Genomic DNA, 576,716 nt, shown 5'->3' with positions numbered 1-576,716 from the left:
CATAGAGGAATTAATTATTCTAATTTCTTGTGATAAGAAACAGTAGTTTGTTACGGAACTATTTCGACTACGATTTGGTTGGTTGTTTGACTGGCTGGCTGGCTGTGAGCTACTTAAATGTAAATGTAAATTTCCATAGGTATGTCAATATTAGCTTTTTGTCTATTGTTATTGTTGTAATTTATTCTACGTAGTTATATTTATATTAATTTATTTATTTATTTTGAATATTTGTTGATTCATCATTGTATAATTAGTCGTAGATAATTAAATTGGAAACAAAATCTATGCGAATTGAATGAAAGAACGGCATTTCAAATTCGTTGTAACGGGGAAAAATTTACTTTCCCAACAAGTCATTGAATTTCAAATAACCTTTTTTTGAATTTATTTTGCAAAAACAAAATTTAAAATATAGTATTTTTATGAATTAAATTCCAATATTGAGATTTTAATTGAGCAACACCACATCATCAGCGATTAATGTGAATGTGAAAAACAGACAGCTCAGTAGTTTGAGAAGATTTGTAAATGGGATCGACATTTCGGGTGAGATGAAAAAACTGCAACCAACTTCAGACTGCAGTCATTTCTAAGCCACTCGTCTGAAAGCTGTAAAAATCAGTCCAGTGACAGCTTATTACATTGTTTACAAACGTACAAAAGCATTTTGGTAAGAATTTTCCAGGAAAAAGTTATTCGTGATGGAACAGAAAGAAAATAGACTGAAAAGAGCTAAAGAGTATGGCCGAAAGTGGTGAACTGCCGAATTTGGTTTTCTTCGATGAGAAAACATTCGTTGTCCAGCAGTTTGTAAACAAACAAAATGATCGTGTTTACTTGCCAAAGAGGTCAGCTGAAAATGTGCACCTTCGTTTGGCCATTAGAATTCAAGCGCCGGCCATGGTGATGGTGTGGGCCGCCATAACAGCCAATGGTAGCTCTTCGCTTGTATTAATCGAATATCATCAGAATAAATGCTGAATATTATCGCGAAAATATTCTAGAGGGTGTATTAAAGCCTTGGGCACGCAAACATTTTGACCGCAGACCTTGGACATTTCAACAGGACCATCCTGTGTGCGATGGTGGACGCGCAACCCAAGAATGGTTACAAAATCAGGTTCCTCGCTTTATTTCCAGCTCACAATGGCCACCCCCACTTTGGGTATATTCAACAGATGAAAATGGATCCATGTTATGTTTTTAATTCGGGAAAAAATATATATCCAAATCTGAACCGATTTTCACGAAACTTAACACACATAATTCTAGACCTAATTCATTACGCTATACCAAATTTCGTGCAAATCGAAAGATATATAGGGACTTTGGTACACCATTTACATTAAATGAGACTAAAATATATATGGGAGCTATGTCTAAATCTGAATCGATTGTCACGAAACTGAACACACATCATTCTAGACCTAATTCAGTACACAATACGAAATTTCGTACAAATCGAAAGATATATAGGGTATTTGCTGGACCATTTACATTAAATCGGACGAAAATATATATGGGAGGTATGTCTAAATCTGGACCGATTTTCCGGAAACTTAACACAAATCTTTCTAGACCTAATTTAGTACGCTGTGCCAAATTTCGTGCAAATCTAAAGATATATAGGGATTTTGGTGCCCCATTTACCTTAAATCGGACGAAAATAAATATGGGAGCTATATCTAAATCTGAACCGATTTTCCCCAATTTCAATAAGATTCGTCCTTGGGCCAAATAAGTGAGCTGTGCCAAATTCCATTCAAATCGGATAATAAATGCGACCTGTACTTTGTTTACAATTTAACATGGACTGACAGACGGACATGCATAAATCGATTTAAAAAGGGATTTTATGCATATTCTCAAAAGAAACCATCTCGTTTCCTTTTGCCTGTTACAAACATATGCACAAAGAAATAATACCCTGTACCACAGTGTGGTGAAGGGTATAAAAATGCTTCAGGACGTCTTCTGTAAAAAAAAACTTTCTTCAACATAGAAGACCTTTCACAGACAGTATTCATCATCAACAGTTCATCTATACCAATACCACTTGGAGGTCTTATAAAGGTAGATACAATTCCAAGTAATCAGAATAACTGTATAACCAGTTCTCGAGAGGGACTTCTGGAATTCTGATGACGATCAAAGAAGTACTGGAGATGATAATCAACAGCAGTTTTTATAGGCTAGCTGTCTATTTACATCCATATCTCAACTGCTGCACCACCATCTGACATAGTTCTTGTTTCATGGAAGGTATTTTATTTTTCCCATACTGATCTACGAAGTCGACAAGCATTGTATCAGTACTCGTCAGATGGGTATTCAAATCCACACTCAAGCTTCAATATAATTGTATACATGATATTCCTGTCCGGGTTTCAATTCATGACTGCTTTTTAATTAAATTTTAATTCCAATTTCCCTAAGCAATCTGTAGGGTATATCTTAGTCGACCTAGTCCCAACAATGCCTACTTATGTATTTTCCCTAAATGAACGTGTGCGTGTGCGTGAGTGTATAAGCACTTGTAATCGATTGATTGTGCCAGAAGACATCGCAAAAGATTAAATTCAAGAGAGAATATTACCGAGCTCATACATACATACACATGTAAGAAAAACATTTATATGTGTGTAAATTAAATATTAATATTAAATCTTTTTTGTGTGTAGGCTGTGGATTTTAAGAAACAAAAAAAATTGAAATTAAAATTATGGAACTGATAACCTATTATCAACTGAGAATACACAAAATAATTACGTCAAGTAAATTTGAAGATTTACGTTACAATTCATCTTTTTCAGTTCGATAAACAAAACCAAAATTGTACACATAAACAATTCGGTCAAATCCATTAAAACAGCTGGTATTGACGTTAGCCATCTTAAATCATAATTGGTAGAACTAAAAAGTTAAAAAAACGAGTTTTATAATATGTTTAAATGATATGTTTTCCCTTTTGTCTAAATTCGTATACGGTGGCATTGTTACACATAAATAAATTTTCTGTATATTTTTATATAGCGAAATGAATATTCAAATATTTGCTAATTTTTATGGCATCTCATAAAATAAATAAACCGTTTAGTAGAATTGCTACTATATATATATTTTTTTTGGTTATTTACGTATTAATTAATTTGATCGTTAAATTCAATAAACTAAAACAGTTAACGAAACAATCGCTGAATATCGGAAGAGGAATAGATTCGAACAGGTTTGAACTTTGCACCAAAAAATTCATCAAGTTAAAACTGGTTAAAAAAAAATACCCGGTTCGCCCTCAAACATGTCATCTTTGTAGTTGTATGCATAAATGTTGTGACAAATTGTTTTAATGTGAAAAAAAGAAAATAAAAAATATTTTTTTTATTTCATTAGAGGATAATAACTTGAGTTGTAGTTTTTTCTAGAACGAAAACGGTAACAAGGGTAAGACAATAACAATAAAATATTCTAAATTATGTACACATTTTTTTTCGCAAGAAATGGCAGTTAAATAATAATGAAGCATCGGTATGTTAGGTTTGTTGATTCCGCTCAGATTTATGGATAGAACGGTGCTCCTTTTCAAAACTACGCCATTCTATATGGGAATAAGGTTATTAACCCATTAATGCCTGATGGGTATTTAAATACCCATAAAATACTGCAACAAGAACCCTGATTGGTGGATTGGGTATTTAAATACCCAAACTCGAATATGCTCATAGTTAGAAAGCTGAATATTTGTACCGTGGGTTCTATGGGCAGGCAATAATGGGTTAAGAAGAGCTCAGGAGGTTGTCTGCAGTAAGTGATGAAATTCTGAAAAATATAAAATACATCTGCAGCACTTTCTGTCGACTTTTATACAGCCTCCAGAAATTCGTCTGCCGTCCGTAGTTCTACAGGAAAACTTTTCCATGTCTTCGCCTTTCGAAGGTTTTCCAGAGACATTTTATTGAAGAGCGGTGAAAAACAGTGTCCAAAATCTTCTGACGTTCTTTAAAATATTCAATTGTAATGTAATAAATTCAGAAATATAAAATCCAAATCCAGTAAAGGCGGACTGGGCCATATAGTAGGTCCAGACTGGCCCTACACCACTTTGGGTATATTCTACATATGGATACTAAAAGACGACGCATTGACATGACATTAAACGTAAATATATATATATATATAGGAACTTTTGTGAACCATTTACATTAAATCGGACGAAGTTATATATAAATCTGAACCGTTTTTCCCAATTTCAATAGGGTTCGTCCTTGGACCAAATAAATGAGTTGTATGAATTTCAGCAAAATTGGATCATAAATGCGACCTGTATTTTGTTTACAGACGGACGGACATTCATAAATCGACTCAGAAAGTGATTCTATGCATATTCCAAAAAGGAACCATGTGTCTATCTCGTTTCCTTTTGCCTGTTACAAATATATGCACAAAGACATAATACCCTGTAGGGAATGTGGTGAAGGTATAAAAACACACTCTGGTTGGAAAATATGGCTATCGTCATTAACATATTTAAATGCACCTATATTTTCTGTGAAGAATCCTTAAGGGACCCACTTCCATTTTTATATTTTTAAGATTTTAAATGGCCTGGTAAATGAATACCAATGCTTGTTAAGGTTTGTAACTTAGCACATATATATTTGAAGATTTAAAAAGGAAGAAAAATAATTTACAAAAAATTGTTGTTGTTTTTTGTGATCAAAGAAAATTCCTTATTTTTGATGGCGGGCATAACTCCTCACTGGAACATCGGAATCCGAAAATCCCACGGTGTTAGAAAGAGTACATGTCTGGCTCTCGTATGCACAACAATTAACAAAATGGCGGAACTTTGATTTTTTTTTGGAAAATCGCCCATTTTTGACCACAAACTAAGTTAAAAAATAAGGAAGACCTTCACCGATTGGCTTTATCCTAGTTCATACGATAGCTATACACTCCCAGAGAAACGTGCCAAAATTTGGAACCGATTGGATTGTTAGTTTTTGAGTTATCGTGCCCGCCATTCGTAAAACACTGCTTCGAGAAAAATGCGTTTAAAGTTTATAAAATCACCTTTGCCGTCACTTGATGCTGGCACAATAAATCGTCTATTTCTTCAAGAGTTCTTAAGAATTTCACATGAAATGTTGTATGGACATTCTTGAATTAGAGTAGATTCGAATTAAATCAAAAATTTTTTGACACCGAGAAGGGGTGGGGGGGTCCCCGGGGTCCCCTTAATACAAAATTAAACCCATTTTAGTTGGAAAGTACGCCGATGATCGCCATGATATCTAAATTAGGGGCAAGGCCTTTGTATGGTGGCTATTTTAAAACTATATGAAACAAGTAAACATTTTGTTAAGTTTAACCGGGCTGAACTTTTTGTACACTCCCCCATGGTCATTCAAAATTTTTAAAATCTATCGGAACTTCCAGAAGAAAACTCATGTTGCGCTATGACCTTGAATATATATTCGGTATGTTTCGAGGACCCCATGAGAATTCAATATATAAAATACAGTTAATTCGTACTCAAATTCCTCATATTACTGACATTTGGGAGGTACCATTATAAGGGGCCTACTTTAAAAAATGTCAATATTGAGAGTTTTTTGTAGGCAGATTTGCTACCAAATTAGAACCCCCAAAAAAAGTACAGTTAAAAAACGTCCCTAAAACCCGCGAAAACGGGGAATAATGGAAGGTGCCGTTATATGGGGGGCTAACTCGAAACTTCGCTTATCATTCACATGTTTTATTCGGATATTTTCCATATAATTTGTTCCCAAAATACAGCAATGTCTGAAAATTTTCAGGTATTAAATATTGTGTGGTTCTATATCGTGAAATCTCTATCGTCATTTCGACAGACGACGGAGAGACGGGTATGACTAAATCGACATAGAATTTTACTCTGATCATGAATATATATATACTTTATGTGAACCTGTATAAAGATATCTACTAAAGATACAAAACGTTCAGCAGCACAATAGATTTTCATCATCAAATGCTTTTTGATACCCTTAAAAAACACCCATTGATTCATCTAGAAATAAAACGATTAACATTTTGACAATATAAATATATGTGTATGAAACCAACATACTGCACACCCCCCGTTTGGGACTTACTTAGTTGATAAGCGGACATTAACCAAGTCAAAACAGATAATCAAAACACGGGTGGGGACAATAGAAATTAATCGACAATAGAAATTAAAGACATTATGTTATTTATTTGTGGTATAAACACTACCCCTTGAGACATCGTCTACATCGAAATTTCTTTAACTCAGACATAACAAAAAAAAAAAATACAAAGGGATGTGATTTCTCTTTAAAACCCCCCCAACAAAACCATAAACAACAAACACTTCAAACCTGTAAAGTGTTGACTGTCACAAAACGATTAAAAACATTTATTTAATTTTTCGCTGTTTATAATCTAATCGCTGGTGGAAAAATAATAAATCTCTAACCTATGTAGAGAAAAAAACACACACACACACAAAAGCAAACTGCAAACAAAATAAAGAAATTATTTTAACAACACTTAAATATACTTAAATATAGATTACTAACAAACACCTCCATGATTTAGTAACATTTATTGTGGGGTTAATAGTTTTTACACCCAGAGTTAAACAATTAATTATAGTATCTTATAAACGATGTGTATTGCAATTTGAAAAAAGACCAAATCATTATTTTTCATTATTTGTTATTGTCGTAATGATAATTAATAAAACTGTGCTAATATCTGGGAAAATTTTCAAGTTCAAAAATTACATCAAGGTTTTAAATAAAGCCAAAATTGTTTAAAGCGACGGTCAAGGGACCCGGAAAATTACATCAAGTTTAAAAAAAAATACACTTGATATCGCTTAAAACGAAGGGTCCCGAAAAGTTGTTGGCCTGATTTTGGGTATGCGAGACATTATATGGAGATTTTCATATCTAAAATACCCTTAGGAAGTCTTCGGAAAATATAAGTCTTTTGGAAATAGCCACTCGTTGTGGTACCTCCCACAAAAAAATTGTCAAAATGTTGCTGAAAATTAGTTTTATAAATAGCATATGCCCGTTACTTCTTTAGCGAATGTGGAAATTATTTAAACATGTCTAAATATATTATTATTTGGTTACAAATAAAACCACTAATCAAGCTAATATCGACTAATATCGACAAAATTAAATTGATAGTACCATTTAGTACCTTTGTTCTCTTATAGGACAATTGTTCATCCAAATCTAAATTTAGTACCATTTAGTTCACACACAAATTAATATAAATTTCCATAATTGCCTACATCAACCAGAATCATTTTTCTCGATTTCAGGATTCCAGTCCGATCGGTCCAACTAAATCCAACTGGTGCACATAAATACGAATTTTCAAAACCCCCAATCCTACTCCCCACTAGTAATCTTAATTACAAATTTCAGGATTCCAGCTCTATCGGATCACCTAAATTTCATCAAATGTAGTACCATTTAGTACACATTAGTACAAATTTCCAAAACTTCCTACATACCCCCAATCCTACACCCCAACTGCAAATTTCGTTCAAAATTGATTTCTACCTACATAACCAAATTCTACACTCAGACAACAGTTTTAATTTCAAAATTTAGAATTGCAGCTCCATTCGTTCCTTCAAATTGTACAAAATTTAGTACTTTTTATATACATGCGTACACACATCCAAAACCAACTCCTTATAACGACCCTACTTATTTCGACCAACCTTAATTCACATTCCTAATTTCAGGTTATTAGCTGTACTAAATTTTGGTACCATTTTGTACATTTTAGAACATATTTAATTTAAAGTTCTAGCTCTCACGGTTCACAAAACTATTTACTCCTTATAAATTTCCAAACACCCAGTCTTATCTGATACCTTCGGCCAACCTTTGAATTCACATTCCACATAATTTCAGGTTATTAGCTGTAATAAATTTTCCCTACCATTTTGTACATTTTACTATTCGTACACAAAAAATTTCTAAAGCAGCAATATAAATTCCAAATATCAGGATTCCAGCTCTATCCATTCACTCAAATTCAAATTGTACCAATTTAGTACTTTTTATGCTCATAAGTGATAATTTCTAAAACTACGTCAATCATACACTCTAACATTAATCTCAGTTGCATCAATGTACAAATTGTACCAAATTTAGTACTTATCTCAACTATCTCAATCTCCACTCCGACGGTAATCTAAGTTGCAACTTTCAGTATTCCAGTTCTACCCATTCCAGAAAGTCCAAATTGTACAACATGTAGTACTTTTCGTACCCCTAAGTACAAATTTCCAAACTACATCAACCATGAACTCCAATAATAGTAATCTAAATTCAACATTTACGGATAGAGCTGGTATCCGTTCACTAACATCCAAATTGTACCAAATTTAGTACCATTTATTAATTTTTGTAGACCAATGTACGATTTTCCAAAACTTTCTCAATTCTATACTCCAACCGTAACTTTAATCATAAATTTCCGGACCCTAGTCCTATCCGTTCACATAGATCCAAATTGTACCATATTTCGTACTTATAAGTTCGAATTAAATTTTTTCTGTCTAAATGAAATGTAATTAATAGTATGCTTACATTGTACCCGATTTCGTTAACCCAGTGGGTTTCAATTGTCAATTCCATTGTATTCATGTCAAATAAATCCTCATAGGGTAGGTTACCCCGGTAAAAGGCTCTAATGTAAATGTCGTTTAACATTTTTTTATTCAAATTATTATCGATATTGATTTTATTTTAATATTGGTAGATTTTAAATTCAAAACAAAGGGTATATACTAAAAAATGTGAACCACTTTATTTTACAATAGGACCCGCCGGAAGTGTTTACTTATAAATACCTTTTATTTCTTCAATCAAGCCCACTCCCAAACATTATGTTTATTATCGGACCGTGGAATATGAATTACGACAAATAATTGTTTAACTAGTTTAGTTAAACACTAAACAAATATAACAAAGCTAAGTGAAAAGGGTCGATTAGCACATTGTGGCCATAGGCAGCAGTCAAAAGCAGTTTTCAAATTCCACTAACAAATATAGCCATTAATAGCCATTAAAATATTGATTGTCTACTGTATAATGAATTATGTTATTTATAGAAATTGTTATGAACCGTATTTATCCATCGATTAGGGTCACATGAAGTGGCATATACATATATATCCATTTTTTCCTCATTTTAGCACTTTTTAACAGGTAACAATTAATCCGGGGAAGTATTTTTGTTATAGCCTTAACCGCTAAATGAAGAAACATTTTGCGTTTGAATAAATTTTAAGTAATGGAATTTAGTTATTGAGTTTTTTTTTGAAATTCTAAATTAATGTGTTTGCTGACGTCACATACTTAATACGCTAATAGAATTTTTCAATTTAAGGATTGGATACTCTACACGCTTTATATTATAGTCATAACAAATCAGATACTCTACACGCTCTATTTTTTTCTATATTTTGACCCTTTGTGGGGAAGGTATCCAAAAGAGGAGACAGAGAGATTCCTCTTCGAAGTTGACCTAAGATTTTTAATATTTCACTTTGTGCGAAATTGAGTATTAGGTCGGAGACCTTTCAACTGACATATAAATTTATTTATAGGAGATACTGATGGAGTGTAGGATAGATATACAAGAGCATGTGAATGGATAGAGCTTAAAACTTGAAATTTGGAATGCAAATAAGGTTGAGAAGTAGGGTCGAAATAATGAGATGGTTTTGGAAGTGTGTACTATGTATACCAAAAGTACTAAACTGTACTAAAGATGGTACAATTAGAATTTAGAGAAACGGATGGAGCTGGAATCCTAAAATTTGTAATTAACATTGCCGTCGATTGTTGGATTGGGATATGTAGCTAGTTTTGTAAGTGTGTACCTATGTGTACTGGTACTATATTTGGTACCATTGGGATTTTGGGTGAACCGATAGAGCTGGAGGACTGAAATTTGGAAATAAAGTTACTACAGTACAAATTGGATTTAGGTGAACCGATAGAGCTGGAACACTGAAATTTGGGAATACGATTATTGTTGGAGTGTAGGATTGTGGGTATGGATGTGGTTTTGAAAATTTGTAGTTATTGGTGTTAATGGTAATAAATTTGATACAATTTGGTTTTAGAGCTTGAAGAGTACATATTTGAAATTAAGATTGCTGTTAGAGTGTAGAATTGAGGTATGTACGTAGTTTTGTCAATTCGTACTTATGTGCACTAAATGTTACTAAATTTGTGAGAACCGATCGAGCTAGAGCCTGAAATTTTTAGTTTGGATACTTGTTCGGGTGTAAGATTGAGATATGTAAGTAGTTTTGGAAATTTGTACTTATGTGTACTAAATTTGGTATATTTTGGATTTAAGGTGAACCGATAGACCTGGAATACTAAATATTTGGAATTAATATTACTGTTGCAGTGTAGAATTGATATATGTAAATCATTTTGGAAATTCTTCCCTTTGTGTACTCAATGGTACTAAATTTGTTATAATTTAGATCTGGGTGAACCGATAGAGCTGGGATCCCGAAATTTAGAGTTAATATTGGGGTATGTGGGAAATTCTGGAAATTTGTACTTAGGTAGGTAGTTGTGGAAATTTATATTAATGTGGTACTAAATTTGGATTTTGATGAACCTATATTTTTTGAAAATGTTTTGGGAAATAATAATAATTATATCAAATTTAGTGTATATCTAGATTTCTGTTGCGCTCAGAATTGGTGTGTAGTTTTGGAACTACGTACTATAAGAGGACATGGTCAGTATTGTTTTTTTTAATAATTCGCATATTCGCTATCGAAGTTATCGGGCATATGCTGTCCGTGTCTGTGTGTAAATGTCCTCTTTATTTTTTTAATTTTTAGCACATTTTAAGTTAATTGATAGCCCAACACAAAGAAGATTTTATTTTAATATTATTCCAGGAATATGTAATTTGTAGAATAAATAAATGACCTGTAACTTTTGAAATTAGGTAATTAAAAAACCCCAAAATTTGATTTTGAAATAAAAAATATTGTATGCAACATAAAATTGACCCAATTTTTGCATGGTCAAAACTAAAAAAACTTATGTCTTAGTTTCCTTAAAGCAAAAATTGAATCAGTTTCGTTTTCCATTTTATTTCAAAATGAACTAGGTTTGTATCATTTCCATTATTATTATATACAAATTTCCCTCCAAATTGTTTGCGATTTCAAATCACCTGAAATACAACCCATCATCAACAAAAACACAAAATGACACGCAAATGCCATTTCACTTTCACTTTGCATATGTCAAATGTCATTTGTCGCAAGAGAATAAGAAGAAGCATAAACAGATCGAGTTAGTTTAGTCATAATCGTGATCTTGAGTCGAGTTAAATGAAATCCCCACAAAAAATACATTTTGTTTATATTTCAATAGAAAAAAAATTACGATTATAAATAAAAGGAAAATAGAAAGAAAACAACATAAATTTGTGTTATAAAATAAAGAAAATAATACAAGCAGTAAATAAATTGTAAATTCAACACCAACAAAATAATAAAAAAGTCATTCGTTGAATTAAACACAAAATATCACTCATACGCTCACCTGTACCCACCCAAACATTCATACGCAGCGTCGTCGTATTCTGTTGAGATGGGGTAAAAAAACAAACAGCGGATGTTCGCGAGTAGACCACAAGAGTTAGTTTTATTTCTCTGTTGTATACGTTCGTGTGTGTGAGTCTGCATACATATGTCTGGAAATTCTGTGAGAGACCAAAATATGAAGCTCACAAAACGTGCTTTAGAAAATAGCGACAAAAAAGAAAATAATAGAGGGGATGGTGTTGATCAGTGTTGCCGTTAAACTTTTTTAAAAACAACAATAGTCAATAATAAATATTTTAAATATATTAAATAAATATATATACATGTTGAAACAACAATCAAAATCAAAGCCCCCCATTACCACTGCGCTGAACATTTGATACACCCACCAGTTCTATCATCACATCGACTGACGGTCTCCTCTGTAAAATGTGACTCCATCGTATGAAAGTCGCGTCATTGGCACAATCCATACATAATATCGGAGGAAATTATATGTGGGAACTATATCCAAATCTACACAGATTTCCCTAATTGGACCAAATATATCAGCCGTGCCAGAGTTTATCTAATCTGCAAACTGTGATTTGAGTAAAAAATACGCGGACAGACGAAAGGGCGTTTGGACGGCCTTAAATTATTTCTAAAGGAGATTTTAAATATATCATTAAATGTATATAGACATACATATTACCATTGGAATTGATATCGGTACACGTTTTGATATATCCACCACACAAAGTTCCACCACTATTTCAGTATAGGTCACTATTTTGGTATTATGAAGGTTTTAGTCGCAATAAAGGCTCCATCCAATTTTCGGTATTTCGATAGCCTCAGCCGGCTAGAATTTAGTACCATTTTAGGGTCGCAATAAGGCCCAATAAAGGCTCCATCCAATTTTCGGTATTTCGATAGCCTCAGCCGGCTAGAATTTGGTACTTTTTTAGGGGGTTAAAACTTCCTGGCAGGCAATCAATCTATTTACTAATAAAAGATTAAAGTGCTTGTCTGATTGACTTAACGATTTATTAACGCCCAGACGAAACGGCTGAAACTAGAATTTTGAAATTATGGGTGAGGGTCACTCTTATTCCAAAGGTGTCAGTTAGGCTGGGTTATTGGAAATTGTTACAAGAACTGTACGAAAAGTATTAAATATAGTACTATTAGTATTTAACAAACCTCCAGTTAAAATTTAGAATGAGAAATATTGATGGAGTGTAGGATAGATGTAGGTTTTTCGAAATTTGAAATATAAGCATCCGAAAAGTACCAAAATGTACTAAATTTGTTACAATTTTGTTGCTAAAAACTTGAAATTTTCGAATAGAGCTAAAAACTTGAAATTTTGATTGCAATGCAAGGTTGAGAAGTAGGGTCGATATTAGGATATGGTTTTGGAAGTTTTTAGTTATGTATAAGAAAATAACTAAACTGTACGAAATTTGGTACAATTTGAATATGGTGGAACGGTTGGAGCTGGAATCCTGAAATTTGAAATTAATATTAACGTTGGAGTGTTGGATTGGGATATGTAGGTAGTTTGGAATATTTGTATTTATGAGTACGAAAAGTACCAAATATAGTATATTTGGTACAATTTGGGTGATCCGATAGAGCTGGAACACTGAAATTTGGAAATAAGATTACAACTACATTGTACAATTGAGGTATTTTGGTAGTTTAGAAAATTCGTACTAATGTGTACTAAATTTGGTACAATTTGAATTTTGAGTGAACAAATAGGGCTGGAATCCTAAAATTTGGAGTTAGGATCACTGATGGGTGTAGATATGTGCTTGGGGTATGTGCGACATTTTGGACATTTCTACTAATGGTACTAAATTTGGTACAATTTGGATTTAGGTGAAACGATAGAGCTGTGAAGACTGAAACATTGTTGTTAAAGTGTAGGATTGGGGCTATGGGTGTAGTTTTGGAAATTTGTACTTATGGGTACTAAATGGTACTAAATTTGATACAATTTGGATTTAGAGCTGGCATGGTAAATATTTGAATATATATATATTTTTTTTAATTTGGTAAAATTTTAATTTTCCGAGAACCGATAGACCTGGAATTCTCAAATTTGGTGTTAGGATTCCTGTTGGGGTGTAGCATTGGGAATATAGGTTGTTTTGGAAATTTGTAATTATGTGTACGAAAAGTACACATAAGTACCAGTAGTACTACTGGTACTAAATTTGGTCTTCGGTGAACACATATTTCAAATTTGGATTTAATAAGTAATTCAAGAGTACAAAGAGTATTAAATGATTCCAAATTTAGAGCTAGAGCTAGATTTCGGTTTCGGTCAGAACTGGTGTGTAGTATTGAGATATGGAGGTAGTTTTGATATTACGTACTATAAGAGAACATGGGTACTAACTGGTACTAAAATTTTAATTATGGTCGATGTTGGTGTGTCTCTGTGAAATGAAATCGCTAACGAAGTAGCGGGCATATGTTAGTTTACAATGAAAGACTCTGGTTCGGTGATTTTAATGTCTTGTTCATGGTGGCATCGCTCAAAAAATAATGGACTCAATCAATAATAATCCGGGTCTGTTCCAAAAAGAATATAATTTGTGAAGACTTATGCGTTGACGTGAAAGCCAAAGTTAAATTTTTGAAGCTGTAGCATAATCCAAGATCAAATATGATAAGATTTCGTTGATTGCAATGCGAATACCTGCCAAGGGGAGATAATAGGAATAATTACCTGAAAGTTATCATAAGAAGAATAGAAGGACATGCCGAAGCATGGATTATTAAATTATTTAAGGGTATTCTATTGATTGACATGCCCTGGCACCCCTCTATTTGTGATATTTAGCAAAATTTATGCTTTCTCATAGCTATGTAGGGTGTTTTATAGTTCGGGTACTACGACAATCGCTCTTTCAAGTGAGTATGAATGAAAGTCTATCTATAGATAGTAATATATGTGTATACATGTATTAGTGGGTGCGTGTAAACAAAACAAATAAAAAAAATAGAACCCGAAACTACTAAGAACAAGAGCAACAAAAATAACTATAGTATCTTATATTATCTCTGCTAATTTTTATTGAGTGATTTTTATCCGTACAATCATAAACCGCGTTTTCTGTGATAAGATTTCCAAACGAGAGCTATAGGTAGATAGAGAGATAGAGAAAGAGAGAGTGAGTGAGCATAACAAGCAAGCAGGTCTTCTACAGCTGTAACAAACAAACAAATGATCCGAATGATACTGACCGACCGTTTAGCCAGCCTGCCTTTCAGAGCCAGCTAGGTGGTCTGGTCTGGTATGGGTTGTTGTGTTTTGTTCCCTTGCTTGTCTGCTTTGTTGTGAATGTAGGGATGGATCTCCGAGTGGTTGGCTGGCTGACTGACTGACTGGATTATCGTTGTGTGAGCTTTGAAATCAGTTTTAGTTTATATTGTGAGTCGCTCGCTCGCTCGCTGCTGCTTAGTAGAGATATATTAATTCTATTGGGTATCTGTGTGTGCGCGCTTGTTTTTTTTTTTGCTAAGTAACGGAACACGCTGAGAGTGAAAAATAATTTTTCTTTCTTTGATGATATTTCTGCTGCTGCTGTTGTCGCCACCGTATTTGTTGTTGCTTTTGAGTTGAGAATTTGAGTTGGAATTTTTCAAATGGTACGGCAGCACCTATGGATTACGGCTAGGCGCTATCTGATCAGTTGCAAATTTTACTTTTAACCATACGAACGAGTTACTACTATAAGAACTTGAAATCAAAAACAAACAAACAAAAAACGGCAGAAAGATAACGAAATCCGAATTGTTGTTCTGTTAAACGGATATTGTTCGGTGTAAACGAGGATTATCCTTAAACATAAATAGAAATAATAGAAAAAATAAAATAAAACAAAAACTTCCGGTGCTAAAGAAAATAAAAAAAAAATAAAAATAAATAAAACACACATTTAAAAAAAAAAACATTTTTTCAAAAAAAAAATTAAACGCACAACCCCCCTACATAATCGGACACAATTGTTGTTGTTTTTGTGAGAGGAGAGTCTGTGCGACTCTTGTGTGGATCATAACTAAATTCTGTGCGTGTAACAAACAGTGTGTGAATGTAATTTTTTTTTATATAAATTTGGATAAAAGAATAAAAAATAAAATAAAAAACAAATTGGATAACAAAGCGGAACAAGAAGAAAGGTGCAACAGAACAACAACAACCTAAAAAATCTAAAACAGAATCACAACAATAAAAGTGCCAGAGCCAAACAATAAACAGAAAACTGTGTCACTCATTACCACTATTCGCACATCACTAATAATAAATAGTGTTGTAGTATTATTGTAATTATTCGAAAAATCTTTTTGAATGCGTAGCGTCGTATTTGTCCCATAAGTTAATAACTTGTTTTTGTTGTATTTTAATTTGTATTCGAATGTGAAGATGCTAATAGATACGTTGTAATCTTAACAATTAATGAGCTAATGATGATGATGATGACGATAATCTATTGCCAGTTATATTTATAAAAATAAAGAAGAAAACAATAACAAGTTAAATATTTAAACTCAAACACTTGTCTATTGAACAATTATAGTTGTTATTATCCCATTATATACAAATGTGTGTATATATGTAAAAGTGGATTATCTGGAAATTAAATTGCAGAAAATTTTAATGAATAAGGTAAGTCTATAACTTTTTCAAAGCATCGATTTCTTTATTATTTATTTTCATATTTTTTTAATTTGGTTCGACCTCAGACCAACGCGTCATCTTTTGGAATTTTTTATTGTGATAGAGCTCTATTTTAGGCACGTGTTTCAATCAAATTGGTTGTAATGTAAATTCGTATTTTGGATTGTCAAAAAATTAAAAATATTGATGAACGTTTCGGAGTAGCCCCATATAACGGCATCCCGAATATTCGGTAGTTTTGGGGTTTTAGGCGTGTTTTTCTGCAGAATTGGCTGTAATTTTGTGCGTTGGGTTCTAATTGGTAAATTTTTTAGTCGCTATATACCAAAGGAAACCCAAAGTAGTTGTTGACGTCCGCGAGTCGCCCTGATGGTCCCATGTTATCCTAAATAAGATTCCTTTAAAAAAAAATATTTAAAAAAAGCTTAACCCATTCGAAATAACGAAATTACTATAACTGTTTTAAAGAGATTATCATGAAACATGGTTTTTAATATATACTATTTAAGTGTATATATAATTTAGAGTTCCTACAGCACTAATCGTAGGGTTAAATACGATAAATTGACCAAGAACAGCCCGTATTGACATTGGTGGCAAGTATTGAAAAATGAGCTCGGGATAATGTCATTGAAAATCCAAAAGAAAATAGACTCAAAAGAGCAAAAGAATTGCTTCGCTTAGCCGAAAGTGATGAACTACCGAACTTGGGTTTCTCCGATAAAAAACCAGTAAGGAAAGTTCAAAAGTCGGACGGGGCCGACTATATGATAACCCTTCACCACTTTGGGTACATATAAGAGATGTTAATATCTACAAAATCCTAGAGATAGAACAGACATAGAATCTTTGGAGAACCATTGAGATGGAATCGGGCGAAATTAAATGTGATATCCAGATAGATATATCAAATAATTGAAAAAATCCCATACACATACCATTCTGAAATCAACAGGCAGACTTGGATTCTTTGGTGTACAATTTGTATGAAATCTAGTCAAATTATGTATGGAGACTATATATAAATACATGGACCTAATTGAGCAACCGTTGCATACACCATTTGTTTTTGTATAAATTAAATTTAATACCCTACATAAAATCGAACGAAAATATATATAAGACCTATATCAACATCTGAACCAATTTAAAAAAAAAAAACTTCGCAGACACCAATCTGGACCTAATTCAGTGCGCTGTGCAAAATGTTGTCCCAATCGGATTGGTGCATAACTTATATAAAATCGGACGAAACTAAATATGGGAGCTATATCTAAATCTGAACCGATTTTCTTCAATTTCAATAGGCTGCGTCCTTGGGCCATATAAGTGAACTGTGCCAAATTTCATCCAAATCGGATCATAAATGCGACCTATACTTTGTTCACAAAAATATATGGACGGATGTGTAAATCGACTCAGAATCAGTGATTCTATGCATATTCTCAAAAGTAACTATGGGTCTATCTCGATTCCTTCTGCCTGTTACAAACATGTGTACAAAGGCATAATACCATGTACTACAGTGTGGTGAAGGGTATAAACATTTGTTGCCCAACAGTTTATAAACAAACAAAATGAGCGCTGGCCATGGTGATGATGTGGGCCGCCATAACAGCCGATGGTCGCTCCCCGCTCGTATTAATCGACCCTGGAATCAGAATAAATGCCGAATATTATCGCGAAAATATTCTGGTTACAAAATAAGGTTCCTCGCTTCATTTCCAGCGCACAATGGCCACCAATGGCCAAATCCGTTGGACTATTTAAAAATAAAATTAAAAAAAAAAATTATGGCGTTTGACTTTCTTGCAGTTTTTTTATCTCACATTGTATGCAATATTCCTTCCTCGGGATTAGATTTATGATTGACAAAATATAAAAGTGTACAATGTTTAAACTCGTCTCTTATCAGATGTAAAATATTTCAAAATGTTAAACCTTTGTGAGGTGTGAATTTACGATTTTTTCTATGTTTGGTAAAATTTTGCGATGTGAAATATTGTACCAAACCGGACACTCATTTCTATTCATATAAAATGTGTATTTGATTTCAACCATTGTGAGGGTTTATATAGAAGAAGCGGACGTCGTGAATCACGGGATTTCATGTAGGTTTGGTTAAAATACAAACATGGAACCGAAGTTACGTTATTATGTGCAACATACAGCCAGACGGACGAATATCGAATCCAAATTGTCTGAAACGGACATGGTACAAAGACACTTGACTTCCAGACCCATATTTTTATGAGGCAAAGTGTATTTAGTATCAAAGTGATATAAAAATGGTATCAGTGCATCGCCCTGATACTTGCTGTTTACACCCCACAACATAAGGACAGCTCATTTGCTGCAAGACCGGCATAAATCAAAAATCGCGATTTTTGAGTTAATAATGCAGAATTGTTCCCTGGATCAGACTTTATATTGTGTAAAAAATGCAAAAATGCTTAAAACACATTTTCTGCAAAATCGATTTTTTTGATTTATGCCGGTCTTGCAGCAAATGAGCGATATGTAAAATCGAAGGAAACATCAGACCTATATTGAACATTTTCCATCAGAACAGAAAAAATAATTAAGAAAGAATCAGTTAACAAAAGAAGCTATGAAAGCCAAAAAAAGAGACACACTTTTATATGGCCGTCTCTTCTAAAACATGGACAGGTACAATACAAAATCAAAATTAATCCTCTTAGCAGTAGCATTATATTTGCAAAATTTAAATCCTAATATTTATATGGGCATGGACAAATCAACATAGAAATTTAATTTGAAGACCATAAGGACGAATATTTCGAGTTGTTGCACATATAATCACAAATACAACACATTTAGGAAAATAATATTGAATAGACAAAATTATAAAAAAAAAAATTGAAATACTGTGATAGGCCTACGACCATTCTATTGAACACTCTGAGGGAACATTTTTAAATATTATTTGTTTCAAAACAACATACCGCCAAAATTCGACACCTTTTATTGTAGGTACTAGTCTTAGAAGCATTTATCACATAGTAGGGGTAAAAGACTTATTGATAAACAAGTCAATATTTTTTTTAGATATATTCGTTTTTTCATTTCCTAGTTCAACAAAGAGGGAAGTTTAGTGTTTCTCCCGATTTTAAACATTTGTTTGGTGTTTCGTATTATTATCTTCCTTTTATGTAGATCTTGTTTTTATATTTCAATTTTTATAAAGTTTAACTTTTCCGCATTTTATTTTCTACTTATAAAATCGAAATAAATTTATATACGGGCAAACGAATATAAAAATTCATAAAACGTTATGTATACATGTTTTTGTTTGCAGACTTCCTACTTCACCCATAAATTCATTTCAATTTCGCTGATATCGTTTAAAATTTGTTAACCTTGACCTATCTCAAAACATGAAATTGAAAAGTATCAAAAGTCAATGAACTTCTTCTTCCTCGAAACGCAACTAATCACAACGCCAAAGAAATTTTGTCTCAGGTTTATCGGTCTGAGATTTTGAGATGATCGCATTCGTTTGAAATGTTTTTGCCTCGCATTGAATGTTCAAAACAAAAAATGACTAGCGACGAGTATAAAAAAGAAGCTGCAGATGAGACTTTTTAATAAATTCTAAATTTAAATCAGTGAATTAATTTAAGTGCGCTGATCTTTTTCCTAAAGATAACTAAGGAGGCAATTATTCCATTGTGTGTGTGCGCGCGTATGAACAAATTATATTTATTTTTGATGTTTTGCCCACTAGTAAGAGGAACTAATTGTGAGACAAAAATATGACAGGAGGGATACTGGTATCACTTTATTTTTCACAGCTTCACTACAATCAATTTAAAAATTATTCGAAGCTATAAATAAATAGGGTACTGAGTAAAGAATTATCCCGTCTGGAATATCCTCATTAGAATAGCCGACATTTCGATACATTAAACTTTTTATAGCCTCCACCATAATTTTAACACGTCCGCTCCGATCTAAGTAAAATATAATGGGTCAACATTTCCCTTATTTTCTAATTTGGTTTGTGGTCGAATAAAAAGGGAATCGAAAAGAAGGAATTTTCTCAGATTAAAAAACCCCACAACTTTTTTTCGCGATATTTGTACCCTCTTGACCGATTAAACAGTTCCACTGTCTAATTCTTGCATATTTTCCAAATCATGTTTTCCCGAGGTAAATATTTACGCCATAAAATAAAAATTTGGTCAAATTGGTTGATATGACCCACAGAATATTGACCGATCATCAACGAAACAGCACCTAGAGCGAGTAGAAAATCTGGCAAAAATAAAGTTTTCGATTCATCGCACCCCCTAAATATCACATCAACATCGCCAAAAATTATAGGCGTCGTTTTTCACCATAACCAGAACTTCATGTAAAATGATCAGTGCGACATTTCTGCCCTCTAGTGGGGTTGTAGTTATACGAAACAATATCATAACGCATAGACACCTTTAAATAACTACGTATAAACTCCCACATCCGAGCACATACAACAATATAATTTCTATCAATTTATAGGTCAACCACTCCTCTGGATATATCTTCAACTTCTCGGGTCTATGTCCTTCAGAAGTAAAAATATACGTCTCATAATAAAAATTTTGTCATTTTGACACAAAAGCCTAGCCGATCATCATTAAAACAGTCATGTACATTCTTTGGCCAGATCCTCTTCCCCATGCAAAATTTCGTGGTATTCAGGTCATAATTGTGGCCTCTAGAGCGACCAGAAAAACAGGCAAAAACAAAGTTTTTGGTCCATTTCATCCCCTAAATATTAACGGATCATTTACAGAAACAATAGCGGTCTTCCTATGTAAAATGTCTATAAAATTGGTCCATAACTGTGGCCTGTATAAATAAAATGGATAGACGGACAGACACACATGTCTAGATCGACTCAGCTAGTCAAGATATGCTTAAAGGTGGGTCTAGGACTAATATTTCGCGGCGTTACAAACTCTTGGGGCTGCACAAAGCCATAATACCCTGTCAACCTAGTTGTGTAGGATATAAATACCAAATATGGGTGCTTATTTCTCATATATATATAGTAGATCTGTTTTGAAAAATTGACTAGGGCCTTCACCATGCAGAAAATGATTTGCGATATGCCAAATAATGGACCTACAACAAAATTGTTTACCCAGCAAGAACCCGTAATCACAAATTGCAGTTACTTCGGTTGGAAAATGTGTTTAGGGCCATACAAATACCCAAAATCGGATTTCAAAACGATGACCTATATCGAAAATTTTTAAATAACCGAGAGAGACGGTGGTGGTCTGATTTAGCAGGCCTCCTGGGAATAGTTCCACGTGTTGTCCACGAAATGATAAATTATGGGGTATAGCAACTTTGACGATGTCCCTTAGTGTCTTGATAATTATTAGGTATATTATTAGTAACCTTGAGACAATGGACACTTTTGTTGTCTTCTACTACAAATTGATACTTCAACTCACACTAAACACAACATGTTGATAAGGTTCCGCATATTATTCTACTGACATTGAATGTGTGATAATTGATTTAAATGGATAAGAATTTAGTGGATGTACATACATATATGTGACATTTGAAGTATCTCAGAATCATTTGGGACAAGAAAAACAGGTATTTAAAAATATGAAAATTAAAGGAAAACCAAAGACATATTTACGAGCCATAACATTAAAATTCTGCTAGGAGATTTGAATGCAAACATCAGAAGGGAAAATATTTTTGCCCCACCGGCTTAATAATAAAGCAGCAGGTGCCGATGGGCCGGACTAAGTAAATTCGGCCGGACGGAACATATGATTCCCCCTCTATCACAAGTAACGAAAACATGCTAATTCCATTTGATGTGTATTCAAACTTCCTTAAACCTGCAGGGACCTTTATATGTGAACTATATCGCGAAATATCTAATTAAAGACACATCGGAAAGCTGGACTAGAAAGTTCAATATGTCAAAAATTAAGCGGACCTTTTTATGGGAGCTATTTATAAAATAAAATTGAAATTTTTTAGGAAGAAGTTTTTATTCGCAAGGAGTCCGATTGAAATCTTCAAAATACCAACAAAGAGGACGTGACATTTGTATGAAAGGTGGAACAAAATCAAAAATTTTCTGCAAAGATATTTATCACATTAAAAAACTCTGAACTCCAAATTACAGCCACTACGGTTGGAACTTTATATAATAGCTGTGTCAAAACATGACTGCCCAGGACGGGCAGATCACATGAAACCTTACACAACTTCCACTGAGCTTTGAGTTTCTGCGGAACTATATTCCGATCCTGGAAAATATTTTGCGATGTTTTCACTCTTTTGATCGATCGTGTTTAAAACTTTATCAATCGTGTTTGCAAATAATAATGGACAGACGAACACACATGTCTACATCGACTCGACTGTATCCATTAAAAGTTTTCCAACACATATATCTTTCAATAAAAGGAATTAACACAAATCATACATCCCTTAACCATGGCAGTGGAGACATAGAGCTTAGAGGAAGGTTCCCTAAACAAAACAAAAGCAACAACAAAACAAACATTCCAATAAAAATCACTTGGCACATCTTTAGATTGCTCAAAATTTTTATACACACATACCGCAAGCTTAGTCTAAGTCTGTCCATTAGTACCTCCCTCTCGTCCCGTTCTCACCCGTCCTCTCTCCCGCAGACTGGCAGGCAGCACACACGTCGTCGTGTGCTAATTTGAAATTTATGGCCATTTTAAGCAAATTAGCAGAAACTAAATCAGCCGAGATCGGAGGTATTTAGTGGCGATTATGATGCTGTGCTTTTGCTGTTGTTGTTGATTTGATGGCGCTGATGGGTGGTGGTGATAAATATGCTGGCTAAGGGTGCTGTTGTCGTTGTTGTTGCTGCCTACGACGACAGACTCTGCTGCCGTCTGTTTATAGTTTTAATTAGATCAATGTTAAATTATGAATTCAAAAAAGCACACACAAACCATCAAACAAACAAAAAATAGCCAATAAAACAAAGCAACAACAACAACATAAAGAGATGTGAAATGCCACTAATACAAGAACAATTATAAAAAAGCTACAACAACCAACAAAAACAAAACAAAAAAACTAGAAAATGATATAAACAAACAAGATGTTTTTAATTAATGCAATCGCAAATTACATTAATTCCAAGAGGATGTCAATGATTTAAAATGCCCGAACGTCATTAAAAAAAGAACAGAATAGAAAAGAGGCAAGTCAAGGAGGGGGTTTGGGTGGTATTGAACAGATATCAAAATAATAAATCTCTGGATAAAGGTCCACAAGCTGTTAAAATGAATTTCGTAAAATAAAACCAAAACAATGGTTGCTGAAAAAATTATTCCTAATAAATCCAAGCTTCAAGCACCACTAGATGTCGACAAAAAAATTCAAAAAAATTCTCATTTTTTTCTTCAATACTTTTAGAGCTGTCTTAATAGTTGAAACAAAAAATCCGTAGGGCTAGACTTTGAAAAATTATTTTAAACCAGTAAGGAACGAAGTAAAGTCGGACTGAGCCGACTATATGATACCCTTCACCACTTTGGTTATATTGTACATATGTATCCTAACAATTTCATGTATGTTCACTCGAAGCAACCTACTTTCTATGATATGCTAAATTTAATTTCATTCGGGCAGGAAAACGAAATCAGACACCCGTTCGAAATACATATTGAAGCTAGAGCTGTATCTGCAACAATTTCAACAAAACGCAATAATGTCATTCAAGTCTCAATTCGATACGTTTGGTGCACCTTTTATGTACAATTGGGAGTTATATCCAAATCTGAACCGATTTCCCCGAAACTTTCCACTCATCATTCTAGACTCAAATCAGTACGCTATGACAATTTTCGTGCAAATCGAAGGTGCAATATTTACCTAAAATCGGACGAAAATATATATGTGGCAGATATATCTAAATCTAACCAATTTTCATGAAAATTAACACACATAATTCTAGACTTAAGTTAGTCCGTTATGCAAATTTCGTGCAAATCGAAAGGTATATAGGGATTTTGGTTCACCATTTACATTAAATCGGACGAAAATATATATCGGAGCTATATCTAAATCTGAATCGATTTTCACGAAACTTAACACACATCATTCTAGACATAATTCAGTACGCTATACCAAATTTCGTGCAAATCGAAAGGTATATAGGGACTTTGGTTCACCATTTACATTAAATCGATCGAAAATATATGTGGGAGCTATATCTAAATCTAAACCGATTTTCAAAAAAGTTAGGACAAATCATTCGAGTCTTAATTCAGTGCTTTATCCCGTTTCCTTTTGCATGCTACAAACAATATGCACAAAGACATAATACCCTGTACCACAGTGTGGTGAAGTGACTTGGGACAGTTTAGACACTCCGTTCTAGGTTAGACCTGTGATATGGCAGATGAAAATGTCGGTTCTCCGTCCATCAATAAAAAGCCCGAATCCCGATTTTCCTGCTGTGTAACAACAGTTGTCAGAGGGCGTATTTGCTAGTGTTCCGCTATCATAGTTTCCCATGATGTGTTTACTCTTATTTCAGGTATTCGATCTGATTCGAAAATACTGATTGAGGATCCGATTGAAGCCTGCACTATATCTTTGAGCGATATGTTGTGTCCGGTGTCGATCCACTCGTTTATAACGTTAAGTCTTAAAACTGTGACGGCCTCTTAATTTTTTGTTTGGATATCAATTAGACGAAATTTACAATGACATACAGGGTGATATGGAAAAACTGCAACCAACTCATTTCTAAGCCACTCTTCCGGCAATTGTTACAATTATTCAGTGACAGCTCTTTTATATGTCTACAAGCGTACAAAAGACACAAAGGTTTTCCAGAAAAAAAGTTATCCGTGATGGAATTCAAACGTGATAGTGCGATTTCTTTATATTTGTCTGGAAAACCACAAGAGGCTATCGTTAGAGCACTCCAGTATTTAAATGTGAATCAATGTTTTGTGTCTCGTACCATCGCTCGTTACCGTGATACTGGTAGCGTAGCCCGACGTCAAGGAAGTGGACGGAAGAAAACAACAGAACATCAGCAGAAATGGTTCGAAAAGTAAAATAGGGACTTGATCGAAACCCGCGCCGTTGTGGCCGAAAAATGGCTCTTGAGCTGAACATATCACAATATTCCATTCGGCAAATATTGAAAAATGAGTTCGGGGTAATGCCATTGAAATTCAAAAAAAAAAAGTGCAAGACTTTCACCGCAACAGAAAGAAAATAGACTCAAAAGAGCCAAAGAGTTGCTTCGCTTGGCCGAAAGTGGTGAACTACCGAATTTGGTAGTTTGTAAACAAACAAAATTATCTTGATTACTTGCCAAAGAGGTCAGCTGAAAATGTGCACCTTCAGTTGACCACCCGAACTCAAGCGCCGGCCATGGTAATGATGTGAGCCGATGGTCGCTCTCTGCTCGTATAATCGACCGTGGCATCAGAAGGGTGTATTAAAGCCTTGGGCACGTAAAAATTTTTGCCGCAGACCTTGGACTTTCCAACAGGGCGCAGCACCATCCCACTCAGCATGCGCCTCCCAAAAATGGTTACAAAATGAGGTTCCACGCGTCATTTCCAGCTCACAGTGGCCACCAAAATCTCCGTTGGATTATTGTATCTGGAGTATTTTGGAAAGCACTAAAAAATACCAACGTGTCGATCACCTGAAACAAGCGCTTCGCCGGAAATGTGCCAAAATAACGCAAAGCAATTCGATCAAATCTAAACTTATTCTAAAATTTGATGCTATTTCCAACATGTTTTGCTTTCATTCAATAAAATTTAAAAAAATGTAAAAATTATTTGTTGCAGTTTTTTATCTCACCCTGTATCGGTTATAACGATTATATCCAAAGTCCCGAGAAAAGTTCTGCCCTTTATTTAATATCATTTATAACGACAATTTTGTTGGTCGCTTGAATCCATATCAAAACACGGACATGTTGAAATTTGCCTGCAAAAAGAATTTCCCTTCTCCAATCACGCAGAATGCAAAATTACAACCTATGGGTCGTGATGTCAAAACAGAGAATGCCAAATTACAGACATTACGGTGGAAAATGCGGCAAACACCTTATAAGGGGGATATTTGAAAACGCAACCTATATGAAACATTTTCTGTTAAGATATTTTTGATGCTCCATTTTAACCTCACAAGAACCAGAATGGCAAATTACAACGACTTCGGCTAAAACCTTTGAAATACCGAAAATTACCCTTATTCCCATACCGTTATATGGAGAGTTATACCAAAACGTGAACCCAAATACCCCATTTTTAATACACAAACGTTTTAGGAGTGGTAGCAATGTATGTACAAAAAACTCTATCTTAAATATTTCGAGCTTTATATTAATTTCCGCAGACCCCTCTTAGAGATGTATGTAATTTTGAAAACTTCTCTCTTAATGATCTATAACATATTGCAGACAAAAAATATTTCCAAAGAATATTTTTGTCTGCAACCTTACGGGCTCTGCATTTCGACAAATATTTTTTACAAATCCAAAATTTTAGTTCTGAAGTTTTTACTTCTAAAAATCTGGTCAGTCGTTGAATCCAAGCTTAGTACTTTAATATATTTTAAATCCAAAAAAAAATTATTTTCTCTCAGACTTTGACTACAACCTCAAATATGACATTGTAACTTTGACCTTCCTAAAAATCAAAAGTTTCAAAATTACACATATTATCTTCCATTTCATGCAATGTCCTCGAAATTTTGAAAATAAAACACAATAAAAAAAATTTGAATTTCCCTTTAGCGATCGAAAATACCCTGACCATTGTTGCCATAGGCACACGAAAATAGTTGTAGGTCATAACAATTTTAAATAGACAACTTGTATGCACACACACACACACATACACCTGTTTGCAAAAATTCCCAAGTACGACTAATAGTCAACAACAAGACCAACTGCTGTTCTCCAACCTTTGTGCAGAATTGAAACAGTAAAAAAAACACAAACTCAGCAAGACTTCCTTGATTAGATGGTCGCAGCTAAGCAGTCAGACTACCGGTTGGTCCAATATTATTTAGTTATTATTGTCGTCGTGATTCTGTGGTCGGTGGGTTGGCTGGCTGGCTGGACCATTCATCATTCATTGCTTGGCATTTTGTCATTTAGTGTCATTTGTCAGCCACTCAGTCAGTCAGTCACTTTGTCAAGAACTTGTTGCAACTGTCATTAGAATAGAGAAAAATGAATTCAAACAGCAACAACAACAAAAAAGAACAACAAATATATATATATATATATATAAAACGGCGTCAAGTTCGACTGGAGGACTAGTAGTAGATATTCTCAACCATGAACTATATTTTTTTTGTTATTGTTGTAATGGATTTCCATACATTTTAAAACAAACTCCGAATTTTCATGATTTTGTTGATTCCCTAAAAATACCAAGACTACAGCTCTGTTAGTCCTGGAAAAAATGTATTGCATAATATCCTTTTTTTTGTGCTTGACAAAATATTTCTAAAAAAATCCGCAAATGTATCCTAAATAGATTTTGAAAAAAGTCCTTAAACATTTATGGTGGATTTTTTGAAGGAATAAGGATTTTTTTAAATATTTTCTAAGGACTATCCACATATATGGATTTTTTAAAAATATTTTTTAAGGCGGGGATTGTTTAAAAATATTTTTGAAGTCTATCCACATGCGTGGATTTGTATGCCCTTCACCACACTGTGGTACAGGGCAGCAACGTACACAGGATGTCAAGGAATATCAGATATACACGCATGGATTTTTTTAAATATTTTCTAAGGACTATCCACATATATTAATTTTTTTATAATTTTTTTTTTAAATTATCCACAAGCGTGGATTGTTTAAAAATATTTTTGAAGTCTATCCACATGCGTGGATTTTTATACCCTTCACCACACTGTAGTACATGGTATTATGTCTTTGTGCATATGTTTGTAACAGGCAAAAGAAAACAAGATAAACCCATGGTTCCTTTTGAGAATATGCATAGAATCACTTTCTAAGTTGATTTATGTATTTCCGCCCGTCCGTCCATCCATCTGTCCATATTAAATAGTAAACAAAGTACAGGTCGCATTGGATGAAATTTGGCATACGTCACTTATTTGGCCAAGGACGAACCCTATTGAAATTGGTGCACCAAAGTCCCTATATATCTTTCGATTTGCACGAAATTTGGTATTGCATACTGAATAAAGTCTAGAATGATGTGTGTTAAGTTTCGTGAAGATCGGTTCCGATTTACATATAGCTCCCATATGTAATTTCGTCCGATTTAATGTAAATGGTGCACCGAAGTCCCTATATATCATTCGATTTGCATGAAATTTGGTATATCGTACTAAGTGAAGTCTAGAATGATGTGTGTTAAGTTTCGTGAAAATCGGTTCAGATATAGATATAGGTCCCATATATATTTTCGTCCGATTTAAGGTAAATGATGTACCTACGTCCCTATTTATCTTTCGATGTGTACGAAATTTGGCAAAGCGTAATGAATTGGTTCTAAAATGATGTATGTTAAGTTTCTCGAAAATCGGTTCCGATTTATATATTTTAGATTTATTTATTTTCTCCTATTTAAAGTAATTGGTGCACCAAAGTCTATATATCTTTCGATTTGAACGAAATTTGGCATAGCGTAATGAATTAGGTCAAGAATGATGTGTGCTAATTTTCCTGAAAATCGGTCCAGATATAGATATACCTCCCATATATATTTTCTTCCGATTTAATGTAAATCGTGCACCAAAGTCCATATATCTCTTTCGTACTGAACTTAGTATAACCTAGAAGTTAGATATAAATGCTGTACCACACTCTCCTGTTGGGTCCGATTGACATAAAAGTTTGCACAACTTAGTAAAGTTGTACCCAAAGTGGTGAAGGGTATCATAAACGGCATATACATTAGAACTTTTTACCGGGTTAACCTACTTTATGAGGATTTATTTGACATAAATGCAAAGGAATTGACAATTGAAACCCACTGGGTTAACGAAATCCGGTTAAATGTAAACGTACTGATATAATCGGCCCCGTCCGACTTTATTACTTTCCTTACTGGTTTTAAATATATTTTAAGCGATATCTACTATTACGGATTTTTGAAAAATATTTTTCAAGGACTACCCATTGGCGCGGATTTTTTTTTAATATATTTTAAGAACTATCAAAAATTTTTAAAAACTATTTTCAAAGAACTGTCCGCAAGCATAGGGGTTTTTAATATTTTTTAAGGATTTTTTAAAAATTCATTTAAGGAGTATCCACAAAAGTTGAAAGGACTAACAAGCCTTAATTTTGTAAAAATAGTTTCAACCTTATTAACCCCAAAATACAATTTTTTTCCTCCCGTCTAATGTTGTAAACGTTTAAATACAATTATTATTCTCAACACTAATACCCGGTGGTTTACTACCATCATACCGGTTACAAGTGTTAAACGCAATTTATTACATGGTAATAAATAATCAGACATTATAATTAATGATACCGGCTATAAAAACGCAAAAATAATTTATACATCGGCAACTAATCTTAACCACTTAAATATTCAATTCATTCAGGAAGAATCAAGAATTCACATTTAGAACAAACAAACAACGTTTCAAATATGTATAAAACACACATGTGTGTAAGTGTGTGTGTGTACATAAGTAATTCAATTAGAAATAAAACGTTGTTGTTATTAATCGTTGACAGTTGTTGTAACGCCATCGTAATGTGCGGGACGTTATGGCGCGATAGATGACGATCAGAAGTTAGCAAACAGAAAACAAAAACCTGTCTACCCGCATCTAATGCCTTCATATTTGTTTATAAATGCAAATGTTTCAAGTCTATCTCTCATACGGATAGATTACAACGCATTTTCCATCCAATAAAAGTTCCATTTATTTACTTCGACACATTGTCTCGAAGAACACTTCGACCGATCGTTGTTTGGAATCGATGGATAATGTAAACCCATTGATTCGGATAAATCATTTAGAAATTGACATAATTTGTCATTGATCTTGAAATGTTCTATGCATGGAATGCAAGGTTGTAAACTTGAGAGAGATGGAATGTTACACTTGTAGCTATCCAATGAGTTTTCAAAGACTAACAGAATTTTTAGGATTGTTTTTAGACAATAATAATCGGAATTTTTATGCTTTTTTCCAATGGGCATCAAAAGCTATAAGTCCAACATCTCACTTCTTCTAAGAGTACATACATTCGGCAATCATCAAAATCGTGGAATATGTTTAAAAATATAAATAACGGTGGAGAATTCTTTATAATATTTTTCAATGATATCAACGGAATTTTTAAAACAATTTCCCAAGGACTATTGCTGATTAAAAAAAAAATAAGGACTGATGGAACATTTTTTTATATTTTCAAGGATATCAGAGATTTTGTTGAAAATATTTTTTCAAGAACCATTGGTGTTGTTTTTTTTAATCAAGGACTATATTTTTTCAATGGCTATCCACAAGCGTATAATTTTTAATATTTTTTCAAGGACTATACATATACACGCATGTTTTTTTAAATATATTTTCAAGGACTATCTAGAGAATTGTAAATATTTTAAATATTTTTTCTAGAACTATCCACAAGCGCGTATTTTTTATTTATGTTTTTTTAATGACGATGTAAAGGAATTTTTTTAAGATATTTTCTTTCGGGCTATTGAGAAATTTTGTAAAAAATTTTTTAAGGAATATCGACTAATTTTTATTTTTTTTTTTTATTTTAATATTTCTCAAGGACAATCGATGATTTTGTTTAATATCTTTTCAAGGACTATCGACGAATTTTTATAAACAAAGTTTTCAAATATTTCTTCAAGGACTATCGATGGATTTTATTATTTAAAATATTTTTTTTTTCAAGGACTATTGACGAATTTCTTAAATATTACTTTGGGGAAAACGAAATCCATTATTTTTATATGAACTGTAGGACTTTATTTAACATGCTTCGGAATGTCCGATTTGGACCAAATATGCACCGTTTTGTTGTATGATACATACTGCCTCTCTCATAGAAGTCCTGCTCTCTATTTGCAAAGAAAAAAAAACTCTAGTAGTCGATTTTCACAATCCTGTATGACTGTATCGCGGATGCATTAAAACTTCCCAACCAAGCACCCGAAGTTTCTGTCGAGTCACTGTAGATGTGTGTGGCCTAGCGTTGTGCTGGTGGAACACGATACGTTTCCTGTTGGCCAATTCTGGCCGTTTCTGGTCAATTGTTATCTTCAAACAGTCCAGTTGTTGACAGTAGAGATCAGAATTTAGCGTTTGGCCATATGGAAGCAACTCATAATAAATAATCCCCTTCCAGTCCCACCAAATGCATAACAGAACCTTCCTGGCCGTTAGTTCTGGTTTGGCCACCGTTTGAGGTGCTTCACCGCTCCTTGACACGATCGTTTTCGCACAGGGCTATCGTATCGGATCCATTTCTCATCTCCAATCATAATCCTTTAAAAAAAGGTATATCTCATTCCGTTGGACCAAGACTTCGCAGATGGAAATTCGATTCGATAATTTCTCCGATTTTATTGACATTTTCGAAGACCAGCCTAATGGATTTCTTTTTCCCCAACCTAATATTTTTTCAAGCACTATCGAAGGATTTTGTAAAAATATTTTTTCAAGAACTATCGATGGATTTTTTAAAATTAATTTTTAACGGGCTACAGTTGCCACGAAATCTACGCTTTTATACCCTTCATCAAACTATGGTGCAGGGTATTGTCTTGTGCATATATTTCTAACAGGCAAAAGGAAAAGAGAATATGCATATAATCACTTTCAGAGTCGATTTATGCATGTTAAATTGTAACCAAAGTACAGGACACATTTATAAGCCGATTTGGATGAAGTTTGGTAGAGCTCGAACAACGACGAACCCTATATATTCGTCCGATTTTATATATTCATCCGATTTTATGTAAATAGTGCACCACCAAAGCCACTATATTTCTTTCGATTTACACGAAATTTGGCATATAGTACTGAATTAAGACTAGAATGATGTGTGTTAAGTTTTGTGAAAATCGGTTCAGATTTAGATATAGCTCCCATATATATTCTCGTCCGATTTAATGTAAATGGCGCGCCAATGTCCCTAAATATCTTTCGATTTGCACGAAATTTGGAATAGAATACTGAATTGAGTATGGAATGATGTGTGCTAAGTTTCGCTAAAATCGGTTCAGATTTAGATATAGCTCCCATATATATTTTCGTCCAATTTAAGGTAATTGGTGCACCAAAGTCCCTACATATCTATCGATGTGCACGAAATTTGGCATACCGTACTGAATGTGTGTCACGTTTCGTGAAAATCGGTTCAGATTTAGATATAGCTCCCATATATATTTCGTCTGATTTATATCTCTTTCGATTTGCACGAAATTTGGCATAGCGCATCTGATTGACTCTAGAATGATGTGTACTATGTTTTGTAAAAATCAGTTCAGATTTAGATATAGCTCTCATATATTTTTTCGTCCGATGGACCTCCCATATATTTTTTCGTCCTATGGACGGATTTTGTAAAACCATTTTTCCAAGGACTATCAACGAATTTAAAAAAAATAAAGAGTTATCGTTGCTTCGAATTTGTTTTTACAATAACTATTGGGGGATTTAAAAAAAAATATTTTTTCAAGGAATCTCGTAGCCACGAGAGAAACAAATGTTACAACTATTTTTTTAAGATCTTTCGGAGATTATGTTAAAAACTAATTCATAAGGACATTTATTATTATTATTTTTTAATTTATCAACTTAATTGTCTAGAATTTTATCTCTCAAAAATTTCCCGTTTCCACAATTTTTTATTTTTTAAAAACCTAATTTTTTCCTTGGAAAACTCATATTTAGATAATTAGTTGATCCGTTTCGATGACAATAATCTTTCATACTTGATTTGTATTCACTTCTCTAAGCCAATATTTTATGAGATTATTGTTAGACAATAAACAATTACAATGATCACAAAGACAGTGGGACAAATCGAGAGAAATATCGCTCCAAAGTTTTAAGTTCGCCACGAATCTATGTAGACCACTTATATGTATATGTGAACACCTGGGACTTGATAAAGATAACTGAACAAAGAAAATCGAATATTCTGAAGATAACGCACATTGGCAATTCCACTGTGCGACGACATTGTCACACTTTAAATGTGAAGTGACAGTAAGAGCCATTGTTAGGTCGTTAAGTGTGCTCTCAAGTGTGATACTGTTGTCGTTGTTGTTGTTGCTGTTATTGTTGCTGTTGTTTAATCAAATGGATTGTCCGGGACATTATTTAAATGCAAACAGAATACTCGAATTCTATTTATCTCTTCGGTTAATCTGCAATGTTCATTTGTCAGATTTTTTTCAATTCTTATCAACGGCTGGCTGGCTGCCGCACTGACTGACAGGCCAATGGGAAATAAAACGACAAATATTTCATTATCACAAATGTTTGAATAAATAGACAGTCGAAAAGGTCGCTGTTTTCAAAATGCATTCGATGGGGTTTTTACCTCTCGCTCATTATTGATTTTCGTTTCGTTGCTGTTCATTTGCACTTGAAGTGATTTCGATTCGGCACCAGCAAAACAAAACAAAATAAATAATTGGAAATAATGATAATTATTACAACAACAACAATCATAATTATGTTAATCAAACAAAGGAAAATGTAATGTTGTTGTTGGATTTTCTGTTTGTTTATTTTTGTTAAATTGCCGCCGTCCGTTTGGACGTTACAGAAAGTCAATCTATATCAGCAACATTTTAAGCCAAAGTAATGCAGTTCGATGCAGTTTAAATTAGAAGTACTGGAGATTATCAGTTAAGACAAATTTAATAAAAAATCAAACAAAGCAAAAAGAAACTGATAGGATAGAAAGTGGCGATGATAATAATAAAAAATATATAAAAATATATTTTAAAATTAAATACGGCGTATACTAAGGTATTCCTAAAAAAAATATTTAGTTATGCTTCAAACCAAAGGACAAGCGCAATTCGCCAATTAATAACCGTTACTTAGTATAACTTTGCCTATTCTAAATATTGAAGGAGTATAACCCAACAACAGGTAGGAGAGAAAAACTCTTTGAAATATTGAATCTCTAAACTAACTAACATTTGTTGTGTCATTTCTGTTCACCTTTGCCTCTCGTATGACATTTCCAGCAGGATGTTAAAAAAAGGTAATACGACAAACTCCGAGAGGTCCTTTCCGACTTTAACTGCTGACCTTGTGCCAGTTAAAGTTATAGCCTTAGCCTTCTTGTCTGCTTTTTTATGCTCGAAACACAGGATGCTGAGGTTTCAATCATTGGTCACGCGTTCCTCTAGCTAAATTGTGCTAATCAGTTGGTGCATGCTCCTGACCACCGGTTAGTTGGTAATCCATTGACATCGGCTGCTTTATTATTCTTCTTGCTATTCTAAACTCTTTTTTTCTGAATATACGTTTCTACCTCACATTACTTGTTTGTACTATCTGCAAGGTTGTCCTATAAGCTACGTTTTCCACATCAGTAGCATTACGACACTCCTGATCCCAAGTGTTGCTATTGCTGCAGCTTGTAGGGAGTGAGCAATTCTTTGCCATTGTGCTTCTATATTATTATCGGGACAAGGGGTGCTTTCTTCAAGCAGGTGGTTAAGTTGAGCGAAGTAGGCTTCTACTATTCGTTTTGTTTGCAGCTTTTCGACGTCGAGCATCCGTGTTGTGTTAGATCGCACCATTGATGCTACATTAAGACGAGTGCGAACCTTGGTCCGAATCGAGATTCACCCCTCGGATCGATCGAACGTCTAAAACAATTTGATTTGATGGGGAGAAATCCATGTGGCCTTGTGTATATCAAGTGGCTGAATTCTTCGAAAAATATTTTTCCTTCAGATTTTTGTATTAAAATCTCCTAGCAGAGTTTTAATATCATGACCAAGGCAGCGGTCATATGCTGTTGCTAGGTTGACGTTTGCGGGGTCAACATTCGGGGTTTGGTTTTCTTTTTCGTAGCTTTTTCATAGTAAGAGGGGTTTTCCGAGTGTGGGCAACTATCCCGACGTCTCAACCAATTTTTTATAGATCTTATAGGTGAACTCGCGGCACATATCAGCTCACTATTTCAATGGATGATGAAAATAGTTACCCCAGGCGACACCGCGGGGAGTTCGGTGTCCACAATTGAGATGAAAGAGGGGCCAAGATAAGCCTGGGCTTCGCCATGTTAAAACCAATCAGAGTCGTTGCTTAGTATCTATCATCCCCTACGCCAACTAGCTTTATTATATTATTTCCTGACAGCCTTCTTCAAGGATGTCAGGTTTTTTTCACCACCATACCGGCTGAGATTTTCCTAGGGTGTGTCAAAGGAGCAATACCTCAGAAGAGTCCCTGTGACATCGTTCACAGCTTTCTCAACGCCCTTAATTGTTCCGAGCTCTATGGAACCAAGGGTTGTGGATGCTGTTTTAGCTTAGAGCTTATCCCTGTTTGTTTTTCGAGGGTTACTATAAGATTTCTGTAGTCTATGGTCCAAGAAATAACATTTCTCAGACACTTTTCAGTTTGTAACCACAGAGTCGTCCATAGTTTGAGGGTTATGTCAATAATTTCACCTCTCACTCTATTTACGAACTTTGCTCTGCTGCCTCTAAGATTATATCTAAGTATAAAATCAAATATGGACTCACCTCTTGTGTCACTGCTACCCCAGTGGAAGTGATGGACATTGGCATCACATTCAGTGACTACATCACAAAGTTGCCCACTTAAATATGAAATATGGACTCACTTCTTGGATTGGTGTCACTGCAATCCAATGACTACATAATGAATGTTGCTCATAACGTCCCTAAGATTTTGTACATCCGGTCCGGTTGGGTCAGAAGCCTCATACAGGATATAGATGGCAGAGACTATTCAAAATAAGTACACACTTATGGATGTGATAGTCCTTACAAAAATGTTCCAAAATCACATAAAATCAATTCGCAATTATCCAAACTACTTTTAAAATATCCACACTAATCGCTTTCCTATAATATTGAAAAATTCCTAGCTGATACCACATTCAGGCTTTCAAAGGTATTAAAAACTACATGTTTATTATTGTAATAGTCCTTCCAGGCCGTTTATTATAAAAATCCTGACTTATTTTCCACCAATATATGCCTTGAAAATCAATGCTTCGTTTTTGATAATTTAAAAAAAAAAAATATATATATATATATATATATATATATTCCTATAAATTCCGATTATATATATAATACGATTGTTGTAATCCTGATCGATTTCACCTTATAAACTAATTATAACTATTGTTGCGGTATTATATTCCAATCCCGTTAATTAAATCATTTCATTAAATTATTCCACTATAACATTTAATTGTGCCCTACAATGGTGAAATGGTAACAATATCTTTAATTAATTATTATCTTAATTTGTTCTATTTCTAATTGCAGATTATCAGATAATTGGCCCATAACTGAATTACTGTTACAAATTGCGATAAGAAAACCTGAGACAGCGACGACAGTTTATCATTTACAAATCGTGCTGATGTTTGTTATTCTGAGTGGAGTCAGTGTTCATCGTTTTACTCAACAACACCAACAACAAATAATATACAAATAATATAACAATTAGGCAGATCAAACAACAACAACACCACAAAAATCCCCCTACTAATATTTTTTGACAACAACACACATTTGAGGAAATTATTATAAAACAAAGCAACAAATCGTGGCAACAATTAGCAGCATCTCTTCATTAAATAATCAATCTATGGTTGCCACATAGCAAAAAAACTGCTCGTGAGACGAGGTGGAGAGAGAGATTTGCAGATAAATTAGTGATTGCAACATCAGCGATTGGCTAGCATTTGGATTGAAGGTTTGGCAAGGAACTGATTATGACGTGTGATTACACTAAACTACAATAAACTAAGAGTGGGAGAGAGAGTGTAACTGTGGGAGGCAAGGAGATTGCAGCGGAATTGAAGCAAACATACGTCAACGACAGACAACGCCTTGTGATAATTGTACCTGAAATAATTGTCATAAATTTATTGTGTCATTATTAGTATTTTTGTTATTGTTGTTCTTGTTGCTGTATGACTGCTGTCTATCTATCATTTAAAACGCGCAGCTTTTTCATTGTCCCCCAAGCAATTTGACAAGACCAACACTAACAGCAACAAACAGCAAAGACCCAAACCGAACGTCGAAAACCCTCAGCACTAATTGCGCTCAAAATCGATTGGAATAAAACAGCAGACACACTGTTTTCCTTACCACCATATCTGTCATTTGTTGTTGGTCCATCGTCAATGAAAATGTTTCCCTATGATGCAGGCCTGAGATGATATTTGTTTTGGAAATCAAGCTCAAGGTCAAGGCTGGATAACAAGATTGTGAAACACACAACACACACACACACTCACAAAGGGGCTGCCATATTTTCTAAGCTACGATTTTCCACACAGAAAAGAAACGCTTCAAAAATCTCTTTTTTTATTAAAAGGAGCAGCTAGTTAAGCTTAAATCACAAGCACACACACACCTACCCTCCCACCCCGATCACTATGATGCTACACAATGACAACGATCATAAAAATGAAGATTCTGAACCATGTCTACCACCCAGCAGCTGTCAGAAATCTCAAATAGTTTCATCGTCCGCGTCAATACCTGCATCGCCACCGACACAATCGACCATAACACTACCACTACCACCAGCGACCACAACAACAACGAAAAAGAAGAAACCTCGAAATTCACACGATCTGCTACTCGAAACTCTAGATATACTCCTGTCCTGCTTCGTTGTGGCACCCTGTGTCATTGCCTATTGGCGTGGCACCTGGGAATTAATCGGTGTGCTACTGTTTCCTCAAAATGTGCCACTATCGGCGCTATGTTCATTTCTTATCGGGGGCACTGGGCATTTCGTGTTCACGCTGACACAGCGATTTTTTGTCAATAACGTACATCCTGACAAACATCGTCTCACCTATTATGTAATCTCACGTTGTTATACCTTTGTGTTCGGTATTGTTTGTGTGAATATGTGGCGGGGGTCATGGGTCTTGTGCGATTGGTTAACCAGTGCCAGTTCGCTGATTATCATTTGTATAGTAACCTCGGTGGCGGTGCTATTTCTAATTGCTACGCGAACTGTGAGAAATTTGGGTGCGGCACCATATTCGGTGATTATGGATCATAAGAGTGATTATTTTGATGTTGAGACAATGTTTAAGATATCGGTAAGTAATTTTGGAAACCTCAAATATATTCAAAGAAATCAAGCAAAAGACCGTGGTAGTCTTTAAAAAATATGCCAATCCAATCGTTCAAATATTTTATTTAAAAATGTAACACTCAAGCCCAAAATATTATAATAAAATCGATGTTACAGAGTTATTAGGTTCTTTCAAAACATATTCTTTAAAAACTTACAATTATGCCGCTTAAGGCCCCTCCCAAGATAATATCAAAAAATCCGCGCTTACGTCGCTTAAAGCCCTTTCAAAAATATTCATGTGCGTGCGCATATGTCGCTTAAAGTCCTTCCCCACGATATTTAAAAAGGCACGCTTAATGTCTTTTCAAAAATATTCTCCAAAAAACCAACATTATTTCCCTTAAGGCCCTTCTAAAAATATTCTTAAAAATCTCGAGACAGAACATTTTTTCCATAAGCCAAACTTTAAAAAAGGCGCGTCGATCTTGTGCACAGTTTTTTGCAATTTCAAAGACCATGTTTTGATATGTCATCATCCACTCCTTCCCCATGATATTCTTTAAAAATCACCCTTATATGGCTAATGGTTCTCCTAACATATTCTTCAAAATTCCAAGCTTATATCCCTTAGGGTCCTTCCAAAAATATTCTTAAAAATCTCGAGACAGAACATTTGTTCCATAAAACGAATTAAAAAAAGATTTCCAGGCGCGTCGATCTTGTGCGCAGTTTTACCAATTTGAAAGACCCTGTTTTGATATGTCATCCTCCACTTGATCTTTCCATCGAATTCGTGGCCTTTCCCTTTGGCATATATCGTCTTGGTTCCTTTTTTGTGCACGGGACACAGGATGTTGAGGTTCCAATCGTTGGGCATACATTCCCCTAGCCAAATTATACTAAACAGCTTGTACATGCTCCTGACCAGCATATATATATATATATATATATACGTTTCTTCTCTCTCCTTTTCTCCCGATAATTCTCTCTTGCATTACGTGTTGCTACTGTCTGCAGGGTTGCCCTATTCGCTGAGTTTTTCATATCATATCCTGATCGTACCATGGGTTTTTTGATTGTGATCTTTTGTACCCAAGTGTTGCTTTGGCTGCAGTTTGTAGGGAGATGACTATTTTTTCTAATTGTGCTTCTATTTTATTATCGGGACAGGTGAATAAGTTGAGCAGAGTAGGCTTCTGTTATCTGTTGTGTTTGCAGTTATTCGACGTCGAGTTTCCGTGTTGTGCTAGAATGCACCATTGCTGCGACATTAAGACGAGTGCGAACCTTGGCTGCTACAAGGTAGTGGTCCTAATTTATATTTACTCCTCGATCGATCGAACGTCTTGTATAAATATTCTTACAAAATCTTCGCTGGATTCGCATAGGGTACATTAGAAATATTCGAAACAAATACCTTTTTCCAACACTTCCAAAAATTTATAAAAATTCCACACTTATAGCAGTCATAGTCCTCAAAAAAATGTTAAAATATATTTTTAACCTAACATAATATACATCTGTATGTTTTTTCCTCCCTAGGGTTTTCAACAACCTGGCCTCTATGTCATGGATACCTTATTTTCGATATTTGTTATTGGTACCCTGGTGGTAATCGCATGGAGAGGTTTATGGGGTATTATGGATTTAACAGTATATCCAAATGAAAAAGCCAAATCGGCATGGTCATCATTGGTAAGTGACAACAAGAAAAAACAAAATTTCCAACATTTTTTTAGGTACTCATCTATCTCCTTACCCTCTCTCTCTCTCTAACTTTCTACCACAGATAATGGGTTATGTTACAGTGGGTTTTACATTTATCCTGCATCCCTTTGTACGCTGGGTTTGCAAACGCATTGATGGCATCTTCAAATTGATATTTTGCGATATTTATTATTTTGCGGAATTTTTCGGTGCCGTAAATGCATGGCGTGGCATATGGAATCTATTGGATGTATACGTTTATCCAGGTAAGTATATGAAATGTCCTCCGACTTTGGTAGTTCTTTAATTTTGTGTACGTTAATTGCAGATAATCTCATCTTGAGCTACTGGCTAACACATGTCATTCCATTCTTGATTTTGGCTGCCCTGAAATGTTCCAATTCCATATTGGTACGCGGTGTTTACTTGGATGCCGACGGTGTGGGCGGTGAATGTGTCGATATACCCATACACTATGTACGCTTACATTTTGAACGGGAACGTAAGAAACGTTCGGCCGGCTTCTCGTATGGCCATCAAACGAAACCAACGAATCTTTTAGTTAAGACACCTAACGATAAGAATGCCCAAAGAGTTCTAATTGAGAAACCCTCGAAATCGGAGAATAAAATACAATCTGGCATGGATTCGGCCACGCAATTGGTTTGATCCACCCCCCTAACCGGGCTCTAAATTGAACTGATATCAACACACACACACACAAATAAACACGCACTCTCATTATTGTAGAAAAGTAATTAGTAATTCACTTCTCAACATTCCTACATGCACGCACATTCCCTACAAAATCTTCCACTCCCCCAACGAATCGTCATAACAGATTAAAGGTTGGCAAAAAATCCTAAAACAACGATTCCATAGACTACACACGACGACATTCCATTTCATTTGTATTAGTCCTTAAAAAAAAACAATAAATTAATTATACATATCTCTTTACCGTTATAAGTTATAAAAAAAGGAAAATTAACACAAAAAAATACTTAAAGTTTTTTGTAATTGTTGTGTTAGAATTGTTGTCTAATATTTTAAGTTAATTATTATTTTTATTTGTTATTATTATGATTACTATTATTAATAATTATTGTTGTTATTAAAGAGAAAAGAAAAAACAAAACAAAACATTAAAACAAATTGTAAAATTGTACAAATCATTCGTTTTTAAGTAGTAAAAGTTCCAAACGATCAAAAACCTAAGACAAAAACAAAGAAATAAATGACAATAAAAAGAAATTATAAATCTCGACAATTTGACTTTTTTGTTTTTTATAATAGGGTCTGGGATTTTGACCACCATTCAATATATAATATATATTTTTTCAAAAACTAGATTCAAGCATCTCGATATGCACAAGGCCACCTGGATTGCTCCTGATCAAGCCACGAGAAATCAAATTGATCAGGTTGTGATAGACGGAAGGCATTCATCCAGTGTATATCGATTCGGACCACTACAGCAAAGGTGCGATCTCTAACACAACACGGAAACTCGACGTCAAAAAGCTGCAAACACAACAGGTAGCCGAGGCCTACTCCGCTCAACTTATCCACATGCTTGATGAAAGCACTCCTTATCCACATAATAATATAGAAGCACAATGGCAAAGAATTGCCCACTCCCTACAACCTGCAGCAAAAGCAATCATTGGGTACAAAAGACCACCATGAAGTAACCCATGGTACGATCAAGAGTGTCATAATGCTACTGATGTAAAAAAACGCAGCGTATTGGGCAACCCTGCACGCAGTAGCAACATGTAATGAGAGAAAGAATAAGCGGGAGAAAAGGAGAGAGGAGAAACGTATTTCCAAAAAAAAAAAAAAAAATAAGAAAGAAAAACAAAAAGGTGATCGGGAGCAAATCGAGATGTACAGGAGTCAGAATGAAGTGAATGAAGAAGAAATTTTACCAACGAGTAAAACACTAATCCGAAGGCTTTGGTGCAGGTACATCTTCCTGTAAAGATGACGATGGAGACCTGGTGACAGATACAGACAGCGTGCTAAGGATCTGGAAGAAGCATTTTGAAAAGCTTCTGGTATCAAATAGTGGCGGTGAAGAAGATATCCCAGAATCAAAATAAGAAATTATGGTATAGAGTGTATACCACATAGCCAAGATGAGGTCAGAATTGCAATTAATCGGCTGAAGAACAATAAAGAAGCAGGAGCCGAACTATTCAAGACTGGTGGTCAGATGCTGATCAGGAGCATGCACCAGCTGATTAGTACAATTTGGCTAGGCCCAATGATTGGAACCTCAGCATCCTGTGTCTCCTGTACCCATGTAAAAGAAAGATAAGATGATATATGCCAACTATATAGGAATTAGTCTTCTTCCCATTGCATATAAAGTGCTATCCAGTGTGCTGTGTGAACGACTGAAGCCAATGGTCAATGACATTATTGGACCATACCAAATGCGACTTCAGACCTGACAAATCCACCATTGACCCGATTTTCACTCTGCGCCAAATCCTGGAAAAGACCCACGAAAAACACATCGACACCTACCACCTATTCGTTGACTATAAACCCGCATTCGACAGCCCTATCCGTTCAGAGGTGTTTAAAGCCATGCCTGTGTTCGGCATTCCTGCAAAATTAATACGGCTATGCAAGATAACTTGAAGTGACAGAAGGTCAGCAGTTAAAATCGAAAAGGACCTATAGGAGCCCTTCAATACCGAGCGAGGATTCAGACAAGGTAACAATTTGTAGTGTGATATTTTTAACATCCTGCTGGAAAAGGTCATACGAGACACAAAGGTAAACAGAAATGACACTCTATATACACCAAACAACCAAAGTGGGTCTAACAGTAAATGACGAGAAGAGCAAGCAGGTGGTATCAACGTGCAAGACGTCCAGTAGACCCAGACCAACTGTGGAACTTGAGATCTACAGCTTCGAGGTAGTTAAAGATTTTATATGCCATAAATAAAACGAATTACATCAGTTTTGAAAATCGAAGAAGGATTGTTATGACCGACAGAGGCTACTATGGTCTAAGTAAGCAGTTTAGAAATAAGGCCACCTCCCGCCAGACAAAACTCACACTTCACAAGGCGCTAATACTACCCGTGCTGTTATGTGGATCTAAAGCATGGGTACTTGCGCAAGCAGATGAGGCAGCTCTTGGGGTGTTTGAGAGAAAAATTCTCCGAAAGATCTACGGGCCGATCTGCGTTGATGGTGAATATCAGCGTCGAATGAGCGATGGTTCACATAGAAGGGGATGGCCACGAATTAGATGGAAGATGGTCTTTCAAAATGGAGGAGATCCGCACAAGACCGACGCGCTTGGAAATCTTTTTTAAGCTCGGCTTATGGGACAACCGCTCTGTAACAAGCCAGCTAAGTAAGTAAGAAAAAAAATTATCGCGGAATTTTAAAATTAAATTTATAATAAGCAAATGAATGACAATATTGATATTTGGCAGAATTTAAATTTTGAAAATAAAAAAAAAACTTGGCCCAAAATAGATACACCTGCAAGCAGTTAATTTAGTTCAGCCCAACCTAATGCCAAATGTTATGACGCCCTTAATTCAAAAATTGTTTGTTGCGGAAATAAATGTTTGCATTTCACCATTCACCAAATCAATGCCAGTCAGTCAATAATATTGCCTTCCGTTTGATGTGAAAAATTCAAAATTTTGAAACAAAGTAAATTGATATGTCGGCACTTTTGTGTACGTTAACCATGTAAGAAATTTGAAAAATTTCCCCTTCCTATTTGTCGTCAAATTCTATAATATGACAATGGTCGGTCATCAAATATTTGCATTATTTTGAAAATGTTTACAATTTTGGGCGCCAAGGTGTTTACACGAAATCAAAAAAATGTATGTATATATTCGAGCTATCATTTTTAATTTAAATGAAATACAGCGAACCTACACAACATGATCTACATAAATCAGTTTAGTGTTTGTTTATCCTATGAAAGAATGACAGACAAATGGATTTGGTTTAACCCATTGGTGAACGCAATTGACTATCAGTTTTGAACAAAACAAACAAAATTTGAATTTTGTTCCCATAAAAGTGGATATTGTTGGATTTATCATTAATGTCATTAGTATGGATTTCGAAGAACTGTGTGGACTATAAAGGAGATTTGTTATTAAAGAATATTCTTGAGGGTGGCGTAGGCACATCTTGGTCCCTCTTTTATCTCAATTGTGGCCACTGACCTCCCCGCAGTGTCATCTGGGGTACCTATTTTTATCACCCGTTGAAATAGTGAGCTGATGTGTGCCGCGAGTTCACCCATAAGAACTAGAAAAAATGGGTTAAGGCGTCGGGTTAGTTCCCTACACTCGGAAACCCCTCCTACTATGAAAAAAGCAAAGAAAGAGAAAACCAAACCTCCCCCCCATGGTGACGACCCCCGTAAACGTATAAAGGACCACGATCTGCACGTTGTACAGAACAGGCGCAGTATTCGCCTTCGTAGATGTACTCTAGAAGTACAAAGCCGATATTATTGCCTTCCAGGAAATGCGATGGTAAGGGACTGGCGCAAGTAAATCAGACGATTACGCACTGTACTATAGCTGTCATGAAACGAGACATGAATTTGGCTGCGGATTTATGGTTAATAGGAGAAAAAACGACCTCGTCTCCAGATTCACTCCAGTAGATGAGCTATAATCCGTATAAAGCGAAGTTTTTCTACATCAGTCTTATTTGCGCCCATGCTTCGTCGGAAGACAAAAATGACCAGACCAAAGACATATTTTACGAGCGCCTGGAAACTGCATATTACCGCTGTCCTGGCCATGCCATTAAAATTCTGCTAGGAGATTTAAATGCAAAAATCGAAAGGGAAGATATTTTTGGAAAATTCAGCCTCCATGGAGAAACATCCGACAACGGCATGAGGTTGATTGACTTCGCGGAATAAGAACAACGTGAGTAAGTCCAGATGTACGAAGTCCGGAAATTTTACCAACGAGTAAAACACCAAACCGAAGCCTTTGGCGCCGGCACATCCTTCTGTAGAGATGAAGATGGAAACCTTTTGAAAGATACATAGAGCGTGTTGAGGATCTGGAACGAACATTTTGAAAACCTTCTGGTATCAAATGGTGGCACTGAAGAAGGTATCTCAGAACAAATAAGTGATGATAGATATATTTTGTATACCACTTAGCAAAGATGAGGTCAGAATAGCAATTAACCGGCTGAAGAATAATAAAGCAGCCGATGCCGATGGATTACCTGCCGAACTATTCAAGACCAGGAGGTCAGGAGCATGCACCAGCTGATTAGTGCAATTTGGTTAGAGGAATGTATGCCCAATGTATTGGAACCTCAGCATTCTGTGTCCCGTGCACAAAAAAGGAGACAATACGATATGTGGCAACTATAGAGGAATTAGTCTCCTTCCCATCGTATATAAAGTGTTATCCAGCGTGCTGTGTGAACGACTAAAGCCAATAGTCAATGACATTATTGGAACATACCAAAGCGGCTTCAGGCCTGGTAAATCCAACTTTGACCACCACATCCTGGAAAAGATCCACGAAAAACACATCGACACATTCCACCTATTCGTCGACTATAAAGCGGCTTTAGACAGCCCAATCCACTCAGAGGTGTTTAAAGCCATGTCGGCGTTCGACATCCTTGCGAAATTAATACGGCTATGCAGGATAACTTTAACTAACACAAGGTCAGCAGTTAAAGTCAGAAAACGACCTCTCGGACCCCTTTCATACCGAACGAGGATTCAGACAGGGTGACAGTTTGTCGTGTGACCATTTTAACATCCTGCTGGAAAAAGTCATACGAGATTCAAATGTGAATAGAAATTACACTCTGTGCATGAAACCACACATGTTAATCGCCTTCGCCCATGACATTGGCATAATGGGTCGAACATTGCGAGTGGTAACATCCACCTTTGAACAAATTGAGATGGAGTCTGCCAAATTGGTTCTGGCAGTGATGGGCGAGAAGACCAATGATGGTTTCAACGCCCAAGAAGACAAGTAGACTCGGGCCAACTGTGGAACTTGAAAACTACAGCTTCGAGGTAGTATAAGGTTTTATATACATCGGTACCGCAATAAATAAAACTAATGACATGATATCAGTTTTGAAATTTGGCCAACAGGTGCTCTAAGTAAGATGTTTAGAAACAAGACCACCTCCCGCCAGACCAAACTCACACTCTATAAGACGCTGATACTACCCATGCTTTTATATGAATCTGAAGCATGGGTACTTGCACAAGCTGATGAGGCAGCTCTTGGAGTGTTTGAGAGAAAAATTCTCCGAAAGATCTATGGGTCGATCTTCATTGATTCATCTATTCTCGGATATCGACATTGTCAGATATATCGATCTGTAGCGACTACGTTAGCTAGGCCATCTTGTGAGAATAGATGAAGATGCCCCAGCTCAAAAGGCATATAAAAGCGTTCCAAGTGATGGTTCATGCAGAAGGGGAAGGCCACGAATCCGATAGAAAGATCAAGTTGAAGACAACATTTCGGAAAAGGGTCTTTCAAATTGGATGAAATGCGCACAAAACCGACTGGCTTGGAAATCTTTTTCAAGCTCGGCTTATGGAACAACCATTCTGTCACAAGCCAGCATATAAGTAATAGAATTAACCACTCACAACAATGCTGCTTTCAGTACTAAATCGGGACAAGAATTTAGCTGATGAAGTTGAAGCTGAAAATCAAATGAATTGAATGTCTAAGGACAACATTTAAACTATTTTTAAATATTGTTAAAAACTTCTGTTCGTACCTGTAAGGACCCCTTTGTAACCATAAAGAATTAATGTTTGTCTTAATTCATTTTTTTTCGTTTTCAACAATAAAAACGTAAAATGTGTATTTTTTTTTTTGAATAGAAAGTACTGGCAAAATATACGAAATAAGACAAATAGAATTGAATTGAAAATCTCATGAGTGAGCGGCTAATGTAAATCAATCGGGGACAATATCAACAACAACAAAAACAATACTAGAAAATAAAAAAATCATTAGCAGTATGTACGTTCGTATGTTTCTTTTATTCATTTCAATTTTGGGTTTTGGTACATTCAGTGGTGCATTCAGTTAGTCCGTCAGCCAGCCAGCCAATCAGTCTTCTGTTGGCCAACATTATTTACTCAGCCATTTACTTAAGGGAAACTACAAAAATACAATCGATCGGTGGTGACTTTTTTCAATACAAATTTCACTTTAGTTGAAATCGAAAGAGCAAAGAATTGGGAATTGCACGAAAATTGAAAATCGAAAAAAAAGTTGAAAGAAAGAAAATCGGTAGTGGCCTCTGTCAAAATTACGAAATAAGCAGTAAATCAAATTAACTTTCCAATTATTTCAAATTTTGAGAAGAAAAGAATCTGGATATTATACATTTGTTGTAGTGTTCCAAAAGTGAAAATTTAAAAACAAAATTAAAAGCTATATTTTAAAGTAATCGGAATTACTGCAGCAGGTTTATATAATCTTCCTGCCTTAGTGTGTTTGTGTGTGTGGACAAAAGAAAAACCTTTTCAAAAGATATGGGTATTCCAGACATTCGTCATTTAATCTCTGTGGAATTTGAAGTATTTGGTCATGTACAGGGTAAGCATATGTCGCACAAATATATATACCAGAACAATTTCTAGAACATTACACGATACGATACAACCTGAATAAAAAAAATTAGAAACAATGTACACAGTTGTTACTGTGTATAACTGCATTTTTTTCTTAAGTTAAAACATAAAGAAGGAAGAAATTCGATAAAATATTCAAAGTGGCGGAAAAAAGAAAACTATTGTTTTGTCACTTACAAAAATTATAATGAAAGAAATACAGAACGATTGCTCATGGTTCATTCACCGTCAATTCAGATCGGTCCATAGATCTTTCGGAAAATGTTATTCTCAAACACTCCAAGAGCTGTCTCATCTGCAGATCGGTCCATAGATCTTCCGAAGAAATTTTCTCTCAAACACTCCAAGAGCTATCTCATCTGCTTGCGCAAGTACCCATGCTTCAGATCCATATAACAGCACGGGTATTATCAGCGTCTTGAAGATGGTAGGTTTGGTCTGGCAAGAGGTGGCTTTGTTTCTTACTTACTTAGACCATAGTAGCATCTGTTGGCTAACACTATCCTTCTCCGAATTTCAAACGGATGTCATTAGTATTATTTTTGGCGGTACCAAGGTATATAAAAACTTTAATTACCTCGAAGCTGTTGTTTTCAAATTCCACAGTTGGCCGGAGTCTACTGGACGTCTTGCACGTTGATACCATCTACTTTGGACGACTCCTTCTCAATTCGTTCAAAACTGGTTGTTACCGCTCGCAATGTTCGACCCATTATGTCGATTATGTTCGAACGCAGACATGTCTTTCAACACCTCTTGACGGATAGGACTGTCGAACGCAGCTTTATAGTCGACGAAGGAAAAGTGGAATGTGTTGATGTGTTTTGGTGTTTTTTTTTTTCCACGATTTGGCGCAAAGTGAAAATCTGGTCTATAGTGGATTTGCTAAGTCTGAAGCGGCATTGGCATGATCCAATAATGTCATTGGCCATTGGCTTCAGTCGTTCACACAGTAAGCTGGATAGCACGTTATATGCGATGGGAAGGAAACATATTCCACCATATTTGACACATATCGTCTTATCTCCTTTTTGTGCACGGAACACTGACGTGCTGACGTTCCAATCATTGTGCATGCATTCCTCTAGACCAATTGTACTAATCAGCTGGTGCATGCTACTGACCAGTATCAGACCACCAGTCTTGAATAGTTCGCCTGGTAACCCATCGGCATCTGCTGCTGTTGAATTCTCACCAATTTTACTAAGGTTTGTCATTGGGCCTTAGAATTGATTAATTTAAAACTTCTTCATAATATATATTTCTACTCTCAAGCTATATTTATCTCTAGCCCACTGTTCTATTGTTCATATACGATTTTCAATTGTTCTAGAGAAATTCGTTTTCTGATTTATTTATTTTTTTTTTTTTAATTAGAAAATTAAATTATATTTAGATTTGTCCGCCTTTCTTTGCTTGCTGGCTTTCTTTAACATTTTGCTAAATATCTATCATTCGGTCTGTCTGTCTGTACAGCAACCAAGTGTCAACAATTAGAATTCTGCCACGGCCAGTGAATAAATGTGATGTGGTCGGGCGTTCTATGCGTAAGTGAAACTATGTAGTGAGCGGACATATAAAATGAACACCCATGAAATGGTTAAAAACCTACCTTGACATTTACTAAAAATATCAAAACAAAAATGTTCTTTTTTATAAATGAAGTAATGAAAGAATAATAAAAAAATAGTAAAAGTCAGCAGGGAAAGGATCAAAAATGAACATTCATATGATAACCCATAATAAAATCCAACTTCATTCTAGGACCGATTCAGTTGATGTAGCTTCTGTGGTAGACAATCTTATCTTAACAGACTTGAATTAAATGTTTCACTTTTGCTCCAGTCTGGATTCGATATCATATTAACTCAAATTAACAGCAACTTCCAATGTTTGTAACTACATATCTTCTGGAATAAGTTGGCAGTGAATTTAATAAATGAAAGTGACGCTCTTCAGTTATTCAATCTGAATTTATTTAGTACGTTGGCAATCTGCTCGACTTAAACCATCTTGATCTTGAGGCTCTCTTTCATATCTTTGAACCTCTCATCCTAGATCATGAAGATCCTTCCTGAAACGCCTGAATAGCAGAGTGTGCAAATATTCGCTTGCTTGAATCATATTCTTCATGAAGCATCTTGTTATACTGACGTCGGGAAGGGATCATCTTCTTCTTCAAATTTACACAATCTTCCACAAATATCCACAAGGACAGGCCCCACACATATGATTGTAGAAACATCCGAATACGTAACTATGTATATGTCGTTTGGAGGGTGTGGACTTGCGGGAACCTACAACATGAATGGCTCAAGAGATATAAAACACATTCTTGGGATATCCCTGTTTCCCACTAAGAGTTTTGAACTTCTTCGGGAACTCCATATGACATAACTTCTACGGGAACTCCATATGAGAAACATATCTATATATATATATATATAGGCCATAGTTGTTGTTGTAGCAACTCTATTGCTTTTACATAACGGGCTGAAGTGACAGACGTTGGTCGAGTAAGACTCGGGTCGTTGGTGTAGACGAGAAACAAGTACTGTTTGGTGTACAGAGTGTCATTGTGTTAAAAAGAGTGTTTAAAAGGTTAAACGACAAACTGTCACACTTTGTCTGAATCCTCACTCGATTTTGAAGGGCTCCGAGAAATCCTTTCCGACTTTAACAACCGACTTTGTGTCTGTTGAAACATGTCTTTAAACACATCTGAGCGTATTGGGCTGTCGAATGCGGTTTTGTTGTCGAGGAATAGTTGGAATGTGTCGATGTATTTTTCGTGGGGATTATCCAGGATTTGGCGCAGTGTGAAAATCTGGTCTATAGTGGATTTGCCAGGTCTAAAGCCGCAAAGATATCATTGACCAATTGCTTCAGTTTTATGCACCGAATACAGCATGCTGAGGTTCCAATCATTTACCCATCACATTTTCTTTCAGTGTAATGTGGGGTTGAGAAGACAACGCATCGACAGTATTACATTAAATTTGAAAACCCAAAAAACTATTAAGGGATAAAAGTGGCCCATATGATTTTCTTTAATATAGTATTTGATAGTTATTAATATTATTTATCCAACAGGACATAAAACACACATTAGGTTCGTTCGTTTACGATATAATATGAATACATATTCCTAACCTCAAATTTCAATATGTAACACAGTATGTACAAGTGAAAGCTCTAAATTGCAATTCCCACAATTTTCTTACAGGTTGTTATTTTACAAAGTATACACGAGATCTATGTAAAAAGGCTGGTATCACCGGATGGGTAAAGAACTCCAAACAAGGTACGATTGTTGGTAAAATGCAAGGACCCAAAGAGGAAGTGGATAAAATGTAAGTACTTTTTTCTTCGAATCCTCCTCTATAACAAATATGTAATATAATATATTTCTTTGCAGGATCGATTGGTTATCCACAAAAGGTTCACCCGGTTGTCAAATTGAAAAATGTGATTTACGAAATATGGGCACATTAAACCGTCTCGATTATAAGACATTCGACATACGTTTTTAGTCTATTTTTATTCTTATTTATTAATTTTTTTATGCTTGTTAGTAATTATTATTTTTAGTCTTAAGTATTGATGATATATCCTTTTTGTTATAAAAAAATCTTTGGTAAAGGAAGACAAATTATTAAATATTTGGCATGTTTTGTAAAATAAAAAAAATTAAATTTAATGATGTTATTTATTTATTGCTCCTAAAAGCATGCTTTAGAAAAAACGTGTTACTTAATAGTGACGAATGTGTTAATTTAATAATTGGATAACAATTTGAAATATTTTCCAAAATTCTTAGACACATCACTTGAATAAGGACCAGAGATGGCCTGTCAGAAAGTGACGTAAATGACATACATTTCCGACGTGTAATACATGCGCCAGAAACGTCGGAAACCTACCCAAATCCATTAGGTTTTTGACAAAATAGCTATTTCCATTAATCAATTTGGAAATTACGCATGCTTTACTCAAATCCATATAAAATTTCAAAATTTTCTGCTCAAAAAAATTTAGAAATTTGTATCAGTTCTAGTAAGAAATAGTCAGATATACAGTGAGTGTAATAAGTATTTTGCCTCAATAAAAATTTGAAAAAATTCCAATTTATACACCTAAAGCCAGCAAACTAAAGATGTAAAATGAATTATGTCTAATGGAGTACGTTTGTGGACATATTTAGATCGTATTTCTGCAAGAATCACAGCGAAAGACCTATTGGTCTCGAAGATATCGGCCGAAATATATAATAACCCAAAAATGTTTATCACAAAAAAGTATTTTGCTTTTTATTATTATTTTAGAAAAAATTGTTACATAGAACACCTTTGGTTTTTTTATAGTTACCATTGCGGGTAACGACATACTATAAGTGATTTGGCAACGATTTCAATAAACCACGGCATTTTTTCGCGAGTATTTTCTCACATTTACGTTCAATACATTCTCCAGCAATATTTCATTCAATATTTGGTAATTTCTCGTCCTAATCTCAAAATCAGAGTATTAAATATAGTGGTCGCGGCTTCAAAACATCCCAAATATGTTAAGAATAATAAAAAGGAGGTTTTACAAAAGTATTAAGTATTAAAAAGTATTAAAAATAAAATCCGACAAACAAATTATTTAAAAAAATATCGCGAAACCCCATTTTTCTAACTTCGAAAACTTTATGGTTCATTTTTACTGATCTAGGAACCAAAATATACGATGAAAATAGCAATAAGGAGGTCAGATTCAAATATATGGACGGTTTTCTGGCAATAGAAATACATCCTATTTCGAAAATAAATACATCGACCCGTTTATTCCCTACTGCATTTTATTCGCAACTGATGGTGTTAATCGGAGATAAAATATAGAATGCGTATTCGCCACTAGCAACCAAAGTTTTTCAAAAGACAATAAGATTTGACGAATAATGATGTTTTCTCCCAACTTCATGTATTGGTTTTTATTACTATTGCTTCAGAACTGTTCATATCTTTGAATCTGACCCCCTTATTGGTATTTACATTGCATATATTGGTTCCTAGATCAATATTAATGGACCATACAAATTTCGAAGTCAGAAAATTGGGTTTCGCGAATTTTTTTTAAATAATTTGTTTGTCGGATTTTGGTTTTTATAGTTTTTAAGGTTCTGTCCTCGCGTTATATTTTGCAAAACCTCTTCTTTATTATTCTAAACAAATTTGGGATGTTCTGAAGCCGCAATGACTATGTTTAATACTCTCATCTTAAGATTAGGACGAGAAAATACCAAATATTAAATGAAATACTGATGGAGAATGTACTGAATGTAAATGTGAGAAAATACCCACAAAAAAATGCCGTGATGTAATGGAATCGTGGTCAAATCGCTTATAGTATGTGGTTAACCGCAATTGTAACTATAAAAAGACCAAACGTGTTCAATGTAAAATTTTTTTCTAAAATAATAATAAAAAGCAAAATACTTTTTTGTGATAAACATTTTTGGGTTATTATATATTTCGGCCGATATCTTCGAGACCAATAGGTCTTTCGCTGTGATTCTTGCAGAAAACGATCTAAATATGTCCACAAATGTACTCCATCATACATAAGTCATTTTACATCTTTAGTTTGCTGGCTTCAGGCGTATATATTGGAATTTTTTCAAATTTTTATTGAGGCAAAATACTTTTTACACTCACTGTATGTAAAAATAATATAGGTATATTCCATGGTATATTCTTGAAATTAACTGTATATGGTAATAATATGACGTTTACTACATTTATTACATTTTATACAGGTATATGACATTTTCGATGTTTACACCTTTTTGACAGTCGAAAAATAAGGACTAAATAAAAATGATCAATATCGGGCCCTATTTAAATTTCGTATAGCTTCGGAAGTGTGTCAATATACATATCATATAAGTTGCTATATTGGGTCGAAATGTCTACGAAACAAAAGTATTATGAAGTGATTCTCAACAAAACTGGTCAAAATCCATATGAAAAAATTTGCCCAGGACTAGTGACAGTATCAAATAAGGAGTATGGAAATTATGAAACATTTTTTGGTGGCCATCATTGCAGATCTGTTAAATAACTGTTATACTGTCATATGATTTTATTTTCAATATGATATGCAGAAATGATAAATTTACAATCGACATGGGTTAACTTCTAAAAACTTTTGCTGGCACCTGCTGGGACAAAGATAAAGAAACGTTGTTAACGACACAAAAGACCATAAGTCGGATCGTTCCATCTTTATTATGCTGTCTGGAGTTATTTTCTTATCGGCACACGATGGAGATCCTTGAAAACAACACAAAATAAAGGAACGGCTGTGTCCAGATGACGAGCATCGATCACCTACATTAGGAGACCAGAATGCTGTCAGTCAATCAACATCAGTTCAGCTCTCCATTGACAGTGCCTGCCGGCATGCTATCTGCCGTGTCATCCCAATCATCGCACAATGGTGGCAGATCAAACTCCGCAATACATACTTCAGGACTTCAGGCGCTATAGTGATGGCATCCAAGACGTCATTCCATCGGACATCAACAGATTGTCAGTAGCAAACGCGATAAAATCCATGCATCAACTGGCAGTCACCGAAGCGATAAATGTCTACAGATGTAATAAAGTCTTACTCCAACATCCTCCTGCAATTTCGGACAGTGAGATGCTTCTTCGTAGGAAACCCCTTTCGATTTTGGTACAACTAAGGTCCAGGAACAACAATGTTCACAATTCGTATCGAGAGCGCATTAAATAGGCCTTCCTCCTGCCAGAAAAACCTTCTCACACACAAAACATATATTCCGTCCGAACCTACAAGTCTACTTATAGCTAAAGCCAATAGATAACAATAACAACAGCGTTGTACTTATCTTCAGATATATGAGTCGAGAAGTAAACCAGAGCAATGAAAAATCTTTGATACATGTCATGCTTTGATAGTGAATGCTGTTGTCGGAGTCCACTCGCAGCCATTGCAGCTGAAAAGAATAGATGACAATGTGTTCAATGTTTACCCAGCTACAAGTTCGAAACTCAACTCATTTTAAACAACAACTTTAGTAACGTCTCGTGAGGTCAATGATCCGAATCCAACGACTGTCACCTCAGCACAAATTGTAAAGAGCTGTACTCCTGTAACCGCTACTAGCTAATCGGCTAAAGAAAATATCAAAGACAACATACTCATTCTGATTGTCAGGATTTATCGAAAGATGTTAAATCACTACAACAGTATTGTCCCGGTAGTACTTATACTTCGAAGAAGAATAAGTCCATACGAATCCTACTATTAAATTGTATGTCTTATGACGCAAATAAAGTTTTTTTTAATAAAGAGTTCGTAATCTCGAAACATCGTTAACTCGATTCATCATCCAAAGAAAATGTTTATATTGCAATTTACATTGACATAACTTCTAAAGGGTCTACATCATTCTAGAAACCAAATCGTAGCGAATTTATAAAATATTCTACAAAAATGTAAACAAACCCAACAGAAAATATGAAAAATTGCTTACCAAGGGTGTTTTTCTTGAACATAAATTGATTCTTGAAATTGCATTTGCATTGGTATTTTGATTTCTGCCCATGTCGCGATTTCTTAATTATGATTAATTACCCACATTTTGATCATTAAACAATTTATAGATATTCACAGATTTCTCGTTTTTTTATTTGATATCAATCATACTGTTATTTTAAGCTACGAACTAGCATTAATTAGCTAAATGCTCCCCATCGGAAAAACTAAACACAGTTTAGCAGGATTGGAAGCGACCATTGGCCTTCATGCGTTCGAAAGATTTCTGCGCATCGTAGTTCCTGAAACAGAATTCAGAAAAATGTTTCATTCATCCATTCCCACACAAAGAATTCCAATAAAAAAACTTACTTGTAGAATTCAGCGTAGGCTTCCTTTTTGGGGTTATTCACAAAGATTTTGAAGGCTGTTGTGATGACGGTAGTCAAACCAATGGCAATGGCCAAACCACGTTTGGTTTGGGCATTATGCAAGCCACGCATAAGGGGAGCATTGTTGGAAACAGCAGGAGCGTTAGTCATTTTGGTAACTCCTGTAAATGGAAAAAAGAAGGATAAGAAAAAATTGTAGGTTACGTAACGTGCAAATATTGCAAATAGAAAAATTCCATGAAATCAAATGTAGTTTTTGTCAATAGAGTTTTATTCAAGGCAAACATTTAACATTTGTTTTTTTTTTATTCTTTTGTATTTTTATATTTGTTAATATTACTTTTAATTATTATTTTGTAAAATCACTTATAAAAAAAAATACCCCCTTACTTTTTGGTTCTCAAATCTGTGACACCTGAATTTGGTAACTCTCAACTCGAGTAATGTTTCTTGTTCTCTACAAATGTCAAATTATTTTCCAATCAGAGTTGTTTATTATTAGTACTATTCATGTGTCATCGCTACAACTAAACATAAAGGGATTATCGTACGACGTTATAGCTTTACATGTCGCCATGAGAATATAATTTTGTGCGAGAAAGGGCGTGGAAAATATCATTTTTTCAAGAAATACATGGGGGAAATTTGATTAAAACAGATCTCTAATAATGCCATATTTTCTTATAAATAGATCTATTATATTAAATTGATATGAAATATAAATAAATAAAATGTAGCAAAAAATGTGTGGAATATTGAAATGAAATTTCAAGAAGATAAATAATGATACAATTCATGATGCAATAATAAGATGATGTATCAAAACAAAAACCTTTGTTTTTATCTCCAACATCTGTCAAAATTTTCCTTATAATATTTGACATGGTTGGCGACATTGTACATCGAATTCAACATGATGTAATAATAAGGTTTGACACATCAAAACAAAAACATTTGTTTTTATCTCGACCATCTGTCAAATTTTTCAATATAATATTTCACATGGTTGACAAAATAGCACAATTACGCACTTTGACAGTTAATCAAGTCATCAGCTACGCTTAATGGACTACCTATTTATTGTGCCATGGAATTCAAGTAGAAATTACGCACTTTGGGAGTTAATCAAGACATCAGCTGTTCTAAATGGACTACCTATTCATTGTGCCATGGTACGGAAGACTGTAGCAATTTATAATTACAATTTTGTCATATTGTGGCTACTTATGCCAAAGTCATATACAAAATATGTGACTGTGATGTTTTAAAAAATATAATCTAAAAACCAATTGTTTAAAGATAAATTTTACATCGTTAGAAAGAAGAAAAATTTATGATTTGTGAATGAATCAGTATTTATATCAAATTCCCAACTCGATTTTGAAAAAGAAAACCTGACATTTTGTTAATTTCTCTTGTTTTGGTAAAATGTTATTCATTCTGACATTCTAGCACACAAGGTAGAGGTCTATTTTCCCTTTGTTGATACCCTAACTTGTATAATTGCACCATAAGTTAAATGCTTGATTAAAAAAATACGCATATTAATAATTCTTTTCGCATGGTATTTAATAAAAAGCAATTTAATGAAACATGCCTCAAGTCTGACAAATTTGAATTTAATTCGCATATGCAAGTTTCGCATCAGGACGGAATAAATACAAGTTATCAACGTACGATCTTTGTAAAGCCACATAGCCCAATATGCCTGATGAACCTCGACTCGAAAGAGTATAAATAATCACTTAAAAATATAAAAATAATATTTTGTAAAAAATTAAAATTTTTTATTATGAATTATTAATTAATAAGTAAATTTTCGTTTTTATGTGAACAAAATTCTAATATCTTTGTTAAAAATATTAATTTTATGTGTACTATTCGAACAAATTTGCCATATTTTTTATTTATATCACCTAATTTTTACAAACTAAATAGATAAGGATAGTTAGTTCATTATACGATTTACAATCGTCGTTCACGAATGTATCTCTATCGACGAACTACTGAACTAGGAGAATGAACTAGTTCGTTCATGAGAGTTGAACTAAAAAGAGTGACTTTCTTAATGAACTAGAAATTATAACTCTAATATCTCCCTTTAAAAATTAACTCGATCTCAAATGTCAATTCCATAGCATATATGTGGAATAAATAATATTCATAAAACCATTGGATTTTGTTTGACATATGCGCTATGGAATAAACGTAACAGATCGAGTACGGCGTACAACAAAACGAATCTGTTAATATTCTAAAAATTGCTGCTGGAGCCCGGACTGAAATTCTTTCTGTGCTGTTCGATGGATAACGAAATATCGTGTTCCATTTTATTTTACTAGTTTTGTTTTCACATTGATTTATTATGTTCTTACTTATTTACGAATTTGATGTATTTCTTTCCGCGTTTGTTGTTAAATCATATTTATACCATCAAAAATCGTGTTAATGTTTTTTGATGTACATGTTATCATTCCTCAGTGATTTGCCATATAACCACACAAATGCCACAAAATAACCGGTTAATCAGCACTCACATATATCTATGGAGAGAAGAGTGGAGAGTGGAAGTGACTCAAATGCAAATGGCGGTTGTTATTGTTCGTGGTCGGAAATTTTTACAGCACGAATTTTTTTTACAAATTTCATCTAGAATATACAATCTAATTGTAATAAATTTATGAAATTAATCAAATTTAACTACTTTATATGAAGTGTGTGTAGAAATTGTTATGGAAAGTGCAAAAAGAAATACGGAAAAATTCAATTGAAGTTCGGTCTTTTCGTAGAAGAAAGAAAATTTTGTCGTCAATCATATTTTTTTCTCTGTGGCCCCTCTTGCTTTTGCTACCAATACAACAACAACACCAGCAACCAACCAATAGCAGCAACAACAACATCAAGAGTAAAGAAAAAAAGTTTATACTTCGTATGGTTCGTTTTCTACGCCTGTGAATTGTATATTTTTTGTTGCTGTCTCAGATTTTCAAAAAAAGTTTTAAATTTATTTTTGTTGGTAATTTCGAAAAAAGCATGAGGCCAATTCAACAAATTTAATGCTAAATAAAAATAAAACAACTATCAAAATATAAAAAAAAGTCATGCTGTACTATTGCATGTTTGGTGGCCTAAACAAGAACCTCCTCTATAAAATCGTAGACGAATTACATCAAAGCATCATAATCGCTGTCGTTCAAGAAGTGAAGTGAACAAGAAACAACACGACAAAAAAGGCAAAAAGTGAATTATTCCACCAAACAAATGTGTCTAAAATTTAGATGAAAATACATGAAAACTCAACTCGCAAGGAGGTCCAATAGAATTTTGTGTGCGTGTGTGTGTACGCCGCGTAGTGTCGAAATAGAGGAGTTTCATTTTTTGTTGAATGACAACAAAAAAGGAAGAAAAACCTAAAACATAAACTCTACATCCATCCAATCAACCAACATTCGGCATGCACCAGCTCCTCCTCGGTACCACATTTGTGGCAAGTGCGGCAAATCGTTAGTGGTAACGTGATATATGAGTTGCCTAATGATCGTTTATTGTTTTTAATGTGTATTGAATAGAAAAAATAAAGCAAAAGTGTAATAAAAAAGCGAGAAAGCAAGCAAGCAAGCAAACGGCAGCAGCAGCAGATGAAAGAAAGAAAACAGCATAAAAATAACCTGCAATAATACAATCCTCCTCGATCAGAGTTGCCATAGAGTTGACTTTTTGCGCAAACAAAAGTGTTAACAAACGAACGAAGCGTGTGAACACAACGTAAATATTAAAATACCCCCAAATGTGTGCATTAAAAGCAAAAACAATAATAATAACAACAACAACTGCATATAATTTTTGGTTCAAACCGTTATTAAGTGTTTTTTGGATGTTTCTTCCATGCGAAAATGGATGCAAACAAATTGTGGTCAACGATTTAAAATCTAGAATTTCTTCATTGGGGTTTCTTCTGTGAGCATTAAACACAACACAGCACAACAGGAGCAGAGAAGAAGAAGAGTTATTACTCCCCATACCAACCGCACACCACATACACCCGTACCCCTGCCAACAACACTCATTTTCAAAATCATCATATTCAATCTTGTTAGCTTGCAAAGCAGAGCAAAACAAAACAAAAAAATAATACTAATAGTAATCGTAATATTTATAAGCAAATGCAATTGCCTAATTCACATAGGTTTGTGAAAGAAAATCATCGTAGAGCGTTTTTTACTAATTATATAATTAGTATACGTACGACGCACTGTAAAAGCAATTCAAATTTAATTTAAACACACAAAACAGAAAGATATTTAATTAATAGCAAAAACCAACAATTCATCTTCGAAGGGAGTCTGTCAGTCAGTCAGTCATACAAAACAGGAGAGATCCCCGTCAAGCGTGATTGGTGTCGTGTGATGATATGCAACTTAAACAGGTAATTTTTATAGGATTGGCACGATGGTGGCGAATATGATTTAGAAAATGTGCTGTTTTATTTTTTTTTTTGCGTATGAAAAACTGATATATGAATAAAAAATCAAACTTTTGTGATTGTATTTGATTTGGCATATCGGGAAAGCAGTTTTCCGATTAGCACGAAAGCTGTGTTGTTTATACGGAAATTCATACCAAAATAATATATAACCGAGTGTTTAGAAACATTTTGAGTGAACAACTACCAAGTTTGTGAACAAGAAAATAAATGTTTATCGATTAATAAATAATACGAATAAAGTTGACGTATTCGAGCCCCCATATATTTTTGTTTATCCATTTGTGTTTTTGACAATAGAACGAACAAACGAATGAACCCCGTCACTGTTGTGTGGAATACGTGATTGCAAGACGCATTTTTTTGCGTCAAGTGTGGCAACCCTGGCATTTAGTTTATTTTCAATCAAGTTTCAACTCGCTACTCGGTGTAATTTTCACTCTTCGTTTTGTTTTATTCTTTTTCTTCCCGTAGTAGTAACAAGTAACTTGTGACGAGTTTTTTTCTTCTTGTGTGTAGAGTTTTATCAAAATGGCGGACAATTATTTAATACTAATTTAAATATTTAATTATATACATCTGGTGGATATACAATTGTTTTTGTTGTGCATGGCAAATCAAGAGAAAATTGTACAATCCTGTACTTTTTTATAACATCATTAATTCAGAGTAGTGTATGTGTGTGTGTTCCAATTATTCCAATGCGAAGTTTCCAACCAAAAGTGAGTGCACTATAGCTGTCTCATTCTAATGCATGCAATGTTATATGCCATGTATTGGAATGCTGCTGGTGTATGGTCGGTCGGTCGGCTGGTTGGTTGGTCCATAATCGTTAATATGTGATGAAGAAAAAAAAATTACTTGGTTTTCCCCCCGAAATATTTTACAAGAAAAGTGAATGCGTCTAAAAAAGCAAGGAGATCATTTTATATTGTTTATACAGTCGGCATGCAAATGCATGTCGATTGACCAGCAGATGACAATAATTTGCATTTAAAGAAAAAAGTAAATTATGTAGAAAAAAGAACAATTAATTTGCTCGTCAACTCGTTGCTTTTGTGTCAGTGTTGCCGCATGTTTAATTAGTTGGAGTGCAATTGAAAAGTTGCCAGAAAATTTTATAACGAGGCGGATTTTTTTTTTTCATTCATAACCCACTAATGTAAACACTAAATAATGAGAGCAGCAAACAATCAAAATAATGTTGTTTTCTTTATTTTTCATATAATAATATTTAAGAGTAAATAAAATGCATTAATCTGGTTGTGCATTGCAGTTTGCAACTTTCTGTGACCACTTTTCATTAGAAAGAATAACAAAAAAAAAACAATATTTAAGGTTGAAAACCTTAAATTATTTTCAATAAAACTACATTCACATTTTATATACAAGATTTAGTAATAAATCAATATCAGGAAAATGCCGGTCCACTAAAAACAAAAGGCCCTGAGCGAAGACGTGTTTAATATACCCCAGACCAAAAACTCCTTTTTAATGTAATATTTTTATATAAGAAAAGTCTACTTTTAAATATATTATGGCGGGGGTATCAATTTTTTCTTGCGGAAGTCCCTAATTCCAGAGATAAAGGCCTCCAGAGTTTCTTTGTAATCCCTGGATTTCCCATTCAGTTTAAAATTGCTAGGGAACAAGTCTAGTTTAGGGCCCTTTTACCAAATGTAGTCCTTGGGGCCCTAATTACAATGGTATTCTTTTTTCTTTGCGGAAATCGGTATTTCCGGAGATATGGGCCTCCAAAATTACGTTGGGCCTTGTATTTTATCATGAATTGTAAAATTTACTACCGCAATGTGGGTATCAATTTAAAGCGTTTGAAGCCCTGATTACAAAAATATAAAGTTGTTATAAAATAAGTTCACACATTCTGAGATATCTAAAATTCCGTGGGACCCTTTTTTAATTTTGAAAAACAGTATGGGTTTCTTTGGGATTTAGGACTTTCACCTACGGACAGATGGTGACTACGGCTACGCGTCCGAATCTCTTTAAAAAAGAAAAGTGTTTGAGGGTAGCCAGGCTTCGGCCGGGGATTTAAGACTTTCTCCTATGGACAGGTGGCAGCTACGCGATCGCATCTCCATTTAATTTGAATAGTGTTTTTGTAATCAGGACTACTTCAAACGCTTTAAATTGATACCCAAATTGCGTCAGCAATTTTTTAAAAACCGTAAGAAAATATAAGGTCCCAACGAAACTTTGGACTACATGTGGTAAAAATTTCAAAACTATCCTCGAGGGGACTCTAAACTAGACTTAAGCCTCTGAATTTTTGGCGTCCATAACTCGGGAACAATTAACTTCTCCAAGTAAATAATGTCGTCATGTATGTATGTCTGTATATTAAATCGAACCTTCCGTATTAAATGTCCACAAAGCAGTATTGATCATCATATTTTAAAATAAAATCAAACTGGTAGTTTCCGTATTAATCATGTTTGGTCCTATTTACCCTTTAACGAGTTGCAACGCTTTCAATTAGGATATAAAACATGTGAGAGGTTTAGTAATTTCATAGGGTGTGACTATAATTTTTGTAGTTTTCTAAATTGTTGGTCATTTAATTTATTTATGAGAAGGGTCGTACCCTTCTTAGCAAACCATTGAATTCCTCATAACCCTTAGGGTATTAATCTATATTATTAATCAGTCTCGAAAAGCAATGTTTACTATTACACAGTACAGATTTATCGGTCAATATTTGGTTTTAAAGATAAAATGATGTTAATTTAAATAAAAAATGTCAAGATATTTGAATTCGTAAACAACTTATACTGTTTTATCTAATAGAACTATTTTTTATGTAATTGCAGCAGCTTGAACCGTACATGCGGATAACAGTGCAAATCCCTAAGGATGCGGCGCAGAGGTTACGCCAATTGGCAACCGAGAGCAATGCAACTTTACGGGCTCTCGGCATTAGCTCCGTACAGTTAGAAGGAGATTCTGTGATATCACTAAATGTTGGTGGACAACAAATCGATGTAAAGCCCACAGGTACGTATAATCGATCGATGACGCCTTTCTTCAGATTTATTTATTTATTCGCTTGTCTCATTCACGTTATAGATGTGTCATCGATTTTAGGCCCTGAGACGTCAGGAACGTCTTTGGGTGGTGGTGTTAGTGGCGGAGGAGGTGGTACCGTCAGTGACGGTGGTGATATTGGCGACTTATCACAATTACTCAATGTTGGGGGCGCAGATATTGCAGCGGGTGTTGGTGCAGGAGGAAGTTGTGTTAGTGGCGTTGTCGGTGGTGGTGTTGGTACAAATAGTGCATTTGTACAAATGTCACCAGCACAGCATCAACAACTGCCACAATCATCGTCTTCAATACTGCAACAACAACAACAACAGCAGCAGCAACAACAACATAGAACAAATGTTGTTTCAGGTGTTGGTTTCGGACAAAATATGGTGGGGCCTTGTGAGACCAACACCGCGATGTCACTGCAACACCAACAACAAATTATGCAACAGCGTAGAAACATAATGCTTGGCGGACCCAGTACGAGTAATGCTGCTATTAAACAACAACAACAGCCAACATATGGCCCCACCGGGCAACAGCAGCAGCTGCAGCAACAACAGCAGGGTGTTTTTAAATCACCGAATACAGTTTGCCCTATGGATGGTAAAGTACCCGTGCCGCCATTACCAGTTGTCGGCTCCGGTGGGTTTGGCAATACTTCGAGAGAATTTCCATTTGAAAGTATGCGCCAAGCTCGAGTGCTGCAGGGTCGTGATAATGCCCTTAACGCTCCTGGAAGTCAAAACGTACCAACACCAGGTGGCATACCGTTGGCATCGGGCGGTACATCAACTGCTGTTGCTGGTCTTCAAGGAAACAGTGGTGGTATGCAACAATCAATGATGGGCAGCGGCCAATTGGGACCACCTCCAAATGTTGCACTGAAGGTGATAAAAAATCCACAAAGTGGAGAAATTTTAACAACCACTATTGGTTCTCCAGCTGGCAAGGCGCAGTTCTTGCAACCACCACCCCCACCATATCCGGGTGTAGGTGTAGGCAATGTAAATTCCCCCAATTCTCCCGTGGCAAATGCCCAGATGGCAAAGCAGGCACCAAGCTATTTGCATTCGAGAGTAGTAGCTGCCTCTTCGTCGGGACCATCACCAAATGCCATGTTGTCTTCTTCAAGTGGTGGAGGTTGCAACAACAGTAATAACATTGCCATGTCGTCGCCACTCTTGGTTAATTTGTTGCAGAATGATAACAGTTCGATGTCATCTCAAAATGGAAATCATATGAAACAATCACCGTTGACTTCACCCCAACAACAACAATCACAACAGCAGGCCTTAATGCATCAACAACAGCAACAGTCCCCAATGATGGCTGCAATGAATAGTCCCCAACAGCATATCATGAATTCACCCATGAGAACAAGTACTCCGGGTATAGATTTCATGATGACACAACAACAGCAGCAGCAACTTCAACCTCAGGTACAGCAACAGATGTTGGCCGCACCGGGTACACCTGATAATAGTTTAAACGTGCCTTCTTCACCCACTGCGACAAATGCCATGCGTAACACACAAGGTCCGACGCAACAACAGCAAGTTATGGTAAGTCCCAGCAGCAGTATATATGCCCAGCAACAGCAGCAACGTTTCCAACAACAGCAACAAATGTCACCCCAACAAGCGGCATTGCTGCGTCAGCAACAGCTGCAAAGGCAGGCTGCCAATGCAGGTGTACTACAACAGCAGCAACAACAACGCTATATGCAGCAGCAATCGCCACAACAACAAATACTGCAGCAATCTATGGGCCCGAATGCAATGCTGGTAACGCAACAGCAACAACAAATGAGACAAGTACGAGTAGGCAATTTGTCGCAGCAAACTCCCCCATCTCCATTGCAACAGCAACAACATCAACATCAGCGTTTAATGGGCATGACGCCCGGACATCAGCAACAATATATGTCCATAAATGCTGGCAATATGTCACCAGCAACTGCACATTCACCAGCCTCCAGTCATCATTCGTTACACAGCCCCCATATGACTCCACATGCACATGCCCAGCAGCAGCAGCAACAACTAGCATCGCCTTCAACCACACCCGCCCAATCCCCACTCAACACGTCACAAATTGGACAGCAACTGCTGCCACCTCCGCCTTGTCCGTCGCCAGCGATACAGCACAATGTGAATGCTGTCCCTGCGCCACAACCTCCGCCCCCGCCTGTTCCTGCATCTACACAACACACAGTACCTTCTTCACCTTCTGCCAATACAGCGGGAATAAATGCTGTGCAGCCGCCACCACCACCCGATTACAATCAAGTAACAGCAGCAGCAGGCAACTCAGCCTCCTCCTCCGTTTCTAGATGGCCTGCGGCATTGACTAAGCCCATGGACTCCAAAACAAAGAGTAGTTTCCAAGAGTTTGCTCGTTATCAAATGCAATACAATTTGCAACAGCAGCAGACCCAGCAACAAGAACAACAAATTATTTCCAATATTGCGAATTCATTGCCCGGTGCTACGCCTGCCCTTACTAAAAGCAACGAAACGGTGGCGACTGATGGCGGTGGTGGTAATAATGTAAATATGGCTGCCGCAAGCCAAACATCATCCACCAATGTACCTGCGTCAGGAGGCAGCAATGCCATAGTGGATCCGAACAATGTTGACGAGTTGGCTGAACATCTCATCTCGTTGACAGGACTAGATGCACTGACCACCAACGATTTGGATGCCCTGCTGCCTACCCTAAGCTGTGATATCGATTCATCTTTGAGTTTTGATGATAAAAACGAATTGGAATCTTTGCTGCAGGATGCCAAAGATTTGGATCTGGATTTAATTGAAGGTATGGATATTGATGAGACGGCTGCTGCGGCATCTTCGCTGTTGGCGGGCGATGAACAAATACCGCCAAATGTTACATTGGCAATGGAACAAATGCAGCAATCGCAGCAACAGCAGAATATGGCTCCGCAGCAGATGATGCAGTCGCAGCAGCAACAGCAGGGTAGTCAATTAATGCAGCAACAGGCGCAGCCACAACAACAAAGGACAATGGTACATCAACAATCACAACATATATTGCAGCAACGTCTGCAACAGCAGGCGCCTAATATGCAACAACATACCCATCCCCATCTTCATCAGCAACAATCACAATCCATGAACCAAAATCCAGTGCCTCAACAACAACAGCAACAATTTCTTATGAATTCAAGTCAGCAACACCAACAACAGCTGCAAAGACAATTTATAATGCAGCAGCAACAACAACAACAGCAGCAGCAACACATGGCCAATCTAAGTAATGTATCGGCATCGTCCTCCACAACATCATTATCGAACACGCCCAGCACTAGACCACAATCCCAACAAAAACAATTCCTTATAAATCCATTAACTGGAGAATTGGAACCTAGTCCAAGCGATGACAGTGAAACGGAGGCTGAGCAAGAGACAATGAACACTCCTCACCACCACCCCCACCATCAGCAGCAACACCCTAACCTCAATACATCTCTAAATTCAAGTTTTACTCTAAACAATAGCGCCAACTCGGGCAGCATTTATGACCTCTTACCGAATTCTGTTAATTTTTCTGAAGACTCCAATTCAAATTCGTGCAGTACCGCCTTATCGAAGCTCTCTGCCTTGGACCAAAATAATAGTGGTACATTAACACCTTTACCCATGGGTGCTGGATCGGATACGGAGCGTTCACGGGACTCACTGATATCGAATAAATCTCAAAAGAACAAAAAGTCAAGGAATGTCTCTGCAACGGCGGCGACATCATCCAATAGCAGTGGCGGTACAATGGTCAATAAGTCAGGGGCTGGGGGGCAGGTTGATATTATGGGTTCACCTCGGTCGGCATCCTCATCACCATCAGTGGGTGCCATGTTAATGGGTGGCACTGGCAATATTGCCAGCACAACAACGAGTGGCAACAAAAAGGCCAAAAACAATTTGCTGAGAGAAAAGTTGCAACAGGGTGTTAGAGAAAAGAAGAGCAAAGAGGCCAATGCCAGTACACCAAAACCGAAAAAGGAACGCGCTAAAGCGGGCACAAAATCCAAAGCAGCCCTGGCTGCGGCAGCTCAGTTGGCAAAAGGTACTCCAGGGTCTGGCGGTGTTGTTTCCGGCAGTGGCACGATGTTGAGCACGCCTATGATGCAAACTCCAACTGGTACTGGCGGCAATCCAATGATGAATCATGCCCAAATCGAAAGTTCGGCAAACATGGTGACTACAGAAAAAATAAAATTACGCCTAAAGTTGGAAAAATCGGAACCTGTTTCACCTGCTTACAAGGTAGATGTTTCCTTCGGTAGTGATAATGTGTCGCAGCAGCAGCAACAACAACAGCAGCAGCAACAGTCTCAAATTAATGCTCAGCTTTTGTCGAATAGTGTTATGCAACAGCAGCAACAACAGCAGCAGCTACAACAAGGCCTGCATTCCCATTTTCAGCAAAATGTAAATTTTAGCAATTCTCAACAGCAGCAACAACAGCAGCAGCAGCCGCAGCATCAACAACAACAAATTCCAACAAACCCGCCTCCACAATACCCCATGCACCAACAACAAGGTGAGAACATGTTTCCCCAACCTTCATCGTCTGGTGTAAGCACAAGTAGTACAAACACCACGCCAAGCAGTACAGCAGCCACAACGCCGGCCACCACACCCACAGAAGAACCCCGGGTTCCACCGTTGCATATTAGCTTGCGGGGTGGCAAAAATTCCATTGTTATTAAGAACTCTCGCAAGGAACGCAAGAAAGCTCAAAATACCAATAACAACCACCACGATCAGGATGCCAATAGTAGTGGTGATAAATTAAAAACTCCATCACAGTTGAAAAGGCCACACAATGTATCTGCTTCCTCCCAGGACACAAATGCGACGACAGCTCCTGCTATGGAGGATCCAAGTAGTGGGGGTGGTGGTGCCGCAAGTGCGGGTGCTAGTGAACCCAAGCAGCCAAAAATTGTACAACACATTATAAAATCAACTCCACCACAAATGAATGGAGCATCCCCTACTAGTTCCTCTTCATCATCCAGCTCCTCCACCGCCAATGTCGCCAATGAACCGAGCAAAATGCTCAGTCAACAGACGACCACTGCTGCATCATTGCTGTCGGGTATAAATGGTATAACCATTAGTGCCATGCAAAGTTTAGATAACAATAAATCTCAGTCAATGTCCCTGGTGGCCGACAGTCAAGGTCTGGGCTCCAGTAACATTGGAACAATAAGTCATTTGCCACCACAACAGTTGTTGCAACCCTCAACACAACAGCAGCTGGCCAAAATAACTTCACTACCAAATAGCATTACTTTAAGTACAATTGCTAATCCAAATGGAAGCGGTAGTGGCAGCGGAAGTAGTGGCAGCAGTGATGGGGGCATTGGTATCACAGCTGGTGGTCTGAAACACAACTTGAAAACGACGGCGACTATAACACCAATTCAGGGAAAAGCTTTAACAAAAAACCATAAGCCACCGTCGTACATTACGGCGGTTCAACAATTGCAATTCCAAAAACAACAACAACAGCAGCAGCTAGCTGCACTGGCCGAAAAGCAGACACAACAACAAATGATCGCAGCTGCTGTGACAATGTTACCCAGTGCTACAACCTTGAAGCGGGTGGAAATCACGAAGGTAGAAAGAAAGGATGCATCCGGAAAGGTTATAGAGCATGTACTGGTAAAGTCAAATGAACCTGTGGCGGTGTCAACAGCATCATCTATTCCATCTGTACAGATTGGTGCCTCCAATGCCGCCAGTTACAGTACATCAAAATCTGCAACATTGCTGCAAGGTACCACCACTACAATCAAGGCAACCCAAGTAGTAGCAGTTTCTTCAGCATCGTCGTCTTCAAATTCGTCAACGCCTACCGTCGCCACCACAGTAAACACAACTGCATCACAATCGACAGTAGTATCGACAAAGACAACGGACATAACTCCGGTTGGCACGACAAATATAGGAACTGGAACGGCGGGTAGCAACTCTGAAACCCTCAGTCTGCAGAATTCCATAACTAGTGGCGCAACAACGATGACAACATTAGCAACATCGACAGCTGCGAATGGCGGCAGTAACACCAGTATGAGCTATACATCCACCTCGTCATCATCGTCGTCGATATCCCTTGCAACAACCTTAAGGAATTCACCAGCAAGTACCGGAGGCGGTACGCCAGCACATACCAACAGTACTGGGGGCGAGGATAGTGGCATAGAGTCCATGGATGCATTATCAGAAAAATCACCCCATCAATTGACATCTTGTAGTCCTCAGTCATTACAGCCACAAATGCCAATGGAAAAACTACCAGTACAAATCCTGGCGAAATCTGGCGGCAATACAAACCCCAATACAATGACGACGACGTCGCCCTCCTTATCAGTAGCTGGGGTACCAAAGACAAACGAAGATATAAGCATTGCCGATGATGAAATTGAGAAGGCTTTGGCCAAAATGGAAGGCTTCACCGAAGATGATCATTTGTTGGGAACAAATACAAGCACAGGAAGTTCTAACGATGACAAACTGCTGGTGGCTATAGACACACCCAAAGTAAATGGTGATCATTCGTCAATTTTTGGAGACGACGATGCGGCGGATGATTCCGTTCGGCGGAAGGATGGCTATCATCATGGAGAGGACGACGACGATGATGAAGAACTAATAAAAAATCTAACGGCCAGTATAATGGAGGAAGAAAATGCAGCCAAAGAAAAACTAGAAAAAGAACTCAAAGAGCAGGAAAAGAAAGAGAATGAAAAACGCAAAGAAGAAGAGGATAAGATTAATAGCAAAGGTGGAGGAGGAAATGTTAATAAAGAGACACCAGCTACACCAATGGCCAAATCTAAGACAACCGTTGAAAGCCATGTGACGGCGGATCCATCCACAAAAAAGAGTGAACAGCAGCATGTTAAGGAAGTTAATTACAACAATAATTATGACAAGAAGGTGGAAGTGGAATCTATGGAGAAAAACAACAAAGAAAAGGATTCATCGAACTCCTCCAGCAAATCCGAAGAGACGGCTATTAATAGCAAAAAGGACAGCAATTCTTCGTCACACAAATCAAATTCAACTGCTGATAACGCCAACAACAAGGAAGATGCTGCATCCAAAGCAACGGAGTTATCTATAAACCTAACACCTATATCCATAGAAATTCCTATGATTCCGACAGATATTGATTCGCCACGCATTCGTACAAGGGCAAGCAGTCGTCTGGGTAGCCCGATGGACACTGTAAAATCAAGTCCTTCACTGCTTGATGGTTCAACAACAAATGTACAAAATGCTGGAGCGAAAAATAAACATGTAATGGCTGCAAAATCTTCGTTGCATGAACGTGTCAGTGTTAGTCCCAGAAATGCCACATCCAACAACAACAACTGCAACAATAATTCAGCAGCATCTTCAGTTCCATCAAATCATCACACGCAGCAGCAACACCATCAGTCTAACAATAAACGCAAACGTTTGGAATCGGATAGCAGTAGCACAGCCAGTCTCAATGAATCGGACGCTAAGCGTGCTCGCAGTGGTAGTAATAATACAACTAGTGGCAGCGGTGCTGCTAATTCGACGACATCATCGTCGTCATCATCATCATCGTTGGCGGTTGGTGGAGGAAATACTACGGAATCTAATAACAAAAAATCGGAAAGCTTGGATAAAAATAATTCTGCCAATAGTACTGGTGCCACCAAGAAGATGGAAGAGTCTTCCGATTCGGATGAACCTTTAATTGAGGTTGCTGGAAAAGTAAGAAATTCCAAAGCGGCAGCTGCTGGCAGCATTGAATCATCTACAACATCCTCATCGTCTAATCAACAAAATGTCTTGGTTTCCAACAACAGTAATGCTAGCGGTGGTAGTCCAACTACAACCGTATTGGAAAATAACACGGAAAAGACTACAAGACATAGTCGTGCTCATCATCAGCAGCATCAACATAATAGTGAGTATTTTTAGAAAAAAAAAAAATTCAGATTTAACAAAAATACATTACATTAATATTTTCTTTTCTTTTTTCTAGAATCGTCAAACAATATAATAAGCAACTCAGCTGCAACAAATAACAACAACAATAATAACAATAATGAGTCCAGTGGTGTTAATTCTACAAAAACTCAAAAGCATCACTCCAGCAACAACCATGGAAATCAAGCGAATGAGAGTACAGCAACAACACCAACATCCAATGCAACAAATTCAGCGCATGTAACACGAGGTGCTACCCAAGGGGCAACCACGAATACCACCACTGTCACCAGCAACGCAACTACAAATAATACACACCACACTACCAACACAGTGGTGGGGACAGCAGCAGGTGCGGCTGCAGCGTCGTCTAGTGGCAACAGTCCAAGTGATAATGAAAAAATTGGTACACGCCGTAGTGTTCGGGCGTCAGCTGCTGCCAATAAAATGATTTACACCCGGGGAAGTAGTAGTGGTGGTAATAATACCATAAATGCCTCCGCGGTTGGAACGGCTACAGCAAATAGCGGCGGCAATGAAGTACACGCCAAAACAACAGGGCATTCAAAATCTGCTGCTGCTGGCAGTGTTGCTAATTCGGAAAGTGTTGCAGAGGCACGCAGAAAAACGCGTAGTGCTGGTAAGTGTCGATGATCGTGTGTGTGTTTTTCTTCTTTGTATTTACAATATTTATTTTTGTTTTGCATTTCAGTCATCGGAGAATCTTTGTTGACTGAAGGACGCCGAAGAAGAGGGTCCAGAGACTACAAGTGACCATTGTCTTGCGCCTCGGCTATAGGAACTGAGGATAATTACGACTTTTACGTATTCCAAGATGATGACTATGATGATGAGGAGGATGATAATGTGAACGCGGGAGTACGTGGTGATGATGAACAACATTCCCCAAACATCAATTTTAGCACAATTTTCCATATGTCCGAGGCGCAGGATCAACAACAGAATGAAAAAACAAATAGTAGGTCGTTGGTAGTGCTAGTGGAAGAGGAGGATGACGATGACATTGACGAGACCAAAGAACTGATGAATACCACCACCAACCAGCAATATTTCGGATACACTGATGATGGTGGTGTTGATGATGATGAGCAGGGAGCAGAAGACATTGATGAGAATGAGCCCATTGAATTAATGACATTAGCCAATGATGTGGCCGCTGCAGAAACAGCAAATTTATTGCTACCCGAAGAACGTCAATCGAATTTTGTGGATTTCGATGAATTCAACATTTGTCTTACCAATATTCTCAATGACGATGATGTCGATGTTGAGGCGGAACTTTCGCCCTCAATTGTTATTGGTGAAACTCTAACAAACAATGAGGAGGAGGTGGTGGATGAAATATTTAATAAAAAGAATATAACAAGAGCAGTTGGTAGTGAGGGATGCAGCAACAACAGCAGCAAACGCGATTCAAATAGGAAAAGTAACAATAAAACCGTGGGAAATCATCGCAACAATATATTGAATATGATGGAATTTGAACACATGGAGTTTAGTTTTGATTCGGAAATGAGTGAACATGCGTTGGAAATATCAACACCACCAGTCAATTGTGGCGATGATGATGATGATGGTGAACAAAACTACAACTCGACAAAGAACAACATGCATTTTATGGAATTTCTACAAGAGGATAATTTTGTGGATCAATTGCCACAACATATGGATGGAATTAGGAATCCCTTGCAAACAACTGCAACAGCTGTATCGGCCTCAGTTACCACTACCACCAAATCTAATAAGAAAGACAACAACAACATCGGCGACGACGACGATGATGGTGATGATGATCATTTAAATGTTGTCGCTACATCTGGTGATGATAATACCACCATCCCCCGAAGAGCCTTAAATGTCATTAAACGCAATAATCATAGTATTGTAAATATATTTCAATAATATATAAAAGAATTCTTATATATTTATAAATTAAATATTTTATCATAACTTTAATTTTCCCTTCCCAACCCATGCTGCTGTTACTATCATGCATACCATTTCTGTCACTCACTACGCGGTCCTCATCGTAAAAAAAAAAACATTTCCCCCATTACAATATGCCCATAGAAAATTTCTTTTGTCTACAATTTCATTATAATTTTCTAGTCAATTGTTTTTTATTTTTTATAACATTTTTGTTTTATTTTGAGTTCTCTTTTCTGGAGGCATATTAAATTCGAAAATTAGAAAAAAAAGAAACGCATAGAAATTGGCAAAGAAGAGAAATGTATTTTCTATAAAATATGTCTATAAACTTCTACATATATTTAAATCAGCGGCTGCAGCGTCGTCTAGTGGCAATAGTCCAAGTGATAATGAAAAAATTGGTACACATCGCAGTGTTCGGGCATCAGCTGCTGCCAATAACATGATTTATATCCGGGGAAGTTGTAGTAGTGGTAATAATACCATAAATGTCTCCTCCTTCGGCAAACAAAAAAGAAATGTATTTTCTATAAAATATATCTATAACGTTTACATATATTTAATTCACGGTTATTGTCCAGGACAATTTTTTTGGACCCATAATTGTATTGACTCAAAATATAAGGTTTCAGAGCAATAAGAAATGAGGTCCTTAAGCCATTGTATGCTATCATAAATTGAACTTCCGTTTTCAAAAACCATATTAAATTTGAAAACTAAAAATAATTAAATTTCTTTATTTTTTAAGAAAATTAAATTTGTTAAAAAAATATCTTTGGTTTGTATAGGACTCGGGAACACTTTCATATTTGCTATGTATTATAAACTTTAATTTTTTTCAATGCAGATTACATTTTCTTTTTTTTAATATATTTTTTTGAAATAAATTTGTTTTCCTAAATATTAATATTGGCTGCAAAAATACATTTTTTTCTAATATTTTTTGTTTTTCAAACTTTTAATAATAATAAATTATTCTTCTTTGTAATTCATACAAACAAAAGATTATGTTATTGATCTATATAAATTATAAAGAAGAATAATATAAACTATTAAATGTTTGGAAAACGATAAATAATAAAACGATAAATAATAAAACGATAAATAATAAAAAAATCAAATGTAGCCAATATGTAGGAAAATAAATTTATTTCATATATATATATTTTATAGAAAATACATTTCCTTTTGCAATGAATACATTTTTCAAATGTTTTTTTCTTTTTATAATGATTTTTTTGTAAATATATATTTCGTCTGCTTCACTTTACACACACCCAACACATACCACCATCTCTCAACAACATTATTTCTGTGACAAATAATATTAAATGCAAAAAAACAAATACACCAAAATCTGTCCCAAAACCTAAACACAAAAAAATGATGATATACAATAATTAACGAAATGCAATAACAAAAAAATAATAAATAAATAAATATATGAAATAGTTAGTTATATTTATGTTTTAAGTAAAAAAAATAAACAAAAATCTCCTCCCCAATTAATACGCAAATAGAACCCTAACATGTTTATAATTTCATTTAAAATTTGTTTCTTTTTTATTATTATTATTATTATTATTTAAAAACAAAAGAAATCACACAACAACAACAATAGCTATCATTAAAGTATAATTTCATTGTTGTAGTAGGAGTATGTGTATATATTGTAAAATGCTATTTTTTAAATTTTTTCTTAATTTTAATAATAACTTTTTTTCCTTTTGTATTTCTTACAAAATAATAACTTTATTCTTATAAATACGATTATTATTATTATTATTATTGATAATGGTGGGCGTAAAAAAGCCCTCCTTGCTACATTTATATCCTTAAGTTTTTTGAATATTTAATATTAATAATAATAACGATAACAATAACATATATATTAAAAAAAGAAATATGTTTTAAGAAATATATTACCATTTAGGTTGTTTATATAATTTTTACATTTGTAAATTTAGTTTCTTCTCTCCTTCTCTGTTTTTTACTTTAAGGAATGCAATTATGTTTTGCTTGATCTAAAATGTACCAACAAACATTTCATCTGGCATTCATGGTTCATTCTAATTGTTATATTACAACACACCCTCCCTCCCTCTACCACAACATACAAAATTCTTTATAAAAAATATCATGTTTCCAAAAAAAGGCTTAGGTATAAAATACTTATTATGTTTCCTTAAAGTTGCAAATCATTGATTTAATTTTTAATTTCACTAAATAAAAAAAAATATATGGAAATAGTTTCATTTATTATATCGCAAAACTTTATTTGAATATTACATAAAAAAACAATAAACAACAACAAGACAGACGTATGTATTTTACTTTGTGTGAGGATGATTATATGAAATAATTAAATTATAAATAAATATTTGATATAAGAAACTAGTTTCTTATAGAAGTATTTAAAATTTACATATATTATGTTTTTATTTTTCTTTACACACCCGTATATCTTTTTTTACTCATATGAAGCTAAGATGACATAGTGGAACAATAATTTTAGATGAGTTATGGAGATCTGTTGTAGTCTACCCGAGAATATATGAATATTTGGATAGACGATCAATTCAATTTATAATAATTGAAGACAGCTTTTTTAACACATCCAATGTATCTCTAGAGGTTTTTCTGAAAAATTAAAAAAAGACTTTTTTCCTAAGCGCACTTGTTCAAAAAATGTGCCACAACCGATTTCTAGTATGGAGTCTGTGTTTATAGCTGCAATTTTCGACTAGATTCACAGACAACTATTTCTTCGACTCTGGCAAAGCCACTGGGCTCCAATCCTTACTGAATGATCTATTCCGGGGATTTCCACTTTTTTCCACCATTGTTTCGACATTTCCCACTGCGATTTTATACACAGATTCTCATCTCCTATATTCACGCACTCTAAACCAACTGCAACTGGGGCAGTTCTTCTAGTGATTAATCTCCCTGGATAGAATTAAGAATTTTGTTTTGGATTTCAAAATTTTTGACTATTCTCAATGTGTAGCAATTTTCAATTAAAAAATTTTGAGACTTAGAGAATATTCTTCTTTTGGAGATTTTTCTTTTCATTTTTTGTGTGGCGATTATCTAGATTTTACTGAAATTAAAATTTGTCTGAAAGAAGCGTTATGGAAGTTTACGCCTATAGTTCTAGGAATTTTATGATCTTTACATAAGCCTCTACTCTTTTTTCATTTGGAGTTAAGTCCTTCTTTTATTTTAATGAAATAATCCCAAATTAACCATTCCCATACCTAAGCCTTTAATAAAATTAAAAAAAAAAAACAAAAAATAAGTTTTCAAACCCCCGCTCGATAAACAAAAGATTTCAAATCAACTACAACAAAAATATAGAAAAATTACGCCATGCGTTTGTTCTTTTGTATATATATACACACAATTATATTTCGATTAAAATACAAGAAGAAAGCTTAAGACTTTCGGATGAAATAAAATGCAATAATTTGTGAATAAGATTTTCAATGAAAATTAAAAAAAAAAAAAAACAATGTAAATAACCACTTACACAAATACTATTTTTGCTAAGTATTTATAAATGGAAAAAAATAAGGCTATTGGAAGAAAATATTTTTTTGCAAAAAAAAAAAAAATAAATAAACAAATTTATAAAAATACACAAACAGAATCCTCCACATATATATAGATATAAAAAGCCCTCCATTTCCTTGAAAAAAAAAAACAAAACGTTTTCAGATTTTGTTTAGTTTGTATTTTCAATTTATTTCAAATAAAAAAAAAACAAAATAAATGGCTTTTATGTGTTACGATTATGTAGTTATTAATACAAACACATTACATACATATGCTATATATAAGAGAAGATATGTAAACATATAAGCAATTAGTTGTTAAGCTTAAGCAAGGTATATATATATACAACAAATATTCTCCTTTCCAAAACCCCCCAAATCCTTGTGTATGATTTTTTAACCACTTCCCCCAATCTCCATTGTGAAAATTAGCAGTACACATTACACACACACACAAGAAGTAAGAATATAAGAAAAAAAACCAACAAAAACAATAATATTAATAATACAGAAAACACAACAACAACTAAATAGTAATATTTAATATGGAAACAAAACAAAGTGTCTTAAACAAATGTAGCATTAGATTCTCGTATATATATTATATATTATTAATTTATATTAAAAAACATAAAAAATGATAATGAATAAATTACCACAACAAAAACAACAAGAAAAACAAATATAATTCACATAATAAAAAACGAGAAAATATGGAAAAAAATATAATTCAACACAGCCTATACAGCATCTTGACGAAGGACAAAATACATCATTGAGGGGGGTGGGTGAGTATATTTTAAATACAGAAAACCAAGTCAAAGTAGAATCATGAGGAGGCAAAAATAAAATTACAACCGATTCTCCTCAAAAAATGCCCCTGGAACTTTCAAAATACGCAAAACGGGCAGGGATCGATAGTGGATATAACAGAAGATTATGTGTCCTTTTAAAAATGAGACTCATCCATTTCATTTATTTATTTTTTTAAATAAAAAACATCAACAATTTAAAAGATTCAATATTCGTTTATTTTTTGTGTTATTTATTTTTTTTTTATAAATTAAATTCTTACAAAGAACATTGTATAAATTTATCTTCTAACTCAACTAAATACTTTTAAAGCCAATTACTTTTTTTATTTTATTTTTTGGTCTAAAGACTACAATTTAAGGAACCCGGGGGATATTATCTATCAAAGATCCCCCACTCCCTAATGCTAACAATAAAACTTAACAAAAAAAAAGCGTTCGGGGGTTAGGTTTAACTGAAAAAGTATACAGAGTCCAAAACATTGCGCAAATCGAAATCGCCTTTCTGGGGCATTTGACAAAGTACACGATTTAAGTTTCGTTTCGATAAGTCTTCAGCTGAATAGTCATTGCTAAACTCTCTGAAAAAAATAAAATAAAGAATTGTAAATATTTTGTAAACTATTGGTTTCTATCAAACACAACTTACCCCTCTCTAAAACTATATTTTTCTTTTAGGAATTCCGATAAATCCTCCAATATTGGCTGTGAATGTAAAGCCACAAATTGCTCGCGACAAATGCGATTCAATTCGGGCACTGTGCACGCATGCGTCCAGAAGCAATCATGCACCGAGACAAACGTGAGACCGGCACGTTCACAATGCAATGACGTCAACATCATGTGCGATGAATCCAGCGAATGAATGAAATTCGGCGGGAAGGCATTCTTTTGTTTCATAACATTTGGTTTTTCATACATATCGGTGGCCATTACCTCCGATACACGAACATTTGGTTTGGGAATTTGTTTGTGCTCCTGACGATTATACGGTTGAACGACCGGCAAACCCAATGGTGTTACCCATTCGACATTTTTGCCACAAACACCGGATATTAGTCGAGCACACTCGGTGAACCAATCTTGAATTTCACGTGTCGACGTGAACATTTCACGTATACTTTCAAATGTTTTAGTTGTCAAATATGTGGAGGCGGGCCAGACCCAATCTTTGGGGAATTCGTCAATATCCTTTAGTTGACGAGCGATTTGTAAGCGTGCTCCGTAACGTGTCACTCCGTAAACCGTCGTCATAACTGTCTGTTTAATAACCTTACGTTTAACAAAGCCATTGAGAGCCTCTGCCACGTGCAGACCATTATCCGCATCACGCTTACGTGATTTCTCGACTAAAGCTGCCACAGCACTGTATACATCATTTGGTGTTTCTGAGGGAGCCAAATTTACACTGATAGCACCCGCTTTATCCCGACCCAAAGCGGCATAATGTTGTAAACCATTACACGAACCATCTTGATGGATGGGGAAACGACTGAGGTATTCTGCAGGATTGGGTGAACGGTGAACTTTGGCTATTTCTATGCAGCAGGCCAGCGTTTGCCAGGGCTCATCTGATTTTGCCCACCATCTACGACCGGTAAGAGGATTATCGGCAGAATCTAAAATTTCCGGCATTACTTCTTCGGCATAGAGGAGACGTTCTCTAACCGAATCGCGTTTTTTAAGGCCAGTGAGATTTATACAATGTAATTTCAGCCAACTGAAACCATCGACGCCCAATGGCTGGGGTTGATCAAATATGAGCATGGAACGGGCTAAATCTGAACCCAAATGATTGAGATGTGGCGGTACCGGGTAGACACGTCCTCTAAAGTCCATATTGTGTGGTAACCAAAAAACTTTGTCGCGGAACTGAAAGTAGAAATTGTAAAAAAAAAAATATTTTGTTGAAAATGTTTTATAAAACGAATACACCACAAAATAATATCCTTCAAAATAATGTAATCACCACGGCAGACTATTGCATCCTCACACTGATCTTTTGTTAACTTTTGAGGCCAATATCCCAAAAAGAGATACAAGATGTGAATTTCTCAAATCTTTAGCTCTCGTTTCTGGATTATCTCCCTCAACGAATAAATATGTAAAAACGATATTTGAACTAATTGTGAGAATAATGACTTATATCAGGACTAATCTATAGTGATATTTTCTCATTTTAATTGGGATAGTGTATCCTGCACTCCAACCACCACAGGAGATAAAATTGCAATAGCAAATTCATAAACCACACTAGTTTCCTATCATATTCCTGAACCATTTTTTTTACGTTTTACAACACTCTAATTACATACTCTACAGATCTAATTCTCCAATGACAAGTGATGACTTCATTATCTTGCAATTCTCCTAAGGCATGTAATGAATTTATCATATTTTACATTCTATATATAATTGTTGTGCTATACTCACATGGTTCGCCAATGATAATCTGTATAATGTATCGCACCATAAACTATACATTTCAGCCTGTTTACGTCTATGGATCATTTTATCTTTGAATAATTTTGCACGATCCGCATTCGATATTGATGCATCGTTTTTAGGAATTGATGGAAGGGCAGGTAAAGAGCTAGGCGGTTGGGGTACATCAAGTTTGTCGTCGCCACCATTTTGAAAAACTTCAATAATGACATCAAGAACCTAAACAACAGTATTGGAAATGCCATTAGTTGAAAGATAAAACAATCTATTGCAATAAAATAAATATATTTACATCTGTATTAACGCGCCATGGTACACTAGCTAATTGATTGAGAGAATCTAAGGCAGGATATATATTTTGTGGATTCATGGAATTAATACGTTCCCATTGTTGTATGGCCTATAAAATAAAAAGAAACATATTTTATGTAATGAGTCTTTTCATGTTTTATCATAAAATCTCACTCACCTGTAAGGGTAAACGTATCAAATCGGATTTATTTAATAAATAACCACCATTATGTGGTGTACTCCAGGGTTGAGGTGGACATAGCATTGGCACCAAATTTGAATCAAATGTCAATGTTTGGCGACGCGAAGCACGTAGTAATCTAATAAATGAAAATTGTTATACAATCTTCTAGAATAAAATATATCAGTGATATAAAATACCTTGCCAACACGGGATGTGGTTTAACTTCCTCTTTGACCAAACGTCCCTGATTACGAAACAGTGTATAAAAGGCTGGTAGTAAATTTTGTTGACCGCTCTTTTGATTCTGACGCATACAATACGAATCGATTTTTATATCACGCATTAATATATTATAAAGGAAACGACCGACACCAGTCAGAACATTTGTTGGCCAGGCAACTTCTTTTATGTCCATACTTGGGCCTGTGGCACGTTCTTTGTGTACCAAGCGTTGCCACATTTGACGGGTATTATCACTGCTATTGCCATGATCCCAAATATCACAGTATGAACTATAGATGTCACCAATTTTTTCTAATATACCATTTTTCTTTTTCTGCTCTATTTGGAAACTGAAAATAAAGAAAAATCATTAGCAACAGTTTTAAAATGGACTCCAATCTACATACCGCTGTTGTACTTTCTGTCCCAATTCTTTATACAATTGACCCACAGTGGGGCTAAATGTTTCGGAACCCTCCGCAAGTTTATAAATTTCACGTATTAAAATATCGGCATATTGTGAACTGTCCAGGGTATTCAAATAGGTATAATAGTTCATATATCCATTGGGTTTGTAGCGTACTTGGGCTTTCAGGGTATTTAAATCCCGAGCAATGGCATTGCAAATTTGGCTACGCCATTGGGTTTCCATTTCTTTCAATTTTTCACGCTGTAAAAAATGGCATATTAATAACTTAAATTCAAAATAACTTAATTTACACATACACATAACTCGGTGTTTGTAAATTCCTTGGTTTTTTCAATAGATTTTATTGTTACACTGCCTTCAAGTTCAATCCTCAATTGTTCTCTGGCCATTTCTTCCAGTTGTTCTTTACTATAGCCCATTTTAGAATTCATTATCTCTGAACCGGGAACTTTTTCTTGAGAGTGTGCAGCATTAACTTCCATATCAGTTGCTGGTTGAATTTGTTCATTGAAAGTGTTCAACAGAGTATTATTATATTCCAAAACAGGTGGCGTGTAGGCAGGCTGAAAATCCGGTAAAACCCTTTGTATGGCATCTAAGGCAATATCACGTTGATCAGCTATAAAATAGGATTTATCCATGATTTCACTTAAAGTGAAACCCATTTCTTCAGCTTTCTTAATTGCCTTTTGTATATTCATAACATTGGCTTCGGAAGATTCGAGACGACCAAGACATTCAAAAATAGCGGCAAAAGTTTGGGTATTGAATTGCAAGCCATCCTCCTCAATTAGTTTGAATATGTCACGAAACCGTTCAAAGTTGCCTTTTTCTGCGTAACCGTGCAAAAGAATATTGTACAGATCGATGGTTATTAAATTGTTTGTAGAATTATTCTTTAGTGCTTTTTGGCGATATGTCAGGAGGGTGGATAGTGCTCGATTCAGTAGACCCACAGAAACACACACATTTAAATATGTGTTAAGATTCAAACGCAAAGCTCGTTCTTTGGCTAAACGTTCTTGGGTTTCATTCAAATGGATTTTGGATTTAAATCTGTAGAAAAGCATATGGAAATAAATTAAATTAAGAATTCTCTTAAATGTTCTCCTCCACTTACCTTGGCTTTGATTTTTCGGTAACATTGGCTGTTTTACTAACTTTTGTTGATTCATCAATGATATCAGGATTTACATACGGTTCAGACGAATCCAATGGATCGATAATCTCCTCTGGCATAGCATGTTTGGGTGCACTAAGACTAGTAAAGAGTTTTTAAAATGTATCTAAAAAAGGGATAATACTAATTTCCTTACTTAAACGTTTCATGATCCATGTGCTCCTGTTCCAAACTTTCAATGATATCTCTAAAATTCTGGAAAGACTTTGTTATCCTGTCAATTTGTTCAGGACTTTGAAGTATTTTTCTCGTTACTAAATCCTCATCGTCTTTGCCAAAAAATATCATTGGTTTATCATCATAACTTCCAGCTTCCAGCAGAGATGTATCCAATACTTCCATATTGATTTTTTGATATTCAATCGGTTGCATGGTTAGTGCCGTTTTGGCTTTGCTTTTCTTTTTGGTACCTTCCTCTGTTGCTGCCTTTTGCTTTTTATTAACAATTTTCTTAATCAGTTCCTGTTGAGTTTTTGCAACAAAATCCTGTAATTTCTTTGCTCTCAGGCGTTGTACCTTCGATTTGCGAACATTGGCGGCTCCATCGACGACTAAAAATAATAATGCAATTTAATAATACTTTTAACATTTTCTCAATATTTTTATAAACAATACCTTCCAACAATTCAACGTATTTAGAATAGCGCAATTTACGTTTTTTCTTCTTCTTCTTCTCTAATGTTTCAACATTTGTTGGTGTTGTTGATTGTTTACGCACACATGTTGTTGTGGCGGTGGTGGTGGCCAACAATGTTGAATTTGCTAAAAGAATCCAAACTCCATAATGTATCATTTTATCCCGGCTATTCCCCTTAATGACCGTTACTTACTCTGACCGGCTGTTAAGGCTGCATCATGCGCCGAAGTTGTCAAAATTTTAGAATTAATATTATTCTGCAAATGAGAATAGACAACGCGTGGTGCATCTTGTTTCACCAATTGATGTCTCGATACCGATAAACAAATCCTTTGCCCGTTCAGTTGTTGCTCCTTGCTAGACAAACCCACAAATGTCCGTCCAATTACCGCATGCTTTCTGCCATACAATGCCAATCTACAATTTTCCACAGCTACACGATTAATCGTTAATAAACGATACATTTTACTCCAATTGTTGGAATTTCAGTAGTGATTAAATTCTATTAATTTCCAATTGCCATTAATTTAGTATTTCTTTTAATACTTTGTTTAATTTTCTTGCATAACTGCGTTTTTTTTTCTTCTATTTTGAACAAGACTATGCAGGAGTGGATAGTTTGACAACTATTGACAATCACATGGAAATACAATTGAAAAAATGTCTATATTAGGGTTCTATAAATCGTTTTTCGGTGAAAGCGTTAGAAGTGACCAGCTGTTATAAAATTTCCTATTTGTTTAGGCAGCGACAGTCATAACTAAATAAAATATATAAATTATATTAGTTGGGGTGCTTGTTTTAAAACCTGAAACCTTACCTGAAACGCCATTGAAACTGTAAATATATACCGCCAACCAGTAATTAATGATAATGTATGCTAGCGCTTCTTCTAATAATAATAGTCAACGGTTGAGAAGACGGCAGGCGTTGCCAGTCTAAAGAAATATGGGGTACGTTCAATGGCAATGCGAAAGGGTACGTTTAATGAGCCTGGATACCTAATAAAAACAGTTGTGATAGTGAATACCTAATCGCTATTGAGTGATAGTATTAAATAATTGAAAATACAGAAAAAATGAAGAATTGGAAAATGCAAGGCCTTTTAATAAGGTCAACCAGGATGATCAACTGCTTCTTAAGTTTGCTCTCAAAATCCATAATTGTAAATTGAATTGGAATTAAATAATTGAAGGGGATATGACGTTTTTTGCATTTAAATCTAAGTGGATTGGATGGGATCAGTCAACATTTGGTGGATGTTGTCTGTTTACCCCAAAGTCCAGTAAAAGAGGGTGAAAAGGGAGAGCAATTTTGATACATGGCATAATTATACAAGGTACTCTCATGTAGTCATATGTTTCCAATTTTTTCATAAATTTGTCTTTGACAGTATTCGGCTTTCAAAATATAAATGAAAATATCTTCCTTCGAAATGTACGCATATCTAGTGTTCAGTGGCAAAAATTGCTTAATAATTTATATTTATAAATATTTTGAAGTTCCCTGCTTCTAAAACTTAGAAATATAAGATGGTTGTTTTCATTGTTAAATCTTGAGATCAATGTTCAGCTTTAGAAAATATATGGTCTTCTCCGATACCGCAAGAATTTACTAGATTTTACTATTTTCTTCGATAACATAAAGGAAAATTTGTTATCGTAGTAATAAGTAGTAGATTCTTACAGAACGGGAATAGACCAATATTTTATTTAATTTATTTAAAATATGCCAATCGACATATATAGAGTTTTATGCAATTTATTTTTCATATTATTCAAAGTTGATAGATAAGTTCCAAATTAAAAAAGGTTGCCATCATCGAATTCTCAAATGAGACTGCCTTCTGTAATATGCCATGACGAAATACAGTATTTTTCGGTTAATTGACCCTACGGTTAATTTTTCCAAAAATGATGGGTCAAATATTTTTTCATATTTTTCGGATAAAAATTGAAAAAAATTTGTGCAAATTTTGATGTGCAATTAACCGAAAAATACTGTACCAATAAATTTGACTTATTTTAAAAATGCAATATTTTTGAATTTTCAGAATAAAATTGAAAAACATGAAAGGAAATCTTGCAAATTTAAAATGCTATCGCTTCCATGTCTTTTTTTTCAATTGAGCCATTGCCCATGCATAAAACCGAAAAATAGCGTTGAAAATTACAATTTTTCATTGCAAAAGGATGTTCCCATTAGGAAATTCAAGTAAATTGTAAACCAAAGGGCAACAAACTTCTGTTGCGATTTCCTTGTATACTTTTTAACGCGCGAGTGGATTTCGTACATCTAAACGTACCTTACATTGTAAAATTGTATTACAGGAAAAGTAACCATTCGACATACATCATACTAAAATATATATTAAAGTGTCATTTTTGAACTCTATGTCCATTTAATGTTGTTCATAACATCAAATAAATTAATACAAATGAATGCAACAAACCTAATATAGAAATAAATAATTATTTGTGTCAAATGTGTGTGCCGCACGATGATGGATAAGTAATATTGACAGAAGTGGTCTCTATTATGATGGTGGTACAGGGTAAAGCAAAAGAAAACAATAAATTTCAGAAATAAAAAACAAAACGATGTATAGATAATTCACTTCAATTATTAGATTTTAAATGCCTTAAAATTATTTGTATTTATTGAATTACAATAGAGGGGTGGATGGAAACATATTTATCCACCCCTCTATTGTAACACAAAATAATTTACAACATTTTTTGAACTTGATATAAACACTCGTGGATACCGGTCAAAAGTATTTTTGTTGTTCTTGTTTTCATTCAGCAACGTCAAGTTAAACATGACGATGATGAATTTCTTTTTATTTCAAATAGCGATTTGTTTTGTTGTTGTTTTTATTTTAATTTGACTCCATTCTGTAAAAGAATTGTACATTTATAGATTCTTTTATTTTTAGATGACATGTCGGTGCAGACGAAGAAGTGTCATTTCTCTTCATGTCAGAGAAAATACAAATGAGATGAACTCCCACATTTGTTTTCCTCAGCTTGTAGATCACTCACATACAGCAACATGCGTTCATAACGGTATGTGTGTATGTATGTGTGACTGACTGCCTTGGGCATCATTCATGTTGCACTTTACTATAACTGAAATGCATCCATTGTTTTTTTGTTGTTTTCGTTTTTTTTCATTGCGGCAATAAAAATCCGGCAAATGCGGATTCTACTTCCCCCATTTTTGTTAAAACAAAAGACAAAAAACATATTCTGCTACCATCATAAACACAAAACCTAACAAAACTTTGAGAATCTCACGAAGGGATATATGTGTACAGCAGTCGAACATTGCTCGTGTATAAGCTACAGCTTTGCAAAAGATCTCTCTTAAAAGCAAAGAACATTTTGAAAATTAATTCATTCGTATTTGAGTTTTGGTGCCGTTAAGTTCAAAACGAGGAAACATTTTATTTAAACTACTTGATAAGAACTTGGAAAAATAGACAATATACTCGCTCAAAAAGAGTAGTGATTTGCAAAAGAAAAAGAGAGCTCAAGTAAGATTCAGTTGTTATGTTTGTTAGAATAAAAAAATAATAAACTTGAAAAAATAAATAAAAATTAAATAATTAATAATAATGTGCTGCGAATAATAAAACCAAAAATATGTTTTTATAACATGGTGACATTGTTTTTTTAATAACAATTAATTTCTTCGCGTTTGTTTGCGTAAAAAACTGCAAATACATAAAATTGAGAATTAGCTCAAATTTTTAAACTATGACCTAATTCCCAGAAATGAAAAAAATACACATAGAAATATAAATATTTGCAATAACTTATCAATAAGGTATTCTAATTGAATTAGAAATTCCCTTTAATAATAAAATATACATATGTACATCATTTCGCATATTATTATACAATCTATATATATATATATATATATATGAACACAAATCGTTGTAAGTTTATAGATTACATTAATATGTTAAATATGTACATCCATACTTCATAGAAATCTCAGTTTGCCAAATGTGCTTTCTTCAATTATTCGTCTTATCGGCAATGTTTAGGAATTCGAAATCATAAGCAAAATAATAAAAAATCAAACAATTGAAAGCATTTAGTTTATCGCTTATTTGTTATTATTTATACTAGTACAATTATTACACAATTGTGGAAGTCAAAAAATATTTTTTTGCAAAAAACAAATAAAATAAAATGTGCAAAGTTAGAGATTGTGATTCTGAAGAAACTTACAACCATGATAATTTACAGCGCCCAGACAATATTACATTATAAAAAACGGAATATTTTAATGAATTGGCGAAACAAAATAAAATCAAATACATTTTGAGATATCGTACTGAATGTTAATTTCTGAATGGTGACTAAATATCGATTTTATTTAATAATAATTCATTTCCAGTAAAATTATCGGTTAAATTTTTTGGAGAGAGTGTATAAAGCTTGTCTCACTCTAACATATTTTATACGAGTTCGGGCTAATATAAATAAAAAAATAAATAAAACGGCATGTACAGGGTGAGATAAAAAAACTGCAACAAAGTCAAACGCCATAACTTTTACATTTTTATTTTAAACTTTATTGAATGAAAGCAAAAAAATTTCGAAAATAGCATCAAATTTAAAATAAGTTTAGATTTGTTCGAATTTATCAGCTTTGGCACGAATTATGGTCTTCAAACGGCTAATGAAACCGTCACACGCTACCCGAATGTTGCTCTGCGGTGTTTTGGACCATTCCCGGCGAAGCGCTTGCTTGGCGTGATCGACACTTTGGTATTTTTTAGTGCCAACCTTGCTTTCCAAAATTCTCCAGACACAATAGTCTAACGGATTGGTATTTTGATGACCATTATGCGCTAGAAATGAAGCGAGGAACCTAATTTTGTAAACATTTTTTGGGTGGCGCGACCTGAAAGCCATGGTGCTGAGTCCTGTTGGAATGTCCAAGGTCTGCGGCCAAAATGTTTGCGTGCCCAAGTCTTTAATACACCCTCCAGAATATTTTCGGGATAATATTCGTCATTTACGTTGCATATATGTCACGTTAATCCTGTTCACAAATCCAGTGGATTATATTTGTCAATGGAATTGACATTTGAGATTGTGTGGGTTTCGTAAATCGAAACATACCTTTATTATTCGATTAATACGAGCGCAGAGCGACCATCGGCTGTTATGGCGGCCCACACCATCACCATGGGCGGTGCTTGTGTTCTGGTGGCCAACCGAAGTTTAACATTTTCAGTTGACCTCTTTGGCAATTAAACACGATCATTTGGTTTGTTTACAAACTACTGGACCACGAATGTTTTCTCATCGGAGAAAACCAAATGCGGCAGTTCACAACTTTCGGCCAAGCGAAGCAACTCTTTAGCTCTTTTGAGTCAATTTTCTTCCTGTTGCGGTGTGTTTGCACTTTTTGGAATTTCAATGGCTTTACCCCGAGCTCATTTTTATCAATATTTGCCGAATGGAATATTGCGACATGTTCAGCTCACGAGGCATTTTTCGGCCTCTGCGACGCGGTCAAGTCACTTCTTTACTTTTCGAACCATTGACCTGTGACAATGGAATGTAGAATAAAGCTAAATGGTGTGTTCCCGTACTGCAAGCATCTAAGAGTTTTTACTATTTTTTTCGATATCATAAAGGAAAAAAGTGTTATCGTAGTAAAAAATAGTATATTCTTGCAGTATAATTTTCAGAGCCATGTCTCCATGTGCAGCTAAGCTAAAGATTTGACTTTCTCCATTTCTGATGATTTATGTTTCTTGTTTATAGGTCGACTCCAACTTCTGTTAGGAATTTTACCACAATGTTCAAACTTTCTAAGCCTAGTGAAATCGTGAAGTCTTCCAGTTTGAAGAGATCATATAGTTCCTGAAAGCATCTTTATGTAATGTAAAATTTACGACATCGGCTTCTCTGCATCCTCGCATAAGTTATCTGGTACCACATTCATTTTGGCTAAGGTGCTCTTCCAGTGTCTATTAATTTGTTTCATATATAAGATAACTCTACAAGATAGTCTCATTTTTTCCAATTTTTTCATAAATTTGCTTTTGACAACTTTCAGCTTTCAAAATTTAAATGAAAATATCTTCCTTCCAAATGTACGCAAATCTTGTGTTCAGTGGCAAACATTTTTGAAACACTTATATTTATTAATATTTTTATGTTTCCTGCTATAAAACCTATAAATATAAATTGCAACATTCTTAGTTAAATCTTGAGAATAATGTGGAGCTTTAGAAAAAAATATTTTTATTATTTTTTTGAAAATACGCAAATTGTTGCCATTTTATGGAATTTATTTTTTTATTATATTTGAAATTGATATATGAATTCCGCATGAAGAAGGGTTGCCATTATCAATTTCTCAAATGAGACTACCTTGTATAGTTATGCCTCTTGGAAAGTATCCCTCACTTGTATATTGTTCAAAAGCCAAAAGGAACTTTCTTTATTGAGCGACCTTGAAACATTTATTTACATTTCATTGACGTGAAATATATGTGTTAATATCCGTATTAAGTATTGTTCTGTTTGTTTTCATTACAAAAGTATAAACATTGCAAAAACTTATATTTATATGCAAAATAAAAAATTCCAGATGCAATATACACACATGCATATATTTAAGATAAATATTAGATTGTTTATATAAATTAAATAATTTTTATTTGAAAATTTATTGGATTTCCTCCATACTGATTGGATGTGGTGTAGATTTTAAAGAATTATTATCATGGTCCAACTTTCAAAGACATCGATGGCTCGTGTGACAAAGGTTGAAGGCGAATAACAAAAAAACAACTCTGTGTTTAGTGACTTCTTCTGTCAAATACCAAAAAAACATTCCACATAACTAATTAATCGTGAAAAAATTAAAGATTATCGGGCATGTTTTGACATTCACTTCAACGGTAGAACTATTTCTCACACACTTCGAGCTGTTCTGTAACAAACTTTACACCTTTTTGGAGTGAATTCTTTACTCACATTTTCATAGTGAGAGTCAGGCGTATTCATATTTTTCTCTGTAAAATAATATTATTTCTGAAAAAAATCGTGGCATAATTACACAAGGCAGTCTCATGCAGTCAAATTTTTCCATTTTTTTCATAAATTTGCCTTTAACAGTATTCAGCTTTCAAAATTTAAATGAAATTAAATTATTAAAAAGAGTTCGATGGTATTTTTGTTCCAGGTGATTTTAATATTTCCCCTGTTTTAGAAAATTTCAAATGTGCAAAATATTAAAATTAATCAAAAATAAATAAACATTACTAAAATTCAATATTCCATGCTCTAAATATTTATTTTATAAACAATATAAAAATGCATCCATACAAAAGAATTGATGAAGAAATAAAATTGAGAACACACAAAGGCAATCTTTGAGTATTGTTTTTTGTTTTCTTTTTTCTGGTATGGAAAATAAAGAAAACCATTTCTGCAAACGGCAACAATGACCACAAACGATGCACCAATTATTCAAATGCAAAAAAAAAAATCCATGTGTATTTATTTATATACAAGTATTAGCACAAGATACGTTTCTATATACATTTGTGCGTATTTAGAATACATGTTTTGGCATAATAACATTTTGCCAAAAACCAGAACGGCTATTAAAAAATATTGATGTAATATTTTGCATTTGTTCGTTCCAGTTTTGTGGTAGAACACGATATGGGATTAGGATTTTTTTGTTCATTTTATGGGTATCCACCGATGAAAATTGTACATAGTTTAAATTTATTTATTTAAATAGTTGAGTATTGTTTTTTTCTTAATTAATAGCATATTGTGCTTTTCCTTTTCTTATTTTCAGAAATTGATCTTGTAGAGTATTGAAATCAATTGTATGCTGTAATAATAATAATATAGAAGAAATACGGTAATAACGATCGCTCGCTCGCCTACCATCATGGGACGACAATTTATAAGAATATTACTTTTACTCGGCGTTGCTGTGACATTTGTTGAAAGAGTACCAGCGGAAATCACGTAAGTATAAAATTACACTGAAAAAAATACTTGTTTTGTTTCCTGAATCTGACAATGAGACCCACTACAGATATTGATATTTTGAACACATAATTTCACAATTTAATACAGACGTTTTGAGCCATGTCTGTAAAGACAATAATTCTAAATTCAAAACCAACGTATCAGTAAATAAGCGTGTTACTTTTGTGTTTAACCCCCTTACATTCTGATAGCAAATGGTAAATAGGTTATTTAGTTTTTTAATGCTGGTTCAGATCTCTGAGGTAAATGAGCTAAATTATCTGATCTTTCTAGAAATTCTTTAAAAAACGCTCTAGCAGGCCAAAAATCTTTCGATATCAAACTTGGAAATATATCATCATGAACCAATATATTAAATGATGATCTACTTTCAGAGTATGCCGATCGATATGGTTTGATATAGTAATTTATATAATCAGACGAGGTATCAAGCACAAACCTAGACACAAAGGTCATTTTCATTACAGGGTCCATTGATAATGGTTTTTGGGTAGAGAGTGGGGAATTGTCAGCAACAATCCCAGAAGACGCAGCAGATAAAGGAACTGATAACTCCTGTGCACTATGAGTAGATTTGTTATCAATACTCATAGCGTTATGAGGTATTGTCACTTTCATTATATCCTTCCTTGCTTCCTTGGTTGCATGAGATGCGACACTGCCATAAGTCTGATCATTAACAGCATCAGTTTTATCAATATTATCTGACGCTGTTAGTGACGCAGTATTCCCAGCAGAAACAGAGGCTTTACGAATAGGCATCGTTTTAGTTTATGCTTTCTTCGTATACTTATTCCGTTTCTGCCCAGAAATAGACGGCGACGATACAAATTCATCGAGTTCCTGGTACTTATCCACGCCATAATTACAAAAGGTAGTCTCATTTGAGAATTTTATGATGACAACGCTTTATAATTTGGAACTCATTGGCATATTTTCAATATATTAAACAAAATATATTTTCTATATATATTTATATATAAATATAAATTATTTAGTAATTCGCGTTACTGAACACATGATATGCGTACATTTCGAAGGAAGATATTTTCATTTAAATTTTGAAGCTGAATACTGCCAATGGCAAATTTATGAAAAAATTGGAAACATATGACTGCATGCAACTACCTTGTATAATTATGCCATGTGTTTAATAATAATGAAATTAATATTAAGTTCACAAAACAATCAATTTGCTTGAGAACAATTTGTTGTTTGTTTACAAAACGTAATAAAACAGCTGATTAAATATCAGCTGATGGTACAAGAAAATTCTTACTGAGTAAATTTTTCCTTGTAAGAATTTCCAAATACTAAGTAAAACAACTGTGAAATGTGCTCTCTCAATTCACTCTCTTTTACTGGATTTTTGGGTAAACGAACAACATTTTGTAATAAATTGTACAAATTATTGAGTAAACGAACGAACCTAATTTAAATCCACGGGGTTTTATTAAATCCAGTATAATGTCAACGTACAATAACTGTCAATTCACACCCAGTTGATGAAATGGTATTGCATTGCTATTTTCCTTTAAGTGTACACTAATTATGCTGACTGCACTCTAATGGAAACATGCCTCCCAGCTAATGGATAGATGTCTATTTACAAATCCATATTTATGAATGCACTTTATAATGGACTGAATGAAAATTGTTTTCTTTTTTGTCAGAATTTTATTGAAGAATTTTCCATTTAAACATGCAAGCACACATGCACACTGACACAACTCCTCTATGATGGGTGGCGTTATTATTTTTCATTACATCATAGCGCCATTTCCGTACTTTGACTAAAAATATATAACGGACTAGATCCACCAGCATCATCGTCGCCATCATCATCATGCCATTGATATATTTATTTACATAATTATTTGTATAAACTATTTTGTTCCTTATTACCATATGGAGTCGTAGGAATCGAAAGGGCATGCTTATTAAAAATCATCAAAGAGAGGAAAAGACAGATGGACGGACGAACAGACAGACAGAGGCATTGAAGATCAAATGCCATTGCATTGTTATTTGTGTACACATGACTAGAAAAAGAAAAACAAATAGAACATCTTTTGTTGTTGGGAGGGTTGGCGATAGCCACTAATAAAACAAAATGCAACAAATAAAAGTTTTAGTCTCTGCTGGTAGGGAAATGTGTGTTTATAGTTGGTGCTCCTTCTTCTATCAATAGTAATTCGTTGTTCGTTCTTCATAAAAATTTATCATATATTTTATGATCGCTTCCATCATGGGATGGAAGTTGTTGAATTTTTTTGTAGCACACCATTTTGATGCACTCATATAAATCATCTCCGAAGGTATACAGGATGGGAGCCATTTCTTAAATGACAATTTTGATCATGTTTTACAACGAAGTGTTGACATGTTAATGGCTTTCGCTATTAGGAAAATGTAATTAAGAGCATAATAATGGGAGGAGGTATTGAAATAATGCAGGGTGGGCAAATTATATATTTTACTGGAGAAATTTATATAATGAAGTCAAGAATTAATTTTTGGGGACCTTAGTGGGAAATAGTAGAATATAATAGGTTCGTTCGTTTACTCAATAATTATAATCATTACAAAATGTTGTTCGTTTATCCAAAAGTTCAGTAAAAGGGAGTGAATTGAGAGAGAGAGAGAGAGAGAGAGAGAGAGAGAGAGAGCAAATTCTTCTTCTTCCGAATTTAAAGTGACATGATACACTAAGTCTATGTTGCCACTTTCGCGGGTATAATATTATTTCTGGGATATTCTTGTAGATTAGCTTTTTCGTTTGTTTTTAGATTTTGAAGTCTGTTTCTTTGTCCATAAAAAGTAGTTGGTTTTTATTCTGTTTTTCTCCAGTATAATATCGATTGTTGGTTGTGGTATGTCTAGAATATGTAATTTTTGAAGTAATGAAAGTCTGGTGGCCCATAGTTTGTATGGCTCCACAGCCACGCCTGTCTGAGCTGGTAATGTTGATCTTGTGAAGATGATGTCGCATTTGATCTTGAAATGGTTGTGACTACTTCTCGGTGTATTTTTATGTTTTGGAACCAAGGAAGCACAAGTTTCCGCAGTATATATGGAGCATATTTTATTCAAGATACTTCAAAGCGAAAGTACCCATAAGACGTAGCTGGTTTTATCTAGAGGTTTTGATCCGTCCGTAAATACCCTTGTGAAGTCTTCGAGTTTTGTTTTATTGTGTCATTGTATAAGTCAATAATCAGTTGAAGGCGATCGATTTTTACGGATGTCAAGGTATGTAATTTTAAGAATTGATATGTGGGATTGAAGTGGATTTTCATATTGAATGGATCGGAAAAGTTTTATCAAATTATATCTTGTTTGTTTTTTATGATAAAGTTGGAAAAGAGTAGGTCTGGTTTGAAATTGCAAATTCTTACAAGGAAAAATTTACTTGTACCATCAGCTGATATTTGATCATCAGCTGATATTTGTTCTCAAGCAAATTGCTTGTTTTGTGAATTTTGTATCATTAAGCATTAAAATGGATGAAGAAAACGAAAGCATTTATAACAAGTGAAAAAGCGTTAAACTGACAGGTATATAGGGAACATACCAAAAAGTGTACCTATACAGACATTTCTACAAACCGGTTATGGTCCTACATATTGGTTCTAGACCCCAAGTTTCTTTGTACCAAATTTGTTTCAAAAAATTTTGATTTCATCCACATTTTGCCCATCTTATTATTTCTAACGAAATTAGTGCAGCGAATTCTGTTGAAAAACGCGCTCAAGAACCCCCAAAATACCGAAATTTGGGGGTACCCTTATATGAGGGCTATGCGAAAAAATGGACCTATATTTATAATATTTTTGTGGAGAGGTTTGGTACCTACTAAGAACTCAAAATATTAAATTACAGCCAATTCGGTGAAAAAATACGATCAAAACCCCCACAATACTGGCAATTAGGAGGTACCGTTATATGGGGGCTAACAGAAAAAGTGGACATACATTTATAATTTTTTGTGGAGACATTTAGTACCCAATAAGAACTCAATGTACCAAATTTCAGCGTATTCGGTTGAAAAACGCGCTCTAAAATCCCAAAATACCGAAAATTGGGGGTACCCTTATATGGGAGCTATCCGAAAAAATGGACCTATACTTACTTTTTTGTGGAGCGATTTGAAACCTATTACGAACTCAAAATACTAAATTATAGCCAATTTTGTGCAAAAATACGATCAAAAACCACAAAATACAGAAAATTAGCACCCTATCACAATTCCTTCAGAAGATAGCGTGATTACAACAGACGGACGGACATGGCTAGATCGTCTTAGAATTTTACCCTGATCAAGAATATATATACTTTATAGGATCGGAAACGAATATTTCGATGAGTTACAAACGGAATGACAAAATTAATATGCCCTCCATACTATGATGGAGGGTATAAAAATTGAGTAATGTAAGAGAAAATGGCGAACAATTATTTTAGGTTCCAAATCCAAACAAAAAACTTCATTCAACATTAATTTATTTCCAAATAAATTAAAAAATTCGTATTTCCTCTCTGCAAATTTTAACTGAGTAAATGTCACTGGGAAAGCAAACGAACATATTTTTTTCAATATTCATGCAACAAACAAATTTATACATGACACTGGGATATTCAAATTCTTGAATTTCAAAAATATATTTCTTATTTATATTTTTATAGCATGGGAGATATTCGTGGTACGCTACAGTCCCTGATCTATTCATACAATCAATTGGATAATAAATTGGAAAGACATGAACATCGAGAGCGAGCCTTGGGAGAATTATTGAAAAAGGGCATGATGCAGTTACAGAAGGGACAAAACAATTTACAACCACTTAATGGTATATTTTCACGTTTGGATGAGAGGGTTAGCCAAATAGAAACTTTATTAATAGCGGTAAGTGAAAGAAATTTGATATTCGAATATAACATTAATATTCAATTCCTTTGACAGCAAGAAGAAAAATACAATATACAAACGGAAAAAATGAGTGAAGCATTGCAGCGCATATTCAAATGGATGCAAGATAATGATGAATGCTATAAACGTCCACCGGTAATGCCGGTTGCTGTGACACCAGCACCACCAGTCGCCCCCAAGCCAGAACCATCCCTGGCCCCAGCCTTTGTTAAGGCACAAGAAGAATTCAATAAGAAAATGACAACTGACATGGAGAAATTATCATCGAATGTTGCCAAACTTTTAGATCTTTCGCAGAATGTTATGGAACAAACCGAAGTGGTATTCAAGAGCAGTCCCGCCACACAAGATATGCTTTCGAAAATTGAAGATCATTTGGTTAGCTATAGTGTTGCGACACCAGCACCACCGCCACCACCACCTGCTCAAATTATTGTTCAAGCACCAAATAATACAGAATTTGAAAATAAAATTTTCAATATGTTAGAGGGTGTCCACACGGGTTTAACGGAACTCAAGGAAATGCCTAAATCTGCGGAAGGACTTACAGCCGGCGATCGGGAATTCATACACACATTGAACAATGAAACTCTCACTGTTTTGGAAAATATCAAAGCCACAACTTTGGGAGTAAGCGATAAAGGTAAGTAAAATTATTGGAAAATGGAAAAATGAATTAATGGGACTTTGCAAAATAGAGTTAAATTTGGTGACGTATACTTACACTAATCGTCGAATTTTGTAAAATCAACATCGTGGCCAATTTATAGCACCTTCGCTTGAAACCTCCAAAATGTTGAGTTAAAAATAAGCATACAACCATTTATAATATTCAAAATCGTCATAGAATAAGTATTGTGTAGATATTTTTCATAAAAAAATAGTTAATACTTATATTTTTGGCATGGGATAATTATAGAATGTAGTATCATGCAGTCATATGCCAATCGACGTTCATAGAATTTTATGGAATTTATTTTTCAAATTATTTAAAATTGATAGATGAATTCCAAATTAAAAAGGGTTGCCATCGTCAAATTCTGAAATGATACTACATTCTGTAATTATAACGGCATTTACATTAGAACTTTTTGCCGGGTTAATTATGCATATATACAATGGAATACAATTTTTAACGGAGTCAGCTGCCTTAAAATTTATTAGCAAAAATTTCACACAAAATGTCATCACATTCTCCCACTCCCTGTAATGCAGAATAAAATTTTTTTCGCCAAAGCGGATTTTTTCTCTTTCCAAATTTATTCAGAATAAATTCATAATTTTGTAGAATATAAAAATATCGCATGCTACATAACCTCATAACAAAATCATTGTTTTATGTCATCTTAACACTCTAGATTTGAAAATACTATAGCATACTTTTAGGCGTCAGTTTATTGCAATAATGTAATCGAAAAAAACTAACATTATCCAATTTTTCTCTCTTTTTTCTCATTTCAGTAATAACAAAAACAACGGAAAACATACAACAAGCTCAAGATCACATCGATGCCAATATCAATCAAGTACAAATGAAAGTATTAGACTCATCCGCCCTGCTGCAGCAATTCTACAACGAAATGAATCGCAGCTTTACCAAATTCAATGAAGGTCTAGAAATTGTCGATAAATTTAATAACATCCTCATGACCAATTCCGAATATGTATTAGATACACAGCGCAAGGTGGAATTTGGTACTGTACAAATAATACAAAAAATCACCGATCATTTGGAAAAACAACGTGACGCGATCTTTGAGGCGTTCAAAGAACGTTTCGATAATGTTGATGAACTGATGATCAGCAATCAATTGGAAACAATGCAAAATTTCTCCGCCCTCATTGAATCGGAAATAACACAGGTATGGCATCAAATCTCCATAATGCATGAGGAAATTATGGATACCAAGGATATTCTGAAGACAATTGATGCACGCAATGAAGCGTCAGTGAACAGTACCTATAGCAGTGTTAATGCCATGGGCATCAAAGTGGAAGATGTTAAGTCGCGTATGCTCGATATGGATTCCAATTTGAATTATCTGCTGGGTAAACTTTCAATTATCTCACAAGAATTTATCAATATTAAACAAGGTTTGGGTGAGTCACTGGAAGATTTGCGCAAAACATTTGATGCCATCCAGGGTAAATTGCCCGAAATAACAGGGGTCAATTCGAATTTGGCTAAATATGAGACGGAATTGAAATTGCTACCAAAACGTAATATATTAAATTAAAATAAATTGATAAATGTTTACTTAATTTTATAATGAAACGAAATGAGATTTAATAGGAAGAAGAAAAAAAACACCCAACAAATAAATGTAATTAAAACAAATACGATATACTTATGTAGTCTATAACGAAGAAGAAACAAGAAAATATAATAATGATTAATTAGTTAATAGATTCTCGCCAGCAATATTTACTACTTACCAATGTCGCTTTTAATATACGTATATATGTATGTATGTATTTAAATGTACTCATGCCATGTTAAATGTGAATGAATATAAATAAATAAAAAAAACAATTTTAATAAACATTTTAAAATTTTTAATATTGCTTTTAGTGTAGGTATTCATTCAGCCTTATTCGGGATATCAATTCACAGTGAATTTGTTCGTTCTTCCCTTTAACGTTATTCTGAACCAGAACTCTCAGTGAATTTTTTCGCATTTTCACTTTTCCCCTTATTCTGAATCAAGTTCGAAAACGAAAAATTCCGCTTTGGGGGAAAATTAGTTATTCTGGATTACGGGAAGTGGGTGAATGTGATGACATTTTGGGCGAAAAATTTCGCCTATAAATTTAAAGGGAGCTGACTACAAAAATGTAAGTATTAAATATTTTTATGGGAAATATCTACTTATTCTACACACATATTTTCGTCCGATTTAATGCACGAAATGTGGCATAGCGTACTAAATTAAGTCTAGAAATCAGTTCAGATTTAGATAAATGTAAATGGTGCTCCAAAATCCCTAAATATCTTTCGATTTGCACGAAATTTCGTATAGCGTACTAAATTAAGACTAGAATGATATGGGTTAAGTTTCGTGAATATCGGTTCAGATTTAGATATAGCTCCCATATATATTTTCGTCCGATTTATGGTAAATGGCGAACCAAAGTCCCTGTATATCTTTCGATATGCACGAAATTTGGTATAGAGCACTGAATTAAGTCTAGAATGATGTGTGTTAAGTTTCCAGAATATCGTTTTTATCTTAATAAACATTCTTTATTATTGTTATTATTACATATGTACATAAGTTAATTCTTATTTTAAACTCTTGTTATTTTTTTAAATGGTAGAGTACATCAAATATAATTCCATTCATCTTCATCTTGTTTTATTTTACTTGGATGAGCTTATTTTTAAACGCAGTTCTTTTAACACAACATTGCTTACTTACTTTCAAAAATGTTTTTTGGATTTTTTTTTTCAATTATTTTAAATTGGCTAGAAATGTTAAATTTTGTTTTTCTTTAAGTAAACAAAATATTCAACTTAACAAAAGTTATTGACTAACAATTAACTCACAAATGCCAACTTATTGGTAAATATGTATAAATGTATGTAGAACCAAAACAAAGGGGAAAAATTATTACTTAAAAATAAATAGAAAATAACCTGGTGTGTTGTGTATTTAAATGTGGTGTATTAATTACAATGCTTATTACACATATATTTTATGGTGTAACTAAAAAAACAAACAATTAAATAATAAAACTCCAGCTTATAGCTAAAATTAAATGTTTCTAGTATGTAGGAAACTATTTACCCCATCTTTGTTCGCATCTTGAATATTTATAGAGTATTGTGGCAAATGATTCAACATTAAAATATTTACCACTTGGATAACGTTGAAATTCAGTGAACCTGGTATGCCATGGCAATGTTCCAAAGGTACACAGTGTTTCACTAAATACTATACTCAGTTCGGGCTCACTTACGTTCTGCAAATGTTGTTTAATTTCTGTATCAATGTATTCGGTAAGTTGCGCTCTATGTTGTAATAGTTGTTGTATTTCATTTGTATGCCGTTGGCGGAATAGAGTACGACATACATCTGATATCAGGGAATGGTTGTCGTTTGATTGGATTTGGTAAATCTGTAATGAAAATGCAGAATTCTTTTGTGTTAAATGCATGTTGGCAAATAGAACCAGTTAAACTACTAACTTGGTAATTATCATATACAAAATATAAACTAATAAACCTGATAACAACTAGACTAACAAAATAAGTAAAACATATCAAGTATTGGTTCAAACATGCTTTCAACTACACGCAGTTTAAAGGTTGTTTTCTTGTTTGTCTTCTTCTCAAACAAAACAAAAACTACTGATAAACAAGTCTCCAACAACAACAAGGTACGTTATTCAATTGATGTTTTTTTTAACAGAAGTAATTGTTATACCCTGCAGTTTTACATGTGAATTCCCTTTTCCAAAAAGAATGTTATTTTTTCTTAGAGAGAAACAGGCTTATTCGCAGAAAATATTCAACATAGAACCATGTTTTGGCATAGTTCACATATTTGCCTATTTAAGGTATTTTGAATGTATCCCTAATATGTATGTAAATTGGCCTTTCGATTTCTCTAGAAATATAAACCCCTTCTGGTATTAATTTTTTTCTGTAATTTTAATAATTAACAATTTTTCCAACTCTTCAGATATTAATTCACATTTCTTATTTTCCTACTTACCATTAGTGACGACGAGGACTGTTCATGTTTGGTGCCATTACTTCCCGTAGATACATGGCCGTTAGTAGTCAGCTTGGAACATCCGTTTGCGGTGGGTAAACAACCATTTGAATGATTATTAACACCATTCGTCGATTCATTTTTAGCCAAATACCAAATCGTATGTTGATCATCCAAATTTTTACTTTTCCAACCATCGGGACATTTTATTTTACACAAATTTATTGCTTTCGCATTGCTGAGCTCAGACGACTTTGTTGTTACCATTGAACGGGTATCATAAAAGCTAACACATTCTATATTCATATAGAGAGCATAGGTGAACAAACGTGTCAGCAGCTCCTCATTCACTTCGCCCTGGACTTCGGGTCCAATTATTAAATTAAGATGTTTGGGAATTTTACTCAGCTGCCGTTTACATTGTTTTAAGAAATCATGTTCCTTTTGTTGTCGTCTTGTTTGTGTTTGACACAGATCATATGACCATAAAGCAAACGCAATAATTCGTAAGCGCAACCACAGACAAACTTCATAGAGTGAACATAGAAAGTGCAGAATTTGCCACAGGCAACGATATATTCGCTTCACCAAACTGTTGTCCATTATTGATTTGAATGACTTAATAATTTTCGGAGGGGGAATGATGACAGTTCTAATAACAAATTACATGTTCCATGGAAATCTTATCTTGAGACAGTGTTTTTCCTTATCTTTAGCCCCCTCTCTGTACGTTGTCTGCTGTCGTTAACCTAATTGGGGGAAATTATGAATTACTTTATGGTTCTGTTGGGCGTAAAATCAACTTACTGCTTAAGGAATCGCCTACAAATATCGCTTAATTAATTCTATTGTAAAATAATAAAAGTTTTTTTCATTATAAATTTAAATTTCGCAGAGAAATCATTATATTGGCCGGTGAGAAGGTATTGACAACAAGTAATGACAGCTGAGAAACACGTCAGTTTGTGACAGCTGATACAATATTCCTTGGTTCTCTCATTCTCTAGCTTTCTTGATGATGGCAATGCCATGGCAATGAGAAAAATGTTAACGCAAATTACTGTAAAGTGATAACAGTGAAAATCAAATCACTGAAAACGATAACAGGACTACACTTCTAAATTGTGGTAAAAAACTTTGCTGTTTAGACTGGTACATGATCCAATAAACAGGCCGTGTCACAAGAAATCGTTATCGACAATTTTGGATTAAAACCTTCAAGCTGTCAAATTTTTGTTTACGCTTTCACACAATTAAGTCAAAATTGAAAGCATTTTGACAGCTTGTGTGAAATCATTTGGCCTTATCCAACGAACTTTTTATTGGGCCATGGACTAGTATAAATATGTTATAAAAGTGCGTTTAGTTTTACGAAATCCACTCGCTGTCGAATGTCAATTCCATAGCGTATACGTCAAATATAATCCATTGGATTTGTGAACGTGATTAAGGTGAAGTGTACGAATGGAATTGGCATTTGAAATCGAGTGGATTTAGTTGTCTAAACGAGGTCTAAATTTGCTATTATTTGTTAACGTATATTCGAACAATATTTGTTGGTTAATATTTTTATAATTCTAATAAGAATTGCTCTCCATCAGGTGAAAAATTATTATAATTTTTAAATAAATTTTAATTTTTTTGTAAATTTAAAATTGTATTTGCTTTAATTTATTTAAATTGTAAGGTTAACAAACGTATACGTCAAAAGAAATCTATATGAATATTTTAAGTAGTTCTCAACTTTTCTAGTAGTTCTCAACTTTTTTTATAACATACTAATTTAAATTATCATATTTTATTCTATGTTGTTTACTACTATATATTGAATATGTGATATTAATATACTTAATTGAGTAGTTAGTTACTTGCCAATTTTAAAAGTTTTGCTACTTTTTACTGAAAACCCGTTCCTGAACCCACAAAACTGGTAAAACATTGAATCAAATTTAAGAGAGCACAAAACAAAATGGCTGTCTCTTTGTACATATATTTTTTTTTTTTTTTTTTTTTGATTTTGAAGTATTGTCATATAATTTTGACACAATTTTTTTTACAATGTTTTCTCAATGTGGCTTCCTCAATCAAATTAAAATACATATTTTGTGTATGTGTGTGTATTGTTTTGAATACAATGTCAAATAAATTGAAAAAATAAAATAATTACTTTGTTATGGATGAAACAAAAATTTTATGGTATTCCCTACTGAATTTTGGAAAGAAATCATAACCTTTCAAATAAACACAAACACTTGTTGCGTATATTTATTTTATTTTTGGCAGAAGAGCCCACACGTGACTAGTTGCATTTTTGTTATTCACCCTACCTTGTATTATTGTACCATGGTAGTAGTCAATAAAAAACAAGGCAAATGACTCCCATGTAAACATGTGATCAGTTAATAAAATCAACGCCGACGTTTATCGACATTTTGCAAAAACCATTTGACGCCGTTATCAGACAACACATCGACTTCATTCTCTCATTCACATCAGTTTATTGCTCATATTTGTCGTTCGTGCAGTTGCATTTTATCTATCGATCCAAATAAATTCAAAGATTGTAAATTTAATATCTATATTTAATTGAGAAGACCGGTGAGTTTTTATTTTTGTTTTCTTTGTTAATATACCACAAATAATTCATAAAATATTGAAAAAAAACGGTGCAGTGAAAAGATTGAAATGGAGAAAAATGAAAAGAATCTGAAAATAGATTGGTGGGGGCAAGCAAATACATGGAAGAAGAAATGAAAAGCCGGCTATATTTTTGATATGTGTGCGTTGTATATAGATGCTCGGCGGGGGTAGGTGGGCTGTGTTTACGGGGAAGGTAACATGATTTGCAATGAAATGAAATTATTAATGGGTGGTGGCTGGTGATTTTGATTTGTTTTGCACAATTCAAAATGACAAACATTTTTAGATATTACCCCAAAACCGACGACGATATCACATCAAAAAGATAATAATATAGGGAAATGTTCTATTAATTTCCAAACCAATGAACCATCCATCCAACCAACCGGCTGTGTATCTATTGTGACAAAATTGGTATAATTTGCAAAAACAAAAAAAGTGATGATGATGATGGGAAAAACGAAGAAAAAAAAGGAAATGAAAAGAAAAATGTTACCAACGTAGGCGTTGTTGCTTTGGTAGATGAAAATTGAAAATTTATGTTGAATCCGTCGTAGCTTTGTCGTTGGCCGGTTTTCTCTCTCCCCCCATTGTCATGTTAATATGCTGATTTTGTTGTTGTGCTGTGTACCATATATACAACACAGATACTACGTAAATACACATAGCATACGGAGGTGGGTACTATGTATTTTTGTGTATATGGGCCAGCTGTTATTGTGCTTCTTTTCTTGAGAATAGAAAAAAATAATGTACTTGTACCATGTCATCGTTGTGGTTGTTTTTCTTGTTGTGGTATTATTTGCAAGGTACATATAACACTGTTTTTTTTGCCATGTCCGCCGCTCTCCACATTATTTATGTCTTCAGAGTTGGCCCTTAGATTTCTCCTGGCGTTCGTTCGTTCGCACACACACGAAACATAAACACGTCTATCTTTTCTGTGGTGGCTGGCTATGCTGTTGTTCTTGGGTAATGATCGTTGTGGATGCAGTGGTTTTCTAGTTCAATGTCGATAATGATGATGCTCTCTGAAAATAATAATGATGATGATTATGATGTTTGTTGTTGTTGTTGATGATGACTAGGTTTTACAAGGGGTGATGATGTGAAGATATAGTTGTTGCTTGGTGCTTATTGTTTGTTTATATATTGCTATGCTGGTGTTTTTTGCTTTATTTCATATTCACTGAACCAACCTTCTGTGACTCATAACATTTTGAGTTGAGTTGTTGTTTTATTTTAATAATCATTTATTTTTTAAACATTGAATTGAGATAACAACTTCTTTTTATTAAGACATAATATGAAAATGATGTACGTTTATTTTGCCTTTTTGAGGTTTCTGTACGATTTTCCATAGTTTTGAGCGGATGTTTGACGTCTGATTTTGGTTACAAACCCGGAAGAACAATGAAAAATTAACCTAGCTACAGCTGTGTTCATTAAATTAGTTGTTGTAGCAACTGTCTACATGTTTGTTGTACTTTCTATTATTCCGGTTCGGCCTCCAGGTTTAGAAAGGTTGCAATCTGCATCGCCAGCGTTCCAAGAGATTCTGTGGTCGTTCTTCTGCTGCTATAGGTTGGTGGGTGGACTCCATGTACTGCATTCACATAGTATTGGTCACTGCTTCCGTGTGAATGTCGGTAATTCCTGCTCGATAAACCTGATGATCTAGGCGGTCTCTTTTATACCGTTGGACCCCTCTCTCTAGATCATGTAGGTCTCTCCATACATGCCTGGGTGGAGGAATCCTATCTATAAGATGATGGCATGGATGATTCCTGCGATGAACCACACTGGCGCCGCATAACTTACCACCGAACGACCTATTGCTTTGTAGGAGGTCAACAAGGTCTCTTTATCAGCACCCCAAGAGCTGCCGGCAAGCGAATTGAGGACCTTGTTCCTGCTTCTCATCTTATCGCAAATAGTGGAATTTCAGAAAGGTAGAGGTTAAACAGTTCCGGAGATATGACCCCACCTTGGCGAACTCCCTGTTTCACTGTACGGGTTTTAGACTTCTTGTTTCTGAATTCCACATATGACACATGTAATTGATTATCCAACGTAGGTTGGTCTTCTCCATGTCTTCGAGACACCAAGACTGTCCTGTTCGACGGCCTGTCCTGATTAATGTGTTAAAAAATGCTATGGTTCCCTTTGCTGAAGAAAATATACCGCTTGTTTGGGTGCTTCAGCTTGACAATAATATCCAAATATACACCAAAACATGACTTACAAAGCTATAGGTCGGTTTGTGGCAAGCTATGCGGTTCCAGTGTGGTCTGCGAACACTAGTGATACACAATGGGGAAGTATTCATACATGTCAGAACGCCATCCTGAGGACGGCGACAGGTGCCTCCTCATGTCACTAGTGGACCATCTTCAGGACCTTCGTCTCCTCCCTTACGTCAGCCTAGCAATATGTTTCGTTGCAGTACCTACTCGGGTGCTTCAGGGACAATCTTCCCAACCATCATATGGTGGATAAGACTCCCTCACCCAGGCGTGTCAGGAAGGATCTGCATGATCTAGAGAGTGAGTGGTTCAACGTTACAAAAGGGAGCCTCTAGATCAAGTTGCCTATCGAGCAGGTCTGAATAGCAGTCATACTGATGCAATAACCGCAGCGCTGAACGGATACAGATTGAATTCCGTCCTCGGAGCTCACCCACCACATATAGCCGCTGAAGAACGTCCGCTGCCCAGACAAACCAGAGTCGTTTTGGGCCAATTACGTTCAGGATAGTGTAGTCGTTTTGGGCACGGATTGATGACCAGGTGCAGAATGTCTGCCCAGCATGTGGTACGGGCCCTCATACCACACTGCACTTATTCTTATTCTTACTCCTGAAGATCTGTGGTTGCCGCCAGTGGAAGCAGCTGCATTTCTTAACTTGGAGACAGAACCAGATTGAATTTAAACAGGAAAACTATATTCATATAAACTGCTACAACAACAACAATGATTGGGTGCGAAAGTTAAAAAAAAACAAGATTTTATAATGGCCAACACAATCATCAGATCTTTATATATATGTATGAATGTCTTCAAAACCCGGAGCGAAATATTACATCTCTATTGTTTGTCAAATGCATCCGAATTTGTCAAAATATCATATGCGGCAATTCATCCTCAAGCCAAATACAACTTCCCACTGTATTTGTTTATATTTCTTCAGAATATCAAAAGTTGTTTATTCAAAATATTATTTTTTTATTTTATAAAGTCTAGGACCAACTAAAAACCAAATGGATTTAATTCTAGTAGTTTTGTTTATTTCCATCCCCTCGTACAAATTAAAAGATTTAAAATATATTTTGAACCAATCAAAATTAATATTTGTTTCTGCATGCATATTTTAATGATTTCATAATTTTCTATTCTTGGCATAAAATTAAACAAATAAACAAACAAATGAAATGTTTTCCATTTGTTCTATAGTCTGGACTGGATAACGGACACGATTGATTTGCACTTTTCTCTAGTTGGTTGCCATGATCTTATAATGAACAAAACCAAACAAAAAATAATCAAAAACACTTACTTCCTCAACCATACTTTAGAAAACCGTATTCATGGTATTTTAAACAAAAAACATTTCTATGGTTCTGTGAAAAGCTTTTTTTTTTGGTTGGACATTGGCTGTTGTTGGCTTATCTATTTGTTTGCAAAATGTGTGCAGATGTTGGAAACGTTGGAAATAGAGAACCAAAAGAAAAAAAAAACAAAGTTTCACTCCAATTGCAAAATGTTGTTATGCTTAAGGATTGCTTCTTCTTCTTCATAACACAATTCATTCACTTAACAAGATATTTAATTTACTAATGATTAAATGCACATTTAAACACAACAGGGGCAGCAGCAGGTAATGGTGATCGGCCGAAGCAACCAAACCATTTGCTCTGTTGCCAAGAAAAAGTTGATACAATTTCAGTCAGTGGCTCATTTATGAATTGCATGTGCCCGCCGCGTCTTCTATATTTCAACTTTTTTTATTTGGTTTGTTTTTGGTTTGGTTTTCCACCACCTCAACAAGTTGCCATATTAAATGACACACTCTTACCCAATATAGGTAGTTATTTTATTTTTTGTACATTTATAGAAAATACACGAGAGATAGTAAAATTGTCATTGCAGCGGTCAATGCTATCGATTAATTATTTAATAAATACCATATAGAAACAAAAATAAGTTTTTTTATAGATGATATGTTCTCATTTTTTTCAAACTAATTTTTATTTTACTTCTAGTGGAGAAAGTAATTTCTGTTTTAGAAAAAAAGTGAGAAAGCTGTTAAATTGAATTTAATCAGAAAAAATATGGTACAAATGTAAGGATTTGTTTACGATTCAAAAATGACAGTTATATTTTCGCCTCTGAATCGAGTAAAGTAGTGGAATCAGCGAAGCCGACTGTCACTGACAAGGGTGCGAAGCTGCCTTCTGATCCGAAGCCTAACCATAAGGGTGATCAACGTGTGGAGGGCTCTGTCTGAAAGCCCAATTCTACGCCATTTTCGAATCTTTGGGTGGATCCACCAGTGGTCGGAATAGGAAGAAGGGCAAGTATGGTAAGGAACCATCGTCTCCTGGTAGAGTAAATGCAGCCCTGCAGAGCAAATCTGTGAAGCGTATTCGCTCATCAGAAGGTCTACAAATTTCAACCATGAAGACGATGACTTCGCGTCTAAACTACTGCTAAAAATGTTGGGGCTGCAAAATCCAACCTTACTACATCGAGTTGGACTATTGTCTATCTCCTTAGCTGCGGTAGCTGCTATAAAACTGCTTGAACAGGAAATCGAGAGATTTCCTCGTGAGAACAGTCGACGGCTTCGGTGCACTCTGGGAAGGAGCCAACCCCTTATCGGAAATCCCAACTAGACGGATCCTCTCAGCCTGGGTTCCCCCACCTTCAGTGGACAAAGAAATCCTGCTGAAAATGTTGGCGCTGCATTTCCTTGAAAGGAGGATGGAGGGATGGTCGCAAGGTTAGAAGTTGTTCTACCAGGGAGGCCTACCTTAGAGAGCGTGAGGGAAAAATTCGGTTCAGGATGGGTTCGGTTTCGACTGAGCACATCCACCGAAACTCAATAAGAGTAGGGAAGCGTCAACTCTGCGTCATTGCAAAGCCGCCGAACTACTATTTTCCTTCACGAACTCTAAAGTGGACATCGCCTTGGTTCAGGAACCATACATTTATAAAAAGTGTGGTTTCTGGACTATGAATGAGCTTTCGCGTGGGGGTTTGAAATCCAGTCTACCAATTGAGGTATCTGTACAACCTCCTATTGGCTACATTAATCTAATCTGAGTTACTGCGAGGTAGTCAGTCCCCAAACCTAGCCTAACCTAAGGATGTTTTTACTTTTTCCTTAAAATCTTGATTTTGTCGTGGAATTTGTGCTATTTTTAAAACATCTGAATCTGTTGTTGTTGGTCTCTAGAACCTTGTATTCTTGTAGCCCTATAATTGTTTACTTTGTTTTCCTTGGTGAACAAATAGTCAAAATAAAATCTGATTGAAAATTGTTGACTTCCACCTACCCTAGTATACCAAAATACATTCATTATGATATTAAATCCACCTCCTTACCCTTGTCATAACAGAATTTCATAATTTCTTTCATAAATGATAATAGTATGTATGAGTATAAAAATTGCAACAACAACACAAATATAAAAAGGTTAATGCCACGCAAAGTTGTATGTTATGTTGGCATTAAAATTCTTCGGTGTCACCTAACAGACACCTATCCCTTTTTTGGGTAAGGAGATAGCCTTTTGGAATTAGGCATGTTTAAGAGGTTATTTATGTTGGTAGCAGATTTGTTGTTGTTGCTGTTTAATGAAGGGGGGTTTGGCTAATTTGTTTGTGTATGTATGATTGTTTTGGCCTTGTATTTGCTGTGTAACCGTTAACCATACACATGGCTGGCTGGCCAGTGGCTATGCAGGAAGAGGGGGTTTGCTCGATAAAAACTTTTGTGCGTATACGGATGATATTTGAATTATTATGGAATTTGGCTTTTCCTGTTTAGAGTCGTCTCTCGTCGACATAAAATACTACACTTGTATATACCTACATACATAAATATACATGCGTAATATTTGTGTGTAGGGGAATGAATGGTGGCGAGCGCCGGACATGTGTTGTATTTTTTTTTGTTTTTGGTGTGGTATGCTAAGCTAGCTGGTGGCTAGCAGCTACTTCATTAATTTCTTTGGCTATTTTTTCCTATGATTTGTCTGCAAAAAATAGCAGTGATAAACATTTTAGTTTTTCCAAAAACAAAAAACGACGAAAAAATCGTACAAAATAATTCGGAAATAATTTTAGTATTTATTTAAACGTGCATGTGAACGGTTTTGCGGTCGCGGATTTTTTTTTCTAAAGCTAATCACAAGAAGTAGGTGTGGTGGTGTATTTTGAATTATGAAGATGATGGGTGGTGGTTGTGATTTTGATGATAATGATTGTAACGAAAAAAATTGAAAAAGATTTGTGCGTGCGGAAAAGTGTAAAAAAGAAGAAAAATCTCTTGAATGAGACAAGTGATTGCAGATTAAATAATGATTTATAAGAATTGGTGTTGTACACGCCCTCATATACAGAAACATTTTCAATGGAATAATTTACTTTAGGAAATTCTAAATTTGAAATATGTAATTACCCAAATTAAAAACCATGCACATGCCATGAGGAAATTTAAAGAGCATTCCACATCTCCTATCTACTTTAGTATTAATAGCTGTGGTAATTGTTGCAGATCAATGCAGAATGAAAGATTGACGGGATTGAATGATGTGCGGCGATAGGTAACCACACAGAGAGACATTCGTTTGGGTTCATCCTGGATATAGGGAAAACCGCAGCGTAATTTAAGCAACGCATTTAAGTAGTGCTTGACGTTGATCTCCACCTGATAGACGCTGCAATGGAATCGTGTATATTTGTAGAACTTACAGAGCCCATCCTGGTTGGGGATTATTAATAACATCTGCTACTTTGTTATCACCTTGAGGCCATTTTTGCACTTAAACCGAACTAGCTAATCCAATGTTTGAAGATCTCATTTTTGGGCGTGGTGAGAAGAGATTCTGACAACTGTATCGTATAACCCTCAGGTCCCCAGCAAGAATCGACTACTATATGGCCTTATTTTGTTGCTCTGATTCCCTTTATGCACTTCTCGTTCGTCTGAAAGTGAACTACCTGATCGATAGCTTGAAGATCACATTTAAGGCATGATTAGGAGAGATTCGGACAAAAGCCGTAAAAGGATTATTTAGAACAAGTAAAAAAGTATCAGACGGTGTTGGCGATAGATGTATTATACACTCAGTCTATGGTTTACTCAGGTTTTCGGAATTAAACACAGGTTTTATTGTGCAAAGTTTGGTTCAAATCGGAAATTCCTTTCATATTGAAAATGTTGACCCTTTGTGGGGAGGTACAAGAAGGAGTGTACCAATAAGCCCCATCTTCCACCTTGATCTAGGCTTGGTAAGGATAATGGGATAATGGAATAGTCCATTCGCATGATATTGTAAAAAGAATTGGATGCGGGAGCAGACTTGAATTCAGTCGGTCACCAGGGTCAACACTACAGCAATCCTCCTGTGTAGACTTGGCCGGAATCACCACAGTGTCCAGCTCATCATCAGTCAGGGTAGGATTTAGTAGTAGTTCCTCCGGAAGTGTATCCACACTTTGCTTTTCTCGAACAACTTGTCCAGTTAGTTGAAAAGTTCCCTACTCTGTTCCTCAAGACTCTCGCGGATAGAACTAAGGCTCCAATGTAGGTCGTCCCCTCCCAAAACTACAGTCCTGTCAGTCGTAGACTGATTTGCATCAGTCTTGACTAGCTAGTTTTTCATTTGAATTGCCGGGTGGTCATCTTTTTTTTTGGAGTAAACATGATGCGCTTGTACAGTTATTGGTGCCAAGACATGTCCACACCTAGAGCAGCCGGATCACAATCGCTTGATCTCGACGACACGTGGCTTTTGTGGTCCCACCAACGATTACCTCCGGTACTGGGTTATTAACGCCCTGCACTGTAAATTTATTTCTCCTATTCTTTTTGAACATCTTAGTTGATTTTGGTCCACGGATATCCACAATGTTTCCACGAAGTGCAGAGAAAAAATCCGGCCTAGTTTGACCTTCCATGGTACAGTTAAGACCTGTTCTGCATTGTCGCTGGTTTTATACCTATATCGCCTTTGTAATGTCTTTTCAAAATTTTCATATTAGGGTATTACTAAAATCGTTGATGCCTGTTGTAAACAATGAATGTTAACATAGTTGGTCCTCCACTTCTTTTCGAAGAGAATTTCACATTCTAGTCTATGTTATTTAACATTAAAAGGTAAGGGTAAGAGAGCGCATGTCCTTTTTTGGTTCGTACGTACGGCAATCCTTAACAGGTCTTTTTGGCATTTTAGGCCCCGGAAAATTTTGTTTCCGTTTAGTTTGTTTAAGTAAATCATTGGTTACAGACGACGATAACGACGACAGTACACGTTGTCGACGAACTGCTGCCGCGGTAGTCAAAATTCTTCTGATAATAGAATGACAGCAGTTGTCAATCAACAATAGTTTCAGTTCGGTTATTCCAGTTAAAGTAAATGTGTGTTTCATATAATTAGAAAAAAAAGAAAAACTCTAAAGGTTGTGTTAATGCCTAAACATCACTCCGCCAATGTGATGTTGTGTGTGTTTTAATACTTTCTCTATTTGTTTTTTTTTTTTCTTCTTTCAATTTTGCGATGAAATGAAACATAGCTGTGTATATTTTTTTGTTTCTACACGCAACGCCCAATCCATCTCTGAAAACATCTTTAACAAAACCGAAAACCTTTCTCTCTTGACTGATGTCTTACTACCATCAGCCATAAAGTTATATTAACTAAATTGAAGAGCAGTCAACATATTTGCGGTGCGTTAAAGTTTTTGCCAAAAAAATCAAAACTCGTACCACGACTTAACGCATCGTCGTAATAACAATAAGAAAATCAACAACAACAACAAACAGCGTCAATTTTATCACACCATCTTCAATAGTAACCAGCCCCAATATCAACAGCATCTCTTTGGTACTGCCTATGATGATTGTGCAAAAAAACGCCAGCCAAGACATGCTTTTTCAATGAAATTTTATTTCACTACGTTTTGAACGTTGCTCTAAAACAAACAAGTTTTTTTTTGCTTAACTTAATTTCTGCATTAATAAATTTGAAGTAAAATAAACAAAACCGTGTGTTAGTGTAAATATTTAAGTTTCTACCAAGTGTGTCGCATATTTTTTTAAATCGAGTTATAAAAATTTAAAGTGTAAAAAATTATATCGAAATTATACAAAATTTAAAAAATAGAATCAATGCGAGTACGCAGAAAAGAAAAAAACTACAGTGCCTAAATCATTTCGCATATAAAAATTACAAAATAAATAAATTAAAAATATAAAAGCAACACTGACATGCATAAAACAACAATAAGAATCTCCCGCTAAAACCATATTTCGTTATATATTAATATTAAAAATTCAATCAATTGAATATTGTGACTCACTCCATCAATAATTAATTCCGTTTCTCGTTCGAGTAGCAAATTTCAATTTTTTCAAAATTTTTGGCAAAAATACAAATCGTTCAAATTTGTTCTTCCCTCTCATCAAAACTAAAAACCATAAAATATATTATTTTTTTTTTTTTTGTGTAAAAATCTAAATAGAAAATTCTGAAAATTAAACAAACAGCACCAAAATAGATTGTATTCATTATTATTATCATCGTCGTCGTCATCATCAGATATATGTATATATATAGACGAGTCAATGAATTGTGTGTTGTTGTTGTTCTCTATGGCGGGGAAATCTTTGGAATATTCGATGTTTTGTTTTTTCTTTTTAAATTTTCCAAAGAACATAAATACTCTCCTTTATTGGAGGGACAACCGTGGTGGTCTTCGTACTAGGTCTAGGAATCTCATCAGTCCCATCTCTTCAGTCCCAGTCTCCGCTTCGACAGCCAACTGCCTGAGAAGTCGGGCGACGTCACTACAGACCATGTATATGGAGTTCGGATCATCTTATTAAAATTCCGTCCCATAAGCCGAGCTTAAAAACGATTTCCAGGCGCGTCGGTCTTTTGCGCAATTTTTCCATCTTGAAAAACCATGTTCGGCAATGTTGTCTTCCACTTGATCTTACTCGTGGCCTTCCTCTTCTGCGTGAACCATCAGCTGGTTCGCTTTTATATGCCCTCTGGGCTGGGGCATCTTCATCCATTCTCACAACATAACCTAGCCAACGTATTCGCTGCAGCTCGATACGTTTAACAATGCCGATGTCCGAGAATAGCTGGTACAACTCTTGGTTCGTTCAACGGCGATATTCACCGTTAACGCAGATCGGTCCACAGATCTTCTGCTTGCGTAAGTACCCATGCTTCAGATCCATATAACAGCACGGGTAGTATCAGCGTCTTGTAGAGTGTGAATTTGGTGGTAAAGGTGACTTGTTCTTGAAATGCTAAATCGGACCATAGTAGCATCTGTTGGCCATCACTATCCTTCTCCGCATTTCAAAACTGATGTCATTAGTTTTATTTATGGCTGTGCTGAGGTATATAAAATCGTTCACTACCTCGAAGCTGTAGTTCTCAAATTCACCAGTTGGTCCGAGACTACTGGACGTCTTGCGCATTGATACCATCAGCTTGGTCGTCTCGCCATTTACTGCTAGTCCAAATTTGGCAGACTTCATCTCAATTTGTTCAAAGGTGGCTGTTACCGCTTGCAATGTTCGACCGGTTCTTTCCGAATTTAACTGCTGACCTTGAGCCACTTAAAGTTATCCTGGGTATTATTTGGACGAATGCCGAATGCAGACATGGCTTTAAACACCTCTGAACGGATAGGGCTGTCGAATGAGGCTTTATAGTCGACGAATAGTTGGAATGTGTCTACGATTTGGCGCAGAGTCAAAATCTGGTCAATGGTTGATTTGCCAGGTCTGAAGCCGCATTGGTATGGTCCAATAGTGTCATTGACCATTGGCTTCAGTCGTTCACACAGCACACTGAATAGCACTTTATATGCGATGGGAAGAAGAAAAATATTTATTACTTATGTAATTCCTCCTCCTTTTTGTGCACGGGACACAGGATGCTGAGGTTCCAATCATTGGACATGCATCATTCTAGCCAAATTGTACTAATCAGCTGGTGCATACTCCTGCAGTTGCGAGTTGAATAATTTATAGGACAACCTCTTATGGTACACCTCTCCACAGATGGTCAAGTTTTTGATAAAAACATACCTCATATAAAGAGAAATACAACCTGTGTAATGGTCTGAACTCTGAACGTGAAATACGCAGTAGAGCTCACACAGCATTGTTGAGTTTGATGCATTTGTTTATTCTAAATGGGGAAGAATCGTATTAATCGAGCGACAGTTATTTCCCATTTCGGGGTTTCGAAGCCCAAAGTTGAATAAATGTGGGGCCTACAGTGATATTTCCAATTGTTCAATTTTTACCTGATTCCTTAGTAACTTTATGAACAACTTTATAATGAATAAAAGTGCGATCCTTGTGTCAAGTTAAAATAATAGTGGACCTTTTATGCGCATCCCTGTATAAATTTACAAATACATGCGACCTTGTAATTTCAAATAGAGTGACAGTTGAACCTGACTAGACGGCATAGTTGAAGCCTGAAAATTTTACTTAAAAAAATATCTTGAATTCTTGTTTAATATTCATTTTATTTGATAATATTTTATTTTATTTGAGTATACGGAAAACAATAGCCTTCAATCGATCACTTGACCCTTGTATTTGTATCTCTCGATCCTATGAGTCTCTGGAAATTTCTATTGAGTTGTTGCTGTATCCACTTTTTCATGGCAATCTTTTTTTAAGCAATTAATATTTTATTTTTTTTTCTTTTTATCCCTTTTATATTTCTTCTTTTGAAATTTTTATATTTTATATTAAATGTTTCAAAATGATATCATTCAGCATTCATTTCTTTCGCTGAATAATGAAATTTGGGCGAGGTTAAAACAGTAGAAACAAATACATTTTCCCATTCTGCTAGTTAATATATTTTTTGGGCGTGTTATTATATGTATTTCGATGGCGCCCAGCTAGCTGGCTGGCTAGTAGTGTACAGCTACACAACACTCAGTTGCCTCATTCTCTTCGAGTCCACGTGAAAAACGTTAAATTGATAACAGAATGTTTTTGGGTTTTCTTTCTTTTCCCTTTTTTATTTTGTTTGGTTGCGATGTTTCTTTTTGTTTTCCTTGTTCACCCGGTGTTTTACTTTTCATTGGATTGCAATACATTTCCCGGCTTGACCTAGTTTTTTTTTCTGTGCTTCGCTCGTTTGTGTGATAACATAACTGCTATTGAGTTAGGACAAGTATTATGCCGCTCTATGGATGTTGGTTAGTCTCAACCAAATCGTAAAACACTTATACTCAATTAACAGTATAAGAGTATTGAATACTCACTTTTAAATGCACTCACTCACTACTTCTCTACTTGTGTTCTTGTGCGCCTTAGTAATCACATCCTTTTTGGATTTGTATCTTGCATTTTTTTCCCTATGTTATTAAAGAGTCCACAGTCCAGTCCAGTCATTCAGCCAGTCCTTTACATTTTTACAATCGTCATTAAAGCCAAACTACTGTTTATTTTGTTTGTGCGGTCGTCCTATTCATTATAAGAGCAAATAAAAATGCAATTGAAAACTATTTTTGTTTTGTTTTGGAAAATGGTATTTGTTTGTTTGGATCCTGTGTGACCCACTCTTTAAAAGTTCAACGACACATTCCCCACAGCATAATACAAAAAAGACGGAAGTGAAAAATTTATGTTAAGAGCAGAAAAGGGGCCATCAATCTGCATAAAGGAATGCATAGAGGAGAGGAATAGGAATTCTTTTTGATTAGCCTTTGTAGGCATTTTTTATAAAGAAATGCGTGTGGGGGAGGTTTTTTTTCTTAAGGAAAAGCTTTAATTAGCGGCTAATTAAGTTTTTAGAATTTATTCCATAAAGATGTAATAGAAGGTTGGATATGTGGTACACCCAATAATAAAAGGAACCAATTTATGTTGTGGGAATTTTTCAGTTCATCGCCATCATCTAAGACAGTAGTATGTTAGGCACCATTTAAAAAATTGCACCAATACAAAAAAGACGAACTATAATCTTTGTTGTGTGGACGAGTTTACGTAGTAACGACCTAGATCTTTAGGGCTGGTGATAAATGAGATACTACTGAAATTCGATCATTTGAAAATAAAGGTTGTAGCCCATGCCGATGATGTAGTCTTTCTGGTTGGTGGGAAATTTCTAATGACCATATCAGGTATTATGGAGGGCGCCCTTTCAACTCTGTCCAACTGGGCACATGCCAAGGGTCTTGGTGTAAACACCCCAACTAAGACAGAATTGGTGTTCTTCACTAGGAAATGTAATATTCCTAGTTTCCGCTTGCCAGTTACCCTATCCTTTCTGAAGAAGCAAAATACATTGGTACAATCCTTGACGGCAAATTGACTTGGAATAGGAATGTTGAGGAACACTCTAAAAATGGCTGATAGCACTCTACTCTTGCAAGAACTCCATAGGAAAAAGCTGGGGACTAAGACCATAGTCTTTGAAAATAATTATTTTAAAAATCTACGCTCTGACCAGTCCTTCAAAAATATTCTTTTAAAAATATACGCTCTGACCAGTCCTTCAAAAATATTCTTTTAAAAATCTACGCTCTGACCAGTCCTTAAAAAACATTCTTTTAAAAATCTACGCTCTGACTAGTCTTTGAAAAATATTCTTGCCTGCTCTGACAAAATTAAATTCAGTACAGCGATCGGCTACGATCCTGACTACCGGAGCCCTTTAAGGCGATCGTGATTCTCCAACCACTGGACATTGTGATTAAATTCCAGGCTGCTTTATATGCCCTAAGGCTCCCGATATCGCTGGAAATGCCTGGAAATCGCTGAACTGTTGTCACGCTAGTAGGATAATATCTTTCAACATAACGCCTGTTTGTGATTTCTTGCGGTGAAATACATTAGTGACTATGTTCCCTCTCGTAGAGACTTTAATGACATCAAAGTAGAGTTTCCTAGTAGGGAATCCTGGACTAGTGGCTCCTTACTTCTGCCAGGTCTGCCATTTTTCACAGAAGGGTCAAAAACAGAGGGAATTAGAAATATACAACTCATATAAACATAACCATCTTTGTAGCGTTTTTCAAGCAAAAATCCTTGCTATCACGAAAGCGGCCGAGATGGTCAAAACTCTTAATGCCGATAATACGGGACCGGTGACTTTATAAGTTGATAGTCAGGCGGCTCTCAAGGCTTTGAAGTGGTTCACTATAAGCAGTTCTTGATTGCAAGTCCGCTCTGCATGATATACGACGGATAGTTAATTTATGTTGGGTTCCAGGACATAGCAACATAAATGGGAACGAGATAGCCGACGAGCTTGCTCGAGAGGGCTCACAATCGTCCAATCTTCGGATTGAGAGATCTGTACAACCACTCATTGTCTATTTCATTGCCAAAATCCGCTTGTTCTACAGCGAGGTAGTTGAGAGAGGGAGAGAACCTGATTGCATAATCCTAAAAAGTTATCTGGCCTGAATTCTCTCGACAAAGAACTTCTTCGCGGTCGGCGCATTATAAGATAGAGAGAGATCAAATTCATTGTGAGGATCATAACAGATTACTGTAGGATCTATGTGAGGACGAAGAAGAGCTAGAAGCAGTTTAAGATATCCTCTGTAGATGTCCATCGCTGAGTGGCGGCAGAAGACATAAACAGTTTAAAAGATACGAAATTGATAATCAAGCCTTCTTCTCTAAAATAGACCCCAAATCAGATCCTAGCCTAGGCTTTGTCAAAATCTGACATGGCTGAAATAAACATCTAGGTAAGAGGAGAAAATAGTAGAAGAGGAGATCCTACTATGTTCTCCTCTCTTCCACTCTTTCTCTTCGTTTTCCTTCCTCTTTTCACGTATCAAGGATGATCGCAATGGACAATAGTCTCCGAGTGAACGGTTGTTACTAACAATCGTACCTCCCTAACCTAACCTAGGGCTATATTTTACTTCAGGATAGTTTTAGAGAATCGTCATTGTAAGGGTATTATACAGGTTTTCTATAGACCAGTAAGCATAGGCATATTTTCTGAAAGTTTCCGTCGATTTAGGTAATCTGAGTCATTGTTGAATTATACTCTCATAGATATTACTCGAAGATACCCAAAGCACGCTTGTTTGCATTTTCGATTCCGAAAAGATTTTTATGGGCGTTGAAGGGTGACACCTTAAATGCTGCCTGCCGTTCTATCAAGATCCCTTCCACATAGGGTTCCTTTAGAATCATCATTCGAGATGACAAGCAATGTTAAAAGACTCAGAATCCTCCACTTTCATTATACGATTCCCTTCGTCACTCCGAATAATTATGTGTATTTTACCGATACCTCTTAGAATTTTAGCTTTAAATAAAAAATAAAACACAAATTAAAAACAATTATTGAAACGTACAAAAAAATCGAAAAACAAAAACATGTTTTCCTGTTGCCGCGCAAATCCTAAAAAATCGAAAAAATCCTCTAACGAAAATAAAACGACGACAACTGAACAACAAGAACCAAAAAATGAGGACATAAACTCGGCGGACAATAACAAACTTATAATACCCACAATAACCATTGAAAATGGTAAAACCACAACAACAACAAATAATGATGAAACAATAATAACAACAACGAATAATTTGACAACGGTTACAGTAAACAACGAAACTACTGAAGAAGTGAATGGAAATCAAACTGAAAATGTCAATAATAAAGAAAATGAGAAAGCAGAACCATCATCGGCAACAACGGAACCAATATCAACGGATATTAATAAGGACGAGCCATCTGGTGTGGCGGAAAAGGATAAAACTATAACATCGACAGCAGCAACATCATCACCTGCAAAGGAAATCATTGGCAATAATGGTATTGTTTTCGTTCTTTTTCTTTATATATTTTTCCTTTTAAATGTGAAAACTTTTTAGGTTTATTTTTTTATATGTAATTTTGTTTAATTTATTTTATATAAGAACATTTATATATTTTTTTAAATAATGTACATGTATTTAATATTGGAGAATTTTTTTTAATTATATTCTAAATTCATTTTTGTAAACTTGTGTGTAAGAATTTAATATAAAATATTAGATATCTATCAAATGACATTCATTATTACAGTTCTGGAAAATGATGACATTGCAACAAATCATCCAAAAGACGATGGCAATAAAAATCAGCAACAGTTGTCGTCATCAACTGATACCAACACAACGACAACGACATCAAATGATGATAGTGATAATGTAAATAGTGAAATTATACACAAAGAAACAAAGGAGGAGGTGGAGGATACCACCAACATTGAATTAAGTCAGGCTGCTGCTGATACGGTAACTGCATCCACGATGTTGGCCACAGAGGATGAAGAAAGCTCATCAAATGAAACTGCAATTTTGGGCAATAACAATATCACCAATACTTCCAGTGATGCCACAACAGTCAATACCGTAATCACTAACAACGGCAACAAAACTAGCAATAATGCTACTACTACTGGTGCTGCACCACCTCCAAAATCATGTCTATCACGTCATAATTCCACGCACACCTCATTCAAAAAGAAACGTGTCAATATCAGTGTTCATGCTGAAATTATAGAACCGGAACCTATACCATTACCACTCTTGGCAACATCGTCACAGTCAACAGCAGCCGCCGCCGCTGCGTCTGTGGGTGATGAGGAAGATGATGTGTTTTCCGATTCATTGCCACCACCGAAACGTGATAGCATGTGTGCACCGTATATTGAGCGTGACGATGATAACAATGACACTGTATCGGAGACATTAGCTTATGCCCATGGCTTACCGGAATGGTTTAATGATGAAAGGATTAATGACATGTAATGTTGTTTGGTTTTCCTAAATCCTTTTTTTTAATTTTGATTGCAATATATCACATGACATTAAATACGAAATTTGGGGTATTGTGTGGCTTCTATTTATAATAATTTGACTTAAAACTTATTAAAATTGATTTAAACCATTGTATTACAATGGCCCCTCCAAATGCTTTGTAATACAAGCACTAACTGGTCAATTTAAAAGTTCCCAGCTACCACCATATCATAACATTTTTGACGACATTTAGTTGTTGTTGTGTAACAGCCCTATTGCTTTATACAAAGGGCTGAGGTAGCAGACGTTAGCCGAGTAAGACTCTGGTTGTTCCGGATTGTAGAACCCTCTGTCGTGGAAACGAGGCATTTTGTCCTCCGTTTCTTTGATCACAACGACATCACATACGGATCATTTTAATCTGTTATATTATAGCCTATTAGTAGCCACTAAGGCATGGAGCTTTTAAACTAATTTTATAGCCTATTGGTAGGTCCCAAGGCGAAGAGTTTTTTTTAACGAATTTTATAGCCTATTGGTAGGCTCTAAGGCGTAGAGTTTTTAAACGAATTTTATAGCCTATTGGTAGGCCCTAAGGTGTAGAGTCAGGATTTTGTGTCTAAACGCTTAATTAAATGCAAACAGTACCGAATTTAGTACAATTTAGTACTTTTTCATACACATAGGTAAACCATTTTCATATTATAAACATAATTCCATGACCTACTTGTAGCGCCATCTATGAGTCAAAAGGGAGATTTTTCAATTGACCTGTTATATCCTAATAAACCGGACAAGTTTATTTTACTCATAAAATTTACAGTAACTGAAATCCTGAATATGGATTTTTTTTGGTAAATTTTATTTTTGTCATTTTTTTATTTTAAAGGAAGCCAATAGCCCACAATAAAAACTCATTTTTTTCATACAATTCGGATTTTTCATATAATTCGGATCGACAAAATTGTCATACATTCTATGTTTATGTTTACAATTCTCTTCTCATTATACCAACATGAAAAACGAACCACAAATTATCTATAAATATACATATTTTTGTATGTAAAACAACACTTTCACCCCTCCTCCGAATTACATATTTATAGAGGTTGCATTGAACCACCTGTAACACCAGTGGGACGTGATGAGTTAGAATTGAAACGACAACGCCTCTATGAGGATTTATTGCGTGCAGCACAGGCTGCAGTTGGTCATAGTACAAGGTTTCAGCCATTTGCATTTGCCAGCAGCGGATCGTCATCGTTGATACAACATCCACTGCCGCCGCAGCCGCCACCACCACATTACGAACGTGGGGGAGGTGATTATAAAAATATGGCCCCAACACACACACACACTCATATACATAGATGTTAAAGCTTTCCAAATGCATTTTCTATTATTTTCTTGTAGAAAATTGTTTTATTTTTATACCACCATCTACACAAACCCCTTTCTTTATGATGATGATATTGTCTGTTGCTTTGTTTTTATTCCCCATAGTTTAGTTTTATTTGTTCGCTTTTGAGATTTAAAATAGTTTTACTTTTATTTAACAACGCGTTGTTGTTTCATTTGTATTTTTTTTATTATTCTCAAATGTACCACAAATTTTGCCGTGGGTGAGGGAAGGGAATATTTCCTTCAACCAAATAGAAAACTTGGAAATTTTGAAAATATTTTTTATTATTAGCTGTCAGATGTGGCCTTTCAGTTCAGCTAAGTAATGCCAGGGATGATAATAATCAGTATCCAGGAATCCAATTGCCTATTCACTTTTGATGTCTGTCTGGCCAGCTGGTGCGCACGAGTAACCGATAACATCCAAATTTAGCACATCTTAATATTTCTCCCAAACTTAGTTCAAGTTTGAAGATGGTAAATATCGGTCCATTCCTTCTGCTACCTCCCCCACAAAATGGTGTGGCCTAGATGAAGTCTGAAGATGGGATCCATTGGTCCACTCCTTCTGATACCTCCTCACGGTCAAAAATTTCAATATTTATAAATTCAATACTAAGCGAACAGAATGTAACTTTGCACAACCTATTATTTTCACCAAGCCTATATCAAGTTTGAAGATGGGATCCATTGGTCCACTCCTTCTGGTACCTTTCCCACAAATGGTCAATATTTTCAATATTTTTAAATGCAATATCAAGCGAATGGAGTGTCCGATATTAACCAAACTTTGCACAACCCATTATCTATACGAGGTCTAGATTAGGTCCAAAGATTAAGTCAATATTTATAAATGAAATATCAGGCGAATGGAATGTCATATTTCAACCAAACCTTGGAAAACCTATTATCTTTACCAACTCTATATCAATTCCGAAGATGGGAACCAGTAGTCCACTCATTATGGTACCTCCCTTACAAATGGTCAATATTTTATAAATTTTTATTTTTTTTATTTTATAAACAATCCGATCCATTACTTCATAGTTCTCGTAAATAGATCGAACTCCATATAAAGAAAAAAATCCCCATATCACCATTGGCCACCTCAATGCTTCCCAGTACCCTTGTAATACTAAAGGTTTTTTGAGTCTTTCATTTTTTGACCTTCTCACGGTCATTTTTTCATCTCTGAGTCTTTAATATTTAACTTTAATTCATCCGAGAACATAATATTTATCCACTGAGTCTGATTCCAATAAATATGAGCTCTTGCGAAAGGCAATCTGGCTTTCCGATTCTTTTCAGAAATAAAAGGGGTTTCTTTATGCTTTCCGGGCATCTAGGCCTGCTCTCATAGCTCGTCCAACGATATCCTCCTTACCAATTCTGTTGAGTTCTTAAATGGGTATATTTTTTACTGTAATAACAATTTCTTGATTGGTACGAACTGATGTTTTTCGCGACCTCCCTCCGTACTGAACTGTCACTACTGATATAGATGCATAAAATCAACTTATGATTTGAGAAATCATTAGTTTTGTCCAACAGTATATACATATTTTCAGTTTCATTAAAATAAATCGTTAAAATAAAGACAATAAACGCCACAAGTGGGATCACTAATTTCAAAATCAACCATCACCCTCCCTCCCCCACTCTTAATTTCACACTCTACACTTTTTGTATGTCATCTCAAATAAAGAAAAACAAAACAGCAACACTGACAGACAATAACAAAACACTTTTATAAATAGAATTCCAAATTGTAAAAAGAAAAATACATCAAGATTGCAATAATACATTATTTATAATGTTGACACAGAAAATTGTCAATGAGTTTGTTTTGTTGTGTTGTTCTTCTCTAATACATATTTAACCGGCATTTTCTTCTACAATAATTTGCTATTCGATTATATTTCCCTTTTGGTTTTGTGTGATTTTGTTGTACTCTTCTCGTTCAATGAATGATGTGTTGTTTATGCCACCACACTCTCAATCTCTCATTCTCTCCCACCGCCCCAAAAACTTGACTCACACACCTTATTTTATTTGTTGTGAGTCATTCTTTTTGCAATTCAATTATTTTATGCATGTTCTTGTTGTTGTTATTTCATCGTTTTGTTGCTATTTAATCACATAAATGTCGTTTATCTTATCGTCGTATTTTGGCATTCTGTCTTTTAAGTATTTGGTTTAAGTTGTGTTCGCATTTTCCGTTTAAAGTGAACGAAGAACCAAACCCAACCGGTCAGTTTTTTTTAAATTAGTTTTATACCCAACAGCCACCGTATAAATACAAAACGCTTTAAAGAAGACTCTGTTTTTAAAAGAATTTTTTAAATATTTTATATATAGTTTTTTAAGTATTGTATTAAAAACAATTTACTGCTACCAAAACACGACGTAAGTATGTCATGTGAATGTTAACAACTGAGAATAATAGTGGTGGTGTTTTTAACTTCATTAATTCAATCTATTAGTGTGTCATTACAAATCCAATATACAAGGAATATTGTGTACCAAAAAGCTCTTTGAAATGTTCATGTTTGTTTTTTTTCGATTTGTTACTATTTTTATGTATGAATTCAGAAGAAACAACAACAAAAAATATATATTATCTATGAATGGGTGTTTTTTTTTTGTACGTCAGATTTTATATGAAGGTAGTGTAATAAGTTTTGTGATCATTAATATTATACTGAAATGTATATAACTCAATAGTGTATTGCAAAAAAATACGTTACTAGAATTTTCTATTTATGAAGTGAATAAAAAATTAATAGATCGACTGAACAAAGTGGTGGTTGGTGGAAATAATTCTCGTTTATCCCGAAAAGCAGGGGTGTTATTGGCAATTATCGAAATAAATTATAAAATAAAAAATAAAGAAAAAAGTATGCCGATAATTATTTAAAATAAAATTAGCCAAATAAAAACCAAGTGTACGGTTAGAAGACCATATCCTTTACATGCATGTTTTTGAGAGCCAAAAGGATTCGTTGAGGCCCTCAATAAACCGTATAAAATACATATACACGTTCAGAATATAGAGAAACTTATCAACAGTAATTCTTTGGATTTCATGAGCTCCAGCTGCGACGGACCTTTAGATACCATCGTTATAACCTATATTTAGAAATGAACTAAATGAACAATTCTAAATAGTTTTTCGATGCGACTACTTACAAAATACATTATAGTAATTAGATCGTCCCTATCTCGGGAAGTAAGGATTTTCCCAACGAGGATGCTTGCGGTAGATATGAAACGCAATCGGTCCTCAAAAACATGTCAAGAGAACCTTAATTTTTTAAATAATACAATTAATAATCCTTTAATTTTATAATTAGCCTTATTCTAGATATCAATTCAGCTTAATGAAAAAATCCGCGTTGGGGAAAAATTAGTTATTCTGGATTACAGGGAGTGGTAGAATGTGATGAAATTTTCAAACTTATTCTGGACATCAAATCACAGTGAATATGTTCGCTTGGTCCTTTCAAGTTATATTCTCAACCAGAACTTGCAAGGATTTTTTTCCCATTTTCCCTTTCCCCTTATTCTGAATAAAGTTCGAAAGCGAAAAAAAATTCGATTTAGGGAAAAATTAGTTTGTTCTGGTTCTGGATTGCAGGGAGTGGGGGAATGTGATGACATTTTTGACTACAAAAATATAAATATATATATATATATATATATTGTTTTTGCAAATTTTTAAATAAATGTTTAAATATTTTTATGAAAAATATCTACACAATACTTATTCTATTACGATTTTTAATATTATAAATAATTGTGTGAATATTTTCAAGTCAAAAACAACCAGCCTTATTCTGGATGTCAATTCCACGTGAATTTACTCGCTCAGTGAATTTTTTCGCATTCTCGCCTTCGCCTTATTCTGAATGAAATTCGAAAGCCAAAAAATCCGCTTTTGCAGCAAATTGCATAAAAGCAATAAACAGCCGTTTCACATTTTCAAACTCTAATTTATTTTCTTTTTATTACAAAGCAGTATTGATATTTCAAGTAACAATTAAAAAAATCAATAAGGAAAATATCATGGCATAATTATACAATCGATAATTCGATTCCGCATCTCGAATTTTTTGCTTCTGCCTATTTATTCAGAATAAGGCGAGAATGTAAAAGTGAAAAATGTTCTACAAGTGAGATCTCTCCCTGGCGAATATCCAGAATAAGAGGCTGAATATTTCCCCATTTAATCCGATCGCCTTCCGGCATATGTAAAAGCTTATTGACCAACCTACGTATGTGTTACCAAAAAAAAAAAAAAAATAAAAGTGAGAAGCTTTATTCGTTTATTTTTATCCATAATAATTACTACTGAGAAAGAAAAAAGTCACAGTAGAACAACAGACCATTAATGTTTGTAACAACAACAACGAAAGCAGCGGATACAAGTGAAGAAGCCGTAATTACACACAGACACTCACAAACATTTAAATATATCTATATAAAATTGTATATTTTGTTTATGTATGAAGTGAAGAAAAAACATTGTCATCAATTGAATGTATTTGTATTATATATTTTGTTTTTATATTGAAACAAACAGACAGACACACATATTTGTAATGAATCAGCCAGCCAGTCAGCCACCCAGTGACATGGTTGTTGTACAAGTGTTGTAGGTAGTAGTGGCGTTTTCAAAAAGTTTTTTTACTCTTTTTTTTTTTGAAATGAACAAGATTTGGTTTTTGTTTTCAGTATTGCTATCGTTCGGTCGGTCGTCATCGTTGTCATTGCGGCTTAAAAAGCGTCGTGTACATTTCACTTCAAAAAAGAAATATTATTCATATTTCTTTTTTTAATTAATTGTAAAGTTCGGTCTTGTACTGAAAAGAGTAGTGTTTTTCTATTCCATCGTTATTTCTATTTCCTAAATGCAGTTGTGTATTCTAATTCAAAATTTACTTTTATCATCATCTAGTCGGTGTTAATGGGTCAAACACTTAGTTCTTGCTATGGCAGAACTTTAATTATTCACGACATAAAGAATTGCAATAATCCAGGTAAAACAACAAAAAAAAAAACACACACAACAACATCTCGCTATCGCTCTTGAATTAGAAATTGTGAAAGTTTGTTACCGCAAAGTGTGGTGGATTATTATTTCACAAAAGAATAAGAAGAACTAATTGAAAAGAATCTGAGATTAAAAAACCATAATTTCTATTTGAATTTTGTGGTGTGGTGGTTTAAATGTTATATTCAAATGGACTTTTAATAAGATTTTGTTTTTAAAAGATTGAAGATTTAAGTTTTCTGTTTGTGACCTTGATGATACACGATGATTTTCCTCACAACTTTTGTTTGTTTATTTTCTTTTCCACCAATTGTTGTCAGGTGTTTTGTTTCAGCTGATTTTCTACGAAGCAGTTTCTTAAGCAACAACAAATTTTAAAGTGGCCTATTATTTTATGATATTCTCCTCCGTCCTTCAAATCATGCACACGATAAATTTGAAAGAAAAATTTGTACTTTCATAATTTTTATTGGAGTTTTTCACTTTTAAGCGGCTCATCAGGCAAATTTGGCTATGTGGTTTTTCCATAATTTTTAATTTTTTTTTCTGGAGAGACAGATCCTCATACAAAATGTTTTTATTTCGCCTCCAAATAGCATCAAACTAGTCTTAAACATTCCTTATTGCCTTTTTTCATGGCATGGTGAATTGATAACCAGAATAAGGCTGACTATATTCCCTTCAGTTCTTGAGCTCGTCTATAAAGATTGATTTCAGCACGTCAATAAAGACCCCCTTCTCGTCTTGCCATTCGCTGGCTGAAAGATTTTCACCATTTGTGTAATAAATTCAAATATTTTAGTAAATTGTAAAACGGGAAAGAAGGAAAGGTTCTAAATTGAAAGCTATTGAAATACCGTGAAATCGTCTATAAATAAATTTTCATTTTATTAACTCCTAAAGATCAGTATTTTCGTACTTTACACCGAAATATATTTTTCATACATTTCCTGCTTTGTTTTATTTTATATAAACAAATTTTAATTCATATAAAATAAATGTTCCTGAATAAACGTTATTATTAAAACATTATGTGAATATTTATTATGTTAAGACTTTGTATATCGTTATAGATTTTTTATTTATATATAAATACGCAAATATATATATATATATTTAAATTACAATAATAATATTGTATATGTATTTATTATTCCAGCATGTATTATAACAAACACACACATTTAAAAATCAAGCGTTTTATTATTGTTATATTCCCCCGTTCAATCTTTTCAAACTGCACATTGTTTTCAATAAAATTATGTTTCAAATTTCATTCCCTTTCTATTTCAAACAAAATGATACTTTATTTTACTAATTTTATTATATTATTATTCCTCCTCCTTCAAAATAGATTGTGATCCCTCGCTAAAACCCTCAGTTGCTGAAAATCTTGAGACATTGGTCAATCGTTTGGAGAAGCTAGTTGAACGCCTAGAACGTTCTATAAGTGCTCGTGAATTAGATATTGCCAATCGTACCTTTGATACTGTACAGAAGCGTGCAAGTTTAACAACAACCGAGTCGTTGTGTGTCGCCACTCTTCCCGAGGAAACCAATTCCAGTGTAGATTTACAAACGGAAAAACTAAATCAGCGGATTGGACGCATCGAAGAATCGTTGAGTCGCATTAACGAACGTCACAGCCTTAGCAGTAATAGTGATAGTCAACAACAACAACAAGAGGACCAGGACCAGGAGCGCAACGGTAGCCTTGAAAATATACCCACGGTATTAGACGATTTCTCATCTCTGCCACCACCACCGCCGCCACTAGAACTCAGCATGAGTGTTTTGGGTTATCAGGATATTATCAATGGACCATTGAGCCAATATTTGGCATTGTCAGCCAAAATTGGCGGCGATGTTGCCAAGCATGCTGATTTTGTTAAAAAGGCTTTTGAGTAAGTTTTTTTTGTTTTGATTTATTAAACAATTTGAGAACTTTTATAATTTTGGTTTATGGTTTTTTAGTGCCCAATTGCAATATGTCACCTTGGCCACACAATGCTCCAAGCCCGATCAAAACAAACAAATGGAATTGTTGAAACCAACATCAGATCAAATTACAGCTATTCAGGATTTCCGTGAAAAGAATCGTGCCTCACCATTCTTCAATCATTTGTCAGCCATTAGTGAAAGTATCCCGGCTTTGGGTTGGGTTTGTGTGGTAAGTTAAATATAAAATACAACTTTTTTATGAAAAATATCCTACAAATCAGGAACGTAAACAGGATTACATTTCGGGAGACCCGCTAGTACAAAAATCGCTGTTGTAAACATAAATTTACTGTGAAAAAATTTCATTTCCTCTGGCCAAGTCGCTGCTACAAATATTAAAGAAATCATACATATAGGCTTTTATAGGCTTTGGTTATAAAGAACTCTAAAAAATTGGTTAAGACTGAATCCTCAACCACAGACGTTCATCAAGTCTCAGATCTATGAAAATGTTCCCATTAGGAAGTTTTTGTCTATATCAACTGGCTCTAACTAGAATAAAAAATTCATCCTTCTTTTTATCCAGAAAAAACTATTATTAATTTTGGTTTTCCGCTTGCAACTCATCGAAATTATCACTTTCGACCCTATAAAGTATATATATTCTTGATCGGCGTAAAATTCTATGACGATTTAGCAGTGCTCGTCCCTCTGTCTGTTATAATCATTCTAGCCTCTGAACGAATTGAGATAGATCGCCAAAATTTAGCATAGAGTCCTCTTTTGTTTGTAGGCAGGTCAAGTTCGAAGATGGGCTATATCGGTCCACTTTTAGGCATACATCCCATATAAGGGTACCCACTGAAATTTTGTATATTGAGTTCTTATTGGGTACCAAATTTCTCCACTATAAATTATAAATATATAACCCCCATATAACGGTACCTCCCCCCCTTTTTCAGTTTTTGGGGTGGTTTCACCGCATTTTTCGCCCGAATTGGCTGTAATTTAGTACTTTGAGTTCTTATTGGGTAGCGAATCTCTCCACAAAATGTATAAATATAGGTCCATTTTTTCGGGTAGGCTTCATGTGAGGGTACCCCCAATTTTCAGTATTTTGGGGTTCTTGAGCGCGTTTTTCAACCGAATTTGATTAAATTGTGTAAATTTGGTTCTTATTGGGTAAAAAATCTCTACACAAAAAATTAAAAATGTAGGTCCATTTTTTCGGGTAGCCCCCATATGAGGGTATCTCCAATTTTAAGTATTATGGAGGGTTTTGACCGGATTTTTAGCTCGAATTCGTTGTTATTTAGTACTTTGAGCTCTTATTGGGTAGCAAATTTCTCCACAAAAAAATATAAATATAGATCCATTCTTTCGGGTAGCCCCCATATATTTTGGGGTTATTGAGCACGCTTTTCAGCTGAATTCGCTGAAATTTGTAATCATTCTAGCTTCAGTCATCTTTGTAATCGGCCCGCATTTAGGCCTATCCTCCATATAATGATTCATTTTTCCTCCACAGTTTTTGGTATAGTTCATATAAACCAGTTCCTATAAATTATTCATTTTGAATTTGTAATATTTTCCAATTTTGTTGTTATTAATTTCAAACCCCGAATTATTTCATTTTGTTTGCAGTCTCCCACACCCGGTCCCCATGTCAAGGAAATGAACGATGCCGGTCAATTCTATACCAATCGTGTATTGAAAGAATGGAAGGAAAAGGATGCCACACATGTTGAATGGGCTCGTGCTTGGGTTCAAACTCTAACAGAATTGCAACAATATATTAAACAAAATCATACTACTGGTTTAGTATGGTCTGGCAAGGGTGCCGCACCTGCATCGGGTGCTGTTCCACCACCACCACCCATGGGTGGTTGTCCTCCCCCACCACCTCCACCAACATTTGACATGTCCAATATGTCATTGGAGGGTGGTTCGGCAGATGAACGTAGCGCCTTGTTTGCGGAAATCAATCAAGGAGAGAATATCACCAAAAGTACGATTATTTTTCAAAAAAAAAAAAAAAAAATATATATATATATATACATCTTTAAAAATTATACATTTTTTTTGTTACTTCCACAGATTTGAAAAAGGTCACTGCTGATATGCAGACACACAAAAATCCCACTCTACGCACCGGGCCAGCACCCTTCAAAGCACCCACAACTCAATTAGGTTCGGTTTCTTCTAAGGGCCCCGTCGTTGAGGTGGCCAAACCTCCAGTATTCACCCGTGATGGCAAGAAATGGTTGATTGAATATCAAAAGAACAATCCCAATTTAATTGTTGAGAACGCTGAAATGAACAATGTTGTCTATGTGTTCAGATCGGAAGGTTCCACATTGACCGTTAAGGGCAAAGTAAACAATATTGTCTTTGATTCCTGCAAAAAATGTTCTCTACTCTTTGATTCGGTTGTGGCCTCCGTGGAGTTTGTCAACTGTCAATCGGTACAGATGCAGGTGTTGGGTAATGTGCCTACAATTTCGATTGATAAAACCGATGGATGTCAAATGTATTTGTCCAAGGATTCATTGGGCGTTGAAATTGTTAGCTCTAAATCTTCCGAAATGAATGTTATGTTGCCTGTCGATGATAATGGAGATTATGTAAGTTCTATTATTTCTATTTTACAATGAACTATTTATTAACATTATGCCTTTATTTTCAGACGGAATTGCCTTTGCCTGAACAGTTTAAGACCACCATTAGTGGCAAGACCTTGAAGACTGTTTGTGTTGATAGCCTTGGTTAAACAATCCACGCATCTGTCATTTGCCAGTTATGCATCTATTGCACATGTGCACCACCACCATGCCCCAAGAAAACAAAAACAACAACATCATATTCATCACCCAGAAGATGGCGTATTTATACTAACGTCTCTGAAACCAGAAGAGTTGCCAATAAATCAAAACAAAATAAAAAAACATTTGCTAAAACATATAATCATTATTATTGCATAAGAAATATAAAATACTAAAACAAACAAATCACTTTTGATAGCAACAAGAAATCTTTTAAAAAAATATTTATTCTAAAATTAATAATAATAATAAAATAAAAAAATTAAAGAAACAAAAAGTTCTACAACACACAATAAACTCTTTTGTAGTTTTGTCCGTTCTTTCGACTGTGGTCCAAAAGAAAAGTCATTAAGTATTTCAACCAATTTTAAATAATATTTTTTTTTGTTTTTTTTATATTATTTATTTAGTCTTTATTTTCTTGTATTATTAAATTTTAATTCTTTTTTACTCTAATATAAATAATATATTTTATTTGTATTTTTGTTTTGTTTAATTTTCATTATTTTTTTGGCAAATAAAAATAGTAACTCAAAAGTATAAATTCGGAATTTAAACTTTGAGCTTTTTTCCGAAGCGTTAGAAATTTTATTCGAAACATTATACATGGGAATTCTTCTCATGTTTTACATCAAAGGAAAAACTGTGTAACAGGCTCAATTTCAATTAAATATTTGAACAAGTCAAGATTAAAATTTTTAACATATTCTTCGGATATCTGTGTGAGTATAGTTTATATAGAGGATACCTACATTGTATAATTATATTAGATAGCATATAGTTCAGAGATATTGTGTCATGCCTTCCTAGTGGTCGGTGTCTCGGTTAAAGATATTTTGTAGCATTTCCAGTAGTTTGTTCTACGACGCGCAATGGACGATTATTTGCGTTAGGGATTTCTCAAAATATTTTGTTATACAGATCTTTGTGCAGATTGATCTGCAAGAGCTGCAATTGGGTGCAGATGTTGAATAATAGAGTTGCCGCTTTAGGATTTTCTTGAGTACCAAACATGTTAAAAACACACAATAGGCGTGGATTTATAAAATAAGTGGTTTTCAAGGACCTCAATAGGCGTGGATTAATAAAAGAAGGGGGTTTCAAGGACCTCAATAGGCGTGTATTTATAAAAGGGGTTTTCAAGGACATCAATAGGCGTGGATTAATAAAAGAATGGGTTTTCAAGGACATCAATAGGCGTGGATTAATAAAAGAAGGGGTTTTCAAGGACCTCAATAGGCGTGGATTAATAAAAGAAGGGGTTTTCAAGGACCTCAATAGGCGTGGATTAATAAAAGAAGGGATTTTCAAGGACATCAATAGGCGTGGATTAATAAAAGAAGGGGTTTTCAAGGACCTCAATAGGCGTGGATTAATAAAAGAAGGGATTTTCAAGGACATCAATAGGCGTGGATTAATAAAAGAAGGGGTTTTCAAGGACCTCAATAGGCGTGGATTAATAAAAGAAGGTGTTTTCAAGGACCTCAATAGGCGTGGATTAATACAAGAAGGGGTTTTCAAGGACCTCAATAGGCGTGGATTAATAAAAGAAGGGGTTTTCAAGGACCTCAATAGGCGTGGATTAATAAAAGAAGGGGTTTTCAAGGACCTCAATAGGCGTGGATTAATAAAAGAAGGGGTTTTCAAGGACATCAATAGGCGTGGATTAATAAAAGAAGGGGTTTTCAAGGACCTCAATAGGCGTGGATTAATAAAAGAAGGGGTTTTCAAGGACATCAAAAGGCGTGGATTAATAAAAGAAGGGGTTTTCAAGGACCTCAATAGGCGTGGATTAATAAAAGAAGGGGTTTTCAAGGACCTCAATAGGCGTGGATTAATAAAAAAGGGGTTTCCAAGGATACCTCCAGCTCATCTTTCAGAAGACCTTCAGCTCACAGTCAGCAGACTTTTATTGCCGCAGATTATGACGTTGATCCCATTATAGGAGGTTTCCCTTACAAACTGTAAGTATTGATGGCGACCTCGTCCGCTGAAAAATGATCTGCCGGCATCAGTTTTGTCAATGATAATTACTCATTGATCATTTAGGTTGATTCATGATTTGTCGTCTCATTGCGTTTTGGTGTTCGACCTTTGTCTTACCGGTGGAAGACTTTTCTCTTCTTAGTTGCTACTAGGAAACATAAGATTGAACTGCCTGCTTTCTTTTTGCGCAGCTACTACTCACGAAATGTGGTTTTGAGTACTAGACAGGTGGGCGGTCATTTCTAATTCGTCTTCACATTATCCGAGATGTATACTTCGGATGACTTCAGAAGTCCGATAAGTAATCGGAGGAGAACAGTCCCTTTACCAAATAAAAAGTCTCGAATTTTATTTTACATAGTTTGCAACTATATTAGAACTTTATTATTAAAAAATACTATTTATAATTATTATTATTATAATTATTAAATACATATGTATATTATAAACGTATTCACATCATACAGATACATAATTGTATATCCAAATGCTGTATTATACAACGTGTCATACAGAGCGAGCAGCAGTTAAAAACAAAACATATCTATTCCGTTAATTTTGTTATACTTTAAACTCCTTATACCATCGAACCTTTTTGCTCCCATCAAACTCCTCCTCTTCCGCCTCGTTGTCATTTCACATTTTCTTATATTCGATACGTTCAACTTTAACCTCATCGCCGATCAGTTGATAGACATATGTTACAACAGTTGAACTTTGTATGTCCATGAGAACAAATGATGGTATTACATTTGTGTCCAACGGATTAAAAGCACCAGTGGCTGAACCGGGATTAATGTAAAACTTATTACCATGTTCGTAGGCTTCAAATTTGTACGTATGCCCGGTTATAAGTATATCAACGTCGAGCTGACGTTGCACCAATGCCAAAGCCTCGGGATCTCCGCGAGGAACAACTTGATGGCCATGACACAGACCAATACGAAACTGGCCAACGGTAACAACTTTTTGTTCGGGATATGAAAGATTATCATCAAAATCGCCACGTACTATGTGCACATCATTGGCCAGTGTTTTCAGATAGTCATGGGACTCTTTGGTGCATAGATTGCCAGTAACCAGAATATGATGTATGCGACCGGGTACAAGTAGTCTGAAAAGTAAAAACAATATTGAGTCAATCAGGCAGGAAGTGTATGGGATGGGATGGGGAAGTAATACAAACTTTTTAAATTTAGCTGGCAAACTACTGCAGCGATAGGGTATGTGTAAATCGCCCAAAACTAAAACCAACATTTTCAAATTTGGCGAGGTTTAGGAATGTTTTTATGGTATTTAAAGTTGTAAATATTTCTATTTATCTGTGTGAAAAAACGCCCAGAAGTTACAGATTTGTTGTTTTTTTATCAAAGTCAGCTAGGGTTCTAACGATCGTTAATGTTCTGTATTAGGGATGTGTAGGCTGAAAGGGAAGATGAGGAACAGATGCGATTGACATCAACATAAATTGTTTTGCTAAAACGAGGACCAAAGCCAATTGGATAAGGTCACCCATGGTACAATAGGTCACCTAAAAGGCGAAAAACAAATATCTTCATATATATTAAATTATAGCAACTTTTTAGAGCTTATAACATCAACAGCTGTTCTGGCACAACTATCTTGTTATAGGCCTCCCATTCGTTGGCAGGTGGAACGTTTTTCAATTTTTTCACGTCCGACGTCGTTTGAGTCTTGGCAGAACGACGACGTTAAGCAAGCGAATAGAGAGGAAAATGGAAAAGCCGGCTGCTGAAAATGATGGTTTGTTTAATAATTAATTAAATAAATCATTAATAATAACAATTAAATACGTATTTCCAGATAGTGGAAGCGTTAGCCTATTGGTTATTGTTTTGGACACAAATCCCTCCCAACGTATAGTGCGCCAAAATCCAGACAATCTATCACAATGTTTGGATGCAACAGTGGCATTTGGAAATGCTCATCTAATGCAAAAGGCACAAAATAAATTAGCCGTGATATCCTGTCATCATCATGCAACGTAAGTTATAAAAATTCGAAACTTTAAATGGTTATTTAAATCAAAACATTTGCTTTCAGAGATTTCCTGTATCCCATGCCTGTGAAGCAATTGGAAGTTCGCCAAGTTGATGGTCAATATGAAGTTTTCAGTTTGGTGGAGAAAACCGTAAAGCAACGGCTCAGTCATATCATTACAAATGCCCCGAAAATAACCCAACCCAATGAGAGTCTTTTGGCGGGAAGTATGTCAATGGCTTTGTGTTATGTGGCCAGGGTAAAATGTGGTTAAGAAGTATTTAGATTTTTAAGGTATTTAAGTATTTATCTTAATTATTACAGATGCAACGAAATGCCCAACCTGGTGTGAAAATTAATTCCCGCATATTGGTATTGACGGGTAGCAATGAATGTGCTTCCCAATATATGACCTATATGAATGTTTTCTTTACCGCACAAAAGCTCGGCATTGTTATTGATGTTTGTGCCCTGGATAAGTCCTTAAGTTTGCTGCAACAGGGTTGTGACATTACTGGTGGTCAATATTTACGTCTAACCCAGCTGGATGGTTTATTACAGTATTTGTTATGGGTATTTCTGCCAGATCCTAAAACAAGACAAATGCTTGTTTTGCCGCCACCCACAAAAGTCGATTATAGAGCTGCATGTTTTTGTCATCGGGAAATGATTGATATTGGTTATGTTTGTTCGGTGTGTTTATCAAGTAAGTTGGGATGATAATCATGATTATATCTACAAATTGCTGAATTAATTTACTGTCCTCTTTCAGTATTCTGTAAATTTAGTCCCATATGTACCACATGCCAGTAAGTATTTTTGACATTTGTTTAGATTAGAAATAGCCGGGATTGTAGTGGAATATTTATATAGGATACTTCAGAACCCTCATATATATGGTTTTCAAAAAAGAAGTGTTATATTTGACTATTGCTTCAGGAACACTGCTCGATTTGTAGTGAACTGTAGTGGCCAAGGGTAGTTCTGAACTTTGTTCTAAATATGGCGCTTTTCAACAAGGTGTGTTGGTTTGAGTTGTCAGTTATTTCGGTAGCTGTTACATTTGAAGCTTTAACGCTTAGATATCTGATAATTAAACCATTGCTAAAAACAATTATCTAAAGACAAAATTTTTTGAATGCTAAAATTTTATCCAGCATTTATTTCTTTGTGGAGAGAGTTGATTTTTGGGGTATAATGTAAACCTTTTGAATTATGCTACCACGAAAATCCCGACTGATGTTCTAATCTCATATCTATTGGTTTGTTTCTGTACTGCAAGAATCTAATTTTTACTATTTTTCCGATATCGTAAAGAAAACATTTTTATGGTATTAAAAATTAGTAGATTCTTGAATACGATAACATACCATATTTATTTTCTAAATAAATCGTGTAAAGTAATAATTTAATTTTTTTTTCATTTCCAGTACTGTCTTCAAAGTACCTGGTCCCTTGCCACCCAAACCCAAGAAAAAGAAGAAAGTGTAAATTCAAACTCATCACTCTCAACACTCTTTTTAATTAACAATTGAAGTTTTATTCAGTTCTTGTGATTTTACTAAAATACATTGGTCCAAAATTTGCTGGCAAATATGGCAAAACCATTTGTCCATATTTAAGACTTTTTGGATATTCAAAACGATAAATATCACTAAACAGCTGTGTTATATAACTTAAATCTTTAACCACAAATGTGAGGCCGTCTTCGTTGAAGGCCTTCTGCAAGGCCATGTGGACAACACCATCATTTTGTACCGGTGACAGTGAACAGGTGGAATACATTAAACTACCACCTGGCTTTAGAAGGCGTAAACAATTTGCCAATATGCCTGCCTGCAGCTCGGGTATTCTAAGCCTTTCTTTGACACGTGTTGGCTTGAAAATGTTATTATCATTTTCCATTAGAGAATGTCGATCATTTGTACATGGCACATCCACTAATATCTTATCATAACTACCATAATCATCCAGATTGCGGGCATCACATTGATTCAATACCAGACGTTGTTGGCCCAGCCAACGTTCATCAAAATCAAACAAATACTCCTTCATAACTTTACGTATACGATTAACACGCGATTCCATAACATCATTACACACCAATTGTTCGGGATATAAAGTTTGAAGCATTAGCAGTGATTTTCCTCCCGGAGCTGCACAGGCATCTAGGACCCGTTCCCCGGGTTTGACATTTAACAATAGAGGTGGTAGAATTGAAGCACCATCCATGAGATAATGGGACAAGACACCTGCAAGGAAGATATCCAAAAGTGGTAAGTTCAAAAATTTCAATTTTTGTTTCTCAATAAAAAATATGCCAGCTACCTGTTAAACATTTATTTGGTGGCCGAAACTCAGAACAATTTCCCATTTCATATGTATACAAGGCTAGATTTTCGGGAAATACAAAATCTTGTTCCAATTCAAATTGTAATGGAAAATCGGCATTGGTTTGATAGTATTTATAATGATCTGATTCGGGTATCCAATCTTCCATGCCTTTGATACTTGAGGCGGGTATAAAATCATATAGAGCCCCGGTACCATGATCCGGATCTACAATACGTGAATGATCAATGCTGACAGAAGCTTGTGTTATATTTCTTAGGGGCGTTTCTTTGTTTTGTTCCGCAGAAGATTCTGATTCTGAGGCCGCTGCTGTTGAGTTGTATTCGAGGGTTTCTGGTACTTGTATTTCCAGAGCATTTTCAGGGTACAGCGAATGTATTTCTTTATCTTTTTGTTTCTTTGCAAAGGCATCCATTTTATTTTCGACTTGAGAATTTTGATTTCTATTATTGTCCAGCTGTTGTGTTCCACTTTGCCTTTCCTTGGCCAATTCAACCAAAGCTTTGACATTTATTGCTCCTGAAGAAGAGAAAAAAATATATCACTTAATTAAGAAATGTAATTGGTAATGTAAAACAAACGAATAGGGAATGTTTCTGGTGAAAAATAAGAAATCTACATTTGAAGCAAGAGCAAGATTAATTTAGAAGCTCTATTCAGATCGTTAGATTAAAATAGGGGAAGAAGTCTATTTAAGAGCCAGGTCGTGGATCGTTTTGAAAGGTTTACCATAGCTAGTCCTTGACCCTTCTATTTTTATGAGAAAATAGAAGGGCCCGTGCGGAACTTTGTAGGCCAATAACTCCGGAAAAAAAGATTTCCTCAAGAAAAAAAGTATATTAGTATATTAGGGTGTCAATCACTACATATGGTAAAAATCCGCGCCCAGACTTTAAACTGACTTAAGCCGGAGCTTCCGCATCCAGTCTACTCCACTATTCCAATGGACTTTTCTTTAGAATTGTTAATAGCTAGCACTTGGTCAAAATCCAGATTTCATCAACACACCATCCATTTCCATACGACTGCAGGTCTTCTCATTGTCTCCAAAATTATTAACCATGGCAATGTATTTGTTTTCAGTCAACAATGCCGCTCTTATATTTCTCCATCGTACCCCAAATACAGAACCATAGAAATCATCGAAATTTTCCAATGCTCGGTCGGTGTTGTTTTTCTTTTTCTGTTGTATTGACCATCGGGTTTTGCCACCTTTCCATCGGTGTGGCACCAGAAGTAGATTGCGGGCTTTTAACATTTTCCAAAATCCGGTGTTTTCTATTTCAAATAAATTTTATGTTTAGTTTAGCGTTTTATAACAAATGCATGCATGCTCTCTGAGATGGGAACAGCTGTTGTTTGTTTTGATTGTGCTTAGGCCGTTAGTCAGCTGTGTCATGAGTGTGCGTGTGTGTGCGAGGCGTAGCCATATTATTGATGTTTAATGAAGTGTTTAGTCGATGAAGTATCGTAAAGTAATGGCTATTTGAGGGCGGGAAAATTAGAGTTCTGAAAAGTAGTTACATAGAGTAGTATAGTTAGAAATTAAATTGAAATTGGCCTTAATGGCTTCAAATTATAGTTTTTGGAATAAATAAATAAAAGAATAAAGCCTTATTCTGGACTTCAATTCGCAGTGAATTTGTTCGCTCTTCCCTATAAAGTTATACTGAACCAGAAATCGCAGCGGGTTTTTTTTCGCATTTTCACTTTCTCCTTATTCTGAATCAAGTTCGAAAGCAAAAAATCCGCTTTGGGGAAAAATTAGTTATTCTGGATTACAGGGAGTGGGAGAATGTGATGACATTTTGTGCGAAATTTTTTGGTAATAAATTTAAAGAGCTGACTTCAAAAATATATGTATTAAATATTTTTATGAAAAATATATTCATAATACATATTCTATCACGATATTAACTCAAGAACAAGAAATAAAATGCAATTGGAAATCCTATTAATACCGATGCATGCTCCACCATATCATAAAATAATTGGCCAGTTTAAGAATTTGCGGAGATAAAATATCGTTTTTTACAATGAAAACACTTAATTCAAACTTTTCAATTGTAAAAATCTGTGGATGTGTCTTTTGTGTACTGTTTCTATATGAAAAAGTTGCCAGATAAAAACAAAATGTAACATGTGTTCATAACAGAGATGGACGTTTTAAAACATTCAACTGTTTTCTGTTTATACCGCGCTTTTTGTGCAAGGCTAAAAACTTTCCGAACTGCCCTTGTACAATCCAGAAGGGTGTTATGTGGCTGTTGGGATGTTTCCTTCATCTGTGACTACACAATTCACGCCCCTCAAATATATATTTACTGGGTTTGCTTGAAAATGTTGCCATTAGAGTATCTTTTGATTAACATAAGCTATGTCTTATATCAATTATCGGAAACTTGATCTTAAAATTCCAGTCTTTTCGCTCAGCCAATAATGACGGTACCAAATTTAGTAATTTGGTACATAGTACCAAACAAGTTTTATTTCAGCCCAACCCCATCCATACCTATGAACAAGATTCTAGCTATCCGATAAAATTTAGTACGTTTCGTACACTTATAGTACAAATTTTCATATCTTAGGTTAGGTTACAGAAAACACGACCTGTTATTTAACGGTCATTTCATTTGTAGTCCTATTCTGATCACTAGCATATTCCAGGGGACTAGGCTCCTCGATACACCCTACCTTGTATTATTGCGAGAAAGTTTGTAGGGTTATATTTTTGTTTATTTTACATTTATTTATATTTAATAGAACTTAAAATAAGTACATATATTTAAAATTAGACTCATTTGGTTTTTGATTTGTTTGTGTTGTTTTCTTTTTTAAGTACGAAGGCGGCAGGTTTTTTATCTATTTTCCTTTTATGTTGTAAATATAATTACATATATATAAATTAATATTGGAGGTAGTATACTAGGCCTAACCTTAGTTAACAGCATTTTGTTTGGATAGTATAAAAAAATAAATTGTCCATAAAATACTTTAAGAATCTCATTTTTTCGTTTTCTTTTTTTACAATTAAGCTGAGTAACTTGTATATGTTGTCATGATAGAATATAACATCAACAAATTTCATCCTGGTTGGGGTCCATGCATTTAAGCTGTTGTGCCATTCGATGGTTTTCCACCATTCAATGGTGTACTTTCATCGGTGACGGCGGGCTTTTCAGGGTCATTTGTTTTTTGTGCTGTCTTATTCCAGGGTTGTTCTTCACCCGAACCAAAAATGGTGTAAATCACAAATTCAATGGAGAACAGGGCAATGGTTACAAAGAATATAATACGCCAGGCTCCAATGTTTTGCTATATAGAAAAAAATTAAATTATATTATTATTTTTTTTTTTCAAATATGTATGTAGTATTTATGACTTACATTTCCCTTGGTAATATAACCCACAAACAGTGGTACAATAATACCAGGCAACGTGGCCACGGTGTTAGTCAAAGCCACCAAGGTACCAGCATAATTGGGAGCAATATCAATGTGATTTGAAAGGAAGCCGGAGAACATGCCACCCATGGCAACAATGCCCACGGTCATGACCACCACAGCAGCAGTGTGTTTGCAGCCAATATAGCAGAGGATCAACAAGCAAATACCAGGAATGATGGTACAGATGCTGGTGGCAGTTTTACGGGCAATTGTGGTGTTGATTTTTTCTGCAAATAAAAACCAAAATAATTTTTAATATTTTAAGAATTTTATACAGAAGATAAACACTTACGTTTGGCCTTAAGACTATCCAAGGATTTGCCCAAAATCATACTGAAAATCAACATGGGGAAATAGGGCAGAGCACTGGCCACAGCATTACTGGAGACATTGAAGGCCAACACCTGTTTCATGTAGAATGGAATTTCAATCAGGAACATGTACCAGCCCCAGTTGTTGCAGCAATGAGCCACCAAAATTGCCCAGAATGGCACCGAGGTAAACACTTTCTTCCATGGCACTGGTGGATGTTCTTCCTTGGCACCGTGTTGCTGATCACTGCCCAATGACGATGTAATCATTTGCCTCTCTTCGGGGCTAATGAATCTTTGTTTATTGGGATTATCCTGCACCAAAATAGTCCAGAGCAGCATCCAAACGCAGCTAAGGCCACCCATAACATAGAAAACGGATTCCCAACCCAAACCGGCAGAGAGCACACCGGCCAATAGAATAGAGATTGCAGTGCCGAATGATGTTCCCACATAGATAATGGTCGACATGACTGAACGTTCATTTGGTGGAGCCCAGGCAGCAATCATACAATGCATAGCTGGGAAAGTGGCACCACCACCAACACCCTCCAAGACGCGCATAGCAATAAGACCGGCATAATGAAGCTCCGTTAAAACGGGGGTCAAGAGGGTGCACACAACATTAATGCCCACCGAGAACAACATCACCCATTTGGCGGAGAAATTTTCAGCAATTCGAGCACCGGGTATTTGTGAGACCAAATAACCCCAGAAGTAACAGCTGAGAAGGGTGCCCTGCAAGGGTTCACTCCATACAAATGGACCGTCCTAAAAAAGAAACAAAAACTTTAATAAAATGTCTTAAATGAAAAATATTTCATTTATAATTACCGCTGCAGTTGTGGCCGTGGCATTGGCATCAACTCCACCAGGTGGTGAGCAAATTTCCACATCACTTTGTTGGTCGGTTAAATTGGATAATGTTTGTCCACCACCATGTGAACCATGTCCCACCGCTGTATGATTTAACATAGCCACCATGGCAACACTAAGATTTACTTTCAGGCCATAAACAATGGCCATACCAATTGAACCCAACACCGCCAAGACATAACGAGCCGGCACACATTCTGTAAAGGAGAATAAAAAGAAAAAAGAAACATAAAAATTAGAAGCGAATTAAACCATTAATATCATGCCAAAGGGTTGGGTTATGTGTCTCCTCACCCCCATAAAATCTAATGACAGTCCTTTAAATGACTTTCAGGATTTACACGTTCAGCTATTGTTTTATACACGAATTGTGAATTCCATTTGAACTCTTTTTGTAGAGGAATTTATATCTGATTGATAAAAGGTGTTTCCTTTATTGAAATGTAAGGAAATATGACATTCAGAGGGATGGGCAAATACTATTGCAAGTATGTTTTGACCATTAAGTGTGTAGTATTTGGTTTATGAGGTATTGTAATGGGACATTTTGGCTTGGTTTGTTGGGGAAAAAGGACATAAGGGAATTAGAGGCAAGGAATATTTACAGGGGTTAGGGAGGAGGCTAATTATTTACAATATATACATGTAAAGACGCTTTACCCACTACTGATATGTACTATAGACGGTACCGCATATTTGAAGTGCTTTTTTTATTTAATTTCGATGCTTTATCTCCTTAAATTCTAAAAGTGACCAATTATTTCGTCCTTCAAATAATGTACACGATAAATTTGAAAGAAAAAAATATTTTTTGGAATTTTTATTATTGGTTTTTTATATTTTTTTTTTTTTTTTTTGAGTTTTCACTGTTAGGCGGCTCACATGGCAAATTTGGATATTCAGTATATTCAAAATCGTCATAGAATAAATATTGTGTAAATATTTGTCATAAAAATATTTAATACGTACATTTTTGTATTCAGCTCCTTTTAAATTTATTAGCGAAACAATGCGCACAAAATGTCATCCCATTCCCCACTCCCTGTAATCCAAAATAACTAATTTTTCCCCAAAGTGAATTACTTCGCTTTCGAATTTGATTCAAAATAAGGGGAAGTAAAAATGCGAAAAAAATTCGCTGCGAGTTCTGGTTCAGAATAACATTAAAGAGAAGAGCGAACACATTCACGGTGAAATGATGTACAGAATATGGCTGCATAATTAAATTTGGAAACCCCTATCAAATGCTCTGTCATTAAAAGATTTCCATTCAAATATTTATTTTATATTGGACAAAAAATATATACAAAATAAGTGACACCTGTTTATTGTTCAGGATGTAATAATAAACATCTAAACATCTAAAGTAATATTATATTATATTCTATTTTAAAATTGAAAGCTATTTTGGGGTGATGTGACAAATCAGATAGTTTACATGCTATACCGATATGCTACACTTGTTTCCGGTAATAAAAAACATATAATTAATTATTTTGTTTTTTACGATAATTGTGGATTTGTCGATTTTTTTTGTTCATTATAAAATTGAGATGTTTTTGTGGCATTCGAATGTGAAGTACCTTTAAATATTGGACAGAAGTGGTGAATGAGGGAATTTAATTTATTTTATATTTGGGAGCAAAAGATTGACTATCTACCTTATATCTGCCAACCTATTGATGCCTCTCGCTGTGATTCATTTGATAGATGTTCACGTCATTGACGGTAGTGACCTATTTTAATATCTACAAAATTATTATTTTGAGGATTAACATCCAGGTTCTTCAAACCAATCAGCTAATATATATTCCTTTTCACAATAGATCTTACAGATATTAGGTATGTTCGTTTACTCAATAATTGTATGTACCATCAATTCTCGTACATCGGCATTGTCAGACTTACCGAGCTGCTGTTGGCTAGGTCATGTTGTGAGAATGGAAGAAGATGCTCCAGGTCAAAAGGCATATAAAAGCGAACCAGCTGATGGCTCACGCAGAAATGGAAGGCCACGAATCAGGTGGAAAGATGAAGTGGAAAACAACATTGCCGAACATGGTATTTCATATTCGAAAAACTGCGCAAAAGACCGACGCCTGGAAATATTTTTTAAGCTCTGCTTATGGACCGAAAGTTCTGTCACAAGGCAGTTAAGAATGATTTAGCACAAATACGCTAGTACCCTCCGCTTTTCTGTATTTTAAAGAGTAATTCTTTGGGGTTTTAATTGCATTTTATTTTCTTTCTCATCATCCGATAGTACCAAATAGTACCTCCTCCGACCTCTCATTTGAAAATTTAATTTGTTCTATATATATTTTTTCTTTGAACGTTTGATTTTAGTGACCTTCTAAGATTACTTGAAGGATTTTTTTTCGAAAGAATGGGGTACTTGTAGTAGACATTCGTCTTATTATGTCAACTAATATAAAATATTCTAATAAAAAAATATTAAAATATGTTTGCAGACTTTTTAATGACACTGAAAATGACATTAATAATATTCTGGATCTTCCTTAAAAAGTTCGTTAATTTTGTTTCACTTTCGTGACACTTTCCTCCATATAATTTTGAGATCATTTGATCACAAATACACATTTCCCATTTTGTTGGCAAACATCCAAAAATTCTTAATAATTTTTTTTTGAAAAATATATTTATTTAGGAAATTTATTAGCACGTGCTTAGTTATGATTTTTTTCAGCTAACAATCACATCTACATATTATTGTAAATCAAACCACCCCTGGAGATTGAAAATGTTTGGAAATTATAGATATGTGAATTAAAGGGGATATGTCTAATATGGAACTATATTAATAATATCATATAATAAATTTTAAAACTCGACCAATTTCTTTTAAATATTTAGTAAAAATGTTATTCCACATTTAGAAAAAATTATTACCCCCCAACATGAGTACAACAGGTGCATGTTTGGTTTTTATGTCGGACCACCTTTCAATAACATTACTTCCGTATCACATTAAAAAAATATTTATCATATTCGATTAGAGTGCCTTAATGAAATTATTGTTAAGGTTGGTGGTATTCAATCAAACAAAGCAAATTAATCCCTGCGATAACAAAATATGTGGAGATAAAAGGTCTGGGCATCACTACCCTAGGTAGTGGAGAACACATGATTTATCAACAAATGGTCATAATGATTCGCGTGGACAGTATAGTCCAAAATAAAGATAACATATGTATATATGTATATTTAACCTAGAAACACAATTACAAATGTTATTATAATGTTTTTAAAAATAAACTCATGTCTGGTTTTCTGGAACATGGTCGCATATGGACCTAGACAAAATTAAAGAAATATATAGTAATCATTACATGTCTGTGAAAATAATCAATTTTATATAAAAAAATATGTTCGTTTATTCTGCCCGAAATAGCCTTGTGGTTAACCGCAAGTGTTTTTATATTAACTCGAACGGAATTTCTAGTTGAAGTCGGCATATATCGTAATTAATAATTAACTACATATAGGAGCCCCTTTTATAAATCTGAGAAAACGTCATGAAATGTAACCAAGCTCTGGTGCAGAGGAAAATATGAAGGGTGTACAAATACAGAATAATTAAAAGGAAGAGAACAAGATGAGAAAAAAGAAAGAAAAGTTGGGCGAAAATTCCGGCCATGACCTTCAAAATGCATAAAATAGAATCGTTTCGTTGGAAAATGAGGCTTTGACCTTTAAATTCATAAAATCATGTTGGATCCTTATATTGAGAATCTGTTAAACAATTGAGTTTATAGTCTTTTAATTTATAAAAACCATGTGGATCCTTATATTGAGGCTGTCTATGCCATAAAATAGACCTGGCTTGAAAATATTCTATCAGGCTTCAGACGCTTTTTTGTCTTCGACGAACCAAAATGCCAACACACATTAATAATGTTGTGGTTGTAGGCGTTTTATTTTTATACCATAAGGTGAAGTGTATATTAAATTTGTCATTTCGTTTGCAACACCTTGAATATTCATCGAATTAGTTGTAATTTGATATTTTTACTCGCATTGTGTGTCAAATCTTACATTCAAATAATATTGACCTAAGTTTCCGAGTAGCTCCTATATATTCGCTGTAATTCGGAATATTGGGTTCTCACTGTATGGAGCATCTCCATACTAAGAATTATTAATATTGACTCAAATTTCAGGGTAGCCCCCATATAACGGTACCCCCCAATATTAAATATTTTGGGGATTTTTAACACGTCTTTCAACCAAATCGGCTGCAATTTGACATTTTTCATTCTAATTGGATGTCAAATCTCACATCCAAAAAGTATTAATATTGAGCCAAGTTTCAGAGTAGCCCCCATAAAAGGATACACCACAATTTTTGGAATTTTGTGGATTTTCGATACGTTTTTCAACCGAATTGGATATAATTTGGTATTTTTGTATTCTCACAAAAAATATTAACATTGACCCAAATTTCAGGGTAGCCCCCTTATAACGGTACCCGCAATAATCTGAATTTTGGGGATCTTGGACAAAACAAAATTGGCTTAATTATACCCTTCACCACACTATGGTACAGGGTATTATGTCTTTGTGCATATGTTTGTAACAGCAAAAGGAATCGAGATAGACCTATGGTTCCTTTTGAGAATATCCATAGAATCACTTCTGAGCTAATCTATGCATGTCCGTCCAAACGACCATGTATTTTTGTGAAGAAATTACAGGTCGCATTTATTATCCGATTTGAGTGTAATTTGGCCCAAGGACAAACCCTATTGAAATTGGAAAAAACGGTTCAGATATAGCTCCCATATATAGTTTCATCCGATTTTATGTAAATGGTGCACCAAAATCCCAATATTGTTCCGATTGAGACAAAGTTTTACACAGGGTACTGAATTAGGTCCAGATTGATGTAGCGAAGTTTTGTTGGAATCGGTTCAGATTTAGATATAGCACCCATATATAGTTTCGTCCGATTTTATGTAAATGGAGCACCAAAGAGTCAAATTTAGACCGATTGCACAAAATTTTGCATAGCGTACTGAATTAGGTCCAAATTTATGTATGCGAAGTGTCGCTGGAAAAGGTTCAGATTTAGATATATCTTCCATATATATTTTCGTCCGATTTAATGTAAATGTAGCACCATACTGCCAATATTTGTCCGATTGAAACAAATTTTTGCACAGAGTACTAAATTAGGTCCAGATTGATGTATGCGAAGTTTTGTTGGATTCGGTTCAGATTTAGACATAGCTTCCATATATATTTTCCTCCGATTTTTTGTAAATGGAGCATTGACATTCAATTTGTTATAAATTTCAAAGTCCAATCATAACATGAGATTTCTCCTAGCAGTCTTCATTAATTTTAGATATTTTGGGGGTACAAAAAACATCGTTTTTACTTTTTTAAAATCTATTGCAAGAAGGTAATTTTCCTTCCCAGAACTTCAAATTTCAGCCATTGTCTACAATTAAGCCTGTTATCCTGTGATAACCTGAAATTTTAAATATAGCCTCTTCAATTGGATATTTAAGCTATGGCCCTTCCGAATAACATCTCAGGATCAAGATTTATGCCAAAAAATCCAAGAGTTATTGTAGAGTAGCCTGTATACCATCGCCATCTGGGTCATTGGGCCTTAATAATGAGGTTAGATTGCGATATATGGAATACGCTATCGGGTGATGATTAATTAATGTTTATGGTCGCTGTTGGATGATATTTATCTGGTCATCGTTGACTTTTAACAGAATATTTTCCCCATTTAGCTGCACTGGTAATATCAATTTAAAAACAGTCTTAATTTATTATACATCGCCGCAAACCAGACAAAAGTACTATTTTTTTAATGCAAATTTGACTTTCCTGCACAGAAATATTTGCGAATGTTGTTTGTGCAGGTAAGTCAAAACTACTCTAGTAGGGCAGAAATCAGTAAAATTGAAATGTATATCCATTTATATTTATGGATATAAAACTCCTTGTACATTAGAACTTTTTACTGGGTTAACCTACTTTATGAGGATTTATTTGACGTATATGCAAAGGAATTGACAATTGAAACACACTGGGTTAACAAAATCTTGGGATGGTTTCCAAAAAACAAAATTTTTGAGATTGAATTTTTTTTCCGATTATTCTGAAGAAAAATTTCTTGCCAGAGTACCAAAAGTTACGGTTAAAATTTTTCATATGGCGGAGGGTGACTGAAGGATATTTTTATGAAGAATTAATCTATTTACATATGTTCAAAAATCGTCAAGATTTATCCTGTTTTCTTCTTTGCTTCGGATATTTTTATTCCAAACATATCATTGTTGACATACCTACATACGTATGTTCGGAAATCATACAAATTTCGTTGACTAGCTTTTCATTATATTTATTTTAGAATCGAGTTTTTTCAATATAAACCCGATTCCGCCCAAATGGCCATTATTTTTTTTTTTAATTTACAAAAGTAACACTTTTTTGCTTCACTGTTTTATTGCTAAAAAAACGCATATGGAAATAAACAAAAATTGAATAAAATAAACAAATATGTATTCCATACGATTATTTGGGCCATATGCATTCAGTAGATACTGCAACGTATCCGTGCATTTCAATTAGCAATTCGATTCGCCATTCTGCTGGTATTCTAAATGTATTCAACAAAATGGGCTATAACATATTTTAACCATTTTTAACATCAACAACAAAAACATTACACATAACAAATTATGCAAAACGAATTCAATGAATTTCATGAATGATTGACAGTTAAATTAAAAAGATCAGCCGGAATCCTCTGTTGACATCTAAATGACCTTTGTAGAAAATACAATAAAAAACCCGAAGTGTCCAAGCAACCACCTACACACCCATGAACGAAAATGAAGAAGACACATAACTTGATTATGATTGCAAAAAGCATACGCCTTGTTGTCCCGAAAGTCCTACAGGATAAAGGATAAGTGTGCGTGGGGTGTTGTTTTTGTTGTTATGGTGGATTGTGCGTGTATACTTTTACTGATTTCTTATTGGTTTCCCCTCCTGTACTTCTTCTAATGACCTTTAAATATTTGGAAAAGGTCGCACGTGTATTATGACATTTGTCATGTTATTAAGACGTTACAACCGCGGCGAAATTATGAAATTCCATTATAATTTCTTTTAATAAACTCTCTGAAATTATTCAATCCAAAAATAAGTCTTTTCTTCTATCTTTTGTATTTCACTACGAATTTCAAAATGGTATGAGGTTGTTCGCATCACCGTTACTATTTTTTCCATTGTTTTCCTTTTTTGTACTTGGTGTTTAGTTTTTTGGGTTTCACATTCACTTACTTCCTAAAATACTTCCTCTTGCAGGCACTTCCTCCGTCATATTTTCGTTTTTTTTATTATTTATTTTTGTTTTCACACAACAATCACTATTCAAATGTAAATTTCCCTTTCTTTCAATTTATGGCTTTATTTCTAATTTTCTTTTTTTATTATTATTTCACAGCACATAAAATTCTTTTTTGACGTTTTTGGATTTAAATTCTTTTAACGTTATATTTTTTTCTGTTGTGTTTAAATATATCGGCTCTTGCCGTTTCTTTCCGTTGTCGATAGACAACCAGCAACGCTTTACTAACAACTGCTACAGATTTCTGGATAACTTGGCGCTTTTAGTTGTTTACCACTACCAAACAAATCATGCCTCTTTTTATGCTCTTTTACAGAGACGATACTCTTGTTCTCTCTCTTTCAGTTCTGTCAATAACAGTTGTAGGGCAATACAAACCTGCCTAGAAAGCTTTACAAAACCTTTCATGTTTATTAACGGCTTCGTTGCTGTTATCGCTATAAAAAAATAGTGCGTGAGAGCGAGAGAGAAGCAACATGAAAAGTGCGTGAGATTAATTGTTTGTTATGGAACGAACACTTTGCTTATCATTGTTTATGTTGAATGCATCTGTTAGTTCGTTAAATTTGGTTCTGCGTCTTATTTCCAAAACAAAACAATGCATAATGGAGTGTGTATGTATGTGTGTGATGTTTTGGTTTTGTTCTTATTACTGTACTCAGTAAAATGTACTGTGACGTCATATAGAAATGTTTATTCCATTGGGGGGATAGTAGTCTATCGTATCGTCCACGTGCTGCTACTCATCTGTGTAGAAACATGCACAGTGGCATGGAATTGAATTTTATTCAAATTTTGGACATCGTAATAGTTCTTCCAGACAATCCTGTTTCACTCCTTCTGGAGTGCAATTATTAAAATTCACCAAAAAGGTTGGAAAGTCATGCAGTTACAGTTCGGAAAAACAAAAGGACTTCATGCACGCATCTTTGGACAGCTGAGAATATTTCTACGGTAGCCTGAAATGATTGCCCATTCCCAGTTCCCCTTTGGACTTGTTTTATGTGTTCTAAAACACCAGGAATTATTTTTCAGAACCCGTTGTATTCTGCCATGGGTTAATTAATAGCCAAGGGGGAATATATTACGCTACCGGGAGATGATTAATAATATTTATGGCCAGTGTTGACTAGGGTTGATCTAGATAATGCATTCTTTAAACAAGGCGGTAACCGATGAGTAGCCGATTTAATCCAACATTTACATACTGAGCGGGCTTGTGACAGAATATTTGTTTCATAAAACATGTTTCAAGGCGCGTGGGTCTTTTGCGCAGTTCTTCCAATTTGAAATACCATGTTCAGCAATATTATCTTCCACTTGATCTTTCCAGTTCGTGGATCATTCCACGGCGTTATTCACCGTCGACGCAGATCTCTTCCGGAGAATTTTTCTCTCAAACACGCAAAGAGCTGCCTCATCTGCTTGCACAAGTACCCACGATTCAGACCCATATCAGCGTCTTGTAGACTGTGAGTTGGGTCAGGCGATAGGTGACCTTGTTTCTGAAGTGCTTATGTAGACCATAGTAGCATATGTTGGTCAACACTATATCTTAAAAAGATCACACGACAAACTGTCACCTTGTCTGAATCCTCGTTCGGTATTATAATTATCGGTCCTTTCCGACTTTAACTGTTGACCTTGTGCCTGTTAAAGTCATCCTGCATAGTCGTATTAATTTTGCAGAAATGCCGAACACAGACATGGCTTGAAACACCTCTGAACGGATAGGGCTGTCAAATGCGGCTTTATTGTGGACGATAAGTGGAAAATATTGATATGTTTTTCGTGGGTCTTTTCCAGGATTTGGTGCAGAGTGAAAATCTGGTCAATGGTGGATTTTCCAGGTCTGAAGCTGCATTGGTATGGTCCAATAATGTCATTGACCATTGGCTTCAGTGATTGAGACTTATTCTTCTATAGTTGCCACATATCGTCTTGTCTTCTTTTTTGTGCACTGTGTACCGTGCTGAGGTTCCAATCATTGGGCATGCATTCCTCTAGCCAAATTGTATTAATCAGCTGGTGCATGCTCCTGACCAGCATCTCACCACCAGTCTTGAATAGTTTGGCTGGTAACCCGGATTCTGCTGCTTTATTGTTCTTCAGCCGATTAATTGATATTCTGACCTCATGTTGGCTAGGTGGTATACACTCTATACCGTCGTCTATTATTGGTTTTAGGGTATCTTCTTCACCGCCACTATTTGATACCAGAAGCTTTTCAAAATGCTCCTTCCAGATCCTCAGCACGCAGTCTTTATCTGTCACCAGGTTTCCTTCTTCATCTCTACAGGAGGATGCCTGCCAAGTGATCAAGTTGAGCGGAGTAGGCATCTGCTTTGCAGCTTTTCGACATCGAGTTTCCGTGTTGTGTTAGATCGCACCTTTGCTGCTACATTAAGAAGGGTGCGAACCTTGGCTGCCACAAGAATATTTTCCCTTCCGATTTTTGCATTAAAACCTCCTAGCAGAATTTTAATGTGGTTATGTGCAGTTTCTAGGCGCTCGTAAAAATTCCTTTGGTCTGTTCATCTTTGTCTTCCGTCGGAGCATGGTCGCAAATAAGACTAATGTAGAAGAACTTCGTTTTTATACGGATTATAGCAATATACCATAAATCCGCAGCCAAATTCATGTCTTGTTTCATGTTAGCTATAATATAGTGTGTAATCGTCAGATAGGGGATTTGATTTTCTTTTTCTTTGCTTTTTCATAGTAGGATAGGTTTTCCGAGTGTGGGCAAGTTCTTATGGTTGAACTCGTGGCACATATCAGCTCACTATTTCAACGGGTGATGAAAATAGCTACCCCAGGTGACACCGCGTGGAGGTCAGTGTCCACAATTGAGATGATAGAGGGACCAAGATAAGCCTGGGCTTCGCCATGTTAAAGTCAATCAGAGCCGTTGCTACGCCACCCGTTGAAAAAATAACCATTGAAATAAAATTCAATAAATGTATTATTTCAAAACACTGTGCAAGTTTTGGTTATGCTACTCTCTTTTCCCTTGTATGTATATCACGACAACTTGACATTCAATGGGTTATACATTTGTGTGTGTATGTGTCTCTGTTACTGTTCTTACAGTTCCGGTCTCAAATAAATAACAGTGAATGTTAATTTTTTTCAGAGAACACCTGAAGATGCGTTGTTTCACACACACATTTACATACATATAATGTTTTGGTTTCTCATTGTTATGTTAAAACCGAATTGTTGATGATGCTGCTGGACGAGAGAGTACAGTTCTTCAATATTTGAAACAGAAAAGGGGTTATGGTTGTCTTCCTTTTTCATGGAGATGGCAAATGGAGACATGGATGGAATAATACTACGCATTATTTATTTTTGTTTATGTACGCATGTATGTAGGTTTGTATAGGCGAAGCCAAATAATATATCCCTTGGGAAATCATAACAATGGAGTGGAGCGCGTGAACATTAGGGTGATTTTAATGGAACTTGTTCAACAAGTTTGGTGTATTTTTCCCTTGGTTTGTTGTTTTTTTTTTATTTTACATTTTTAAAATGTAAATACGGCACATGTAAAGCAAGAAATATGAAACTATATCATATTAAAATTTAAATTTTTAATACGATTGAATTAATTCAATTCAAACTCATAAATAGGCTATTTTTTGGAAATCTCTTATTTCACATTCAGATTCAGAGTTCGACGTTTACATTTGTTGTTGAGGTTTGTGTTGCTGACATTCGATGCGCCGCATGCGCAACATAATCACAATGCGTGTCTATGTGTGTGCGCGCGTATGTTTATTCATGTCAGCCTGTAGGTGAGTGACTGACTTGTTGTTATCTTAAGTAAACAATGCCCTTTTTTCGCCCTTCATTGGAAAAGACCTGAAAAAGGGGAAAGAGGTGTTAGGTTTGTTTCCATTGTGGGAGTTTTAAAGTCGAACAAAGTTCAGTGCACTTTGGGGTTTTGTTTTGTAACCAATGGGGCATGTTTTCAAACCAAACAGAAAGTTATGGAATATTGATTTAAAAAAAGTGTGGCAAGACATTATCAGAAAAACAAATTGAAAATGTAATTAATTTAAAAATGCATTAAAATGCTATGAATTGGTGTTGGGTGAAAGTTGGAATTTTTGGCCATATAAGGAGAACATTGACGATCGAAAGTATTCTGTATATAGAAAATCTCTCATAGGTATTCTATAATTTTAAAACAAATAACAAATTCTGGAATTAGGCATTTTATCATCTGATAACCCGAAATGTCATAAAAAACGTTTCCCATCCGGAGATATTTTACCTTCTGAAAACTAAAAATGTCATATTAAAAAAAGTATGCACATGGTTCAATATCCAAACATTGATAATAAATTTTCATCAGAATGATAAAACCCAAGGTCAAAATATCCTGTCTTATTCGAACGTCTTGTACTTTGCAAATGGAATGACAAATAGTCTATACCTTAGGGCGTAGGGCATAAAACTTCTATAGGGGTTTAAAGAACATTTGTCGACAGAAGTTTTCATTCGTTCATTTATATACCTAATAGCCGACTTCCATAGAAGGGGTTCTATCGATCTTCTGAGTATAGGGGATATTTTTTAGATAGAAAAATTCGTATAGAGGGTCGAAGACGTCCTGTAAACATGTAGAAAGACATTTTTGTTTTATGATATTCATTATGATATTCATATAGATAGATGGTCTGTTCCAGTACTTTTTTAATAGTAAAGCTAGTAAAAGGGAAGCATTTCAAAATCGCTCTCAGAGTACAAAATAATTTGAAAAGTTCGGGAACGCAAATTTTATTGAACAAAATATTCGTGTTTTCCAAGCTGAAATCTTCGCGATCAGTCTGGATGCTGAACCGACGACTATATTTGTGGATATTCAGGCCGCTCTTAAATCCATCAAATCCTGTAACATCAAATCTGAGGTCGTCCTCGAGTGTGGAACACTTTTGGAAACACTTATTTACAGCTATCGGCTGTGTTGGGCGCAATGAAAAAATAGACGAATTAGGTGGACGCGGATCTCAATCTACCGATTTAGCAACAAACCACCCATATGCCACCTTTTTCGGAACTTTGATGCGTTCTTCGACGAACGAGTCAATGAACTCCAGCACAACAAACTTAGGTGCAATGTGTCAATATCTTTCTGGCCGACTCTGTCAACCAAGAGAATAAACTCGCTGTTGAACCTGTGTGAAGCTGAAATCAGAGTTATGATAGGAGTAAATGGGACCATGATGCTACTGACTACTGCAGACTCTGTATTGACGAGGAGGAGGCGGAGACAATTGAGCATCTCCTGTGCCGCTGTCCAGTCCTGGTCTACAGACGGCACATACTAGAGGGTGCTCACTTTTCACCGTGTCTAAGCTTCTATTAAACTATGGAACCTGTTTAATCTACTGCATCATTAGAAACTTTAAGTGGTTGGAAAAGTGCAACCTTAGCACGTAATATGTCTTCTTCTCCGAATTTTTATAGCCATCGAAATTATTTCTTACCTACCTCACCATACTTCGTTGTTTAACTTCTTATATTTTCTACCCCCTCCTTTTTCCCCTACAGATCTCTCCATATCTTTCATGGATGATCACAATGGACCAGATGCTCTTAGAGTGCTGCAGCCACATTAGTGACGGCACAACAGCAATCTAGCTCTGTACAAAAGTTGGTACAGTTTATTACCTATTGTACTCGTGTTCTTCTTATTTCAAAAATCAAAAATTTCAAATTTCATGATTCGAGCTTTAGACATTTCCATAACTACCTACCTCAACAACTCAATAGTAATCTTAATTCCAAATGTCAGGATTCTAGCTTTATCGTTTCATCAATTTGTATCAAATTTAGTACACATAAGCACAAATTTTCACAACTACATTCATACTTCAATCCTACAAATCAATAGATATATTATTCAGGATTCCAGCTCCACCCATTTCTCCAAAATTTAAGTTCTACCAAACTTAGTACTGTTTAGTACTTTTCTTTTACATAAGTACACACTTCCAAAACCACCTCCTTATATCGACTCTACTTCTCAACCATGATTTACATGCCAAATTTCAAGTTTTTATCTCTATCCGTTAACATGCTACGAAATTATACAAAATTTAGTACATTTTAGTACTTTTCTGATACTTAAATTCAAATTTACAAAAGAACCCTTTGGTACATCTCTTGTATACTCCATCAGTAATCCAAATTTAAGAGTTCTACCGTTTATCTGACACCTTCGGATATAGAACATCTGTATCTAGAAATCTTTCTGTTATTCGCATATATTCCTAAATTTCCTTCGAATAAGCAGCACACACTTCCATTCAAAACTATTCTCATTTTAGTCACGTTCTTTATCTGCAATTTGTTGTTATTTTTATGAAGTGCGTACAGAAAAGGCTAACATAAAATGAGATTATCTTATTTAATTTATTTTTAATTCTCAAAATCGTCCTTTAATGACCCACACCCTTAACCCATTAATGATGTTCTATTTCTTCATATTCATCATGGACATAATCTTCACTAAGTGATGTCTGATGATGGCCTATTTCACAATTGTCATCTGAAAAGAAATGACAAAAAATAAGAGAATACAGAACTAAATGAATGTCATTCCAAAAATAGATTTCATATTCTGTGGACTAGTGCTCTGCACCCACCACCATCTGTATTCCCAATATTTAATGACAGAAAAAGAGAAGTGTTGTTTTTCTTGGTTAATGTGGCACTGACATGAATTCATTCAATTAACTTTGTTCTCCTTCCAGATGGAATAAAATAAATATGGATCTGTTTATTCAATATATTAACAAATAGATGTAAGTGAAGTAGAATCGATTTTTAATTGAAAATATTAAAATTATTTAGTATCCGTATAAATAAAAAACTTTGGATACCCAACTGATTTATTATTTCCCGAAATTTGTTACCCGATTGGCTTGATTTTCCAATGTTAAACAAGTGAGCTGAGCTGTATAGTAGGAATGGGCCAACCCATATGAACCCATTTCCAGTGGACTTAAATTTTCTACCAAACCAATTCCCGTGTGGCTGACAAATGACGCAACATAATACGATAAGGTGTATATCTCGCGTAATTTTTCAAATATTGCCCACGTTTTTAGGAAACCTCCTGACGACGTAACCTTTTAAAATGCCGATACGCGAATCTTCTATTTTAGCCCCTCCATCATATTTTTTTAGAGTTTTTCGATAATTATGTTTTGTGTTGCACAGGGTATTTATCTTCAATTTGAGTCTTGTTGCAGATTTTTCAGATCTTCTATAAGAGTTTCTGATCTTCTATAAGATCATTTTCTGGAACTTTATATGAAGAGATTATGTTATTTTACACGACGGCATTGTTCTTCCAGAACACCCTCTGGCTTCAATAAGATTCATGCTGACCACTTTGACTCTTTAGGACTCCTTTTTCGGAAATGATTGAAAACTCATTTAAAAAAGGCTTGTGACAGAACTTTCGTTCCATAAGACGAACTTAAAAAAGGATTTCCAGGCACCTTGGTCTTTCGCGCAGTTTTTCTAATTTGAAAGGCCACGTTCGGCAATGTTGTCTTCCACATGATCTTTCCATCGAATTCGTGGGCTTCCCTTTCTACGTGAACCATCGGCTGGTTCGCTTTTATATGCCTTTTTAACTGAGGCATATTCATCCATTCTTACAACATGACCTAGCCAACGTAGTCGCCGCAGCTCGATACGTCTGACAATGCCAATGTTTCGAGAAAAAATGATACAACTTATGGTTCATTCGACGGCGATATTCACCGTCAACGCAGATCGATCCATATATCTTTCGGAGAATTTTTCCCTCAATCACTCCATAAGCTATCTCCCCTGCTTGCGTAAGTACCCATGCCTCAGATCCATAAAACAGCACGGGTATTAACAGCGTCTTGTACAGTGTGAGTTGAGTCTGGCGGGAGGTGGCGTTGCTTTTGAGTTGCTTGGTCAGACCATAGTAGCATCTGTTGGCCAATATTATCCTTTTCCGAATTTCAAAACTGATATCATTCGTTTTATTTATGGCGGTACCAAGGAATATACAATCATTGACTACATCGAAGCTGGACTTCTCAATTTCAACAGTTGGTCCGAGTCTACTGGACGTCATGCGCGTTGGTACCATCAGCTTTGGTCTTCTCGCCGTTTACTGTGATACCCACTTTGGCAGACTCCTTCTCAATTTGTTCAAAGGTGGATGTTAGCGCTCGCAATGTTCGACCCATTATGTCGATGTCATCGGCGTAGGCGAGTAACATGTGTTATTTGGTGTACAGAGTGCCATTTCTGTTTACCTTTTACTCTCGTATAACCTTTTCCTGCGGGATGTTAAAAAGGCCACACGACAAACTGTCACCTTGTCTGAATCCTCGTGTGAAGGGCTCCGAGAGGTCATTTCTGACTTTAACTGCTGACATTGTGTCAGTTAAAGTTAACCTGCATAGCCGTATTATTTTGCAGGAATGCCGAAAGTAGACATGGCTTTAAATACCTCTGCACGGATAGGCCAGTCGAATGCGGCTTTATAGTCAACGAATGTGTCGATGTATTTTTTTCGTGGGATTTTTTGGCGGATTTGCCAGTTCTGATGCCGCATTGGTATGGTTCAATAATGTCATTAAACATTGGCTTCACTCGTTCACACAGCACGCTGGATAGCAGTTTGTATGCGATGGAAAGGAGACTTATTCCTCTATAGTTGAAAGATACATCACTTTTTTTGTGCACGGGACACAGGATGCTGGGGTTCCAATCAATGGACATGTATTCCTCTAGCCAAACTGTACTAATCAGCTGGTGCATACTCCTCCTTACCAGCATCTGACCCCGGGCTTGAATAGTTCGGCTGGTAACCCATCGGCACCTGCTGTTTTATTATTCTTGAGGCGATCGATTGCTATTCTGAGCTCATCTTGGCTAGGTGGTATACATGCTATACCGTCATGCTCCTTACCAGCATCTGACCACCGGTCTTAAATAGTTCGGATAGTCACCCATCGGCACCTGCTGCTTTATTATTCTTGAGGCGATTGATTGCTATTCTGAGCTCATCTTGGCCAGGAGGTATGCATGCTATACTGTCATCTCTTATTGGTTCTGGGGTATATTCTTCACCAGGTAATAACAGATTAAGTCTTACAATAGATTAAAACTCAAAAATCAGCCTAAATGTCCTTTAAGTAGGATGGCATGAAGAACAAAAAATAATTCCCATTTAATTTTAGAAACAAGATGAATCGGTATATAATATAGATGTAATTTACAGATTTCCATGTTAAATCTTCAAAATATCAGATTGGTATTCTTGTCATATACCAAAAACCCTCCTCCTTATTGACGTTTGAGTACCCTTGCTTATGGGCCAACCCTAAGATCTTCTATAAAATATTATATATTTATTCTTAAGGAATACTAAAAATATCTTCCGCTAATATGTCTCCTTCTTAGAAGAAACTAAGGCTTTTAGTAGTTTGCTTTCTAAAAATGTTTTTCCCCATATATAACTGATGCTTTTGTGAAACGTATCACCTTTAGTTAGTAAAAACTTGTATTTTGTCATTTTAGCGCCAAAAGTGCACTACGTGCAGTCAGAAACGTCAAGTTTAAAAAAAAAAAAAAAAAAAAAAAATGAATCAGAAAGTCAAGTGCAACAAGCAATCCCATTAAGAGAATATTTTATTCACAGCGAAAATTTCTCTCTCGAGAGCCATATTATATTCTCCCTCCATGGGGGCTATGTTATTAAGAGACGTGAGTAAAATCAAAATGTTTGTAAACAAACAAACAAAAAACCAAAACATTGACGACAATGAATGAATGAATGAATTTCACCAGTATTTCATGGGTGATGCCAGCCAGGCAGCCAGCAGAAATTACCACAGCAAAATGTTAATGATTTAATTTTTATCAATTTGTTGTAATAAAAGAAATGCGACGCCGCACGCTCACACACACCACACTAATTGTTTAACATTTTTTAATGAAAATCCTCACTTTAATAATCATCAGTGTTATTATGCCTCGAAATATTTAACAATTTCATTTGTACACTAAGTGTGAGTATTTCAATTAAAGAAGAATTTATTTGCTACCGCAATATACCCTCATCTTGACGACGAGCAATCAAATTTTTTGTTACATTTTTATTAAAGATGCCAATTGATGGAAAATAATGTTGGACAGATGGATTGTACGCACATACATCTAGATATATTTTTACGCGTGCCTTTATTATAGTTATCAGTGACATCCCCACCAAACCCCTTTCTTTAAATGCTGACGCTATGCGATCAATATTCATTAATATTTTGTTGTTGTTGTCGTTAAAAATAATTGAGTGATTTTTCTGCCGTCTTAAAAGCCTATTTTTGAATAAAGAAAATTGATACATATAAACAAATTATAAGAACTTAGGGTTAATATCATTGATTGCTGGTGATTGTTATTACAAACATACTGGCTTCCACAATTCAACAGTTAAATTTTTTTTTATACACGTAGACATATTACAGGGAATTGGAGAGATATTGAAAAATTAATCTTTTCAAATATATATATGTATGAATCTTGTTGACCTAATTTTTTGTGAAGGCCAGAACAAAAATAAGATTTTTTTTTTAAATTAATAATTATTTTACTTGTCCTTGTATTAATTTCCCGAAATACTTTATATCTCCCATTATAATAAAATTCAAAGTCATATTTATTTTTTTGGTTGCTTGTTTTTTATTCGAAAATAAAATAATTAACAGAAAACAAAGTAGTACATTAATACAAACTTATTTGAATAATTTTTCTTTCATAAAATAGAATACAACAAATATTCCATATACACATATATAAATTATTTTATTTTAATAAAATAACATATAAGAAATCCATAATTATTTGAATTACACACACATAAATATATATTTTCTTGTCTAAACATATATAAAGAAATTGAAATAAAATATAAATTTCTATATAAGTTTAAATTAAGTTTCAAAAAAATTATAAAAAGGAAAAAAGATTTTGTATTTGATAAGTGTTTGTGTGTATTTTACGCATTTTGTTAATGTTTGTATGTGTATGTGTGAGGGTTTTCAGTATAACAAGAATTACAATCACATATCACGAAAGGAAGAAAAATATATGTTCTAATTGTAGATTCCAAATCTAAAAAATACATAAAGAAGGCCTAAGTTCTCTTTGAAACTTCCGCTATAGAAGTCCTGAAAGTCTATAAAACCTGTAATTCAAAGTCCTTCTCTTTGGAGACTGAAAGGTCTGTTCTTTCAAAAAACAAGAAGGACTTCTTCTAGGGGAAAGTACTATATAATACCTAAAGGTGTTCTTATGAAATACCAGAATGTTTTCCTTCAGAAGAAATAAGGTTCTTTTAAAAAATATATCTTCTTATATATTTTGGTACACTATCATAAGGCATCCTTATAGAAGGCGGCATGGTCTTTTCATGTAAGACCAGAAAGTCTTCTATTTGAAGAAGATCTTATAGAAGTCCGGAAGCCATTTTCATCGTCTATCGGAAGTTCTGATAGAAAGCCAATGATAAAAGGCCAGAAGGTTAGAAGGTCTTGTTATTAAAGGCCAGAACATATTCTTATAGAAGAATATAATGTATTTTATAGAATGCCAAAAGGTCCTCTTATAGGGGATCAGAAGGTCTTCATAAGGAAGGCCAGAAGGACTTCATATAGAAGGTCAGAATTTTTTTAGAAGGCCAGAAAACTTTCTTACAGAAAGCCAGAAGGTATTTATATAGAAAATTACAAGGCCCTCTTGGAGAATACTTCTTATATAAGGAAGAATATCTTCTTATAGAAGGCCAAAAGATCCTCTTATAAAGGGTCAGTAGGTCCTCTTATGGATGGTTAGAATACCTTCTTATAGAAGGCCAGAAGGTCTTCGTATAGAAGGTTTGAAGACGTTCATATAGAAGGCCAGAAGAGTTCTTAAAGAAGGCAAGAAAGTCTTCTTATGGTATGTCAAGAGGTCTTCTTATGGTAGGCCAGAAGGTCCTCTTATAAAGGGTCAGAAGATTTTCTTATAGAAGGGCAGAAGGTCTTCTTAGAGAAGGCTAGAAAGCTTTCATATAGAAGGTCAGAAGGTCTTCTTATAGAAGGCCAGAAGATCTTCTTATATAAGACCAGAAGACCTTCTTATAGAAGGACTTTTTATAGAAGACTCGAAGGTCTTCTTATAGAAGGCCGAAGGGTCTTCTAATAGAAGGCCACAAGATCGTTTTATAGAAGGCCAACATGTCTTCTTATAGATGACCAAAATATATTCTTATAGAAGGCCAGAAAGTCTTCTTATAGAAGAAGAGAATGTCTTATTATAGAAGGCCTTGCTATAGAAGACCAGAAAGACTTCTATTAGAAGACCATAATACCTTCTTATAGAAGCCCAAGAGGCATTCTTACAGGACAAAATATATTTTTTAGAAGGCCAGAACTTCCTGTTATAGAAGGTCTTTCTAGAGAAGGCCAAAATGTCTTCTTAGAGAAGATCAAAAGGTCTTCTTAGAAAAGATGAGAAGCTCTTCTTAGAGAAGACCAGAAGGTATTTCTAAAGAAAATTACAAGACCCTCTTGGAGAATAAATTGTGGAATTTATAGATAACCCCGGAAATTATTCTTATAGAACAATAGAAAGTCATTTTATGGCAGACCAGAAGTTCTTCCTATAAAAAAGACAAGAACCAGACCAGAAGTTTTTCCTATAAAACAATACAAGAAGGATTTTTTATAGGTATACAGAAGGTCTCCTCACATAATGCTATCAGAATTTCTTACAGATCAGAATCTGGTCTTGTTTGTGGAACATCACTATATCTAAAATTATTGTGTTTTTTATAGAAGACCAGAAAGTATTTTTTTAGATTTTTATATAGAAATAAGACCTGCTTCTATAGACATTTACAAGGCCCTCTTATCGAATACATTGCGTAATACTTGGAGAACCCCGGAAAATATTCTTATAGAATATCAGAAGGCCGCTTCTAGCCTATCTGAGATAATTTAGACTTTCCAGTAAACTATGGCCTATTATAGAAGTTCGGATAGACTTCATTATGGAAGACTCATAAGGTCTGTTATACAATACGAAATAATTCTTAAATATCCCTCTAATAGCAGGCTAGACATGCACTTTAGAGGAATCTCTTAATATGTCATATTAAGCATAAACGTCCACAGATGATTATTAGGCTCAGTAGGTCTGAAATGACCTTTTATGGAGTGCTATAGGTACTCGACAGTTAACACAAAAATCGCCTATTTGAATATATGAACCCTTCAAATATATACATCAATTCACGACTAAGCCTGACTAATAAATGCCTTCTTTTTAAAAAATATTAATTGTTCTGCATATTTTTTGGTTCTTAACATACCGACTCCCAGAATATTGATAAGTCTCCTGCCTATTTGAATGAACTTCCTACGTTCATTAAACAGATGCAGTAGATATCAGATATAAGCACATCTCATATAAGAAAAAGTCGTATATAAGAAAGATTATCAAAAGCATAGAGCTTATACTTTCTTATATCCGATAATTCCATATAAGAAAGAAATCTCCGACTTTTTTTGAGTTTCTTATATCCGATATCTACTGTAGTTTGCTTAAGCCTGCTGGCAAGTTTCATTGCCTCTTAGGGAGCTAGGCTTTTAAAAACATATAAAAGGCTATTTTTTTAGAATTTATAATTTTTAAATTTTGTAATAATTATAATATAATTATTAATGAATTTATATAATGTTCGAGCCATTCACATTAATAGTTTAGCCTGCTTAGGCCTAAGAATTATGTAATGTTTCAAAGTTAGTCAACACGGTGTTGCATTTGTCTTACAATGCAACACTTTCGAACTGATAACAACGAACGTATAGTGTAACAACGACTATATAATGTTCAAGCCATGATGCAATAATAAGGTGACGTATCAAAGCAAAAACTTTTGTTTTTATCTCGACCATCTGCAACACTGCACATCGACTTCAAGTAGAAATTACCCACTTTGACAGTTAATTGAGACATCAGCTGCGTTAAATGGACTACATATTCATTGTGTCACGGTTCAAGCGAATAATGGAAATAGTTTAACCGGCCTAGGAGGCTGCTCAACAGTGTTGCATTTGTCTCCCATTGCCATGTAATAATGACCGTATAGTGTAACAACGACTATAGGCAAAATAAAGCATAAAGGCGATTAAGTACAAAATATTAGTTTTGAATAAAACTTTTTGTAGCTTTCTGACGCAAAAAAAAATCTACATGGATTTGTGACATGAACGGTCTTAAAAGTATTGTCGCTCATGTCTAGCAAAATAAACTTTGAATAGAATTTTCATTGAACTAATAGTGTGTATTCACCTTAATACTGTTCCTAATTAGAGCGTAACGTAATGTAGTATTTCACACGTTACCCTTACGTAAATATGTGAAAGTGTTATACTGTTGTAAATATTCTTAAATGTATTTATTTATTATTTTTAAATAAATTTTTTATTATTTTGAGTGTATGTGTATTTCGTGTATGAATATTGTATACATTAAATGATTTGTATGTGTATGTATATTATATATGTATGTTAGTGTATATAAATATATATAGTTATGTATAAAGAGTATAATATATAGTTAGTTATAAAAGATCGATCGATAGTAAAGAAATTAAACTAAAAAATTAAAGTAGTAGTAGCTTTATTTTTGTCAAAGGTTGATTTTCAAAACATGGTGAATATTGTGTTTGAAATTTAAAACCATGTTGTGTAAGTCACCTTTGTTTTGTCTGGAACTTGTGTTGATTGGCATTGTCTTCTTCTTTTTTATAGTCCTACTATTTTTTTACGAATACTTTTCCGTTGATTTTCATAATTTGGGATTTTTAATTGTTATTCTAGCATAATTTTTGTATTTATTTTTGCAATATGCCCGTAAATATTTTTTTGGTAATATATATAATTTTTATTTTATAATTTTTTTAATTTTAAATTCCGAAAAAACAGTCATTTGTTGATTAAATAAGAGATTTATTTAATTAATAATAATAATATTTATTAATTTGTTTTTACTTTGTATGTCCTTTTTTGGATTTCTTTTTTTTTGGTATTCCATTTAAAATATAATGTGATGAGCCACTTAATTGTTTTTATTCATTTCGAATTAATAATACATGTTTCTTTCATATTTTTTGGTTTAATTATTTTTAATTTTAAATTGTCAATTCAATCAAATATTGTTTTTTTTTCTTTTGTTAATATTTTTTAATGTATAATTACTAGATTGGTTTAATATACAATACAACAATTTTATGTTTGTTTACATAGTTAGGTGTGTGTGTGTTTGTTTGTATGTGAGTGTTATATTTCGTGTGTGTTTTTGTATATATATGTGATATTTATATAAATGTTTGTTTTAGATATTTTAGATTTAGTATTTTTTTAAATAAATGCCAAAACTTAAGGGATATAGTTTTTAATGGATTTTTCTTCTGTTGATTGTTTTTGTTTTCAATGAAACGCCTAAAAATATACAGCAGCTGCCATGACAAATCTACATCAATTTCCATGTAATCGTTTATAGATGGCGCGTTTTAGTACAAAGCTAAAGCAAGTAATGAGGCAAATGTGACGAGAGAGAGAGAGAGAGCGTAAATAACAGCAAGTTACAGGGATGGGAATTCTGTAATTGTCAATGCAATGCAATATTTATTTATTTTTTTTTATAAAAAAAAAATAAATATTAACATTAGTTGGAATAAAAAAACTAGCTTTCTGAAAAAAGGAAAATTATATTATCAGCAAAAAAGAATTCTTTATTAGTGAAGTTACTAAAAAAATCATGACCCGAGGAGTCTATTTTGTAAATATTCAAATTTCTATGTAAAATAGGAATAAAATAAATTGACTTTGTTCCCACTGATATCGGAAACATCAAGGATAAAATTATAACTATAGGTTTTAAAAATATTTAATAATTACAAAACGGAATATGAAACATTTATTTTGTCTAACTGTGGTAAAACAATATTTTACACTTATTAAAAAGAAAGCAATACGAAATCTGTAGGTCTATTTAGTAAAATAGCATTTTTTGTTTTTTATGAGTCCGTCACTGCAATAAAAATCTGCTCTGAAAATGTCCGTACCTTGACACGGTTGAATTTAATTCGTAGATGCAATTTCGCAACAATATTCGACATAAATACAACATATGGAGTAACATTTGTAAGCCACATTGTCACATCCCGGCCGAAGGCCGTCTACTCAAACAACCCTAAATTTGATTTTGAAATTGCTCTTAAAAAAGGATTTGGATTGCGTAGCCATGTATGCGCCTGTCCATAGGTGAAAGTCTAAAGGCTACATGAAATCATGTCTCTGGCTTTCTTTTTCATTGCAATTTCGATCATGTAGCTCATCTCGAAAGAGAAATTAATAAAAAATTGTTTATTTTATTTATCGATTTGAGAATTGTAAAAAAAAAAATAATTCAAGTTGAAGAATATTTCAAATTGAAGAAAAAATAAAATTTTCTCGTGGACGAGCTATACGAGGTCTATATTCTGCAAGTGAGAAATCTGTGGGAGATAATATATAACTTTAATTGGCGCAAGGTAAGCAGTTCAAGTCGGAAAGGACAAGGTGGCAATTTGTTGTGTGACCTCTTTAACATCCTGCTGGAAAAGATCAGACGAGATGCAAATGTGAACAGAAATGGTACTCTGTACACCAAACAACACACGTTACTCGCATACGCCGATGATATCGACATAATGGTTCGAACATTGCAAGCGGTAACATCCACTCTTCTCGCATTGGCGAGGAGACCAAGCTGATAGTATCAACGAGCAAGACGTCTAGGAGACTTGGACCAACGGTGGAACTTGAGAACTACAGATTCAAGGTCAAAGATTTTATATACCTTGGTACCGCCATAAATAAAACTAATGACATCAGTTTGAAATTCGTACGAAAACAGTGTTGGGTAACAGATGCTACTATGGTCTGAGTAAACAATTCAAAAACAAGTCCGCCTCTCACCAGATCAAACACACACTCTACACGACGCTGTTACTGCAGTGCTGGTGCAGGGATCTTAAGCATGGGTACTTAGTCAAGCAGATGAGACAACTCTTGGAGTGTTTGAGAGAAATATTCTACGAAAGATCTATGGATTGATCTGCGCCGACGGTGAAAGTCGACGTCGAATAAACCATGAATTGTACCATATATTCTCGGTGATCGACGTAGTCGGACGTATCGAGCTGCAGTGTTCTACGTTTATATGCCAGCTCAAAAGGCATATAATGATTCACGTGGAATAGAAAGGCTACGATTGAAAGATCAAGTGGAAAACAACATTTCGGAACACCATCTTTCCTTTAAAAACTTCAATAACTATAGACCAACTTTTCAGTAGATGGTTTTATCTAAGTCAACGGGATATATTTAAAAAAAATCTGACGAGGTTAGAAGTTGTAGGAAATTATTTCATACTTTTTTATTAATACCTTTCCATCCTGACTCAATTCTTGCCATTTTTTTAAATAAAAAAAGAAATCCTTTGATTTGGATACCGCTATGACAGTGGTACTAACCTTTATAACATCTTTCTAAGTTTTTTAGGAGCTTTATATTGAAATATCATCGACAAAACGTGGTTAATGGTATGACACCTCACATTATATAAAATTCATATTTGTTTAATTTTTTTTAGCAAGGGTCTTCAATCCAGCATGAAATCCGAAAAAGGGACTCAACCAATACTTTCCCTAGTCAGTTTTTTATTTTTCTGCTAAATATCAGTATTAACACATTAATTGAAAATATCAACTCGTTGTAATGGAAAGTAACAGTATCATTCAGAACTTTATCGAATACTTGAAAAAAATATCGTCTGCAAATATTGTAAACGATTTTTTAAGTAAAGATAATGATGCCTTCCCTTGCAGTATCGGAACATTTTTACGGTTTTTAGTCAGTCTTTTGATACTGTGGTTTCGCTAATAGTCTTGATGTTCAATATTTCTGATGTTTCAATAATTCTGATTAGTATATAATATTAAATTGATAGACAGATAGATAGCTACAAATTAAAAAGTGTTGCCATTATAAATTTCTCAAATGAGACTATCATGGGATCAACATAAGAAAATCTTGCACATTTTCCTTATTCTGAGATAAAGGTTTCACTAGTAGTTCTGAGGATTCACAATTTCGAAGGCAATATTGCCCTATAATATATTACATGAAAGTAATAGGCCTTAGGCATTCGATCAATTTTTATATTATATGCTTGGACACATATTTGTGTATGATTGGATTTTTGTTCGAAAATTGATAGTTTCGCAACGAATTTGAGAAACCCAATATAAATAAGCAATACCTTCTTGCTTTTTCCATAACCATATGGAATATATACGAATTTCTAATGTGGATTTATTTTCGTATTTGACTGTTTTCGGAAAACGTTCTTATTTCCAAATCTTCATCTTATTTTAAAATAATTTTTACTATTTTCTTCGATATCATAAAGGAAAGATTGTTATCGTAGTAAAGAATTGTACATTCTTGCAAGTTCTGGAACATACCCTATATGATAATTTAGACACAAAACGCGGAGATCCAACAGGACCTTGCCAGGATCCATATGTTGTCATATTTAAACTAAACACAGGGATTCATTTTAAGTTTTCGGAATTTATCAAATCAATCGAAGTCTAAAGAAGCTAAAAAAATAAACAATGGAATTAAATTACGAAATCTAAACCAATTTCAATCGGAATTTATTACATACCCTATGATTTGCATATTGTTTGATTTAGGGTTTAGTGAATTATGGTGGCATAATTTCGATAACGCGTCCAAGAACAATCTATGATTATTGATATTTCAATCAAATTGACATGCTGAATTCCATTGAGAGGAAAGATTTTTCCAATTTTTTTATATTACATTACGGTGTAACTTCCTAAAAAATGGAACGAATTTTAAAAAACCTATGCCAAACAGGGATACTTTCCATAATCCGAAAGGAACAGAAACCATTTTTTTTTATTTTGAGATATTCTTGAAATAATATTTACATATCGATTTCGGAATTCTCATATTAAAATAACTCGGAAACCCACTAAAATGTGTGGAAATTAACAAAATTCTACAGAAACAACGCGTTTTCAACATAAACTTAGCATTTAAAAGTCCTGCCTATTGCCCGGTCCGTATATATTGTGTGACATTTTCGTCACACAATATATAATTAACAAAATTAGAAAAAAATATTTCTTGCTTTCCAAAAATCTAATTTTTTTTACATAAAATATTTACAAACAAAATAGGTTCAAAAATAAAATAGAGATACTGTATTACAACACCCATCCCTGGCTACTATATATTCAACTCACCACCCTCAGATGAGTGGTGGATGTATCGTTTTTGTGATACAAAACGAGAGAGTGAGAGTATAGGGTGCATTTTCAAAAAGTGCTTTATGACAAAAGAGAATGATGGAGCAAGATTAGATTATATGATACAGTACATTTGAGTTGAATTAAGCTCGTGTATATCGATACAAAACACAAACAATAGATGGCGTTAGTAGTAAAAAAAATATTTAAAGTTACAATAATAATTATTTATTTTTGTTTTATTTTTTAACTTAGAGTTTGTTTTTGTTTTCAAATGTTAATAAAATATATATAATTATTTTCAGACTGTTGTGATTCATTTTTCTTTTCATTTAGTACGTTTCTTTGTTTCTAATTAAGATTGATGTTTTTTTCTTCATTCAATAAATAATTGATATAAATGCCGTTGTAATTCATAACAATTGCACATGTTTGTTGTTAAATTTGACACAAAATGTTTTTTTATGTTTAAAGATTTCATTTACAGATTAAATTAAAAAAGAACCGAAAAATACTTTCTGGGGGCTTTCATTTAGAGTAGGATGACAATGATGTTTATGCGTACTTATTTTTACACATTTTGTTGATTATTTGTTGACACTATTTTGTTTATTATTAATTGTATTTGATGTTGTTTAAACGGTGTTTTTGTAAATTTCAAAAATTACTTTTTTTCTCAAATTGATTATTATTTTGTTGTTGTTGATGTTTTTATTTATTAGCCGAATTTAATATAGCTTATCCTGTTTGTAGGGTATTATGGGCTTGGCTATGGAACGCTTCTTTTTAGCCACCATGTAATGTTTGTTATTGAAAATACCTGAAAGGAAAAATATAATCAAAAATTAGAAAAAAATCTGTAAATCAAATTTGAAAATATATAGAAAAAGATCTAATGATGACCTTGACTTGTGCTGCAGAAGTTCTTCAATTTCTGATATTTGGAAATATTAAATAAGTAGAAGAAGACTAGATAAGGTATTTTTTAAATACCCATAGAAGGTCTTCCTATAAAATACCTTTTGACGATCTTCTAGCTATATATGACCTATCGGAGACGTTTACATATAAAAGACCTTTTGGAATTCTAATATTGGAGAGATGGCGGTGGTGCCTGGATGTGATCACCCAGCTATTTTTTTATTTTGCATTTACGTTTCATATATCTAAATTTGTATCTTTTATATGAATTTTCTGGTCCGCAAGATAAAAATAATGAATGTCTTGATGTGGGTCTCTTGTGTAAAGGGGAGAATATTTAGTTAAACAGGAATCTATTTTTGACTAAATTAGTGTGTAAACGCAGAAAGATTGAATTAGACGTGCTTTAACTCCGCGGAGAATATCTGTGTAACTATATTGAACCCAGTTGAATATTGGTCCTTCGAGCCGGATCCAGGGACCGATCGTGGAGAAAAATATGCTTGGTGGAAAATCCAAAGAAATAAAAAATTAAAATAAATAAAATGCTGAGTCAGAAGAAGACTGCGGCAAGTCGGGGAAGCTTCGATTCTGAGCATTGCGGCTGCAGATAGAAGGGGGAGGCTATAGAGTTCCTTACCCTAGAAGATGAACCAGACAGAGACTCGATAGTCTGGATTACTATATAGAAGATATAGTGAGAGGCGCACCCGATGAAAGACGATCCGTAGGAGGAGTGACGAAATCTTATTTCAGCGAAGTTTGTGTCCGATATGCTATACGAATGCTATGATGAAAAATTCAGTGCGTATATGACTATAAAATATAGAGCTAGAAGTTGATCTAGAAACAACAGAAGACGCTAATGGTTACCTGAATGAAAAAGGTGCAGTCGTTGCAGACAACGGTTGAAGAGCTAAAAACAAAGGCCTCCAATTGGAGGTTGAAGAGGGTAAAAACAAATACCTCCAATTGGAATATCAAATTCACGAACTTAAAGATGAATTGGTAGCAGATAATGCCCAGGCAGCAGGGAAATCATGGAAAAAGGTTGAAAGGAAACTTTTGAAAGAACTGGCTCTTTCGGAGAAGACCCGTCGATCTACAGAGGTCAAACGCGATAAATTGAAAAGAACGATGGTGTGGTTGATGCAAATATACCTGTTATGGAACAGGGTCCGGCTGGGAAATTGAATCCGGTGAACAAGAAGCATGTCCGTAAAATAATATATATATACGACCAATTAAAAGAAAATTTTGGTGCAAATAAGGATGTCAAAGGAATTGAGCAGACATGAACAGAGGGTTTGACCAATAAGATGAAGCATGTGGATAAAGAAGTCTGGAAATACGGTCTGGAAGTTGAAAGCGGACCAATAAGACGAAGACAGCGACCGAAGATTCTGAGCCGCCAAGAGAGGGCGATTATACTGCCACGATGAAGAGGTTTGTGGATATAGAACAGCTAATGGAACATATGTGGTGAGGAGCTGGAGAAGAGAGAATTGTTGATGGTCAAGCTTTGGAGATAAAGCGATATGACAAAGATGCGGAGAAGCTAGTTGGAAATCTGAGGAAGACTGTGTGGATGTTTTCTATCTAAATATTATCCGTTAGAGATCGCCTATATGTAGAAAGCTTGTAGGAGTTCTTTAATCTGCAGAACACCTTTGGAAAGTCGATGCGGTCTTCTATAGAAGAACTGTACAAATTCAGATATGTACAGACGACTTGAATGAGGTTTTCAATCCATAGACGATCTGTATGTGGTCTTCTATCGATAGAGTCCTCTGTAGTCTTTCTGTGTACAGAGCCACTTTAGGAATTCTTATATCTGTAGAAGATCTGTAGTAGACCTTTGTAAAGTCTTCAAATATTCGAAGATCTCAGATATGAGGTATTCCATCCATAGACGACCTGGATCAGGTCTTCTATCAATAGAGGACCTCTGTATTCTTTCTGTCTACAGAACCTATTTAGGAAGTCTTATGGAAGATCTGTAGTAGACCTCTGCAGGCCTTCGGTCTATCTTTATATATAGATATATCTGTTGAAAATCTGTATTAGACCTATAGGAGGTCTTCTGTCTTGGAGGCAGTGTATTTATAGAAGACCTATACGTATAAGGTCTTAAATCAATAGAAGACCTGTGGGAGGCCATTGATATACAAAGGAAAATCGGAAATAGTTTGTACATCCTACAGGATGTATTCGTATTTGTGTAAGACCTAGAGAAGATTTTAAAGCTATTAAAGGCCCGTATATAGAATGCGTTTCAGTTTTATATGTATAGGACCTAGGGAACTTCATCCAGGTATAGAGGGCCTGTGAGATGAATTTTATATCCTGAAGACTCATATTTTTTGGGAAATTTCTTTCCACTCTCCCCAACCCCCCTCTCTTGATACTTACGATCATTGAATTTATTCTCCTTAAGCGGCATACGAGGTGTATTATATTTGCTCACAGGTTCCATATTCATAGGGACACCATAATAATCAACCATTGATTGGGGTTCCATGGGCCAGGGGCCATTATTATAGTCTAGACTATCATCAACTTGACCCAATGCAGGATAATCATAAGCTCCAAGATTGTAATTATTGTTGCTATTGGTGTTGGCATTCAAACCATATGATTTGGGTACATAACTTTCGGGAGGATAGGCATAGCCAGCATCAGCATCGGTATCCTTGCGGGCACGTTCACCAGCCTCAACGAGGGCAACCAAGGCCAGCATGTCAGCAGGAGTCAATTTGGTGTCGCGTTTCAATCTAAAAGAGAAGCACATTTTATTTTCCATATTTTTCAAGATACAAATTTGAAAAACCCCTCCCCCCATTTCCCTTACTTACCTCATATCAGGAAACTTATTAGCCAATTGATTGAAAACCTTATATGCCCGCTTATTGCGATCGTTATCACCTCCCACTGAATTGTAGTAACGTCTTCCTGTATACGGCAATGGCAACGAGTCCATATAATTCTCCGAATTTAAAAGAGTGGCCAGATTATCGTAAGCTTTATCATGATATGACGAGGGAACTGAAAAAGGATATGGAAGTACAAGTAGTTGGCAGACTTTAATTTTTTTTCGTATATGCGACCAGTAGGGAGACAACATTGAAGACATTGACAACATAGAATAGAGTCCAAATTACCTCTAGACATGGGCATGCCACCGTATTCATCCATATCGGTGTAGACAACATTGGGAGGGGTGTCGATCAGTTCATCACCCCATACACCGGGTGGTGTCTGTGGTTCCTTGGGTGGCATTGTCTCATAGGTACCATAGGGATATGCATAACGGCCACTGGGTGGTGGTGGTATAAAACCGGAATTGTCGGGATAGGTATTTTCTGGTGGTGAGAGATTTGTATAGCCATACTGTTGTTGATTGCTAATACCACGCTTATTGATGGCAGCTGCAGTTTCGCTGTCATCCTCATCGCTGGGATAGTATTGCTGTTGGGGATTTTGTTTTCTTAGCTGTTCCAATTCCCGCTGATTGGCAGCAACGGCGGCAGCTTCAACTGCGGCGGCAGTTAGACCAGCTGCAATGGCGGAACTGATTAAGTCATTGCTCTTCTCCATGGCGTTATTATCTTGCGAGTTTTGTTGTTCCTGCAGCTGCTGTTGTTGTTGGACTATGAAATTGGATTTTGGCCGGGGTGGAGCGGTATAGGATGCTGGTACTACCTCGGGACTGGATTTTTTATTCAAAGCGGTCTCGGCTGTATTTTTGCTGGAAGATTGAGCATCATTGGAGCGTTTTACTGGAGAGGGGGAAAAGAGAAAAGAATCAGGATTATTAAAAATTGGGGACGTTGGGGCGTTTGCTATGTTGAATAGTGCGGCCAGGACAGCGGCCGAAGAAAGGGCCACCAAGAAAGGACAATTGTACTGCCAAGATGAAGAGGCTTGTGGATGTGCCGCTCTGGAAGATGAACATAACGGCCAAACGTATAGAGCAGTTAATGGCAGTTAATTTGTCCATTCGGAGAAGGATAGTGTTGGCCAACATATGCTACTATGGTCTGAGCAAACAACTCAAAAGCAATGCCAGACCAAACTCACACTCTACATGACGCTGATACTACCCGTGCTGTTATATGGATCTGAAGCATGGGTACTTGCGCAAGCAGATGAGGCAGCTCTTGGAGTGTTTGAGAGAAAAATTCTCCGTACGATCTATAGTCCGATCTGCGTTGACGGTGAATATCACCGTCGAATGAACCATGAGTTATACCAGCTATTCTCGGACATCGACATGTTAGACGTATTGAGCTGCAGCGAATACATTGGCTAGGTCATGCTGTGAGAATGGATGAAGATGCCCCAGCCCAGAAGGCATATAAGAGCGAACCAGCAGATGGTTTACGCAGAAGAAGGCCACGAATAAGATGGAAAGATCAAGTCGAAGACAACATTGCCGAAAATGGTCTTTCAAATTGGAAAATCTGCGCAAAAGACCAACGCGCCTGGAAATCTTTTTTAAGCTCAGCTTATTGAACGAAAGTTCTGTCACAAGCCAGCTAAGTAAGTAAGAAGAATTTGTCCAGGGTGATGTAAAATTTATCCGCTATGATTGGAAATGTTATCCACTAATGTAGAATATTTATCCAACCTGGGGGAAGGTATCCACTAGTGTTGAAAATTTATACGCTACGGTGATGACAAATTTATCCCCTATGAAGGGCAATTTATCCACTAAATATTTATCCACAGTGGAGGGAAATTTATTCACTACTACTGTGGATAATTTATCCACTATTGTGAAATATTTACCCACACTGGGGGAAAATGTGGATAATGTATCCGCTATGGGGAAAATTTATCCACAATGGGGGAAAATTTACGGTGATGAAAAATGTATCCGTGGTGATGGGAAATTTATCCGCCATGGTGGATAATTATTTATTCTCTATTGTGTAAAATATATCCATTATGGCTGATAATTTATCCGCTATGTTGAAAAATGTATCCGCAATTAGGAGAAATTTATTCACTACAGTGATGAAAAATCTATGCATTGTGGTATAAAAGTTATCCACAATGGTGGGTAATTTATCCACTATTGTGGACAATTTATCCGCTATGGTGGATAATTTTTCCAATATGGTGGAAAATTTATGCACTATGGCGAATAATTTATGCGCAGTGTTGGAAAATGTATTCGCAGTGATAAGAAATTTATCCACTATGGCGGATAACTTTTTTATGGTGGAACATTTTTCCATGATGATGAAAAATGTATCCACTGTGGTGGAAAATATATCCACTATTGTTGGAAATTTATCCACACTGATGGAAAATTAATCCACGATGATAGTTGGATAATTTATCCGCTATGGTGGAAAATATATCCTCTCTTGTTAAACATTTATCCACGGTTGATAAACGAGGGATCCGTAAAGCTTGCGCGGATATTTTTCGCGGAGTGAAAGTCCTTAGAAGCTGAGTTATTTGAGATATAGGAAGTCTTGTGTGCCGATACGTGTCCATAGAAGACCAAAAGGGATATTTCTGCAAATCGGCTATTCTATAGAATAAGTTTTTCTTTGTATAGAAGACTTGTCGATGGTCTTCCTACGAAACAGATCCATTTGTATGTCCATGTATATGGAACATTATTCACCTTCAGAAATTGTGTGTATTCTTTTATTTCTAGAACCTCTCTTAGAGGTCGTCTAATAGTTGGAAGTGTTCAGTCTGTAGTGAAAAATATTCCCCGTAATCTCACCCAAACATACCACATGTGGCAATAGAAGGTTTCTATCTTATTGTTGTGTACAAACACTCAACCAAAATAATCTCATCTCAAGTGGACTGTATACGAAAATAAATCCCTGTGTGACTAAATATTCTCTCCTTTACACAAGAGACCCACAGCGAGACATTCACTATCTTTATTATTTGAAGACCATGTTTGATACGTGAACAACGGCACTAAAATTTTTACCCAACAATGGTGGATATTTATTTCATGATGGAGGATAATACATTCGCGACAGAGAGACTTATCCAGGCTTTTGATTACTTATTCAGACTCTTGATTCCTTTCGTAGAAACAATTTTTATCCACCTTAATTGACCCATCTTGATTGACATGCAATTTGTGGGCTGCTGTCAACAAATAAAGACGTCTCAATTCGATTCTATTCAACGAACATTTGACATTGACATTAATTTTCTCACAAAAATGAAAGGTTATTTACCTCTTTTGGCAAAATAGTATGGAGGTTAAATTTTCATTCTTTATTTAATGAAGCGCATTTGAAATGAAATGAATGGCAAAGAAAGAAAATTAATGAACAGAAAAACTAATAATAAATGAATGACCGACCTACATTGTATTAACTTAAAAACACATACACTCACACACACACAACTAAGCCACATACTTCCCCTCCATCTCTCTCTCTCCCTCTCTCCGGAGCAGCTGTTCTGCCGACCAAACCCTAATGAACTTATGACCTCCTGTCGTTGAATCAACAGTGTCTGCATGTCAATGCACACAGCATGAGGACATTAACCACACTCTGCGTCAAAGGACGTCAATAACAAAAACAACAGTGAGACAGACGGCTAAAAACGATAACAGTAAAATGAATGACATGACATACACACACATATATATAGACAAAGCTACTTAATAAACAAACAACAAAAATAAGTACTTGACATCAAGTACTGGGGAAATTCCATGCCACAATTCTTTTTTTCCAGAGAGAGAGAAGTAAAAAAAAAATAATTTTGCTAAGAATAGGGATTTTTATTATCAAATATATTTTTGGTAACATTATATTTCTAATTTTTTTCATTATGGCAATATTCGATTTCATTCGTTATGGGTTAATATTATGGCAACAAAGCTCTCTTATAATATATGAGTTTATTCATTCATGCATTGCTCCGCAAAGTACTTAGAGTAAAAGTCTCTTCACTCTCTCTCTTCCGCTCTCTAGGCCCGTCGCCATCTCCTTGACTAGGGACATTGACACAAATTCGAACGGAAGGCGACGACAAGTGCTTTGGTGCGGTAAAACGCCACAGGATATTACAATAAATGTGGTTACTTCAGCTAAGAAGGATTCGCACACACATACACACAGCAACACATACTTGTAGCTGCTTACTGCTCTATCATCATTGTCGTTGTTGTCGTCTTCAGTATTGGTATCGGCATCGGTTTTGCGTATTGAAAATACATTGCAAATAATGTCTTCGTTGCAATGCGTTTTATGCTCCATTTAGGAGAGGATACAAACATTATGATGAGGTCTTAAGTCAATTTTCTGTTAAAGGAAATTAACAAAATAACAAAAAAAAATTGTTGTTGTCAGATATTGAATATTAAATTCCATATTTATATTTTAGATAAAGATTAATGAAGCATATTAACGTCTTCTATCAGTGGGAATATTGTAAGACTTTCTTAATAGAAGACAAGTAAAATCGTCGTAAATTTTCTGCTGGGCAGAATTTCAAAATACCTAAAATCCATTAAAATCGAATATGGACTGGGCATTGCTCCCATATTCGACTTTAAATTTCTTTCCGGATTCTGAGACTACATAATTTCCTCTAGTTGTTGATGAAATGAGGGAACCTTCGGGTTAGGATCGTATAGATGTTGTGGGCAGTATCTGGCGGTTTGGAAGTAGAAAATCGCGAGGTATGCATGGTATGCTTGGAAGGATTGTTAAAGTCGTCTGAAAGGACATGCCGGAATATATCGAGTTCGTTTTCTCCAGTTGTATTCGCCATGGATACTTCCCGCTTGATTGGAAGTGTGCCCGAATTGTTGTGTTACTTAGAATGATCCTCGTGCCGTATAGGGGCATAAGTCTTTTTTTCAGTTTTTAAAAAAATGCTGCAGAGAAATGCTAAAGCGAATGCACGTCCTTGTATCAGTTCAGTTTTACCGAGGGTAGAGATACTGTGGACGAATGGCGGCATGTCCAAGATAGCCTGATCGGGTCAAATTCCAAATATGTCCTTGGCATATTTGTGGATTTCAAAGGCGCATTTGGCTTCCTTTTATGGGATAGTGAGCTTACAATGTTGTCAGAGTTCGGGTGCAGTGAGATTGCTCCTTTGAAGAGTTATTTCCGATATAGGAAGGCTTGTGTCGTGGGAGCCATTGCTTCGGCCTGGAAAGATGTGTAGCGTGGTTGCTCACAGGGTTGCATTTGTGTTCCATGTGTATAGAATCTCATGATAGATCCTCTGTTGCGGGAGCTAGCTGGCTCCTTCAAGGTTTGTGCGTATGTGGACGACTTGCTGTGAATGCACGTCCTTGTATCAGTTCAGTTTTACCGAGGGTAGAGGTACTGTGGACGCGTGGCAGCATGTGCAATATTTGCCTGAGCGGTTCAAATTCCAAATATGTCCTTGGCATATTTGTGGATTTCAAAGGCGCATTTGACATCCATTTATGGGATAGCGTGCTCACAAGGTTGTCAGAGATCGGGCGCAGTCTTGTGTCGTGGGAGCTAGTACTTCGGTCTAGAGGAATATGCAGCGTGGTTGTCCATAAGGTTCCATTGGTGATCCATGTATTGGAACCTCATGATGGATACTCTGATGCTCATTTTCATTGAACTGGAAAATTGTGGTGCGCAAGCTATGCTGATTGTGCAGGTCTGGGTTGACCGAGTTGGAGTGGAGGTTGCAACAGAGAAGACATTGCTGTAGCTGCTGAAAGGTAGGTTGACACACAATCGTCCTGCTGCTGAAAGGTAGGTTGACACACAATCGTCCTCCCTTTATTCGAACTGATGAACGCGACATAAGGTATTCGAGTACAGTTAAGAATCTCGGAATAACGGTTTCCGAACGGTTGAATTTTCTTCCTTGATCGATTGGAGCATGAGTAGGCGTGCTGTGAGTGCCATAAATATTGTGGGTTATTTGTTGCCTGTGCATCGTATGGTTCACCTGTACGGTACAAAGCTGCCTCGACTGTCTTAGGCCAGAAGAGGCGTTACAAGTGCTGCTTGGCGCCGTGTCGCTTGATCTTGAGGTGAGATGTAGGGCTATCAAGTATAAGCTTAAGCGTGGCATGCAGTGGATGAGGATAATTGGCTCAGGCTTTCTGACCTGGTCCTTCGGGAGTGTGTTGTTGAAAGGTGGGGACTAGGTGGACGGACAGTGACAAATGCAGGGTTACATACGAATTTATTCGTGACGCTGTGTTCGCACTATACGGGCCAGTCTTTCGCTTCGGCTTAAGTACTGGTTTCTTACTAACGGCATGGTTCTCTTATTGTGTTTTTGCCACACAATCGTCCTGCTGCTGAAAGGTAGGTTGGCACACAATCGCCCTCCCTTTATTCGAACTGATGAACGCGGCATAAGGTATTCGACTACAGTTAAGAATCTCGGAATAACGGTTTCCTAACGGTTGAATTTTCTTCCTTACTTTGATCGATTGGAGCATGAGTAGGCGTGCTGTGAGTGCCATAAATATTGTGGGTTATTTGTTGCCTGTGCATCGTATGGTTCACCTGTACGGTACAAAGCTGCCTCGACTGTCTTAGGCCAGAAGAGGCGTTACAAGTGCTGCTTGGCGCCGTGTCGCTTGATCTTGAGGTGAGATGTAGGGCTATCAAGTATAAGCTTAAGCGTGGCATGCAGTGGATGAGGATAATTGGCTCAGGCTTTCTGACCTGGTCCTTCGGGAGTGTGTTGTTGAAAGGTGGGGACTAGGTGGACGGACAGTGACAAATGCAGGGTTACATACGAATTTATTCGTGACGCTGTGTTCGCACTATACGGGCCAGTCTTTCGTTTCGGCTTAAGTACTGGTTTCTTACTGACGGCATGGTTCTCTTATTGTGTTTTTGCATAAAAGATGTATGTCCCAAACGGATTTATGTGGGTGTAAGATGAGTGTGGTGTGGGTGAGATACTGACGTAATACTGTTACTATTAAGACATTAGAGATTTGGCAAATATGGAATTTCTGTAGAGTTCTTAAAGACGATCGGACCCTTAGTTGTTTAAGTAGTTTTTTTCGTAAAGCGTTTAGGAAAAGAACCTTACTTAGTGGGGGTGCTCCTCGTGCGTATCCACCTTGCACGATAAGTCCCATTTTTGGATTTGGTGAAAATATTACGATGATCCAAATTTAGATGGAATTTGGATAATACGTTCGTTTCATATCAGGTTTACAAATTTTTAAAATGTTTCTGACAACAGTGTTATAACGATTGTATCCAAAAATCCTAATCTTTATTTGATATCGAGAGCATTTTCGTTATAAGCGAGTCGGTACCCATATGTCAGTTTTCATTTTTTTCTCCGCATATAGGTAACTCTCACACATTTATATATGATTATTTGTTATATTTGTTTTATGTATTATCTTTGTCTGTTGTTTCCTTTGTGATAAGTTTGGACACGAGATTGTTAGATATCCCGGAAAAATACCAATAAATTGTATGAAGAACAACAACATCAACATTTCCTTGATAAATTGAAAAAAAAAACACATCATGGGAAAATAAACCAGAAGTTTTTGTGTCCGGTATATAAAATTTGTCATTGACAAACTGTGTTGGGTTATCGAAGGAAGTCAATTTCCGTTTACAATGGAAACGACAAGGTTACAGCACTACATTCCCATTAAACCTCAAGGTGGGTTTTAGAATTTTTTGTTTTTTTTTTTTTTAGGAAAAAAAATGTATTTATGTTAAAAGAAGATTTCATAATGTTAAAAATAAAATTAAATATATATAGTTTTTTCTGAATACTATATTGAAGCAGAACAATAATTTAATCAAGAGACAAAAAAAAAATATATATATATATACATTTAAAAAAAATCAAAAATTTTATGAAAAAATTATTTTCTGCCAGATTATTCATATTCAGTAAAATTGTTATTGGATTTGAAGAAATTTTTAAGAAAATATATGAGTTTTCCTTTAATTTGGTACCCATACATCAACCGTTTAGGCATTCCATTGCTCTTTAGCAACCATCCCCGGGGAATAAAGTTATGTTTTATGTCAATATCCCACCTCTTCTGTTTAATTAGGCAATTATTTCCCATAACAGCCAGGCAAATGAATTTCAATTTCACTTCACTAAATATTAATAATAATTGTTGTTGCTTATGAGAAATAAATATAATTATTATTTATTAATTTGTTTAATTAAAATTATCACCCAGCAACCAGCCAGTTAGGGAGGCAGCAGCCAGCCAGGCTGGCAGCCAACCAACCATGTCAACAATTTCCTTTGCATTCATTTGGAATGTCTTATGGGTTGAGGGGCTTAGAAACCCGACATAAGTTACAGACACGTTTTAATTGTTAATTAAGTGACTGCCTAGAGTGTAACTAAGGCTAGACTTCCTGGGAGGTGGGTAATAAGGAACTTCTAAATCATATTATTTCCAAGAGGAATATGCTAAGCCTACAGAAGAGGGAGAGAAAGATACAGACTTCTAAATCATATTATGTACAAGCATACCCTTTAAGAGGGGTAATAGTTTACACAACTCGTAATTGCATTCATTCGAAAACCACACAAAAACAAAATAATTCGTAGAAGAAAATTACCCCATTTGAAGCGAAACAAATTGCTTACTCTTGTACTGCATCAACGGAAAGGACAATCCTTTATTCCTCTCTGACATTTCATGAGTAAATTGATTTCTAGGAATAAAAAAGGAAAATCGTTGCAGGATTGAAAAAAAAACTGCCGCTAATCTTCATAATTGAGTACATGCATTCATTTACATGAAAACCACAGCAGGAGCGGGAACAAATTGAATGGTCATTTGAGTCATGACCATGATGTCGATGATGCTGATGACAGATTAGCTTCTTTAAATCGAATTAAGTGGAATTTGTTTTCAATTTGTGTTGCAGTGCTGGCGTAATTTGACTTCTTTTATTTTATTACGAGATTTACACGTAATAACTCATTGCGGGATGGATAAGGATATTAGGTGGTTTAAGTGGAAAATACATGAGCATATTTTTTAATGACTTTTTAAATTAGATAATTGGGATATGTCCTTAAAATTATATTTATAGTGGAAGCAAATTAAAAAGGGATGGACTATAACGATTAAAAAATTGGTATTATTTTTATACCCTACACAACTATGTATCATAGCTTTGTGTGGTTCTAAGAGTTTGTAACGCTGCGAAATATTGGTCCTAGATGTACCTTTAAGTATACCGATCGTGCCTATCTCGACTAGCTGAGCCGATATGTAGACATATAAACACGATACAGGCCACAGCTATGGACCAATCGTCACGGCATGTAGGATAGGGTTCTGGCCAAAGAGGACCCCTAATATTTGTTATAATGATCTTTTAATATTTAGAGGATTAAATGGGCCAACAACTTTATTTTTATCGGGTTTTCTCAAAACTGTCAAGCTTATTCTTTCGCCAGACTCTTCTCTCTGTGTAAAATTTCGTGATATTCGGATCTTAATATTGGCCTCTACCATTATGATCCGAATATCACGAAATTTTACACAGAGAGAAGGGTCTGGAGAAAGAAAAAGCATGACAGTTTTGGAGAAGATCGGTCAATATTAAGCGGGTCAAAATAACACAGACTTTTGTGAGAAAAGTTAAAAAATTTGTATTCTGAAGGACATAGACCGGAGAAGTTGTTAGTATATACAAGGTTAGTTGATGACCTTTAAATTTGGCAAAATGGCGAATGTTCTCGAATGTGGGAATTATAGGTAAATATTTAAAGGTATCTATCTGTTATGTTATTGTTTAGCATTACTACTCCGCTAGAGGGCGGAAGTGTTACGCTGATAACTTTGAAATTTTACATGAAGTACCCGGTTATAATCAAGGACAGCGCCTATAATTTTTGTTGATGCTGAGATTATGTTAGGGGTGCAGTGAACCGAAAACTTTATTTTTTTATCAGATTTTCTAGTCGCTCTAGAGGCCATTATTATGTGCAGAACAAAAATAAATCTTTTGCACGATGAAGGGGATCTGGCCAAATACCTAGAACGATGATTATATTATGATCGGCGAATATTCCGAGGCCAAATCAATAAAAACTCAAAGTGACTAAATTTTTATTTTATGGCGTAAATATTCAACTCGGAAAGACAAGATTTGAAAAATATGACAGGGTTTGAATGTGCAGCTTTTGACCTATAACCTTCAAGAGTGGTGCAAATATCACGAAATATTGCAGAGTATCTAAATATAGAACCGCAAGAAGTAAGATGTTCGTTGTGTAGGTTGTGTAGGGTAACATTTGGCCGGCCCCGTCCGACTATACTGCTCCACTCACTGTTTTTTTTATTGTACATGAGGCTAATTTTTTAAGGATAACTGAATGAGAATAATATTTGAAATTTTGTCTAAAGAAATCTGCTAGGAACTAAAAAAAAAATACTAAGAAATTGTTTAAATATATTCGTATATTTCCATCGTTTTTCCACTGGTCTAAAAATGTAAACCAATTGTCGAAGACTTTTTCCAATCCGATTGAGACCTCTCCTAAACCTTGAGCGCTTGAACATAATATTCAGGCAACAAAATTCGTTAAACACTCTTTTTTTATATGCGAGAATAAAAATAAATCATTGGGTTCCCTGTCAAGACTCTACGGCTATAACCTATCCAGATTGATTTGCACGTCCAAGCCCATTGTCGGAGCATTTTTATATCCTCAGCCTTATGGTTAATGAGGGTATATACATTTTTGAACGGCAAACATGTGCTGCATTGAAATATTGGCGGTCTTTGTACCAAATCGGTTTCAGACAATTTGGAGTCGATTTACAAATGTCCATTTGTTTGTCTGTCTGTAATTTTTCTTCCAAACTTTGTTTAAGTTCGAAGATGGAGAATATCGGTCAACTCATTCTGGTGCCTCCCCTACAAAATGGTCAATATAGTGCTGAAAATCCGATACGAACCAAATTTTGAACAATCTATTATCTTTACCAAGGCTAGATCCGAAGATGGCACCCATTGGGTCACCCCTTTTGGTACCTCCCCACAAAGGGTAACAAATTGCAATATTTATAAATCCAATAATTTCCGATTTGACCCAAACTCTACACATTATCGTATTTTTACCAACTCTAAATCAAGTTCGAAGAAGAGACCCAACCGGACACTCCTTCTTGTACCTCCCCTACAATGTGTTAAAATTTTAAAAATCTGTTATTCCAATAAAAATGGTCCGATTTGATGTCAAATATGCACATCGTAATTTTTTAACATAATTTATGATGAAAGATGGCAACCACCGTTCCGCTTCTTCTTGTACATCCCACACAAAAAGGGTCACATGGTCATAATTATAATGCGAACAGAGCATTCGATTCAAACCAAACTTTGCACAAACTAATTTTCTAATCATGCCTATATAATGTTGAAAGATTGGACTTATCGGGCCACTTCTTCTATTACCTCATCCACAAAAGGGTAAAAAATTTGAAAACTTGTTAATCTCATATGGAGCGTATGTAATATAAAATTTCACTAAACTTGAATATGAGACCCGTTGGTCCACTCCTTTTGGTACTTTCCCCAGAAGGTGCCAACATTATGAATATTTGTTAATCCAATATCAAGATAATGAAAGAATATCTTGTTTGTTCCCAACTTTGCAAATCGAAATATTTTCCAAACCTACATTAAGTTCTCAAATGGGGTCTATAGGGCAACCTCCTATGGAACCTCTCCAAAAATGGTCAACTAACGTTTTTTTATGTTTTTTATTCGATTGCATTTTGTTCACTTTCGCGTTCCCAGTTGCTCCTTTGCATGCCTTAATCTTTTATTCATGTCAACGAAATGATAAGCACCCAACCATATGTCCCTTTACATAAATTTCATATCCAACAACAGGCAATTTTTCATCAGAAAATTTATTATGATAGATTATGGAAATATATGACCCCATTATATCGAATAACCTCTTTGAAGAACACAGAACAGAAAAAAAACATACCAAAACAAAAACTTAAAATATGTATGTATATTCGTGTAGCATATGCTGTCACTTGTGTGCTCTTTTTTGTCATCCAACTTCCGTCATTATTGAATAATCACTTTATCTAATCTTGTCAAGTATTTTCAACCTACAGTCTCACTCCCCCGCTTTTTTGTTGCAGTCCAGGAAGAATAATAATATGTCACACATATTTATACAAATATACAAAAAAAAAAACGAAAGATAAACTGGGAGATGTTATATTGATAAACAATAGAACTATTGTTATAACATTTATACATACATATACATATGTATGTTGCATGACATCCTTCCTTTATTCCCGTCATAAAGTTATCAACAATATGTGGGAGACTTTTTCCCTCGTTGAGTCAAGAAGAGATGGGGGAGTTGACAAAAACAACAACCACAACAGAAAATCTCTTAGCCAAACACAATTATGAACCACACACATTTGAGTGGTGTGAGTGCAGGACAAAAATCCATGACAATGCTGTTTCTATTGAATTAATCTTAAGCTCATAATACGAGTGTAGGAGTCAGAGATGGGAAGTTGGTTTTTCAACAAATGGGATTGTTAGTAATCATTCCGGGTTCATTTGAAGGCAAACCTTTATCCAAAAAAAAAAAAAAAATATTCAATGCAGGTCCATGCTATAACGTGGCCGTATTTGTCTACCGATCTGGCTATAAGAATACATTTCGGGGCTTCAGAGGATGAAAGACGTATTGACAGTTCACATATATGGAACCGGGTCAATTTTAGTTATTTGTTAGGTTATATAATTGTCAATCACATATTTTACTAATGTACGGTTAATATTCAGCGGGTCAAATGTTCACCCCGTGGAAGAAAAAGTTCGGAAAATAATAATAAATATCGCGAAATAATGCCCATGCTCGGATTATAGATGCGCAGAAAGTATGAGTTCCGTGATAATTGTGTAGGCTCCGTCCGCTCACTGTGCAACAAGCGTATATTAAGTATATCGAGTATATACATTAACATTCGATAGAATGTGTTTTACTTTGTCGAACAATTGTAGTTGTCCATCCCTGATTTGTAAATCACTGTCTTCGTTGTCTTTAACTTTAACATTCCATGTCATTTCTTTGTTGGGGATATGACCCATTGTTGTCCACTTCTTTTGAACGGAAATTGAATTGTGTTAATTTGGTTTAGGATCAGATTTTGTTCTGCATTAACATTATAAAATTTGTCATAATATTTCAGGATTAAATGATTTAAATAGGCATGCGTATTTTTTTTAACCAAAATGTATCTGTGGTATATAAATATTGGTCGTCTATTGAAATAAGGCTGCCGTCTGATACTAGATATAGATCAGATCCTGAGTATAGCAAGTTCGTCATATGGCATCCAAGAACCCTTCTTCCACCAGCATACATTCCACATTGCTTAAACATCTGACACCGGACTTAAAAAAAAAATATGTTCTCCCGCAACATTTGACAATCGCTCAAAACTGTAAAGAATGCTATTGCGATGCTTCGAGATAATCCCAAGTCGTGGTTCTATGGATATGAACCCGAAACCAAGAAGCAATTTGCCGTGTGAGTCTTCGAAGCTGAATCTGAAAATAAGCCATTGAGAGTCAGGTCAGAATTGTACGGCGGACAATCCATCAATCTAAAGGCTCTGTTTTAGTCGATGTGGGAGAGCTCGCATTGTCATGATTCACAATGATTTGTCTTCTCTTGTTCGATATGTAAGGATTCGGATTTACCACTCAGAATTGACCTGCTTTATTCATGAGAAGTAGATATCACATGTCCACTTTTGCCAAAGAAACAGATGTCCCTTTGGCAAAAGGGAACAAGAGAAGACAAATCCTTGTGAATCATGACAATGTGAGCTCTCACACTTCGACTTTTTGATTGATGGAGTGTCCGCCGTACAATTCTGACCCGACTCTCAATGGCTGACCCGGCTCTCAATTCTGACCCGACTCTCAATGGCTTGTTTTTATACAAACCCAACCATAAAACCCAAGTGCGTTTCAGTCAATTTACAAATTTCCGTCCGTCTGTTAGGCCTGCGCAAGATAACCCTCGAAGGGAGTAACCGATTTAATCCAAACTTAGTTTATGTTCGAAAATGGGGAATATCGATCCACTCCTTCTGGTACCTCGCCCACAAAATAGTCTACATTTTGCTAAAAATTAAATTTTAGTACCTCCCCCACAAAGGGTCAAAATTTCGAAAACTCATGTTAATATATATATCTTACATGTATCAAAGTTGAAGATGGGTCTACTTCTTCTGGTACAATCCCCACAAAATGTCAAGATTTTTTTCAAACCTACATTAAATTCTAAGATGGGGTATATAGGGCAAACTAATAATGAAACCTGTAGACCTCCGCAAAGCATAGGATTGTATACATGAGGATTATATATATCTGACGGCAATACCTACAGACACTTTTTATACCCCACACAATTATGTTGTCAGGGTATTATAGCTTTGTGCAGCCCCAAGAGTTTGTAACGCCGCGAAATATTGGTCCTAGACTAGCTGAGTCGATCTAGACATGTGTGTCCGTCGGTCTGTCCATTATATTTTGTAAACACGATACAGGCCACAGTTATGGACCAATCTTTACAAATTTTTGCATGTAGGATGGGTTCTGGCCAATGAAGACCCCTATTGTTTTTGGTAAAGATCGGTTAATATCTAGGGGCTGAAATGGACCAAATAATTTTTTATCGGTTTTTCTGGTCGCTCTAGAGGCCGCAATTATGATCCAAACATCGCGAATTTTTACATAGAGAAGGGAATCGGACCAAAGAATAAACATGACTGTTTTATAATGATCGGTCAAAATTTTAATGAACCCTGACTTTTGTGTGAAAAATTACAAAATTTGTATTTTATAGCGTATAGATTTACCCTTGAAGGACATAGAACCGAAAAGTTGTTGGTATATTCAAGGGCAGTGGTTGACCTTTAAATTGATACCAATTATATGGTCGTATGTACTCAGATGTGGGAGTTACACTTAAACATTTACAGGTGCTTATGTATTCAGATATTATTTAGTAACCCTTTACCACACAAGAGGGCGGCAGTTCCAGTCATATCAAGGATAACACCTAAAATTTTCGGTGACCATCAGATAATTATATTGTGATGAAGTGGACCGAAAACTTAATTTTTTGTTTTTTTTTTCGAGTCGATCTATAGGCTCCAATGGGAATAAGAACATCAGAACACAAGGGAAGGGAATCTGGACAAGTAATTAGAAGGTACAGATGTTTCAAATATCGCGAAATATTGCCCAAGCTCAGAATATAGATCCACAGAAAGTTAGTTTTTCGTAGATGTTGTGTAGGGTATCATATGGTCGGCCCCGTCCGACTATACTGCTCCGCTCACTGGTTATATCTTATTTCTGCATTGTGTCAGTACGTGGAGGATCTACATATCCGACAATTGGACTTAGTATATAGTTAGCATTTAGGTCTGCCATGTTTAGACCAAAAAAGATTTACCATTCGATGTGCAATCAGTGGATCGAATCGCATACTTCATTTGCTTCATATCATTATTCAGTTTTAACAATTTTCTTCTTTGTGGAGTAGGTACCAGATAGTGTGGATTGATAGGTTTCATCATCAATTTTGGATGAAATCGGTTACACACTTTGAGAGTTATTGTGGACACCAACCAACCAGCCAGACAGATGGACGTTTGTAAATATACTCGAAATTGTCCGAAACGAATTTTTCCTAATAATATTTTCCATAACAAACTGTATTGACCCTCAGTAGCCATAAGGACATTCTCGGCCTTAAAAACAGAAATATCGCATAATAAGAGATGTGTACAGGGGAAATCCTTGCCATGTTAGCTATAGGTATGAAGAAGTCTATCAATATGCCAATAAGGGTCGACATTTTTGATTTAATAATATTTAAAAATATATTTAAAGCACAATTTTTTGTCTGATTCTTCTTAAACATTTTTTAATCAATATCCATAATTCGACTCACTCCAAAATACACTTAGTTTTATGTTGTTTTAATAATTTAAATATGTGATTATTAATGTATTTTACTATTACTTGGTATTTTTGGTTAACATTTCCTTTTGGCCATTGTGGTTTTATTCCTCAATGTGAGCATTTTCCATTTCATATATTCCACGTTCACTTCATTTCTTCCCCTCTCACATCCCACTTTTGAATTAATTTCCTAAAAAATATTGTAAAAATTCCTGGAAATTTTGGAAGCCTGCTGGCATTCCATATGGTCGATTTCTTATGTTTACATCATTACATATTGTTGTGGTTCTGTGTGTTTTTTATTAAAAAGTCCAACAAAAACATTTTGTTTTTGTTTGGTGTTATTTATTTTGGCAAATTAAATACAAATAAGGGAAAGTAATTGAGGTGGTCCAGCTTTTTTGTGGTATTTTTTTTCAGATGCCAAACAAAAAAGCCATTCAGAGGTTTTTTTTTCTTCTTCTTCTAGTCACGAACAAAACATATGTTTTGCCATAAAACTTTCCTACATACATACTGACACACACACTTCATGGCACTTAATGAACATACAAACAAATATTGTGGCAACAAGGACTTTAGCCACACAAAAACAAAAATAACAACAGGAGCAAAAAAATATTGTCAAGAGGCTAGCAAATACGCACAAGTAGGATAATGAAAATCAGGTTAAGTAAGAGGAAATATACGGACTGTTGATGGAGATACTAGGGTACCCTATAACAGCAACAAATGGTAGGAAGGTAACAAAATATAGATATTCCATATCGGATTTTAAAACCGAAATTTCGGTCTTTGGTATATAGTTTTTTTCAAGCTCAGACCTATTTGAAAATTTGTCCACGATTTTTTTTTAATTTGTTAACTACCCATAATTTAGTTTAGTTTTGATTATATTTGAATTTGTGCACTCCTTATGGTATAAAAATACATACTATATATATATACATATATATTTTTTTTGAAGTAGTAACATTTGACCTTTGATATTTTTGTAACATTCTTGTTATTTTTTTTTTATTTAATATATGTATGTAGAATATAAACATATGTTTATCTGTGCGTGTGTGTATACACATACTTTGATGTTTATATTTAACTTTCGTATGGAAAAACTTTGTAATGAAATTTATTTTTTGTTTTTGTTTTGCTTCTTTTGCTGTTATATGCCTAAGTCGTTGTTGTATGTTTGTATGTATGTGTGTGTGTGCGTGTTAATAAACAAAACCCAACAACTTGTTGATATTATTTTGCTTTTGTTTATTAAGTGTGTACATATACACTCTCTCACACACATGCACACTCAAACACACGCAATAAAGTATGGGGCAATATGGCTTTCTCTTCTTGGGTCCCCTGCATAACCAAAAATTGTGCCTTGAAAACTTTTTTGTAAGGAGTTTGGCCACAATTTTGTGTTTTTGATAACTTTATTAGTTCGCTTAGCTTTTGGCTACAGCTGTTGCAGTTCTATTTGTGTGGGCGTGCTCTATGCTAATGGTTGGAAAATGAATCAAAAAATGGTTAAAGACAAATAATAAAACCACAATTCTTCAAAGGCCGGCCAAAGAGATCACCATAATGTGAAGGGAACACCACAAAGCAACCCTACCATGATTATGGTTATGGTGGGGTTTTGAGAGAATCGTTAAAATTTAATTTTCAAATGACAGAATAATAATAATAAAAAAACATTAGGATAAGGGGAAACTTCAAATGTTTAATTTTAGGTTTGAGACAATAGATTAAGAGTAATAATAGTTGAGAATAATATCTTCTACATTACAGCGTCATCTCTATCAACATTGAAGGGGTAATGTCAAAACCTAAAAATAGTCTGTGAGCGTCATATGAAATTTCCACATTAAAAAAAAAAACAGTAAGGAAAGTAGTAAAGTCGGACTGGGCCGACTATATGATACCCTTCACCACTGTTACATTATCTATATCTGAACCAATTTCAGGGAAACATGCCAGAGACTAATTCATATTACATCAATACGTTGTGTCAATCGGCCTTGCTATGGATCTTTTCACGAAGCTTAGCAACAACATTTTAGACTTAATTCAGTAACCTATACCAAAATTCATGCAAATCGAAAGGTATATAGGGACTTTGGTGCACCAGTTACATAAAATCGGACGAAACTATATATGGGAGCTATACCTAAATCTGAACCGATATTCACGAAACTTTGCACACATCATTCTAGACTTAATTTAGTACGCTGTGCCAATTTTCGTGCAAATCGAAAAATATATAGGGACTATGGTACACAATTTACCTTAAATCGGACGAAGATATATATGGGAGCTATATCTAACTCTTAACCGATTTTCACGAAACTTGGCAGACATCATTCTAGACCTTATTCATTACTCTGTGCCAAATTTCGTGCAAATTAAAGATTTCCAGGGACTTTCGTGGACTATTTACCTAAAATCGGGCGAAGCTATATATGGGAGCTATATCTAAATCTGAACCGATTTTCACGAAACTTTGCACACATCATTCTAGACTAACTTCAGTACGCTGTGCCAAAATTCGTGCAAACTAAAAGATGTTCAGGGACTTTGGTGCACAAATTACCTAAAATCGGGCGAAACTATATATGGGAGCTATATCTAAATCTGAACCGATATTCACGAAACTTTGCACACATCATTTTAGACTTAATTTAGTACGCTGTGCCAAATTTCGTGCAAATCGAAAGATATATAGAGACTTTGGTGAAGCATTTACCTTAAATCGAACGAAAGTATATATGGAAGCTATATCTAAATCTGAAACGATTTTTCCCAATTTCAATAGGGTTCGTCCTTGGGCCAAACAAATGAGCTGTGCCAAATTTCATCCAATTCGGATCATAAATGCGACCTGTACTTTGTTTACAATTTAACACCAACAGACGAACAGACGGACGGACGGGCATGCATAAATCGACTCAGAAAGTGATTCTATGCATATTCTCAAAAGGAATCATGGGTCTATCTCGATTATTTTTGCCTGTTAAGGGTAAATTCCGAGAGTTCTTCACAATCTACAATTTATACGAAATTTGTTAGTGTACAAAAATATACAGTTTCCTGTATATCCTGTATTTGAGGACCCTATATAAAATAGTTAGAGCGATATTTTTATGCCCTCAGCCTTATGACTAATGAGAGTATGTACACTCTGCTACGCAAAAATGTGCCTAATCGGAATATTGGTTTTAGACCCCAAATCCGTTTCAGACAATTTGGTGTCGATTTACAAATGCCCATCCGCCCGTCTGTCTGACCAACTGGTGCGCACGATAACTGTCGAATGCAGTAACCAATTTCATCCAATCTTTGCACTTCGCAATATTTGATCCAAACTTATTTTAATTTTCGAAGATGGGGAATATCGGTGCACTCCTTTTTGTACCTCTCCCAGAAAATGTTCGAAACTGTGCTGAAAATTAATTTTACAATATGTAAAATTTGAAACAAACTTTGCAAAACTTATAATATTTACCAAACCTAGATGAAGTTGGAAGGTGGTACACTCCTTGTAGTACCACCCCACATAGGGACAAAATACTCAATATTTATAAATCCAATATTAGGTTTATGGAATGTCCGATTCGATCCAAACTCTGCAAATCGTAAATTTTCTTTCAAAATCGAATATGAGGAAAATCGGTCCAATCATTCTGGTACCTCTCGCCACAAATTTGTCAAAATTGTACTGAAAATTAATTTGATAATATTATGCGAACAGAACATCCAATTCAAATCAAACGTTACATAATCTAATATTTTAACCATCCATGTATATAGTGGGGAGATGAGACTTATCGGTCCACTCGTTCTAGTATATTCCCCACAAAGGGCCAAAATTTTGAAACTTTGTAAATCTAATATAAAACGAATGGAATTTCCAAATATCATCTAAACTTTGCACATCGTAATATTTTTGCCTAGTCTAGATTGAATCCAAAGATGGGACCCACCGGCCCACTCCACCTGGACCTTCTACACAAAATGTTCAAAATTGTTGCCGAAATTTTATTTTATAATAAATAAAAATGCGTTTTCAATAAAACTTTGCACAACATAATATTTTAAACCTGACTGTATAAGTTTGGAAGATGTGACTTATGGGCCCATTCCAGTACGTCCCCCACAAAGGGTCAACATTTTGAGAATGAGAACGAATATTTCTTTCAAACTTAATGCATAATGGAAGAAGGGGAATATCGGTCCACTCTTTTTGGTACCTCCTACACAATATGGTTCAAATTTTGATTATTGAAATGAAAATCAATTTTATAATATCATTCGAACGGACTATATGTTAACAGTCATGGTTAACATATAGTCCGGAAGCTGGACTTACCGGTTCGCACCTTCTAGTACCTCACCCACAAAGGGTCAACTTGAAAACTTGTAAATCACATAGGGAGCACATGGTAATGTATTTACCTTACATAAATCAAGCTTGAAGATGTGACCCGTTGGCCCACTTGCTCTGGCACCTTCCCCACAAAGTGTCAACATTTTGAAAAATGTTTAACCCAATATCAGGGTAATTGAATGTACGATTTGATTTAAACTTTGCAAATTGTAATATTGTTACAAATCTACATTACAATCTATGTCATCTTATCTGGAGCCTCTCCAAAGATGCCCAACGCTTTGAAAAAACATATAACTTACATAAATATAGAAGGTTGTTCCAAAAGCCAAGCATCTCATCATATTTGAAAGACCGAACATCTCATCTAATGACTGTATAAGGTCGGAAGATGGGACTTATCGGTCAACACCTTCTAGTACCTCACCCACATAGGGTCGACTAGAAAACTTGTAAATCTCATAGGGAGCACATGGTAATGTATTTACCTTACATAAATCAAGCTTGAAGATGTGGCCCGTTGGCCCAGTTGCCCTGCACCTTCCCCACAAAGTGTCAACATTTTGAAAAATGTTTAACCCAATATCAAGATAATTGAATGTCCGATTTGATACAAATCTACATTAAAATCTATGTCATCTTATCTGGAGCCTCTCCAAAGATGCTCAACGCTTTGAGAAAACATATACCTTTCATAAATATAGAAGGTTTTTCCAAAAGCCGAGCATCTCATCATATTTGAAAGACCGAACATCTCATCTAATTTGAAAGACCATGATCCGAGATGTTGTCTTCTACTTGATCTTTCCATCGGAATCGTGGCCTTCCCTTCTGCGTGCACCATCACTTGGCTCGCTTTTATATACGTTTTGAGTGGGGGAATCCTCATCCATTCGCACAACATGACCTAGCCAATTTAGTCGCTGCAGTTCGATCCGTGTAACAATGTCGATGTCAGAGAATAAATGGTATAGCTCATAGTTCAATCGACGACGATATTCACCGTCGACGCAGATCGGCCCATGTATCTTCCGGAGAATTTTTATTTCAAATTCTTTAAGAGCTGCCTCAAACCGTATAATAAAACCTTTATTTTATAATGTAGATCTCGGCCAAACATAATCTGAAGGAATCTATCTTTCGGCAACACTGACTGACACTATTTGGGGGCAAAAAAAAATCTCATATTGTGATAGTTAGTTTAAGGTTCAAGAAAGACGAAATAGATTCGAGAAAGAAAGTGAATAATTTTTACAAAAATATTCCTGATTCTATTTGACTCAAGGTATGTCATCTCAAAATATTCGCAAAAAAAATATCATCTTTAGAGTTAGAGAGCAAAAATTGTATCACGCTGTAACTCAAAAAGTTGATCTATGGCGAATTTGTCCTTTTGGTTTCCTTATATACCCCTCTAGGGCTTTCATCACCATCAGGAGTTTTCCACAACCGAAAATCTTGTTGCATAGCTTAATTCTTTCATCATTTTATGCTACGAATATTTGAGTTACAAAAAATATTTTTTTTTATATTAATTTGACATATTGTTCAATGAAAATGAATGCATTCTATTATAAATACACTATGCGTGTATACCATCATTAATGTCTGCCTGTGCGTTTTTTGGTTTAGTAACGCATATTCTTCAAATATATAGAAATTGCATCATATATTACGAGTGTGTGTGTGTGTGTCTCTCTCTTGTTCTCTTACATATGTTTTTCCGTTGCTTTGCCAAAAGCTAATTAACACTAATTAAAGTGTATGAAATAATAACGGAATAATAACACGAGCCTCAATTAAAAATCTTAACACACTTTCATAATTGTTTAGCAGGAGCAGCAACAACAGCAGCAGCAACACGAATAACAATAACGACCACACTAACACCGACACACCAACCACATTCAACGTAATCATCGCATTAGACATCAGCAGCATAGGCGTCAAATTCTATAACAAAAGACGTCACAAGGACTGGTAACTGTGAGATATGTGTGTGTGTGTGGATGCATGGGTGTGTGTGTATTTTTGTCAAAACAAAATGACCCTACAACGTACAATCACCATTGCTATCCATCCATCTACACATATATACAAGATACATGCATTGCTGTTGTTGTAGGAGAATCCTTAAGAAGAAGTCGGTAGAAGAATACAAAAGAAACTGGAAGAATGTTTATCTCCTATTGAAGGCACATACATATTTGGAGATTAGTCTACATATAGGGTGGACTGATAGGCATTAAACTCGAAGGGCTTACTAGAGTTGCTATTTATATTTCAAGTCCAAATATATCAATGGGGATTATCTTTGTAAAGAACAGTACACTTTATGTAGCATTCCTAAGAATTTTCTAAGTACATCGTTATTTTGTATTAAGACAATACCAAAACAAAGGTTCTGAATACTTCAGTAATGCCTTAAAAATATCATTTTCTTAATGTGAGTACAAATTTAAGCCTTTATCACAAAATCAGAACTTTAGAACATGACATTCAAGGAATGTCATTTACTTATCTTCTTATTTACAAAAAAATTGGTTAATCCTTGAAAGGCTTTTAAGTTAGTCCTTCTTTAAATTTTTTTTGTCGTTCCTAATGTCAACACTGTTTTCTGACTACAAACTCCAACTGTGTGTAGATGTGTGCGTGTGCGACTTCAGTTATTGCATTTCAAAACCCACACATCCCATCTTGCTCCTTGTTCGTGTTTCTCTCTTTTTACTCTTCTTACGTGCAGGTAGGAGGAAGGAAAAACTGTTATAGTGGCAAAACACAAAAAAAATGAAACATGACAAATGCGTAGGATGTGCCATTAAAAACCGAAAATGAATAACAACATATCAAGTGGAATTTGCTAGGGCTTTTAACTCCCACATTATGGCGAAAAAACCGTGTTGTCAATTTGGCGTTTTTTGGATAGAAATTGTTTAGCTGGTGACGAGGGGATGATAGAGACCAAGCAAAGGCTCTGATTGGCTTTAACATGGCGAATCCCAGGCTTATCTTGGTTCCTCTTTTATCTCAATTGTGGTGCCAGCTGGGGTAGCTACCTTCATTATCCGTTGAAATAGTGAGCAGATATGTGCCGCGAGTTCACCCATAAGAACTATAAAAAAATGGGTTGAATCGTCGGAAAACCCCTCCGAATATGAAAAAACAACGAAAGGAGCCCCAAATGTTGACAACCCCCGCAAACGTATAAAGGACCACGATCTGCGAATCTGCACTTGGAATGTGCGCACGTTGTACAGAACAGATTTTTGCTTAGACGGATGAATTCAGAAAGTAAAAAGTCGATATTATTGCCTTATATTAGAAATGCAGTTGAAAGGGACAGGCGTAAGTAAATCAGACGAATACGCACTGTATTATAGATTCCAGGAAACGAGACATGATGGCGGATTTATGGTTTACAGGAGACTACGAATTTCTATTATCTGTATAAAAGCGAAGTTCTTCTACATCAGTCTTATTTGCACCCACTGAAGACAAAGATGAACAGACCGCAGACATATTTTACGAACGCCTAGAATCAGCATATGATCACTGCCCTGGCCTGGACATTAAAATTCGGCAAGGAGATTTGAATGCAAACATCGGAAGGGAAAATATTTTTGTTCCCACCGTCAGAAAATTCAGCCCCCTTGAAGAAACATCCGGTAACGGCATGAGGTTGATTGACTTCGCGGCAGCAAAAGACATGGTAGTTAACAGCACCAGATTCCAGCATCTCGATATACACAAGGCCACCTGGATTTCTCCTGATCAAGCAACGAGAAATCAAATTTATCATGTTGTGATAGACAGAAGGAATTCGTCCAGTGTTTTAGACGTTCGATCGATACGAGACGCGAATATCGATTTGGACCATTACCTTGTGGCAGCCAAGGTTCGCACCCATCTTAATGTAGCAGCAAAGGTAATATCTAACACAACACGGAAATTCAACGTTGAAGAGCTGTAAACAGAACGGATAGCAGAAGCATACTTCGCTCAACTTACTTGCCTGTTTGACAAAATCACTCCTTGTCCCGATATTTATATAGAAGCACAATGACAAATAATTGTCCACTCGCTATAAACTGCATCAAAGGCAACACTTAAGTACCAAAAACCATCAAGAAACCCATGGTATGGTCAGGAGTGTCCTAACTCGCAGTTCGAGGGAGAATGCAGACAGTAGCAACACCCAGTGCGAGGGAGAATTATCAGGGGGAAAAAAGAGATAGGACAAACGTATTTTCAGCAAAAAAAAGAAGAAGAAAGGACAAGAAAAACGAGAGCGGTAGCAAATCTAGATGCACAGGAGTTAGAACGAAGTCCGGAAATTTTACCAAAGAGTAAAACACTAAACCGAAGGCTTTGGTGCAGGCACATCTTCCTGCAGACATAAAGATAGAAACCTGGTGACAGATACATATAGTGTGTTGAGGATCTGGAAGGAGCATTTTGAAAAGCATCTGATATCAAATAATGGCGGTAAAGTAGATACCCCCGAATCAATAATGGCACCTCAGGAGAAGAGACAAGACAATATGTGCCAACTATAGAGGCATATAAACTGCTATTCAGCGTGATGTGTGAAAGAATGAAGCCAATAGTCAATGATATTATTGGATCTTATCAATGCAGCTTCAGACCTGGCAAATCCACTATATGGTCTATATTTAACATATCAACACATTCCACCTATTCGTCGACTATAAAGTCGCATTCGACAGTCCAATCTAATCAGAGATTTTTAACGCCATGTCGGCATTACTGAAAAATTAATACGGCTATGCAGGTTAACTGGCACAAGGTCAGCAGTTGAAGTCGCAAAAGACCTCTCGGAGCCCATCAACATCCTGCAGAAAAAGGTCGTAAGGGATGCAAAGGTGAACAGAAATGGTAATCAGTACACAAAACCGCATATGTTACTCGCCGATGGCATCTCGCCAGACCAAACTCACATTCTACAAGACGTCGATACCGTGCTGATGTATGGATCTAAAGCATGGGTACTTGCGCATGCAGGTGAGGCAGCTCTTGGAGTGTTTTTAAGAAAATTTTTCCGAAAGATTTATGTGCCGATCCGGGTCGTCGTCGAATGAACCACTAGTTTACAATCTTTTTTCGGACATTAGTCAGATGTATCGATCTGCAGCGACTGCGGTGTCTAGGTCATGTTGTGAGAATGGATGAGGATGCCCCCACCTCAAAAGTCATATAAAAGAGAGCCAACTTATAGCTCACACAGAAGGCGAAGGCCACGAATTCGAATTGGCAAAATTTGCGCACAAAACTAACGGGCCTGGAAATCTATTTTATACTCGGCTAATGGAACAATAGTTCAGCCAGCTAAGTAAGTAAAGAATTAGAAAATAAGAAATATCATGAATATTATGGTGTGAATAATTGTTTAAGGTTCATGAAGAAAAATTTTTTGTTTGCGGCTATTGTAGGATTAATTTTCAGATAAAGTGTCTTCAATCAAATAGAAATATTTTTGTAAAACGAATCCTCCCTCTATCTTAGGTCCTTGTGTGTCTTTTTCGCGCCTACCTTCTTTAGCCGTAAACTAAATACCACAAAACGTAATTTGTTCACCTCTAAATACTCTAAAAAAATATCGTTCATAAGATTTTAAACGGGGTCCTCAATGACAAGAAATCGATATTCGTATGTTTTCGTCTTCATGTTCCACCTTTAACCCGGCGCCAGCTCCGAAAATCTTATATGAACGTACATTAATAAATATCGAATTATGCAAATAATATTTATTGATGGGAGAAAGATCCGGATTTTTTAGATATAAAACTCGATTTTTGTACCGGCTACACGATTTGTAAAACGGATAATCGATTTGTAAATCGGGTTCTCGATTAGTAAATCGGGTTCTCGATTTTGTGCCCGTTCTAATCAACCGATGAAACTTATAGGCATATCATTTGAAAGCTAACAACAGTGCTAATTATGTGGAATAATTTATCTGCCAAAATTGGCTGCATGTGCACCCTTGATTGTTGTGTCGCCTTGGATTGAGTTCGGAGTTCGAATTTTCCAACCACTTACAACCTTTTGATGAAACGTTCTTCAACACATTTTTAAAAGTTTGAATTTTCAAATTTGCAACACTTTCCATTTACATCATCGCCAGCAATAGCTCGCTTCAACAGCATCATCACCATCGCCAGCATTAAAACAAAGCATCTCAACGAGATTATTTCGATGCGGAGTGAACATATTTTCCGATAAGCGAACGAGAGGTAAATAAAAATGCGAAGGCGTTGATGATAGCGTAATGACGATGGAATGACCTATCTTTTTTGGCTGCAGGCAGCAGTAACACCTACTCTGCAGCATTGCTACAATACTTCATCTCTCTATTTCACTCGCTCTCTCTCTATCTCTTCTTCCAGTTTCTTTTTCATGCTTTGCAATGTGATACTCTACTCTGTGAAATGAAATGTGTGATAAGTGTTATGGTATTTGAGCTGTATCCTTGTGTGGAGCGGTGTGGTGCTGTTCGATGCTATGCTGCGATGTACATGTGAGAAAATAGGTTTCGCTTTGTTTGTGTGTGTGTGTGTGTGTGTTTGTTACACTGTTTGGGGTTTCCTTTCTTTACTCTGGTTTATAAAGCCTTTGCATTTCCACGCCTTCTTCATGGACAAAAGTGAAAGAAAACGAAGAAGAAGCAGAATTCAACAACAACGACAACATCCACGAGAGCAACAACAATGAAAGAAGCCTTTGGGCAAAGTTCGTTAAAGGAAGAAAGTTTTTAGCTCAAAATCTATTTTTAGATTTCATTCATATTTTCCTTTGGCTGCGCACACAGCGAAAGCTGTGATGATGAACAGTCAGTGAAAGGGAAAAAAGGAAGGAAAGGAACCACAACGTAACACCAGGCCATATGGACTAGTTATATATGTATCAACGGGATTTTTTTTATTGTGGTTCTTGCTGTTGTTGTTGCTTGCTGCTGCTATATGAGTATATGTTAATATCAACTGTTATATAAAAAAGATATAAAAATGTCTTGTTTATTTTGCAAAACTATTTTGAAAGGTTAGAAAAGTAGTTTTTATTTCGCTGCTATTTGTTATTGTGGTGAATATATATGTGTGTGTAATTCATATATATATTTTTATTATTTGGTTTGTGTATATATATTAACACTGTGACGTAAAAACTCTCATTATCCATTTGGCTGAATTCCAAATAATCCTTAAAGTGTGTGTGTGTGCATGTGTTTGTTTTGTATGTGTGTGTCTGTATCAATTCCCGGAAATCCACCACTTTATTATTTGACTTATTAATGCATTTACATGGAATTATAATTGTTGAATCCACACAACGAGCCATACACCATGTTAATTACCGGATTTATTTCAACGAGGACGCAATGAGCAAACAGCTTTCCGCGTAATCCGAGTATTTAAATGATATTATCCGGATTGTGGAATTGTGATGAGTGGAAATTGATAGTGTTGTTATGATGTGATGTGATGTTTTGTTCAATGAAAGCATATATGTTCAATATTTATAGATTGATAACAATGTGACACAAAATCAAGCTCATGGTTTTGGGGGTATGCATAATTCTCTCTGAAAAATAAAGCCCCCGGTGAGTATATTAAGAATCCAAAAGGACAAATGTTCAATAGGTCGAGTTTTTTGGTTATAGGGTGATGTAATTTATTGCTGGCAAACAATTAATCACGTCATAGCTCAAAAACTTGTCCTATGACTAATTTGGCCTTCTGGATTCTGGTGTTCAATCACCTATGAAATTATGAATCACATGAAGATATCTTTGTATTCGGCTATTGCAGGTAATTTTTGAGATAACATATCTGCAGTCAAATCGAATGAGGAATATTTTGGTAAAACATATCGTCCTTCTTTCTCGAGTCCTTTTTCGTCTTTTGTCCTTATTTTCTTGAAACGTAAGCTAAATACCCAAATAACGAGATTTTTTATGACCTGCAAATATTCTACAAAAATGTCACTAATACGATTTTATATAGGGTCCCAATGACTAGAAATCGATATGTTTTCATCGTACTTTTACACTTTTAATCGATCCAGATCCAGTATCCAGTTAAGCAAACAATTTATTCCATATGATTAAGAATGATGTTAGCTTTCAAGTGATTTGCATATAAATTTAATCGGATTTATAAAGTAAAAATACGATTCAAAAAATTAGTTAACGTGATCGATCGACACATTCCAACTATTCCTCGACTCTAAAGCCGTATTCGACAGCCATATCCGTTCAGAGGTATTTAATGCTATGTTTGCATTTGGCATTCCTGCAACATTAATACGGCTATGCAGGATAACATTTCGAAACACGCTGTTTCAAATTAGAAGAGCTGCGCGTAAGACCAGAAATATTTTTTTAAGCTGGAAATATTTTTTGAGCTCTGCTTATGGATCAAATGTTGTGCCACAATAAAGCTAAGTAGTTTAGCTTTTGTTTGTCATAAAAACATTTTTTTTTAATAAAAATTTGAGAGTATATTCAGAATCCTAAAGGACAAATTCATCATGGGTCAACTTTTTGAGTTATTCGGGATGTACTTCTGTACTGCTGGTACAGCTTATGAAAAAAAAAAAACTGAATATCTTTATTTGCTGCTATATCTGGTTATTATTGAGATGTTATGTTTTCAGTCAAATAGAATGAGGAATATTTTTGTAAAACATATCCTCCTTCTATCTCGATTCCTTGTGCATCTTTTTTGTCCTTAAACTCTTCCTCATTAAATCTTGAATTTATTATTGAGATCTTGAATCAACGCCCGGATATTGTCTTTACGTAAACCTAAAGGAAATATCGATGGTCAATTGTAATAAACTCTCATATAGATAATTTGGTCCTTATGGAGATGAAAGTCCTTTGTTGGTATATTCAGAATCCAGAAGGAAAATTCACCATAGATCAACTGGTAATTTTCAAGTTCATAAAAAACTGTTTTCCATTTATTATTTGCGGCTACTGCAGGTTATTTTTCAGTAGACATGCCTGGAGTCAAATTGAATGAGGAATATTTTTGTAAACCATATCCTCATTCTATCTCGAGTCCTTGTGCATATTTTTTGGTTTCAAAAAAATTTAATTTTAGTTTTCTATTTTATTCGAAGCTATGTCCCTTTAAAATTTCTACTGAAAATCTCATAGTCGATTTATAGTGTTAGGATCAAGTGACGACAAGAGTGCTTCTCAAAATTTAATCGCATTATTCTCGTATTTTTCAAAACCATAACTCAAAAACTCGTAATCCAATCCGTTCAAAATTTTAACATTTTATTCTGTACATATATATTCGAGAAAAACGAGTTTAAAGTTTGAGAAGCACTTCTGCCATCGCCTAATGCTTGCACCATATATCGGCTATATCTTCAAGAGTTGTTAAGATGTTCACTTGAAATTTTATAGGGACAATTTTGAATCAAAAAACTAAAATAAATTTTTGGAAACCAAAAATGGAGGGTTTTCTTAAAAATATTCAGAATTTGATGCTGATACTTTATTGATATACAATCAGGCTTTTTTTGTATCACATATACTGGGGTAGGTCATTGATTTTCCCCTCAAATAATTTATTAATTTGCAGCTGATCGGAAAATTCCTCTATAAAGGATTTGTTTGTCATGTTGTTATTATTCTTATATCATTTACCATGGAGTAGACAGGGTACCGTATGCGTTATAAAAATTAACACATATATTATTAGCACTCATACGCACCAGTATACAACTTTTATAGTTAAAAATAAATTTCGATTACATAAAGTCAAAATAAAAAAACTATACATAACAAATATTTCAAATTCAAAACAAGTGGCGCCACACTGTCGCAGGTCACTTACAAAAAAAAAAACAAAAACTCGAAAATATCTACGTCATTTCATGTATGTTATGAAAAATGAAATCTTTTGCAGGTATGATAACTAAACTTTAATTTACACACACACACGCATTCGAATATTTTTTGCAAACAGAAAAAAATTAAAACGAAAATATCTTCTAAGCAAACAATGAAATCCATTTCAAATATCTTACCCGAACACTACTTCCTGTTGTTGTTCTATATGTGTGTGAGTGTGGAACAAAATTTCATTCATAAAATAAATAAAAGAAGCGCAAAAAAAAGAAAGGAAGATACCCCCGAAAAATTATTTGCCATATCAGCCAGCCAGCCAGCCTGCAGCATTACATGTGCGCATTTCTTTATAAAACTTTTGTGTGTGTGTGTGTATGTGCGGGGGCGTATGAGTGTGAGCAAATTGGAAACATGTGTAACAACTTGAACTACCCAACCAACCGTCCAACTCCAGCTACTCTCTACTGGCCTTGTCGTATCCTAAACGCCAACGCATTACAAAATAACAAATAAGTTTTTTGGTCGCCTTCTGCCTTTTGTTTTATTTGTAATTTTTGGTCTTGTAGATTATTTACACAAAGCATGAAACAAACACTCACACACACATACACATTTAGTCACTCACTCGTATACTTAACACATGTTTTGCATTTTCTTATATTTTTCCAATTTTTTCCCATTCTCTGGTGTCTTACACGATTTAACTTTAGACACTTGTTTTCTTCACAGGGTTTTCTACGTCAACTGTTGTAACACTGATGTGTAACTGTATGTATGTGTGTAGTTGCGTGTGTCATTTGTTTGTATAGGGAAAATATAATGACTATTCTGCATTTATGTGGTCTATTTTTATACACCAACAAAAAAATGTATATTACGTGGGTGTTTTAATACGAACTTTGTTTGTGTCGCAAAAAAAAAAATAAATTCTTAACACGTTCAAATATTTGTCTAAGGTTCAGATATGAAATATAAAGATTGATTTGTTTCGAACACAACTTTTTTCGGTTGATTAAAAGGTTTGTCCTAGGACTAAAGCGAATTTTAAAGTAAAATAACAGATATTTGGATTTAAGGTCACAAATTTATATAGTATATATATATAGTCTTTCCAACTGAAATAACTCTACTCGAGGAGTAAAATGAGAGAACAACATATTTGTTAGTCTATAATTTCAAACGATTTCTACATAAATTTAATTGATTTTATTATGCCTCCCTCGAATGAATTTTATTAAAGGGAAATTTTTTTTATTAAAAAACTACTGATATGAAAAAAGCAGCGTATAGGGCAACCAGTAGCAACACGTAATGCGATGGAGAATTTTCGGGAGATAAGGAGGAGAAACGTATTTTCAGAAAAAAGACGAAATAACAAGAAAAACGTGAGCGTTAGCAAATCGAGATGTACAGGAATCAGAATAAAGTCCGAAAATTCTACCAACGGGTAAAACACCAAACCGAAGGCTTTGGTGCAGGCACATCCTCCTGTGGAGATGAAGAGGGAAACCTGGTGAAATATACAGATAGCGTGCTGAGGATCTGTAAGGAGCATTTTGAAAAACTTCTGGTATCAAATAGTAGCGGTGAAGAGGATAACCCACAACCAATAATAGATTACGGTATAGAGTGTATACCACGTAGCCAAGATGAAGTCAGAATAGCCATCAATCGGCTGAAGAATAATAAAGCAGCAGTTGCCGATGGGTTACAAGCCGAACTATTCAAGACTGGTGGTCATGCACCAGCTGATTAGTACAATTTGGCTAGAAGAATGCATGCCCAATGACTGGAACCTCAGCATACTGTGTCCCGTGCACAAAAAAGGAGACAATACGATATGTATCAACTATAGAGGAATAAATCTCCTTCCCATCGCATATAAATTGCTATGCAGCGTACTGTGTGAACGACTGAAGCCAATGGTCAATGACATTACTGGACCATACCAATTCAGCTTCAGGCCTGGCAAATCCACCATTGAACCGATTTCCACTCTGCGCCAAATCCTTGAAAAAAAAATCCACGAAAAACATATCGACACATTCCACCTATTCGTCGACTATAAAGCCGCATTTGACAGCCCTATCCTTTCAGAGGTGTATATAGCCATGTCTGCGTTTGGCATTCCTACAAAATTAATTCGGCTATGCAGGATAAATTTAACGGTTAAAATCGGAAAGGACCTCTCGGAGCCATTTAATACCGAACGAGGATTCAGACAAGGTGATAGTTTGTCGTGTGACCTTTTTAACATCCTGCCGGAAAGGGCATACGAGTGGCAAAAGTGAATGTTACTCGCCTACGCCGATGACATCGACATAATGGGTCGAACATTGAGAGCGGTAACAGCCACCTTTGAACAAATTGAGAAGGAGTCTGCCAAAGTTGGTCTGGCAGTAAACGGCGAGAAGACTAAAATGATGGTATCAACGCGCAAGACGTCCGCAAGACGTCCGCAAGACTCGGACCAACTGTGAAACTTGAGAACTACAGCTTCGAGGTAGTCAAAGATTTTATATACCTTGGTACTGCCATAAATAAAACGAATGGCATTAGTTTTGATAGTGATGGCCAACCGATGCTATTATGGTCTGAGCAAACAACTCAAAAGCAAAGGCACCTCCCGCCAGACCAAACTCACACTTTACAAGACGCTGATACCACCTGTGCTGTTACTGCATGGGTTTTTTGAGAGAAAAATTATCCGAATCTGCGTTGACGGTGAATATCGCCGTCGAATGAACCATGAGTTGTACCAGCTATTCTCGGACATCGACATTGTATTGAGCTGCAGCGACTACGTTAGCTAGGTCATGTTGTGAGAATGGATGAAGATGCTCCAGCCTAGAAGGTATGTAAAAGCGAACGCAGAAGGGGAAGGCCACGAATAAGATGGAAAGATCAAATGGAAGACAACATTGTCGAAAATGGTCTTTCAAATTGGAAACAGGACTATAAAAGGCGTAGATTTTTTTTCAAGGACTATAAAGGTGTAGATTTCTTAAATATTTTTTTTCAAGGACTATAAAAGGAGTAGATTTTTTAAATATTTTTTTGGACTTTTTAAATAATAAATAATAGAAGGCGAAGATTTTTTAAATTAAGCGCACGTTTATGAACTGAATTGCCTGTAATATTTTAATATTGTATTCTCATTGACCAGAAAATCTGTCCACTAAAAATGATAAATATTAAACCAAGTTTCAGGATAGACCCATGCATCTGTAGCCCCATTCCGGTTTTCAACGGAATTGTATATAATTTAATATTATGGATTTTCATTGGGTGTCAAATCTCCCTGCCAAAATTTATCAATATTGACACAAATTCCAAATTCAGCACCTCCAAATTTTTGGTATTGTGAGGATTTCATAAACGCTCATCAAACAAATTGGCGGTAAAAATATTTACTTTTTGTTGTGATACATTATTTCTACAAAAAAGTTATTAATCTCGTTCCCTATTTTGGTCATTGTCCCCATATAGCGGTTCTCCCAATTTTCGGTGTTTTGAGAATTTTTTTCCAGTTCAAAGTTTTAGTCCGATGTTCCAACATGAGTGTCTTAATTTGGTATTTAATTTTCTCCCTCTGAAATTTACCATGAAATAGGCCGCTTATAATTATCCGGATCGGTTCTTGGTATTTAAATATTTACCTTATTAAGATTACAAAAAATAGTCCTCAACGACATTTTAATTGTTAATTGCAAGTACGTTGAATACGTGATGTTAGCAAACCAAAAATATGAAGGAATCTCCATAAAAAATCCACAATATACTCACAAAATTTAATTTCAAACCTTCTAAAGACAATTCAAACATTTTGTCATGAAAAATAGTTCATTTATTTCCCACATAGGTGTAAATGTGTGCTAATTACGTTCACTTACCCACTGCCTTGTTGCTCTATATCCGTATTTTCCTATGACGTTCGCGCCGTCTGCCACAATTTGTTTTTATTTTATTTTTGTTGTTGTTATAATTACTGCATTTAGATAACAAAAAAAAAATGTCCAAGTGATACACATAGCCAGGTGATAGGCCATGGACACTTCTCTGTTGCCTTTTGTCTCTCAAAAAACGTTTAATTTTATCACACAATTCTGAATGCGTCACTACTGCTTTGACTTTGCTATTATAAGTGCGTAGATGTGTGTGTGTGTCTGTGTGTACGAGTTTCCACAAGGAATACAATTCGTAGAAATCAACAACATTAGCAAGTTGTTTTTTTTGTTCTGTGGAAAATGAGCTATGGTCTTCTTGTGTAGATGATAATCACCAGAGAACGTATGCATCATACGCCAGGGTGATAACAAGCAGGATAATAATGATAACGATTGCTTTTTAGCCTTTTTCAACGTAAACAAATTAGGGATGACAACGAGGGGACTCAATTTGTTCTGAGAATATAGGTTTTAAAATTTCGTATTTAAATTCTGGTAAGTGACTTTTTTTATGACTGGAGAAAAACAATTTTGGCGCCTTAATAAAAAAGTATAATATATGAACTATTTTTAAAATCTTCACATCCTTGCCTTTATAGATGCTCAAAATTATCCTGTATTTAAGATGGATTGCAAAATATTTAATAATAATGACTACCGATACAGTTTAATTTATGAATGGCTTAAACATATTAAGACGTAAAATTTTCAAAATCCCTCTCATTAGACATCCCTAATCCGCTTCTTGTGCATGATTATTTGTATAAAAATTCTTGGAAATCATTTGAAGGATTACAAAGGCCAGTCATTATCGTTGCCATAATATTATGTTTATTTATTTTTGTTTCCATAAAATTGTTAGGAAAATTATTGTCATTCAAAGAAAGATACATATTTAAGACCGGTTAAAATGTATATAACATTTTGAATAAAGAATACAAAATAAAACAAATTATTCAAAATCATTCTGTCCCCAGTTTTGTGTTGATGTTTTTATACCCTTCACCACACTGTGTGTGCATATGTTTGTAACAGGCAAAAGGTATCGAGATAGACCCATGGTTCCTTTTGAGAATATGCATAGAATCACTTTCTGAGTCGATTTATTCATGTCCGTCCGTCCGTCCGTCTGTTGATGTTAAATTGTAAACAAAGTGTACAGGTCGCATTTATGATCCGATTTGGATGAAATTTGACACAGCTCACTTATTTGGCCCAAGGACGAACCCTATTGGAATTGGGAAAAATCGGTTCAGATTTAGATATAGCTCCCATATATAGTTTCGCCCGATTTTAGGTAAATGGTGTACCAAAGTCCTTATATATCTTTCGATTTACACCAAATTTGGAATAGCGTACTGAATTAGGAGTGGTATGATGTGTGCTAAGTCTCGTGCAAATCGGTTCAGATTTAGATATAGCTCCCATATATAGCTTCGGCCGATTTTACGTAAATGGTGCACCAAAGTCCCTGAAAATCATTTGATTTGCACGAATTTTGGCATAGTGTATTGAATTAAGTCTAGAATAACGTGTACTAATTTTCGTGAAAATCGGTTCAGATTTAGATATAGCTCCCATATATAGTTTCGGCCGATTTTAGGTAAAAGGGTCACCAAAGTCCCTGAAAATCATTTCATTTTCACGATTTTTTACAAAGTGTATTGAATTAAGTCTAGAATGATGTGTGCTAAGTTCGTGAAAATCGGTTCAGATTTAGATATAGCTCCCATATATAGTTTCGTCCGATTTTATGAAAATGGTGAACCAAAGTCCCTGAAAATCATTCGAGTGATGAAGGGTATCATATAGTCGGCCCAGTCCGACTTTACTACATTCCTTACTGGTTTAATTCTCATATCCACACTGCAAGAATCTACTAAATTAGCCGAGTAAAAATGGGAATTGTGTTAATTTTGAATTATTGTCATCTAATTTTGACATTTTTATTACTTTTCCGTACCAGAACTTTTCGTATTATTATTTTTATATATTTCCCAGGTACTAACTTTACGATTAAAAAGTACTGGAATGGAACAATTGTGTTAACTTTTTACATGGTATAATTATATTGGGGATGGCAGAATTGAAAATTATATAGAGTCGACTATTATTGATGCACCCCATCAATGAAAATATATTTATGTTGGGCACTTAAATATTTTATGATCTATGATCTGTGTAAATTATGTTCATATTTTTATGAAAATAGGGGTTTCTAAACAATTGAAAACTTAAAACATACAAATGTCGATTTCTTGTTTTTGAGAATCCAACCAATTTTTTTAGAATAATGTGGTGTACTAGTAATTTTCTAATTAGAGTAATTCGAAACTAAACCAATAAAAAAATCGTTTGAAAAACGTGCACAAATTCCCAACATACCTAATATTGGGTGTACCGTTATATGGGGGTCATTTGGTATACAGATTTAACATCCAATGAGAATCAAAAGTATAAAAACAACATTTGATCCGTTTTATGGGGTCTACCTTGAAACGTTGGCCCCTATTGATTTTCTACCCAAAGAGAATCCAAAATATTAACTTACAACCAATTCCTTATCCTTATATAGGAGACTACCCAATTTGGCTACCAAAACGTTTCCAAAATGCCGTCATATGGGGGCTATACCAAAATATGCACCGATATATCCCATTTTAGATACCAAAAATCCTACAAGTAGTAGCAATGTATGTGCAAAATTTCGAGTTATACAAATTTCACCAGGGGACTTTCTTAATTACTTAGCTAGCTTGTGTCAGGACTTTCGTTCCATAAGCCGAGCTTAAAAAAGATTTCCAGGCGTGTCGGTCTTTTGCGCAGTTTTTCCAATTTGAAAGACCATATTCGGCAATGTTGTCTTCCACTTGATCTTTTCATCATATTCGTGGCCTTCCCCTTCAGCTGGTTTGCTTTTATATGTCTTTTGGACTGGGGCGTCTTCATCCATTTTCACAACATAACCTAGCCAACGTAGTCGCTGCAGCTCAATACGTCTAACAATGCCGATGTCCGAGAATAGGGACTTTCAATCATATTAAATATTTACATAAATCAGTGAACGGAGTAGTATAGTCGGACGCGGCCGACCATACGATGCCCTACACAACTACCACTGAACTCTAACATTCTGCGGGATGTTTATTTCGAGCCTGGACAATATTTCGTGATATTTGCACCCTCTTGACCGAGTATAGATCAACAGCACCTCTTCCTAACACAGACATTTTCCGAATTCCATTCACCGTGGGTTTTGTTGTGATGTTCGGCTTGTGGCCTATAGATCGACTCGAAAAAAAATAACACAAAAAAATAAGTTTTCGGTCCACATCATCCCATATATTTTATGTGATCATCACCAACAATTATAGGTGTTGTCCTTATCCTCTTGGAAAATTTTAAAGCGATCAGCGCTATATTTCTGCCCTCTAATGTTAATGGGTTACTGAATAATATTTGAATACGTATACACCTATAAATATTTAAGTTTAACTTCCATATCCGAGTACATACGACAATATAATTTGTATCAAATTAAAGGTCAACCACTCCTCTTGAATATATACTGTCAACTTTTCGGGTCTATGTCCTTCAGGAGTAAATATATACGCCATAAAATGGCGAAAAGTCATGATCCATTTGCCCCGTTAAATAATGACCGATCTTTATCGAAACAGGCATTCTAATTCTTAGGCCCGATCAAAATTATTAATTTGACCCGCTAAATAATGATCTACCTTTATTAAAACAGGCATGCCGATTCTTTGGCCCGATCAAATCTATTTATAGAACGATTTTTTATTAAATTGTATTTTTAATCGCTAACATTATTTTCTGCGGAATAAGAAGTTATTTCGAAACATAGAGAATATTGTCTAAAATCCGTGAAATCCCTATTTTCTATTTTCATATTTAAAAAAAAAATACTGTAAATTTGTTTCATGGAGTTTTATATAAATATTAAATTTTATTTATATTTTATTATTATTTAAAAAATATATTTTTTTATTTCATCTTAATAATATTAAAAATATTGTTACGTAAATGCAGTTTGCAGAATCTAGCAGCTGTTAATTAAACCACACAAAACCCATATCTTTGACACTCAAAAATTGTATCGAATATTTCAACGATTTTACGTGGGCATATGGTTTGGAAATGAAAAATAGGGACATTCATAGACATACATCCTACACACAATTAATTTGCACCATATATACCAATCTCCTCCCAAAATTAAAATCAGTGCCTAGATATCACAGCTCAGCACTTATACACACATACACACACACACACACATTTAGGCCGTCACAATTGTGACGACGATGATGATAGCCAAAAAAAAACGAATTGAAGAACGACGGCGACGACGAACTTTAAAAATCAATCGTAACTGGGGATTTTTATGAATGAAAATTTTTTAGCAAACACACATACATATATGTATGTGTATATATATACACACTCACACATAAAATGAGAGAAAATGAACAAACAAGAGACGTCATGTCCCGGGTAATAATTTCTGAGCCAAGCAGCTGGATTTTTCAGTTTTTTTTTTGCTTATTTTGAACTTACCTTTGTTCAGAGATTTGAGACTACCACTGGAACTGCTGCTGCTGCCAAGGGCATTGAACATTTTTTGAGAATTTTGATGATTCTGTTGGGCATTGGATGCCAATTCGGAATTTTGTACCAAAACAGATGTTGGCACCGAAGCAACAGTTGCTATTAAGGCCAATGCCAAATAAAGCCTTAGGCTAGATTCCGGTTGTGAATGGTAATGCATTTTGTTTTTATTTTTTAATATTTTTATGATTTAAATAATTTTTAATTCTTCTTTGAAAAGTTCACTTTGAAAGTTTTTTTTTCACTTTTCAACACTTGTTTTGGGCACAAAAATATTTTTTTTTAGTTTTTTTATTTTATTTTTTTAACTTTTTGGTTCGTTTCGTTTTGGGTGATTCTGCTTATTTTTTGAAGAGTTCGTTCGAAGAGGATATGTTTACAGCACCAGAGTCCTGAATGAACTGCTAAAATATTTAACAAAGCAACAGTTTTTATTGTCTTCTTGGCCTCAATTTTATTTTTGTTGTACCTATACCTATCGTGCCGAGCCGCCTGCCGCCACCGCACACTCACACAAAGCTTGTTGCTGTTGTCGTCGTCGTTTTTTCCCAGCTCGCTTTCGTTTCAAATTCATTCACAGTTCAGTATTTGTAACACACGAAGTTAGGAAGGTAGATAACTTGGCCAGTACCATACCCAGACAGGGCACACACACAACCACCCACCCACCGAGCCACCCACAACAGCCTCTTCAAAAAAAGGAAGAAGAAGAAAGGAAAACAACATCCCCGGCCAAAAAAACAATCCACAATCGAAGAGCAAACAAGAAGAAGACGAAGATGAAGGCATTAGCATCAGCAGTAGTAACACCAACTGCTGCTGTTCCTGCTGATGTTGATGCTGCAGCATGGCTCATTTTTACTTGGAGCCAGCTCTGTTATCTACGTCATTGATGGGCCTCTGATTATAAATACAAAAGAGAAAATTTCCCCGCCTCAATGAAAATTGTTGTTTGTATTTCAGAATACCCTGGCCCGAAATGGTGTTGAGCCTTAACAGCTTACCGCACAAATAGACAGCAGACACACACACACAGGGACACAATTCGAAATCAAGCACGTAAAGAGTGTATCGTCATTTAGTTCCTTGCCCCGCCACCACTTGTTTGCACATTTGATTGCCAAGGTAAAATATTGGGGTAACATATTTTGGTCGGAAAGCCGGATTTTGGAAATATTTTTTTTTAAATATTTTTTGAATCTGATTCTAGGACATAGGCCTGGATTTTTTAAATATATTTTTTGAAGCAGATTCAAGATCATAGGCGTGGATTTTTTAAATATATTTTTGATTCCGATTCAAGATCATAGGCGTGGATTTTTTAAATATATTTTTGATTCCGATTCAAGGTCCTAGGCGTGGATTTTTTAAAGCATATTTTTTTCAACCAAAATCCAGGCTATAGGCGTGGATTTTTTAAAGCATATTTTTCAACCAAAATCCAGGCTATAGGCGTGGATTTTTTAAAGAATATTTTTTAGATTCCGATTCAAGGTCATAGTCGTGGATTTTTAAAGAATATTTTTAGATTCCGATTCAAGGTCATAGGCGTGGATTTTTTAAAGAATATTTTTTAGATTCCGATTCAAGGTCGTAGGCGTGGATTTTTTAAAAAATATTTTTTTAGATTCCGATTCAAGGTCATAGGCGTTGATTTTTTAACGAATATTTTTTAGATTCCAATTCAAGGTCGTAGGCGTGGATTTTTTAACGAATATTTTTTAGATTCCAATTCAAGGTCATAGGCGTGGATTTTTTAAAGCATATTTTTTCAACCAAAATCCAGGCTATAGGCTTGGATTTCTAAAGAACAATTTCTCAAGCAACATCAAGGCCAGATGCGTGGATTTTTAAAGAATATTTTTTTCATTTACATCAGGCCTAAAGGCGTGGATTTTTAAAGAATATTTTTTCCATTTACATCAGGTCTAAAGGCGTGTATTTTTAAAGAATATTTTTTCCAGCCACCCTCCACCATAATTTGTATATACTTTGGTCGGTTAAAAAATGAAAATGGCAACCCTTTAGATTTACGTCGTTGTTTATCATTATCATTATGCCAAAGATATAGACATACATACACTCGTATGTATGTATCTGTATGCACAATTGCTCCTTGATGCTTACGGTACTTGGATGTGTGTCTGGGTATATGCCTCAACTTTATAAAGCTACTGGAACATATGGTGGGCCGGTATCGGAGACATGCGCATTCGCACCATTTTTGGCCTAAAACTTTTGGGTTAAATTGTGTATTGACCCCCCTAAAAACAGAATACTGTAGGTTGTTGTCTATACTATATACCAGTGTGCATTTACCTTACCTTTCTGGCAATGGTCGGATGAATGAATGAAATAATGTTATGATGCATACAATTGTTGGGGTATCTTGTTTTTTCCATGATGCAATTGTCAAAGCTTTACAAAAAGAACAAAACAACTTTGTCGTCCACTTGGAAAATTTTGTCGGCCGATTGGAAGCTTCCAAATAGATATAGGATATCTATTTGATATCCTACACGGATTCTTGATGTTGTTTAAAAAAATCTTTAAAAAGTCCACGTTTGTGGCCTTGATGTTGTTTAAAAAAATCTTTAAAAAGTATACGCCTGTGGCCTTGATGTTGTTTAAAAAAATCTTTAAAAAGTCCGCGCCTCTGGCCTTGATTTTGTTTAAAAAAATCTTTAAAAAGTCTTCGCCTGTGCCTTGATGTAGGTTGAGAATTTCATTTCTTCAAAAAATTTACGCCTCTGGGATTATGTTCGAAAAAAATTTCTTTAAAAATCCACGCCTCTGGCCTTGATGTTGTTTGGAAAATTGTTTTTTTTTTAATCCACGCCTCTGGCCTTGATGTTGTTTGAGAAATTGTTCTTTAAAAAAATCCACGCCTCTGGCCTTGATGTTGTTTGATTTTTTTTAAATCCACGCCTCTGGCCTTGATGTTGTTTGAATTTTTTTTTTAATCCACGCCTCTGGCCTTGATGTTGTTTGATTTTTTTTAAATCCACGCCTCTGGCCTTGTTGTTGTTTGAAATATTTTATTTAAAAAATCCACGCCTCTGGCCTTGATCTTGTTTGAAAAATTTTATTTAAAAAATCCACGCCTATGGCCTTGATCTTGTTTGAAAAATTTTATTTAAAAAATCCACGCCTCTGGCCTTGATCTTGTTTGAAAAATTTTATTTAAAAAATCCACGCCTATGGCCTGGATGTGTTTGAAAAAATTTATTTAAAAAATCCAAGCCTCTGGCCTTGATTTTATTTGATGTTGCTTGAGAATTTTTTTCATTAAAAAATCCACGCCTCTGGCCTTTATGTTGTTTGAGAATTTTTTTCTTGAAAAATCCACGCCTCTGGCCTTGATGTTGCTTGAGAATTTGTTTCTTTAAAAAATCCACATCTCTGGTATTGATGTTGCTTGAGAATTTTTTTCTTTAAAAAATCCACGCCTCTGGCCTTGATGTTGTTTGAAAAAAATTTATTTAAAAAATCCATGCATCTGGCCTTGCTGTTGTTTGAAAAAAATTATTTAAAAAATCCACGCCTCTGGCCTTGATGTTGCTTGAGAAGTTGTTCTTTAAAAAATCCACGCCTCTGGCCGTGATGTTGTTTGGAAAAAATATAATTTTTTACTTTATAAAGTCCTTGCTTCTTCCTTGTTCTCCTTTAATTTCACAGGGATAAAAACACAACTAAAAAATAAATAGTTAGCTAATACAATAGCTAATACAACAATAAATAGTTCTTTAAAAATCCATGCCTCTGGCGTTGATGTTGCTTGAGAATTTTTTTCTTTAAAAAATCCATGCGTCTGGCCTTGGTGTTGTTTGAAGAAAATCCACGCCTATGGCCTTGATGTTGCCTGAGAATTTTTTTCTTTCAAAAATCCACGCCTCTGGCCTTGATGTTGCTTGAGAATTTTTTTCTTTAAAAAATCCATGCCTCTGGCGTTGATGTTGCCTGAGAATTTTTTTCTTTCAAAAATCCACGCCTCTGGCCTTGATGCTTGAAAATTCTACTCCTATGGTTATGATGTTGCTTGGAAAAATATCTTCTATTTTACATTATACAATTCTTGCCTCTTCTTTGTCCTCCTTCAATTTCCCAAGGATAAAAAAAACACAACTAATTATTTTTTTAATTTGGTTGTTTAATATATGTATATATTTTCTCTACAATGGATTTAGTTTTTTTTTTTTTTTGGTCTACAAATTCATATTCCATAATACAGCAATAGAATGTGTTAAGGTAAATATTTTATTGTGTGTGTGTACAGTACAGAGATTATACATTATCAATAGGGGGTATTGTTTTTCATTTTTTGTTTTTCTTTTATTGTGTTGTAATTACTTATCATTTGTAGCATTTATTAGTTTGTCATAATACACTATAAGTATGACAAATATATTTTTTAATTTTTGTTTGGGGTTTAGCAACAAAATAAAAAATGTAATAAATATTTTCCGTATACTTGTAAAGGGATACAGAGACAATTACACAGATTTCAATAACTTGATTTACAATAGATTTTTTATAAACAATTTTTTATGTATAGTTTTTTTAACTTGTGTAATTTATGTTGATGTGATGTAATAAAAAATATATTTGTAGGGAGAGAAAAAAGAAACTAGTTTTAAAAATATATATATCTTACAAACGGAATAAACTCTACTATATAAAAATATATAGATGGACATATAAGGGATTCTGTTAGCTATAAATATAGGAATTAAGAGGGGAAAGGGGGAAATTTAACATAAAACATATATATAGAGGAGGAATTATATCTTATTTGAGGGATATTGGAAGCGCTCTGAGCTAATTGGTTAATGTATGTGACAGCTTACATACCTATTAACATTGAATTTTTTATTTTTTTTTTTTCAAAAAACAAAACAAAAAATATATATTTAATAAAAAAAATGAATATTAATCTACGTCTTACTACTTATTCTCAATGTTGAGATGATTTTAAAATCATGGGACCTTAACTTCTGATCTTCATACAACCGCAAAGGATTTGACATTTGATGACTATATTTGGTTCATATCCTGTCATTAAAAATCTATTTATTCAGTTGCCTTTAAATCTGGATTTTAAGTACCACTTTCCTCTGAAAAAACTCTTATTTTATAAGGTTTTTTGTTTCTCTCTTGTAATCTATTAAAGAATAAGCATTTGTATATGTTAATAAAAAAGTAACTACAGTGCTGTTGCTAATAACTTCTTTACACTTGTAATTGATGGGTGTATGCGTGTGTCCAAAATAACAATAGCCTTGCATCCTCTGATTACGTTAATTTTGCACCATCATCCAATGTTTGGACAATATGTTTTGACACTATGGCGGTTGCCTCACTGGCATTGGGTATTAGAAAACGATCCATATCGGTAATGAGCAGACCATCACCATCAGGGAAACCATATTTGAATGTTATCAAATCACGATGTCGTTTCTTGGCTGTAATCTTAACAATACTAGCCAATGGTCGTCGTACAATAATCTGGGCCTGTCCGCGCGGTAACTCACGCAGCACAATCAAATGTGTGGGTGTTATTATCAAATGTGAATCGTACATATAACCATTCATATGGACCTCCTGACACTTGAAAGCATTCATAATATCTGGTGACTTCAGATAATTATTTAACGTTACAATTTCTTTACTATCACCGGGTAATTTTGTGGCAGCATTTGCTGCCGATTCTTTGCCATCATCCAAAGAATGCGGGCCCGCCTCAAAATCACCATCGTGATCATCATCAATACTGAATACTGGGGCCACATTGCGATAACGTTTGCCATTTCTTTCCGCAGCCGATACATGTCTCTGCTGTACAGGCATTTGATTTACATGATTGTTGGCATCTCCTGTCGGCGTTCCGGCTGTATTAGCACCATTTGTGGGATTCACAATAATATCCATTAGTTTACCCTTGACCTCGGCCGTTTTAAATTTCATTACTTGGGAGAAACGATTAAAGAAATCTGAAGAACTTCCACCTTGTTTCGATGCCGAATCACGTTTTGCCTGTTGCCCCGATTTTTGTCGCATTTGCACTCCCTCAAACAATGATCCGGTACTACTGCGTGTACATACCAGACATTTTTTCGGTTCATGATCTTCCAAACAATCGGCCATATGATCACCAAAATAATCATGAATAGCATTATAGCCACCGCTAAGCAACGAAACATATTTGGTATTTTTCTGTAGAAATGAAGCCACAACCATATGTGTATATTGATCCTCTTCCACACGGCCGCTACCCATAAAACATAAATGTTCACCGCCGGCATTTGAATTGGCCTCTATGGATTGTCGCTGAGCCGAGAGTAGGCCCTGTACGGCTGTGGCAAAGGCCACAGGTTCTTGTAGCATTAGATTGCAATCTAAATGGAAGGCAGTTGATAAATGACCGGCATTATATTGTTCAGCTGGACGACAATCAACCAAAAAGAAGCGCACCGCCTCCGTGGAGCTGAGGTCAATTGAAGAATTCTCAACAAGTTCGTAAACCGAGACGGGGAGACAGAGGGCCTGGAAAAGGGGAGATTAGAAAATGTATTAAAGTGGAATATACGGATATTATATATGGTTTATTTTTAAAAAAAATCCACGCCTCTGGTCACGATGTTGCTTGTTTAAAAAATCCACCCCTAAGGCCTTGATGTTGCTTGAGAAATTGTTCTTTAAAAACTCACGCCTCTGGCCTTTATGTTGCTTGAAAAATATTTTCTTTAAAAAATCCACGCCTAAGGCCTTACTCTTAAAAATCCAGCCTTGATGTTGTTTGAAAAAAATACACATCTAAATATTGACCTTGCTTGAAGATTATGATTCGATTACAAACAAGTCGTCTACCCTCAAAAGTTTATCCACTTGGAATCCCTCCACTCACCTGTGACACTGAACACTCCTCCGGCGTTCCTTTCTCATTCTGCTTCCCATACAATGCCTTCAAGAAATCCGTCTTAAATGAACTCGGTGTCTTCATTGAATAATATTGAGCCAAGAGACAAAAATCCACAACATCGTCAGGTTCCAAAGCACACGGCATATTGGAGAGGAATTCAACAATTTGCTCTTTGGGTGCATCTTTTAAAGCCAGAATTTGTTCACGACCATTTATCAATATGATTAGACCCAAAAAGAATACCAAAAATGGATCGGCATGTTGGAAATATAAATCCCACATTGATAAGATCACCGAAAAACTGCACGAAGAAGCAAACAGACATTGAAACCATTGTTGCGAATATAGATCTGGAGAGATTTTCTTGGTGTCCAACATGGTGCACAACTCTGGATCATGATACAATATAAGCAGGCGAAAGACATGGAATACATTTCCCTTGGGTTTACAACCTTTCGGTATGTAGGTATCACGTATGGCTTCGAAGAGATTGTACGTTTCCGAACGATTCAATTTTAATGCCAACAGGGGCAACAACAACTCAATCCAACCATTATCTGTTTCATATTGTAAATTGCGATTTTTACAATAAAATGTCAATATCGATTCCAAATCCGATAGCACCGAGACCTTATCTTCGTCATCGTTTCCGATGCGTTCCAACATCTTTTGACAGTCTTCCCTTAGCTGATTTTGAAAGGGCAAATCGTAGATTTCATTGAACAGTGACATTTGATCACTTTTGTGGCGCACATCCAGACACACTTGCCAGACGTCTGGGCGCAAGGCCTCTGGCAGGGATTTGCCTTGGCAAATGCCATAGATGTCATTGACATTGCAGTCATCCAGCAAGGCGGATTCCAATTCAATGAGCCTGTAATGGAAAAAAGAAGAAAATCGGTAAGCATGATACAAATAGATCACTTCATTATTAAAAATTCCAATCGGAAATGACTCACAGCCAACCAACCAGTCTGTCTGTCGCTCTGATTGGAATTTCTAGGCCAAGAAAATTCTGATTTCTTTATCTGTTTTATTTTTTTCTTGGCCCCACAAATTGCAACACACATTAGTGAAACAGATGATAGTTAAGGTAAATGCGTGCCTGTGTGTGTGCTGGTGGCAATAGATAAGGAACTTTTTTTTACTATTTGCCCTTTTATTCGCCATGAATATTTTGATATTCTTGGCCAACAAACAACACATCTCCCACTGCGTTTACCCTTCATCGTCGTCGTCGCCACCACTTACCATAAATTGTCATCCATTCTTTATTGCTTGCTATTCCTTTGCCTCTGTTTTCGTTTCCCCAAATTGTCTTATTGGACAAAACAAATCTTTGTTTACGCGAGTCGAGCAGAAGTTTGTTGTTATTGTTTGCCGTTCTAATTAATAAAGGGACGTTAAAATATTTCTAAAATTAACAAATACAAAAAAAACCTATTGTGAGACGTAGACTCTGTCGTGTATTTTGATGTTTTTTTTTCTGTAAAGAAAAAAAAATAGTTTGACGTAAGCTTGTCAAAAGTTTATGTTTAGATTTTTCGGATCTGGCAATGCTGCACGTTTATAAACTGTCAGTGATGGAACTTTTGTGTATGGGCCGTTAGTTAGAAATAAAATAGTGAAATGTAACGTAACGTACGCAATGAAATAAAATAGAGAGAACAATATAAAATATAAATTAATTAAGATTCTCTCTAATGTATGTATATGTTTTTTGTATACAATAATTCCACAAAAACATATGAAGATCATTTCCTCTGTTTCCGAGCTACAGTGCATTAAAATTAAATTAATTTTTTTTCAGCCGATGTCATATTTCTGTTGGGCAACTATTGTGAATTTCAACATATTATAAAGCATAATTATACTGCCGTTTGTTACACATCGAAATATCAGCATAAAGTTCGATTATGGCATCTTACAATGTTTGACATAGAGAAATTTTGTAACCCCTCATTATTCGGTATTTAGGTAGTTTAAGTCTGCTTTTCCACAGGCAGATTTTTATTTGGCAAATTTTTTATTTTCTCATTTGAAATTTTCGCTTGCTTTTCCATTAGCAAATTTTTCTTTGCCAAATTTGCGAATCAAAATACAAAAGCAAGAAAATAAAAGTCAAAAGTGTTTGCATTTTAAAGATTTTTTTAATATTTTATTTCTTTTTTATATATTTTATTATATAAATTACAAAAATTAAAAATTAAATTTCACTTGCACAAATTAAAGCAACAGGTTTGTAAACAAAAGCCGGCTGTGTGTCAGTAAAGCGAATAGGTTCAAAAGGAAATGTCAACAAAATTGTTTTCAACGAACAGAGCAAAGCAGAATTTGCGTGTACGGCAAATTCTGAACAGGCAAATTTTTGTTTTTCTTCCTCCACCCCTCTCGCCTACAAACTCAGTATTTGCCAAATAAAAATTTGCCTGTGGAAAAGCAGACTAAGATACAGAATCAGCTGTAATTTGGTATTCAATTTTCAGATCCTCCTACGAAAAATGACCAATACTGACATATGTTTCGGGGTAACTCCCATATAACGGTACCCCCCAATATTCGATATTTTTATGGTTTTGGACACATGTTTCCACCTAATTGGTTGTGTTTTGTTATTTTGCATTTTACCGGATTGTGTTAACCCAGTAAGTTTTAATTGTCAATTTCCTTACATATCTGTCAAATAAATCCTCATAAAGAAGGTTAACCCTGCAAAAAGTTATAATAGTACGTTTACATTAAACCGGATTTGGTTAACCTAGTGGGTTTCAATTGTCAATTCATTTGCATATATGTCAAATAAATCCTCATAAAGAAGGTTAACCCGGTAAAAAGTTCTAATGTTTATGCCGTTTAATATACATATCGTTTTACGGTATGGTAGTAAATCTTCATATTAAATATTATCAATATTGGTCCACCACTCATATAAATCTACACCCCTTAAGATCGGTTTTTTAGAGAGCTAGAGCAAGTATGTCAACCAATTTGGGAGTAATTTAATATTGATATATTTGATATTGATATAAAACCACAAAAAATCCGATTCTTTTTCGGTATTAAACGATTTTTCTTAGGGGAAAATGTCCCGTTTACGTTTTCCAACTACATACTTAGCTGGCTTTTGACAGAACATTGGTTTCATAAGCCGAGCATAAAAAAATATTTTTCCAGGTACGTTAGTCTTTTGCGCAGTTCTTCCAATTTGTAAGATCATGTTCGGTAATAATGTCTTCCACTTGATCTTTCCATCAGATTCGTTACCTTCATTTTCTGTGTGAACTAACACTTGGCTGTTTGGTGTGCAGAGTGGCAATTCTGTTTACATTTGGATCTCGTTGACCTTTTCCAGTATGATTTTAAACGACAAACTGTCACCTTGTCTGACTCCTCGTTCATTATCGAAGAACTCCGATAGGTCCTTTCCGACTTTATCTGCTGACCTTCTACCACTCAAAGCTGTCCTGCATAGCCGTATTAATTTTGCAGGAATGCCGAACGCACACATGGCTTTAAATATCTCTGAGAGGATTGGGCTGTCGAATGCGGCTTTATAGTCGACGAGTAGGTGTAATATGTCGATGTGTTTTTCGTGGGTCTTTTCCAGGTTTTGGCATAGAGTGAAAATCCATGATGTATTGTTTTGTTTCTTTCCAGGAATGCCGAACGCAGACATGACTTTAAATACATCTAAGACGATTGGGTTGTCGATTGCGGCTTTATAGTCGTAGTGTGAAATGTGTTGATTTGTTTTCCACAGGTCTTTTCCAGGATTTGGATTTGCAGTGTGACGGTGCATTGGTATGCTTTAATAATGTCATTGAACATTGGCTTTAGTCGTTCACACAGCACGATGGATAGCACTTCATATGCATGCAAATAATAATTGTGTTCATTATCATGATGATTTTTTTTATTCTTTTTGTGTATAATCAATTTTAGTCGAATTTTTATTATTTGAAAATGTGTTTTGTAATATTGATTTAAAATGTCAAAAATTGTCCATATTTATTGGTAATGAAAAAAAATCAAGATAGTCTCTACAAAATTGACAAAAATTTAAATGTATTGCAAAAAATAGTTAGTATATTTGCTATTGTCTACACAAAAAGTCGTGTGTAAACACCAGGCAACGGATTTCATTATTAATTTGGCAGTTTGGTGGATTCATGTAAATAAAATATATATCTAGTGAGATGCCATTTCGTATATTTTCAAATTTCTTAAAATAAACATGTCTCTCAGTCTAATGAACCCTTAATTAGCTTTTCAAAAGTATTTTTGTGTACCATTTTACATTACCACGACCATCACTATTAGTTTGTTATCATTCCACATGGCATGCCATGTAACAGCGAGAACAAGAAGCAGACATTGTATTGGTTGTGTTTTCGGCAGAACATTTGTTTGGTGTTCGTGTGTGTAATGTAATTGATGATAGTTGTTTTGGTTTGTTTTTTCTGCAACATTCCAAACAAAGTGTAAAGAAATTCGGTAACAACAAACTGACGAAGAAAAGTTTAAGAATTCCATGAAAATTGTGCCAAATCGTTTTAAGGGGAAACCAACTTTTTAAAGAAAATTGTGTGTTCGGTTTTGCAAAACTTTCTATACGTGTGTGTCGTTTTATTTTTGCATTTTTTTGAGTGTGTGAGTGCGTACGAGTGTCAAACAAAAACAATATTGTTTTTAAAATAAAATTAAAAATAGTTTGCGTCTATTTGAAATTTATTGCTGCCTGTAAGAAGAACCAATATCTTATTAACCATCTTTGGAATAACTAACAGGTAAGTGTTATTATCCTTTGACATGCGGAACAGGAGTTTCTCAATTGTATATCCTTGACCCCGTCTGTATTTCTTTTTGCTCCCATACCACATTCTGCATTTGTTGGTCCTGGCGTAGCATCTCTTTTAGCTTGGAGAGAAGCCAAAATCGAATCAAAATGCAGTGACTCACTCACGCATTTTGTTGTATGTTTGATATGTGCGGCCTGTCATCGATTCCATCCTACGCTTCCTGTTTTATTGCTATTTTTAAACATTCGAATAACAAGGACAATTGACTCATTTATTGCGCTCATTTGTATGCTGAGCACGACGAGGCGTCCTACGCTTCCTTTTAATTGCTAATCTGATGAAAACTATATTTTTAGTAACAGAAGGCAATAATGATACAATGGAAACAGAAAAAGGAGGATGAAGATTTATATAAAAGCTGAAGGGAGTCTTTCACATACGAGCTGAAGGGAGTCTTTCACAGACAGACGAGCTGAAGGGAGTATTTCACATACGAGCTGAAGGGAGTCTTTCACAGACAGACGAGCTGAAGGGATTCTTTCACATACGAGCTGAAGGGATTCTTTCATAGACGAGCTGAAGGGAGTCTTTCATAGACGAGCTGAAGGGAGTCTTTCATAGACGAGCTGAAGGGAGTCTTTCATAGACGAGCTGAAGGGAGTCTTTCATAGACGAGCTGAAGGGAGTCTTTCATAGACGAGCTGAAGGGAGTCTTTCATAGACGAGCTGAAGGGAGTCTTTCATAGACGAGCTGAAGGGAGTCTATAGACGAGCTGAAGGGAGTCTTTCATAGACGAGCTGAAGGGAGTCTTTCATAGACGAGCTGAAGGGAGTCTTTCATAGACGAGCTGAAGGGAGTCTTTCATAGACGAGCTGAAGGGAGTCTTTCATAGACGAGCTGAAGGGAGTCTTTCATAGACGAGCTGAAGGGAGTCTTTCATAGACGAGCTGAAGGGAGTCTTTCATAGACGAGCTGAAGGGAGTCTTTCATAGACGAGCTGAAGGGAGTCTTTCATAGACGAGCTGAAGGCAGTCTTTCATAGATAGACGAGCTGAAGGGAGTCTTTCATAGACGAGCTGAAGGCAGTCTTTCATAGACGAGCTGAAGGGAGTCTTTCATAGACGAGCTGAAGGGAGTCTTTCATAGACGAGCTGAAGGGAGTCTTTCATAGACGAGCTGAAGGGAGTCTTTCATAGACGAGCTGAAGGGAGTCTTTCATAGACGAGCTGAAGGGAGTCTTTCATAGACGAGCTGAAGGGAGTCTTTCATAGACGAGCTGAAGGGAGTCTTTCATAGACGAGCTGAAGGGAGTCTTTCATAGACGAGCTGAAGGGAGTCTTTCATAGACGAGCTGAAGGGAGTCTTTCATAGACGAGCTGAAGGGAGTCTTTCATAGACGAGCTGGAGGGAGTCTTTCATAGACGAGCTGAAGGGAGTCTTTCATAGACGAGCTGAAGGGAGTCTTTCATAGACGAGCTGAAGGGAGTCTTTCATAGACGAGCTGAAGGGAGTCTTTCATAGACGAGCTGAAGGGTGTCTTTCATAGACGAGCTGAAGGGAGTCTTTCATAGACGAGCTGAAGGGAGTCTTTCATAGACGAGCTGAAGGGAGTCTTTCATAGACGAGCTGGAGGGAGTCTCTATAGACGAGCTGAAGGGAGTCTCTATAGACGAGTTGAAGGGAGTCTCTATAGACGAGCTGAAGGGAGTCTCTATAGACGAGCTGAAGGGAGTCTCTATAGACGAGTTGAAGGGAGTCTCTATAGACGAGCTGAAGGGAGTCTCTATAGACGAGCTGAAGGGAGTCTCTATAGACGAGCTGAAGGGAGTCTCTATAGACGAGCTGAAGGGAGTCTTTCATAGACGAGCTGAAGGGAGTCTTTCATAGACGAGCTGAAGGCAGTCTTTCATAGACGAGCTGAAGGGAGTCTTTCATAGACGAGCTGAAGGGAGTCTTTCATAGACGAGCTGAAGGGAGTCTTTCATAGACGAGCTGAAGGGAGTCTTTCATAGACGAGCTGAAGGGAGTCTTTCATAGACGAGCTGAAGGGAGTCTTTCATAGACGAGCTGAAGGGAGTCTTTCATAGACGAGCTGAAGGGAGTCTTTCATAGACGAACTGAAGGGAGTCTTTCATAGACGAGCTGATGGAAGTCTTTCATAGACGAGCTGATGGGAGTCTTTCATAGACGAGCTGAAGGGAGTCTTTCATAGACGAGCTGAAGGGAGTCTTTCATAGACGAGCTGAAGGGAGTCTTTCATAGACGAGCTGAAGGGAGTCTTTCATAGACGAGCTGGAGGGAGTCTTTCATAGACGAGCTGAAGGGAGTCTTTCATAGACGAGCTGGAGGGAGTCTTTCATAGACGAGCTGGAGGGAGTCTTTCATAGACGAGCTGAAGGGAGTCTCTATAGACGAGCTGAAGGGAGTCTCTATAGACGAGCTGAAGGGAGTCTTTCATAGACGAGCTGAAGGGACTCTCTATAGACGAGCTCAAGGGAGTCTTTGTAGACAAGCTGAAGGTAGTCTCTATAGACGAGCTGAAGGGAGGCTGAAGGGAGTCTCTATAAGCAAGCTGAACGAAGTCTCTATATATACGGAAAAATGGGTCTTCAAGGATTAGCTAAAGGCTTTATAGGCGAGCGGAAGGGAGACTTAATAGGTAGTCCTTATAAACAATCAAAGGGCAGTCTGCAGTCCCCTGAACAGCTTGCCTATATTTTCCACAGTTGCTCATGCATCTAATTTATAATGGCTGTTCATGACTATGAGCTGCCCCCAAGTACATTTTGTTTTTGCTGCTGAATATTGACCCACTTCCAAATGCACAACAATAACAACAGCAACAGTACCATGGCAATGTGCATTTGTATTTGGCATAGCTTCAACATTGCTGCTGCTGCATTTCAAGCACCCGGTAAACACGACTTAGCCCTGACCAACATTTCACAAAAACAAAAAAGCAATGCTGCAGCAAATGGAGGAGTATGTGAGTGTGTATGTTGGCTTCTGCTGGCTGACTGGCCTGGCTCGTGCATTAGACATATGAAAACTATTGATTTTTCTTTTTGCCACCCTAGGCGGGGGACTGTGAAAATATATTCTTCTAGGATGCATTAGAGCGCCTGCGTTGCAATTTGCATGACATTATCCTTTTCGTTTCACGTTGCTTTTGTTGTTTGTTTGTTTTTGTGCTTGCATTTTGTGGCACTTTAGCACGAGTGGCCTCGCTTTCGATGACATTATCACAGCAATTCATTTAGTCGGTGAGTCCTTAATGTCAATGGTGGTGGCCCAATGTGAGTGAAGTGCTGTGCCGTAGTTTAAATCAAAAGCAACGGTGTGCATTTTAGAGTTTAAGGTTGTCCCCCATTTACTAACATTGCAGTTGACCTTTAAAGAAGTCAGCTAAAATCAAGGGGTTCCTTGTTTTCCGAAAAAGGTCAGCCAGCGGCAGCAACATCAGGTAATAGGTTAACGTTTAAGGTTAAAAGGTCTTTGATGTGGCTTTCTATTTTTATTGCAACTTGCATTTTGTGTTTCAACTTTTAAAGTTTATTTTTGTTGTTTTTTTTTCAGTTTTGTAAGCGTGTTTTGACAACCACTAACCATGAAGAGCCGTCCCATCTCTGCTACTTCAAATATTGTTACCGAATGGGAGGATGGTGTCCTTTTCGATGCCGATGATCCCGATTTTTGTAATGTCAATCCAAGCAATGTCAGCAATGTTTTGAATAACAGCGGCAATGCATCGGCAAATTTAATGCTGCCCCCTCCACCACCACCTCCTCTATTGGAGGCTCTTTCGAATGGCAATGGCGGCGGTATTATGAGTTCATTCAATTTTAAAGGTAAGTATTTTGCAAAATTAAAGTTTTTTGTTTTTTAACTTTGTTGATTTAATTTTTAAAGTTGTTTTTCTATGTGTGTGTTATCTTAAAGTAGTTATTTTTAAATATAAGAAGTTTGCAAGTGAAGGGTGCACAGTGTTTTCTGTGAAAATGCTGAGAACCGGTAATATATTTTGGACGATAAGAAGGAAGTGTTTAAAGGCGGATTGAGGAGGAGATTTTTTTAATTCCAAATCTTCTGGGTTGATTTTTGAAACAGTTATTAACATTAAATGACAAGGGAGGATATAGACTAACTAAAAGACAGTAGTAGGCGTCCAAAGCATTTTTCATACACAAAATATCATAAGGTGTGTTTTTGGTCATGAGAAATGAAGTCTTTATAGAGTTGAATGGAGGTAATTTGATTAGAAGAAGAGAGGCTCTTTAGAGCTGAAGGACGACTCTATACACAAGGTAAATTATTAGAAGGATGTCTTTCTAAACGATCTGGAGGAAATACCTTAATATGACGAAAGGAGTCTCTAAAGATGTTCTGTAGGTAGTCTTTTATAGACGAGCTAAAGGAAGTCTTTCATGTACCAGCTGAAGAGGTGATATTTCATAGAACAGCTGATGTCTAGGGTCTTTAATAGACGAGCTGATGGGATTTTTTTAAAAGAGTGGAATGTAATCTTTATAGCTTCCTAATGGTAGTCTGATGGAAATCTTCATAGAGGAGCTAAAGAAAGCGATTTTAAAAACGGGCAATGTGAAATGTGTCCATATAGACGAGCAGTAGGAAGTTTGTATATTGGAACTGAAGTGAGACTTTATAGACGAACTAATGGAACATTTATTACCCTGCTGATGTAAGCTGATGATTCTGTATAGACGAGTTGAAGTTTGGAGTTCGAAGGGCTTCTTTATAGCCAAGCTGGAGAGATAATCTTCCTTAGATGAGCTGTAGATAGAAATATTTCAAAGAGGGACTGATGTAAAGTTCTAAAGGAGCTCTTGGACCCCTTCAATACCAAACGAGGATTTAGACAAGGTTTTGTCGTGTGACCTTTTTAATATCCTGCTGGAAAAGGTCATACGAGATGGAAATGTGAACAGAAATGGAACTCTGTATACCAAACCGCACATGTTACTCGACTACGTCGACTACATCGAAATAATGCGTCGAACATTGCGAGCAGTAACTGCCACCTTTGAACGAATTGATAAGAAGGAGTCTGTCAAAGTGGAACTAGCAGAAAATGACGAGAAGACCATGCTGATGTATCAACGCGCAAGTCGTTCAGTAGACTTGGACCAATTGTGGAACTTGAAAACTACAGTTTCGAGGAAGTCAAAGATTTTATATGCCTTGGTACCGCCATATATAAAACTAATGACACCAGTTTTGAAATTCGGAGAAGAATAGTGTTGGCCAACAGATGCTACTACGGTCTGAGTAAGCAATTCAAGAACAACGCGCAAGACGTCCAGTAGACTCGGACCAACTGTGGAACTTAAGAACTACAGCTTCGAGGTTGTCAACGATTTTATATACCTTGGTACAGCCATAAATAAAACTAATGACATCAGTTTTAAAATTCGTATCCAACAGATGCTTCTATGGTCTGAGTAAACAATTCAGGAACAAGGCCACCTCTCGTCAGACCAAACTTACAATCTACAAGATACTACCCTTGCGCAAGCAGATGAGGCAGCTCTTGGAGTGTTTGAGAGAAAAAATTTCCCAAAAGATCTATGGCTCGACCTGCGTTGACGGTGAATATTGCCGTCGAATGAACCATTAGTTGTACCACCTATTCTCGGACATCGACATAGTCGAACAGCAGCGACTACGTTGGCGAGGTCATGTTGTGAGAATGGATGAGGATGCCCCAGCTCAAAGGGCATATAAAAGCGGGCCAACTGATGATTCACGTAGAAAGGAAAGGTCACGAATTCGATGGAAAGATAAAGTTCAAAGATAGATAAAATCATTTCAAAGACGGGCTGAAGTAAAATTACTTTGTGGATTGTATAAGGAATTTGGCATGATGTTTGCAACAACCCATTTCCATTACTTTGATGTTTCGTGCCACATTTTTAAAATAGGTCCATATTTTGACATAGTCATCATAAATTATGAAAGTTTTGAGAGAGTAAAAACTTCCTTTCAGGACGATAATATCCATTGAACCACAAATAATAGTATCAACTGAATTTTTATTTCATTTGTGGGGTTATCTGTTCATGTTCGATCCAGTCTATCTTAATTCAGTTTTTCCATTATTAGAGTTAGCAATTTATTTCATTGAGGTGTTGTTTTTTTTTTTTCGTTCCGATCGTCCTCAACCCACTGTTGTGCCATGATGGCTCCTTTAACATTTCAATATTTAAATGCATTTTTCTTTTATTTTTATCCACCTTCTTTGATTTTTGTCCAAAAATCCCCTTTCTTTTTTATTTTTCTTTGGTGCGCTGGTGTTCAGGTGCTTTGTTAGCTTTGTGAGAATATATTTATTGCTTTTCGGATCATTTTTTTAATAACAAATTGTCTGCCTGACCAGTCGGAAACACAAGAAAGCAAAACAACTAACAAAAAAATAAAAAAAAATAAAATTACAACGTGTAAGTAGGTCATCGCCCAGACCAATCGTGTGAAGAAGACTGCTGTGGTAAAAAGACAGTCGTAGTGATGTGTCGCAAAATTTGGTGTCAATTTCATTTAAAAATACCAAATTACTTTTGAATCAGCACAAAATGAGGACGAGCAAATTTTGCAAAGACAAAGTAAATATTTTTAATTGCAGTTTTTTTTTATTGAATTTGAAGGTGGGAATGTTTTAACAGGTATTAAGACAAAGTGAAATGAAGGGAGAGAAATGTGTGAATTATACAAAAATATATTGCATACTAGTTAAATTAATTTTAGAATTAATTTCAGACAAACTGCAAAAAAAAAAATATTTTAAAAATCATTAATATGTGTTTTTATGTTTTTTCTAAAGAATATCTTTATAGACGATGTGAAAAGTGTCTATATAGACGAGTAGTATGGAGTTTGTATATGGGAACTGAAGTGAGTCTTTATATACGAGCTAATTGAACATTTATTGCCTTTCTGAAGTAAGTCGTTATTGACGAGTTGAAGGGATTCTCTATAGACTTAAAGACAATCTTTATAGACATACTGCAAATATTTAAAAAATCATTAACATGTATTTTCAATAGCAAAAATAGGTTGTAGGTTTATAAACTTTGAAATATATTTGTTGACAATTAAGACTTTAATAATACAAAAACCCCCGTATGTAAAATATATATGAATACGAAATTCCAAATATTACAAACTGTATCGACATCTCTACACCGCATTGTCACAGCTCTGCATCAATTACATTGTGTAATAAAAGTTTAATATGTTTCTCTATGAACTTGCAACTGGCACTAGCATCTGGCATGTCAATTTCATTTCAGATATTGCAAATTATTTACCAATATTAAATAAATAGATGTCTATACAAACACAACTGTTAACCCTTTTGTTTCTATAGAATTCACAATCATTTGTTGTTTATCTAGACAACAAAATCTTGTCTGTCTTTCCGTCTATGAAGGAGCAAAGACTAGGAATATATAAGTACATTGTGTTACGTAGATCAACATGTCACGAGAAGATGGAACATGGAACTATTAGATGTACTACTGACGTCAAAAAAATTATTCAATTCCGTTGTAGATATACGTTATTTTTTGCGTTTTTTAAGTTTAAACAATTGCCACTGTGTCAATATTAAATGTGGAAATATAATCATGGCGTAGTTTTTAACCCAAGCGCCTGAAAGTATGCTATGATTTTTGGTTAGATATTTATACATGTAGTACCCATTCAAAAAGCGGAAATACTTTAAGAAATTGTGAAAAATTGGTAAAAAAATATTAAAAAAAACTCCATGTTCATAAACAAATATATATTTATTTAATATCACATGATATTTCAAAAACTATTCTTTAAAAAATCCACGCCTTGGGCTCAGATGATATTTTAAAAACTATTCTTTAAAAAATCCCTGCCTTGGGCTCAGGTGATATTTCAAAAAATAATCTTTAAAAAATCCACGCCTTGGGCTCAGATGATATTTCAAAAAATATTCTTTAAAAAATCCACGCCTTGGGCTCAGATGATATTTCAAAAAAATATTCTTTAAAAAATCCACGCCTTGGGCTCAGATGATATTTCAAAAAAAATATTCTTTAAAAAATCCACGCCTTGGGCTCAGATGATATTTCAAAAAAAAATATTATTTAAAAAATCCACGCCTTGGGCTCAGATGATGATATTTCAAAAAAAAAAATATTCTTTAAAAAATCCACGCCTTGGGCTCAGATGATATTTCAAAAAAAATTTCAAAAAAAAAAAATCCACGCCTCCAGATTATATTTCAAAAAAAAAAAAATATTCTTTAAAAAATCCACGCCTCCAGATTATATTTCAAAAAAAAAAAATATTCTTTAAAAAATCCACGCCTTGGGCTCAGATGATATTTCAAAAAAAAATATTCTTTAAAAAATCCACGCCTTGGGCTCAGATGATATTTCAAAAAAAAAAATATTCTTTAAAAAATCCACGCCTTGGGCTCAGATGATATATCAAAAAAATATTCTTTAAAAAATCCACGCCTTGGGCTCAGATGATATATCAAAAAAATATTCTTTAAAAAATCCACGCCTTGGGCTCAGATGATATTTCAAAAAAAAAATTTTCTTTAAAAAATCCACGCCTTGGGCTCAGATGATATTTCAAAAAAAATGTTCTTTAAAAAATCCACGCCTTGGGCTCAGATATTTCAAAAAATATTCAGATATTTCAAACAATATTCTTTAAAAAATCCACGCCTTGGGCTCAGATGATATTTTAAAAAAAATATTCTTTAAAAAATCCACGCCTTGGGCTCAAATGATATTTCAAAAAATATTCAGATATTTCAAACAATATTCTTTAAAAAATCCACGCCTTGGGCTCAGATGATATTTAAAAAAAAATATTCTTTAAAAAATCCACGCCTTGGGCTCAGATGATGATATTTCAAAAAAAAATATTCTTTAAAAAATCCACGCCTTGGGCTCAAATGATATTTCAAAAAAAAAAAAAATATTCTTTAAAAAATCCACGCCTTGGGCTCAGATGATATTTAAAAAAAAAATATTCTTTAAAAAATCCACGCCTTGGGCTCAAATGATATTTCAAAAAAAAAAAATATTCTTTAAAAAATCCACGCCTTGGGCTCAGATTATATTTCAAAAAAAAATATTCTTTAAAAAATACAAATCAAGAAAAAAATATTCTTTAAAAAATCCACGCCTTGGGCTCAGATGACATCTCAAAAAAATATTCTTTAAAAAATCCACGCCTTGGGCTCAGATGACATCTCAAAAAAATATTCTTTAAAAAATCCACGCCTTGGGCTCAGATGATATTTCAAAAAAATATTCTTTAAAAAATCCACGCTTATTTGGGAAAGGGTCCTTGAAAAATATTCCTTAAAAAGTCAACGTTTATTGGTCTGAGGATTCTTGAAAAATATGCTTTAGAAAATCCACGCATATTGGTCTGAGGATCCCTTAAAAACATTCTTTAAAAATCCACGCGTAAGCAAAAATTCTTGAAAAAATCCACGCTTGGGCCTGTGATAGTCCTTGGAAATATTCGTTTAAAATTCGCAATATTGGTTCAGACAGCCTCTCAAAAAAATTACGAAAAAAAAATTTACGAAAATATAAAAAAATGCTTATGGTTGTGTCCATTCTTGAAAAGGTTATTTTGGTCATATAAATAACTATTCTTTAAACCTGCAGGATTATGGAAAATTTAAGGGTCATCAATGTTAATGGCTCCGGTGACCTTTATTTTTTTTTTCTTTAAAATAACAAAGTTGTTGGACATTGAAAAAAATATTCTCTAATTAATTCATGTTTACGGAATTGATTGTCCTAAATATACATATATGTTTGTACATACACATATAACAACACCTGTCATTTTTGAAAAAATCAAAAATTTTTATTTAATTTAATATTTTAAACATGTATTATTTTTAACTGCTGATGTAATATCAAATGTTAAACGTCGTTATTGTTTCAAAATTAAATTATTTATTAAATATATAATTTTTGTTTACTTCGATGTTCAGCGAAGAAAAAAAAATTTTCAAAAATTCCATAGAAAATAAATCAATTATTGTTGTGACGAAATTTAAACGCAAAATAAGGTTTAAACCTGGCTGGCCATTACCCCCTCTATGAAAAAAACAACCATCAAAACAAAATAAATGAAAAAGTGAATTCATGAATTAATAAAAAATAAACTGCATCAACAACGCGCCAGACAGTGTGCCCAGACATATTTAAAAAAAATCTTTAGTACTTAATTAGTTTTTAATTATAATTGGGGATTTTGAAAATACTTACCTTTTGTTATTACAAAGTTGATTCATTTGTGAAGTATTTTTTTTTTTGTATTTAAATTTTGTTTTGTTTTTATACTAGTAATGTATAAACAAATTCGTACTTAGGTTAATCACATTGAAAGGTGAGAGGTCAATGACGTGTTCAATTATTACAAAATAATTAAGGTGAATTAGTAGAAACTTCTGAATGACCTAAGATAAATATTCCAAATAAATTCTTAAAAAAATCCACGCTTGCTGCTCTGAAGATCCTTAAAAATATTCTTAAAAAAATCCATGCTTATTGATTTGAGGATCCCTGAAAAATATTCTTTAAAAAATGTATGCTTATGATTTTAAGGGAGCCTTAATGGCCCCCAAGATAGTCCATCTGGAATTTAAGAGCTATAGTCTAAGAATTTGATCTAAGAAAACGCCTTTCTTTTTTATCTAATATTTAACTATTGTTCTTTCAATCCCCCTCAATTGTTATTGTTTTGGGTGCCGAAAGACCTTCCTTTTTCAGTTAATAGTGAATGTCAGAATGTAAACATATTCAATACAACCGGTGATTAAATATTATTACAGTTTCAGATATTATAAAAATACTGCATAAAATGCAAAGTGCATTTAAACCATTGCTTTGGGAAATAATTATACTCGTTCCTATTTTAATCTATGGTAAAACAAAATAAAACAAAAGGGGAAATGAATTTATAATTATTTCAGAGAATAAAAACAAAATTATGCAATGGAAAGTTTCACACAAGTTCCCAGATGTTTTCGTAGAATAAAGATTTTTTTTCACATAGGAATTCTATAGAAAGGATTTTGTATTTGCATAAAACTGAATGAAAACTGAATCCTCTATCGTTTTAATTCATAAAAAATTTTACAATTTGCGCACTTTGAGAAAATTCATTGATAATAAAATCAATGAATATAATGGAATTTAATTATGAATTAAATTTAATTATGAATTCGGAATATTTTTCATTCAGGGTCTATATTTTCCACTTGATGAGTAACAATGCCGTTAGTTCGCAAAAATTATTAGAATGATGATTCTTAAAAAATATATTTGAAAATTTACAATTTATTTAATGTTGGCCCTTAAAAAATATTCTTTAAAAAATTCACGCTTATTGATCTGAGGATACTTGGAAAATATTCTTTAAAAAATCCACGCTTATTGATCTGAGGATACTTGGAAAATATTCTTTAAAAAATCCACGCTTATTGGTCTGAGGATACTTGGAAAATATTCTTTAAAAAATCCACGCTTATTGGTCTGAGGATACTTGGAAAATATTCTTTAAAAAATCCACACTCATGGGTCTGAGGATCCTTGAAAAATATTCTTTAAAAAATCCACGCTTATTGGTCTGAGGATCCTTGAAAAATATTCTTTAAAAAATCCACGCTTTTTAATCTGAGGATCCTTGAATAATATTCTTTAAAAAATCCACGCTCATGGGTCTGAGGATCCTTGAAAAATATACTTTAAAAAATCCACGCTTATTGGTCTGACAATCCTTGAAAAATATTCTTAAAACGATTCAGACTTATTGGTCAGATGGTCCTTGAAAAATATTCTTTAAAAAATCCATGCTTCTCGGGCTGAGGACCCTTAAAAAATATTTATTAAAAATCCACACTTATTGCTGTGAGAACCCTTGAAAAATATTCTTTAACAAATCCACGCTTATTGACCAGAGGGTCCTTGAAAAAGATTCCTTAAAAATCTACACTTATTGTTCAGGTGGTGCTTGAAAAATATTTATTATTGGTCTGAGGATTCTTGACATTTTTTTTAAATCCACTTCTATTGGTCTGAGGACGCTTATTGGTCTTACAATCCTTGAAAATATTCTTTAAAAATCCAAGATTGTTGGCCACGCTTTAAAAATATTGACCTTTTAAAAATACATACGTTTTTTGTCTAGAAGTTTTTCATATTTTTGCTTCATCCAATATAAACCCGACATGTGTCGGGTAACTTAATCACCTTGTTCAAAAATCCACATCAGCCGCGATTTCTTATCACTCCACCATTTCTTTGTCTAGAACAAAGTACACATTACATTTTTCGGATTACAATAGTCCAGAAAATAATCCCGCTAATAATTTTCCAATTCAATTAAGCCATTGATGGCCATAGTTTTGTTCGCCAGGTGTATATATAGGTCTGGAAGTGTTATTCTTTGTATTACAATTATATTTACAATATTTTATCTGTCAATTCAAATGTAAGAATATTTTTCAAGGGCCAACTGAGGCGTGGATTTATTAAAGAATATTTTTCAAGGGCCAACTGAGGCGTGGATTTATTAAAGAATATTTTTCAAGGGCCAACTGAGGCGTGGATTTATTAAAGAATATTTTTCAAGGGCCAACTGAGGCGTGGATTTATTAAAGAATATTTTTCAAGGGCCAACTGAGGCGTGGATTTATTAAAAATATTTTTCAAGGGCCAACTGAGGCGTGGATTTATTAAAGAATATTTTTCAAGGGCCAACTGAGGCGTGGATTTATTAAAGAATATTTTTCAAGGGCCAACTGAGGCGTGGATTTATTAAAGAATATTTTTCAAGGGCCAACTGAGGCGTGGATTTATTAAGAAATATTTTTCAAGGGCCAACTGAGGCGTGGATTTATTAAAGAATATTTTTCAAGGGCCAACTGAGGCGTGGATTTATTAAAGAATATTTTTCAAGGGCCAACTGAGGCGTGGATTTATTAAAGAATATTTTTCAAGGGCCAACTGAGGCGTGGATTTATTAAAGAATATTTTTCAAGGGCCAACTGAGGCGTGGATTTATTAAAGAATATTTTTCAAGGGCCAACTGAGGCGTGGATTTATTAAAGAATATTTTTCAAGGGCCAACTGAGGCGTGGATTTATTAAAGAATATTTTTCAAGGGCCAACTGAGGCGTGGATTTATTAAAGAATATTTTTCAAGGGCCAACTGAGGCGTGGATTTATTAAAGAATATTTTTCAAGGGCCAACTGAGGCGTGGATTTATTAAAGAATATTTTTCAAGGGCCAACTGAGGCGTGGATTTATTAAAGAATATTTTTCAAGGGCCAACTGAGGCGTGGATTTATTAAAGAATATTTTTCAAGGGCCAACTGAGGCGTGGATTTATTAAAATATTTTTCAAGGGCCAACTGAGGCGTGGATTTATTAAAGAATATTTTTCAAGGGCCAACTGAGTCGTGGATTTATTAAAGAATATTTTTCAAGGGCCAACTTTTTATTAAGGGGGCCAATGAGGCGTGGATTTATTAAAGAATATTTTTCAAGGGCCAACTGAGGCGTGGATTTATTAAAGAATATTTTTCAAGGGCCAACTGAGGCGTGGATTTATTAAAGAATATTTTTCAAGGGCCAACTGAGGCGTGGATTTATTTATTTTTCAAGGGCCAACTGAGGCGTGGATTTATTAAAGAATATTTTTCAAGGGCCAACTGAGGCGTGGATTTATTAAAGAATATTTTTCAAGGGCCAACTGAGGCGTGGATTTATTAAAGAATATTTTTCAAGGGCCAACTGAGGCGTGGATTTATTAAAGAATATTTTTCAAGGGCCAACTGAGGCGTGGATTTATTAAAGAATATTTTTCAAGGGCCAACTGAGGCGTGGATTTATTAAAGAATATTTTTCAAGGGCCAACTGAGGCGTGGATTTATTAAAGAATATTTTTCAAGGGCCAACTGAGGCGTGGATTTATTAAAGAATATTTTTCAAGGGCCAACTGAGGCGTGGATTTATTAAAGAATATTTTTCAAGGGCCAATGAGGCGTGGATTTTTTAAAGAATATTTTTCAAGGGCCAATAGGCGTGGATTTATTAAAGAATATTTTTCAAGGGCCAACTGAGGCGTGGATTTATTAAAGAATATTTTTCAAGGGCCAACTTGTGCGTTGATTTATTTTTAATATTTTTCAAGGGCCAACTGAGGCGTGGATTTATTAAAGAATATTTTTCAAGGGCCAACTGAGGCGTGGATTTATTAAAGAATATTTTTCAAGGGCCAACTGAGGCGTGGATTTATTAAAGAATATTTTTCAAGGGCCAACTGAGGCGTGGATTTATTAAAGAATATTTTTCAAGGGCCAACTGAGGCGTGGATTTATTGAATATTTTTCAAGGGCCAGAGGCGTGGATTTATTAAAGAATATTTTTCAAGGGCCAACTGAGGCGTGGATTTATTAAATTAAATTTTTTCAAGGGCCAACTTGGATTTATTCAAAATATTTTTCAACATCAATGAGGCTATGAAATAAAAAGTGGATTTATTAAAGAATATTTTTCAAGGGCCAACTGAGGCGTGGATTTATTAAAGAATATTTTTCAAGGGCCAACTGAGGCGTGGATTTATTAAAAAATATTTTTCAAGGGCCAATGAGGCGTGGATTTATTAAAGAATATTTTTCAAGGGCCAACTGAGGCGTGGATTTATTAAAGAATATTTTTCAAGGGCCAACTGAGGCGTGGATTTATTACAAGGAACAGATTTTTCAAGGGCCAACTGAGGCGTGGATTTATTAAAGAATATTTTTCAAGGGCCAACTGAGGCGTGGATTTATTAAAGAATATTTTTAAAGGGCCAACTGAGGCGTGGATTTATTAAAGAATATTTTTAAAGGGCCAACTGAGGCGTGGATTTATTAAAGAATATTTTTCAAGGGCCAACTGAGGCGTGGATTTATTAAAGAATATTTTTCAAGGGCCATCTGAGGCGTGGATTTATTAAAGATTATTTTTCAAGGGCCAACTGAGTTTTTTGTTTTGTTTATTAAACAATAAATGATTGATGATTAAGGGCCAAGTGAGGCGTTTTATTAAAGAATATTTTTCAAGGGCCAACTGAGGCGTGGATTTATTAAAGAATATTTTTCAAGGGCCAACTGAGGCGTGGATTTATTAAAGAATATTTTTCAAGGGCCAATGAAAGCGTGGATTTATTAAAGAATATTTTTCAAGGGCCAACTGAGAGGATTTATAAAAGAATATTTTTCAAGGGCCAACTGAGGCGTGGATTTATTAAAGAATATTTTTCAAGGGCCAACTGAGGCGTGGATTTATTAAATAATATTTATTTATTTAAAGAATATTTTTCAACGGCCAACTGAGGCGTGGATTTATTAAAGAATATTTTTCAAGGGCCAACTGAGGCGTGGATTTTTTAAAGAATATTTTTCAAGGGCCAACTAGGCGTGGATTTATTAAAGAATATTTTTCAAGCATCCTCAGCCAACTGAGGCGTGGATTTTTTAAAGAATATTTTTCAAGCATCCTCAGACCAATAGGCGTGGATTTTTTAAAGAATATTTTTCAAGCATCCTCAGACCAATAGGCGTGGATTTTTTAAAGAATATTTTTCAAGGATTCTTTGACCAATAAGCGTGGATTTTTCAAAGAATATTTTTCAAGCAACCTCAGACCAATAGGCGTGGATTTTTTAAAGAATATTTTTCAAGGATTCTTTGACCAATAAGCGTGGATTTTTCAAAGAATATTTTTCAAGCATCCTCAGACCAATAGGCGTGGATTTTTTAAAGAATATTTTTCAAGCATCCTCAGACCAATAGGCGTGGATTTTTTAAAGAATATTTTCAAGCATCCTCAGACCAATAGGCGTGGATTTTTTAAACAATATTTTTCAAGCATCCTCAGACCAATAGGCGTGGATTTTTTAAACAATATTTTTCAAGCATCCTCAGACCAATAGGCGTGGATTTTTTAAAGAATATTTTTCAAGCATCCTCAGACCAATAGGCGTGGATTTTTTAAAGATTTTTTTCAAGCATCCTCAGACCAATAGGCGTGGATTTTTTAAAGATTTTTTTCAAGCATCCTCAGACCAATAGGCGTGGATTTTTTAAATATTATTTCAACGATCCTAAAGGATAACATGCCATTTTAAATAATCTTAGATAATATGGTTACCAAGTTGAAGCAATTGATCATGATTACTGTAATATTTTCTTTCGAAGGAGTCCATACTTATTTTTACGGATAAGAAAGTTTCTGTTAACTATTTTTGTGAATTTTTACCTCACAAATAAATAATTACCGCCATATAGGCAAAGGTCATTTGCACTTGATTAAAACACAAAAAAACTCCAATCACACCGTCGCATATACGTCAAAATGTAATAATTAATACTGTGTCCGCAATAGATAAGTTGCATATGAAATTAAATCCCAGTCTTCTCTTTTTTTGTTCGCAAAAAAATCAGACACGTTGGTGATATTGAATGCAAAAAAATGCGATCGCTATTCTCAGCATAATGACTTTCTACAGCAATTGCAACCTTATTATAGATTACCTTACCGATCATCGATTACGACGCCGATCAAATTGCAGCGAAAATTGGTGTCGTATGCCAAGCACTTTTTCTTAACCTTAAGAAGGAGGTGGGGGCATTTCTTTATGACGATGAGAATGAATGACCAGAATTAAGGTTATGCAATTTAAATAACGTGACAATGTGTGCTTTACATTGGTGGAGAATATTAGGGTGAATAGGTGGTGGATGGAGTTCCGAAATATTATTGGAAATATAAAATTGTAAGAAAAGCAATTGAGTAGATTCGTAAATGTATCGAAGGGAGTATTGGCTATATAATATGTATGAAGTTCTATAAAGAATACATCTAACGTTATATGGATGCATATTTGAGAGGATACAAATTTTGAAAATTGTCTTACTTACGAAGAACGCTCAATGGTATTCATTGAATTTCAAACAAACCAATCAATCTTCCAAAAATAATTTCCATACGTGTTCTATTTAAAAAATCAATTTACTTATTAGAAAATCCGCAATCCCAACAATCCATTGTAAACATAACCACCCCCAGAACATTTCAAAACACTTCAAGCGAAAGGAATTCGGGTGAATGTACCCTTTCATTTATGGACTTATCATCGACAACAAAAAAGCTCCGCATATCTCAGCGAGTAAATGAACTTTCTACAATTATTGATCAACAATTATAGACCAATTATGGTTGGGGCTTTATTATCGTTATGTACGTACTTATATGGCGCCTCTGTTTATTTTTCCCCGATTTATTGTTGTTATTATTTTGTGGCCATATTTCCACATACTTACCTACCTACATATATCATTGTTAAATGTTTCAATTCGTTCGTAATTGCTAATCTTAGAGCAGCTGTCAATTTTTTTTGTTCGTAATGTCCGTCCAACCGTCCGTTCGTCCACTTGACTTAAAATGCATTGCTGCTCACATATATCTTGAATATTTCTATGGGAGAACGTTCGTTCGGTTATTATACAGCTATGGAATTCCAAAACGATTAACACATTCACTATGATTAACACCTTTTGTTTTATAGGATACAAAAATTAGAAATGTAATAATGTTTTAGATATTACCAAGAAAATATATATTGCGGAATATTTACTAGATTAATCATGGGTGGTCTAATCGAGGTGAAAGTCAATTATCCTCAATATATGTGCTGCAAGGGCTGAAGGGAGCCTCTTTATAGCAGCTGAAGGGGGTCTTTCATAGACGATCTGAAGGAAGTCTCTATTGACGAGCTGAAGGAAGTCTACAGGCGAGCTGAAGGGAACCTTTTTATAGGAGTTGTTGGGAGTCTCAATAGACGTGTTGAAGGTAGTATTTATAGAAGAGCTGAGTGGAATCGTTCATAGACGATCCGAAAGAAGTCTTTCATAGCGAACTGGAGAAAGTATCCATACACAAGCTGAAGGAAGTTTATTTAGAAGAGCTGAAGGGAGTCTTTCATAGACGAGCTGAAGTCTCGATAGACGAGATTACCTGATGGGAGATTCTATAGAAGATCGGAATAGAGTCTTTTATAGACGAAGATGAAGTGAATTTATATAGGCGAGCTAAGCTAATGCCATGTAGTACTGAGAGAGTGTTTTAGAGGCGTGCTGAAGCAGGATTTCTCTCCGTAGATAAAGTGATTCGCATCAACAGAAAAAAAAACTTCAATGAATATGATCGTAATTCCATTCATAGCTTATTTATTATACTGTCCACGTACCAACCACTTCACTTTAAAAATATGAAAAATTGACATCAATATCAAAAATATTTTCATACTTCGTCTACTCTACCACTATTTGCTCTCATTCTTTTTTTTTTTTTTTGATAAATTCCTCTCAAATTTTTAATTTTGTACCCGTTTGTTTGGCTAACAAACTGGGTATCTTAACTCTATCGATGGTAGTTAGTTTTGCATGTGATTGTTTGTATCAGCCTTTGCATTTGGCAGTATAATATTCGCATATGTAATTTCCAAATTATTTCGATGTTCTCTCTGCCAAGAAAACATTATTAAATGTTTTGTGAATTGCATGCATAAAATGTGTAGGTGCATGACGACTTTTTTTTAACAAATTGCAGTAAAAGGTGAAGCAGGAGGGTTAGTAATGTATACATGGGATTTTCGAGACACGCTGGCCACGAAAAATCGTGTTAGAAATTTAGATTTGTAAACAATTATCTCAGGCCTTCAATAGATAAGATATCTTGATTTCTTATATAGAGAATACTATTCAATGGCCTATGTGGAGGACAAAAAATCTGTGAAATGAGTACCTCTTGCATTGCTCTCAGTGTGTGTTTCACGATCCGCCTAAAGCCATTCAAAATGCGGCACTTTTGATTTTACTGAAGTATCACTATGAGGATTTTATATCATAGCCCCCTCAAATATTAATTACAAAATCCCTGAATTAATTTCATAATTTCAATCGATAACCCTATTAAAACCTCCAATCATCAATCTTCGTCACAGCGTCATAATTATCGGAGGTTGAAAGAAAAAAGGAAGGCAAGGCAAGTCTCGTGTTTATATCTGACAACGTCACCTTGACATGCCCCAATGTCGAGATAAGGTTGTTGAACATTTGCAAAAATGCTTTGTTGTTTGGACAACAGCAACAACAAAATAAAACATTAAATCAAATCTGATTTTCCCCTTTCTGATTATTTCGATTGTTTTATGACTACCAAAAAAGAGCACGTGAGTGGAAAGTTTTATGATTTGTTTTTGTTTATTCTTTCAAAATATTATCAGAATTTGTTCTTTGGCCAAATTACGTATGCACCTATTTTTTCATTTTTTTTTGGTGGCGAAAGTTACTTGAAATATTAAATATTTGCAAATTAAATAATTTTATTTATTTTTCTTTTTATTGCAGGTAAGAATATTTACAAACATATTTTAAATAGTAGGTATGTATATCAACATTCACTGGATACAAAACGTGCATTAAATTATTATTATCCTCTTACGGCACATTTGTTTGATATTTGATAAATAATATGGGCCTCATATAATAATTCGATCGAACTTTGAGATAAAAAAAACGCAGAACATTCGTAAATTTTTAAGTACAGCCCCACCCAACAAGAAAATTATAAAATAGTAGTGCAAAATTTAAAGATCACATTCGGACTTACTAAAGTTGTTTTTTTATGTATGTATACTGAATCATGGAGTCTATAAAGGTGTTAGAATGACATCCTATTAGCGTATATAGAGCTATGGACAAACTGAAGAGGGTGCCTATAGGCGAGCTGAATAAGACGAACTGAACTGGCCATCTATAGAGGAGCTGAATTGGAGGCCTATAGACGAGTGAAACACATCAAATGAAAATTCTGAAGCGTCTGTCCCCAAATTTAAACTTACGCCTTTAATTTCTGATGCTGAACTTGAGTACAAAACAGAATATCTACTTAACACATATTCCCGTAATATAAAATGTGGATCAGCATTTCATGAATTTGTGGGTGGAACAATTTACCGTTAATAGAAGTTTGTTTCGACTTCAAAAGGTGCTATTGACAGCTCCTAAAGGTAAAGCTGCCTTTGGTATTGACAGTGCCACATTTCATTCAATGTTTTACCTTGGTATTGAGGCCATTATTTCCGGATGCTTTCAATTCAATTTACACCAAACTTATGAATTTTAGACTACTGATTATGAACGAAGTATCAATGGTAGGGGCGGAAATGTTTTCCTATTTAAATCCGAGACTACAACAAATTTTCAAAAGTTCTGAATATTTTGGCGGTGTATCGGTACTAGGGTTTTGGGACTTAATGTATTTCATTATTTTTAACTTACAGAAATTATGCGTCAAAGAGGAGATCGATCGGAGGGGGACAAATGCCGAATTATTCCCTCTTACGACAGCGCATTATTTCTCCCTCTACTGTTCCTGATGAAGCCATTCATCTGTTTCGATCCAATGATCATATATATACAACACTTTGAAGCTGAAATCAATTCCTACCGCAAGAGGTCCAATCTACAGCATGTGATTTTGTCAAATCCACTGGGTTAACAGATGAAAATAGGAACAGAATTTTGGAATCTGTGAATAAATTTAAGGTATCTGAAACTCAGGGTTTACTATATGAGTTAATATTAAAAATTACAGCCAAATATATGATAACTGCTAATATTGACACAAGTGATGGTTTGGTGAATGGAGCTTCTGGCCAACTAACGGCACAACAAGAAAACCTTCTACTCTTTGGATTAAATTTCCTCAGGAATATACAGGAGTTTTAGCACGGTCCAAAAAAAAACATCCGTGTGAATCGTTGTGGACACCAATTGACATTTGTGTAAAAACGTTCCAATATAATCGTAATGAACAGGTTCATATAGATCGTAAGCAGTTTCCAATTGTACCAGCAAATTGCATAACTATTCATAAGAGCCAAGGAACAACGTATGAAAAAGTTACTGTACGTTTAAAGTCTTGTATGGGTAGATCATCAATATATGTGTAGCTTGTAGTAAAGCGACTACTGCTGCTTGACTTTTTCTGTAGTGTTCATTTGTATCACCGCAACCTTTAAAAGAAATTGATCATGTACAATTAGAAATGACTAACTTATGATATTATTGCTTCGAAAACTGTATATCATAACGTTCCAAGCATTCATGCCCATATTGAAGACATTCGCACTGATTCGTTAATTTTAAAGGCTGACATATGTTTTGTTGAAACGTGGACAATACAGCATGAAACATATGATATTCCAGGGTTCACAGTATTACCAAGAATGTAACTGGATTCAACAAATCAAATCTGTCGTAAATATTAGCGCGCGAGCTATATAGGCAGTCTATAGACGAGCTGTATAGATAGTCCATAGACGAACTTTTTATGGAGTCTATAAACGAGCTTTTTAGGGAGTCTATAGACGAACTATATAGGGAGTCTATATACGAACTGTATAGGGAGTCTATAGACGAGCTTTTTAGGAAGTCTATAGACGTGATTTTTATGGAGTCTATAGACGAGCTTTTTAGGGAGTCTATAGACGATCTTTATAGGGAGTCTATAGACGAGCAGTATAGGGCTTCTAGGCCAGTTTTATAGGACGTATATAGACGAGCTGAATAACTAATGAATGAATAGTAGTAGTCGAAGAATCTGATTTAGTTTTGATTTTACCCTTCGACAGCTAATTGATGTTCAATATCACGGTCCGCTAATTGAATGTTTTTTGTATTGACTGCAAAATGGCAAATATAGACGAATTCTGACTGAAATTAGAGTGATGAACTCAAATCTCAAACCGGTGTTACGATGACCTATGAAAACAAATTAGTTTTCATTTGCAAAAATTAACTTCAATTGGAGGTCTTTCATAGTGAATTGTGTCTAACTGTTTAAAGACATATCTCCGCAAATATTCACATTTTTTGCGCGCAGGGAAATGATGGCGGTAAAAATGTGTTAGAGTTGTCATAAAATAATTTAAAACACCTGTCAATTTAGGTTTACGATACATTTTAGAGATTGTTGTTTCACAAGTCACACGACTAACACAGCACGGCGATGACAGCACCCCCTATTCAATTAAATGCGGATGATATCATTTTATTAAAACAACAAATTAAAAGTTTGTAAACAAATAATAAATAAAATAAAGACCATAATTGAAATGATCAAACATGTGATAAACTTCTTTTTGGTTGAGGTTCGGTGGGTTGGGTGGGACCAGCTACCCATGCCCAGAGTTGTGATAATAACAACGCCTGAAAAACAAGGGCTTTTTATCATAGTAATTGCATGAAGAGTTAAATCTTGCTTGTTTATCAATTTATTGTGTTGGGATTCAGAACCCAAAATAAGATCAATTTTAAAGGTATTAGATTTCGGACAGCAACCTATCTTCATGTGCCCCCATACCACCCTCTTTTATCACGTTTCTTTATTGGCAAATATTCAATCATCTGTGTTAATTAATATATAGATATGCCCCCTTACAAGAAAAACACTACGATTATTCATATTATTTTTTTGCGGGACAGCTACTCTTTGGACTGCCGTTGCTAAGCCTAATTTCCCCAATTCACACTCGCAATTCGTTTTACAATATGTTGTTTAAATGTTTGCTAAGTGATTGAGACAATGATGGATGATAGAGTGGTAAACAATTTGGAGGAAAATATTTACGCTTCGGATTATTTCATAGCTTTGCCATGAAATAGAAATTTGCACGATTTGTTGCTTGAAATTCGTTTTTTTCTTTTTGCACAAATTTGCCAATTGATTAGCGCCTTCAAAAAGATGGTCTAATTTATCAAAAGAATGGGAATTAATTTGTTTTGAAACTCTGTTTCTTCTTAATTTTCGTTTCTTGTGAGCGGCTGATATTCACGCGACTTTTATGCTCCCTCACCGAGTGATCGGAAAAACAACAACCAAGTCAAGTGTGCAAACATCATGTGACATTTTGTTGTTGTTTGTTTTCATTTCTTTGTTGTTGACACACCAGGCGCCTGTAGTACTTTGTCATTGCCAAAAAGCAGAATTGCTAAACAAACACAAGTGGAAATAATCATATTCGAATAAATATTTGTCTTTATAACTTAAGCCCTCCTCTAATTTGACATAATCCGCAATTACCTGAAATTGCGAACTGTTGGTTTGCACTGAGATTTTGTTTTTTATCTTCACGACAATTGTTAGTCGTGTGACCTGCAGAACAACAAAAAACACCAATTTAGCACAATCATAAACCGAAATAATTAGATGTTCTAAAATTCTATTTAATTTAGAATCATCATCTAATACCCAGAATTGTATATTCTTTATACACGAGCTGAGTTAAGAGAATTTAAAGAGCATTTGGAAGGGGGGAGATGAGTTGCAATAGGAAATTTTCGAAGAATGGATTCTTTATATACGAGCTGAGAAGTTAAGAGTTGAGGGAAGTTTTTAGTTTCTGTTCTTTGGATAAAAATTCCTCAGGAAAATACTGGAGTTTTTGGCCCGTTCCAAAGAAATATCCGTGTGAATCATTACGGACACCAAAAAACGTTTCAATATAAACATAATGAACAGGTTAATGTAGGCAGTTTTTAATTGTACCAATAGAGGACATAACTATTCATAAGAGCCAAGAAGCTACGTATAAAAAAGTTGATGTGCATTTAAAGTCTTGCATGAGTAGATCAGCACTATATGTAGCTTGTAGTAGAGCGACTACTGCTGCTGGACTTTATCTGCAGGGTTCATTTATACCACCAAAACCTTTTAAAGAAAATGTGCATGTACAATTGGAAATGACTAACATACATCTTTACGTCATGAGTTGAGTCGATTTCGAGAGCCTTTTGAAAGAGAAAGTGAGTTGCAATAGGGAATTTTTGCCAAATGTAGTATTTATATACGAGCAGAGAAGTGAAGAGTTGAGGGAAGTTTTTAGATAGTCTTTATAGACGAGCTGAAGGGTGTGTTTACAGACGACCTGAAGGGATTCTCTATAGGCGAGCTGAAAGGAGTTATATAGACTACCTGAAGGGAATTTCTATTGACGACCTGAAGGGAGTAACTATCGACTACCTGAAGAGTGTCTCTATAGACGAGTTGAAGGGATTCTCTGTAGACGACCTGAAGACAGTTTCTAGTAGATAAGAAATAAGTATCTGTAGCAGGGTGTATTTATGTAGGGCCGAAAGGTAGACTTTATAAACGATCGGAATTGAGTCTCCATAAATGACCTGAAGGGAGTTTTTGTAGACTGCCAGAAGTGAGTCTCTATGGACTATCTGAAGAGAAGCTCTATGGCGATATGAAGGGAGTATTATAGACAAGCTGGAGGGAGTCTCTATAGACGGTCCTGAATGCAGTCTCTGTAGACCATTTGAAGAAAGTTTATAGACTTCAGGTCGTCTATAAACATTCTTCAAATGGTGGCATCTATAGACGAGCTAAAGGAAATATCTGTTGATGGCCTGAAGTGAGTCTCTATGAACGATCTAAAGCGAGTCTCATAGACGAGCTGAACGACGTTTTTTACCAGCGAGGGAAAAACTTTATATGCAAGCTTCAGGTAGTTTTTATACACGAGCTGGGGGAGTCTTTATACAGGAGGTGGATGTAGTCTATTAAGACGAAATGAAAGGCAGTCTCTATAGACGAGCTGAAGGGAATCTCTATAGACTAGCTGAATGCATTCTCTGTAGACGAAGGGGTCTTTGTAGACTAGCTAAAGGGAGTCTTTCTGCACGAGCAGAAAAGAGTCTTTTTAGACGATCTGAAGGGATTAATCTATATATGAACTGAATGGAGTCGTTATAAACGTGCGGAAGGAAGTCTTATAGACAAGCTGAAGGTGGACTATCAGGAAGGAGTCTCTTTAAAGGAACTATATTCTCTATAAAGGTTACGATGGGAATCGTTGTAGATAAGGAAGTCACATTGAAGAGCTGAAGATGTGAGTCAGAGGAAACTTTATGGATGAGTGGAAGGGTAAGGGGGTATGTCAGGGAGTCCCTATAGACGACCAAAAGGAGAATTCTTAGTTTATAGACTAAATCGTCGAGGAACTCAATATTCGAGCATAATTATGTATTATAGGATACTATTTTGTATTTTTCGATTTTCACAAATGAATGAAGAGGTGTCCATATAAAAGTACTTATGCAGAAAATATCAAAAAATGGACAGAAGTGCAAATGTTTGAATTTGTGAGGACACTTTTTTGAGAAGCAGGCAGTATTTTATAGAATTCCTGGAATGTGGTTGGGTTTTACAGATATCGTTAAAGTCAATTTAAGGGTAGATCATTTTTATATATGACTAGCATATACCCGCTACTTCGTCAGCGAATGTGGGAAGTATTTAAAACCCAATACAACCAATATTAACACTTTTAAAACAGCTTGGTACCAATGTTCTCTTATAGTACTCAACCCTACACACAAATTCTGACCGCAAAATAAATCAAGCACTATACAAAATTTTGTGTCATTTAGTTAAATTTCCAAATTTCAAATATAGCTTCACCCAAATCCAAATTAAGTACCAGTTAGTAAACATAAATATATAAATTGTCATAACTTCCTACATTAACATACGAATTTCCAACACTTCCCACATACCCCAATCTTAATTTCAAATTTCATGATTCTATCGGTTCGCCTAAATCCAATTTGTTTCAAATTTAGTGCCATTTAATACACATAGGTACAAATTTGCATTACTACCTACATCATGCAATCCAATGAAAACCTTATTACTCAATTTCAAGATTTCAGCTCTATCGGTTAACTTTTAATCCAAACTGTGCCAAATCTAGTGCCATTTAGTACACATTTCCAAAACTTCCTACATACCCCATTCGAACCCCCCAACAGTGATCCTAACCACCATTTGGTACCATTTAGTAAACATTATTACGAATGTCCAAAACTTTCTACATAGCTCAATACTACACCCCGACAGTGATCCTAACTTCAAATTTCAAGATTCTAGCTCTGTCGGTTTACTCAAATCCACATTTGGTACTATTTTGAAACTGTAACCCTAACTCCAAATTTCAGGATTCCAGCTGCATTGGTGCACCAAAAATTTAAATTGTACAAAATTTAGTACACATTTGTACGAATTTTTAAAACTTCCTACATACCCCAATCCTACACCCCCACAATGATCCTAAATCCAAGTTTCAAGATACCAATTCTATCGGTTCGCCCACAATTCAAACTGTACAAAATTTAGTACAAAGTAATACAAAATTTCAACACTTCCTACATACCCCGGTCCTACACCCCCACAGTGATGCTAAATCCATGTTTTAGGATTCAAACTCTATCAGTTCACTCACAATTCAAATTGTACCAAATTTAGTACACAGTAGTACTAATTCCCAAACTTCTTGCATACCCCAATCCTACCCCCCACACTGATCTTAAATACAAGTTTCAGGATTCCAACTCTATCGGTTCACCCACTATTTAAATTGTACCAAATTTAGTACACATTAGTACAACTTTTTAAAGCTCCCTACATATCTCAATCTTAAACCTCAACAATGATCCTGACTCAAAATTTCATGATTCTAGCTCAATTGGTTCACCTAAAATTCAAATTGTACCAAATTTAGTACCATTTAGTACGAATTTCAAAAACTTCCAACTTAACCCAAACCAACACCCCCACAGTGCTCTAAAATCTAAATTTCAGGATTCCAACTCTATCGGTTCACCCACAATTCAAATTGTACCAAATTTAGTACACAGTGGTACGAATTTCCACAACTTCCTACTTAACTCAAACCAACACCCCCACAGTGATCCTAAATCCAAGTTTCAGGATTCCAATTCCATCGGTTAAAATTGTACAAAATTTAGTACACATTAGTACAACTTTTTAAAGCTCCCTACATATCTCAATCTTAAACCTCAACAATGATCCTGACCCAAAATTTCATGATTCTAGCTCAATTGGTTCACCTAAAATTCAAATTGTACCAAATTTAGTACCATTTAGTACGAATTTCAAAAACTTCCAACTTAACCCAAACCAACACCCCCACAGTGCTCTAAAATCTAAATTTCAGGATTCCAACTCTATCGGTTCACCCACAATTCAAATTGTACCAAATTTAGTACACAGTGGTACGAATTTCCACAACTTCCTACTTAACTCAAACCAACACCCCCACAGTGATCCTAAATCCAAGTTTCAGGATTCCAATTCCATCGGTTCACCCACAATTAAAATTGTACCAAATTTAGTACACATTAGTACAAATTTTTAAAACTCCCTACATATCTCAATCTTAAACCTCAACTATGATCCTGACTCCAAATTTCATGATTCTAGCTCAATTGGTTCACCTAAAATTCAAATTGTACCAAATTTAGTACCATTTAGTACGAATTTCAAAAACTTCCAACTTAACCCAAACCAACACCCCCACAGTACTTCAAAATCTAAATTTCAGGATTCCAACTCTATCGGTTCACCCACAATTCAAATTGTACCAAATTTAGTACACAGTGGTACGAATTTCCAAAACTTCCTACTTAACTCAAACCAACACCCCCACAGTGACCCTAAATCCAAGTTTCAGGATTCCAATTCCATCGGTTCACCCATAAATTAAATTGTACCAAATTTAGTACACATTATTATAAATTTTTAGAACTCCCTAAATATCTCAATCTTACACCTCAACAATGATCCTGTCTCCAAATTTCATGATTCTAGCTCAATTTGTTCACCTAAAATTCAAATTGTACCAAATTTAGTACCATTTAGTACCCATAAGTAATAATGTTTTAAACTGAGTCCTGACCCCAATCCTACACCCCTACAGTGATCCTGACTCCAAATTTTATTGTTTCCGCTCTATCGGTTCACCCAAATCCAAATTGTACCAATTATAGTACGATTTAGTACTTTTCGTACACATAAGTAACAAATTTCCAAAACTACGTACATATCACAATCCTATACTCCGACGGTAATGTTACTTTCAATTTTCAGTATTCTAGCTCCATTTGTACCTCCAAATCAAATTTGTACCAAATATAGTACCATATAGTACTATTCGTACACATGAGTACACGGTTTCAAAACCATCTCCTTATATCGACCCTACTTCCCAACCCTAATTCGCATTCCAAATTTCAAGCTTTTAGCTCTATCCGTTCTCATGCTACAGAATTGTACAAAATTTAGTACATTTTCGTACATTTCGGATAGTTGTAGTTCGAATTTCCAAAAACCCTTTGGTACATCTATCCTACACTCCATCAGTGACCCTCAATCCAAATTTCAGAGTTCTAGCTCTACTGGTTCGCCAAATACAAATGATATTATATTTAGTACTTTTTAGTACTTTTCGTACCCTTCTAGTACGAATATCCAAAAACCCAGCCTTATCTGTCACATTTGGGCCAAGAGTGACCCTCACCCAAAATTTCAAGATTCTAGCTTCAGCCGTTTCGTCTGGGCGTTGATGAATCGTTAAATCAGTCAATCAGTCAGTCAGTCAATCACTTTACTCTTTTATTAGTATAGATTGTCAGAGGAATTAAAAGGATCCCTAAAAAAACTTCCCAATTATAATTATTGATCTTCTCATTATTTTTATTCACGATCTGAATTTGTAGGGACACTTTTTTCGAGAAGCAGGCAGTATATTATAGAATTCTTAGAATGTGGTGGCATTTTACAGATGTCGTTACAGTCACATTTAAGGGTAGATCGTCTTTATATATAACGAATTACAAGGATTTTAAAATGGTGTTCCCCCTGATTAAAAAAAACCTTCCCAATTAAGAGTATTGCTCTTCTCGTTAGTTTTAATAAATTGGATTATTATCATTAACATAAAACAATATTGATTTAAAACACTTAAAACTCGTGTTGCCGGAAGTTCAAAACATCATTTGTTAATTAGCATTTTATGGTCTTGGCTATGACGAATGGAAAAAAAATCTCTTGGAATTCTTCATTGCGCATTAAGTTGGCGTCATGAATAAGTAAATATGTTAAACTACTTAACGAAATACCCCGAAATCATGTTGTAAATTACATGTAAAAATGTCCACAACAACAACAATAAAACAAACAATATTATTAGCAATTTATTGTTAACAATAAAATAACCAATAGCCTACACCATCTGCCTCTCCCATCCTCTCTCGCTCTCCCTGTCTAATGGTGGGTACATTGTCATCTTCCTCTCTTCTTCGATTGACAGCCAACAATCGATTCTAGTTCAAACCGATTTGTACCGCCGCATACCAAACACAATGGCAACAACAACAATGCCAACAACAACCAATATTCAACGAGTGAATAACTGAATGAATATTTTTTCTGCTGCCTCCACCAGCCATCATCACCACCCGATGGGATCCACAAGCAACATCTTGTGATGTCGCATTCACTGGCCATTGAATTGCGCATCTCTGTTTTTTCTGTTCCTTCGATGACATGACATTTCATTTTGGCGTCATCACCATCATCTTTGCCATCACCACTCAGCATTCCATGGAGCTGCCTCCAATTCCAATTAAAATGCACCCAACTCATAGAGCCTTTGTTTAAATTATTTTATTTTTATTATTTCTTAAAACAAATAATAAAAAAAAAAAACAACCATACAAATTAGTATTGAAAATAATAAAAAAAAAATACTTAGAGAATGTGTCAGAGTGGTATGGAACTAACATCATCATTCGCTCAGCCATCACACCACTATGACGTAGTCTTGTGGTCAGCATGGACTTCTTTTGATTGAAATATAAAACCAATTATTACTTTTTTATATTTTTTAAACCACAGTCTGGAATTTGAAGGCATGTGCGTGGTCGATGGGTCAATGGTAATGTTCTCTCCAGTCAGCCACAAGGAAGAACTAGAAATTAAGGCATTTTTTCGAAAACGAGTCTAAGGAAGTCTATTTAAATGAGCGGAAGGTGGCTTGGTGGTGGTCTCTTTAGAAGGGCCGAAGGAACCTGAAGGGGGTGTCTGTATCCGACCTGAAGGAAGTCATTATAGCCGACCTAAGGGTAGTTTCTATAGACGATGTGAAGAAAGTCTCTGCAGACGTCCTGAAAACAGCCTCTGTAGAAGGGTGTCTTTATGGACGACCTGAATAAAGACTCTATAAACGATCTGAATTCAGTCACAATAAATTACCTAAAGGGAGTCTTTGTTGACGACCAGAAGGGAGTCTCTATGGCGATATGAAGGGAGTATTTCATAGATGACATGGAGGAGTCTCGTGAATGCAGTATCTAGTATATAAGAAGAAAATCTCTGTAAATAAGCTGATGGTAGTCTCTATAGCTGAAGGAAGTCTGATGGCCTGAAGTGAGTCTCTATGAACAACCTAAAGGGGACTCATAGACGAGCTAAACAATTTTTTTTCATAGACAAGCTGAATAAAGTTTTTTTTGGACCAGCTAGGGGGAGTCTTTTTACACAAGGTGGAAGTTGTCTCTTAAGACGAAATGAAAGGGACATTTTGGGCGAAGTGGGGGAACCTATATAGAAGAGTTGAAGGTAGTCTTCGTATACGAGTTGGAAGGTATTTTTTTTCGTAGAAGAGCTGAAGTGAGTCTCGGTAGACGAGCTGAAGTAAGTCTCCATTGACGATCTAAACCAAATTTTTTAGACGACCTGATGGGAGTCTCTATAGACGACCTAAGGGAAGTCTCTATGGCCTGAAGGGAGTTTCTATAAGCGATCGGAATTGAGTCTATATATGACCAGAAGTGAGTCTCTATGGACGACCTGAAGAGCGGCTCTATGGCGATATAAGGGAGTCTCTATAGACGATCCTGAATGCAGTCTCTGTAGAACATTTGACGAAAGTCTCTAGCTTTAGGAAGTCGCCATAGACAACCTAATGGGAGTTTTTAGACGAGCGGAAGGGTGTCTTTCAAGGCGGAAGGAAGGAAGACTCCACAGACAACTTCTTGTGGAGTGACTACAGACGAAGGGGTTCCTGTAGACGACTTGTTGGGAGTCTCTATAGCCGACCTGAAGAGAGTCTCTATGAAAGATCTGAAGAAAGTCTTTTCAGCCAACCTGATGGGAGTTTCCATAGATGATCTGAAGAGAGTCTCTATGGGCAACCTGAATGGAGTGTCCAAAGTCGATCTGAAAGGAGATTTTATAGTCGACCTGCAGTGAGTATCTATAGACTATTTAAAGAAGTGTCTATAGGCGACCTGAAGGCACTCTCCATACATCTGAATAAAGTCTCTGTAGGTTAGCTGAAGGGGACATCTATAGACGAGCTAAAGGTAGTCTATATGGCCGACCTGAAATGTGTTTTTATATCCGACCATCAAAGAGTATCTATACAAAATTTTAAGAAAGTGTCCTGTTGGCAGTATATATAGACGAGATGAACAAAGTTTCTGTATGTAAGCTGAAGGGAGTCTCTATGGAGGACCTGAGAGGAGCTTCTATGGACGACCTGAAGGAAGCCATTCATAGACGAACTGGATGGAGTTTTTATACACGAGTCTCTTAAGACGAGTTGCACCGAAATACGAGTTGAAGGTATTCTTGGTATACGAGCTTAAAGGAACCTGCTTAGACGAGTTGCCCTGATTGTCGAATTGTAGTTAGTCGTTATAGATGAACTAAAGGGGGAGACGTGCTGAGCTGAAGGAGGGAGAACTTACAAAGACAGAAGGGAGTGTTTATAGACCTGTTGAACCAGGGACCAGTGGAATACTTTTATTCAGGCCTTCCAAAGAAGTATCTTTTAACACATCCAAGAGAGAACCACAATAGACGTACTTGAAATTCTGGACGATGGTGGACATTGCCGAAGACCCCAAGTAGTTGAATCCGAAATTTCCTTATTGAAACGAAAAATAACGCCATATACCATTGAAGGAGAAACCAACTTCCGCATTCGATTAAATCAGAAAAAAGTAGGGCATTGAGAAGAGAAACACCAAGGAAGAAGAAGCTATAAACGTTGATGGACAATAAAAATACCCATCAATTGTTTGTGGCACAAATTAAACGGGTCGACGTCATATCCAGTGAAAATGAAATGCCAATGCAAATTGTTTTCCTTCCTCCCCTTGCTTCTGAATGACTATCCAGCAAGCGAGGCAGTCAGTCTGCCAGCCAACCCAGCCACAAAGACTCTTGGCTCTTAAAATAACAGTACTTTGCATTTTAAATGGGTTCCATTAAAAGTTTGACGCACCTTGATTGCATATTTTTTTGTTTGTTTATTTATAGAGACGAAGACGACAGAGGGACGGACAGTGTGTGAGTGAGAGGGAGGTAGGGAGAGAGAGCAAAGTAAATTTGCATACTATAAACGCCACCATTGCCATCATCCAGTGAACTTTTGTTTCTCATCCGCCCACCACCTTCGGTTCGTTGAATTTTTTTCGCGCAAGATCTTTTTATAGAACTGCTGTAATGTGGAACGATGCCACCGTACAAGCGGGCCCCCATTTTGTGACGGCGGAAAACGGCGCTCTAAAAATATGCACAAAGGCAAAACATTCTCAAACACAAATCTATTTAAAAACTAATTTGTTTTTTGTTGTTGTTATAATTTTATTTTCTGGGCTTTTCGAATTCAAATAGAGCACAAATTGTTGGTGGCACTTGGTGGCCCCAACAACAACAACGACGAGAACATCAACAACAAATCAGCGCCAACAAGGTCATTATAATTGGATTTGATTCATTTTGAACGACAACTGCTGGCATCTCATCATCATCATCATTTGTAGTAATCTCAAGCGATTGGTCGGCTGAAGGGCCACCCGGCATCTCGCGATGATGATCAGCATGGTGTGACGTAGTCAAATCATCGGCATCTCCACCCATCAACGGTTGTTTGTGGCATTGTAACAAAACAATAGCAACAATGTTCTTCCGAGGAATTTGAATTTATTTTGGTTTGTTGCGGAATCGGAATTTCTAAATCTGAATGTAACCGATTTGGTTCAGTGACACACAGACAGGCAGTCAATCGATCCACCCGCCGATCAGTCCAACCATCCAATCACGAAACATTTCTTGATATTTTCAACGTGCTCAGAGCTCAAAGGCAATTCATTGAACTTTCCTTGGCATCGTCGAACTGTGTTTATTTATTTATTTTTTTGTAGTTGTTGTTGTTGATAACCCACCCGGCACACAAACTGAGCAAACGAAACGATATCTAAATAAGAAGAAGGCTGATAAACTTAAAGACCCAGAAATGTCATTCTGAAGGCAGGGACGATTTTATAAAATTGTTTAATATTTTATTTTTAAAGGGTCATTGGAGGGGAGGGTCTTTACAAATAAGTAGAATAGGAATCAGTATAGAGGGTCCTAAAGGTGGATTACAGAGCAACGTAGGCGGACAGGATGAATAAAGCGTTTTAAATGCAAGTAGAATGAAACTTTCATAGATGATCGGAAGCTATTGTTTGTTGTGCGAACAACCTATAAAGTCTACCATGCCCCTTATAATGTCAGCTACCAGCCTTTCCATGGAAATCTAGATCTTTAGTACATTAAGATTCCTTACTTTCAGCTCAGGACTCCCCGGCTCGAGTACAAAAACTTCCTCCAGCTTTACTATGAAGCCTATTTATATCACCTCTATAAAGCCTGCATCCAATTCGTCCAACCAGATTTCCTTTCCTTCTTTAAAAGACTCCTTGAAAAGCTCCGGTTTCTGCTAATTTATGAATTACCGCCTGCAGAATTTCATTCATTTAGAATTTCATTCGGATAGTCGAAGAAATGCTTTATTCACCATGTCTGTTAACCTCCCACTAATCGTCTATAGAGTCTTCCTTCAGTCCATCTAAAAAGGGCCAAAACTCAATTACTCTATTCAGCTCTATAGAGACTACCTCCCGAAGGATCCATTCAGGTCGTCAAAAAATAATCCCAGATCGTCTCCCTTCAGGTTGCATATAAAGGACCAGAACCCATCAACAATTACTGGCAAATCGTCTACAAATATTGCCTCTAGCGCTATTGAGACTCACTTCAGGTCGTCAAGGGATGAATATCTTTAGATCGTATTAAGGGCTACCTTCAGTTTTTCTATATAGACTCCCTACGTCTATAGAGACTCCCTTTAGGTCGCCTATAGAGACTCCCTTTAGGTCGTCTATAGAGACTCCCTTTGGGTCGTCTATAGAGACTCCCTTTGGGTCGTCTATAGAGACTCCCTTTGGGTCGTCTATAGAGACTCCCTTTAGGTCGTCTATAGAGACTCCCTTCAGGTCGTCTATAGAGACTCCCTCCAGGTCGTCTATAGAGACTCCCTTTAGGTCGTCTATAGAGACTCCCCACAGATCGTCTATAGAGATTCCTACAGTTCATCTTTAGAGACTCCCTTCAGGTCGTCTACAGAGTTTACTCTCAGTTCGTCTATAGAGGTTCCCTTCAAGTCGTCTAGAGAGACTCCCTTCAGGTCGTCTAGAGAGACTCCCTTCAGGTCGTCTGTAGAGACTCCCATCAGGTCGTCTGTAGAGACTCCCTTCAGGTCGTCTAGAGAGACTCCCTTAAGGTCGATTAGAGAGACTCACTACAGTTCGTCTCTTGAGACTCTCTTCAGGTCGTCTATAGAGGCTCTCTTCAGGTCGTCTATATAGACAGCCTTGAGGTTGTGAATAGAAATTCCCTTCAGGTCATTTATAGAGACTCCATTCAGGTGGTCTATAGAGATTCCCATCAGAACATCTTGAGAGACTACGATCAGATCGTCGTCTACAAAAACTCCCTTCATGTTGTCCATAGTGACTCGTCTAGACGACCTGACACTCACTCCTTTTATGACGTATTTAGAACCTACATTCAGCTCATCTATATAGACTCCATTCAGCTCCTCCCTTCATCTTTAAAGGTTTCCATCGTCTATAAAATATCATTTCCTTTGTCCATAAATAATCCCTTCCCTTGTTCATAAAATTTGTCCTCCTCTTGTTTCCGATTTGTCTTTTTAAAAGTCAGGCAATTCTGAGCCGGAACCAATTGAAAATCAAATTCACGCCATTCCTAACCTGCCATAAGCCATACAATTTCCAAAGAATTTATTATCATACTTCCAATAGGAATTGCATTCTAAGCTGATCACTCGAGCAGAGCGTGCTCAAGACTTAATAGAAAATGCAAAGAATCGGTGGAGGTCCCCCTTTTTTTCTTAATTTATGTACATTTTATTATAGGGTTTTGTCGCCAGATCGGCATTTTTGACATGGTTGATGGTGTTGTATTCCAGAACTTCATAGGTGATTTGTATTTTTTTATTGGCGAACCTGACATTGGTAAAAGACGTCAATGCATTGCATTGTCGTGGAAGAGACCGAGGGTCACCGATGGTGGACGGATGGATGACAACAGGTGACTTCAGTATTGCAGGTGAAGAAAATTAACGTCTATTTGCAAAGATAATAAAAACAAAAACACACACACAAAAACCTGAACAAGACAAGGTTAACAAATAAATATTGAAAAATACAATTAGCATTGCAATGAAAAGTAAGAAAAAAATATTGCAGTCAAGAAATGAAGATGGTGGTGGTGAGGAGAGAAATCGAGAGGCAGGGAGAGCTGTTAGCTGATGTGCATTGTTTAAAATGTTGTAAATTGTAAATCTCATTCATCTGTTCTAGGTTCTCAACGGCCACGTTGTTGTTTAATCATTGAGAATTTCATTCCCTCTCTCTGCCGCGTCCACCAGCCTCATTGTAAATATTAACCACACGCTAGTGGGTTTTTTTCGGTTTGGGGTAAGGAGAAGCGTGCCGAGACGTAATAAATTCTGGCAGTTAATCGCATGCCAATTGAACACTTAGTGACTGTCCCACTGCCATGCCAACGAGTCACAGTTGCCTATTTTAAGTTTAGATCATGAGGTTTTTCTTCACTTCTTCTTGATCCGATCGCAGATCGATGACTAGCGATCGATGATTCGAATATAAAACACGTTACTTTGCAATGTGCGCCTTTTTAGTGGGCGCCCGGTGTCGATGACTTGTCGACTGTCGTAAAATCCATTACAAATAGCATCATGAACGTCGACGCATCCGCGGAAAAATCACACATTATTCTACCTCTTGAATTACAATGAGAAGGCGGATAAATGGATGGGGTGGATGAGTCTCTAATGTTAAAAATAAATATGAATAAATTTTTGCAGTTGCGCGAACTAATGGAAATTATTTCTAGCCTTTTTTTGATCGGCATGAGATAAGAAGTCATTATGAGATCTTTTTCTATAAATAATCCTTTTTTCGGTTGTTATAGAGACTGCCTTCGGCGTGTCAATAGAGATGCCTACACCTCGTCTATAGATGATCCATTCAGGACGTCAATAAAGACCCCTCATTTCGTCTACAGAGACTCTCAACCGGTCGTCTATAGAGACTCCTTTCACGCTGTCCATGAAGACTCCCTTCAGCTCGTTCACAGCCTCCCTTCAGCCCTCCCTCCCTGGATACAGCAGAGTGCCTTCAGATCATCTCTGGATACTATTTTCAGTTTAGTTTAGTTCATTCCGCTCTTCTATAGATATTTTATTCAATCCGTCTATTTAGAATTATTTTTCAGTTTTCGCTTTATATCATCTATAGAACACATTCAGCTCGGACTTCCTTCAGAACGTTTATGGAGACTCCATTCACTGCATCTTTCAGATCATCCATGGAGACTACCTTCAGTTCATCCACAGAGACTTCCTTCAGGTCGTCTACAGAGACTGCTTCAGGTCATCTACAGAGACAACATTCAGGTCGTCTACAGAGACTCCCTTCAGGTTGTCTATAGAGACAACCTTCAGGTCGTATATAGAGACACCCTTCAGGTCGTATATAGAGACACCCACACCCTTCAGGTCGTATATAGAGACGCCCTTCAGGTCGTATATAGAGGAAACCTTCAGCTCGTCTATAGAGATTCCCTTCAGCTCGTTTATCGAAAAACTTGCAGGTCGTCTAGAGAGACAACCTTCAGTTCCCTCATATCGTCTATAGAGAGTCTAAAGGATCTCCCTTCAGATTTCGCCTATGAAATTTGTCTGGAATTTAAGATCCGGGAATATCCCCTATGGAATGTCATCCACTCATGTCCGGCTTAAAATAATTCACAGGTATATTATAGCAGATATTTATAGTGAATCTGGTTACAGTTAAGAATTTTCTAGTTTCATGTTTTAATTCTTGATAAAAATTCAAATTGCTCTACAATAATTAACACTGTTGTTGTTGGTGGTGGTGGACTGTCTGCATCTTAAACAGATCGTGCTGGCTGTCTGGCTGGACCTCAAGCTAAAATATCACAAGCAAACATATAAAATTATTCCATTAAAATCTATACACATTGTGTAATATAATATTCACATATGCATGGATATTGCACTGTGATCTCATATATATCCGCCACCCTCTCTCCTCTCTCTCTACCCTTTCAACCATAAATCTCCACAATGTAAACATTTCAGCCACGCGCAGACGAAATTCAGTAAATGTATGATTCGTTGGCCATTGTAAGAGGACCCCCTTCATACCCTCTTTGCCGATCGTTGTCGCCGCCATCAAGTTCCGCCAAGAGTAATGCTCATGGCCACAAGTAACCAACCAACGCATTGCTCAGAGAAAAAATAAAAGAAAAAACTGCAAATGTCAGCTAAAACAAAAACGTCAATGGTCTCAACTGCTGTTCGGAACTGTTGTTGCAGATTTTTTTTATTATTATTTTTTTTTTTTTTTTGTTTGTTTCTTTGCAAAGACCAGACATTTAGTTTTAGTTCCCCTTTGATATTTTTTGTCTTGTATATATTTATATGTGTGTATATATATTATATGTTTATACATACATATTTAAATTTCAGTTAATTAACGACCAAATTCATTGAGTTTTTTATTTATTTATTTTGAAATAGTACACCAATAACGCCAACATAAACGCCACACTTGACTGTGATTTTAAATTTGAGTACATTTGCACCGAAATGTGTTTTCAGATAAGCAGAGAAGAGCATCTAAGCATGATATGAAAAAAGTGGAGCCAAAATTGATTTATAGACAACCTTTATAGACGAGCTTAAGGGAGTCTCTACAGTCGAACTGAAGGGAGTCTTTCATAGACATGCTGAAGGTAGCATTTCTGAAGATAGTCAATATAAACGTGCTGAAAAAAGGGGAGTATTTATAGAAGAGTTGAAGGTAGTCTTCATAGACAAGCAGAACTTAGTCTTTAAAGACGATGCGAAGGGAGTCTTTTATAGACGAGCTGAATAGAGTCTGAATGGACGGGCAGATGTGAGAAGTTATAAATAAACAAATGGGAGTTATTTTAGATGACAGCCTTTCATAGATGAGTTCAAAGACGACCAGAAGGGAGTTTTAAGTGTGTTATGGGGCGAAATGTTTATACCCTCAGTCTTATGGCTAATGAGAGTATCTACACTTTGTTACGATTACAATGCGCCTCCTTAAAATATCGCTTTTTGGCCCTGGCCCCAAGTTTATTTGGACCAAATACAATAACAGGCGAATAGATTTTCTGATTTGAAACAAACTTTGCACAACCTATTATATTTACCAAGCATACATCAATACCGAAAATGAGACCCGTCGGTCCTCTCCTCCTGGTACCTCCCACACAAGTGGTCCAAAATTTTTCAATTTTTATAAATTCAATATATGGCAAATGCATTGTCTCATTTGGATTAAACTTTGCACAACTTTTTATTTTTACCAAGACTAGATAAAGTCCGATGATGAGACCCAGTGGTCCACTCCTTCTGGTACCTCCGCCACAAAGGGTCAACATTTTCAATACTTATAAATTCAGTATCAGGCGAATGGAATCTCCGATTTGAAGCAAACTTTGCACAACATATTGGTCAAGCCGGAAAGGGTTCACACCTTCCGGTACTTCCCCCACAAATTGTCAATATTATGTATATATTGAAAAATTTCTACAAATCAAATATCAAGTGAAAATAATGTATGTTTGTTTAACCTATTATCTTAACCAAATCTAAATCAAGTCCAAAGGTGGAACCCGTCAGTTCTCTCCTTCTGGTATATCTCCCACAAAGGGTCAATCTATCTATTAAAAGAGTAAAGTGATTGACTGACATAACGATTCATCAACACCCAGGCAAAACGGTTGAAGCTAGAATCTTAAAATTTTGGGTGAGGGTCACTCTTAGTCCAAAGGCGACAGATAAAGATGGGTTTTTGGAAATTCGTACTAGAAAGTACTAAATGTGATATCATTTGCATTTGGCGAACGGGTGGAGCTGGAACTCTTTTTAAGATTTAAATGAAGTTTTTTTTTGGAATTCGAACTATAAGTATGCGAAAAGTACTAAAGTGTACTAAATTTTGTACAATTGCTTGTACAATTGTAGCATGTTAATGGATAGAGCTAAAAACTTGGAATTTGGGTTGAGATGGTTTTGAAAGAGTGCACTCATGTGTACGAAAAATACTATATGGTACTATATTAGGTACAAATTTAATTTGGATATACAAATCGAACTGGAATCCTGAAATTTGAAATTAACATTACCATCGGAGTATAGGATTGGGATATGTACGTAGTTTTGGAAATTAGTAACTTATGTGTACGAAAAGTACTAAATCGTACTATAATTGGTACAATTTGGATTTGGGTGAACCGATAGATTGGGAACAATGACATTTGGAGTCAGGATCACTATAGGTGTGTAGGATTGAGGTCAGGATTCAGTTTAAGATATTAATACTTATGTGTACTAAATGGTACTAAATTTGGTACAATTTGAATTTTAGGTGAGCCAATAGAGCTACAATCATGCAATTTGGAGTCAGGATTACTGTTGAGGTGTAAGATTGAGATATGTAGGAAGTTTTAGAAATTTGAAAATTTCTAATGAGTACTAATTTTGGTACAGTTGGAATCCTAAAACATGGATTTAGGATCACTGTTGGGGTGTAGGTTTGGGGTATGAAGGAGATTTAGGAAATTCGTACTACGGTGTACAAAATTTGGTACAATTAGATTTGGTACAATCTAGGAAGTTTTAGAAATTTGAAAATTTCTAATGAGTACTAATTTTGGTACAGTTGGAATCCTGAAACATGGATTTAGGATCACTGTTGGGTTGTAGGTTTGGGGTAAGAAGGAGATTTGGGAAATTCGTACTACGGTGTACTAAATTTGGTACAATTAGAATTGAGGGTGTACCGATAGAGTTGGAATCCTGAAACTTGGATTTGGGATCAGTGTGGGGGTGAAGGTTTGGGTTAAGTAGAAAGTTTTGGAAATTCCTACTACGGTGTACTAAATTTGGTACAATTTGAACCGATAGATCGGTATATACAGGAAGTTTTGTTGGGAACTAAATTTGGTAAAATTTTTATTTGGGCGAACCTTTAGAGCTCGAATCATACAATTTGGTACTAAATGGTACTCAAATGTAATTTATAGTCGATATTAATGTGTGGATTGTTTAGTTTTTCTGACATATGCCGTTTTCTGTGAAAATAAAATAATATGTTAATACATTGTTTAATATTTCCCACATTAGCTTACCAAGTAGAGGGTATATGCTAGTATTTTATAAACTTGTAAATTTAATTTGAAGTAAATTAATTAACCGATTTGATCAACATTAAATCCAAAACATCTGTGGTAATAACATATAACCTTTATAAAGCGAATGATCAAGGCCGTGTGTAATACAGAGGACTTTCGCAAACCAAGGCTGATATATTTGTCGGCAACCCCGACTGACACTTTTTTGTTTAGATTCAATCCGTTTGAGACAATTTGAAATTGATTTAGAAATGCCCATCCGTCTGATAACTCTCATAAGCAGTATTTTTATACCCTACACAACTATGTTGTCAGGGTATTATAGCTTTGTGCAGCCCCAAATGTTTGTAACGCCGCGAAATATTGGTCCTAGACCCACCTTTAAGTATACCGATCGTCATATCTCGACTAGCTGAGTCGATCTAGACATGTGTGTCCGTCCGTCCGTCTGTCCATTATAATTTGTAAACACGATACAGGCCACAGTTATGGACCAATCTTCAAGAAATTTTGCATGTAGGATGGGTTCTGGCCAATGAAGACCCCTATTGTTTTTGGAAAAGATCGGTTAATATTTAGGGGATGAAATGGACCAAATACTAAATTTTTGTCGATTTTTCTGGTCGCTCCAGAGGCCGCAATTATGGCCCAAACACCGCGAAATTTTGCATGGAGAAGGGGATCGGGCCAGAGAATAAGCATGCATGTTTTGATAAAGATCGGTCAATATTTAGCGGGTCAAATGGACACTGACTTTTGTGTGAAAAATGGCAAAATTTGTATTCTATGGCATATATATTTACTCCTGGAGGATGTAGACCCCAGGAGTTGATAGCATATCCAAGAGGAGTGGTTGGCCTTTAAATTGATACCAAATATAGTGATGTATCTACTCAGATGTGGGAGTTACAGTCAAATATTTACAGGTGCTTACGTATTCAGATATTATTTAGTAACCCATTACCACATTAGAGGGAGAAATATCGCGCTGATGGCTTTGAAATTTTTCATGAAGTTCCAGTTATAGTCAAGAACAACGTCTACAATTTTCGGTGATGATCAGGATACAATTTTGGGATGAAATGGACGGAAAACATATCTTTTTGTGTGTTTTCGAGTAGAGTATAATCCGAAAATCACAACACAACCCACCGTGAAGGTAATCTGGACAAGTAATTAGAAGGACTGTACTGAATATTCGAAAAAATTAAGAAAGAGGTGTTGTTGACCTCTAATCGGACAACAGGGGGCAAATATCACGAAATACTACTCAGACTCAGAATAAACATCCTCAGAAAGTTAGGGTTCGTGGTAGTTGTGTAGGGTATCGTATGGTCGGCCCCGTCCGACTATACTGCTCCGCTCACTGCTTTTTTATTAAATTTATATTAATATCGATCGACTTCTATTGGTACTTCCCTCTCTCAATAATGTCAATATTGACCACGCCTATCACGATTTTGAACAATTATTAGTTTCATAAAACCACTCCTTCCTTCACAAAGTGGCAAACATTTTGAAATTGTATATGATGCTTATGGAATATCCAATGTGATCCATTGAATTGAACCCAGATCAATACCGAAGATGGCACCCATCGGTCCACTCATTAATTGGGTATTTCCCTTCCACATTTTTTTAAAGAGGTGAATTTCATATGAAGCGAATGGAGTATCCGATTTTATAACAATAAATGCATAATATAAGCCGATTAGAGATTTTAAAATCTATACTGACCATAGATTTAGGGTAACTTTCAGATATATAGGTTTATCATCTTTGGTACCTCCCCCACAAAAGTCAGGTATAATGTATACTATAGGATATATCAGAGGCTGAGGGAATATATTTGTCGCCAAGACCGACTGACATTTTTATACTTGTTTTATAAATAAAATCTTTACCTAATGTATAAGTAGCAACCCTCAATCCAAATGGAACAAATAAGTGGTCCCTTGGGGAATTCCATTTCTTTACAGTCTCCATTTATCCCTATTCAAATATTTGTAAACATGAAGGTGTTTCTTTTAACGGTTATTTTATTTGCTTCCTTCCTTCCTTCCGTCCTTTCTTTATTTGTTTTGAAAACCGTGATTTGTTTTTGTTGCATTCATGTTCGCATAAATTATTTTAACCTTCGCAAATGACATTAAACTCTTTGCGGTTGTTACAATTTACAAGCAATAAAATAAATACAAAAAATAACAACAACAACAAAAACTATTCAAAAGAATGATAAACGACACAACAATCGAGTGGTGGTGGCGGTTATTTTCTGATCGAAAGTTAATTTAAAAACAAAATTTTATTGCAATTACTTCGCTTTTATTTGGAATGCATTACACGATGTCTGGCTGACGCCGCCTCCACCAGTCGACAGCCAGAATTTTTTGTTGCAATTTTAAAAATACTTTTTCTTTCTTGAAAAAATATCGCGTTTGTGTATTTTTAGCAGTTTTTGTTTTTGAAAGTTATAACAAAGCAATCGCGACAATTATCATTAAATCTTAACGACCGTTGTTGTTGTTTCTGGATTTGAAAACAATTTTTCTTGTTTACAAAACAAAGTGATTTCCCATCAATTAGTGTTTAACTTTTTTTGTGTTAAACTAAAAACACAAAAAACACCCGGCTGTGGATTTATTTGACAGAACTAGAGCCAAGGCACACTTATTTAGGGGAATTTTTTTTTCCCAAAACGTGTCACATTTTGTTTGCAGTGCCTCTATATTTACCCACCCGTGTCGTCTAATATTGCGATTTAAATATCGACAGCAACAACAACATTATCATCACTCACCTCTGCCATGATGGCATTCAGTCTCTTGAAATAATATTGATATTTCCTTCGAGCCCCATTTAGTTCTGTTGACTAGATATCTACGTAGGTAGACATTTGACAATATTTGTCGATCATCGACCAAATCCTAATTCAAATATTGAACCCCAATATCCCAGCAACTCGTTAATGTTGCAAATATAAATTATTTTTTTGCGTTATAATTTTGTTGTGGCTGTTGTATTTTTTGTGTGTACCTATTTTAATACGCAATTAGAATCGTAATTATTGATATACATATCAAGAAGTCGAAGAAGAAGCGAATAATTTTATCGCTTAATAATATATTATTCATAATAAAATGTAACATTTGATGGTGGTTCATTGTTGTTTTTATTTTTTTCTAAGAAAAAAATATTGAAACAAAAGAAATTTGCGAAAAACGAAATTGAAATATTTTAATTATACAGCCAATGACGACGTATGATTAGAAATTTCAGGGATTTAGACTAGAAAGAAGAAAAAACACTACCATCAGGTCTTTGAAAGACTCCCACCCTGCAAGTAATTTATTTCGTACATTCACCTATGAAATAATTCATATCCGCATTCCTCAGCTCACCTAAGGGCTCAAGACTGTATTGATTGATTCTCTTATGTCGTCTACAAAAAATATCCTTTCAGATAAAAACTTTCAACCGTATCTCCTCAGGACGTATTTTAAGACTTCCTTAGGGACGTCTATAGAGACTTCCTTCAGGACGTCTATGAAGACTCCATTCAGCTCGTCTATAAAGACTCCTTTCAACTTGTCTATAAATACGCTTACGCTGGTCGTCGATAAAAACTCAATTCAAGTCGTCTATATAGACTACTTCAGCTCCTCTATAAAGACGCCCCTCTTCTTGTCTATAGAGATATCCTTTCTGTCTATAAACACTTCCTTCCCTTCATCAAAAGGGATTTTTTGAGCTTGTCTTTAGTCTCCTTTCAAGGTCTACTTTCAGCATGTCAATTTTTCAATGAAAGATTCCTGGTTTATAGCTATGAAGAACGCTATGTAGTGTTCTGACAGAAGAATATCTTATCAAGGTATTTTTTCTATAGACCCTTTTCTTTTTTCTGTAGAACATCTGAAGAATATATTGTCTGTAGAAAGGTCTCCTTTTATAGAATAACCCTACAGAGTATAATGTTTATAGAGGAAGATGTCTTAGAAGGTATTCTGTCTAGAGAAGACCTCTGAAGGGTCTTCTGGGTATAAAATAAATATAGATGGTCTTCTTTCTATAGCAAATCTGAAGATTTTTTTTGCCTACGAAATCATGCTTAATATCATCTGTATCATATATTCTAATGAATGTATTATGTCGAAGGCCTCAAAAGGTATTCTGTCTCTGAATTATGTAGCTTCTGGAAATCATTTTGTCTAAAACAACTCCGAAGATATTCTGTCTGTAGAGGAACACTGGGTACGTCTAGTAGGTGGTGGGGAAGATATTTTCAAGGTATCCTGTGTAGGGTTTTCTGGGAATAAAAGAATACCCCCTTCTTTGCATGTATATCCCTTGTATATAGAAGACTAATACAATGATAACTTCTTATAGAATATGTAGAATAGAATATCTCTAAAAATTGTTCTAATGAATCTATCATGTCTAAGGCCTCTGATATCTCTGAAGGACCTGTGGAGGGCTCTAAATGGTATTGTGCATATAAAATACCTCTGGGAGAAGATATTCTCAGGTTATTCTGTGTAGCATCTTCCGGTAGTCTTCTTATTGTAGAACATGGTTTGTATATAAAACTCCCAGATTATCCAATGTCTATCGAAAACTAATTCAAAATATTCTGTCAATAGAGAACATAGAATATCTTTAAAAAGTTATCTGTATAAAGAAGATCTAAGGCCTCAGCAGGTATTTTGTCCAAAGCTATTGTAGGTATTATCTCTATAGAATACCTACAGGAGATATTCTGTCAATATAAGACATTCTGTCTATAGAACACCATTAGAAGATATTGCGTCTGTAAAATACCATTGCAGATTCTTATGAGTATAAAAAAAAACAGTAGGGACTCCTTGTATGGAAGTATTTTCTTCTGTAGAAAATCGCTAGATGATTTCCTATCTAAACGAAACCTCTAGAGATTTTCAGGGTTCAAAATATGTTATAAGGTATTATGCCAAGGAGGTTTTTAATGAATATAAAACCTCAAGAAAATCGTCTGTCTATAAGGGGCTTCTAGAATATCTTCGGTTCATAAAAAACCAATGCTGTCCGCAGATGTCACTGGAAGACATCAAGTCTTCTCTCTACACAATATCTCGTCTGTAACATAATACATCTTCTCATACATTATCTTCTCTTTATAAGAACGGAAATCCGTGTAATCCATTCTCTCAAAGAATACCTGTTCTGAGTAAGGTTTTACGTCTGTAGATGAAGAATCTATTGGGTTTATGTATGATAGAATAAAAAACTCATTTTGTTCAGACCGCATATATATGGTGTCCGAACCCCTGGTCGTTTATAATGACTACCTTCATACAGCACGTCTATAAAGCCCTCCTTCCCTCAACTTATCTATGAAAGACTTCTATGAATGTCAGACAACTTTATGTATGGACTAAAAAATATATGGTAGTCCTCGTAGATTTTTTGTAACAAAAATCTATTTGCACTTCTGCCCAGAGAGACCTTACGATCAAAGGCCTTTGTCTAAAGAAAATCTGTAGTAAGTCCTATAATACCTTTAATTGTCTTGTTTTCTATAAAGGTACTTTTCAGCTCAAGAAAGTCGTCTATCTACGAAAGACTTGCAGTCAGTCTTCTCTCCACAGAAGACCCCTTCTGTTACAGAATACCTGTTTAATCTATATAAAATCTTCTGTTCTGTTCTGTAGAAGCTTTTTTAAGGTTATTTGTTTTTCAAAGATCTGTAAAAAGTATTGGGCTTTAGAAGAGCTGTGGAAGGAATTTTCTTTATTAAAGTCGTATAAAAACCCTCTTCTGTCGCTATAAGACTTGAAGAAGTTCAATGAAAGACCTGTATAAGATAGTTTGTCTAGAGACGGCATATATGAGGTCTTCAGACCGTAAAAGTTAAAATATCTTTTGTCTGTAGCATAACTTTATAAGAACAGAAGTCCTTGAAGTACCTTCTCGGTTACAGGAGATCCATTCCCTCACAGAATACCAGTTCTGCTAACAAAAAATTCGAGGAAAGTTCTTTAGAAGTTCTGTGGATGAAGAAGGTATTTTATCTATATATGACAGAATTAAAGACTCATTTCCTTTTGTCCTCATAAATAAAATATCCGAACTTCTGGTCGTTTATAATGGCTGCCTTCATTCAGCGCGTATATAAAGCCTCCCTTTCTTTAAGCAACATTAGGTGTTTACCAGAATAATCTTCGTAGTTTTTCTTTGTGGTAAACCTATTTGCATTTCTGTCCCGAAAACCCTTGCAATCGAAGGTCTTATAACCAATGAAATGTGTTTAACCTACTGAATACTTCTACGGGATTTGAACATGCTTTTGGTGGATGTACCTTTCATAGAAAGAATTTTTTACTCCACTCAAGGCGCGTATTTATTTGGAGAACCTATAGATTTTCAAATGCTCCGATCCATATTTTGTTGGACAATTTGCTATTTCATTTCTTCTCTATTAAATACCTCTAGAGGTCTTGAGCATGCGTTCAGTGAATGCACCTCCTTGTAACACAATTGATTATGCCACTACAAGATAGTAATTTATTCCATGACCTGTAGGTTCTCTTCAAACGGTTCGACACATATTTGGTAGGATTATGTGCGATTTTTTGTTTTCTGAATATTCAATGGTGGTGTCCGCAAAGTGGATTTTTTTTGTTACAGACTACAATGCTTTCTTCCAAGTCCACTCACAATGAGTTATACAAAAGTGGACAGCCGACTGCTGACTAGCTTTGTCTATATTTGGAAGAATTCTTGGCATAAATTAAGGTTAATGTTAATTTCATTTATCGGAATTCAACTCTACACCAACACCAAAGAACAACAACAGCAACAAAATGCCTTCCAACACCATTGAGCAGCTACAACCCAAATGGACAACAATTAATAAACCATTTTCAGTGTTTAATTGATTTCTTATATAAATGAAAACGAAAATTTGCAAACTTTAAGGCATACCGATTTTGCACAGTGGGCTTAAGAAATGCAATAACAAAAAATAAGCGTTATAAAAATAATAAACTGTCAGGTGTAAAATAGGTGGGTTTTATAAATGTTTCATTTGATATAATTTCAGTTTTCTTAAACTTCTTTATAAAGGGCTGAGATCAAACCCATTTCGAAACCCACTGTATAGAAAATACCACCCATTTGTTAGATCGTTCCATTGTAGTGCCATACCATACATATATGGTCATACTCATTGTCTATGGGAGGTAAGAACATGTCTAGCCTTCTTTGTTGTTGTTGGCGGTGATTTTTTGTATTCCTCTATGATTTGAAACACCAACAACAAAAAATACAACGTAGTTTCTTTTTTTTCCTATTTTATAAAAATTCTTGATTGAAAATTATTATGAAAAAAAAATTGTAATGAATGATAGATAGTTATACAGAGCCATTGAATGGCTGACAGACTGACTGATGTTTGGACAGACAGCGCAGTTGAATGCAACTATGGACGGACAGACACACAAACTATTCAGGCAGACAATTAAGTAATGTCGTTGTTGTAGATTTTTTCAATTTTATAGTTTTTTTGTTTTTTGCCAGATTGGTTGTCGATGAGACAGACACACGCGATTGCACGCGAGCCCGCCATGCTGCTGCGTCGTATTTTTTATAGAAGTATTGTAATTTTTTTTAATTTATTAATTTTTAATTGTTCATCATCATTTCTAATCATTTCATGCCACGACATTTTCATGTCGAATGCCCTGATTTGCTAATTTTACGCGCAATTCAAAAAAAAAAATGGATCATTGAATTCCCGCATTAATCAAGTCATTGCATTTCGTTTTCGTTTCTTTGACATATTTTTAATTCTATTAACTGGGCCAGATGCATTTTTAATTTTTATTCAAATTTTGTAGAAAATTCTAGAATACAATTTTGGATTTAATGAATTGGGTTAATGGGTGTGATGTTTTTTTTCAAAAGAGACTTCGCTTCCCCCCTTCCATGAAAGTACTTTCATTCAGTTTGTCAAGAAATATCCCTTCAGCTCGATTATAAAACCTCCATTCCGTTCGTCTTCTTCATGTTTGTCCATAAAGACATCGGTGTCATTTAGTTCTTCAGAAAATCTTTGTGAAGTATTCCGTAAAGGGTCTTTTGTCTGTAGCAGAACTCAATACGAACGGTAGTCAATGGAAGACCTCCTCTATGACAGGAGATCCCTTCTCTCACAGAATACCTCTCCACACAGAATACATGTCCCGAAAAGTCTCCTTTCCTTAAGCCCGCATAAGTAGGCTTTCCGAACTTCTGTTTATAAAATGTAGTCTTTATAGACGACCAGAAGTTCGGAAAGCCTTTAGAGCGTCAATAAAGCGTCCCTTTCCCTTAAACTTGTCTATGAAAGGCTTCTATAAATGTCAGGCAACAATAGATGTGGACCAAAAAATAAATGGTAATCTTTTTGTAACAAAAATCTATTTGCATTTCTGTCCAGAGAACCCATTCGATCGATGTTTTTTTATGTGTAAAGAAATTGACGTATATTTTCTGTAGCATAACTAAGGTACGTCAATGAAAGACCTCCTCTGTCACAGGAGATCCCTTCTCTCACAGAATACTTGTTCTGTCCATATAAAATCTGAGGAAGGTTTTACGTTTGTAGAAGTTCTGTCGATGAAGAATAGATGAAGACTCCTTTCCTACAGTCCGCATAGGATTTCCGAACTCCTGGTCTTTTATAATGACTGCCTTCATTCAGCGGGACTAAAAAGCCTTCCTTTCTCTTAACTTATCTATGGAAGACTTCTATAAATGTCAGGCAGCATTATGCGTTGCCAGAAATAAATATGGTAGGGTTCATAGATTTATTAGAACAAAAATCTAGTTGCACTTTTGCCCAAAGAACCCTTGCAATCAACGACCTTCTGCCTAAAGAAAATCTGTAGTAAGTCCTGTATAAGACGCTCTGATGCCTTTAATGAACTTTCTTTCTCAAAAAAATCAACTCGAGCCCGGCTGGGATTTGAACCATGGTTCCTCTGGAATCTTTCGATTGTTGCCCGGCTACTTAGGGTTCAAAGCCACCTATTTATCTTCCTAAGTTTGCACAATATGCAGTTTTATACCATGGAAGAAAAATATTGTAGGTTGTATTGTATTGTAGGTTAAAAAAATGATGTTCCGGTATGATCCTAAATGTCCGAACCTTGACACGGTTCATATATGCTATTTCGCAACAATATTCGACATAAATACAACATGTCAAGTAACGACATTTTTAAGCCACATTGCCCAATATGCCTGATGAGCCGCTTACCAACGGCGAAACGCGTCGCATAATGGTGGGAATGTAGTATCTCTCTGGATTTCCTTTTCATTGCAACTTCGATCATGTAGCTCATCTCAAAAAATAAATAAATAAAAAAGTTTTTTTTTTTTTAATTTGTCAAAAATCCCTTCAACGCCTCTATGAAACCATCATTACTCCCTTTGACTTCCTTCAGGCCTCCTATATAAGCTCACCGAACTTCTGGTTATCTAAATAGACTCCCTTTCACTCAGCTCGTCTATTAACGGTCCCTATCTTCAACTCGTCGATAAAAAAACAAATTTAAATTCGCCAGCCTCCAGTTCGTTCGTTAAAACTTCATTCAGAGGTCGTCTATAAAAAATGTTCCCTTTTTCCCCGAGTCTAAATGGTCCCTTCCTTCTCCTTGTCTCCTTTCATAGCATGTGAACGAGAATAGAGCTAAAAACTTGAAATTTGCAATGCAAATCAAGGTTGAGAAGTAGGGACGATATAAGCAGGTGGTTTTGGAAGTGAGTGAGTACTCATGTATACAAAAAGTACTATATGCTGATATTTGAAGTTGAAATTACTGTTGGCGTTTTGGATCGGGATATGTGCGTACTTTTGGGACTTTTTTTTTAATTATATGTACGAAAAGTACTAAATCGTACTGTATTTGGAACAGTTTGGATTTTGGTGAACCGATAAAGTGAAACACTGATATTTGGAAATAAGATTACTTATATGTGTACTAAATTTGGTACAATTTTAATTTGGAGGTACGGATAGAGCTGGAATATTGAAAATTGAATATAACATTACAATTTTTGACAAATTTTTAATTATGTGTACGAAATGTACTAAATAGTACTATATTTGGTACAATTACAAATTTCAGATTTATGCTCGTTGAAAGGGTGGCATTACGCAGTAAAAAATATTTTGCTCTTTGATTGGTGCATTCAGTTGTGAGTTACAGGGTGTTAAAAATGGAGCGGGAGCTTGGATGGAGTTACCTTTAAAATGACAACAAATCCTACAATAAAACTGTGCATATTTGGACAAAAAGGGACAAATCGAAAATAATGGATTTCTTTCATAGGGACACCCTTCATATCACACCTAAACCTTGGCTTATATATAGGCTTAAAATAATCCAGTCTTCCGTCCGCTTATAAAAAGTCTTCTTAACTTCAGGTCGTCTGTAATGTTTCCCTTTCTCCAGATTCCTGTCTATAGAAATTTATTCTTCAGTTTGTATGTAAAAATGCCAAAATATACTTCCTAATGAAAAATGAGTGTATCTAACGTCTATTTCCAATATTTTGTTGTAGTTGCTGTATTTTTATGTTCATAGAACAGAACCGAACAAAAAATCCAAGACCTTAAACGACAACATTTAAAAGTTGTTTGTATTGACATAGATATATTATTTGCGATATTTCATTCTGATATTTTTGCTTGTCGTTATTTTTTTTTTCAATTCTATTATCTTTTTTGAAAACGTTGTGATTTCAGGCAGCCACATGCAGGCAGGTGAACGAGCAAAGTGAATTCGCCAGAGAGTTCATTCTAGAGTTACATAGAATTCGCAGATAGACAGACAGACATGGAGACAAACATAAATTGCATTTAATAAATACAGCATGTCGTTGCAAATCTAATAAATTCATGTATGTGTGCAAATGTGTGTGAATTCATATGTAAATATGTATATGTCGATGCATTCGAGAGTTAAATAAATTTGCTTAGATATTTCAGTATCTATTGTAATAATTCTAGAACTAGTCTGTTAGCTTTTTTATTTTGTGGTAATGTAGGTCGCCTCTATCTGGAACTCAATCTCGGTAGATAATGACAATATAAATACAATGTGGCATTTGAGTGAAAAAAATATCTAGAGAACAAAAAATAATAGAATACTGCAGGTCAACAAACAAGAAAACATGGAAAACGTCTGGAAGATCAAAGTCATTCATCTCATAGTCTATACATGCATTTTACCTTCAGATTTTAATTTTTTTCTATTTCTTAATTTCATAACTTTTTACCATGACCTTGAAATCTATTTAAAAAAATTGAAAATCTCATGTGGCAACCAACCAGCCTGGCAGTCATGATGAGTTTTCATTGCCGTTGCTCGCACCCTCTTTATTGTTGAGGTGATATTTTGATGCGTATTTTTTATTTTTAATTATTTTATTGGATAATTAACTGCTGAGATTTATTCTTCTCCCATCCTCATATTTTATTTAATTGTAAACATTGTCATCTACCAAAAAACCCAAAACAATGACAGGTCTATGAACCATCACGGCTACTGGTTACCTATTATTAACGCCATCAAAGCGTCAACAACAACAGCAGCACACAATTGACACTTCAACACATCTCCTCTAGCGTAATTCCCATATGATCTTCAAAACCCGCAAAATCTTGATTACGTAGAATTAATTGTAAGCAATGTTTAAGAAGGATTGGGGTTTTATAGAAAAGCTGAAGGGTGTTTCTTTAGAGGATTTGGAACAAGGGCTCTTCTGTCTAAAATTTACTTCATCAATGTAAATTTCATAAATGAATATTCATAATTTCATATATGGAGTATTTATAGACGAGTTGAAGGAAAATGAGGAAGTCTCTATAGAACTAAATCTAAATAAGTTATCTATAGACGAGCAGGCAGGCAGTTTCACCTGAAGGGAGACGTGCGGAAGAAAATTTTCTATAGACATTTGGACTATACCCGAATGGAAGGGAGGGACGATACGTTAGTAGAAAATATCCCTTAAACAACAAGCAGAGTTTCTGTATATGGATTGGGCAGGGATTCTTAATATACGACCCGAGTGGACTCTTAAACAGGGGAGCTGAAGAAGTCTCTATAGACGAACTGAAGGGAGACTATATAGACAATTTTAAGAATGATTTAAAGACGTGCAGAAGAAAATCTCTGGAGGGATAAATTAGCTAAAGGGAAGGGAGGGAAGGAAAAAATGAGGAAGACGAAGTATTTATATTTGTAAGCAGGCGATCTGAAGAGAGTCTTTGAAACGAAATTATTGAAGCGAGGCTCTTTGGATAAGCTATAGGAAGTATATATAGACTAGCTGAAGTATGGCTCTATGTACGAATGAAACGATGTATCTACAGTCGAGCAGAATCAAAGGTAAACAAATCGGACTCTTTCGTAGAATATCCGAAGCAGTTAGCTTTTGTAGATCAAAAGGGGGAATAGAGGGTTGAAGAATGACTTTTCAGACCTCTCAACAATACATAATAAATAATATCTAAATTTACATCCTGCTGCGTTAACTATCAATGATATCCTATGCGTTTAATTTCATCTTGCCTTACACAGAAGACCTTTACTTATTTCTCTTTGGAGAAATAACAACAATATCGAAGTTGCAATGAAAAGGAAACCCAGAGAGATACTCTATTCACACAATTATGCGACGTGTTTCGCCGTTGCTTAAGCGGCTCATCAGGCATATTGGACAATGTGGCTTACAAATGTCGTTACTTCACATGCTGTATCTATGTCCAATATTGTTGCAAAATTGCATCTTCGAATTAAATTCAACCGTGTCAAGGTTCGGACATTTAGCATCACACCAAAAAATCTCTTTTCATAGCAGATTTTTCTTGTAGTAACGGACTTTTTTCCCATACAATCTATTCCATTGCACACAACTGCATATTGTGCAACCTTAGGAAGATAAGGAGGTGGCTTTGAAAGCTAGGGCGCCGGACAACAATCGATAGATACAATAGGAACCAGGGTTCAAATCCCAGCCGGGCTCAATCTGATTTTTTTTTTAGTTTTATGCCATAAAAAGGCATAAAACTCAGAAGACATTTACATCGGAACCAAGATGAGGTTGCTGTTCGATATGTAGTTGACCTAAAGACTATTATTTGGGAAGAAGACCCCCAATACGACTTACAGCGACAACATACCTTCCAATGACTGAAGATCTTCAAAACAGGTTTCCGAATAAATTTTTTAGACGAATGCATTTGCAACATCTCTTCGGACCTTGAATATGAATGAAACTTCTTTAGGAAGAATACTTTTCTATAGCTATAATACCCTGAATAATCCCATAACTAGAGAGTTTTTTCAGGTCTTTTGTAGTTAGAAGGCGCACACCTTTATTCTTTTATAGTACTACCTCTCAAAACTACACATAATTTCTGACCGCGACAGAAATCTACCGCTGCACTAAGTTTGGTATAATTTATTCACTTTTGTATTCTTGTGGTACTTATCTACAAAACTAATTCTAAATTTCATGATTCGAGCCCTATAGGTTCTCTCAAATTCCAAATTGTATAAAATTAAGTACCATTTCGTACAAATTTCCATAACTACCTACCATACCCCAATCCTACACTCATACGGTACTCTTAATGCCAGGATACCTAAATACAAATTGTATCAATTGTATACAATTTAGCACAATTTCGTACACATATGTACAAATTTCCATAACTTTTACCTCAACAATCCAACAGAAATCATATTTCCTAATTTCATGATTCCAGTCCCAGTCCTACACTTCAAATGTAATCTTTATTCGAAATTGCAGGATTCCAGCTCTATTGCAGGATCCCAGCTCTATCGTAGTAACCATAAGTACAAATTTCCATAACTATAATACAACCATACCTCAATTCTACTATTAATTTCAAAAGTCGGGATTCCCGCTCTATCGGCTAATCTTAAATATACATTGTATCAAATTGAGTGCCATTTCGTACGTATAAGTACGAATTTCCATACTACCTACATCATACAATTCAATAAAATTTTTATTTCCTAATTTAAGGGTTCCAGCCCGATTGATTCACTCAAATCCAAATTTTAGTACCAAATGTAGTACTATTATGTACACATTAACACGAATTTGCAAAACTTCCCACAAACCCCAATCGTACGCTCCAACAGTGATCCTAACTCCAAATTTCTGGATTCCAGTTCCCTCAGATCATCCAAAAATTCAAATTGCACCAAATTTAGTACCATTTCGTACACAAAAGTAAAAATATTCGAAAACTACCTACATGTCTCAATTCTACAATGTAGTAATAATCTTATTTTCACATTTCAGTATTCTAGCTATATCGATTCATCGAAATCCAAATTGTACTGATTATCGTACCATTTAGTACTTTTCGTACTCATACGTACAAAATTCCTAAACTACCTATCACAATCCCAATCCTATACCTCGATGGTAATATTAATTTCAATTTTCAGGATTCCAGCTCCATTTATCTAAATTCAAATTGTACCAACTTTAGTACTGTTTAGTACTTTTCATATACATGAGTACATTTTACCAAAACCACATCCTTATCTCGACTCTACTTCTGAACCTTGATACGAATTTCAAATCATAAATTTTTAGCTCCATCCGTTCCTATAAATTCACATTGTACCAACTTTAGTAATGTTTTGTACTTGTTTGCTAGGAAATTGTACCAAATTTAGTACATTTTTGTACTTTTCCGATACTTATAGTTCGAATCAACTTTGGTAAAACTATATTCTTTTAGTAGAAGATCCCTAAAGACATTCAATGGTTTTTACTGAGTCTTCTATAAATATAAGTCTTTTTAGCTCAGATAGCATTCGCAAGTCTTTATAAGTAGAAGGACTAAATGTTCTAAATTTTATTTTTTGTATAAGAATAAGAAGAATATAATAAGAACTTATATAATTTCTATATAACTATTTCGTTCACCTATGGGTATTTAATAACTGGAATACACCAGCAGGTCTAGGTCTGCCGAGAAAACCTTCAAATTGTCTGAGATGATGAAGAGCAAAAACCTTCTATCGGAAGGAGGATTCAAGCAGGTCCTCTTCTAATAGAATTTATTAGGAGGACCTGCTTGAATCCTCCTTCCGATAGAAGGTTTTTGTTGCAATATGCCATCTACCGCTTTCGGAGGACGTGTGCATACTTATATAGTGATTCAGAAATCAATTTTTAATGACATATCGAATACAACAGCGGGTTTCCAAATAAAGTTCTGGCCTTTATTTTGTATCGCTTACAGCGACCAATTTCACCAGTCCCTTGAAAGTCTCAGGATATTCTTCAATACTTAGGATATTCTTCAAGTCGTGTATAGACACACAATTTTCTTCAAGTCCTCTAGGTTCCGAAATTCAGATATATAGATATGCTCCTAATTAAATAATACAATTGCGAAATCAATAATTTCTTCAAGTGTATTTTTTTATAATATTTTAACATTTCAAGTTAATGGCATGTGTCTGAAGACAATTGTTTGAATTTATAACAACAACAACAATTTCGCGTTGTTTTCTTCAATTTTGAATTATTTCGTCAATACTCAGAGCGCAAAAAAAAACAACAACAAAATAAACAACCATAGAATCTTTTCGCAGCAACAAAAATATTTCTTCTAGTTGTTTGCTAAAATCTCAAGAAATGGCAGGCAAACTACAAAAAAAATATGAAGAGTTGACATATCAGCAAATTCGAAGACGGAAATTGAAAACAAATTTGCCAGCAAAAAACAAAAATAAATAAATGAGAGTACCTGTCGAATGGCCGTACCTTTTTGTTCTTAATTGCAAAAAAATAGTTTTAAAAGATTTCATTAATTTTGTTTTGCTTTGCTTTCGCTACCCACACACCCCCTTCCTTGTTTTATGTTTTTGACTTTGTATAGCTGATACTAAGGTTGAATCGAATGGCTGATGGCTGAGAATACAACAAACATTTAGCAAATACTACAAAAGAAATACAACATGAATAAACATTTCGTATTATTGCTTATTTTTTTATTTTATTTTTATTTATATAAATTTTTTTGAAACAAAGCCATCCAAAAATAAATAAAAAACGAAACGTTGATGTCTTTTCACGTGATCTTTTTGGGGTGATTCTGACGTTGTTGTGTCTGTCGGATCTTTTGCTATATTTTTTCTTCTTTTCGTATTGCTACGTATGTTAGCTTGTGGGCCGCGGCAGCAGGCAATGTTTTATTTTTGTAAATCAAAACAAAAAAGCATAAAATTCGTAAAAAAAAATCAGCAAAAAATCGAACTCAACCATTCTTGGCAACAGCAGTCCTCCTAGAGAGCTCTTATTTGCTCTGAAAGATGCTGCAGTCAGGCCAAAAAGTTCTTCAACATTTAATTTAAAAAAATCTTAGATATTTTTATAAATCAGGTATTATTTTTTTATAGCTTTGGCATAGAATATCTAATTTTTAATAGACCACAGATTGTCTGCCAGAAATAAATTTCGCATAGCTATAAACATTGGATGGATGGGTTTGTGCTGGTTCTTTAATGAAGATAGTCGTCTCAGTGGGGAAAATAGTCGTGGGGGGAATTTTGGTTGCCTTGCCAACCCATGTGATTTGAATTAAATATTTAAATTTGTTTCATAATACAAAATATGGGTTTCAAGTACGTTCGAACCTGGAAAATAGGGAGATTTTTTTTTTTTTTTGGATAATGCTATATGGGGTTCTAGGCAGAACAATGGCATTGTACAACACAAAATTTATTAGTAACATCCCTATTTTGGAACACCATTTACATTGAATCGGAAGAAATTATACTATATCTGGTGTCATCCCCACAATTTTAAAGAATCAGTCTCTATAGACGATACCGTTGACCTAGACTGAGGCTTTGACACGATCTGAAAGAAGTCTTAATAAACAAGATAAAGCTGAAATAGACCAGCTGAAGGGAGTCTCTAAAACGAGCTGAAGGGAATATCTATATAATAGGTAAAGGAAAAATCCATAAACGAGCTGAGTCACCATTGACAAACCGAATAGAGTAACCATAGACGTGCTGAATGAAGAAGATATCCGATGCTATTTTATAACAGCAACATGCACATCCCAGAGTGTCCATTGACAACCTGAGATGAGCATCTATAGACGAGTTAAAAATAGTACTTCTTGGTCGAGCTAAAGTCGTTGGCAGTCGAATTGAAGTAAGGCCACCTACATGACCTGAAAAAAGTCTCTATACACGAGCTGATGAGAGATTTCATAGACGAACGTAAGATAGTCTCCATAGACGAGATAAAGCGAGTCGCTCTAGAAGATCCCAAGGGTATCACCATAGAAAAGGCTGAAGAAAATCTCCAAAGATCAATGACTTCGTAGACAAACTGAATAGTTTCTCTATAGAAAGGGTGTATTTACATATATATGGGAGACTAGACGCCCAATGAAATGCCAATGGTCAACGATTTTCATGTTTTGAAGATACATTGGGACGTTCAAAAACTTGACGGACTTTACTCATTATACCCCTCAGCTGTGTGGCTAATGAAAGAATTTACACGTTACTACGACAGAAATATAGCTTTTATTGACTTTGAAGAAACGAAGAGAGTTACCATAGAAAACGATGCCCAAATATAGTCTCCTGAAGAAAGACTCTATAGGCGGACTGAAAAAGCCTTCATTGAAGGATGTCTTTATAGGTGATCTTAAGGGAGTCCCCATAGGCACACTGAACATATGGGTGGGAGACTTGTCACCCAATGAAATGCGTGGTCAACGACTTTCATCTTCAGAAGATACTGTTGGAGCGTTCATAAACAAAGCTATCCCTTAATATTTATACCCACTCAGCTGTGTTGCTGATGAGGGAATATACTACCCGCGAAAGGTGACCTTATTTTTGAATTGCTTACTTAGACCAACACTATCCTTCTCCGAATTTCAATGCTAATGTCATTAGTTTTATTTATGGCGGTACCAATATATATTAAATTTTTGACTTCCTCGAAGCTGTAGTTTTCAGGTTCCATAGTTGGTCCGAGTCTACTGGACGTCTTGTGCGTTGATACCATCAGCTTGGTCTTCTCGCCATTTACTGCCAGACCCACTTTAGCAGACTCCTTCTCAATTTGCTCAAATGTGACTGTTACCGCTCGGAACAGTGGTAGAGTGCCATTTCTGTTCACCTCTGCCTCTCATATGACCTTTACCAGCAGGATGTTAAAAAGGTCATATGTGAGGTGTCACCTTGAGACAAACCTCGTTGGGCATTGAATGGCTTCGAGAGGTCCTTTCCGACTTTAACGGCTGACCTTGTGCCAGTTAAAGTTATCCTGTATCCGTATCTGAACGTTTTTGGTTTTTGGAAATTCGAACTATAAGTGTCAGAAAAGTACTAAAATGTACAAAATTTGTTACAATTTCGTAGGATTTGGACGGATAGGGCTTAAAAACTTTAAGAATGTTAATCAAAGTTAAGAAGTAGTAGTAGATATAAGTATGCACTCCGAGTGTAAGATACCGATACGTAGGTAGCTTTAGATATTTGTATCTATGTGTACGAAAAGTACTATATTCAATACAATTTGGATTTGGGTGAACCGATAGAGTCGGAACACTGAAATTAGGAAATAAGGTAATTACTACAATGTACTTTTGGAAATTCGTACTTATGTGTACTTAAAGGTACTGAATTTCGTACAATTTGAATTATGGGTGAAACGATAGAGCTGTAATCCTGAAATTTGGAGTTAGGATCACTGTTCGGATGTTGGTTTGAAATATTTAGTAAGTTTTGGAAATTCGTACTTTTGTGTACTTAACTTAACTTAAATTTGGTACAATTTGAATTTTAGGTGAACCGATTGGTCTGGAATCCTGAAATTAAAAAAATAAGATTTCTATTGGATTGTGTGAGGTAGATAGTAAGGCAAATTTGTTCTAAAGTGTACTAAATTTGATAAAAATGTTGATAGAGGTTGAATCCTGAAATTTGGAAATAAGATTACTATTGGAATGTGAGATTAGGGTATGGATATGGGTATGAGATATTCCTCTGATTTTTTTTTTTGTGCACAACATGAATACTTGTATTTGCGAACCATTCTGTATCATTACCTCAAAAATCAAGATTTTTGATTTATTACGGTCTTGCAGCAAATGAGCGATATGTCATAAACTGTGGGAATATATCGTCGGCAGACATCTTTTTACTTGATCTGAGGTTGAAAAGTCCGTACTTTTGCTAAATGTTGTGTCAAACATAAAATACCGTTTATATTTTTGGTTTCCGATTTTCCTTAGAGTGAAAAACACGACGAAAAACAAATTTTTAACAGATTTTATTTTTCTCTTTAAAGTCTAAAATTAAATGCTAAGATGCCAACCTATAGAAATGTATGTTCATTAGACCATTACCAAATCTCGATATTTCAAACCAATTTCAAAATGTGATATAAAAAATTAATTAAAAAAATCAATAAACGCCATTATTTATTAATGTTTTGTTTTGTAATATACAAATCTATTAAATTTAGATTACAATATATATTTTATAATTAAAGTAGGCAGCTTATTGCTGTTTTTGTTTTTTTAATATAAATCATGTTTATATTGGTTTCTCGAAGCGTTTCTTCATTAAAATAAAAAACTACACAACCAACTTTAAATTCGTTTTTTATTTGCTAATAAATGTCTTATGGGTCTTTGTAATTTAATTATTTTTTTTCAACACTTATGGTGTAGGAGTCTTGCAATCGACAGCTATAAAATAAGAAGTTCGTTTTTTTGGGGAGTTCGATATTGATCTGATTGTTAAGCTACGTGACATTAATGGTGTACTTCACACAAAGTGACCAGAAAGACAATTATTGATTATGGCCACAACAATTGGTGTCACGTACATACAACATCTACATGACTAGAAACAGCCGACAACAGGCGGACAGACACCCGCCAGCCAGTCAAACAAACCCAATAATCAACCAGTCTTCAGGGATATTTACCAAAAACCGAAAAAGAACAAGACCTGACAACCACCGTCATACAACATCTTTGAAAAACGACAATGATTGGACAGTTTTTTTTTTTTGTGTTTTCAACATTGGTCCGAAACTCATTTATTTATTTATTTTGAAATTAAAAAACAATGAAGCTGCGTTTTTTTCCTGCAATGCAATTAGCCAATGTCATCTTCTTTGGGTTGGCCTAATTAGTTTTCAATGTCAAGAAGAAGATGAAGAAGTTGAGTTAAATAAATTCATTATTGCCACTCTTATTAACAAAATATGACTCAAATTTAAGGGTGACATTTTAAAAAGTTATAAACATTTAAGCAAAAAAACAATTTTAAGGAAAGTTGCTCATTTTCGATTTTTAATTTTCAAGATTTTTCAATGGGCTGGGCTGGTAAATGGGCTGGAATACCAAGTCCTGTTGTTGTTTTTTTGTGGGTAAAGAAAAGTCCCTATTTTTGAAGGTGGATTGATAACTCCTCAATGGAACATCGGAAGTCGAAAATTCCAACCGCATTAGAAAGCTTCACAACCAGAGTGTGAAAGAAATTTTTAACACAACATGGCGTATGTTATTTGCGAACCATTCTGCATCATTAATTGTAAAATCACGATTTTTATTTATGTCGGTTTTTGAAGCAAATGAGTTATATGTCACAAGCTGAGGGAACATATCGCCGGAAGACACGTTTTTACTTGATTATTAACAAGGATTATTGACTTCACACAAAAATTAACAAAATTGCGAACCTATGAATTTTTGGTTTTCTCCTATGGGCAGATACCAACACCGGCTATGCGATAGAATTTCCTGGTTTTTTGATACAGATACAGCCACATATCGCGCCATTTTGGAAAGTGCACATTGTAGTCTATCATTGGAGTTAGGATTGATGAGGGACAATAATGGACCGAAGATTGAATATCAGGGAGTTTCTCCCAGTTTTCTAAAGGTATTTTCAGAAGTTTTTGTTTTGATCGGGTCGGTAAAAATCTGGTCGTTTTTACGAAACTAGAGTTGTTCCTATTTTTTTAAATCACCTACTTTTGACCACAAACTAACTGATCAAATGAGAAAGATCTTTACCGGTTGGAATTATCTTAGTTCAATATCTATATACCCAGAGAAACGTGTGAAGATTTGGAGGCGATTGGATAAGTAGATTTTTGAGTAAACGTGCCCGCCAGTTGTAAAAAACGCGTTTGAAGTCTGCTAACACAACAAATCGGCTACATCTTCAATTGTAGTTGATAGTTTCACTTGACATTTTATAGGGACATTCCTGAATTAGTGTAGGTTCGAATGAATTAAAAAAAAATCAATTTTTTAAAACCGTGAGTTTTTTCTCTTTCGAGACGAGTTTAATGATGCATGTTTTGCAATGAAAAGGAAAGTCAGGGGAAGAACGTAAGCACCCACCATTATGCTACGGGTTTCGCCGTTGGTTCAGAAAAATGTCAGTCCATGAGACATTTGAATCTAATTCGCATACGATCATTGTAAAGCCTCATAGCTTAATATGCCTGGTGGGCCAAACCACTTAGCGTCCTGAACCATTAAGACACTTCCGAAGGTTGCTCAAAAACATGTGTAACAACAAATAAGAGTTAACCATCTGTGAGGAGGTGCCAGGTGAAGTTGTCTTATAGACTCCCACTTCAGATTTAATGTATACTTTGTGCAAATATTTCGATGTGCAAACATTGGATCAAATCAGAACTCCCTTCGATTTATTATTTTTTTTCTAAATATTGACCCTCTTCGGGAGATTCTGGAATGTGTGTACCATTGTACAAAGGCTAAATGATAGTTGTACAAATATTCAAAATATACCTCCACGTTTGTGGGAGGGGGTGGCAGCGATGATGTATGTCATTTAAAAAAAAAATTACACTTTGTGAGGTATTTCCGGAATTTGTGGGGACCGACTAGACCCATCGTCAAACTTGTTAAAGATATTAGGATGTTCAAAGTCTGAATCAAATCGGACTCTCCATTCGCTAGATACTTTGTGGGGGAGGTATCAGAATGAATTGAAGCGATGGATCTCAATACGATTGATATTGGATTTCAGGGTATGGTAAAAATATTCGCTTCATATGAGTGGACCGGACCGACAAGTCTATATTTAAATATTACAAAAGCTGTAAATATTATGGTGTACAAAGTTGGCTTCGTTCATATTATATTATAAAACTCTTGAGCGGAGCAGTATAGTCGGACGGTACGGATCATATGATACACCCTATACAACTGCGAATCCATATTGCGAAACTGGACAATATTTATCATCTCTATCCGATCAGAGGCCAACTCTCATCTTTCTTACCCTCAACATTTAAATTAATATTAACCGACTGATATAAAAACTGTCATTCTCAGTAGTATACCTGATTCCCTCTCCGTTAAAAAATGGTAATTAAATTTTCAGTGAATTTCATCCCCTACATATCACCTGATCGCTACCTTAACTCTAAGCGGAACTTCATGTAAAACTCCATAGCGATATAAGAATAAGTAGACTCCTGTAAATATTTAAGTAGAACTCCCACATTTGAGTAGATACATCACTACAATGGCTACTAATTTAAAGGTCAATAATTCCTCTTGGTTATACTATTAAATTTTGGATATTCTATCAGCTATGTTCTTCAGTAGTACCTATATGCGCCATAGAATGCGAGTTGTCCCTTTTTTCTAACGTTAACCGATAATAGGGGTCTTCTTTGGCCATGCAAAATTTCGTGACGATTGGTCTATAACTGTGACCTGTTAACAAATTATAATGGACAGACGGACGGAGGACACACATGGATCAGCAAGTCGAGATATGACGAGCAGTATACTAAAAGGCATGTCTAGAACCAATATTTCGCGGCGTTACCATCTTCCGGGCCACACAAAGCTATAATACAACATATCTATGTATGGTATAATTAATTTTCAGCAAACTTGTTGTGAGGAGAAATAGCGAACCGATATTCCTAATCTTCGATCTTGATTTAAGGGATATTACGATGTGCCAAGTTTGGATGAGTTATTGTAAATCGACTCCAAATTGCCTGAAATGGATTTGGTCCAAAGAAACATGGTGTCTAAAATCAAGACACATTTTTTGCCATAACAAAGTGTATATACCTTCATTGGCTAAAAGTTAAAAGAAAATTAATAAAATATTAAAAAAAAATAATGTTTTTAAGTAGTTTTCCAATTTATATATATATATATATATATAGTTTGCTATTACAACATTCAAATACTAATTCTATATTTTCTTTTTTTTACTTTCAGGTAAGGCAAAATTTCGTAAGTTTTGCAAATTATTTAAAGTTATAATTAATATGAATTTTATGGACAGAGGAGATTCCAAAAGGTCTTCTAGACAGAAAGCCTTTCAAATATCAGAGTTCATTTTAAAAAGCCTTTGTAGACCGAAAACGTTTGGGGGAAGACATCTAGAGGTGTAGACTGATTGGTCCTACTTTTTGACTTTATTCAGAGTTTGTAAAATACTACAAAAATATTATGTTTTTGTGGATGACGGTATTTTGAAAAGACAGCAGAAGACTTCTCAAAGAACACGTAATTTTTCAAAATTAGAGAAGACCTCTGAGAAGCGTTTTCTTTTAAAATACCTGACCTAGACAGCAGATATTTCATAAAGTCTTCTGTAAACAGCATTATTAAATTTTATTAAGAAATATTGAATTTAAGTTGGAATTTTTCGAGTCAGACTTTCCGGTGATCGGAAATCATGCCCGTCGTCGAAAACAATGAATGTTCTTCAATTACAAAAAAAAAATACAAAACAACAGCAACAACATGATATCAATTCATTTTCGTATGCTTTAAATCTTCAAGTGCTTATATACAAAGTTACAAATCTTCAATGTAATGCATTTGTAATGTAATCCATTCGCCAGCCGGTTGTAATCATACAAATTTGAAATCGAGAATGTGGGGCTTTATATTAAAACCGTGCATTATCGGTCCCTGAGGCACATGTTGATAAAACTTCAATACGATTTGAAATTTCTTTATTTTTGCTCACCCGGCTACATTCTGTCAACGTCGTCCATTCCCTTCTCAAATCTCTGAAATCATGGCGTAAATATATTTATATTGATGTACTATTTATAGCTCATCCCAAATGGCCAACATAATTTGTCCATTAATTACTAGTGTTCCATAAGATATGACGTACATACACCTGATCAACATCCTCAGCACCACCATCATCATCATAATCTTCATCTTACAAACATTCAATAATAGACCATTTATTTATTTTCTATTGTTGTTGTTGCTGCCGCACTTCAACACGGTATTATTTAACTTTAATGGCTAAATGTTGTTGTGTTTATATATTTGCCAAGAATAATTCAAATTCATTCATTGCGTGATTCGAAAAATTGTTTTTTTTCCAATTTTTTTTTTAATTTTTTATTTTGAAATAGATCGTTGGAAGCATCAGCAGCGCATTATCATCATCAGACATAAGACTAAATAATAATAATAATGGCGATTGGTGGGTGGAGGGTGGTAGCAAAGGTTGACTGAAACAGAGCGAGCACAAAATAAAAAAAAAGACAACTAAACTATAAACAATATATATTTTTTTTAATTTTATTTTGCGTCGTAGTCGAATATATATATATATATTACTATTAATACAATTTGGAAACTTTTTAAAAATCATTTAAAATTAAAAAAACAACAACAACGGAAATTAATGTCCAAGCAGACAACAAATTGACAATATATATACAAACAAATTTTGGGCAAACCAGACATATGACGTAGAAAGGAGGAACTGTCAAACAAGTAAAAGGAAAACATTTGTCTTCCAATATAAGAGAACACGGAATACTACGAAGCCCGAACCCCATTGAACTCGACAAAACAAGTGCTAACATAATATGGAGAGCTAAGTCAAAATCAGGGCCCAAAGAGGAGGCATGTCCTGCAACAATTGATCATACGTGATATATCTTTTGACAATCTTTCTCCCTCTCTCTCTCTCTGATAATCTTATATGCCCAAATATCACTCATTTAATTGCCTCTTTTTAAAGAGCGTGTCTCAATTTTATTTCGTTGTTGTTGCTGTTTTTTTGTTATTCCACAATAAAAACACCGCTTAAAACCAGAATGATGAAAACTTTTGTTGTTGTTGCTGTGGCTATCTGTTTTCGGTCGGTCTCCTCTTCCTCAGTTTCGAAATTCACAACATGGGTCGTTTAACTTTAAATGTCGATAGCCTCGAAATTCTTGCAGCATTCCGATTCGGGGATTTTTAGTGTTTGGCGTTCAGTCATTCGTTATTATCTCTTAACAAAGAACGAGCGATCGAACGAACGAACGAAAAACTGTACTTTTTTGCTGTCAATTAACGGTACAGACTAACGAGTGAATTTTTTGAATAGAAAATCTTAAAAAACCGTAACTAATAAAGGCCTTAGGGGTTGTATTTTCATATTCTTTGGAAAAAAAGAATTCTACAGAAGACCGCTCAAAAAGTATTATATAGACTGAAATCTCCGCTTATGGTCTTCTATAGGCCAAAGGCATTTCAGAAGGTCATTCAGAGGGTCTTCTATAGACAGAAGTCTTTCTATAAGGGTTTTTATAGATATAACCCTCAGGGCACTCCGTATACTGAACATCTGTCGAAATGTTTTTTTTTATTAACCGAAGACCTTTCAGAGGGTGTTCTGAAAAAGTAATATTTAATAAACAGAAGACTTTCCTCTCAAGCCCTTCAATAGGGAGAAGGTCTGCTGTAAACATAAGATCTGTCGAAAACTGTTTTATAAACAGAAGACCTCCCAAACTGCTTTTAAAAAACGGATCAAAATCAGAAGACTTTAAGACCTTTCATAATTTCTGTATACAAAAAACCACCCCGAAGGTCTTCTAAAGGTACAAGGACTTATATAGACAGAAACCTTTAAAAATGAATTCTTTAACGAAGATTTTTTCATCAAAAGGTTTTTTTCAAGGAGTAGAAGAGGCGTAGATTTTTTGAATAGTTTTTCTACAGAAAAAAATATCTTCTAAGAGACAGAAAATCTATTTAGAAACCTCTACGAGCCGTGAATTTGTTGAGTATATTTTTGAGACCTCTAAGAGGCGTGGATTTTTTAAAAGATATTTTTCAAGGAGTAAAAAAGGCGTGGATTTTTAAAAAACGATTTTTTCAAAGGAGTAGAAAGGCGTCGATTTTTTAAATAATATTTATTCAAGGTGTAGAAAATGCGTGGATTTTTTAAAGAATATTTTTTCAAGGATCAGAAAAGACGTGAAGTTGTTAAAGAATATTTTTTTCAAGGAGTAGAAAAAAAGGATTTTTTGAAGAAAATTTTTTCAAGGAGTAGAAAAGGTGTAAATTTTTAAAGAAGATTTTTTTGAAGGAGTAGAAATGGCGTGGATTTTTTAAAGAAGATTTTTTCAAGGAGTACAAAAGGCGTGGATTTCTTCAAGAAGATTTTTTCGTGGAGTAGAAAAGGCTTGGATTTTTTAAAGAAGATTTTTTCAGGGAGTAGAAAAGGTTTGGATTTTTAAGGAAGATGTTTTCAGTGAGTAGAAAATGTGTGGATTTTTCAGGAGTAGAAAAGGTGTGGATTTTTTAAAAAAGATTTTTTTCAAGGAGTAGAATAGTTGTGGATTTTTCAAGGAGTAGAAAGGCGTGGATTTTTTAAAGAAGACTTTTTCAAGGTGTAGAAAAGACGTGAATCTTTTAAAGAAGAAGTAGAAAAAACTTGGAATTTTTAAAGAAGATTTTTTCATGGAGTATAAATGGCATGGATTTTTATACCCTACACAACTATGTTGTCAGGTTATTGTAGTTTTGTTCAAGCACTAAGACGGTATTATAGCTTTGTAACGCCGCGGAATTTTGATTCTAAACCCACCTTTAAGTATACCGATCGTCATACCTCGACTAGCTGAGTCGATCTAGACATGTGTGTCCGTCCGTCCATTATAATTTGTAAACACGATACAGGCCACAGTTATGAACCCATCTGTACGAAATTTTGCATTTAGGGTGGGTTCTGGCCTATGAAGACCCTTATTGTATTTGGTAAAAATCGGTTAATATTTAGGGGATGATATGGACCAAATACTTTTATGGTTTTTTCTTGTCGCTCCAGAGACCGCAATTATGGCCCGAACATCGCGAAATGTTACATGTAGAAGGGGATCGGGTCAAAGAATTGATAAAGATCGGTCATTATTTAGCGGGTCAAATGGCCCCTGACTTTTGCGTGAAAAATGACAAAATTGGTATTCTATGGCATATATATTTACTCCTGAAGGACGTAGTTGACCTTTAAATTGATGTGGGAGTTAAACTTTAATATTAATAGGATATCATTTAGTAACCCATTAACATTAGAGGGCAGAAATGTAGCGCTGATCGCTTTAAAATTTTTCAAGAGATTACAGTTATGTTCAAGGACAACGCCTACAATTTTCGGAGATGATCACAAACCGAACATCACAACACAACCCACGGTGAAGGGGATCTGAACAATTAGAAGGGCAGTACTGAATATTGGGAATATTCGGGAAATATTTCAGTCTAAGGAAGATGTGCTGTTGATCTCTTTTCGGTCAAGAGGGTGCATATACCACGAAATATTGCCCAGGCTCGAAATAAATATCCGTAAAAAGTTATAGTTGCGTGGTAGTTGTGTAGTGTATCGTGTAGTCGGCCCTCAGGTTAAACAATATTTTTTTAGAGACCTGAGAGGTGTGTGAATTTTTTAAAAAACATTTTTAGACAGCTGTGAAATGTGTGAATTTTTTAAAGAATATTTTTTACACCCCTGTAATAGGCGAGGATTTTCGGAAGAATATTTATTAAGGAATAGGCTTTCAATATTTATTAAGGACAAGAGGTTTAGATTTTCTATTTACAAAAAATCTATAAAGAATAGAGGCATGTGTGAGGGATGGACTTAAAAAAATTATATTTTTGGAGACCTGTAAGATCAATGAATTTTTAAAAATGTTTTATAGAGCATTTTGAAACGCGAATTTTTCACAATTATTTTAAAGACTCTTGAACGGCCAGGTTTTGTTATAAACATTTTGTTTGATTTTTTTTTTGAAAGATTGCTTCTCTGGGTGTATTTCATAAACATTAGAACTTAGGTATGGGTTTCCATACATAAAAAAAATAAATATATGACTTTTGAAAAGGATTTCTGTATGCCATATTATTTTCTTTAAATAACAAGGGTGATAATATCTTTTAAAAGGTCATCACTAATTACTTTGCAAAAGTTCATATGACCACATCCCATCCTCTACTTACCTCCAAAAAGGTCATTTGCATGTTAACCCCCCCCTTGTCCGTTAATAACAACAACTACGCCGTGAAATATCTTCCCACAGTTTTCACATTGGAAAAAAATAATTTTCAATTAAAACGTGCCGTCGTGGAGTAAAGAGTAGCCATTTGTTTGCCTGCAAATCGATTGATTAAATAAATCATTGCTACGAAACATTAATTGATTTAAATTGATATTTATTGCCAATGCAAGAAAAAAGAATACATACAAACACACTCACTCACATATGACAACCCAATGGCCGGACGGGCAATTCAACCTACAGATATCGACCTCCCTATGTAAAAAATAAAAATTAAAAAAAAATCATAAAGCAACTGTGGGTGCGGAGGGGACAAATTATAAGTTTAATTCAAAGGTGACTAATACCTCATTCATTCAGTCACTTAGTCAATCACTGCTCAACCAGCCATGCATATATCATACATCGTAACAACAAGGTGAAGGGCAGCCATATCAAAGCCGGGTAGTTTCTCCCTCTCACTGTCTGTGGGACCAAAGCAAATTAAAGGCCCCAATTATCATTACCGGGAACAACTAATCATCGTTCAGATAACACCCGGCATTAGTGGTAGATAGCCATAATGTGGGGGAAATTGCCGGTATTATTTTGCAATCCCAACAATACCCACCTCCGTCGCCCCCTCCTTTACGTTTTTTCTTATTCTTTTTTACTCTATCTTATCGATATAATCTTAGAATATGAAAAAATATATGGCTTGCCAATAATTGGCAATAATTGACACACACCGTGTCACAGTTCAGGTGAGTTTCAGTTTTATTTTTACCATTCCCATTACCGTTTTTGTTGTTGGTTGGTTTTTGTCCACTTCCGTTCCGATAACAAATCAAAATTATCGGAATTTGAATATGAATTCCAGTAAAATTAGCAAATGAATGATGAATGAATTATTGGATGAACACAACAAATGAATGAGTTTCGGTTTGGTTCGTGAGTGACTGAATGAGTGAGCAGTGAATAATTATCTTCAATTACCAGTAGTTGTGTACTTTTTTCCTTTTTGTTGTTGTGTTCTGGTGTTGGTGGACGACAGCGTGGAAGTTTCCATTTGACAAAGAAAAAAAAACATCTCCCATAAACATGAAATTCACATCAATATTTTCACACCACCTGCTGGAGCGGCGGAGGGGTTTCATTGTACATGTTCTCTGATTTGTGTATATTTATTTATTATATAATTGGATAACCAATTACTTAATTTAATATTTTAATTCATGTTGAATACTGACAATAACAATAATAAACAACTAATAGTAATCGGATGAATGAACCAATGTTGTAAAATCACATTGGAGAAAATGAAGTGAGTAGTGAAAATCTGGAAATATTTTTAGGGAAGGTTTTTTCACAATTTTACTATTTTTGTCTTTAAATAGAACAAGGTTGTTTTGAATATATGTCTTCTATATAAATATGTTTTTCTTCTATAGACATAAAAACTTCCAAAAAAGATCTTCTATAGACAAAAGTATTTTAAAAAGCTCTCCTAAGCTGCAACAAAGTCAAAAGCCAGAATTTTTACATTTTTTTAATGTTATTGAATGAACCCAAACTTTATTAGGCTCTTCTATAGACAGAAGTATTTTTAAATAGTCTCCTATAGGCGGAAACCCATTCAGAATGTCTGTTTTTGAGATATAACACCTTTGAAAGGGTGTCCTATTGACCGAAAACCTGTCATATAAATATAAGGCCTTATATTATTATAAAATATTTTCTATTGACAGGACATTTTTAAAATTTCTATATAAGGGCGAAATATATATTAGGTGGCCCTCTATAGACAATATACCTTTCAAAATTAGCGCCTATAGGGACATATTCACTTCTTAAGAGCCACTTCTCAAAAGCCCTTATTCAGACATTTCATTTCAAAGGATTTGCTAAAGACGAAATGTCTTTGAAAAGGTTATCTAAAGCCATAATGTCCCTATAGCCAGAAGGTATTTCAGATGGGACAGACTATAGAAACCCCATCTTAAAGTCCACTAAATACAAAATATCTTTCAAGTAGTATTTTATGGACGTAAGCTCTTCTATAGACCAGAAAATCTTCTGAATCTCTCAGAATATATTCTATGAACAATATATATTCTAAGGACAGAATCAAGAAGAAGATCTTCAATAAACAGTTAGCCTTTCATATATTACAGGTCTTTCAGAAGGTCTTCTAAAGACGGAATAACTTTCAAATTGTCTTGTATAGACCGAAACCTTTCAAAATGTTCTGTAAAAAAAACCATCGAAAATATCTTCTGTAGAAAATGTCTCTAAATATAATCACTTTAATCAATATTGAAAAAAATCAGGAAGGAGGTAAACATGGCATCCTCTGACTAACCAAAGTGCAAAATAACATTAAACTTTGTTGTAAAATTCGACGAATACCTTAAAAATATATTAAATTGGGCGGGAAGATTATATAGAGGCTATGTCAAAGCATGAACTTACAAAGAACATTTTCTGATCAAAGGTTTTTTGATCAAATCGAAGTACAATAACTAAAATGGGATCTGGAGAGGTTTTCAAAGGATTTTATATCCTCTGTACCATCAAAATATATAAAACTAGCAAAGGGCCCGATATTTCCAATGAGGAAAGGGAATACAAAATAAATATATAATATTCAAATCGTACCAGATTTGGTACAATTCTATACTTTTCGTACCCATATTCCAAAACTATCTCAATCCTACACTCCGGCAGTAATTTTATAAGTAGAATTTCCTAAACTATCTCAATCCTGTACTTCAACAGTCATTTGAATTCCAAAATTTTGGAATCCAGCTCTACCAACAACAACCCTTATTCAACATTTTAGGTTTCCAGGTCCCTCTGCTTACCCAAATCCAAATTGTACCATTAAGTACTTTTCGTACACATAAGTACGATTTTATAAAGCTACATCAGTCCTGTACTCCAATAGTAATTCTAATTCCTATTTTCAGGATTCCGTCTCTATAAACTAAACTCAATACAAATAGTACCAAATTTAGTACTAATTAGTAAAACAAAAACCCACACTTAAAATTTGAAGTTTCTAGCTTCAGCCGTTTCGTTTGGGCGATTATCTGTCAGTCACTCATTCAGATTTTTTCTGTATCGGATATCAATAATAAATTTATTCTATATGCACAAATTTTCCAAAACGTCTTCCAATTTATGAACCAAAAATCTTGAAAATTTCATTTTTACCAGGATTCTAGGACATTGAGAACACAAAAGTTAAACAATTGCTTAAGTAATTCATATGTGGAGTTCCAACATTTGAAGTAAAAATTCGTTCCCTGGGGGACTTCACCCAGGGCGTGGTGATAACGTTTTTCACGCTAACGATAAGCGATAGTGACGCAAACTGCTGACGAATAATCATGGAAATATCCGCCTTTTATCTAAAGCCTTCGATAACCCAGTTCTTTTTTGTGAAAAAAAAACAAAGTGCTACTTACCCAAGGTGATATACCTTAATCCATATTCTACTAAATTTACTAAAATCAACCTTATTGTTCTCAATTTTGATTTTACATTATGTCTCAGGTGGAGGACAACAACTCTTATTGTATAACGGAGAGTTCCCCAGTTTAATATATATATATATATATATATATATATACATACATTTTACCGTATCATAGTGTATATACGCTTATTAGACATAAGGCTAAGGGTATTAAAAAACTACTAACCTGAATATTTCGTTGCGTATCCATTAGTGTGGAAAATACTCGCACATCTCTTAAATATAGAGGATATTAAAATAGCTTCCCAGACTATTTTCCGGCTTCAAATAAATCTTCTTTGGTTTTAGAAATATTCTCGGTTGATTTTTTAATTAATGATTCCCAACAAGTTTTGGATTGGGTAGGTCAAGGCAGAACTTCAATCCACAAAACAAACGCTGAAAGTGGTTAAGGAGTGGCTTCTTAACCACTTTTAGCGATTGGTTTGGGTATTTATCCTGCTGGAATGTCCATCTCATCTAAGGGGCTTCTCCTTCTCAGTATAAGAAATGAATGTCTACAGGGAGTTTTTTTAATTGAAGTCATTTCATGATTTATATAGACCAAAGACCCTTATAAGTCATTCTGCTGATCATGGACATTCTTGAAAGCATCTACAGGACTTTTCAAAACTTTGAAATGACCTTGTATTAATTTCATTAGCAAATTAAGTAGAGTTGAGTAGTTTCGCAACGAACTAGTTTAAAGATATGATTCAGATAAAGGAATAATCGGTGCTAGGTTCTGTTCTTTCGTTCTTCTGGTTCCTTTTGCCGTTCAAATCGTTAATTTTTATTCTCGTTCACGCAGTTCCTTTAGTTCCGATCGTACATCTAAAACTTCTCGTTTATTGACCGAGTTACGGTACGTTTCCAATGAACGATTGAACTATGGAACATGGATCCAGTAACTAGTTCCTTTTGCAAATCGAGCAGACAAAATCGAAACGAAATGTTTCGAGCTCTAAAATTCAGGCTTCAACCTTTAATATTTCCCCGGCTTTTAAATTAATGGAATGACATAGAAATCACTCCTTGAATCCAGATCGGGGACGCGATAGTCTAATTTATGATTTTTAGCAAGTACAAAAGTCTATGTCGATCAATATTACGTTGGGGAAAATAAATCCACTATGTTTTCGGAAGATGGCTGTACTGATAGATTTCTCGTAAAGTATCGATCAAAAAAATTCAGATTTATGCTCGATGGAAGGGTGACATTTCACAGTAAAAAATGTACTGTTGGTGCATTCAGTTGTGAGTTACAGGGTTTTAAAAAGGGAAGTGAACGAAGAGAAAATTCGGTACACAGTTCGGTTACAGTTTTTCTTTGACAAAGGCGAAAATGCGAGAAATGGTTCCGATACTGTAACAGCCAATTATGTGCAATTTTGGTTTCGTAGATTCCGTTCAGGAATTTTTGATGTTAAAGATGAACTTCGAACAGGTAGGCCGTTCGTTGAAAATGTAGATAATATCGGAGAAATGAACGAATTTGGCCCACATGTTAGCAGTCGCAACATCCCCCAGGAGCTAAAAATCGACCATAAAACAGTTTTAAACCATTTACACCTATAAAACTTAACCAAGTACCCATTTTACCTTTCTAGAAGTTTCCAAAACGTTGATATTGCATCTTATTAATTTCATTAGCAAATTCGCTAGAATTGAGTCGTTTCGAAACGAATTAGTTCAATGGAACTATTCTGCAAAATGAACGATCGGAGCTAGTTCCTGTTTTTCGTTCATCTAGTTCCTTTTGCTCCAGTTTATTCCTACTCATTTTATTCCTTTTCATACAATCGTTCATTAGTGGAGTTACCACACGTCTTATAATGAACGATTGAACTAAAAGGAACTATGGAACAAAGTTTCAGGAACTAGTTCATTTTGCGAAACGATCCGAAAAATTGAACTGCTTTATGAAGGAGATTGCCTCAATCGAAAATGCAGGCCCCAATCTGAGAAAACCTTAAATATATTTTCGATTATTAAATTAATGGAATGACATAGAAATTTCCCCTTGAAACCAGGTCGTGGACACGATATGATTTTTACCATTTACAGAAGTATTTTTTGACTTTTAGACTTTTCAATACAATATGTCATTTAATAAAAAAAACAACCTACGTACCCCTAGTTTTGAATGATGGTCCCACACCTTGTACAATAATTATACAAGGTATTCGCTGAATATGAGACCAAAAGATAGAATAAAGCTTGTGCCTAATTGTGTGTACCCGCTTTATACGAATGAAAAAATTGTTCAACATGTGGACCGAAAAAATCCGTAAACAGATGTGCAACGTTTAGATCACAACGTTTAATCGCTTCCACGGATGCCGTCCGCACCAAAACGTTTGAAACAGGTCTCGATTTCAATCGCGCCAAGTAAACATAGTAGGCTGGTAGTATACGAAGTTATTTTTGTTCCAATGGAGTCAGTCCACCTAACATGTAAAAGATTTACCAGAGTGTGTCAAATTATTGATACGCATAGCATTTTGAGTTGATACCCCATGGAACATATACACCATTTAAGGCTCCAGTAAATATTCCCCATTCCTGGAAATAAATAAATGCCTTCGAATAATTTCAAATCAACATTATTGTTCCGAAAAAGGCCTATTTTTATTACTCATACGTCCAGTCGAAATCGTTTATATCGATGCCATTTATAACGAAATATCGGATGTAACGACTTATCCAAAAGTCCCGAAAAATGTTCTGCCCTTTATACATATCGCTTATAGCGACCAATTTTACCGATGCCAGTATACCAAAATTGTAGAATTTTTTGACTTAGTGCGTGGAACTGGAATGAGGTCATGCTGAAAATATATTTTAGAAATAAACCGCAAAATCATTGAGCATCATTGATGTGCCTTCGTACCACAAGTTCTATAAATAAATATTCTACTGCAATCTCTCAAGATCTTAGTTCTAAATTTACATATATTTACAGGAATTGTATAATGTTTATCTTCTTGGAAAAAAAAAACGATGAAATATGTCGTAATTCCATTAATTTACATTTCAAAGAAAGCAACAAAAAAAAAACGACAACAACAATTCTGTTGTAATAGAGTAAACTTTCATCACAACACGACGGACGACGTCATTTCAACGACACGGCACGACGAATGCAATTGCAATATTGGAAAGTCATTCGCAATTGGGTTGGTTGGTTGGCTGTCTCTCTGAATGCAGTTTTTGTTGTTGTTGCTGAGATCCAAAATATACACATTTTTTGGTTAAAATGCCCAACAACAACCAAAAATACATAAACTTGGCTAAAACGCAACAACAACAAATCGATTGTTGTTGACTTTCTTTTTTTGGCATTAAATACGTACACAACAGGGAATAGTTGGAGAGAGAAAAGAGGGAGGGGGCCAGTGGCGGATATCCAGACCTTCATTTCCTAGCCAAGAAAAAAACAAAAAGAGTGACAGTCCCCGTCACTGTGATTTCAACAGCCATCATCAACGGATGACGACAACATCATTACACATTTACCATTTCATTTTTTTGGAACAAATGCCGCATGGATTTTTCAGGATTATTTTCTTGATATATTTTTTATTTTCAGTTTTTTTTTATTATCTGCATTATTTTCTTAACCAGTTTGTTTTGGTTTTTATCTGTGTTCGTTTTCTATGTCAACGTTTTATCAAGAAGTCTTCTTTTTCCACTATATCTTCAAAGAAATAAAATGTTGGGGTGGTGTTGATACAAATTTTGGCGTGTTTTATAAACAGATAATGATATCATTTCCATATCTAAATAATTTAGACACTGGTATCCGAGATAGCTTCCTGGGGATGAGTATCGGAATTATTTTTTAAATGTTTAAAAATGTGGTATAAATGTCGAACATTTTAAAAATGCCAATTTAATGTGCGTTAAATATACAGAAATGTAAAAAATAACGAATTTTGATGTTTTTGACAAAATGTCAAAAACGTGTATAAAATGTATTTTTCGTTGTCAAAAACTCGGAAACTGAAATTATTTGTATTTTGTTTCAAAATTTTGAAGTTTTTGACAAATTGTCGTAAATGTCAAAAACGTGTATAAAATATATTTTTCGCTGTAAAAATAAAACTTATTATGTAGAAATGTAAAAAATAGCGATTTTTTTATGTTTTTGACAAAATGTCGTAAATGTCAAAAACTTGTATAAAAGGCAGTTATCCTTGTAAAAAACTCTGGAATTAAAATGATTTGTATTTTATTTCAAAAATGTGAAAAATAGCGAATTTACAAAATGTCGTAAATGACAAAAACATTTTTCGCTGTAAAAAAAAAAAAAAAAAATCGGGAATTAAAATGATTTGTATTTTGCTTAATAACAGCGTATTTTCGGAAGTGTTGCAAAAATAAAATTCCTTTATAAAATGTATTATACATGGTCAAAAACCCGAAAATGTTAATATTTTTATGCAAAAAATAGTAAATATGCAAAAATGTGAAAAATAGCAAATTTGAAGTTTTTTACAAAATGTCGTAAATGTCAAAAACCTATATAAGAGGCATTTATCGTTGTCAAAACTATGGAATTAAAATGATTTGTATTTTTTCAGAAATGTGAAAAATAACGAATTTTGTAGTTTTTGTCAATTTGTCGTAAATGTCAAAATCATGTATAAAAGGTATTTTTCGCTGCAAAAAATTCGGGAATTAAAATTATTTGTATTTTGCTTAAGAACAGCGTACTTTAGAAAGTGTTGTAAATGTAAAATGCCTGTATAAAATGTATTATACATTGTCAAAAACCGGAAAATGTTAATATTTTTTATGCAAAAATGTAAAAAAGTAGTAAATATGCAAAAATGTTAAAAATAGCAAATTTTTAGTTTTGACAAAATGTCACAAACCTGTATAAAGGGTATTTAACTTTGTCAAAAACTCGGCAATTAAAATGATTGGTATTTTGTTTCAGAAATTTGAATAATAGAGAATTTTGACGTATTTGGCAAAATGTCGTAGATGTCAAAAAACTGTATAAAATGTATTTATGGTTGTCAAAAACTCTGGAATTTATATTATTTGTATTTTGTTTCAGAAAGGTGAAAAATAGCGAATATTTAAGTGTTTGACAAAATGTCGTAAATGTCAAAAACCTATATAAAAGGTATTTTTCGCTGTAAAAATTTGGGAATTAAAATTATTTGTATTTTGCCTATGAACAGCGCACTTTCGAAAGTGTTGTAAATGTAAAATGCCTTTAAAAAATGTCAAAAATCGGAAAATTTTAATATTTGTTATGTAAAAATGTGAAAAATAGCAAATTTGAAGTTTTTTTACAAATTGTCGTAACTGTAAAAAACCTGTATAAAAGGTATTTATCGTTGTCATAAACTCGGGAATTAAAATGATTTGTATTTTGTTAAGGTATAGCGTACTTTCAGAAGTGTTGTAAATTTAAAAAGCCTGTATTGTCAAAAACCGGAAAATGTTAATATTTTTTATGCAAAAATGTAAAAAATAGTAAATATGCAAAAAATGGCAAATTTTGAAGTTTTTACAAAATGTCGTAAATGTCAAAAACATGTATATGTATGTGACAAATAGCGAATTTAGAGTTTTTGAAAAATGTCGTAAATGTTAAAAATCTATATAAGAGGTATTTATCGTTGTCAAATACCTGGAATTAAAATGATTTGTATTTTGTGTCAGAAATGTGAAAAATAGATAATTTTGAAGTTTTTTTTTACAAATTGTCGTAAAAGTCAAAAACCTGTATAAAATGTATTAATCGTTGTCAAAAACTCGGGAATTTAAATGTTTTGCATTTTGTTAAGGTATAGCGTATTTTTAAACGTGTTGTAAATGTATGTGGGAGCTATACGTAAATTTTACAGGAATCTACTTATTCTGATATAGCTTAATATTGACATTACGACACAAGAGGGTGCAAATGTAGCGAATTTTGCACGAGGTGAAGGACGACGCCTATAATTTTCAATGAAGATGATATTTCGGGGATGAAATGGACCGAAAACATTATCTTTGTTTGGATTTTTAGTCGCTCTAGTAGCCACAATTATAAGCTGAACATCACAAATTGTCCATGGGGAAAACGATATGAAACATAATTAAACAATCGAAAAAGTAGTATAATTAAAAAAGGTAGATCCACAGAAACTTAGACCTCAGTTGTTGTTGTTGTAGCTACTGCCTACATGTTTGTTTTTTTTTTTCATTATTCCGGTTCTGACTCAGTTTCTAGGTTCAGGAAGGTTGCAATCTGTATCGGCTGCGTCCACAGAGATTCTGGAGACAGATGTGTGGGAAATGCAGTGTATCGTGAGGTCCAAATTCACACTAAGGGCATGGGTTTGGTATTGCGCTTTCAATTCGGGCCCAATACGAATTGAGGCGTCTTGTACCATCCTGATCTTAATTGGGCTAAAACCACTCTCGTTTGTTTAGACAGCTGTCGTTCGGCTGCTGTAGGTGGTGGACGAACTCCAAGTAATACATTCACACGGTATTGGTCCATTGTCTGGATCACTGCTTCTTATCGAACAGGAATTACCAGCATTCACATGGATCAAGGTTGTTCTAGGGGTTCGTATACCGTTGGACCTCTTTCTCTAGATCATGTAGGTCTCTCGTTACATGCTTGGTTATGGGAATTATATCCACAAGATTATGACATGGATGATTCCTGCGTTAACACCCAAGCAAGTACTGCATCAACAACATCCTGTCGTGCCATAAGAAGTGGCTATGGATTTAGCGACTGATATCTTCATATCCCTAAGATGGAAAAACTAAACTAAATCAGACATATCTAAACTATGTGGATTTTTTAAAAAATATTTTTCCAAAGATCCGACCTTACAAGGCGTATGGTCCGGTGACGTCCGGTGGTGGTGGAATTTCATAGGTTTTAGACCTCACTAGTAGTAGTGTGTAGGGTATCATATGGTCGGCCCTGTTCGTCTATAATGCTCCGTTCACTGCATTTCAATGTTTTGGCCTCTTTTTTTAGTCGAAGGAGCCGAAATTTGATGTGGCGGATTCTTGATGAATAAACAATTGTTTGTGTGGATGTTTTGGCCTCTTTTTCGGTGATAATTTTATTGTTAAAAATAAAATTATCACATTTTAAAAATATTAATATCATCCTCCACAATTAAAGGTTTATTTTTATGAATTACTTTTAAAAATGTAATTATCATGCTTAAAATAAAATTATCATTAAGCAAGTATATATATATATATACATTATATGTATATATATATATATATATTTCAGATAAAATTATATTTTCTTATGAATCATAAGAAATTTGATAAGCCTCTAGAGCAGCAGCAACCGAGTCGGTCAACAAAACCCCATAAATTGTTATTTTCCACAATTCCTATTTTGTTTTCACTCTAATGGCGTCAAATAGACGCATTGTCATCGTCATTCGGTCGCGTCCGCTCATCCAACCATTCATATTTATTTTTTTGCCAAGATTCACAGAAAAGCAATTCATTTTGTTTACTACACATAAATACATGGCAGCAGAGGGTGGTGGGGATAATGCTATCACACCCACCCACCTATCACATTTCTAGGGATTTCTGATTTTTTTTCTTATCGCACTGCCGTAAATTTTAGTTACAACTTTTCAACAATTAACGCAAATACAATTATTTATTTCAGATGTATTTTTTTATAATTTTCAAGAACGCCACATTTACGCTTGAATGAATTTGTTTTTATTTATTTTACTAATTTTGTTGTTTTTTTTTCATTTCAATTTCCTTCCGCACACCTTTTGCCGCAATGAGACAGACCTTGGTCCATTGAAAACAATTTTGTTGCAAAAAAGCATATACATCATTAATTTTACAAATTACATTAATAAACTAATTTCTACTGTTCAGATAAACAAAATAAAAAAATAATTGTGCCTTCATTGGCGAAGGGATGTGGCAAAAGTTTCATCATTTTGAGGACTTATGATTCAGAAGTATGGCATGCCAAGTTATTTGCTGGTTGTAACTAGTTTGGAAATTCTCAAAAGATTTCAAAATGAAGTGCCTGGCTCTTATGATTAAAATAAAATAAAAATGCAATACTATTTTTTATTCACAAAGGGAAGCTTATTTTTATGTTTAATTGCACTTGAATTTCAAGTGCTGCGCCGCTTTTAGCCATCATCATTATTCTTCTTCATTTTTCGAAATCAAAGAGAAAAAAAAACATATTGAAATAAAAAAAATCCGACAATTCCATTAAAATGTTGGCAAACAATTGACAAGCGAGACCGGTCTCCCAGAGTACTAAATTTGTTTTTATTTTATTTATTTTTTTTTTTATAAATATACAGTCAAACCTGTTTTAGTGTGATAAAAACAAACTTTCCAATATTTCCAATATTTCTTCATTGAGAAATGCAACAGATCATCAAGGGAAAATTATAATTAATTGGCTCGAACACTTTCGATTGCATATATCGTTCATGTTTTATGACATTTCCAATCTCAACACAAAATAATTAAATTCAACATAAAATTTCAAAATAGCATTTATGGACAACCAGAAGTACCCAATAACCTTTTTTAAGTCAATAAAGACTCCTTCCTTATTAAATGTCAAATGTGTAATACATCTTTTTACACTTTAAAACTTCAGTAATGCAAAAATAATGATTTTTAATGTTTTCGACAAAATGTCGTAAACGTCAGATACCTGTATAAAATTTATCAAACGTTGTCAAAAATCTTTTTATGCACATTCAAAACTTCAGTAATGCAAAAATAACGATTTTTGATGTTTTCTACAAAATGTTGTAAACGTCAAATTAATGTAAAAAACTTATTAAAGGTTGCCAACAACCAAAAAAATTAAGCTTTTTGTATGTTACATAAACGCGGTTTAATTTGTGATATGTAGTAAACGTTATATACATGTATAAAATGTACTAAACCTTGTCAAAAACTTCTATATTTAAAATTTTTGAAATATAGAATGTAGGAATTACCGTCATAATTACCGATGAAATGTAAAACAAATAATTTTTTGTTGTTTTTGACAAATTGTCGTAAACGTCAAATACCTGTATAAAATGTATTAAACACAATAACAAGCTTGAAATTGTATTAATTGTCCACAAATTCTAAACATTTTTGCAATTTATAAAGTGTCGTAAATATCAAATTCACGCCTAAAACGTATTAAACGTCGTCAAAAACTTAAAAATAATAAAATTGTATATTTTCCTCAATCACAGTCTTAATTGTGATTCATCGAAAATGTCATATACATGTATCAAATATAGTAAACCTTGTCAAAAAACATCCAAGAGGAAACTTTTTGTATTTTGTTGGACATCTTTTATTTGCTGAATGTAGTAAATGTTTCAAATATACAGTGGTGGTCACGTAATTAAAACATTTACGTTTAAAGTATTTTTGAAATAAAAGACATTTTCCCTCAAACGATTTTCGTTTTAATTATCTAATTGACTTGGTGGACGTTCCCTTCATATGTGGTGTACACGTTTTCAACATGTTGACCCCCTCCCTCTCATCTGTCAATATTATACAGCCATGGTTATAATATTGGGTAATGCAAAGTTTTGTTCAATTCGGATATTCCGTTCGACTGATATTATAAAATAAATTTTCAGTCAAATGTTGATCATTTATGTCAGAGAAGAAGTGGACCGACGGTGCCCATCTTCGGACATATTCTAAGTAAGGTAAACATATTACGATGTGCAACGTTTCGTTTCTGTTCCCTTTATATGAGATGCACACTTTTTAAAATGTTGACTCTTTTGTGAGGGATGTGCTAGAATAATGGGCCGATATGTCCCATCTGTCAACACCATTCAGTCATGGTAATAATTCTAGATTTTGCAAGGTTTGGTTCAAAACGGATATCACAAAATGGTCAAAATTTTGCTGAACATTAATTTTATAATATCATGTGAACGGATCACATAATGTCCACAAAATATTGACCATTTTGTGGGAGAGGTACCAGAATGATTGGAGCTATAATCCCCATCTTCAAACTTGTACTATGTTTGGAAGAAATATTTCGATGTGCCCAATTTGGATGAAATCGGTTACTCCCTTTGAGAGTTATCGTGTACACTAATCGGCCAGACAGATGGGGGAATGGAAATTTGGAAATCGACTCCAAATTGTCTGAGGCGGGTTTAGTCCAAAGTAGCATGGGATTTAAAGTCAATATTTCGATAAGGCACATTTTTCCGGGTCAAAATGTATTTAACCTTATTATTTGAGGCTGAGGGTACAAAAAATGTTGAAAAATCATAGTTACAATTCAAACCAGGGAGCGGGCGGGGCCGACCACCCCACACAACTTCCACCGAACTCAATGTTTCTGCGGATCCATACTCCTAGCTTGGGTAATACTTCGTGGGCACTCCCTTGACCGATTAGTCCTATGCGGCAGATTTTCCGAAACATGTTTTCCCACAGTAAAAAAAATTACTCCATAAGATAAAAATGTTGTTTTTTTATCTGACAACCATTCGAATAAGTTGATCTAATCGCCTTCTCAATGGAAACTTTTGTGATGTTCGGCTTAACATTGTGACGTCTAGAGCGACTAAAAACCTTGACAAAAATTAAGCTTTCGGTCCATTTCATCCCCGAAATATCATCTGATCATCATCGAAAATTATAGGTGTCTTCCCCGAATACAAATTTTGTCATTTTTAACACATAAGTCTGGGTCTATTTGATAAAGTTTTGGTCCATTTCATCCCCTAATTATTGACGGATCATTACCAAAAACAAGAGGGATCTTCTTTGGTTAGAACCCGTTCTACATGACTGTAGACTGTGGCCTGTTTCGTGTTTACAAATCATAATGGACAGACAGACGGACAGACACACATCTCTAAATCGGCTCAGCTAGTCGATATATGACGATCGGTATGCTAAAAAATGGGTCCAGTTGGTTTGTAACGCAGCGAAAAATTGGTCGCTGTTTTACAAACTTTTCGGGCTATACAAAACTATAATAGCTTGACAATATAGTTGTGTAGGGAATAAACACTGTCGGACCGTATTATAGATTTCATCGATTTCACAAAATAATGCGACAATTTCCCCACCCGTTGAATTTCGAAACAAAATTTTTTTAAATATAATCCTCCTGCTCACAAAAACTAAGTTTTACTGTACTTTTTTAGTATTCCGCCTTTGCAGGCATTCTTCTTATGGATCATTATTTGTTCAATTACTGTTTTTAATTACTTGAAACTGAAATTTATAATCCATATTTTTTGTTGTTTCATTATTTCATACTCGCTTTCATTCAATCAATTATTAAAAAAACAAAAAACGCACATGTTCGGGCTTAATGCGGACAGTTACACGTGCCGCGGAACTCTTTTTTTCATAAGTACTGTTTTGTAGTTGCAAATAATTGTATGTTATTATGACACAAAGAAGCATTACTCCCACAGTAATTAAAAATAAAAAAACAAAAACAATTTAAAACAAAAAATCAATCACAACATAGTTGTGTGGGCTATTCAAATGGGATTAACTTGGTCCATGTCGGACTTAATATTTCCTATCTATATGGATAACTAATTAAAGAATTTTACAAGAAGAAGTTCCAGCTCTTAATAATCATAAATGTCAAATTCGGGTCTATTTGAGTTGAAAATCTAAATTCATAATCGATTGTTACTTGCTTACTTAGCTGGCTTGTGAGAGAACATTTGTTCCATAAGCCGAGCATAATAAAGATTTTCAGGTGTGTCGGTCTTTTGCGCAGTTCTTCCAATTTGAAAGACCATGTTCGGCAATGTTGTCTTCCACTTAATCTTTCCATCTAATTCGTGGCCTTCCCCTTCTGCGTTAACCATCAGTTGGTTGGTTTTTATATGCCTTTTGAGTTGGGGCATCCTCATCCATTCTCACAACATGGCATAGCCAACCTGCTGCAGCTCGATACGTCTGACTATGTCGACATCCATAAATATATGGTACACAGCTCATGGTTCATTCGACGGCGATATTCACCGTCGACGCAAATCGGTCCATAGATCTTCCGGAGAAATTTTCTCTCAAACACTCCAAGAGCTGCCTCATCTGCTTGCGTAAGTACCCATGCTTTAGATCCACACACCATGAGTTTGGTCTGGCAAGAGGTAGCCTTGTTTCTGAATTGCTTACTTAGACCATAGTAGCATCTGTTGGCCAACACTATTCTTCTCCGAATTTCAAAGCTGATGACATTAGTTTTATTTATGGCGGTACCAAGGCATATAAAATCTTTGACTACCTCGAAGATGTAGTTCTCAAGTTCCACAGTTGGTCTGAGTCTACTGGACGTTCTACGCGTTTATACCATCAGTTTTGTCTTCTCCTCATTTACTGTCAGTCACACTTTGGCAGACTCCTTTACAATTCGTTTCTAGGTGGCAGTTACCGCTGGCAATGTTCGACCCATTATGTTGATATCGTCCGCGTGGGCGAGTAAAATCTGAACAGAGTTTTATTACTGTTCACCTTTGCCTCTCGTATAACCTTTTCCAGCAGGATGTTAAAAATATCACACGACAAACCTTGTCACCTTGTCTGAATCCTCGTTCGGTATTGAATGGCTCCGATAGGTCCTTTACGACTTTAACTGCTGACCTTGTGCCAGTTAAAGTTTTCCTACATAGCCGTATTAATTTTGCAGGAATGCCGATATAGCTTTAAACGCCTCTGAACGGATAGGGCTGTCGAATGCGGCTTTGTAGTCGACGAATAGGTAAAATGTGTCGATGTTTTCGTGGGTATTTTCCAGGATTTAGTGCAAAGTGAAAATCTGGTCGTGATCTATTGTAGAGGGAATAAAATTGGTGAACACGTTTCTTTTTTTAGGAAAATAACACTTCTCAGACAAAATTGGCAGTATGGATCAATGTTTTGATTTTATGTATATTGAAAGTGATCATTAAATTTTAAATATTGAAGAACTGTAAACAACATGGGACCAGGTCAAAAGGGCTTATGTCGATTGTCGAGAACATGTTCCGCAAAAGGATGAAAACCCCATTGATAAAAAAAAAGTTGAGGAAACACTATATGGAGGCAATAGACTCGTACTCTGGACACACAGACACAGTAAAAAACCAAAAGAGAATCAGAGAGGTCACAAAAAGGCAAGGAAATGAATTTCACGCCGATATCTCGTCTGCCACCATGCGACAGGGACACCTTTAACACGTTGACTGCCACGCGTGGTTACAACAAAATCCCCGTCAGGCCACTGTAAGATAGATAATAGATAGATAGATAATTTGGGGAGAAAGCCTTAGACGCGCATGCAAGCGGTGTTACGCAAATAAAAGAGAAGAACTGGAACGATCAAAGGCACGAGCAAATCTCAGAAAATTCAGTACTTTTTGTCCAAGCTGCCCTGGTCAACCGCAACTTTGCATTGAATGCTTCAATATTTTGCACTGTAAATGATTTTGTTAATAAATGATTTAAAAAAAATCAACAGTATTATTATCTCCTGTCATATATTTATCTAAATATGTTCGGAAATCCTTTGGAAGCAGTCACCCGACGTGGCCTGATGAGAACTCTTACTGTCACCGGAATACGGGTGACACGGCAGTTAACGTGTTAATGGAGATTGATGAAAACGCTATTGATAAAAACAAGTTGATGAAACACTACATGAAGACAATGGACAAGGCGCTGAGCTCGATAAATTTACAAATACAAACATCTCTGGATACACAGACACTGGAAAAAAACCAAAAGGGAATCAGAGAAGTCACAGAAAGACAAGGAAATGGATTTTACGCCGATATCTCGTATGTCACAATGCGACACCTTTAAACGAGGATATAGCGAATGACCTAATTTAAGGGAATTATTTTCTGCCATCTACATAAGGTAATCAAAAAAGATAGTATGAAAAGTTCGGACAGATATTTTTAAACAATAAAATTGGGTCCAAGTTGGGATTAGAATAATTATGGCAAATCGACCCAAATCGATTTATAGACATCAAACATCCATCTAGTCCTCTGCAAATTGTCCATAATATACAGCCTCTGCTAAAGCCCTCTAAGTATCTCAAGTAATCTGCATTTTTTATGGATACAAACGTTCTGAAATTAATTACATCCCAATGCCTAATGAACATCCATCTCTGCATTTTGTAGTTAGATGGTGGAATCCCCTCTTCGACCATATTTTTATTATTAACAATCACACGTTTCACATTCGCATGCGTTTCTGCCAAGACATGGAATGTTTTATAGTTTTTGCGTTTATTTATTTTTTTATTAATTCATTTATTTATTTGAATAAACACTGAACTGGACGTTTCATGTTAAAACAGAAAGCACCAGACGACCGACCGACTGACTCTATATGGGATGGCATGGAATTTTTTGCATTTTGTTGACTTGAGAAGTTGCAAACCGCCAAACTAAAATACAGCGATGACATTGTTTGTCCAGACACAGTCGTCAGCAAGCGAGCCAACCAGCCCGACCCGAAAGAGGAAAGACACACGGTGTGATAGGAAAGTTTTTTGCACGTTATTTCATTTTCCATTATTCTTTCTGCAATACAATGCCCTTTTACTTGCACACATACGCATTTTTTCTGTTCCGTTACATTTGGGATTACCTAGTGGCACCATGGTCGGTTGGCTGGCTGTATTTTTTTAAATAATTCACAATATTACAACACACTATTATCAACGACGTAATTACAATTAATGAAAAAGTTCATTATTCTAATTACATGAAAAGGGTTAAGGGAGGAGATTATGTTTAGCACAATTTATTATGGCATTGACCGCAGTGGCAACCTTAGGGATAATTATTACAAATATTATGAAATGGAAAATATTATAAGATATGCATGGAATTTTTTTAATTATAAAAAATTAAAAATTAACCTAAGGGAATGTTTATAAATTTGTTGGAATGGAAGAATATAAACAATTAAAATGTATAAATTACGTCATTTTATTCGAAATTATAATTTTACAGGTACTGAGGAATAAATCCTAAAAACTAGAACACATATTTTAAGACTTAATTATTGAACCCCTTGAATACTTGTTTCATATATTGTATTTGGCATTTATATCGAAATAATTTGGAAAATACATATGCGAATCAGTAACAGTGAAACAATGGAATGCAAAGCTAACCACAATCGAGTGAGTCGATTGACGGCATTTGTTGGCAAAAGATACAGTAGTCAAACGGTTGAAAAACTAACAACCATCAAGTGAGAGGAGAGACCGAGAGCGATACCAAAACATAACTCTGCCAAACAATTTGTGGTAGTGGTGTTTTTTTTCCTCCTTGGCACGAATACATTTATTTTGGTAAAAAAAATAGAGAGAGAAAGGAACATATGAGCGCAAGAAGTGGTAAAGTAAATCAAAGTATGAAAATATTTTGATGTTAATGAAAAGTTTACATTTTTTGGAAAGAAAGCCACTATATCTCATGATTATAAGAATTTTTAATGTTATTTGAAGAAAGGTACATCGTAAAATAAACTATGAATGAAATTATGAAAATATTCGTTATATTAATTCGGATAAAACTTACTTAGCTGGCTTGATACAGAACATTTGTTCCATAAGCTTAAAAAAGATTTCCAGGCGCATATGTTTTGTGCGAAGCTCTTCCAATTTAAAAGACCATGTTCCGAAATGTTGTCTTCCATCGAATTCGTGGCCTTTCCCCTTCTGCGTGAACCATCAGTTGACTCGCTTTTATATGCCTTTTGAGCTGGGGCATCCTCATCCATTCTCACAACATGACTTAGCCAGGGTAGTCGCTACAGCTCGATGCGTTTTACTATGTCGATATCCGAGAATAGATGCTACAATTCATTGTTCATTCGATGGCGATAGAGGTGGCCTTGTGGCCCATGGTAGCATCTATTGGCCAACACTATCCTTCTTCGAATTTCAAAGCTAATGCCATTAGCTTTCTTTATGGTGGTACCGATATATATATAAAATCGTTCACCACATCAAAGTTGTCAAATTCCACAGTTGGTCCTAGTCTACTGGACGTTGATACCATGAGCTTGGTCTTCTCGCCATTTATTGCCATCCCCACTTTCGCCAACTCCTTCTAAATTCGATCAAAGGTGACTGTTATGTTCGACCCATTATGTCGATGTCATCGGAGCAAGGCGAGTAACTCATGCTGTTTGGTGTACAGAGTGCCATTTCTATTCACATTTGCATGTCGTATGATCTTTTCCCGTAGGATGTTAAAAAGGTCACACAACAAACCTTGTCACCTTGTCCGAATCCTCGTTCGGTATTGAGAGGATCCGAGAGGTCCTTTCGGACTTTAACTGCTGACCTTGTGTCAGTTAATGTTCTCCTGCATAGCCGTATTAATTTTGTAGGAATGCCGAACGCAGTTATGGCGTATTGGGTTGTCGTATGCGGCTTTATAGTCGACGATTAGGTGGAATGTGTTTCAATGTGTTTTTCTTGGGTCTTTTCCAGGATTTGACGCAGTGTGAAAATCTGTCTATGATGGATTTGCTTGGTCTGAAACTGCTTTGTTATGGTCCAATAATGGTATTGAACATTGGCCTTAGTCGCGATGGGAAGGAGACTTATTCCTCTATAGTTGGCACATATCGTCTTGTCTCCTTTTTTGTGCTAGGGACACAGGATGCTGAGGTTCCAATCATTGGGCATGCATTCCTTTAGCCAAATTGTACTAATCAGCAGGTGCATGCTCATGATCAGCGTCTGACCACAGATCTTGAATAGTTCGGCAAGTAACCAATCGGTATCTCCTGCTTTGTTATTCTTCAGCCGATTAATTCCTATTCCGACCTTATCTTGGCTAGGTAATATACAATCTATACCGTCATCTCTAATTTTACCTGGGGTATTTTGTTCACCATTACTATTGGTACTAAAAGCTTTGCAAAATGCTCCTTCCAGATCCTCAACGCCCTGCCTGTATCTGTCACCAGGTTTACATCTTCATCTCTACAAAAGGATGTGCCTGCACCAAAGCCTTCGGTTTGGTTTTTTACTCGTTGGTAAAATTTCCGGACTTCAACCTGACTCCTGTGGATATCGATTTGCTCACGTTCGATCACGTTTTTCATGTTCTTTCTCCTCTCTTTTGAAAATACGTTTCGGTAATTTTCCGAACCGGGGAAATTTACGTTTTTTCAGGGCTCATCATTCATCAGATTATATATTAAAATACCTGAACTGAGGATAGATATTTTTAAAAATCGGTTATGGTCTAGCCCCCATATAATTCGGTATTTTGGGTTTTCAATGGGTTACAGATCTCCCTACCAACAATTGTCAGTATGCTTTTCACTTTTTCGGGTCAGCCCCATATAACCGACCCGAATAAGTAAGTTGTTGTTATGTGTGGCACGTCTTCCTACCAAAATTTAACATGGTACATGGTATATATATTGCGATTGCAGCCCGTGGTGGAGAGCGAACTTTTGACCGGGCTACACCTATCGACGTTTTTACTTGTTTGAAATAAAAAAATACCTCCGAGAACATTTTACGATATTTAATAACGAAGTAGGTTGATAATTACAACTACTATTATTCCAAGTTGCTAAAAATTCTTAACGGAAAATAGTGTTAAATTTGACAGATCTACCAAATTCAAGAACTCATTGAAGCGGGGTCTGGCGATACCGATCTCTTATTAGATTGATGACAATCTGCCTACCGGTGCTATGAAATATTAATAAGTTCTCAGGTGGAAGCCTAAGGGTTTACGTATATAACCAATAATTACACCAGCCAATAATCATTACCCCTATTCCCAATACTTTGTTTTTTGCAGGAGGAAGGGAGATATTTGCACGCGGTAGTTTCAGCTACCTCTAAAATAAATCACAGCTATTTTGACATAACACGAAATGTTGTTGATATAACGGTGTAATTACCAAACTGCACTCGAATTGCGTTGTAGAATTCATTTTTTTGTCAGCGTGTTAGTTTGTTTGATTTTTATGCAATCAAAAATTGTCCCGACACAAATCAAGTGAACTCAACAGCACATCACAGCCACGGGCTCTGGGTATTGCAATTTAATTTGAATAAATCAATTTGTGTTAATTGGAACTAATCAAGAGACAATGACAGTGACAGCAACAGAGAGAGTGAGGGGGATACTTACAACCACCTTTTGAGGGTGAGAACAAAAAAAACGCACACGTGAAATTAACGTGAAATTTATATAACTTCCGTTAACTTTGTGTAGGCGGGTGAAGGGTATGGGGTAGGCGGGTGTTAACTGCACCTAATTAAAATATATAATTTCCCAATTGATCATCGTCGTATGATCTCTAAATTTCAAATTGCTTAAATTAAATATAGACAATAAGAAGACACAAAAAATCCCCCTTTTCAGTGAAGTGATTACATGAAGCGAATTTAAATTAGGGTAGAAAAATTATTCACTTGTTCGATATAACACTTACCGTTTATGGTGAGTTGTGTAAATTTAATTAAGCAAAATTAGCAGCTATTCAAAGTGATTTGATAAATTATTTTAATTATTCTAGGGTACTTTTTTAACAACTATAATTAATTTTTTACTTGTGTTTTATTTGAATTAATTTTTTTACAAAAAAAATTATAGTTTGTCACGTTTTTTTAGAGACACCGCAGACTCTGAAATTCTTTTCTTCTTGATCAGAAATTAGCACATTTAATTTTGTGTGACTTTTTGTTGCTTTTTTTAATTTTTTTGCCAATTTTCGCTTGTTTCATCCAGTTAGTCATTCTCTTATCTTCATCCCTCCAGCACATTCCCATTTTATCTTGTTCGGTTCAGTATTTTAAGCAGCTAATTGTTCCAATGAATTGTCAAAAAATTTCTTAAATTTTCATTAATGAGACCAGCACGCGCTCCATGCAAAGACAACATCAAAGATGAAATTGGCACATTTTTCTGAATGTCATTTAATAAAAATTGGTTTTTAATTAATCAAAATTGAAAAAAAAAATTAGCAGAGTAAAGAAAATGTAGTTGTTGTTGGTATTTCATAACAGTTCTTTTAGTTTGGCCGAGTTTTTTTTATCTTGAAGAAAATTTACACCTTTTTAAAATATTTAAACTAATATTGTACCTGCCAATATGTTATAATCATAATTTTTGAAGAAATTTGAAGCGATGATTCCACCGGTCCTCAAATCACACCAAACCTTTCCTCACTCCCAAATTCGACAATTGTACAATACAATAAACCAGAAATATATATCATCCCAGAACAAAATTGGGCTCGAAGACTTTTTCGGGACTTTGGATACAGTCGTTATAACCGATATGCCGATATAAATAGTGTCGTTATAAATTATTTTGACCATATAAAATTTAATTAATTCAACATACCAACTTGCTAGTCGAAAGCACTCCTTGTCCGGATAATAACATAGGAGCACAATGGCAATGAATTGTCCACTCCCTACAAACTGGAGTAGAAGCTACAATTTGGTACCAAAGACCACCATCAAGAAACCCATGGTGCGATCAGGATTGTCGTAATGCTACTGATGTGAAAAACGCAGCGTATAGGGGCAGCCCTGCAAACTGTAGCAACACGTAATAGGATGGAGAATTATGAGGAGAAAAGGAGAGGGGAGAAACATATTTTGAAAACAAAGAAGAAAGAACAAGAAAAACTTGAGCATGGGCAAATCGAGATCTGCCGGAGTCAGAATGCAGTCCAAAAATTTTACCAACGAGAAAAACACTAAAACGACGACTTTGGTGCGGCCACATCCACCTGTAGGGATGATGAAAGAAACCTGGTGACAGATACAGACAGCTTGTTGAGGATCTGAAAGGAGCATTTTGCAAAGCTTCTGGTATGAAGATATCCCAAAACCAATAAGGGATGACGGTATTTGGTGTATACGCCTAGCCAAGATGAGGTCAGAATAGCAATTAATCGACTGAAGAATAATATAGCAGCAGGTGTTGATTGATTACCAGCCGAACTATTCAAGACCGGTGGTCTGATGCTGATCAGGAGCATGCACCAACTGATTAGTACAATTTGGCTAGAGGAATTCATGCCCAATGATCCTGTGTCCCGTGCAAAAAAAGCAAATAAGATGATATGTGCCAACTACAGAGGAATTAGTCTTTCATCCTGCTGGAAAAGGTCATACGAGATGCAAATGTGAACAGAAATGACACTCTGTACACCAAACAGCATATCTTACTTGCCTACGCCGACCACATCGGCATAATGGGTCGAACATTGCGAGCGGTAACAGCCACTTTTGAACGAATTGAGAAGGAGTTGGCCATAGTGGGACTGGAAGTAAATTGGGAGAAGACCAGTAGACTTGGACCAACTGTGGAATTTGGAAACTACATCTTCGAGTTAGTCAAAGATTGTATATACCTCGGTACCGCCATAAACAAAACTAATAAGATCAGCTTTGAAATTCGGAGGAGAATAGTGTTGGCCAACAGATGCTATTATGGTCTGAGCAAGCCACTCAAAAGCAAGACCAACTCCCGCCAGACCAAACTCACACTCTACAAGACGGTGATACTACCCGTGCTGTTATATGGATCTGAAGCATGAGGGCTACACCAAAAATCAGTATTGATATTTTTCTTAGGGAGATTTTCCACAGAATGAGAGTTTGAAATACTAAATTACAGAAAATTTGCTTGAAAAACGTGTCCAGAAGCTCCCCAAAGTACCGAAATTAGGGAGGAACAGTTAAACGGGATCTAGGCTTAATCGTAGACGAATATCAAAAAAAAATTTAGAAAGATTTGCTACCCATGTTTACGGATGGGTGCCGGAATCAATGTGTTTTTCGAAAATTCCCTCCAGTTAAAAATTCATCTGAAGCCCCCTAACGATCGAATAACCAATCTCGGCAGCAACACCAACTGATAGGAATGGTGGGAGCATATAGCGGTGGTATATAGGTATATAATATATAGGAAGAATATGATGGTAACACTAAACAAGCAGAGACTGCTACCACTGCATAAAAAGCAAGGAAACATGATTTCTAGACAACGATAGATGGCAGTCCCTAGGAAAGTTTTCAACAGACCCATAACCAATTTTCTTAAAAAGACCTATTTAAAGAAACCAAAACAAGGACTGATGGAATAAGATGGTAGGCGAAACAGGAGAAAAAAATCCACATCTATACCCGTTGAGAAGAAGCAACTGCTAAGACAATCACAAGTAGATAAGATCAGGATGGTCCCACCGCCTCAATTACTATGCAATTCATGTGTATCCCATTTATGTATTTAAGTTGCCTATACCCTTTGCAACCTTTCTGAATTTGGCAACAAAGCATCCGGAACAAGACATATCATCACCAGTTATGATATCATTGCTCTTCAACCATTTTTCTTCGATATGAATGAGGATTTACTGCTTTTTTTCTTTGTTTTGACTTGTTTCGATTGTTCTTACTTACATGCATGATCTTGTCTTGCATCATCCTATACATGCTAAACACTTCTTTATTATACAGTATTTGGCATTTATATCGAAATAATTTGGAGAATACATATGCGAATTTTATAATAGTAATGCAGAGGACGGTAACAGTGAGTGCAGAGACCCCAAACATTTGCAAAACGGAGAACCACCAAGTGAGAAAAGAGACAGATAAGATACCAAAACCCAGCCGAATAATGAATAGTGTTTTTTTTTCAGTAAAGGATTTTGTTTTTGTCAAAAGAAAGAGAGAGAAAGAGAGAGAGAGAGGGAAAATGAGCGCAAATAGAAGTAAAGTAGGTCGAATTATAAAAATAGTTTTGATATTAATGAAATGTTTACATTTTTTGAAAAATTATGGCTATAAAGAAATTGTTACTTGTGTTCTAAGTGAGGTACAATATGAAAAAAATAAGCAATGGATGAAATTATGAAAATATCCATTAATTTGTTGTTCTGTGTATCGGATCACTGCTTTAGGTATGTGATGTTAGAAACAAATATCATAAAAATGGAGTATCCGGTGTGACGAATATTTTTACCTCTTTCTGACCCACTATATGTCAAAATTTGTAAATCTTATATGACCGACTATATGTCAAAATTTAATCTCATATGCTATACAATTAGATTCAAAATTTGCACTTTGAAAAAATTTAAACCAAATGGACATAAGGTTACAAAGGAAGGAAGTACACTCCTGTTTAACACATATTTTAAAACGTAATTCTATTTATAGACTTAATGATAATAGACTATATAGGCCCATTGCTTCTGTCACCTCTCTGTCGCGTGTCTGATATTCGATGTATATATTTATTCATTGTTTTTATTTTCAATTTAAAAATAGATTTTTATTATTGTTTTGCTCATAATAACGCTGATCTTTCACAATATCACCCCACTGGATGGTGGGAAACACTGCAGCATCTAATAACTTGGAATTAAATTTACATCAGCTAAATTACACGTTTTTAGAAAGTGGGTGATGATGCCCTTTTGTAGACATTATTTTGAAAAAAATTCCTATCACTCTCGGGGGAAAATAAAAACCAAAACAAGCAACAACACCACTGATGCAATAATTTTACAATTTTGAGTCAGTGGCAACAGAATGGAAAATAATATTTTGTCGACGCCCAGAATCAAAATAAAAAATAAATATAAATTATAGAAAAAACGAAAATAAAAAACAAAATATTTTTCTTATCACAAAAAAGTGGGAGAAGGTAATGTCACTGTCATTGCCAACTAGAACGTCAACTACTAGTCGCGTTGTTAAGCCCTTCTTTTTTGTTTTGTTTTCGATGTTTTGAGGTAAGGTATCAGGTGGGGGAGACAATTCTATGGCCCTATTTTTGTTTTCTTTATGTGTTACAAGCAACAAGTCTGGGTAAACAGAGACCGAGACGATTTTTTTGTTTACAACTGAAAGCAATTTGTTATTTTATTAATATTTAAAGAAAGAAATGAATACCCTTGGCAACAGAACGCCAATCTGCCAGCCAGCGAACCAACCACCAACACACACAAGAAATAAATAAAATAAATTATTTATATTTAAAAACAAAAAAATTGTTAAAAAAAACAACAACAACAAAAAGGGGGCACGACGGCCATGCCACCCATACATATGCCGATAACAGCATAGCTACAGAAGGCAGAGCCAGACCCTATGCATAATAGGGTAACAATTATTCTAGTAGTATTGCTATTTTTTCAACGACTGTAGGGTTGCCAAGGTGTTTAAAAAAATGAGGATTCTGGATCCAAATATTAAATTAAATTAATTTTAAATTAAAAAATAAAAATCGTTTTAATTAAAGTCCACAAAAAATATAGTAGAGATAGAGTCGGATTATTTTTATAAACTTCATTATAAGGTGGAGGAGATATAAATAATAAAACAGTAAGGATAGTTCAAAAGTCGTTTGGGGCCGACTATATGATACCCTTCACCATTTGGTTACCTATCTGAAATTTTTGAAAAATTGAATGTCAATAATCGACAAAATTTTTTAAAAGATCTGTATATAAATGGACACAGTGCGCTGTCCAAAATTTATCTCGACACAAAGTCCAATGCAATACTTGGCATGCATCAATCTAGACCTAGTTCAGTATTCTGTGTTAAATTTTGTTTCAATCGGACAAGCATCTATAGTATGGTGACTCTTTTGTGCTCCATTTACATAAAATCGGGCGAAACTATATATAGGAGCTAGCAACGTACACAGGATTTCATTTCGGGGGGGTGCCGGTAGTACAAAATTAAAAAATTCGCAGTTGCAAACATAAATTTACCCGGGCTCCCCGGGCCGCCCCCGCTGCGTACGTCCATGATGGGAGCTATATCTAAATCTAAAACGATTCCAACAAAACTTGACATACATCAATCTGGGCATAATTCAATACTCTGTGCAAAATTACGTCGTAATCGTACAAATGTTGGGAGTTTGGTGCTCCATTTACATAAAATCGGACGAAACTACATATATGAGAGCTATATCTAAATCTGAACCGATTCCAACAAAACTTGACATACTTCAATCAGGGCCTAATTCAATACTCTGTGCAAAATGTTGTCTCAATCGGACAACTTTTGGCAGTATGGTGCTCCATTTACATAAAATCGGATGAAACTATATATGGGAGCTATATCTAAATCTAAACCGATTCCAACAAAACTTGACATACATCAATCAGGGCCTAATTCAATACTCTGAGCAAAATTTGGTCTTAATCGGACAAATATTGGCAGTATGGTGCTCCATTTACATAAAATCAGACGAAACTATATATGGGACTTATACCTAAATCTTAATCGATTTTAACAAAACTTGGCATACTTTAATCAGGGCCTAATTCAATACTCTATGCAAAATGTTGTCTCAATCCGACAACTTTTGGTAGTATGGTGCTCCATTTACATAAAATCGGAAGAAACTATATATGGGAGCTATATCTAAATCTGAACCGATTTCAACAAAACTTGGCATACATCAATCTGGGCCTAATTCAGTACTCGGTGCAAAATTTTGTCACAATGGAATAAATATTGGGTGTTTGGTGCACCATTTACCTAAAATCGGACGAAACTATATATGGGAAGCTCAGAAAGTGCTTCTATGCATATTCTCAAAAGGAACCATGGGCACAAAGACATAATACCCTGTACCACAGTGTGGTGAAGGGTATAAAAAGATGAATATTGGTCCATATGTGGTCAGCATATGCAGGTCCCACAGCAATAACGGTATATTGAAGGTTTTGGCCGCTGTAAGTGGCTGTAATTTGGCATTCCGGTCTCATTGAAAAGAATACTTCCTTCAAAAAAAATGTTCACTAAAGGTCCATGTTTTGCCATAGCTCTCATACCAAGAACCTGCTTAATTTTCGGCCCAGTTTTCCAACCTGTGAATACCCGTAATTTGGTATTTAAATTTCTCCGATCATAAGCTAATATCGTTCGAGTCCTTTCTAAAGCGGCTCCGACCATTTTTAGTTGATTCAGTTCGGCCAGGCCCAATATTCCTAACCTCTAATATTCATAACCTCAAACTTGAACCTATATAAAATTTATCAGGCCTCATGTTTCGGCATTCTTTAAAGAATATCAAGATACCGAAAATTCAAATTGAAATAATTTCAAATTTCCTAGACCATCATTCTAATTGCATTACCCCAATCAGATCACAAAAAATCCTATTAGAATTTGTATTAGTGTTTGACATTGTCAACTGTCTCATTGAATATCTCCCTCCTTATGTTACAGTTTTAAATATGGCAACCCTGTTGTAAATGCAGATCTGTGTTATTTTTAAAATAGTCCATTTATGTTTGTATTTTTTTTTATTAATTTATTATTATTTTTTTGTACCAAAAACAAAAACTTTCGAGAATTTTTAAAAGAAAAATCCCATAACACGCCACACAAATACAATACACTGAGCGACAAAATGAAACAAGATTAATAGATTCAAACGAATTAAATAAAAACAGAAATATTTAAATATTCGGCGAAATACCGTCTGTCTGTGACGGTATAAATGACAGCGGTATATGCCATGAAAACAATAAAACGTTTTAGTCATGCCTGAGTAGCTCTGATGGGGTATTTCTCCATACCCCATGGCAACTGGTTTTCAAAATGTTAAATGGTAAAACTGCCAGTATCCAAATACGTAAACAAAAATCGAATTTTGCAAAAAAAAAATAGAAGAAGAAGAAAAAACAGTTAAATTATTTTGAAGTGAAAGAAGACGAGTCAATCTACACAAGGAATTATCTATAATTTTAAAAATAAAAATGGTCAATGGAAATTTTAGTCCGGATTAATGGTTTTCATAACAAAAAGCCGGCTATTTATACCCTACACAATTATGTTGTCAGGGTATTATAGCTTTGTGCAGCCCCAAGAGTTTGTAACGCCGCGGAATATTGGTCATAGACCTTGCTTTAAATATACCGATCGTCATATCTCCACTAGCTGAGTCGATCTAGACATGTGTGTCCGTCCGTCGGTCCATTATAATTTGTAAACACGAAATTTTGCATGCAGGATGGGTTCTGGAGACCCCTATTGTTTTTGGTAAAGATGGGTTAATATTTAGGGGATGGAATGGACCAAAAACTTTATTTTTGTCCGATTTTCTGGTCACTCCAGAGGCCGCAATTATGGCCCAAACATCGCGAATTTTTACCTGGAGACGGGGATGACAGGCCAAAGAATAAAGATTGGGCAATATTTAGCGGGTCAAATAAACCCTGACTTTTGCGTGAAAAATAACAAAATGTGTATTCTATGGCGTATATATTTACTTGTAAAGGACATAGACTCTAGAAGTGTATAGTATATCCAAGAAAAGTGATTGACCTTTAAATTGATACCAATTACATTGTCGCATTTAATCGGATATAGGAGTTACACTTAAATATTTGCAGGTACTTACGTATGTATATATTATTTAGTAACCCATTACCACACTAGAGGGCGGAAATATAGCACTGATCGCTTTATAATGTTCCCTGAGGTTCCAGTTATGGTCAAGGACAACGCCTATAATCTTCGGGGATAATCGGATTATAATTTTAGGATGAAGTAGACCGAAAACTTATTTTGTTGTGTTTTTTTCGATTCGATCTATAGGCCACAATTGAAAGCCGAACATCACAACACAAGCCACGGTTAAGGGAATCTGGACAAGTAATTAGATGGGCTGTACTGAATGTTAGTAATATTCGGACAATATGTCAGTGTAAGGAAGAGTTGCGGCTTAACCCTAGTTTAGCAAAAACGATCAGATTTTTTTGAAATTTTTTTCCAGAGGTAGTTATTTTTACCCTAATTATGGGGATATATTTTTTTCTTGGGGGACGTACCCGGTTACCCGGATATTTGACCCGGAAGATCGGGTACGGGTACCCTAATTATGGGGATATATTTTTTTCTTGGGGGACGTACCCGGTTACCCGGTTATTTGACCCGGAAGTTCGGGTACGGGTACCCGGTTATATCCGGATCTACGGATCCGTTTAATATAATGGGTATCATTTTAAAGGTTATAAAAAATACCTTTCCATTGAATGGTAATATGATGGGGTTATTTCAAACCATTTGGAGATATAGTAAAAAAACTGGGTTTTGGTCCCCGATTTTTTTTTTTTTTATTGGAAAACTACCTAAAAGTCGAACTTGGTTCCATTATAGTCCCTCTCCAAATAGACCACAATTTTCCCTTTCCAAAATGGTGCGATATGTGGCTGTATCTGTTGTGGATCAAAAGATATGGCCCTTAGAACCCTACAAAAACAAGAAAATTCTGTCGCGTAGCCGGTGTTGGTATCTGTCCAAAAAATATTCTATTTAGAAGAAATTTCTCTCGCGTAGCCGGTGTTGGTATCTGTACATAGGAGAAAGTCTTAAATCCCAGACGAAGGCCGGTCACCCAAAAAAAATATTCTATTTAACAAGAGATTCTGTCGCGTAGCCGGTGTTGGTATATGTCCATAGGAGAAAGTCTAAAATCCCAAAATTAAAAATTAAACAATTAAAAATTAAAAAAAAAAAACAAAAAATATTCTATTTAGAAGGAATTTCTGTCGCGTAGCCGGTGTTGGTATCTGTCCATAGGAGAAAGTCTTAAATCCCCGGCCGAAGGCCTATCACCCAAAATACACCATGATATTTAAAAGGAGATTCTGTCATGTAGAAAGATTTTCCCCTCACTGTTGTTTTTTATTATTTTTTTTTTCAAATTTCCTCAAATAGTGGATTTTTTTATTTGAATTTTTGATTTAAATTTCCACAAGTCGTGGATTAAAAAAAAAATTAGAATCCAAATTTGGATTTTTATACTTTTTTCATTCTTTTTTTTTTAATTCGCACAAATCGTGTATTTTTTAAAATGAATTTTTGTTTTATATTCCCACAGGTCGTGGATTTTTTAAAAAACATTTTTTTCAAATTGTGAAAATTTTTCAAGTCGCGGATACATTTTTTTCAAATTCTCACAGCTGTGGATTTTGTAAAAAGATAATTTGTGAAATTCCGACATCGTTATACAGTAGCTTATCGACCTATAGGTCTTCTATATCCAATATCTGACGATGTTTTTTATTTTATTTTTTATTACTATTCTTATAAAATTATAATTTTTCTTATCAAATTAAAATCTTTCGACCTTTAAAAACTGTGTGTGGCAACCCTAGTGAGGCAGGCTCGTGCATTGACATAATTTAAAAACAAAAAAAAAACTTTAAACGCATGACATGCCCCCAAAAACCCAAATTAATTAAAGAAAATATAACGGCAGGAAGATGCTCACCAACAACAACACTAACACCAACACCACTGTCACCACAGACAATAACCGAATCAGAAAAATCCAGTAATTTTTTATTGACCAAAATAACACACACACACACACACACACACAAAAACAGCTGATCATGAAGATGCTGAATGTCAAACTTGTTTTGTTTTGTTTTTTTTTTTATTTTTCTCTTTTTGTGAGAAAAATGAAAAAAAAGAAACAAAAATCATGCCAGGGTCTTGTGATTTTTCTCCAAGAGATAAGCGTACGAAAATGGCCAGTATGGAAGAATTTGGCGCCCGCTGCCAGCAACAACAAAAAAAAGTAAAAACAAAACCAAAAAGAAAGCAACAGAGAAACAATAAAACAAAACAAAAATAAACAGCGTTGCTAAGTACGATTTTGTGATGGTACGAACCACGGTGCGACGGCAGAGGGGTAGAGAAAGAATGTTCTTTGCCAAGGCATGGCGAAAGTGTGTGGGTGTGTGTGTACTGGTGCTTATCTCTGTGTTTATTTGTCAAAATAGTATCTGAAACATTGATAGATCTGAATGAAGGAATTGTCACATTATACAAATTTCGTCACATTATGAAGAAGTGGAACATAATTGTCCTTTGTGTTTCCGAGTTTGTTTTTTTGGCGGCATGACGCCATCAACCACTCGTGCCACACACTGCGTATCTAAAGCAATGCCTGTGTTGGCATTTGGCGGCATTTCTTGTTTGGTGTCCTTTTGAATTGTGCGCAGCTGTGCCTTATGATTTTAAAACAAATGACAATTTCGGGGAAGTGCTGAGCGGAAAAAAAACCCAAGGAAACCTGTCAATTTTTGTGTTTCTGTAACATCAGTGCGAACAGATGTCCACAGATTTCCGATTAAATGTAACACCAATATTGCTTATTTTTTAACAAAATCCTTTTTGTATAAAAAACAGCAGAGGGTACCATATGGAAAAAAAACTCCTTCATCTAACCGGCTGTCATTAGAAAAACGGGACTATTTTTTTTAAGTAGAGAAAGGATGCAAGATAGTCGGAAAAATTAGCCATAGTTTTTATTTATTTATTTATTTATTTTTTTTTTTTTTTTGTAAAACTTTCTATTCCCCCCTTTGCCACTACCCACATCGTGAGAACACCCCAATGTCACCAGCTACTGTCTGACGACATCACACGTCTGACATTCATTCATTCATTAAACTCTCATAATGATATCTAGATTAAACCGAATAACACTCCATTAACTGGAATGAACCAATTAACCGAAAAACAAACAAATGCACACCCTGCCAGCGAAGTAAACAACAACAAAAACAATAATGTTTTGCGAAAATTTTGCAACAACAATTCTTCCACCTTCTTTTTTTATTAAACTCTTGATATCGTTTTTTTTAGCACACCTGTGTGAAATGTCTCTATGGAACAGTCGTTCGTCGAACTACACCACACAAAATCGGCGGCGAGTTTTTCGAGGGGTTTCTTCTGTTGTTGAAGTGTTAAACTTAAGCCTTTGTATGTACCCTGAGTGTTAACACTTTTTAGATTAAGCCTTCGCCTCTTGACAATTAACAACAAAACACAACACACAGAAAAACGTAACTGACTAATAAATCACACCTATGGTATTCTCTCTCTCGCACTTAGGTTAGGGTGCAAAAAACCACAGTGGAAATTTACAAATTGTGGGTGCTGCTGTGAAGAAAAGTTGCAGATTTTTCTAAATAATCGAAACTATTTTCTATGGTAGATTTCCATAACACCACTCCCCCTAGATTTTGTTTTAGAACACCTTAAGAAAATCATCTGAATGGAGACGATTTTAAGAAGACCTATAATAACTAAGAGAGGCCTTCTAACTTCAAACTAAATAAAAACTTGTAAAGTATTTATATGTTAAAAAAATCCACGCCTATCTTAGGAGCCTTAAAAGCTGTTTAAAAAATTTCTATATATTAGAAGCCTAAAAAGACCTTCTAACTACGTAAGACCTTTCCTTTGTGGGAGATTACTGAAATGTACACGACTTATAGAAATTCCTCCATCTATATCAGATTTTAGAAAACCTCAAAAAAGGCCTTCTGCATAGAGACGATATTAAGAATAGGTTTCTATGACCTAAAAGAGGTTTTCAGTCCACAGATAACCTATTAAAGTCTACCTCTCGGTAAAAAACCTAGAAGTGGTCTTTCTTTATGGGAGACTTCTATATTAAGGACTTATAGAAGGTATAAATACCTAATTTTAAAATTCCTTAAGAACACATTCTGACTTGTGACGATCTTTAGAAGGTCTCAAAATAGGCCTCCTGCATAGAGATGATCTTTAGAAGAATTTCTATTTGTAGAAAACATATACTATATTTTTTATAGAAGAAGGTCCTCCATTTATATACGATTTTAAAAAAACCTTATGAAAGTCGTCTGACTAGAGACGAATTTTAGAAGTCCTACAAAATGACTTCCTTCTATCTATAAAAAGGCCTACAAAAGCTTATCTACATATCTGTGGCAAATCTCCCAGAGGTCTTCTGTTTATGGCGAACACTACTAGAGAACTACGAAAGATATTCATTCTATACAAGAGGACTTCTGTCTATAGCAGATATACAATAAGAAGACCAACATGAGGCCTCTTCTATGCAAAATTCTACACCTATACTAAATTTCAGAACATATAAAGACTATATTCTGAATAGAGATTTTCCTTGGAAGTGATTCTAAGTATAGAGGTCTCCTGAAGGCCTACAATAGGTCTTCTGCATATAGAATAACTATAATAGGTCTTCTGTCTTAAGAAGACCTATAAGAGATGTCAGTATATAAACTACAAACAAGAGACCTTCTATCTATTGAAGAACATCCCAAGGTCTCTTCTATTGAATCTCCTCGATCTATACCAGATTTCAGAACAGATTAAGTATATCTTCTGAATAGTGATTTTCTTTAGAAGGGTTTTCAAGCATAGAGGGTCTACAAGAGATATCCTGAAGGCCTATAAGATTTATAGAATATCAATTGGAGGTGTTCTGTCCATAGAAGATTGTGACATTTGGCCACAAATATCTATTCCCCAAAAAAACCTATAGGAGATATTTTCCCGAGGTTTTCCAGCCATAGAAGACTTATTCAATTTTTATAAAACCTATGCGACCTTCTATCCATAAAAAACTATATCTATCCATAGAAGACCTATAGTAGGCTTCACATCCATAGATGGCATGAACTCTCTTCTCTAAAGATGATAGGAGGTATATTAAAGGATTATTTACCCATCCACTTGTCTTTAAAGACCCGTAGGAACCCCTCTTCTTCCTATAGATGACCTACATATAGGTATATAGGTTTATTAAAGGATGTGATCCTTCTACAGAAGACCTATAGGAGGATTTTTTCTATAAAAGTCTTATAGGAGAAATTCTTCCCCGATAATACCTATAGGGGGTATTGCGTTAAAAGAAAGTTCATAGAGGGCTTTCTGCCCATAGTAGATCTTACCAAGGTTTCCAGCCAAAGAATCCTTTTCCAATTTTTATAAAACTTAGAAGAGATCTTCTGTCCATAAAAGATCTATGTTTATTGATAGAAGATCTATAGTAGGTTTTATATCAGGCACGGGCAGAGCATAAAAAATTCTGTTCTCACGCACTTGTCTTTGTGTGTGTGTCAATGGTTTTTCAATTGGTTCAGTTGAATGTGTGTGAGAGAATGGTGATACTTACTCTCGCGAGAGTGCACGCGTGCAGTGCTTCGCCCGACTGTGTTTTATATCCATTGAAGTTAGAAACTACACTCGGTATAAATGGCCTATATATAATATACCTCCTATTAAAGGTGGCCCTCTCTCTTCTATCCGAAGCCGAGAAAAACTATTAGATAGTTTAGTCAATAAGTCACTTGCCTATGAAGAACCCTAGGAACTATTCTCTCTATTAAAAGAGGTCCTCTTCCGAAAGAAGGTCCTCTTTCTAGAATACCTGTAGGAGAACCATTCTCTGCAGAAGACTTATAGGAGAAAATTCTTCCCCAAAAAGACCTATAGGGGGTATTGCGTCCATAGAAAATCCATGGAGAACATTCTGCCCATAGTAGATCTACCCAAGGTTTTCCAGCCATAGAACCCTTTTCCAATTTTTAGAAAACCTATAAGAGATCTTCTGCCCACAAAAGACCTATATTTATCGATAGAAGACCTATAATAGGTCTTATACTCGTATCCGTTGAAGGTCTATGACCCAAAAAAATTCTTTCTATGAAATGTTAACACATCTTATTGTGTTAATTTGGCATTCAAAGATAACATCTATGTTTTCGGATAATTGATCGGATGATTATTTTATAGTAAAGATGATACAATTTTGCATATTCTCGATAACCTTACAAATTCAATCTTTTGAGGTCTTGAATTATCTATCGATGGGCTGTATAGTGATCTGCACACGAATTCCACTCTACTAAAGATCTTAGCAACAGCTATTGGTGGTCTTTCTTTTCGTCATCTATCCACCAAAGATCGTAGGAAGAAGGTATAAAAAAGATTTTTTTCCTGATTTCCTCCGTACGAACTTCTTTAAAAGCTACAAATTTTTAAAACTTTTCCTTGATCTTCAATAAATGTAACCTCATTTTTATTTTGTAAAATTCCGCCCCTAAATTTAAATTTTTAAAATATTGTTTCAAAGAAATTTCATGAACTGGAAGATGTCTCAATGTCCAAAAATACAATTTTTGGATTTACCGAATTTATTTATTTCTGTATGGTTAACATTCAACACCCATACTGGCCTGGCGGCTGCGGTTTATCGGCGGAAGCTGTCGTTGTCGTCGCCGCCAACGCCACCACAACCAAACGAACGGACGGACGAACGAAATCAAAACAAACAACTTTGCTAAAATTTCAACGAATTAAATACAAAAACAAAAATTACAAACAAATTAATTATCATTTTTTATTAGCTGACGGACGGCCTGGCCTGGCTGGCAGTTCTGTGGAAACGGAACGAAGTCATCAGGCTGAGATTTGAAATAAAAATCCCCAAACAAGTAAAAAAATAAATAACTGTTATTTTTTTCCACAAATTCAAATGGATTTTTAGTACACATTTAATTTATGGTGCGACAATGTTTTGTTTAACATCCCCTCTCTCTTTTCCTCCTCCCAAAGAGATCTGCAAAAAAATCTACAAAAACAACCACACATTAGTGTGATCTACATAGTAATTGACTAGTGAGTACTAGGGGATAATTTCCTAACACCTCTATTTTTACCTCTTTAACAGAGGCGCACTCAGATACTAATTCTCAACATTATCTATGCTCACTTTTTTCTCATTTGTCATTACCTACTACTACATAATGTAGCAAAAGGTTTGTCGTCGGTGCATCATACATAAGATTATCTATGTGAAACAAAAAAAAAACAAAAACATAACAGACAGGAAACTCCACTACATATGTGTGCTGCTGAGGTTTTGTTGTTATTTTTGTTTCTTTGTTTTACTTGTCTGTTAATTTTTACCATCTATATTAAATGCAGAGAGTTAAGCAAGCCTCCATAGGTAGTAGTGTTGTTGTTACTGCCGTTTTATGTTCAGGCCTGTTTTTCCTTGCCTTGCCTGGCTGCCTGTATTTCGAATTGATTTGAGGCGACAACTGTCGGCTTTTATTTTTATATGAGTTGTTGTTATTGCAAATTTATTTGTTGTTGTTGGTGTTATTGCTATGACTTGCCCGCCAACAAAGCGGCAGCAGCACCCTGTCTGCCTAACTGTCCGTCCATTCATACGTCTGTCCATCCAGCCAGCCAGCCATCTATCGAGCTACACGATGACTTACTTTACTTATCTTCACTGCAAAATGGGAAACACACAAAGACGTACACTAATATTTACTCAATTCTCCTCTTTACCTTTGGCCCATACCCCTCTCTCTCCTATTGATGGAGTGCCTCCAATTGTTTTGTTTGATTACTCTCACCAAACCAACACCAAGAAAATCTCGTTTTTTCTTTTTTTGTTTAAATTGTACACTGATTGTGTGTTGTTTTATAACAAAGACAACGGCGGCGGCGGCAAACTGAAATGCATGCTCCCTCTTTCCCATCCCAACCACCCTCCAAGAGACCCCTAATATTTGCACGTTATTGGCCCCAAAACAAACGACAAGAGACAGAGAATAGTCTTTCCCTCTCTGTATTATGGGGGCAATGTTGTCAATTTAGCGGAATTTTTAGAGTAAAAAAACGCTTTTCAAGGAAATGTTAGCGATCAATCAAACTCGGTATCTCTGTGGATTTATGCTTGTCCGTATGTTAAAATCACGATAGAGTTCGCAATATTTAAGATAGAGCTTTAAAATTTGGAACAAACTGTGTTACTACTCCTAGAATGTTTGATATTGAAAATGAGATATATCGGTCCACATTTTGATATAGCCTTCGGTATTTTGTGGATTTTTGGCAAGGTTTTCAGACGAGGAGGAGGTAAAAGAGCGGCTTAAAATGCCTTACATGCATTCTATTGACTTCCTAAACAAACGTGCCAATTTTTTTTAAGCTGACTATTATCGGTTTTATTATCTGAATATCCGATTCAAAAATTTAGAAAACCGGTTCTTTTTTCATCGAAATGTATTTTTTATATAGAAAGACTATAGTATTTTATGTATATTATCTCTATAGAATTTGATTAGGAGGTCTTAGATCAATAGATAACTTATAAAAACCCTTAGGAAATCTTCTCAAACGATTTGTCTGTAATTTTGTACTTTGTGTTCCCATTGTGTAGCAAATCTACTCACCAAAAATTATCAGTATAGCTCTACTTTTTAAGATGCACCTATAGTTAACCCCATTATTTGCTATTTCGTCACGGTTTTCAACCGAATAAGATTTAATTTGGTTATCTTTGGCTGTCAAATGTTCCTACCAATAACTTACCGTCGTATAGCCTGCCATATATTCAGGTCCGGAACGATTACTGGTATTTTAAATGTCCCCCTAATGGTGGAGGGTGTAATAAATTGTTTTTAAACAGATCAATCTCTTGTGGTGGTTCCATTAATCTACTCAAACGTTCTTATAAAAATCTATGATATGAGAGTAGAATTTTCTCTGAAAAAATTTTGCATATTAACAATTGAACTATTAACATTTCGTATTATAAATTTTTTTTGAAATTATAACTACAGAAATAATCCAACAGTATTCGTCTTGTCCATATTTCTATAGAACCTTAATAAAATGTTATTCACTGGGGTACATCGACTTTAGATAAATCGAATTTTCGTATTGAATAGTCAAAAAGTCGAAGTCGACATTTGATCTTTGAGGAAATCGCAAAGTCGACTTTACAAGATCGACTTTGAATTTTCTTCATACATACAGGGTGAGATAAAAAAAATTGCAACAAAATCAAATGCCATCATTTCTACATTTTTTTTTTAATTTTATTGAATGAAAGCAAAAATGTCGGAAATATCATCAAATTTTAGTATAAGTTTAGATTTGTTCGAATTGGTCACCTTTGGCACGAATTATGACTTTCAAACGGCCAATGAAACCGTCACACGCTGCCCGAATGTTGCTCTGCGCTATTTTGGTCCATTCCGGCGAAGCGCTTGCATGAGGTGATCGACACTTTGGTATTTTTTAGTGTCAATCTTTCGTTCCAAAATACTCCATACACAGTAGTCCAATAGATTGGTATGAAACGAGGAACCTCACTTTTGTAACCGTTCTTGGATGGCCTGATGGAATGTCCAAGGTCTGCGGCCAAAATGTTTGCGTGTCCAAGGCTTTAAAACCCATCCAGAATATTTTCGGGATAATATTCGGCATTTATTCCGATGCCATGGTCGATTACTACGAGCGGAGAGCGACCATCGGCTGTTATGGCGGCCCACACCCTCACCATGGCCGGCGCTTGAGTTCTGGTGGCCAAACGAAGGTGCACATTTTTTGCTGTAAACACGATCATTTTTTTTTTTTTTTTTTTTGTTTACAAACTGCTGGACAACGAATGTTTTCTCATCGGAGAAAACCAAATTCCGAATTCGGCAGTTCACCACTTTCGGCCAAGCGAAGCAACTCTTTAGCTCTTTTGAATCGTCGTTTCTTTATTTTTCGTACCATTTCTGCTGATGTTGACGTTTTCTTCCGTCCACTTTCTTGCCGTCGGGTTACGCTATCAGTATCATGGTAACGAGCGATGGTACGAGACACAAAAGATTTATTCATATTTAAATGCTGCTCTAACGACAACAATTCATATAAAAAATTAAAATTTTTAGCCTATTTTGCATCGACTACATATTTTCTTTAATATCTTCAACACTAATCTTCAATATTCTTCAATATTAACTGGATTTCCACATACATCTCACTTTTCTTCGGATTTTCTTATTTATATATTTTTCCTTCTCGTTAGCAAAGAACGTATTTGTCATAGGCTTCTAGCCGCTTCTAGTTTTCTCCACAGATTTTCTACACTGAGACAACTTATGGAAGACAAATTGGTACTTACCATCTGAGATTTATAAGCAGCCTTGCCTTTCCCCATCGAAAGAAGCTTCTTCCATCGTGATTTTTTCCCTAGTTTCTCCCGTTCATAAAGTATCCATCATTATCTATTTTTATTCCCCAACAGATTTTCTACAATTACAGAACTTATGGAAAACCACACGATGGGGAAAGGCAAGACGGTCCCGCCTTTCCCCATCAAAAATATTTTCTTGCCTACGGGCTTTTCTGTCACTACATTTTTCTTAATCTGACATACATTTTCGGGAGCACGTAGATTTATTTTCATCATTATTTCTTTTGAAATATTTCTTATTACTGTATTAGGCTGTAATATCAAAGTTGACCGGCATGTTACCAGTCGTAATATCGCCCATGAGATACAAATCGACAATAAAACTGTTTTAAACCATTTACACAAAGCTGGATTCAAAAAGAAGCTCGATATTTGGTTGTCACAATTCAAAAATTCACATTTTTTGTTTTTCAGTGCAGCGTTAAAATCGTCACAAAATCTCCGCAAATCGTTTCTCAAGGTCACTTTTCTCAGTTGAATTGTTTTATTTATTTATTTCCTATAAATGTCATAGAGAAAAATTCCCTTTAACTATTTTATGGCAACAATTCATTGCAAAAATGGTTGGCGATTTTTCCACACGGAAACATAGACAACACTGAATCTCTATAGTCATCGTGTGATGTGAGTACACGTACGTTAGTTAATCTCCTCATATAAAATACAACCCAACAAACATTCACACGCACACACACACACACATTCATACACCCATACTCTTCTCAGCAATAATTGCAAATGGGAAATGCTGTGTTGTGTGTTTGGTTGGTTGTGCTGTGTTGTATTGCCTGCCTGCTGCCGCTGTTTGTGTTGTTGTTGTTATATTGTCTGTAGTACTGTGCTCGTTCGTTCGCATTTGTTTAGCGTAGCCACACCACACCATTCCATTCCGAACTGTGGGAAGCTCATAAAAGTCGTTGTTTCGCTTGCTGTGGTTTCAGTTATTTGAGTTTAGTCGTGGCTGTCACAGCTCCTTCTCTGCCTTAAAAGAAAAACGTAACACAGAAAAGAAAATCAAATTCAAGGAAATTGAAAGAAATCATAACAAAAATCAGTAAAAAATTGCAGTGCGGAACAGCAAACCTGAATTAAATAAAATCAAAATATACCAAAAATTACAAGTGTCAAATCACATACAAAAATAAAGCTGAAAAAGTTATTGTAATAACCGTTGCGTGTTTTACAATCTGTTCAACTGGCATTTACCTAAAAAGAAATCACAAATTGTAAATTGTTTGTAAAGAAAGAAAATTGCATCCCAAGTGTTTTGAAAATAAAAATTGAAGCAAAACAGTGACATTTTCAAAATCAATTACAAAATAGTACATTTAATGCCCAATAATTTTAAAAACTGCATCACAACAACAAAGTCGTTGAATTGTAGTAGTAATTTAATACAAGACAAAACAAGAAGTTTTAAATTTTTAAAAAATTTTAAAACTTGCAAAAGTTAAAACAACTGAAAAAGAAAACCAACTACTAAAGCAACAAACCACAAATTGCTGCTATATTGGATTATTAATTTTTATTTCGGCCACAAAGGAAATAAATAAAAAGGTAGGTGTTGCTCAATTTTAAATAGATTTTAGATTTAAGGTATCATTTTTCTTTTACTACTTAGGTGAGAAAGAAAATTATGAAGATGGTATTATTTTCTAAATAAGAAAAACCCCGGGAAATATTTTAGGAAATTTAAAAAGGAAATATTAAAATAAATTAAAATTGTGGATTCAAACAATAACACCAAACTCCAATATTCAGTTGCATTGTAAACAAAAATGTTTTGAAAAAAATCTAGGAATTTTCAAAATCAATTGATCAGAGAATTGACCGGATTTCAATTCAAACAATTTAATGAAATAAAGACAACACTAAACTTCAATATTCAATTGCAATTTCAAAACCTCAAGACATTGAAAATAGAAACTCAACATTTGGGAAATTAAAGAACCATATAAAGATAATATTAAAATTCACCTGAATAAAATCCTGATATCAAGAAAAAGACAATTCCAAGCTTCAGTAACAACCCACAGCAATTTAAAAAATCAAAACATACATTTTTGAAATACTTCCCGGAACCCTAAAAATGTTCCAGAACCAAGAAGAAAGACAATACCTAGCTTCAGTATTTCACAGCAATTAAAAAAAAACAGAAGATAACTTCTCCAATTTTTTTTCACTGAACCTTAAAAAACTTAAATATTCCATAGCAGATTATAAACCGGCCAGCTGGAAAAAATGGAAAATCCTGAGATCGAGAATAAAGACAATTCCAAGCTTCAGTATTCCATAACAATTTTAAAAACCAAAACACACCTTTTTGAAATTCTTCCAGAAACTAAGAAGAAAGCCAATACCTAACTTCAGTATATCATAGCAATTAAAAAAATAGAAGATAACTTCTGCAGATTTTTTCAATGGACCTTAAAAAACTTTAATATTCCATAGCAGATTATAAGCAAACACTTACCTGAAAAAAGACAGTTGTTTCTAGAAATTAATTTGGAGGTCATTGCAAATTAAAATTTAATATAAAATCCTCCCTGAGATCTTTCTATGCCAATATAAAAATTCCTTAATAAAATTATCAAGAATCTGAGGAGAATTAATTTTAGAAAAATCTATAATTAATGGCGAAATCTATGTTAAAGCCCAGATCAAGATCGCATTTAAAAATCTACCAGAAATAAAAATGAATCACACCATGAGCAGCATTTAAGGTACAGTCTACATCTAGCAGACTAGTATCTATTCAAACAAAAATTATTTGTTTGTGAAGACTAACCAGCAGTATTTGAATTTTTATTATATATATATATATATATATTTTAATCTGAGGGTCGTTTCTTGTACATACATATCTTCTATATAAACAAATAAAAAAATCCAATTTTATGAATTTCTACTGCAAATTTCAGATCATCATCCCATTTAAAATTTTAAGTAAATTTCCACTTCAGTTACAGTCCGATTTTATAAATTTCTACTACAAATATCAGATTCTCATTCTAAAATCGGCTGACAGTTCCTTTTTGTCATCAAATCATTTCCCTTACAAATGGAGGGAATTCTAATGCCCCCAACTTTCCCAGGGATTTTTAATTTTCTCCCCCAAAAAATTCCCATAAATCCTTCACTTCCTCTTCTCCCCCAATTCCATAACTATGTGTAAGAAAAGTTTTTTTTTTCAATATCTACGAAAATGAAAATCAAAACTTGTGTTATAAAAATATAAAATCTCTAAAAACTTCCTCGTTTTCTTCATATTTAGAAAGTACGAGAAAAAATTAAATATCTCTTAAAAACTACACTACACGACAACAGCTGCTGCTGCTGCTGTTACACTGCTGGTTGGTTGGTGTATCGTAAAAGTTGATGACCTCGACAAGCTGCTGTCTGTAAAATATATTTTTTCTCTTGGTTTTTGAGGGTGGAATGCTTGCTTTATATTTTTCTGTGTTTCCTTGTGCAGAAAAAAAACTCGAATATGACAATGACCCATGATGTTGAGGATGGTGATGATGTAATATGTTGTAGAAGAGAGGGAGGGGGTGGGATATTCGAGGACGAGCCCACATAATTCAAAAGAAGGGAAATGTAAAGGAAATATGTGGAGTTTTTTAATGGGAAGAGGAGAGCCACATTTCTTCAAGTGAAACGGATCAACTCTATTTTTATTTTTCTTATGTATTGTATTTAGAGTCATTTAGTATTTAAATATTTGAACTTAACGGTTGCCTATGTAAATACTTTGTAAATAGTAGCATAAAAGCACATCTTTGATCCCAAATACCTTTTTATACAACCAATCTTGATTCTCATATGAAGAACTTCTCCAATTAACCATAGTTTAAGATCATTAAACATGATTGTATGAAGCCATACCCGCTCCGCTAACGAGCTGCTTTAGTGGCGCCCGCTTCATTGACACTCAAAGTGGAGCCTGCTTTATTGGCGTCCAAAAAGTAAATTTTTTAAACTAAATTATTTCAAAAAAATTGACTATAGATATTCCAGTTCTATGAATATTTGTTCACACCTATCTCATTACAACGTCTTCGTTTCTCTCTCCTCCCCTTAACAAATATTTTTTCTGACACATATAACACAGTTATCGATAATCACCACTCATTATGTGGCCTGGCCTATTAACAGCACAAAAAAAACTATGTCACCTTTAATTAGAAACAGATTGACAGCTATTTTATTTATATAGAAAACAAAAACAAAGGTTGAAAATAGTTTTTTTTTTTTTTGTAATTGAAAATAGTATTTTTTTATTTATCAGCATCAGGGTCAAGCACATTTTTGTCTGTTTTTTTTTATGGCGATAGCTTTAGATATTACATGGAGGGTGGGTAAGTACATTCCCCCCAAACAAACAAAAAAAATCCAATCAAATGTAATTATTTGTATTTTTCAAATACAATACATTTACAACCATTGGCCTTGAATTACAACAGATTGTCATGTGAAATATCTGTTACAAAAAATACAATTTAACTGCTTTTTTTTGTAAAAGTAAAACGTAATTTTGTGAAAATCAAATCACAACAGCAACACAAAAAGAGGGAAGCCATTTAAATGGGATTTGTTTCAATACAATTTCATTCCCATTAAATTCGAATTACAGGTTGTTACTATTTCAAATGATTTGTGTTGTTGTTATATAACTATTGGAATATTCATATGAAAATCCATTCTCTCTCTCCTCCTAGCCTCCTTAAAAGTATACAATTTTTTGCAATTTTTTTTTCTACAACAAAAATCGCGTGATCACATTTTTTTGTCTTTTCATTTTCTATACTATTCCCCCTTCCCATATACATTGTTACTATAAGAATTATAAATGATTATAATTTTTTCTATCGTTCGTTTTTTTTTGTATTTTAATCACATCAAACAATCGTAGCGACAATATAAAACTACACTACACGCGTCGCCCCACTGACTTGCGAACGCCGCTCATTCACTCACTACCAAAGTCTAGACACCCAAATCTGACCCACCTCCTGCCTTACCGCCAACCTACTATATCATATCCACCACTTATTTTCAGATTTGTTTCGAGAGGTGCTGCTGTCGCCTCGCCGTTCAATGGTCGTTGTCGCCGTGTTCTAATTTACAATTTTAAATTCGTAATGATTTATTGCGGTTTTCGAATAACCACCACAAAAAACCCACAGCCTTTTTGAGGGTAGGTGGTGGGAGGTTAGATTTGTTTTGGAGGGGTTTAATTTTCAAAAATAAAGCAAAATACAATTTAAGTTTTTCTTTTGAATTTTAATATTTTTCTCATACAATTGAAAATATTTAAATAAGAAATAAAATCAATTTTCAAAGATTTGATGTAAATTCAAAATAATAATAATATTGAATTTTTTGTTTTGATTTTTAATATTTTTTCCAAAATTGAAAATAATTGAAAAAGGAAAGTAAATTTGAGATTTTAACAAGGAACCCATTTTTTGACATTATATATGATAACTATAGCAAAAATTAATCAAATTAATATTAATTAATATTAAATTAATATTAAAACCTAATTGACCATTTTTATATTTTTCAAGACATTTTAAATGTTTTTCAACTTCCTTAAATTTTTATTAAATTATTATTTATCTCAAATTTTGTATATTATCTGCTGCACATTGTTCCATTAACGCCCAACAAAATCTGATTCATCTTGTAAAAATATTTTGTTTGCGGCATGTGTCATCGATTTTCACCCACACCCTCCCCCACACAGAAAAATAAATTTTATTGACTACATCTACAGCTGCAATTTTTCTTTGGCCATAAAAATTCAATTTTTATTATGGACAATTATTTTTGTGTTAATTATAAACTTATGACCAATGAAAATAAGCATCAGTTTGGCTTTTTCTCAAAAATTTCAAATGCATTCCACGTTACAATGTCAGGGAGAACTAAACAATAAAAATTTTAAGATTTTAGAAATAAACATATTTTTCAAATTACCAGGAAAATCAATAAAAATTCTAGAACACTCATAAAGTGAAATATTTTTTGGCAGTTAAAATAAAAATGTAAAGAAAATTTTAGTTAATAAGTAAAGAAACAAAGCCTTCAATTTTTTTTAAAGAAAACTCAATTCCAATAGATTCTGTTTTTCTAAACTGAATACCTTGGCCCGTTTCCACATGATAATGAATTCTTCTTCTTCTCATTAGTCCTCCACTTTGCATCAAAATATGATTTGTTATCATTGCACTTTGGCAACATTGGCCCTGAAAAATGCTTTTAATATTTCTCCTTTTTTGCTCAGTGTATGTGTGTGTGTCAGCACACCAATGACATGCCAACAACAACAAAAAAAGAAATAACTAGAATATATTTCTATTTTATTTTATATGAATATCATCATGTATTTCTATTTTTACAATTTGTTTTTATATTGCAAAACATTCGCATATACCTAAATGATGAATAACATTGTCCAACACATATACACCTGTAGAGAAAAAAAAACAATTTCAACAATTTTACAACACATTTTTTGTTTTTGCCCACTAACAACAACTACACACAATGCTAAATAGATATATATTTTCAAATATACACTACTGCTGCTGGCCATTGCACATACTTGAAAAACACTGTATTATTTGCAATTTGTTTTTACATATTCTCACACAACACAGCGTGCATGTGTAATGGCTCTCTGCCGCCATCTCTCTTTTCCCCCTCTCACATTACATGCTCCTCGTGATAAACAGCTAAACTTGGCTCTTGTTGAGTTGGCTGTTTTAAGTAACAACAACAAAACTTCGTATGGTGAATGTGGGGCTCGTCATACACAATGACACACACACAAACACACGAATACATGGCAAACTCCTCTTCGCACTCCCCTCACACTGTGTGTATCTCACTATTTCTCCTACTCTGTGGCCAACTCATTGTGAGTTGCTCATAGATAGTTTTTTGATTTTGCGATCTCACCTATTTGATATCATTGTTTTTGCATTTTTGTTATTGCTGTTGTTTCATTTGCTTTGCTGTGTTGTGTGTATTTTGTCTATGGCAAAAATCAGTGTTGTACCATTGACAGTTACCCACTTGATATGTAAGAAAAGTAACCACAATATAACTGAAATGAAATCTGGTTTTTATTTAAACCACCACACAGACACATCAACGAAATATTTATATATTTTTTTTTTTTGAACAAAAACAACTACAACAAATTACAATTTCCTTTATCCAAAACTCTTGGAAATTTGTGTGGGTTTCTCTCCACCCCTCTCTTGACTCCCTCCCAGCGACAGCTTAACAAAACACAGCCAGCCCCAAGTTATCATTTTTAATTTTAATTGGCCAATATTGAACTTTGTACGAAACGAATGTGCTATTTCATATTAATTTTAAAGTATAAATGTGTGTTTTGAAAAATTATTAAAAAAAAAAAAAACAAAACAAAAAAATAATAATTAGTAATTAAATAAAGAGTTGTTTTTTTAATTAAAAAAATGTATATAAAACGGAGTCTCACAAGTCAAGGACCTTAGGAAAAGAAACCATTATAAGACGCAAATGAAAATGTTGTCGTCTTTGTAGGATCGGTTTAAGAAAATTAATCGATTCTTTTGTTTAGAAATTGAAAAAGAGGCTTAGAAACTCGTTTTCATGAATTGTTCTGCCATCATGTTATGGGTTGAACGCCCACCAAAGAATGGGCCTTTATAACCATGCGTGAAATAAATTTTATTGTAGAATTTATTAAAAAAAAAATGCAAAAATATTTTGCCAATATGAACACCTGTTGGTTGGCGGTCTGGCTGATTGGCTTTTATAAAACCTGCACCTGTGATTATTGGTCACTAACCAAAGTTCTTTGTTTGGATTTGTTGTTGTTGATTAATTTTTAAGCTTGATTGGAAATTACAAGTTTGAAATTAAACTAAATTACCTTGGAGTCATTTAAACAATAAACTAATTTAATTAAAAATAAAAAAACGATTAAATTAAAATTAAATGCAATAAAATATGTCATTAAATTTTGTGGGCAATAAAACTATTTCTTTCCTCCAAAAAAATCTCATAAAATTTTTTAACTTCTTTTTGCCAAAAAATAAAAAAAAAATTGAAATTCTCTGTAAGAGGCCACACGCCTTTTTCAACACAAAGAACATCAGCAGAGCCACAAAAAAATGGCTACTCCCTAATTTGGGTGGACAACATATTTCTTGTTATTGTTTTTTTTTTTTTTTTTTTTTTTTTTTTTTTGTTAAGTCATGCTTGGCATACACAATTTCTTATATTGATTTCATTCGGTGATAGTCGTAAGAAGACGACGATATGGTCAAAGATTAATTAGTCCATAAAACAGCCATATTAAATTTCTGGCTTTAACCAGTTCCAACTGAGTCTGAATCACTGACATGTTGCTAGAGGGGGATTTTCTGAAAAAAAATAAATAAATGTTACATAGGAGGAGGTATGCTAATGTTTTTTTACAAATTTCTTTGTTCTAATGAAAAAAAAAACGCAAACTGGTTTCACTTTAAAATATTATGTATTCTCAGCATGAATGGGCAAGACCCAATTGTGTTTCCAATAGATTAAATAACTATTGATATTAATGTTTTTTCTCTCGCATTAGATATGTTTTAGGTTATGTTCAATTTATCTTCATTACACCCAGTTTTTTCTTGTTTATTCTAATTATACAACTCTTTTTTTACATAATTACAAAACTAGTTTTTGTGGGTTAATGAGAAAAAAAAATCAACAAATATTATCGTAAAAACTTATTGTGACTTACTGACTCGTTTTATTTTATTTTTTTTCTTCTACTTCTTCTACTATATATTCTTATTTCCGGGTTATTTCGATTTTGACATATTTTTCTTTGTATTCTTCTGTTTTGTTTTTTATTAGCATGCATTTATCATTAATTATTTTATTTTCTTGTTTTTTATTTGCAGCCACAACAATGTCTTTAGCCAGTGTACATGGTCCACAATTCACCGATATCTGTCCATTGGGGTAAGTTCCATTAAAAAAAATTAAAACAATAACAACAACTATGTGATAACGCCTTTTTTCATATTCCATTCTCTTAAACCATTAATTTTGTTGGTTTATCTTACCTTAATTTCGCTTAGTCACCATTGTTTGCTTAGTATTTTCAATGGTAGAGAGGGGGGGTCAAAGAATATAGATCTGCCATTCATTAAAATTATTGCCTTGAAAATGATTTATTTCTTTATATTTTAAATTTATTAAACTCCAAAATTCTAATAAGTTGAACTCAGGAAATAGCTAAAAAAATATTCATATTTTAGAAACTTCATTTTTGAAATGTATTGAAATATATAGATAATTTCAAATCAATCAGCCTATTTTCGAAATTTCAAATTTAAATTAATTAATTTGATTTATTGCTCGGTCACTTCAATTACAAAAATGAAATAATTTGATGTGACGCATGGCCACTTCATTATTTGCATCTCTTGCCTATTATTTTATTGGTTCCATTTCTATTTACAATTCTGAGCATTATATTACATTTTTACTATTGTCATCAAATTTGATCTATTGCCCGGCCGCTTAATCCATAAAACAGTTATCATTTTCTCTTTGACTTACATCCCTCATACACTTTGACATAATTGTTACAGTAATCAATCAAAATTAATCACAATTATGTTACAACGGTTAATATCGCTCTCTTTGTCACTCTATCTCTCTCATTGTTTACCGTATATCTCAGTAGGTCAATAAACTTTAATTGACTTATAAGGTGTATCTCTTTTTTTGATTAGTTATTACATTGATAGGAAATGAAGAAGAAGTACCGTTTTCTTTGATAACAGAGAGCCATGTTCTTTTGAATGAGATCAATGCAGGGATGGATGGTTTGAATTACTGAGAAATTAAGGGGTTTTATTATTTAAAGTTAACAGATATTTTTGTAATAAAAATTAAAATAAAATAATAAAAATTAAAATAAATAATAGGAGATCTAATCAGGGATGGATAGTTCCATTCAAAAATAAAAAGATTTTGGAAAATGTGATATAATCTGGGAGGGATAATTTGAATCATGGGATATCAGATTTGATCGGAGATGGATAATTTGAATCATAAAAAATTTAAATTTATACATAAAAAGAAATACTTTTTTGTATAAAACTTCTCGAGTTCGTTGGAAATTGATAAGTCATGAGTCGATTAGATTTTCCTAACATTGTTATATTTAGTTAAAGATAGTTAAATACCTATCTTAGAGATTATATTCTAATGCTGAATTATGTCTATCACAAAAACTAGTTGTATAATTGATAAAATTTACACATGACGTTGTATATTTTGTTTAAATAATCTATTAAAGAAATATTTAAGATAACAAATGTCATAAAAACCTTACGACAAAGCGTACGCCCCCTAACTATATATTTAAAAATATGGTTTGATTTTATTTTTTCCACTCAATATACTGATTATTGAAAACAATGACAACAACAAACATTTTTTGCAAAAACCCAAAAGAACAGATAAGATTTAATTTAAATTTATAAACCCTTTTTCAACGTAAATCTCTTGTACTAACGTCATTCAAATTGATATTGATATCACTAGAACCCCCCTCCACAGTACATTATAAATCATCATATGGTGGAATGTTTAAAGCGTGTCACGAGAATGATTTTTTGTTTTGTCATGTTATTAATCTTTTTCTCTTTCATTGCAGACGCACTAGCCTGAGTATGTCCTCATCATTATCGGATTTGGTTGGCAGCCCCCTGGAAATTTCCATGGATAATGTCTTAACCATTGAAGAGTTGCGCCAGCATATGGGCTCCTGTTTTACCTGCGGTGTTTCATGGACCGATGATCATGTGTCCTTAGACTGCAGTGAATGTGGTGGTTATAGTGTTGAACGTCCCTGCCCCCTATGTGATGGCCAATGTGGTGTCCAATGGAAACGTGATTTCACAATGGTAAGTTGTAAAAAAATTGAACATCGAAAATTGGGAATATTTTATTAATCTGCTTTTTCCTCTTTCCTTTGATTACAGTCACATGCCTGCGGCAAAGCTCGTTGGTTGGGTGTCTGTCCCACTTATCCTGAAGCTGCTGCCCACTTTAATGCCACCACCTCTGCTACCACAACCATTACAAATGCCTGCAATCCCAGTGCCGCTTCCTGTGCTGCAGCTGCCACTCAAATGCGTTTGGCCACAGAGCTGTGTGCCCGCCTGGAACAGTTATCGGCCTCGGCTGGTTCGTCAACAAATCACATATGATTTAATGGCAGCCAATAACTCCAGCCACAGCAGCAACATCCTCATTATAATCATCATCAGCGCGCCATTGAAGAAGACACATAAGAAAATCATCAACTTAAATTTAATTTAAAAACAAACAGAAAGAAAAAGAGGAATTGCAGTCGGAGTCGAAACACTCACCACTGCTCATCGAGTACAACCAAAAGGGCTTCCCTCCAATGGTTCTGTAAAAAATGTAGCTGCTCAAATAATGTTCGAATTCTTCTGTTCCTTTCTTCTTTTCTCTTTTTGAAAATATTATTTGTAATATTATTTTTATATACATAATTTAAGTAATCACTAAATTTTAAGTTATCCTCGCCGCTACAACAACCTCTTACCCGCCACTCCCCCCAAGAAACATCTTAATCTAAGTGTAAGGTTTAGTTGAGAGGAAAAAATTACAGCTTTTTTTGTAATTGTAAGCCACCAGTTACTAAATGGGTATAAAAGAAAAACAAACAAACCAACAAAAAAGAAGAACTAGTCGCTTGTTTGTTCGTTCTTGAAAAAGAAAACGGAACAAAACGATTACAGCATCCATGCCTGCATTGACTGACTGACTGCTCCACTAAACGAAATTTAAACTATAAGTGAAAAAAGACTATTGCTTTAAGTTGTATGATATTAAATCTAAAATTAAACAAAATGGTAACATAGAAAAAATGGAAGAAAACAAAACAAACAAAAAATAGAAAAAATATAGAAATGTGTTTTGTTTTTTTGTAAGCAGAGAGATAGAAACAAAAAACAAACAAAAGAACTCTATATGCGTACCTATCTATCCAATAACAATTGTATGTATATGTATTTATGTTTTATATATAGAAACTATATAATAAAAAGAAAGAAAACATATTTGAAAAAACAAACTGCTAGCTTAAAAAAGATTTTATGTAAAAAAAAATATTTTTTTTTATTCTTGTTTTTTTAAGAGTTCCTTCCAAACACCCACACACACAAACATATATTTTTTCTATTTGTAAATTTGAAGAAGAAAAAAATTGTATGCTCAATATTTTTTATTTCTTTCCCAAAAAAAAAAAATACAAATCCGTATTGTACTTAAAAAACAAAAACCAACAAAAAAGCTCGCTCAAATTAATTTTTTTTTCCATGTAAAGATTTCGTCTTTCTTGCATTGATTTTCTGTGAAAATCAATCAAGAAAATTTTCTTTTTTATATTAATTAAAAGAAAAAACTATATATTTTTTACTAGATAAAAGAAAACCACAAGAAAAAAATCTTAATTTAATTTCTCGTTTTTTTTACAGTCAATAATTTAATTGTGATCTATTTTTTCCACTCTACCCACACACACACAACCCTAAAACGAATTATTATTAAAATATTTTTTTAATAAATTAATTAAAATTATAAAACAAAAAAATAGTAGTTGTTTATTTGTGGGAAGCTTTTAAGAAGGGGAAATGTAAGGAATACAGTGACTCCAGTTGAACGATGGAGCAAAACAGTTGTACTCAATATAACGATCTCACACTAAACAAGTCAAAAGTGTCAGTCGGTATTTGCCGAAAAATTTATGTCCTTAGTCTATAGTTTGCACAGCCCTAGAGAATTATACACGGAATTTATAAAGGAGTTGACCATCTTTGGAGCGGTTCCTGAAGAGCTTGCCCTATAGATCCCATCTGCGGATTTAAAGTAGTTTGGTAAAATATTACGATGTCCAAACATTTATTTTGTTTCAAATTAAATTTACAGGATTGTAAAATGTTGTCCCCTATGTGCAGGAGATACCAAAAAGAGAGTACCACCGAGTCTCACCTTCGAACATGATTTAGAGTTGATAAGAATATGGCGATGTGCTGAGTTTGGACATTCCATCCGCCTAATATTGGATTTATAAAATTGGAATTTTTTAGTTTATAGTTTCATCGGGAAATTTGTAATCAAATTAGAACACAGAATTTAAATTAACAGATAATTCGGTTGGAAAATGTGTCTAAAAATCCTTAAATACCTTTTCTAAATATTTCACTGAAATTTCATAAAATTTATTTATTATTTTGTTTTAATTAAGAAAAATCAATATTGATTAACAACCCTTTATATATGGCTGGGCCTATAATGATTAGTTTTTGTACAGATATATGCAAATTGGAGTGTTTCGGCTGGGAAATGCTACAAAAGCCTCAAAATACTGACAACTGGGCGGGACTGTTTTATTGGGAGCTACGACAAAACCTGGACCCATATATCTCATTTGCAATGCCAAAAATCCTACCAATATCAGTACAGAATTTCCAATCTCTATTTTAAACATTGAGAGCTCTATCGTGACAAGCGGACGGACGGACGCATAGATAGGCGGACAAGTCAAAATCGACATAGAATAAATAAATTGTATTGATATTTTACAACGTCTCATGACGTATAGTAATTGAACTTCTACTGCTGACATTCCCTCAATTATCCTTATTTTTGCACAAAAACAAATAAAATTCCTTACTTCTAAACTTCAACAGCAATCTGATTTAATTTTGTTCTTAAAACACAAATTTCCCTCAATTTAAAGACCGATTTTTTTAAACTAATTAATTTTGTTAATTTTTTTAATTTTTGATACACATAAAACTACAAATTCTCTCCTAACATTAGTGAAAGTTGCATGCCAATACATGCATTCATTACTGAGATATAGCCATTTGAAGTTGATGTTGTGTCAAAATATATCTGCTAGCGTTTCTATTGCCAAGATTTGGTATTTTATCCTTCGAAGTCTATAATATTAAATTACAACCTCTTTGATTGGAAAATCGGTGAATGGGAACAGCAATTTACCAATTGAAATGATGTCAAATTGCTAATCTTGCACCACAACATGTTTTCCTTATTTTCTACAAATTTCCTTAATAGCCCCATTTTTTCTCAAAATGAATTAATTCCCAATGACAACAAACATTCGGCAACAATCTAATATCAAAATTTTCTCAAATACACCAATTTCCAGTCATTCAAAGCTAATTTAACGTTTTTGCAAATGATCACGATTTCCCTAGTTCTCCGTGGTGAAAATACTTGTTTATCGATACACATACAAACTACACAATCTCCCCTAAACAATGGTAAAAGTTTGATGTCAATACGTTCATCCATTACTGAGTTATAGCCATTTAAAGTTAGCCTTGTGTCAAAATATAGCGGCTACACGATTCTGTTGGCCTGGTACCTCAAATTGAAAAAATGAAGAAATCGCACATGGACAAAACCATAAAATATTGCAATGTTACCAGATCGCAACCATAGTGTTTTTAATGTTAGTTCATAATTTCTGAGCATACCTTTAGGCGTTACATTAAAATCACGAGCCATATAACATTCACATGGATACAATTTTAAATGATGCGCCTGAAAGTATGCCCAGAATTTGTAAACCAACCATCAAATCAAAGAAAAATCGAACAATGTGGCAATGATGCTGAAGTTTCGTACTTTTTCGCTTTTGTGAAAATGCCAATTTCAAGCATTTTTCCAATTTGAGGTACCAGGCCAACAGAATCGTGTAGCAGCTATATTTTGACACAAGGTTAACTTTAAATGGCTATAACTCAGTGATGAATACATGTATTGACGTGAAACTTTTACCGTTGGTTAGGGGAGATTGTGTAATTGTTATGTGTATTGATAAACAGGTATTTTCACAACGGAGAACGAAGGAATTCGTGATAATTTGCATAGACGTTAAATTAGCTTTGAAAGTCTGGAAATTGGTGTATTTGAATATTAGATTGTTGCTGAATGTTTGTTGTCATTGGAAAGTAATTCATTTTGAGAAAAAAATAGGGCTAGTAAGGAAATATGCAGGAAATAAAGAAAACATGTTGTGGTGCAATTTTGGCAATTTGACATCATTTCAATTGGTACAATGTTGTTCCCATTCACCGATTTTCTAATCAAAGTGGTTGTAATTTAATATTACAGACATCGAAGGATAAAATACCAAATCTTGGCAGATAGACCCGCTAGCAGCTATATTTTGACACAACATCAACTTCAAATGGCTATATCTCAGTAATGAATGCATGTATTGGCATGTAACTTTCACTATAAGTTAGGAAAGAATTTGTAGTTTTTATGTGTATCGATATTAAAACATTTATAAAATTATAATTAACAAAATTAATTAATTTAAAAAAAACTGTCAATACACTTTATGAAATAATAATCACAATATATTTTAGATGACCCTCCCCAATATGTTTGTAACACCTAGAAGTAATCCTAAGACCCCATATAGTGTATATGCATGTTATTTTTTAGAATAAAATTATATGTCGATTTTGACTTGTCCGCTTGTCACGAAAGAGCTCTCAATGTTTAAGATAGAGATTTGAAATTCTGTGCTGATATTGGTAGGATTTTTGGCATTGCAAATGAGATATATGGGTCCTGGTTTTGTCGTAGCTCCCCAAAACACTCTAATTTGCATATATCTGTGCAAAAACTAATCCTTAGAGGCCCACCCATATAAAGGGCCGTCCAATTTTTAGGTATTTTGGAGCAAACGATGATTAATATTTTTTTGTAAATTAAAAGAAATTAATAAATACATTTTATGAAATTTCAGTGAAATATTTAGAAAAGGTATTTCAGTATTTTTAGGCACATTTTCCAACCGAATTATCTGTTATCTGTGTTCTAATTGGATAACAAATTTCCCGATGAAACTATGAACTTTAAAATTCCCCCAACCATATGTACAAAATTTTTCAAAATCGGTTATGTAGTCGCTGAGTTATTTGCTTTTGAACTCAACCATGATCCGAAATATACCTACTACTCGGTGCTGGGCGCCTATTACCTGAAAATGAAAAAATCACCTAAAAATTGATTTTTTAAAAGCGGCAAGTTTTCTTTCACAACAAAAATTATTTTCATTTTTATAAAACCGATTTTTGTGTGATTTTTCATTTTCAGGTAATAGGCGCCCAGCACCGAGTAGTAGGTATATTTCGGATCATGGTTGAGTTCAGAAGCAAATAACTCAGCGACTACTTAACCGATTTTGATAAATTTTGTACATATGGTTGGGGGTAGTCATAGTGGATTTTTATAGAAGTGACCTCTCCAAGGACGACTACCCAAGCAGTTATGTTGAAGATTTTGAAATATATTTTCTGACATGAGACCCAAAATTTTACTCCGATTTTCAACCCTGGAACATGTTATGGAGCTAAAAGCTCGCAATTTATCAATTGGTTTATTATTCTAACTGCCAGTTCTGGATGCCTGGTATGTTTGGGCAATTTCCGAAAGAAAATACCCAGCCCTAACTTTAAGCCTGGCTTCATTCATCATTGTTTCCTGGGCACTACTACTATTGTCTTAAATGCCATTAAATAGTTTATTTATGTACTTAATTCATGGATTTATTGAAATAAAACAAATAAATAAACAGATTTAAAAACAAATACAAAAAGTGTTTTTTATTTATTTATTTATGGACGTCTGTAAAAAATCAGTTAGTGGGGGTTCTCGATATTAGGTGCTTTGTATTTAATTTTAAAACAGTAACGCCACCTATCAATCCTGGCTCCAAATAAAAATTAAAAAAGAAATGCACAAACAGTTTGTGCATTTTTCGGCAAATTTTGCAAAAATACCAGGCGCCCAGCATGAAATAGCAAGTAGCCCGCCAAAAAAAATCGAAAAATTTTGGTCTGGCAACACCCTACCCGCCAAAAAAATCGAGCGCCTAAAATTATGCTACATTTTTATTTTGTTTTTAGTATGGCGTTGCCAGATGCAAATTTTTCTGCATATTTTTTTGGCGGGCTACTTTCTATTTTTTTTCTTGTTCTGGGCGCCTGGTATTTTTGTGAAATTTGCCCAAAAATGCACAAAACCAGGCGATAGAAAAATTGTGACGTCATCAAATACGTCAAAGGGGCATGTATACTTACCGTCGTATTTGAATCCGTAAATAAAAACAAACAATATTTTTTTTATAAATTCATTTTTATTAAATATTCTTTAAATTAATTAAATTAAAATTAAAAATATATTTCATATATTTTAAACTTATATATAAAATACTAATTTTAATAAAAAAAATATTTTCTTAACAACTGAAACGCCTTATTTGTTGGTCTCTATTGTAAGGAATTTCATGATTGATAGAACAGGATAATTCCAAAAGACATCCATTCCAACTTCGTCATAGATCATTTTCGATTGTCATTATACGGAAATCCGAGCGTATACAATTCACAACAACCTGGAATGAAAACTCTATATTAATAAAAGACTAAAGTTATAGGCTGACTTAACGACTGAGATTCATCAACGAAAGGTCTGAAGCTAGAATTTTGAAAGTTCAGACCGAAGGTGTCCGATACGGCTGGGTTTTTTGAAATTCGTACAAAAACGGCACGAAAAGTACTAAATATGATACCATTTGTATTTGGCGAACCGGTAGAGCTAGAACTCTTAAATGAGGGTGGAGTGTAAGTTAGATTTGCCAAAGGATTCGAACTATAAGTAACCGAAAATTAGTAAAATGTACTAAATTTGGTACGATTTCGTGGTATGGAATTGGGAATGCAAATCATGAAATAGGCAAGTGGTTTGGATGTGTGTACTCAGGTATACGAAAAGTACTAAATTTGGTACAATTTGAAATCTGGAAAATATAGGATTGTGATAAACAGGTAATTTTGGAAAATTGTACTTATGTGTACAATAACAGTTCTAAATTGCACCACATTTTGTACAATTTGGGTGAATCACTGAAAGGAATTGGGGTATGTAGGCAATTGTGAAAACTCGTACCAAGTGGTACTAAATTTGGATTTGGAGGAACGGATGGAGCTGAAATTCGGTAATATGAAAAATATTGGATATGTTGGAAGTTTTGGAAATTTGTGCTTATGGGTACGAAAAGTCCTAGTTGGTACAATATATTTTTTTGGTTGAAATCTTGAAATTTGGTGTTTGGATAATTGTTGGGATATGTGGGAAGTTTTGGTAATTCGTACTAAATGGTACTAAATTTAGTCCAACTAGGATTTAGGTGACACGATAGAGCGGGAACACTGAAATTTGGAAATAAGTTATGTACTACTTCATTGTAGAATTGAGGTATGTAGGTAGTTTTGTCAATTCGTACAATTTGTATTTTGTAGGAATCGATACAACTGGAACCCTGAAATTTGAACCTGGGATTACTATTGGGGATTGGGGTATGTAGGAAATTCGTACTAAGTGATTCTAAATTTCGTACAATTCGGATTTCTTAAATCTTAAAAATATAGGATTGGGATATTTTGCTAGTATTGGTAATTTGTACTTATGGGTACGAAAAGTCCTAATTGGTACAATTTGAATTTTGGTTTGGTTGGTACGAAATTTGGTATTTTAGTTGAATCGATAGAGCTGGAATCCTGAAATTTGGAGTTAAGATTACTTTGTAGGGTTCGTACTAATGTGTAGAAAATGGTACTAAACTTGGTAAATATGAATTTTGGGTGAACCGATAGGACTGGAATCCTGAAATTAGGAAATAAAATTTCTGTTGTTGTGTAGGATTGAGGTATGTAGGAAGTTTTGGAAATGCATACTAATATGTACTAAATGGTACTAAATTTTGTATAATTTGGATTTGGGGTGAACCGATATGGCCGGTATTTTGAAATTGGGAAATACGACTTCTATGGGATTGTTGGGGTAGATAGTTAGGGAAATTTACATTTTATTGTGAACCAAAATTATAATAAATTTTCTAAAATTTTGAATTTGGGTAAACTTATAGAGCTCGATTAATGAAATTTGAAATTAGTTTCTGAAATAAATAGCTAAATTTTTGTTGCGTTGAATAATATCGGACGAACAAATTTTAAACTGTGGCGTAATAGAATTAGCTTTCGAGGTGTGATTGGTTTTTAATTTAAAATATTGTCTTCAGTCGTATATTTGTTCATGCTATGGTTTTTTACATGGGGTAATTTCAAGCGCAACATTTTGAAAACCTGCGTAGAAGTTTAAAAAAATCGGGCGTAGGTATTTAAAAATTAAGGATATCTATTGTCGAGGCGTGTTGAGGATCTGGAAGGAGCATTTTGAAAAGGTTCTGGTATCAAGTAGTGGCGGTGATGAATATACTCCAAAACCAATAAGAGATGGCGGTATAGAGTGTACACCACCAAGCCAAGATGAGGTCAGAATAGCAATCAATCTGCTGAAGAATAATAAAGAAGGAAGGGCCGATGGGTTACAAGCCGAACTATACAAGACTGGTGGTCAGATGCTGGTAAGGAGCATACTGGTAGAAGCATCTTTTTAGTACAATTTGGCTAGAGGAATGCATGTCCAATGATTGGAATCTCAGCATGTTGTGTTCCGTGCACAAAAAATTATATGAGATATGCAAGATAAGATATGTGCAAACTATAGAGGAATAAGTATCATTCCCATCGCATATAAAGTGCTATCCAGCGTGCTGTGTGAACGACTGAAGCCAGTGGTCAATGACATTATTGGTCCATTCCAATAATGTCATTGACCATCTGCTTCAGACCTGGCAAATCCACCATTGACCAGATTTTCACTCTGAGCCAAACCCTGGAAAAGACCCTCGAAAAACACCTCGACATATTTCACCTATTCTTCGACTATAAAGCCGCATTCGTCAGACCTATGCGTTAAAGCCATGTCTGCATTTGGCATTCCTGCAAAATTAATTCGGCTGGTGGACCTGGCAAATCCACCATTGACCAGATTTTCACTCTGAGCCAAATCCTGGAAAAGACCCTCGACATATTTCACCTATTCTTCGACTATAAAGCCGCATTCGTCGTATAGGCGAATTAATTTTGCAGGAATGCCAAATGCAGACATGGCTTTAACGCATAGGTCTGACGAATGCGGCTTTATAGTCGAAGAATAGGTGAAATATGTCGAGGTGTTTTTCGAGGGTCTTTTCCAGGATTTGGCTCAGAGTGAAAATCTGGTCAATGGTGGATTTGCCAGGTCAGCAGTTAAAGTCGGTAAGGTCCAATCGGAGCCCTTTAATACCGAACGAGAATTCAGACAAGGTGCCAGTTTGCCGTATGATCTTTTTAACAGAAATGACACTCTGTACACCAAACAATACATGTTACTCGCCTACGTCGATGACATCGACATAATGTGTCGAAAATTGCGACCTGTAACAGCCACCTTTGAACAAATTGAGAAGGAGTCTGCCAAAGATAGACTGGCAGTGAGACGAGAAGACCAAGCTGATGGTATCAATGCGCAAGACGTCCAGTAGACTCGGACCAATTGTGAAACTTGAGAACTACAGCTTCGAGGTAGTCAAAGATTTTATATACCTTGATACCGCCATAAATAGAACTAATGACATCAGTTTTGAAATTCGGAGAAGGAGAGTGTTGGCCAACAGATGCTACTATGGTCTAAGTAAGCAGTTTAGAAACAAGGTCATTCCCTGCCGGACCAAACTCACACTCTACAAGGCACTGAGTTTTTGAGAGAAAATTTCTCCAAAAGATGTATGGGCCTATCTATGTTGATGGTGAATATCACCGTCGAGTGAACCAATAGTTGTACGATCTATTCTCTGACATCGACATAGTCAGACGGATCGAACTGCGGCGACTGCGTTGGCTAGGCCATCTGTGAGTATGGGTGAAGATGAAAAAATAATGCTCCAAATTGCAGACACTCAGATTGCAAAACTGGGATAGATGAGAAGTAAAATCGGACGGAGAAGTAAAGTCTGAATTTTTAAAATAATTGAAATCAACAAGGGCAACACTCTAAACCAAAGTGTGCTGAAACGGAATTGCCTTTGAGCTATTTTCAGTATTTCAATTCAAAAACAAAATGTTATTTATATTTTCCATTTTCTTTGGCTGTTTCAATTTCTACACAAGCGTGGGAATTTTGCAAACCCGAAATACTTAATAAGTTATGCACTGCACCCACCAACCACACGGTCTGTGATCCATCAAAGGCTTTCGATGATGTAAGGCGTGTTTTTTCCAATCCAATCCAAAAATAATTGTAATATTCAAATTTTTTGGCAGAAAGTCAGTATGATTTCAAATGAATTTAAGGGTCACGTACCCATAACAAAGAAAATGAAGCGTATTTTTATGCACATTCACAATGATTATCGCAATCGGGTGGCCAGCGGTAAGGAAATTGGGGCCACTTCGGAAAAACATTTTCCCAAAGCATCACGTATGCGTGAATTAATATGGGATAATGAGCTAATGTATGTGGCCCATATACATACGGCACAAACGCGAATGGGCCACGACAAGTGTCGGGCAACGCAGCGTTTTCTCTTTGCCGGACAAAATTTGGTGAGTTTGATGCATATTAGATAAAAATTTTTAGATAAAAATTTATATACATACATACATTTGCATCTTAAATAATTTTTTAAAATTATAATTTAATTGAGAATTCTCTATATTTAGGGCTGGAAAGGTACGGTATGTTCCATACCAATTATTGAAATGTTAAATGAATCATTACATGAAATGTATATGGAAAAGGATGTTGTACCCGATCCTGTGGCCATGGCGGATCTTTATAATGCACAGTATGATATATCTTATGTTACAATATTCCTCTCATTCCATTCCATCCACATTTAGAGTTAAAAACGCCCATGTTGGCCACTTTACGGCAATGATGAACGATCGCACATCCCGCTTGGGCTGTGCCATTTCCATTGGTTTAAATTGTAAAGCACCAAAGTGGGTATTTTCAATTGAATTCTCTCTGACTTTGTTTTTGCCTAATTATTGTAATTTCAGTGTGGATAAAGTATATCCTTGGTGTTATTATTTGGCATGTAATTATGATGGCACCAATCTATTGGGCAGTTATATTTACAAAACAGATGCCGAGCAATCGGCTTCACAGTGCTCAGACTGGGGAGTGGGCAAGAGTTCTGTGTATGAACATTTGTGCGGAAATTCTGGTGAGATATTTGATCCAACAAAAATGCCTTGAAAAGAAGGATGTTATTGTTTTTTTTTTTAAGTACACTTTTGGCAACTAGATTTTTTATGGAAAATAAACTACTTTAGTAGAGTGGAGGAAAAGGGCGGTAACATAAATTGATGTTATTGTATAAAAGAAAACTTTTGGCACAACAAAATTATTTTGAGTGTTACTTACTGAGCCAGCTTGTGACTGAACAATTGTTCCATAAGCGCGTCGGTCTTGTGGGAATCTCAACCAATTTGAAAGGCCATGCTCCGAGATATTGTCTTCCACTTGATTTTTCCATCGAATTCGTGGCCTTCCCCTTCTGCGTGAACCACCTCATCTTCTTGCACAAGTTCCCATGCTTCAGATCCATACAACAGCACGGGTAATATAAGCAGCTTATGGAGCGTGAGATTGGTCTGGCTAGAGGTGGTCTTGTTCCAGACTTACTTATACCATATTAGCATCTGTAGGCCAACACAATTCTCCTCTGAATTTCAAAACTCAAAGGTGTCTTTTACCGCTCACAATGTTCGATCCATTATGTCGACGTCGATCTCGATTTGCTCACCCTCACGTTTTTCTTGTTCTTTCTACTTTTTTTCTGAAAATACTTTTCTCCCGATAATTCTCCTTCGCACTACGTGTTGCTATGCAGGGTTGACCTATAAGCTGCGTTTTCAACTCAGTAGCATTACGACACTCCTGATCGTGTCATGATGGTGGTCTTTGGTAACAATTTTTTTCTCTTGCTGCAGTTTATTGGAAATGGGTAATTCTTTGCGATTATGCTTCTATATTATTATGGGGATAATAAGTGCTTTCGACTAGCAAGTGGGCAAGTTGAGCCCAGTAGACTTCTGCTACTTGTTGTGTTTGCAGCTTTTCGACGTCGAGTTTCTGTGTTACATTACATAGCACCATTGCTGCTACATGAGGACGAGCCTTGACTGCTACAAGGTAATGGTCCGAATCTATATTCGCTCCTCACAACTTGATCGATTTGATTTCTCGTTGTTTGATCGGGAGAAATCCAGTTGGCCTTGTTTATATTGAAATGCTTGGTTTTCTTTTTCCTTGCTTTTCCACAGTGGGAGGGGTCTTCCGAGTATGGGCAAGTATCTATTATCACCTACGTCATATTTTTAATATTATCTATGTCAACAATTTACTTAAATGGATTTATGGGAATTGAACATTTTCCATTATTGGTTCAAGTTCAAGATAATGTTTTTGAAAATATTTAAATCAATAACATGTGATGATAATGTGAGAAAAAACCGAAAAAATCCGCACGGAATTTTTTTCTTGCGATAGTCCAAGATTATCTTGATTTTACGGTCACTTTGGACGGCGGGCCATATATCTTAATCGCGAGTAACAAACTAATTAAACACCCCCGATTAGATGAAAATGTTTGATACGATGTCTGGCAGCTATATATAACTTATTTAACAAATAATAGAACAGGCGACATGAGACTATTTTTATCGGGGCACTTGAAACCAAAACAAAACTATTGCCAGATTTGCTTTCTTTAAAGATATTTGGGACTGGAGGCACAGCAGAGTAGACAATTGTGTTTTCTACGACTGCGATCATTTCGCATAAGATATTGCACAGATTTGTGAGGATCTGAAAGGGGGAAAAGAAAGTTTTGTTTATTATTTCATGGAAAGTTGTAAAATAAAAAAAATGCATTTACCTGCAAAATCTCCATTGTTTTGGATTTCTGTATCCGGTAAGTATTTCTTTAGTTCGGTTATCAATAGTTTAATATCTTCTAATGCTTTTACGATACTGCATAATTCTTCTTGATTGAAATCCGGTGCTATTTGCTTGCATAACAGTAACTGACCCAATACATTGCCAAAATTTGTTGGCCTTGAACGATTTTCTTTAAGAAATTCCAATTAACATGAAAATATTTTCTTTAAATATTATATAAACTCACCATAAAGTTTACTCATATCCATGGGTATTATTTGAATAAGACGATAGCACTTTAGCAGTTCATTGGTAAATAATTGCAACAATTGGTAGAGCAATGTTGCATGTGAAGTATCCATTGGTTCCATAGAGCTAAACAAAATATATATAAACATATAAATACAATGGTCGTTTAATTCGGCCAGGTCGATTTCATTTTTTTTTTTTTGAGGAAAACACAACAAATTTCAGACACCAAGGTAAAAAAATCAGTTATAACCTTAAACATAACGAAAATGGGGCTGGACCTTTATATGGGACTATTTTTGCGAGCATATTTTGTACCCACCATGAACCTGGAATGTCACTTTTGTCGGAAAATGGATATAGGACCATTAAAATACTTAACAAGGTATCACATTGGACAAATGGGGAAAAGTAAGCGACTGAATATCAGCAGTCTTGAGAATTGACGATGTATCCCCAGTTGAGACGAGTGGAACCGTAGTAACCCTCCTCTGGACGTTCTGGTTTTTTATAGACAGATCCAACATGGAAGAAGGTTCCGTGACTGGCGTTTACTGTGAAAGGCTAGGCTTACATACAAGTTGGATAGCAACTGGAGTGTTTTTCAAGCTGAAAACTTCGCGATTTGGAAGGTAGCTGAATTGATAAAACGTCTGGATGTAGAGATCGTTGACTACCTTTGTGGATAGTCAGACGGCTCTTAAAGCCATAAAATCCTGTATAATCAAGTCTGAGGTCATCCTCGAATGTGAAGCTATTTTGGAAGCACTGACTAACAGCTATCGGCTGTGCTGGGTACCAGGACTCTATGACATCATCGGTAATGAAAAAGCAGACGAACTAGTTAGACGAGGATCTCAATCTACAGATCTAGCCATCGATGACTCAATCTATCACCTTTTCCGGAATTTTGAGATGTTTTTTGGCGAACGAGCCAATGAACTTTGACACAACGAACCTAGGTGCAATGTGACAAGATCTATGTGGCCAACTCTGTCAGCCAAAAGTCGGTAAGTTTTTAAGTAGACAAGACGATATGTGCCAACGACTGAAGCCAATGGTCAATGACATTATTGGACAATACCGAACTAGGATTCAGACAAGGTGACAGTTTGCCATGTGACCTGTTCAACATCCTGCTGGAACAGAGATATGTTACAAACAGCATATGTTACTCGCCTACGCCGACGACATCGACATAATGGGTCGAATATTGCGAGCAGTAACAGCCACCTTTGAACGAATTGAGAAGGAGTCTGCCAAAGTGAGACTGACTGTAAATGGTGAAAAGACCAAGCTGATGGTATCAACGCGCAAGACGTCCTGTAGACACAGACCAACTGTGGAACTTGAAAACTACAGCTTCGAGGTTGAGAATAGTGTTGGCCAACAGATGCTACTATGGTCTGAGTAAACAACTACAAGGCCACCTCTCACCAGACCAAACTCACACTCTACAAGACTCTGATATTATCCGTGCTGTTGTATGGATCAAAAGCATGGGTACTTGGGCAAGAAGATGAGGCAGCTCTTGGAGTATTTGAGAGAAAAATTCTCCGGAAGATCTATGGATCGATCTGCGTTGATGGTGAATATCGCAGTCGAACGAACCATGAGCTATACCATCTATTCTCGGACATCCACATAGTTAGACGAATCGAGCTGCAGCGACTACGTTGGTTAGGCCATTTTGTGAAAATGAATGAATATGACCTAGCTCAAAAGGCATATGAAATCGAACAAATTTATGGTTCACGCAGAAGGTGAAGGCCACGAATGCGAAGGAAAGATCAAGAAGAAGACAACATCTCGGAAAATGGTATTTTAAATTGAATGAGATGCGCACAAGACCGCCTTCGTGGAAAATCGGCCTAGGACGTTACAACCTCTTCTCCGGAAAAAAATGCTGCTGAAACCTTCAAAATACCACAAATCCGAACCAAAAACAAAAAGTGTATGTCCCATTTTCAATACTTGGGAGTAATAGCAGTGTATTGCGATTTCTATCATGATTTCAACAGACAGACATATCGAAATTGATATAGAATATTATTCTGATCGATAATATATATAGACCATATGTGGTCTCCGTCGAAATAATACAAAAATTCAATAAACCCTCTACATTATGGTGGAGGATATTCTAAATTTACCGCCATGAACATTACTTTTCCAAATTAAGGTTGTGCTTCATTTTTGGGTCATAACAAATTAAAATTAGTTTTTATTAACTTCTTGACCTCCTGAATATACAAACCTTTTCAACAAATCCACTATCACTTCATTGGCGTGCTTAGATTCTTCCAAACAGATATGCCGATATTTTCTTATCCGTTCACGCAATTCAGGATTATCTCTAGATTGGTGGCCAACGTGAATCAGCATATCACGAAATAAAGCCAAATGCAAATTTAAATCCAATATCAACTAAAAAAATACACAAACAAACACACACACATACATATTTTTATTTATTATTGTTTTTTTTTTTAATCTAAATTTAAACTTTTTGCCAATCATCTTCAACAACCTTTTGTGGATTTTTTGTTGGTAAAAATATATTTGGCACATATATGGAAAGACGATGTGCTATAACAGTCGAATTGCGATAACTTTCACAATGATAACCGTTAACATTGGCCATTGCGTTATTATTTTTTGTTTTGTGTTGTTGTTTAGAAGTGGACAGAAAGCCAAATACTAAAACCAGCCATTTAGGGATATCCTCTATTTAAAGGACACCACAAATTCTAGTGAATGGACATATGCATCCTTTTGTATACGGAATATAAAACAAACATTTATTGTCTGTTATCCGTCATTCATAAAAAAATTGTGTGTATCTACATACATACATACATACATATTTATTGATGTAGTTATGTAGACGCATTTCCAGTAATAACTGGTCCCTACCTAGGGTTTTGTTGCATTGAGAAGGTATGAAAGGTAAACAATCTGCGAAATGAGTTTTTTGTTGAGGGGCGTTGAGGGGACAAAAATGTCCATTAAAAACCAGAATTATGAAAAAGAAAAAGGGGTTTATATTTCATTTTTAACATCCACTGTACGGGGGGAAAGACTACCTTTTAATTGAGGAAATTTATGAAAATCTGGTAAACATTTTAGATTATGTCTCATAAATTGGCATATACATAATAACTTTTTACCGGGTTAACCCACTTAATGAGGATTTATTTGACATTTATTCAAAAGAATTGTCAATTGAAACCCACTGGGTTCACGAAATTCGGTTAAATATAAACGTACTATAACACAATTAAAATATCGACATAATTACAAACGTTTCCACGACAGAGGGCTCTACGATCCGAAACGACCCGAGTCTTACTCGGCCAACGTATGTCACCTCAGCCCATTGTGTAAAAGCAATAGGGCTGTTACAACAAAAACATAATAACAAAACGACGTGGATCGTTTTTTCCAATGAAGATCATATAGTACGAGAAGATATACCGGATATCACATAAAAATAGTATTTTTGCCTCTTATATCAAGTGGTTCGCCAGTTTAATAGTTTTTAGGCAACATTTGGGTAAATACCCGATATCGGGGTACCTTTACATGGGGTGTGCAAGATAATATATGGCAGCGAGAGCGTTTGTCATTGGCGGGCATGATAACTCAAAAACTATTATTCCTATCGGTTCCGCGTTATTCTGGAGCACGTTATTCCGGACATATATAGTAATGAAATAAACCCAATCGGTGAGAATCTTTCTATTTTCCACCTTGGTTTATGGTCGAAAATAGTTTGGTTTAAAAAAAATAGTTTTCCTAGGTCCGCATTTTCGATAAAATATTAATGTAGAAGGAAGCGGCAATCATTTTATTACCTTCACTATGGGATAGACATTCAAAATACGCCAAAGCTATTTTGAATGGAAGTTTCTATACTTAATTGAAATCAAATAATAAAACAATTTGAAAACTTGAAAAACTTCCACAAAACTCAGAATAGTCTATTACAATTATATGGGACCTACCAAAAAATTTCGGTCAATGAGAATACAAATAATCCATCAAAAATTGGTTAAAAAACGTACCCATAATTTCCAAAAACTGGATTCGCCATAATACAGAAATTTTGGGAGCGCCGTTATATTTATATACCATTCTCAAACCCTTTTTTTATTAACAAACAAACAAAGGACGAACACAATTATTTGTATTGCATTTAATATTAAAAATAAAATGAACAATAAAAGGAAAATTTATTTGGTATGTTCCCCGGGAAAATTTAAGCATCCTGCATCAATACATTGCCCTCTTTCTGGAACTTGCCTAAAAATATAAAGAATTAGTTCTAATTTAATGAAACTTTACATTACTTACGAATTTTCTTCCTTTTTCTGTAATTTTTATACAACTTAATATCAAATTTAACATTGCAAAAAAATGTTTTGAATAATTTTTGTGTTTGGTCATAAAACAGCTGATCCAAAAATGGCTGAGTTTGCAAAATCTTACTGAATAAAATTCTTTCAGTAAACTCCAGTAAGTTTGTTGTTGTTGAACTGTCAAACTTGCTCTCTAACTAGACTCTCTTTTACTGGATTTTTGGGTAAACAGACAACATTTAGTAATATTTGGTAACAATTGTTACCAAATATCGAGTAAACAGACAGAGCTGTTGTATGTTTACTTTTCTCAGTATTATCGCAAAAGAGAGTAAAAACGGCTTACTCTCTGAACTAGAACTTACTGAATGTTACCAGACAGACCTAATATTGGTTCCAAATAAGAACAAAATCATACATACCTTATTTTTTTCTGGTCTCCAATAAGAATAGCAGTAATTGTAAATTAAACGACACAAAAACAATATCCTATTAGATAATATTTCATCCGGACACCTTATCTTTGACACATGCTGTGTGAAATTGGCGCGCAACACAAAAAAAATATTCGGGCAATAGTATTCCACATAGATTTTACGTAAATTCATTTGTTTTATATGTAACTAATTTCTTTCATTTTTGAAAAACACGTCTGTCTGTCAACCATAATTCCTACAACGAACACACACGAACTCACAAACAAGTGAACATCAGTTTGCAATGCATACGAAATAACACATATTTACACAAATTAACTATTTTCTGGAACACAATTAAAATTATACCGCCTTGAAATACAAATTCTCCATTTTTTTCTAATTTGTTTTTGCAGTTTTTTAACAAATATTTGCAAATATTTAAATATTTACAACAAGCGAACACAATTGCCAAACAGGCGGTCCGTTTGAAAACTGACAAAACTTTGACAATTGAAGGTTGGAGAATAGTAGTGTTGCCAGCACAAAAATTCAATGGCAAAAATGTGTACAGTACCATTTTGTGTAGAAAATCCACAATATATATGGTCTGTTCCAGTACTTTTTTAGTAGTAAATCTAGTAAAAGGGAAACATTTCAAAATTGCTCTCAGAGTGCAAAATAATTTGAAAAGTTCGGGAACGCAAATCTAGTAAATATGCCAAAATTAGATGGCAATACTTCAAAATCAACATAACAGCCAATCAGAAGTAGGCATTCCTGTTTACCATTTTTACTCGACCAAATTTCTCGAGTAAAAAGTTTACAAAGAGAACGCCATTTTGTTTTGTGCTCTCTTAAATTTGAGTCAATGTTTTACCAGTTTTGTGGGTTAAGGAACGGTTTTCGAGTAAAAAGATGCAAAACATGTAAAATGAGTAGATTCTTTTAGGTTCTGGAACGGAACTATAAATTGTTTATATCCAAATTGTTCCCTCAAAATTATTTTTGAAATCGTGTGATTTCATTATTTTTCGTATGCAATACAAATAAAACAGCTATTGTGTTTGGCAAATGAAAATTCATTTCTGAAAAACTGACAATACATATGACATTCATGGCTCGTGTATCAAGACTAATAATTGCATTCTATATAATAGCACAGAAAATAGTTCTAGCAAACTTTAATTCCCGACAATTTAACCAAGGACTGAAAATAACAGTTATTCTTGAAAATGCAAACAAAAAACTCTTCATGTTAGAGACATGGGACACCTATAGTGTCATATAGACAACAATAGATTCGTATTGACGAGCCCATTAAGGATATTGGGTGAAGTTGAGAAAACACTCTCAATTCCCATGTGAAGACTTATAATTCAATGGAAAAAATAAACGTTGATATTTAACTGTTAAAATTGATTGATATTTTTCGTTAAAAATAAAACTCATTTGAGGAGTTTTATCTATTCCCTCAAAAATGAAACTCTTTTTAGGGATTTTTATTTTTTCCGTCAAAAATTTAACTAATAGAGCGATTGCTATTTTTTCCGTCAAAAACAAAATTCATTACAGGAGTTTTATTTTTTTCCGTAAAAAAAACAATCCCCAAAAGAGTTTTATTTTTGACGGATATATAAACTCCACAAATGAGTTTTATTTTTTAACGGAAAAAATAACAATAATTTTTACAGTTATTTTTATGTTTAAAATCGTTTATTTTTATGTTTAAAAATTGAGTTTTTTATTTGGGCCACAAAATAACTGTTAATATATAACTAATTTTAAATTTCTTATAACCGTTACGGTCCCTTTATTTAGCAATGTAAATGAAATATATTTATGCTTGGATCGTTAGAAATTTAATAAATTAAACGATTTAGTTTCAGATCAATGGATTGCTACATCAATATTTTGCTAATCTTTTGCAGTGAATAGGACACGATTACCTTACAGTATTTAGTTCCCTCGCTCTTTTCAGTGAATCGTTCAGTTGAACCGAGTTCAATTGTCTCTCTGTCATGTCTCCCTTTCTCAACAATTGACTCTCTTAAGGAATATCCTTTACATCTTATTCGTAAACATTTCTATGAACGCTTTGAGTTCCTTTTTTATCACGCATTCAAGCTTTCTCCCAATTTGTAATTTGTAGCAGGTGGAACGTTTTTAATTTTAGTCGACACGATTTTACAAAAAAGAAAAGAATACATATTAAAATATTAAATATTTAAACAAAAATAAGCGATTTAGACTTAAACATATATATTAGATAATAATAAAAAGTAAATAAATGTGAATATAGTGTACAAGCTACAGAGTCAATTAAAACTTCTCGAATAAAATTGTGATTTTGTATTAGTATTTAAGACGACACCGCAAAAAATAAGTTTCCTATTTTAAGGATTTTCTTTTTGGAAGTAGACAGCCAGCCATCGCAAGCAATAGTCGCCGCACATAGGCACACACACATACCAATAGCAAATAAACAACCAAAGACTTTTTTTGGGGGTGAAGCGAAGTGTAAATTGGGGAAAGTGCCACCACAAAAAAAACTCATAAATAAGACACAACAATAAGGATAATTGCCCAAATATTAAGAAACTATTTGGCAACGATAATAACATTTACCATTTACATTGACATCAATTAAAAAAGGCCAAAGGTGAGGGCGTTGGAAAATAAGGAGACACAACACAATTAGATTTTTGTGTGAATGGCCAGCTCTGTACGTTAGAGGTCGCTAGGGGTGGTACATGTGAAAAAAAAACATAAACAAAGCAAAGACTACGTGGTAGCAGAAAGAAGCAACGTACACTCGCCAAGCAGGCATTGAACAATTGGAATTTCGATAAACGGCAAGGAGTCCTTGGGTATTTATGAACGGCAGCGCAACTACCCAATTCATTAGCAGTATATTTGATTAAATAAATAATCAATCCATCATGAGAATACATTTTCGTGAACAATATGGCACCAAGGGTGAAGAGATAATTTATGTTACACCTGCAGGTGAGTTGGGTTATTATTTATTTTGTAAAAATTAAGAATCTTAAAAATAAATTAATGCTTTATTTTCTTTTGCAGATCAAAAAACCATTGTCCGTGTCCCTTTGAAAAGCGATAAATTGGTTATACATGAGAAATTTTTTCTCTTTCGGGTATTTCAACAAATTTTCCTGCCCAAAGGCTATCCGGACAGTGTTAGTGACGACTATGCTGCATATCAAATATGGGATACTGTTCAGGCTTTTTGTAGTACTATATGTGGTAAGTAAAGGAGGGGAATATGAAAAATTTGTTGATACCAATGATGTCAGTGAAAATTGAAACTTGATATCTTCGCCAAGTAAATTGGGTGAAAGTTGGGTTATTTTGTAAACCATTTTAATATTTAATACTATTGTAATTAGAGGAAATACTATTGTAATTAGGGAAAGGGGAAGTTGTCGAAAATGCTTATACAAAGTCCATTGTTAAAAAAATCTACTCTTATTTTAGGACCCTAAAAATATTTTAAAAATATCTACGCTTATATAAGCTCGGATGGCGTCTTCGGCCCTAAAGTCATTGAATCAAAAGTGAACCTAAATATTACAGCTTTACCGTTTGCAACGGACTGCTTTCCAGGATTAATACATGATTGTGAAATTTCAGAACTTGACCAGATCCTAAGGACCCTGAAAGGATCTACCCCTTCCTTAGATAAGATATCTTATCCAATCATACATTCTGGTGTCTACCCACATGACTGGAAGATGGCAGCTTTATCACCCATTCCCAAACATGGCAAAAATCCATCTAACCCTCAGGGTTATAGACCCATCTCTTGCCAGTTATTCGAAAAAAAAAAAATTGGAAAAAATATTAGTAAGGAGGCTCCTTCGAAATACTGGATACAAACTTTCTGGATTCAGCATGCTTTCCTAGTCAGGCACGGCGTACATAGCCTTTATCACCAACTAGAAGAAGATAGGGTAGTTTTCACGCAAGTAATTTTAGAACTCTATAGCTGGGGCGTCAATCGCATTTTTCTTACCCTACTTCATTCTTTTCTCTCTACTGGAAAGGATTGATGGTTATCATTCCCAGGTGTTTCCTTTACACAATGAAATCCCTCAGGTTCCCATCTCTCAGTTATGTTATACAATATTTACGCTAACGCCTTAGCCAGGGCTGTAGAGAGCCATACGGGAATGGATTTTGTAGGCGTATATGCAGACAACATTTTTTTCCGTAATAAAACTATCCAGGATTGGGTCAGATATGTTTGTAGACAAAAAATTGTCCAAGTGATCGTATTCGCCTATGTGAGCAGATTATTCCTATAGTCAACCATATGAAGATTTTGAGTATGACCTTCACAAAAAGCCTCCTATGGAATGCGCACATTGGACATATTATATCAAAATTGGATAAAATAAGCAATTTGCTCAGACTTATATGTTCTACAAAGAAAGGTCCCCACATAGACGCTGCAATCAACATCTGCAAATCCCTTGTAAATGGAGTACTATCACACGGCATAACATTTTATGGCTAGACTTCTATAGGTAATAGGAAGAAATTAGAGGTTGCCATTAACAAATGTTTTCGTACTGCCACTTGCCTCCATAGATCAACACCTATATTTTTTGAAATTTAGATCAATATATTTTGAAATTTGAAACAATAGTTTAAAACAGAACTAGTTTATTACAAAACTATAGTTCTAAATTTCAAAATAATAGCTTTATTACATCTGAATTCATTAAAAAAACCTTCTCCTATAAAATTTCAAATTTGAGGGTTACGTTTCTTTGGCGAATATGGCTCGACATTATGAAAAAAAATGCGCTTTCCTTAGGGCTCTGAATTGTTTTAAATGTCTACGTTATGTTAAGATTTAAAAAATATTTTTAGAAATAAATAAAAAAATTAAACATGATCATTAACTGTGGAAATTAGAAAACCATCGCCTATATTCAAACACCTCAAAATAATCAATTAATGTATATATTTTTCCATCTTGCAGGCACACTCTGTACACATGCCATATTAAAAGGTTTGGGCGTGGGTAATGAAAATATTAATGCCTACTCGGCTACAGTGGCATGGATACTGAAAGAAGGCAGCGGGCATTTGGGACGCATTATATTCTCATGGTGGAAAGGTGCTCAATTGGATATTGATAGTAAAAAATGGCGTTTACGTGCCGATTTTCTCAACGATATGGCAATGGGCATTGAAATATATGTGCTTCCAAAATATCCACATTTAAGTACACAAATTTTGTGTGGTACCACCGTACTGAAATCTATTGTTGGCGTGGCGGGTAGGTGTTTTTACTTGTCACTACCATTATGTTGAATTTATTTAATGGCATACTGTCACTTTTAGGTGGAGCAACAAGAGCTGCATTGACGCAACATCATGCTGTGCGTGGTAATTTGGCTGATGTCAACTCAAAGGATAGCTCCCAAGAGACTTGTGTTAATTTAGTTGCCTCATTTGTGGGTCTATATTTATTAACTATTATTAAGACACCAGGGTATGTTGGCAAATATTTTTTGTTTGTTTTATGAAATTATTCTAACAAATTCTTTCAGTGTTCTATACGGAGTTTTTGCAGTTGTTATTTTATTACATTTGTATGCCAATCTAAAAGCCGTTAGAGCCATATGCCTACGGACCTTCAATGAGTCGCGTTATTTAATAACATTGGAAGAATTCTTTAGATCTGGCAGAATGTTAACACCACAGCAGGTTGGTAAAGAGAATGTTTTATTTTTATAATATTTGTGTTTTGAATTTGTTTGTCCCTCTTTTTTTTTAAGGTCAACAAATTGGAGCGTGTTACTGTTGGCCAAACAGTATCGGTTTCATTAAATATTCGCCTAGGCCTTAGCATTAAACATTTGGTAGATGAATATCAACATAGTCATATTGTGGATAATATTGTCTCCTCATTTGATCCCCATGAACATTTTATCATTGCGGAAAGTAAAAAATTCCTTGGTGTTTATTTACATTTCAATACAACGGCTCAAGATGTCCTGAAGGCATATTTCTTTGCAGTCTCCTATCTGCAAGATCGTAATCAAATTAAAGAGAAATACTGGGATATACAAACGAAATGGCAAGAATTTCATAATATGGCCCAACAGGAAGGTAAGTTATAATTTTTTAATATAGCAAATATTATTTTGTTAATTATAACAAGGGTGTAAGATATTTCAACAACGATGTCCTTAATCACAATGTATGATACGTATGTAATCTATATGTATGTATTTTGCAATGAAACATACTGGAGGATACATGTATGTATATTCATTTATGTAGTACAAAGACTCAGAACATAATATTAAAATAATATGTGAGTAAAAGCACATATATACTATAGATGTAATATAAGTAAAAAGAACTTTAATAGACATAGATAGCGGTGAGAATAATATAGGAAATAATATATCATAATAGATCCTGTATCCATAATACAACCTGTAGTAGTTTTATTATACCAATATTACTAAAATATATTTATATATATATAACATATATTTTCCCCTCTTTTTTAGGTTGGAATACAACGCAACATTTGTTAAGTGTAGATGAGTATCGCCTCAATTGGAAAGCTTAAAAATAAGTTCAAATTACATGAAGAACTGAATGATATTTTGCTATTTTATAACAAGGTAAAAGTTGTTAGTTAATTATTTTGTTATATTTATTTTATTTTTGTTAACCACAATTGATATTTTATTTTCAAATACCTTTTACTGCCATTTTTTCTAAAGAATGAACTGAACATTTTAGATAGATAGAATATTGGCTATCATAACATTTAAGGGGTAAATGGAAGGCACTCCTTCAGATAGCTACCTCAACATTTTGGAAAAAATTTAAATATCTTACAGCGATTAGTATCTGATTTCTTAAAGATTGCAAGAAAATATAAATGTTTGATAGTTTTTCCAAGAATTGGAATAAATCTCGAAAGTAACACCCAAGGACTATTAAGAAGGTCATCCAGGGAGACCGGCTGGATATCAGCTGCCTCTCAAATTTACTGTTCATTATGAAAACGTAAACGTAAGTCCAACAGTTCGTCTTAGGAAGGCTCACAAGAAGGCTTAAAAATAAAACTTTACAAAATGCGATTTGTTAAGCCTTCGTAACACGTGTTTCAATTATCAGATTGGACGAAATTCATCGTATATGAAATAATCTATCAAGTCTTAGTCGAAATAACCTATTAACCTTCTATACTATATAGGAAGAAGACTATTTTAGCTGGATGAATAAAGCGGAAAAAAGTCCAAATTTTTGACATTAGACGTCAGAAAAAAAAGCTAACTTTCGGTAGATGGATGACCTTATTAATAGATCATGGTAACACCCATGGCATAATAAATAGGTAGTTCCATGATGCAATAATACGGTGATGTATCAAAACAAAAGCCATTGTTTTTGTCTCGATTATCTGTCAAATTTTTCCTTATAATATTTCACATGGTTGGCAACATTGCACATCGAATCAAACAAACGCCCTTCACGTCTTTCCGAATGCTACGAAATTTTACGTGTTATTCAAGTCTTTTTGGTAGTAATTGGATATTAAAATTTCGTCTACAATCTAGGGATAATATAGGAATTATAAAAATACAGAATCTCAGAATTGATATTCCGAATAATAACAAATGTTAGTTCATAATTTCTCGAAAAAGTTAAATTTTATAACATTCCACATGATTTTTTTAATAATCTCTTGACTAAATTATTACCCAATTTTTTAGTTATTTGCACAATTGTTTATCTTTTTTGTTTAGTTTATTAGCTCAAATCTAAACACAATAAAACATATCTATCTTAATTAGCCGCCAATTAGTTAAACATATACTTTAGAAGGAATTCTTATGCTTTTGTTATATTTTGTTGGTTATTCTAATTAGTTTTATTTACAATTAATTAGATTAGTTCTCTATATATTTATAAGCAACAAATTTCTGCCTTAAATTATAATTATTATTGTATATTTACTATTAAGAGCGTGTCATTTTTGAAAGCAATTTTTCGAAATAATTTCGTCTAGAATCTAATTAGCCCAACAACAAAAATAAAATATAAAACAACTTAAGCAATATATAACAAAACTGTATATTTAGAAATAAAAAACTAGTAAATAGTTTGTAGATTTTGGAGAATCATAAATATTAATATATTTTAGCTGATCTCCAAAAAATATATAACTAATGCAAATAAAATAAAAAAATCAATGAATCTCAAAATGATTACAAACAACTTTTGGAGTAGACTTTTGAATTAACCAAAAACTTTATACATTATATTATACACTTTTAAAGATTCCCTATTTTAATATATCCCGAATTTACACAACTTACACAAATACTTTAACATAAAATAAACAAATTTTTGAAATAAAAAAATAAATTGTAGTAATGAAACATTAGTTTTAGTTACGCAACTAAACAAACTACAAACAAACCTTTTGTGGATTATAACAAAACATATTCATAGGCGACAATTGCTGCAATCACAAAAAAGACAATAATTGTTTTTATATTGCATTCTTTGTCATTACTTTTTTGCATTTCATATCAAATTTAAAGTACCTGTCGTCCACACCTTCTATATTTCATTTGATTACAAAACGATTATATAAAAATTCAAATTGATTATTTCAATTATTGTTACTTTTTTTTAGCAAATTGTCGCCAAATATGCTTGTACTATGTTAGCATTTCACAGAAAAACTGTAAAACAAACAAAATAATTATATTCCATTCATTTTCAAAAGCAACGAATCTTAAATTAATTTTATCTTTGACATTAACATCAAATCGTATATCACAAATGAGCTTATTAGATTAACATTTTATGTCTGTGAATTTTTTTTAAATAAAACAAAACATTGCAATAATTACAATTTTAACTATGGTTCAAATATAAATAAAAAATAACAAAAAACATAAACACCTAATGTGCTTCCAGAAATTAGTCAAACATTTTTTATTAACTTTTTTTGCTTTGTATTTTAAATGTCCTAGTGTAGAATGTGAGTATATTTTCCCTGGGGGATCTCCAATTAAGATAACACGTACTAGGTTCGTTCGTTTAATCAATAATTTGCAAAAATTATTACAAAATGTTTTTCGTTTACCCAAAAGTCCAGTAAAAGAGAGTGAATTGAGAGAGCAGATTTGACAGTTGTGTTACTGAGTATTTGCAAATTCTTACAAGGAACAATTTACTCAGTAAGAATTTTCTTGTACCGTCAGCTGATATTTAATCAGCTGTTTTGTTATGTTTTGTAAACAAACAACAAAATTGTATTGTTTTGATAATTTAATATTGATTTTGTATCATTAAACTTTAAAATGGGTGAAGAAAACGCAAGTATTTATAGTCAACATAAGTTTTCCGCTTATTTTCCATTTTTCTAATAAAAATGCTGTTTTTTGAATGCGCCAAATTGTTTGTTGTTTTAATCAGCTGTATCGATACAACCTTTTTACTAAATGTCGTTCGTTTACTTTTTGCAATTTTCTCTCTTGAAACCAAAAATTCGTATTTTACTCTTTGCAAATACTTACTGAGTAAAAGTTTCATTTCATTTCATTTCATTTCATTTATTTCATACAATGTAATATAAAAAAGCCAGCATGGCCAATAACTTATATTAACTTATATATAAAAAAAATAAAAACCCAAACAAAGAATAAACTAAATAAATTAAAAATACATAACAGCAAAAAACAAAATTCTACATAATGAAATTTAATGCAAACCGCTAACATAACAGATTCCAAACAAGAACCCCAATCCACTGCACTCTACTTAACTGTTGCTAAGAAAAGTGGAGGGGAAAGGAAGCTTAAGGAACCATACATATAAATATACTATATATTCCTCTCGAGCCCAAGAGCAATATCAGAACCACAGACATTAAATTCCATATGTATAAATCTATAACATAAATGCTAACGAACTTAAATAAAAATGGCTCCCCAGCCAAAAATTAAAAAAAAAGACAAAGTACCATTATGCAACCTGTAATCAGCGATTTCTTCAAAGCCAGCTTCATCAAATACGAGACAAATGCCCAAACAATTCCCTCCTATACGCAAAAGTGGAAGAGGTAAACTTACGAAGGCTCAAAGGGAGCTGATTCCACGATCTTACGACTCTAACTACAAATGATCTTTCACAAATTGCAGACGAAACGAAAGTTACTGGGAAAGTAAACGAACGGACTTATTATTGGGAGCCTTTTGCAGTTTAGAATTTGAATAAAAATTGTTACAAAATCTACTTTTCATCAGCGAATCTGAAATAATAAATTTCCTAAATGGTTTGGGACACTGGATCTTTTTTTATAATCTGAGGAGAAGAAACATGTTTAGAAAACGTTGTAATTCGCCGTTTTTAGAGATACTGTAAAGAGGTCTTTCATATATTCCTTAAATAAAACTCAAGAAGCTCAAGAAAAAAATGCGATTTTAATCTGAAGAATATTTTGAATGAAGCAAATCTGCGTCACTAGCAAAAATTCAGCAAACACGACATTATTATAGATGTGCTATAACGGATCCGGCATCCCTTTTGTCATGTTTATATTTTCGAATATGCCATTGGAAAGGGAAATATTCAGCTAAAATTCTATATACAAAGCATTATTTTTGTAAGAATCACATTTTACTTAGAAAGGCTCTTGAATGATGAATATTAACTTCATTTCAATACATTAATTAATAACATTAAGTTTGCACAGCTTTAAAATGTTATTTGTGGTTAATCAAATATAGATTTTTTTAATTTAGTAATAAAAACTTTGATGGTGATATTCAATATATTTTTTAGCACATAAAATAGTCAAATCATATTACATATAATTTTGAATTTAAATAAAATGCAATAAAGTTTTTAAATAAAATAAAAAATACCTTGTACATTTCTTTTATTTACAAAAACCACTAAAAGCGGATTTACATATAACATGATTAAAATCCGAATCAGGGTTTAAGGTACGTTTAGATTTGCGAAATCCACTTGATCTCAAATGTCAATTCCATAGCATATACGTCAAATATAATCCACTTGATTTGTGAACAGGATTAACGGGAGTTATACGCAATGGAATTGACGTTTGAGATCGAATGAATTTAGTAATCCAAACGTAGCCTTCTAAATAAAGCTAAATTCACCATGATTTATCATACAAAATTTTTTAAATTTATTTGTCATACAGGGTTTATTTTAAATGCAACGAGGTTTTTGTACGAAAAAATTCAACTCTCACAATTTACCAAAATTTGCAACTGTTTTCACATGTTGCTTGTTTTAATATTCGACAGCTGCCAAATGCAAAAATGAAAAATCGAAAGTAAACAAAAATTGTTTATAGAAATTTTGTGTTTTTAGGTGATTTTTCTACTTTTCAAACGATCACAGCATTACAAAAACATTTCCATTGGTGTAATTTTTCTTTTCATTTTTAAATTGCAAACTAATATTTAAATTATTAATTTTTTGTGAGAAAGGTATGTGTAAATACTTAGGGTGTATTTCTGGATTTCGTTAATCTAGTCGATTTAATATCGTATATGTAAATGTACTATAATGGTCCGAATTGTGGTAATCATAATAAACTCATTGTTCAAATCGATATTATTTTAAATACAACTCTGATTTTCCATGACTTTTACTACAATTGCTGAAATGGAAACGCTTATTTATAAATAGCTGAGTAACAAATAATCGCAAAAAACGGAAAAAATAAAAAAAAATGAAAAATGTATAATGGATATTAAATAATAAACATGAATTTACATCCAATAAATTTTACAGAAACATACCTTTTTTATTGAAATTCTTTCGTATAAACAAAGCCTTATTTGTCCAATTACTTTGAAAACATTTTGCCAATTCGTAGATATATGTCATATGATATTTCAATTTAAATTATCCCATAAACACATAATTTAGAATTATTTATCGTTTATTTAACACCCATTCCCATCTCTGAGGATTCCTTCATTTCATGTCATCACTTCTCTGTGAATTGCATCAAACTCTTCTCCTGCTATCACACAATTTTGATCTATTATAACAGCTGTCAAGGTAGATATACAAGGTAGCCGCATGCTCGGTTGTTGTATCACACAAACAGATTTTTTTTTTACACAAATTCTATGTTAATAAAAGTGGTGCAGCTGTTTTTTCATTTATAATTTTGTTTTTTAATTTTTTGATTCAACATTACAACAACATTTTTGACATTTATTTGTCCAACAGCTGGCCCGATGCGGCTACCTTATTAAATATACCTTGACAGCTGTTTTTTGATAACACACTTCCATTTTTCGTTTGTTGACTTTCTGTGTGTTACCCTGTTAGTGCATTAGAATTCTACGTACATATATATGTGTGTGCGTGTGTTAAGTGGTTATTGTTGTGTTGTGGTTTTTTTGCCTGTAGGAGAATTTCTTTTTATTTTCTTGTGTGAGAAATCCAAATAGCTATACATTTCGTTTATTATCATCGTGTTGTGAAAATGTTAATAGAATAGCAGCACTAGAAAAACGAGAACAAAAAATAACAACAAAATTGATATCTTCTCACATAAGAAAAACAAACAGTAGCAGCAGCAGCAGCAAAACAAACATTCAATGAAATGACCTCAGATACAGCAGCAACACCGAATACAAATGAAATGACCAAATGTTGTAGTAGCACAGATTGTGGCTATATTGCGGAACTGAAAGCGTTTATACGTGATGTGACAAAAGATGCTGTGACGAATGGTGGTGGTGGCGTGGAGAACGGAGGTACAGGTAATGCTGCAAGCGGTGTAACCGGGAATGGCATTGGGGAATTGCGCACCCGAAACAATGCTGAAACATATCCGGTAAATGAAGCTGAAGAACTACAGGCAGAGGTCTGCATTCATGTATGGCAAAAATTAGCCAGCTGTCCGGAACACTTTCGCCTGGGCTTACACCAACTGATAAAAAATGAAATTTTAAGTGAATTAAATAATGTCAAAGTACGAGAGGACCTAATTGAACCGAACAAACAGCAGCAGCAGAATAATACCGAATTGGATGCTGGACAAATTAAATGTTTTGATTTACTAAAACTGCAGAAGTTCATTAGTCAACAATTGGATAGAATTTTATTACGCTTATCCGACAATTCTAAAGAGGATGATTTGAAAACATGTGGTGAGTGTCAGTGCTCAAAAAGGGATGCTGGCACGGTACAGCTACCGCCGTGTTCGGTTATGCAAATTAAAAATAAACCAAGAAAAATGGAAGATCGACATGTGTGCCTACCTAGATTTGGTGAGTTATATGGCCTTGAGGCGCAACACAGTTTCTTTGGTGTGTTCGACGGCCACTCAGGGGCACTGGCGGCAACATATGCTGCCAATCAAATGCCGTACTTGGTTTCAAAATACTTGAAGGAAATGAAAATCACAGCATGTCAAACGGAAACAGATTTCTATAGGGATGTCCTGGAGGCAAGCTTCTTAAAGGCCGACTCAAATTTTGCTCAAAAATCATTGGGTAGTGGCACCACAGCTGTTTGTGCCCTATTGAAATACACCAACAACAGCAATGTGACGGCAAATCATTTGTATGTGGCATGGGTAGGTGATTCCAGATGTTTACTAGTATCACCCACTGTCTCGTTGCAGTTGGTGAAGCCACATAAACCCGATTCAATGGATGAACGGAAACGCATCGAATCGATTGAAACTGGCGGTGCTGTGGTCTTTGTACATGGCCAGTGGCGTGTCAATGGCATCATTAATGTTTCCCGTTCGATTGGTGATCATTCGGTTAAGGCTGTTATTGCTGAACCGGATTTTGTTGATGTACCACTACAATCCTCGCATGATTTTCTAATATTGGGATCTGATGGTCTGTGGGATCATGTTACGGAAGCGGATATTGTCAAATGCACATATAAATCTTTGGCCGATGTGCAACAGCCATTGGAAGATATTCCCAAACAGTTAATAGAATTGGCCAAAAAGGGAGATTCTCAAGATAATATAACTGTTATGTTGGTGTTGCTGAAAGAACGCTCAAATATCATAGAAAATTATACAAAAAATTTTGTGGACAAAACCACATAAATGTATATTTAGAAAAAAAACGAACAAAATGAAGAAATAGAAAAAAAAACTGTAAAGAAAAAAATATCGTATCACAATCACTTCCAATACAAATTAGGGAATCCAAACACCAACACACACAATACAACAACAACACCAATTAAAACGCCAATCCAATATTGCTGTAAATTATTAGTTTTGTTTTATTTTAAATAATCATTACCGAGTATTATGTGTACGTACGTGTGAAATTATTATTTTATCTATTTGTTTTATATTGTAATGTTTTTATATATACCCTACACTTGAATATGTTTATAACAAGCCATCAAGCTTTCATTGTATAAAATATTTGTATTATTGTTATAATCTTATTCGAATGTATAAATGCAATATTTATTAGTATTCTAGTATTTGTAGTGTTACAACTTACAAAACCCCCACTATAACATATTTACTTAGTTCCATTTTAAACAAAAAAATCTGTTTTATAAATTTTATTCGAAATTCCCATAATTTTTACTACCATGGTTAACAACAACAAAAGCTTCAATAAAAATTATTGTGCCTACATAAATAAGTTTACAATAAAAAATGCAACAAACAAATCCAATATATACAACGACACCAATCCAAATTTTTGTAACTAAAACAAATGAAAAACAAAAAAATAATGTTCCACTCCTAACAATATGCTATTATATACACAAAAAACACAACATACATATTAAATAAATAACTTTTTTTAATACCAACAATCTATATATACATATATCAATGTACATTTATTAAAGTTCAAATATTTTTAAACAAAACAAGAACAAATACAGTTTTTTGGAATCGAAAAAAAAAAATGTTTTTCAATTTCATATTTGCCTTTAATCAAGGCGGAAATCTGTAGAATAGAACAACTGTTGAGGATATTAATTTTTTACCTACAAAGAGAATGAGAAGAGAGAGTGGAAGAGGAAGAAAGAGAGAAGGAGAGACAAGAGATGGTTATTTTAGCCATGTCAGATTTTTGATAAAGCCTAGGATCTGGTTGGGGTCTATTTTAGAGAAGATGGCTATATTATCAATTTCATATCTTCCAAACTGTTTATGTCTTCTGCCAATCAGCGTTTCCGATTTGGTTTACCATATCTCCATCGGTAATGAAAGAATTGGAAATTTTTGAAAGGGGTGTAATTCGGAAATGCATATGTAGGAACTATCAACATCAAAATAAAAGGTATTCGAATGGATTCATTTACGACACGTCTTCCATTGTAAGGTTGTGCGAGTACTCCCTCTTAGGTTTAGAAAAATTTGTAAAAAATCTCCAACATTTCAATGGAGGTGTGATGCGCGATATTTTAAATTCAGAGTCGCATTTTAGTTGGTCAAATACAAATTATTTATCTCCTATTGGAATTTTAAAGGAACAAAATTATTTGTATGATAGTCTTTATACATCGTCAACTCCCGGCATACACAGGGGTTAGTATGCTCTGTTTTGGTCCTTAGTTGTTATTTTTAGTTTGTAAGTTTAAAATTTGTATAGTAGTTTTAAGAACCCTTGTGTAGATGATTCTCTACAAAACATTTGTATATGCCGGGAGCAAACATATTGCAACACCATCAGATTACATTATCATAAATATTTTGTCATTGTCATGTTTGCAATTTGTTAATATACACAAAACATTAAAATTAAAATAATACATTATAGTTTTAAGTGGCCGATATATGTATAGAAATTTTATTGTTAATGCGTTGTATGTTTTTTTTATAAGTCTCAATAAACTTAACTTGTTTCTAGCTCTTCTTCTTCCTCACATAGACTACAGTTGTTGTTGTTGTAGCAGCCCTATTGCTTTTACCCATAGACTACAGTAATCCTCTCCGCTGGAGTCCCATTTCGAAGTCGGAGATCTAATCTTGCAATGACCTGTTATGATCCCCACAATGATTTTAATCTCTCTCTTATTATGTGTCAGCAGCAAAGAAGTTCTTTTGGGGAGAGAATTCAGGCCAGATAGCTTTTGAGACAAGCGGATTTTGCAAATGAAATACCCAATGGGTGGTTTCACGAATCTCTCAATCGGAAGATTGGACGACTGTGAGCCCCCTTGAGCAAGCTTGTCGGCTAGCTCGTTCCCTTCAATGTCACTATGTCCTGGAACCCAAAATAAGCTGACTATACGACGTATATCATTCAGAGCGGACTTGCAATCATGAACTGTTTTTGAGTTTAAAGTACACGACTTCATCGCCTTAAGGGCCACCTGACTATCGACATGTATAGTCACCGGTCCCTTGATTTTACTATCTCGACCGCCTTGATTGCAAGGATTTCTGCTTGAAAAACGCTACAAAGATTGATAAGTTTATATGAGTTGTTTGTGCCTAATTCCCTACAGTAAACGCCTGCACCAGTGCCTTCCTTCATCTTTGACCCGTCTGTAAAAAGACAACAGACTTGGCAGAGGTAAGGAGCCGCTAATCCGGGATTTCCGAAACTCTACTTTGATATCATTAAAGTCTCCGTGAGAGGGAATATAGTCACAAATATATAGAATGTGATGACATTTTGTGCGAATTTTTTCGCTAATAAATTGAAAGGCCGACCTGGTAATGAGTCGGCCTTATGACTTTCATAATAGAACACTCATAGCACATTCAATATGCTAAGTATTGAACCTTCCTGAAAATCCAACAATGATACTGCAATCTATTTTTATATAGGTATATATTTGTATTCTTAAAAATATTTTTGTATTGAAAAAAGTTAATATTTTAACAATAATAGTTTTTAGTTGTAAAGCTAAAAAAACAAAAAATACGAACACCATTCGTATTGATCTTATTGAGCACCTGGTGGCGGTGGATGATGTCCATCAAAATTACCCATTGTCGGTGGACGCATATTAAAGACACCCGGCACCATTTGTTGTGGTTGCTGAGGAACAGGTCCAGATGGATTATTTATAACCGGTCTCATGTGAGGATGTGGAGGTGGAGCATGATAACCCATAGGAGGCATAGGATACATGGGTTGTGGATAATTCTGTTGTTGTACGGGTGGCATTTGTGGATAACCCTGGTGGTGGCCATAACCATAATTTGGTGGTGGTACCGGATATTGTTGTGGATAATAATTTGAATGCCAAGAACTGGGATTGTGATTGCTGGGGCGATTCATTTGTTGTTGATGGTGTTGTTGATACGGCGACTGATGACGAGGTGGACGATTATAAGAGTTTTGATTATTCGACGACCCTTGTCCAGGCCGGCCGCCTCTTTGGTTTTGATTTCTTTGATGTCTGGAAGCTTTGGGTCTATTCGCTGTAGCATCATTTCCTCCATCACCTTCTTCTGTATCGCCTGTGCGAGCTTTCTTCTCAGGATCATCACACTCTGTGGGTTTATTACGATTACGAAGCTGCTTTTTGGCCAGCTGTTCTTGTTCATCGTCCGAATAGTCCAGAAATCTTGGTGGTGGTTCTATATCGTTTTCCCATGATGCATCAGATCCCTTCATATTCATTAAACTTGATAAGATTATGAATTGTGTGTACTGTGTCTTGGGAGCCACATAAACTGTATCACCAACTTTGATGTTTTTCTCATTGATATCCTTGTTTGTATTGAAACGTACACAATACAAGGGATCGGCCACCTGGCCCAATACATCAAACACTTCGCCCAATACACGTTGTCCTTTGTCCAAAAATAACACAGTATCCAAATCCAAGAGTACAGAATTCGGCAAAGCACTAACCAATACCAATTGATCAACAATTGAGTGTATCTTTCCCAATTCTATGCATTCATCTTCGGGTACGGTAATGTGTAATTCGTGTATGGGTGGCAAATCCTCCAACAGCAATTCTCCCTTAGCTTTTATTTTTTGTTTTGGTTTTCTTCTTTCGCCTTTGCCGTTTTCATCATCCTCATCTTCGTCGTCATCCTCATCGACTTCCATACGTTTTTCAATTTTCTTACGTAAATTATCTAAACATTCTACATCGGAATCACTGCTGCTGGAATCTGAATCACTATCAGAATCAATTTCAACAACTTTATTGCGATAGTCCTGATTTGCCGGCAGGGGGACTTCTACAACAGATTCTGAATCGGAGTCTTCATTACCAGAGGCATATTGAGCTAGCAGGCTTAAACCCGTGGTAGATACTGTAGCAGAATTTGCTTCCAAATGTTTAGTTTCTGTTGATTGTAAAGCGCCATCCTCCACATGTTCATTGATAGTTTCATTGGTGCTTGGAGTGGAAGAATTTATATCTTCATCAGTTTTGCATGTGGAATTTTCTGTGGAATCTTGCACTGTATCCTCTTCCATGTTTTCAGGTTGGATATCCACATTTTCTTCTTTTTTGTCACCTGTGTCTTGAGGAACTACTTCATTTTCACGTGTTTCAGTAGTATCATTGGCATCACCACATGGCACAACCGATTCATCATTTGTTTGAGCATCAGACATATGCTCTGACCCAGTCTCACTTTGATTTGTACCTGTTGCCAATACTTCTACACTAAGTATTGTTACTGGATCATTATTTTTCTTGTCGTTTTCATTGACTAATTCTTCTACATCCTTGGTTTCTGTTTCAGGTTTTTCTTCATCTGCTAATTGTAAAAAATGAATATAAAACCTATTTGGATGGTAGGTGTTTTATATTTAATATTACCTTGCTGGTGCTTCCCAGTATCCACCTCTGTGGATTTGTCGTATTTTTCAGAATCCTCCATAATTAATTAAACTGGCAATCGGAATGGGATCGTCGTGTTCAATTGATACCGTTGTTTTCAAACAAATAAAATAAAACGTGCTTGATGCCTGTCTTAAAATAAAAACGTTCCATCTGCTACAAATTGGGGAGAAGAAAAAATGGCCGATAAAGAAATAACTCAAATGGAAAATGGAAAACTTATGCTATGTACAGACGGTCGTTGTATTTATTATTTAAAAAATGAGTTTGTCGATAGGTTCATTTTGATTAATTGGTCGTTTGTTGTATATATTTATTCAAAAAGCGGTCAATAAAGAAATAAAGGAGTTCCTTTTGATCAAGAGAAAACATCAAATTCATCCGGAAGTTCTCCAAGAACTATCCGAATGATATTGCGAGGGACTTCTTGATTGAAAGGATTCCTAGACCTAGTGCGAAGACCACCACGGTAGTCCCTTCAAAGAAGGAGAAAACTGTCGGAGGTCCCAGTACACTAAGGAAGCTGGAGGCTGAGACGTCTAAGCCCTCAATACCCGCCAAGGGTATCCACGAAGACTATCGAAGTCATCCCGAAGGAGAGCCCGTGAAAAGGCCTCGAGGAATTCGACATCTGGAGGACCTCTTCCTATCCGACGATGTTGATCGACGGAACCTTCGGTTTGCCAGACCACCTAATACAAAGGGGCCAAGGTTGTTAATTGTCGAACTAAAGCGGTGTACACACTATCATTTTTGACTGTCAACTTTTTTATCGATTACTGACTGTCCAACAACCATAAATATTTTTGTGGTTGCCTGATGAATGACAAACATGTGAGGCCACACTATCAAACAAGCAAAATTTGGGCAAGAGTGCCATTCAAAAATGATAGTGTATACACCGCATAAGAGGACTGCGCAATTCCTTAAGAAGACAATTAACAGCTGCGACCCTCTTTGGGAAGGTAGCAGACTGGCAGCCGTAGCGGTCCAAGAGATATCAAACGGAATGGTAACCCCTGTGTGGATCCCACCACCTTTGAAGAGGCTGGAGAACACATGGCCTTCAGATGAAGAGGTGGAGTGTTCTCGCCTCATTTGCAAGGAACGGCACTGTAGTCGCCAAGTTCGCTACTGATTCTGCTGTCGAGCAATATTTGAGGAAGATGGTTTAAGCAGAAGGAGAAGTCCACGAATTAGATGGAAAGATGAAGTAAAAGACAACATCTTGGAACGTGGTCTTTCAAATTGGAGGAGATGCGCACAAGACCGACGCGCTTGAAAAAAGTTTTTTTAATCTCGGCTTATGGAACAACCGTTCTGTAACAAGCCAGCTAAGTAAGTAATGCGCCTTAATATTATTACAAACAGTAGCCAAATGTTGTCACGCTGTTTAATCACGAGCGCCATCTATTGTTATTCGGTAATGCTTATTACTTCATAAAGTAAGTTAAAGTGAATACTTTTAGGCGGTAAAAACCTACATAAAGTTTGCAAGTTAATCGAAATCCGTCTTATTGTATTCAAATCTAATTGAAGATTAACAATGCTATTTGATCAATCGTATAGTCACAATTAGCGGTTTTGGTTATGTTCCTTTATATATCACAAACTAATTGTTATTCAAACATTACCTTCTCTGTGCACTTCGCCAAAATATGAACAATCACAGTATCAGACCTTTTATTTAGAAAATTTAAATTGTTTACATTTTTTTCTTTTCTATCATTTATTTTCTTTTGAGAATTTTACAAAATCATTGTTATTATTTTTTGTTATGTTTGTATAAAAACTATTATTTCCAGAGGCAGCGGTTATAATTTCTTTTTTACTTAATATTTTCCTCAATTCATCTATGCACAGCTGTATTCAACCATTAACTGGAAGACTTGTATTGGCAGCATTCGCTGCCTTCTGTTCTTCTTTATAGCCGGTCTGTGATAAATGCTTAACAATATCAACCCAATTCCAACCGCGTGGACGTTCACCTTTATTATCCGTTCGTTCCCATTGTCGACGTTTTTGTGCTTTGGTTAGTTGTTCCTTCTTCACCTCCTTCTTTTGTGTGTCGGTGGTATTGTCGGATATTTGAATTGCACTTACGCCCACCTTATTCAGGTCAATGGATTGTGTGGCCACATGTTCGGGCTGTTCACTTGTCAGTTCGTCTAAACGTTCTTTGAGGCACTCGAATAATGTATAGGTCATACCACAGCCCAGCCATTGTTCGCCTTCTTCTTTGAGGGCACTTTGTATTTTTTGTTTGACAGCTGGAACTCTAAAATGGGAACATAACTACAGCGCCTTTTAAAAATTAATTTCCTTAGTTTACTTACAAATTCCGATTATAGAAGGTATCCATATTAATGGTTGGCAGTTCATTTGGATAATTTTCACCCCATTTTATTTCCACTAGAAATGACCTGAAGTTGTCATCTTCACCGTACTTGTATTGAAATGTGGTTGGGTCGATTTCTTTAAATGCCTCATCGCCTTCGTAAATTGATTGCAGGGCTTCCCGCTCATCGGTTTGCATCTCTAATGTTTCCGACATTTTTCCAATTTCATGCAATTAACTATTTTTGCGAATAAATTTTGAGTTACATCAAACAATTGTTTTCATTTTTTTATTTTGACACATGCACAGTAGGGTTGTGTAGTTCGGTAACGTGATAGTTCATAGGAACTATTCAGAGAATAGTACGATTGGAACTAGAACCCATTGGAGTTGCTTAGTTCGTGGACGAACTATTTCAATTGTCCGCTGTCCGTTCAAATCGCCGGCTATAGGGATTAGTTAATATTGTGGCACAATATATAGGTACTCTATTTAACTTAGCTGAATATCCGATTAACTTGAATCCAACGTGCAATGTTGCCAACCATGAGAAATATAACTAGATACGATTTGACAGATGAATGTTGTCAAAAGACTTACTTTACTTAGCTGGCTTGTGACAGAACGGTTGTTCCATAAGCCAAGCTTAAAAAAGATTTCCAAACGCGTCAGTCTTGTGCGCATCTCATCCAATTTGAAAGACCATGTTCCGAGATATTGTCTTCTACTTGATCTTTCCATCAGATTCGAGACCTTCCTCTTCTGCGTGAACCATCACTTCGCTTTTATATGCCTTTTTTAGTGGGGGAATCCTTATCTACTATCACAACATGACCTAGGCAACGTAGTCACTGCAGTACGATGCTTCTAACTATGTCGATGTCCGAGAAGAGTTGGTACTCTCCAACACTCCAAGAACTGCCTCATCTGCTTGCGCAAGTAGCCATGCTTCAGATCCATACAACAGCACGGGTAATATCAGCGTCTTGTAGAGTGTGAGTTTGGTCTTGCGAGAGGTGACCTTGCACTTGAATTGCTTACTCAGACCATAGTAGCATCTCTTGGCAAACATTATTCTCCTCCGGATTTCAAAGTTGATGTTATTAGTTTTGTTTATGGCGGGACCGAGGTATATAGAATCTCTCACTACCTCGAAGCGGTAATTTTCAAGTTCCATAGTTGGTCCCAGTCTACTGGACGTCTTGCTCGTAGATACCATTAGCTTGGTCTTCTCGCCATTTACTGCCAGTTCCACTTTGGCAAACTGTTTCTCAATTCGTTCAAATGTGCTGTCGTCGGCGTAGGCGAGTAATATATTCTGTTTGGCGTGTAGAGTGCCATTTCTGTTCACATTTGTATCTCGTAGGATCTTTTCCAGCAGGATTTTAACAGGTCACACGACAAACTGTCAGGTCTGAAGTCGCATTGGTATGGTCCAATAATTTCATTGACCATTGACTTCAGACGTTCACACAGTACGATGTATAGCACTTTATATGCGATGGGAAGGATACTTATTCCTCTATTGTCTTGTCTCCTTTTTTGTGCACGGGACACATGCTGAGGTTCCATTCATTGGGGGTTTGGTATTCTTTTTCGTTGCTTTTTCATAGTAGGAGGGGTTTTCCGAGTGTGGGCAACTAACCCGACGCCTCAACCCATTTTTTTAAAGTTGTTATGGGTGAACTAGCAGCACATATCAGCTCACAATTTCAACGGGTGATGAAAATAGCTAACCCAGGTGACACCGCGGGCAGGTCAGTGCCACAATTGAGATGAAAGTGGGACCAAGAAAAGCCTGGGCTTCGCCATGTTAAAGCCAATCAGAGCATTTGCTGGTATCTATCATCCCCTACCTCAACCTATTACCATCATCCTTAACCTTTTCCAAAATATATTATTATTAAACATATTAAAAACCAGTAAGGAAAGCAGTAAAGTCGGACGGGGCCGACTATATGATACCCTTCACCACTTTCGGTATATCCAACAGATGAAACCTAAAAGACGTCGAATTTTTAAAGGACCAGGGACAAAATTATGAAAATCTATTATAAGCGTATATATATATATATATATATATCGGACGATATATATGGAGCTATATCTAAATCTGACCGATTTTCACGAAACTAAACACACATTCATTAATTCATTACGCAATGCCAAATTTCGTGCAAATCGAAAGATATATAGAGACTTTGGTGCACCATTTACCTTAAATCGGACGAAACTATATATGGGAGCTATATCTAAAGTTTTCTAAACTTGGCACACATCATTCTGACCTAATTCAGTACTCTGTGCCAAATTTCATGCAAATCGAATTTTATATGGTGCCCCATTTACCTTAAATCGGACGAAACTATATATGGGAGCTATATCTACATCTGAACCGATTTTCTCGAAACTTGACACACATCATTCTGGACCTCAGTCTGTACTCTGTGCCAAATTTCATGCAAATCGAAAGATATACAGGGACTTTGGTGCCCCGTTTACCTTAAATCGGACGAAACTATATATGGGAGCTATATCTAAATCTGAACCGATTTTCTCGAAACTTGACACACATCATTCTGAACCTAATTCAGTACTCTCTGCCAAATTTCATGCAAATCGAAAGATATAGAGGGACTTTGGTGCCCCATTTACCTTAAATCGGACGAAACTATATATGGGAGCTATATCTAAATCTGAACCGATTTTCTCGAAACTTGGCACACATCATTTTAGCCTTAATTCAGTACTCTGTGCCAAATTTCATGCCAATCGAAAGATATAGAGGGACTTTGGTGCCCCATTTACCTTAAATCGGAGGAAACTATGTATGGGAGCTATATCTAAATCTGAACCGATTTTCCCGAAACTTGACACACATCATTCTGGACCTCAGTCAGTACTCTGTGCCAAATTTCATGCAAATCGAAAGATATAGAGGGACTTTGGTGCCACATTTACCTTAAATCGGCCGAAACTATATATGGGAGCTATATCTAAATCTGAACCGATTTTCTCGAAACTTGGCACACATCATTCTTGACCTAATTCAGTACTCTGTGCCAAATTTCATGCAAATCGAAAGATACAGAGGGACTTTGGTGCCACATTTACCTTAAATCGGACGAAACTATATATGGGAGCTATATCTAAATCTGATCCGATTTTCTCGAAATTTGGCACACATCATTTTAGACTTAATTCAGTACGTTGTACCGAAATTCGTGCAAATCGGATGATTTTCAGGGACTAAAGTCCTCAAATCGGACAAAAATATATATGGGAGCTATATCTAAATCTGAACCGATTTTTCCCAATTTCAATAGGGTTCGTCCTTGGGCCAAATAAATGAGCTGTGCCAAATTTCAGCCAAATCGGATTATAAATGCGACCTGCACTTTGTTTACAATTTAACATCAACAGACGGACGGACGGACGGACATGCATAAATCGACTCAGAAAGTGATTCTATGCATATTCTCAAAAGGAACCATGGGTCTATCTCGATTCCTTTTGCCTGTTACAAACATATGCACAAAGACATAATACCCTGTACCACAGTGTGGTGAAGGGTATAATTACATACAATTTTCAATTGTTCACCTTTATACAAAAACTGATATTTACTTACACACACATATATGTGTTAATATATTTATAATATCGAAAACAAATAGAATAAGTCTCGCTTTAAATCGAAACGAAACAGATCAGTTATTTGGAAACATTTGTCGGATGACGTTGTTGTATTAACGAAATTCGCGAAATATTTTAAAGTGCTATTTTATTTTGATTTTTTTTCGAAACAATTTTAATGCCTAGACTTAATTGAAATTCCATAATGGGAAATACACATACCACTTACGATATTAACAGTAAAATTGTTAAATCGAATATATGTGCGGATTGTTGGAAAACTTGTTTCCCTTGTTGTTCAAATAGGAATAATACTGCATACGGCGAAACAGCAATAAGTCTTAGAAAAGAAATACTAGTTGAACATACTAATGTTGATGGAACAGGTATGTTTGTAAGCATGCAAAATAAATAACTCAATCGATAAGTTATTAGTAAATGAAACACCCACATCCATAGATCTATGTGTACGGTTCAGTAGGTGTATCGAATTTAATACATTTCTTGTTATGCTCAAAATCATAGGAAGGAACACATTAAAAAACGTTGAAAAGTGCATCGGCTTAGCTGGATAAACCTTTGCTGCATTTATGTCGAAAGAATTTAAGCGACAAATATTGATTTGCAATATAGAACCTGTAATTTAATAACGGTAATAACGGTTTTTATTATCAAATTAATTAAAATTAAAAATTGTTTTTCAAGAATCTAGATATCATACATATGATCTTGGATCCAGTATCTTTTTGATTTTATCTTTCAACATAATAATTTTGAAATTCCATTATTTCTGATAACAATGATATCCAAATTTGTATTTAGTCTTCTATCACACCTATATCAATAATATCTATATACAAATAAACAAAATGTTTATTTGTTAAACATAATTTATTTTAAAATTCATATAAAAATACCAATGAACACCTGTTTTAATAATTGTTTCAAAAAAATATTCAAGGCTGTAGATTAATCACAATATAAACAATTTCATTTCTAGGGTATTCTATTTTTTATAAATATGTATAAAAATATATACAGTCGAGTACGCTTATAACGAACATTCTGTATAGCGAACACATTTCCTGGTCCCGAAGTTTTAAGACAGATTTTTCATACAAATCATTACTCTTATAGCGAACAACGGATATTACGAACGTTTTTTATAACGAACTATTACTTCGGTCCCAACGTACAATATTCATTTATTTTAATTCGGTTATAACGAAAATGTTACAAATATACATAATGCTTAACGATGACAATCCTGACCAAAATTTAATTTATGCCCTAACATTGAAAGAAAAAGGTAAGCAGCTTAATTATTGCCAAAAATTATACCAAAACTGCCAATTTCGGAACTGATTATATTTTGTCCTGCTTTTGCTTACCTTGGATATAACGAACTAATTTGCTCGGTCCCTATTATTTCGCCATAACCGTACTTTACTCTATTAATAATTTTAATCCCTTTTTGTTTTTTGTCTAATATGTGGGTAAGTAGAACATTACTGGGGAATGGCCCCCAATTGACATTTTAACGAATTTAATTTTTATTTTGAAACAATTTTTTTATTTGAATTTTGCCTTATAAGGGCAGTGTTCATTTGAAAATAATTTTAAGTGAGCTATTTATACTCTTTGGAGTCGAGATTAATTATCGAAGAACCTACGTACCCCACCATTATGCGACGCGTATTGGGCTATGTGGCTTTACAGAGGTCGCATGTTGATAACTTGTATTTATTTCGCCCTGATGCGAACTTTGCATATGCGAATTAAATTCAAATTTGTCAAGGTTCGACATTTGTCTTCATTCTAGAAACAGTTCTTTTCAAAGCAGATATTTTTTGTAGCGATTGATAATTTATCCACAACACCTACAATTGCTCCGATGGTATACACATGGTTTTGCGCAACCTTTTAGAAAGTGTGTTGATGGCTCAGAACGTTAAGTGGTCTGACAACATTTGTGTTGCTCTAAGGACCTAAGTTCGAACCCTAGCTGTGTTCAGCTGAATTAATTTTTGTTATTTGAATTTTTTCCTTGTAAGGGCAGTGATCATTTGAATTAAATTTTAAGTGAGTTATTTATACTCTTTCGAGTCGAGCTTAATAATCTAAGTTTTACAATGATAAGAAAATCCAGGAGAAGAACCTACGTACCCACGATTATGCGACGCGTTTCCCCGTTGGTTAAGCGGCTCATCAGGCATATTGGAACGAATATTATTTATATGTTGATATGTTTTTATTTTGCAACAATTTTATATTTTTTTATTTATTTTATATTTTTTTATATGTTACCACTCGCAATGTTCGACCCATTATGTCCATATCGTCGATTAAGCTGTTCGGAGTGCCAATTCTGTTCAAATTTGCATCTGGTATGACATTTTCCAGCAGGATGTTAAAATGGTCACACGACAAATTGTCACCTTGTCTAAATCCTCTTTCGGTATTAAAGGGCTCCGAGAGGTCCCTTCCAACTTTAAATGCTGATCTTGTGCCAGTTAAAGTTATCCTGCATAACCGTATTAATTTTGCAGAAGTGCCGAACGCAGACATAGCTTTAAACACTTCTGAACGGATGGGGCTATCGAATGCGGCTTTGTAGCCGACAAATAGGTGGAATGTATTGGTGTGTGTTTCAAGAGTCTTTTCCAGGATTTGGCGCAGAGTGAAAATCTGGTCAATGGGGGATTTGCCAGGTCTGAAGCCGCATTGATATGGTCCAATAATGTCATTGATCATTGGCTTCAGTCGTTCACACAGCATGCTTGATAACACTTTATATGCCATAGGAAGGAGACTTATTCCTCAATAGTTAGCACATATCGTGTTGTCTCCTTTGCGTGGGACACAGGATGCTGAGGTTACAATCATTCTTTTAGCCAAATTGTACTAATCAGCTGGTGCATGTTCCTGACCTGCATCTGACCATCGATCTTGAATAGTGCGGTGGGTTTTTCATCGGCAGCTTCTGTTTTATTGTTCTTCAGCCGATTAATTGCTACTCGAACCTCATCTTGGTTAGGTGGTATACAGTCTATACCATCATCTCTTAGTGGTTCTGAGGTATCTTCTTCACCGCTACTATTTGATACCAGAAGCTTTGTAAAATGTTCCTTCCAGATCCTCGACACGCTGTCTGTATCTGTCACAAGGTTTCCTTCTGCATCCCTACAAGCGGATGTTCCCGCACCAAAGCCGTCGTTTTTGTTTTTTTACTTGTTGGTAAAATATCAGGACTTCATTCTGACTCCTGAACATCTCGATTTGCTCACGTTTTTCTTATTCTTTCTTCTTTTTTCTGTATATACGTTTCTCCTTTTCCCCCGATAATTCTCTTTAGCTTTACGTGTTGCTACTGTCTACAGTATTGCCCTATCCGCTCCGATGTTCGTATTAGTAGCATTACGACACAAAATATATTACAGTCAATTAATTTGAAAAATATGTCCAATGTATAATTATTACAAGGTAGGGCATAGCAGTATTTCTCTGAGTGGCTGAAAAACATTGTGGCGTTCGAAAGCCATTTAAGTATAATGTAAAAACAATATGTCAATTTAAAAAAATAATTGAGCAAAAAGTAGTATTAGTCTACACTTAATATTCCGTACAAGTAAAATAAAATCGTTGGACAATCATAATTTAATAGTAGGGGCACGGAAGTAACAAAACATAAATATAGCTATAAAAAGTAAATTGTCAAGGTCTTCAGTGGAAAGTTTCGACAATCTTCAATCGATTACCCAAGTACCGATTATCTAAAGGAGTTTGGATACGATATGTGCTTTTAATTGTAAACTCGTGCCATTTTTGTACAAATATACATAAAAAAATATTCCTTTTTAACAATTTTACAAAAAATCCAGCGGTCCAGATATTTGATTTATGTATGCCAGATATTTTTGTAAAATTTTGATCATTGTTATGCAAAATTTCATTTCTATTTCTACATGAAATTTCTCATATATAAAAAAAACCCATTGTGATAAAAATAGACACAATAAGCAAGCACACTTTTTCTAAACAATTCAAGTTAACTACGTAACGTAAATTAATCTGGAATAGTTGAACATGACGCCATCATCACTTTTACTCGTTCATTCAGTAATGAAATGCTGCACACTCGAACAGACGCGCACACATAGGAAGTGTTAATGGGGCTGGATATTCATGTGCATCCATTCATTCACTCATTGATACGTTGACACTGACATCGTCATCGATCGATCATTAATTCAAAAAAACCAAATGAGAGATGGTGGTGGTGGTTGACGGAATTTTCAATGTGGACAACTCATTTCTCGAAAACAAACCAAATATGCATTTAAATTAATAGTTTGCATGTTATTATTTTGATCAAATTACTCGGCGGATTGTAGGTGGTGGTGGTGGTAACAACAGTCGCATTTTAACTCCCACAACGGCTGGCAGCAAATGTTGCGATCGATTGCTCGTAATCTCTCAGTTGTTCAAATCAACAATTTGCATCAGTTTGTTTTGAAAATATAACACAAAAAAATACAAACAACTATGAGAGCATCCATATTTGGAATGTATCTCCCTTTTGGCGCCCAATGTTGCTAGTGTTTTTGATTGTGTTTTTAGTGAGCAGCTATCAGTGATGTCAATAGCAGTGAAAATTATTTAAATAAATACATTAACATCGCTTTATTATTAAAGTCTACAAATAATGGCGCCCAATTAATTAGAGGGAGCCAAAGAAAAGTATGAATATATGAGGGTTTAATATGGGTTTCACACCATTATAACCCACATCTGATCCAGAGGGTCAACAATTCTGCTTTTCAATTTGTTTCTTTAAGGAAAATCTGCGGAATTACTTCACGGACAATTCGAAATTTTCCAGTTATTGATCAATCTAATAGCACAAATAACTCGGCAATAATAGAACCAGGCTTTAACCAAAACTTCATTAGTGCTTAATCCTTAAAAATTCCCAAAAGGCCGAAACCACTAAGCAAGAAATAAATGAACCACTGGACAACTAAGTTAGCTTCATGTTACGACTCATCGAAAACCGTCGGTAATAGTTAACCCCCAGAAGATCTGAAAAAAATCGACATATTTGTTCCATAAACCGAGCTTAAAAAAAAACATTTCCAGGCGCGCCGGCCTTGTGCACAACTCATCCAATTTGAAAGACCATGTTTCGAAATATTCTCTTCCACTTGATCTTTCCATCTAATTTATGGCCTTCACATTCTACGTGAACCGTCAGTAGGCTTGCTTTTATATGCCTTTTGAGCTGGGGCATCCCCATCCATTCTCACAATATCACCTAGCCAATGTAGTCTCTGCAGCTCGATACTTCTCACAGTGCAGATGTCCGAGAATAGAATATACAGCTCATGGTTCATTCGTCAGCGATATTCACCGTCGACGTAGATCGGCCCATAGATCTTTTGGAGAATTTTTCTCTCAAACACTTCAAGAACTGCCTCATCTGCTTGCGCAAGTACCCATCCTTCAGTTCCATCCATATAAAAGCACGGGTAGTATCAGCGTCTTGTAGAGTGTGAATTTGGTCTGGCGAGAGGTGGTCTTGTTTCTAAAGTGCTTACTCAGGCCGTACTAGAATTTGTTTGCAAACACTATCCTTCTCCGAATTTCAACATTGATGTCATTAGTTGTATTTATGGCGGTAACAAGGTATATAAAATCTTTAACTACCTTGAATGTGTCGTTCTCCAGTTCCACAGTTTGTCCGAGTCTGCTAGACGTCTTGCGCGTTGATACCATCAGCTTGGTTTTCTCGCCATTTACTGCCAGACCCACTTTGGCAGACTCCTTCTCCTTCGCAATGTTTGACCTATTATGTCGATGTCGTCGGCGTAGGCGAGTAAAATATACTGTTTGGTATACAGAGTGCCATTCCTGTTCACATTTACATCTCGTATGACCTTTTCCAGCAGGATGTTAAAAAGGTCACATGACAAACTGTCACCTTGTCTTAATCCTCCCTCCGTATTGAAGGGCGCTGAGAGGTCTTTTCCGACTGGTAGACTTGCCAGGTCTGAAGCCGTATTAGTATGGTCCTATAATGTTATTGACTTCAGTCGTTTACACAAAACGTTGGATAGCACTTTATATGCAATGGGAAGGAGGCCTATTCTTTTTTGTGCACAGGATGCTGATGTTCCAATCATTGAGTATGCATTCCTCAAGCCAAGTTGTACTAATTAGCTCCTCTCTCCTGATAATTCTCCATCGCATTAGGTGTTGATACTGTATGCAGGGTTGTCCTATATGCTGCGTTTTCAATGGTGGATGGTGATTTTTGGTACCCAAGTTTTTATGTTGCTGTAGTTTGTAGGGAGTGGGCAATTCTTTGCCATTGTGCTTTTATATTATTATCGGGACAAGGAGTGCTTTCGTCAAGCAGGTTGGTAAGTTGGGCGGAGTAGGCCTCGGCTACCTGTTGTGTTTGCAGCTTTTCGAGTTGCTGTATTGTGTTATCGCATCTTTGCTGCTACATTAAGACGAGTGCAATTTGATCTCCTAGCAGAATTTTAATGTGATGGCCAGGGCAGTGGTCATATACTGTGTTTCTAGGCGCTCGCAAAATATGTCTTTGGTCTGCTCACAAAAAAGACGGATGTAAAAAAACTTCGCTTTTATACGGATTATAACAATTCGCTCATCTACTGGTGTGAATCTGGAGAGCAGGTGTTTTATTCTCCTGTTAACCATAAATCCGCACCCAAATTCATGTCTCGTTTCATGGCAGCTATAATACGGGGTTTAATCATGTGATTTACTTACGCCAGTCCCTTTCCATCGCAATTCCTGTAAGGCAATAATATCGGCTTTTTACTTCTGGAGTACATCCGCCAAAGCGAAAACTGCGCCTGCTCTGTACAAGGTGTGCACATTTCAAGTGCAGATTCACAGATCGTGGGGTCGTCAACATTAGGGGGGTTTGATTTTCTTTTTTGATATTTTTCATAGTTTTTTCCGACGCCTCAACCCATTTTTATAGTTCTTATGAGTGAACTCGCGGCACATATTAGCTCACTATTTCAACGGGTGATGAAAATAGCTACACCAGGTGACACCTCGAGGAGGTCAGTGTCCATAATTGAAATGAAACATAGACCAAGGGCTTTGCCATATTAAAGCCAATCAGAGCCGTCTCTTGGTATCTAGCATCTCCTACGCCACCCGTTCTTTCTACTCAATATCTACCATAAATACTTAATGACGCTTTAGCGATTTAAAAAACCTCACATGTTGACAACACTGAAGATGGCGTACCTCACATCAAGTTATTCTCCCTCTCAGTATTTGTTTTGTTTAGAAGATTTTGTTGTTGTTTTTGTTATGGTGAATTCACAGTTACGCTCGCACACACTTGCTCTCAATTTAATTTTGCCCAACACTGCTTTAGAAGATTTTGTTGTTGTTTTTGTTATCTTCTAGCCCAAAGTTTATGGAGGGAACACCCTCAATCACAGCCAGGCAGATCTTTAGATTGTTATATTGCCGGAATAATTCAGTTAGCCACTACAATTGTTACGGATCACAACACGGTACGCGGAAGCTTTTAATGTCGATTTTGGTTGCGTCTGTCAACACGTCGATTTGTTGTTTTTAGAAATAACCACAGAAAGTAACGTTTTATTGATTTTGATTTCGTTTATTGTGTGCGAATAAAACAATAAAGTGCGTGAATAAATAAAAAATTGTCCGTTATAATCTGATTAGACGTCATTAAATATGTCAACGTGGTATGCGGGATATGTACCCAATTGGTTTAATCGTTTTTGGCAGCCCAATCCTCCAATAAATCCATATCGCAGTTTAAGGCCAGCACGTAAGAAAGAGATTTTTAAATTTTTTTTTTCAATAAAATATTAAAAATAAAAAAACAAACAAAAGGTGTTCGTGTAAAATATTTATTTTATGACATCCACACTAAGTCAAGGACGGGTATTTTAGAATAAAACAAAAATTTGAAATACAATAACAGCAACAAAAATTAAATGCCTACAAATCATTGGCTAATGTGTCTAGTTCGCACATTCCTTCGTTTCGTTGATATCTCTCGGTGGAGAGGTGCGGAAAGTTTCACCGCCTGTGACTTCATCTCCGATCATTGTTTTATTATTGTTATTATTATTTAATATTTGTGTGGCTCTCTGTTGTTGTCAAGTTTGTGTATTATCTTTATTTTTTGTTGTCAAACATGTTTAATTATGCTGTTTGTTTACCTTTGTATATGGACATGATGATGGGAATCAGGTAAAATTTAAATCAGTTTCGTTTTTTGGTTCTGCGTTATAGGATTTTAATAGCGTAATTAATCTTATTAATCACCTTTTTTTGGGAATTTCTTAAATTCTTTTGTGTGTTAGGTCATGTTTTAATTTATTTATAATGTCTCAAAAAGGGATAATGCGGTGTTCAAATGAGTAATATATCATATACAGTGAATCAGTTTGTGCAAAATGGGTATTGAAAATAAAATCAGCAAAAGGCTGACATTTATTTCTTCGATTATTATACCCTCTAAACTAAATTTTTAAATTCACATCGAAATATTATTCGAAGTCCCCGGAGTCTTGAGCAGAAGAAAATTCTATCTTGATTTAGCCGATCCTCTATTTGTGGGAATTACAACCCTTTGTCTGTGAAGATAAGAACATTAATTGACATAATTTTTTGTTATTGTTGTTTTCTAATTAAAGAAAGGGTCATTCTTTTCGACGAGGTGCATGATTTCAGACCAGTGGGACATCCGAATCGAAACCGCATTCGAAAGAGCACATATCTAGCTAGCCACGATTTAAGATCAGACCATATTTTTGGTATATTGAAAGTTCTAGACGAATTTTCCAATCGAAGTGGGAAGGAGCGGAGGAGGACAAACACATCTGGAAAAATATTCACGTTTTGCAATAGTCCTTATTTTTGACATCATGTCAATCTCTGAAACACGGCATGTTCTTGAGATTTTAGACTCTATGGTCTCCATTTCGGGTCAGACGCAGATCAGAGGTGGTGGTGTTGGGATATACAGGGTGAGATGAAAAAACTGCAACCAACTTTAGACTACTGTCATTTCTAAGTCACTCGTCCGAAAACTGTTAAAATTATTCCAGTGAAAGCTTATTATATTGTTTACAAGCGTAAAAAATTTCCTGCTAGTGCGTGCTAGTTTGATTTTTTATATTTGGCTGGAAAACCACAAATGGCTATCGTTAGAGCATTTCAGCATTTAAATGTGAATAAATCTTTTGTGTCTCGTAACATAGATGGTTACCGTGATACTGGTAGCGTAGCCCGATATCAAGGAAGTGGACGCAAGAAAACAGCAACATCAGCAGAAATGGTTCGAAAAGTAAAGAAGCGACCTGATCGAAACCCTCGTCGCAGTGGCCGAAAAATGGCTTGTGAGCTGAACATTTCGCAATATTCCATTCGGCAAATATTGAAAAATGAGCTCGAGGTAAAGCCATTGAAATCTAAAAAGTGCAAGAAATACACCGCAACAGAAAGAAAGAAAATAGACTCTAAAGAGCTAAAGAGTAGCTTTGCTTGGCCGAAAGTGGTGAACTGCCGAATTCGGTTTTCTCCGACGAGAAAAAATGATCGTGATTACTTGCCAACGAGGTCAGCTGATAATGTGCACCTTCAGTTGGGCAACCGAACTCAGGCACCGGCCATGGTGTGTGCCGCCACAACAAATTGGTCGCTCTCCGCTAATATTAATCGACCGTAGCACCAGAATAAATGCCGAATATTATCGCGAAAATATTCTGGAGGGGGTATTAAAGCCTTGAGCATGCAAAAATTTTGGCCGTAAATTCATTAGTGAGGACACATTAAGTGTTTTGGTATCATACGATTTGTCAAAGGCATTCAATTCTATTGATCATGATAAGCTCGTTTGGAAACTGAAGAATAACTTTGATTTTTCTAAAGCCGACTGCAAGCTTAGTATTTACTTACTTAGCTGGTTTGTGACAGAACTTTCGTTCCAAAAACCGAGCTTAGAAAAGATTTCCAAGCACGTCGATCTTGTGCGCATGTCTTCCAATTTGATATATGCCTTTTGAGCTGGGGCATCTTAATCCATTCTCACAACTTGACCTAGCCAACGTATGTAGCTCGATACGTCTAACCACGCCGATATCCGAGAATAGAAGGTATAACTCATGCTTCATTCGACGACGATATTCACCGTTAACGCAGATTGGCCCATAGATCTTTCGGAGAATTTTTCTCTCAAACACTCCAAGAGCTGCCTCATCTGCTTGCGTACTCCAAGAGCTGCCTCATTTATATAACAGCACAGGTAGTATCAGCGTCTTGTAGAGTGTGAGCTTGGTCTGGCGAGAGGTGGCCTTGCTTTTGAGTTGCTTACTCAGACCATAGTAGCATGTGTTGACCAACAATTCCTCCGAATTTCAAAACAGATGTCATTAGTTTTATTTATGGCGGTACGAAGGTTATACAATCTTTGACTACCTCGAAGCTGTAGTTTCGCAGTTGGTCCGAGTCTAATGGACGTTGATATCATCAGCTTTGTCTTCTCGTCATTTACTGCCAGACCCATTTTGGTAGACTGCTTCTCAATTTGTTCAAATGTGGCTGTTACCGCTTGCAATGTTCGACCCATTATGTCGATGTCATCGGTGTAGGCGAGTAACATGTGTTGTATGGTGTACGGAGTGTCATTTCTGTTCAACTTTGCCTCAAGTAGGACCCTTTCCAGCAGGATGTTTAAAAGATCAAAAGACAAACTGTCATCTTATCTGAATCCTCGTTCGGTATTCAAGGGTAGGTCGATAGGTCCTTTCCGACTTTAACTGCTGTACTGAATTTAATTTCAGATAAAAAAAAACGAAACACCAACTTTCAATGGCACATACTTCATTACCCTATTCCGAAAAGTTATTAGTATATTTTTGTTTATAATATATATGTTTTTACTTTTGCAAGTTTTTGCGTCGGATCGATTATTATATGATTTCCATATATAGTTCAAATGTATTCTTAATAACTTACAAAAATATTCTTAAACAGAAAATAGGCGTTCCCAATTGAAAAGCTAATTACACTCTTTGAATGGCGCCCGACGTACGTGTGTACATATGTATGTAGGTCGAGGTAGGCTAATAGAATTGAAATATTCTTTTATGTTTTTATTAAGCTCTTATAGATCATATTAAATGTCTATCATTATTTGATACCGATCTCGGTTAGTTCCATGTGCCAAGGAAAATTGAAGAGGTCAACATTTTATTTCTAAAAAGCATTTTAATTTCAATAAAACTACAAAAGAAATAGAAATATATAAAAAAAATTCGACATTCAAGAGTATTGAATAGTTATTGGCAAGTGTAGTGTAGAGCAAACACATTCAGTGGACATACATATATATTTGTATAATTAATAAACACTGATTGTATGAAGTCATCTCCCGATACAAATACGAAATGAAAAAAAAAAAACAATAACAAATGGACACATATTGTTTTTGTTATATTCTTTAGCGGAACCCACTTAGTTTGCATATAACAAATCAAATATATTTTGAAAAAAAAAATGAAATGAAAATAACAATGTTGTTTGATATGCTTAATATATTTCAGAGGCTACATACCATCATGCATTGTTGATTGATTTAGATAAGAAATTCATTGGAATAGTTGGATATTATTGCAAGTGCCAAAATCTATTATTATATTCTACATCACCAGGTTGAGATTGAGCTATAGTTGAAGTTCATTTTAATTTTTTTTTTTCAGAATACTACTATATTTTTTGTACATAACATATACAAATTAATTCTCTTCAGGACCGAATTTGTTGTTGTAGCCACAGAATACATGTGATGGATCATTCGTTGACTGGTTCTGCTTCATCTACCTCAAATTCAAGAATGTTGCAACTTGAACGGATTGTGACCATAATAAATTCGGCGATAGATGAGTCGGCTTAGCTGGGCAGTTGAAGAGGTGCATCGTGTCGTGCGATCCTAGTCCACATGCTGGACATGTGTTAGGTATCGAGCCGTCAATTCTTGCCCAATATGAATTGAGGCGGTTGCACCATCCTGATCTTAGTTGGGCTAAGACTACTCGTGTTTGTCTTGACAGCTGCTTCTCCTCTGCTGCAATGGATGCGGGGTGGTATCTGATTATGCTATTCACGCGATATTGCTCTACTGCCTGAGCGACTGCGTCCGTGTGAATATCATTCAGACCTGCTCGATAGGCTTCTTGATTTAGGGGTTCATGCTCATACATTTTGGCCTCTCTCTCTCTCTTGATCATGAAGTTCTTTCCTGACGTGCCTGGGCGGGGAGTCCTGTTCATAAGACTGTGGCAGGGGTGTTCCCGATGATAGCACCCAAGCAAATACTGCATCGACAACATGTAATTGTGTCGATGGACAGGTAAGATCTTCGTCTCCCCATGAAGATTGTCCACAGGAGTCGTGAGGAGAGGGCAACAACAGTCTGGCAGATCTGGGTATTCTTCCACTGCGTATCACCTACATTCGCAAACCAAACTGGCGCTGCATTGCTTATAACTGCTGCCGGCTAGCGACTTAAGGACCTTGTTCCTACTTCGCAGCTTATTGCATAAAGCTGTTGCTTGCGCAGACGACTTGAAAAGGCTGTCGAACGTTTCTCGCAGTATCTTGGGGTAGTTGGTGGTCGGAATCAGTTCTTCATCGACCATTATGTTCAGTGGGAGCTTCATTTTAGCCGTCCATGTGGTGAACAGTGTGGCTCTTGATTTTGTGGCGGATATTTTCATATTCGTCAGATGGAAGAAATTAACAAAATCGGCTATGTTGAAGTTTAACCTCTCACATATGTTATCGATAATGTGGCCCGACGCCATGATCGTACAATCATCCACATACATTACGATCTCTATGTCGTCCGGTGGTTGTGGAATATCAGAAAGGCAGAGGTTGAACAGTTCCCAGAGATATCACCCCTCCTTGAGGAACTCCTGTTTCACTCTACGGGGTTTAGGTTTCCTGTTTCTGAATTCCACATACGACTGGCGTCCACACATATAGTTAATTATCCAACGTTTCAAACACGGTCGTATATTTGTCTTCTCTATATCTTCGAACAGCTTGGCATGGTTGACGGTTCGAATAATATGTGTGGAAATGGCGTGTAATGCTGTTGTTGTGCTGTGCATTTTACGGAATTCATGTTGGTGTTGGACAACTGGAAAACTGCTTCTTAACGATGGGAGGTATAGCGCCTCAAGTGCCTTTGCTACCGGCGACAGGGGTGAAATCGGCCTTTACGATTCATGCCTGCTGTCAGTCTTGCCTTAGGCTTAATTAAATAGTTGGAAATAAATACAGTCGATTAATCGATTGTTGGAAAATTGATCCCGGCAGCTTCGCTAAAGCGGAAGTTGGGTCTAGTAAAACTTTATACCTATTTGAACCATAAAATTCTGATCCAATATTATTTTCTTCGGCAATGTTGTATTCCACAGATTTTAAATATTTAATCCACATTTACATTTTATTGAAAATGTCTTGTTCACACGTTGTATCTTATTGTAGATATTATATATTTTGTTGTTGAAAATAATTCTTATGAATAATACTTTATAAATATATATTTTGAATATATACACACAAACTGATCATATAAACACTGTCAGCTTTTAAATGTTGTTTATAGTGAAACTAATCTCTTTTTCAAGAATAAACAAATTGTCAAAAACTTAAATACTTTTAATTAATGCATGCATAATTTGAAAAAAATAGACGTTCGCAATTTTATTAAGAATATTCTGGCTATTTCAATGTAGATATCTGTTATGTATGGGTATAAATATAATAATATTCTAGAAACTGTTTTAAATCTTATATATTCATCTGACATGTTGAAATGATTTCAACAGTCAATCAAAATTTACAATTACAAAGAAGTTTGTTACCTTCTAAATTAGTAAAGAAACCCCCCAAACAGTTGACTGATATTCTTGAATATTCAAGCCTAATTCTGTAACGTAAATATTTTGTTTATTTTAATTATAAATAAATTATATATATTCAACGATAATGACATCATTTCCAAATACCTTTTGAGTCCTAATATCATCGATATAATTTTCTTTTATTTAATTTTTTAAATCATTTATAAATTAATAAATGCATTTTGTTTCCAATTTCCGCATAATCGAATTGGGGCCGACGCATTTTTCTTTTACAGACAAATAAATTACCTTCCTTTTAAGTGCCCGCGATTTGTTTTCTGGTATTTGGTTAAGTAGCTCATTTTTTATAGCTTGTCTACCATAATTCATTTGTTTCATTGTGGGTGATAATAAACCGGATCACGACAAGTTGAGTTGAAAGAAAAAATAATCGGATAAATTCAAAATAGTCATTGGGAAAATTTTTTTGCCAAACAACATAAAGTCACTCGCAAATTTTAAACTTTTTAAAATCGTGATATGTGTTATGGGTATCCAAAGTAAGAATCGAAATTTTGAAAAATTTTATATTTTTTTATAATTTTTCTTCATTCATCACGAATTAACGATTTTTTACCCTCCATATTAATAAATGGGTATTGGGAAACAAATATAATTATACAAAGATATATTAAATAAAAGATGGATTTACAATTACACAACCATAGTTCCAGAGCCTAAAATAATCTACTAATTTTACAAGTTTTGCAAATTTTTGCCCGAAAACCGTTCCTCAATCCACAAAACTAGTTAAACTTTGTACCGAATTTATGAGAACGCGAAAAAAATGACGTTCTCTTTGTAAACTTTTTACTCGAGAAATTTGGCCGAGTAAAAATGGTAAACAGGAATGCCAACTTCTGACTGACTGTTATGTTGATTTTGAAGTATTGCCATCTAACTTTGGCATATTTACTAGATTTGCGTTACCGAACTTTTCAAATTATTTTGTACTCTGAGAGCGTTTTTAAAATGATATCATTTTAATAGCGGAGCAGTATAGTCGGACGGGGACGACCATACGATACCCTACACAACTACCACGGAACTCTAACTTTTTGCGGATTTTTATTCCTCTTACAGCCTTTCTAATTACTTGTTCAGATTTTATTCCCTTGTGTTGTGATGTTCGGCTTTCAATTGTGAACTATATATCGACTCAAAAAAACACAAAAATTAAGTTTTTTGTTCAATTCATGCAAAAATTATTGTCTGATCATCAATTATAATTATGGGCGTTATCCTTGACCATACCTGGATCCTCATGGAAAATTTAAAAGTGGTCAGTGCTACATTTCCGCCCCCTAATGTTAATGGGTTACTAAATAATATATGAATAAACACCTGTAAATATTAAAGTGTAACTCTCACATCCGAGTGCATACGACAATATCATTTGTATCAATTTAAAGGTCAATAACACCTCTAGGTCAATATAATTTGTATCAATTTAAAGGTCAATAACACCTCTAGGTCTATCAACTTCTCGGGTCTATATACGCCATAGAATACAAATGTTGTAATTTTTCACACAAAATTCAGGGTCCATTTGACCTGCTAAATAATGGCCGATCTTTATAAAAACAGACATGCTTTTTCTTTGGCCCGATGCCCTTCTCCATGTAAAAATTATGGAGAGGGCATTGACAAGAGCCCATCCTACATGCAAAATTTCGTGAAGATTGGTCCATAACTGTGGCCTGTATCATGTTTACAAATTTTAATGGACACACATGTCTAGATCGACTCAGCTAGTCGATATATGACGATCGGTATACTTAAAGGTGGGTCTAGGATCAATATTTCGCGGAGTTAGAAACTCTTGGGGCTGCACAAAGCTATAACACCCTGACAACATAGTTGTGTAGGGTATAAAAAGTACTGGAACAGACCATATGTGTATATTTTTTACAACAATACAAAAAACTTACCAGTGATGCTTTCAAATTACTTGAGCAAATCCTCATCAATTTCAGATAGTTGGCAAATCTGCATTGAATAATCACGACTAAAAGTTCGTGTTCTTTGCCTTTCAATATTTTTTTTTAATTGTTGAGTTTAGTATTACATTAAACGGCAGCGAATTTAATTATTCATATTTACACTAATTGACAGCAAATTGATAATTTTTCACTATTTACCATCGTTTTCTATTCACTTTCTTCATTTGTTTTATTTCTCTCAGCACTATTGTTGTTGTTTTTTTATTTTTGCCTCTCACTCTCTCCCTCTGATTGGGAGTAATGCAATTTGTTTTCTTTCACACGGCCAACGCGCATAGATTGATTTGCTTTAAAATCACATTAATTTCACAATTGGACACTAGGAAATGATATATTTGAACATAATTACAACACAATAGAATATTTATTTAATTCAAGAATAATTTTATATTTAATAATAGCACTTAATAACACAAACAATATGGAGCCCACGAAAAACAATGCAAACGATTTTAATGGCTACCGAAAACTTTCAACTTTGAAGAAGAAGAAAACAATAAGAAGCTCTCTGAGTTGTCGTTAAGAGTAAGAGAACATTGAAGGCATTTAATGAAGCCATGTTGAAATTGTTTAACACTACGATCAATAATCGAGTACATTTGTAACTTTATTGATTAAAATGCTGTAAAATTTTCAATATTAGAGGCATTTGGATCAAATTTTGAAGAATCATTCGTGAAATGTTTTTACTCATAATTGATATACAAATTATATTATCGTCCATATTGGATAGGACTACAAAATTTTTAGATGGTTTGGGATGGATGGTGGGGTAAATCCATCTATCCAAATTTCCCACAATACTGGAATAAAAAAATGCCGCTATATGTGGCTACCCAAAAAAGTGGATCAATATTGTAAAATTTTGGTTAGAAGATTCGATGACCAATACTTACTTAGCTGGCTTGTGACAGAACATTTGTTCCATAAGCCGAATTTAAAAAAGATTTCCAGGCGCGTCGATCTTATGCGCAGCTCTGCCAATTTGAAAGACCATTTTCCGAAATGTCTTCTTTCACTTGATCTTTCCATCGAATTCGTGGCCTTCCCCTTTTGCGTGAACTATCAGTTGACTCGCTTTTTGAGCTGGGGCATCCTCATCCATTCTCACAACATGACTCGATACGTGTGACTATGTCGATATCCGAGAATAGATGGTATAACTCTTGGTTCATTCGACGGCGATATTCGCCGTAGATGCAGATCGGCCCACAGATCTTTCGGAGAATCTTTCCCCCAAATACGCCAAGAGCTGTCTCATCAGCTTGCATGAGGAAGCTCTTGGTAGTATCAACGTCTTGTTGAGTGTGAGTATGGAGAGAGGTGGCCTTGTTTTTGAATTTCTTACTCAGACCCTAGTACAATCTGTTGGCCAACACTATTTTCTTCGGATTATTAGTTTTGTTTATGGCGTTACAAAGGTATATAAAATCGCTCTCCACTTCGAAACTGTAGTTTTGCACAGTTGGTCCGAGTCACTGGACGTTTTTCGCTTTGATACCAACATCTTGGTCTTTTCGCCATTTACTACCAGTCCCTCTTTGGCAGACTCCTTCTCAATTTGTTCAAAGGTGGTTGTTACCGCTCGCAATGTTCGATCCATTATGTCGATGTCGTCGACGTAGGCAAGTAATATATGTTTTTTGGTGTACAGAGTGACATTTATGTTGACATTTGCATCTTAAATGACCTTTTCCAGCAGGATGTTAAAAAGGTAACACGACAAACTGTTACCTTGTCAGAATCCTCGTTCGGTATTGAAGGACTCCGAGGGGACTTTTCCGACTTAATCTGCTGACCTTGTGCCACTCAAAGCTTCAGACCTTATAACTCCACCATAGATCAGATTTTCAACCTGCATCAAATCCTGGAAAACACAACGACACATTCCACCTTCTCGTCTACTATAAGGCCACATTCGAAAGCCCAACCGGCTCAGAGGTGTTTAAAGCCATGTTTACGTTCGGCATTCCTGCAAAATTAAGAGGACTATGAAAATAACTTTAACTGTCACAAGGTCAGCAGTTAAAGTCGGAAAGGACCCATCGGAGTCCATCAATACCGATCGAGGATTCAGACAAACTGTCATTGACCATTGGTTTCAGTCGTTCACACATCACTTTATATGCGATGGGAAGGAGGCTTATTCCTCTATAGTTGGTACATATCGTCTTGTCTCACACACGGGAGGCAGGATGGTTAGGTTCCAATCATTGGGCATGCATTCCTTTAGCCAAATTGTACTAATCAGTTGGTGCATGCTCCTGATCAGCGTATAACAACCGGCCTTTAATAGTTCGCTTGATAATATTCATTGGCATCTGCTGCTTTATTATTCTTCAGTCGATTGATTGTTTCTTTCCTTTCTTTCCTCATATTGGCTAGGTGGTATACAATCTACACCGTCATCTCTTATTGGTACCAAAAGCTTTGCAAAATGCTCATTCCTGTCAATATCTGTCACTAGGTTTCCTTCTTGGTGTTGGTAAAATTTCCGGACTTCATTCTGACTCCTGTACATCACGGATTGCTCACGTTCAAGTTTTTCTTGTTCCTTTTTTTTTTTGAAAATACGTTTCTCCTCTCTCCTTTTCTCCTGATAATTCTCTCTCACATTGCGTGTTGCTAAGGTTTGCAGGGTTGCCATATACGCTGCGTTTTTCAACTCAGTAGCATTACGACACTTCAGATCGTACAATGGGTTTCTTAATGGTGGTCTTCGGTACTCAAGTGTTGCTTCTGCTGCAGTTTGTTAAGACACGTGAAAATATACCATTTCATTAGATAAAGGAGGATTACCGCTCCTTGCAAAAATTCGTTTAGTCTTTTAAACAGTTTTTAAAATTTAATAACACATTTTTTTCCTGAGCCACCCTAATATTAATATGATACACTCATCAAAAGAACATATGACGTACTGCTGTCATAATTAAGAAATGAAACATCTGGCCTTAGGGTATTATTTTTTATTTTGGCAATTCCCAAACTTAAGTGGATATGTTGTATAGATTTTTGGTACAATGTTGTTTTTTTCAGATTAATTTATTAGTTTTTGTTTTCCAGAAAAAAAACATCAACCTTCCTTCCATATCATTGCCATTATGTTCAATGATGATGATGAGCACGAAGCTATAAAAGATTTGTTAATCTACGTTTTTTAAGACACCAGAAGTAAAAAAATCACAGAGAAGACAATTCAGAATAACATTGTGATTAATCATTTTGAAATTCATTCATGATGAATGAATGTAGGATGTAATTACAACAGAGAGCGTGGTGGGTTGTTGTTGCGTTTTTGTTGACATTTTTGGCAAAAAAAAAAAAATCTAGTGTGACAACTATTTGAATGACAATTAACATATTACACAGTGCAGCTCAGAATAGGTGATTAATGCGATTTATAAAAAGAAACAAATATATACATATATATATATATATATATTTTGTATTAAAATCGTTGTCTACCCTATAGGAACTGTCTATAGTAAATCACTACTGACTTACTAATGACCGTTTGAAGGCCATAATTCCTGCCAAGGGTGACCAATTCGAACAAATCTAAACTTATTCTAAAATTTGATGCTATTTCTAACATAGTTTGCTTTCATTCAATAAAATTAAAAAAAAATATATTAAAATTATGGCGTAAGTCAGTAGTTTACTGTAGATATTTCCTACAAGGGGCAATTACTTTATGGATTAATAGTGGTGTTAGTTTACTTTTCCAGTAATCATTTTTCCAATAAGAATAAATTCTGTCTTATGAGAGAGTTATCTCTAACTCTATAATTTCCGATTTCAATTTTTTTATTTCCGAAATATTTCACAACTACATTTTCTCTCTCCCTCCATCTTCTTACAGCTGCTGCTTCGGATGCCGTACTAAGAATCGTTAGCGTAGATTTATGCCGCGATGAAAATCACGACGAGCATCACACCGATCATTTCTATGCTGCCAAAGATGCCTTGATTGTACGACGCGGAGAGCCATTTAGAATACGTCTTAATTTCAATCGTGATTTCAGTCCCAGTCGTGATGCCATTAGTTTCATATTCACCGTGGCCGATGAGAAGAAACCCAATCCGGGACATGGTACACTGATTGGTTTGGTGCCCAGAGATGGTATTGATTATTTGGGTGATCCTTTCGAATGGGGTGCTGGCATAGAGGCACATGAAACAAATAGCTTGACTGTATTAATCAAACCCTCCGCCACCTGCCCCGTTACCGAATGGAAAATGGACATAGATACCAAATTGTTGGGTGATGGTTCGAAATCCTTTACATTGCCTGTACCTATATATGTATTGTTTAATCCCTGGTGTCCCGATGATCAGGTATATATGCCTGATAGAAATCAGCGGAAAGAATATGTAATGCATGACACCACCTTGATATGGCGTGGTTCGTATAATCGTCTAAGGCCTTCAGTGTGGAAATTGGGACAATTTGAGAGACATGTGTTGGAGTGTTCCATTAAATTGTTGGGTACTGTGGGACGCGTACCCGCCGCTTACCGTGGTGATCCGGTGCGTGTTGCCCGAGCTTTATCGGCAGCCGTAAATTCCGTAGATGATGATGGCGTTCTTTTGGGTAACTGGACCGAAGACTTTTCGGGTGGTATTGCCCCAACCAAATGGATTGGTTCCACGGAGATTATACAACAATTCTATAAGACCCAAAGACCTGTTAAATTTGGTCAATGCTGGAATTTTGCGGGGGTCTTAACCACCATTGCCCGTACCTTGGGTATACCCTCAAGAATTGTTACATGCTACTCCTCGGCTCACGATACTCAAGCTTCACTGACTGTGGACATTTTCATCGATGAGAATAACAAGAAGTTGGATGCTGAGACCACAGATTCCATCTGGAATTACCATGTCTGGAATGAGGTGTGGATGACTAGACCCGATTTGGGTGTGGGACAAAATAGTCTCAGTTATGATGGTTGGCAGGCCGTGGATGCCACTCCCCAAGAAGCTTCGGAAAATATGTACCGTGTTGGACCTGCCCCGGTGGCTGCTGTGAAAAATGGTGAAATTCTGCGGCCTTTTGATTGTGGTTTTGTTTTTGCCGAGGTAAATGCCGATAAAATATATTGGCGTTACAATGGTCCATTCCAACCCATAAAGTTATTGCGCAAAGATACCATGGCCATTGGACATTTTATTAGTACGAAAGCTGTTTTGAAATGGGAACGTGAAGATATTACCAGCAGCTATAAATATGCCGAGAAAAGTGAAGAGGAACGCAACGTGACCCTGAAGGCCTTGAAACAGTCACAGCATGCCTTTAGTCGTTACTATTTGAATGATACCTTCAACGAGGTGGAATTCGATATGCAATTGAATGATGATATTAAAATCGGTGAATCCTTTAATATTGTGCTGGCCATAATAAATAAATCGAAAGAGAAGTCCCACACCGCCACCGGGCAATTAAATTGTGAATCGGCTCAATATACCGGTATTAGTAATGAGCTGATCAAATCTATGCCTTTTGAGGTGGAGGTGGCAGCCGGGGCGACGGAGTATGTACGCATGGAAGTTATATTTGAGGAGTATTTCAAGAAGTTGTCGACTCAGGTGGGTTGGAAAATTTTCACATCACGAACAAATAATTATTAATATTTTATTTTTTAGGCCACCTTTAACATCTCCTGCGCCGCCTTGGTGAAAAACACCGACTACGAATACTATGCCATGGATGATTTTCGTGTACGCAAACCAGATATTAAATTCAGTTTCCAGGGTGATATTGTGTCCCGACAGCCGGTTGATGTTATCGTTAGATTAACAAATCCCCTGCCCATCCCAGTAAGGAAAGGTATATTCCATATTGAAGGTCCTGGCATTGATAAGCCATTAAGATTTAAGGTTAGTTGCATGTCTGAAAAGAAATCTCATTGAATAGAATATTTAATAAATATTTTAATTTTTTTTTTTCAGATTGCTGAAATACCCGTGGGTGGCACAGCCGCCTCAACATTCAAATATATTCCGCCATATGCCGGACGTGGCACGCTCTTGGCGAAATTCTCCTCCAAGGAATTGGATGATGTCGATGGTTTTATGCATTATGAAATTAAACCACGGCCCGAGGATATTATTATGAATAATAATTCGAGTAATACAATTATTAGACGTAGAACTGATGTAATACCTTAAAAATTTGATATCTTGCCTTATTGTTATTATTGGATTTTTTGATAGTATTTTAATTTATTTTTTTGTATAATTAATACGATTTTTATTTTTGTTTTAAATAAACTTAGTCACACACACAATTAACTAGATTAAATTACAAAAACAAATATTTGTATGTAATAAATATTTGTGTGGTTCTAAAATGCGGATATAATCTTTAAAATGCCTTAAATGCGGCGGATATGTCATATGGGGGCTATGATATAACATGGACCCATAATGAAAATTTTCCTTACAAACAGTTCCCAAGATCCTTATAAAAATATTCCTTTAAAAATCCACGCTTATTGGTCTTTAATCCTTATAAAAATATTCCTTTAAAAATCCACGCTTATTGGTCTTTAATCCTTATAAAAATATTCCTTTAAAAATCCACGCTTATTGGTCTTTAATCCTTATAAAAATATTCCTTTAAAAATCCACGCTTATTGGTCTTTAATCCTTATAAAAATATTCCTTTAAAAATCCACGCTTATTGGTCTTTAATCCTTATAAAAATATTCCTTTAAAAATCCACGCTTATTGGTCTTTAATCCTTATAAAAATATTCCTTTAAAAATCCAGGCTTATTGGTCTTTAATCCTTATAAAAATATTCCTTTAAAAATACACGCTTATTGGTCTTTAATCCTTATAAAAATATTCCTTAAAAAATCCACGCTTATTGGTCTTTAATCCTTATAAAAATATTCCTTTAAAAATCCACGCTTATTGGTCTTTAATCCTTATAAAAATATTCCTTTAAAAATCCACGCTTATTGGTCTTTAATCCTTATAAAAATATTCCTTTAAAAATCCACGCTTATTGGTCTTTAATCCTTATAAAAATATTCCTTTAAAAATCCACGCTTATTGGTCTTTAATCCTTAAAAATATTCCTTTAAAAATCCACGCTTATTGGTCTTTAATCCTTATAAAAATATTCCTTTAAAAATCCACGCTTATTGGTCTTTAATCCTTATAAAAATATTCCTTTAAAAATCCACGCTTATTGGTCTTTAATCCTTATAAAAATATTCCTTTAAAAATCCACGCTTATTGGTCTTTAATCCTTATAAAAATATTCCTTTAAAAATCCAGGCTTATTGGTCTTTAATCCTTATAAAAATATTCCTTTAAAAATCCAGGCTTATTGGTCTTTAATCCTTAAAAAATATTCCTTTAAAAATCCACGCTTATTGGTCTTTAATCCTTATAAAAATATTCCTTTAAAAATCCACGCTTATTGGTCTTTAATCCTTATAAAAATATTCCTTTAAAAATCCACTCTTATTGGTCTTTAATCCTTAAAAAATATTCCTTTAAAAATCCACGCTTATTGGTCTTTAATCCTTAAAAAATATTCCTTTAAAAATCCACGCTTATTGGTCTTTAATCCTTATAAAAATATTCCTTTAAAAATCCACGCTTATTGGTCTTTAATCCTTATAAAAATATTCCTTTAAAAATCCACGCTTATTGGTCTTTAATCCTTATAAAAATATTCCTTTAAAAATCCACGCTTATTGGTCTTTAATCCTTATAAAAATATTCCTTTAAAAATCCACGCTTATTGGTCTTTAGGTCCTTGAAAAATATTCTTTAAAAAAACGCTTATTGGTCTTTAATCCTTATAAAAATATTCCTTTAAAAATCCACGCTTATTGGTCTTTAATCCTTATAAAAATATTCCTTTAAAAATCCACGCTTATTGGTCTTTAATCCTTATAAAAATATTCCTTTAAAAATCCACGCTTATTGGTCTTTAATCCTTATAAAAATATTCCTTTAAAAATCCACGCTTATTGGTCTTTAATCCTTATAAAAATATTCCTTTAAAAATCCACGCTTATTGGTCTTTAATCCTTATAAAAATATTCCTTTAAAAATCCACGCTTATTGGTCTTTAATCCTTATAAAAATATTCCTTTAAAAATCCACGCTTATTGGTCCCTTTAAAAATCCATTGCTTATTGGTCTTTAAAAATCCACGCTTATTGGTCTTTAAAAATATTCCTTTAAAAATCCACGCTTATTGGTCTTTAATCCTTATAAAAATATTCCTTTAAAAATCCACGCTTATTGGTCTTTAATCCTTATAAAAATATTCCTTTAAAAATCCACGCTTATTGGTCTTTAATCCTTATAAAAATATTCCTTTAAAAATCCACGCTTATTGGTCTTTAATCCTTATAAAAATATTCCTTTAAAAATCCACGCTTATTGGTCTTTAATCCTTATAAAAATATTCCTTTAAAAATCCACGCTTATTGGTCTTTAATCCTTATAAAAATATTCCTTTAAAAATCCACGCTTATTGGTCTTTAATCCTTATAAAAATATTCATTTAAAAATCCACGCTTATTGGTCTTTAATCCTTATAAAAATATTCCTTTAAAAATCCACGCTTATTGGTCTTTAATCCTTATAAAAATATTCCTATAAAAATCCACGCTTATTGGACTTGAATCCTTTAGAAAATATTCTTTAAAAAGCCACATTTATTGGTCTTGGATCCTTTTGAAAAATCTTAAAAAAACCTACGCTTATTGGCCTTAGATCCTTATGAAAATATTCCTTTAAAAATCTACGCATATTTTCTTAAATCCTTATGAAAATATTCATTTAAAAATCCACGCTTACTGGTCTTAGATCCTTTTGAAAATATTCTTTAAAAAATCCACGCATATAGCTGTTGGATTTTTTAGAAAATATTCTTTAAAAAATCCATGCTATTGTTAAAAAAGTTTCCTAAATTCAAAAAAAAAAGATTTTTTTATGTGAAACCACAAAAGAACTTTTCATATATTTTATAAATTTTTATTAACATTATCCCTTAGAATTAAACAATTTATAACAATTTCCCTTTTCCTCCTTGGTTGGTAATCATTTATAGTCCATTCCCAATGCAAATGATGACTGATTTGAGGTCTTCAAATAGTAAATACCCTCAGCAGTGGTGGGTGTGGGATCACCCATTAGAATTTTCTCGCCGGTACAATTTTTACCCTTGACATCAAACAAAGAACCACAGGGCACAGCATAGAAACCTTTGTCGCTGTTAATCGATTCGGCATAATATTCATACGACCTGCCATGACTGCAACCAGCTACAATTTGAAAAAAATTAAAATTAATAAAAATATATTTTTTTAAGTACCCAAAAACACTCACTAAATATCTGACTAATCTCCGTACAACCCGGCTGTGGTGGATTACCACCATTTGGATAGAAGTCGACATGACCAATGGGATTTTTAAATCCCAAGAAACCAGCACAACTGTGTATCACATCGACAAAATCGGCATCGGTGCGATCCAAGTGATTTTCCGGGCCAATGCAGTCTTCAAAGGCGGGACGGGCTGGATCCAAACCTATTGATTGGCAATATTAGATATATTTTGTTATTGTGTTTTTGAGTATCTCACTTACCGGTAATTCTTCCAACACGATATTTAGTATAGGATCCGGCATAACCCATAATATGTGATCCCAAACTATGACCAATTAAGTGTATCCTCTTGGGATCGGCATTTTTCTCCTCCACCAATAAATCAATCAATTTGGCCACGGCCCTACCCACTTGTACGGTATATCGTGCCGGTCTCAGGTAATAAATGTTGTCAGCTTGATCACGCCAGTTAATGGCTAACAAAGAAGAAGAGATTATTAAGGAATTGTAATTAAATAATAATTATAAAATTTTTGAATAAACCGAATATTTAATCTTGTGGATTTCACATTTACGGATAAAATTAGAATATCCCTATCCCAATTTGTGTTGTATTCATTTATCCTTTAGTACTTACCAAAAACATTGACATGCCCCCTTTTTATGTAGCCACCCCTTATAGACTGTATGGAATTACTTTGTGTGCTAGATTTCCAACCGTGAACCAAAATTTTCGTATCTAATGCAGGATTAAATTTCTCAGCCATTTCCTCCCATGTATCACGTTTGTGACGCGTCGGCACGTCTCCTTCATTCATCCAAACATTGTTGATGACGGGTTCGGATGGATTTGAACTGTAAATAAGAAAAAAAAACAAATATTAAACAAAATAAAACCTAAATTAAAAAAAAATACGTACCTCGAATAATATTCAAATTGTATGAATTGTGGTTCCTCATTGCGATTGTCATCTGGTGGGGGTTCAACCAAATATGCCACCTGTGGCTCTCCATCACCATCTGGCATATACATCCATGTGTCATTGTAATCCTCTTCGTTCAATTCGACTTGAGCTCGTATGCCAACTGTTAAATAGAAATGAATTTCAATATTTGTTATTATAAATTATTTTGAAATCAAAATCATTGAATTACTAAAGTTCCATATGGGGCGAACGAAATTCAAAAAGGATGCAACCCCCGAAATTATCCATTGTACTAAAATAAACGATGAGGCCAATTCATTGCGGCAAGGATTGATGATGTTGCAAACACAATGAAGGGTGCTAATGGACATTTTTGTTTCTGGTTTTTTTGAAATTATTTGTTTTTAAATTCAATTCGAACGTCTTTTCTTATCGGCGATCACAAGAGTATTGAAGTTATGAAACATCAACAATTTTCATCCAAAGGAAATGATAAATTTTATGTTAAATTCGATGCATTTTTTGGCTTGTAAACGTCAGAGGTTATTTATTAGGGTGGGACGATACGATAAGCAATTCTAAAACCACCACATTCGGTTTTATGACTCCTTAAAATGTTTAAATGTATTTTTTTTGTATTCTTATGAAGGAGTTGCCAGATTGAAACTGAAATTTGTTTATACCGCGCTTTTTGTGCTAGGCTAAAAACTTTCCGAACTGCCCTTGTAAAAAAAAAGTAATTTCGTCCCACTCTAATGTAGTCAGGTGAGCGTATTTTTAGGATACTTTCGGTATTCGTATGAAGTTCTTAATTTATTAATGATGTTCGCTGAGACAAGGTGTGTAATTAATTTGTTTTTAAAAATAATTAACTTGGTGTTGTAATAACAACAACAATAATATGTGGGTCAAACAATAATTGTTTTTAAATTTTGGATGGAACTTTATTTAATAATTATATTTATTTAAATATGAGTAATAGTTTTTTTATTAACATGATCTTAAAACATAATAAAACATTTTTAAAATAATATTTACATAAGGATCCAAGATCAATAAGCGTGTTTTCTTAAAGAATATTTTTATAAGGATCCAAGAGCTATAGGCGTGGATTTTTTGAGGAATATTTTCATAAGGATTCAACACAAATAAGCCTGATTTTTTAAAGGAATATTTTCATAAGGATCCCAGACCAATAACGATGGTTTTTAAAGGAAATATTTTCATAAGGATCTAAGACCAATAAGAGTGGATTTTTAAGGAATATTTTTATAAGGATCCAAGGCCATTTTAAAAGAAATATTTTCCTAAGGATCCAATAAGCGTGGAGACCAATAAGCTTGGATTTTTAAAGGAATTTTTACATAAGGATCCAAGACCAATAAGCGTGGTTTTTTAATGGAATATTTTTATAAGGATCCAAGAACAATAAGGGGTAAAAGTTTGTTTTGAAATATCATGAAATACTTCTTATTAAAAAAATAGTATTTTGTCTAAGAAATGTTCGTTAAACTTACCGGCTACAACAACTATTAAAAACAATTTGAATAACACTTTTATTGAGACACACATTTTAAATACCCTACAACACTTGCTATTCGCAGCAATCTTCTATTAACAAATTTTTAATAACTCTTTTAAACAATTTATAATATTGTTTCTTTTTATTATTATTTCTAATTCCACCCTTTTCAACACCTTCAAATGTCAATCATACTCAAGAGTAACCACAACAACAATAACAACAACACTTGACTACTATATTTTTATTGACACAGTCTGGACTTAGTGTAAATAAACGACTAATAGCTTCTTAAGGTGCCAACTGTCTTTTTATAGTTTTGCTATTTTTTAATTCCTAACTCAATAACGGTTTTTATTGTAGTTTTTTGTTTGATTGTTGTTGTTGCTATTATTGCTATCAAACATTAAGCTGTAATTCTATTATCTGCCACAGGCGGTGTGGTGTCAAAAGAACCTTGGTTTTACAAGATAAGCCAGCCATTCGACATAATCATCCTGCTGTGAATCGGTCTAATTAAGCGTTGAAAAGGGCCAAAACCAAAAACTATAAAAAAATAAATAGACAAAAACTTTATGAATGAAAATTTGTCAAGTGCAGTACATTGAAATTGAAAGTGCATGTAAATTATATGAAATAATAGTATTATACAACTTTATATGCTATCAGAAGACTGTCGTATGTACTCGGATGTGAGAATTACACTTAAATATTTACAAGATTTTACGTACTGAGATATTATTTAGTAACCCAATACCACACTAGCGGGCGGAAATATAGCGCTGATCACTTTGAAATTTTCCATGAGATTCCAGATGTGTTTAAGGACGACGCCTATAATTTTCGGTGGTGATCAGATAGTAATTTTGGGATGAAGTTCACTGAAAACTTAATTTTTTGTGTTTTTTCGAGTCGATATATACTGACAAAATTGAAAGCCGAACATCACAACACAGCCCACGATGAAGGGAATCTGGACAAGTAATTAGAAGAGCTGTACTGAATATTAGTAATTTTTCTTGACCTCTTGTCGAACAAGAGGGTGCAAATATCGCGAAATATTGCCCATATTTAGAATGTAGAACCACAGAAAGTTAGACTTTCGTGGAAGTTGTGTAGGGTATAATATGGTCGGCCCCGTCCGACTTTACTGCTCCGCTACTGGTTTTTGTCAACAATTATCAGAGCAATATGCGTGGATTTTTATACCCTATACAACTATGTTGTCAGGGTATTATAGCTTTGTGCAACCCCAAGAGTTTGTAACGCCGCGAAATATTGGTCGTAAACCACCTTTAAGTATACCGATCGTCATATCTCGACTAGCTGAGTCGATCTAGACCGTGTGTGTTCTTTCGTCCGTCTGTCTATTATAATTTGTAAACACGATACAGGCCACAGTTATGGACCAATAATCACGAAATTCCGATTGTAAGATGGGTTCTGGCCAATGAAGACCCCTACTGTTTTTGGTAAAGATCGGTTAATATTTAGGGGGTGAAATGGACCAAATACTTAATTTTTGTCGTTTTTTCTGGTCGCTCCAGAGACCGCAAATATGGTCCAAACAACGCGAAATTGTACATAGAGAAGGAGATTAAGCGTGGATTTTTTAAAGAATATTTTCTAAATGATCCAAGAGTTGTAGGCGAGGATTTTTTAAAGAATATTTTCTAAATGATCCAAGAGTTATATGCGTGGATTTTTTAAAGAATATTTTCTAAATGATCCAAGTGTTATAGGAGTGGATTTTTTAAAGAATATTTTCTAAATGATCAAAAAGTTATAGGCGTGGATTTTTTAAAGAATATTTTCTAAATGATCCAAGAGTTATAGGCGTGAATTTTTTAAAGAATATTTTCTAAATGATCCAAGAGTTATAGGCGTGAATTTTTTAAAGAATATTTTTGTCAGCAATTATTAGAGCAATATGCGTGGATTTTTTAAAAAATATTTTTGTCGGCAATTATTAGAGCAATAGGCGTGGATTTTTTAAAGAATATTTTTGTCAGCAATTATTAGAGCAATAGGCGTGGATTTTTTAAAGAATATTTTTGCCAGCAATTATTAGGGCAATAGGCGTGGATTTTTTAAAGAATATTTTTGTCAGCAATTATTAGAGCAATAGGCGTGGATTTTTTATTTAAAGAATATTTTTGTCAGCAATTATTAGAGCAACAGGCGTGGATTTTTTAAAGAATATTTTTGTCAGCAATTATTAGAGCAATAGGCGTGGATTTTTTATTTAAAGAATATTTTTGTCAGCAATTATTAGAGCAACAGGTGTGGATTTTTTAAAGAATATTTTTGTCAGCAATTATTAGAGCAATAGGTGTGGATTTTTTAAAGAATATTTTTGTCAGCAATTATTAGAGCAATAGGTGTGGATTTTTTAACCCGTGGATTTTTTAAAGAATATTTTTGTCCCTGTATACCAAAGGAAAACCAAGGTAGTTTCTGATTTCCACGAGTCGCCCTGATGGCCCCATGTTGTCTAGGGCCACAAAAATTTGCAGAGGAGTTGAGGAACACCTAAATAAGATCCCAATAAAAAAATATCTAAAAAAGCTTAACCCATTCGAAAGCTATAACGAAATTACTATGATTGTTTTAGATAGATTATCATTTAAGCATGGATTTAAATATATCGTCAGCTAAAATGCAAAAAGGCGTAACTAACAAAAAATTGAAAATTGACTTTTTGAATGAGTATTGTGAATGTCAATAAACTACATGTGTTGAAAAAGTTTTACACGTCTGCGGTCAAAAAAGGAGCTTCTGTTTGATAAATGCAAAAAGGCGTAACTAACAAAAAATTCACGTTTTCACTTAATTGTTATGACTGCCATTAAACTAAATAACTAAATTTGTTAAAAAAAATTATAGTCTATTATTTGTCATATGCAATATCACCCTGCCGTGCATAATTTTTCATTTCACATGACATGTTTATAGTTTTCATTCAAAACAGTTTTTGCTTCTCCTACATAATTTTGCTTTTGTTAGTTACGCCTTTTTGCATTTTAGCTAACGATATATTATTTTAATGTATATATAATTTTGAGTTCCTACATCTACAACAGATCAGTATAGACTAATTCAAAACAAAAAACCTCACGATAGTCCTAGTTTTTAATGAGTTACAGAGCTATCTTTGGATGGGTACAAATGTACCACGGTTATTGATCTTCGTATACTTTTTTGGTTATTGACCGTAGGGTTAAAGAATATTTTTGTCAGCAATTATTAGAGCAATAGGCGTTGATTTTTTAAAGAATATTATCTGAAGAATCCAAGAGCTATAGGCGCGGTTTTTCAAAGAACATTTCCCAAGAGCTATATGCGCGGATTTTTTATATAATATTATCTGAAGGATCCAAGAGCTATAGGAGAGTGTTTTTTTCTAAAGGATCCAAGACCAATAAGCATGGATTTTTTATAAGGATCCAGACCAATAAGCGTGGATTTTTAAAAGAAATTTTTTCATGAAGACCCAAGACCACCAACCGTGGATTTTTAACGGAATATTTTCATAAGGATTTTAATTTTTAATTCTTTACACTATCATTAGTGAGTCACAAGGCGAAATATAAAAATTCCATAATGTGAACTCCCTCAAATCGCTTAACCAGAGATATCAAATATAGTTTTCTGGCAACTCGGAAATAATTCAAATTAACGATTATTATCACAAATTTGTTTTCAATCGGCATTCACTTCTCGTGCTTTTCCTGTACTGCCGTACTTTAATAGACAACCCTGTGGAACGGAGGTGGTAGTTTTGCCATTTGTAAATATTATTGAATACATTATGCCATGTACAGACGAGCGTTGTTCGCTCTCTCATTCGTTGTTCGACCCTTAATTACGAAGTAATTACTTAGTTCCCCATACAAAATTGTCTGAGCGAACACCGACTTTTGTACGTTGTTCAATTCGAATCACTCTCTGAATAACCAATAAATTTGTCCCATCCCTAACAATTGAGAGTATTTATCGAAAATAAATTAATTTTGACAGTTTGAAAATATTTATGAAATTTTCAAACTTTTTCAGTAAAATTGAAAATCATGAATGAAAAGTAATAAATTGTATAGTTTTTATATATGCAGCAGGATGTAAATTTTGTTTTCTACATAATGCAATATGCATTTCTTTTCCCTTGGTTCTAATTAGCGTACAAAACAAGAAACAAATGTGGGGCAACTCAAACAAAAAATTCTCCAAATTTGTATATGTGACAGTATGTGACATTTGAATTGAGAAAATATAAAAATGTATTAAAAACAACAATATTTTCAGAAAAAATGGAAAACATGAATGAAAAGTAAATAGATATGGATTCATACTATATTCAGGAGAAAGAGAATTATTTTTTCTATTTAGATCCCTATGTAATTCACAAAAATATGTTATATTTTTGGTGTAAAACAAGAAACAAAAAGTTTGAAATTAAAAACTCTGATGACATGAATTATGAATAGTGTTGTATGAACGGGTTAATTCATGTACGTAATTCTGAGAGCGAACTACGTTGTTCGGATGACCGTCAGAACATGACATTAAAAAATTATGTTCCTGAAATTACAAAAATAGTACAATTTTGTTTACTACCATAATAAATTTTTTAATTAACAATAATGAAAAAATATTAAAAATTATTAGATTATGGATGTAATGGAACACGCCAATATAAAAAGTAGCAATTGAAATTGTTTTCAAATCCCCCTTCATAAATTTAAAAGTTTTAAGACTTTTTGAGTACAGAATCTGATCATATATTTTTGCCATTAATGTGTTTTTTATATTCAAAAAATACATAAAATATAAATAATAAATCGGCCACATATATAAAAAAGAAATACATTCAACCACAAAGATATACCATGGCCCGATAATAAGGTCGTCCGATAAGGCCATATGATTTCACCCGAGCTGTCAAAATGCTTTCGACTTGTGAAAATGTAAACAAAAAATTTGACAGCTTGCGGAATTTTAATCTAAAATTAGCGATTGCTTCTAAAAGACCTGTATATTGGGCCATGGATACTACATTTTAATAAGACGATCATTTTCAATTGTCTCACTATGCCAAAGAACTGTACCCTTTCGTACATTTTAGTTACGATATGTACCAACCCTGATGCTGAATGGCCAGCCAGCCAATAAACAACATACCAAATTAAACAACCATTCATAAACAAGCAAAAGTACAAGGAAGGAGGTGCGTCATTCTTAACTTCTGGAATTGTGAAATATTTTTTTATAAACAGCATCAAAGCGTGTATCCGAGGCTCAAGAGAAAAGTTATTAATTGAAGTAATTGTTAAACAAAAAAATTCAAAACAATGTCGGGAACATCTCAAAAATATAGAAATTTCGTGGCAGAACCTATGGGCGACAAACCAGTCACAGATTTGGCGGGTATTGGTGAAACATTAGGTGGTCGTTTAATTGAAGCTGGCTTCGATAAGGTAAGATTCGAATAAAGTGTTTATTTAAACAATTAAGTGCGTAATGACGCAACTTCGATACCAAACATTGTCGTCACATGTATCTGGAATATTGAATTTAATAAGTGTATTTCGTGTCTTTCTTTGCAGGCCTACACAGTCTTGGGTCAATATCTGGTCTTGAAAAAGGATGAAGAACTGTTCAGGGAATGGATGAAGGATACATGCAATGCAAGTTCTAAACAGGCATCCGATTGTTACAACTGCCTCAATGATTGGTGTGAAGAATTTTTGTAAACAATTGTGCATTTTCGTTTTGTATTTTACTCTTTTTTTCTATCTAAATAATATTTTGTGTACAACTCACCAACTCAATTCTATACAAATATATATTAGCAGTATGTTCCCAAAATTTTTTTTAATTCCATGTCTAAAAGAATCATATATTTTTGTATTTGTTAGTTTTTAATTAATAAAAGCGATAAAATATAGTTATTGTTTGAAAAGTTGAGATTATTACAATTTTTAAGATGTGTGTGTGTGTGGGTGCGCTAGTTATCGGCAGATTAAAGTAAATTGTGTTCGCCCACATTGGTATTCAAAATATAGGCATCCGTCATTTAATAGTACTCGTTTCTGAAAATTAGTGATCATTAAAATATCAACAATGAGGAAACGATTTGTAGAAGTGTGTTTTACCACTCGTTCCTTCAGAACTCCCGCAAGTTCTATCATGTCAAAAAAAAACAACAAACTTGTTAATTTTTCACTTCGCCTTTAAGTCTCCAAATATATACAAGACGTCAAAATAATTATCGGAGTGTGTAGATAGAATGAAGACCAGGCTACATTCAAGGAATTTCTTTAAACGTGATATAGGTAGTATAACAATGCTAACATTTCGAGTGCCGGCTTCTACAGTAGGCAATATTATAGCTGTTATTGGAGTCCGGCCTTAGGACGTTGATATCAACAACTCCAGAATCTTTTTTGAAATAGAAAACACTTCGTGGCTGGTCTTGTTGACCGGGAATTTAAGACTTTATTTTATAAGCAGATGCTATAGACTTATACTAGTCAACATACCTCCATTTCCATGAAAATTTTGTTCAGTTCAAACAATTGATTTGATATCAGAGATGACTTAAATTGATCTATTTCTACTAAAACTGTTCGCGAAATTAATAAATATTTTAGGTTAAGTAAAAAATAAATCCCTTATTTTTATATGAGCAATAGGACGCTTCGGAACGTCCGATTTAGTCCAAATATGAACCGTTTTGTTGCCATTTTAAAGGTATTTCCGGATCATGGCTGCGATTTTATCCGCAATTTCGACGACCGGCCTAACTGTGCGAGGTACATCTTTAAATCAAAAATTACTGAACGGAATCTACGAAAACAAAATTCCGCATAATTAGCTGTTACAGTAATCGGAACAATATCGCTTTTGTTAAAGAACAACTGTATAATGTACCGAACATGATCCAATAAACAGGTCGTATCGTATCGGCCATTTTCTTAGAAAATCCCTTAAACCGTCAAATTTTTGGTTTACGTCTTCATATGATTTAAGTCAAATTTTGACAGTTCGGGTGAAATCATTTCGCCTCTTACACGAACTGTGAATTGGACCATGGTACCGAATTTTTCTCAATAATAAATCTGAAATTGTTTGATCTATACTTTACGAGAAATCTTTCAGTAGAGTCATCTGCCGAAAAAATAATGAATTTCTTTTTCCCCAATCTAATATATTTAAAAAATCACCGTGCATTTTTTCGCTCCTCCCTTTAATGATATTCCGAACCAGAAGTCGCAACGATTTTTTTCGCATTTTCATTTTCCCCTTATTCGGAATCAAGTTCGAAATTTTTTATTTATTCTGGATTACAGAGAGTGGGAGAATGTGATGAAATTTTTTGCGATTATTTTCGCTAATAAATTTAAAACAAAAATAAATAATAAAACAAAAAATGTTGTTGTTTCATACTGCAAAAAGAAATTTTTTATTTTATATCTGTAGGTGTTCGAAGGGTTAAGATCAATTACGTTGACTAACACTGTGCAAGCAGTAAATCAGTACGTTTTACAACACTCAAGTTCATTAATATAGGGATTTATAGTCGATATATAGAAATCGATGTTACAAATTTATCGGCGAACCTGCAACAAATTTAATATTTTTGAATTTTTCTTTTATAAATGGTCTGTTTCTGTACTGCCAGAATCTACGAGTTTTTAATATTTTTATCCTTATCATAAAGAAAAAAGTGTTATCGTAGTAAAAAATAGTAGATTCTTGCAGTACGGGAACAGACCAAAACTGTACTAAAATTATAATTGGTCTGTTCCCGTACAGCAAGAATCTACTAGATTTTACTATTTTCTTCGATATCACAAAGGAAAATTCGTTATCGTAGTAAAAATTAGTAGATTCCTGCAGTACGGGAACAGACCAAGTAATAGTATTAACCGCTTTAAGACCACAATACACAATAAAGGTACTTTTTCACTGAACACGTTTTATGAAAATCGTCCTTTATCTTTCGACGTTCCACTCCTCTCTTTCCCACCCCATATTTGCTTGGCTCAATTGCTATTATCGTTTCCTTGTGGTTGTTGTATTTTCGATAAGACATAATCTAGCTTGCGAAAGTCAGCGGTTTTTTCTCAAGTCTAATGTCAAAAATTTGGCGTCTGTTTACGTTTTCATAATGAATTCAAAATAATGGAATTTGACAGAAACCTTAAAAGGGAGCTGATATCCAGCTGGTCTTCCTGGACAACCTTATTTATAGGACTTGGACGAGTACACACTATCCTTTTTGGACTGTCAACTCTTTTATCGATTACTGACTGTCCAGATTCTTGCAGTATGGGAACAGATCAAAGGTGTAGTTGCATATGAAACAGTTTTGCAGTCTTTTGGCAATACTGCCATTCAACAACATTCAGATATTTATTTATTAATTATTAAATTAAATTAATAATTAAATTATAAAAATATTTAACATACATATATGTCAATTTGACAATCACCATTTCATATGAAATAATAATCATCGACTATCTATTCATTTCGATATGGACTTTTTCTAGTTACTAAAAGTCGATTAGTCCCAAACTCGATTTATATATCCCTATTTTCGTGTCTGTTTGTGTGTGTGTGAAATGAAGAAAATTTTCTCGGGTAATTTTTATGAAGTTTAACACGAAAAGAAAAATTATAGAAATACAATTAAACATATTTTACACAATTAAAGAATATACATATAAAACAAAACAAATAGCAGTGAATTAAAAAATATTAGTAAAAAGCAACAAAACAAAATATCGCAAGAAATAAATTGTAAAATATCCCAAAAAAGTGAGTGAGTGTGTGTGCGTATGTCAGTCAGTCAGAATAAAAAAAGTGGAATGAAACGACGTAGACAATAAAGGAATTGTATAAATAAAGAAAATTTTTTTGTGGATAAAAATTAAAAAAATATATTGGTTTTCAAAAAATCAAACGGGAAAATCCCTAGCAATTATGTGAAAAAGTGTAAAATTGTGTCAACGAAGGAACATGGGGGGGAATTGTGGATAATAAAGTTGTGCATGCCCTACCTTTTCCTTGCTATTGCTATTTTCGGATTATTCATATACTTCTTCTCTTCTTTATTGTCATTCTCCTCCTTTTTTTTATTAATGGGGATGATATGCGATGATGTTCGTTCGCTTGCCACAGTCTGGCAACACTGGTGTGCAGCCCAACCAGCTAGCTGACTGGCCAGCCAGCCATTGAGAAAATTTAATTGACAAAAGAAAGAAAATTACACCGAACGACCAAGAGAGTGCAAAGAGGAGGAGCAGATAATAAAGAAGAATACAAATTTAAACAAATAAAAGACCGGAATAATTAAGCGAAAATCATCAAATTTTCTATATTCGACGATGATAGTAAAGCAATAATAATACAAAAATGTTTACAAAAATACTTTTCTGTGAAATGTTGTATGTGGTGAATACGTAAGAAAGCGAAAAGAAAAATATCATTGGGCAGAAATTGAAGTGAAAAACAAAGCAGCGGCTGCTCATCTTCTGATATTGGACAAAAAAGGCGAAGAAAAGAAAATTGCACTTTCCCTTGAACTGGCAGAACTGGCAAAGCCAGTCGCCAAACAGCCAAAATAGTAGTCTTTGGTGTCGTTGGTCGCGCGTAGTGATGGTGACGACGATGATGATGATGGCTCAATGACTTGTATATTTTCTTAATTTGGAACAGAGAAGAAAAAGTTTTTTGAGAATCTTTCATTAATTAATATTTAATATTTTTTTTTTTGCAAATTGTTTTCCCTATTTTTTTTACTACATATTTTTGCAGTGTTGTTGTTGGTGGGTCGTTTTATTTTTGTTTTAGTTTTTTCTTTGATTTTATAAATTCGAATACGAACTAGATTAGATTGGTGGACAAAACGACAATTTTGTGATTTGAGCACTGGATACGTTTACTGTGCCACCACCAGCTGCCCATCGCCAACCAACCAACACACACACAACAAAAGTGGGGGGGGGGGGGGGGGGGGGGGGGGGGGGGGGGGGGGACACAGGTGAATTGTAGTTAATATTTTTTTAGGTTATGTCGTCTGCAGTATTTTTGCATTTTTTGCAATTTGAAAAAAATTTTGAATAGCAATAATAACAACAAAAACAATATAAAAATATCAAAATTTAATACAACTTGTATATCAGTGTTATTAAAAAAAATAAAGAATAAATTAAATATTTTATTTTTTTCTTATCTTCTCCTCCCTCACTGGGAATATGAAATACAGAAAAGAAAATAACAAAGGATAGAAAGTGAAAAATAAACAAACAAAAAAATAATTTGCCAACTTGAACGAACAACAACTTTTAAATAAAATAAAAACCAGACGTGATTCCAAAAAATACAACAAACAAACCACAAGGCAAGTGTAAAACAACAACAAAAGCAATTGCAATCATCCATAAATACTACTACGTGTCTAGTGTCGTCGTTGTCGTCAGGATAAATTCGGCCTAAAATTGTTGCTACAAATGGGTACTAATTCCGGAGCCACAACGGGCATCAATAATAAACCCATCGGTGGAGCTGGCGGTACGGGTGGTGGTGGCGGTGGAGTTGTTGGCGGCGGTGCCGGCCTAATTGGCGGCAGTGGTCTCGGTGGTGGCGGTGCCATTAATAATGCAGCCAACAACAGCCTAGGTGGTGGACAAAATTCTGGGCTGGGGTTGGTCGGTGGCAATAATGTCTCCAACTCCGCCGGTGGCCTTGGCGGTGTCGGCATGGGTTCCGGCGGCGGTAATCCGGACGATGGCAATGGCGGTGCCGCCAACAATGTCAATAATCAACAGGCAACTCCACAGTATACCATACCTGGCATATTGCATTTCATACAGCATGAATGGTCACGTTTCGAATTGGAACGTTCACAATGGGATGTCGACCGTGCTGAATTGCAAGTAAGTAATAGTACGAATGAATTTAATTTTTGATTTTAATTCTATTTTTATTTTTTGCATTATTTTCTATTGCTACTACGACTATTAAGCATTTAGCTGCTAGCTATGAGCAGGGACAACAAAAATGAAAAGCACAACAACACGAATAGTAACAATATATGCAAATGCATTGAAGCACATTTTTCTAATTCAATTACTTCTACACGACTGAGAATGTGAATGTTAAGGTTGTTGCAGGTTAGTAGGGGAATACCGAAGTCTTATTACAACAACAACAACAACAAAATGGGAATACACATAAGAAGAAGACAAACACAAAATTGGAAGATAGATAGGTTATTATGTTTAAGTAAAATACTTAGGTAGATGTTCGATAGGGCGGGCAAATTTGTATGAAGCCGAAAAATCCGATTAAATCCAGCCCCTAGGATGTTTCTTGGACAGTTCTAAGCAACTTTGGTGAAAGAACCATAGGTCTATCTCGATTTTCAAGTCTCCCATTTTTTCAAAAAATTATTTTTCCCATCATTTTGATTCTAAATTCGATTTTCGAATTCGAAAAATAGTTAAAATATTTATGAAAAAATATAATATAACGATGAATAAATAATCGAATTTTGAATCAAAATGATGTTATAGGAAAAAAAACATTTTTTGAAAAGTGAGAGACTCGAAAATCTAGATCGACTTATGGTTCCTTCACCAAAGTTGCTCCATGGAATCATCCTAAGGGCTGAATTTAATTGACAAAAAAATTGGCCCGCCCTAAAGTTTATGCATAAAAATGATTTTCCCTAAAGCCCTATCCATATCTCACAGGGCATTTTCAGTTTTATTTTTATATTTATTGGTTTAGAATGGATAATATAATCCGTTTTATGTAAATATGGAGCATACTTTATTCCGATGCTCTCCACATACATATTATGTTGGGTGCCCGAGAAATCGGGATAGAATTAATATTTTCGTTGATGTTCTCAACAGCTGACAATGATTTTAATTTTTGAACAGGAAGTCCGCGAACCCACAGTTAATATTACAGGAACGTTAACAAAACCATTACAAGTCCCGATTAGGGTATTGTATCAGGCTATTGTCAATATTATTATTTATAAAGACTTTTTTGTTTTTAGTAATGTCGGGTTCCTAGCTACTATCTCCGATGCATGAGTTTGCAAGAGACCCCACCCAATTTGCAAATGTTTGTTTTTCCTATAATAGGATTTTAGGACATTTTATAAAGTGGAAAAATTATGGTTCATGGTTAATTTTTGAAGACCATCAAATGTACACACTGAGATAATCTACATAAATAGTTGAGACAAGGCCGACCACGGATTATGTTGATACTTTTATTATAAGTAGCAACGTAGACCCTAATAACCACAATATATTTATTAATTTTTCGGATGTCCATACTTCCATTCTCATTCTTTTCAAACTTACTTGATACTGATTACGAAAAAGGAGTTTGCTAGAGCCAACACAATTTACCAATGTTTGTTTTTCCTGTTTGAATTTTATTTTAGATGAAAGATTATTTACTCCCACTTTAATCAGCCCTTCATGGTAGTTTTTTGAAGACCAACAAATTCTTACTGACATAACTTTTGTTCTACGATCTTAAAATAGACTTCCAAACGCATCGGTCTTCAACACAGCTCTTCCAATGTGTAAGACCATTTTTCGAAATGTTCTCATCCACTTGATCTTTCCACTTAATTCGTGGCCTTCCCCTTCTGCATGAACCATCAGCTGGTTCGCTTTTATATGCCATTTGTGCTGGGGCATCCTCATTCATTCTCATAATATGACATAGTCAACGTAGTTGCTGCAGCTCGATACATCTGTGACTATGTCGATGTCCGACAATAGATGGTATAATTCATGGTTCATTCGACTGCGATATTTACCGTCAACATAGATCGACCCATAGATCTTTCGGAGAATTTTTCTCTCGAACACTTCAGAACCATACAACAGCACGGGTAGTATCAGCGTCTTGTAGAGTGTGGGTTTTGTCTGGCGGGAGGCGGCCTTGTTTCTAAACTGCTTACTTAGACCATCTGTTGGCCACCACTATCCTTCTCCGAATTTCAAAACTGTCAATAGTTTTATTTATGGGCGTACCAAGGTGTATAAAATTTTTAACTACCTCGAAGCTGTAGTTCTCAAGTTCCACAGTTGGTCCGAGTCTACTTGACGTCTTGCGCGTTGATACCATCAGCTTGGTCTTCTCGCCGTTTACTGTCAGACCCACTATGACAAAGGTGGGTTTAATTTGTTCAAAGGTGGCTGTTACCGCTCTCAATGTTCGATCCATTAGAGTAACTTCGGGTAATGTGGACCACAATTTCCTTTTTTGATATTGTGGGCGTAACAACGGTAAAAAATAATAACAAATTGCTTTCGCAACATAGTAGATTTGTTGGCTAAATATATTCCGGATCAAACATTATATATTTGTCTATAAAAATGTTATTGCATTATATTTCAAAAAACTTTAAACTGCGAATAAAAATAACTTGGCGGGTAATGTGGACCATTATGTGTGGGTAATGAGGATCTGTAGGATAAAGATAGGTTGTGGATTGTTTGTGATGAATTTCAATTTATTGCGCTCTTGGGTAACAATGAATGCAAATAATTATATTTTCTTTTCTCCCGATAATTCTCTTTCGCATTGTGTGTTGTTACTGTCTGAAGGGTTGCCCTATAAGCTGGGCTTTTCAACTCAGTAGCATTACGACACTCCTGATCGTACCATGGATTTCTTGATGGTGGTTTTTGGTACCCAAGTGTTGCTTTTGATGCAGTTTGTAGGGAGCGGACAATTCGTTGCCATTGTGCCTTTATACTATTATCTAGACTAGAAGTGCTTTCGTCAAGCAGGTGGGTGGTAATTTGAGCGACATAGGCCTCGGCTACCTGTTGTGTTTGCAGCTTTTCGACGTCGAGTTTCTCGATTGATCGTCTAATACACTGGATGAATGCCTTCCGTCTATTACAACATAATCAATTCGATTTTTCGTTGTTTGTTCGGGAGAAATCCAGGTGTCCTCGAGATGCTTGAAACTGATGCTGCTAACTTCCAATTTCTTTTTTGCTGCCGCGGAGTTATGGTCTGGGCAGCGGTCATATGCTGTTTCTAGGCGCTCTTAAATTATGTCTTTGGTTTGCTCATCTTTGTCTTCGGTCGGAGCATGGGCGCAAGACTGGTCTAAGACTGATGTAGAACATCGCTTTTATACGGATTATACGGCAATTCGCCCATCTACTGCAGTGAATCTGTAGACAAGGTCTTTTATTCTCCTGTTAACCATAAGTCCGCAGCCAAATTCATGTCTCGTTTCATGGTAGCGTAATCGTCTGTACTTTGTACTTCTTTAGTACAACCGCCAAAGCGAAAACTGTGCCTGTTCTATTCAACGTGCGTACATTCCAAGTGCAAATTCGAAGATTGTGGTCCTTCATTCGTTTGGAGGAGTCGTCAATATTAGGAGGTTTGGTTTTTCATTTCTTTGCTTTTTCATAGTATGGTTGATCTCGCAGCACATATCAGCTTACTTATTCAACGGGTGATGAAAATATCAACCCCAGGTGACCCCGTGTGGAGGTCAGTGTCCACAATTGAGATGATAGAGGAACCAAGATAATCCTGGGCTTAGCCATATTAAAGTCAGAGGCGTTGCTTGGTATCTATCATCCCCTACGTCACGCCTGACTATGCCGATGTCCGATAATAGATGGTTCATGGTTCATTCTAAGGTGATATTCAACGTCAACGCAGGTCGGCCCATAGAACTTTCGGAGAATTTTTTTCTCTAAAACTCTCCAAGAGCTACCTCATCTGCTTGCGCAAGTACACATGCTTCAGATCCATACAACAGCACGGGTAGTATCAGAGTCTTGTAGAGTATTAGTTTGGTCTGGCGACATGTAGGCTTTTTAAAATGCTCCCAGGATCTACTGAAAGACATTTTGGTCTGTAGAAAGTCCTTTCGGACATACATTACAAAAAATACATTATATGTATACGCTAATTAATTTGCAATAGAGAAGCAAAACATTGTGTCGGTCTTCAATAAAAATATTTATTACAACAACCTTCTGTCCTATAGAGAACATATCCTTTAATAGAAGACTTCTGTTTTTCAAAAAAAAAAAAAAAAAAAATGAATAATTAAATGAAGAAGTGATCACTGTTTATATGTAGGAGGGTTCCTAAATAGTGTAAGGAAATTGTGTATTTTTTTTTTTTTTTTGTTCTCAACAAATTTGAAGAACATTTTTTTTTAAACAATAGTAGTTTCTTGCAGTTTATAAACCAGGGCATTTGTCTTCGATATATTAAAATTTACAGGGCCTTTAAAATCAGTAATTTTATTCTGCAATACACATTCATAATTGTTTAGGTTTCATGTTCATGCGTTCTTGAAACCAATATCAATCAACATTTACTTAAGAAGATCGACACCATTGATAGTAGAAGAAATAAATAAAGAACTCACTTGACGAATTGTAATACATCACGCAATCATTAAACTGTTTTTGTATGTAACACCAACATGTCGGACTTTATATACATATAACTAGTCAAAAAAATAAATAAATTAGTTTATACGAAGAAAAATAGTTGTAGTACTGCTTCTTTTATTACTAAAAATTTGCGCTCCAATAATAAGAATAACAGAACTTGTTATTGTTGATGGTTTTTTCTTGTTGTTGTTGTTTTGTCATGGTCACAAAAACCCCACATTCTGTCCAAACTACAAGTAAATCAGCCAGCCAGCCAACAGCATTTTCATTGTTTCATCATCCGAAAAGGAAACAGTTACATTTCGAGAATAGAAATTCAAAAAAAGACACCCAACCCCAAGTTGTTGGATTATAGCCTTGCAAATTTCCTCATTACTTGTTGGCTTTTGTTTACTACAACGATGTACCATTAGCAATATCTAACTACCGGTTGCCGGTTGTATTTGTCCATGAACCTGAACAGAACAGAGTAAACTTTTCTTTTTGCTGCAGTTTGCTGGGTTTTTTACATGTTGTTGCTGGTGTTGTTGTTGCTTTGTAGATGGTGTGAAAATGAAAAGCGAGTCAAACTATTTGTAGTTTAAGTAGAAAAAAATTGATAAAGTAATAGCCCGCATCAAATTTTAGTATAGGTATTTCGATTTGCATAAAATTTTCAAATGAAATAATGTCAGAAGGCAATAAAAGAAATTATATTTGCTAAACAAGTATTATTTTCGACGGCGATATTTACCGTCAACGCAGATCGGCCCATAGATCTTTTGGATAATTTTTCTCTCAAACACTCCAAGAGCTGCCACATATGCTTGCGCAAGTACCCATGCTTCAGGTCCATATTGTTATACGGGTAGTATCAGCGTCTTGCACAGTGTGAGCTTTCTTAGCATCTGTTGGCCTACACTAACCTTTTCCGAATTTCAAAACTTCTGCCATTAGTTTTATTTTTGGCGGTACCAACGTATATAAAATCGTTGATTACCTCGAAGTAGATTCCTTCTCAATTTGGTACCGCTCACAATGTTGGTCCCATAATGTCGATGTCATCGGCGTAGGCGTGTAACAAGTGTTTTGTTTGGTGTACAGAGTGCCACTTTTGTTCACATTTGCCTCTCGTCGTATGACCTTTTCCGACAGGATGTTAAAAAGGTCGCACGACAATGCGACACCTTGTCTGAATCCTCGTTTCGTATTGAAGGGCTTCGAGAGGTCCTTTTTTAAGACTTTTCCGTCTTTAACTGCTGACCTTGTGCCAGTTAAAGTTATCCTGCATAGCCGTATTAATTTAGCAGGCTTTAAACACCTCTGAACGGATGGGGCTGTCGACATGGACATGGCTTTAAACACCTCTGAACGGATGGAGCTGTCGAAGATTTATTCCTCTATAGTTGGCACATATCGTCTTATCTACTTTTTTGTGAACGGGACACATGATGCTGATATTTCAATCATTGGGCATGCATTTCTCTAGCCAAATTGTACTAATCAGCTGGTACATGCTCTTGACCGGCAACTGATCACGTCATGAATAGTTCGCCTGATAGCCCATCGGCACCTGCTGCTTTATTATTCTTCAACCGATTAATTGATATTCTGATCTCATTTTGGCTAGGTGGTATACACTCTATAACAGCATCACTTATTGGTTCTGGGATATCTTCTTCACTACAACTGTTTGATATCAGAAGGTTTGGAAAATGCCCCTTCCAGATCCTCAACACGCTGTCTGTATCTATCACCAGGTTTCCATTTTCATCTCAGGATGAAAACGTAATTGGTTACGTTTTTTTTTGGGATCCCCTAAAGCCACCTGAACAGATATAGTAGAAAATAATGCACATCATATTATTTACAAAAGAAATCATCTCCGCACTAAACACTTCTAATTCCAATTGACTCCATTTCACAAAAAAAAAAAAAACTTTTTACAGGCCCGCATTGCAATGCTACTTGGCGAACGTAAATGTTTGGAAAGCCTTAAATCGGATTTAACACGACGCATTAAAATGTTGGAATACGCTCTGAGGCAAGAACGTGCCAAATTTTATCGCCTCAAATATGGCACCGATCCGCCTCAACTAAACGAATTAAAACCATCGGGTGATGATTCTTCGCTGGGCGGAGAAGTTGCACCAGATTCCGAGGTACCATATAGTTCAGTGTCGAATACAACTTGGCGTCAAGGCAGACAAATGTTGCGTCAATATTTGGCAGAGATCGGTTTTACCGATAACATTATCGATGTACGTTCAAATCGTGTACGTTCCATATTGGGCCTGAACAACAATGCCGAGCAGGAGGAGAATGTTAGTCCAAATGTTAATGGAAATGAGAATAATAAAAGGGCCTCAGAGTCGGAGGGTAAGTTAATTATTTCCTTAGATGAGTAACAGAATAATTAAATTTGTTTTTTATTTTCAATTTTTGCACTTAGGTCGTCGCACACCTGCAAAAAAGATCCAACAAAATAACGATGCCATCATTCTGGACACCGAAGCAGCTGTAATGGCAAATTTTGAATTTTTGGGACCCACAGAAATGTCGGACGATGATGAAATTTCCGATGATTTAGAAATGGTCACCGGTGACAATGATGAGAGCGACATGAAAACCACAAAACGTATTAAGCCCGGCAAAGATATACTAAGTGAAGGTAAATTAAATGTTACAGACTAAATCTGAATCTACTATTAAATTTTCCCTGCAATACATTATGGTCTTTCATTCGCCAAAAAAAGAGAACTTATGAAAGCCAATTTATCTCCCTACTTTAAAGAAAATTTTGTCAATCCTACAATAAATAATTTTATTTGTTACACAATATATTTCTTTTATCAGCCACAATAACAACAAATTTACTTTTAAATTACAAAGACAATACACTCATGTTCCCATGATTCTAATTACCTACTTCTGCAAAAAGTTCGTAACGAACGAAATCGAGAAATCAAACCCTTTAATTAAAAACGTTTCAATAGAGAATAGAATAAAAAAATTGGTAGTAAATTTATCGATAGCCTTCGTTTCTAATTTTGCAGAAGCAGGCCGTAAATTACAAATATCAAAGGAGTTGAATAAACCATAATTTGAATAAACATATGCATAATGATGACAAAGGACCATATGGGGGTCCTTCGTCAATGCATCTAGATCAAGATCAAATCTAACGCAACTTCTTCGGAAAAATGAGATGAGATCGAATAAAAACAAACCAACCTTTCGAGAAAGTTGTTTTCTCACTATCTCAAGAGGGGTTTTAATTAACTTTGTATTGGCAACTAGTAGGGACATCAAAATAAGGACTGAAAAAAAATAATGTAGTCCGACGAAGATTTAATGCTACAAATATATAGGGGAGAGGGGGGCACCTTTGAACGTGGGGCAGCTTTGAACAGCGCTCATAAAATCTTGGTTTAATATTTTTCCGACCCGCAACCACATTTTTGTATATGGCAATCTTGTCTCTATATGCGTAAACCACTTTGGCTTGCTTTTTCAGTTGTCGAAAAATTGTGCATGGGTGACCATGTTTTCTCAGTGTAATTGTAAACTTTTATTCATTTGGTTTTAAGGGCGCAGGAAGAATTCTGTGATAGTTTTCTTTCGTCAAAATCCACGCCTTAGGGCCTACCAGTAGGCTATAAAACTCGCTGTTTTGGTGACAATACATTTTGATTATGAAATCCGAGATCTAGTTAGAAATATATAAAAGTAAACAAATATTTTTCATCCTGGTATATTACTTACTCCTTTGATATAATTCCCATCATCGTCATTATCATTTTTAACAAACCCTATTTTGTCATCCAAACAATAAAAAATAAACCAAACAAACAACAACACATGTATAAAAATGGTTATTTGTTTACTCTAACATTGCTCTATCTATTTCTCTTTGATATAATATGCAAAATATTCTTTCTTTCTTTATTTGATTTATTTTCTTTTCGGTTGCATTACAAAACCTATACATATCTGTATGTATGTATTTTTATATGTATATTTATTTATGTGAAAACAAATGAACAACCACAAAAAAAAAATAAATATTACATTTAATGTATAAACTATTGAATATCGATTCCTATATAAAAAACCAAATAAAGATCTGGGTGCTGAGTTGGGAGAACAGCTGCTCAATGATATCAATCTTATAACAGAAGGTGCTTATTATGTCAATGTTGTTTATAGTTTATGTTAATTAGCTTAGCTATGTTGTTATAAAAGCAATTTCCGAAACAAAAAAAGAACCCCGAACAAAATCGAAACTACTGTGCACATAAACAAAATTATTGGGTGTTATATTGTTTTGTTTCTTTTATTATTTTTTAACACAATAATGGTGAAAAGTTTTGAATGATTTGAAATAAAAAACAATTGGATGTAAGACAATAAAACAAAAAGAAGACTTGAAAGAAATTACTACCGTTTTTATGAAACCCAATAGGCAAGCTCAATCTTTAACCGAAATTAAAGTAGAAAAACAAATCATTAACTTGTATACAAAACTATACCATTATTGTTTTATTTTTTTCTAGGTTTCTTCTATATAAAAATTTGCATTGCCTTTTTCTTCTTCTATTACAACAATGCTTATTATAATTTTTTGTATGACAATTTATTTTTAATGGGAACATTTAATGTTTTGTTTGTTATGGAACAATTCAAAATTTTGTAGTTATTTATTTTTATTATTATTAGAATTTAAATAAATGATTTATAATATACTTACATACATAAAGGAAATAACAAAACTAATATTTTTCTCATTACACTCTTTTTCCATTGATTGCCTACCCATCTGAATTGAATCTGGTCTGTCTATCTCTCTCGCTGTATATGTGTGCCTCATGATGATTGGATTTGAAAACTGAAAAATCAAACAAACATCTGACGTAAATTAATCATCATTTTCATTTCAAATGAAATGTTGCCACCCACCAACACCAACTCAACCACCCACCCCACCACCTCTAATGAATGCCCCTCCTAAGGATATTCATCATCGAATGTTGAACAAACTAATAATACGGTAAATACAGCCGCCTCGGCTGCTGCTCGACGCAATCTAATCACAGCTGTTACTGCGGCCGGCGACGAAGATGTGGACGCCTCTCTCGGCTTAGGCGAATTGGCTCAATTGACAGTGAATAACGATTCGGAGGGCTCTTACGATTCCAACACTAAGGATGGCTCGGGTGGTGGCGCCTATCGCAAAACATGGAATGCCAAATACACACTACGTTCACATTTCGATGGTGTACGCTCGTTGATTTTCCATCCCGAGGAACCGGTGCTGATAACCGCCTCCGAAGATCACACCCTTAAGCTGTGGAATCTACAGAAAACGGTACAAGCCAAAAAATCTGCTAGTCTTGATGTTGAACCATTGTACACATTTAGAGCCCACACTGGCCCCGTACTGTGCCTGGGCATGTCTACCACAGGTGAAACCTGTTATTCCGGCGGCTTGGATGGCAATATTGAATGTTGGAAGTTGCCCTCGCCCAATATTGATCCGTATGATTGCTATGACCCCAGTGTACATTCGGGCACGCTGGAGGGTCACACAGACGCCGTCTGGGGCCTGGCCACAATGCACAGTAATATTGTGTCGTGTTCGGCCGACGGTAGTGTCAAACTGTGGTCGCCATACAGCAAAGAGCCCTTGCTACGCACTTACACAGCTTCCGAGGTTGAGGGTGTACCCTCATCCGTTGACTTTGTGCGCAATGAAGTCGATCACATTGTGGTGGCCTACAACAGTGCCCACTGCCTGATTTACGATACGGAAACTGGCAAACAAGTCATCAAACTGGAGGCTGCTCAAGAAATGTCCGGTAATACGGGGAAATTCATCAACAAAGTGATCTCACATCCAACGTTGCCTATAACAATAACAGCTCACGAGGACCGGCACATACGTTTCTGGGACAACACATCCGGACAGTTGGTGCATTCGATGGTGGCCCACTTGGAACCTGTAACATCGCTGGCGGTCGATGCTCATGGTCTATATTTGTTGTCGGGCTCACATGATTGTTCCATACGCCTGTGGCATTTGGATAACAAGACATGTGTGCAGGAGATCACAGCGCATCGCAAGAAATTCGATGAGAGCATATTTGATGTGGCGTTCCATGCCACGAAACCGTATATAGCCAGTGCGGGTGCAGATGGTTTGGCGAAAGTGTTTGTCTAGATGACAATCTATGCCGTTGTCGTCGTCGTGTCGTCTAGTTGCAGTAGAAATCACCAACCACAACAACAACAACAACCACCACAACGATTTTACGTAAGATAATAGGTGTTGATTTACTTCTCGATGATCGAGCAACAACAACAAACTAACAATGCTGTATTTGGATTGAATGATGATTGGGTGTTATCATCGATCACAAAACAACCAAGTTAATGTATGTGTTTATATAACGTTTAAAATACGATCAAGAAAACAAAAAAATGAAACGCGTTTAGAGTTTTATTAGAATTGAAACAAAAACATAAGAGATAAACAAGAAAAGAAAACAAATAGCGAAGTAAACGATATATATGTACATCTATCTAACTTATAACTAAAGCATCTGAAACATAATTAAATTACATACATACTTACAAAAAGAAGAGTACACCACCACCTTGCTCTCATACACAGACACCATATGGAACCGATATAGCAGGCGAGCGACACACATAACCTTGTTTATTTAAAGTTGATCTTGAAATAACCCAATTCCGCATATACATACATCCATTTGTGGTTAATTTGCACAAAAATCGCTCAATGGATGATGTGTGATGATGATGATGTGTTGAGAGTGTAGTGTAGTGTAAGCGCGACTAAATGCAATGATAAAGGGATGCGCGTTAGAAGAAGAAGAAGATACATTTTAACATTAATTAAATTATGTTATAAAATAAAAGAAACAAATTAAATTAAAAAAAGATAATTATATTAAATAATGATAATAAACTCCGGCATATACAATAATATACATACATACTTATAATAATAAAACACATAACGTATACACATACAACAACAACACCAACCATACCCCCCACACACACACATTACTGTTTAATTGAAATAATAATTATATATATATACATATTTAAATCATGAAAAAAAACGAGAAAAATAACAACAATTAACTAAATACAAAAAATAAGTAATATTATGCACATAATACCACCCACCACCCCCTCCCCTCAAAACAAAGAAAAATCTCCTCCTTCTCCCATGTAAGGAAAAAAATAAATTAAAAGTTATTAGAAAAAAAAAGAAAATCATAATTTAAATTTAAAACCAAAATTATACAAAAAATGTAATAAACAACAAAACAAAAAACGTCATGCAATTCTCTCTCTTTCGCTCTCAGTTAGGCATTTCATAAGCTATTTGCCAAGGTTTATTCATAAGGTTAACAGGGAGGTGAATTCGTTATGCCTTAGTCTTCTCTTGCTGTCAACTTTTTAATTGCGAAATACAAAGCAGAACAGGATACAAATTTCAAAGAAGCGTATTGTTGAGATTGTGCACGAATATATTTGACATTCAATGAAGACTTCGAATAATAATCTTATGAATAAACCTTGCTATTTGCATTAAAAGGTTAAATTATTTTGGAGAGGCATATAGTGATTGCGGTTCTCTACATGCCTTTCCAAAAAATAAACCCAACAATAAAAATTATGTGTGTGTGTGTGCAGCATTATAACCCCTTTCCTTTTCAATTTGTTGTCAGTGATTTATTTTAAATCAGTTCGAGAATCAGTCAACTGTTAATGGTCTACTTCATTGGATTCCAATATTTGGCCCATTTTAAAGCCTAACCCTTCGTTCTATTATCATATATTTTCTAAAATTTTATTTTTACAGTCATATCCGAAGTCTCGGATATCTATGTTATTATAACACACCTAACATATGCTGGCAAATATTGTCTTTCGTTAATACATCGCAGCGTCAGAAAACCGGGTCTTCTATGGAGCAAAATTAATTCGTTATTTAAAAAGATATATTTAAGGTTCAATGAGTATGGCCAAAAAATATCCCTCAAACTTCCATTTTAGCAGAACTACACCAAGGGAGAATTTGTTCTACATCAAATTTCATTATAGGTCTCCGAACATAAGAAGTCGCTGCATATTACATACTTATATCATTAAAAAATCGTTTCAAAGCGGATATTGTTAAATTTTCAAGTAATTAAAGTCCCTTCATACAGTCTTTGCAATTTCGGTTCATTCTAAGTTTTTTTTTAAATATTTTAGAAAATCGGTGTTAAGGAAGAAAATATTCTACACTAAAATTCACCGAACAATAGAAATCTATGGAAATCATATATAGTAAACAAAAATCCTTTATAAATATTATATATCAAATTATGAATTAATTAAAGCTGATTTATAGGATTGTTTCGATCGGTTCGGGTTATTTTCACCCTTTTCTAAATATTTTAGGGGGTTAGTGTTAATAAGGGAAAAAACATTTTATACACCATTTCACTATGGATATCCGAACACGAGAAATCTCTAGAAGTCATATGTAGCAATAAAAAATCGGTCCTAATTCTGATATAAGAAATTTTGAATTTTTGAAAGTTTCGTTTTTTCACATTTTTCGATGTCGGGCCCTTTTTTACTTTCTTCCAAATATTTTAGCAGATTGGTGTTTTAGCGAGAAAATTATCTACACAAAATTTTACTATAAATCTCCGAACAAGAGAAGTCTTTGCAAATTATAGTATTCAAAAATCGATTATAAAATTCTGCTTCTTTATAAAGTTGTTTCGATGTTGGACCAACTTCTCCTTCTAACTATTTCAAGAAGAAGAAAGGAAATTTCACTCTAAGTCTACAAACAAACGAAATTTGTAAAAATTATACAAAGTCCCAAAAAAGTTTTCTACAAAATCGAGTAAAAAGCGATAATAAACTTGTAGGTTATTTTTCAACCTTCTTCGAGGATTTGGAGGATGCAAATCGTCATACAATAATTAATTTATATTTCCTTAATTTTTTTAACTTTCAATTTATTATTTTTTTAAATATTTTTTTAATTTTTCAAATTATTTTTTTCTTTCATTAAAATTAATTTAAAATAAAATCTTATTTTGTCCTTCATAATAGATTCGTATTTTGTTCAAATATGAAATCGAGTTAAAAACTATCTTCTTTTTTAAAAATAAAATCTATTCTTTAACAATGGAATGGTTTATTAAAAAAAACAAATATTAAAAAAATATTAATTTTTAAATATTAAAAAATATTAATTTTTATATATTAAAAAACATATTATTTTTTATATATTAAAAAATATATATTTTTAAATATTAAAAAAATTTTATTTTTTAAATATTAAAAAATATTATTTTTTAAACATTAAAAAATATTAATTTTTAAAAACATTTTTAAATTTTTATAAAATATTTCAATTTATTTATTTCTTTTATGAAAATATTATTCTTTCATTTACTGTTTTATGAAGTCAAAAAGGGTCTAGAATCTCAAGAGTCTAATCTCATCATCTGTGAAAAAATCGCGTTATTATCAAAGGACAAAATAACGTTTTATTTTTAAATAGCTTAAAAAACAACAACAATTCTCTTGCCTGCAGTAAAGAGAGTCCCATGCATTCAATTAAAAAACTACAACAATTCTCTTACCTGGAGTAAGGAGAGTCCCATGCATTCAAATAGAAACTAACTAAAAAACAACATAACGAACAAAAAATTAAAACACACTAAGCACACACATATTTTACACAAAGGGACAACCAGTCTGCGAATAAAATGTTGCAATAATTCATTCTTTATTTATAATATTTAACTGCGAAGGAATTTCAAATCTAGGCTTTGGCTACATGATTTTATATGCAGACTGTTTGAAAAAATTGTAGTTTCAGTTTAAAAATCCGATCTATGGACATCAACAATAACACAAAGAAGAAGAAGAAGATTACCATGACTTCCCAAATCCAAAAATACATTTTTTTTAATTTATCTCGAAATTTATCAAAAAATGTCTATGTTTAAAAATATATATTTTAGTTAAAACACACACACAGAAAAAAATGATTTAATAATACATACAAAAAAAAAACAATTACTGTATTATATAAGAACATAACAACAACAACAAATCAACAATTCACATTTAACAAACAATCCGATGGAAATTGTAGTCGTTCGCTTAGTAACTATTTTTAAGAACCTCAAAAAAAAGCAAAAAAACAAAAACAAATAAAAGTAGTTTTAAACTTTAAAAAAGGAACAACAACTTAAGTATAAACAACTCCATATAAATAAACATAATATATATAAAAAATAAATGAAAATTAAAAAAAAACAAGAATTATTGAATTACAAAATGCTTGATATTATGAAGAAGTATCCTTTTAGAAAAGAAAAAAACAACAAAACAATAAATACAATTATATTGTTTTAATTTAATTTTTTATTTTGAGATTGAAATTATTTTTTATTATAATCACCAATTTATATACATATATATTTTATTTTAATTTATTCCTCTTTATCTCCACCTCCCTCTCTCCTCCTGCTATCCCTAACTACCATTTCAATGTTAGTACATACTATATATGCGTATATATATTTTTTTATTTTTAAACAATATTTTACAAATTTTGTTTCATTTTTTAATTTTATTTGTTTGTATATTTTTTTCTTCTAATTATTATTATTATTTTTAATTATGTACGATTTATGAAATATCGTTCATAATTCTTCTCTATATTATTATACATAACAAGATACATGCTATATATACAACACATAAAAATTTGACAAATAAAAATATAGAAATTAATAAAAAAATAATAAATGATTATCTCTTTTGTTGCAAACCTAGTTTAGTGGCCGAGACAAGCATATGTGCATTTTAATAAACAACAAGAAGATAAGTGTGTGTGTGTGTATATGTGCACATTTGAAAAATATCATAAACTTGTGTTAAGCGTTGTTGCTAATCAAATCCATTTGAAATGTTTGGTTTTATAGATTTGTTTATAGACATTTTTTCAAAGACGCTTCCCAACCCCAGAAAACTCTTCAAAGCCTTCCGAGAACTTTACAATAGGATAGGCCTAAAATAATTTTGTAAAAGATTCTTAAAAGGCCTTCGAGGTCAATAACATTTTATATTAAATTATATGGTTCACAGACCTCCGATGTTATAAAACATTTTGCATAGACTTCAGGAGCTCTTCAAAAACCTTCTGAGACCTATACAAGTTTATAGAAAATTATTCACAACCCTCCGACGCCTATAACAATTCCATAGAATATTATTCAAAGTTGGACGTCTTTAAACAATAAAATTTTATAGAAAGATTTTCTTATACATTATTTCTATATCCTCTGCGGCCTATAAAAGTCTCCAGAAATATTTCATAGAACTATACAATGTTATTAAAATGTTAATATGCCTTAACCATGTAATAAAAAATCATCATAAACCTCTGAGGCTTTATGCCTATACTTTTATAAAAAAAAATCAATCTTACATTGACCTCTGAGACCTAAAATTTCATAACAATTTTTTAATGTAAAAGGCTTTTCAGTCCCAAAAATTTCGTAGATCGTTTTTCTTTGGCTTCCGAATTTATACATACAATTTTATTAATGGACAGACGTTTTATACAATTTTATTTATCAAAGCAGATGCACAATATCACATGATCTTCTTGATTATAATGATCGCCTTAAGATGAGTTCAAGAGCTCATCTCTATTTTCCATCTGTCCATAGAAAAATGTTTTAAATCCCCGGCCCAAGGCCTGCTATTTAGGAAAAAAATAGTTTCCATTTTTTATGCATTAGCCGAATTGTTCGCTGTCCATGGGAGAAAAATTTAAATTCGCGGTCGAAGAACGGCTATTTTGGATATTTTTTAATTGAAACGAATTTAAGTGAAAATATAAGGTATATCCTTTACAATCATACCAATATTACCTTCATCGCTCATGTATTTGTGTGGTAAAAATTTCAGAAAAATCCGAGATAAGCCCCTAAACTCAAATGGTTCCCAATCATCTTTGTCAAGAAGTTGTTGAATGGTTTTTGGAATTTTCCAACAAAATTGGCTATAATTGATCGTTTCAGGTTCTAAGTAAGTATGAAAAATAGAATATCTGTGTAATATCTGTGGCTGGATTTTTATCTGGTCTACATACTTTTATATATTTTCCAAAATTGCTTAGAAGAAAAATGTTGTTTTAACTGCAACTAAACTCTTTAGATCTACATGCAATCATTTCTAAGGGAATTTGTTTTCAACACTGTGCAACACAGTACCATGATGACTGGATATTAAAACAAGACATAACTTTAAAAAGCAATTAATATAATGCCTAAATTCTACAACAAACCAAAAAAACCAAAAACAAAAACGAAAGAAAGAACAAATTCATCATACCGCATGTTGTTCCCATTGCGAAAATCCGTATCGAACCAAAAATAAAATTATTTAAATAACATAATAACCAACTGAAAACACCACCACTTATAATGTTTTTTGTAGATACTATCATTAAAGCAGAATAACAAAAACAACAACAAAACTTGAATAAAAATAAAACACACCTAAAAATCCACAACCACATACATATTTAATATACAATTAAATTAAATTTTTATATAAAAGACAAACCCACATATATATTATATAATATATATATATATAAAACTACAGCAGCAGCAAGATAAAAGAAAATTAATACATAATTGAACACAAAAGTAAAATCATAAAAAACAAATACTCTTCAACGTTTTAGGTTTAAAGTCATAACGATAATTAAAAAAAAAATATTGTGGAAGAAAAAACAAAAAACTCAAATCAATACACTTACAAGACGATGATGATGATTGAAAATAAATAATAATACTCATATACTCATATGTAATCGTTCGTTGCATTGTGTAAAATTAATATTAAAAACAAAATATAAAACCCACACTCACCATCTATTTCTAACGATAAGTAGTTACAAAAAAGAAACAAAAAATAAAACAACAAAATATAAAGGTAATAATAATGAATACAAAAAAGGAAGATTTTCTAAAACCCAAACAAATAAAATCAAGATAACATCTTTAAAGCAAATATATATACAAAGACGATGAAGAATGACAAACCCGATTATTGAAATAAATTTTTGAAACCCAAACTTGTGTGATTGTGTTTTTTATTGAACAGGCTTATTTATATTTTTAAAAAAATTCAACTTTATTCTGGTTATCAATTCACCGTGAATTTGTTATTCTGAACCAGGGGGGCTACTCTGTATTGCGATGCGTGAGAAAAATTGTAACGCATCGCGTAATTGGTACTCTCTAATTCGTTTTCGTATCTCCTTTCGCATCTACTTTACGCAAATGTGGCATCACCGCACTCTGTAATACGAAAACGCATGTCAAACTCGTTCGTTAAGCGCAAATATCTTGCGTTAACAAAATAGCAAACGCAAAGGAAGCGAAACATATAAGTAAGCTCCATTAAAGGTTTTATTCATATATAAATTGAAAATTATTTTAAGTAAAAGGCAAAAAAGTCACAGTTACAGACTCAGCAACGTCAGTTCCTAACTTCAGTAGATTTTATGGGGCAACACAGTGATTTGGCAAAGGGACAGTTGCAGAGTTCAAATGCGAAACAACGCGCCAACAATTTGTGGACAAAACTGTCTGATGACCTCAATTCAAATTGACCTCCTGTAAAAGATGTCGGTGGTTGGAAAAAGTAATATATTATTTTTTATATAAAATGTGAAACTATGTGTGCATATTTATAGGTTGGTGTTGATAACCACCTTGTCCAAGCAATTTCAAAGCAGCGGCCTCTTTTATTGGAGTTGGAATTGTTGTGGATCTATTTGAAACGACGAGCGTTTAAAAAATACATAAACGAATCTTTATTGAGACATTATATATAAATCTATAAAAATTAAATATTTGAAAACATTTGTCACATAATTCGTACTTATATTTTCATACCCGTGGTCACTTAGGGAGAGTATATTTGATAGATCTCATAAAATTCTTTTTTTTTTAATTCGTTCATCATATTTGTTTAAAAAAAACACTCGTACCACACAAAAATATGTTTTCATTTACAATTTTTTGACGTTTCCTTTTGTCATTCTTCGTTATTGTTTACATTGTGGCGACAGTGTTGCCCCATTTTCAATTTAGTTTGCGAATGCGTTTGCGTGAACGTTACAGAGTACCAAATTGTACTCTTAACGCATTTAGCTTTCGCATCGCACTTGCTTTCGCAACGCAATACAGAGTAACCCCCCAGAACTCGCTGCGATTTTTTCGTATGTATTTTCACTTTCCTCTTATTCTGAATCAAGTTCGAAAGCGAAAAAAATCCGCGTTTGGGAAAAAATTAGTTATATTAAATTTAAAGGGAGCTGACTACAAAAATTTAAGTATTAAATATTTTTATGAAAAATATCTCCCCAATAGTTATTCTATGACCATTTGGTCTTCCGAGGATTACTATAAGGCTTCTGTTTACCTCTGGAGGTAGGAATCTGGAAAAATATCAGTATATGATCCGAAAAGGAGCATTTCTCAGATATTTCCCAGTTCATAACCCCAGAGTCTTCCATATTAGTGAGGGTTATGTCAATGACTTCACCTCTCACTCTGTTAAAGAACATTGGTGTATTTCCCCTATTACACATTCTAAGATTATAGCTAAGTATAAACTCAAAAATGGACTCAGCTCTCGTATTGGTGTTATTGCTTTCCCAGAGGAAGTGATGTGCATGGGCGCCACTCCCAATGATGATATCACAATTTCTGCTCATCTCCTCCATTAAGCGGTGTACTCCCATACTGGGCGGATCAGGTGCCTCATAGGGAGGTAAACGGCAGGGACTATCAGCCTGACTGTCGTCATATCACCATTGCTGAAATAAGCAAGGACGGCAAGGACTTGGTGTTGTGTGTGAGGGATTGAGGTCAACTATGGTATAGCCTATTACCACGGCAAGGACTTGGCAGCTAAGCCTGAATAAACTTGTTGAGGCGTCTAGATATCAACAAGGCTCCGTTAGTATTGGGCTTCCCACTATCCGCAACCTGTGGACTGGTCCGTTAGCATTCAGTTCTGCTCCCCGAAGGCGGAGGATAATTGTCCACTTTAAGAATTTGGGAGATAAAATATCGAAATTAAATAAAAAGGTATACAATTATGTAGTAAAATAATAAACTGCGAATTAATTTAATTCAATAACAGATTTCTTCCCAATATTCGTTGTGCCCTTGAAATCGTTCATTGTTGTTTTTGCCATCATAAACAATTTTCTTTTATTTGTACTCTGTTGTAGTTGTTGCACCAAATTGCATCAAACAATAAACAGCTGTTTCACATGCCGTTGTATGTTGCCATATTTTCAAACTTTATTTTTTATTACAAAGCAGTTTTACACCGGATTCTTGATATTTCACATTAATATTGTTATAAGGTTTAAATAACAATTAAAAAATCAACAAATAAAATATTGAAAAATATTACAAAATTAACTTAGAATGGGGCAACACACATTACAATTTAAATTTCAATATGGCAACCACCATTTTCGAAAATTCGAACTCGCTCTTCGCAATTTTTGCTTCTTCCAAGAATGTGAAAGCGAAAACATTTTCACAAGCGAGATCTCCCCCTAGCGTATATTCAGAATAAAGCTCTATATGTTTGCATGTGATTACCTTGTATAATTATATCATGTATTTTATAGATCACTGACTTTTTTGTTGCCATTTTTCAAGGGAAGTGCTTAAATGTGCCGTTAATGGTCACATTTTGCAATAAATTTGAGATTGCATTTTTTACTGCAGTTAAAAATTAATATTAATTAGAATCACATTAATGGACTGCCAAATTTCGGCCACTTCTGTTGGAAACATGCATTTGAGACCAACCAACAAAGCAACACCAAAATGTACGTATATTAAACATTTTTTGCATTTTTTTATGTTACCTTGCTAGACCGCAAAAACCACTTCGGTTCAAAATACGCCCAAATGTCCCTGTCCAAATGAAAAAAATTCTACTATGTAGGCGAAGTCCAGCAATTCAGAAAAAATTAATTTAAAAATGTGCTATGAAAGAAGTCAGTTTGATATTTGGTGCCTTGAGCTTACTAAAACCCTACTCATTGCTTTGACAGTCTTATCTACAACAAATCTTTATTATTATCAAACATTTATTTTTTATTTATTAATATAACTTTATATTAAAAATAGCAATAACAATATATTTATGTATATTTCAACACAATTTGCAATTGTGCGCCTTCGCCTCTGCCACACCGTCATCCTACTTAACCAAACCATGATTTTTTATTTAAGGAATTCCATTTGGCAATATTCATTAGAATCGAACTAACACACTGATCTTTGTCACGATTTTGTCCATAATAATCGACAAATTCACCATCAGGATTCACCAAATACATAATAATTGTGTGATCTACAATGTAGTCGTTATCCTGATCCCTGGGGCCAGCCGAAAAGTATACTCTAAATGCTTTGCATACTTTACTGATTTGTTCAACGGTGCCGGTGAGGCCCAACAATTTGGGTGAAAACTCTTTGACATATTTGTCGACAACTTCTTTGGTATCACGTTCCGGATCAACGGTTATGAAAATCGGTTGAATTTCGGGATTTTGTGGAGATTTTTCTAGATAAAGAAAAAATGAAAGTATTAACACACAAAGTCTGTCTAAAAAATATTTCAAAACCTACCAATTTCATCAACTACAGCAGACATTTTTTCCAATTCATCTGGGCAAATATCAGGACAATGGGTGAAACCGAAATAGATCAACAACCATTTGCCCAAAAAGTCTTCAGATTTCCGCAGATTACCCTTGGGATCAACGAGTTCCCAACGACCACCTATGGCAGCCTTGCCCAATTGTCGTTTACGTTCCTTCAGAATGGCTTCTTCTTTTTCATGTTTCACATATAACATAAAGGCAACACCAACCGCCCCCAGGCCACCAATAGCCGCAGCACTTTTCCATGTTATGGGGCCTTTACCTTTTACCGGGTCGCTAGCAACAAAACGACGTTGTTGCCTAACAATGTTTTGCCTAAGCAGGCCTTCATTTTGAGTGAATGCTTGCCTCCTGCAAGCTGTCGCAATTAGACGTTGCATTTGTCGGGACATGATCGTGTGCTGATGAATGTTTTATCTTATAAATAAGGAAATTTTACGTAAATGCCTTGGAGAACACCTGAAAACTTAAGGAAATTACCAGCTGATGGTGCTGGATTAATGATTACTCATCATTTGTAGTCAATCGGCTAGATACCAAATACCAAAGCAAATTAGGGCTAAGTGGATCAACTTTTTTTTGCTTTTATGTTAAGGGGGAATCTAACAAATAGAATAGAACCTTGAAGAATTAACTGCTGGCTGTGCTGAAACATTCCAAAAAAATAATTTTGTTTTGCTTTTTTGCTAAATAGCCCATTTCCAATAACATTGGAGAAAGATACAGTCTGCTGTAAATAACCAACCGATTTTTAATTTATTGCAAAAACAATCGATAAATCACCCCAATCGATTGTTGTGGAACGCTTCTCATTTTGGTGGCACTGTGACACGAACGCTCTTTTGACGTCTCTCAGTTTAGTTGCATGGAATTTGCAAAATATTTTTAATAGAAAAGAACGAATAAAAAATAGATTAAAATGGTAAATAATGGTTCAATTTGCTGCCAAACATTTTCTAATACCATAAAGTGCTTAAAGTTATTGTGGATTATTTTGTATCGCCAATTTGCGAAACATTAACAATGTTTGGAAATTCTTCTGTGTACAACATAACCTACAAACACCACGGCCCTAAAACTTATTTGTTATTCTCCAAATGAGATGTGTGTGTGCGATTTCTAACATGTGTCATTTTTCTTCTTTTGCAGAGACCTTTAATGCTCCAGGGCCATGAGCGTTCCATTACGCAAATCAAATACAATCGTGAAGGTGATTTATTGTTCTCCTGCTCCAAAGATCAAAAGCCCAATGTTTGGTACTCGAACAATGGCGAACGTCTCGGTACCTATGATGGCCATCAGGGTGCTATTTGGTGTCTTGATGTTGATTGGACCACTTCAAAACTTATTACCGGTTCTGGTGACATGACGACTAAGCTGTGGGATGTTGAGCATGGTACGGTGATTGCATCGATACCCACCAAATCATCAGTGCGTACTTGCAACTTCAGTTATTCGGGAAATCAGGCTGCTTACAGTACAGATAAGGCTATGGGTCAAAATTCTGAACTGTTTATCATTGATGTTCGCAATGCCGATTCCAGTTTGTCTGATCAAACGCCAATTTTGCGCATACCCATGTTGCAATCGAAGATTACCTCCATGTTGTGGGGTCCTTTGGATGAAACTATTATTACTGGTAGGCATTATATCCAATCGATTTAAAATCTTAATAATTAATTATATTTTTGTTTTGCTTTTGCAGGTCATGACAATGGTCAAATTTCCATTTGGGACATTAGAAAAGGCCGTGAAGTTAACTCGGTCAATGATCACACCGCCGGCATCAATGACATGCAAATGTACAAAGATGGCACCATGTTTGTGACAGCTTCCAAGGATAACACAGCCAAATTATTCGATTCGGAATCGTTGATGTGTTTGAAGACCTACAAGACTGAAAGACCCGTTAACTCCGCTGCGATCAGTCCCATTATGGATCATGTTGTTTTGGGCGGTGGTCAAGATGCTATGGAAGTAACAACAACATCTACCAAGGCTGGCAAATTCGATTCCCGTTTCTTCCATCTTATCTATGAAGAAGAATTCGCCCGTCTTAAGGGTCATTTTGGTCCCATCAACAGTTTGGCTTTCCATCCCGATGGTAGAAGTTATGCTTCCGGTGGTGAAGATGGTTTTGTGCGTGTCAATACATTCGATAGTAACTACTATGAACCACTATTTTAGAATAAACATTTTCTACGTGTATTTTGTTTTTAATTTCGATAATCCCCGTATTGTGCATACCAGCCAACTAAAACAACATAATTTATAAATTTTGCTATAAATAAATGAGAGAATAGTCGCCGCCTTTTGACTGCACCAACCGTGGGAAGATTTGTTTGTATGTTTATGTGAGACAATGTTGAAACGATGATGTATGAAAACAAAATTAATAAACAAATCTACTCAAGGACCAGGAGAAAGGCCAATAACAAAGAAGAATGGTTAATGTTGTTTCTTTTATTATTATATTTTATTTGCCTCGTTGAAATAGTGGTTTTGGACCTCATGTACCAAATCCGCTTCTGATAAAAATGTTCTATCCGATTTGAACAAAAAACTAAACTACCTCCTCCACAAAAGGGTCTACATTTTGATTTTTTTTTCATCTCATGAAGCGAACAAAATATTCAAATTTATTGAAGCTTTCACATTGCAATATGTGTACCTCACAAAGATCAAATTCGAAGGTAGGACCTGTCGGACCACTTCTACTCGTCCCTCTCCACAGATGGTCCACTCTTTGATAAAACATATATCTTTTATACATAATAATAAAGCTTGCGTATAGTTTCGTGGGCCTCCGCCGATCATAGATACTTGTTAAAATTAATTTTTCAAACTTGGACTTTACGCCTGTTAGACTGAAACATTTATTTTAATAAAACCACACCTTTTTGTGACCCTTGAACAATAATAATAATGTTTCTTTTTTCACTTAAACTAAAAAATGCAAAAAATCGCTAAATTGTCATTACTGTTGCTACTCTCCGTTGTAAATTGCATTGCTCTAATTTGGGAGTTCTAATTTGAATTTTACTTTTGCATCTCATGACATCTTCAAGCAGCAACAATTCTGTGTGTGAGTGTGTGGGGTAATTCTCCATTCGTTTTATCCATTCATTGTTCTCGGAAATTACTCGACTTTAGTTCATCTTTAAATGTCGTTAAGTGCGGTTGCGTGCGGTTCCTATGCAATAAAAAAATCGATCGAATTGGAATATTACCATTGCAAAGTTATTAAATAAATGGCCCGGTAGAGGTCCGTTCTTGGTTCGCGAGTGTATTTAATAAGAAATATCAATTTTTAAAGGGAACAAATCGTGTATCGCTTTGCCTTATTCGTGTTGTTGTGTAGTAGTTAAATCTTTTACTTCCTATTGATGTTCCTTTTCGTTTCCATGTCCATATCGTTGCGTTAAATATTCAATGTAAGATTTTGTGTCGATATTTATTCGGGGTTTTTACAATCCGGTTTGCATTTTCCAACAGATTAATAACAATTTTTTAATATTCCCCGTGTGTGTGTATAATTTGTGTTTTCTTCGAAAAGACGAGCAGTTTATACAAAAGTGGACATGATTAAAAGGTAAGAACAAGAATATTCTTTGCAATTTCACAAGGAAAAAGGCGCCAAACTTCGTTTGTTCTCATTGCTACTGTTTATTGATGTCACTGCTTCGCTATGGGAGAATGTGACGGAGTATGCAAGAGAACACATGTACTCTTCTCAGTGATTTGTTCTCTAGTCTCTTACTGTCATATTGTTGTTATGCTCCACAAAGTGGGTGACTGATGTTCATAGCAATTTATGTTGTTGTATGCTTTTGCATTGTAATGGTGTTGTTAAAGTGGGTGGTGGGGGTTGATCTCTCGTTTGCTTGATCCATTGATTGTGCATGCATATTTTTGAATTGCAGTGCTATGCTGTTGGGTTGATTCTTTAAATGGCTGCAACTTTGGTAATAATGATCGTATTAAATTGAAAGAAAAAACATTTGAAAGGATAACGTATCTAGTTTCTGAGTATTAAATATAATACTGTTTATCCAACAATTAACATATTTTTATGGTTATTATTATATTAATTTTAAATGTCTAGCTGTAGGCTTATATTTTTTTAAAATTAAATTTCCAAGCTACCAACATTTTTAAAATTAATTTTGGAACAAATGCACTTTACGGACACCTCTCAGATAATTTTGAAATTTTTACCATAGGTAGCCCTTCTGATGCCGATTATAGCAACATACATTTTTTCGGGGGGAAATCAGTACTTCCCGAGATATGGGGTTCCAAAGTTCAAAAAATACCCCCACTTTTTATTAAACATATTTAAGAATACCACTCCGAAACGTTTAAATTTTTTACAGCACATAGTCCTTTTGAAGCTGATTACAACCACATAATTTTTTTTTTTGGTGAGAACTTCGTACTTCCGGAAATATGGAGTATCAAAATGTAATAAAAACCTACATTTCATACCCTTACTTATTATCCGACAACAAATTGAGTTATGAGAACAAAATTGTCTTTAAATTTCAATTTTTTCTGAATAGCCGGCCTTCGGCCGGGGATTTAAGACTTTCTCCTATGGACAGGTGGAAAATTGGGCTACGCGAGCAGAATTCTCTTTTAATTTAAATTTGTTTAAATAGCCGGCCTTCGGCCGGTTATTTGAGACTTTCTCCTATGGACAGGTGGAAAATTTGGCTACGCGAGCAGAATTCTCTTTTAATTTCAATTTTTTCTAAATAGCCGGCCTTCGGCCGGGGATTTAAGACTTTCTCCTATGGACAGATGGAAACTTGGGCTACGCGAGCGGAATTCTCTTTTAATTAATTTTTTTTTAAATAGCCGGCCTTCGGCCGGGGATTTAAGACTTTCTCCTATGGACAGGTGGAAAATTGGGCTACGCGAGCAGAATTCTCTTTTAATTTCAATTTTTTCTAAATAGCCGGCCGGGGATTTAAGACATTCTCCTATATATCCGGAAGTATTATTTCCCCCAAAAAAATTATGTGGTTGTAATCAGCTCCAAAAGGACTATGTGCTGTAAAAAAAATAAACGTATCGGAGTGGTATTCTTAAATATGTTTAATAAAAGTGGGGGTATTTTTTGAACTTTAAACCCCATATCTCGGGAATTTTTCCCCCCGAAAAAACGTATGTTGCTGTAATCAGCATCAGAAGGACTACCTATGATAAACATTTCAAAATGATCTGAGAGGTGTCCGTAAAGTGCATTTAAGCCTTAATTTTAAAATAATTATTTAATTTTAATTAAGGTATTTTTTCGGAATTTCAAGCTATCAAAATAGGCTTGAATTTTTTTAATTTATTTTTTAAAGCTATCAATGTAGACGTGAATTTTTTTAATATTTAATTTTCAAGCTACCAAAATATGCTTGGATTTTTTTAAATTAATTATTATTATATTAATTTTCAATTAAAATTGTTTTAATCTGTTTTTTTAATTTAAATTTTGAAAATTTATTTTTCAAGCTCCCAACGTAGGCGTGAATTTTTTAAATTAATTTTGCAAATAACCAACATGGGCGTGGAGTTTTGTAAAATGTGGAGGTACAGTAGTTTTCGTTTATAGTCCACAACAATAGTTGCACAATTTTTGTGGACTATAAGCGAATTAGGACTATATCCGAATTTCGTTTTAAGTCCTTTAATGGACTATAACTGAATCCTGATACGTGAAGAACTATACATATATTTTTTTAATTAAAATTAAAGTTTATTAAAAACATAAACATACATATGTATATATGTATTGTGCACCCCATGTTTGCAATTCTGTGAATTTAGAATTTTTTTACATCTGTTAATGTTGCCAGAAATCCTACCTCGAATTTGATCTATGTATGTAAGGTAAACAAAATATGTGCCTTTTCGACGAATTTTGGATATTCCGTTCGCTTGATATGAGATTTACAAGTTTTCATAATGTTGACCCTTGACAATAAGGATTGGACCGATAAACCCCATTTTTAAACATTATACAGACATGGTTAAAACAGTAGGTTGTGCAAAGCTTGGTTCTAATGGATAGTCCTTTCGAATGATATAAAATCAATTTTCAGTAAAATCTTGACGTGTATTTTGTTTCAAATCAGAGTTGAACAGAACTAAATTGAGAGTAAGTATGTGAGAGCGTAACTGAGAGATAATCATCAAAAATGACTGTCGAAAAGAGACAAAAACGTATTTAGCAATCACCGCTATCGTACTATTTTGTGCATTAGTGTTTCAAATCCGACATTCCATACTATTGTATTTGGTTCAACATATTTTTAACGTTTGTATGAAATCGGTTACTCCTAGAAGGAGGTTACTCCTTACTAGCTAGAAAGACGGATCTATGTAATTCTGAAACTGATTTGGTCAGAAGAAGCATGGGGACTAAAACCAATATTTCGATGGGGCGCATTTTTGCCGATTTACTATATTTTCTTTATTTTTTTTTAGAATTTTCCGATACAAACACCAAATAATGAAGCGTAACATGAAGAACGACTGTTGTAAAAATTTCAAAATTGTCTGCGACCTAGACTTAAATTTGACTTGTTTCGCAAATCGTTTTTAAGTTTAAATGATTATAGATTTGTTTCAAACATTCATAGGGGAATTTAAAATAAACCGAAATATTCGCATAATTTCTACAGCGGTCTGAGGATTTTAGTACGTGAGAAATATTTAAAGTCGTCCTCTTAATGGGTAAAATTCGAAATGAACAATTTTGATTTAATTCTGATTTCGATAGTTTTACGATTTATCAACAATTATTTTCAAGGGTTCTACAATACTTTATTTAACACATTACATTTTGAGGTATATTCATGAAAGATAAGTTTAAGAGGTACTCTACATATACACATAGGTATACAATAATATAATGAAATACAAGAACACGAACGTAATGGCTCTAAAAAAATGAATTTTTCTTTTTCTTAATCATAACTGGTTGTCCGGACATTGCCGCCAATTGGGCGGGAGTGGGGGCACAACCCGGTGGTGGTGGAGGAACTGTGATTGCACCCGTTGCCGTTGTTCTTATCTCAGCACGCTTGTGAAATTCCAAAACATTATGACTGGGTGACATACGGCCTACAACATTAGTTGTAGGCGGCGGTGTTGCATTATAATAATTTTGATGTTGTTGCATATGGGCCGGATATGGATTAACATAGCCATATGAAGAACTTGGTCCAGAAGCAGTTGGTGGTGCATACGTCATGGCTTGCTGACTTGGAAATTGATAGGGTTGTTGTTGTGGTTGATAATATTGTGCTGGTTGGTAAGTTGAGGCGGGGGCTGTTGACATTCTTAGAGCCTCATCATATGAAGGGGGTGGAGGTCCTCTCTGACAAAGAAATAAATCAATAAGATGAACAAATTAAAATATAACAACGCATTTACCTGGAAATTGTCATTGCCCATTACGGTTTCGGGTGGGGCCGTGGGATATATATTGGACGTTTTTCCTAATTATGAAAATTATTATTGATTTTCCGAGATTGTAATTGCAAGAGAACATACCTTCTGATTTCGACATTTTATCGTCACCGAATTGAAATACTGAGTGAATGTAAATGTTTTGTTGTCGTTTGTGAAAAGAAACGAAAGAGTCATAGGGCGACTATTAATAGAAAGAGGTTTCATGAGTTCACACTATTAACTTTGTAATATTTTTAATATTGATATATTAAATTTTTAATATTTTACATCTACTCAGTTTTATATTATTAAGGAAAATGTAAAGCTTTAAATGAATGTGAATTTCGGGCATATCTTGTTATTTTTAGTCTTCATATCAATAGGTATGGTCCAAGGCCTATTAATAAGGTCATCCATGGATATCAGCTGCTTCCAAAGCAAGATCTATTAATAAGGTCACCCAGCAAGCGTCAAAAATTTGGTCTTTGTTTACGTTATCAAAATGGAAATCAATTCACAATAATGGATTTTGACAGCAAACTTTGGAAGCATCTGATATGCAACTGGTCTCCCCGGATGACATTATTAATAGGCCTACATTAAAAAAAAAAAATTTTAATTTTAAAAATTAAATTTGATGCCCCTTGTTATTGATAATCTCCCTATATTTTTTGTTTTGATGAGTAATACTACAATAATAAGCATTTATTTATCTTTAAATTTATATACTTTTTAATTATTAAAAAAGCCAGTCGGCAAAATTATTTCCTCCGGATTTTTTCGATCGTTTTGTAAACGTCTAGGTTGAATATCTATAAATCAATACTCATTGCAAATTCTGTAACCCAAATTGTGTTGTAATGCCCAAAATCTCCTTTGAATATAAACAAGAAAAATATACATTTTTACAATTTTCTTTTATTTCTTAAAAAATACAAATTAAACAAAGTATTTTATAGCCAAATTTGGTATAAACTCAAAATAATATATTATATAGAATATAATCTACGCTGCTTCGATTTCTTCCAGAAATTTACGACACTTCTTCTTCAGCACTTTAACTGCCTCAACGAAAATTACATCCGGCTTTAATGCACCCACAGATTCCACCGAGAAGATATAATGATCACGTACCCTTGACATTTCAACAGCATCAGCCAACTCGGGATAACGATAGACATTACGGCTGCATGTATCATAACGGGCATCCTTAACATAGGCCACATCATTCTCATCAATGCCAATGACACCGGGTGAAAAACATTTTTGCAGCATTTGTGCATCTTTGCCTTTGACTTGGCGTTTCAATTTAATTTCCGGCAACAGTCTATAAAATGCTGTAGCAACTGGTGAAAATTTGGCATGATCTTTGCCAATACCTTTAACGGCAACCATTTTCAAATCGAATTCATGACCGGGACGCATCTGCGATATTAAAATATCATCATGTATACAGCCAACATCTGATTCCGAATATAGCTGGGCTTGTTTACCACGCGGCAACCATTTAATTTGTCCTGAATGTACTTTGTGATTTTTATAGATGGTATCAAAATTTGACGAGTCCTTAATGTCTTTGCGTCTGGTGCACTTGACTTTCAGTTCAAATTCCAAAGTGTCATGTTCGGTGCCTTGTTCATTTTCTTCACTGCGATATTCAAATAGGCGTGGATCTGCTTTCAATGGTATTAGACCAAGGCGATGGGCCAACACTTCATCCTGTATAATTGATGTGTTGTTGTAAATGTAGATCTTTTCAAATGCCATGCTGGGAACTTCACTGAGCATCAGGCGGCGAAAAGCATTGGCAAATGCGGGATGTACACCAATTAAATCGAATTCCAATTCATCACCTTCATATCTAAAATTCCGGAGCATTATTATTTGGATTGTTTGGAGACTCTCGTAAAAATTGTTGTTGTACCCACCTGACAATTACAATTTTCATTTTTGCCTTGTATGTTTCAATGTCAATTGGTTCATCCGCTAGGCCATAATCGTGTGGATCCTGTTTGAGTTTATACTCGTCCATATATAATCGGGGTTTCTCCTCAAGGGCCGGCATATTTGTATATATTTTATTTATGAAAATATCAAATAAAAAAAATACGAACGACTATACACACGTGCGTGTAAAAATGTAAACATTAGTATGGAGGTGACAACAAATCGATGGTATATACAGTATCGAAGGCATGTGTTATCGATAATACTGGTTGTGTTCCAGAGCTTTTCACCTAAACCAGCAACAATTGTAGATTTAAGGCAGTGTTGAATGGAACTAAACTGAGAATAAGTGTGAGAGCGTAACCCAGAGATAATCATTAAGAATGACAGACGAAAATAAAAAAAGAGAATAAGTGTTTAGACATCACCGCTATCGTAATATTTTGTACACGAGTGATTTAAGGTGTACGGCATATATCGATCTTTTTTACAGTGTATAGCACGATGATGACAGTTCCGATAATTCCTTTAAGTGAACCATTCATTCGTTCATTTGGCAACCAGAGACTGAAATAGCGGGATTTTTTGGATTGAAGATTAATTATTTCTTGTTTTATGTTTTGTTTAATTTTTTGATTAATGTAAGACAATATGGCAAAACGTTTCCAGCCCATGAAGGAATTTGGCCGCAACATGAAAAAGCCCAAATTGGACATAAGTATCAATCGTGGTTCCACTCATCATAGTACGGTCAGCACAACCAAGACCACTTCCACCTCCAATGAGGTGGAAAATAATTTTTGGGATGACGATGATGATGATGTGATTCTACTGGCAACTCAAGTTGCTGAGGCAGCAGCTGTGGCCAAAACCAGCAACAACAGCAATGCCATTATATCCGAAACGGAAATAACATTTACCGAGTTTGCCAGTGCGGCTACAACAAGTACACAAATGCCCGCAGCCACATATGAGATACCAGGTCCGGATATACTTTCCCAAATGTTCGAAGATGATGACGATGATTTAATGGCGGCAGTAGAGAAAGAAGATCCGGCACCTTTTAAGAAACCTATTGCACCTCCGCGGCCTCAAAAGCCGGTCGCTACAGCCTCAAAACCTAGACAAACCATTGAAAAACCTCCCTCTCAAAAACCTCCACCAACAACAAACACGGAATCAGAGGATATATTTGAAATAAGATTAACACAGAGTAACAATCTCCCCGACACCAGTTGTGCTTCAGTGCAAAGTTCAGCACGGCGACAACTGGCCTCGGAAAGGCAAATTAAATTCCTAATGGAAAAAGTAGATGCCCTGAAAAAAGAAAATCTAAAAATTAGCAACAAACTGACGGAATCAAAATCTAAAATTGAATCCAAAGAAGGTGAAGTATCATTGCTGCGCGATGAACTACGACATATGAAACAACAGGCCAATAATTTGAAAATGGAAAAGATTTTCAGTGCTGAGGCAGCCAAGGGTGAATGTCAACTAAAAATTGCCGAATTGGCCAAAAAGGTGGAGGCCCAGCAGGCCGAAATACGCCTGAAGGAGGCTCAGACCTCCCGAATGAAAATGAAACAAGCCGATGAAACCCAGAAGCTGCAACAGAGTATGGTTCTACTAAATCGAACAGAGATGCCAGGAAGCAAACAGGACAAAAAATTAAAGAAATGCCTTATGAAAATGCAATCATTGGATTTAAATATCTCCCCCGAACTAAATGACGAACATATTGAACTGTATCCACCAGTTTTTGATTCCTCCTTGGACAAGGGAGGAACTGTTAAACGTAAAACATTGTTCGAGCGGGAACTGGAAAATATTCAAACCCTGCTGGCACAATTGCAACTAATGGCTGTCCATGAGATACCCAAGGATTTCATAACACGGTGTATAGAATCGGTGTGTAAGGTATTTCCGGAGTTTTGGTCCTATACACAAACCTTGTACTTTCTAAAATACTGTGAGGTCCACCCGTATCACAACTATTCGCTGAGCGATTCGAAGATCTACCCGAATCGTTTGCTGCAACAGCCAAGTGAAATATACGAACGTGAACGATGTCTATGTTTTCGTAGATATATTGCCATTCTGGCAATTATGTGTCAACGTGAAGCTTCACTAGCTTTGGCTCTGCTGCAGCACAAACATGGCGAATATTATTTGCTGCAAATTGCCACCGATTCCATCGTAACATTGGGATTTGCTTGTGGTATTTGTGAACATTTTGGTGTGCTGGAGGCATTCTCTGTTTGGTTGAAGAGTATGTTACGACACATTTCTCACGATACGGAAACATCGTATATGGAAATGTTAGTCGATCACATGAAACACATAGTCTTTACCCGTCCATGTGCTTGGATTTTTCGAGAGATCTCAATTTGTCTATTCGAAAGTTGTAAATTACCACAAATCCTAGATATGTTGTGTATAAATAGTCCGGAAGCGACATTTGTGGCTGATCGTGTCAAATCCACATATCGTTTCTCCAATGAATCGTGTTTTATGCAGGTGAGAATATAATTGTTGGGGAAATGCATTTTTATAAGAGGTGTTCGTTTTAGGTTTATTGTGGTCTTTTGGAAATTGTATTCCCCCTCAGTGCTGGCCTGCATTTGGAACATTTCCGTTTGTTAGTTGATATATGCTGGAATCATATACGTTTTGCATATCACTGTTTTATACAACCACCCAAATTTATCCATCGAATGTTACCCATATATGACGACGAAGAAGAGGATGATGACGAAATGATGGATGTTAATGACGGAACAACAGCAAGTAGAACTTATGGTGCTTTCGAAACAACTGAACAAAATTCTACAACCAAATCGGTTACAAATTCGACAAGTAATTTAAAGGCAACAACAACAGCTGGGACTGTAGATAGTACAAATATTAATAGTATAATATCCACAACACAATGTGAATGTTATATTAAATTATGCCTTAGCGTTGTAACGTTGGTATTTCAATTGATGCGACAATGGATTTTCCACAAAATGGAATATTGTAAGTAAAAATATTTTTTTATTATTTAAATGCCCAAACATTTAGAATAGAAAAGTAAAATTTATATTCTTTAAAGAATAGGTTTTTGAAATATCACATTTATTTAAAAAAGTTTTAAAAATCAGAGGGTATAACTGTAATATTTTTGCAAATAAAGAAAAAAATCCTTATTAAACTTTATTCTAGGTACTGACGAAGTAACTGAAATTTCCCGTCTGTCTGTACAACTTTTACACATGATATTCTGTGACTATTATTTGACATGTTTATTTCGTGATTCTGAAGCAACAACGAAATACTATCTTAGTTTAATTTTAAAATGGTGGTCTGAACATGCCAAAAAATTAAACTTTAATGAAATCGATTGTAAGTAAAAAAGTTCTCTAAAACTCATAAACATTCAATCACTCAATTCAATTTTTGTTTGTAGTAAAATTTTTACAAAAAATACAAAATTCGCATGTTATACCCAAGGATATAGCGGATGAAACAAATTTACACACTGTCGTAGCCGATTTAACCGAATGGCAAACAATTACCAAAGACGCTGGCCATGATATACTATTGGATAGTTTGGAGGAGGCAGCGAAAATTGCCAATCGTTTAGGTTTAATTGATAGCGCATCAGATGAAGAGAAATTCTTTGAAGTATTTAAAGGATATGCATTTAATTTCCAGTGATTCGAAAATTTACTCAAAAAAAAAAAAAAAAAAAATAGAATATTGTTATTTGTTAAAACGAGAGAGAAAAAAACTATTTGTTATTATGAGAATAAATTATGTAAATACGTTATAATTATTATTAGTACTGGTAATAATTATTAGTACAACATAGTTGTAAATATATTGGTTACTTACTTGTTTTTACACATACATACCGAAAGGAATAAGAATAAGAAAATAAAATACAATTGAATTATCTATTGTTAATTGTTATATTTATTTACCATTACTTTTATTTTGTATCAAAAAAGGTATAAAACATGTTTTTGGCTTATTATGCAAAATGTATTTTATTAATTGATATTTGTTCCAGTATAAAAAAAGTTTTGCATGTTTTTAATGTATGTTCGTTCGGAGTGTTGAAATAAGTGATGTGATTGTATGTGATATTAATGTTACAGTGAAATCTGAGTTTTAAGTGTACAATAGAAAGAAAACTCTTTCTATATAGATATATGTACCAATTTAAATCAATCAATAAACATATTCTGAAATCTATTCCAATCCAAGCCCAGGCTTATCTTGGTTCCTCTATCATCTCAATTGTGGAGACTGACCTCCCCGCGGTGTCACCTGGGGCAAATATTTTCATCATCCATTGAAATAGTGAGCTGATATGTGCCGCGAGTTCACCCATAAGTTGCCCACACTCGGAAACCCCCTCATGCTATGCAAAAGCAAAGAAAATAGAAAATACCACCTCGTGATCTGCCAATCTGCACTTGGAATTTGCACACGTTGTACAGAACAGGCGCAGTTTTCGTCTTGGCGGATGCAGCACTCAAAAAGTACAAAGCTGATATTATTGCCTTACAGGCAATGAGATGGAAAGGGAGAGGCGTATGTAAATCAGACGATTACGCAATGTATTATAGCTGCCATGAAACGAGACATGAATTTGGATGCGGATTTATAGTTAACGGGATAATAAAATATCTCTTATCCAGATTCACTCCAGTAGATGAGTGAATTGCCGTACAATCCGTATAAAAGCGAAGTTCTTCTACGACGACGGAAGACAAAGATGAACAGATCAAAGACATATTTTACGAGCGCCGACATTAAAATTCTGCTAGGAGACGCAAAATTCGATTTTGGTGCCGGCACATCCTCCTGTAGGTATGTAGAAGGAAACCTGTTGACAGATACAGACAGCGTGTTGATGATCTGGAAGGAGCATTTTAGTACCAAATAGTAGCGCTGAAGAAGATACCCCAGAACCAATATGTGATAACGGTATAGAGTGTATACGACCTAGCCAAGATGAGGTTAGAATAGCAATCAATCGGCTGAAGTATAATAAAGCAGCAGGTGCAAATGGGTTACCAGCTGAACTATTCATGACTGGTGGTCAGATGTTGGTCAGAAGCATACACCGATTAGTACAATTTGAATAGAGGAATGCATGCCCAATGATAGGGACCTCAGCATCCTGCGTCCCGTGCACAAAAAAGTAGACAAGACGATATGTGCCAACTATAGAGGAATTAATCTCCCTTCCATCGCAGCGTACTGTGTTGTTTCTTGGCCATTCGGCTTTTTATTACAAAACATTAAAATAAATAATAAAAAAATATATACGGGAGCTATATCTAAATCTGAACCGATCTTCACGAAATTTAACACACGTCGTTCTAGAGTTAATTCAGTACGCTATGCCAAATTTCGTGCGAATCGAGGGATATATAGGGACTTTGGTGCAATATTTACCTAAAATCGGACGAAAATATATATAGAAGCTATATCTAAATCTGAACCGATTTTCACGAAATTTAATACATATCGTTCTAGACTTAATTCAGTACGCTATGCCTAATTTCGTGCAAATCGACTACTTTAGTACCATTTTGCTTAAATTGGACGTAAATTTATATGGGAGCTAATCTGAACAGATTTTTGCCAATTTCAATAGGGTTCGTCCTTGGGCTAAATAAATGATTTATGGCATATTTTAGCTCAATAGGAAAATAAATGCGATCTCTACATTGTTTACAATGTAAGATGGACGGACAAACGGACGGACATGCATAAATCGACTCTGAAAGTGCTTCTATACACATTTTCAAAAGGAATCATGGGTCTATCTCGTTTCCTTTTGCCTGTTATAAACATATGCACAAAGACATAATGCCATAGAATGGTGAAGGGTATACCAATTATGTCGAATAAAAAATCACAGCTATCACTTCAACCTCAAAACATTATTCCTAATAGCCCAAAAAAAGTATTAGAAGAGCAATACCAAAAATCTGAATTAATTAAATGATGGGTATAAATGTATGTATGTATTTATTTGTTTATTGTTTTCACTAATTTTTGGCTTTTTATTTGGTTTTGAAAAAATATAAAAAAATGTATGGTGCAAAATAATTTTCAAATGCCCAGTATTAAATGTTGATTTTTTGCTGGTTTGCGTATCAAAAATATGAATGATATCGTTGTGTAAAAAAGTGTTCATACACGTATGTGTATGTATATAATATATACTTATTATATATATGTAATTATTATGACCATTACTTAAAATAATCTGAAACACTGAGAATAGCAATAAAAAATAAATTAAAACAAATACACATATATTCGAGAAATCCATTTGTGAGCAGACATGTAAAAAAGTTGGAGGATGAGGGGAAAAAGAAGAAAAAATATGGTATTATGATAAGCTATATATGTATATGTGTGTGAGTAAGAGTGAATATGGCTACTATAAAAAGCAAGTGTAGACATCAATATATGTTAAAATAAAAAATAATACTTTAAAATTCGTAAATAAAATTAAATTCGTAAACGAAAAAATTCAAAGAGAGAGCATGGTAGTATTAAGTTACCATTTTAAGGGTGTTCCACGATTGCTGGCTGCATTGGCCCTAGAAAAAAGATAAAGTTTTAGAAATTATTTTTTTATTAAAAAATGTTTTGAAGCTTACTTAACAACACCCTGCGCCTGCGTGGGTGTTAATGTAATCAACGGTGTTAGACGTTCTACAAACCGCTCATTATTACGTTCCAATTCCCGTTGATAATCCTTTTGATCGGACAGTATAAGATTTCGATTTTTCTTGAGAGCATCAGCACAACGTTTGGAAAATTCTCTAAAGCAGAGACGCAATTTGTTTTGATGTTTTGTGGGTATGGTTACACCATCCGAGAGATTCGAAAGAAATACCGCCGCCATTTCCATGGGTCCCTGATTTACGGTCGTTCCTATGCAACCTTGCAAAACCATTTGTAATATTTTCGGATCAGCTGGTTCTTGATTTGTGGCCGCTGCCAATTCTATGGTTTTCTTTTGAATATCCTCTATGGCCACCTCAATGGGTTCCAAGACAATTTGTTGGCGATTAATTACTTGAATGCGGGTCTTCACGTAGGGGAAATGTGTGGCTGTGGTTAAAATGGTTTTACGTTTACACTGTTCATGCAGCTCGCCATGGGCTTTACCCGACTTGGTAAAAGGGGTGGCAAAAATAAAACGTTCTACAAAATACAATTGAGGTTAATGAAGGAAGAATATTTGACTGTTTTTGAAATATTCATTCATACTTATATTGAAATTCCTTTCAAAATATGTTTCTCGATGCCTTAGCTCATAGTTTTCAAAATATGGTTCCACATAAGTAATTTGTATATATGCCTTTTCGGGATCTAAACTATTGACATCCACAATATTTGAGTCCTTAATAATGTGCACAGAATCTGGACCAAAACGCTCCGCATAAAAGTTCTAAAAAATGCCATTAAAGATATTCATGTTTTTTGCAGCATTTTTAAAATAAATCTTACCTGCAGCCGACTAAATATTTCCGGTAATTTGGTGAGTGTTGGCTCCTTGTATATAAACTCCTGCTGATCCAAATCACCAAATTTGGCCCCGTAGAAACCCACACGGAAGTATGTGCCAAAGACACGTTTACCCTGCAATTGAGCAATGCGATTGTAGGCCAGCTGTAATTTGCCATGGATTTTACTTAATTTTTGGAAATCTCGATTGGCCTCACAGATGGGTATTAGAATTTTATAGACTTCATTCATGGCCTCATACATGCCGGATCTGAAAAAAGAAGACACAAATAGTTAAATAAGCCAGTAAGGAAATTAGTAAAGTCGGACTGGGCCGACTTAGCACACAACGAAACTTAGCACACAACGTTCTCGAATTTCGTGCAAATCGAAAGATATATAGGGACTTTGGTGCACAATTTCCTTAAAATCGGATGGGAGCTATATCTAAATCTGAACCGATTTTCACAAAACTTAGTACCCTATACAAAATTTCGTGCAAATAGAATCTTATATAGGGACTTCAGGGCACCATTTAAATTAAATCTGACGAAACAATATACTGGGGCTATATCTAAATCTGAACCGATTTTCTCGAAACCTAACACACATCATTCAGGACTCAATTCAATACACTATACAACATTTCGTGCAAATCGAAGTTATTTAGAGACTTCGGGGCACCATTTTCATAAAATCGGACAAAATTATATGGAGCTATATCTAAGAAACTTAGCTAGGATTTAAAATAACATTTTGAATATAAATTTAAATTTTTTATAATCGCACTTACATTTGAAAAGAATTTGCCGCCTCCTCCAATAGAACCTTCAAACCCGATTCGGTAAAATGATTACCCAAACAAATGCCATCTTCGCCGGGACTAAGAACATCATCTGATACAGCCGATTCAAGTAGAGAATTTGGTGTAACTTTTTGGAAACTAACCGCTCCGACGGGTAAATGTGTTTGTGATTCCAACATGCTAAGATATTCGGCAACCAATGCCGCCGAATGTACAAAACACATGGCTGCCTCGGTGTGATTTGCTCTCTCACGATGTTTTTTGGCCATATTCTCTAACCATGTTAAACGTAAATCGGGATTATTTTGATAGCCTTTTGCAATGCGATGCATTAGATCCAATAACATTTCCGGATCTTCTTGATACTCTTTCATTTTCACCGTGTCCGAGAGAATCATGTGCAGATTGAATAGCAAATCTTGTACCTGTTCGGGGAAGGAGGTTTCCTGTAAATCAGTATCTGATTCGGCATAAACCAAAATGGTTTTCAAGGCACGCCGCAATGATTGTTCGCTAAACGATGAACTGGTGCCAACCAAGGAGGATAAGGACATGGTCACTTGCATTTTAACACGGGCAAAGTTCTTAAAAAATATTAAAATTTTTAATTATTTTTTTAATAATTGTATTTTAAAGATTTGCTTACATTGCCAATTTCGAAATTTTGCCTCATCAACAAATACAACGATGCTGCCGCCTGGGAACGTATTCCGGGCAAATTTGAACCACAATGTTTGAGCAGCAGCAAACAAAGATCAGCACAAATGTCAGTCTCCTCATCGAACAACAAATTGGGGAATTTAAATATCAACGACCTCTGTGAGGAGAATAGATTTTTCAAAGCCAAAGTGCTTTGATTACGTGACAAGGCATGCAGTAAAACTTTCAACACGGTTCCCAATAAGTTATGATGCATTTCTGAGTGCGTGGCCACCTGTACAATTATCTCCAAACAATCAAGTATTACCAGAGTTATTTCCGTGGCCAATGAACCTTCTATGAATTGACTCAACTCCATTTCCGGATCAGCCTTAACCGTGGTATCATAAAATTGTGTCCTATACGGCATTTGATCTTTCTTCCAACGGAATTTCTCCGTTGAGTTACGATCTTTACGCCGCTGTATTAAATCATAACGTGCCGAATTGGTACCACGTATACATTCCTCCAACTTGTCCTTGAGGTCTGTGGTCTTGCGAAAACTTTGCGTATTACGTTTGAGGACAGGCAAACGTTTTTGTCCCTTATATTCGAAACAGGGTAGACATGCATTCAAAACTTGTAACATTTGATGCACCCGATGCGGCGACAGACCCAAAGTCCAACGATATAATGTAGATTTTTCGATATTTTTCAAAACCCACATGAAACAAACCAATAGATGACGTGTATTTTCACTGCTTAGTGGTGATTTATTTTTAACTTGATCCGTGTAGGCATATGCACGAGATCCGGAAATGGCATATGCTACTTCGGGACTAATGGTAGTGGTTGCAATCATTGTATTCGGTCCTTGATAATCTTCCAAAAGACCCATATTATGTAGACGATCATTGGAATCGGTTAAATATTGATGCAGCTGTGGTATGGCATCCATTATAATACCCAAGAGGGGTAGATACAGGGCAGCCACACGTGCTCGAGCCTCAGCATCTGTATAACGGGGATCTAAATCATGTGAAGTCATGAGATTTTTAATGCAACGTATCGCTTTGCCATGGAGTTGGGGATTGCTGTCAAAATAAAACATATGATTTAATTAATTACACAATAATAATCCGAAAAACATGAGGAGTTTGGTGCACCATTTATTTAAAATCGGACGAAAATATATATGGGAGCTATATCTAAATCTGAACCGATTTTTACGAAACTTAACACATATCATTCTAGACTTAATTCAGTAAGCTATGCCAAATTTTGTCCAAATCGAAATATATTTAGGGATTTTAGTACACCATTTAAGTTAAATCGGACCAAATTTTATATGGGAGCTATATCTAAATATATATATATATATAAATATATATAGGGACTTTGGTACACCATTTACATTAAATCGGACGAAAATATATATGAAAGCTATATTTAAATCTGAACCGATTTTCCCCCATTTCAATAGGTGTGCCAAATTTCATTCAATACGGATAATAAATGCGACCTGTACTTTGTTTACGGGCGGACATGCATAAATCGACTTAGAAAGGAACCATCGACTCAAAAGGAATCATGTGTCTATCATTTTTCCTTTTGCCTGTTACAAACATATGCACAAAGACATCATACCCTGCACCACATTGTGGTGAAGAGTATAACAAAAAATTTTTATAAACTTACGGTACTTCCAAAACAGTTGCCAAATCGCTTAAAACCAAACCGACCAAGAAATGTTGTTGCCGAAAATCAATACTCAAATCGGCATGCAGGGCAGCTCTTTCAATGGATCCCTATAAAAAAGAAAACACAAATATAATTTTTATATTAAACTATAAAAAAAACTATTAAAATTGTTATCACTCACATATGACGTTCCACTAGTATTCGAAGTGGTACTCGGCGTTGGACTACACGGTGCAGATTTTGTGGTATACGGGGTACCAAAGGGTAAATTCAATGCCACATAATGCTCATGACTACACACAATACGCAAGAAGTCAATTTTATAATTCATCAAATCCGGTATGGAGGCATTTTTCGATATCAGCACTTTATAATAGGTTTTGATGAGACCAAAAACAAATCCCCGATCCATAACACTAAACAGATCGAATATAAAGAAACTTAAACTGGCATTTAAACTCTGTGCCAATTTCGGTTCATTGCTGTGATAGCCGACAACCTTGGTGGTCACCAAATGTACCAGGGTGGAAATATCATCGGTATATTGATGGGGAAAACGTTGCTTCCGTGGCGATTGTAGAGTCAAGGTGACAGCTAAATGTTCTATCATTGATTTGACAATTAATTCAAATAAAAACCATGAATTACTCATGGCTAAATCGGCTGCCCGTCCACTTGCCACAACCCAGTGTAGTGCTAATTCTTCATGTAATAAACGTACTTGCCCATCCCTGCCGGCAACATATGTGGGCGACATTTCCATTGCCAACTCCTTGCGATCCAAGCTTCTACCAGCCACAACATTATCATAAATACTGTACGTGTCCGAGCAAGAACTCGAAGAATGCATCTCCTCAGCATTACTACGACTGCAGGTGATGCGTCTCTTACCACTAAATGGATGTGGTATTTTACTTTGGAATTGGACATAAGTCGAAAGTAGAGATTGCCTTCCATGTTGATCGATGACCAAATCATCATTGAGTATGGACAAATTGGCGGATACTAAACAAAGGACTTCAAAAACTGTCGAGCCCAATGACAAGGTTTGGCCACCAATTTTATAGGTGGTAACCAAAAGTTCGATTAACTTGTCCAATACCAAATGTAAATTCTTTACCAATGGTTCCCTTTCGGCATTTGCAATTTCCAACAGGCATTTCTTCATTTCACTTTCCATATTGCCCTCACCAATTCTGGGTGGTATTTTGCGGGAATCCAAATATTCACACATTAAAAAGAAGCGATCCAGGTTGGGGTCCAATGTGTGTACCGATGTTACAGCCTCCACAGATATAGTGAAAACGGGACGATGATTATCCAACCATTTGGTACCCGGCAAATGGACATTGGGTGGTATGAAGGAGTAATTTTCTGGTGGTGGTTCTACCATAACGGGTAATTGGAATTCTCCCACCTTCAATTTACCATCTTCCATTAACGGTAACCAGGTGTAGCCCACGGGGGTTTCCACTGATGGCTGGACATCTTGTGGTTTCTTTTGACACGAGACATGATAAATGGTGAACAGCAAATGATGATTTTGTTTCAAATGAGCCGGAAGTGCGATTTTTATTTCATCATAAAATCCTGGACATTTATTGTGATAATTCACCGCCGTAAATGCCTCATTGGAATATTCCGGACATGATGATTTACCAAAGATTGCACAGAGAGCATCATTTTGTGTCTCACCAGACATTAATTGGACACGTACTGCAATGTTGCGGGCCGAACCAGCTCTCGAAGAGAAATTCAATTCCTTGGGGGATACAAACAACAAATTGCGATATGTATAATGAGGATTATAAATGGGCATTGTGGGGAATTCAAGAATCTCCTTGATTGGCCGAGTTTTGTCTGGTGGATAAGGATCCAGCTTGGCCAATTCCGGTGTTAATGCATTCTTAATATCATCTGGACAAGGTGAGATTTCAAGTTTTATTGACCCTGGTATACATTTATATTTCTTCATGGCGGAACTGGGCCTTTTCAGTTCCATAAGGAATTTGTATAAATCTTCATCTTTCATTTTATCAGCCTCTTGCTTAAAGAAGCTCGATATTGTAAGGGTTACTGGCCTAAAAGACTCCACAACATTTGCAAAATCATCCGGTGACCATGAACGACGTTTTTCCTTGCGTTCCAATGATCCACGCCGTGTTAATGTACCACTCATATCATTGGCTTTGCGCCGCAACTGGTCAAAACTACTGGTAGATGACTTGCGATCTAGGCTGTTTGAACTGGCCGCAGAACCCAAGGAACCTCCTGATTCCCTTTCCTGGCCATCTTTACCATCCTTCCCCTCAAAATTATCGCCATGGAATATATTTGTCAAATATATTCCCGTCCAAGCAAATGGCATGCGATATTTTCCCAACCGCTCACAATAATCGGATGCATTAATCTTGGCCTTTTCACGACACTTATCCTTGTCGTCCTTAATATATGGTTCCACCGAGTCTTTGATATCGCCCTGCAGAACTTTCTCCAAGCGAATAACCAAAAATAAATCATTACTGGGATAGCTAATATCAAATATGGCCGATCTACTTTGGGTACTTTCATCGGCAGTGCGCACATGAGTATTCAACATTCTTCGCAGAGTATCCGAATTCATATCGAAGTAGAAATTTTCGGAGACTTTTTTCTTTTCCTTGGCATCATAAATGGCCATAGAAGCAAAGATGGGTTCCACCTCTAGTTCCAAACGCAATTGAAGACATTTAACAAAAATACGATGACCCATATGTTCCATAGGGAATTCGGCAGCCAATCTACGTTCTATGACATCTTCGGGATCTGCTTCGGGGTAAAGGGAAAACAAGGCTTCCTGGCGATCAACCAGTCGCTTCATTTCATTCGTTTGATCGACATGTTCAGGAGGAACATCATCAAGTAAATTTGGTATTAAAGGATCATTGACGGATCTGCGTAAATCAAAGCTGGCCCACGAGCCGCGTGGTGTTAAAGTATCTGTACAAGAACTTACTGACGACAGACTGGCAATAGATTGTCTAGAACTGGGAGTACAACTGGTACTTTGATCCGTCAAGGAGGATTCATCGAAAGAAGCAAATTCTTTATCAATTTCGAATTCCTGCTGGTAAGCAGAAGGACTTATTGTGCCACGATCTATACGTTCTCGGGCACAACAAGAACTGGAATAGTGGCGTTGGGCATATTCCACAACTTTCCATGGTCGTGTATAACAGTTGACACATTCCTGAATGTGTTGGGGTAATTCAGAACTGCAAAAAGAAGAGAGTGGGGTTTATGGAAAAGATACTCTCGTATTACTACTGTCTGCACTTACATATTCTCCTTTGGCACTACATGATCAATGGTTCGTATTTTACGTGGTATAGTCTTCACCATAACATCACCGGGTGGAAAATCCAAAATATTCTTCAGCGGATCACGATTAATCGTATTCATGTGAGAATTTAGAAATTCTTCATAATCCAATGGTTCCACGGGTTCCGTCAACGAAAGCTATACAAATGAAGAAAAAATGGGGACACACCTTAATATCCATGAGTGGAAAAGAAAAAAACACCCACTCCCAAAAACCACTTACCGTTGAGGAACACATTATGGAATCCGTCGTCTTCGTTTGCATATGACAATTGACCACATTTTTACGCACATCCGATGCATGGGTCCTATAAATGGAGAAAAGTAATTGATTAATTTTATTTCCTTGTCTCGTCGAGGGCCTCGCCCTTTTTTTTTCTCATGACTGGATTTGCTATTTATGGCAATGTTCTGTACCTAGACAATTTTTGGGCAAATGAACGTTGACTTCCAGACATTTTTGGTTCGTTGTTTATTTTCGTATCAAAATATTCGATTTTCTAATTTATCAAAACATAGTTTTTCTGTCTATGAAAAAAAATTCTCGGTTTGTTTATAAAATTTTCGGCCTTCTTCCTGTGTATGTATTTGACAACTAGTGGTGATCAATTCACGATATGGTATGTTTACATTTTTCGATAACAATCGATACTGTTGTTTTGGTGCGTTTATCGAAATTATTGACAACTATCATATGTATGGTGGTGTTAAACAGCAAGGCAACTTGTGAAGCTAATTAATAAAATGTTAATTTGGTAGGGGTGTTTATATTAGTGGCGAAATTTATATTAAAAATAGGTCAACTAGGTAATTATAAATAGATTAATGCTCTGTTCCAGAACCTAATAGAATATTCTATAATCGTACTTGTTTTCTATGTTTACATGAAAGCTATTCTACGTATTTTAAACTATCAATTCCCCTGATTGTACGTAATATAATTAGGGATTTTCGCTAGAGGCGTATTTTAGACGGCAGCCTCTAAATAATATTCACGGATAGTGCTTATAAAATATCCGGTATTGCAATAATGACAGTAAAGAGCCAGGTCTATTAATTGGTCTGTTCCAGAACCTACAAGATTGTAAAATTGTTTACTACGATAACAATTTTTCTTTAGGAAATCGGAAAAATATTAAAAGTCAGAAGATTTCAGCAGTACGGAACATGCAAATCGAAAACAAACAAACATAGCTATCAAAATCCCAAAAAAATGTAATTTCCAAAGTTAAATTTAAAAATTGGACGTTTACATTTACGATTTCATATGTAAAGTCTATTCACAATAATGTATTTTGACAGCAAACTTGAGTAGTATCTGATTCGCAGATTCTCCCCTGTGTGACCTTAATAATAAGTCATAGTTATCAGTTTGTATTCCCTGGGTTCTATCGATTATTGACCAACAGCCATGCCAAGGCCTATCAATAAGAACATTCAGGGAAACCAGCTGGATATCAGCTGCCTCTCAAGTTTGCGACTTCATATGTGAAGACTATTCACAATAATATATTTTGACAGCAAATTTGAGTAGCATCTGATTTACATTTTACTGGTCGCCTAGATAACCTTATTAATAGGTTATCAGTTTATATTCTCTGTGTTTTACCGATTAACTATCAGATTTTTAATACGTCTTGTAGAATGCTAAACGACGGACATGGACGATTACACGATCAATCATCTTTATCTCCAAAAGGTTGGGTTGTTCGGTCAGGTGACTTTAAGAAATCCGACGATGTAGCACAGAAGTTTAACAGGGTCATGAATTTTAGTATTGCTCCATCTTGGAATCTTCTGTGTACATGACTGACCATTAAGAGGATCAATTATAATGTTAATGTTCTCAGACTAAAGACAAGAGACAAGGTAGTGAACAGTGTGATTCTTAAAATGCTACGACAGCATGCATTACCTCAAGTGTGAGGTTTGATATCTCCCTGTTGCTCTGAATCTCGTTTTATTTATATTTAGTTGCCTAGAGACTTATTTCTATGTCTTCCAAATCTCAAGGGTAAGATGCTGCGGAATTTTCACCCGCACCTTTCCTTCCAATAGTTGTGCCTCATCCACGATTCACTCAGCCTTGCAAACCTGTCACTTAACGGTCAAGAGAATTTAGAGTATATATTTCAGAAGAATGTAAACGGTAATATTTTTTTCCTTTATGATATCGAAGAAAATAGTAAAAATTAGTAGATTATTGGTCTGTTCCCGGACTGCAAGAATCTACTAGATTTTACTATTTTCTTCGATTTCATAAAGGAAAAAAGTGTTATCGTAGTAAAAAATAGTCGATTCTTGTAGTACGGGAACAGACCATATTGCAGTACGGTATCAGACTAAGACAGTTTTCATATTAGTACAGGTCGTCAACATCAGTCGCAAGAATCTGCTAGATTTCGTTATCGTATTGAAAAGTAATAGACTCTTGCAGTTCTAAATTGGGCCCGGATTTCAGCCTGCTTGACAAAGAGATCACTAGTAGTCGGCAATTTGATTCGATGATTGTAGTTGTTAAAGAGCTAGTTGGGTGCCAATTTTAGACTTATCAACATAGGCATTACTACTACTCGGTAATATGCTTCGAAACCCACCTAAATGTATTTGTGAAAGACCTAATTGGTTCTGAACCCCTTCCTAACTGTAGAAGTAAAATGCCGTATTGGGCGCCAATTTCAGCCTCCTTGACAAAGAGATCACTTGTAGTTGGTAATTTGCTCCGAAACAATCCCTTACTGTAGTTTTAAAAAAACTATTGGGCGCCATCCAGCCTCATCCAAACCTCATTTGCTCCGAAACAATCCCTTACTGTAGTTTTAAAAGAACTAATTGGGCGCCATCAAGCCTCATCCAAACCCACTCTAACTGTAGTTGTAAAAAAAGCTAATTGGGCGTCAATCTTAGCCTCCTTAACAAAGAGATCTGTTATTCGGCAATTGACTCTGAAACCTTCCCCAACTGTAGATGTAAAAGAGCTAAGTGGGCCTAATTTTAGCCTCCTTGGCAAAGGGATCACTAATAATCGGTAATTAGCTAAGAAACACTCCCCAACTGTAGTTGTAAATGAGCTAATTGGGAGCGCATTTTCGCCTTCTCGACGAAGGGATTACTGGTATACGGTATTTGCCTCCGGAACCCTCCCTAATTGTAGTTGTACAAGCTAGCACTGCTGTATTTTTACTACAAATTTGGTTCTTAATTTAGATCATTGATTGAACAAGGAAAATATAAGTTGAGACGCTCTATCCTGTCTAATTATAACACTAGCATGATCTCAGTTGTGCCAAAATCTATCTAGTTGGTCGATGCAAGTGATGTTTTTCTGCTGGTTTAAATGGTGGAGGATTGATTTCCCAAATGTTCAAACTTCCTTAATTGGGTGCCTATGTATCCTTTTGACAATATTGAACTTTTCTAGGTCATGAAGATATGTTCTTGCAGGATGTCTATCCTCTGACTAATATCTTAGATTCGCAATTGAGAGAGCACAACACTTGGGCGCCGCAAATCGACATACAACCCAAATGTTGTTAGATAGGATTTCAGAATATTGTTCCTTCTTCTGATCCTAACGCTGATGGCTCCCATACGCACGGATCAACAATGCTTCTTTGCTTCTAAGTACAATCGGCTGTGTTTTGTCTTTGTTGGAATGAATCAGTGAATCCCACATGAGAGTTTCACCAAAGCACGATACATTTATTCCGATAAGAGAAACAGTAAATCAAAATAACTACCTCATCTGTATATTTCAAGGTTATGTCAAATGATGGACCAATTTTTTGACAATCTCTTTCTTCCAATTGTTTGAATTTTGTCACACTAAGCCCGTTCGATGTTCAATGCCCTTGAAATAAGTAACCTATTAAATGTTTTTTCCAATTGAAATTTAAGTATCATTTAATTCGAAACTTTAACAATTAATAAATAAAATCAATTTGAAAATTCAGCAACAAAAAACCAATAACTATCTATCTATCAATTGCCTCATCTTCATACTCACAGTTGAGGCTTCAATTTAAAAGCAATTAAAAAAAATCCGAAACAAATCCAAATGCCTTTCACTTGTTTCGATTTGTTTGCTTTGATGGCAGAATTGAAATGAGATCAATCGAATAAATGTGGCTTTGGGATTTTTAGCCTATTACTCCATTCAATAGACGCGTACAGACACTTGTCTGTATTTATGAATGTAAGATTGTCATCAACTGGTAACATCAATGAAGAACAAAAAAACAAAGCCAACAATTTTTGATCTCAATAAATTCACCCACGAGTCACGTTTATTTTGCTCCCCTTCAAGCCACCACCTACAGCTTTTTTCTGCAAGTGTGCTGGCAATGTGGGTTTGTGTGAAAAATAAAGAAAAAAAAAAAAAACGAATGAATCTGAATTTTTTTATGATTATGATTCAAATATAAACTTCAATACCATTTCATATAAATATTCATTATGACAATCTGTCAAAATAATTATTAATTTTAAATTTTGTTGTTTTTTGCTGTCTTCGAAAAATTACAAACACCTGCAAAAATGAATTTGCTGCAGTTTATTTAGTGGTACACTGTGAAAATGTTAATAATAAGGTCACCAGCTAGCGAAAATCCGCTGATTTCTCTCAAATCTAATGTCAAAAATATGGCTTTTGCTTACGTTTTTTATAATGGCAGTAGTTTACAATAATGGACTTTGACAGCAAACTGAAGAGGCAGACCTTATTTATAGTCCTTGCACAAACCCACAATGTCACCATACTTGCAGAAAATAGCTGTAGGTAGTTGCCTTCTTTTTGAAATCTTACTTAGCTGGCTTGTGGCAGAACGGTTGTTCCATAAGCCGAACTTAAAAAAGACTTCCAGGTTCGTCAATCTTTGAATGACCATGTTCCGAGATGTTGTCTTCTATTTGATCTTTTTATTAGATTCGCGTCCTTCCCCTTCTACATGAACCATCACCTGGCTCGCTTTTGAGTGGGGGAAACCTCATCCATTCTCGCAACATGACCTAGCCAACGTAGACGCTGCAGCTATGGTATAGCTCATTGTTCGTTTGACGACGATATTTACCGTCGACGCAGATCGGTCCATAGTCCTTCCGGATAATTTTTCTTTCAAACATTCCAAGAGTTGCCTCATCTGCTTGCACAAGTACCCATATTTCAGATCCATAACGTGCACGGGTAATATCAGCGTATTGTAGAATGCTTGTTCTGTCTGTCGAGAGGTGGCCTTGCTTTTGAGTTGCTATCCTATCTCCGAATTTCAAAACTGATGTCATAAGTTTTATTTATGGCGGTGCCGAGGTATATAAAATCGTTCACTACCTCGAAACTGTAGTTTTCAATTTCCACAGTTGGTTCGAGTCTACTTGACGCGTCTTGCGCGTTGATACCACCAACTTGGTTTTCTCGCCATTTATTGCCAGACCTACTTTGGCAGGCTCCTTTTCAATTCGTTCAAAGGTGGCTGTTACCGCTGCCAATGTTCGACCCAGTACGTCGATGGCATCTGCGTAGGCGAGTAACATGCTATGTTTGATATACATAGTGCCATTTCTGTCCACCTTTGCATCTCGTATGACCTTTTCAGCGGGAAGTTACACACAGACGCCACAAGACAAACTGTCACCTTGTCTGAATCGTCATTCGGTATTGAAGGGCTCAGAGAGATCCCTTCCGAATTTAATTGCTGATCTTGTGCCACTCAAAGTTAACCTGCATATCCGTATTAATTTTGCAGGAATGCCGAACGCAGACATGGCTTTAAACACCTCTAAACGGATAGGGCTGTCGAATGAGGCTTTATAGTCGATGAATAGGTGGGATGTGTCGATGTGTTTTTCGCGGGGTTTTTGGTGGATTTGCCAGGCTAATGACATTATTTGGTATGGTCAAATAATGTCATTAATCATTGGCTTTATCCGTTCACACAGTACGCTTGATGTGTGATGGAAAGGAGACTAATTCCTCTATAGTTGGTGCATATCGTCTTGTCTCCTTTTTTGTGCTCGGGTCAAAGGATGCTGAGGTTCCAATCATTGGGCATATATTCCTCTTGTACTTATCAGTTGGTGCATGCTAGTGACCAGGATCTGACCACCAGTCTTGAATAATTCGGCTGGTAATCCATTGGCACCTGCTGCTTTATTTCTCTTCAGCCGATTAATTGCTATTCTGACCATGAAGTTGTGTTAATTAATTATACAATTAATTAAAAATAGAAAGAATTTTGAGTTTTACGCCTTTTTTAGGGCGAAGCGTCATATTGGGCAATGTGGCTTACAAATGTCATTACTTGATATGTTGTATTTATGTTGAATATTGTTGCGAAATTGCATCTACGAATTAAATTCAACCGTGTCAATGTTCGGACATTTGGCATCACACCAGAACATTCCTTTCAGAGCAATTTTTTTTGTAGTGACGAGCTTTTTTCCATACAGACTATAATATTTTTTTCTTCAATGATATACAACTGCATATTGTGCAACCTTAGGAAGATAAGGAGGTGGCTTTGAACGCTAAGCCGCAGGCTTCAATTCCCAGCCAGGCTCAAGCTGAATTTTTGAGTTTTACGCCTTTTTTTGACCGCACGGGTGAAAACGTCAGGTCTTACTGTTTGACCTTAAAATTAAATCATGGTCAAGGCCTATTCATAAGGACATCAATGAAGATCATTGAGATCAGCTGTATGTCAGCTGTTTCTAAAGATTGCTTTCAAAATCCTTTATTGTGAATTGGCTTTCATTATAAAAACGTAAACAAAGTTGAAACTTTTGATATTAGACTTTAGAAAAACAGCTGACTTTCGCTTGCTGGGTAACCCAATTAATAGATCTGGATAAGGTTCAAATTTTTGACATTTATCTATATCAAATATCAGTTGTTTTCACATTCTTGGTGACGTTATTAAGAGGCCTTCGACTAGTTGATAATAGTAATGAACATCATTGTGAATGGCTTATTACGAACGACTATGGTCATTATCTTTTCACGTATAAGAATACACATTTTTATTAAATCACGCGTGGGGGTTCTAGAATTAAATCTAACTGGTTTTAAGTGAAAGTAAAAAATACATTGCCTTGCACTACCAAGCTCCTGAGGAATTATAGAAAAATATATTTATATGTAAATTAATTCTTGATATTTTGGCAAATCATTTCAATCAAATCCAGTTTAGCAGATTCTTCTGGCAAATATCAGTTAACCAGGTTTATACGCATGCAGACAGGCTGGCTGAGAGCTTTGCAGCACACGCAAATTATATAAATATTGATTTTAGATAATGGATTTTGATCGAACAGATTCAAAATAAATTGCTATTATTCAACATTTTGTTTTTAATATTAAGCGATTTATTCAAAACACCTGGAAATATAATTTAAGATTCTGTACTGGAAACGGAATAAATTAAAATTATTAATTAACACCAGGAGAATTTCGTAAACTTGATGGATATATAGAATAAATTTATATCAATGGTTTGAAATGATCTCGATTGTCAAAATTCTGAAATAGAAACCGGCCGTTCGTATTAACCTTGTGATAATGTAAAATGACTGTCAGCTGATGTTTATTTACATTCAATTCACAATGATGTATTTTGGCATAAAACATAAGAAACAGCTGATCTAACGGGTTGAAGTTTTTAATAGGCTTAAAATTCACAAGGCCTATTAATATGGTCATCCAAGGAGACCAGCTGGGTATCAGCTGTTTCTAAAGTTTACTGTCAAAATCCATTATTGTGAATTGACTTACATTATGAAAACGTAAACAAAATCAAAATTTTTGACATCAGACTTGAGAAAAACTGCTGACTTTCGCTAGCAGTGTGACCTTCATTCATGCATGATCTTAGTTATGATAGCTTCGTTTGGAAAAAATTAAAATATATTAAAAAATTATTTTTTAATATTTTTCATTAAGTCCGTAATCCAAGTTTAGTATAAATTTTATCTAGATCGCCCCGTACATAAGTCGTGATTCGGAAATTACTGAAACTACTTGCTTTTATTTTTTGAAAATATACATTTTATGTTTATAGATATTTAAAAATAAATCACCGCTCATTGCATTTATGCATGGAATTTCCAATATTGACGTCATAACGTTGATGTAGTGTCACGCCTTCTTCATGTCAACGATGACAAATCAAAAATGTTTCGCCAATGATGTACCTCAAATAAATCAATTACTGACTGGTTAGCTGGCTGGCTGACTAACTGACGTAATTAAAAAGGTAATAAATTTATGTTTGCATTTTATTATGGAAATTGTGGAGAACTGCGGAGGTAGGTAACTACCGGATAAACATGTTAACCAGAATGAATATTAAACATAAAGAAGACATTTTTACATTCAACTCTGTGCTGTAAAAAACAACTTGTCTTAGCAGTGTTCCAATATATTGAAGATAATACGTAATAATATCAGTGGATGTAATACGAGGTTTATATAGAAAGGATCGGGAATTTTGTATTTTCTTTTAAAACTGTTAGAATGTAATAACAATCATCGGTAGACTCTCATTCTTAATTTTTATTTTTTGTTTAAACTTTTGAATTACACTGAGTACAGGTCGAACAAAAAACCAAAAACTTGTCGCATGATGACAATTTTTCTTAAGGATTGAGTATTTCGTGTGAGAGTAAAAGATAAGATGTCGGAACAGTGAACGATCAAAACATGGTTGCCACAGTGATCACTACTGGGACCGGTTCTCTACAATCTGTTCGTATGCGACATACCAGAGTTACTTGCTTTACGAGGTGTTTTTGGAAGCACTGTGGAAAGAAGATTGAATGTGTACATGGTAACGCTTCACAACTAATTCAAAAAATGGGGACTTAAACTCAATATTGGAAACTGAATATCGGTGGCTTTCAAGGCAAGCTGAAGTAGTTGTTTCCAACTATAAAGGTTGGAAATGAATTCACCGGAGTGTCATGCATGTTGTAATAACTTGGAACTATCCTGCACGATTCGACTTCGGTCTCCAAGTGTATTATGTGCTTTCAAAAAGATGAATTTGGCCTATCGAAGGCTCTTTCGAATAGTAAGAGGAATTTCTTCGAATGTATAGTTACGAATATACTCTTTTACTGCATGGCAGCCATGTCGTCAGCTCAAATGGGAAGGATTAGAATGTGGGAGAGAAATATATTGGCATTATGCGAAGGAATGAGACCAACGCAGGATAGCAATGGAATTTATAGATATCCGGTCAATAAGAACATCTATAATGCAACCGAATCGATGTCTGCATGATAAAATATGCCCTCAAGTTTCTGGAAAGGAGCCAGCTTGTGAAAAATGGAATAATGGAGACAGCAACGTATACAGGATTTCATTTCAAGGGGGCCCGATAGTACAAAATGAAAAAATTCGCTGTTACAAACATAAATTTACTATGGGGGGGGGAGGGGGGTGGTGTCCGGACCCCCCGGGCCGCCCCCCCTACTTACGTCCCTGAATGGAGCGATGCCTGGAGTACAACTAGGAACTCTACTCCATACATAGAAGGAAAAATCACCTCAGCAGCTTTACTGAAACTGCGAGACGGAGGCATCCTGTACGATGAAGATGGCCGTCTGATGTATTATCATCGGAGTTACATGTGTGTCCGTCCGTCTGTCTATTATGTAAACACTATACAGGCCACCGTTATGGACCAATCTTCACAAAATTTTGAATGTAGGATGGGTTCTGGCCAATGAATAGGGGATGAAATGGAGTAAAAACTTTATTTTTGTCTGGTAACTCCAGAGGCTGCAATTATGACCCGAACACCACGAAATTTAACGCTAAGAAGGGGATCTGCTCAAAGAATAAGCATGGTCAAATGGACCCAGACTTTTTGTGTCAAAATTTACAAAAATTGTATTATATGGCGTATATATTTATTCCTGAAGGACATAGACCCGAGACAGTATATCTAAGAGGAGGGGTTGACCTTATTTTGTCCTTATATTATCGTATGTACTCGAATGTGGGAGTTACAATTAAATATTTACAGGTGCTTACGTATTCAGATATTATTTATTAACACATTACCATTAGAGGGCGAAAATATAGCGCTGATCGCTTTTTACGAAATATTGCCCAGGCTTGAAAAAAAAATCCGCAGAAAATTAAAGATCGGTGGTAGTTGTGTAGTGTATCGTATGGTCGGCCCGTCCGACTATACTGCTTCGCTTCCTAGTTTGTTTAAAGGTTCGCCTAGCATTCCAAATAAGGCGCTAGATAAAAAAAAAAATAGTTTCGTAGTCTCCTTCAGTGTAAGTCATATGGCATAGGAGAAATAGATTTATAGTTTAATTTTATACTCTAGCCATTAAGTATACTGTAAAACTTAAAGAATTTTCTAAATAAATGACAATTTTGAAATAAAATGATAAAGGTGATAAGGAAGAAGATCTATTAATAAGGTCATCCAGGGAGACCAAACATGAACCAATATTTAACGCATAAAGCTTGTATTGAATATTATCTGCAGATATGCTTTTCATACTCCAAACAACTTGGAATTCCAAATTAGAGTCCTATTGGGAATGCGCCCTATTGGGAATGCGAATATTGTAATGGTTTCTTTATTAATTTAACTGACTTCGACTTTTTTCTAATTTTATGGACATCATTTAGGCTTTCAAAAAAATCGATTTTTTTTAATGGTTAGAATCTTTTTTTTGCTCTATGAAATCTCAAGTACAAGTGTTTTGTTTTCATAGTATTATTATTTGTGTATGCTTTTTTTCTTCGTTTTAAATCCGGCTGGCACTGCCAAGCACCAAACAAACCAACCAACCGATCTGTCGAACACAAGATCAGAGTCAAACATTAAAAAACAATATTTCAAGCTAGCCAAATGGAGATGTGTGTCTGTGTTTTTATCTACTTTCAAAAAACAGTTGAGAAAGAATTAAAAAAAAAAAACACTAAAAACAATAACACATACGCTGACAAAAAAACTTAACATATATAGAAGAATGAGATGGAATAGAATTCTGTGGGGATGCGTTCGCTTGGCTCCAAAGCGATAAATAAATACTATTCAAGATTTGTTTTTATGAAACAAGATTTTAGTTGGATCCGTTTTCGATTTTTTGTTGCTTTTCTCAAATTTCTACTCCACTCATTCGTTGTGACGTATGAATAGAATGAAACGTCAAAGGCAGAATGGAATTCTGTGCAAAAGTGATGAATATGCGATAACTCTTTTTGTTGATAGTAGCTTCTGATATCGTTCTGTCAGGCAGTCAATCGTTTACTCATCTATTTCATGGAACAATTAATTATTCATTGGATGACTTGTCGTTTTTTGCAGTTCTTCTTTTTTGCGTGTGGCATATATTCACTTACGGCCATATCCTTTTGAAGTTCATTCACCCTGTTGCTACTTCTTCTTGTTGTTATTGGAGCCCATTGTCAAACATTTTATTATCGGCAAGTGTTTTGTTTTTGGATGATGAATCAAAAGAAATGTTATTCTTCTTTGTACCATTCACTAAACACTTTGCAAAGATCAAACAGATCAATACTAATTAGAAAATATGAAAAACAAAATTGTTTATAGAGACCAATTGGCCGGTATAGAGACCACAGGTCTTTATATAGACAAATTGGTCTGTATAGAGACCACAGGTCTTTATATAGACCAATTGGTCTGTATAGAGACCACTGGTCTTTATATAGACCAATTGGTCTGTATAGAGACCACTGGTCTTTATATAGACCAATTGGTCTGTATAGAGACCACAGGTCTTTATATAGACCAATTGGTCTGTATAGAGACCACAGGTCTTTATATAGACCAATTGGTCTGTATAGAGACCACAGGTCTTTATATAGACCAATTGGTCTGTATAGAGACCACAGGTCTTTATATAGACCAATTGGTCTGTATAGAGACCACAGGTCTTTATATAGACCAATTGGTCTGTATAGAGACCACAGGTCTTTATATAGACCAATTGATCTGTATAGAGACCACAGGTCTTTATATAGACCAATTGATCTGTATAGAGACCACAGGTCTTTATATAGACCAATTGGTCTGTATAGAGACCACAGGTCTTTATATAGACCAATTGGTCTGTATAGAGACCACAGGTCTTTATATAGACCAATTGGTCTGTATAGAGACCACAGGTCTTTATATAGACCAATTGGTCTGTATAGAGACCACAGGTCTTTATATAGACCAATTGGTCTGTATAGAGACCACAGGTCTTTATATAGACCAATTGGTCTGTATAGAGACCACAGGTCTTTATATAGACCAATTGGTCTGTATAGAGACCACAGGTCTTTATATAGACCAATTGGTCTGTATAGAGACCACAGGTCTTTATATAGACCAATTGGTCTGTATAGAGACCACAGGTCTTTATATAGACCAATTGGTCTGTATAGAGACCACAGGTCTTTATATAGACCAATTGGTCTGTATAGAGACCACAGGTCTTTATATAGACCAATTGGTCTGTATAGAGACCACAGGTCTTTATATAGACCAATACAGACCAATTGGTCTGTATAGAGACCACAGGTCTTTATATAGACCAATTGGTCTGTATAGAGACCACAGGTCCTTATATATACAAATTGGTCTGTATAGAGACCACAGGTCTTTATATAGACCAATTGGTCTGTATAGAGACCACAGGTCTTTATATAGACCAATTGGTCTGTATAGAGACCACAGGTCTTTATATAGACCAATTGGTCTGTATAGAGACCACAGGTCTTTATATAGACCAATTGGTCTGTATAGAGACCACAGGTCTTTATATAGACCAATTGGTCTGTATAGAGACCACAGGTCTTTATATAGACCAATTGGTCTGTATAGAGACCACAGGTCTTTATATAGACCAATTGGTCTGTATAGAGACCACAGGTCTTTATATAGACCAATTGGTCTGTATAGAGACCACAGGTCTTTATATAGACCAATTGGTCTGTATAGAGACCACAGGTCTTTATATAGACCAATTGGTCTGTATAGAGACCACAGGTCTTTATATAGACCAATTGGTCTGTATAGAGACCAAAGGTCTTTATATAGACCAATTGGTCTGTATAGAGACCAAAGGTCTTTATATAGACCAATTGGTCTGTATAGAGACCACAGGTCTTTATATAGACCAATTGGTCTGTATAGAGACCACAGGTCTTTATATAGACCAATTGGTCTGTATAGAGACCACAGGTCTTTATATAGACCAATTGGTCTGTATAGAGACCACAGGTCTTTATATAGACCAATTGGTCTGTATAGAGACCACAGGTCTTTATATAGACCAATTGGTCTGTATAGAGACCACAGGTCTTTATATAGACCAATTGGTCTGTATAGAGACCACAGGTCTTTATATAGACCAATTGGTCTGTATAGAGACCACAGGTCTTTATATAGACCAATTGGTCTGTATAGAGACCACAGGTCTTTATATAGACCAATTGGTCTGTATAGAGACCACAGGTCTTTATATAGACCAATTGGTCTGTATAGAGACCACAGGTCTTTATATAGACCAATTGGTCTGTATAGAGACCACAGGTCTTTATATAGACCAATTGGTCTGTATAGAGACCACAGGTCTTTATATAGACCAATTGGTCTGTATAGAGACCACAGGTCTTTATATAGACCAATTGGTCTGTATAGAGACCACAGGTCTTTATATAGACCAATTGGTCTGTATAGAGACCACAGGTCTTTATATAGACCAATTGGTCTGTATAGAGACCACAGGTCTTTATATAGACCAATTGGTCTGTATAGAGACCACAGGTCTTTATATAGACCAATTGGTCTGTATAGAGACCACAGGTCTTTATATAGACCAATTGGTCTGTATAGAGACCACAGGTCTTTATATAGACCAATTGGTCTGTATAGAGACCACAGGTCTTTATATAGACCAATTGGTCTGTATAGAGACCACAGGTCTTTATATAGACCAATTGGTCTGTATAGAGACCACAGGTCTTTATATAGACCAATTGGTCTGTATAGAGACCACAGGTCTTTATATAGACCAATTGGTCTGTATAGAGACCACAGGTCTTTATATAGACCAATTGGTCTGTATAGAGACCACAGGTCTTTATATAGACCAATTGGTCTGTATAGAGACCACAGGTCTTTATATAGACCAATTGGTCTGTATAGAGACCACAGGTCTTTATATAGACCAATTGGTCTGTATAGAGACCACAGGTCTTTATATAGACCAATTGGTCTGTATAGAGACCACAGGTCTTTATATAGACCAATTGGTCTGTATAGACCACAGGTATTTATATAGACCAATTGGTCTGTATAGAGACCACAGGTCTTTATATAGACCAATTGGTCTGTATAGAGACCACAGGTCTTTATATAGACCAATTGGTCTGTATAGAGACCACAGGTCTTTATATAGACCAATTGGTCTGTATAGAGACCACAGGTCTTTATATAGACCAATTGGTCTGTATAGAGACCACAGGTCTTTATATAGACCAATTGGTCTATATAAACCAATATATAGACCAATTGGTCTGTATTGAGACCAAAGGTTTTTATATAGACCAATTGGTCTATATAGAGACCATAGGTCTTTATATAGACCAATTGGTCTGTATAGAGACCACAGGTCTTCAGAATTCCTAAGATTATGGTTATACAAATTTCTCTGATATTATTATTAACAATAAACAACAACAAAATTTTTTATTGTTTTGCCAATGCATTTAACAATGGTTTCAAATTAAATATTTAATTGTTAAATTATTTTTGTTTTGTATTTTTTTTATTATTATCTCGAATTGTATGGAACTTTTCTGAAGGACATAGTACCACAAACACATTAATGACAACCAAGATGGCGCAGAAGAAGAAGCATCATCAGTAAACATCTTATTGTTAATAGAAAAGAAAAAAAAATATGAATATTTTGTTGCTTTCCTTAATTGTTTATTGATTACTTGGCAATGTTGCTGTTGTTGTTTCTATTGTTATTGTTGCTGGGGAATTACGAATTTAATCTATGATTTATGTAGCATCTTTGTCGGCTAGATGTGTGTGTGTGTGAGTGTGGCGGGGGATGATACCATGGTAAGTATCAGTATTTCGTTTCTTTACCTTCAAAATATTTGAATGATTTTTTTATGATTTATTCGTGACTCTATCTCAAGAAAAAATAAACCATTAGTTGTGGCCACAACAACAGCAGCAGCATAATTATAGTGCAGTGTTATAATTGATAATAGCAAAGATTGATTTTTAAAAATAAATTTCAGTACTCAAATAAATTAAAGACAACAAACGAAGTTAAATATCTATTTCCAATTTTGTGTTAAGTATTATTTTTCTAAAAGAGTTCATTAATTTTGATTTTTTTAAAGTAGGTCTAAAACATAATTTGCAATGTTTGAATTTTTTTTTGTCATGTTTAATAGAAGACCTAAATTGGTGTCAATGATTAGAGTTTGGAGTTTGTCAGGGCCTTAAATTATAAAGTAGTAAAGAAACAATCGTTAAGTGGCGGTACTATGGTCGGAGATCAACTCTGCTTCTTTGGTGTTAGTATGTTTCATATATTTATTTAATTATGTATTTCTTGTAAACATAATTTAAATACGGAACTTTTATCTCCGATTGTAAAATAAAACCACCAACACCAACAATGCATTAAATATCGAATCATTAACAAACAAATACGGTGTAGCTTCTTCTTCCACAAGTTACAGCATAAAAATGCAAATCTAAAACGAATGTTGAAACAGATAACAAAACAAGATAAAACAAGTCTTCCATGCTGAACGAATTTCGTATGCAAAAGGCCACCAAAAATTTTCAGAAGGTTCAATGAACTCAAACCCGAAAGAAATAAAACCAAACCGAAAATGACCCTGAAAAAAACAAACTATCGCTTCGAAAGCAAAGAACGAAACACAAAGAAACGTTTTTTGTTTTTGATCAAGGATCCTATCCGACATGGCATTTCAGCATAATCATAAATTAAATGGAAATCGAAAGTCCAATCAAGGACAATTTGTCATTTTGTTGTGACTAACAAATGAATGAATAAGAAATAGGAATTAATAAGAATTAAAATACAACAAAAAAACTTTAAGCAGACGAATTCAAGAATAAAATAATTTTCATGTGAGTGTTAATAATATTAAATAATAGAAAACGGAAAAACAAAATAAATTTATGAATACTAATATTATAAAATATTGGATAATCCGGTGACACACAGACATACACATACATTAGTATTGTTTTGGAAAAATTTCATAAAAAATATTTTTTGGAATTTCAAATAATGAAAATTTTCCATTAGATAGGAGATTCGGTAGGAGACTTTCCAGAGATATTTTTTATGATAGCTAGACCTCATTCGAGCCTTTGGTAGATCAATTTTCCTTTAGGGGTATCCTTCGAAGCATTTCATAATAAAAATCAGTAAGGAAAGTAGTAAAGCCGGACCGTTGAAAAAATTGACATGAAATATAAGAACTTTGGTGCACCATTTCTATTAAATCGGACAAAAATGTATATGGGAGCTATATCTACATCTGAACCGATATTCACGAAACTTAGCACGCATTATTCTAGACTTAATTTAGTGTGGTATACCAAATTTAGTGCAAATCGAAAGATATTTAGTGACTTTGACGCACCATTTACATAAAATCGGACGAAAATATATATGGGATCTATATCTAAATCTGAATCGATTTTCACGAAACTTAGAACACATCATTATAGACTCAATTCAGTATGCCATGCCAAATTTGGTACAAATCGAAAGCTATATACTGACTTTGATTCACCATTTACCTTAAATCGAACGAAACTATATATGGGAGCTGTATCTAAATCTGAACCGATTTCCACGAAACTTAGCACACATCATTATAGACCACCACTTATAGACTTAATTTAGTGCGTTATATCAAATTTCGTGCAAATCGAAAGATATTTAGGGACATTAGTGCACCATTGACTTTAAATGGGACGAAAATATAAATGGGAGCTATATCAAAATCTGAACCGATTTTCACGAAACTTGGCACACATCACTGTAGGCTCAATTTAGTACGCTATGGCAAATTTTGTGCAAATCGAAAGATTTATAGGGACTTTGGCACACCATTTACGTTTAATCAGACGAAATTATATATGGGAGTTATATCTAAATCTGAACCGATTTTCACGAAACTTAGCACACATCATTATAGACTCAATTGAGTACGCAATGCCAAATTTCGTGCAAATCGGAAGATATTTAGGGACTTTGGCGCACCATTGACATTAAATCGGACGAAAATATATATGGGAGCTATATCTAAATCTGAACCGATTTTTTTTCAATTTCAATAGGGTTCGTCCTTGGGCCAAATAAATAAGCTGTGCCAAATTTCATCCAAATCGGATGATAAATGCGACCTGTACATTCTTTACAATTTAACATCAACAGACGGACGGACATGCATAAATCGACCCAGAACGATATTCTATGCATATTCCCAAAAGGAACCATCGGTCTATCTCGTTTCCTTTGGCATGTTACAAACATATGCACAAACACATAATACCCTGTAGCGGGGTATAATGAGTAGCAGGGTATAATGAGTACCATATCAAATATACTCTCAAAATATTACTACCGAATTATTTCTCCCTTGTGATTTCATAAATTTAATAAAAAATATCGTTATTAATATATAATAAATTATTAATAAAAACAATTAAATAAATAAAAATTAAAATGCTATTAATTTTCAAGTCAATCAACAAATTGGATCACTACCGTCTCATTAACGGCCTGGTGCTGCTTCTGAAGCCTTTCACTTGTTAGTCGATTACACCAATTAGTCTTTTATAAATTACAGCTGTCAAAAAAAGGACAGACGGATGACTTCCTTTTTTTGGGGAGAGATTTTGTTTCCAGAACACCAATAAAAAATATGAATTTCAAATAAACTTGTAATTTATTGGATTCATTTGTAAATTTATTGATTTTTTTATTCAAGGGATTTTTTCCGTAACGAAATTATCAACAAATTGGAGGTAATGAACGTTTAACACCTTCAGCTTGATGTTATTCGAGTTCAATGTTCTAATTTACAATTTTGAAATGTTTTATTTTAGTACATCGAATTTTATGATCGGGAATAATTTATTGGTTCATATGGAACACGAGATTTGTAATAAAAATAAAACAATGTCAATAAATATGAATATTTAGCAGGGAGAGAAATTCTAAATACTAATTATAATGGGTTTGGAGTCGGATCCCATACATCCAAAAACGTTTGTCATGTAAACATTTAAACATAAAACTTTTATCGTCGAAAAATTATGTGTAGCTTCTCCAACAAGTTACAGCATAAAAATGCAAACCTACAACGAGTATTGAAAGAAAAAAACTTAAAACAAGTATTTCATGTTGATTGAATTTCGTATGCAAAAGGCCATCAAACATTTTCAGAAGGTTCAATGAACTCAAACCCGAAATAAAAGCACACACACACCAAAATGACCCTGAAAACAAAATGTAGATCTTCAATTCAAAGAAGTCGAACATTTTTCTATGTGGGTATTGTATTTTTCTATTTATAGAGAAGTAGCATATTTAAATTCTGTAATTTTCACAGAAAATTGTATATGTCAAAATTACTAATCAACCTACACACCAATATCGACCATAATAACATTTTTAGTATCTTCTATTGTCTTATAGTACGTATTTCAAAAACTACCCACCAATTCTGACCGTAACAGAAATCTAGCTTAATACTAAATATGGTACGATTTATTACCTTTTGTACTTTAGTAGTTCTCATTTCCAAAACTAATTACAAATTTCATGGTACGGCCTCTATAGGTTCACCAAAATCTCAATTTTACAAAATTTTGTACCATTTCGTACACATTAATATAAATGTCCATATGTATCCAATAGAAATATTTCATATTTCCCAATTTCAGGATTCTAGCCCGGTTCATCCAAATTCAAATTGTACAAAATTTGGTATTATTTAGTACACATAAGGACGAATTTCCAAAACTTCCTACATATCCCAATCCTATACTTCAACAGTAATCTTAATTCTTAATTTCAGGATTCTAGATTTATCGATTCGCCCAAAACTCAAATGGTAACAATTTATTATCATTTAGTACTGCAACAAAAAACTAACTTCATACCAAATATACCATTTGTAGTCTTATTTGAAATACTAATTGTAAATTCCATTATTCGAGCTCTATAGGTTCATTCAAATCGAAATTGTAACAAATTTAGTACACAGTATAAATGTCCACCTCAACAATCCAATAGAAATAATATTTTATTTGGTACAATTTTGTACAAAATTTGGTACACCCAATCATACACTAAAAATGAATCTTCGCTTCACCTAAATTCAAATTGCAGCAAATTTAGTATCATTTATTACATAATGTAAATGTCTTCTACAATCCAATACAAATCATATTTCCCAATTTCATGAATCCAGCCCGATCCGTTCACACAAATTCCCAAAACTTCCTACATACCCCAATGCACACTCCAAGAGAAATCTTAATTAAAAATGTCAGAATCCCAGCTCTATCACTTCATCTAATTACAAATTGTGTTAAAATAAGTACAATTTAGTACTCATTAGTACAAATTTAAAAAAACTAAACTCAAACCCCAATCCTACACTCCACCAGTAATCCTAATTCCAAATTTCAGGATTCTAGCTCGATCGGATCACCTAAATGCAAATTGTACCAAATTTAGTACATATTAGTAGATATTACCAAAACTTCCTACATACCCCTATCCCAACAGTGATCTTAACTTAAAATATCAGGATTCCAGCTCTATCGGTTCACCCAAATTCAAATTGTATAAAATTTAGTACACATTAGTCGAATTTTCCAAATCTCAATGCTACACCTCAACAGCGATCTTAACTCCAAATTTCAGGATTCCAGCTCTATTAGTTTAGGCAAAATACAAATTCTACCAAATTTCCAAAACTGCATCGTTTTGGCAATTCTGCACTTCAATAGTAATCTTATTTGCAAATTTCAGTATTCCAGCTGTATCGGTTCACCTAAATCCCAATTGCACCAAATATAGTACCACTTAGTATATTTCGTATACATAAGTAATAATTTCCATATCTACCTAAATATCCTAATCTTACACTCCGATGGTATTATTAATTTCAAACTCCTGAATTCAAAATGCAAAATTTAGTACTACTTAGTAATTTTCGTTTACATGTGTACACACTTCCAAAACCACATCCTAATGTCCACTCGAGCTTAATTCGCATTGCAAATTTCCGAATTCAAACTTTATCCGATCACATGCTACGAAATTGTATCAAATTTAGTACATTTTAGTACTTTTCGGATACTTATAGTTCGAATTAAAAAAAACCTTTGGTACACCTATCCTACACTCCACCAGTGACCCTCATTCCAAATTAAAGAGTTCTAGCTTTACCGGTTCGCCAAAAACACAAATAGTAGCATATTTTGTACTTTTAGTTCTTTTCGTGCTGTTCAACAACGAATTTCCAAAAATCCAGCCTTATCTGACCCCTTCGGACTAAGATTGATCATCACCCCAAATTTCAAGATTCTATCTTCAGCCGTGCATGCTAATTCAATCAATCAGTCCCAATCCTATAGTGGACAATAATGGTAATTTAAAATTTCTGGATTCCAGCCCATCCGTTCCTCCATAATCATATTGTACTATGATGTACTTTTCGTATATATACATGTATACCAAAACCACTTCCTTATATCGACCCAACTTCTCAACCTTTATACGAAATTTCTCGAAATTGTACCAAATTTAGTACATTTTAGTACTTTTGGGAGACTTATGCTATGATATTGCACCAATTGTGCAAATTTTGGATACTTTTAATTCAAATTTCAAAAAACCCTTTGCTACATCTATCCTACACCCCATCAGTGAAGCTCGTACCAAATTTAAGAGTTATTCCTCCAAATGGTACCACATTTAGTAATTTTTAGGAATTTTCGTGCCGTTTCCAAAAAACCCAGCCTTAGCTGTTTTGTTTGGGCGTTGATGAATCGTTAAGTCAGTCAGTAACTCAGTCTTTATATCCTATACATATGATATACATATGATATATGCTTGGAGGTTAATATATGTAGAACATCACATAGATGACTGCTTAGATGATGTTCGGTCAATATTCCGAGGGCCAAATCGAAGTGACAAAATTTTAATTTTATGGCGTAAATATTTACCTGGGGAAAACAAGATTTGAATAGCATGCCAGGGTTAGAAAATGGAGGGTCAAGAGGGTGAAAATATCGCAAAATATTGGCCTGTCTTAGAATATAGAATCGTCGGCCACGTCCGACTATATAACTCCGCTCACTGGTTTATTAATATAGATTATGGGCTTCTAATTACTGTACAACAGATCCCTTATGAGGATGAAAGCCCTTTATGAGTATATTATGAATCCAGAAGGACAAATCCATCATTCTCTATAAAACAAAACCTCGATGGGTATTAAGTATTTATAATATCCACTTGTTTAGTTGTCCTGAGTCCCAGGGGGAAATCGTCCGGGAAGAAATTTACCATGTAGTAGCCTCTATTAAAACAAACACCAATGGGTATTAAGTATTTATAATGATTGTGGGTGGTATGACAAAGTTGGAGCATCGATTAAAATTATCAATATTATTACTTTTCCCCTGGATTAGCGTATCAATCCACAATGCGCATAAAGCCGGCCCTCCCACCCCTTGTACTATTAGCTTGTTAACATTATTATTATTTTTTGTTGTTTATCTAAACATGCCATTTACAAGCTAGGTTATGACTCTATTTTTTAATGGCTCTATACATCCGTATAGTTACGAGACGAAATTTCAAACAAACATATCATAATTTGCTTCAGGGGGGAATAGGTGGTTGGCTGTCGATGCTTTGCAGTCATGCTGACTGATTTGCAGTTTTTTGTGATGTGGGGTAGTAGTCTTCCTATTGGCGGCTGTGAAACTACCATAGATTGCACACCTTCAACAGCAACAGAAACAACAAAAAACATCATGCACGTATAATTTCCAATTCTATTGTATGTTAAGTGTTAAATGGTGTTAATTATAGTTTAAGGCATGTTGAACAACAACAAAAACACCGATACACTGATAATAACAAGCAGAAGAAGAAGTTGATATGAAATAATGAATATCAACTGGGTGGGCAGCCTGGCAGTAGTTATGATGATGAATGGATTGAATGTCGGGAAACCAACACCACCACCTCCAACATCATTGATATGTCCATTGTTATCCAATAATTCGGAATCAAAATGCATGAAAACGCCCTAAAGATATAAATTCGATAAAGTACATCACAGCATGCCATGCTATTCAACATTAGCAATATTTTTAATTTAATATCGGAACATTATGAACAATTCATTGTCATAATCTGCGTCTCAAGCGACATATCTATCTATTCACCAATCTAGCTAACCATTTAGTCAGACAGTCAGTCATTCATTCACTTGATGCGAATGATATTTTATGTTGGGGGAGGGGTTTTTGGGAAGTATGAAAAATCATAATGATTCAAATAATTATTTCCAATATGATGACGATAATCATGATCTGCGTGATAGAAAATTTACTTCAGATCAATTATCGCTAGGACCTTCAATTGATAAAAAAAAAACCGAAAAATAAATTGGAACAAATTATTAAACAAGATGCCGAACTTAAAAAATGTTATTTTGTTTCTGTCGCTAATTTGCGTGCGAAACCTTGGACCATCGTAGCTTTTAATGATATTTTAAATAGTTCTTCGTCGAAAACAAATCGTTTAGTTTATTGTTTATAATTTGTTGGACCTTATTGCGGAATCATTTGTTATTAATAATAACTTTTAAGGAAATTAAGTGAAGAGTTTTTTCGAAGTTTTAATACAGATTCAATAAAACATTTTAATGGCCATTTTGCGTTTGATTTTTGGACTAGGATTTTTCCACATTAAGGAATTTGAATCCCAAGTTTCTTTGGACAAAATCCATTTCAGACAATTTGGAATTGTTGTGCTGTCTACTGTCAAGATGGAGCTATTATTTATAATGTATAATATTATAAAGTTTATAGAATATATTTTCTTATAATATATTATAAAATGGCCGCTACTTCGATAGCGAATATGGGAAACTATTTAAACATGTCTTAACATATTAAATTGTTGTTCACAGAAAACTGCATATTTCAAAAGAGCTAATCAACCAACACAACAATATCGACCATAATTTGATTTCAAGTCCCATTTAGTAGTCCTGTTCTCTTATAGTACGTAGTTTCAAAATTAACTCCATATCTCAATGCTACACACCAATTCTGGCCGTAACAGAAATCTAACTCTATACTAAATTTGGTACCATTTAACACATTTCGTACTCTTGCAAAGTTCCAAAACTTCGTACAAAACCCAATCCTACACTCCAACAGCAAACTTAATTCTAAATTTAAGGATTCCAACTCTATAGGTTCACTTATATCAAAATTGTATCAAATTTAGTACCATTTAGTACACATTAATATAACATAATCATATTTCGCAACTTCAGGATTCCAGGCCGATCGGTTCACCGAAATCCAAGCTGTACAAAATTTTCTATATACTCCAATCCTGCACTCTAACATTTATCTTCATTCCAAATTTTATGATTCTACCTTTATCAGTTCAAATTGTATCAAATTTAGTACACATAAATACAAATTTCCATAACTACCTACATAATATAATCCTGTAAAAATGTAAATTGTACCAAATTTAGTATCATTTGGTACATTTCCCAAAACTATCTACATATCTCAAACCTTCATTCCGACGGTAATGTTAATTTCAAATTTCCAGCTCCATTTACATTCATCCAAATTCCAATTGTAAAAAATTTAGTACATATTGGTACATTTCGCATTCATGAGTACACACATCAAAACCACGTTCTTATACCGACCCTACTTCTCAACCTTGATTCGCATTCTAAATTTCATGTTTTTAGCTCTAACCGTTCACAAGCTTCGAAATTGTACCATATGTAGTACATCTTAGTAATTTTCAGATACTTATAGTTGGAATTTCTAAAAAAAAAAACTTTGATACATCTATCCTAAACTCCATCAGTGACCCTCATTCCAAATATAAGAGTTGTACCGGATTACCAAATGCAGTTGGTGGTATATTTGGTACTTTTTAGTACATTTCGTACGGTTTTAGTGAGAATTTCCAAATACCCGGACTTATCTGACGCCTTTGGACTAAGAGTGGCCGATACGTTCCGTTTTCGGTTATTATCAGGATTTGATAAAAATATTACGATCAAGTTTGATAAAAATCACGATCATGTCAAGTTTCCAAAGCAATAGGCCGGTCAGTGGCAAACTATGCGGTGCGAGTGTGGTTTGCGAATGTAAGTGATACACAATGGAAGAACATTCAGACCAGTCAGAATGCCGTTATGAGAACTGAAACAGAGTATCTACTCATGTCACCAATGAGGAGACGAAGGTCATCCTTGTCCATCGACACAGGCAAATATGGTCGTTATCGTTGGAACACCCATTCTAGACTCTTATGAACAAGTTAGCCCCGCTCAGGCTCGTTCGGAAAGATCTTCATGGTCTATCTAGAGAGATGTCAACAACATCTCTCTTGTCCAACCAGACTGATCTGAATTTAATTCATAGAGAAACAATCACTCCAACAGTTGAACAATACGGTATGAATGCTATACTTTGACACCACACCACTTGCCTACAGCCTACAAAAACACGGAGCCTACAAAAACACGAGTAGTTTTAGAACCGTGTAGATCAGGGCGCGAATTGGCAGTTAGTTGGACATTATATTATATATATCGCCAAATTAAAATATTCTGTACGTCCTATTGGATATTTAAAAAAGAACTGTCTATAAAAAATAGCTCTCTTTTTTATACAGTCCCAGTTGTCCTAAAGGATCCCTTAAGACCCTGAGTAAAGACATCCTTTTGGACCGATCTAAACACTAAATTTTGGTCAACTATAAATATTCCCTTTTTGTCCTCTAAAAATACACATTCTTCTGGATCCCTGTGAAGTTTTTCTACGCCAGCTCGACCACCTTATGACACTCTGTAACTGTACAAAACTCTGACACTCTATAACATCACGAAAAGTTCTAAAAATACTAATATGTACTAAATTTAGTACAATTTGATAGCATGTGAACGGATAGAGAAACAATTTTGAAATTCTGAGTGCGTACCAAAGTTGAGAAGTAGGGTCGGTATAAGGATGTGGTTTTGGAAGTGTGTACTCATGTGTACGAAAAGTACTAAACAGTACTTAATTGGGTACTATTTTAATTTGTTTAAACGGGTGGAGCTGGAATCTATTAACATTACTGTCGGAGAGTAGGATTGGGATATAGGGGATTGGTAATGAATCTATAGAGCTGAAACACTGAAATTTAGTAGTTTTAGAAATTCGTATATATGTGTACACACACACACACACAGTAAACAGTTCATTTAGTTCAATTTGGAGTTGGGTTATCCGATCGGGTTGGAATCCTGAAATTAGAAAATTAGGATTTCTATTGGAATGTTGAAGAAGGTATTTATGGACACTTTTTATATTAATGAGTACTAAATGGTACTATATTTGATACAATTTCTATATGAATCCTGAAATTTGGAATTAAGATTAATGTTGGAGTGTAGGATTAAGATATGTAGAAAGTTTGGTAAATTCGTACTAATGTGTACCAAAATGGTATCAAATTTAGTATAATTTGGATAGCTCGAATCATAAAATGTGGAATTAATTTTGAAAATAAAGTACTAAAAGATTACAAAAGGTAACAAGTAATAAAAATGACGTTAACTTCGGTCGAACTATTTATACACTTCACCATGAGAATGACTATTAAAGTATCTAAAATAAATGGGGGCTCCAGAAGGAGACTTACGATATAAAATACCGTGAGAATAAGATTATTGAAATTCTCAAAATATCTAATAGTGGGACTACTGTTATATGGGGCTGTAATAAAACGGAGATCAATGTTGATATTTTTTGGTAATGAGATTTGACAACCAATGAGAATGCCAAATTACAGCCAATTCGGTTGAAAACCGTGTCCAAAATCCCCAAAATACGGCCTTGGTTCAATATTAAAAATTTTTAGTGCGGATATGTGGTGATGAGAACCCAAAAATCAAAAATCCCCATATTCAGGGGTACCATATTATGGGGGCTACCCTGTAACTTAGGTCAATATTAAATATATGAACCCAAAATAAAAAATTAGAACCAATTAGATTGGAAAACCTGTCCAAAAATTCCAAAATACCGTGTATACCTGAAAATTGAGTCAATATTAAGATTTTTTGGTACGGAGATGTACTATATCATGAAAATGACGAATTACAGGAGTACTAGCATATCTGTGCAAAATTTCAGAGCTCTATGTTAAATATTGCGATCTCTGTCGTGATTTCAATAGAAAGACAGACATGCGAAAATCGAAAATCCGGTGAATATTTCGATGTGTTGCAAACGGAATGCTTGTCTATAAAATCCGTTTATAATACACCCATCAGCTGGTCTATAAAGACCAATCTTAAATGTAAAAACTACCTTTAGTTCGTCTACAATTACTACCTGTCATCACCTTTTCAACAATGACTTCCTGATTAAGTTCGGGTTTATGCACACACCCTTTGAATCGTCTACAAAGACTCCCAGCCTCATCTCATCTTAAAGACACCCTTCAATCACCTTTTATGGTCGTCAATGGGAACATTTGATAGACGATTCATTTTTCATTAAGAATGATTCGGAATGATGCTTCATTCCGGATTATTCTTAACCAGTTGTAATAAAAATCTTAAAACCTCTTCAAAAAATTACACGTGCTCCATTTTAAGATAAGACGCCATGATATTCTATTATCAAGGTTATATTAATTAAATACCTGCCTTTCTATTATTTTTTCAGAATTATAAAATAAATTTTCATTGAATTTCATTAAATTTGGATGTAGGAAGTTTACGTCTAGATTCTTCGATTCTTAAGATATTCAAGTGGTTATTGTGTCAAAAAAGAACTCTGATTTTTTTTTTTTTCAAAAAAATCATTTAACGACATTTGTAACAATGCCAGCCGTTAATGGCTTCGAGAGAATTGATTTGCGATGAATTTTTGATTTTTCTTATTGTCCAATGTTGTTGTTGTTACTTTTGCCGTTTGAAGAAGCGATCCATGAAAACCTTGATCTTGAAATTTTCAAATCGATTGTTGTGTAAATATTTTGAAATGTTACTCATTTTTATTTATTTTCAAAACGATACTTTTTAGCGTTCAAATATTTTTTTATGTTCGTTCGTCTATTCGTTTATTTTTATTGTTGGTGGTGGTATTTATGGTTGGTTCCGCCATCAAACATAAGTTATTTTTCAAACAATTTTTTTTTTGAAAAGAGTTGATGATGGAAGATGAGGCCGATAATAATGCTGGTCATTTCATGTCATAATAAATTAACAATCGATTTGATGTGAGAAAAATAAGATTTTAATAATAGGCGGACAAGGTGATGCCCTACACGACTGATCTCAGAATGAGAAGAAGAAAAAATTATAACTCAGGGTGGGAAATAGATTTTTGGAAATGTAAAAAATTAATTTTGTATTGAAAATCTAGGATTTTTGTGATTACTAGCCATAGGTTATTTTTTACTCGCCCTTTCTTTTGTGAAATCCTTTATAACAAAACGATTTATATCCAAAAGTCCCGAGAAAAGTTGTACCCTTTATTTGAAGTCGTTTATAACGACATCGACAGTGGCGCCCAATTTAATCGGCCCATTGACCGTCGTTATAAGCGATTTCGACAGTTCTATTAAACTAACTTTTAGGTTTCATACCAGATAGTTTGCAAGGTGCCACACTTTTGCGTATAATTCGCCCAAAGGCAAACTATTAAAATTTCATAATCAATAGCAATATCGAAAACGGCAGTGATTTGTGCCTTAATGGACAAAATAAATCATTTTCAACAAAAAAAGCGAACCCGTCCAAAAAGTTCGCACACGTTTGAAAGCTTGTACGTTTGCTTGTTTGTTCAATTGCTTCCGCACATTTTTTTTTTGTTTTCGACAAAACAATTTTTTTTGGCTTCTATTGTTTGGTTAAGAGAATAGAAAGATGATTTGACAGTGCATTTTTTTATTTTTGTTAATTTGTCTTTCAAACCAAATAGTGAGAGACAGAAGAAGCAACTACTAACTCCGTCAGCCAATCACCTACCGAATGTCATTGTCTTGCCAAAAAAGAATCGTCAAGAACATTTTATTTTTCGTTTGGCAGTCATTTGAATTGGTTCTATCGTTTGTAAGAAGTATTTTTTGTGGTAAAGGTTTTAACTCTTCTATTTGTTGTTTGTTTTTTATCTTGTGGAGCTCAACTCACTTTTTTGTTAAGTTTTGATTTTTGGTAAATTATTGAAATTTTTCATTATTGCAAAATTTGTTTTGTTTTTGGCACACACGGACATTTAATCACGTTTTACGTGACAAGCTACATGTTTGTAGATGTAGTGATTTTTTTTTTGATTATTGATTTTTGGTTAATTGCAGAGGACCCGAGAATAAATAACAGTAACGTTTCGGTAGGACCAAAGATGATAAACCATCTTTGAAAATATTTGCATTATTTGGTCAGGGAATATTGTCCTATATTTGATGCTATTTGGGTAGTCTGTAAGGAAAATTTTCAATTTTTTTAAAAAAAAATACCACTTGAATTTTAACTTCTGGCAGTCAATAAAGATGCCAGTTAATAAAGATGGGCAGTGGTACCCGACAAATTAACTAAACACCCTTTTGTGGGGTCTCTGAGTTCATTTTTGATACAGTTCCATATATATTTTTTATGCTTAATTTAAATTTTACAACCAAATTGGCTCTAATTTGGCACAGAAAGTTCTCAAAATATCGATGCAAAAATTGTTTGAGGTATGTCCGCAGGTGACACCAAGCACGGCTCTGATTAGCTTTAACATAGCAAAGCCCAGGCTTATCTTGGTCTCTCTTTCATCTTAGTTGTGGATACTGACCTCCCCGCTGTGTCACCTTGGGTAGCTACTACTTCCATTATTCGTTGAAAAAGTGAGCTGTTATGTGCCGCGAGTTCACCCATAATAACTATAAAAGATGGTTTGAGGCGTCGGGTTAGTTGCCCACACTCGGAAAACCCCTTCTACTATGAAAAAGCAACGAAAAAGAAAATAAAACCAGCCAATGTTGACGACCCCCGCAAACGTATAAAGGACCACGATCTGGGAATCTGCACTTGAAATGTGCGCACGTTGTGCAGAATGGGCGCATTTTTCGTTTTGGTGGATTTACTCAAGCAGTACAAAGCTGAAATTATTGTCTTACTGGAAACGCGATGGAAAGGCACAGACGTAAGTAAAACAAATGATTGCGCACTGCGTTAAAGCTGCTATATAACGAATTTGGCTGCAGATTTATGGTTAAGAGGAGAATAAAAATCCTCGTCTACAAATTCACTCCAGTAGATGAGCGAATTGTTATAATCCATATAAAAGTTCTTCTACATCAGGACCGAAGACAAAGATGAACAGATCAAATACATTTTTACGAGCACCTAGAAACATAATATGACCGCTGCCCTGACCATAACATTAAAATTCTGCTAGGAGATTTTAATGCAAAAATCGAAAGGGCGAATATTTTTGATCCCACCATCGGAAAATTCAGCCTCCATGAAGAACAATCCGACAATGGCATGAAGAAACATTAGTAAATGGTTGATTGACTTCGAGGTAGCAAAAAATGTGGTAGTTAGTAGCACCAGATTCACGCATCTCGATATACACAAGCCCACCTGGATTTCTGCTGATCAAGCAACGAGAAATAAAATCGATCATGTTGTAAAAGGCGGAAGACATTCATCGAGTGTTCGACGTTCGATCGATACGAGGAGCGAATATCGATTCGGGCCATTACCTTGTGGCAGCCAGGGTTCACACCTTTATGTAGCATCAAAGATGCAATCTAATGTAACACGGAAATTCGACGTCGAAAAGCTGCAAACACAACAGATAGCAGAAGCTAACACCGCTCAACATATCCACTTGCTTGACGAAAGCCCTCCTTGCCCCGATAATAATACCGAAGCACAATGCAGGGACTTGATCACTCTCTACAAACTGCAGCAAAAGCAACACTTGGTTACCAAAAAATACCATCAAGAAACCAATGGTACCATCAGGAGTGTCGTAATGCTTCTGATGTGAAAAACGCAGCGTATAGGGAAACCCTGCAAACAGTAGCAACACGTAATGCTATGGAAATTTATGGGGAGAAAAGGAGAGAGGAGACACATGTTTTCAGAAAAAGAAGAAAGAACAAGAAAAACGTGAGAGCGAGCAAATCGAGATGTACAGGAGACAGAACGAATTTCTGAAATTTTGCCAACGACTAAAACACTAAACCTAAGGCTTTGTTGCAGACACATCCTCCTGTAGAGTTGAAGAAGGAAACCTGGTGACAGATACACACAGCGTGTTGAGGCCTTCAAAGGAGCCCCGGCCCAAAGATTTCGTGGTATCCACCTTGTTTTTATCTGGACTTCACATTGAAGAACGTCTGAAATTCAGCTCTCTGTAAAGACTGCTTGGCCTTCAGCTTGGCCATAAAGACTCCTAGTAATGGGGACTATATTGACTTCAGACTCATCCTTAGACTTAAACTCGTCTATTATGATTGCCTGTGATTGCCTGTGATTGCCTGACTCTCTAATAGTCGCCTTAATACATATGTAGCGCTGATTTTGCTTTCATATGTTTCTGTGAACAATGGTCCTCACCCTCATTTATTTGTAAATAATAATAATGTGAATGACTCCTTTTATGTAAATTCGTTAGTTTTTTATTTTCAGAATCTATGCAGCATGAACTCATCTATACATAGCGTCACGTACAGCTACAAATAATCATCGATTTTGTAATCGATGTGACGTAAAGTTTATTTTTAATTTTATATAACAAATAAACTTTAGATTTAATAGAGGAGAGAGTTGGAACATAAAACATCGACTAATACATAATTGTACAACTGTGTACTAGTAAAAAAATTGGTGAATATATCGCGTCTGTAAATTACGTTACCTCAACAGAATGTGAAATATTTTTAAGGTGATTTTTTACCATTATACCGATAATTGACCCAAAAGCAGTTTATAATTCTTAATGGTATCCTTTTTTGGTACCCAAAGTACATTTTTTGAAACCACAAATTTCAGACTCATTTTTTTAATTTAACTTCCATTTTTTTCGGCAATTTTTTATTCAAATATTTAACATTTCGGTGACATTTGAAAATATTCGGATTAAGATTTCTCGAAATCTTTGCATTTTAGGTATATGGTGTCTTTTGCAATATAACGCTCAGTCGATTCTTAGAAAGGGTCTTTTCGGTCCCTTTTTTCAGAAATGATTGAAAACTCATTTAAGGGAACCCCACCCATTCTCGATTTTAATTTTTCAAGATTTTCAATGGGCTGGTAAATCAACACCAATGCTTGTTACGGTTTGTAACTTTGCACATATATATTTGAAGATTTAAAAGAAACATGTCTGGCTCGCGTATGAACTAGGATTATTGACTTCGCTCTTTGGCTTTATCCTAGTTCATACGATAGCTATACATTCACAGAGTAACGTGTAAAAATTATTATATTATTAGTTTTTGAGTTATCGTGCCCGCCATTCGCAAAAGAGAAAAACTCGTTTAAAGTTTGAGAAGCCCATCAGCCGTCATTTGATGCTGACACAATAAATCGGTTATATCTTCAAGAGTTCTTGAGATTTTCAGTTTTGTAGAGACATTATTGAATTAGTTTAGAGTCGAATTAAATCAAAAAAACATTTTTGACGCCGAGAATGGAGGGGGTCCCCTTAAAACGGGGTTATAACAGATCAGAATATTCTGCAAAAATGTTCCTCATATAGTCTGAGAATAGAGCAAAACTCAAAAATCTAATTTTGAGTTTGTAGCAGTTTTTCCCATTAGATGTCGTTTTATAAGGATGGTATACGGGAAAAACATAATCTCCATAAAGTTAGGGTATAAAATTGAGTATATTTTCACATTCCCAAGCCATTTAAAAATATTATGATTAAGATTTCTCGAAATCTTACCAGTTTTTACCAATTTATCCCACTAAATGTCGTTTTAGAAGGATGCCGTAAAGGACAACAATATTCTTTATCAAATTTCTAGTTTGATCAAATTTCGCCCTTTTTTCCAAATAAGTCTCAGAATAGTACAAAACTCGAAAATCGGCCTAAACGTCAAAAATCTTAAAACTATATAAACTCAGTTTAGAGTTAAAATCGATCTTATTACGAGTTTGTTTGTCCCACTGTATGTCGTTTTACAACGATGCTGAAAATGACAAAAATATGCTTCATCAAATTTTAGTATAAGTCACTCAACAACAGAAATCTGTATATGTAATATATAGACAGAATGTGTAGTCACCAATATTGGACAAAAAATCAAAACTTTTTTACATTTTTTTCACAGAAATTTTCCAGTACTCTTTTCAATGAATTGTATGAACGTAACAGGAAACTTGATTTTTCGGGAATAGTGCTAATGAATGAAATATTCTATGAAATACTCAATATTTCACTATAATTCTTAAAACAAACAATATATTTATATTCAATAGTTTTTTTTTTTTTTTTTTTGAAAATTTACAATATAAAAAACGATATTGGCAAAAAATTATTTCTTGTTCTTGTATCAATTGAACACCTTGCAGAAATGTGCAGAAATCTTTAATAAGACTGCACCTTAGGAGTATTTTGTCAAAGACAAGATTATTCTACATCGAATTTCACTATTAGTTGCCAAAGAAAAGATTTTTGTAAATACAATATTTATTGTTAAAAATTAATCTCTAATGTGGGTATATACAGCAAATTTTAGTAACAAATTGTTTGTTGACTTTAATAAGTGTTAATTATACACCTTGCAGATATGTCTCAAAATCTTCAATAAGACTGTACCTTAGGAGTATTTTGTAAAAGACAAAATTATTCTACATCGAATTTCACTATTAGTTGCAGAAGAAATGATTTTTGTAAAGACAATTTATTTATTGTTTAAAAACTAATCTTTAATATGGGAATATAAAGCAAATATTGGTAACAAATTTTTTTCGACTTCAATAAGTGTTAATATAACACCTTGCAGATGTTTCAAAATCTTCAATAAGACAGCATCTTAGGAGAATTTCGGCAAAGACAAATTTATTCTACATCGAATTTCACAATTAGTTGCCAAAGAAAAGATTTTTGCAAATGCAATATTTATTGTAAAAAAATTAATCTCTAATTTGGGTATATACAACAAATTATGGTAACAAATTCTTTGTTAATTAAACACCTCACAGAATATATATATATATATATATATATATAGGCTATAAAAATTCCCAATTCAGCGCTCCGTCTACTATTTTGAACCTTCTTCCTCCAATACTTATTGTATCTATCTATTTTTTATTTATTAAATTATAAACTCTATTTAACGAGCTGAAATAGTTGTTCGTATTTTAATCTCAGAAGCGGAAGTTTAAAATACCAGTCCTTTGATGAAATTTTAACAAATCTTCGCACATATTTTGCATTTTTTCTGTTGGTATTTTTGTTATTGGTATTTTAATATAAAACTGAGTCATTTTCCGGCATTAAAATATGCAGAGCAGCAGCAGATTTATTTTTTTGTTTATTTCGAAATTGTAATTTATGAATGGCTAAAAATAAATTCTGTTTAAAAAAAAAATCGCATATTATAATTTAATTTAAAATATATTAAAAAAAAAACTTTAATGCAATTCACTACGACGCTGTCACGAAGAAACAACAATTGTGAACAAAAGTCCAAAAAATAAAATTCATAATTATAATTTAATATGAGTTATTGCATTTGTTTGTGAGTGAACTTAACGTTTGAGTCCCTGATCTTTTGAGTAGAGTTATAAAATAGGAAGAATTAATTTGTTCACGAGTTGAGGTTCTCTAGGGCCAAGGTGTGCATCCAAAATGCAAGGGTTAAATACACCGATGAACCAAGGCTCGATTATGTTTTATATGTTACTTTCAGTGTTTCGAAACTAAATTTATAATTGTCAGAATAAAATCATTACGTAGGATCCCAGGCATGTGGCCCGGTGCATTCTGAAAAATCCTTATATAAATCCTTTATAAATTTTAAACCATTTACATTAACTGTTGGTCTATTCATGAACTGAATCTGTAACCACTTACTTTGTAATCAATATTTAGTGATCTCCATAGGCCTATGTAGAAAAATTTGACCTTCATTTCGATTCCGAGTTATTCCATTGTTTGTTTGCCGAACATGTTTGAAAATGACGTTTAGATCCGGAGTATATGGAAATGATATAACAACAAAGCAAAAAATAAAAAAAAACACCCAACAAATAGAAGATATTCTTGATGCTAGGAAGTGTCAATTCCGATGGACCGATCTTTTGTTTTTTTTTCTGATATTTATTTTTTGTTAAAATTTAATTTTATGCTAATTAAGAGACTTCCGGTTTTTTGCTTAACAAAATATTATTTAACATGATGCTAATTTGTTTCCAAGCGAGAGATACACTAACAACAATAAAAACCAACAACAACAACAACAATAATAGTAACAATAATAAAATAATAAAAAACTTAATTATTGATAACAACGGCAGATCACACAAATGAAGAAGCGAGAAGAATAACAAACAAATAGCAATCATCTTCATTGGATCGATTCTTTTGATTCCCAAGTTTTCAAAGAACCGCTGCTAATCAAAAATAAAACTTTGGAATTGAATCGAATAAAAAACGATTTCAATTCAATATTAGAATAATCAAACGACCTTTAACGACAGAAAAAAACTGTCTGAAACCAATCTCTTCCCAAAAAAAGTGTTCACATCAACGCCATCAAGAATACAGTTAATACATTGTTGCTTTTTCGTGTTTTTTTTTTTTTTGGATCGAATTTTATTTCGTTGTAGTTGTTGTTTTTCGATTGATCAGATGCTACGTTTGTTTTAGTTATCACATTATATTTAAATTGGTTTTGTGGTGCGATTTGTTTTAAATGAATTGAAATATTCAAATATTACTTGTTTTGGTTTTAGAAAGGCAGGGCAAATTTCGATTTAGCTTCTCAGTAATTTGTTTAAATGGATGGTTGGATAATAAAGAAAAGTTTGGAATTAATAGTAAAAATTAAGAAAAATAATCGAAAATATATTGATGGGTGTGTATGATCGCTCTGGCCTTCCTCCTAATTCGAACTTCGATTGCCTTGTGTAACAAATTTCAATTATTTGATAAATATCGGATTATGAAAGAGGGACTAAAAATAGAAGACATGTGTTTCGGCCTTTTTGAAGGTTTACGTCGGGAGGTAAAATAAAAATACGAAAACTCATTTCAGGGTTAAAACCGATCTTATTTAGAGTTTGTACCAAATTTTCCTACTAAATGTCGTCTTAGAAATATTCTCCATCTAATTTTAGTATAAGTCACTGAACAAAAGAAACCTGCATATATAATATATAGTGGGAATATGTAGCCATCAATTAGGGACAAAAAAAATCAAAATTGCATAGCAAGTTTTAGCTTAGAAAGTGTCCATTATATTTTTCAATTTTCGTGTATAGTGTAATTGAATGTGTATGATCGCTCTGGCCTTCCTCCGAATTCGAACTTCTATTTCCCTGTTCAACAAATTACAATCTTTTTTGATAATAATCAGGCCGTTCTAACGGATAATGGAAGAGGGGCTAGAAATAGGAGACATGTGTATCGGTGTTTTTGATTATGAGATTTGACAGCCAATGAGAATAAAAATACCAAATTACAGCAAATTCGATTGTAGTAATGTCAGACTAGGTCGACTATATGACCATTTTGGGTATATCCTACATATGTATCCAAATAAGTTCATGTCAATGTTCTTTCGAAGGAACATTGATATAAAATTGAACGAATTTAAATACGTGATCTTGACATAGAAGTGAACCGACAACATCATATATATTGGAGTTATATTTAAAACAGAACCGATTTTCACGAAATTTAGCATACATCATTCTAGAATTAATTCAGTACGCTATGCCAAATTTTGTGCAAATCGAAAGAGATATAGGAGATTTGTACACTATTTACATAAAATCAGACGAACATATATATATATATATATATATATTGGAGCTATATCTTAATCTGTACCGATTTTTACGAAACTTCGCACACATCATTCTTGACTTACCAAATCATTTCGCTATGATAAATTTCGTGCAAATCGAAGGAAATATAGGAACGTCGGTACATCATTTAAATTAAATCGGACGAAAATATATATGGTTGCTATATCTAAACTGAATAGATTTTTCCAAATTTCATCATATTTGGATCATAAATGCGACTTGTACTTTGTTTACAATTTAACATGGACAGTCAGGCGGACGGAGGGACATGCATAAGCAACTTTTTGTTTTTTTATAAATATGCATATTTAGCAAAATGAACCAGCATCTATCCAATTTTTTTACGGCAGCTCCTTACAAACATATGCACAAAGACATAATACCATGTACCACAGTGTGGTGAAGGGTATAGAAATATGTACTCTAACATTTTAAAAATAAAAAATATTCTATGGAAAACTAAAGGGATCCAATTTTTGCCTGGTCAAAATTTCAGCGCCTGATTGTTTTTTTTATTAAAAATCATTAATTTGATCCCCGGATTATTGACCGATCATCATCTAAACAATCATTCTGCATGCAATAATGGCATCTAGAGCGACTAGAAAATATGACAAAATGTATTCGGTTCAAGGCATCCCCTAAATAACCTAACATCAACTCACGTCGTACTTGACCAAACCGGAATTTCAAGTAAAATTTCAAAGCAATCAGCGATCATTTCAAAGCGATCAGCGCGACATTTCCGTCCTCTAGTGGTGTTATAGTAATAAACAATGTCAGAATACGTATACCCCTGTAAATATTTAAGTATAACTCCCACGTCCGAGTACATAGAACAGTGTAATTGGTATGAATTTAAAGGTCAAAAGGTCTTGGGTCTATGTCCTTCGGGAGTAAATATATACTCCCCAGAATACCAAATTTGTAATTTTTCACACAAAAGTCAGGGTCCATTTGAATTAACCGATCTTCATCAAAACTGTCATGCTTACACCTTGGCCTGACCTCTTTCTCTGTGTAAAATTTCGTTGTGTTCGGGTCATAATTGTGGCCTCTAGAGCTTCCAGTAAAAACAGACAAAAATAAAGATGTTGGTTCATTTCAAAAAAATTAAGTAAATTTTAGAGCAAGCAAAAAATTATCCATAAATTATCATTTATTTCATTATGAATTTAGTTTTGGCCACCAGTGTAGTTCTGGTATTGAAAAACCCAAAACGACTTTATTTTTGAAGCAATCAACATTTATCATCTACTTGGATAATTTATAGATTTTTGTTTTAATATATATATATATATATATATGACACTTTGTTCGCTATATCAGACTTAATATTGTGTAAAAAAAATCAGGTGAATATCTCTTACAACCTCTGATTGGGAAGTTCCTCTGTTCTTTGTAAGGTGTGAGTAAATTGAAAACTTAAAACGCACTTTCGCACAAAATCATTTTTTTTATTTATTCCGGTCTAGCAGCAAACGAGCGATATGTTCACTGAATTCTATAGATTTTCTATATAATACAAATTTATTTTTTCTTATTCCGCTAAACTCAATCAATATTTTTTCATCGGCGATGGTAACTTATAGATTCAGTAGATATTTATATTATAATTTAATTTTACATTCCATAAAATTGTATGTAAACTTGAAATGTGGGTGTGGCACATTTAACAAAAACGTGGCAATACATCTTCTCAATGACTTACATTTATAACCAATTTACAAAAACAAGAAGAAAAAACATACCTATTATACGATAAAACATACTTGATTTAAGAAAGGTCAAAATATTGTCCAACAGCAGCGCACATGCATGACCATCAGAGAGACGCACGCACACAGTTTGGAACATCATTTGAACAACAACAAGAAGAGGGAGAGATGAAACAGTATCATCATGTGACAGGTTGGCATTTCGTGTTTGTATATCACAAAAAGCGACACAAAAATATTTGTTCTTGTTTCGTATAAATCGTTTCGTATATAAAGAATTAATAATACATTTAAATCCGGTCGAAACGAATCTGAAATACCGCTCATTGAGGAAGAATCAAATACTCAGTGATCATATCTTTTTTTCTTTGGTAATAAAATTACTATTTCGGAGCTGACTAAAACCTAACCACTTGACTACGATAAAATACTCGATTTTGTTTGAAAAATGTTTTCAAAAATTCATAATTGATTGCGTTGGAATTTCAAAGCCCACCTATTATTTATAGGAACACAATTTGTCCAATGAAGAATTTACAGTTTTGACGATACTCATAATAGAATATTTTCATAAAAATACATCGGTGTGCCATACAATGTATCATTTCAATTTTAAAATAATATAAAATTTAGAACTATTTATCTATTCATAAATTCAAATTTGATTTTGCTTGTTTTCTAGTGAATAGGGGATTTTTACTAATTTGGTATCATTTAGATTTCCGGTTTCAATCGCCTCAATATAGAACATGCATATTAATTGAATTTGGTTTATGGGTTTTTTTAATTTTAAATTTAAAATAATAAAATCGATATTTTTATGTATATTCAACCGTCGCTTCACAATGGCAATTTGTGCGATACTACGTTGTAGTATAAGGCCGTAAAAAAGTATCAAGTATTTAAAAGAGAAGTAGAATATCAGTATATTCTAAGTTTTTCATTTGAAATTGTCAAATGAAATCGTTGTATAATTCCAGGATTAAATTAAATATAAAATAAAATTCAAAGCTTGCAGTATATTTTATTTAATATATTATTTGTTTTTTTTATTATGGATATATTCGAATTGTGAAATTCGAAATTTTATTCTATAACATTAAATATATGCTTGTATAAACAGTTGGGATTAATGTTTTTATAATCACAAACATTTTTATTGCAATTCGGAATTTTGGAATGTTGCCTTGCCCATCTTTCCTGGACACCTCCACCTCCAACACCACCACCAGCAATCAACCAACAATGACTTGACAAATGTCAAAAAGGTTGATATTGCTTATTATCATTTTAATAAGTTAATGTTTATTTAAAACGCAAGTTGTTGTAATTACAATAACATGCGAATAGAGATGTCAACTGTGGTGAGGGATATGAGTACCGACATAATGAGAAAGAAATAAAAATTAGGAACCAAAAATTAGAAAAAAAAATTCTATTCACATAATTCTCTATTTTTTTTGTAGAGGTGACGTAGGGGATGATAGATACCAAGCAACGGCTCTGGTTTAATATGGCGAAGCCCAGTCTTATCTTGGTCCCTCTTTCATCTCAATTGTATACAAAACAGGTGCAGTTTTCGCCTTGGCGGATGTACCCAAGAAGTACAAAGCCGATATTATTGCCTTACAGGAAATGCTATGGAAAGGGACTGGCGTACGTAAATCAGATATGAGGGGCGAATGTCGATTCGGACCATTACTTTGTGGCAGCCAAAATTCGCACTCGTCTTAATGTAGCAGCAAAGGTGCGATCGAACACAACACGGAAACTCGACGTCGACAACACCTGCTTGACGAATGCACTGCTTGTCGCGATAATATATATAGAAACACAGTGGCAAAGAAGTGCCCACTCCATACAAACTGCAGTGAAAGTAACACTTGGGTACCAAAGACCAACATCAAAAAATCTATAATACGCACAGGAGTGTCGTAATGCTACTGAGGTAAAAAAACGCATCGTATAGGGCAACCCTGCAGACAGTAGCAACACGTAATGTGATGGAGAATTATCGGGAGAAAGGAGAGAGGAGAAACGTATTTTCAGAAAAAAGAAGACAGAACAAGAAAAACGTGAGCGTGAGCAAATCGAGACGTACAGGAGTCAGAATGAGGATATGTGCCAACTACAGAAGAATTAGTCTCTTTCGCATATCCAGCGTGCTGTGTGAACGACTGCTATCCGTTCAGAGATGTTTAAAGCCATGTCGGCGTTCGGCATTCCTGCAAAATTAAAACGGTTATACAGGATAACATTAACTGGCACAGATAATGTTATCCTGTAAAGTCGGAAAGAACCTCTCGGAGTTAAAGTCGGAAAAAAACCTCTCGGAGCACGTCGATACCGAACGAGGATTCGGACAAGGTGACAGTTTATCTTGTGACATATTTAACACCCTGCTGGAAAAGGTCACACGAGATGTAAAAGTGAGCATTGCGAGCGGTAATAGCTACATTTGAACAAATTGAGAAGAAGTCTGCCAAAGTGGGTCTATCAGTAAACGGCGAGAAGACCAAGCTGGACGTGCAAGACGTCCAGTAGACTCAGACAAACTGTGGAACTTTAAAACTTCAGCTTCGAGGTAGTTAAATATTTTATATACCTTGGTACCAACATAAATAGAACTAAAACATCAGTTTTGAAATTCGTAGGAGAATTGTGTTGGCCAACAGATGCTACTATGGTCTAAGTAAACAATTCAAGAACAATGCCACCTCTCGCTGTTGTATGGATCTTGCAGTGTTTGAGAGAAAAATTATTCGAAAGACCTATAGGCCGATCTGAGTTGACAGTGAATATCGATCGGCGTTGACGGTGAATAACCATGAGTTGTACCATCTATTGTCGGGCATAGACATATTCAGACGAGCCTCATAAGGATGCCACAGCACAATAGGTATAAAAAAGGGAACGTGGACCGACATCGGTTTTCTATATCAATATTAATAAAATAGTAGAGTAGTGGACTAAGTTACTGATGAAACGGCTGAAGGTAGAATCTTAAAAATAGTCCGAAGGTGTCAGATAAGGCCGGGTTTTTGGGAATTCATATTAGAACGGCACAAAAAGTCCTAAATATGGTACAAATTTGTATTTGGCGAACTGGTAGAGCTAAAACTCTTAAATTTGGAATGCGGCTCACTGCTGAAGTGTAGATTAGATGTGCCAAAGGGGTTTTTTTTTTTTGGAAATTCGAATTATAAGTATCCGAAATCAAGGATGAGAAGTAGGATCGATATATGGAGGTGGATTTGGATGTCTTTATTAATGTATGCGAAAAGTACTAAACTGTACTAAATTTGGTACAATTTGAATTTAAAGGAACGGATGGAGCTGGAATCCAGAAATTTGAAACTAACATTACAGTCGGATTTGTATTTATGTGTACGAAAAGTACTAAATGATACAATTTGGGTTTGGATGTACCGATAGAGCTGGAACAAACAAATTCGAAAATAATAATAATTCTACATTGTACAAATTGTACTTTTGGATTGTTGAGGTATATAGTTATGGATATTTATATTAATGCATACTAAATGGTACGACAGTACAAATGCTACCAAATTTGTTGCGCTCAGAATTGGTGTGTAGTGCTGAGGTATGGATGTAGTTTTGTACTAAATGATATTAAAATTTTATTTATGGCGGAATAGCTCTTCCGATATACCTTAACGAAGTTTCGGGCATATGCTAGTCAAATATATTGGAATTTTAAATATTACTGTATTGAATTAAACAGATATGGTGATATGGCTAAATCGACGTTTAATTATAATCTGATCGAGAGTATAAAATATATACAGCCATCTAATGATGGGGGGTATGAAAATATTATATCTCTGGACTTTCCACTAGTCCATAATATTCAGTACCTTAAGAAGTGCGATTTTTAATGTCGGAGACTGGTTAAGGGCATCACGAAGATTTCACTGATAGAATATTATTATATTTTGAAATATTCATATATATCCCGTTACCCTGTAACCGGGGACAGTCCAATACCTTACAGTTCAAAGAATTAAAATATTACTATTCATTGACAAATTCAATCCCATTTTGTATCCATTGTCATCCCTACCGGTAAAAGCAATATTATTTAATGAAGAAATGAGAAATCAATGTTGGTATCCACACTTAACTGATAGTCCCTGCAGAGTATGTCTATCTATCTGTCGAAGTGTCTAGTCAGTAACTTTTTTCTTCTGTTATTAAATACATATTATCAAATACCTGGTCCACTAGTTGTCTGAATAACTAAACAGCAACGTCTATCGTCTAATGGTGGTGGCGGTGTGGCGTGGCATGTCTCTACCGTGGCAGCATCTTTTCCATTTATTGTCACCGATTAGCGCATCTATCCGATTGCTGAGGTGATGTGGTCAAACAAGTGCACTTTAAAAACAAATTCATAAATAAAAATATAATACCTAATACTTTGTTGTTGGTATTAGATGTGTATAGACACACATACACTCACTTTTTATATATGTGAACATACATACTCTCTATTTGTCTATAGAAAATCAAACTTAAGAATTTAAAGAGTATTTCTGTTGTTTTGAGACAATTATTTAGCTAGCCAATTTTTAGTGAATGAATGAACTTCAATTGATCTGAAAGACGTGCTCACAATCCAAAAACATTCTTGAAATTTCGATTTCTTTTCTAATCAAAAATTCATATTGAGTTCGGTTGTTTTTTTTTTTTTGAATTTTTGTTTTGCTACAATTACATTTCGATTTCGTTAATTGCAAGAAGATTTATGAAATATCTTTGGTATTCATACGGCTCTGTCCATCATCATAAACTCTTGATGTCATAATTTGTTGTGGTTGTCAAAAAATGTTGTTTAATAGCCAACAAACTGTCATAACATTTGATAAGTGATAAGCTTTTATGACATCAATAAATTCCTAATACTTGGCTAAAATTTGTGGATGGCGGTTGATTTTAAAATGCTTGGCTGGTTTTAACAATTTTTTGTAACCTCCAAAATGGAATATTTGAACATATACGTTAATAATTTAATGGTAAAGGCATAATTTGAAATACGAGCCTGGGAAATATTCAGATTGTGTACGAATGACTTTGGTCCGTTAGGACAGACAAAGAGACAGAATAGATCAGAATAGATAGAAGAGGTTGCCCTGTATACCCCATCTTAAGATTTAATGTAGGTTTGGTAAAATATTACGATTTGCAAAGTTTGGATCAAATCAGAAACTCCATTATCTTTCTATTGGATTACCAAAAGTACCAGAAGGATTGGTCCAACGAGCCCCTCCTTCGAGCTTGATCTATGATGTGTACAGTTTGGATGAAATTGAATATTCCGTTCGCTTCATTTGGAGTTTACAAGTTTCAAAAATGTTGACTCATTGTGGGGGTGGTACTAGAAGGAGTAAACCGATAAAACCACCGGTAAACCATCTTCAAATCGGACATTCCACCTGCGTGATATTGGATTAATAAATTTTGATTCTTTATGGGAGAGGTAAATTAAGAAGCAGACCGATGATATTGGATTTACAAATATTGACAATTTTGACCATTTGTGAGATGTTCCAGAAGGATGTGATCTGGGCCAGGTAAAAATAACAGGCTGACCATTTTGACCATTGTTGGGGGAGGCATCAATGGGTCCCATCTTTGGACTTGTTATCGACTTAGTAAAGATAATAGGTATTCGATATTCCTCATCTGCATACTTGAACTAAGTTTGGGTGAAATATTACGATGTGCAAGTTTTTGAAGAAATCGATTACTCCCTTCGAGAGTTATCGTGCGCACCAACCGACCAGAGAGTGAGATAAATTGTCGGACAGACATTTGTAAATCGACTCCAAATTGTCTGAAACGGATTTAGTCCAAAGAAACATGGGTTCTAAAACCAATATTGCGATGAGGCACATTTTTGCCGTATCAAGGTGTATATACCCTTATTGATCATAAGGCTGAGGGTATAAAAACAGTATATATATATAAATTAGTTTCAATATATTTTGAACTCCAAAAATAAATAAATACAACAACAAGTAAATAACTAAAATCAAATAAAAATAAAGATAATATTGTTAATGTTCTCAAACAAAATACGAGAGCCGGCTAAACGACTGTAAATGATGTTCGTTCTGTCGGCGGCGTCGTCATCATAATATTGAGGATGATCACAGCGACTCTTGAACTTTACACAAAAATTAACAAAAAATAAAAATAAAAAAAAATGATTACAATGGCCGCGACATCAGCGTGTACCAGTTTGGATTTTGACCACAATCGTAATCGGTCAGACTGACTAACAAAAAAAAAAAAAAACGTTAACGTTTTTCAGTTGGAAACTGGCGTGATGAGTGAGCAATTGAGAATAATTTGTTGTTGCTGTTGATGATGGGCAACAGCTTTATAACATTTACTAAATTACATACTAAATTACAAAAAAAAAAACAACAACAACAACAAAACATCACACAAAATACTTGATTTTCTTTGCTAAATTTGCAGCCGGTTGCCATTGACTTTTATTTAGCCGTCGTTGGTTTGCTTTCAAATTCGTTCGTTTGTTTGTTTTTCATTATGGCAAAATAAAAAGAAGAAGATGCTTCTAACAAAAACAGCAACAACAACGAAAAAGCCGTTTCGTAGAAATTCAATATTCTTGTAAATGATTTTTGTTTAAAAACGTGTGTATGTGTGTGAGTTGTGTATAACTTTTTTTTTTAAATCACGGCCAAAAAGTTAACAATTTTGATTGATTATACCGCACATACACACACACACAAAGACACACGTGCGTTTAGTCAAACACATACACACGCACACACTAGAATATCACCTAGCAATTAATTGTCATATTCACTGGGTATGGTTGCAATGGGTGGCTATTGCCGAATATTCCAGTGCCCAGCCGTCCATCCATCAGTCAGTGTAGTTTTTTTTTTTATTTTTAGTTAATTACACAAAAAACAAAGTGGCGCTCCATTGGAATTTCAATATAAATATGGCAAGGTCGTTTGGGTGCATGTGTGCGTAGAAGTACATGAATTTTTATTTTTGAATTAAAGAATTTTGAATTTTTGATAGCAACGATGACACACTGTGCGACAAAATTTTAGCACAAAACAATTGTAAATGGAAGGCCTGTTTAATCACTTTTTTACGACAAAAATAGCCTAGGCTGAGAGCATATATCTGTCGGCGACGACGACTGACACTATTTTATTTGTTCGATATAGCATTCATATAAACGTCACGTCCCAATTTCGGTATATTGCAGGTCTTAGCCGAATTTCCATACTGAGTATATTTAATTTGATATTTGGTTTTCTCTGAGGTTAAAAAAAATCCTGACTTATTTGTTGCCCTGACATCATTCCCTTTGTAACACAGTCCTATGGTCTATTTTGTCCGGTCACCAGCAAAATCAAAAAAATTGCGTGGCGATCGATTGGAAGTTTCGCACATTTATTAATGACAGATATTACTGCACATTTACATATTTTTTTCTGAAGAATAATGCTTTCGAAAAATTCTAATTTTCTATTGAACATAATTATAGTGAACTCTTGTGAATGATACAATTAAACCAGTAAGCGGAGTAGTATAGTCGGACGGAGCCGACCACATGATACCAAGAGATCTATATTCTGGCAATGTTTCGCGATATTTGTATTATCTTGACCGTTTATAGGTCAAGAGTTCCACTTTCTAAACCTGGCATATTTTCCAAATCTTGTTTCCTGAGGTGAATATTTATACCATAAAATAAAAATTTTGTCATTTTAGGTTTTTGGTTAATTTGCCACTCGGAATATTGTCCGATCATTGTCTAAAATGTCGTTCTATGTATTTGGTCAAATCACCTTCACCATATAAAATATATGATGTTCTGCATATAATAATGATATCTATGCCCCAGAATAAATATTGACCAATCTTCACCAAATGCTTCATCATGCTTATTCTATGGCCAGACATTTCTCTCTGTATATAATTTCATGATGTTAGCGTCATAATTGTGGCCTCTAGAGCAAAAAAAAAAAAAATGTTAACATCCATTCATCTAATCGAGATATGACGATCGGTATACCTATTGGCGGGTCTGGGACCAATATTTCGCTGCGTTACAAACTCTTGGGGCTACACAACATAGTTGTGTGGGGTATAAAAATTCAATTCGGCAAACTCAATATTTCGAGCTGCTGTTCGCTTCCAAAATATATTTATCCCATCAACATAATAGTTTTGCAAAAGGCCGATTCTTTTGACTTTGTTACGATATATGAACCTGCCGTCATCGTGTAACAAACTTTATACAATACACGTACAGCATATATGGGCTATTCCATAAACAATAGTCAATAGTAATAGCAATAATAATAACGATAATACGGCTACAAATTCACATAACAATAATTTAAATAGAAACATCAGCAACAACAACAAGAGTGACGAAAAAAGAATGTTGTTCCAGGTTAGGGTTTTTAGACAAATATTTATGCACACACACACACACACACTTACACTTTCAAATGTATGTTTGTACAACAACAATAAAAATGCTATGCTCATATTGATACTACGATGAATGAACGAACGTACGAATGACCTATATGCCAATAAAACATGCCTAGCATTACAATTGCAAAGACATTGGTGACGTTTATGTCTGTCTGTTTGTCAGTTTCTGTTTCTATTTTGGCCTAGCACTTCTTTTTTATGTGAGACAATAAGACGAAGACAAACATCAGCAAAAAACAAAACTGAATTGTATGCAAATAAAGGTTTCAGGTTGAAAAAATAAAAAAACAAAACAAAAAACAATTGCATGGAAGTTTGTGCAGACAACCAGCCAGAATGAATGACTGACTGATTGACGGACAGACAGACATACAGCCAGCCATCATGTGAAGAGTACATTTATAGTGCATTAAACAACATGTAAGGTTTGTTAGGGATGATGTGTCGCACATTTGTATAAAATACAGAAATTTTTCCAAGATATATAGACCCCATACAATATTCTGCAATTAAGACCCCGGGCTAGCAAATTGCAGCCACTTTGGTTAGAATTTATTTCGAGGTGTTGCGAACGGAATCCACAAACCTAAAAAATGAAAAAAAGTTCCATCTCTGCCATGTACACTTACCACACATGTATCCATGTATACGACAACGTGTGCATGTACTTGTTTTTTTTTTCTCAATACAAATGGGTTAGCATGAATGGAAAATTTGTACAACAACAAAAAATCGAATTGCATCCAAAAAAACAGAAGTAAACACTTAAAGGGTTTCATGGCATCCAGCTCCAATAGCATCAGTATCCACAACCACATCGATTTTTTGCAATCTCAACTCCATAGCCCCAAAAAAATACAGAAAAAACAGCCCAACCACCGACCGACTTGTAGGCTGATTTGTCTGTCTGTTCGACGACTCGTGTCTGATCGTCGTGTGTTTGCTTGTGGCTGGAATGGCCGGATTTGATGAATTTATTAAAGTCATTACCCGGTTGGATAAGCTCGCCGTCAAAGAACAAGAAATATAAAACAGTAACAGAAAAAAAATAAATAAAAACAACAACAACAGAAACATTAACATTAACTATGTGAAATTTAATAACAAATCTTGATAGAGTTTGTCTGGTTTTCTTAATTGTGGAGGGGAAAATCCCAAAACGAGCTTCGTCTTCTCTTTTATCGTCGACTTCTAATGTTTCGTAGAAATATTTACAAATTTCATCACTGTAGAATTGTGTGGCAATGTGACCTATATATGAGTTGGTAGAATTTGACAAGTTTGTAAATATATTTCTTATTATAAGGAAATGAGTCGTAATGACCTCCAATGTTCTGCAGAATTCAAAAGGGGAGTTAAAATTTTAATGTTTTAGAGAGATATGTTTTAGAAACTGGGGACTAGAGACAAATAAAAAGATGACTTTTTTAAATGCCTTTATTTTTGTAGTAAGCCAAATTTCCCGCTGAATTTCAAAACTTAAAAATATATTAGCTAGGGAATTGCAGTAGCGATACAAGAAAAATAAGGTACTTAGAGCATATGACCCAAAATTATTTTTAATTTTGTAATATGCTAAATGTTGTCAGCGAATCTTGGATTTCTTTTTAAGATTTTTTTGACTTTGAATGAACATTTTTTACAAAGAGATGCATGATATAAAATTAAGTTCTATCCATATCCTTATTACCCCATGTGTGTGTGTTGTAATATCCGACTTATAACAAAATAGACACAAAAAGTTTCCGGCCCATTCCATCCTCTAAATATCATCTGCTCATCACCGAACCTCTAGGTAGCGTCCATGACCATAACAATACCAGAATAAGTACACTTCTCAAAAGTTTTAACTAAACACTCGAATCCGACTACATATGGCAATATTATTGGTATTAATTTAAAGGTTAACCACTACTCTCGGATATACGATGAACATATCGAGTCTATGTCCTTCAGATGTTAATATACGAGGGCAGTTCGGAAAGTTCTTAGTTCTTCTAATTTTTCCATTGTAAAAAAATGCGGATGCGTCTTATTTGAACACCTGTTTCGAAACCAAATATAACATATGTTCATAACAGAGATGGAAGTTTCCAAAGCACTTAAAGCTTTTTGTGCTAGGCAAAGAACATTCCGAACTGCCCTCGTATACGCCCCATAATACAAACTTTGTTATTTTTCACATAAAAGTCTGAGTCCATTTGACCGCTAAATATTGACCGATCTTCATCCAAACAGTCACGCGCTTATTTTTTGACCAGATTCCTTTCATGGTGTTCGAGTCATAATAGGGGGAATCTAGTGCCACCAGAAAAACATACAAAAAAGTTTTTGGTCCATTTCATCCCCAAAATATTGCCGGATAATTTCCAAAAACAATAGGGATCTTTATTGGCCAGAACCCTTCCTACAAAATATTATATAATGGACAGACAGACGAACACACATATCTAGATGGACTTAGCTACCTGTGTACTTAAAGGTGGGTGGACCAATATTTCGCGGCGTTAAAATGCAGAGTGATTACTGCTCCCCTTTCAGTCCTCAGCCTATGCTTTGCGGAGGTCTTCGGAATAAAACACAGACTCTACAGTGTATATCTTTTTATCAAAGAGTTGGCCATCTTTGGAGAGTTACCCGATGATGTTGCCTTATAGACCCCTTACGATTTAATGTATGTTCGGGAAAATATGATATACAAATTTTTAATCACATCAGAAATTTTATTATCCTGATATTGGATAAAAAATTGTTAAAAATGATGATACTTTCTGGGGAAGGAGCCAGACGCAGTGTGCCAATGGGTCCACTCTGGAAGCTTGATATATTTCAGGTAAATATATTACCGTTATATATTCCGTTCGCTCCATGTGAGATTACAAGTTTCCAAAATGTTGACCCTTAGTAGGGGAAGTACTAGAAGTACTAGGAGTGGACCGATGGGTTCCATCTTTGGATTTTATCTATATTAAGTAACCATATTACAAAGTTTCAACATTTTGACCTATTGTGGGGGAGCTAGTATCAGCAGTGGATCGATAAGTCCCATCTCCCAGCAATATAAAGGCATGATTAAAATATTATACTCTGTTCGCATGCCCACTCCTTATTGTGGGGGAGGTACAGTCAGTTTTATGGCTACCTTCGTTATTCATCGAAATATTGGTTTAATACTCCATGTATCTTTGGACCAAATTCGTTTCAGACTAGTTGTGGTCGATTTACAAATGTCCGTCTGTCTGCACGCCTGCCGGCCCGTCTGGTGCACACGATATCTCTGGAATAAAGTAACCAATTTTATCTATCGTGTTATTTCTTAGTAATACTTCATACTTAATTCATGTATTTATATGGGGGAATATCGGCGCATTCCTTATGGAGTGCATCATTTACATATATCAAATTTGAATAGAATTGAGTGTCCGATTTGATTCTAACTTTTGCATATTGTTATACTTTTACCAAACCTGTATCAAATCCGATGACGGGTTTAGTCGAGTCTCCTACGAAGTGTCACAAATTTAAAATTTTGGAAATTGCATCCGTTAAACATTGTAATATTTTTACCAAGCCCTAGACCAAAGGGAAGATGGAACCAATCGGTAACTACCTCAACATTTTAAAAACTTCTCAATTTCTTATGGATCGAATGGAGTATCCGATTTGTTTACAACATAAACACAAAATAAACCGAATAGTGAATCGGATGTGGTATAATCTTAGCTGACCTTAATATTTATATATAATAGAATTAGTGAATCACATGGTGGATTCATTATTTTGTGAATCACATGGTGGGCATTATTTTATGGCCCAAAACATAATTTCCAATCGATAAGAGAATAAATGAACATTTCAGGCTTTCAAAAAAATCACAAACAAATTTGCTCCCGCTACATGATAAGTATTTTGATTAGCCGCATTTTCAACCTATACCGTTTGGAATTTGGTATATTCAATTGAAATGTTTGACCCTTCAAACTAGAATTCTTATTCCATATTTAATTTTTTTTTTCCGAACCTTATAATAAGAACAATGAAAACCTATTGCAGATTTTTTTAATCCCCTTTTCAGTCGAATTGCGTATAATAGAAACTTGGCCTATGGCAAATTTTCTTTTCTGGGTTCTTATTATATTCACCAAGGACTTCTTTACTCAAAATAAGTTTTTAATGTTTACAATACAATGTTTCATATAAAATTTAAAGTCTTATTTGAACATCTCCCTCTTGAACAATTTGGTTACATGTTCGTATTCTTTGAATATTTTACTCTTGTGTCTTAAGTCTTTTGAAAACAAAATACCACATTTTACAAAAGAAGCTTTAAAATGGTATAATATTTTTAAATATTACTATCCCCATTCACAATATCATTTTAATTTTTAATTTAACTTTTTTTATTTTATAAAAAAAATATCTTCCCACTTCTGTTATCATTGTTGTTGTGAAAGACTCATTAAAATATACTCTCGAAGACAAAAAATAATAATATTTCTTCTATCTTCTAGAAATTATTATTGTTTCGAAAAGCATAATTGGCGTAGAATTCCATTCATTTCAAACATAATTAAATTTTTGTGTGTTCTTTAACTTCAAAGCGTGTGTTTTTTTGAATTATTTCCCCGTTATTTGAAAAAAAATCAAATTAGTTTAGAAATAAATCACTAAATGAATTGATTTATTGAAATACAAACAATTTGAAAAAAATAATTATTTTCAAAACTTGGTTTGCTTCTTCTTTATATTTGCTTATTTCAATTTCAAAAACAAAAATTCTATATTCTATGGAAATAGAAACAAAAAAATCAGCAACAATAACAACAAACACATAATGAAGTCTCTATTATCCACAGCAAACAAAAACAAATAAAAAAGCAAACAGCAACAACATCTCCACAGCATCATCTTAGATCATGCTAATGATCTGAAAAGATTAAATTTTGTAAAACAAAACTCACCAATTCGATAATATGTGTGGCTGTGTGTGTGTGTGCATGGCAAATAGTAACCAATACTTCGGCAAAGAGAGTCTATAGATATTAGCACAACAACAACAACACAAAACGAAGATGATTTTCAATAGTGCGGGGGGACTTTTTTTGTTTCATCTTCAAGTCAAGTCATCATCATTGGGGCAAATGCCCCGACCACTCAGCAGCCATCATCACCAAAGTCAGGCAGTCAGTCAGCCAACAATGAAGAGCATGCGCCGCATGCTCTTAACTTGTTTTTTGGTCAAGTGGTGTGTGTGAGCCATTCGCGCTTGTGTGTTTGTATGTGTCTGAGTAACATTATTAGTGCCTATAAAATACTTTGCACCTCGCAATTGACTTTTGTTTTCGTTTGCCAGTTAAAGCGTTTGGTTGTCGAGCCAAACCCCCGGTAATAAACAAATCTCCACACCAGTATCCGAAAGCGTTCGAATCGTTAAATCCAAGGTAAGGAAAGGAGTTGATCAGCAACCAACAAGGATAATAAGAGTACGCTCTCTCATGTGTGAATAAAAGCAACAATAACAACAACGTCAAGAAACAGCAATTATGGATTATATCAGAGTGTTGTTATATGTGTCCCACAAACATAAAAACAAAAGTGTTTTGTTAATTTTGAAATTTTGAAAAAAAAAATATTAGAAAATTCTCGAAAAAGAACAGAACCCTTTTCTGAACTCCTAGAACAAAAGACAATGAATTAAAATGTGTGAAAATTTAAAATATTATAAAAAATGTGAAGAAAAAATTACCACAAAATTAGTCAAAGAACAAAAAACAAGTTTGTTGCCTAAGTCTTTTGATTTCAACATCAATTTAAAACAGAAACTTTACCAGAAAAAACTGTCAACCAAATAAGCCATCAAGAAACACAACAAATGGAAAATTTTCCTCAATGTCTTAGAGAAAAACAAACAAACCAATGAAAAAAAAAAAAACAGAAAATGAATAAATGACATTTACCCGAAGATTTTTTTCTTGTTGTAGTGTCTTTGGTAACAAAAAATAGCAAAATATTAGTGTCAATCATGTAGTGATGTTTGTATGTGTGTGTTTATACGCCAGTGTTTGCATGTGTAATATTACATTGTAACACTTGGGTGTTGGACTAACAGATGATGAAACTGCAACATGTTTTTTTTTGTTTCATACCAACAATTTTTGTTGTTTTTTTTTGCAAAGCTGGAAAAGTGGTTTCCTTGTGAGTAATGGACAAGAAGAAGAAAAAAATAGCATTTGGAACCTGTGTTCTATAAATAGTTTGATAGGAAATTTACGAAATTGTAATATTTGAAAATGTATACTGAAATAATGAGTAAATAATGCAAGTCCATGTTCGACAACTATTATTCTAAAATTAAAATTTCTAAAAACTTGTTTTTTCAGTGTTTTAATTTCAAATATAAGAAATCCACCAATTTACATCCATCATCCAATATCAATTTATGAACATGTCTTCAATATTTAATTAAAAATTTCACTAAAAATTATTTTCATAAAATTTAAAATTGAACAAATTGAATGAAATATCGTTTCACAACAGAATGCTTGTGTCTTAAGTCTTTTGATTGAAATCTATATTAATGTGCCTTCATATATAAAATGAATGTTTAAATTGTTAGGTACAATGTGCCTAAATATGCCTCAAAGAAAATATAGAGAAATTTCAAAAATTAAAATACAATTCTATTGTATTTTTTTTAAAGTTTATATGATTTTTTTTAATATGAGAAAAAATACTTTTTGGTAAAAATTAAAAATTTTTTAATGAACAAACTTTTGTTAAAAATGAAATATTTTGGAATATTTTTTTTTTTGGTTTTACTGAACTTTTCGTGTATGCTTCAAAATATTTAAATATTTGAAAAATTTTTTGAAGTTTTTTTTTAATTTGGAAAAAATAATTTTGACAAAAATTTGAAAATTTTTTAAACAAATTTTAATTTTTTTTTTCAAAATTTAAAAACAAATTTTAATTTAGAAAAAATCAATTTTGGCAAAAATTTGAATATTTTTATTTAATCAAATAGTGTATAAAAATATATAATTTCTAAAAATCATTTTGGGAAAAATTTGAAAATTTTTCTTTAAAGAAATTGTTGAATTAAACAGATTATTTTTTAAATATACTTCTTTAATTTGTTTGAAGACTTTTTTAGACAAGTTTGAAAATAAAACAACTATTTACAATTTTTAAAATTAATATTTAATACATATACAAACATATAATATTGTTTTTAAATTTAAATACTAAATAATATTTTTTAAATTAATTAATTTAAAAAATGTGTGAAAAATTAGCTTTTGTCAAAAAATCATTCAATTTTTTAATATATTTTGCAGCAAAAAATATATATTTTTTTATTTATTTTTCTTTTCAAAATTAACAAAAAATCAATTTTAAAAATACAACCATTTCAAAAAACACAAACCAAATATTTTAATTTATTTAAAAAATATATATTTCAAACATTTTCGTAAAAATGCATTACCTTTCCAATATATATAAAAATATTCCTTTTCAAATTTGCAAAAAAAGTTTTAAAAATTCGAAAATGCACCTATTCCCAAGAAAACAAATTAAAGATTTAAATTTATTTTTAAATATTCCAAATTAAAAATTCAAGCAATAATCAATAATATTCCGAAATATAAAATATTTCAGATTTCTTTTTTTTTAAGGAAAAAATATTTTTAAAAAAGTAATAGAGTTGCACGGATTTCCAATTGTAAATTGTAAGGTATGTGTCTTAAGTCTTTTGGTAATACTAAGAAGAAATAAATAATCTTTATTGCACATTCTAATTAGAATAAGGGTGAATTTTCCTTTACCAATTTCCCTCAAATGAAATGACCAATGTTGGGAATAAATAAAGCTTTTCTTTAAGCATTTAGGGAGTTTTTGTCTTAAGTCTTTCCTCTACAAAGTTATTTTCTGAGCACAAAAAGTATGTGTCTTAAGTCTTTTGATGTTATTAAAGTTATGTCATAACTGTATTCTATATTACTCTCACATACCCTATTAATACCAATACAAGGATAAATATAGAGAGAATGCCTATCGATAGTATGCCCTTTATGATAACTAAAAAAGTTTGTGTCTTAAGTCTTAAAATTACATACTAGATCTCCTTTCTTTTTTATTTTAAGAGATATTTTTTTAGTCGTTCTCTCTCTCTCTCTTTCGTATTTAAAATTAATTGAATAAAAGTAAACATATTATCTGATTAGAAAAGGGGACATTTGATTTAAGGGGATATTTGATTCTGAATTAAAAATCATCCTGATATGATTTGAAATACTTCTACTTAAAGAGTAGAGTTCGAATTTTTAAATAATTTGAATATGGATGAGAAAATGTTTCTATGTAATTATTCTAATCCTAACGGTAGATTATATACCTATATATTTTATTACAAATATAATTTGTTTTCATAGACAACTTACAGTGTTTCTTTTAATTAATATTAAAGACATCCTCCAAAACCTGTTCCCCCAAATAAAACAATAAAATCAAATTAAAATCACATGCCACAAATTAAAACATTATTAGGCGTTTAAAACTTGAATATCTGTCTTGATTTTATTGCCCATCTTATTATAATAAAAAAGATGATAAAAAATACGACCTCTAAACAAAGTTCAAACACCTGGCAAGCTAAACTGGTAACCCACTAAAAAAAATACTCAGAAAATGTGTATTTATATATCAGTAGCCTTTTTTTGTGATTAGCACAAATTATTATAATAAATTATACATATGATACACTGAAGATTTGATATATCTATATATCATTTATAAAATAAATTAATTAACAAAAACGCTTAGATTTTTTTTTGTAATTAATAAACCCCCACCAATACATACATTTGTCTATCGGTCATCTATCTGTCTGTCTTATTAATTTTTAACACCTTTGTTACTGTTTTTTCAGTTTTTTTTCTCTTTGCTTCTTTGCCTTCATTTTTTTATTTATATTAAGTCTTATTAAATGATGTATTCGAATATCAATATTATATCATTAATGATTTAATATTGTTAGATGGACAAATGTGATTTGATAATCATTTATTTAAAATGTTTTAATTGTTTTTGATTGACAGTGACACTGAAAAAATACATTTATATATACACACAATGTTTTTTAATGGTTTTTTTATGCCAAATTTGTAAAAAAGCAATGTTGGGGGTTATTGGTGTTGCTTTTTATTATTATTATTAATGGAATTTCAGTTAGCAACAATTTTTAGAATTTAAAGATGATTCTAGAATAGCCAGACATTGTAGAGAAATAATATTGTTTTTTTTAGTGAGTAATAAAAGTGAACATGTTTAGAATAATTATTTAATATTGTTAATTTAATTTATTATATGTCTGTGATATATAAAAAGCGATTCATTGTATTAAATGAAAGTAGCAATGCTTTATACAAAGAACTAAAGGAATCCCGTCTCATCACGGTAGAAATTATGATTGTCTTTTCCATTTATCTCTCCCTCTCTCTCCACCCAATTAGAATTTGTTTGTTATTTTAAATCCATATCGGGCAAACACCCGCACGCATGCGCTTCCGCGAGAGTAAATATCATCATACTCTCACGCACATTCAATTGGAACAAACGAAAAACCATTGACACACACACACACATCGACAAATGTGTGAGAACGCAAATTCTAACACTCTGCCCGATCCTGTTTAAAATGGTCCACTTGACTTTTCAAAAGACTTAGGACACAAGCATCATTCATTCATAGAGATGTATTGGGAGTACACAAGAATTACTGTATTGAGAAGAGAGATACTATTGAGAGAAGGAACAAAGAGTACTGTTATAATCAAAGACTTAAGACACAAACATTCTAAGCTAATTACTACATTCTAAATGAGCTTTTCTCTTTTAATAGATTTTTGCTATTACTAAAATTATGGTTCTCTTATGCTAATCAAAAGACTTAAGACACAAACATTATATGTTCAAAGACCCTGTGGCATAGAGAGATATGCTGTTAGTAAATAATGAGTGATATGCGTACTGCAACAAAATAAGACTTCTAATTGGTTTCGAGTGCAACGAAAGACTTAAGACACAAACTCTCTAAGTCTAATAAATAAAATATCTGATATTTTCAGAAAAATAATTAAAATGTAATAAGGAAAATTATATTGAAAAGTATGAAAAAATCAAGAAAAATCATATAGCGTGAAATAACATATGAACTGTTTTTTTCCAAAGTAAACAGAATTTTTTTTTAATAAAAAAAATATTTGGTAATTGGGGCGATGGGAAAATATTTCCTTTAGCGTAAACAAGGAATAAAATCAAGGATTTTAGCCAGCAGTATTATTACTCCTATTTCTAAGTCTGTACACTGAATTTATTCCCACTACTTTCTTAAATTAGAAAAAAATCTATTTGGTGTGGGAGCACAACGATGGAAAATAAGAAGTAAACCCTCAATAATAAAAAGGATTTTGGACACGTTTTTATTAATTTTAATTTTCAAGAGAGAGGAGAGAGAATGTTAAGTTATTCTTAACACAGAATTTAATGTCAACAATTTATTGCAATCAATTTCTAAGTATTTTTCATGGAAATTTATATTTTCAATATTTTAACCAATATAAAATCCAAACTAAACTTTTAAAATATAAAGTTCTGAAAGAAGTTTTTATTTCTTTATTGAAAATCTTGCAAAAAAATCTATGGATTGAATATAAAGAATATTCCGGGCGAGTTATTAGACAGATTAGAATTTGCATAGCTCAGTTTCAATACAGATTAGAATTTTTTATATAAAACTGATACACTTTACTCCTTGATTCGACATTGTCAGGGGTATTGAGATCAAGCAGTTTTACACAACCACAATGTTAAGATAATATTTTCCAAAAATTTTTGGTAGAATTATTTCCTTTATTTACATAAACAATAAATCCAAAAAATTTCTTTTGTTTCCCCTTAATCCTCGGAATATTATTTTAATTTTTTCAAAATTTCATAAAATTCCTTACCATTCTGGAAAATTCCCATTCTTTCAAAAAATTCCCCAACCTTATAATTTATTTTATAAATTTACATATACAAAATTCCCCCAAAAAATATTTTGCATGTGCCCTTCTTGCGTTCCATAAAAGTCTGTGATTTTTTTTCTGCTTCGATTTTGTCACGCATTCATAATTTGAAATGCATAGCTTGATCTGATCGCGATCACATGCGGTTATCGTTAACTTCACTGATCAGTAACAATTACATGACATATATAATGTCAGCAGTAACCCGCCTTCTTCTCCCTCAAACTCATTAATATTTTAAAACAAAAAAAAAATTTAGAGGTCATTTTGGGTGTCACAGACTTGTCAAAAAATACCAAAGTAGACAGTCCACCTTGTAAATGAAACATCAGCAGCAGTAACTGAAATTAAAATTCTTCACACATACATACATGCATATATAGTCAATATGATATAAAGGCCGACGACCATCGATGTCAATCGTCGATGGGCAACATGATGATGATGGTGGACAGACGGACACACTGAATGACCAATATGTCCAAAGTAGAGGTTAAACATGAATGGCATAGCTAAACACAAAAAGCAACAACAACAAAACAAAAACCCCGACATTATCAAGAAACAATATTGGTGCCAGTTTAGCCAGGCAGCTTGCCGGCTAAAAAACTTGTAATGTAATGTCTTCAATAACCCGCCAAGAAGCGCCACTGTAGTATCTTCTTTAAGAGCTGCTGTTGCTTCTTCTTCTTCGAAAATTAAACTGAGAAAAAATCCGTCTGGTTACTGTTGCCAATATTGTAAATAAAAAAACTTAACTTAACCGGTTATAAAAACATCCTTGACACAAAAACCCCTACAAATGCTATTAGTATTTAATGAAACAGCAAGCAGCAGCACCAGCAGATGAAGAAGAAGCAACAGCAACAACTCTGACAGCAGCAGTAGCAAATCGTTAACTTTTACAATAATAATAATCATCGACAAACAACAGCAACAAAAAGGCTACATTATTATAAAGCAATGATTATGGTGAAGATGATCATGGTGGTGGTGCTGGCTTCGAGCTGTGAATAACACCACCACCAATGATGATAATGACTTATTCCAATGCGTAAACATTAAATCACACGCATACATTGCATTTTTAATAGAGCTTTGATTGACTGCACATACACACACACTTACATGTGTTTGTGTGTGTGTGTGCTAAGCAAACAAACAAGCCAACCATGCCCTATGCCAATCAAATTTTGTTTTTTTTTCTCTCTTCATTTTCATTTCAAAATCGTTTATCATTTTTATCATCATTGGTAAGCAACAAACAGGTGCTAGCTTTGCTTTGCATGCTTTGAAAACAAAAATTCCCAGAAAATAAATTGGAAACGGAAATATGCTTCATTTTTGTTATTGTTGCTGCAGTTGTTAGATATTTTTTTATTAGCACCTCTTTAGCAGATATTTTGGGTTTATTTGGTTTTTTGTCGGCAAATGGTTTACCTTCACATCCGATGATTATTTTAAGTGATGGATAAGGTTAGTGTCTTGTTACAAAAAAGAAAAAATATGGTCAAAATGCCGAAATTTGCATATTCAGTAGTTGAGTTAAATTGAGATGATTTATTATTAATTTTTTCCGACTCATTTTTTTAAGATAAATGACAAGAGTTAGTTATAAATTTCATTCTGTCACAGAAGAAGTTGTTTCACAGATTTTTTTATTATATGAAATGGAATTTTCTGAAGGTTAATATTCCCCAAACATGTACATTATTTTCTACTGTAAACAATAATATATTCGTGAACAAATATTAAAAAAATCAAAGCCAATTTTCGTTTTAAATTCCAAATCGTTTAAAAACGTCAAAGACATGCATAAATGGTCGCTAAAAGGGAAAAACTCCTCTCCTTGTTTTGATAATTAATTTGCTATCTTAGGCAGATTGCCTTATCATTTTTTCTCTTAAGTTTCACACTCTCATCATAGTATTCCCCCTTTATTTTGATCTAAAGACTTAAGACACAAGTACTTCTTTATTATATTATTGCATACATTGAGCATTGACCATCTATTCCAATTGGAACTATTATTATTAAATACTTGCTCTCTCAGGGTTTCTTCCTTCATTTTGATCAAAAGACTTAAGACACAAGCACTCCGTTATTATATTACTAGCATGCATTGACCATTGGACATCCATTCCAATTGGAAACATTATTATGACATACTAGCTCCCTCTCTATCTCTCTCTCTCTGAGTTTCATCCTTCATTTTGATCGACAGACTTAAAACACATGCACTACTTAATTTGAATGAAAAAACGAAAAGAAAAAGAAGGATAAGGGTTGTATTATTCGTTATTAAATTTGAAAAAACTTTTTGGACCAATACTCCCCAAAAATTGTGAATCCACAGATATATGAATATATATATATATATATATATATATATTCTTTAAAAAATGCAAGCCTAATGGGACTTATTATTGGTTCAATGGTTCATGAAAAAAATATTATTTAAAGATTCGCGCTTACTGTTCTTTGCAAATCAAGGGCCGTTTATTTGTTCCCTTGGTATCTGAAAAATAAAGCCACGTTTATTTGTTCCCTTGGTATCTGAAAAATATTTTTGTAAAATTCACACTTATTGTTTCCATGGTCTGAGAAAACAAAAAAAAAAATCCTTAAAAATCCACAACTATTTGATCAATACTTCTCAAGAAATAAAAATCATTTTTAAATATATTTTTTAAAAAATTTGCACCGAGTGGTCAATAAAAAATATTCTTCAAACAAATTCACGGCTAGTGGCTCCCTTAAAAGAAGTTTTTTTTTTAATAATCTCCGCTTAGTGGATCTTGGGAAAAAATATTCAGGCTTGAAAAATATTCCCAAAAAACCGTGCTGAAACAGGTTATTTAAAAATCTGTATATATAGTCCCCAAAATATATATACCACCATGTTTTTTTTAACATTTTTTATTTCTTATAGAAATTTTGTGGTAGTTTTTGTTACAAAATTAAACACATAAAAATTATTCTGGAGATAGCATTCATTATATAAGGGAGATTTATTTTCTTCTCAGAGGTCTATAGATGTTACTGTAGAAATCTGTAGTTTTTTCTGCTACGATAGCCCATTTAACAATTTGTTTGGAAATAAGTTCTGTGATTAATAAAATATATTTTCGAATCACTAAATGTTTGTTGTTGTTGCTCAGTTTTTTGTTTTTCATTGAAAATTGTTAATTTATTTGTATTTTTTGTTTAAATTTTTTATTAATAATAATTCTCTTTTTTTCTTTTTAGATGAAAGTCACCTTGGTATTAGCTGCATTCTGTGTGGCAGCATCATATGCTGAACCAGCCATTAGTCAAGCCAGAGGTACCACAACCACCTCGACAAAGCCCGGCAGATTTTTGTCACTGCCCAACCCAGCTAAATGTGCCAACCGTAAGTATTAGAATTTGGGATTTTCAGATGTATAATATGAGAAAAAACTTGAAATTTGACTGAAAAAACATACAAAGACAACGTAGCAGAATTGAAAATTCTAAATTTTTTATTATTAGTTTTAAATTTTTGAATAAAATATTGTTTTACTATAAAGTTAGGAGAATAGAAGATTATACACCCAATAAATAGGATACTTTATAGAAATTTGCCGAAATAACGATCGTTTTCAAGCAGTGATGTTGGTTGACATTTTTGGTGTTCTTTTAAAAGGACGATGGAGCTAAATGGGTTAATACTCCCCTTAATAGACATAGTTACAAAGTCAGCTTAAAACCCACATTTCTATATGTTATGATTTTTATTCTATTGGGTTTATAATATATCATTCTGGTTTTAGAAGAATATATACATTGTTTCACTGTTCACTTCATTATGTTTTCAATTTCACAGGACCTTCTGTCAGGAAATTAATAAACATTTTGGTCCACGAGTCAATGCACTTACAGCCCAGCTGATTTACTAGATCCGTTTACGTCCATTACGTGTAAGAAATGTATTCATTTTAGCTGAATGGCGAAATTTAAGAATATAGTGGCTTCAATTTTATAATTTTGTTGTAGTGTAAGCCGAATATTTTCGCTAGGTATAGCAAGAAGATATTTGTTTAATTACAAAAAAATGCAATCTCTGCCTTTTTCTATATATGTTGTGAAATGTTTCCCATTAGTACAAACTATTTGTTATTGTGGTGTATCGAAGTTAAAAAAAACCTTCATTGGCCTTGTTAGTCATACAATTTGTCACCCAACTTCCCAAATTTCTTAAAATAGATTCCATTCCAAAAGCAAGCACACATCACTTTCAGTGTCAATTTCAAAACGTGCAATTTCCTATTCTGGCTAAAGAAACGATTTCAACAACGGCAGCACACTTGGCACAGCGCACCGGCGCAATAGTTTCACCTTGTCTTTAGAATGACATTTAAATATTTAACCAACCACCAACAACAATCCAGTCAACAAACATGTATGGCCTGAGGCAAACATTTTTATTTACAAATTTTCACTAATTACAAATGCAAATGTCATTGAAATGCTAAACAATGGAACTTCAATTCAATTTGTTAACAATTTTCCTAAATAGGAAAATTTGTTTGTATGTATATAGTGAAATAATTGAAATACGTGCACGTACATAGTTGATGGTATGGTAAAAATGAAGAAGAATAAGAAAATTAATGACAGACAGGCAGTTAGGTATTTCAAGTGAGGTCGGTCAGTTACCACATTGACGTAAAATGGACATAAAATGAATAAGGAGACACATGTGTGTTACTCTCTTACAATTTGTTTATTAATTTTCTCTTCGTTATCATGATAACTGTTTAAGAGAAGGCTGCTCAGAATTTATCACTAGAACTCCCAACAAGAGATTTGCATTTTTATCTTGTTGGGAGAGAAATAATTTGTATGTATATTCAGAGCAGTGTTGAACTGAGAGTATGTGCGTGAGAGCGTAACTGAGAGATCATCATCAAAAATGACTGAGGACAAAAAGTGCGTCATCCTACTATTTTGGGCATGTGTGATTCAGAGAGACACTCTTTCTAATTGGAATATAACAGCTATGCACAAGTCAGAAATTAGATTTGACACAATAAATTGGCTATATTTCCAAGAGTTGTTGAGATATTCACTTAAAATATTAAAGAGATTAACAAAAAAATTGATTATTTAATGGCTTCCAAAAATCCATATAGAGGTATTATTAAGCAGGAATATCTTTTAAAAATGCCCGTATCTGGAGACTTTCTTTGCACCTATAAGGCCTTCACGGAGTCTAATATACCTTAAACATCTTCTGTAGGTTACCAATAGGACGATGAACATCATTTATAGCTCCAAATTACTTCCAGAGGTCTTATATCTCCAAAAAAATAGTGGTGGTAATTTAAAGCCGGAATATCTTTTAGAGAATTTCCGCGTCCGGAGACCTTCTCTTGATATTATATGGAGGTAAGAACCTATTCATGGTTTCTGCACCTTCTAGGTGCACTGAGTCTAATATTTTTTAATTACGTTCTGTAGGTCTTCAATAAAATGATGACATTTTTTATAGATTCATGTAGCCCTTCCATATCCAAATTACTTCCATATCAGAAGTCTTATACAGCTAAAAAAACCGTAAAGAGGTATTTTAAAACTAGAATACCTCATAAAATGCCTACATCTGTAGACCTCTTATTGATATTATATGGGTGTAAGACCTTATTCAGGAATTCTGCAGCTTCAAAAGACCATATTCTTTACGTACCTTCTGTAGGTCCTCAATAGAAATATAAACATCTATCATTATGTATCCCTTCTCTACATCCAAATGACTTCCACAGTTCCTACACAGCAAAAAAAACGTAATTTAAAGCCGGAATATATTATAGAGAATTTCCATATCTGAAGACCTTTCTTATTACTATAGAGATGTAAGATCTTATGCACATGTTTTGTACCTAAAAAAAATCTTCAGCAAGTCCAACATTACTTGAAGATCGCCTGTAGGTCCTTAATTGCAACATCAATAGATTTTTAAATCTAAAAAAATGTCATACTTCTTTTCCAGTTAATGACCTTATGTATAACTTCCACAGCCAAAAAATCGTATACAGGTCTCTTATCTCTATATAAGAACTTTGAAATGTTTGAAGATCTTCTGCATAGTTTATAACGCCATAAACCCTTCAATAGCCTTTACATGGGACGAAGTGTTTTTATTCTGGCCTTCTAGACAAATTTTCCTCTTTGTTAACATCTTCAAACTTCAAAATTATTTCCATTGCTTTGGACGACAAAAAAAATGCAACAACAATGGATACAAATAAATGATTGCACAACATCTAATAATTGCTGCAATGATGAGTAACTGATTGTACTGAAAAAAAAAAATGAAAACATTTATATCCGCCAGAGCCATACCTACCTTATTTAGCCCCAGCAACATCACACCAATACTTCTAAACATCAAAGAGATTAACATCGAAACTAATTTTAGAAACAAAAGCCAGGCAGACATGAGATTGCAATGCATTTTTTCAAAATAGCAACAACAATAACAATTATTGTTGCTAACAGCCAGATTTGTTCATCTTCCCTTTACTTTTTTGCTATTACAAAGATTCACTTTGATTTGTTGTATATTTCGTTTTTTTTTTTTTTTGAACTATCATCATCGTGTGAGCCAAGTGTTAGAGTTCATTTACGGTTATATAAGTTACAAGTACAACAACAAAAAAAAATCACCAACAACCAAAACCTATAATCCGTATCGTAATGAAACTCTGCGAACACTACCGTATCCGCTTGGCTAATTAATAGCAACAGACAATATGTATACAACAGTAGTAGTTGTTGTTGTTTCTTACGAAAAAAAAACCTAGCATGCACTTAAAAATGCAAGATGCAGTTGTTTCTCTTCCTCCCATGTCAGCTAAATAACCCCCCACCTTCCTCCCTTGACAAACAATCCAATAAAATAATAATTACTTAAAATAATCCCTACTTTACATGCCAATTTGGGTGGGAGGAGATAGAGGAAGAGGAAGAAAGACACATTATTTACAAATTGATAAGCAAATATGTTATTTCTCATTGTTGTTGTTAGTATTGTGGTTTTCGTTTTTAATGATTTCAAAAGAATTATTAACTTGGAGTGTCATTAAAGATGCCTTGCATTTTTTTATGAGAGGGAAAATAAATTATCATAAAAAAATAATTGAATACTAAATTAAAAAAATGGAAAGAACCACATTTTTAAGCTAATCAAACAGTGATCCGCTTGAAAAAAACTGCATTTTAATGGGCTACACTAATTGTGCCAAAATAAAAAATCTGGTTTATTTGGTTTCTTCCTCTATGGCTAGCTAGACCAGTTCTTGAAATTAATTTCAAAATGCCTTAATTTTTTTTCTATATATTTTTTTGAAAACTAAAAAAAAAATCTTTTAATGGGCCACACTAATTGTGCCAAAACCAAAAATCTAGTTTATTTGGTTTCTTCCTCTATGGGTAGTTAGACCAGTTCTTGAAATTAATTTCAAAATGTGACTAAAGCCTGTTTGACCACCCCATATTTTTATTATATTTTTTTTTCTTTTCCGAAAAAAAAATAAATATTTATAATTAAATTGTTGAACAAAAAAATTTTAGATAATTAGGCCATTAGAAACAGACCAGAAACTTCCAAAGAATACAAATTTAAAGTCACCACAAAATACAGCTATTAATTTTGTTAGACACAAATAAATAAATAGCAACAAAAACAACGACCGTTATGTCAACTAACCATTAAACTAGGTTGATTTTTGTTGGTTTTGGTTTGATTTCCTATTGTGTTGTGTGCTTTAATTAAAGCCGCTTGATTAATGGGGTTTAAAGGCGAAAAACACGAAACACGTGTTTGATTTTTATATTAAAAACCATTTGTTTAAGATCAACAACTTTGTTTGGTTAACAGAAAAAAACTTTTAAAATATTCAAAAAATCCATAAAATTAGTTTAGTCTATAATTTAAATTTTATAGACAACAAAGAAAACAAATAAAAAATTCCCACAAGAATTATAATTGATTAAACCGGAGGCATCTAAAAATCAGTAATTTTATTTAGGAATAACTAAAAATTAATATATAGGATGCTTTGTATTACAATAGCTCATTTCCCATATACATTTACACAAATAACCACCCATTAAGCAATGTGAAGAAGTGTAACAGTAATATGAAACGCTTGTGTCTTAAGTCTTTCGTTTATTTATTATTAAAGACATAAAAATTATAATTTATTGAATCGGAGGCATTAAAAAAATCAGTAATTTAAATAGGAATAAATTAAAATTAATATAGAGGATACTTTGCATTATAATACATTATCTCCCATATAAATTTACTCAAATAACCTCCCATTAAACGATCTAAAGAATTGTAATAGTAATATGAAACGCTTGTGTCTTAAGTCTTTCGTTTAGTTATTATTAAAGACATTTTTATTTCCCTTACTTCACACAAATATACTATTTCTTTGATTTGTTCTCTTTGCACTCTCTCTCTCTCTCTCTCTCTCTATCTATTTACAACTCTGTCAATTATGTCAATAACCGACGCTTGTGTCTTAAGTCTTTATCTAAGCCACACAAATATAGCAGTTCCTTTATTTGTTCTCATTGTTTTCGCTCTCTCTACTCATAACTCTTTTAAATATGCCAATAAGAAATTAAACGGATTTATTTTTTCATTCTTATTTAATTGCTCAGTGATAATTAGAGCAAATGAGAGTGCAAAAAATGGAGACTTATTTTAAGAGAATCAATGTTCTATGCTGTTTATACAGTAATTGTATATATGTGATAGAGAAAATATAAATTTAAAATAGTACAAATTATAACTTATTAATAATTTATAAAAGAAAACCGAAAAATAATTGTAAAAGAAAGAAAAACAAACAAAAACATATAAAATTGTTGACTATTAATAATTTCTAGAAAAAATACGATTATTATTTATTGCTTTAAAATATTAAAATACATTGAAAAATTTATTATGTCACATATGACATATGTATTTTCTGTTATGAGATACCGGATACAAAAGTTTTTGGAACAAGTTTTTTTTTTTTAATTAATTAATAACGGTTTTACGTAGAATACACTCACATGTAAACTACATTAGTGAAAAGAAAATATTTTTTATTAACCTAATAAAAATTAAATCCGGTTTAAAGGCTATTCAAAAATAATTTAATACACAATTAAGTCATAAATATAAAAAGGTTGATGTTAGTATTTCAAACATTTTTATTTTAATTATTTTCTATAACTTTTGTTCTTTTTTTCAACTTTACAACAATTAAATTTAAATTTAAATTAAAAAAAAATTATTTAAATTACTTAAATTTGAAGCTGTTCGGTTATTTTCCCGTTGAATTGTGTAAATAGCCAAAGAAAATTAAAAGACTTAAGACACAAACATTTAATTAGTCATGGCAAAAATATTAACATTTATCTCCATAAATTGTAGAAATTTAATATTTTTATATGAAGAAACAAATCTTAAAAATATTCGTGTCATATTTAAAACCCGGTTTTTCGGTTTTAATAAAACCGGGTTTTCGGTTTTTATAAAACCGGGTTTTCGGTTTTTATAAAACCGGGTTTTCGGTTTCATACACTTTTTTCCGTAAATAATATAGTACTAAAAATATAACAAATTAATTTTTACCACACCAAAATTTTTTATTTTAATTCGCTCAATTGTAGAACAAATTAATTGTAGAATAAAATAAGACTTAAGACACAAGCACTTAATTAGCCATGGCAAGCATTAGCATTTATCTTACAAAAATATAAAATTTAGGATTTTCAATAGTTAAGAAACATATATATTGAGAATTTATGAATTTCAACATATTCAAAACCGGTTTTCATAAAACCGGTTTTTTGGTTTTCATTAATCCGGTTTTGTACAATTTTTTACATAAATAATGCAGTATCAGTAACAAATTCACTTTTAAACTAAAAATATATGCATATTTCGTTTTTAATACTATTCTAAAAATAGTAATATAAAAGACTTAAGACACGAGCTCCCCATTAATGTGATTAATTGATTTGATTAAAAAACAAATCAAATTATTGGAAGTATAATCAAATAATATTTATATTTGTCATTTAATTTATTTTTTATCCTATTCTTTCCCATTTCCGAATAAATGTACTTTTTTCTAAATTAAATGCAATTTCAAATACCCCACCCATAAAAAAAGCAAATCCATCTAATAAAATTTCCCAAATTGAACTTTTACCTTGACCTAAATTTCATAAAAATAAAAACTACCAGCAAGATCAAGTCAATTACAATAAATTTAAATATAAAAATGATTAAATTTCCTAAAAAAAATGAAAAATGAATGAAACAAAAAAAAATCAAATAACATTCCGAAAAAACAACAAAAAATGCAAAATGAACTTAGGTGCAGCCACACATAAAATAAGCACGAGCAACGCTAGAGATCATGACTCCAAAGATGAAAAAAAACTTTAAAATGTATGTGCATCTCAATGACCTGTTAAACGATTATTTAACAACCTAAGCCGACGATGATGATGATGACGTTCATTTGTGTGGTGGCATCGTAAAATTGTTTGTGTTTATTTTCATTTTCTGAGACAAAACAAAAGCAACAAATGTTCAACATTCCCCAAAATCAGGTTAATAGGTAACTGTGCTGTTTTGTGGCTACGTGCTTATTTGTGTCATTTGTCAGACCGATCGACCGATAATCAGCCAGTCATTCAGTTGGGTTTGATGCCAGCCAGACCCCCACTATTTCATAGACTATTCATAAATAAATTATGAGTTTAGTAAATGCATCATTAGAGTTAAATAAAAACAACAACAATACAAACATTAAATGAAAACGTCAAAAGTGAATGAATGAAAAGAAAAATGGGAGAAAAAAGTAACAGAAAAACACGTAACTATATGGGTTGGTTGGTATGCACTGAGGAGGGGGTAATGTTTGCCATTGAGGGGTATGGATAGAGGAATTCCATTAATCGTCTATTTTGCTACTTTACTTTTCCTCCTAGAAAAAATTCATCCCATTTGACGTTGGGACAAAGAGAGAGATTTGGATATATTATCACATTTTTGTCTTGTGTTGTCTTCATAATTATATTCTATGCCTTCTTGAATGAATATTTCTCTCTGTAGGAAAAAGAGATATTCTCTTTCCATTTTTATTAGAGAAAAAATTTGCACATTTAAAATAAATTGTTTTTTTTAATATTTTCGAAACAATGTTTAGATTGAAGGTTACTCCATTTGTGCATATACAAATTTGGAATTACTTCAATTACAGTTGAAATTTTGGGTAATTTCGACCAAAAATTGTTGGGCGCCATTTTTTCATATTTTCAAACAATGTTTAAATTGAAAGTTACCCCGTTTGGGCATGTACAAATTTAATTACTTCAATTACGGTTGAAATTGTTGACAATTTTCATGAAAACATGTTGGGCGCCACTTTTATTAACAAAAAATTTACAAAATTTTTATGAATAAAAAAATTAGGTAATTTTTACATATTTATGAAATCATGTTTAGACTGAGGCGCATACAAATTTTGAATTATTTTACCAAAAAATGTTGGGCGCAATTTTTAAATTAAAAAAAATTTCACAATTTTTTTTTTAAATTTATGAAACGATAATTATATTGAAGGTAACCCCTTTTCGACCCTAAAAAATGTTGAGCGCCATTTTTTCATATTTTCAAACAAAGAGTTACCCTTTTGGGAATTTTTAAACTTTGAACTACTTCAATTACATTTTAATTTCCAATTGCTTTGACCAAAAAAAAAATTGGGCGCCATTTTTATTAAACAAACAAATTTACAGATTTTTTTATAAATAAAAAATTGCGCATTTTTTACATTTTTATAAAAAAAAGTTTAGATGAATTATTTTGACCGAAAATGTTGGGCGCCGTTTTTGTAATTTTTTGTTAAATTAAAATTTGAATTCTATTGGGGAAATTTTTGGTTTTGAAAAATTTGGTATTTTTTCACTTGATTTCAATTTTGGTCGCCTTTTATGGAAAATTTTTGGAAGACTCGGAAAAGGGGAACAACATTACATCGTCTTATTATTAATTTGTCTCTGTGTATTTGTGTGTGTCATTTAAGTATGTTAGCTATTGTTAAGCTTAATTATAGGTGACGTGACGGAACCTGGGACATTCGACTGACAAGACATTCGACAAAAAATATCTGTATGCATATACGAAGTATTATTACTATTGCCAATATTGTGTTAACTGAGATGTGCAGCCAGGCAGCCACTCAGTCAGCCAAACAGCCCGAGAGTATTGCAAATGATTTAATGAAATTGATGCCTGGCTGGGCTGGATGTTGGCCAACTGTAAAAACAAGTTTGTTGCTGTTTACTTTTGGTGGTGTTTTTTTCTTCTTCTTCTTACTGCTGCTTAAATATTGGCAAACATTGTGTAAATTTGTAAACGGAAAAAGGTTGTTGGTCTCTTGGCAGCAGCGGCAGCAGAAACAGAAGAAGAAGTAGAAAAAATACAAACAATTGAAAACAATTCTGAAACGCCTTTGGCTTTTTGTTTATTTTTTTTTTTCATTTTTCCAACGATCTATCTTTTGAAGTGCAAAATTATTAACTTCATTTGTGGTTGTTATTGTTGCAAAAACAGCAACAACAATAGCAAAACATAAACCAAGCAAAGACCTATAAACCATTGAAGTATGAAATAATCATTATGATGCACCATGGCGAATTTCGTGGCTGCTGTTTCTTATTGTTGTTGTCGGTCGATCTAATGGGCCAACTCACGCTGTGGCTTTTTTGATAATGATGCTGTCGCTACCAATAATAACACTGTTGTGATGTTGCGCAAGTTATCATCATCAGCGATGTTTTGTTTTTGCTATTGGCCATACAATATTGTTGTTCATTTCTCATAAGGGTATCTTTTATTATTATTATTTTTTTGAGGTTATTTTCAAATTGTCAAGTCATGAATGAAATTGAAATTGGCATCATAGCCTTAATAGCCAAATACAAAGCCTTCAAACAATACCACAAACATTTTTATTATTGCAATTTTTCCCCAAAGTCATTATTAATATTTAGCTTTATTAAATAATAGAAACAGATAAATATTTAAAAATTAAAAATAAAATATTAAAAATTATTAAGAAAAAATTATATTTATATATTATATAAATCGTAATTTTTTATATATTTTGAAGCGATTTTTAAATTGAAAATTTGAATTATTTCCACCATAAAATGTTGGGCGCCACTTTTTCTCAATTTTTCACATTTTGAAGCTTTGGTTAGATTAAAGGTTACACTTTTTGAGCATAATTAAAAATTAAAAAAATTATAATTATATATCATATTTTATACTCTTGCAGGCCCCAAGGAATTCTCTTACCGCGGCAAGAACATGTTCTTGAGCACCCACGTCCCTGCCTTGGCCAACAAGAAAGTCGATTGGTTAGATGGCCGTAACATCTGCCGTGAATACTGCATGGACTTGGTCGCCTTGGAGACCCAAGAAAAGAACAACTTGATCTTCCGTGTCATCCAACAAAACGATGTGCCCTACATCTGGACTGCTGGCCGTATTTGCGATTTCAACGGCTGTGAAAACCGTCCCGATTTGGAACCCAAAAACATTTATGGTTGGTTCTGGTCCGCAACCCGCGAGAAGATCCAAGCCACCAACCGCATTCCTCAAGGCTGGGGTTACAATCCATGGTCTCAAACCGGTCACAAGAAGCGCCCACAACCCGACAACGCTGAATACGACATCAACCAGACCAAGGAACAATGTTTGTCCGTGTTGAACAATGTCTACAATGATGGCATCGCATGGCACGATGTTGCCTGCTACCACGAGAAGCCTTTCATCTGCGAGGATAACGATGAATTGTTGCGTTATGTTGCTGCCACCAACCCCGGCATTCGTCTATAAAGTTAAAGTTTAGAAAACGAAAGGAGGAGTAGAGCGCGCATTTTTTTAATTTTAAATTTTTTGTTTTTTATTTTTTTTATTTTATAAACAAAACAAAATAGACTTTAGAATTTATTAAAAGAAAGAAAAAAACAAGTAAACAAAAGAAAGAAAACCATCAACAAAAACAAAATACTACACTACTTCTTTTTTTATTAAACCAACCAACAAACACACACAAACTCATTCTCTGCTAAGTAGCCCAAACTACCTACAGACATACATACATGATAAAATGTGTATGTATGTATTTCGTATTGTATCCTGTTTTTCCTGTTGCTGCCAGAGCTCTGTGCTTAACTATCTTCTAATCGAATAAAATCTAATCCACTCGATTCAATTCTTTTGAAAATTATTATTTTTTTTTATAAAAAAGAAAACTTTATAAAAATTAAAAAAAAAATCAATAAAAAGTATTATAAAAAAATTGGGTATAATTTTTATTTCGGCAAAAAGGGACGGTCTGAACGGTCGCCATTTTACAACCTTCCAAAAGCGAATCAATGTCATTAACTGTTTTCTTGAGGAAATCCGCAGTCTGAAAGTGTTCCTTCAGATACCAATCGACTGACAACTAATAGTCTTCACTGATGCCAACCATTGGAATCAGCTCGGTTGATTGCTTCGAATCTCTCTGTTCCCAATGTTCTACAGGTAATGACCTTAACCCCATTATATATATATATATATATGGTGGTCTGGAAATCCGCAGTCTCCTTACTTCTATAGTTAATGCGACCTTAACCTCTTTGAGTTTAGGGTACCTTATCAATCGCACCGATTAACTTCGTCAGTCTGAAAGGGGTTATTCAGATACCAATCGACTGACAACCAATGATCTTCACTGATACACTTATCGACATTCGATAGGTTAATTAGCAGTATCCTTATGCTTCGGTTGCGATCTCTGGGGGATCAATATTATTAACTATTTTCTTAAGATAATCCGCAAATTCCTTACTTGCACAGTTAATGACCTTAACAACCAACGATCTTCAATGATGCACCCATCGGAATCAGCTCAGTCAATGATTACCCTTGCTTGAGTAATAGATAAGCTCGGTTGATGATTGTCACTCTTCGTAGGCCTTGATTGGGTAGCTTCGGTTTTGATCTCTGGGATCTTTGCTTCAACAAGTAAGATTTGATTTTCGGCTCTTTTTATCGCTCTTGGTAGGGGTTTTCGTCGTCGTGACCGATGCAAACGAAGTAGTTTACTGTGCTGCAAGCGACAGTGTGGGTCTCACCGCCACTCCTCCGATAACCTCATTCACTTCACAGCCACCGGAGGCTTGTTCCAATGTTCTTGTCTTCGTTGACGTAAACGATGTATATAAAGTAATTTGCTGCGCTGCAAGCGACAGCGTGGGACCCTTCGCGACTGGTTGCTGCCCACTCGAACACATCATCCTCTTCACAGCCACTGTTTGTGTTGGATACCCATAATTGTCACTCGTCGGCCATCGATAAGTCTTTCTTGAGTAGCAGATTCGCTATGCTTCGATCGAGTTGCAAGGTTTTGCTTTCGCCTATTCCTTACCACTCTTGGTAGAGGGTTTTCATCAACGCAGCTGATGAAAACGAAATAGTTTTCTCGTCTACGTCGGTTTCTTCGTAGCTGGTTTCTTGCCAATCCGCAGACCACAGTCACTGTTTGGGTTTGGATGGTTTGATTCCCCGAGTTACAGCCGCAGCAGAAGAAGAAGTAGTTATAGAAGCTGTCACGAGCACTTCCTGCTACGCGTTCCACACTTTGGATGGTTTTTGGGACATGTTTATGAGCTGCTGTCTTAACCCTTGTTCGTGTTTGTTGCGGGGTCTCCTTTTTGCTGACAATGCCACTCCCTTATGTTCATTGGTAAAGGTAGATGGTGTTAAGAATCTTTTAAAATTTAGGAACCCCTTCGAAGGTCCTAATTGATCAGATTTTCTGACATCAAAGTTTTATCCTTCGTTGGAGGGTTAATTTGGAATACTCTTCGAACCAGTGTCATCGGAATTATTTCAATTAAGAAGTCAATCGCAATGCCTCTTATCTGAGGACCACATTCTCTTTGCCGTCTCCGTTTGCGTTGGATGTTTGATCCCCTGTTTCTGGGTTTTGGCGGCTAATTGTGATGTTTAACCATTCATTCATGGGACCTGTCATTGGCACCAAATCCACCTGCTTTGGTACTTACCGCAGCGAAGATTTCCATTTCTGCCTTTGATTACATCCCTTGAGTATGGATAGCGCCATCCTCGCCAGCCACGGTTGAATTGGTTGCTGAAGCTGCACTTATAAAAATCGAAACTGAGGTTGCCAAGGCAGCCACACCAACAAATCCACCTGGGTTGCCACTCAATGAACTGTTTATCATATTCAGGATAGGTTCCTCGTCATAGAATCCTCATTAACCAAAACCCACATGACAATTTCAGACAAACCCTGTAATTGCCATGGGGATTTTGGTGAGTGAGGATTTGAAGACGAGGAACCTATCCTGGATGTATTTTTACAACAAATCTCAATTCATACTCCCTACATTTTTTCCTTCTGTTTTAAAACACTCAGAACGAACAGAATGGATCAACGATTTCTGAGCAAAACGGTTGCTGACATACTTCTTCATCTTAACCTAGATTAATACAATTATTTTTATTTTAATTTGTAATACAAAACAAGTTATTTTCCAAATTTTATTAAATAAAAATAATCCTATGTGGACATTATGCCCGTCTTCTTATGTATCCACCCCAAATAATTGGTGACCTTTGTATAAACAGTAGGATGACCAATTTCACAACCACCAGCACTGCCAAACGATGTAACACCCACAAGGTAATCCTTGCCTCTAAAATTATAGACCAAAGGTCCACCAGAATCACCATCACAACCGCCACGTCCACCCGTACCATCGGCACACAGATGTTTGCGACGATTAACCAAACCGGGTAGATAATAACACATGCATTTGTCGTAACTCAAAACAGGTGTTTCGACATAATAAAGTTTAGTGTTAAACGAACTGCTATTATCCGATGTTCGACCCCAACCGGCAGCTGTTACCAATTCTCTTTCAAGAAATTCTTCATTGAAGAAACTGCGCGCCAATGGGATGATTTTTACTCGTGGTGATAATGTCACGGGGTCTTTTAGACGTATCAAAGCAATATCATCGAGAAAACCATGACGTCCATCGTAACGTTCATTGATAATGAAATCGTTGCGTGTCACATTGTAGACCATTTCGGCTGATGCGGCATTGGCGTATATGTAGGAGCCGACATAGACACGAGCTTCGCTGGCTCTGTTACAAAAATAAAAAATTAATAAATAAAACTTGATTATTTAAAATTTTTCAAAATAAATGTGATTGTACCGACCTCAGCAAACAATGACCAGCCGTCAGTACAAACTTCGTTGATATCAATGATCCACCACACTGAAAAATCCGTGGTGAATCAAGTAATAGTAGACCCACCAAATAGGGGAATTTTTCCATACCCGCCGCCATGCCATTGGCAATGAAACTTTTCACCGAACTTCCCAGCTGATATTTTGAACATTTCCTCTGCCAATTTTTAACCAAATAATCCTCTTCATGCCATTGCCAATTCCAATTATCCGTATCAAAGAAATCCTCTCCATGGCCATAACGACGATGTAATTTTTGTTGACGGCCGTAGGTTCTAGTGCTTCGCAATTGTTGTTGAGTTCCATAATGCCTGACTTGTGCAGTAGTAACTGAGATGATAATAAACAACCAGCACCACTTCATGTTTTTTAGAATACTAAACTTTGTTCCTAGAGTGGTATAGGTGGTTTTATAGATTTTTTGAAAGTAGTTTCCTTTGTGTATTATTTTTTAACCAGACATTGTACTTGAAGTTCACCACAAAATATATTGTGTGGTCACCACATGCATTTGCCAAGGAACTATTTTCCGTGTAAACAAAACACCCAGATAGCCATCGATTACTGCAAAGTATCGATGATTCTAATATTCAAAATTAAGCCGCAATTTTCAATAAATAGAAATCCTCTGTAGATAATATATCAGACAATGGAGTATAACTTTTGATTAAATCGAATACTGACCGAACATGCGAAATCTTCTGAATAAACAGATAGAAGTTATTAATATGAAACTGCAGATTATTAAGGTTATGAGAATGACAAACACTCATGCAGGCGCCCATGTTTGGTGCAGGCGCCTGATAAAAAATCTGGTGCAATCGGGTTAACCTTCACACATTTAAGATATTTTTTCTTTTTTTAAGTTTAATTTTATGAAAAATTTCTTTCATTTTCTGTTTCAAACTTCCATTTTATTACAAAATATATATGCACTTTATCTTTAATTTGTATTTCAAATACTTCTGTAGGTATTTACATTATAGTAGATACGATGGCACTCAATTTGGGCATTTCTTGAAATGTATTTTTTTGAATGAATTTGATAATAAAACTATAACACAATGCAGATACTAAGATCTATGACTGGAACTAGAACGACTGCGCGACGAAGAATCATGTGAGGATTTTCTTTTATGATGTTTATGTTTATAGGCGGATTTCTCGTCACGTGATTTTCTTTGAGGAGTTTTAATTAAAATTATATCCGAATCATCTTCACTGGTGGATGAAATCATTATCATATCATTTGTGCTTTGTATATCCTTTTTCCTTTTACTTTTGGCTATTTGTTTTTGACCATTGTCGACATCTTTTTGTTTTGGAGATTTTTGCTTACATTTACTTCTACTCTGATGTGATTTAGTTTCAATTTGTGGCGATGATTTTGTTTTGTTTTTTGTTTTATCATCTTCTTCGTCTTCCGATGAGGAAATTATAACAATAGGACTCTTGACATTATTTGTTTCATTTTCCTTTTGGGAACTTGTGCTGGGCATTTCTAGTTCTGGACTTTCAGACCAACGCCAATTACGTCGTGTACTCGAATTGGTATCATTTCCAAAATTATCACTGAAATAAATAACATTTAATTTATTTAGTTATAAACCAAATATCAACATATATACCCTTTTGGTACTTCCTTGTCCTTTTTCGGCTTTCCTATTTTCTCCAGCTTGGTATTGTATTTATTTTCTGGATTGGCAAAAATATGCAAATAATTGCATTTATCACCTTTGTTGCATTTGTGGCCCAAAGCCAAACCTTTAAACAAAGTGAGTTAAGGAAGGATTTGTTTTGATTAGAGCATTTGAATGATAATATTGTTATTTTTTAGGTAAAATTTTGCATGCACCCTATACTATTTTTGTTTTTAAAAAAGGATACTCAATAAGCCATACCACAAAGAGCACTTCGCCAATAGGTCACATGACTAAATTCCACACTCAATTGTTTGCCAGCATAGAAACGATTTTGCAGATTTGTAAATGCCTTTAAGGCAGATCTAAAAGCAAAAAAAAAATGAAATTTAATTACAAAACATTTAAAAAATCATTTATTACCTCTTCTCTGCATATTCCACAAAAACATGACCGCCCCTTGGTGGTCGATTTCTAGTTGTGCGAAAATTAACAATTTTACCAAATTGTTCCAACTCGGGCCATACATCTTTACAAAACTCTTCATAGTCTTTTTTCAAATCTTCATCGGAAAATTCCAATTTACGATCAGACGATTTATGTTGCTTATGTTCGAACAATGGATGTTGAAAGAAATTTCTAATTAGAATGACATGCGATAACAATGGCCGAACATGATTGAGGCCACATCTGGCTTCAAACCGACAACATTGTGTTTTCCTATAGAATTCACATGGCTTCTCACTGGGTCGTGATTCGGTCATAACATTTAATTTCTCAGGTGTTTTCATTCCAGGATTTTCTACATATTCCTGACATAGATATGCAATTTCTGCCAAATATTTTGTAGCCTCTTCTGCCTTCTTTTCAATTTCTTCACGTTGTCGTTTGGCCGCTTCTTCCTGTTCTTTGAGACGTTTCAATCGAAATTCAAGTATTTGTTGTTCGACTCTTTGCTGTACCAAACGCTGTTCTTCGTCTTTTTGGAATTGCTTCTGTGCAAGTTGTTCTCGCAACAACCACATTGCTTCGAGTTCCTTGTGTTCTTTTTCTTCGGTTTGTCGCTTCATTTCGGCAATTTCTTCTTGTCCCATTAACCACTCTTGATAGGCGGGATCTTTAAGTTTTTCTAATTCTTCTGTAAGAAATGAAAAAATGGGTTATTTGTTGTAAATTGATAACCATAGCTCTTTTTGCAATAATATCAATATGGCATTTAAAACGGGCTCATGAGGTCGACATTCAGAATAACTGAATTTCAATACAATACGTCCTAGGTTCCATCATAAATGCTGACGATCTCTATCCCAAAAATAATCTGCAATAGAGACAAAAATGATTTAAAGCGATTTCTTCATAATCTAAAGGAATTTCCGAACAAAAATGCATGACACCATAACTAAAAAATTGACCTTTGATGAATTTGACATTCTGGGTTCTTGATATACTTTCATCCGTCCAATGAACTCCAGCTCCCCCATTTTCCATGCTCCATTTTTTTGCATATTATAATTTATTCATGCCACACTCTTGTACTTTCTGTGCAAATAGATTACCATTAAAAATATCAAATTTAAATATTTTATGCTTTCAACGGGTGTTCACTGTGCTCTGTGTGTATGTAGCCCATTATGAACTCAATCTACATTTTGTTTATAATCAAGGCGGTCTATTTACCGCCAAAACGTTGACATTTTCTCCCAGTTTAACTTAACGCCCCCTCTCATTGAACCGTACACAAGAACAACACAATAAAGTATTCTCTCATGTGCAGACAAAACAAGGCTTCTCTCAGTGCATGCCAGAACAAATAAACACATTTTTTTATTTAATACCAATTGCAAAGACTATTATTTCACAATTATTCCATTATAAACAAACTAAGACCTTTTAACTTTTTACTTTTCTCACATTTTAAAACAAAATAATTAATTAAATTTAATCATTTAAAACAAGCGAGCAAATTTCACAACTAACCGCCTTTTGCAAGTGTTTGACAGCTGACGGAAGAAATAATCAAGAGAAACAGTGTTGTCAATATCTAAAAAATAACAAACACTTTATATTTATTATGAGGGCAAATTAAAATAATATAAATAACTTATAAAAATATATAGAATATCATTTTTGGCAACTTTATTTAAAAAATAATTTACTTTGCAGTGTAATTGATGTAAATATGTTATCGTCATTTACCAACGAATTGTTTTGTTGTTCTTGTTTTTGGTTTGATTTTTTTATGTTGGCAACACTATTCTTCCTCTTTTCTTCAGTTGTCAAAGTTTCTTAAAAAGCCGGTTGGTTGAGTTCGTTGGTCATAAATGTTTAAATATATGGAAATATTTGTTAAAAACTACGAAATAAAATTGGAATAATATAAAATACAAAATTAATTACGAAGCGTTGTAATTGAAAATGTGGTGAAATAATTAGTTAATTTGGCTAAAAAATGTGTTCTTTTGCATACATTGCAATTGATGTTCAGTTGTTGTTTGTAAGATCGTGTGTGTGTATGTGTGCAGTAGTTGAGACAATTTACATTACTTTGTTTTTGCATGCTTGATGGTGCAAAAGTGAGGCGTCCTTCCTTATTGAAAAACGAAAACGGAAAAACGAAATTAAAAAAATTAATGAAATGTAAAAAATGTGTAAAAATGAATGTGGATTATTATTACTCGAATAGATTTATTGGATATTTTGACGCGTCAATGGGCGCATACAAAAATCTGATATTTTTTGTGGAGTTCAAGTTCCTTCTTATTACTGCTGCTATTATTTTTGGAGAACATCAAAGGCGTTATTTTAGAGGAGTAGGTATGTATGCAGTATTTTCTTATATGAATTATATAATTTAGGGACGTAACTCAAACGCATTATTTTTTTTCTACGCAAATATCAAATTATATAGAAGGACCTATAATAGAGATACATGACGGCAATCAATGCTTCCCTAACAACATGGTTCTAGATTTGCATGACACAGAAAGGCGACGAAGTTATTTCGGTATCCTGTCATCAATGACATCCAATAGAATTTGTTTTAAAAATCGTAAATTGTATCAGATTTTTGTTTATTTCTCTTTCGACGTTAGCTACATTATCGAAGTTGTAATGAAAATGAAAGCCAGAGAGATAATCGATTCCCATCATTGTGCGACGCGTTGTGGCTTACAAAGATCGATACTTGAAGTGTTGTAATCATATCGAATTTGTTGCCAAATAGCATTTATAAAATAACATTAATCTTGTCAAGGTTCGCACATTTGTCATCACACCAGAAAATTCCTTTTCATGGCAGGAATGATTTTTCTTGTACGTGGGCTTTTTTTCCATTCAACCAAAAATATTTTTTCCATGGTTTACATATGAGTCGTTTATTTTGAAAGTGGTGTTTAAGTCCAGTTTAGGTTCTTATACAAATCTTGGTTTTCAATGGACTTGAACCAATTTTAAAATAAACGGCTCATTATATATCAGCTTTCGTCAGCCTTTTTAAGTTTATCATTTTCTATGGATCTCTGAACGGCCCTGATGTTTTCGACACATCTACCAACTCGTTGTCTCCGTGCACGGAAACATCACACATCGAATATGTAGACTCAAATTTTGCAGTTGACTTGTTATTCCCTATCTAAAGGGTCGGACCAATAAACAAAATGCGTACAGAATGCGGAAAAAAATTCCGATTCATTTGGAATCTCTAAATCGAGATATTTCACTTCTACAATTTAATGATACTTCTCAAGAACTCCTACTGATTTCGGCATTTGATGATCTCATTTTATTCTAATCGAAAATTTAAGAGTTACCCTCTTGCAGTACTTGGGCCAATATGGATCCATCTCCTCGGACTTTCAATGTCCTTCCCCTATACAACGAAACTCAAAAAACCTTACCCTTACTCAGTCGCCTAAAATATTATATCGGTTGGATTTCATGTTATCTTCTACCATATTTAACTATTTCGATTAGACTAAAGATATCCTTTTGTCCCACTAGGATCTTTAGTAGTCTGATATGGGTCTATCTCCTTAGACTTCGGACGACCTGTCTTCATATCATCATTATTTTAAGAACTGGTCTCCAATAAAAAAAGCTCACTAGACCCCATCATTTTTATTCGGAACTATGACAGTCTTCACAAACGCGGATAGAACGTCAACGACTTCGTTTTACTTGTGATGGCCGACCTCATCTTATTTTCCAATATTCGTGAAACATCTAACGACCGTTTTCTATACAAGATGGACACTCGAACACAAGGTATTTTATCAATATCAATTTATAGGTATATGAAAAAATGCGTAGCTTAAGATGTATTACGGATTTTTTATGGTTCAGTATTATTACCCTTAGCTTAACCGCTAACTGCTGCCATCAGTCCCAAAATTAAATATGATGTTCAACAATTGTTTTTCAAATCGTTTCTAAAAATAAACCGTTGAATTTCCGATTATGAGTATAACAACTCTTAGACTAGACATGTGGTTTCCCTTAAACATAAGGACAACATGTGTATGTCTACTTTCTCAATGGATTTGCAGATTTAAATTTCTATGACTGTGAAAAAATGTGGACAGACCTTTGTTTCGCCTGCCTTTTGTGATCAATTTTTTCAATTAGTTCTCATTTTTTTACACAATTTCTTTTAAATGTCCACATTGCAATATCACTAACACTTGATTCACGTAAACACCAATCCAAACTGCAGACGTTTTTAACCATACCCCATTCAATTTTGTAAACAAAGTCGTGGGGGGTTCCTGTCAGGATAACGACAACTACAACAACAATAACACCAACAATTCACATTACCTTGTTCAATTTTCAGATCTCGTTCTTTTGCCAGTTTTTGTCGTCTACGTTTTCGTTGCAGCTTCTTGACTACTTTACGCCATGGCCTGTTTTAAAAATAGAATTTATTTTTTATTTATTTTCATTTATTATTTGTGTGTCCACCAATACCGGCTAACCTTTTGTTTTTTGTTGCCATTGCCAAAACATATCGTCGTATCGTGACTATTACGAACCGATCAAAATTAAAAACGTTCCAACTGCTACGAATGGAAGATGAAGGGGAGAATGTCGAATAATGAAAGAAATTCAAAGCAAAATATTTACGAATGAAGTGTGAGGCAAGCGAGGAAATCCAATTGTTTGGAAGGTGACCTGAGAGATAGGGCGTTAAGGGATCTAGATTATCGATTAATCGGTATGCGTTATCGAATTGAATATGGATTTTCGTGAATTTTGGAAATAAATATGCATGAATAATTTTAAATAAAATATAAAAAAATTGCTACACTGTCTGTAGAGTTGTGTCGTTCCGAAAAAAAGGAACTATTTCGAGGAAGAAGCGAGTGATTAACTCAATCAGGAGTGGAATTAGGGTTTATGGATCAAAAATTATGTTAATAATTTTTACTTTAAAATTGGAATGTTTCTATTTTCTTCGATATCATAAAGGAAAATTCGTTATGGTAGTAAAAAGTAGTAGATGCTTGAAATACGCGAACAGACCAAATATTGGAGAAAAATGGCAGATTCTTGCTGACCAATTTAAGTAGTCTAATTTGAAACTCTTTATTTAAATCTAAAGATATATTTTCAAATCAATAAGTACTGTTGTAATTTTTTTAACTTCACACAAAGATTAACAAAATGTCAGATCATTGATTTTTTATTTATTTACTTTTTGTAAAATCGGCTAACCTATCTTAAGCCAGTGAGCGGAGCAGTATAGTCGGACGGGACCGACCATTCGATACCCTACACAACTACCGCGGTACTCTATCCTTCTGCGGATGTTTATTCCTAGCCTGGGCAATATATATTTCGTGATATTTTAACCCTCTTGCCCGATTAGAGGTCAACAGCTTCACTTCCTTACACTGACATATATTCCGAATATTACTAATATCAAGTCGGCTTATAATTGTGGCGTATAGATCGACTCGAAAAAAACACAACAAAATTAAGTTTTCGGTCCATTTCATCACAAAATTATTATCTGATCATCACCCAAAATTATAGGCGTTGTCCTTGACCACAACTGGAATCTCATGGAAAATTTCAAAACGATCACCGCCCTCTAGTGTGGTAATGGGTTACTAAATAATATCTTAGTACGTAAGTACCTGTAAATATGTAAGTGTATCACCCACATCCGAGTACATACAACAATATAATTGGTATCGATTTAAAGGCCAACAACTCCTCTTGGATATACTGTCAACTTTTCGGCTCTATATCCTTCAGGAGTAGGAGTGGTGTAGTCTGCGGTTCTTCAGAGCCTGGGAAATATTTGCACCCTCTTTTCCGATAATAGATCAACAGCTCCACTTTCTAAACCTGGCATATTTTCAAAATCTTGTCTTCCCGAGGTGAATACTTACGCCATAAAATACAATTTTGGTCACTTTAGATTTTGGTTGATTTGATCTACGTAATAGTGATCGATTATCATCTAAACAGCCGTTCTAAGTATTTGGTGATTTTGTGATTTTCAAAACATGTAAAAATTCGTGATGTTCGGGCCATAATTGCGGTCTCTGTAGCGACCAGAAAAACCGGCATACATTAAGTATTTGGTTCATTTCCTCCTCTAAATAATAACCGATCTTTCCCAAAAACAATAGGGATCTTCATTGCCGAGAACCGGCCCTACATGCAAAATTTCGTGACGATTGATCAATAACTGTAGCCTGTATCGTGTTTACAAATTATAATTGACAGACGGATGGACACACATGTCTAGATCGACTCAGCTAGTCGAGATATGACGATCGGTATACTTAAAGGTGGGTCTAGGAACAATATTTCGCAGCGCTACAAACTCTTGGGGCTGCAAAATTCAAATAACAAAAATTAATTCAGTTGAGTACGGCTAGGGTTCGAACATAGGTCCTCAGAGCAACACAAATGTTGTCAGATCACTAAACGTTCTAAGCCATCAACACAAAACATAGATCATTAAGCTCGACTAGAAAGAGTATAAATAAGTCACTTATATTTCAAATAAATCTTCATAGAGTAGGTTAACCCCGCAAAAAGTTCTAATGTAAGGCCGTTTTACTCTCCTCTTGTAAGTGATCTATTAGAGTCATGAGATAGATCCCTCTTGCAGTCCTCAGGACGGTATTCTGGCAGGATTGAATGCATTTCCATTTGGTTGCAATAACCTTGTTTCAAGTGTGACCCCTAGAACCATGGGGTAATTTGTCGGAATTGTGTACCCATCGACTAGCGTATTCAGAGATAGCCCCTCCATTGGAAAACTCAGCTATATACGTGATATGTTTGTTCAACCTTGCGCAAAGGTTATCAAAGCTTTTGTTTTGCTATGCTGCTTCCGGAGCAGTAATAGTAGATTCCCTATATACAATTTCAATAGTAGCTCAAGTATTTTCAACCCTGCTGATATGGATATGTCCCTAGAACTGTGGCACTCTCCCTTATTTGTTTGGGCTTATTTTCATTTATAAAGTTATTAATCTGCTCAGCTAGTGCAATACATTTCAGTGGATTATCAGGAACGTACACAGGATTTCCCTTCGGAGGTCGGTGAACTGATTATTTTTTACTGCAGATGTCATCATCTCTAGTTAACAATGGAATTTTTGTGCTATATTCTTCCCAAACAAGGTTTTCCCGACCAGTTTTTTTTTTAAATATTCCCTTCATTTAATTAAAAAAAAGTTATATATATTTGAACCCGAGTGATTTGTGGAAGGCACATAGTTTATTTTATTTTAAATCCTTTCTACATACAACAACATATAATAAGTTTAAAATTTGTATTATTAGTATTTTTTGGCACACTTTAACAACAAATAACACATTTAGGAAACACAATTTGTACCATTAAATTGATTCGGATTCGAATGATGAGTGGTGCTGAACTGCACCAATATAATCAAATAGCAGGTGGCAGCTCCAGTCATCTGAAAAATAATAAGAAAACATTTTATGAAACTTTTCATGCACTAGAAAATTTATAACATATAAAAATCTGTGGGTTCTTCGGTCCATTTAATGGAAGCACTTTGGAGGGAGTACTCGTGTGTTTTAAATAGGTTATTTGAAAATATAATAAATTGTGTTAAACAGCTGATTAATCTCATAAACAGCTGATTCGTCAAACAGCTGTTCTCATCGCCTCATACAGCTGTTTTAATTGCAATTATGTTGTCTAGTTCTCCCAACTATAACAATGTTCCCGAACAAAACCTTTTTTGTAAATTTTCCAATTCAACTTACCGTAAATATCAATGTTCGATCCAGATTAAATAATTCCGCAGCAGTAAATCTAACCCGTCTATGTTGCAGCTGCAGTGATAAACGCAGTAGACGATCCCTAATATCTCCATCATCGGTAATATTTAAAATCTTGTGAACAATGGCAGCACATTTACCACTTTCCTTAATCGTGCGACTGCTACCCTCCACTATCAACACAATAATGATGACATACCAGAACATTTGTGTTATGAAGAAGGCGAAAAATTCATCTGCCTCAAATACCTCCACACAATTTGGATTTAATTTAACCTCCAGCAGATAATAATCATCGAATAGTATAAATAAAAATGAAATTGCTATAATGGCCAGCAGGGGATAGGTAAAATATTCTTCAATTGTGTTGCAGATATCACACAAGAGATTGTGAATGTTGGTAACCTGTCGTATAGCCAATTCGGGATTTTGTCGTATAATTGAGGCGACACTATAACGTTGTTGTTGACTGGTTGCAATTGAGATTGTGGCCGGACGACGTCTTGGTACGCTGCGATTGATACGCACCACTGAATGCAGGGGAGATAATTCCACAGCATGGCTATCTTCAATGTGTGAATCCAGAATGTCTTGGAGAATCTAGAAAAGGAAAAAATTATGAATGTTAAAATTTTTAGAAGAAATTTTTATTGAATATCTTCCTATATAGTATGTACCAATAGGAAACCTAGCAGTTCCTTTATAAAGGAGCATAATACCTTGCAATTTTTAATGGAAGCCTAAAATTGTGGATGAAGCTAGTGGTATTCTTATAGAAGACCTAAAGATGAACTTTTACTGAAGACCAAACGTATTTTATTTTTCTCCAACAGTTTTTATTCCGAAATCATTGGTTTGTATAGCAATTATATTATTTCTTCATCCAGCTCTGTAAATTTGTATATATTTCTAAAGCATACTTTTAGGCGCATTTCAATTGCCATTGAATTTGCTGCAAAATAAGATATTTTAGCCGGCGAATTATAGCTTATATCGGAAAACAATTTAAAAAGCGAAAATTTGGATTTTTTAAAAATATTTTTCCAAGGACTTCAACAAGCGGGGATTGTTTAAAAAATAGTTTTCCAACAAGGCGTGGCTTTTTTAAAAACATTTTTCAAAGGACTAACACAAGGCGTGGATTTTTTAAACATCTTTTTCAAAGGACTAACACAAGGCGTGGATTTTTTAAACATCTTTTTCAAAGGACTAACACAAGGCGTGGATTTTTTAAACATCTTTTTCAAAGGACTAACACAAGGCGTGGATTTTTTAAACATCTTTTTCAAAGGACTAACACAAGGCGTGGATTTTTTTAAACATCTTTTTCAATGACATCTAACTGGCACACAGTTTTTGTCGAATGCTTACCTCATTTAACATATGAAAACGACTCTTGGCCAAATGGGTGGTACACATAAATTTAAATACCATAATGCTGATGTTGATGTGCGGCAATGCGAATGTCGTAAAGACCACAAAGGATGGTGTTATTTCCGCCGATCTGAGCAGCATATAACTCACACACAAATAAATAAAATTGAACAGTAACATGGCAAAGGACATTAGAAAGGAATACCAAAAAATCGTACGATAATTCAATTTTATACCGAGCCGAACAAAGATCTCATCGACCACCAAATTGTTTTGAAGAATTGCAATCAAGCGATCGCGTTTAAAAATTGCAAAACCGAATATGGTCAACATGGCAATGACACCGGTGCACGAGAGCGTGAAATCACCCAATTTGGTGATGTTTGTTTGAAAGAAATATCCGATTATAGAACCATTTTCACAACGCGACATAAGGAAACACAGGCTGAAGAATAGGAAATGACTGATACCGGCCACATAGGATAATGCGGAGGTCCGAACTTCATTTTGTGACTTGAGGTGGAATGGAGCCAAACCGATTATTGAGATATATGTTAGGGGCCTTAGTGACTGAAATATATTATCGGCTTGGGTTAAACGTTCCCAGATTTTAATACCCATTTTGGTTTCCTTTCAGAAATTAAATTTAGTTGCAATTAAACGGAAACACTAGACGACACGTCCGCTGCCAATGGCCACTTGTTGTTAACTAATTGTTGATATCCTTTCAAAGACCAGGCATGGTTCACTATGTCACTGTCACTCATCAATGTAATGATGATGATGATGTTCAAGGCAAATGCTGATGAGCCCACAAATGTCGCCTGTGCGGATTGGGTGGTAATTCCATTTTGCACTGAGTTAGGTGTTGGGTTCTTCATCAAACATCACACCCTTATTCTGCGTAATGAATGAACGCCAGCGAAGGACTGTCATACAAAATTCCAAATTTCCTATTTATTAATATCCGCAATTTACCACAACAATGTTCTTGCAATTTATTTACTTATTGTTTTCTTTTTTTTTCTTTTATCTACAAAACTTGACACTTGTGTAGGGGTCCAAATTGATGTTTGTTGGTTGTTGAAGTACAAGTCAAATGTTAAAACAAAGTATTTACATCAATTATTTAATTGACATACAGAGAAATGAGCAGCAATGTTGTGAAACTATTTTGGAATTGAATTTCATTTCAGTTTTTTTCTTAAAGGACGTCCATAATTTGTAAGACAATAATCGAAAACCAATTATTGATATTTTTGGACAGATGTGAGTGAAATTGTAGCACACTTTCAAATAATGGTCCTTAAAAACATATTACAAAATCCACGTCTTGTGATAGCCCTTGTGACAGTCCTTGAAAAAATATTTTTTTAAAAAATCCACGCCTTGTGATAGTCCTTGAAAAAATATTTTTTTAAAAAATCCACGCCTTGTGATAGTCCTTGAAAAAATATTTTTTTAAAAAATCCACGCCTTGTGATAGTCCTTGAAAAAATATTTTTTTAAAAAATCCACGCCTTGTGATAGTCCTTGAAAAAATATTTTTTTAAAAAATCCACGCCTTGTGATAGTCCTTGAAAAAATATTTTTTTAAAAAATCCACGCCTTGTGATAGTCCTTGAAAAAATATTTTTTTAAAAAATCCACGCCTTGTGATAGTCCTTGAAAAAATATTTTTTTAAAAAATCCACGCCTTGTGATAGTCCTTGAAAAAATATTTTTTTAAAAAATCCACGCCTTGTGATAGTCCTTGAAAAAATATTCTTTAAAAAATCCACGCCTTGTGATAGTCCTTGAAAAAATATTCTTTAAAAAATCCACGCCTTGTGATAGTCCTTGAAAAAATATTCTTTAATAAATCCACGCCTTGTGATAGTCCTTGAAAAAATATTTTTTTAAAAAATCCACGCCTTGTGATAGTCCTTGAAAAAATATTTTTTTAAAAAATCCACGCCTTGTGATAGTCCTTGAAAAAATATTTTTTTAAAAAATCCACGCCTTGTGATAGTACTTGAAAAAAATATTTTTTTAAAAAATCCACGCCTTGTGATAGTCCTTGAAAAAATATTTTTTTAAAAAATCCACGCCTTGTGATAGTCCTTGAAAAAATATTTTTTTAAAAAATCCACGCCTTGTGATAGTCCTTGAAAAAATATTTTTTTAAAAAATCCACGCCTTGTGATAGTCTTTGAAAAAAATATTTTTTTAAAAAATCCACGCCTTGTGATAGTCCTTGAAAAAATATTTTTTTAAAAAATCCACGCCTTGTGATAGTCCTTGAAAAAATATTTTTTTAAAAAATCCACGCCTTGTGATAGTCCTTGAAAAAAATTTTTTTTAAAAAATCCACGCCTTGTGATAGTCCTTGAAAAAATATTTTTTTTAAAAAATCCACGCCTTGTGATAGTCTTTGAAAAAATATTTTTTTAAAAAATCCACGCCTTGTGATAGTCTTTGAAAAAATATTTTTTTAAAAAATCCACGCCTTGTGATAGTCCTTGAAAAAATATTCTTTAAAAAATCCACGCCTTGTGATAGTCCTTGAAAAAATATTCTTTAATAAATCCACGCCTTGTGATAGTCCTTGAAAAAATATTCTTTAATAAATCCACGCCTTGTGATAGTCCTTGAAAAAATATTCTTTAAAAATCCACGCCTTGTGATAGTCCTTGAAAAAATATTCTTTAAAAAATCCACGCCTTGTGATAGTCCTTGAAAAAATATTCTTTAAAAAATCCACGCCTTGTGATAGTCCTTGAAAAAATATTTTTTTAAAAAATCCACGCCTTGTGATAGTCCTTGAAAAAATATTTTTTTAAAATATCCACGCCTTGTGATAGTCCTTGAAAAAATATTTTTTTGAAAAATCCACGCCTTGTGATAGTCCTGGAAAAAATATTTTTTTAAAAAATCCACGCCTTGTGATAGTCCTTGAAAAAATATTTTTTTTTAAAAATCCACGCCTTGTGATAGACCTTGAAAAAATATTTTTTTAAAAAATCCACGCCTTGTGATAGTCCTTGAAAAAATATTTTTTTAAAAAATCCACGCCTTGTGGTAGTCCTTGAATAGATATGTTTAAAAAATCCACTGTTTAAAAAATCCACGCCTTGTGGTAGTCCTTGAAAAAATATGTTTAAAAAATGTACGCCTTGTGGTAGTCCTTGAAAAAATATGTTTAAAAAATCTACGCCTTGTGGTAGTCCTTGGAAAGATATGTTTAAAAAATCCATGCCTTGTGGTAGTCCTTGAAAAGATATGTTTAAAAAATCTAAGCCTTGTGGTAGTCCTTGAAAAAATATTCTTTAAAAAATCTACGCCTTGTGGTAGTCCTTGAATAGATATGTTTAAAAAATCCACGCCTTGTGTTGGTCCTTGAAAAAATATTCTTTAAAAAATACACGCCTTGTGGTAGTCCTTGAAAAAATATGTTTAAAAAATACACGGCTTGTGATAGTCCTTGAAAACATATTTAAACAAATTCACGCTTAGTAAAAGTCCTTAAAAATGTTTTGAATATAAATTCACACCTTGTTATAATCCTTAAACAATATTTGTGATTATTTATGTAATTTGAATCGCCTCTTTTATTATTTACCCTTTGCTATAATTTCAACCCTTACTGTTGCTGATGACTGATAGCAAAATATCAACAACTACTTATAACCTGCCGGTTAATTACCTCCATGAACCACTCCACATAACAAATTGAATTTCTAGGAAGACGCAAAAACAATCATAATTTTACCACAACGAATGTGTTTGTTTGGGTGCGTGTGTGAATGTGTGTATGAGTAAAGGAATGTGTATCGGCATGACATCCGTGTGGTAAATATTTCTATTGTATTATGTTACCGTTTAACTGAAAAAAAAATACTTCGTCAAAGACGAAGAAGAATGAATGCTCCATAAAAATGCATTGTTTATTAAATTACGCTATCAGACAAATATATTGACAGACAAGCGAACGAACGGTTGGTATTGTGTCAACTAGGTGTAGAGGTCAGCATGTGACCCAAGCACTTTAAAAAAGGTATAATGACATGGGAGGAGAAAGTGAGAACAATTTTATAGTAAAATTTCGCATAAAATTTAACCGTTATTAAAGTGTTAAATGCCATTCGATTAAATTTAAAGGCTGTTTACAATTTCTACAATGTAAAGGGAAGAGAATTAAGAAAATAAAAGGACTGCGGTGGATTATAAACAATGTTAAAAAGAATCAACAGTTAATCCTGTGACAAATGTTCGGTAGCCGATCAAAAGCACTATGAAGGAATAATCAACTCTGACATATAAAACACAACACATGACATGTGCCTAATTGATGTGAGAAATGAAATGATAGTATACTGACATATTTTACAGTATTGTTATATTGAATGAAATATTTTCGAAATTTAAAAAGCTGTGTTTAAAAACTGCAGAAGAAGTATTCTTAAATGTATTTATTTTTTATTGTTTTTTACAAATAAAATTATAAATGTCAGTTGATATTTCACGAAGATTTAAAATATTAATATTTTTATGGGGAACTTCAAGGGTTAGACTTCGTCTGAAGTTTTCTTAACACTAGATTTACGGATGCTGAGTGCCTCATACCAGAAAATTTCCGCTTTTTTTTTTGAAAAAAAAAACCGTTCTAAATCAATTTAAGTAAAATATTCATTATTAGAAACCCCATAGAAAATACTCTCTATCCGGTTCGTGAATGCCTGTCAAGCTGGTTGGTGCGCACGGTAATTCTCGAAAGAAGTTGCAAATTTAATCCAAACTTTGAACATCGTAATATCTCTTTGAAAATTAAATTATCTGTGAAGATGAAGAATATCTGACCTCTCATTATAGTTCCTCCAATACAAAGGGTAAACATTGTTCTAAACAACAAATTTCTTATATCCTGTGAAAGGATTATACGTCTTTACGTATAATGTAACGTAATATTTTTACCAAAACTATATCATGTTCGAAGATGGGAATTATTGATCCACACCTCATTCTCCACAAGATGTGAACGGAGTATCCGATTTATTAACAACTCTATACATCGTAATATATTCGATAAACATTCTTTGAAATCCTTTATAAAATCTAATATGAAGGTTTTTTTATTCGACTTGACCCCAACTTCGCACAAAAATAACTTTTTTACGAAATCTAAATATTATCCGCAGATGCGGTCTATCGGTTTGCTCCTTCTCCAAGCGATTTACAACAACTTTAAAAATGGTAAATCTAAATAGATTACGAAAGTGGTCCAATAAATCCACTACTTTAAGCACATACCACACAAATTGGCAATATCTTTTTTTTTCTTTATACTTTCATAGCCCATAGCATGTTCGGTTAGTTTGAACCGCGGAATATTGACAGATAATTATAAAAATAGCCATTCTAATTGTTGTGTTGTGATGTTCGGCTAATAAATGTTGCTTATAAAGTAACCTGACAACACATACAAAAATAAAGTTTTCGGTCCATTTTATGCCATCACCTAAAATTATATACGTCGTCCTTGACATTAACCGGAACTTCATTTAGTATGGTAACGGTAATACCAAACAATATCAGAACTCTTAAACCCACTTAAATAACAACGCAGAACTTCCCTATCCATGTATATACTTACCTACTTAGCTGGCTTATGCCAGAACGGTGGTTCCATAAGCAGAGCCTAAAAAAAGATTTACTGGCGCGTCGGTCGTGTGCGCATCTCATCCAATTTGAAAGACCATTTTCCGATATGTTGTCTTCTACTTGATCTTTCCATCGGATTCGGACTCCACTTCTGCGTGAACCATCACTTGGATCGCTTTTATATGCTGAGCTGGGGCATCTTCATCCATTCTCACAAGATGGCCTAGCCAACGTAGTCGTAAGTCGATGTCCGAGAACATTTTTCATTCGACGGCGATTTTCGCCATCCATGCAGATCGGCCCATAGATCTTCCGGAGAATTTTTTCTCTCAAACACTCCAAGAGCTATCTCGTCTGCTTGCGGATTTATCCATGCTTTTGATTCACACACCAGTACGGGTAGTATCAGCGTCTTGTAGAGTGTGAGTTTGTCCTGGCGAGAGGTGATCTTATTTTTCTAAACTGCTTACTTAGACCATAGTAGCACCCGTTGGCCAACAGGGTCCTCCTCCGAAGTTTAAAACTGATGTCATTAGTTTTATTCATGGCGGTACCGATGTATATAAAATCTTTGACTATCGAAGCTGTAGTTTTCAAGTTCTACAGTTGGTCCGAGTCTACTGGACGTCTTGCCCATTGATACCACCAGCTTGGTCTTCTCGCCAAACACTACAAGACCCACTTTGACAGACTCCTCAAGTTGTTCAATGGGCCGCAATGTCCGGCCCATTATGTCGATGTCTTCGTTGATTGGTGTACAGAGTGTCATTTATGTTAATCTTTGCCTCTCGTTGGACCTTCAGCAGCAATTTAAAAAGGTCACACGAGAGGCTGTCGCAATGCCTGAACTCTCGTTTAATATTAAAGGGCTCCGAGAAATCCTTCCCGACTTTAACTGCTGACCTTATGCCAGTTAAAGTTATCCTGCATAGCCGTATTAATTTTGCAGTAATGCCGAACGCAGACATGGTTTTAAAAACCTCTGAACGGATAGGGCTGTCGAATTCGGCTTTATAGTCGACGAATTGGTGGAATGTGTCGATATGTCTATGGTGGATTTGCCAGGTCTGAAGCCGTATTGGTATGGTCCAATAATGTGATTGACCATTGGCTTCAGTCGTTCACACACCATGCTGGATAGCACCTTATATGCGATGGGACGATATAGTTGGAACATATCGTCAATCATTGGGCATGCATTCCTCTTATTTTGACGTAGTTCAAGAGTTATTCCTCGTCGCCAGGTGGTTTTTGGTCGACCTTTATTTCGTGGTCCTTGGGGATTCCATTCAAAGAATCTTCCCTCTATCGTTCAGCTCCATTTTTCAAAGTGTTCGTTCATGATATGTATTTTACTTATCTTCCAACCGATGAAGTTGTGTATTCCTTCCTTCCGTCGATATTAGTATCAATCAGCTCTTTTAGACTTGGCTTCAAACTTGAACTAAGTTTGAAAGAAATATTAAGATGTGCAAAGTTCGTGTGCACCAGCCGTCCAGACAAATATACATATGGACGGACATTTATAAATCGACTCTAAATTGTCTAAAAGGCATTTGGTCCACAGAAAATGGGTTCTAAAACCAATACCCTCATTAGTCAACCTTATGTTGAGGGTATAAAAAGTAGGAAGGGTGCTGCTTCTTAGAAGATCGATAAACTGCTTTTTTGAATATATCGTAGTTGGTTATCATCGTGTAGGGATCACCATAAGGTTCATTATTTGTAATGTATTCACTTTTTCATACATTTCCACCCCACTTTATGTTTTTTAAGGCTACTTTATTCACAGTTTCGAACCGAAGTGGCTGTAATTTTGCATTCCGGGTTCTACAAGGGCGGACATCATTTATGCAGAAAATTAGATATATGTCCATGTATTGAAATAGTCTCAGTGTATTTCCTATTTTCGGCATGTTGAAGAAGCATATCAAATTTTACAATCTAAAATTATAGAATTTAGTGTTTTGTTTTCTCATTAAATTCATTTGAATATTTCTCCACCGGGTGGTATAAGTATTGAGAACAATTATAAAAAATATTACGTATACGTATATAGGTGTTAATGCGCTATGTTTGTAGAAGATATTATGGGTTGACCTGAATTTTATTCAAGATTTTTTTCTCCTAAACCAAATATTTTCAAAAAATACAACAAAAAAGTATGGTAGATAAAATATAATTTATTTTTCAAAATATTTATTTATTTTTTATTCTTTCATTTTAATGATAATAGCTTAAATCACATTTAACAAAATAAAAAATAGAAATATAGAAATTAATAATATACATAAAATAGATGTTGCACACTAATGTTGCGTTAAATTTGCAATAGCCGTCGAATTTCCATTATCGCAGAGACTCTGAGGGCCACTTGAAGTGAATTGCAGCAAAATGATGAGATATGTGGTTAGGGCACCGCTTATCTACAGAAATTGAATAAAAGAAAATTCCAATAAGAAAATTGTCCTTTAAGGAGACAATTATCATTCTTACCGTAAAATATAGCGTTCGATCGATGTTAAATAGGCCAGCAGCGGTAAAACTTATTTTCAAATGCAACAGTTGCATTGAGAATTGTTGTAGCTTCTCCTTGACTTCAGGGGTTTTGGCTTTATTCAATAGAGCATGGACAATACCGCCCGTCTTTTCGCTCTGCAATGATACAAAAAATGTATTATTTATAATTGTCCGAGAAAAAAAATTGTAAACCCTCCAACTCACCTTCTTAATTGCCCGATTACTGCCCTCGACAATGGAAATGATTGCAATCAAATACAAAATCATTTGACAGGAGAAGAAGGTGACAAATTCCACAGTTTTAAATTTACTCTCTCGTTTCGATTTACCCAGGAGTGTTTCAAGGACATAATAGGCATCAAAAACAATGATCAGGAATGCAATTGAAATTATGGTCAGTAGTTGATAGGTAAAATATTTATTGGCTGTCGATGCTGCTTCACAAATTAGCTGATGTATTTCCATAGATTCTTGTATGATTTCCGAGGGATTTTTCGAAACTATGGTATACATGGAGAAGGAGTCCAAGCATTGTAGGGAACGTTGTTTTTGGGTAATGGCCTTAATGCTGCGTGTGTCCCATTGATGGCTGAGATTTTTGAGGACCTGTAGGAGAAAAAGAGAGGATAAAAAATTAGTATTAATTTTGAAAATAATAAAGGAATGGTTTAAGATGAGACACTCGTTTTATGTAATATTTTAGGAGAATCGAAAAATAATATTTTAAGACCCTTCAAAGACGACTGGTTTATTTTAAGAATATTTTTAGACCCTTCAAAGAGGCGTGGTTTATTTTAGGAATATTTTTAGGCCCTTCAAAGAGGCGTTGTTTTCTTTGAGGAATATTTTAGAATATTTATTTATTTTAAGAATATTTGTAGACCCTTTTTTTAAGAATATTTTTTGAGGCTAATGGAGGCGTGGTTTATTTTAAAAACATTTTTAGAACCTTCAAAGAGGTGTGGTTTATTTTAAGAACATTTTTAGAACCTTCAAAGAGGTGTGGTTTATTTTAAGAACATTTTTAGAACCTTCAAAGAGGCGTGGTTTATTTTAAGAACATTTTTAGAACCTTCAAAGAGGCGTGGTTTATTTTAAGAACATTTTTAGAACCTTCAAAGTGGCGTGGTTTATCTTAAGAACATTTTTAGAACCTTCAAAGAGGCGTGGTTTATTTTAAGAACATTTTTAGAACCTTCAAAGAGGCGTGGTTTATTTTGAGAACATTTTTAGAACCTTCAAAGAGGCGTGGTTTATTTTAAGAACATTTTAAATGACTTCGGAGAGGTGTGGTTTGTTTTAAGAATATTTTAAACGTCTTCGTAGAGCTGTGGTTTGTTTTATGAATATTTTAAACGACTTCGGAGAGGCGTGGTTTGTTTTAGGAGTATTTTAAACGACTTCGGAGAGGCGTGGTCTGTTTTAAAAATATTTTAAACGACTTCGGAGAGGAGTGGTTTATTTTAAGAATATTTTAAAAGACCCTTCAAAGGGAGGGTCTACATTATATTAATTTTTTAGGTGCCTTTCAAGAGGCGTGGTTTATATAAAAATTTTTAGATGCCTACAAGAGGCTTGGTTTATTGTAATAACTTTTTGGGATCCTTCAAAGAGGCTTGATTTATTCTAATAAAATTTTAACAAACTCGTATTTTCATTACCTTATTATTAACCTTCAAATAAGTATTTAATTTCTTCAATATCGAACTGAATATTACAACCACACAACTAACCACCAAAATAGGTGAATAAAACGATATTGTGGTCATGGCAGATATCGAAACCCCATTCCGCATAAATACACCCAGCGAACCATACAAAATAAAACCAATATTGGCTAGCAGCATCAGAACAATTTTCAAATTTATCCAAGCAGCACAATTCCTTTGCATAAATCGAACACTCAAACGTGAAAATCTCAATTCAATCCATTCGAATTGTTCCACAAGGTTTATCAAAGGTTTACTTCGCACTAAACAAAAAAATAATATCATCAAGACGCAGGACATGCCATTGAATTTTTGCAAATTGTCTGTTAGACGCGATACTTCGGTTTCGAAGAAATGACTCAACAGCGATTGTTCATGGCCCCTAATGTAGCCAAAAACGAGGATATAGAATATTATACGCAACAAAGCATTTCCATATCCAAGGATGGTATTTTTTAAATGCCTCCTCGGGTGGGAATGAAATTCGAATGGTACAATTCCAGCAATTAGACCGAGCAGAAACATTAAACGATAACAACCGTACACATCTCCCGGCCGATGCAAATCGTGCAGAAATATTCGTAGAGACTGTGGAATGAATGACATTGCCGATCGGGTTCTTATTACACGGAAAAGTTTTCAAGTTCAACTAAATGGTTTCTTTCCGGATCCATAGTTTATTCCGGTTTTTATTATTCGAATGGTCATGACATATGGTGATGATAGTATCACTCGCTCAAGTATTACTCGCTCATCACCAATGCTTAATTAATTAATTGAATAAACATTTGTTAATTGTTTTTGTTGTTATTCATTTTTTTGTTTTTTATGGTTGTCCTTTTGACGAGGTACATACGTGTATATTGACAGTCATATTCAGTACCAAAGGTGTTACTGTTGGGTAAATATTTAATTTCGCTTTAGTTTTAATTGCAGGGTAACACATTGTATTTATAATCACATTGGTATTTATATTTATAGCTCGAAGTACGGAAGGTCCTTTTCAAAAAAAAGTTTAAGAATATTTTTAGTGACTAATAGAGGCGTGGTTTATTTAAAGAATATTTTTTATTGGCTACTAGAGGTGTGCTCTACTCTAAGAATATTTTTTATTGGTTACTAGAGGCGTGGTCTACTTTAAGAATATTTTTTATTGGCTAATAGAGGCGTGGTCTACTTTAAAAATGTTTTTTATTGGCTAATACAGGCGTGGTTTATTTTAAGAATATTTTTTATTGGCTACTAGAGGTGTGCTCTACTTTAAGAATATTTTTTATTGGCTAATAGAGGCGTGGTTTAATTTTAGAATACTTTTCAGTGGCTAATAGAGGCGTGGTTTATTTTAAGACTATTTTTAGTAGTCCAATGGAGGCGTGGTTTATTTTAAGACTTTTAAATAGTCGAATGGAGGCGTGGTTTATTTTAAAACTATTTTTAGTAGTCAAATGGAGGCGTAGTTTATTTTAAGACTATTTTTAGTAGTCAAATGGAGGCGTGGTTTATTTTAAGACTATTTTTAGTAGTCCAATGGAGGCGTGGTTTATTTTAAAACTATTTTTAGTAGTCAAATGGAGACGTAGTTTATTTTAAAACTATTTTTAGTAGTCAAATGGAGGCGTGGTTTATTTTAAGGCTATGTTTAGTAGGCCAATGGAGGCGTGGTTTATTTTAAGACTATTTTTAGTAGTCAAATGGAGGCGTGGTTTATTTTAAGGCTTTGTTTAGTAGTCCAATGGAGGCGTGGTTTATTTTAAAACTATTTTTAGTAGTCAAATGGAGACGTAGTTTATTTTAAAACTATTTTTAGTAGTCAAATGGAGGCGTGGTTTATTTTAAAACTATTTTTAGTAGTCAAATGGAGGCGTAGTTTATTTTAAAACTATTTTTAGTAGTCAAATGGAGGCGTAGTTTATTTTAAAACTATTTTTAGTAGTCAAATGGAGGCGTAGTTTATTTTAAAACTATTTTTAGTAGTCAAATGGAGGCGTAGTTTATTTTAAAACTATTTTTAGTAGTCAAATGGAGGCGTAGTTTATTTTAAGACTATTTTTAGTAGTCAAATGGAGGCGTGGTTTATTTTAAGACTATTTTTAGTAGTCCAATGGAGGCGTGGTTTATTTTAAAACTATTTTTAGTAGTCAAATGGAGACGTAGTTTATTTTAAAACTATTTTTAGTAGTCAAATGGAGGCGTAGTTTATTTTAAAACTATTTTTAGTAGTCAAATGGAGGCGTAGTTTATTTTAAAACTATTTTTAGTAGTCAAATGGAGGCGTAGTTTATTTTAAAACTATTTTTAGTAGTCAAATGGAGGCGTAGTTTATTTTAAAACTATTTTTAGTAGTCAAATGGAGGCGTAGTTTATTTTAAAACTATTTTTAGTAGTCAAATGGAGGCGTAGTTTATTTTAAAACTATTTTTAGTAGTCAAATGGAGGCGTAGTTTATTTTAAGACTATTTTTAGTAGTCAAATGGAGGCGTGGTTTATTTTAAATAATATTTTTAGTAGTCCAATGGAGGCGTGGTTTATTTTAAAACTATTTTTAGTAGTCAAATGGAGACGTAGTTTATTTTAAAACTATTTTTAGTAGTCAAATGGAGGCGTGGTTTATTTTAAGGCTATGTTTAGTAGGCCAATGGAGGCGTGGTTTATTTTAAGACTATTTTTAGTAGTCAAATGGAGGCGTGGTTTATTTTAAGGCTATGTTTAGTAGGCCAATGGAGGCGTAGTTTATTTTAAAACTATTTTTAGTAGTCAAATGGAGGCGTGGTTTATTTTAAGGCTATGTTTAGTAGGCCAATGGAGGCGTGGTTTATTTTAAGACTATTTTTAGTAGTCAAATGGAGGCGTGGTTTATTTTAAGGCTTTTTTTAGTAGTCAAATGGAGACGTAGTTTATTTTAAAACTATTTTTAGTAGTCAAATGGAGGCGTGGTTTATTTTAAGGGTATGTTTAGTAGGCCAATGGAGGCGTGGTTTATTTTAAGACTATTTTTAGTAGTCAAATGGAGGCGTGGTTTATTTTAAGGCTTTGTTTAGTAGTCAAATGGAGACGTAGTTTATTTTAAAACTATTTTTAGTAGTCAAATGGAGGCGTAGTTTATTTTAAAACTATTTTTAGTAGTCAAATGGAGGCGTAGTTTATTTTAAAACTATTTTTAGTAGTCAAATGGAGGCGTAGTTTATTTTAAAACTATTTTTAGTAGTCAAATGGAGGCGTAGTTTATTTTAAAACTATTTTTAGTAGTCAAATGGAGGCGTAGTTTATTTTAAAACTATTTTTAGTAGTCAAATGGAGGCGTAGTTTATTTTAAAACTATTTTTAGTAGTCAAATGGAGGCGTAGTTTATTTTAAAACTATTTTTAGTAGTCAAATGGAGGCGTAGTTTATTTTAAGGCTATTTTTTAGATCCCTTATTTTTAAGGGTTTAAAGAGATGCCAAGTTTTAGGTAATATTTCAGAAGGGCTTAAAGAGATGCCAAACTTTAAGGATTATTTCAGAGGGTCTAAAAGTGTTCCAATTTCATGAGTACCAAAATTTTAGGTAGCAAACGAGTTTTTAAGAATTTTTAAAGAATATTTTTAAAAGAACTAAAATAGTTGCTAATTTTTGGGAAATATTTTAAAATTCCTAGAAGTGTTGTATAAAAATCATTTAAATATATTGTTACGAATATAACTTTAGATTTAAGTTAATTTAGATGAATTCCGTTAATTTAAGAATTTGAATTGAAACTTAAATTTGTACTACGAAGTTTATTTGAATAACTTCACAACAACAACTACTGTATAGATTTTTCTACATCCTTCCATTTCCTCTTTCATTTTCTATTTTGTTATTGTCGTACAATTCTTGTTAAACGTCATCATTGATGATCGCTTAATCCCTCTTTCTTTGTTACTCTCTCGCCTGTATATGTGTTGTTGTTATTGTAAGTTTGTTCACTCAATGTAAGTTTGTTGTTGTTATTGTTCACTCAATGTAGTTGTATGCATTGGTAGATTGTTCGTAATCTAGGTGTTACCAGATCGTCTAGAAACTTCTGTAGCGACAGGCAAGACTCATATAAATAGAGGAAATGGAAAGGCAGTTAGTCAGTTGTGAATCAGATCGCGAATTGAAACCGTCGAGTAAAGTAAAGTGCAAAGTAAAGTTGTGTGAATAAAATCATTGTAATAATCGTAATCCGAAAGAACCCGCGTTTTATTTGGTACGAACTGTATCGGGGAATAAAACAACGTCTACACGGGATTAAGTAAAATCCAAGAACGTAACAATATATTCATGCAAAAAAATTCCGATAATAATCTGAATCTCTTATATTGTCATTACCTTATTATTAACCTTCAAATAAGTAATTAATTTCTCCAATATCGAACTGAATATGACAACCACACAACTAACCACCAATATAGGTGAATAAAACGAAATTGTGGTCATGGCAGATATCGAAACCCCATTCCGCATAAATACACCCAGCGAACCATATAAAACAAAACCAATATTGGCGAGCAGCATCACAACAATTCTCAAATTTATCCATGCTGCATAATTCTTCTGCACAAATCGAACACTTAAACGTGAAAATCTCAATTCAATCCATTCAAATTGTTCCACAAGGTGTATCAAATATTTACTTCGCACCAAACAATAAAACAATATCGCGAGGACACAGGACATTCCATTGTATTTCTGCAAGTTGTCTGTTAGACGCGATACTTCGGTTTCGAAGAAATGGCTCAACAGAGATTGTTCATGACCCCTAATGTAGCCAAAAATAAGGATATAGAATATTATACGCAACAAAGCATTTCCATATCCAAGCATAGTATTTTTTAAATGTCTCCTAGGATGGGAGTGAAATTCGAATGGAACAATTCCAGCAATTAGGCCGAGCAGAAACATTAAACGATAACAACCGTAGACATCTCCCGGCCGATGCAAATCGTGTAGTAAAATTCGAAGACACTGTGGAATGAATGACATTGCCGAACGGGTTCTTATTACACGGAAAAGTTTTCAAGTTCAACTAAATGGTTTCTTTCCGGATCCATAGTTTATTCCGGTTATTGTTATTCGTATGGTCATGACTTATGGTGATGATGGTATCACTAGTTCACTGCCAACGCTTAATTAATTAATTGAATACACTATTGTTAATGTTTTTGTTGCTAATATGTTGACATTTTTTATTTATGTGTTTTTGTTTTGAGGTCCTCTTGCCGAGCTACATACATATTGACAGTCATATTGGGTACGCAAAGTGTTATTGGTGGGTCAATATTTAATTTCGCTTTAGTTTAATTGCAGGGTAACAAATGTGGTATTTGTATTTACTTTTATTAAGCGAAGTACGGAAGTCGCTTTTCATTAAAATATTTATTGTTTCCTCATAAAAATGAAAAATGGAATATAGGTCAGCAGGACAAACATAATAATAAGAGCGACATTATTCAGGGTGGACTTTTGAAAATTATTTTACAAGGCTATTATAGGCGAGGATTTTTTTTTAAAATAATTTTTCGAGTACTGTTATAGGCGTGGATTTATTAAAATATTTTTTTTTTCGAGGACTATTATAGGCGTGGGTTTATTAAAATAGTTTTTTTCGAGGACCAACACAAGGCGTGATTTTTTAAAGGACCAACACAAGGCGTGATTTTTTAAGGACCAACACAAGGCGTGGATTTTTGATGACCAACACAAAGCGTGGATTTTTTAAGGACCAACACAAGGCGTGGATTTCTTAAGGACCAACAAAGGCGTGGATTTTTGATGACCAATACAAAGCGTGGATTTTTTAAGGACCAACACAAGGCGTAGATTTTTTAAGGACCAACACAAGGCGTGGATTTTTTAAGGACCAACACAAGGCGTGATTTTTTAAGGACCAACACAAGGCGTGGATTTTTTAAGGACCAACACAAGGCGTGATTTTTTAAAGGACCAACACAAGGCGTGATTTTTTGAGGGCCAACACAAAGCATGGATTTTTTAAGGACCAACACAAGGCGTGGATTTCTTAAGGACCAACACAAGGAGCGGATTTCTTAAGGATCAACACAAGGCGTGGATTTCTTAAGGACCAACACAAGGCGTGATTTTTTAAGGACCAACACAAGGCGTGGATTTTTTAAGGACCAACACAAGGCGTGATTTTTTAAGGACCAACACAAGGCGTGGATTTTTTAAGGACCAACAAAATGCGTGGATTTTTGATGACCAACACAAAGCGTGGATTTTTTAAGGACCAACACAAGGCGTAGATTTTTAAGGACCAACACAACGCGTGGATTTTTTAAGGACCAACACAAGGCGTGTATTTCTTAAGGACCAACAAAAGGCGTGGATTTTTGATGACCAACAAAAGGCGTGGATTTTTGATGACCAACACAAAGCGTGGATTTTTTAAGGACCAACACAAGGCGTAGATTTTTTAAGGACCAACACAAGGCGTGGATTTTTAAGGACCAACACAAGGCGTGATTTGTTAAGGACCAACACAAGGCGTGGATTTTTTAAGGACCAACACAAGGCGTGGATTTTTTAAGGACCAACACAAGGCGTGGATTTCTTAAGGACCAACACAAGGCGTGGATTTTTTAGGGACCAAAGACAAGGCGTGGATTTTTTAAGGACCAACAAAAGGCGTGGGTTTTTGATGACCAACACAAAGCTTGGATTTTTTAAGGACCAGCACAAGGCGTAGATTTTTTAAGGACCAACACAAGGCGTGGATTTTTTAAGGACCAACACAAGGCGTGATTTTTTAAGGACCAACACAAGGCGTGATTTTTTGAGGACCAACACAAGGCGTGGATTTTTTAAGGACCAACACAAGGCGTGGATTTTTTAAGGACCAACACAAGGCGTGATTTTTTAAAGGACCAACACAAGGCGTGATTTTTTAAAGGACCAACACAAGGCGTGATTTTTTGAGGACCAAAACAAGGCGTGGATTTCTTAAGGACCAACACAAGGCGTGGATTTTTTAAGGACCAACACAAGGAGTGGATTTCTTAAGGACCAACAAAAGGCGTGGATTTTTGATGACCAACACAAAGCGTAGATTTTTTAAGGACCAACACAAGACGTAGATTTTTTAAGGACCAACACAAGGCGTGGATTTTTTAAGGACCAACACAAGGCGTGATTTTTTAAAGGACCAACACAAGGCGTGATTTTTTAAAGGACCAACACAAGGCGTGATTTTTTGAGGACCAAAACAAGGCGTGGATTTCTTAAGGACCAACACAAGGAGTGGATTTCTTAAGGACCAACACAAGGAGTGGATTTCTTAAGGACCAACAAAAGGCGTGGATTTTTGATGACCAACACAAAGCGTAGATTTTTTAAGGACCAACACAAGACGTAGATTTTTTAAGGACCAACACAAGGCGTGGATTTTTTAAGGACCAACACAAGGCGTGATTTTTTAAGGACCAACACAAGGCGTGGATTTTTTAAGGACCAACACAAGGCGTAAATTTTTTAAGGATCAACATAAGGCGTAAATTTTTTAAGGATCAAAACAAGGCGTAATTTTTTTAAGGATCAACACAAGACGTAGATTTTTTAAGGACCAACACAACGCTTGGATTTTTTAGGGACCAATGACAAGGCGTGGATTTTTTAAGGACCAAGACAAGGCGTGGATTTTTTAAGGATCAACATAAGGCGTAAATTTTTTAAGGATCAAAACAAGGCGTAATTTTTTTAAGGATCAACACAAGGCGTAAATTTTTTAAGGACCAACACAAGGCGTGTATTTTTTTAAACATTTTTAAGGGTCAACACAAGGCTTGGATTTTTTAAAAATATTTTTAAGGACCAAAACAAGGCTTGGATTTTTTAAAAATATTTTTAACCCTTTGAGCCCCGAATTTTTTCTCGTAATCATGGAACAATTTTCTGTTCACAGATTTAATGCAACTATCCTAGATAGGATATGGACAAAATTTGACATCGCTTCATCCTTGCATTCGGGAGATAGAGTACCTTCTTTCTGGAAAATAAAAGCGCAATATCAAGAAAACTAAATGCAAAATCGACGAAAATATCACTTTAAATTATTCTCTATATTCTGCTTTAAAAGAATTAAAAACAATTTAAATGATAGATTTCGTACATTTCGGATACGAAGCGATTTAATTAATTTGGACTGTATACACAAATTAGTACTGTACACATTTTTGCCCTCTTCTCTATATTAAAAAGCTCATAACTTTACCAAAAATTTAAATTTTTTGGATTTTTCTTGTGATATGTGTCATCCATAATTAGGTCTTGACATAGGAATTCCAAAGAATGCACATCTACTAGCTGTATAATAAATATAAGCTCTAAAACATTTTGTTGCCTGTGGGCAACATTGGGCCGCAAAGGGTTAAGGACCAAAACAAGGCTTTGTTTTGTTAAAAATATTTTAAGGACTACGACAAGTCGTAAATTTTTTAAAAATATTTTAAGGACTACTTCAAGTCGTGGATTTTTGAAATATATTTTAAGGACTACGACAAGTCGTGGATTTTTTAAAATATGTTCTTAAGGATATTTGTTACAGCCTTCCGATTTTTTTATTTAGTATTCGATTTTTGTGAATTTGTTTTCGTCATATTTACCTTATTGAAAGCTCTAAAATACAACGCCAGAGTCTGCATCATGGCATTGAACAGTATCACAATACTGCTGACAATTAAATGTGGTGAAAAGAATGAGATCCAAGCTAAGGGTATTACGTCGACGTGATTCAAACTAAAGACCAGCGAACCATATGCAAAGAATGCCACATTGGCAGCACTTAAGCACACAATTGTTAGATTAATCCAAAATGCATTATTTCGACGCCAGAACCTTAAACCCAAATGGGCCAAACGTATCTCTAAATTATCCAATCGTTCGATTAATTTTACAAATACCCGACAACGTCAAAGACTTAAAAACATCGTAACCAATACACCGAACAAACCGTTAAAGCGACGCATATTATCCGTAAATTTCGAGACATTCGATGAACGCAGGTGTTTCATAACCGATTCTTGTGCAACCTGAAGATAGATTAGAATAAACAACAAGAAAATCCAAATACAAATGACATAGGCAAAGGAAACTATGGAAGACTTCAAATGTCTCCGCGGCAAGGACCGAAATTCCAAAGGTAGCACCCCGGCCAAGAAGGTGACCAGAAATAATAACCGCAGACTAGCATAAATATCTCTCGGCTTACGAATATCACGAAAAAATATTTGTACACTTCGTGGAAGAACTAGAACCGAGGTAGACATTACGCTTTCAAAGTTAAAACTTAACTGAAAGGATTTCGAGGCAATCCAACCATCGAAATGACTTGACCAGCACTTAAAACTTCATTTTAATGGCTATGCAGTTGGGTGATGGTATCTCCCCCGGATAAAATGTTTAATTAATTGCATATACGTGTTAATAACTGCTCTATGAATATGAAATTATCCAAATGTTCACAAATTGTGACAAACGAACACACACATGCACATTTACACCCACACACTCTGATAATAATTAGCTTGAAAAAAGGGTATTGTTCTGTCGGATA

The 576,716-nt window shown here is 34.6% G+C and overlaps 36 protein-coding genes across 40 annotated transcripts; 16 read left to right on the top strand and 20 right to left on the bottom strand.

Moving 5' to 3' along the window:
- Positions 1-37,971: 37,971 nt before the first annotated feature.
- Positions 37,972-41,010, top strand: LOC133335115 (uncharacterized). The gene is made up of 4 exons (XM_061543421.1): positions 37,972-38,652; positions 40,173-40,325; positions 40,420-40,603; positions 40,666-41,010. The coding sequence occupies exons 1-4, from the start codon at positions 37,972-37,974 to the stop codon at positions 41,004-41,006; spliced, it is 1,359 nt and encodes a 452-aa protein (XP_061399405.1). The 3' UTR covers positions 41,007-41,010.
- A 6,838-nt stretch (positions 41,011-47,848) lies between these two features.
- Positions 47,849-51,552, top strand: LOC133335092 (acylphosphatase-2). Its single transcript, XM_061543398.1, has 3 exons — positions 47,849-47,959; positions 51,221-51,347; positions 51,413-51,552. The coding sequence occupies exons 1-3, from the start codon at positions 47,896-47,898 to the stop codon at positions 51,525-51,527; spliced, it is 306 nt and encodes a 101-aa protein (XP_061399382.1). The 5' UTR covers positions 47,849-47,895; the 3' UTR covers positions 51,528-51,552.
- Positions 51,553-55,707: 4,155 nt separating this feature from the next.
- Positions 55,708-56,120, bottom strand: LOC133335082 (cytochrome c oxidase subunit 6C-1). The gene is made up of 2 exons (XM_061543387.1): positions 55,915-56,120; positions 55,708-55,844 (listed from the first exon to the last, which is right to left on the bottom strand). Exons 1-2 carry the CDS (start codon positions 56,082-56,084, stop codon positions 55,781-55,783), a joined length of 234 nt encoding a protein of 77 aa, XP_061399371.1. The 5' UTR covers positions 56,085-56,120; the 3' UTR covers positions 55,708-55,780.
- A 4,178-nt stretch (positions 56,121-60,298) lies between these two features.
- On the top strand, positions 60,299-72,326 carry LOC133335114 (serine-rich adhesin for platelets). The gene is made up of 6 exons (XM_061543420.1): positions 60,299-60,360; positions 63,249-63,432; positions 63,505-67,919; positions 67,971-71,442; positions 71,521-72,105; positions 72,178-72,326. Exons 1-6 carry the CDS (start codon positions 60,346-60,348, stop codon positions 72,237-72,239), a joined length of 8,733 nt encoding a protein of 2,910 aa, XP_061399404.1. The 5' UTR covers positions 60,299-60,345; the 3' UTR covers positions 72,240-72,326.
- Positions 72,327-78,235: 5,909 nt separating this feature from the next.
- LOC133335113 (DNA-directed RNA polymerase, mitochondrial) lies at positions 78,236-83,637 on the bottom strand. Its single transcript, XM_061543419.1, has 12 exons — positions 83,367-83,637; positions 83,152-83,298; positions 82,673-83,087; positions 82,477-82,617; positions 81,653-82,412; positions 81,334-81,596; positions 80,902-81,276; positions 80,699-80,840; positions 80,522-80,629; positions 80,218-80,448; positions 78,434-79,656; positions 78,236-78,365 (listed from the first exon to the last, which is right to left on the bottom strand). The coding sequence occupies exons 1-12, from the start codon at positions 83,635-83,637 to the stop codon at positions 78,236-78,238; spliced, it is 4,206 nt and encodes a 1,401-aa protein (XP_061399403.1).
- Positions 83,638-95,907: 12,270 nt separating this feature from the next.
- On the top strand, positions 95,908-98,391 carry LOC133335112 (uncharacterized). Its single transcript, XM_061543418.1, has 3 exons — positions 95,908-96,130; positions 96,188-96,797; positions 97,616-98,391. Exons 1-3 carry the CDS (start codon positions 95,912-95,914, stop codon positions 98,389-98,391), a joined length of 1,605 nt encoding a protein of 534 aa, XP_061399402.1. The 5' UTR covers positions 95,908-95,911.
- A 1,519-nt stretch (positions 98,392-99,910) lies between these two features.
- Positions 99,911-101,475, bottom strand: LOC133335111 (dehydrodolichyl diphosphate synthase complex subunit nus1). The gene is made up of 2 exons (XM_061543417.1): positions 100,873-101,475; positions 99,911-100,273 (listed from the first exon to the last, which is right to left on the bottom strand). Exons 1-2 carry the CDS (start codon positions 101,473-101,475, stop codon positions 99,935-99,937), a joined length of 942 nt encoding a protein of 313 aa, XP_061399401.1. The 3' UTR covers positions 99,911-99,934.
- Positions 101,476-128,554: 27,079 nt separating this feature from the next.
- Positions 128,555-131,791, top strand: LOC133335090 (adenylyl cyclase-associated protein 1). The gene is made up of 5 exons (XM_061543395.1): positions 128,555-128,902; positions 128,973-129,168; positions 130,584-130,947; positions 131,037-131,563; positions 131,626-131,791. Exons 1-5 carry the CDS (start codon positions 128,784-128,786, stop codon positions 131,707-131,709), a joined length of 1,290 nt encoding a protein of 429 aa, XP_061399379.1. The 5' UTR covers positions 128,555-128,783; the 3' UTR covers positions 131,710-131,791.
- Positions 131,792-134,368: 2,577 nt separating this feature from the next.
- LOC133335078 (vacuolar protein sorting-associated protein 29) lies at positions 134,369-135,036 on the bottom strand. The gene is made up of 2 exons (XM_061543383.1): positions 134,934-135,036; positions 134,369-134,861 (listed from the first exon to the last, which is right to left on the bottom strand). The coding sequence occupies exons 1-2, from the start codon at positions 135,002-135,004 to the stop codon at positions 134,384-134,386; spliced, it is 549 nt and encodes a 182-aa protein (XP_061399367.1). The 5' UTR covers positions 135,005-135,036; the 3' UTR covers positions 134,369-134,383.
- A 447-nt stretch (positions 135,037-135,483) lies between these two features.
- LOC133335110 (general transcription factor IIH subunit 3) lies at positions 135,484-137,397 on the top strand. The gene is made up of 6 exons (XM_061543416.1): positions 135,484-135,511; positions 135,572-135,752; positions 135,812-136,007; positions 136,073-136,454; positions 136,521-136,557; positions 137,179-137,397. The coding sequence occupies exons 1-6, from the start codon at positions 135,484-135,486 to the stop codon at positions 137,237-137,239; spliced, it is 885 nt and encodes a 294-aa protein (XP_061399400.1). The 3' UTR covers positions 137,240-137,397.
- LOC133335088 (5-methylcytosine rRNA methyltransferase NSUN4) lies at positions 137,266-139,364 on the bottom strand. Its single transcript, XM_061543392.1, has 3 exons — positions 139,109-139,364; positions 138,077-138,619; positions 137,266-138,000 (listed from the first exon to the last, which is right to left on the bottom strand). The coding sequence occupies exons 1-3, from the start codon at positions 139,356-139,358 to the stop codon at positions 137,288-137,290; spliced, it is 1,506 nt and encodes a 501-aa protein (XP_061399376.1). The 5' UTR covers positions 139,359-139,364; the 3' UTR covers positions 137,266-137,287.
- A 1,844-nt stretch (positions 139,365-141,208) lies between these two features.
- LOC133335109 (putative inorganic phosphate cotransporter) lies at positions 141,209-150,124 on the bottom strand. Its single transcript, XM_061543414.1, has 5 exons — positions 150,063-150,124; positions 142,692-142,930; positions 141,839-142,628; positions 141,487-141,773; positions 141,209-141,415 (listed from the first exon to the last, which is right to left on the bottom strand). Exons 1-5 carry the CDS (start codon positions 150,100-150,102, stop codon positions 141,209-141,211), a joined length of 1,563 nt encoding a protein of 520 aa, XP_061399398.1. The 5' UTR covers positions 150,103-150,124.
- Positions 150,125-156,458: 6,334 nt separating this feature from the next.
- Positions 156,459-449,663, top strand: LOC133335089 (eukaryotic translation initiation factor 3 subunit I). Its single transcript, XM_061543394.1, has 4 exons — positions 156,459-156,469; positions 448,336-448,396; positions 448,624-449,113; positions 449,180-449,663. Exons 2-4 carry the CDS (start codon positions 448,394-448,396, stop codon positions 449,659-449,661), a joined length of 975 nt encoding a protein of 324 aa, XP_061399378.1. The 5' UTR covers positions 156,459-156,469; positions 448,336-448,393; the 3' UTR covers positions 449,662-449,663.
- On the bottom strand, positions 170,299-180,593 carry LOC133335108 (uncharacterized). Its single transcript, XM_061543413.1, has 5 exons — positions 180,545-180,593; positions 173,653-174,270; positions 173,347-173,536; positions 172,904-173,265; positions 170,299-170,390 (listed from the first exon to the last, which is right to left on the bottom strand). Exons 1-5 carry the CDS (start codon positions 180,591-180,593, stop codon positions 170,299-170,301), a joined length of 1,311 nt encoding a protein of 436 aa, XP_061399397.1.
- On the bottom strand, positions 217,640-220,565 carry LOC133335073 (TBC1 domain family member 23). The gene is made up of 3 exons (XM_061543379.1): positions 220,518-220,565; positions 219,252-220,140; positions 217,640-218,890 (listed from the first exon to the last, which is right to left on the bottom strand). Exons 1-3 carry the CDS (start codon positions 220,532-220,534, stop codon positions 217,640-217,642), a joined length of 2,157 nt encoding a protein of 718 aa, XP_061399363.1. The 5' UTR covers positions 220,535-220,565.
- Positions 227,676-344,851, top strand: LOC133335091 (protein pinocchio). 2 transcript variants are annotated; one of them, XM_061543396.1, is made up of 4 exons: positions 227,676-227,914; positions 342,500-342,560; positions 344,269-344,518; positions 344,597-344,851. In XM_061543396.1, exons 1-4 carry the CDS (start codon positions 227,827-227,829, stop codon positions 344,822-344,824), a joined length of 627 nt encoding a protein of 208 aa, XP_061399380.1. In that variant the 5' UTR covers positions 227,676-227,826; the 3' UTR covers positions 344,825-344,851. The 2 variants fall into 2 exon arrangements, with proteins under 2 accessions (XP_061399380.1, XP_061399381.1); XM_061543397.1 differs by lacking the exon at positions 227,676-227,914 and adding an exon at positions 335,048-335,102.
- On the top strand, positions 354,902-355,838 carry LOC133335107 (antigen 5 like allergen Cul n 1-like). Its single transcript, XM_061543412.1, has 4 exons — positions 354,902-355,180; positions 355,298-355,422; positions 355,478-355,579; positions 355,640-355,838. The coding sequence occupies exons 1-4, from the start codon at positions 354,908-354,910 to the stop codon at positions 355,836-355,838; spliced, it is 699 nt and encodes a 232-aa protein (XP_061399396.1). The 5' UTR covers positions 354,902-354,907.
- LOC133335105 (uncharacterized) lies at positions 357,355-357,886 on the bottom strand. Its single transcript, XM_061543411.1, has 3 exons — positions 357,772-357,886; positions 357,523-357,714; positions 357,355-357,452 (listed from the first exon to the last, which is right to left on the bottom strand). Exons 1-3 carry the CDS (start codon positions 357,884-357,886, stop codon positions 357,355-357,357), a joined length of 405 nt encoding a protein of 134 aa, XP_061399395.1.
- On the top strand, positions 365,483-369,179 carry LOC133335081 (RUS family member 1). The gene is made up of 7 exons (XM_061543386.1): positions 365,483-365,559; positions 365,635-365,817; positions 367,562-367,861; positions 367,927-368,077; positions 368,136-368,292; positions 368,364-368,697; positions 369,108-369,179. The coding sequence occupies exons 1-7, from the start codon at positions 365,493-365,495 to the stop codon at positions 369,167-369,169; spliced, it is 1,254 nt and encodes a 417-aa protein (XP_061399370.1). The 5' UTR covers positions 365,483-365,492; the 3' UTR covers positions 369,170-369,179.
- On the top strand, positions 375,224-376,693 carry LOC133335104 (protein phosphatase 1F). The gene has a single exon (XM_061543410.1). The coding sequence runs from the start codon at positions 375,224-375,226 to the stop codon at positions 376,691-376,693; it is 1,470 nt and encodes a 489-aa protein (XP_061399394.1).
- On the bottom strand, positions 379,518-381,424 carry LOC133335103 (H/ACA ribonucleoprotein complex non-core subunit NAF1). Its single transcript, XM_061543409.1, has 2 exons — positions 381,364-381,424; positions 379,518-381,298 (listed from the first exon to the last, which is right to left on the bottom strand). The coding sequence occupies exons 1-2, from the start codon at positions 381,422-381,424 to the stop codon at positions 379,518-379,520; spliced, it is 1,842 nt and encodes a 613-aa protein (XP_061399393.1).
- On the bottom strand, positions 383,254-383,957 carry LOC133335102 (RWD domain-containing protein 4). Its single transcript, XM_061543408.1, has 2 exons — positions 383,721-383,957; positions 383,254-383,662 (listed from the first exon to the last, which is right to left on the bottom strand). The coding sequence occupies exons 1-2, from the start codon at positions 383,936-383,938 to the stop codon at positions 383,254-383,256; spliced, it is 627 nt and encodes a 208-aa protein (XP_061399392.1). The 5' UTR covers positions 383,939-383,957.
- On the top strand, positions 388,607-409,540 carry LOC133335101 (annulin). The gene is made up of 4 exons (XM_061543407.1): positions 388,607-388,667; positions 407,227-408,953; positions 409,011-409,244; positions 409,317-409,540. The coding sequence occupies exons 1-4, from the start codon at positions 388,607-388,609 to the stop codon at positions 409,533-409,535; spliced, it is 2,241 nt and encodes a 746-aa protein (XP_061399391.1). The 3' UTR covers positions 409,536-409,540.
- On the bottom strand, positions 412,439-414,022 carry LOC133335100 (inactive pancreatic lipase-related protein 1). Its single transcript, XM_061543406.1, has 6 exons — positions 413,881-414,022; positions 413,646-413,811; positions 413,363-413,580; positions 412,986-413,201; positions 412,727-412,927; positions 412,439-412,662 (listed from the first exon to the last, which is right to left on the bottom strand). Exons 1-6 carry the CDS (start codon positions 414,020-414,022, stop codon positions 412,439-412,441), a joined length of 1,167 nt encoding a protein of 388 aa, XP_061399390.1.
- On the top strand, positions 420,508-420,931 carry LOC133335084 (barrier-to-autointegration factor). The gene is made up of 2 exons (XM_061543389.1): positions 420,508-420,647; positions 420,777-420,931. The coding sequence occupies exons 1-2, from the start codon at positions 420,522-420,524 to the stop codon at positions 420,921-420,923; spliced, it is 273 nt and encodes a 90-aa protein (XP_061399373.1). The 5' UTR covers positions 420,508-420,521; the 3' UTR covers positions 420,924-420,931.
- On the top strand, positions 425,658-436,895 carry LOC133335071 (striatin-3). Of its 4 annotated transcripts, none has more exons than XM_061543374.1 (5): positions 425,658-426,116; positions 432,584-433,013; positions 433,087-433,305; positions 434,759-434,815; positions 435,695-436,895. In XM_061543374.1, exons 1-5 carry the CDS (start codon positions 425,691-425,693, stop codon positions 436,852-436,854), a joined length of 2,292 nt encoding a protein of 763 aa, XP_061399358.1. In that variant the 5' UTR covers positions 425,658-425,690; the 3' UTR covers positions 436,855-436,895. The 4 variants fall into 4 exon arrangements, with proteins under 4 accessions (XP_061399358.1, XP_061399361.1, XP_061399360.1 ...); XM_061543377.1 differs by having other exon boundaries at positions 435,647-436,895; XM_061543376.1 differs by lacking the exon at positions 434,759-434,815.
- On the bottom strand, positions 447,010-447,866 carry LOC133335099 (protein SCO1 homolog, mitochondrial). Its single transcript, XM_061543405.1, has 2 exons — positions 447,440-447,866; positions 447,010-447,374 (listed from the first exon to the last, which is right to left on the bottom strand). Exons 1-2 carry the CDS (start codon positions 447,864-447,866, stop codon positions 447,013-447,015), a joined length of 789 nt encoding a protein of 262 aa, XP_061399389.1. The 3' UTR covers positions 447,010-447,012.
- Positions 449,664-454,414: 4,751 nt separating the features above from the next.
- Positions 454,415-455,044, bottom strand: LOC133335098 (DAZ-associated protein 2). Its single transcript, XM_061543403.1, has 3 exons — positions 455,029-455,044; positions 454,909-454,973; positions 454,415-454,852 (listed from the first exon to the last, which is right to left on the bottom strand). The coding sequence occupies exons 1-3, from the start codon at positions 455,042-455,044 to the stop codon at positions 454,415-454,417; spliced, it is 519 nt and encodes a 172-aa protein (XP_061399387.1).
- Positions 455,045-455,931: 887 nt separating this feature from the next.
- On the bottom strand, positions 455,932-456,998 carry LOC133335077 (DNA-directed RNA polymerases I and III subunit RPAC1). The gene is made up of 2 exons (XM_061543381.1): positions 456,855-456,998; positions 455,932-456,787 (listed from the first exon to the last, which is right to left on the bottom strand). Exons 1-2 carry the CDS (start codon positions 456,989-456,991, stop codon positions 455,932-455,934), a joined length of 993 nt encoding a protein of 330 aa, XP_061399365.1. The 5' UTR covers positions 456,992-456,998.
- A 526-nt stretch (positions 456,999-457,524) lies between these two features.
- LOC133335097 (ATR-interacting protein mus304) lies at positions 457,525-460,572 on the top strand. Its single transcript, XM_061543402.1, has 4 exons — positions 457,525-459,390; positions 459,444-459,891; positions 460,078-460,257; positions 460,322-460,572. The coding sequence occupies exons 1-4, from the start codon at positions 457,525-457,527 to the stop codon at positions 460,570-460,572; spliced, it is 2,745 nt and encodes a 914-aa protein (XP_061399386.1).
- Positions 460,573-463,420: 2,848 nt separating this feature from the next.
- Positions 463,421-471,384, bottom strand: LOC133335072 (dedicator of cytokinesis protein 7). Its single transcript, XM_061543378.1, has 11 exons — positions 471,320-471,384; positions 471,126-471,210; positions 470,862-471,040; positions 467,724-470,796; positions 467,540-467,649; positions 465,849-466,935; positions 465,191-465,786; positions 464,401-464,668; positions 464,161-464,341; positions 463,545-464,094; positions 463,421-463,484 (listed from the first exon to the last, which is right to left on the bottom strand). Exons 1-11 carry the CDS (start codon positions 471,358-471,360, stop codon positions 463,442-463,444), a joined length of 6,213 nt encoding a protein of 2,070 aa, XP_061399362.1. The 5' UTR covers positions 471,361-471,384; the 3' UTR covers positions 463,421-463,441.
- A 51,490-nt stretch (positions 471,385-522,874) lies between these two features.
- LOC133335079 (uncharacterized) lies at positions 522,875-542,671 on the top strand. The gene is made up of 3 exons (XM_061543384.1): positions 522,875-522,975; positions 531,853-531,997; positions 541,989-542,671. Exons 2-3 carry the CDS (start codon positions 531,853-531,855, stop codon positions 542,549-542,551), a joined length of 708 nt encoding a protein of 235 aa, XP_061399368.1. The 5' UTR covers positions 522,875-522,975; the 3' UTR covers positions 542,552-542,671.
- Positions 542,672-545,288: 2,617 nt separating this feature from the next.
- LOC133335096 (brachyurin) lies at positions 545,289-546,351 on the bottom strand. The gene is made up of 2 exons (XM_061543401.1): positions 545,957-546,351; positions 545,289-545,880 (listed from the first exon to the last, which is right to left on the bottom strand). The coding sequence occupies exons 1-2, from the start codon at positions 546,349-546,351 to the stop codon at positions 545,289-545,291; spliced, it is 987 nt and encodes a 328-aa protein (XP_061399385.1).
- Positions 546,352-547,060: 709 nt separating this feature from the next.
- Positions 547,061-552,620, bottom strand: LOC133335094 (U2 small nuclear ribonucleoprotein auxiliary factor 35 kDa subunit-related protein 1). Its single transcript, XM_061543400.1, has 6 exons — positions 552,601-552,620; positions 552,443-552,528; positions 548,051-548,765; positions 547,889-547,992; positions 547,616-547,751; positions 547,061-547,559 (listed from the first exon to the last, which is right to left on the bottom strand). Exons 1-6 carry the CDS (start codon positions 552,618-552,620, stop codon positions 547,061-547,063), a joined length of 1,560 nt encoding a protein of 519 aa, XP_061399384.1.
- A 2,848-nt stretch (positions 552,621-555,468) lies between these two features.
- LOC133335093 (putative gustatory receptor 28a) lies at positions 555,469-557,896 on the bottom strand. The gene is made up of 3 exons (XM_061543399.1): positions 557,273-557,896; positions 555,887-556,501; positions 555,469-555,570 (listed from the first exon to the last, which is right to left on the bottom strand). The coding sequence occupies exons 1-3, from the start codon at positions 557,894-557,896 to the stop codon at positions 555,469-555,471; spliced, it is 1,341 nt and encodes a 446-aa protein (XP_061399383.1).
- Positions 557,897-565,224: 7,328 nt separating this feature from the next.
- Positions 565,225-576,192, bottom strand: LOC133335080 (putative gustatory receptor 28b; the record flags this gene model as incomplete). Its single annotated transcript, XM_061543385.1, has 6 exons — positions 565,225-565,341; positions 565,412-565,570; positions 565,640-566,041; positions 571,478-571,907; positions 575,789-576,026; positions 576,114-576,192. Coding segments are annotated over 6 exons (1,425 nt in total), but the record flags the coding sequence as incomplete, so codon positions are not given.
- Positions 576,193-576,716: the final 524 nt, after the last annotated feature.

Source organism: Musca vetustissima, unplaced genomic scaffold (genome assembly GCF_032173495.1).
Source record: "Musca vetustissima isolate MV318-11 ecotype Yass unplaced genomic scaffold, APGP_CSIRO_Mvet_v1 utg14086, whole genome shotgun sequence".
NCBI lineage: Eukaryota > Metazoa > Arthropoda > Insecta > Diptera > Muscidae > Musca > Musca vetustissima.
This window is presented reverse-complemented; position numbering and strand designations above follow the sequence as displayed.

What these genes read in the sequence shown, in the direction of transcription:
- LOC133335073 (XM_061543379.1), bottom strand. An exon ending in AGGAGTGTTCAGTGTCACAG is followed by an intron (nt 218,891 to 219,251) that starts GTGAGTGGAGGG and finishes CCCCTTTTCCAG; the next exon opens with GCCCTCTGTCTCCCCGTCTC.
- LOC133335110 (XM_061543416.1), top strand. Translation starts at nt 135,484, where the DNA reads ATGGAAAAGCCGGCTGCTGAAAATGATG. An exon ending in CTTTGTGTTATGTGGCCAGG is followed by an intron (nt 136,008 to 136,072) that starts GTAAAATGTGGT and finishes TAATTATTACAG; the next exon opens with ATGCAACGAAATGCCCAACC. An exon ending in CCCATATGTACCACATGCCA is followed by an intron (nt 136,558 to 137,178) that starts GTAAGTATTTTT and finishes TTTCATTTCCAG; the next exon opens with TACTGTCTTCAAAGTACCTG.
- LOC133335072 (XM_061543378.1), bottom strand. Translation starts at nt 471,360, where the DNA reads ATGTCTGGAAGTCAACGTTCATTTGCCCAAAAATTGTCTAG. An exon ending in CCATAATGTGTTCCTCAACG is followed by an intron (nt 471,041 to 471,125) that starts GTAAGTGGTTTT and finishes TCATTTGTATAG; the next exon opens with CTTTCGTTGACGGAACCCGT. An exon ending in ATACTAGTGGAACGTCATAT is followed by an intron (nt 467,650 to 467,723) that starts GTGAGTGATAAC and finishes TCTTTTTTATAG; the next exon opens with GGATCCATTGAAAGAGCTGC.
- LOC133335078 (XM_061543383.1), bottom strand. Translation starts at nt 135,004, where the DNA reads ATGTTGGTTTTAGTTTTGGGCGATTTACACATACCCTATCGCTGCAGT. An exon ending in TTGCCAGCTAAATTTAAAAA is followed by an intron (nt 134,862 to 134,933) that starts GTTTGTATTACT and finishes TTTACTTTTCAG; the next exon opens with ACTACTTGTACCCGGTCGCA.
- LOC133335100 (XM_061543406.1), bottom strand. Translation starts at nt 414,022, where the DNA reads ATGTCCATTAGCACCCTTCATTGTGTTTGCAACATCATCAATCCTTGC. An exon ending in CAATTTGAATATTATTCGAG is followed by an intron (nt 413,581 to 413,645) that starts GTACGTATTTTT and finishes TCTTATTTACAG; the next exon opens with TTCAAATCCATCCGAACCCG. An exon ending in GGGGCATGTCAATGTTTTTG is followed by an intron (nt 413,202 to 413,362) that starts GTAAGTACTAAA and finishes CTTCTTTGTTAG; the next exon opens with CCATTAACTGGCGTGATCAA.
- LOC133335098 (XM_061543403.1), bottom strand. An exon ending in TGGGCAATGACAATTTCCAG is followed by an intron (nt 454,853 to 454,908) that starts GTAAATGCGTTG and finishes TTTCTTTGTCAG; the next exon opens with AGAGGACCTCCACCCCCTTC.
- LOC133335112 (XM_061543418.1), top strand. Translation starts at nt 95,912, where the DNA reads ATGGGAGATATTCGTGGTACGCTACAGTCCCTGATCTATTCATACAAT. An exon ending in TAGAAACTTTATTAATAGCG is followed by an intron (nt 96,131 to 96,187) that starts GTAAGTGAAAGA and finishes TTCCTTTGACAG; the next exon opens with CAAGAAGAAAAATACAATAT. An exon ending in TTTGGGAGTAAGCGATAAAG is followed by an intron (nt 96,798 to 97,615) that starts GTAAGTAAAATT and finishes TTCTCATTTCAG; the next exon opens with TAATAACAAAAACAACGGAA.
- LOC133335115 (XM_061543421.1), top strand. Translation starts at nt 37,972, where the DNA reads ATGATGCTACACAATGACAACGATCATAAAAATGAAGATTCTGAACCA. An exon ending in AATCGGCATGGTCATCATTG is followed by an intron (nt 40,326 to 40,419) that starts GTAAGTGACAAC and finishes TTTCTACCACAG; the next exon opens with ATAATGGGTTATGTTACAGT. An exon ending in GGATGTATACGTTTATCCAG is followed by an intron (nt 40,604 to 40,665) that starts GTAAGTATATGA and finishes CGTTAATTGCAG; the next exon opens with ATAATCTCATCTTGAGCTAC.
- LOC133335101 (XM_061543407.1), top strand. Translation starts at nt 388,607, where the DNA reads ATGCTTAACGATGACAATCCTGACCAAAATTTAATTTATGCCCTAACA. An exon ending in TCAAGAAGTTGTCGACTCAG is followed by an intron (nt 408,954 to 409,010) that starts GTGGGTTGGAAA and finishes TTTATTTTTTAG; the next exon opens with GCCACCTTTAACATCTCCTG. An exon ending in ATAAGCCATTAAGATTTAAG is followed by an intron (nt 409,245 to 409,316) that starts GTTAGTTGCATG and finishes TTTTTTTTTCAG; the next exon opens with ATTGCTGAAATACCCGTGGG.
- LOC133335104 (XM_061543410.1), top strand. Translation starts at nt 375,224, where the DNA reads ATGACCTCAGATACAGCAGCAACACCGAATACAAATGAAATGACCAAA.
- LOC133335084 (XM_061543389.1), top strand. Translation starts at nt 420,522, where the DNA reads ATGTCGGGAACATCTCAAAAATATAGAAATTTCGTGGCAGAACCTATG. An exon ending in TTGAAGCTGGCTTCGATAAG is followed by an intron (nt 420,648 to 420,776) that starts GTAAGATTCGAA and finishes CTTTCTTTGCAG; the next exon opens with GCCTACACAGTCTTGGGTCA.
- LOC133335096 (XM_061543401.1), bottom strand. Translation starts at nt 546,351, where the DNA reads ATGAAGTGGTGCTGGTTGTTTATTATCATCTCAGTTACTACTGCACAA. An exon ending in GCTGGTCATTGTTTGCTGAG is followed by an intron (nt 545,881 to 545,956) that starts GTCGGTACAATC and finishes TTTTTGTAACAG; the next exon opens with AGCCAGCGAAGCTCGTGTCT.
- LOC133335105 (XM_061543411.1), bottom strand. Translation starts at nt 357,886, where the DNA reads ATGGATACTTCACATGCAACATTGCTCTACCAATTGTTGCAATTATTT. An exon ending in GGATATGAGTAAACTTTATG is followed by an intron (nt 357,715 to 357,771) that starts GTGAGTTTATAT and finishes AATTTCTTAAAG; the next exon opens with AAAATCGTTCAAGGCCAACA. An exon ending in AAACAATGGAGATTTTGCAG is followed by an intron (nt 357,453 to 357,522) that starts GTAAATGCATTT and finishes TCCCCCTTTCAG; the next exon opens with ATCCTCACAAATCTGTGCAA.
- LOC133335093 (XM_061543399.1), bottom strand. Translation starts at nt 557,896, where the DNA reads ATGGGTATTAAAATCTGGGAACGTTTAACCCAAGCCGATAATATATTT. An exon ending in GTTTTCATATGTTAAATGAG is followed by an intron (nt 556,502 to 557,272) that starts GTAAGCATTCGA and finishes TTCCTTTTCTAG; the next exon opens with ATTCTCCAAGACATTCTGGA. An exon ending in ATCGAACATTGATATTTACG is followed by an intron (nt 555,571 to 555,886) that starts GTAAGTTGAATT and finishes ATTATTTTTCAG; the next exon opens with ATGACTGGAGCTGCCACCTG.
- LOC133335103 (XM_061543409.1), bottom strand. Translation starts at nt 381,424, where the DNA reads ATGGAGGATTCTGAAAAATACGACAAATCCACAGAGGTGGATACTGGG. An exon ending in TACTGGGAAGCACCAGCAAG is followed by an intron (nt 381,299 to 381,363) that starts GTAATATTAAAT and finishes TACAATTAGCAG; the next exon opens with ATGAAGAAAAACCTGAAACA.
- LOC133335081 (XM_061543386.1), top strand. Translation starts at nt 365,493, where the DNA reads ATGAGAATACATTTTCGTGAACAATATGGCACCAAGGGTGAAGAGATA. An exon ending in AATTTATGTTACACCTGCAG is followed by an intron (nt 365,560 to 365,634) that starts GTGAGTTGGGTT and finishes TTTCTTTTGCAG; the next exon opens with ATCAAAAAACCATTGTCCGT. An exon ending in ATCTATTGTTGGCGTGGCGG is followed by an intron (nt 367,862 to 367,926) that starts GTAGGTGTTTTT and finishes TGTCACTTTTAG; the next exon opens with GTGGAGCAACAAGAGCTGCA.
- LOC133335113 (XM_061543419.1), bottom strand. Translation starts at nt 83,637, where the DNA reads ATGTATCGTTTATTAACGATTAATCGTGTAGCTGTGGAAAATTGTAGA. An exon ending in TTACAAACACCGAGTTATGT is followed by an intron (nt 81,597 to 81,652) that starts GTATGTGTAAAT and finishes CATTTTTTACAG; the next exon opens with CGTGAAAAATTGAAAGAAAT. An exon ending in TGATACGTTTACCCTTACAG is followed by an intron (nt 80,630 to 80,698) that starts GTGAGTGAGATT and finishes TTTATTTTATAG; the next exon opens with GCCATACAACAATGGGAACG.
- LOC133335097 (XM_061543402.1), top strand. Translation starts at nt 457,525, where the DNA reads ATGGCAAAACGTTTCCAGCCCATGAAGGAATTTGGCCGCAACATGAAA. An exon ending in ATGAATCGTGTTTTATGCAG is followed by an intron (nt 459,391 to 459,443) that starts GTGAGAATATAA and finishes TGTTCGTTTTAG; the next exon opens with GTTTATTGTGGTCTTTTGGA. An exon ending in AAACTTTAATGAAATCGATT is followed by an intron (nt 460,258 to 460,321) that starts GTAAGTAAAAAA and finishes TTTTGTTTGTAG; the next exon opens with TAAAATTTTTACAAAAAATA.
- LOC133335094 (XM_061543400.1), bottom strand. Translation starts at nt 552,620, where the DNA reads ATGGCAACAAAAAACAAAAG. An exon ending in AGATCTGAAAATTGAACAAG is followed by an intron (nt 548,766 to 552,442) that starts GTAATGTGAATT and finishes CATTTCTTACAG; the next exon opens with AAGAATTAGAAAAACTTAAA. An exon ending in TTGGCGAAGTGCTCTTTGTG is followed by an intron (nt 547,752 to 547,888) that starts GTATGGCTTATT and finishes CTTTGTTTAAAG; the next exon opens with GTTTGGCTTTGGGCCACAAA.
- LOC133335088 (XM_061543392.1), bottom strand. Translation starts at nt 139,358, where the DNA reads ATGTTAAAAGCCCGCAATCTACTTCTGGTGCCACACCGATGGAAAGGT. An exon ending in CAGTCGTATGGAAATGGATG is followed by an intron (nt 138,620 to 139,108) that starts GTGTGTTGATGA and finishes TCTCTTCTTCAG; the next exon opens with GAGCAATAAATGTCAAAGCT. An exon ending in ACCAAATAAATGTTTAACAG is followed by an intron (nt 138,001 to 138,076) that starts GTAGCTGGCATA and finishes TCTTCCTTGCAG; the next exon opens with GTGTCTTGTCCCATTATCTC.
- LOC133335090 (XM_061543395.1), top strand. Translation starts at nt 128,784, where the DNA reads ATGAGTGTTTTGGGTTATCAGGATATTATCAATGGACCATTGAGCCAA. An exon ending in AGGAGAGAATATCACCAAAA is followed by an intron (nt 130,948 to 131,036) that starts GTACGATTATTT and finishes TTACTTCCACAG; the next exon opens with ATTTGAAAAAGGTCACTGCT. An exon ending in TCGATGATAATGGAGATTAT is followed by an intron (nt 131,564 to 131,625) that starts GTAAGTTCTATT and finishes CTTTATTTTCAG; the next exon opens with ACGGAATTGCCTTTGCCTGA.
- LOC133335089 (XM_061543394.1), top strand. An exon ending in GGATGAAACTATTATTACTG is followed by an intron (nt 449,114 to 449,179) that starts GTAGGCATTATA and finishes TTGCTTTTGCAG; the next exon opens with GTCATGACAATGGTCAAATT.
- LOC133335079 (XM_061543384.1), top strand. Translation starts at nt 531,853, where the DNA reads ATGAAAGTCACCTTGGTATTAGCTGCATTCTGTGTGGCAGCATCATAT. An exon ending in CCCAGCTAAATGTGCCAACC is followed by an intron (nt 531,998 to 541,988) that starts GTAAGTATTAGA and finishes ATACTCTTGCAG; the next exon opens with GCCCCAAGGAATTCTCTTAC.
- LOC133335111 (XM_061543417.1), bottom strand. Translation starts at nt 101,475, where the DNA reads ATGGACAACAGTTTGGTGAAGCGAATATATCGTTGCCTGTGGCAAATT. An exon ending in AGTCCTCGTCGTCACTAATG is followed by an intron (nt 100,274 to 100,872) that starts GTAAGTAGGAAA and finishes TTTTCATTACAG; the next exon opens with ATTTACCAAATCCAATCAAA.
- LOC133335109 (XM_061543414.1), bottom strand. Translation starts at nt 150,102, where the DNA reads ATGACGGAGGAAGTGCCTGCAAGAGGAAGTATTTTAGGAA. An exon ending in CCACGGCCACAACTGCAGCG is followed by an intron (nt 142,629 to 142,691) that starts GTAATTATAAAT and finishes TTTCTTTTTTAG; the next exon opens with GACGGTCCATTTGTATGGAG. An exon ending in GGATAGTCTTAAGGCCAAAC is followed by an intron (nt 141,774 to 141,838) that starts GTAAGTGTTTAT and finishes TTTTATTTGCAG; the next exon opens with AAAAAATCAACACCACAATT.
- LOC133335091 (XM_061543396.1), top strand. Translation starts at nt 227,827, where the DNA reads ATGCTGCCCCCTCCACCACCACCTCCTCTATTGGAGGCTCTTTCGAAT. An exon ending in GAGTTCATTCAATTTTAAAG is followed by an intron (nt 227,915 to 342,499) that starts GTAAGTATTTTG and finishes TTTTATTTGCAG; the next exon opens with CCACAACAATGTCTTTAGCC. An exon ending in ACCGATATCTGTCCATTGGG is followed by an intron (nt 342,561 to 344,268) that starts GTAAGTTCCATT and finishes CTTTCATTGCAG; the next exon opens with ACGCACTAGCCTGAGTATGT.
- LOC133335082 (XM_061543387.1), bottom strand. Translation starts at nt 56,084, where the DNA reads ATGACTAACGCTCCTGCTGTTTCCAACAATGCTCCCCTTATGCGTGGC. An exon ending in GCCTACGCTGAATTCTACAA is followed by an intron (nt 55,845 to 55,914) that starts GTAAGTTTTTTT and finishes ATTCTGTTTCAG; the next exon opens with GAACTACGATGCGCAGAAAT.
- LOC133335099 (XM_061543405.1), bottom strand. Translation starts at nt 447,866, where the DNA reads ATGTCCCGACAAATGCAACGTCTAATTGCGACAGCTTGCAGGAGGCAA. An exon ending in TGCTGTAGTTGATGAAATTG is followed by an intron (nt 447,375 to 447,439) that starts GTAGGTTTTGAA and finishes TTCTTTATCTAG; the next exon opens with AAAAATCTCCACAAAATCCC.
- LOC133335077 (XM_061543381.1), bottom strand. Translation starts at nt 456,991, where the DNA reads ATGCCGGCCCTTGAGGAGAAACCCCGATTATATATGGACGAGTATAAA. An exon ending in ATGAAAATTGTAATTGTCAG is followed by an intron (nt 456,788 to 456,854) that starts GTGGGTACAACA and finishes CCGGAATTTTAG; the next exon opens with ATATGAAGGTGATGAATTGG.
- LOC133335108 (XM_061543413.1), bottom strand. Translation starts at nt 180,593, where the DNA reads ATGGGACTTATCGTGCAAGGTGGATACGCACGAGGAGCACCCCCACTA. An exon ending in TGGCATGCCCATGTCTAGAG is followed by an intron (nt 173,537 to 173,652) that starts GTAATTTGGACT and finishes ATCCTTTTTCAG; the next exon opens with TTCCCTCGTCATATCATGAT. An exon ending in GGAGAATAAATTCAATGATC is followed by an intron (nt 170,391 to 172,903) that starts GTAAGTATCAAG and finishes TTTTCCTTTCAG; the next exon opens with GTATTTTCAATAACAAACAT.
- LOC133335114 (XM_061543420.1), top strand. An exon ending in AATCGATGTAAAGCCCACAG is followed by an intron (nt 63,433 to 63,504) that starts GTACGTATAATC and finishes TTCACGTTATAG; the next exon opens with ATGTGTCATCGATTTTAGGC. An exon ending in ATTCCCATTTTCAGCAAAAT is followed by an intron (nt 67,920 to 67,970) that starts GTAAATTTTAGC and finishes CAGCAGCCGCAG; the next exon opens with CATCAACAACAACAAATTCC.
- LOC133335092 (XM_061543398.1), top strand. Translation starts at nt 47,896, where the DNA reads ATGGGTATTCCAGACATTCGTCATTTAATCTCTGTGGAATTTGAAGTA. An exon ending in AGTATTTGGTCATGTACAGG is followed by an intron (nt 47,960 to 51,220) that starts GTAAGCATATGT and finishes ATTTTCTTACAG; the next exon opens with GTTGTTATTTTACAAAGTAT. An exon ending in AAAGAGGAAGTGGATAAAAT is followed by an intron (nt 51,348 to 51,412) that starts GTAAGTACTTTT and finishes ATTTCTTTGCAG; the next exon opens with GATCGATTGGTTATCCACAA.
- LOC133335102 (XM_061543408.1), bottom strand. Translation starts at nt 383,938, where the DNA reads ATGTCGGAAACATTAGAGATGCAAACCGATGAGCGGGAAGCCCTGCAA. An exon ending in ACCTTCTATAATCGGAATTT is followed by an intron (nt 383,663 to 383,720) that starts GTAAGTAAACTA and finishes TTCCCATTTTAG; the next exon opens with AGTTCCAGCTGTCAAACAAA.
- LOC133335071 (XM_061543377.1), top strand. Translation starts at nt 425,691, where the DNA reads ATGGGTACTAATTCCGGAGCCACAACGGGCATCAATAATAAACCCATC. An exon ending in AAGGGCCTCAGAGTCGGAGG is followed by an intron (nt 433,014 to 433,086) that starts GTAAGTTAATTA and finishes TTTTGCACTTAG; the next exon opens with GTCGTCGCACACCTGCAAAA. An exon ending in TATCAATCTTATAACAGAAG is followed by an intron (nt 434,816 to 435,646) that starts GTGCTTATTATG and finishes GCCCCTCCTAAG; the next exon opens with GATATTCATCATCGAATGTT.
- LOC133335107 (XM_061543412.1), top strand. Translation starts at nt 354,908, where the DNA reads ATGATTTCAAATGAATTTAAGGGTCACGTACCCATAACAAAGAAAATG. An exon ending in GCGGATCTTTATAATGCACA is followed by an intron (nt 355,423 to 355,477) that starts GTATGATATATC and finishes ATCCACATTTAG; the next exon opens with AGTTAAAAACGCCCATGTTG. An exon ending in TTAAATTGTAAAGCACCAAA is followed by an intron (nt 355,580 to 355,639) that starts GTGGGTATTTTC and finishes TTGTAATTTCAG; the next exon opens with TGTGGATAAAGTATATCCTT.